Source organism: Cetorhinus maximus, chromosome 11 (assembly GCF_964194155.1).
Source record: "Cetorhinus maximus chromosome 11, sCetMax3.hap1.1, whole genome shotgun sequence".
Taxonomy (NCBI): Eukaryota; Metazoa; Chordata; class Chondrichthyes; order Lamniformes; family Cetorhinidae; genus Cetorhinus; species Cetorhinus maximus.
Window position 1 is genome coordinate 56,239,929 of NC_135889.1, and position 436,809 is coordinate 56,676,737.

The 436,809-nt window shown below is 42.4% G+C and overlaps 4 protein-coding genes and 1 long non-coding RNA gene across 16 annotated transcripts; 2 read left to right on the plus strand and 3 right to left on the minus strand.

Annotated features, from left to right (window-relative positions):
• Positions 1-3,651: 3,651 nt before the first annotated feature.
• Positions 3,652-44,640, plus strand: LOC144686594 (interferon-inducible double-stranded RNA-dependent protein kinase activator A homolog A-like). The gene is made up of 8 exons (XM_078552015.1): positions 3,652-3,810; positions 8,703-8,872; positions 30,029-30,131; positions 30,361-30,439; positions 34,717-34,834; positions 40,196-40,317; positions 41,617-41,809; positions 42,814-44,640. Exons 1-8 carry the CDS (start codon positions 3,758-3,760, stop codon positions 42,969-42,971), a joined length of 996 nt encoding a protein of 331 aa, XP_078408141.1. The 5' UTR covers positions 3,652-3,757; the 3' UTR covers positions 42,972-44,640.
• Positions 44,641-45,495: 855 nt separating this feature from the next.
• Positions 45,496-245,929, minus strand: osbpl6 (oxysterol binding protein-like 6). Of its 7 annotated transcripts, none has more exons than XM_078552020.1 (23): positions 245,772-245,929; positions 178,891-179,172; positions 157,062-157,184; positions 148,475-148,528; positions 145,246-145,359; positions 140,086-140,256; positions 129,227-129,359; positions 129,028-129,131; positions 127,816-127,908; positions 116,478-116,646; positions 108,674-108,804; positions 99,289-99,384; positions 98,049-98,136; positions 87,141-87,394; positions 86,534-86,671; positions 82,535-82,598; positions 72,681-72,759; positions 69,804-69,878; positions 59,184-59,328; positions 58,259-58,403; positions 55,496-55,622; positions 49,342-49,464; positions 45,496-49,150 (listed from the first exon to the last, which is right to left on the minus strand). In XM_078552020.1, the coding sequence occupies exons 2-23, from the start codon at positions 178,990-178,992 to the stop codon at positions 49,042-49,044; spliced, it is 2,637 nt and encodes an 878-aa protein (XP_078408146.1). In that variant the 5' UTR covers positions 178,993-179,172; positions 245,772-245,929; the 3' UTR covers positions 45,496-49,041. The 7 variants fall into 7 exon arrangements, with proteins under 7 accessions (XP_078408146.1, XP_078408143.1, XP_078408144.1 ...); XM_078552017.1 differs by having other exon boundaries at positions 99,289-99,426; XM_078552018.1 differs by lacking the exon at positions 245,772-245,929 and adding an exon at positions 245,450-245,705 and having other exon boundaries at positions 99,289-99,426.
• Positions 245,930-297,771: 51,842 nt separating this feature from the next.
• LOC144686599 (uncharacterized) lies at positions 297,772-324,530 on the minus strand. Of its 5 annotated transcripts, XR_013577950.1 has the most exons (7): positions 324,214-324,530; positions 323,651-323,682; positions 318,840-318,893; positions 310,348-310,503; positions 306,748-306,893; positions 302,517-302,649; positions 297,772-298,283 (listed from the first exon to the last, which is right to left on the minus strand). It is a non-coding gene; the product is annotated as an uncharacterized LOC144686599 (long non-coding RNA). The 5 variants fall into 5 exon arrangements; XR_013577952.1 differs by lacking the exon at positions 310,348-310,503; XR_013577951.1 differs by lacking the exons at positions 302,517-302,649; positions 310,348-310,503.
• A 33,498-nt stretch (positions 324,531-358,028) lies between these two features.
• rbm45 (RNA binding motif protein 45) lies at positions 358,029-385,234 on the minus strand. Its single transcript, XM_078552028.1, has 10 exons — positions 384,903-385,234; positions 374,889-375,011; positions 372,233-372,359; positions 369,970-370,107; positions 369,162-369,377; positions 367,193-367,328; positions 366,975-367,071; positions 361,863-362,026; positions 360,734-360,952; positions 358,029-358,336 (listed from the first exon to the last, which is right to left on the minus strand). Exons 1-9 carry the CDS (start codon positions 385,176-385,178, stop codon positions 360,760-360,762), a joined length of 1,470 nt encoding a protein of 489 aa, XP_078408154.1. The 5' UTR covers positions 385,179-385,234; the 3' UTR covers positions 358,029-358,336; positions 360,734-360,759.
• Positions 385,235-395,398: 10,164 nt separating this feature from the next.
• LOC144686275 (cytochrome c) lies at positions 395,399-403,798 on the plus strand. 2 transcript variants are annotated; one of them, XM_078551360.1, is made up of 4 exons: positions 395,469-395,513; positions 398,910-399,109; positions 403,217-403,392; positions 403,471-403,798. In XM_078551360.1, the coding sequence occupies exons 3-4, from the start codon at positions 403,224-403,226 to the stop codon at positions 403,614-403,616; spliced, it is 315 nt and encodes a 104-aa protein (XP_078407486.1). In that variant the 5' UTR covers positions 395,469-395,513; positions 398,910-399,109; positions 403,217-403,223; the 3' UTR covers positions 403,617-403,798. The 2 variants fall into 2 exon arrangements, with proteins under 2 accessions (XP_078407485.1, XP_078407486.1); XM_078551359.1 differs by lacking the exon at positions 398,910-399,109 and having other exon boundaries at positions 395,399-395,513.
• The last annotated feature ends 33,011 nt before the right edge of the window (positions 403,799-436,809 follow it).

The window sequence follows — 436,809 nt, forward strand, 5'->3', positions numbered from 1 at the left end:
TCTTATCTCATTCATGAGCCTTGGAGTTTACAGTCCAATAATATGTTTTCATAATGTCTCTAAAACAGAAATCAAACATTTCTGGGTCCTGTGTGTGAATAGGGCTCGCAGTGTGGCTTACTTACACATGCTAGAAGCTACATATATTCAGACACCGTGTCCTGAACTTTGCAGGCAGAAGAAGAATGTCCATGTATTGTGTCTTTTTCAACTAAACAAAAGCTTGGGCGGATGGTGGGTGGGTCAGCCATTCCCTGGTTCATTCTCCATGACAAGGCCTTGACTAGAGTCGACCTGCCTTGTTTGAATTTGAATAAAACCGTCAGTTAACTGTTTCCTGGTGCATTCTCCATGGCAACCCCTCTACCAGAGTTCACTTGCCAACCAATCAGCACTCTCTTCTCATACAGTATAAATTTTTATTTCCTTTACTATTGATATTCTTGCAAACTGTTCTGATGAGGGCAAGACAAAAAGTTGCAACAGCACATCTCTTCAGCAATATTCAAGTTCTGTAATACCAAATACTTATTAAAAGAAACCTCACCAGTCAGCATCCTCCCTTGTGCTCACCATAATTGATTTTTAAAAAATTTACCGTACTACCCGATGCTCATGCTCATTCTGCTCCTCTTTTTCAGAACTCCTTCAGCGATGCACTCTGTAACCTGGGGCTCTCCAAACAACCAGGCACCTACCTGCTGTCCTGTGATGCAAGTCCTTGATTTTTATTGTCGATTTGCTCTCCTGGTGCTCCCCGACTCCCCACCGCTGCTTTTATCCGTGGGTCTCGTACACAGTTTACCTTCAGGCCCGCTCTGTTTCCTGCTGAATCCTCACCACCACTTTTACTTGTGGGTTTCTGGTCTGGTTTTCCCTCAAGCTCCATTTCGGTAGACCTGGTTGATCCCTTTCACTGAAGGGTTTTATTGAACCGATAGCAGTATTGTGAGAAGTGATTTTCTGAGCTCACAAAAGCATATCATACAGTTTTAGGAAGATTTTGGGTGCAGAACTGTTGATCAATAGAAAATCCGAGAAACCTGCCTCATTCACCAACTCCACAAACCTTTGCTAGGCTAGTAAACATGACACCCTGTCTGTTGAAGCAGAATGGAAAACCAATAATAGGTAGGATTATTAAAGTTTTTTGTAAAGCATTTTCAGATGCAGTATTATAGTTTTTGTAAAAACCTGTTCAAGATTAAATAAGCCACTAATGATGTTCATAAACCAACTGTGAATCTATTGGTTTATGTTTGGAGGGGTGGGGGAAAGCAGCTCATTCTTGTACCAAGAATCTCTTGACATAAGTTTGTTTTTTGATTCATAAGACTGAGAGTTTGCCATGTCTGTTGTTATTATTATATGCATGAGTTTGCAAAGGAATATGCAATAGAGGTGGGAAAGCCCACTTACTTGCCGATTTTAACTCCCCTTCTCCAAGAGAAGATGTGGGGGAAGGGGCAGTGACTTACCTCCTCTGACTCCACTGCCTTTCTTCTATGTCCTGCTTTAAGCAGGTTAACAAGACACACACAAAGGCAGCAGGATCTTCTTAAATCTACAGTTTGGGTCTCGGTGCTGTCATTGGGACCTGATCTGCAGTTTCAGTCGAAGGCCTGATGGGGAAGAAGTCACCTGCTATGAGGTGAATCATGGGCCAGAAGAGACCCAAGCAGCTAAGTTTAAAAATGTTATTTAAGGTTTCCTTGGAAACCTGGAAGACCAATTGTCCAGAATTAAAAAACATGCAACAATAAACTCACTATACAAAAAAGGCAATGATTTTCAAATTGAAAGTACTTTAGCATCACAAAGTTCAAGACAAAAAATTACGAGTAAAAATGTTAATTTCTATAGCACACATTCATTCAAGTTGAATGCATATTCATTTTGTAGGGCAATTGGAATTTGCTGGGCTGGTCAAAGATTACATTTGAAGCTGATCCCAGTTATTGTGGACAGGATTTTGTTCAGCTTTTAGCGCCCAATTTCAGGGGTATCGGGGCAGCCAGAAGAGGAAAAAAGAACCAAAAAAAAGGGCAAAACCCTGTCTAACGGAAATGTAGACATGGTGAGTTTGCATACTCTCACTGTCCCATATATCAGTAAGTGACATTAGAAGCCTAAACGTATGTTTGGGCATGCCAGGCCCCCACACCAGCTTCTGCAGTTCTTGTATGCGAAGGGCTGGTGTGCAGGGATGTTAGACGACAGCAAACGTTTAAGGTTGCGGAAAAGAACGCAAGGAATAGGGGCAAGATTAGGTTATTGGGCAATTGGAGATTGTTCTCAATAAGATCATGGCTGATCCTCCTTCAACACCACTTTCCTGCACTACCCCAATACAGGAACAAAAGTAAGCCATTTAGCCCCTCAAGCCTAAAAGATAAAAGCAAAGTACTGTGGATGCTGGAAATTGGAAAGAAAAACAAAAAATGCTGGAAGAGCTCAGCAGTTCTGACAGCTTCTGTGGAGAGAAAAACAGTTAATGTTTCGAGTCCGTATGACACTTCTTCAGAGCTCCCTCAAGCCTGTTCTACCATTCAATGTGATCATGGCTGATCTGTGACATAATTCTATATATAAAGGGTTCATAAATGTAAAGGTAAATGCATTTCAGTAATTCTAAAACTATTTTCTGGTGAATTTCTCATTTTATTCTATTGATGTGACCAGTAGAAGTTTCTGCAAGCAATGCGGTCAGAACTTCACAAGTATCCACTCAGTGCACCACTTACCAATTGCCCAGATCTCAGAAACTCTGGGAAGAATTTTCTGGTCGGCGAGCGGGGTTGGGGCCCACTCGCTGATGCATAAAATGATGCGCGGTGATGTTGGGCGGGCGTCCTGACATCACCACGCGTCATTTAGATTTTCAGTTTGGTGGGCGCGCAGCTGAGTCGGCTGTGCGCCTGCTGACCTGTCAAAGGCCTATTAAGGCCTGTTAAATCTAATTAAAACAGTTAAATGAGCTGCCCGTCCAACCTGAAGGTTGGCGGGCAGGCAAAGTGCCCAGGCAGGCAGGCAAAGTGCCCAGGCAGTCTTCACATTTTTCATGAAACCTCATCCACGGGCGGGATGAGGCTTCATGAAGTGTTTAAAAATTCAATAAAAATTATTTAAAAAATTAATTGACATGTCCCAGCTCATGTGACACTGTCACATGAGGGGATATGTTTTGTAAGTTTTAAGTTACTTTATTCAGATGTTTAAAAGTTAAACAAATCTCACTGAGGCACAGCCGCCTGCACAGGGAGCGCTCAGTGCTTCCGGGCAAGCGTCACGCTGGGCGGGTCTTAATTGGCCAGCCCACATAAAATGACGACACGGACACGATTGGGGGCGCCAATCAGGTCGGCGCTCGCTCCAGCCCACCCCTGCACATTCCACCCCCCCGGGCCAGGGGGGCGGAATTCAGCCCTCCGGCTCCTGAACCACGTGTTGACAGACCTGTCCATGGGCGCTGTGACGTCATGGTGACACACGGGGAGGATGCTGTGATGTCACCAGATGACGAGAATTCTCTTTCGCCTGACGCTCGGTTAGGGCCTCACTGAGAAACTCCCAGCATTCTCGAGAGGCAGTTCCTGGATCACATGACAAATGGAAAAGACTACAACACCCAGTATTCATCACGGTCCCCCTCCACCGGAAGTGAGTGAGCCGGAAGCAGCGCTGCGGGTTTGAGTCCAAACTCGGGACACAGAGCACCTTTTCCGCGCGGCTACAATCCTACTCCGCCGAAACCAGCATGTCTGAGGAAAGGTTTACAGCCGCGTCCAAAAGGAGCTCTGGATGCACCAGGTGAGCATCAACAGATGGGATCCACGGCCGCTCAGCGCGTTGGCTAACAAGGCGGAGGAAGCTCTAATAGAGCAGAGTATGGTGGCTCTACTCACCTGTTAATAACTGTGCACCTACTACCTGCTCGGGTACAACTTCCACATTTAAAACCCAGAATCAGTATCAAAGCCCTCCTCACTGCAGCTACTCTCTGCTGTTGGAGGAGGAAGCTTTTACATGGAAACAAAAATAGGAGTAGGTCATTCGGCCCTTCGAGTCTGCTCTGCCATTCAATATGATCATGGCTGCTCCTCTCTCTCTCTCCATACCCCTTGATGCCTTTAGAGTCCAGAAATCTATTTCCTCAAATATATTCAGTGACTTGGCTTCCACAGCCTTCTGTGGTAGAGAATTCCATAGGTTCACCACCCTCTGCGTGAAGAAGTTTCTCATCTCAGTCCTAAATGTATCCTGTATCCTGAGACTGTGATCCCTTGGTCTAGACCTCCCCATCCTCCCTCCCCAAGCGAGAGGAAATATCGTCCTTGCATCCAGTCTGTCCATCCCTGTCAGAATTTTATACATTTCAGTGAGATCTCCTCTCTTCTAAGCTCCAGTGAATACAGGCCTAGTTGGCCCAATCTCTCCTCATATGACAATCCTGCCATCCCAGGAATCGGCCTGGTGAACTTTTGCTGCACTCCCTCTATGGCAAGTATATCCTTCCTTAGGTAAGGAGACCAAAACTACACAGAATACTCCCAGGTGTGATCTTATCAAGGCCCTGAACAGCTGCAGTAAGACATCCTCGCTCCTGTACTCAAGTCCTCTCGCAATGAAGGCCAACATATTTGCTGCCTTAACTGCTTAACCTGCATACTTGCTTTTAGTGATTGGTGTACAAGGACACTCAGGTCCCTTTGTACAACAACATTTCCCAATCTAGCACCATTTAAATAACACTGCCATTCTGTTTTTCCTACCAAAGTGGATAACTTCTCACTTATCCACGTTATACTGTAGCTGCTGAGTATTTGCCCATTCAACTTGTCAGAATCGTCTTGGAGCCTCCTAACACCCTCATCGCTCACGCTCCCACTAAGTTTTGTGTCATCAGCAAACTTGGAAATATTACATTTGGTTCCCTCATCCAAATCATTGATATACATTGTGAATAGTTGGGGCTCCCAAGCACTGATGCCTGCAGTACCCCAATAGTCACCACCTCCCACTCTGAAAATGGCCCATTTATTCCTACTGTTTCCTGTCTGCTAACCAATTCTCAATCCATGCCAATATATTACCTCCAATCCCATGTGCTTTAATTTTACGCACTAACCTCTTATGTGGGACTTTAAAAGCTTTCTGAAAATCCAAATACACCACACCCACTGGTTCTCCCTTATCCATTCTGCTAGTTATGTCCTCAAAGAACTCCAGGAGGTTTGTCAAACATGATTTCCCTTTCTTAAATCCACGTTGACTTTGTCTAATCCCATTAATGAAGTTCTCCAATCTATTTTAGCCAACTCACGCCTCATACCTTGGTAGTTTCCTTTGTTAGGATCCTAGTTTTATATCTGACTACTTCACTTTCCATCCCAATGACCTAGTTTCATACCTGACTACTTCACTTTCCATCCTAATGGAGAATTCTATCATGTTATGGTCACTGTTCCCTAAAGGACCCCGCACAACAAGATTATTAAACCAACATAACAGCAAAATACTGATGCTGGAAATCTGAAACAAGAACAGAAAATGCTGGAAAAACCCAGCAGGTCTAACAGTATCTGTGAGAGAAAAAAAACAGTTAACATTTTGAGTTCTTATGACTTCAGAGCTAAAGAGAAGTAAAAATGTAATGAAATTTATATTGTTTAAGGGGGGGGTGGAGCAGGTGAAGCTGGATAGAAATTAAACCCTTCTCATTACACAATACCAAATCTAGGATAGCCTGTTCCCTAGTTGGTTTCTCGACATACTGGTCTAAAAGACCATCTTGTGTACACTCCAGGAATTCATCTGCCACAGTATTATTGCCAATTTGGTTTGCCCAGTCTATAGGCAGATTAAGTCACCCATGATTACTGCAGCACCCTTGTTACATGCATCTCCAATTTCCTGTTTAATGACATCCCCTACCTTATAACTACTGTTTGAAGTCCTATAGACAACTCCCACTAATGTTTTCTGCCCTTTGTTGCTTCTTAGCTCCACCCAGACATTCTACATCTAGATTTTTTGAGCCAATATCCCCTCTCACTATTGGACTGATTTCATCCTTAGCTAACAATGCCACCTCACCTCCTTTTCCTTTTTGCCTGTCCATCCTAAATAGAGTACTGTTGAATATTCTGTTCCCAGCCTGTGTCACCCTGCAGCCATGTCTCTGTAATCGCAATCATATCGTACCCGTTTACCTCTATTTGCACTGTTAATTCATCCACCTTATTGAGAATGCACTGTGCATTCAGATACAATGCCTTTAGACTTGTCTTTATAACATTTTGTTTTACACTTTTTTGTACTATGGCCCTATTTGCTGCTGGCCCTGGTTCCCTCTGCCTTCCACTTTTCTGTGTCTCATTCCTATCTTTGTTTCCTTCTGTCTCCCTGCTTAGGTTCCCATCCCTCTGTCACTCTAGTTTAAACCCTGCCCCATAGTGTTAGTGAATGCCCTGTGAGGATATTGGTCCCAGTCTTGCTGGGGTGCAACCTGTCCAGCTTGTACAGGTCCCATCTTCCCCAGAATTGGTCTCAATGCCTCAGGAATCCAAATCCCTCCCTCCTACATTATCTCTGCAGCCATGCATTCATCTGGTCTATTCTCCTATTCCTGATCACGCTAGGACATGGCACTGGGAGTAATCCTGAGATTAGTACCTTTGAGGTCCTGCTTTTTAAATTTATTTCCCACCTCTCTATATTCTATTTTCAGGTTAAAAAGAGGGATGACGTCCCATGTTGTTGGTACTGATATGGACCACAACCTCTGGCTGTTCTCACACTCCCTTCAGAATGTCCTGCAGCTGCTCAGTGACATCCTTGACCCAGACACCAGGGAGGCAACATACCATCCTGGTGTCACATCTGCGGTCGCAGAAACATTTCTGTTCCCCTTACAATAGAAACCCATATCACTATTGCTTTCCCACTCTTTTCCCCCTGCTCTGTGCAGCTGTGCCACTCGTGGTGCCACGGACTCGGCTCTTGCTGCATTCCCCTGAAAAACCACCTCCCCCAGCAGTATCCCAAACAGAATCTGTTAGAGAGGGAGATGGACCGAGGGGACTCGTGCAATACCTGCCTAGTGCCTTTACTCTGCCTGGTGGTCACCCGTTTCCTTTCTGCCTTTGCACTCTTTACTTGTGGTGTGACCACCTCACTGTGCGTGCTATCCACGAAGATCTCATACTTGTGGATGCTCCAGGTGCAGCTCCAGCTCCAAAACACAGATTTAGAGTAGCTGCTGCTGGAGACACTTTTGCTTTAGCTACTTCCTAAACTCTCATTTCCCCAAACCCTCCCTTTCCCATCTCCAATATTTTAATAGCATAATGGAAACTGTCAACAAAACTTGTTAAAAACACTTAACATTCCCTATGATGTTGGTCCTGCGTTGTGCCAATCATCGTCCCGGAGATTAGTTTTCATTTCCTGGGACTCCACAATCCAGGAGGGCTGTGAACCCTAACTTCTACCCTCTTCTCCCTAATTCAAGGGTGCCAGGATCTCCTTTGGCATGGAATCAAAAATACTTGTGGTGCAAATGGAGACCATTCAGCACATTATCTGTGCTGACCAAAAAATAGAACTTTCTAGCCTAGCAATATTCTCAAATTTCCTCTAACCTGTCTGTTGCAAGCACCACCTTCCTGTAGTGTGGTGACTAGTGCTGTGTGCAATACTCTAGCTGTGACCCAACTAGCGTTATATACAATTCAATCACTCCCTGGTCTTGTTTGCCCTTCCCAAATGCATTCCCTCACTACTTTGGATTGAATTTCATTTGTCACTTTTCCACCCATCGACCAATCCATTGAAAATTTCCTGTGGTCCAAAGCTGTCTTCCTCACTATCAAGCACCTGGCCATTTTTTGCATTATCTGCAGACTGCACCATGGCCCCCAGATGTCTAAACTCTTGATATATACCACAAAGCAAGGCACTAGTGAAATTTGAAGCTTCAGTATCCATTGGGATTTAAATGTGCGAAGAATGTCCAGACTCTCCGTTGGGCATCCCAATTACGTAGTATGGAGCCCCAAAAGGCCACACAAACATGGCATTGCTAATGTAGTGGTATTGCAGCTACTGCTGTTAAATTATACCTTTTACAAAATTTTTAATGTAATCTGAATTGGCTTGAATTTACTATTCTATTTCCAATTTTATTAATTATACTGCTAGCTGCATCTATTGGAATTTAGTAATATTTGGTAATTTGGAAAGGTCGGTCTTCATCTCTTTTCTCTCTTTCATGGTAGTTTTAGGATTTTTGTGTTTCAACATGATGAGTTACTGGAAATTGAATGGGCTACATAGAATAGTCATCTCTGGTTTAGTACAAAACCCAGTATAGCGAGAGGTGAATTTAAACGTTTACCAGGTTTGAGATAGTATGCTTAGCTGATTTTAAGTTCACAATGTAGAACCATAGAACAGTTACAGCACAAGGAGGCCATTCAGCCCGCTGTGTCTCTGCCAGCTGAAAACGAAAAAAAACTATTTGCTCATTTTAATCCCACCTTCCAGCACCTGGTCCATAGCCTTACAGTTACAGCAATTTAGGTGCATGTCCAATTGTCTTTTAAATGAGTTGAGGATTTCTGCCATTATGACCGGGATAACCTGCGTTCTTGGAATATTTTTATTTCTTCCATCTTTAAATGTTGTGTATTTCATCCTAGTTTGGATCAAGCGATTGTTGCAAGACCTGGGAAGACCCCCATCAGCCAGCTGCAGGAGTATTGCACAAAGAATGGCAAAATCCTCCAGTATGAGCTTCTGAAATCTGAGGGTCAAGCCCACCTGCCTAGCTTCACCTTCAGAGCAACAGTGGGAGAAGTGAGCTGCACAGGTCTGTCAAATGTTAGTGTATTTCCCACCTGTAACTCTCTTCATCTGTATTTTAAAGCTGTAATGTTCCACAGCTGGGTGTCCTGGTACATGACTCTCAAAAAGTTAGCATGCAGATGCAGCAAATGATTAGGAAGGCAAATGGAATATTGGTGTTTATTGCAAGGGGAATGGAATATAAAAGTAGTGAAGGAATATAAAAGCAGCTGTACGGGGCCTTGGTGAGACCACATCTGGAATAGTGTACACAGTTTTGGTCTCCTTATTTGAAAGGAGATATAATTGCATTAGAAGCAATTCGGAGAAGGTTCACAACATATTCCTGGGGTGAAGGGCTTATCTTAAGAAAGGTTTAATAGGTTTGGCCTTTATCCCTTGAAGTTTAGAAGAATGAGAGGTGATATTATTCAAACATAAGATGCTGGGGGACTTGATAGGGTGGGTACCAGGGGGATGTTTTTTCTGGTGGGGAGATGAGAACTAGGGCATACATTTTAAGAATAAAATATCTCTCTTTTGAGACAGATAGGGAGAATTTTTTTCCTCAGAGGGTCGTTAGTCTGTGGAATTCCTTTCCTCAAAGTAGTGGAGGCTGTCATTGAATTTATTCAAGGCTGAGTTAGATAGATTTTTGATAGACGAGGGAGTCAAGGGTTATGGGATAGACAGGAAAGTGGAGCTGAGACTGCAGTCAGTTCAGCCATGATCATCGAATGGCTGAGTAGGCTCGAAGGGCTGAATGGCCTACCCCTGCTCCTAAGTCATATGTTCTTATGAACCATTGATTTTTGCCATTGATTGTGTCTGACTGGAACTTCAAGGCTGAAGAGCAGAAGTCAGTATGCTCAACTTTGTCTGTGCTGCAAAAACTTAAGATAGCAACTCCTATCCTGTCACTGGTAGACTATGCTGTGCTGTAATGCTTAGCCGGTAGATGAGTCTCAAGTGTAGGCACAATTGATATACAAAGCTGGCTATGCCTCCAGAAAGGCTGGTAGAAATAATGCATTTTCATTGTGCATGGATTTGGTCTAAAGACATTTTATGTACACTAACATTTATTTTATTTAATATTTTATTTTATTTATTTAATAGGTAGCCTTGCATGGTTACACTTCCTGTTGTTGTTTGCTGTCATTTTTTTCCATCATGCCTATGTTTTAATTTAATTTCTTATTTACTTTTTGGTTCATTGTTCCCATATGATTCTCTCCTATCCCTGGTCCTATTGACTTCCATCTCCTTGGTAATGATAGTACTGTGTCAGTGTTTGATCATCCACAAGTACCATAAACTAAGCTGAACCATTTTATACTTATCAGAAATAAAGATCTTTACCACTGTTAAAGTGCTCAATGCACTTCTTTACATTTGTTCAGACCGGAATAGTGTTCTTCCACCATCAGCCCCACCCACACCAAAACCCTTTACGCCTGGATCACATTCTCCCTCTTCCCCCATCTTCAAAGCCTGAATTGTGCTCTTCATGAATGGCAGAGAGTTGATTCCTTGGAAAACCCAGCGGGTGAATGACAAGTAACATCATTGGGCTAGACAAGATCTGAAAGGCATGACACTCACACCTTTAAGATTACAAAGTGAATAATATCCTCCTCCATCCCCACTTCTTAACCCAATAAATCTGTTTTAACAATGGGGCATTTTGGTCACTGCAGCTTTCACGTAGTGTTTACTTGATGGAATGATTAGTGACGATGTGTCCTTCCAGTTTGTGATTGATCTAAGTTGTCATTCTGCACATGAACTGGGTTCCCCTGATGTCATTGAATGCCTGCTAAAATCTAAATCACCAATGATGTCACTTGCAATGACTTCACCTTCACCTGTTCTCATTGAACGAAGTGTGCCTCACTTAACTAACCATGCAGCTCAAATTATATAAACATCATTGCTGTTGATTTGACAAATTCAGTCTCAAATGACTACACATTGGTGAACAGCTCAGTAGTGTGCAGGTGTTGCCTGATGGCGCTGTTGCTGATTCCTGCTAACACTCAATTCAAAAAACAAAATAATGCAGAAATCTGATAAAATGCTGCAAACACTCAAATCAGGCAGCAGTTACAGAAAGAGAAAGTTAAAATTTCATGTTCTGATGAAAGATCAGCGATCTGAAATGTTAACTCAGCTTCTCTCTCCAGAGATGTCTGACCTGCTGAGCATTCCATTATATCACTGACTGATGGTTGGGAGGAGGTCGGCAGGGCAGGCCATACTGTATATGGCCGTATTGGAGTTGTCTTGCTTTTCTAGATGACTGTCCACTCTCACATATATATATGCCACTGTCTTGGCTGTACAGGAGCAACAAACTGATTTATGGGCCTTCTGCACTTTACCTGGGATATTTGCTTTGTCTCATACACTGGGCCACTTTCCTGATGCATGGGGAGTGGACCATTGGAAATCTTTCACTATTTTTAAAAGTAGCCTAATGTCAGTGGTGGAGAAAACTGAGCCAGTAATCCAAGACAGCATTAATTGGCATTTGGAAAAGTATGAACTATTAATTGAAAGTCAGCGTGGATGTGTGGAAGGTAGAGTTCTTTTGAGGAAATAGGTACATCAGGGTAGTGCAATTGATGTGCGTATGGACTTCCAAAAAGATGTTTGATTAAAATGCCATTATGTAGGCTCCTTAGCAAAATTAGAGAACCTGGATTTAAAAAGGGCTGCATAAATACAAAATTGGTTAAAAGACAAAGCAAGAGATTAGAGATGAGTAGCTCTTTAGACTGAAGAGGAATGTGCAGTGGTGCTGGAATCACTCTTTTTTTTCAATCATATTAATGATATGGATTTGGGTGTAAAGGCATAATTTTAAAGTTTACTACATGAATTTTGCATCATCAATCAGAAAGGAGAATAGTAACAGACTTCAGGAGGACACACACTCAGCGGATAAAATCTTAGTATAAAATGAACAGTTTTGGTAGGAAGAAAGAGGAGAGGCAATATAAATAAAATAATACAATCTTAGAGGGTGCAGGAACACAGGTGGGATGAATGTACACAAGTCTCTGAAGGTGGTAGGACAAGAAGGCTGTATACTCCAGAAGTCAGGTGGCAAAGGATAGAACCAGAGCCAATCTTTATACAGTTTTGTAAGCATTTATTTAATTGGCACAAATTACCTTCTCAACCAACAATCACGGTTTCTATTTCTTAATAGGTGTACAAGTGAATCCCTAATACATGCCCACTATTAGCATACAATTAAAAGATTCCCTTCTCTTTCGATTAAAAAAAGTTCTATTTCCAAACCAAAATTTCAAAACAAGTATATCAAGACCACCCTATTCTGTACAAAACATTACATTGCTTTGAGATGAGGCAAGTGTGACCAACTGCCCTTGACATCAAGGCAGTGTTTGACCATGTGTAACGTCAAAGAGCCCTAGCAAAGTGGGAATCAGGGGGAAAACTCTCCACTGGTTGGAGTCATACTTAGCACAAAAGGAAGATGGTTGTGATTGTTGGAGGCCGATCATCTCAGCCACAGTATATCGCTGCTGGAGTTACTCATGGAACTCATATGATCCTTATAGCCCATCCATCTTCAATTTCTCCATCAATGACCTTCCCTCCGCCACAAGGTCAGAAGTGGAGAGGTTCACTATTGATTGCATGTTAGTACCATTTGCAGTTCCTCAGATACTGAAAGTCAGTGCCCACATGCAGCAAGACCTGGATAACGCCAGGCTTGGGTTGATAAGTGGCAAGTAACATTTAATGCCATACAACTACTAGACAATGACCACCTCCAACAAGAGAGAATCCAACCATCTCCCCATGACGTTCAGTGGCATTTCCATCACTGAATCCTTCACTCACTATCAACATCCTGAGGGTTACCATTGACCAGAACCTGAACTGGGCCAGCCATATAAATACTTCGGCTACAAGAGCAAGTCAGAGATTGCGAATTTGGTGGCAAGTGACTCACCTCCTGACTCCTCAAAGCTTTTCCACCACCTACAAGGCACAAGTCAGGCATGTGATGGAATACTTATTTGCCTGGATGAGTGCAGCTCTGACAACACAAAGAAGCTCAACACCATCCAGGACAAAGCAGCCTGCTTGATTGGCACTCATTTACTCCTTCCACCACGGACACATTGGCTGCAGTCTGTACCATCCATAACATGCACTGTAGCAACTCACCAAGGCTCCTTCGACAGCACCTTCAAACCTGGGACCTTTACCATCTAGAAGATCATGGGAACACCACCAACTGCAAGTTCCCTCCAAGTCACACATCATCTTGATTTGGAACCATATTGCTGTTCTTTCATTGTTGAATAATCAAAATCCTGGAACTCCCTCCCTAACAATATTGATGAACCTACACCATAGTGGCTCAAGAAAGCCAATATCACCTTCGACAGCATTTGGGGATAGCTAACAAATGTTGGCTTTGCCAGTGACTCTCGTCCCATGAATTAACAGTTCAGACACTGCTCCTCAGACCCCAACAATTTATTGATCATGCATTTTTGCAAACTTATATGCCAGTTGATGTCTTGCATCCACCCATTGACTTATTTATTTTTTAAGAGACCTCCTTTCTATCCAGTATTTGTTTCAAGCCAGCAAAGCCAATCTGTAACCTTCTCACTTTTTGTAGAGTATACATTATTGCACAAGAAATGATTATCTACATAAGAATGCTATCTTCAGTATGCCCATTGTACAGGATCTCATTTGTTAAATTGAATCCCATATCACTGCCTTCACAAGAGCCAGTGTTTCAGTAGCCAAAAAAAACTTTTAACAATTCTTATTTTCTTAGCTTCCTAAGCTGAAGAACAATATTTTCCATTCTCTGCCATCAGTGATATTATGAAACCAGCTGCACTGACATACCCATCAGGAAGATTAGCGTGTGAAGCATCACAAAATGACTAGATTCATGTTCTTTGGGTCACTTAAGAATGGGATCTTAAGTATGCATTTATCCAGATTTGGCTTTAACATTTTATCTGTTCTTAAAACATTTTCTACTTTAGGGTGTGTTCTCATTGTAGCGCTCAACTCAAACACATCAAAATTAGCATTTGGCCAAGTTTGAGACCACAACCTGTTCAACCTAACCAACCAATTTTTGCAATGGCTCTGTCTCTTTAGATACAAGATCTTTGTGAGTACCTAGTATAATTAACTGGGATGGGAGTAACACTCCATAAATTATTATTGATTTAAAGTTATTCTAGACTTACTACGCTTAATATAGGGGAGGCGATGGCGTAGTGGTATTGTCGCTGGACTAGTAATCTAGAGACCCAGGGTAATGCTGTGGGGATGGCAGATAGTGGAATTTGAATTCAGTAAAAATCTGGAATTAAATTCCAATGATGACCATGAAACCATTGTTGATTGTTGTAAAAACCCATGTGGTTCATTAATGTCCTTTAGGGAAGGAAATCTGTCGCCCTTACCTGCTCTGGCCTATATGTGACTCCAGACCCACAGCAATATGGTTGACTCTTAAATGCCCTCTGAAATGGCCTAGCAAGCCACTTGGTTGTAACAAACTGCTACAAAGACACAAAAAATGATGGACCACCCGGCATCGACCTAGGCACCAGAAACGACAACGGCAATCGCAGCCCTGTCGACCCTGGAAAGTCCTCCTTATTAACATCTGGTGGCTAGTGCCAAAATTGGGAGAGCTGTCTTACAGACTAGTCAAGCAAAAGCCTGACATAGTCATCCTCACAGAATCGTACCTTACAGATAATGTCCCAGACTCTACCATCACCATCCCTGGGTATGTCCTGTCCCATGGGCAGGACAGACCCAGCAGAGGTGGCAGCGCCGTGGTATACAGTCAGGAGGGAGTTGCCCTGGGAGTCCTTAACATCGATGCTAGACCTCATGAAGTCTCATGGCATCAGGTTAAACATGGGCAAGGAAACCTGCTGATTACCATGTACCACCCTCCCTCAGCTGATGAATCAGTGCTCCATGGAGGAAGCACTGAGGTGGCAAGGGTGCAGAATGTACACTGGGTGGGGGACTTCAATGTCCATCACCAAGTGTGGCTCGGTAGCACCACTACTGACCGAGCTAGACGAGTCCTAAATGACATAGCTGCTAGACTGGGTCTGCGGCAGGTGGCGAGGGAACCAACAAGAGGGAAAAACATACTTGACCTCATCTTCACCAACCTGCCTGCCGCAGATGCATCTGTCCGTGACAGTATCAGTAGGAGTGACTACCGCACAGACATTGTGGAGACGAAGTCCCGCCTTGACATTGAGGATACCCTCCATCGTGTTGTGTGGCACTACCGCCATGCTAAATGGGATAGATTTCGAACAGATCTAGCAACTCGAGACTGGGCATCCATGAGGTGCTGTGGGCCATCAGCAGCAGCAGAATTGTACTTGAACACAATCTGTAACCTCATGGCCCAGCATATCCCCCACTCTACCATTACCATCAAGCCAGGTTTAATGAAGAGTTCAGGAAGGCATGCTAGGAGCAGGAGCAGGACCAGGCATACTTAAAAGTGAGGTGTCAACCCAGTGAAGCTATAAAATAGGACTACTTGCGTGCCAATCAGCATAAGCAGCAAATGATAGACAGAGCTAAGCAATCCCACAACCAACTGATTAGATCTAAGCTCTGCAGTCCTGCCACATCCAGTCATGAATGGTGGTGGACAATTAAACAACTCACTGGAGGAGGTGGCTCTCCAGATATCCCCATCCTCAATGATGGAGGAGCCCAACACAGCAGTGCAAAAGATAAGGCTGAAGCATTCGCGACAATCTTCAGCCATAAGTGCTGAGTAGATGATCCATCTTGGCCTCCTCCAGAGGTCCCCAGCATCACAGATGCCAGTCTTCAGCCAATTCAATTCAATTCACTCCACATGATATCGAGAAACGGCTGAAGGTACTGGATACTGCAAAGGCTATGGGCCCTGACAATATTCCGGCAATAGTACTGAAGACTTGTGCTCCAGAACTTGCCATGCCCCTAGCCAAGCTGTTCCAGTACTACAACACTGGCATCTATCCGGCTATGTGGAAAATTGCCCAGGTATGTTCTGTACACAAAAAGCAGGACAAATCCAACTTAGCCAACTACCGCCTCATCAGTCTAGTGTCGATCATCAGTAAAGTAATGGAAGGCGTCATCAACAGTCCCAACAAGTGGCACTTGCTTAGCAATAACCTGCTCACTGATGCCCAGTTTGGGTTCTACCAGGGCCACTTAACTCCTGACCTCATTATAGCCTTGGTTCAAACATGGACAAAAGAGTTGAACTCCCGAGGTGAGAGTGACTGCCCTTGACATCGAGGCAGCATTTGACCGAGTGTGGCATTAAGGAGCCCTAGCAAAACTGGAGTCAATGGGAATCAGGGGGAAAGTTCTCCGCTGGTTGGAGTCATACCTAGCACAAAGGAAGACGGTTGTGGTTGTGGGAGGTCAGTCATCTCAGCTCCAGGATATCACTGCAGGAGTTCCTCAGGGTAGTATCCTAGGCTCAATCATCTTCAGCTGCTTCATCAATGACCTTCCTTCCATCATAAGGTCAGAAGTTGGGATGTTCGCTGATGATTGCACAATGTTCAGCACCATTCGCAACTCCTCAGATACTGAAGCAGTCCATGTCCAAATGCAGCAAGACCTGGACAATATCCAGGCTTGGGCTGACAAGTGGCAAGTAACATTCACCCACACAAGTGCCAGGCAATGACCATCTCCAGCAAGAGAAAATCCAACCATCGCCCCTTGATGTTCAATGGCATTACCATCACTGAATCCCCCACTGTCAACATCCTGGGGGGTTACCATTGACCAGAAACTGAACTGGACTAGCCATGTGAATACTGTGGCTATAAGAGCCGGTCAGAGGCTAGGAATTCTGCGATGAGTAACTCACCTCCTGACTCCCCAAAGCCTGTCCACCATCTACAACACACAAGTCAGGAATATGATGGAATACTCTCCACTTGCCTGGATGAGTGCAGCTCCTACAATACTGAAGAAGCTGGTCACCATTCAGCACAAAGCAGCCCACTTGATTGGCACCACATCCACAAACATTCACTCCCTCCACCACCAACGCACAGTAGCAGCAGTGTGTACCATCTACAAGATGCACTGCAGGAATTCACCAAGGCTCCTTAGACAGCACCTTCCATACCCACAACCACAACACCTAGAAGGACAAGGGCAGCAGATAGATGGGAACACCACCACCTTGAAGTTCCCCTCCAAGTCACTCACTGTCCTGACTTGGAAATATATCGCTGGTTCCTTCACTGTCGCTGGGTCAAAATCCTGGAACTCCCTAACAGCACTGTGGGTGCACCTACACCATAGGGACTTCAGCGGTTCAAGAAGGCAGCTCACCACCACCACCTCAAGGGCAACTAGAGATGGGCAATAAATGCTGGCCCAGCCAGCGAAGCCCACATCGCATGAATGAATTTTTAAAAAAAAATCTAAACCAAAAATGGTCATATGTTCGTACGTAAAACCTTAAAGCCCCACAAGCCTGACTCCCAATTTTAAATTCTACTCTAATCTTAACATATTTCTCAAATTCTGCAGTTACATTCCATAAAAAAAATCAACACAATATGCATCATGAAAATACCTGAAAGTTTCCCTTTGTGCCAGTAGACTTTAGTTGAACATACAACCTATTTTCAGCAAAACAGATCTCACTGAAAAATACCATGCCCTGGAGGCATAATTCAAGCCATAGATGCATTTATTTAGTTTCCATAGTTTTCCTTCTGCATCTGCTACCCCTGGGCAGTTTCAGGAACACTTCTGTCAGATAAGTATTCCACTGCAGAAATGTGACTTGTGTTGATTGACCTACACGTATGAATGTGGTCTAAAGAGCTAAAAGGATTGAAGACTACTTTTCCAGTTGTGGGAGAATGCACTGAGTTACCTAGTCATTCTTCAAAACCCGAGCAACAAACCTTGGTTTAGCCATCAATCTCAACTGCAGGAAATTTTTTTCAGTACAAATCACCTTTGTGACAAAGCTGGCTGACGCTTTTCAACTCTTAATTCCCTTTGTTTTGCCTCACTTATTTTATCCCCAAGTTTATTGGCAGCCACGAAAATATCATAGTCAGGAGGACTTCTGTTCCTAGTTCTGTGGCCCCTATTTCATCATCTAATCCATAAAAGCTATAGCCTCTGCTTTCACTTGCATGTCTGCTGGGACTACTTTGGTGAGATCTACTTCTTGCACTATTGGAGGCTCTCATGTTTTCTAATGCAGGAGTCAAGCTGGACTCACTGCAAGTACTTGTCCTGTGCTTTCTTACCCATCCACTTGTTCACCCTGTTGACCTCACTTCTTTGCCATCATCCTGAACATTCAGCCAATATTTAAACTTACCTGACTTTAATCCTTCCATTTTATTGATGCTTGCATCCAATACTTGAGCTATTTTGAAATCTGGCAATCACAAAGTCCTATATTTTTTGTGACACTGCAGAATGTCTCTTTTTTTTAGATGGTTGAAGGAAATGACAGTTTCTCCAGAAAGTTATTTTTTCCTAAGGCAAGTAGACACCTGATGCAACAGGCTTTCCTCCCTGAAGGGAAAGCCAGTTAGAACCAGTTGCCTGTCCATATAAGACACCTTGGCACAATCCAGTAATTTAAAGGCTAGTATTGATCCAGGGATCCTCAAATTGAATTGTCAATCTTTTGTACAATAAAATTCATGATGTATTTCTTATGGTATGACCATCTGTTTTCTGAAATTCTGACCATACCTCAAACATTTAACAGATCTTATAGACTTCATCCAAGAATAGAAAGTCTAAACCTTCATCACCATTCAACTGATGGGCATCCATTTTACTTCATGACCTGGCATATCCATTGTTCTACCATCACCATCAAGCAAGGGGACGAACCCTGATTTAATGAGTACAGAAAAGCATGCCAGGAGCAGCACCAGTTGTGGCTGAAAATGGAAGTGCCAACCTGGTGAAGCTACAACACAGAACTACATGCATGCAAAAATGTAGAATCTTACAGCTCAGAGGCCATTTGGCCCTACAACCTCTGCCAGCTCTTTGAAAGCTGTCCAACTTAGTCTCAAAACCCAGCTTTTTCCCTCATAACCCTGCAAATTAGTTCTGCAAATGTTTGTCTAATCACCTTTTGAAAGTTTGATTCTACCACCCTTTCAGGTAGTTTGTTCAAATCTTCTTAACCCTCTGAAGAAGTTTCCCCTCATTTCCACTTCAGTTCTTTTACCAGTTATTTTTAATTTTTAACTTTTGCTTGCTGACCCACTTACCAGAAAAAATAGTTTCTCTTCGCTGCAAAGCCTGTGACTAGCTTCAATTAGGTTTTGACCAGCTTCAATTAGGTGCCCCCCTTAACCTCTCTGCTGTAAGGAGAATTATCCCTGCTTCTCTAATCTCTTCACTTCATGGAGTTTGCTCATCCTTGGTATTATCCTGTTCAGGGCATTGACACCCTTAAAAAGTGTGGTGCCCAGAATTGTACACAGTGCTCCAGTAGAGGCCTAACCAGAAATCTGTAAATGTTTAGCCTCCTTGCTTTTGTATTCAGTGCCCTTGTTTAGAAAGGCAAGCATCCCTCAAAGCAATGACAATAGTGTATCAACTTGTCCCTCAAAATGAATATGCAGCACCCCCAGATCCCTCTGCTCTTGCACCCCCTCAAAGTAATATCATTTAGATTATACTGCCTCTGCCTGTTTCTCTAAAAAGTGCATATTGTATCTGTTTATTTCACCAATTTGTTTATGTGCTCCTGACATTTGCTACTATGCTGCTTACTATTTACTACATTGTGGACGATACAAGGCTTGGCAAACTTAAATTGTACTCCTTAGACCCAAGTCCAGGTTATTTATGTATGACAAGAAAAGCAATGGACCTAATACTGACCCTAGGAGGCATCCTTCTCAATTAGAACAACTGCTCACCACTACTCTCGATCTCCTCTTCCTTAAAGAATTTCATTTCCAAGTTGTCACCATCCTTTAATGCCATATGCTTCTATTATTTGCTTTTTGGAAATATCTACTGCACTACCTTTTTCAACTCTCTATTACTTCAAATAACTCGATTAGTCAGACACTATTTACCTTTAACAATCCATTTTGGTTGCCTCTTATTAACCCATGCTTCAGTGAGAATTAATTTTGTCCTCAATATTCTCTAGTTTCTTACTGATCACTGATATTGTTCTGATTGGTCTGTTGTTACTAGCTTTCTTTTTTCTTTGAATAGCTACGTTTACAATCCTCCAGCCCTCCAATGCCGCCCCAGTATTCAAGGAGAATTAAAGATTATGGTCAGAGCTTAAGCTCTCTTTATCCTAGTTTTCCTCAGCAATTTAGGATGAATCTCATTCAGGCCAGGTGACTTGTAACTAAACAGTGGAAGCAGCATGCTATAGATAGAGCTAAGCAATCCCACAATCAATGTATCAGATCAAAGATCTGCAGTAATCCCATGTCTAGCCAGTAAATCAAAACAGCTAATGGGAGGAGTTGTCTCTATCCTCATCCTCAATGGTGAAGCCCAGCACATGAATGTGAAAGACAAGTCCGAAGCATTCACAACCATCTTCAGCCAAAAGTGCTGAGTGGAAGATCCACCTGAGGTCCCCAGCATTGCAGATGAAAGTCTTCAGTCATTCAATTCACTCCATGTGCCATCAAGAAATAGTTGAACGCACTGGATACGACAAAGGTTGAACCCTGCCAACATCCAGGCTATAGTGTTGAAGCTCTGTGATCTAGAACTAGCAGCAGCTCTAGCTAAGGTTTATCAGTAGAGGCACTTTCACCTATCCGAAAAGGTGAAAAATTACCTGGGTATATCCTGCCCGTTGGCAAAGTAGTAGCAGCACTGTTGGTTACATCTTCTAAATGTCACTAGCTCATTGATGCTCAGTTTGCGTTCTACTGGGACTGCTTTGCTCCAGATCCTATTACAGCCTTGATCCAAACATGGACAAAAGAGCAGAATCCCAGAGGTGAGGTGAGTGACTGCCCTTGACATTAAGGTAGCATTTTGACCAAGTAGGCATTGCAGGAGTTCCTCAGGGTAGTGTCCTAGGGCCAACCATCTTCAGCTACTTCACCAGTGACCTTCCTTCCATCACAAGGTCAGAAGTGGGGTTGTTCGCTGATGATTGCACAATGTTCAGCATCATTCGCGACTCGTCTGCTTCTGAAGCAGTCCACATCCAAACTGGAGCAAGACCTGGACATTATCCAGGCTTGGGCTTACAAGTAGCAAGAACATTTGTGTTACACAAGTGCCAGACACTGACCATCTCCAACAAGAGAATCTGACCATCGTCCCTTGACATTCAATGGCATTACCATTGCTGAATCCCCCACTAACAACCATTGACCAGAAACTGAACTGGACGATCCATACTATGGCTACAAGAGCAGGTCAGAGGCTAGGAATCCTGTAACGAGTAACTCACCTCCTGACACCCAAAGACTGTACACCATCTACAAGGCACAAGTCAGGAGTGTGATGGCATATTCTCCACTTGCCTGGATAAGTGCAGCTCCAACAACACTCAAGAAGCTTGACACCATCTAGGACAAAGCAGTCCACTTGATCGGTACAAACATTCACTCCCTCCACCACTGACGCGCAGTGGCAGCAGTGTGTACCATCTACAAGAGGCACTGCAGGAACTCACCAAGCTTCCTGAGACAGCAGCCCCAAACCCACTAACATCTAGAAGGACAAGAGCAATAGATTCTTAGGGAACAACACCACCTGAAAGTTCCCCTCCTAGCCACACACCATCCTGACTTGGAAAGGTATTGCCATTCCTTCACTGTCACTGGGTCCTGAACACCCTCCCTGATAGCACTGTGGGAGTACCTACATCACATGGACTGCAGCAGTTCAAGAAGGCAGCTCAGCACCACCTTCAAGGGCAACTAGGGAAGGGCAATAAATGCTGGCTTCGCCAGCGAAGCCCACATCGCATGAACAAATAAAAAAAATTCAGTGGCACTATCATCAAATCCCCCACCATCAACATCCTGAGGGTCACTATTGACCAGAAACTTATCTGGACCAGCCACATATGTACTGTGGCTGCAAGAGCAGGTCAGAGACTGGGTAATTCTGTGATGAATGACTCAATTCCTGACTCTTTTCACTAGCTAAAGTCAGAAGTGTGATGGAGTACTCTCTGCTTGCCTGGATGAGTGCAGTGCCACCAACACTTGTAGCTTAATGCCATCTAGGACAAAGCACCCTGCTTGATTAGCAGCACAGCCTATTTTTGTTTAAAATGGAGAGAGACTGGGAAATGTTGTTATTCAGACAGACCTGGGTGTTCTTGTACACAAATAGTCAACAGGCAGGTACAGCAAGCAATTAGGAAAGCACGTGGTATGTTAGCTCTTATGACAACAGGATGAAGTATAATAATAATATATACTCCAAAATAAGTCTTTATTGCAATTATACGAGGCATTGGTAAAGCCACACCTGGGTATTGTGAGTGGTTTTAGTCTCCTTACCTAAGGAAGGGTATACTTGCCTTGGAGAGAATGCAACAAAGATTCTGTTGACTAACTTTGGGTTGCGGGGATTGACCTGAGGAAAGGTTGAGTAGACTAGACCTATATTCCCTAGAATTTAGAAGGAGAGCTGATATAATTGGACTTGACAGAATTGATGTTGGGCGGATGTTTCCCCTGGTTGGGTTTACTAGAACATGGGATCACGTTCTTAGAATAAGGAGTTGGCCATTTAATACCAAGATGAGAAACTTCTTCACTCAGATGTGAATCTTTAGAATTCTTTACCCCAGAGAGCTGTGGTGCTCGTTGTTGAGTATATTCAAGACAGAGATCGATAGATTTTTGGATACCAATGGGGCTCAAGGGATGTGGGAACATAACAGGAACTTGGAATTGAGGTAGAAGATCAACCATGATCCTACTGAATGGAAGTTCAGACTCTTAAGGTCTGCATGATCTACTCCTATTTCTTACATTTGTAAACCCAAACTCTGCTCATCTTTTCTCTAACCTCTTTCTTCAGGCCACCCAGATCTATAGATCTCTTCCTGACTCAGATTTGGGATCACCTTTCTTCACGTTTCTGGGTAAGCCCACTTCACTGCTTGTGAAGCTGGTGCGTGCTCAGCATGCTGATCCTCAAGGGTCAGGGGTGGGCCTTCCGGCTCCTTGCAACGAAGGGCTGCTGGTGAGTCTAAAAGGGAGAAGAAGGACATGTCATTAGTTTAAGTGCATGCCTGGCACCCTGATGAGACAGAGATTTGCATTATCAATGGACATTCCAGGTTTGAGGCTCACATTAGTGTACAAACTACACTGCAATGGTTGCAAAAAGCCACATTCTCACCTCAGTGCATTGCACTCTTACCTCCCTCTGGCACCCCAACCTCACTGAACGCATGACCGAGGTGCGTGGTGCCTCTCCAGCTCCAGGATGGATGAGGTGGTGTTTGGGGGGGGGTCCCCTGCCAGTCCGTGACCTTTCCTGCATTGTTATAGGATGTTTTCTTCTGGAAAGATAGACGAGCATTGATGTACCCTCTACCTGCAGCATCATTGCAGCCTGACCAATCCCACCTGAGGAACACCTCGCAGGGCTCAGAACATTCGTGACCCTGGAGCTACAAGGCACTCAGTCCAAGCAGCCAGGGCTCACCCCCTTGGCCAGATCCTGCCTCGTTGACATTTACCACTCACACTGTAACACCTCTTGAGGTCCACGGGGGATGGGCAGCTCTTACCTGTTCTGCAAAGTGACCCATGCCAACACTGTACTCACCCTTCCCAATCACAGGAGGTCATTAAAGCGCTTCCAACACTGCACCCATGTGCGCTCACCATGTCGTGGCTGCTGACCCTAGGTGCCACCTCCTCCCAGGCCTTTTTGGTGAGGTGGGGGCAGGGGGTGCCCTCCTCCTCCCATCCCTGGGGACAAGTGTTTCTTCCCTGATTGCCGTCCCCTCCAGGAGGGCAGCGAGGCACTTGTCCAAAAAACGCAAGGCCGACTACCTCACCTACCTGCCCTCCTGCAAGGCCGACTACCTCACATACCTGCCCTCCTGCAAGGCCGACTACCTCACATACCTGCCCTCCTGCAAGGCCGACTACCTCACCTACCTGCCCTCCTGCAAGGCCGACTACCTCACCTACCTGCCCTCCTGCAAGGCCGACTACCTCACCTACCTGCCCTCCTGCAAAGCCGACCAACTCACCTACCTGTCCACCCACTGCGGCATTCAAGCACACGACTTCCACGACCTTCAGTGGCAGCCTTCCAAGGGCTGTCGAGGCCGTATTTGAATCGGCTGCCGGGTTGCCATTGGATGCAGCGGACATTAAGCCCTTGCCCCCACCCACCCCTTTGCGCTTGTTAATTGGCCTGCCCGTGTAAAATAAAGTTTCTGGACCGCCCCCACCGAGCACCCCTGCCAAGGGCGTCAATGCCCATCATTTTGAACACCTCTATCACATCTCATTTCAACCTCTTATCCAAGCAGAACAATCCCTACTTCTCCTATCTATCTACATAACTGAAGTTCCTCATCCATGGAACCATTTTCGTGAATCTTTTCTGCACCCTCGCAAATGTCTTCACATCCTTCCTAAGGTGTGGTGTGTCAAATAGGGTGCAAAGCTCCAGTTTAGGCCAACCCAGTGTTTTATTCAGGTTTAACATAAATTCCTTGCTTTTATACTCTGTGCCCCTATTGATAAAGCCCAGAATGCCGTATGCTTTATTAACTGCTCTCTCAACCTGTCCTGCCACCTTCAATGATTTATGTACACACACAGGTCCCTCTGCTTCTGCACTCCACAGAATATTTAAAAAAAAGCAAAGAATGACCAAAAGATTGATAAGGAAGGAAAAATAAGAGTACAAGAGAAAGCTAGCTAGAAATATAAAGACAGATAGTATGAGTTTCTATAGATATTTAAATAAGAAAAGAGTTAACAAAGGGAGCGTTGGTCCTGTGGAAAGTGAGCCTGCAGAATTAATAATGGAAAATAAGGAGATGGCAGTTGAACTGGTATTTTTGCATCGGTCTTCACTGTCGAGGACATCACTAACATCCCAGAAATAGCTCTAAGTCAGGAAATGGAAGGGAGGGAGGAACTCAAGAAAATTACAATCACCAGGGAAGTGGTACTGAGCAAATTGTTGGAACCACAGGCTGACAAGTCCCCGGGTCCTAATGGACTTCATCCTAGGGTCTTAAAAGAAGTGGCTAGTGAGATAGCTGGTTTTAATTTTCCCAAAAATCCCTAGATTCAGGAAAGGTTCCATTAGATTGGAAAATAGCAATGTAACTCCTTTATTCAAAAAGGGAGGGAGACAGAAAGCAGGAAACTACAGGCCAGTTAGCTTAACATCAGTCATAGGGAAAATGTTAGAAACTGTTATCAGAGATGTTATACCAGGGCATTTAGATAAATTCAAGTTAACCAGGCAGAGTCAATATGGCTTTTTGAAAGGGAAGTCATGTTTAACAAATTTATTGGAGTTCTTTGAAAAAGTAACAAATGCTGTGGATAAAGGGGAACCAGTGGATGTACTGTATTTAGATTTCCTGAAGACGTTTGATAAGGTGCCACATCAAGAGTTATTGTGAAAAATAAAAGCTCGTGGTGTAGTGGATAACATATTGGCATAGATAGAAGATTGGCTGGCTAAAAGGAAACAGAGGGTAGGCATAAATAGGTCTTTTTCTGGTGGGCAGAATGTAACGAGTGGTGTGCTACAGGGATCAGTGCTGGGGCCTTAACCCTTTACAATTTATATAAATGACTTGAATGAAGGAACTGAAGGCATGGTTGCTAAATTTGCTGATGACACAGATAGGTAGGATAGCAAGATGTGAAGAGGTCACATGGCTACAAAGGGATGTAGATATGTGAAGTGAGTGGGCAAAGTCCTGGCAAATGGAGCGTAATGTGGGAAAGTGTGAAATTGTCCATTTTGGCAGGAAAAATAAAAAAACATTATCTAAATTGTGAGATATTGCAGAGCTCTGAGATGCAGAAGGATCTAGAGGTCGTAGTGCATAAATTGCATAAGGCTAGCATGCAGGTATAGCAAGTAATTAAAGAAAGCTAATAGAATTTTATCATTTATTACAAGGTGATTTGAATACAAAAGTAGGGAGGTTATGCTTCAGTTATACAGGGCATTGGTGAAACCACATTTGGAGTACTGTGTACAGTTTTGGTCTCCTTATTTAAGGAAGGATGTAAATGCATTGGAGGTAGTTTAGAAAGGGTTTACTAAGCTAATAACTGTATTGGCGGGTTGTCTTATGAGGAAAGGTTGGATAGGCTAGGCTTGCATCTGCTGGAGTTTAGAAAAATAAGAGGCAGCTTGATTGAAACATATAAGATCCTGAGAGGTCTTGACAGGGTCGATGTGGAGAGGATGTTTCCTCTGGTGGGAGAATCTGGTAGTAGGGGCCACTTTTCAAAAATAAGGGGTCACCCATTTAAGACAGATGAGGAGAAATTTTTTCTCTAAGGGTCGTGAGTCGGCGGAAGCAGAGTCTTTGAATATTTTTAAGGGAGAGGTAAATAGACTCTTGATTAGCAAGGGGGTGAAAAGTTAGTGGGGCAGGTCGGATGTGTTGTTGAGGTTGCAATCAACTTAGCCATGATCTCATTGAATGGCGGAGCAGGCTCGAAGGGCTGAGTGGCCTACTTCTGCTCCTAATTCGTATGCTCGTATTTAAAATTGTATCTTTTGTTTTAGATTGTATCTCTGCAATCTTCCTACTAAAATGAATCACTTCACACTTCTCTTAAATTTCATTATTAAAATTAAATTTAATCTGTCTCTTGTCCGTCCATTCCACCAACCTGTCTATATCCTTTTGAAGTTCTGTGCTATCCTCACAGTTCACAGTGCTTTCAAGTTTTGTATTATTCGCAAATTTTGAAATTGTGCCATGTACACCAAGGTCTAGATCATTAATATATATCAGGAAGAGCAGGGGTGCTAACAGCCACCCTGGAGAACTCTACTATAAATTTAACTCCAGTCCGAAAACCAACCATTAACCGCTACTCTGTTTCCAGTCACTCAACCAATTTCGTATCTGTGTTTTTACTGTCCCATTTATTCCATGAGCTCTAACTTTGCTCATGAGTCTTGTGGTCTTTAACATATGCTTTTTCAAAGTCCATGTACACTCAGAGAGCAGTGGAGGCATGGTCATTGAATATATTCAAGGCTCTTTTAGGCAGGGTATTAAAAGCCTACAGTTCAACTCAATGGATCCCCTTCGCACACAAGGTTATCACACGCCCACCTGTTACTTGCTCCATAACTACTTCCACTAAGAGAAGAGCCAGCCTCCCTTACATCGGTTCCACCTCTCACAGACTATAATGTCTACTCAAGTCAGTGGACATGGAAGTCTGAAACAAAGTCATCAAAGAAGCTGCACTCCACCCTTCAAACCCACAAAGACCAAAAAAAAATCATTCCCTAATAAATCAGGAATTTACAGCATACCATGAGATTGTGATTATACATAGCTACCTTTTTCACATGTGCCAATCATTCCTCCAGACAATGGGCAGAATATGCTGCCCCAAAACATCGACACCCACAAGTTCTTCTAAGGAACTTGTGTAAGATAACAACTGCTTTTTGCAGGGCAAATTTTGCATGCTATAACTGCAAAATTGTCTTATTCAGTGCACCACTCTCACCATGAAAACCTTCAAACAACTTTTTGCCTGACTTTATAATTGGATTATGAGACCTTGAGCTAAACTGTTGGTCTGTCTTAACATGCTTGTTTTTCTCAATATGGTGAATAAACAGAATTTAGGCTTTTAAAAATTATTCAACCTGAATTTTAATTGTAACTGGATATGTTTAAAGTGTCACTGTGTGTAAGGTTATCAACAAGTGCAATATACCTGGTGTTCATTCAATTATGTATGTTAGACCCACACATTAAACAAACTAGGAGATGGATCATTAGCAAAGACTAATGTGAAGAGGCACAATTTGCAAATACCAGCATTTTTATGCAATTAAAACACAGGATCAGGACTTGCAGGATGGACAGAGTTCTTGCAAAATCGGCTGATTGAGCAACTGAGCACAGTGGAGTTGGATAATTCCCATGCATTTCATACCTTTTGTAGTTAACTTTATGGATCTGAAATAAGTGACACAATTCCACTCTCTTGATTTGCAGCTTTGACATGCTGCTGCAGTATGCAAGAACTGAACTTCATGGGGATTGTCTCACCCTTTAATTAGCAGACTTGCAGAAATTCTTGAGTTCACTTTTGTAAGTGAAACATGCAGAAATGAACAAACTAGTATAAATGGGCTTAGAAGATTGATGCCACCTGACACCATTTGGGTCTGGGAAAAACACATACTGGGACACCAAATCTTGGTTCCAAAAGAATGATGTGGAAAATGGGAATTTGAATGAAATGGGAGACATTCCACTAGTTTTCCATGGCATTATAGTGCACTTGCATCCTGACTTGCTTTTGTTATTCACTGATCATTACATTCAATTTTTTTCCTGAATTTGTTTTTGCTAAGCACATTTTCCTATAAAATATGTGTAGTTTTTGGTTATTATTTGTTCTTGGGATGTTGGCAGTGCTTGCATAATAGTATTTATAGTCCATCCCTCACTGCCCTTAGGGTATTAAGAGTCAACTGCGATTTAGCAGGTTATGGTAGAAGTTTGGAACGCTCTTCTGTAAATAGTAGCTGATGCTAGATCAATTGTTAATTTTAAATCTTGATAGATTTTTGTTAGCCAAAGGAGTGAAGGGATATGGGGCAAAGGCAGGTATGTGGAGCTAGATCAGATCAGACACGACCGCATTGAATGATGGAACATGTTTGGAGGGCTGAATGGTCTATTTTTGGTGGTATTTTCCTATGTTTAAGGTTAAAAAACCAAAGTTTTTTTATTCATTCATGGGATATGAGCATCGTGCTAGGCCAGCATTTATTACCCATACCTAAGTGCCCTTGTTCAGAGGACATTTAAGAGTTAACCACATTGCTGTGGGTCTGGAGTCACATGTAGGCCAGACCAGGCAAGGATGGCAAATTTCCTTCCCTGAAAGTGGTACACCCACTTCTGATACTTTTCTTTTGGGGGTAGGGGCAGAGGGAGGAGTAATTGGAAGCAAAACGGTGCTTAAGCCTCTTGAGTTTGCCAGTGAAAAATCTGGATTGTATACTTCTGGTTTTAAGTTTGCATTTAAGTTGTGTACAGCACACAATTTTAACAGTGCAACTTTGCTTTCTTTTTACCATGTCTGGGTCAGCATAACTTCATTAATTTCCCTTTGCATCATGAAGGGGATCAAGCTTACTTTCCTCCTTGGGCCAATTGTTTTATAATTTTGTTTTTCTCAGGTTTTTGGTAACTTGATACCAGTTCTTTTGTTCCATTGTTTTGATCAAAAATAAGGCAGTTATTAATTTATATTAATAAATATTAATGTATTAATAATTTATATATACACAGTATTCTAGTACTAATTAGCCTTTAGAACTGTATGATGTAAAAATTAAGCTACAGTTATGTGACCAAACATTGATTTCACCGCCCCATCACTTGCAAATGATGTAGAAGCAATGTAGATGACTGGTCTGACTAAATGTACTACTACTATCATTGGACAAACTAAACAGTGACTTTTGATATTAAAAACCCACATTACTTCTCGGCCCAAATGGAACATAAATCCTGGGTAGCATTTAGAATCCATTGGAAGTGAAAAAATAGGGTGAACATGTAAATCATCTCACAGTCAACTATAGTAGAATTGATTAAATACATGTGTGTAATATTTATATTATAGTATATATGTTATATATATATATATATATGTATAAATACTGATTGGTTCATGCTGAGTACACCTTGTAATCAAATTTTGGACTTTGCCTACATTCTTTGCATCCAGAATAGATGAATGTAACCTTGTTTTATTGAGTATTTCAATGGTATATGTTTTTAGTGCAATGTCAACATCCTAATAATTAGATTTTTTTAAAGCTATAGTCAAATGTTTCCATCCCAAGTAGATAATTGGTATTTCCATGGTTGTAGGCCAGGGTCAAAGCAAGAAGGCTGCAAAACACAAAGCAGCAGCAGCTGTTCTTAATGTTCTGAATGGAGGAACTCTGCAAGACTCTGTATGTGATGGCATAAGGTGAGAAGGCAGCTAGATTTCATAAACTGTCTGATACTTAATTTGCACACGCTTTTTATATAGTTAGCACCTGACCAAATGCAGTGCACATTTCTATTCATTGAAGTGTTTTTGCTTTTAACAGTTCAAGAGATCAAAATGTTTAAAGAAAAAGAAATGAAGTACAGTAATGCTTTATTCCTGGACTGGATGTTTTATGAAATACATATATCAGTTACTCTCTTTTCAGCTATGCTTTGCCAAATTCTGAACCCATTACCTCCTCAAAGCAGCCACACAATCCTCCCAACCCTATTGGTACACTTCAGGTGAGATGAGGATAGTCCTCTTTCTTTCATATAATTTGCGGTTTTAATTGTAATCTGTTTGCTCTATGACTGTGTTGGTATTTTTGGTGTAATTCATTTGGAATTATTACAGCAGTTGTAGTTTCAGGCAAAGTATAAATCTGGAAATTAAAGATGCATAAAACAAGAGTAATACAGTGGTCAGAGGTGACTTTATTTGCAGTAATAGTATGGAGAACAACTTTATGGATATATACAAAATAGTTTTCTAGATAAGTATGTAAAGGAGCCAGCAAGGGAATAGTCTATTTTAAATTTGGTATTATGCAATGAGAAAGGGTTAATTAACCGTGTAGTAAAAGAATCTGTAGGGAATAGTGATCATAATATGATAGAATTTTATATTGAATAGGAGAGTGATCTTGTCAAGTCTAAAACTAGACCAAACTGGGTCTTAAATCTGAGTAAATAAAATTACATAGGTATGAGGAGTGAGTTGGCTAAGATAGATTGGGAATCTAGATTAAAATATGGCAGATAAACAATGGCATGTAATAAGTAATTAAGTAATTTATAATTTGCCACCAATATACATTTCCTTAACGAATAAAATCCCCTTTGGAAAAGTAGTTCAACCATGGTTAAGAAGAAAAGGAGGAGGCTTATAATGTTGCCAAAAAGAATTGTAAACCTGAGTATTGGGAGGATTTTAGAATTCAACAAAGAATGACTAAGAAATTGATCGAGAAGGAGCGATTAGGATGAGAGTAGCCTATCAAGAGACTTGGGGCTGAATTTTCATTGCTGGCTCTTGATTCCGCTGTCAACAAATAATGCGGTTCTGGAACCCATGAATGCTGGCAGAGGGACCCAAAGTCTGATTTTTGAGGAGGTGGCCAATCAAATGGGTTCTGAGGCTGGAGGGCGAATAGGAGGACCTCCAACCCTGAAAGTTCGGCAGCCCCACTGTCAGATGTCAGAACTGCTGATATAAGTAAGGGACCGAGAAGGTGCTTCAAGATTGAAGTGCCCTCTGAAGTATTTTTCAAAGGTTAAAAATAAAAAGTGGCCACAGCTGCCAGACCGTCATTGTTGAGGGAGGCTGCAGTGGCGGCAGCTGTGGTCCTCTAGCTATCATGGCTGGGGAAATGTTGGTTAAATTCAGTGAGGCATTCACACCCATCCCCCACCAGTCTGCCACCAGGTACTGCCTCAATTCATTGGCCAGCTTTGGCTTTATCTGGAGGCCTGCCTGTCATTTGGAAAATTTCATATTGCTTCTGAAAAATGCTCTCAGTGGGCAATTTAATTGGCCCAGTTGGTTACCTGCCAGCATTGGGCAGGTAGCTGGCACCACATACCCCAACCCCACACCTCCATTGATTAGACAGAGTCAACATAGATATGAAAGGGAAATTGTTTTACCGCTCTGTTGGAGTTTTTGAAGGTTGGAACAAGTAGGGTAGATAAGGGAGAACCAGTGGATGTGGTGTATTTGGATTTTTAAGAAGTATTCAACAAGATACCACACGAGTTTATTGGATAAAGTTAGGGCTCATGGGATGGAGAGTAGTATGTTAGCATCAAGTGAGGATTGGTTAGTTGACAGAAAACAGAGTAGCAGCCAATAAACAAGTCATTTTCAGGTTGGCATGCTTTAATTAGCTGGGGGGAGGGGTACCGCAAAGATCAATGCTTGGGCCTCAGCTATTTACAAACTATAACAGTGACTTAGATGAGGGGACTGAGGGTAACGTATCCAAGTTTGCTGACAGAACAAAGTTACATGGGAAAGTAAGCTGTGAGGAGGATGTAAAGAGGCTGCAAAAGGATCTAAACAGGTTGAGTAAGTGAGCAAGAACATGGCAGATGGGATATAATGTGGGGAAGGGAGAAGTTATTTATTTTGGAAGGAAAATAAACAAGAGAATTTTTTTTCAATGATGCAAGATTGGAAAATGTTGGTGCACAGAGGGACTTGCATGTGCTTGTACATGGATCACTGAAAGTTAACATGCAGGTAATAACAATAATTTAGGAAAGCAAATGGCACCTAAGGCCAGGATATTCATTCCTCCGTCTATGTCGGAACGGAGGCGGAGGGTTTATAAATGGCAAGCGGGACTGATTCTGGGATTCCTGCTCCCATTCCTGTTGTGTAGGATTTTTATGGCCCCAGGATAAGGGTGTGGTACTGACTCCGTACTCGGCATTCCCACCCTTGCCTAATCCATTGCGGGAGTGGATATCTTAGAACCCCACAATTTTCATGGAGCCAGGGCCTTTTAGTTAGGAGCCGTGTTCAAGGCACCACAGAGGAGCCTCAGTCCCAAGTGGGGAAACCAAAAAAGTAAAGTCACCTGCTCCTGGAATTCCTTCATTAACAGGCTTTGAAATACAAGAATATCTGTTCTTTCGGTTTCAAGAGTTAGATGCTGTATTATGCCAGTTGTGTTTTTACTGCAGTGATTGATCATAGGGCTCTATACTACAAAGGTAAGTTGATCATTATGTTGATGAGCATTGTGTAAGTGTTGACATGCATGAGAATGCTTTTCCCATTGGGAAAAGTGCTCTTAGGCATTCAAAACGGAAGGAAACACTGCTTGGAATCTCTCTAGTGATTTAAATGCCCAGAGCCCTTTAAAAGTGGGGGAAAAAACCTTCAGCAGTTGCCAGTTAGAAAAGAAATACTACACCAGCTGCTGGAGTGCATTGATTGACTGGCCATTTGGTGTAGCTTAAAAAAGCTGTTTTTACAATTTCAATAGGTACCATTGTGGGTTGAAATGTGCATTCTGAACGCTTGGCTGAGTTTTAAAATGTCCAGAAACATTTATCTCAGCAGGGAGCTGTATTGACATTTTGACTGACAGTTTTAAGAGGTTATTAAAGGATGATATGGCTGGTGAAATCAATGTTTATTTGCTTTTCTAATAGATTGACCACTTGAGGGGATTTAATTTTTTTGGAATGGCTTTTTCAAGGGGACTTATTTTTAGCATGGTGTGTGAATGAGAAATTTTTTTTTAGATGTCCATTTCAAAGATATCCTGAGGTCTGCCCATATTGGATACTAGTGAATGGTTTTGGAGGATCCATGGAGCGGGTAGGAGAGGGCGATGGGGAATTGAGGGGGCAAGAAGGCAGAATGGGGGTTCTTGTATCATGGGGAATATGGAGGGGACATAGGGAGTGAGGGATGAGGCCTTTTTTTTTTTATTCGTTCATGGGATGTGGGTGTTGCTGGCTGGGCCAGCATTTATTGCCCATCCCTAATTGCCCTTGAGAACTGACGGCATTTAAGAGTCAACCACATTGCTGTGGGTCTGGAATCACACGTAGGCCAGACCGAGTAAGGATGGCAGATTTCCTTCCGTAAAGGACATTAGTGAACCAGATGGGCTTTTACGACAATGGTTTCATGGTCATCATTAGACTTTAATTACAGATTTTTTAATTGAATTCAAATTTCACCATCTGCTGTGATGGGATTCAAACCCAGGTCCCCAGAGCATTAGTCTGGGTATCTGGAGCACTAGTCCAGTAACAATATCACTATGCCACCTCCTCCCCTTAAAGGCCTTACGGTATTTAATACAACTGTACCGAAATCCCAGAGAACAGAGTTCTAACCAGCCTGCTTTGGCACACTCACATCTCTGTGGCTGCCTCCAGAGGTAGTAGACCCAACTCTATCCTGTCTCCGCCTCCACAGAATAAAAATATGGTGGGCAGGGGCCCTTTTAAAGAGTCTGCCAGGTTGGGAAGTTTCCCAATTTGACCTTCCCACTGCTTCTACGAAAACCCGGCTCTAAATCCTTATTACAAAAGGATTAGAATATAAGAGTGAAGACGTCTTTCTGTGATTAAATAAGGCCTTTGTGAGAAAACATCTGGAACACTGTGTATAGTTTTGGACTACTTATCTAAGGGAGGATATACTTGCATAGAACTGGGGGTCACAATCTTGGAATAAGGGATCGACCATTTAGGACTGAGATGAGAAAAGGTTTGAGGAACTTTCTGCCTAGGGGCTGTGGATCTTCAGTCATTGATCATAATGAAGACAGAGATCGACAAATTTTTGGATTCTAGGGGATTGAGAGATATGGGGATATTGTGTGAAAGTTGAATTGAGGTAGAGGATCAGCCATGGCGGAACAGGCTTGAAGGGCTGAATGACTTACTCCTGTTCCCATTTCTTATGTTCTTATCTTCAGTAATTCACTATGATAGCAGCTGGTTCAGGATTTCTGAGAATTGTACAGTAAGGCTACTAACATATGGTTTACTAGGAATTGGTTGTGCGGAAAGGATGGAGACTCCCAGATTACAGCGTTGCCGAAGAATCTGGTCCTGCTCACAAGAAAGAATTTACAATAATTTGCACAGTAGAAAAATTTGTTGAAACAGGTATGAATCATGAATATTACATGTAAAGTCCACATTGAGACTTTGTCACACTTCTAGTTGGGGGGTGTTTGTGGTTTAGTATATATTCTTAAAACAATGATTATAAAATAATTGTGCATGAATTAATTTACATTAACTGTCTCTCCTACATTAATTAAATGTTCTTGTGAATTCCATCTTGCATGTTTTATATTATTATTGAATGGAATGTGGGTGTCAGTGGCAAGGCCAGTATTTATTGAGAAGGTGCTCGTGAGCTGCCTTCTTGAACCTCTGCAATTGATGTGTAGGTATGCTCACAGTGCAGGATGACAGCCATGATTTGAGTGTGCAGAAATCAATTATTTGCTGACACTTAAGCCTGTTTCATATAAAATTCACAGAATTGTTATAGTGTAGAATGCTTCAATTGAACCTCCACCACACACTCAGGCAGAGCATTCCAGACCATAACCACTCGCTGCGTGAAAAAGTTTTCCCTCAGACCACTATTGCTTTTTTTTTACTAATTACTTTAAATCTGTGCCCTCTCGTTCTTGATCCTTTCACCCTGGGAACAGTTTCTTGCTATTCACTCTGTCCAGACCCCTCATGATTTTGAATATCTCTATCAAATCTCCTCTCGGCTTTTTCCCTCAGGAGAACAGCCCTAACTTCTCCAATCTATCTTCATAACTGAAGTTCCTCACCTCTGGATCTATTCTCGTGAAGAGTAATAGGAAGAGTAGAATTCAGAGGACAGTGATTTTGTATATTCATGACATTAGTTATTTCTATTAAGTAACTTCGCTTGTGACTTTTCTCTGTAAACCCATCTTTTGGATTATAAGTGTCAAATGCAGTGGCCCTTCTCAAGGGCAATTAGGGATGGGCAATAAATGCTGGCCCTGCCAGTGGCAGCCACATCCCATGAATTAATTTTTTTTTTTTAAAGTTATTTTTAAGAGTCAATGCAAAACTCCTTAGCCTTTCTATTCCTATCAAGTGATGTGTAATTTCTGTCTGTGCCCTTGCTGGTGAAATGACTTCCAATTTGCAGTGAGGCTTTCTGCATAGTGTGTGGTCTGATGGGGAACTTCCACTCTTGATGACATGTACTATGTGGATAAATCCAGCTCCTGCACAGCTCAGTTGAATATCTTGTTGCAGGTGGCCACAGAGTCAGGGAGGGGGGAAAGCAAGAGTAGTTTAAAGCTATTTGGAGGAAGGGGATATTTCAATGAGAGTAAAATCCCATACCCAGACCAACCTATAGGAGTGATCACAGAGCCAAAATGAGGAAATGGTGGACACAACCAATATCCCTCGAGATCCCTCCTCATCCCTCTCCTAAGTTTAAAATCTATCCCTGACCAATTTTTTGGTTACATCTGCTGCTACTCTCCTTTGTTTTGGTGTCCATCTTTCGATTGCATAAACTTGATGGATGGGAACAGAGGCAGGTACTAAATAAAGTGCCACCGACAAGCATGCTGGTTTCACGTCGCTATTTCTGCTGCCAGTGATTTTCCTCAGGACAGGGGGAAGACAGGCCCGAAAACCAGCCTGTTTCGGGAGTGAGACCAATTAATTCTGTTATCAAACTCGTTAGTTCATTAGTTCATTTTGGAATTTTGGTGGAGACGCACAGGTTGCAGGCTGGATCAGGGACAGACCAGATGCATGGAGGAGGCAATACAGTGGGGAATCAGTCACGGCCTTGCCATGATATTAGGTGGATCTATAAGAAGAAACACTGCTGAGGGGACATCCGGCCATTGGCACACAGGTGCCATCAGTTGTGTGGAGGTTGTGAAGAGAATGGTCTTTATGCACTTAGGCGGTGCAGGGTGTTGTGACCCTTCTGGCATTGCGAGTGCATAAGAGGAGGGGGTTAGAGTTCCAGATATTATTGTGAATGCAGCTGAGCACAAATAGGGTAACAGCTGGAAATGAGGATCATAATCCTCAGCAACAGAGGCCGTGCCCCGGGCAAGAGAAATGGATGAGGGGCAGGAAGACAACGGAATCCATGACCTCAGCATAGGATAGACTGCCGAAGACAGAACTACCTTAAAATGTTGGAGAATCAGTACCGTGGCAGACTTCGTCTATCCAGGCAGATGGTCATTGAGACTTGTGCCCTTATAGGGTAAATTCTCATATCTTGCAAGACTGCTCACTATGCCCTGCCAGTAGCTGTCAAAGTCACTGTGACCTGGAACTTCTTCGTCTCTGGCTTTTTCTAAGCATCAGCTGTGAACCTTGGTGACATCTCTCAAGCGGCAGCACACCATTGCATCTCACTGATCACTGATGACCTATTTGCAAAGGTTGGGCAGTACACACAACTTCAAACAGATGGGGTCTCACGGGTACATAGGGCAGTGGGATTTGCCTCCATTGCTGGATTCCTCCAGGAGCAAAGCATCATTGTTCGCAGCCATGTGGCCATCAAGACACCAACAGACTAGCCAGTGAGATTCAGGGGATAGTAGCATAGTGGTTATGTTACTGGACTAATAACCCAGAGGCCTAATGATCAGAAGACCTGAGTTCAAATCACCACAACAGATGGGGAATTGAAATGCAGTCAATTAAATAAATCTGGACTAAAAAACCAGTGTGACCATGATAACCATGGGTGGGATTTTCCGCCCCTGCCTGCCGCCAGGATTATCCTGTCCCACCAAAAGCCAATGCACTTTTGGCTGGGCAGCCAAATCTCCTGCAACGGATCCCGCCATGACAAGGCCTCAAAATCCCGGCCCATGAAATTACCAGATTGTCATAAAAACCCCTAGTAACGTTCCTTTACTGAAGGAAATTGATCTTCCTTACCCTGTCTAGCCAATATGTGACTCTTGACCCACAAAAATATGGTTGATTCAGAACTGCCCTCTGAAATGGCCTAGCAAGCCATTCAGTTGCTAAGGTGACTCACGACCCCCTTAACAAGGGTAATTAGGGATGGGCAACATTAAAGGCCTTGCCAACGACACTCACATCCCATGAAAGAATATTAAAGAAAATCAGCAACAGGAAGGACTTCCATTCTCTTAATGTTCAGCTGGTCTGCAACCACAAAAGAACATCATGCATGTGTGCGCTCACTTTCCTGGCATCTGCTGTGCCTACTTCATCATCTGGCAGTCCAGAGTGCCGCAGCTCTTCATTCCACCCCAATTTTGCCATTAAAGAATGTAAGGTCTCATATTTGGCATCATGTGTCAATGTCTACAGTGGCTTCCAAATGTTACAAAATGCACATTTACAAGTGAAGCAAACCTCAGTGAGCCATTTAGTTTTTTGCATGACACTGGTTTTCGATGTGGCAGCCACCCTTGTCATGAAGGTGCCAGTGGGGGTACCTCCAGATGCTGCTGCACCTTTGTCAATACAGGGATGGCTTCTGTCATAGAGCCATTCTGCATAGATGTCCCCTCATTTGAGGCGACGAGGAAGCTGGTGAAGATGGCCCCCTGAGGGGTGGCGCCCTTGGATAGCTAGAGGGGGACCACCAGTTGGGGTGCAACTGGCATCCACTTCAAAGATCTTTGTGACATCAATGCCCTGACTAGTCAGTGTTGCAGAATATGGTATGCATTCTGTTCATGTCAATATGCTGCTCCTGCATCCACTCTTGAGTTCTGTCCCATATGGCTCTGCATATGGCCACTTTCTCAATGGAGGAGCTTATGTGTTCAAAGCCCTGAGCCATGGTGGCACACATGGGCTGAATAGACTCAATTCCAATCCCCGACCCGCACTGCTTCGGGGAACTCTGACGTGTTGGTACACATCTGTTGTTGCTGGTCTAAGTAGAGCCTCCTTTCTCATTACTCTTGAGGCCCTGCATCTGTTCCCAGCTGAGCATGGCTGTGTCTTTTGTTTTTATTTGTTCGTCCATGAGATGTGGACGTTGCTGGCAAGGCTGGCATTTAATGCCTGTCCTTAAATTGCCCTTGAGAAGGTCTGTCCTTCATCCTCCAAGTGGGACTACCCAGCACTCCCTTGTTTTGCTCAATAGTGCTGTCCTCTTCACCCAGTGTCACCCTTTCTAACTGCGTGCAAGGACCCACCAATGTGAGTTTATCTACGCTGGTGGAGGGTATGCATGTATGACGTGACGGTGCTGGTTCTGCTGTTTTAGTGGCTTGCGATAGCCCTTCATAGGACTCGCGTGTTCCACCTCCATGCCAGAACCTGTTGGAGACATAAGAACTAGCCTGTAATAGCAGATCTCTTATGCGGTTGAATCTTTGGAATGCTGTCAGATGGGGAGGAGTGAACTCCATCCCCTTAATCTACAGATTGCAATGTCTTTCACCCTCTCATTCACGTATGCCCATCTTTTTTCCTGAATTGCTCCTCCAACCCTGGTGGTTTCATGGTGCCATCCTCCAATGATAATGTGGAACTGGGATACCCCTCCTCCAGTCAGAATCCAATCCCTGGCATCATGAGCCCTTTTCTCCTGCAAGGACAAAAGAGAGATATGGTACTGCTGGCCTTTCTGACCAATGCCAGTGGCTCATTGACATAAGCTGCATGTATCAATGCTGGCAAGTCTTCAATAGCGCTTGGGCTCGTGAGTCTTGCTGAGAGATCAGTAAGTACCCTAGACTCTTTTTCCTCATGTTCAGGAGCAGCATTTGCCTTCAGGCTCCTCATCTGGTTTGTCTGCTGGAGATTGAATACCAGAGCTGGTCATCAGGGTCTGGCATTTCATTCACTTTGCCAGGGCAAAGAAAATCATTAACCTTTTATGGCACTGGACCCAATTCCTATGGATCACGCATCTGCTGACTTTCTCTCATCCCAGCTTTGTTTGGCTTGGCGGCCGCCTTCTATCCTCCAGAAAGAGGACCTCCCTCATAGCCACCAGAGAAACCTCAAGGTCACCTTCGGAGAATTAAGGGACTGCCCAGCTCCGGTTACCAGGCCTGTCCTCCTGACTCCCTGCTGCATGCATTTTTCTTTCAAACAGCAGCCACAGTACAATGGCTTTAAATAGGGCCTGTGCTTGCAGAGCCCCACCTCCATCTCATACCATCAGCGCTAATTGGCTGCTCAGCCCACCTCCACAAAAATCACAAGCTGTGATCACTCACTCCCGCCCCAGGCTGGGATCAGGACCCAGAAACAGTCCAGACATTGAGATCCCGACCTGGAGGGAAAATCCTGCCTGATGCTTTTCTATATTAAAGGTGGTAAATAAATACAAGTTGTTGTTGAGCAAAGTAATTGTGTATGATGCAGGTTAAAAAGTTAACTGTAATACTATACAGAAATTAGAAGATATAAACTGAAATTTTAAGCAATAATGTACTTAAGCACAAAAGTGTCACTGAATTATGAATTTTTAATTCTTATGTGCAGGTTGTGGTACTTCAAAAAAATTGGCAAAACGCAATGCTGCAGAAAAGATGGTTGCCAAACTACAGAATATTCCTGCAGGCTGGAAGCAGGGAGATAAGTTCAATAGTGATGAAATTTCATTGGTAAGGGCACGATAAAAAGTTTGAGGTTTGCAGCAGTTTGCAATTATCTTCATGGGATGTCGTTACAATTCTAACAAAGCTGAAATCTGAGACTTTTTGACCATCACTTGCCTCAAGCAAGGAACTTGAATGGATGGTGAGATCAAAATGCTGAAAAGCATAAATCAGTTAGGTAGTTTAAAAAGTTAAAATTTTCAACTTTAAATGCTAGTGGTGTGAATGAAACCATCAAATTGTATTTCCATCTCAGATGTGAGTTTGAATTAGCATGCACTTTATTTTTGTCACCATGACAACTGAAAATGGAAAGATTATAATTTAAGATTACTTGCCTTTGGTTTAGTTGATCTTCACTGTTTTTGTTCACCTCTAGTCCTATTTCCAGATTAAGGGCTTCTTCTGGTGTTCCTGCAAATTGTTCATAAGACCCGAAACAATTTTGTTTCATTTCTAATTGATAAAACCAGAAAGCTGCAATTTTTGGACAATTTGGGTGTGCAACTGCAATACTGTTAACTCAGAAGGCTTTGCTTTTCCCAGAATATTAGGGAAATTTAAACTGAAATTTGAATGTAACTGGAAAATTAACTGGCATATTGCCTTCAGTTGTGACATTATTAGGGAAGCTCTGACAACCTGGTCAGTGAACCCCTCTAATTACAGGACAACACTGGAAGTGACTGATTCTTGTGGATATGTCAGCAGGAAGAATATGCTGAATCCACAATTGGAGAGATTTAATGGATATTTTTAGCGACTAAACATTACTTAATTTATAAAAAAAAATGAAGACCAGGACTGTCCAAATCTTTTGTCTTTGTGGGCCACTTAAGTATATAGCTTAGATTCTCATGGGACAGCTATAGTTGATAATAGATACTTGATTAATTTCATTTATCGTAAACTACCGACAGAGAAATTTGTATGATTTAGAATTCATCCAGCAATATGGAAGCAGCACTAGGGACAGATTTCCGAACCTCAAGGCCCTCAAAATTCAAACAATAGTAATCAGCGGAGTAAGAAGTATAAATGGAAATGCAAGTTGCACATGGCTCATGCGTTTTTTGGACATCCATAAGTCCTTGAGTAAATATTTTTTTTTAAATGAGTTGGGTACATGAAACTCCTAAAAATATTAGAAGACCCAGCCTGAAACATTTTAGACCACAAAGTTCTTAATTTGATCAAATGGAGCAGTTTGGGTTTCAATGTTTTACCTTAATTTTTGAAGAAGCTAGATTAGCTGATTCTATGTAAATGTCAAAAAGTTGAGCTTCAAGCTTGTCTGTGCTTCAGATATCTGAAGATAAATGGGATGGTTCAAGGGGAAAGATGTTGGTAAGCAGCTGGGACCTGCTAAGAAATTCATCTGGAGAAAAAATTAACCAACTTAAGAGGAGTCCACTCAGCATTCCCAACACTGACTACACTCAGATGTTGGCAGAAGTGATGGAAGAGCAAGGATTTGATGTCTCCTATCTGGATATAGGTAGGTACATTATAACAGCCTGTCATCTTAAAGTGTTCAGTTCCGTTTTAAGTGAAAATCATTGGTCAGAATATTTGGTAAACCACAAATGTTCAATTAGGAGTCACCAGGCAATTTGTAATTCTCATACTAGATGAAAATTGCAATGCAGGACTAAGGCTAATCTTGCTATCATACCCAAACCTTCCATTTCTCCTCAATAATTAATCTGGAGGTCTTACGGTGCAGCCGGTAGCATCCCTATCTGAGCCAGAAGCTTTGGTTCAAATCCCACTCCAGGAGTTAATGGCCAAACAGGTTGAGTATCAACCTGTAAATCTTTCCGACATATGCAAGAGTAGGCGAGATTCCTGTTTAGCTATGTGGTGGAAAGAAATTGGAGCCTCTATCATCACTACTTATAGCTCCCGGACTACACAACCTGCATGTAAAGTGCTTGTTGCCACAGCAACTAGGACTTCTTTGGAGATCAGTTGGCTGGACGACCGATTTGATCCCTGTTCTGGTTTGGATGGAGTTGGATCTACATCTTTCCCTACCAGTGCTGGAGGTCGTGACACTGTGGGTTGGACCTGCCTTTGGACAGAGAACCGAAGAAGAATTAATCTACATCAATCTTATTTACCATAATTGTATGTTTACCTTGTATATGCTTACAGGTATCTTATGTTTAATTCATATAATAACAAACTCTACTTTTGCCCAATTGATTTTTTGAAATGGGTCCAAAGTGTTTAAAGGTGCTTTTTAGAGGTATCTTAATCTGACTTTTTTGTATTGATACAATGATTGAAATTGTTTTTTTTAACTGTACTGATTGTAACCAGTATTCATTTCAAATGGGCCTTGGCTATTCATAGCGATGACTAGATGGGAGGTTACCTTCGGTTTATGTAAGATACAGCTCATGAATATTTAAAGTGAGAACATCTTTTGATAAAGGCTACTTGGTTATTTGACCTGTGTTTAACTTAGGAAAAATGATTACATTTTCTTTGTTACAGATGAACTGACAGTGAATGGGCAATATCAGTGTTTAGCTGAACTCTCAACTCGGCCAGTTACTGTATGCCACGGTACTGGAATTTCTCGTGGTAATGCTCACAATGATGCTGCCCACAATGCACTGCAGTATTTGAAGATTGTGGCTGGAAGGAATTAAGCAAAGATTCAAGGTTCATCCACATGACATTATAAGAGAACTAAGCAATTCTGAGACAAGCAATTTTCTAAATTACATGATTGAAACACAGCCTGAGATTTTAAGCTGCATTTTAAAGACTGGGATATACATATGTATGTACATGCACACAACCATCTGCCTGAGTGTTTCCTTAGTACTGAAAGTCTAAAAAGACCTGGACTGTTTTAAAGAATTACACAGTACCTTAAAGAAGCAATACATCGAGAAACTGATTTTTAAACCTTTCTTCTCCAGCCCCAAATGTGACAAATGGAGGCCTTAATAGAATTTTCTTTATGGAAAATAAAATAATCAAACAGACAAGTCTTCCTATATGTAATTTGGTCTAATAGAAATACATGTTCAAAGACAAATAACACTTGGAAACATTGTGGGATTTTATTGACTCAAAAGCTATAACAGACATTAGTTTTTTTTTAAAGTTTAATTTTTTTTCAATTTAGATATACATAATGTTAGTTAATGCCTCTGCAGCTCCCTGTCCTGTGCGGTGTAGTTCAGGTTGGGAGCAGACAGAGGGATAAAATTAGACCTCTTTCCACCCCCATGTCCTAACTTGTCACTTTATTGCAATATTTTTAAAAATTACATCTTACGAGGAAGCTTGACATTCAAAAATACTTATTCAGTTTGGTTTATCAAAATAATTACAATATCAAATGATGCGTAGGAAAATAATGAATTTGGCATATAATAAAACTGTTACAGGTGAATATTGAGGCCCAGTATAAGTTTTCATGATGACTGATCTTCAGGTTATTCCTGAGTTTTCAGGCATTTATGCTTCTGTATCAGGCAATGTTTTTTTTAAGTAGAATCATCAACTTTTTTTTTTAGAAGTTATGGATATAGAAATACATTTTTCATAGCTTTATAAGCTGATACATTAAGAATATACCAAGATTTATTTATTTATATTTTCTTTGAGGCCTGAATAGTTTTCCATCATTTTTTAAAAAAAACTTTTCTCAGTTAACATTTTAATATGTTGACAATCGGAAAATACATTTGTATAACTCAACTAGATAGCCTGGGATGCTGTATCACAATTACTGCATATAATTGGATTTTCTCCTGGCTATTGATTAAAAGGTTGTTCACATAATAACTGAAAACTAAACTATTTTAAAGTTTAAACCAGTGTCGTCTCTGCACTCCAAATAGCGTTTGGTTGCACTAACTCCTGTTTTTATGATAATAGTTCTTGTACAAGCAAAACAATCTGTCCTAACATCCCTGGATAGCCATCTCATAATTGACTTTAGAGGACTGTATGCTTGTAAGCATGCTTTGTTTTCAGTCTTTGTATATTAAGGAACAGCTGTTTACAGAATTTTATTGATAAGTCTACAGATGGATTTATATAATTAATTATGTAAATGATTAGTACTTTCAGTAATAATTTTATATCTGATCGGTTCAAGAGCGCCAGTTGGAAGCCTCAGGAAATTTATCTTCATGGCATAGACCTCATGTTTCAGGCCTTCCATTGTCTGATATCAGTGTGGCATTTATTTTTTCTGTGATTTATATTTCAGTAGCTATATGAGAACTTTGGCTGTGTTATCAAGTGATGTAATTTTATAGGAAAACTGAAGAGCTGAATAAAGGTATTGTGTAAAAACAAGTGTATTTAATTTTGCTTGTAAACAATGGCTTGAAAATTTGGCCACAGTGCCTATTGGTCTGGGTGCTCAATGACCCTACAATATGCTTACGTCGACTCTTTTCTTCTCCACCGATGCTGCCAGACCTGCTGAGTTTTTCCAGGTAATTCTGTTTTTGATATGCTTACCTTGTTGGATAAACTGGGGGATTTCATTAACATATTTCAACTAATTCAGTTCCTGCTCTTTGCAGGACATAGTTTTGATATTTGAACACTCTAGCAGTTTACTTGTCACATGCTAAACTTGCACAGCACAACTAGTAGAAAGCCTCCTGTACTTACCCGACTATATGGCAGGGATGTTTTGGGAATTCAGTATCAATTTGACAAGTCCCATGTCAAATAAAGCTTTTCATACTTTACCCCAGCAATACCACAATTTTATTGCACCATGGTACTGTATTATCACAAGTAGCAGATAATAGATACTGATACAAGATCTAAAATAATATAAAGAATTTGAAGCTTGTCATAATTTACTAACTAGGTACAGAATAATTTCCACAATATTTCTCTGCACCACTTGAGCCTTGCTATAATGTCTTAGATTATATGAACTAGAATAATTTATAGCCTCAACAAATCCATGCCATAAATTCTCTAAGGTATAATTTTGAACAAAATTGAAAACTGAAATTTGAATTTTAGCTATGATACTTGTCTAGTTTTGGAGAGCTCATGCAGTTTGTTTATTTACAAGATTGACAAGAAGAATGGAATTGGTATATACTGATGTGCTATTTCTCAAAGAAACCTTTTTCTGTCACTAACCAAAGAGCTTAAGACTGAAGGAAAAACAATCCATAGTTCCAATGGTGCCATACAGTTTTATTAGAACAAGCACAGATAGCAGCAGTGTACAGAATATAAGTACATATATGCATTAATTAACAATTGCACTTCTTCAGGGGCCCTTTTAAATATGCACTTCAGTAACCTATTTAAGCATCACTGTCAGGTTTAGCACCAGTCAGTTCATTTCAGTTTTCCAAGACAATAAATCATCACTACAGACCTTTTGGTAAGGCATTTGTAACATTTATTGGCAGGCTAATTTATACTTGCACATGCAACTTGTTTACATTGCAACAGACACTGCAGTGTGGAGTTCTCTCTAAACAAACATATTAAAATTTATCATCTATTTAAGTCAGGCACAGCCTGAAAATACAGAAAAGTAGACACCTGTTGAAATATATAATACAGGTACAAAGCAATTCACTTTGTTCTGCAAAGCCCAATGCTTCGGTACGAAAGATACTTCCCTTTTTAATGTTTCTTAATTCCCAAAGATGAATTCCAGCCATAGATAGGGTGGCGAAGAGACAGAATGAAAATTGATTGAATAATGTGGGGGATGGAATAAATCTTCCAGTTATTGGAAAATGTAACTACACTACACTAATATACAGATGCAATGTACGGAAGTATGAACATGCAATGGACATCTTAGTCATCCATCTCCTTATACAGATAACCAAACGTAGTGGATTGCAGTTTACTTTTCAAGGATAACTAATAGTACTTTAGATATTGTTACCCAGCTGCTGTTTGGCAAAGGTTTAACAAGAAATATTTTTAAAATGACAGGGAAAGGAGGAGATTTTTCCTTTTGAAATTAGATCTTTAGAAAATCTATTTAATGAAAAATAGTTTCTAAATTAGAAACCAATGACACTTAACAAAATCCAACACACTAAATCGATATCCCTAATTTTGGCCTAAGGACTATACTTCAATAGATTTAATTTTTCAGCAATTGGACCTTAAGGCACTCGAGTAGAATTACTGATCAAAAAAGTTAATAGCCGAGAAAGAAACAGGAGAAATGGATGTGCTAGAATAATTAATGTATTAGCTGCTTATTTAACTCATACAATTTAGCTTAGGACAAGTGACAGTTTGAAGATTAAGTAAAATTAAATAATTTCAATGGTAGAGTACTAAGAAAAAGAGCTTTATAGATATGTTACGATTGAAGACTCATTATTCAGAGAATAATGGATAATTTCAGCACAACAGCAACATAATCACATTACTGTTATTGTTTAATCTTATTAACTTATTCACAATGCAAGTCTAATAGCTTTCAGAATATTAAAAAGGCTTTTACTATGGAAGCATACCGGTAAAACCTCACAGTATTTACATTCTTAATCACACATTTACTTAGTACAAGATGCATTTATTTGAAAATACATCTGTAACGATCTACTAAAATCTGCAGATATGATTAGAAGTAAACAATATAGTGCAATGTCTAATTTCTTGTTTTATGACAATTAATTTTAGAAAAGTTAACCAATATTTAGTTCATAAGCACTTTATGGATTTTTATGATTCCTTTCTTAGTTATCAATCTCTGAACACAGTTGTTCACTTTAGTAAAGTGTGAGCTACATTATGTTCACTGACAAAATAATTTTCTTCTTACTTTCCTGATAAACTTTGGAAGTAAGATAAAGACTTATAGTCAAACAACTGTAGCATTGATATATTGAGAAAATGAAAGCACAAACTACATAAAGAATTAGCAAGACCTTTTCATTAATTCAATATTCCTTAGGTTGTGAAAGAACTGAAGAACCAAAAGCTGTGAGCACACCATTTAGTTTAAATATTTGATTTTAACATTCCTTTGAAAACAATGAATAGTTCCACTTGTCAATTATTGCTAAGTGGAAAAATGATAAAGGTACAAAATAGTAAATAGGATAGAATGAAACGACCATGAAGTTTTTGAGATACCTCAGGCTGGCGGTAAAATAAAGCCAGTAGCAATGTGTTTCTTGACTGTCAGTTAACTGCACATACCTAGTTGCTTAATTAACTTAATGAACGAGATAGAAAATCCACGTCCAGTCCAATGCATTAATAACTGAAACTGGCATTATGTTTACATTTTGTCTGGTGGTCCTTTTCGCAGCATTTCTTCTAGAATCTAAATAAATGTTGATAGCATGATTTTGTACTATCCTGTCATATATAGATTAAATGTGTTATTTAATTACTCTGCTAGTTGGCTATGATGTCTCATAAATAAAAAAAATCTATATTTTTTGTGCAATTTTGTTGCATTTTAAAATTGACAGGCCGGTGTTCATGAATTTTACATAATACATTAGAAAACTTGCACTGAGTTTAGGGCAGCTATGTTATGCCTGTACATGTGCATTTTACATATCTTGATACATGGTACAGCCTGCTATGTTTCACTGAAGGCATTTGGAATCCAGTACAATGAGGGTAGAGAGTTAATTACTTCTAGTTAAATTGTAATGGCTACACCACTTAAGAGCTATCAAATAGAAATCTGAAAAATATTTAAGCAAAATGAAAATATATGTGGTTGTAAGAACACATTCAGCTTGAATATTGCAATAAATTATAAATACCTCTTAATAAGACCATCTGTGTAATCAGCAACACATTCTGTTTATCAAATGGTTTTCTAATAAGTGAACTGACTGGGGTTTGGCTTGATTTCTTTGTGTTTTTTTCCCCTTAAATTAGCATTGCCATTAAATGGAGTCCAGTAACAGGTTTCTATTGCTGTACCATTGTTTAAGTCAACCAGGCTGAATGGGCATGCATAAGTCTGTAAACTACTTACTGAAATTGAATTCAAAATAGTCTATGTACTGAAATGTGTTGCTTGTTAACACAGTTTCTTGTTTGCACCTGCAAGACCGATAATAAAGGATGTAGAACTTTTTACACATCAGTGTATAAATATTACTGATAAATATATATTTTATATAAATTTTAAAATTGTGACAGAACTGAAGTGGCAAGCCAAATGAAAACAAAGCCCAAGGTAGTTATGAATGCTGAATGAGACTACAGTAATAAACATGAGTGAATTTCAACCTAATTATTGTCTTGTACTCTAGGCACATTAATCTTTGATATGATACAGTGTATTATTTGAAAAGTGAGTTGACCTTACGTAGGTTTCCAGAATAAAACCATGTTTGCTAAAGGTATTTACTATTTTAAGGCATGGAAATGAATGATGAAAAGTTTTAGCAAAAAGCCATGATAGTTATTAATGCTTCATTAGGATTATATTTTTTTCATAAATATGTGGCTGTCAAACAGCCATCCCTATTCTTGTGCATTCACTTTAAATTACACTTTTGGTTTACCAAAAATTCACAGCTTTAGTGGAAAACAATTTTCTAAACCAGTGTTTGGGTCATGGCCTATATTTATAATTATGTCTGTAATTAAACAGACATACCTAGCATATGACCAGCAAAACCACAAGAACACAGTAAGATTTACAATAGCAATAATAACTTATGCATAGTTAATTTCTTCTCTGTGAAGAATGTATTTTTATCTCTTCAAACTCAGTTACCAGAGTGTTAAGCTTTCTAATTTACTAAACCCTGGATCCTTCCGCAGTTCCCAGTAGTTCCCGTTGCTCATCCAGGATTCTCTTTGATTGCCTTCATAAACTTTCCTGCGGAAAAAATAGTTTTATGGCGTTTTTGTTAAAATAACCTACAAATGCAAAATCTCCATGTCTAAAATAACCAATCATAATGACAAATCATGAGCTAATCACTACAAATTAGTAACTACAAATTCTTCCTGAAGTGCAACAGATAATGCACCTGACAAGAGACCAACACAATGACAGTCAGCACTCACTTAAAAAATCGTGGTTGATAAACTGTATTGTTTTCTTCCATAAATCTTCTCCGCTCCCTTTGCAATTCTTCTATTCTACGCTTCTCAGCGGCAGCAGCTTCAATATTTCCTTCTTCCAAGTATCTGATGAGAAACGATACAAACTCTGAATTGAAGTTTTAATTATCTGATAGCTGGGATTTATTTTTAGGATAAAAATCAATTTCTCTAACTTTTTGTTGGGAATATGCTTGTAGAAGTAGTACTAAAGCACAATGGTGAACCAATTTGTGCGCCACGTTATCTCTGGACAATAACATTTGGTGAACAAATCTGCACTGATTATTCACATTCTAATTAACTTCAAGAATGATATCGCGCTGAAAATCGGCCTGGTCTCAGCAGTGGCACCCATGCCGCTGAGCCAAGTCGGTTCAAGCCGACTCCAGGGATTTAAGCACATAATCTAATATGATATACAATCACTGTGGTACTAAAATAGGGTTACTCTTGGATGAAGCAATAAACTGAGGTCCTACCTGCTTATGTGAACATGAAAGATTTTGGCCCAAAACTTCCAATCAGAGTCGAAACCTGTGTCTGACACTGATCAGACAGGAAGCTACCCACTTAACCTGCATACGTTGAAAAGGCTCCGACTTCCGATCCACAATGCAGAAGAACTTTCTCATTACAGGAATCCTCGCAGAAAGCAGTGAAGAGAATCAGCGCAGAAGACACATCCGCTTTTAACGGCACTAGCTGCCATAAGGTAATTGTAAATGTCCAGTGTGAATGTTAATGAATGGGGTGAGTGGATGAATAAGTAGGGTGGGTAAGTGGGTGGCAGGTGGGCGAGTGGGTCAAGGGGTAGTCAGGTCAGGAGGGGTTGTCAGTCCAGGGTCTAGTCAGGTCAGGGGTTGAGGGGGGAGTCAGGTTTGGGGTAGTAGAGTAGTGGAGACAGTTGGGTTGAGGGGAGTCGGCAGGTGACTGGGGGAGTCTGTTGGAGGCTAGTCAGGCTGGGTTGCGGGGGGAGGGGAGTCAGGAGGACAAGTAAGGGGGTGGTTGGGTGGTGGGAGCTAGTATGGTCATGTCGGGAAGAAAACATAGGGTTAAGGGGAGTGAGTCGGGAGGTCGGGGGGTGTCAGGTGTGTAGTTGCCCAGGAGTTAGACTAGGATTTTTTTTTGTCTACAACATTTCCTGGGCAAACTACCCAGCTAAGTCAGTCAGAATTGACTGAAGTCTCAGACTTGAGCTCAGAGTTGGAAACTTTTTCTGAGGGTCCCAGGGAGCAGGGGAATTGCCCATCTGAAGTTAAAAGTTCCTGGGCAATTCCCATTGAGTCAGAGCGTCAGGACTTCCGAGGGGTCCTGAAGTGCTTCTTGCACTTGTACGCCTGGTCTCTGATGATCCGGAGACCAGAAGGTCTAGGCCTTTATGTCACTATTCAAATAGGAAGAAAATTCTCAGTGTCCTGGTGCATATTTATCGTTAAGTACCACCACCAAAAACAATAACTGGTCATTACTCTCACTGCAATTTGTGGGACGTTGTTGTCAAAGTTTGTTGCTGTGTTTGCTTACAAAAACATTGGCTGTAAAATACACAAATTTCCTGAGGAGATGTTTCATTCAGCAAGAGCTTGCATTGATATAGCACCTTTAGCACAGAAAACTAATAACGTGCTTTGCATAGAAGGAAAGGAATGAATGCAGCTTTAATGGGGGGGGGGGGTGGTTAAGAGAAGTGACAAAAGACTTAGTTATAGAGATGGAAATTAAGGAAGCTTTAAAAGCAGATGGAAAAAATAAGCTTTTAAGAGCAGATGGAAAAAATAAGTTAGGGAGAAAGATCTAGAGTGGGTCTGAGAGCTGAAAGGTCTTCAATGGATGGGAAATGCACAGAAGGGCTGAGTCAGAGGCCAATGGAGGGTATGTCAGCCCAGGAGACTGCAGGTAGGACAAAGTCATGGAGGGATTTATAGATGAAGACAAAAGATTTCAAAATTGATGTATTGAGAGAGAGCACATTGTATAGTGGGACTTAGTAAGTGGTAGTATATTTGTAATTTATGGATGGTAAGGGTAAGGTAGCATAGTGGTAATGTATTGGACTAGTAACCCAGAAGCCCAGACTAATGCTCCAGAGATGAGTTCAAATCCCATCATGAAAGCTGATGGAATCTAAATTCAAGTAATTAATAAATCTGGAATAAAATGCTAGTTTCAATAACGATTATGAAACTACTGGATTTCTATAAAAATCCTTACCCAGTTTGGCCTATATGTTACTCCAAGTCTATAGCAATGTGGTTGACTCTTAAATGCCCTTTGAAATGCCTTAGCAAGCCACCAGTTGTACCAAACCGCTACAGCAAAGTCAAATAAGAATAAAACCAGATGGACCACCTGGCATCAACATTTTGTCCAGTCAACCCTGCAAAGTCCTCACCAACATCTGGGGACTTATGCCAAAATTGGAACAGCTGCCACACAGACTAGTTTTATTGGCAGCAGTGCATACCATTTCCAGTACACCAAGGCTCCTTCAACAGCACCTTCCGAACATGCGAATTTTACCATCCAGAACGACAAGGGCAGCAGATACATGAGAATACCACCACCCGCAAGTTCTCCTCCAAGTCATCACCATCCTGGCTTGGGACTATGTCCTTCAATGTTGCTGGGTCAAAATCCTGGAACTCCCTCCCTTTCTAACATACTATAGGTGTACCTATGCCACATGGACTGCAGCATTCATGGTGACGGCTCACCACCATCTTCTCAAGGGCAATTAGGGATGGGCAACAAATGCTGGCCAAGCTAGCGAGCCTCAACTCAAGAACAAATTTTTAAAAATGTAAAACATGTTTATAGAGAGTGGCTGTTGTAAGGAAGGTGTTGGAAAAATACCGTTAATTATCAGTGGCATAGGGGTGAGATGGGGCATGGGTTAAAGTAAGCAGACAATTAGTGGTTAAAAACAAGGTTAAATTAATGTTCAGCTCTGACTCAAACCAAACAATTCAAGAATATGGACCTTGGTTCAGCTTGATTGAGCACCCAGGAAGGGGAACAGAGTTTTTCTCAGTTTATGCTTCAAGTTTTGTATTATACATATACCATTTTTTTTCCAAATGTCAGACACCTTTTGGTATTTTCTAATTTGCTTAGTATTAATTCTGTCACTTGATACATTTCCAGGCTGCTACCATACACACAGCAGAATGGTCCTGGCCATGGGCCAGAAATGACCTGCCTCTCAGATGGAAATAACCTAAAAGAGTAAAATGGAAGAAAATGAAATATCTTCCTGAAACCAAAGTTTAAGAGCATGATGCAACTCATCAAGGTCATGTTTCAAGGTCCCTTCCTCGAATGTTAGATCCTGTCTTAAATTTGCCAGACACCCCTCTAGATCAGTCTTTCACCAAGGCAGAACCATTTCTTTTCTGTGAATTATTGCGAGATTTTGATAATACTACTAATTTTTAGGGTTCTATATTGATTTGAATCTCAATCACCTTTTAAACAGTTCAATTTGATTTTCTGCTAGTGGGACATGGCAGGCTGGGAACAGGACTGCTGTTGTTTGTGAGTGACTTAATTACTTTAAATGTATTGAAAAGTCTGGGTTCAAGGAATTGTATTTGTTTTAATTACGCTGCAACTGAGGGCTTCTTTGTCAACTTTGAAGAAATAAACTAAAGGTTTGAACTCAGCAGCTTGAACTTAGTATGACACCTTGTCTTTAAACAAGAGCCATGTGTTGTAATAGGATTTGGTTTACCAAATGCCTTAATTGATTAACCATATGCGTAGGACAGAATGTCTGTATTTTAAAAGAAAGGCATTCTTTTCCTGACATTACGGTAGGAATTATTATTAACATTTGTTCTTAATGGCTTTAGTATCCTTGAGAATGGGTTAAATATGGTGGTGTGAATATTTATAATGAGTTGTATTATTGATAAGAGCATGTAACATTGTTTGTACACCTGCAATCTGTATCTACAAGGATGTGTCATTTGTTTACAATAGAATGTACTCTCTGGGGGCCCAGGGAATAAGAGATGGGCATTTGCCTTCAGTCTACATGACTCTAGTTACAGAGGTGGGGTGCCAGATGTCCCTCACCCTATGACAATGAAAGAGGATAATCTGGACTATTTACAAATAAGGAAGAAGGACAGAAAGAATTAGGGATAAAGTTGGAAAATCAGTCTTTGTTGGCACAGTTTTACCATGGCTTCTGTGGTATATAATTCTTCTGAGACACTTCTTCAATGTAACGTCACTTCAGAGACAAGAAGAAAGGCATTGTCTGTGCTGACAACACTCAAGGAATCCTAGGGCCTTGAGGGATAAGAACCTTCCATGTTGTCTTGACTGCTTCTGTTAAGTACATGCAACATCTTGCTTAATAAATTTTACTTGATTTACAAGTACTAGCTAATCATACCTTGTTAGGTCAGGCACAACTGAGGACCCTGCTGTTAGAAATTAAGAATTCAGAACTAAGATATTTTAAGTAAGAAGGGTTTTATACTTCAAGATCCCTAAAGCTTACATTATTTCCTCTCCCATTGGAATCATCAATAATAATCAGCAAGGGGAGTTGTCTGGGCAGTTCCACCACTGACATTTATATTGGAAAGTACTAAGCCTGGCAATCAGCAGAATGCTCTCATACAAAAAAAAGAAAGGTTATGGGTTCCAGTTGAAACAACTCTTAACAGTAGCAGTCAACTTTCTTATTTTTCTGATTGGATCAAATAAGGTTACCACAGTACTGTATATGAAGTACAACTTTCAAAAAATGAGAACTACTTTACCCTTCCAAACAAGTAGTCATAATAGCATAGGAAATAAGAGCCATATAACGCCTCAAGCTTGCTCTGCCATTTAATAGGATCATGGCTGATCCTTGACCTCAACTTTGCTTCCCTGTTCCTCGATCCGCAAATCCCTCGATTCCCGTAAATATAAAAGTCTATCAACCTCATCCTTGAATATACCCAACGACTGAGCAGCCTTTACCCCTCTGGGGCAGCAAAGTCCAAAGATTCATAGCCCTCTGAATGAAGAAATTCCTCTTCATCTCAGTTGGAAATGGCTGTCCCTTATCCTAAAATTATGCCCACTAGTTCTAGACTATCTAGCCAGGAAACAGGGAAACAGCCTCATTTAGCATATACCCTGTTAGAATCTTATATGTTTCAATGAGATCACCACTTATTCTTCAAAACTCCAAAGATTATAGGCTCATTCTACTCACTCTCTCTGAATAGGACAGCCCTCAAATTCCAGGAATTAATCTAGTGAACCTTCATTTCACCCCACTCCGAGGCGTGTATATCCTTAGGTACAGATTCACTGGGAAGCCCAGATGTGGGATGTTAATGCTGTGGCTGAGGGAAAGTGACACATCAAAGCCCATTTCAATTGCAGATGGATTACTGATCTGCTACCAGCCTCCCCACTCCAAGTGTGTTCATTCAGTTGAGATTACACCCTTTGTGTCCTCCTCACAGCGTAGTTTCCCATCTAGCTTTATGTTGTCAGCAAATTTGTATACATTACACTTGGTTCGTTCATTTAAGTCATTAATATAGTGTAAATTGCTGAGGCCCCAGCACTAATCCTTGCTGCACCCCACCAGGAACAGCTTGCCAACCTGAAAATGACCCGATTATTGCTATTTTGTTTGATGTCTTTTACCCAATCCTCTAATATACTACCACAACCCCTAATCTTGTGCAGCAACCTTTTATGTGGCACCTTGTCAAATGCATTTTGTAAATCCAAATATACAACATCCATTGGTTTCACTTTACCTGCCCTGCTAGTTTCACCTTCAAAGAACTCTAATAAATTTGTCAAACATGGTTTCCCTTTCATAAAAGCATGTTGACTCTGCCTAATCATATTATGATTCACTAATTGCCCTGCTACCTCTTTCTTTTTAACGGTTTTGCAGCAATTTCCCGACAATTGATGTCAGACTAACTGGCTAGAGTTCTGTGCTTCTCTTCTCCCTCCTTTCTTGAATAGCGATGTTACATTTGTTACCTTCCAATACACTGGGAGCATTCCAGAATCTCAGGGTCATCAGCTGGCACATCTGGATTCTAGTATTTTTTACTCTGAAAGTGGTATATTTAATCCTTTTTACCTCTGATCTGGTCTAAATCTGGCATCTGTTGATGGGAGCAACTCTTTCAACACTGGATCCAATTCATTCAGCTCAATAGCAAATCTTGTAAAACCATAATACATGTCACTATCTGTTGGCATAGAGCCTGTGGAGTTAAAAAAAAATATTTATATAGCTAAAATAAATGTACCTTAATATCACTGGCATGCAAATACACGGACATAACATTTTCATCATTGCAACTAAATTACTGAAGACCTAAATATTTATCTTGATCCATTGTCTGTTATGCAGCACTAAATAGATCACGAAAACATCAGGAATAAAGGTTTTGTAGCTGTAATAAGGTTGGTATCCAATTACTTAGGACCATTCACTTGCCAACAGTTCAGCAATTTTTTTTGTTAAATGAAGCAAAATGTTTTGTGTAACTTTAAATGCTTTAAATAAAACTTAAATATTTTATTACTGTAAATGTTGATTTATAGGTTACTGACATAACCAAAGTCATGCAAGAGGTAGCTACAGTTTAGGCTGACAAAACTTAAAACATATTCTCTGAAAAAAACGAACACTCATATTGCAGAATAAACATCTAGGGCAGAATTTTGCCCTGGTTGGGCAGGCTTAGCGGGGGCGAGCGGGAGTATGTTATCATACCTTAATAGGCCTTTTAATTGTCGGCAGGCATGCTGCTGACTCCTGCATGTGCCCGCCGACCGAAATATCGTGCGTCAATTTACGCTCGTTCAGGTTGGGCGCACACCCGCCCAACGAGCAAAAATTTCTGGCCCTAAGGTTAATGAGGGAACACAGCACTAATGTATTATATCACACATCTTGTGTGTGTCATGTATGCTGTGCCTATTATTCATGCTGATCTGTTGGTAGGTTTTCCTCTGTCTTATTAAAGATGCATTTATACTACATGGTAACCATCATCGTGAAGCAATTTCTGTTTCGGACAGATGTTAAACTTAGTATAAATCCAGAATCAGGGAATGATCAAACTCAGCAGCCCAATTGCCCGGAGGGGAAAGGCTGTATTGTGTGTAAATCTGTTGCATTGCCTCGTCTTTATAAACTAGGCAAACCATGGTCTGGATTTATGAAGAGGTCAAGAGGATTCTGGGTGAAACCCTGGTCTTTTTAAAATATACTTCAAATGTTTTGAGTGTGTGGGTGGGGTGGGGGGATGTGTGATCAGTGGGAAGGCGGAGGGTGGAGATCTCACCTCCCTCCAATTAAGTCTCAGAGGAAGGCGCAAGGATGGCCTTCCCATCCAGAGGCAATTGAGGCCCTTAAGTGGCCACATAAGGGCCTCATCCCACTGCGGCTGGTATTTACCCAGTGACAGTGGGGACCACGCCATATGGGCCTACTGCCAGGAATACCCTGGCGGGTAGGCCTGGGGCTTGGTGGGGGAGATCCCTCCTTGCTGGACACACTGTGCTTAGTGGAGGCACCTGCCGGTGGGAATGGAGGGACCTTCAAATCAATTCCCCCTCTCGTTCCTCCACAGGAACTTCCCTCTACAGCCTTGGCGAACCCGTCCCACTAAGCTTATTCCTGGGGCTCCATCACCGATCCTCTGCCCAGGCCATACTGCAGTACCTGCTGTGGCCACTGCTCCTGGTGGTGCTGCTGCTACTGGAAAGCTGCTGGCATCTGACTGGCCAACAGCTCTTAGAGTTGAGATATCTGTCCCATACTAGGATTTCTGGGGAAAATTCCCCTCACAGGAGTCGGGAAGACCAATGGCAGAAAGGTGTGCCCGGTTGGGACCTCATCATACCTCCTGAAAATTACCGTGGCGGAATTGCCACTGGTTTTCCAGCCAGTAAATGGGCCCCTGCCACAAGCATTAAACTTTGCCCCCAAAAAACATTTACATTTCCAACCATTAGACTGAGTAGGCACAAGTGGTGTTTATCTTAGTCATAAGAAACAGAAGCAGGAGTAGACCATAAGGCCCCTCGAGCCTGCTTCACCGCCTAATATGATCTTCTGCCTCAACTCCACTTTCCTGCCCACTCCTCATTTCGCTTGAGTTCCTGAGATATCAATAATCTATCAATCTCTCACCTGAATAAACTCAACAATGCAGCTTCCTAAATGATCGTTGCTCCTATCCTGAGGCTATGCCTCTGTGCTCTATATTCCCTGGCCAGAGCAAACAATCTCTGTGTCTACCCTGTCAGGCCCCTTCAGAATCTTGTACGTTTCAGTGAGATCATCTCTCATTCTTCTAAACTCCAGATAACACAGACTCAATTTACTCAGCCTCTCATTGTAGAAAAATCCTCTCATCTCAAGGCACCAATTTTGTGAGCCTTTGCTGTACTGCTTCCAAGACAAATATATCCTTCTTTAAATATGGAGTACTGTGCATAAGTGTTTATTACAAGTGCACGAAACTCTTTTCTGGCCAGTTGAAGTTGCAGCCAGCTAGTTGCCTATCAACGTAAACTCAAACTGTGGTTACACATCTCAGACTTATAGCTACAGTATAGATATTCTTCCCTTCTCATTCTATTTTCTAACTGCTTATTCACCTGTCATACCATGCAAAACCTTTTCCCCAATTTCAATTTTCACCTCAGCTTCTACCAAAACAAGTTCGGATACAGCCAACATGAAACTGGGGAAAAGGTTTTGCATGGTATGACAGTTGAATAAGCAGTTAGAAAATAGAATGAGAAGGGAAGAATAATCAGTTCACACTCTGTATCTTGTACTCGAAAACTTGCACAATGATATATCATTCATTCGTGAATTCACCTGGTCTCCAGGTGCATTTGGCAGAGGGTGCAACTCCACAATACAGCCCTTCGTGCCACTTGCCAAACAGTCGACGTACTACCTTCCCTTCCTGATCCATCACAAGTCCTTGGACTTCATTTACGTTTGAGCTCCAGTAATTTCCCTTTGCAAATAGAAGGAAGAAATATGATTTCTTTGATAGCTACATGCTGATCCATTTAATATTCATGATGTTCCATTTTTAAAATAAGGCAACAATTTTTCTTCTGCATATTTCAAATAGGTTTCTTTTATTTTGCCACTGCAAAGCAAAGGGAAATGTATTAATATGTAATATGCTTCAAACATATGTTAGAGTTAATGGTGCACAATAAGTGTCAATAATTCCAATGCTGAAGCACTACTCTTGAAAACACTAAGTAGGTTTGATAAAATTTCAGAACCAGAATATTTTATTTTATATAAACGATAAAGAGAGAAAAGGAAATAAGATAATGAAGGAAGCCAGTATGGACTAGAAGACAATATACACACAAAAGAAACAAAAACACTGCAGGAAAATGTATTAAGGTGCCATTATTATACAGTAATTGTGCTTCTGTGGTTAACTCTATTTAGTCCTCTCCTATCTAATCATTTTCCATTATTGCTTCCTTAGTGTGCAGAACGTGCCATATTACACCAGTAGTGAGCAGATATCAGCATAATGCAGCCTCATACTTTGCTTAGATCAAGCAAAGCACTTTTAATATCAAAACCAAATTGCAATTTATAATTCTATAAATTTAATGTTATTATGCAATAGATTTAAATTGAATAGTTAAGATTAAAAGGCACTCTCGAGAAACATCTTCACAGGCAAGTTCCACAGGATAACACAATTGTTTTTTGCATACAGTCAAGAATAGTCTTTTTATAATAAGGCAAATTGATTTGTACTTACCTTAATGAAGGTCAGTTTACAAATGCATGCATTGTTCTTTGTGTTTCTAATGGTGATTTCTCCATAGTGTTCTATCCAACGACGCCCGCTAAGGATGTTGTGTATACAGGTGGTAACTTTGTTCCATTCAAAATGATCTCCATATCTAAAATATCAAGTAATTATTCTGCAATTATACAACTATATTTAGCTGGTAGCAAAGATAATAGGAGATATAATACAGATGTGTTTCTCTAGTTGAAGTGATTAGGGTGACAAAACAAATGGTAAAAGCTATAAAAAGGGAGTCTGAAAAGAAAGTTGCAAGAGATAACAAAATCAATGCAGAAGCGTTTACAATTACATTAGGAAAAAAGAGGGTGATCAGAAGAAATGTGGCCTGTGAAAACGGTGATATTGTCAATGAAAATAAGGAAAAGGTGGACATACCAAATAATTATTTTGCTTCAGTACTTACAGTAGAGGAACAGGTCAGCAGGGCCAGGCCCTCCTCTTGCTTCTTTTACTATTTATGTGCCTATAGAAGATCTTTGGATTCCCTTTTAAGTTAATTGCCAACCTTTTCTCACACTCTCTCTCTTTGCCTCTCATTTCCTTTACTACTGTCTCTCTGTATTTCTCATAGTCAGCCTGGTTCTCATTGTATTATCAGCATAACATCTGACAGATTCACCCTTTTTTGTTTTCATCTTATTCGCTGTCTGTTTTGTCATCCAGGGAGCTCTGGCTTTGGTTGCCCTACCTTTCCCCCTTGTGGGAATGTACCTCAACTGTACCTGAACCATCTGTTCTTTAAGGGCAGCCCATTGTTCCGTTACAGCTTTGTCTGACAATCTTTCATTTCAGTTTACCCAGAACAGGTCTTCTCTCAACCCAATGAAATTTCTCCTCCTCCAAATAAGTATTTTTGTTAAATTGCTCCTTGTCTTTTTCCATGGCGAACCTAAACCTTATGATACTATGATCACTGTTCCCCAAATATTACTCCACTGACATTTGATTCACCTGACCCACCTCGTTCCCCAGAACCAGATCCAGCAATGCCTCCTTCCTTTTTGGACTGGAAACATACTGATCAAGAAAATTCTCCTCAACACTCTTCAGAAACTCTTCTCACTCTCTGGCCTTTACACTATTGCCACCCCAGTTTATCTAATAATAGGCTTTCCAACCACAGGAAACAGCTTCACATAATCTATCCTGTCAAGCACCTCAGAATCTTATACCTCTCACTGAGATCACCTCTCCTTCTTAAGTCCAGAGATCATGGGTACACTCTACTCAATCTCTCATCGTAAGACAACACTCTCATCCTATGTATCAATACAGTGCACATCTTTTGTCAGATAAGGATACCAAAACTGCACAGTACTCCAGGTGTGGTCTCACAAAAGCTCGGTACAATTGTAGCAAGTCTTCTTTTTCCTTGCAATAAAGATCAACATATCATTTGCCTTCCCAATTGTTTGCTATACCTGCATGTTAGCTTTGTGTTTCTTGTGAGAGAATATGCAAATCCCTCTGAACGCTGACATTTAAAAGTTTCTCGTCATTTGAAAGATATAATTTTCTATTCTTCCTACCAAAGTGAATAACCTCACGTTTGACTCCAATCAACACCTTACTGCACACTCACTTAACCTATCCCTTTGCAGCCTCTTTGCATCCTCCTTACAGATAACATTCCCATCTAGCTCTGTGTTGTCAGCAAACCTGGATACATTACTCTCAGTTCCTTCATCTAAGCCATTAATATAGATTGCAAATAACTAAGGCCCCAGCACTGATCCTTGTAGCACCCCACCAGTTATTGTCTGAAAATGCCCCCTTTTCTCCATCTCTCTGCTTTCTGTTTGTTAATCAATCATCTACACGTGCTAATATATTATAGCCAACCCCATGAGCCCTTATCTTGCATAATGACCCTTTATGTGGCATTTTGTCAAATGCCGTTTGAAAATCCAAATATACTACATCCACTGGTTCCCTTTATTTACCTTGCTAGTTACATCCATAATAAACTCTAATAAATTTATTAGACATGATTTCCCCATTTATAAAGTCATGTTGTCTCCACCTAATCATATTATGATTTTCTAAGTGCCTCGTAAACAACCCTTTAAATAACGGATTACAGCATTTTCTCGATGACTGGTGTCAGGCTAACTGTAGTTCCCCATTTACTTTCTCCCTCCTTTCGTGATTGCCGGTGTTACATTTGCTAATTTCAATCCACTGGCAGCATTCCAGATCTAGGTAATCTTGGAAGATTGTAACTAGTGCATCCACCATATCTGCAGCTGTGTCTTTTAGAACCTTGGGATATAGACCATTAGATCCAGGGGATTTGTCAGCTTTTAGTCCCATTAGTTGCTCTAGTACTTTTCCTCTATTGATATTAATTATAAGTTTCTCACTCTCATTAGCCCCTTGGTTGCCATTATTTTTGGTATGCATTTTGTGCCTTCTACTGTGAAGGCAGATACAAAATATATTTTTATTAGCTCTGCCATTTCCTTCCTCCCCATTACCATTTTTCCTGTCTCAGCCTCTAAGAGACTTCACTACTCTCTTCCTTTTTGCTTACTTTGCCTTTACAATTTCAATTGATCGAGGCCTAGAATACAAGTGCAGGAAGGTCATACTAGAACTCTATAAAGCATTAGTTAGATCTCAGCTAAGAGTACTGCATACAGTTCTGGTCATCAATCCCAGGAAGGAAATACTTTCTGACTTTTTTATTCTCTGCTTCCTGTAATACTTCAATAAAGCTGAATGCAAGATTGAGAAGCAGCACTGCATCTTTTGACTGGGCATTTAATTACCTTTTGGACTCAACACTGAGTTCAACAGTTTTAGATCATAACTTCTTCCCCTATTTTGTTTCTTTCTCTTTCTTTTTCTCTTCTGTTTCTTTTTTTTCCACTTTCGGACTGCAGCCATACATATGTACAAACATACAAATTAGGGGCAGGAGTAGGCCCCGCAGCCCGTCGAGCCTGCTCTGCCATTCAATAAACCTTGGATGATCTGATTGCAACCTCAACTCCACATTCCTGCCTACCCCCCAATAACCTTTCACCCCCTTGCTTATCAAGAATCTATCTACCTCTGCCTTAAAAATATTCAAAGACTCTGCTTCCACTGCCTTTTGAGGAAGAGAGTTCCAAAGACTCATGACCCTCACAGAAAAGAGATTATCCTCATCTCTGTCTTAAATGGGTGATCCCTTATTTTTAAACAGTGGTCCTCAGTACTAAATTCTCCCATAAAAGGAAACATCCTCTCCATATCGACCCTATCAAGACCCCTCAGGATCTTATATGTTTCAATCGAGGACCAAGGGATTGATTAATAAGGGGAAAATAGAGTACAAGAGTAAGCTTGCAGGGAACATAAAAACTGACTGTAAAAGTTTCTATAGGTACGTGAAGAGAAAAAGATTGGTGAAGACAAATGTAGGTCCCTTACAGTCAGAAACAGGGGAATTTATAATGGGGAGCAAAGAAATGGCTGGCCAACTAAATACATACTTTGGTTCTGTCTTCACAAAGGAGGACACTAATAACATACCAGAAAAATTGGGGAACACAGGGTTTAGTGAGAGGGAGGAACTGAAAGAAATCAGTATTAGTAGGGAAATGGTGTTGGAGAAATTGATGGAATTGAAGGCCGATAAATCCCCAGGGCCTGATAATCTACATCCCAGAGTACTTAAGAAAGTGGCCCTAGAAATAGTGGATGCATTGGTGGTCATCTTCTGAGATTCTATAGACTCTGGAACAGTTCCTACAGATTGGAGGGTAGCTAATGTAACCCCACTATTTAAAAAGGTAGGCAGAGAGAAAACAGGGAACTATAGACCATTCAGCCTGACATCGGTAGTGGGGAAAGTTCTAGAGTCCATTATAAAAGATTTAATAGCTGAGCACGTGGAAAACAGTGGCAGAATCAGACAGAGTCAGCATGGATTTATGAAAGGGAAATCAAGCTCGACAAATCTACTGGAATTTTTCGAGGATGTAACTGGTAGAGTTGATGAGGGGGAGCCAGTGGATGTGGTTTATTTGGACTTTCAGAAGGTTTTCGACAAAGTTCCACATAAGAGATTGGCGTGTAACATTAAAGCACATGGGATTGGGGGTAGTGTACTGAGATGGATATAAAACTGGTTGGCAGACATGAAACAAAGAGTAGGAATAAACAGGTCTTTTTCCGAATGGCAGGCTAGTGACTAGTGGGGTATCGCAGGGATCGGTGCTGGGACCCCAGCTGTTCACAATATGTATTAAGATTTAGATGAGGGAATTAAATGTAATATCTCCAAATTTGCAGATGACACAAAGCTGGGTGGGAGGTTGAGCTGTGAGGAGGATGCAGAGATGCTTCACTGTGATTTGGACAAGCTGAGTGAGTGGGCAAATGCATGGCAGATGCAGTAATGTGGATAAATGTGAGGTTATCCACTTTGGTAGCAAAAACAGGAAGGCAAATTATTATCTGAACGGCTATAAATTGAGAGAGGGGAATGTGCAACGAGACCGGAGTGTCCTTGTACACCAGTCGCTGAAGGTAAGCATGCAGATGCAGCAGGCGGTAAAGAAAGCAAATGGTATGTTGGCCTTCATAGCCAGAGGGTTTGAGTACAGGAACAGGGATGTCTTGCTGCAATTGTACAGGGCCTTGGTGAGACCACACCTGGAATATTGTGTGCAGTTTTGGTCTCCTTATCTGAGGAAGGATGTACTTGCTATAGAGGGAGTGCAGCGAAGGTTTGCCCGACTGATTCCTGGGATGGCGGGACTGACATATGAGGAGAGATTGAGTCGATTAGGATTATATTCGCTGGAGTTCAGAAGAATGAGGAGGGATCTCATAGAAACCTATAAAATTCTAAAAGGACTAGACAGGGTAGATGCAGGAAGGATGTTCCCGATGGTGGGGGAGTACAGAACCAGGAGTCACAGTCTGAGGATACAGGGTAGACCATTTAGGACTGAGATGAGGAGAAATTTCTTCACCCAGAGAGTGGTGAGCCTGTGGAGTTCATTACCATAGAAAGTAGTTGAGACCAAAACATTGTATACTTTGAACAAGGATTTAGATATAGCTCTTGGGGCGAAAGGGATCAAAGGGTATGGGGAGAAAGCGGGAGCAGGCTATTGAGTTGGATGATCAGCCATGATCATAATGAATGGCGGAGCAGGCTCGAAGGGCCGAATGGCCTACTCCTGCTCCTGCTTCTAGTTTCTATCTAAGTTGCCTCTTCTTCTTCTAAACTCCAGCACCCTAGCCTGTCCAACCTTTCCTCATAAGACAACCTGCCCATTCCAGGTATTAGTCTAGTAAAACTTCTCAGAACTGCTTCCAATGTATTTACATCCTTCTTTAAATGAGGAGACCAAAATGCAGTACTCTAGGTGTGGTCTCACCAATGTCCTGCATAACTGAAGCATAACCTCCCTACTTTTGTATTCAATTCTGCTCATAATAAACGCTAACATTCTATTAGCTTTCCTAATTACTTGCTGGAGCTGCATACTAACCTTTTGTGATTCATACACTAGGACACTCTACATCTCAGAGCTCTGCAATCTCTCACCGTTTAGATAATTTGCTTTTTTATATTACTCTTCCTGCCAAAATGAACAATTTCACATTTCCCACATTATATTCCATTTGCCAGATCTTTGCCCACTCACTTTATCTATATCCCTTTGTAGCCTCCTTATGTCTTCTTCACAACTTACTTTTCTATCTATCTTTATGTTATCAGCAAATTTAGCTACCACACCTTTGGTCCCTTCATCAAAGTCATTTATATAAATCGTAAAATGTTGAGCCCCAGCAACAGTCCCTGTGGCACACCGCTCACTACATCCTGCCAACCAGAAAAAAGTCCCATTTATGGCTACCTTCTGTTTGCTTTTAGCTAATCTCCTGTCCATGCCAATATGTTACCTCCTACACCGTGAGCTTTTATTTTTCACAATAACCTTTGATGTGGCACCTTATCAAAAGCTTTCTGGAAATCTAAGTACAGTACATCTACCAATTCCCCTTTATCCACAGCACATGTTATTTCTTCAAAGAACTCCAATAAATGAGTTAAACATGAATTACCTTTCACAAAACCATGTTAACTCTGCCTGATTAACCTGAATTATTCTAAGTGACTGCTATAACACTGCTATAGAAGCTAATAGCTTCTAACATTTTCCCTATGACAGATGTTAAGCTAACTGGCCTGTAGTTTCCTGTTTTCTGTCTCCTTCCTTTTTGGAATAAAGGAGTTACATTTGCTATTTTCCAATCTAATGGAACATTCCCCAAATCTAGGGAATTTTGGAAAATTAAAACCAATGCATTAACTATCTGGCTACTTTTTTTTTTAAACACCTTGAGGTGAAGTCCATCAGGACCAGAGACTTGTCAGCCCACAGCTCCAACAATTTGCTCAGTACTACTTCCCTGGTGATTGCAATTTTCTGAGTTCCTCCCTCCTTTCCATTTCCTGATATACAGCTATTTCTGGGACTTTAGTTGTATATTCTATAGTGGAGATCGATACAAAATACATGTTCAATTCATCTGCCATCTCCTTACTTTCCATTATTAATTTCCTAGGCTCATTTTCTACAGGACAACGGTCACTTTCTTATCTCTTCTTTTTAAAATATGTACAGAAACTTTTACTATCTATCTTTATATTTCTAGATGGCTTTCTCTTGTACTCTAATTTTTCCTTCCTTATTAATCTTATAGTCATTCTTTGCTGTTTTTTATATTCTGTCAAATTTTCTGACCTGTCACCAGCCTTGGCACAATTATATGCTTTTTCTTTAAGTTTGGTACTATCTTTAATGTTTTTAGTTAACCATGGATGGTGGGTCCTCTCCTTGGAATTTTTCTTTCTCATCAGAATGTATTAATTGTGTATTCTGAAATATCCCCTTAAATGTCTGCCACACACCTCTACTGACCTATCCCTTAACCTAATTTGCCAGTTCACTTTAGCTAGCTCTGCTTTCATCCCATATAACTGCCCTTATTTAAGTTCAAAATACTGGTTTTAGACTCACTTTTCTCTCTCTCAAACTGAATATAAAATTCAATCATATTATGATTGTTGCAACCTAGGAGCGCCTTCACTACGAGGTATTTAATTAATCCTACCTCACTGCACAATGCCAGGTCTAGTATAGGCAGTTCTCTGGTTGGTGTTCTAAGGAGTTATCCTGAAAACATTCGATGAATTCTTCATCTTGGCTACCTTTGCCCATGTGATTTTTCCAGTCTATATGTAGATTAAAATCCCCATGATTATCACCGTACCTTCTGACAAGCTCCATTATTTCTTCCTTTCTACCCCCTCCTACCATATGTTTACTGTTAGGGTGCCTGTAAACCACTCCCACAAGTGACTTCTTGCCTTTATCATTACTCATCTCTACCCAAACCACTTCAACATCCTGGTTTCCTGAAGTAGGTCACCCCCCCCTCTATTATGCTAATGCCATCATTAATTAACAGAGCCAGCCCTCCACCTTTTTCCCAGATTCCTGTCCTTCTTAAGTCCCAATCCATGTCATCCTGTAGCCATGTCTCTGTGATAGCTATCAGATTGTACTTAATTATTTTTATTTGCACTTTCAGTTCATCTGTTTTGTTTTGAATACTTTAGTTTTGTCCTTTTATTATTTTTGTAACCTCTAGCCTTACCTGTTGATTTACCCTTAGATTTGTACACTCTGTCCCTTCCTGTCACCACCTGTTTATCAATTCCCATATTAATACCTCAGATTCACACCTTCTCTAGACACATTTCATTTCTTTACTTGCCCCATTATTACTCGCTTTGGTCTGCATCATGAACCTTATGTCACTTCACCCCATCATACTTTTCCTTTTGTTCTTTTTTCCCACCTTCCTCCTTTCACTTCCTCAAAACCTCTAACTTTTCCCTACTCTGAGGAAAGGTCACAGACCTGAAAGCTTAATTTTGTTTCTCTCCCCACAGATCTGTCAGGCTGAGTATTTCTAACATTTTCTGGACACTAGGGGCTGAATTTTGATTCCCGTCGGGGGGGTTGTGTGGGGGCAGGCGGGAGTGAGCACGAACTCGATCGGCGCTCCCGATCAGGTGCGCGCCGCCATTTTATGTGGGCAGGCCAATTAAGGCCCGCCCAGCGTGACACTCGCCCGGAAGTGCTGAGCGCTCCTTGTGCAGGTGGGTGGGGGGAGGATTCCCTGAGTCGGGACCTGCGCTCTTTTGTGCAGAGCACAGAAATCTCCCTGAGGCACAGAGGTGCCTCAGGGAGATTTATTTATGTTTAAAATTTCTAAATAAAGTATTTGAAAACTTTTAAAACATGTCCCCTCATCATGACCTGGGAAGTATCAATGATTTAAAAAAAAATTTTTTTATTGAATTTTTAAACACTTCATGAAACCTCATCCTGCCCGTGGACGAGATTCCATGAAAAACGCAAAGGCTGCCTGGGCTCTTCACTTGTCCGCCAACCTTAAGGTTGGACGGGCAGCTCATTTAATTGTTTAAATTAGTTTTTAACAGGCCTTAATAGGCCTTTGACAGTTCGGTGAGCGCAGAGCTGCTGAACTGAAAACCTAAATGACGCGCGGTGACCTCGGGATGCCCACCCGACGTCACCGCACGTCATTTTATGCATCGGCAAAAGGGCCCTGCCCCCACTCGCCGACCGGAGATTTCAGCCCTGGGTCAGGCAAGGACACCCACAGGACAGACACTAAGGGGATGCAGAAGGGTGATTAGTTTCTTTGTCTTCTTGATATATGGCAAAACACCCACAGGTATGGGTGGGTAATATCTGAAATGTAGGGGTTATGATAAAGAAGTTTGCAGTTGATACAAACATTTTCCATTTGGCGCTCAGGAGCAAAGCTTTAGACTGCAGAAAGGTACAGATCATCAGATCATTTGGGCAGCAAAGTGTAAAGTAGAATTCAATCCAGAGAAGGCTGAATTAATACATTTTATGTGGTACAAAAAGGCAAGGAAACACACAATAAATGGGAGGATACTGAGTAGCATGAAGGAACATGGAGTGTATGTCCAAAGATCTTTAAAGATAGCAGGACAGATCAATAGGGTGGCTAGGAAGGCATATGGCATGCTTTCCTTTATCAGTCAAGGCATTGAATATAAGAGCAGGGAGGTTATTCTAGAACTCTACAACACTAACTGCGCCACAACTTGATTACTGTTGTACAGTACTGGTCACCATATTACAGGAAAGCGGTTGCATTGAGAAGGTATTTACAAAGATGTTGCCTTGATTGGAAATTTTTAACTATGAGGAAAGATTATTGAATAGGCTGGAGTTTATTGTGTTTATGGGGAGGTGGTGGCATAGTGGTACTGTCACTGGACTGGTATTCCAGAGACCCAGGGTAATGTTCTGGGGACCCAGGTTCAAATCCCACCAATCGAATTCAATTTATCGTCTGATGACGATCATGAAACCATTGCCAATTGTTATAAAAACCCATCTGGTTCACTAATGTCCTTGCTTTAGGGAAGGGAATCTGCTGTCCTTATCTGGCCTACATGTGACTCCAGACCTACGGCAATATGGTTGACTCTTAAATTCCCTCTGGGCAATAAATGCTGGCCTAGCCAGTGACGCCCACAACCCAGGAATGAATTTTTAAAAAGTTGTTTTCCTTGGAAATGAGGAGGTCGCGTGGTGGCTTAACTGAGGTGTTTAAAATTAAAACAGTTCCTTTTGAAAGTCAACCTCATCTCTTAAAGTGGTGACAATTTACAACCAAAACACAATATACAAACACCCCACTTCCTTTAGGTGACCACATGGTTTTGTGGAATTAATGTTACAAGTGTAGCAGTAAAATTATTTTATTTGCAAGTGGAAAAGAACGAGGAGGGAGGGAAAAAATGAGACTTTGTGATGGCGGGTCTGATATGGGAATGGCGGATCCACATGAGGTAGGCATGCTCTTTCTAACTGAAGCAAAGCCTCACAATATGCTCGCTCTTGCTCCATGCACTACAGAGTGTGGATTATGGTCACCTCCCTCCCTCCTCCTGAGGTGGCCTGTGGATCCTAGAAAGAAGTGGCTGGGCTAGGTAGTGTTGGACGCATCACGCCACCAATGTACATGGAGAACCTCTCAGAAGTGTACTGCAGGGATTCCCTGAGCCATCTAAGCAGTGAAACTATTGCTTGAGGAAGCAGGTGGCTTGCTCCATTGCTCTCTTTGGAGGCTTCTGACTTGAGTGATGGAATGGCAGATGGGTCATCCAAGTCTCAAGGGGGTAGCCCCTGTTGCCAAGTAACCATCGATTGGTGTATCTTAGCAGCCCAAAGACAGTAGGTAGTGTGGACTGGTACAGGATAAATGCATTGTGGGTATTGCCCAGATAGCAGGCATTCGCTGAGATAAATTTCTTGATGTGGTCGCACACCAACTGCACATCAGAGAGTGGTAGCCCTTGTCATTGTGGTATCACTCCCTGTTGATATGGGAGAGTTGATGGGCCACGTGTAAGCAATCAATAATGCCCTGCACCACTGGAAAGCAACTATCTTAGCAAATACACGTGACCTTTCATCTTACTGTTCCTTCCTCAGGATGAAGAGGATGAAATCCCCTTTCCCCGCCGATAGTGCCTCTGTCACCTCCCAGATACATCTATGAACAGTGAACTGCGAGATGTTACTGATGTCACCTGATCCCGCCTGGAAGGTTCCATAGGCATAGAATGCAAGTGTAACGATGACCTCACAGCCATTAAGAGAAATGTCCTTGTTCTGATTTGAGGTTCCAGGTCAGTGTGAAGTAGGTGGTGCAACTGCATGGCAACCTCCTTGGAAAGTTGCAGCCTTCTCAGGCACTGCTCCTGGCTCATGGCTAATAGTAATGGTGCTCTGGAACACCTTCTGTGGGTAGGGTCTTCTATGGAGAGCCCTCCTTCTGCCTCCTCCTCTCCACATTCTGGTCATGTTTCAGACCAAGGGACACTGTAACAACTGCCCCACGCCTACAAGTTACTAATCTTTGCTGCCTTACTGTGTCTGAAAATAGCTCCAGTAACTCACCACAGAGCTTCCACAAACCTTGCCTTAGCAAAGCTAAGTCAAGAACGCCTCACCTGCAATTTATTGAGTGGTTCTTTAAGTAGCCCCCAAACAAGGCCCATCTTGCTTCACAGCACTTGTTGTTTCATTAGTAATTAACAAAGACACTGCCTGCACATGTACTGACCAAGTTTGAGATTCTGACATTCTATCATCCAGTTTGGCTGACTGACATCCAAGGTTTGTGGGTGCATACAGGGAACCCGCCTGTGCGCCATTCTAATGTAGCAATGCCACACAGGAAGTGACCAGCGATGCACTGTGCCCCAGGAAGCTGACGTAGCCTCTGTTGTGCTGCTTGAGGCAGTGCTACAGAAAAAATTTTCTAGCCCTCTGTCCCTTCCTGTCACATTCTGCTTATCTTTAGTCAAATCACTACATTGTTCTGATGTTTCTCTTCAGATTTCTAAATTTCTCCTCACCTGGCCCCTCCCTCCTTTTTAATTTAAATGTTTAAGTACATCTCTAGTTTGCTACGACACTGAACCAATGGATTAGCTCTTTTTTTCCCCCGCTACTGATGCCAGTGCCCCATGCATCAAAACCCCCTCCTCCCACACCACCATTTGAGCCATTCATTTAACTCTGATCCGTTTGATCCTTTGCCAATTTGTACGTGGTTTAGCTAATAATCCCAAGATTATAAATTTTAAGATTCTGCTTATTAATTTAGATCCCAGTTCCTCAAACTTCCTTTGCTGCAGAACCTTATTCTTGGTTACACCTATGCTGTTAATTCCTACTATGAACATACGAAATAGGAGCAGAGGTAGGCCATTCGGCCCCTCCAGCCTGCTCCACCATTCAATAAGACCATGGCTGATCTGTTTGAGTTTTGAGTTCCACATTCCCATCTACCCCTAATATCCTTGGATTCCCTTGCTTAACAAGAACCTATGTACCTCTGCCTTAAAAATATTCAATGACCCTTCTTCCAATACCTTCTGAGGCAGAGTTCCAAAGTCACACAGCCCTCAGAGAAAACATTTCTCCTCATATCTGTCCTATAAGAGAGACCCCTAATTTTAAAACAGTGCCCCCCTAGTTCTGGACTCACCCACAAAGGAAACATCCTTTCCACGTCCACCTTGTCAAGACCATTCAGGATCCTATACAGTTCAATCAAGTCACTCTTCACTCTTCTAAACTCCAGTGGAAACAAGTGCAGTCTGTCTAACCTATCCTCATAAGACAACCCGCTCATTCCAGGTATCAATCTAGTAAACCTCCTCTGAACCACCTCCATCACATTTACATCCTTCCTTAAACAAGGAGACTAAAACTGCAAACAGTATTTGAGATATAGTCTCACCAATGCCCTGTATAATTGAAGCATAACATCCTTATATTTATGTTCAATTCCTCTTGTAATAAAGGATAGCATTCCATTAGCCTTCTTGATATCATGCTGTGCCTGCATATTAACTTTTTGTGACTCATTCACTAGAACACCTAGATCTCTCTGCACCTCAGAGTTCTGTAGTCGTTCTCCGTTTAAGTAATATTCTGCTTTTTTATTCTTTCTGCAAAATGAACAACTTCACATTTTTCCACATTATACTCCATCTGCCAGATTTTTGCCCACTCAATCAACCTATCTTATCCATCTGCAACCTCAAGTCTTCCTCACAACATACTTTCCTACCCATCTTTGTGTCTTCTGCAAATTTAGCTAACATGCCTTCGCTCCCGTAATCTAAGTTATTGATGTAAACTGTAAAAAGTTGAGGCCCCAGCACAGACCCTGTGGGACTCCACTCGTTACATCCTACCAATCAGACAAAGATCCATTTATGCGTAGTTTGTTTTCTGCCAGCCAGCCAAACTTCTATCCATGCTAATATGTTACATGGACCATAATAACTGGATCCTCCCCCTCCAGGGTCTTCTCTAGTGACAACACATCCTTAACTCTGGCACCAGGCAGGCAACATAATATTTGGAACTCTCTGTTGCAATTGCAGAGAATAGTGTCTGTTCACCTGAATATACTATGCCCTACTAACTCATTTATTTTTCTTTGCCTACTAGGATAGTCCTCTTTACCACTGTGCCATGGTTAGTTGTCCATCCTCATTGCATTCCTCCAGTTATATTAAAATACAGAGTAAAATTAGAAGTTTTAAGAATAGTGACTGTTAAATAACAAAACTCAATTTTTCAAACAGATTAAGATGATAAAGTACGCTTAGTATACACAGACTGAAATTCCATAAAAAGTACACATTAAGCTAACAGACTTCACAATTTTGTTTAGCACTATCTTTGAGCAGGGGACCATTAAACACTGAAAAGCAGTTTGCTGTATGTGCCACATGGCTAAACATTTAAATAAACTAAGAAATATGAAACTCACTTAGGTAGTATGACATTCACTCTTCCTATTGGAAGTATTTCCATAGATTTTCCCCAAAATTTATTCTTCCATCTGATGTCTGAAAACAATGGTAAGTGTGATGATAATTAAAATTCACAGCATTTGTTTTCTTATAGATACATATCACTGCATATTAATTTTATACTAAACAAGATATTTGTTGGTGACCATATTTATATATAAGGAACTTGAAAAGAAATAATCGCCCACTGTCACCACTGATTGGAAGACTGAGCCAGAGTTTGCTGTCAAAGTAACAATGAGGTTAATGGTTCATGTTATTATTTCAGCATAAATGGTACAGTAACTTCAAGTGAGGAGCGGACGTACAGTTAAATGTCAATAATCAAAAGTTGTCTGACTGCATAGTTCCACCATTAGTTTTGCAAAAATGGCATTTTGCTGTCTACCTCAATGTGCATTGAACATTGTGAAATTGCAATATTGGCACAGTAGACAGGAAGTAAATTTATAATCACAAGGCTTAATTTTGAGACAAGTGTAAGTACCCTTTTAGCTATGTGATAATTGTTAATTACTGCTAATCAATCTGTCTGGCACTGAAAATTCATTATTATAAGTGTGAAGTCTCACTCCTTCAACTACTAAATGTTGAAGATTCTGAAAACGTAAAACATTTTTAAAAAACCTTTCCTTTGTCTCTTTTTTAATCCAATCCTTCTTTCCCTCTTTTTCTGTACCTGTTTTGGCCTTTAATTCACCCACGCTAAATTATACTTCCTTTTTAGTTATTGAACTGTTTATTTCCCAATCCTTTAATCTGATTGATTGAGGAGGTATTCTTTTGGTTGCTCTGTTCACTCAGGTCCCAGATGCCCTATTTCCCTCACTGCAACATTATCAGCTCAAACTTACAGCAGCTTGGTAGACAAAAATGTTTTGAGCTGAAAGCAGCAGGACAGAAGTCCAATTAATGGCAGATGCCTGGTACAACAAAATCTGATCCATTATTATACAGTGATATTATTGGCCACTTATATAGTTGACATCCTTAAAAAAAAAAGTTGAGTTTTTTTTAAGTATATAAAGTTTTGCGCAGTGTTCAGTAACATTTGCAATTCTTCAGAAACTGAAACAACCTGCTATTTAACTTTGAAGGCAGATTCTGATTAAAAGTCCTGAATTCAAATATTTCTACTCTTGCAGAAACTTTTAGTAACACAATGGCTTAGATTTTCGCCTATGTGTCGGGTGCACAGATTCAGGACAATTCATGTTTCTGCAAGCCTGACTTCTAAAAATGAATGAACGTCAGGTTTTTGTTCCGTGGTGGCGTATTCCCCGGGAGACGGGCGAGCTGACCCTGGAACAAATGCGAAAGTTGCTGGGTGCAGAGGCAGGCTGGGCAGAAGGTCAACCTCAGTGCTCTTGGCACTGTGTCGAAGTTTAATAAAAACTGAAAAACATAAAACAGTCCTCCAGCCCTTACCTCGCACACCCCCCTCACCCTCCAAACTCCCCATGCTCCATCCATGCCAACCCATGCCATCTCATGCCCTCTGTCCACCCCCATGGCCCCTCATAACCTCCATGCTAACCTATGTTCCTCTGCCTAGCCCTATGACCCTTTATAGCTCATATACCAACCTATGCACCCCACCCACCGCTCATGGCATTTTATAGCCCCTAAGTCAACTTAGTGCCACCTCGTGCCAACACATGCCACCCCATCCACTACCATTCGCCCTTACAACTACCATGCCAACTCACCCAATATCGACCATGGGCAGACCTCAGGACTGATGCTGAGATTAAATAAAGTTCCAAGTGTCTATTCCAGGCTTTATTTTAAAAAAACACTCATTCATAAAACCCATTTACTACATTTGCATTCCTTCAACTACATCCATCCCTTACAACAACAAACATTTCATTCAATTGCATAATCCCTTGTAAAAACAAGCATTGGTATTCATAACAAAAACAGAATTACCTGGAAAAACTCAGCAGGTCTGGCAGCATCGGTGGAGAAGAAAAGAGCTGACGTTTTGAGTCCACATGACCCTTCAACAGAACTGAGTGTAGTTAGGAGAGGGGTGAAATATAAGCTGGTTTAAGGTGGGGGGTGGGGGGAGAGAAGTTGAGGGTGGGGTGGTTGTAGGGACAAGCAAGCAGTGTTAGGAGCAGATAATCAAAAAGATGTCACAGACAAAAGGATCAAAGAGGTGTTGAAGGTGGTGATATTATTTAAGAAAAGTTCTAATTAAGAATGGATGGCAGGACACTCAAGGTACAGCTCTAGTGGGGGTGGGGTGGAAAGACTGACAAGGTATTAGTTGTAGATTTAAAAATAATGGAAATAGGTGGGAAAAGAAAAATCTATATAAATTATTTAAAAAAACAAAAGGGAGGGGGAAGAAACGGGGTGGGGATGGGGGGATGGAGTTTAAGATCTAAAGTTGTTGAATTCAATATTCAGCCCGAAAGGCTGTAAAGTGCCTAGTCAGAAGATGAGGTGCTGTTCCTCCAGTTTGCGTTGGGCTTCACTGGAACAATGCAGCAAGCCAAGGACAGACATGTGGGCAAGAGAGCAGGGTGGAGTGTTAAAATGGCAAGCGACAGGGAGGTTTGGGTCTTTCTTGCGGACAGACCGCAGGTGTTCTGCAAAGCTGTCGCCCAGTTTGCGTTTGGTCTCTCCAATGTAGAGGAGACCGCATTGGGAGCAACGAATGCAGTAGACTAAGTTAGGGGAAATGCAAGTGAAATGCTGCTTCACTTGAAAGGAGTGTTTGGGCCCTTGGACGGTGAGGAGAGAGGAAGTGAAGGGCAGGTGTTGCATCTTCTGCGTGGGCATGGGGAGGTGCCATAGGTGGGGGCTGAGGAGTAGGGGGTGATGGAGGAGTGGACCAGGGTGTCCCGGAGGGAACGATCCCTACGGAATGCCGCCAGGGGGAGTGAAGGGGAGATGTGTTTGGTGGTGGCATCATGCTGGAGTTGGCGGAAATGGCGGAGGATGATCCTTTGAATGCAGAGGCTGGTGGGGTGATAAGTGAGGACAAGGGGGACCTTATTATGTTTCTGGGAGGGAGGAGAAGGCGTGAGGGCGGATGCGCGGGAGATGGGCCGGACACGGTTGAGGGCCCTGTCAACCACCGTGGGTGGAAAACCTCGGTTAAAGAAGAAGGAGGACATGTCAGAGGAACTGTTTTTGAAGGTAGCATCATCAGAACAGATGCGACGGAGGCGAAGGAACTGAGAGAATGGGATGGAGTCCTTACAGGAAGCGGGGTGTGAGGAGCTGTAGTCAAGGTAGCTGTGGGAGTCGGTAGGCTTGTAATGGATATTGGTGGACAGTCTATCATCAGAAATTGAGACAGAGAGGTCAAGGAAGGGAAGAGAAGTGTCAGAGATGGACCATGTGAAAATGATGGAGGGGTGGAGATTGGAAGCAAAATTAATAAATTTTTCCAGGTCCCGACGAGAGCATGAAGCAGCACCAAAGTAATCATCGATGTACCGGAGAAAGAGTTGTGGGAGGGGGCCGGAGTAGGACTGGAACAAGGAATGTTCCACATACCCCATAAAGAGACAGGCACAGCTGGGGCCCATGCGGGTACCCATAGCCACACCTTTTATTTGGAGGAAGTGAGAGGAGTTAAAGGAGAAATTGTTCAGTGTGAGAACAAGTTCAGCCAGACGGAGGAGAGTAGTGGTGGATGGGGATTGTTTGGGCCTCTGTTCAAGGAAGAAGCTAAGGGCCCTCAGACCATCCTGGTGGGGGATGGAGGTGTAGAGGGATTGGACATCCATGGTGAAGAGAAAGCGGTTGGGGCCAGGGAACTGGAAATTGTTGATGTGACGTAAGGTGTCAGAGGAATCACGGATGTAGGTGGGAAGGGACTGGACAAGGGGAGAGAGAAGGGAGTCAAGATAACGAGAAATGAGTTCCGTGGGGCAGGAACAGGCTGACACGATCGGTCTGCCAGGACAGTTCTGTTTGTGGATTTTGGGTAGGAGGTAGAAGCGGGTCGTCCGAGGTTGGGCGACTATCAGGTTGGAAGCTGTGGGTATTCATAGTCCATTACCACTCAGTTGTCAATCAAACTGAAATGGCAGCCACCAGACTGTGATAATAGCCCATTTTGAAATCTGCCATGCAGCACTAATCCAGTAATAGAAGCCCTAAGGCTTATGTCAACAGAGAGGGTGAAATAGCAAGCAATCATTTTTTTAACATCCCAGTTTTTTCAAATATTTAAAGGAAAGGTGTTTTAAATGCCTTGACAACTTGTCAGCTCCCTCTGACAGTTCAACTTGACACATTTGACAGCTCCTGTTGACGGTTCATCATGACATTTTTGACAGTTCCAATGAGCTTCACAATTCCAATGAGGTTATGCACTTTTTACGCACATTCATGCCTAATTTTAGCAAACCCAAAGGGCACTTTACCTGTTCCACAGGCATCCTGGAACCATACCCAAAGGGGTATCTTGCCTCCCCAAAAGGGTGCCCTGGCTATCCAAATGAATCCACAAATTTCAGACCTGCTCTTACCAGGTCTAATCTGCGCACATGGGGTTTCAGGCGCCTCTCACACCAAAATCACACAAGGGGAAGCAGCTGCTGATTTCTATGGGCAGCTGCCTCTGCGATACGAGCACAAGCCCCAACCTGGGCCCATTCCCGCCCCCACGAAAATGGTAGGTGTTGTGTTCGGGGACGGACATTCTGGATTTGAGCCTCTTCTACCATTTTTGCCATGACAGAGATGCTCTCCACCATGATGAAAATCTAGGCCAATGTATTATCCGAAAAATATTTAGTAAATTAGAAAAGATGGCAATTGGGTTTTTCTTTAAAGTTTTACATGTCTCATGGTATGCAGGTATTTATTTATGTACTTGCAGCACATGATGGATTAACTGTCTTAAAAATTCCTTTGTGAAGATTCAAGCTGATTAAGTGAAACCCTCCCTCCATCCATCCCCTCCACCCACCACTGGTTTCATGCTCAAGAAGCTTCCCATTGTAACAGCTTAATCATTAACTAAGGAATGTCACAGGAACTCTAATAATAAAGAAACATTGGGAGTAGAATGCGCCGGTGTCAATCCTAACTCAGGTGTCATGGCTGGATAGTTCAAATCGGCATTGCACATGTACCTAGAATCATAGAATGGTACAACATTTTTCCCCCTTTAAGCATTTGTTCATTTCCTTTTGCTTAAGGTTATTTAATCTGCTTTTCAGAAGCGTAGTCCAGATTATAACAACTCACTACATAACTGTTTTATCTTCCTGCTGCCTCCAGTACTTTTGCCAATCACTTCAAATCTTTATCTTCTGGCTTTATCTTCTGCACTTGGAACAGTTTTTCCTTATGTACTCATCAAAACCCTTCTTAATTTTGAACATCTCCATCAAACCTCCTCGTAACCCTATCTACTCTAAGAAAAATCCCAATCTCTATTGTCTTGTCAATTAACTGAAGTCTTTCATCGCTAGTACTGAGGAAATCTCCTCCACATCCTCTCTAATATCTTGACATCTTTCCTAAATTGTGGTGCCCAAAATTAGACATAATACTCCACCTGAGGCCTAACCAGTTTTAACATAATGTCCCTAATTTTGTACTCTATGGGCTGGATTTTCATCCTAGAGTCAGGAAACTTCCCGGCTTGGCATGCCTGTCTTGGGAGAAAGCACCTGAAAACTCGGGATTTTCATTCCAGGGTCGGTGGGTGGTGGGGGGTGGTTAGTGCTCTAGAGTAGATCCCTCTGCTCCCGGAAATAGTTCAGAGGCAGCCACAGGGGCTGCTGGGTACAGAGGCAGGCTGTTTAAAAGGCCTGCCTCAGTGCTCTGGGACTTGGTTCCAGTTACAATACAAACAATAGAAAACAGCCCTCGAGCCATCACACCCCCACACACGCTCCTCCTGCCCTCTCCATGCCAATTCATGCCACTTTATTCCTCCCACCCACCCTAAATATCCCCTCATGCTCCCCATGCAAGGCTATGCACCTCCACCCATCCCCAATGCAGGCAAACCTGGTACATAAGTAACTAAAAAGCTTCCAAGGACGTATAAAAACAAAAAGCAGTTAGTAAAAGATATCGAGCCAAAAATATCATGCAATATTAATCCTTTCAGGGACCTGCTTGGGCTTTCAATCGGTGAAATAGCATAATAAAGTGATTAAAAAATACATTTACAAGGAAATCATTGTACATTTATGGTTGTTTTATGTCAACATTTTTCAAAAAGGCCTGTGCTCTCTGCCATGCACAGGGATTAATTTTATTGCATTTCCTACAGCCGTTACTGTCAAGCAAAATTACTAAAGGTCACAAACTATAAATCTTAGCATCCATCCATTCCCACAATGTCCAGATATTATTTTATGGTTGACAGTAAAACTATCTATTTACATACAATAAGCCCTATCTCCCCCACTCTTTCATTCACTATTGATAGGAATTTAGAAAAGAAAACCTCCAGGATCACCATTTAGGGACGGTGAAAATTACTGGAGTTTCCTTGTATAAAGCATCAAAATTAACTAAATATAGAGTTCAAGCTCAGGCTCTAAAGTAATTTTCATAAAAATTAAATGCACTACTTAAGGGGTTGTATATTCAGCAAATAAAACATATAATCGTAGAATGATTACAGCACAGGAGGTCGTCATTTGGCCCAAAATGTTTGTGCCTTCTCTCTGCAAGAGTAACTCTGCTGGTTCCACACCCCCACCTATTCCTCATAGCACTCAAATCTTTTCTCTTTGATGGTGATCCAAATTCCTTCTGAAATCCATAATTAAATCTGCCTACATCACACTCTTAGAAAGTGCATTCCAGATCCTGAACACTTGCTGTGTAAAAAAAAACCTTTTCCTCATGTTACTATTGCTTCTTTTGCCAATCACCTTAAATTGGTGTCCTCTGGTTCTCAACCTTTCCACCAATGCGAACAGTCTTCCCAATCTACTCTGTCTATCTCGTGATTTTGAACACCTCTATTAAATCTCCTTTCATCCTTTCCTGCTCTAAGGAGAACAACCCTAGCTTCTCCAATTTATCTGCGTAACTGAAGTTCCTTATCCCTGGAATCATTCTTTGTAAATCTTTTTCTGCACTCTAATGCCCTCACATCCTTCCTACAATGCAGTGTCCAGACTTGGACACAATGCTTCTTTTGAGGCCAAACCAGTATTTTATAAAGGTTCATTATAACATCATAGCTTTTGTACTCTAATGTCTCTATTTATAAAGCCTAAGGTCCTATATATCTTTTTCACCACTTTATCGACTTGCACTGTCACCTTCACTGATTTGTGTACATGCAGCCCAGGTCTCCCTATTCCTGCACCCCCTTTAGAATTGTATCCTTTATTTTATATTGCCTCTCTTCATTCTTCCTACCAAAATGCATTAATTTACACTTCTCTGCATTAAATTTTATCTGCTATGTATCTGCTCACTCCACCATGCCCAGTCAATGTTACGTGTGACGGATAAAACATTCCACTGAAATCTTGGCTTTGCTTAAATTTTGTTTTCTATTTGAATTTAAGTAGTTATACCAGCTGCATTTCTTCATGTTTATCTCAAAACTCAAACAACCAGCAAAATAAAATAAATGTAAACAGCAAACAATACTGAGCAGTTTATACCATTCTGTAAGTTTGGAAGAGTTTCTGAATAAAAGTCCTAAATTTAACCATGTTTGTTTAAGCAGAACCTATTTAGTTTGTTGCAATGATGTTTAGCAAAGAAGGAAACTTGAACATCGATTTGAATTTTTCTTAAGTTTTATATATTTCTCAGCTCTTGCTCTAGAACAACGAACCTTAAACAGATTAGTAGTACAAGAAAGGGGTCAGTTAGCTTAGTTGAATAAGAATGTGGCGCAGAATAACTGCATCTGTACAGATTCAAACTCTGTACTGGCTGAGGTAATTTTTGGGGCCTACCTCTTTGTTTTGTCCCATTAGCAATATCATGGCTTAAGCCATGAATTAGCAACCCTTGGTGGACTGCAAAGGGTGAAAACAGTGAAACACCCTTTACTGGTCATCCACTGCAGCTGCCAAGCTACCCAGATGTCTAGGATCCTCCTCCCCTCTGCAATCGTGCAAAAGCAGCTGAGAGATTGGGGGCAGCAGCACACACCCTCTCTCCATTATAACCAAATTCCTTAAGAGTAGGTTTAGCTGTACAAAGTGTGACCTTTGAAATCACTTGCAGCTTGGACATACTCAAACAATGAGGAATCCACCACTGCCGACTGCGCTGCTAGCTGTTCTTTGCCCCGGATTTTGTAAATTTAGTTTATTAGTTTGTGACCCGAAAGAATTACACGTAAAGAGCTACACTCCCCCAATAGACATGTAGATATTTATTTAAGTAACTGTGGTATTCAAGTGAAAAATGTATTTATTTAATTTCAGTGATTAAAGAAACAGGAGCAAACCAGAAACAAATACTCCACTGTCGAAATTGTTCTTATAAGAAATTTTTTTCCAAAATTCTTTCAGTGACAATAAGAACCTTTTGTCAGTCATGCCCCAGCATCTGGCTCCCCACGAGGCATGCAATCAGACATCTGATGATTAATACATTCAAAAAAAAGGTCTTGCAGCCAATGCTTTCAAGCAACTTCAAAAATGACACTTCAGGAGAACAATCCAAGTAAATGACCTGGAGATAACTTGGCCTTTCAGTAAGGAAAGGGACCAATCAGCTACACATCTGGAGAAACATTCAACACCAAGATCAGCTTAATTGATCGTAGGATGTGCCTATTTAGACTACTTCCATGCACAAAATACCTGATCAGCAGTTTTAAAGCACAAGGTCAGTTTAGCGGTTAACATTGCAACTGCGCTGCAGATTCTATGAACACCACCAGAACAGATGCCACCAATAGTCATATGCTTCATCACTGTGTTACTTTATAAATCCAGAGGCCTGAATTTTTCAGTCGTTGGGCACACGCCCAGAAGCGGACGGGAAATACGCCACCGGGTGCAATCGGCCCCCAACTTTGAGATTTCATGCTGGCTAACCACTCAACGCGGCCAGCCAGCGTGAACCGCACACTGAAATGCTCAGCGCTGCCGGGGTTGGGGCGGGAAGAGGGCGGGCACTGACGTAACCGAGGGTGCGGGTGAGCGCTTTGAGAGAGCTCCCTGAAGGTAGACAGTTGCCCCAGGAAGCTGCAGACCTCCACAGACGAAAGGACACGACAAAAATGCTGCAAAATATGTCCATGCTGCACAATCAAGCACCTGAAAGCAGACCTGATAAACAAACAGCACCCACACATCTCTCTTTATTTTATTTATCCCGCCCTGGTATCAAAGTTTGAGCAAAAGTGTGAATGCTGCCTGGGAGAATAGCCCGTCCACAAACCATAAATGTGGACGGGCTACATAAAATCTCTGTTGATTGCATCATTAATGGGATTAATTGCCCACTTAACTGTTGGCGGGTGCGCTTCCGACTGCAGCATACGCCTGCTGAGCGAAACATCGCGCGAGTGCACATTGACGTCGGGACACTCGCCTGATGTCATCTCACGCTATTTCACATCCGTTCAGGTCAGGCGTGGGCCCGCCCACGGGATGTGAAATTCTGGCCGTAGGGGGAAAAAAAATCAAATCAGCAAAATAAAAGGGAAGGCTGTTGTAAAATTGAACATTCAGTTGAGAACTCAAAAATATTTCCAGTGATCCAATGCCATAGCTCTTACACTTATTCTGCCTACACAGAAATATATCTAATCGACTGACTTCACACCTCAATTATCTAGGTGGAAAATTAAATCTCAATTTCTGTTTTAAAAAGTATTAGACTAAGTGTATACCTTGCCAAAAGACAAATTTCTTTGATTCACAATGGCAGGCAGAGATGGGTGGATGGTGGCTGACCTGTAAAATGAAAATATTGAAAAATTAAAAGATAAAGGAGCATCTGGTTACTTCTTATTGTACAACATACATATTCTTTACAAAAACAAAAACACCTGGAAAAACTCAGCAGGTCTGGCAGCATCTGTGGAGAGGAACACAGTTAACGTTTCGAGTCCGAATGACTCTTCATCAGGACTAAGGAAAAATAGGAAAGAGGTGAAATATAAGCTGGTTTAAAGGGGGGTGGGACAGGTAGAGCTGGATAGAGGGCCAGTGATAGGTGGAGATAACCAAAAGATGTCACAAACAAAAGGACAAAGAGGTGTTGAAGGTGGTGATATTATCTAAAGGAATGTGCTAATTAAGGGTAGAAAACAGGACGAGCAAGGTACAGATAGCCCTAGTGGGGGTGGGGTGGGGTGAAGGAATCGAAAAAGGCTAAACGATAGAGATAAAACAATGGATGGAAATACACTTAAAAATAATGGAAATAGGTGGGAAAAGAAAAATCTATATAAATTATTGGAAAAAACAAAAAGGAGGGGGAAGAAACGGGGTGGGGATGGGGGGATGGAGTTTAAGATCTAAAGTTGTTGAATTCAATATTCAGCCCGAAAGGCTGTAAAGTGCCTAGTCAGAAGATGAGGTGCTGTTCCTCCAGTTTGCGTTGGGCTTCACTGGAACAATGCAGCAAGCCAAGGACAGACATGTGGGCAAGAGAGCAGGGTGGAGTGTTAAAATGGCAAGCGACAGGGAGGTTTGGGTCTTTCTTGCGGACAGACCGCAGGTGTTCTGCAAAGCTGTCGCCCAGTTTGCGTTTGGTCTCTCCAATGTAGAGGAGACCGCATTGGGAGCAACGAATGCAGTAGACTAAGTTAGGGGAAATGCAAGTGAAATGCTGCTTCACTTGAAAGGAGTGTTTGGGCCCTTGGACGGTGAGGAGAGAGGAAGTGAAGGGCAGGTGTTGCATCTTCTGCGTGGGCATGGGGAGGTGCCATAGGTGGGGGCTGAGGAGTAGGGGGTGATGGAGGAGTGGACCAGGGTGTCCCGGAGGGAACGATCCCTACGGAATGCCGCCAGGGGGAGTGAAGGGGAGATGTGTTTGGTGGTGGCATCATGCTGGAGTTGGCGGAAATGGCGGAGGATGATCCTTTGAATGCAGAGGCTGGTGGGGTGATAAGTGAGGACAAGGGGGACCTTATTATGTTTCTGGGAGGGAGGAGAAGGCGTGAGGGCGGATGCGCGGGAGATGGGCCGGACACGGTTGAGGGCCCTGTCAACCACCGTGGGTGGAAAACCTCGGTTAAAGAAGAAGGAGGACATGTCAGAGGAACTGTTTTTGAAGGTAGCATCATCAGAACAGATGCGACGGAGGCGAAGGAACTGAGAGAATGGGATGGAGTCCTTACAGGAAGCGGGGTGTGAGGAGCTGTAGTCAAGGTAGCTGTGGGAGTCGGTAGGCTTGTAATGGATATTGGTGGACAGTCTATCATCAGAAATTGAGACAGAGAGGTCAAGGAAGGGAAGAGAAGTGTCAGAGATGGACCATGTGAAAATGATGGAGGGGTGGAGATTGGAAGCAAAATTAATAAATTTTTCCAGGTCCCGACGAGAGCATGAAGCAGCACCGAAGTAATCATCGATGTACCGGAGAAAGAGTTGTGGGAGGGGGCCGGAGTAGGACTGGAACAAGGAATGTTCCACATACCCCATAAAGAGACAGGCATAGCTGGGGCCCTTTATGTATATTCTTTCTTTAAAGGAAATTAGTAATAGTAAAGATTATCAAATCTTTCATAACTGCAGAAACATGAAAGGTATTGGAAGCCAACAATATCGCAAATATTGAAAACTGCCATTGTAAACTTGTAGTTGTGGTGCAATACTCCGACTGGCTGAAGGATGCATCTACAGCAATGCTAAGTTTACATAGGTAGTTTCCATTCTAAATGTAGACATAATAACTTATAAAAGATATGCTGACAGAAAGTTTGCACAGACATAGGATATTTATCATGGAATAGATATCATCGTTTGCAATAAAAACATATTTTGCTAGAAACGCTCAGCAAATCAGGAACAGCATCTGTGGAGAGAAGTGACAAGTCAATGTTTCGGGTATCTCCCGTTGTCAGGACCTGGTGTCAGATTTCTGGCATTAGCAGTTTTTTTTTTGTTTTTTGATGATGAATTGAAATTCTATTAAGCCAAATTGTGAAATTGAATTCAATAAGCTGCTAAGCTATGGGCTAGCATAAATGATTACCAACAAGGACAAAGAAACTGCCTGTGGATTTCCACCTACAACCTTAAACTAACAAATCATTATTACTCCATGTTGAACACTATTTGGAGCAAACAGTGAAAGAAGCAAAAGCACAAAAGAATAATCTGGATGGGTAGATTCAATACTGACCACCAAGAGTGGCTCACCAGTACCACTTCTGAGCTGGCCAACCCTTAGAGGACATAGTAGCCAGAGTGGGCCTGCGTCACATGCTGTGCAAACCAACATGAGGGAACAACCATTTTGACCTCATTCTCACCTGTATATCTGTGGCAAATAACATTGGTAAGAGTGGCCAAGGTACAGGAAAACACTGTCTCATCTTCTCAGTGAAGACACCAACCATTATGTAGTGTTGTACTACCACTACCCACACAGCAAAAGCATAAGGAATGAGGTGCTGTGATCTGTCAGCTCTAGTAGAATTTTATATCCCCACAATCTGTAACTTTGTGGACCATCATATTCCTCACTTCTCCATTGTATTAAGTTGGGAGACCAACCCTGATTCAATAGAGGCTGCTGCCGAGTGTGCAAGCAGTAGCACCACGCATACTTTAGAATGAGATATCAACCTGGTGATACTACAACACAAGGCTACACACGTAACATATCAACAGCAGCAAATAATAGACAAAAGTAGGCAGCCCACAAACAATGAATTGGACAAAGATCTGTAGTTCTACCACATACAGTCAAGAATAGTGATAGACATAGCTCCTGAATTTTTCCAACCTCCATCATCGTGGAGCTCAGAATGAGTGCAAGAGACAAGTTTGAACTGTTGAAGTATCTTCAATTGTGCCCAGTGAAAAATCCTATTTTGCCTCATCCTAAAGTTTCCATCATCATGGATGTCAATCTAATCGAGTCCACATGGCATTAAGTAGACTGAGTGGCTACGGGCCCTATGGGACCTGGCTGCTGTGCTGAAGATCCGCACTCTTTAACTAGCTGGCTCTCTAGCCAAGCCATTCAGTACAGCTATGACAGTCGCATCTATCCAACATCATGGATAATTGTCCATGTATGTCCTATCAACAAAGGTAATATGAACTTCATCCAACCAATTACCACCTTATCAGCCTCCCATCAGACATCAGCAAAATAATGGAATAGTAATCAACAGTGCCAATACTTTTTTCACAATCCTTCAGTCCAGATTCTGCCAGAACCACTCAGCTTTTGACCTCATCACAACCTTGATCCAAACAAGAGGTAAATACTAGAGAGGTGACATCAAGACAACATTTGACCAAATCTGGCCAGCCACAAGCCTCCTGTATGGGTTGCTTGTGCAGTGCTAGTTTTGTGCCCTAGGACAGGACCAGACAAATTTCAACCCTTATATGTTTGATTCTTTGAGGTTAACAATAAAACCTTATCTGCTTAGAGTTAATGTATTGAAGATGATAGCTTTCAATGAACGAAATGGTTATATTTTATTATTTTATTCATGGTCCCTTTACACCTCTTAGAATATTGAGATATGCAATGTTAGATCAGTGGAGAAAGTTCTAGGTTATATTTCTTCACTCTTACTGTGTAATTGAAAAGCTCATTATGATGATTTAAAAGCAAAGTGCAACAACTGAGAATTCAAAATTTTTTTCTCTTTCAGATCAATCAACGTTTATATAGCAATGGATTAGGATATGAATCATACCTGCTCTGCAAAAAACCTGAATCCTTTGTCTTCTCGAATACATTCATATGTTTCTCCAAGCACTGGATTAAAAGGTTTAAATGTAGCTCTGTAATATGTTGTAGCATATCCTGAAACTGCAAACGTAGCAACCATAACCTAGAAATTTAGGACAGAATGTAGATGGAAATAGATAAAGTCTTAAAAATGTAGAATACAATAGACAAATATTCACAAATTATCATAACTTCAATTATATTATTTCAGTCTAGATTTTTTAAACAAAGTTACTCAGGTCAAATAAACAATTGTGGTACAGGAATGAAGATTTCAGTTTTAGACACTAGTAGGAAAAAGATATTGAATTTAATTTTGCAAGTTGTATTCTATTAAATTGTATTTTAATTTACAATATCAGCATTGCCTTGTGATATGCAAGTTCAATGTAGCAATACCAACATTACAATTTCTGCTTTAATACTGGTAGTAACATTACTTAACATCAGAATACTGAACTTTACGAGGATCAACTTTTAACAGTAGGAATGGATCAGAACAAACAGTAAAATGTTTAAATAAACAATGGCATTTGGTTACAAAGCAAAAGGGCTAATCTGCTGTAGATTACCATTCGGTCATATGGATCATCTGTTTCAGCAGCCTTGTCTAACAATTCAGAATATTCTAATTCTTCACATAGATGCTGCAAAGTATTGAGGGGTTCATTCAGCTCAACTGGCATGGAGACCTTGGACAAGTCTTTTCCAATGTTATTTCTCAAAATATTCCACAGATTGATGCTACTGGTATCAGGTGATGGTGCTGGGAGACATGTACGTCTGCCATTTCGAAATGCACCACTAATGAGCTCGCCGTTAGACACTGTAACAAGAAAAGTTAATCAGACACATAGTTAGTGTCATTCTTATAAATTAGATCAAAGCATTAACTTGCATTTCCTTAATGTTACAGATATCGAACAACTAGTGCATGGGTTTGCTACAAATGAGATAGCAAAATAAGGCACACATCAGCAAATGTTCACTGTAAGGTGTGTGTGTGCAAAGCCATGCAGCAATCTGGAATGTACCAAGCATTAAAATGCACAGGCTGCTTGCAACAGCTCAAGAGATGGGAGGGCTAAGCATCAAACTCCAACTGCAAAAGCTCAAGCCACTCTGGAGAAAACGGGATAGAGTGCAGTTGTGATTGGAAGAACGGAAGCATGGAGAGAGGGAATGTGTGATTGGAGGAATGGCGAGCTTGAGCCATGTGGGGAGTGGGGGAAGGGATGGGAAGGAAGGAGAGGTATGACTAGAAGTGAGCAGTGCAAAGTGAAAAGGGCAGGAGCTGAGGAGTTAGACAAGGCCTTAAGAGCATCAGAAACTGTGCTTCAGAAGGTGAGGGTGCTCCGGAGTCATCAGTCAAGGCTTGTGGAAGGGCGTGAGACTTGGGCTAATTCCTTGGGTCAAGCCTGCAATGAAAGGGGAGCAGCTGAGTTGGAGGAAAGTGATCACAGAATTCCCAGAATTCTTACAGCACAGAAGGAGGCCATTTGGCTATCGTGTCTGCACTGCTCTCCGAAAGAGCAACGCACCTAGTACCATTCCCCTGTCTTCTCCCCGTAACCCTGCACCTTCTTCTTTTTCAGATAACAGTTTAATTCCCTTCTGAATGCTTTAATTGAACCTGCCTCCACCACACTATCAGGCAGTGCATTCCAAACCCTAATCACTTAGTATAAAAAAATTTCTCCTCATATTTTGCTTTTTTTCACCAATGACTTTAAAACTGTGTCCTCTTGTTCTCGATCCTTTCATGAGTGGGGGTAGTTTCTTTCTATCTACTCTGTCCAGACTCCTCATGATTTTGAATACCTCTATCAAATCTCCTCTCAGCCTTCTTTTCTCTAAGGAAAATAGTCCTAACTTCTCCAATCTATCTTCATAACTGAAGCTCCTCATTCTTGGAACTATTCTTGTGAATCTTTTCTGCACCCTTTCTAATGCCTTCACTTCCTGCCTAATTGTGGCTTGCAGGACTGGATGCAATACTCTACTGGAGGGGCCCAGGTAGAATCTGGTTGCCAGTCTTGGGTTAGAGTGAGACTCAGGCGTGTTCCTCATTCACCAATGACCCAATACTCAACCTGGAGCTAAGTGGCCCAGAAAAACCCACAGCAACTAAAGGTCACCATCCAGTGGGTATGGCCCATGATGGTCAGATAAATGCACAGAGATAATCACTCTGGGGTGAAGTTGTTCAATAGATTTACTCAATGAGCATATAATATCTACTGATGGGTAGGATTATGATGCAAATTGGGTTGTTCATCGCATATATAGAGAATTGCCAATGAACACCTGCCTTTAGTATTGACTGAGCCACATAATTGGACTGTCTAGGTTCACGGATAACAGGAGGGAGGCCAGATTTTGAGCTTCAATTCATTGTTTGGTGAGATGGATGGATTTTTAAGGATGTTTATGATCTAAACTTTCAAGCTCTGTGCATCCTCTCTACAGGATATGTATTTCATCTATGTTTGTGTCAAGCAAAGAGAGGTTATTAGTTCACATGTGTACCATATGAGGGGAGGGGGAGCGGGGCGCGCGAGGGGAGGGGGAGCGGGAGCAGTGGGAGGGAGAGCGGGGCGCGCGAGGGGAGAGCGGGGCGCGCGAGGGGAGGGGGAGCGGGGCGCGCGAGGGGAGGGGGAGCGGGGCGCGCGAGGGGAGGGGGAGCGGGGCGCGCGAGGGGAGGGGGAGCGGGGCGCGCGAGGGGAGGGGGAGCGGGGCGCGCGAGGGGAGGGGGAGCGGGGCGCGCGAGGGGAGGGGGAGCGGGGCGCGCGAGGGGAGGGGGAGCGGGGCGCGCGAGGGGAGGGGGAGCGGGGCGCGCGAGGGGAGGGGGAGCGGGGCGCGCGAGGGGAGGGGGAGCGGGGCGCGCGAGGGGAGGGGGAGCGGGGCGCGCGAGGGGAGGGGGAGCGGGGCGCGCGAGGGGAGGGGGAGCGGGGCGCGCGAGGGGAGGGGGAGCGGGGCGCGCGAGGGGAGGGGGAGCGGGGCGCGCGAGGGGAGGGGGAGCGGGGCGCGCGAGGGGAGGGGGAGCGGGGCGCGCGAGGGGAGGGGGAGCGGGGCGCGCGAGGGGAGGGGGAGCGGGGCGCGCGAGGGGAGGGGGAGCGGGAGCAGTGGGAGGGAGAGCGGGGCGCGCGAGGGGAGGGAGAGCGGGGCGCGCGAGGGGAGGGGGAGCAGGGTGTGCGAGGGGAGGGGGAGCGGGGCGCGCGAGGGGAGGGGGAGCGGGGCGCGCGAGGGGAGGGGGAGCGGGGCGCGCGAGGGGAGGGGGAGCGGGAGCAGTGGGAGGGAGAGCGGGGCGCGCGAGGGGAGGGGGAGCGGGGCGCGCGAGGGGAGGGAGAGCGGGGCGCGCGAGGGGAGGGAGAGCGGGAGCAGTGGGAGGAAGAGCGATGTTTCCTGTAAACACATGTGCTGATGCTCAGCAATCTGCAGATTACTGCACATTGAAATTTCAAGTTGTGAGTCCTGCCTATTTCAGTGGCTTTTAGGATGCAAACTGCCCAAGGGTATGAAAGTATTGCTCAGAGATTTGTATCCTCCCAGTACAAAGAAAATTTAGAGGGAACATTAGGCATTAGTAAGCTTTAGCAACTGCTCAGAAAGACAGTTATTGCAATTAATTTCTACAAGTTTAGTTAGCAGCAGCCCACATGCTGTTGGATTTCCCCTTGCTTATAAATATAATTTTAAAATGATTGTAACCATAGAAACCAATTTATTGCATTATTAATAGTTAGTTTGTCTGGACCTGACAGGGAATCAAAGATACTATGGCAATTAAATATTAACTGAAATATAGTTTCATTGCTCACTTATTCATAATCACCTTTATTTTATATATTGAAAAGTATTCCTCAAGGAGGTGGGAAGCAGAAGTAATTATATTTTAAAATTTAGTTGCCTTTCTTTGAGATGTCACTATTGTATTAGAAATTAAAATTCATGTCGAGTAGGAATGATGTTCATTAAATTTGAATGCCCTTCTCATTGGCTCAATAGTCAGTTAGTCATTTATTTTGAAAAAAAAACTACACAAAGCCATATAAACGAGGAATTTCTGAGTAGATGGTATAGGACCTTTTCCATCTTTACACCGTACTACCTTAGCCTTCCCCAACTCAGTAGCTCTTTGCCCCTTCTTTGCAGTTTCTTTTCCATTCCTCCTCCAAACTGATTTTCCCCATGAAATCCACATCTGTTTCTTCAACTGACTGCCTGACTTCCACAAAGCTCTTGACGACAAAGTATTTTCCTGTTCTCAATTCCAAATATCTTTTATTGCCAAGCATGCGCTTTATTTCCAATGTCCTTGAAGGTATCAGCATTAACATCTCCATGGTTACCTCTTCTACCAATTGCTTTCAAGTCTCTCCTATCTTGATTCTGATCCACCTACGGCACTGAGACTGCACTGGTTAAGTTAACAAAGGAGACAAAGTTCGATGATTTTACTCCCTAGGTCAAAGAGGGCCACCAAGGTTCACCATGGGGTCTCCCCACGCGGTGGCGGGGTGGGGGGGGGGCGGGGGGGGGGGGAGAAGAGGTGAAGAAAGACATGGCAGTGGGGGCCATTGCTCCTGGTAAAATTGGCCACTTAAGTAGTTCAATTGGGCTCCTGGCAGAAGTGCTGTCTGCAACCCTTCCTGCCACTGACCAAAAGGCATGGCAGTGGGAAAACGATAGGCACCTCCTCTTACACATTCTAGCATTAGCTTGCCAGCCTTCCTGCTTCCCAGCCTGTTATCAAAAGGCTGGTAAAATCCAGCCCAAAGAGTCTGCAAAGGGACACAGATAGGTGAAATGAGTGGGCAACAATTTGGTAGATAGATATAATTTGGGAAAAAGAGGTTTTCCACATTGGTAGGAAGAATAGAAAAGGAAAACAATGGGTAGGACTTTTCGGATGGCATGGTTTCCTACCCCACCACATGAAGAGTCAGCAAGGAAAGCATCCCCACAGATCACAGCAGTCCCACAGCCATTCAACGCTCCAAGGAGAGCAGAGACTTCACGTTAAAAAGAGCACGGAGGGCGGGGAGACTTTGTTAAAAAAGAGTGGGGGAGACTTAATTTGGATCTGGTAATGCGTAAAGGGGCAGGTTTAATAAATAATCCCAGAGTAAAAGATCCCCCAGGAAACAGTGACCATAACATGGTAGAATTTAGCATTCAGTTTGAAAGTGAGAAACTTGGGTCGAAAACAACTGTGCTAAACTGAAATAAAGGAATGAGGGCAGAGTTGACTGCAGTGGACTGGAAAAGGAGTTCATCAGAAAAGACAGTTGATAAACAATGGCAGGCTTTTAAGAAAATAGTTCATAACTCACAACAAAGATTTATCCCAGTGAGGAAGAAGGGTTCAAGGAGGGGGATAAACCAACGATGGTTAACCAAGGAAGTTAAGGACAGTATCAAATTGAAAGAAAAAACATACAATGTAGCAAAGATTAGTGGTAAACCAGAGGATTGGGAAAGTTTTAAAAACCAACAAAAGATGACCAAAAAAATAAAGAGGGAGAAAGTAAACTTTGAGGGTAAACTAGCAAGTAATATAAAAATGGACAGATGGGGCTTCTTCAAACATATAAAAAGGAAGAGAAGCGCCAAAATGAACATAGGCCCCTTACTGAATGAGGCTGGGGAAATAATAATGGGGAACCAGAAAATGGGAGAAGAGTTGAATAAAAACTTTGCATCAGTCTTCACGGTAGAAGACACTAATAGCATTCCAAAATACTGAATAATCAAGGGGCAAAATGGTGGGGGTGGGGCAGGGGGAGGAAATAAATACAATAACTATCACTATAGAAAAAGTACTAGGGAAACGAATGGGGCTAAAAGCCGATAAGTCCCCTGGACCTGATGGAATGCATCCTTAAAGGAAGTAGCTACAGAGATAGTGGATACACTGGTAGTAATCTTCTGAGAATCCTCAGATTCTGGAAAAGTCCCAGAGGACTGGAAAACTGCCAATGTAACACCCTTATTCAAAAAGGGAGGGAGACAAAAAGCAGGTAATGATAGGCCATTTAGCTTAACATCTATCATTGGGAAAATGTTGGAGTCTACTATAAAGGATGTAATAGCAGAGCATTTAGAAATGCATAATATAATCAAGCAGAGTCAGCTTCTTGAAGGGGAAATCATGCCTGACAAATTTATTAGAATTCTTTGAGGAGGTATCAAGCAGGTAGATAAAGGGGAACCTGTTTGTTGATGTAATATGTTTGGATTTCCAAAAGGCGTTCGATAAGGTACCGCATATAAGGCCACTTTATATGATAACAGACCATGGTGTTGGGCGGTAGTATATTAGCATGGATAGAGGATTGGCTAACTAATAGAAGATAGAGAGTTGGGATAAGGGAGGCATTTTCAGAAAGGCAACCTGTAACTAGTGGAGTGCCACAGAGATCAATGCTAGGGCCACAATTATTTACAATATATATTAGTGATTTGGGTGAGGGAAGTGAATGTACTATTGCCAAGTTTGCGGATAACACAAAAATTGGTGGGAAGGTGAGTGGCAAGGATGGCACAAAGAGTCTATAGAGAGGTATAGACAGGTTAAGTGAGTTTGCAAAAACTTGGCAAATAGATTATAATGAGGGAAAATGTGAGGTTAGGCACTTTGGCAGGAAGAATAGAGGAGCTGATTATTATTTAAATGGAGAAAGACTGCAGAAAAGAGGGATTTGGGGGTCCTCGTGCATGAATCACGAAAAGCTAGCATACAAGCTCAGCAGGTATTAGGGAAGGCAAATGGAATGTTGGATTTTATTTCAGAGGGAATGGAGTATAAAATAGGAAAGTCTTGCTAAAACTATACAAGGCACTAGTTAGACCACACCTAGAATACTGTGCACAGTTTTGGTCCCCTTATCTAAGGAAAGATATACTGGCATTGGAGGCAGTCCAGAGAAGGTTCACTAGGTTGATCCCAGGTATGGAGGGATTTTCTTATGAGGAGAGGTTGAGTAGGTTGGGCCTGTACCCATTGGAGTTTAGAAGAATGAGAGGTGACCTTATTGAAACATATAAGATTCTTAGGGGGTTTGACAGGATAGATGCTGAGAGGTTGTTTCCCCTTGTGGGAGAGTCTAGAACAAGAGGGCATAATCTCAGAGTAAGGGGATGCCCATTTAAGACAGAAATGATGAGGAATTTCTTCTCTCAGAGGGTTGTGAATCTGTGGAATTCTTTACCACAGAGGGCTGCAGAGGCTGGGTTGTTAAGTATATTCAAGGCAGAGATAAGACAGATTTTTAATCAGTAAGGGAATCAAGGGTTATGGGGAAAAGGCAGGAAAGTGGAGTTGAGGATTATCAGATCAGCCATGATCTCATTGAATAGCAGAGCAGACTCGATGAGCCAAATGGCCTATTTCGGCTCCTATGTCTTATGGGACGTCCACCCTTCACTCATGTGGAGTCTGACCTCAGAGAGCTGCTGACCAGCCTGATTGGCTGGCAGCTCTGTGCTCCCAGCAACATCAGTGGCAGCAATGGCCAAGTCTACGACTACAAGTAGTTCCTAGATTCTAAGTCCCAGAGTCCAGGACCAGGTAAGTGCGGGGGACCTTGCAACAGGGAGGGGGAGTGAGCCCAGAGAGGGTTGGGAGAGGTGGGTGGGGGTCTTGATGGAGAGGTCAGAGTGGGCAAGAGCACCCATGTGCCAGACCTTTTGGTGGGAGGCGAGGGCGCCTGATGGAAAAGGGGCGCTTAATGTAGGCGCTCACCTCCTTTCCTGCCTGAAGCCCGAGCAGGGTGACCTTTTGGGCTTTACTCCTGAACTCCTCCCACCAAAATTGAAGTCAGGTGGGAAGTGGCTCTTAAGCGGTCAATAATTGGCCATTTAAGGGCCTCAATTGGAACAAATGTGGGAAGGCCACCTTAGGTCTCGCCCACGTCCCCGTAAAATTGAGTACAGGTCAGGGGTAGACAGCAGGTAGGCCACCCAGGGAATTTTATGGGCATCATCCCTGCCTGCTGGCAGGGGTCCATTAATTTCTGCCTGTTATTTAAATGGAGAGAGACTACAGAATGCTGCAAAACAGAGGGATCTGGGTGTCCTCATACATAAAACTCAAAACGTCAGCAAGCAGTTACAGCAGTTAATCAGGAAGGCAAATTGAAATTTAGCCTTTATTGCAAGGGGCTTGGAATACAAAAGTAGGGAAGTTTCGCTACAAATGCACAGGGCATTGGTGAGGCCAACACCTAGAGTACTACATACAGTTTTGGTTCTCCTTATTTAAAGAGGGATATACTTGCACCGGGGGCAACTGAGAGAAAGTTCTTTAGATTCATTGCTGGGATGAAGGAGTTGTCTAATGTCTTATGAGGGAAGGTGTGCATGTCTCAGTCTCCAGCTGCCTGTTCAGATTAAACCAGGTGGTGCATTTTGCTTGATTAGCTGACTTCCTAAGTCACACCTAGTCAGTTACCAAGACTACATTTTTTTACTTCTAGAAAACTGCCTGCTTATCTCCCTAGCTCTCTCCATATCCATGCCTTCTTCATCTCTGATTGATATGCAATTACCTAACCACTTCATAAATCTGTTGATCAAGTACTCTGCAACCCAAGTTCCCTCTCTAGACCCATCATCCCATCCTTAGTCACTGGCTCCTGTCCCAGTGTATGAATTTCAAATCGCTTCACTATATGACGGCATTTTGTCCAAACAACTTGTTGCAATCATACATCCCACTCGACAAGGTTCCACATAAGTGTGTGTCAGCTAAAACTATAGCTAATGGAACGTAGGCAAATTATTGAGCTGGTTAACTGGTAGAAGACAGAGGAAGGATAATGGGTATATACTCAAATTGGAAGGAAGTGACTATTGGTATCTCATAAGGGATCAGTGCTTGGAACTCAACTATTCACCATATTTATCAAAAATGTATTGGGCTGATTCTTAAAATGGTAAAAAGCTAGGAACAGTGGAGTTCCAAAGAGACTTAGGGGTCCATGTGCAATGATCACTAAAATATAGTAGTTAGATGCAAACATTAGGAAAATACCTAAGGAATGTTAACTTATATAAACTAGAAAGCTACAATATAAAAGGGAAAAAGTTTTCTTACAGTTATGCACAGACTTGTTTAGACCACATTTGGGGTACTGTGTATAGTTCTGGGCACCACACCTTGGAAAGAATATATTGGCTTTGGAAGGGGTGTAGTATAGATTCGCCAGAAGGTTACTAGAGCTACAAGAGTTAAATTAAAAGGAGACACAACATAAACTAGGCTAGTACTCCCTGGAATAGGAGAGATTAAGGGGTGATTTAATTGAGGTTATAGGATTTTGAAAGGAATTGATGGGGTAGAGAAAACTTTCCGCTGAATGGGGGAGTCTAGTGGAAGGGAAAATAACTAAAATCAGAGCCAGTTCATTCAGGAGAGAAGTTAGAAAAGATTTCTTCACACAAAGGAAGATAGAAGTGTGAGGTTTCTCCCACAAAAATAGTAGATTCCAGCTCATTTAATAATTTTAAAGTTTTGTGCTAGCCAATGGTATTAAGGGACATGAAGCCATGGCGGGAAGATGGAGTTAGGGATACAGATCAGCCTTGATTTCATTGAATGGTACATGCTTTAAGGGCTGAACGTTCTATTCCTATATTTTAAACTAGACACTGCTTATCCCATTCCCTTACTGTATTGTAGGAGACCATTCTTATAGCCACAGCACCTATATTCTTTCACCCCAAAACTACTTGCTCATGTTCTCTCCCTTCTTTAAAGGTCATCTTAAAAAAATCTCTCCAATCATGCTTTTTGCATTTGCTCCCCTCCTTTCATCATTCCAATCTTTTGCTGTTTGCACCCCTCACTGTAAAGTACTTTTTTCTTCTACATAAGGAGCACTATACAAATGCAAGTTGTTGTTGTACTGTTTGTCATAAATGTGGTCATTTAAACCATACTGCTAACACTGAGACTCCCTCACACTCAGATGCCCTTCACCCCAGAATTAAGATGACCAATGCACCTCTAGTGTTAAGGGCTTGTGACTATTATGAATATTCAATTGTGTTTTATGAGAGCAATAAAAGAGATGATTAAATCTTAAGACCAGCTGAGTACAGTCATCTGTCTGAGGTCTCTTATTTCAGGAGATAAGGATATACTGACAACTACTATAATGTAATAGTTGAATGATACCCGCTGACTCAACAGGATAATAATTTGATGTAATTAAGTTTAATGAGGCACTCTGTAATATCTTTCCACAGTAGTACACAATTATCTTTCAATGCTTGGAAATGAATTCAGCTGACGATATTATCATGTAGTGAAATCGGGATTGACATAGTTAATCAGGTGTTAATTCACTACTCTTCTCTCCAAGACTTTGCTAATCTCTGTCCCCTCTTTCTTTCCATTGCTCACCTCTCGAGAGTACAGAATGCTAGTTTGGATTGATTAAGCAGCTGCTCCTCTTTCAATTTAAAATATAATATATACAGGGTATGTTATTTCCCTTAATATTCAATTCAATAAATTCCAATACCTTTTCAGTTTAAATCAGTTCAATTGGCGAGCAATTATAGGAACCTGCTAACACACCTGCCATGACTGCATTAAAAAGTAAACTAAACACCATGGAAAATTAAAAAAGATTAACGACTTCAAACAGAAAGCTGATCTTAAACAATAGCATGGGTTAGAGAACATTTTAAGATTATAACTGGTGTCAGGGGTGAGTGAACACTAATAAATGCAGCTCATGATATCCTTAAACTTATATATCATGTATTTTTCTACACACATGGTGATTAGCTAAAAGTGATAGAGTACTTACCACACAGAAACGGACCAATTGACCCGACAGATCCATGCTGATGTTTAGGTTTCACATGATCTTTCCCCATCCCTTATCTAACCCCATCAATATATCCTTCTATTCCTTTCTTTTTCATGTGCTCATCTAACCTCCTTTGAATACATCTATCCCAATTGTCTCAACTACTCATTCTGCTAACAAGTTCCACATTCTAACCATTCTCTGGGTAAAGAAGTTTCTCCTGAATTCCTTATTGGATTTATTAGTGACTATCTTATGTATACCTAGTGTACCCTAGATCCCTTTGTTCCTCTACTTAATTTAGGCACTTACTTTCCAAGGAGAATGTAGCCTTCTTTATTCTTCCTGCCAAAATGCACAATCCCACTTATCTAGATTGAATTTCCTTTGCCAATTAACAGCCATTCTGCAATTGTATTAACATCTTCCTATATTTTGTCGCAGTCTTTATATCAAATACACCTCCCAATTTGGTGTTGTTAGCAAATTAAACATCCAATTCCAAATCATTTATGGAAATAGTGAAGAACAATAGTCTCAATTGCATGCATGTGTATATATAATATATATATCACACACACACATCCATACGCATGCATACTCATTTTTTAAATTCCATCATCACTAAATTATATTGTATGGTTTTGTTCATACATTGTCGAGAAACAGTCTCTCCAACACTGGCATTGTCTTCTGAAATATTGTCACTGACGTCACTAACATATGATTCATCATCTGATCCCTGAGGATTAAAAAGAGAAGCATTAAATTTGTTGTGAAAGAAAATAAGCTTATTGTTGCATCTTGATTCCAGAATCTTAAAATACAAGTGGGTTATACGTAGGAATATACTGTAGTTCAATTTTCACTGTAGTTTGCTAACACACTGGAGAAAGTAATAGAGGTCGACATTCCTGGCCTCGGGCAGTGCACTTCAGGTTTGTAGTGCCTGTAAGGCAATAAGCATTTGAAGTTTACAGTCACTATCCAAATCGGGATCAAGAACATGATGCCTGGATAATTTCCAGGTCCTGACAGCACGCCTCAACTGCATCGCTCATGCGACACTATTTTGAAATGTTAATACCTTGATTGGGTAGGTGGTGAACTCACTGCCCATAATGGGGGCTGATGACAGCCATGATGGCGCCTATCGCTGTCTTGTCAAAGAGAAAAGGCAGCATCTTGGGAGGGGCAGCAGCATAAAAGCTTTAAAAAAGTGTCCATATAGCCAAATGAGAGGTAATGTGTACAATCCGGCACAAGATCCCACAGGTCCCAATGCTTCCCAAAAAAAAATAATAATTTCTCCACACTTTGAACCCAACAGCTGTGCACTAACATGCATCAGACTGTTTGGGTTTGCAAAAAAATCACACTTGAAAATTGCAGTCTTGCTCTCCCTGGCCCGATATCAAGCTCCTCAAGGAGCTTAAAGGGCCCTTAATTGAAAGCCAGTGGGTTCTCCATTCCCTCACTCCTGCCCTCCCTTTGAAAATCAGACCACAGCCTGGAGGCGTTGGGATCCAGAAACACCCTCAGGGAATTTGATTTTTAAATCGAGCCTGCACTCAATCCCTACCCCACCAGCAACTGAAAATCCAGCACTTACTTTCTAACTGACTTCGGGCCCTCTTATGAGAGTTAGATTTTTTTGGAATAGGCAAGCTTAAAAAACACAGCTGAACTAAACAGGAAAATCGTACATTGTGCATGGTTAATTCATTATTAAAGAATTTGAAAGTATTTCATCCAGTTTATTACGAACACATGTTACAATTGAATTGAACAGTTGGAATTCTTGATAAAGCCAGTTCTAATGGCTATGCATTAAACTTTGACTTCTCCTCCCCCAAAAAAGAGCTTCAAAGCGTTGTAATATTTTCTCTCTTACCTCATTCTCGGAAGAGCTTGCTGATAGAAGCACTTCTTGAGCATCAAAGAATTCTGACACTGATTCAGACATGGAGAGCCTGCTCTCATTACAGACCTGCTGTGACAGTGGGATATTGGCATGAATCTTGCCGCTTGGCTGAAAGTTTAAAAATTAGTTTAAAGTAAAAAATGCTGAAGATCATTAGCTTTAGGTATACTAGGCTTGGAAAGCTGTTTACTTTTTGCATCTAATTTTGAATGCAATTTTGCATTAGCACAAACTTGATTAAAAGCACACATTTTTGATATTCCATCCTCTTTGTGGGCACATTTTGTGCCAAAGTATTGCATTTACCAAACCTATGTCAGATGAAATTATGCAGCAAATTATTTGACCAATGCATTCAAATTAGTCACAGAACAATAACTAGGCAACCTTGACAACAGGACCTACAAAGTAACACAGCAAATCCAAAATAACCTGAGAACAACATCAGTTGCAGTAACGATGGTTTGACTGGAAGAGGATCACTTTTAGGATGCTTTTCAGGGCTGTGAAACATTTTCCAACTAGTGTGTATATCTTTGAGAATATGAACATGCTGCCATATGTTCATGTGCCAGGCATATGGAACATGAAAGGTAAGTATTTGCGAGTTCACTGTTATCATAGCAGACAGATGAGAAATAGAAAAGTGAAACTCTCAAGAAGTAAAAAGGATATTGGCACAAATTGGGCTGTGGTCAAAATCTCCCCATTTAACTTACTTCTAAGGAGCAGAAAGAGGTAACCTTCCTACTGGTGCCTCGACTAGAGGTTCCAGTAATACCAAGTCAGCCATTCACTTCAGGGCACAATGAAGGAGAACTAGTAATATCAGGAGGGAAATCCACTGCAGTCAACGCAATCTCTACTATGACCATGATCAAGGGTGCGAGCATCAAGCATCACCTCCAGCATCATCAGCAGCTTAACAGACTACAGCATCCATTTCAGTTGCACAAGTATAAGGTTATCATATTTCAGTTTTAATAAAATCAAGATGGTTCCAAGAAAGCTGTAAAGTTCCATTAAGCTGAAAATATCTCTTCATGTCTAAATTCCAAAGCACGGAGCAGCAGCTTCAGTTAGTCATTACACTGAAACCCAGAGATGCCACATTATTCTTTTGCATCTATCTGAGGTCCACTCATCAGATGTGAAACTTGCCTCACCAACACCAAAGCCCACCAGAGCAGATGAGAGAGTATCTAGAATTCTAAAAGAAATGGGTTAAGTAACATTCTGCTTGTTGTACCCAAAGCAGGATTATTTATTATAATGATATGTATTTATTAAGGGAGAAAATTGCACTGCAGAGGAAAACTGTAAAGAAGATGGCTAGTCAGGAGACAATGGGACAGTTAGATATCAGATAAGGATGCTAACATATGCAGCTTGGCAACAGGCTACACTATTCACGTGTTATTATAGCTTATCTTACAGCTCTGAATACTCTCAAAAAGGTATCATATACAAGAGTGAAGTGGCCAGTCAATAAATCTACTTAGGTCTTAAAGTCTCTCATTCACTAAATAAAAGACATAAAAATTAATATATTTAATGAAATAACACACACAAATGCTGCTGTAAATCATGACATAATGAAAGTATAAGATTTATAGTGAAGAGTTTTATATTTGAATACAAGTAATATTTCACTTCCCTCTTTCAATAAAATTTCCATAATGCCAAATTTTATATAAATAGTTTTGTTCCTTCCACATTAACAATTTTTTGTTTTAAAGTGGTCTTAAATTGCAAAGCTGATCCATTCTGCTATGAAATTAATTTATTCTGAGAAAGTGGACAAACCTAAGGCCTCTATAGCCATCTCTTATATCCACAAAAATGCAGAATAGCTATGCCAAAATTCTGTACGAACTGAGGAACGAACTTTTATTTTCTGCATGAAGGATCCCAAATCTGCATAGGGCATAGATTAATTCCATCCCTTGCATCAAAGCCCTTGCTAGTATGGATGTCCATGCTCTGAAAACATGGCTTGTTGAACAGATGCAATTAAAAAGATATGATGTTGTTCAGTCAAAACTTGCATCACCTCAAGTTAAGAAAAGTCAAAAGCCAAACTGATGCAGAGATTGATCACTTCTGCTTGACATGAATTGCAGTAGCAAATTGATTGAATCATGCTGTGAAAACTGCATTCATAGGGCAGAATTTTGCCCTTGGTGGGCCGCTGAAACGGGGCCCGCCACCATTTTGAGTGGGCGGGCCTTTAGCGCGCTTCCCGACAGGAAGCGCTTCCTGTGTGGGGGTGGGGGGGTGGAGGAGAGGGGGAATCCCCAGCTGTCAAAGTGCGCTCTTTTGCGCATGTGTGTGAAAGAGCGCACTGCTCCCTGAGACTAAGTGCTGTCTCAGGGAGATTAATGACAGTGCACAAAAGTTAAAGACTAGAAAAATTAAAATATTATTAACATTGTCTACCTCATGTGACAATGTTGATGGGACATGTTAATAAAAATGACATAAACTTTATTAAACTTTTTAAAAACGGACATGAAACCTCATCCCACCAGTGGATGAGGTTTCATGTATTATCAGGAGCCCGCTGGGGCTCCTGGCCTGCCCGCCAGCCTTAAGGTTGGACAGGCAGGTCTTTAATGATCCTAATTAGCCTGTCAATGGCTCAATTGGCCATTGACAGGTCGGTGGGCGGACAGCTGATTTCGCTGTCTGCCCGCCTTCCTAAAAATTTAAAGGGACTGGGATGACGTCGGAGGTTCCTCCTGATGTCATTCCGCGTCATTTTCCTGTCGGCGAGCGGGCTCCGCCCCCAAATCGCCAACAGGAAAATTCTGGCCATAGATTTTATGTAGTCAACCAAATTGTTATTTTACAGTTGGCCTCATCTCACTAGAGTCTTCTTCAGTTCAGCTTTTAAAAAGTGGGAGAAATATATGTGGGAGATAAAAATAATGAAGGGGCTTGTTGTCACGGTTCCTTGGTTATGCTAATGCTTAACTAGGTAGCAGAAAGATGATCTCCAGATTATGGGGAAGCAAGATGCATCTGCAGGAGTGACAAGTGATGCTGAAATGCTGAACCAAAGATCTGTAGAACTAACAGAAACCTGTATAAGTGTCATGAGATACATTGTGATATTAATCATTTTTTCATCTGGAGGAATTTTTCCATCAATGTGTTGTCATGTATCTCAGTGCTATTTGTGGGACCTTGCCGTGTGCAAATTGATTGCTAAGTTTGTCTACAAAACAACAGATTATACTTTTAAAATGTCTGAAGTATTTTGGGACATAGAGGCCATGCAAGTTCCATCTTCTTTCCCTTCAATCCTTCTAATGATTTATCATTTAATTAGATATAAAAATGTTGCATCAGCTGCAATTCTTTTAGGTACACGATTATGTGAAGCCTACAGCCCACAGACTGGTCAATGTGCAATCTTGCAACCAAATTCTTGAGAAACTTCTATCTGTTGCACTGAACCTCAAGAGTTTGACTCTCAAGAGTCGGAGAAAATATTTTAAAAAGGAGCAACCTTTTATTAGTTATGTAGCCAAAGACCTTTAGGCAGATATTCAGTGTTTTAGACATAAAGGAAATAGCTTTTTTTAAAGGTGGTACCTGCGTACTTTTACTGTGGAAACATTAATACTGAATATTGCAGTAGCCCTGATTTTAACTTTAAGTTATCATTCAGTCATCAGACAACAGCTATTTTGTTTAAAGTTAAATGTTTAAACGAACCATAAATTAAACACATGTCCCCCTTCCATTTACCATCACTCAACAATACTGCCACAATTAATTAGAAAATGAAAAAATCCAAGATATCAAGATTTGCTGAAGAAAAGGTGGAGATGCAACAAAATTTGAATGCTGGAATTTTAATTAAAAGCAGAAAATGTTGTAAATAAACAGATTTGTCAACACTTGAAAGAAAACAGACAGGTTAATACTCTAGCTAGAGGCTCAATGCTAGACCAGAGGTGGATCTGGTTTTAGAACAGCCTGTTAGCCTGTAATTAGAACAAGATTCAATCTCCCAATCCACATTCCACAGTGAAGGTTTGTATGGAAGTTGCTTGGCAATTTAACACAACCTCAAGAATAAAAGAATCTATTACATAGTCAAAATAGGTTAAATGATATCAATACCAACTGAAAGGAAAGACTGTGTTTCAATCGTGAACCCAGGATCACAACCAGGGAATGAATGACCTCTGGAAGAAAATAAAACCAGCTAAGTGAAGAATTACCCAGTTGCTCAGTTTTAAAACTTTGAGGGAGATGGCAGAAGATGACATGCAAACCTCTACAATTACATCTTACCAATACATATGTGTTGGTAAAACGTATAGTGTAATCAGAACTAAATGATTGTGAGCTGAAACATTACAATAGATAATAGTTACAATGGCCCTGGTTTTGTAGCAAGAATAATGGTGAAGTCATCTGTATACAACATTATTAAAAAGTAAATCGGACAGCAACTTCAGGCATCTAGACATGCAAAGCTAGATGTGAAAATCAGAAAATTGCACATCAAGCTACCATGTTCCTCAGGAAACTTTGCTCTAGCAGTATCTCAGCCAGAGACTTGACATTCAAATACAAGGGCATGATATTGTTGTACATGCCTACTAGATTCCCAGTAAATATGCCAGAAAGTTAGGGCTCGTCAATTAGTAAGTGAATTTTAATGTTGTGATATGTCTTAATTACTGCCAAACAATGCCTCTAGCATGGAAAATTTACTTTTACATGTGTGGAGTCTCATTCTTTCAGATGCTAATTATTAATGGAAATTTAATTAATGGCAGGCAGTAGGCTCACCACCGCTCAACTAAGGATGGTAGACAGGCCCTTGAGGCTGGAGGACAAGTGGGAGGCCCTTCAGCACTGACATCAGCAACCTCACTGGCCGAGGTGGGAGCTGCTGATTCTAATGTGGGTGCATGGCTGCAGGAGCAGCTGCAAGCCGGCCTATAGAGAGGATTCCCCACTCCACAGTATGGCTGCATGATGCATCTTATAATTTAAGTTAAAAAACTTTGGAGAAAGCATCCTCTCCTTTACATTCTCTTTTGCAGTCTTCTGCTGCTTTCGAGCTGGCAGGTCTCTGATTGGCCCTGGTGCTTTGAGAGCCCACCTGCCATTTTTAACTGGATGACGAGCCTGTCTCCAGGCCAATTATGGGGGCACACTCCTACCAGGAAAATCCCAGTCGGCCTCATCTTTAACAAGGCTCTTAAAATGCCTAATTGGCTGCCCACCACGTTGAGGTGAGCAGCCCTGCCGACCCCAAACATTCTCGTGCAAAATGGCTGATGGCAAGAACAGGGTCAAGAAACCGTTAGGTCAACCACTTCCAACATTTTCGGGGCCCGTAAATCGCTGTTCCAAATTTCGGTTTGGGGAAGGGGTCAGGGGGGTGTCAGTGGCAAAAATCCTGCCCCAAACCTCATAAGGAGATATTAAGGCAGGGGGTCAAATGCTTGGTCAAAGGGGTTCGTTTTAAAGAGCATCTTAAAGTAGGAAAGTGAGGTGGATAGGCACAGAGGTTTAGGGAGGAATTTCCAAAGCTTAGGGCCTAGGCAGCTGAAGGCATGACCACCAATGGTGGAGCAATTAAAATTGGAGATGCGCAAGAGGCTGGAATTAGAAGATACAGATACCTCAAAAAGTGTATGAGATAGGGAGGGCTGTAGGGGCTGGAAGAGGTTACAGAGATAGGGAGGGTTGTAGGGGCTGGAGGAGGTTACAGAGATAGGGAGGGTTGTAGGGGCTGGAGGAGGTTACAGAGATAGGGAGGGGTGTAGGGGCTGGAGGAGGTTACAGAGATAGGGAGGGTTGTAGGGGCTGGAGGAGATTACACAGATAGGGAGGGTTGTAGGGGCTGGAGGAGGTTACAGAGATAGGGAGGGTTGTAGGGGCTGGAGGAGATTACAGAGATAGGGAGGGTTGTAGGGGCTGGAGGAGATGACAGAGATAGGGAGGGTTGTCGGGGCTGGAGGAGATGACAGAGATAGGGAGGGGTGTAGAGGCTGGAGGAGATGACAGAGATAGGGAGGGTTGTTGGGGCTGGAGGAGATGACAGAGATAGGGAGGGTTTTAGGGGCTGGAGGAGATGACAGAGATAGGGAGGGTTGTAGGGGCTGGAGGAGATTACAGAGATAGGGAGGGGTGAGGCCAAGGAGGTATTTGAAAAACAGGATAGGAATTTTAAAATCAAGGCTTTGCTCAACTGGGAGTCATTGTAGGTCTGCAAGCCACAATGGAGATGAGTAAACGTGACTTGGTGCTAGTCAGGACACAGGCAGCAGTGTTTCAGATGACCTCATATTTATGGGGGGGCGTCAGAACATGGGATACTGACTAGGAGTGCATTAGAATACCCAGAGCTAACAAAGGGATGGATGAGGATTTCAGGAGGATAAGAGCTGAGGCAGCAGTGGAGTCAGGAGACGTTACAAAGATGGAAATTGGCGATCTCAATGACAGCAAGGACATGTGGTTGGAAGCTCATCTCGGGTTCAAGTATAACACCAAGGTTGCAAACACCCTGGTTTAGCTTCAGACAGTTGCCAGCGATGGAGTTAGTGGCTAAGGAGCAAAGTTTATAGCAGGAATTGAAGACAATGCATTCAGTCTTCCCAATACTTAACTAGAGGAAATTCTGCTCATCCAATACTGAGCGTCAAATACGTAGTCTAATAATTTGGAGACGGTGGAAGAGTCGAGAGAGGTGGTGGTGAGGATATCGTCAGCCTACATGTGGATACTTAAGTTGTGTCTTTGAATGATGTCACTGAAGAGCACCATGTACTTGAGAAGAGGGGCTAGTACCTTGAGGGACACCAGCGATAACTGTGCAGGAATGGGAAGAAGACTATTCTCTAACTATGATTAAATAGATAAGAATGGAACTAGGCTAGTGTAAACCCACACAGCTGGACGATGGCGGAGACACATTGGAGGAGGATGGTGTGATCAACTGTGTGGAAGGTTGCAGACAGGTTGAAAAGGATGAGGATGGATAGTTTACCTTTATCACAGTCTCACAGGACGTAATTTGTGACTTTAATAAAAGCCATTTTGTCAGGAGCGGAAACATTATTCGAGGGAGCCAAGCTTAACCTTCCAGAAGGATGGGCAGAAATTGGGGAGGTGACAACACGATCAAGGCTTTTGGAAAGAAAAGGGAAGTTGGAGATGGGTGATAGTTTACAAAGACGAAAGGGTCAAGGGTTGATTTTTTTGAGGAGAGGGGTGATGACAGCAGATTTGAAGGAGGGACAGAACCTGAGAACTGTTTAAAATGTCAGATAACACAGTAGAGGGGTGTGGTGAGCAGTTCAGTGGGAATAGGGTCGAGAGAGCTGGAGGTGGCTCTCATGGACAAGATGAGCTCAGAAGGAGCATGAGGGGTGATGGGAGAGAAACAAAAAAAAAGATGCAAACTAAGGGCTAACAGGGCAGAGCCTAAGGAGAAGTTTGGTTCTGATGGGCTAGCAGAAGGGAGGAAAGTGGCACAGGAAGCTGATCTCATGCTTGGTGACAAGAAATCCATGAGCTCTGAGCACTTGCTGTTGGAGGTAAGAGTGGAGAAGAAAAGGGAACTTAACAACATAACATTTTTTTCAAACATCAATCTGCATACTCTTGATGAATTACAATTTTCTTCAATACAAAGTCAGGATGTAGAATCAGTTTGGGTAGAGATAAGAAATAGTGAAGGTAAGAAGTCACTTGTAGGAGTAGTTTATAGGTCCCCTAACAGTAACTACATTGTAGGACGGAATACAGGAAGAAATAATGGGTACTTGTGAGAAGGGTAAGGCGATAACCATGGGTGATTTTAATCTGCATATCGATTAGATGAATCAGATTGGAAAAGGTAGCCCAGAAGATGAGTTCATAGATATTTTCAGAACAATTTCCTAGCCAGGCTATTCTGGACCTGGTAATGTGTAATGAGACAAGATTAATTTATGACCTCATAGTAAAGGCATCCCAAGGTCGCAGCGATCATAACATGATTGAATTCCGCATTCAGTTTGAGGGAGAGAGGAGTGGATCCAAGACTAGTGTTTTAAACTTAAACAAAGGCAATTATAAGGGTATTAAGACAGAGCTGGCTAAAGTGAACTGGGAAATTAGGTTAAGGGATAGGTCAGTAGAGATGCAGTGGAACATATTTGAGAAGGTATTTCATAACACTCAACAAAGATACATTCCAGTGAGAAAGAAAGATTCTAGGAGAAGGGTGCATCATTTGTGGCTAACTAAGGAAGTTAAAGATAGTATTAAATTGAAAGAAAAAGCTTACAATTCTGTGAGGATTAATGGCAGGACAGAAGATTGCACAGAATGTAAAAAACAGCAAGAATGACGATAAAAAATAAGGAAGGTGAAATTAGAGTTTGAGAGAAAGCTAACTAGAAATATAAAGATTAGATAGTAAGTGTATCTACAGGTATTTAAAAAGGAAACAAGTAACTAAAGTGAGCATTGGTCCTCTAAAGAGAGAGTCTGGGGAATTAATAATGGGAAATAAGGAACTGGCAGAAGCATTGAATAGATATTTTGTGTCTATCTTCACTGTAGAAGACACAAATAGCATCCCAGAAATAATTGTAAATCAAGAGGTGAAAGAGGGAGGAACTTAAAACATTTACAATCACCAGGGAAAGGGCACTGGAAAAATTATTAGAACTAGGATCTTAAAAGAAATGGCTGCTGAAATAATAGATGCATTGGTTTCAATTTTCAAAAATTCCCTAAACTCTGGAAAGATTGCAAATTAGTGAAATGGAGCTGCTTTATTCAAGACGGCAGGAAATTACAGGCCAGTCAGCCTAACATTTGTCATAGGAAAGATGCTGGAATCGATTATTAAGGAGGCTATAACAGGGCACTTAGAAAATCTTAATGCATTTAGGCAGAGTCAACATGGTCTTGTGAAAGGGAAATTGTGTTTCACTCATTTATTACAGTTCTTTTAGGAACCAACAAGCAACGTGGATAAAGGGGAACCTGTAGACATGGTGTAAAGATCGACCGTGATCTTATCAAATTGCAGGGCAGGCTGGAGGGGCCTAATGGCTCCTGATTCATATGTTCATTTGTAATTTATATTTCTTATCATTTCTACATGGTGTATCCTTTGTGGCTTTTAGCAGAGCTACAGACAGGTTGTCTGTACACAGACACATGTTGGGATCAGGATTACAGAGGCTCAAATAAGGCAGCAAGTTAAACAAAAAGAATAATATTGAGTAAAGCTGTCTGTAAATAATCTCAACATACGTCTCAGTTCGAAGACCGCTGGAACATGTCACAGCTGGCAAACTATAATCTTCTGTGTATAAAGTACCTGGGAGAGTGTTCTCCTAAGGTTGAAGATTTGGGCATTGTGGCCAGAATGTTCTTGCTCCAACAGCATTTGCTTCAGCTGCTCCCTTTCTATTGCTACTGTGTTGAAGGCAGACTTTAAAAGACAATGAACTGTGAAAAGAAAACAGCAAAAACACAAAATAAAAATACAGTTTTATTGTGTTGATTGCTTATCAATTGTTATTGCCCTACAATTTTCATGGAATTTCAGTCCTCAAATAAATTTTGATGGAAGTGTCATTGCCACGGAACCTGTCTAATCTAGCATGATTCCTTTTCATGAAGGACATAACTGGCAGGGCCATTGGTTGAAGAAAACTTAACTGAATAGTACCAGCAGCAGAGTTTCTGAGTTAAAGTCAGCCAAAAGTAAAGATTTGCCTCACTGCAAGGAATTTTCTCAGACAAAATCTGAACTAAATGGCACTTTTTACTACTTCTTTATATCTTTTTCAATCCAAGGACAGGTACAATCAAGGTTTATTTTGGCTCAAAATGACTTGTCAGCAAACCTTGGATAACAAAGATCAGCCCTAGGATTTAACCATTTTGAAAGAGAACATCTTACGGCATTTCTGCTTCACAAAATCCTTCCAAGTAAATGTAAGCATTGTAACCTTGTCATATTTTACCATATTATAGCAATGTTTCTGGTCAAAAGATTCATCTAGTTTCCAGTTTTTCAAGGGTCTAGGTCTCAATTTTCCATTATCTAACAAAGCAATCACTGGGATTTAATGAACATATATAGCTAGTTCATTGAAAAATATTACGGTTGGCTCAGAGTATCTATAACTCTAATCTAGTTTCCAAATCTTTGCACTACAAACTAAATTAATTTTTGCAATTCTAAACAATAGTACTAAACATGAATATTTATGTAAACACATTACTGTCACCAAGTGACATCACTAATGATATGACTATAGTAATAAGTATAATGCTTAAGAACTACGAATGAAAGAAGATGTACACGTAGGATGCCACTAGGCAAAGAAGAGAGATGAGTGCACTTGCTATCATTGTCAGAGCTTACCTCCATTCATTTTCTTCTGGATTGCTGTACTTAATGATGAGTTAACAAGAAAAGTTAGGCCAATTATTGAAACATAATGGCCCGGATCTTCCCAGGAGAGCAATCATCGTCTGATTGCTGCTCCACTTGAACGTTCCCCCGACTCGACATTGCTCTGCATTTCTTGCCAGGTCTTCTGAGCCCGGCTTTACCAGAAGTACAAGCATAACATCCCTCAGAAAGCTCCGTCGTAGCGGGGTAGAGTCAGGGAAAGACAAGCCATGCCCTCTTTTTAAAGAGACAGCTGCCGAGTAGTAAGTTTAAAGGTCCAGTTTGAATGTTAGTGGATGAATGAATGGGTAGGATGGTAAGGTGGGTAAGGTAAGATAATGGGGAGGGTGAGGGGGCAGGTGGGTAGGGTGGGTATGTCAGGTAGGTGAGGTAGTAGGTGGGTAGTATGACAGGTGGGTGAAGTGGTAGGTGGGTAGGGTGGCAGGAGGGTAGGTGGTTGGTAGGTGCGGTAGTAGGTGGTCGAGGTGGTAGCCAGATCTTGTGGGGGGGGGTGTAGTCAGGTGGTTGGGGTAGTCAAAAGGGGATCTGTAATTGGGGGTCAGTGAGAGTGACCGGGGGTGTCAGTTCTGGAGTTACACAGGAGGTAGACTAAGTTTTTTCTGCCTAACATTTCCTGGATAACTATTCAGGTAAGTACATTGGAACTGTCCAAAGCCTCTGGCTCTAAGTCAGAATCAGAGACATTTGCGGAGAGTCCTGGGGAGCAGGGAAATTACCCATTGGCAGTTGAAACTTCCCAGGCAATTTCCACATAGGTTAGCACATTATGACTTCCACAGGGACCCGTTGTGCATTTCTGGTCATACGTCCGGTTGCTGACGATCCGGAGACTGGAAGATTTGGGCCATCGTTTCACAGTGCTGACTGCAGTTGCTCTAGCAATGGATTCTGATAAGTTGTGCAAATGAGGTGACAGCCTGTAGCGCCTGACGAATGGTAGAATACCTTAAATGGAAAATCCTACACTTTTTAAAATATTCATTCACAAGATGTGGGCTTCGCTGGCTGGGCCAGCATTTATTGCCCATCCTTAGTTGCCCTTGAGAAGGTGAGTTGCCTTCTTGAACTGCTGCATTCCATGTGGTGTAGGTACACCCACAGTTGCTAGGAAGGGAGTTCCAGAAATTTGACCCAGTGATAACGAAGGAACGGCGATATATTTCCAAGTCAGGATGGTGAGTGACTTGGAGAGGAATTTCCAGGTGGTGGTGTTCCCATCTATCTGCTGCCCTTGTCCTTCTAGATGGTAGTGATCGTGGGTTTGGAAGGTGCTGTCGAAGGAGCCTTGGTGAATTCCTGCAGTGCATCTTGTAGATGGTACACACTGCTGCTACTGTGCGTCGGTGGTGGAGGGAGTGAATGTTTGTGGATGTGGTGCCAATCAAGCGGGCTGCTTTGTCCTGGATGGTGTCCAGCTTCTTCAGTATTGTTGAAGCTGCACTCATTCAGGCAAGTGGGGAATATGCCATCACACTCCTGACTTGTGCCTTGTAGATGGAGGACAGGCTTTGGGGGAGTCAGGAGGCAAGTTACTCACCACATCTGAGCCTCTGACCTGCTCTTGTAGCCACAGTATTTATATGGCTAGTCCAGTTCAGTTTCTGGTCAATGGTAACCTCCAGGATGTTGATAGTGGGGGATTCAGTGATGGTAATGCCATTGAACACCAAGGGGCGATGGTTGGATTCTCACTTGTTGGAGGTGGTCATTGCCTGACACTTGTGTGGTGCGAATGTTACTTGCCACTTATCAGTTCAAGCCTGGATTTTGTCCAGGTCTTGCTGCATTTGGACATGGACTGCTTCAGTACCTGAGGAGTCAAGAATGGTGCTGAACACTAATCATCAGCGAACATCCCCACTTCTGACCTTATGATGGAAGGAAGATCAATGATGAAGCAGCTGAAGATGGTTGGGCCTAGGACACTACCCTGAGGAACTCCTACAGTGATGTCCTGGAGCTGAGATAACTGACCTCCAACAACCACAACCATCTTCCTTTGTGCTAGGTATGATTCCAACCAGCAGAGAGTTTCCCCCGATTCCCATTGACTCCAGTTTTGCTAGGGCTCCTTGATGCCACACTCGGTCAAATGCTGCCTTGATGTCAAGGGCAGTCACTCTCACCTCACCTCAGGAGTTTAGCTCTTTTGTCCATGTTTGAACCAAGGCTGTAACGAGGTCAGGAGCTGAGTGGCCCTGGCGGAACCCAAACTGGGCATTAGTGAGCAGATTATTGCTAAGCAAATGCCGCTTGATAGCACTGTTGATGACCCCTTCCATTACTTTATAGATGATGGAGAGTAGACTGATAGGGCGGTAATTGGTCGGGTTGGATTTGTCCTGCTTTTTGTGTACATGACATACCTGGGCAAGTTCTGGAGCACAAGTCTTCAGTACTATTGCCAGAAGGTTGTCAGGGCCCATAGCCTTTGCAGTATCCAGTGCCTTCAGTCGTTTCTTGATATCACGTGGAGTGAATCGAATTGGCTGAAGACTGGCATCTGTGCTGCTGGGGAACTCCGGAGGAGACCGAAATGGATCATCCACTCAGCACTTCTGGCTGAAGATTGTTGCAAATGCTTCAGCCTTATCTTTTGCACTGATGTGCTGGGTTCCTCCATCATTGAGGATGGGGGTATTTGTGGCGCCACCTCCTCCAGTGAGTTGTTTAATTGTCCACCACCATTCACGAGTGGATGTGGCAGGACTGCAGAGCTTAGATCTGATCCATTGGTTGTGGGATCGCTTAGCTTCATCTATCACAGAGCCTATGCTGTTTGGCACACAAGTAGTTTGGTTTTATAGCTTCACCAGGTTGACACCTCATTTTTAGGTGTGCCTGGTGCTGCTCCTGGCATGCCCTCCTGCACTCTTCATTGAACCATTCGGCTGCTGCAGATGGCCCACAGCGCCTCATGGATGCCCAGTCTTGAGTTGCTATATCTGTTCAAAATCTATCCCATTTAGCACGGCGGTAGTGCCACACAATACGGTGGAGAGTATCCTCAATGTGAAGGCGGGACTTCGTCTCCTGCCAATACTGTCATGCACTGATGCATCTGCGGCAGGCAGGTTGGTGAGGATGAGGTCAAGTATGTTCTTCCCCTCACCACCTGCCGCAGACCCAGTCTAGCAGCTATGTCATTTATGACTCAGCCAGCTCGATCAGTAGTGGTGCTACCGAGCCACACGTGGTGATGGACATTGAAGTGCCCCACACAGAGTACATTCTGCACCCTTGCCACCTTCAGTGCTTCCTCCAAGTGATGTTCAACACGGAGGAGCACTGATTCATCAGCTAAGGGAGGGCGGGACGTGGTAATCAGCAGGAGGTTTCCTTGCCCATGTTTGACCTGATGCCATGAGGCTTCATGGGGTCCGGAGTCGATGTTGAGGACTCCCAGGGCAACTCCCTCCTGACTGTATACCACTGTACCGCCACCTCGCTGAGTCTGTCCTGCCTGTGGCACAGGACATACCCACGGATGGTGATGGTGGAGTCTGGGACATTATCTGTAAGGTATGATCCCGTGAGGCTGTTGCTTGACTAGTCTGTGAGGCAGCTCTCCCAATTTTGGCACTAGCCCCCAGATGTTAGTAAGGAGAACTTTGCAGGGTCGACAGGGCTGCGATTGCCGTTGTCGTTTCCGGTGCCTAGGTCAATGCTGGGTAGTCTGTCCGGTTTCATTCCTTTTTTGTGTCGTTGTAGCGGTTTGTTACATTTAAGCTTTAATATTTAAGTTTGATTTGTAACATGGTTTGTTACTAGGCCATTTCAGAGGGCATTTAAGAGTCAACCACATTGCTGTGGGTCTGGAGTCACATGTAGGCCAGACCAGGTAAGGACAAGAGATTTCCTTCCTTAAGGATATTAGTGAACCAGATGGGTTTTTACAACAATCGACAGTGGTTTCATGGTCATCATTGGACTTTTAATTCCAGATTTTTATTGAAAAATGTTGTCCACCATCTGCCATGGTGGGATTTGAACCTGGGTCCCCAGAGCATTACCCTGGGTCTCCGGATTACTAGACCAGTGACAATACCACGACACCATTGCCTCCCCATGAACTTACATGTTCAAGTATTAGTGACAATCTGCGTGTTTCTCTTTTCTTGATGATTGCTAGCATTATTTGTGTATTCATCCTTTTCACCGGCAGCCTGTGCAACAACACTGATAAAATGTTTAAACTAGGCTGGTGATGCATTTTTAAAATACACTCTTTTAAGGAGGTTGGCAACAATTTCAATGGATGTAGAAGAAATACCTTCTTAAATAAAGATGCAAGAGATGTTAAAGAAACCTTAAATCCCTGTAAAACCCACATAATCAAATTAGAGTAGCAAGAATTTAAAGATTCAAATATTTTATACAACTCAAAAGATTTACATTTTTCTAATGTTAAGAATTAATCTCACCATTCCTTTTAGCCTATAATCACTAGGGTAGTGGTGTGGTATTTTCCATATTTTTGCTTTTGATCTTTGTTGGTACATGGCATGGAAGATTATTTGATGATTTTGTAACATTTTTTTCATTTCACATTATTTATGAATATACAGACAAGTTTCTTTTGTTAGGAAATAGAGATAGTTTAAATAAGTTATATTGGTATTTGTGGGTGTTAGGGATGAGTTTTAGCTTTAATATTTAAGTTTGATTGGTATTTCTGTATCTGTGGGTTAGGAAAATGTCAAATTGAGTTTTAGTTTCACTTTAAAAGGTGTCTGCATTTCTAATAAGAGTTTACGACAGTAAGAGAAGTTAAGCAAACACAAGAGTAAAAAAACTGGGGTGTTGCCTAGCAACAGGGTCCAGAGAGGCAGGCCCCTCACACAGACACACACAGAAGAAACTAGAAACAGCAGTTTTTGAGTTTTGCTTTGAAGACAGCTGCCAGGCAGAAGCAGCCTAAAAGGGGCAGCTAGCCAGTCCCAAGCTATATTGATTGAAAGTAACTGCCAGAGAGAAACTGGAGCAAAACAGATAGCAAGTCCCAAGCCAAAGAAGAAAGTCCCCAAGAATCCAAGGGAGTGGGGCAAGAGAAAGTCCCAAGCAGATCTTCTAGGCAAAGGAAGGACAGGAACCTGGAAAAGGTCCTGTTAGGTGAAGTTAAGAGTGTGGGGCAGAGAAAGGCTCCAAGCTTAAAGCTCCAAGCTGCAGGAAGCAGAGTCAAAGCGATATAAAGATTTGTGAGAAGTCAGAAGGTCCAAAGAGGCAACTGAAGGTCTGTAACTCTTTGCTATGGGCATGTGAAGCAGTGGTGTACTATTGACAGCTGAGTGGGTGAGAGAGTGCGTGGAGAAAGCTTAAATGCATGTGGGGAGAGGAACTTCAGGAGAGTTCAGAACCCTGGAGGTGGACCTTTGCAGAAGGCGTCAGAGGGAAAGCGTTAGTTTGGGAGAAGATTCCAAAGCGAGTCCTTAGAGAGTGAAGATTGGAAACCCTTGTGTGAAAGACGGAGTTTGGTGAGACCGGTAGGCTCACGGTGTGAAAAGCATCTGGGGGTAGTTGAGGAGAGATCCATAGCATCTGGTTGAGGTGTTACTTGGTTTCAGAGTGCTGTCTGTCTCACCACAGGTTGTTAATTGGTTTACATGGACTGTACTTACTGTGAACATCAGAGTATAAGATAGCTTTTGTAACTTGTGTTATCCTTACAAATCCATACATATCTGTAAAGGTATAGTTGTGGGTGAAGGAGTATTGTAATATAGTTTATCTTTTCTTGTTGGATAAATGTTTTATTTTTTTGTCAAAAGTTCATCAGCTGGCTCCTGTGATTCTGTTCAGTAGCTAATCTCCACGTATCTAAACAAACAAATAAAATTTAGGATCTATCAATCTGGGCTCCACCTTGGGATCAGGCTTGTCCAGCTGTAACATCAGCTGGGATCATAACACTTTAGTGATTGTGAAAATGTACACCTTTGAACTGTAAGTAATATTCAGATGTGCATACAAATCCATAGGATCCTTTGAAATACTTAATTTATGCTTTGTAGAGCAAAACCCTAAATTTCATTACATATCATCCACCTTCAAAAATATTCTGTAAAAGCTGGAAAAAACATTCATTGCCAACATAGAATTTTACTACAATGCTCAATTGATTTAATACATGGTCTTTGCAGAGCAGAAAATCCTACACTGTATCACCAAGAAATATGTAGTGTTTGAGTTCATTACTGTCACAGGCTAGATCAACATCATGGCCAGGATTTTACGGCCCCTCCCGCCCAGTGGGATATTACGGTCCTGCTGAACTGAATGGAGATTTAAATGGCTCGCTGTATCCACTGGGGGGGAGACACGCCGCGGCAGGGCTGTAAAATTCTGGCCCATGTTCTTTCATTGGCTAAACTGGATTGAAATTGGTCTTCTAACACCTCAAGTCACAAAGGTGCTTCACAAATGTACAAGAAACTGATTAGATAACATTAGTAAAAGCAATACATCAAAATCATGTTTATTTTGGTAACTTGAGAAAGATTCATCACTTTTTCACTTCGGTTCAAGATGCTGCAACGTAGATAAAATGGAATAATCTGTCAAGGTTCAATTATTTTAATTCGTTTATTTTGCCGTAGACAGAATGAATTGTCTGATCTCGGTCAGATGTGTTGATGACTAACTGACACCAAACAGAATTACAAATCTGGTAACAAACCATCTCTAAGAATTCAAATACCTTTCTGTGCAATTTGACAAAACTCTTCTTGAAGTTTAGTATAATCTGCAGTAGAATCAGGGGAGTCCGCAAGTGGACTTGGCTGTATTGGATATTCTCCAATGTCAGCAGATAGATTAGGATTTGAAGAGTGCAAACGATGTGGAGACATAGTGGCATTGGAGGGAACCTGCAAGTGTAAACAAATCAACTTAGTAATGCCTACAGCATCACTATCCCTAGAAGACAAAAGTAATTATAATTTTTCTTAGCGTATCCTCACACACATTTTTCCCTTTGGGGAATAGTGGGGAGGTGGTGGAAGGATTCCCGGCTGATTACAATCCACGAAACCAAGTTATAAACGCTCTTTCTGTGGCCAGCAAGTCCTGGGTGGGACTTGAACCCGTAGCTTCTGGCCCAGAGATAGGTACGCTACCACCTTGCCACTAGACCTCCTATATATTACAAATATGAAATTATATCCACAATCTAGTAATATGTGTTTAATTGATTTTGTAACATTAATGGTCATTTGGAAATGTATTTAGATATTGCTTTAAAGCCTAGAACAGAAGTGTTCAAACTTTTACAGCAGTGGGCCAGATCCATCACAATCACGAGTTGGACACTTGCTTCTGAGTCTCAGAGAATCATGATTACATGGCACTTCCAATATATTTTGTGCTTCTTGGGAATTGTCAGACTGTGCAACTTCCAACTTCCTCCTTTCTTAATCGTACACTTCAGTCTCTCTATCTCCACATTTCCTCACCACACTCTCCATAACTCTCTCTCACTCGACTTTCGAGTATTAATTCATCAGTCTGGTTCTCCCTGTGCAGAGCTACAACTGAATGGGTCACAGGGCAAAGGTTTGGCAAAACAGCAATATAGTTCTATTTCCAGACATGTTTCCCACACATGAATCCCACGGGGAGTATGCAACATGAATACATTCTATTGCCTCTCCCCTACGTTCATTTTCTACCTTTTGTCTCTCTTTCCCATTTCCATCTTTTTCTCCCTTCCATCTCCCTCAAACCTTTTCCATCACACACACTCTCTTCTTCTACATTTCTCTAACACTACAAAAACAGAATTACCTGGAAAAACTCAGCAGGTCTGGCAGCATCGGTGGAGAAGAAAAGAGTTGACGTTTCGAGTCCACATGACCCTTCAACAGAACTGAAGTATAGTTAGGAGAGGGGTGAAATATAAGCTGGTTTAAGGTGGGGGGCGGGGGGAGAGAAGTTGAGGGTGGGGTGGTTGTAGGGACAAGCAAGCAGTGATAGGAGAAGATAATCAAAAGATGTCACAGACAAAAGGATCAAAGAGGTGTTGAAGGTGGTGATATTATCTAAGAAAAGTGCTAATTAAGAATGGATGGCAGGACACTCAAGGTACAGCTCTAGTGGGGGTGGGGTGGAAAGATTGACAAGGTATTAGTTGTAGATTTAAAAATAATGGAAATAGGTGGGAAAAGAAAAATCTATATAAATTATTGAAAAAAAAACAAAAGAGAGGGGGGGAGGAAACGGGGTGGGGATGGGGGGAGGGGGAGTTTAAGATCTAAAGTTGTTGAATTCAATATTCAGCCCGGAAGGCTGTAAAGTGCCTAGTCGGAAGATGAGGTGCTGTTCCTCCAGTTTGCGTTGGGCTTCACTGGAACAATGCAGCAAGCCAAGGACAGACATGTGGGCAAGAGAGCAGGGTGGAGTGTTAAAATGGCAAGCGACAGGGAGGTTTTGGTCTTTCTTACGGACAGACCGCAAGTGTTCTGCAAAGCGGTCGCCCAGTTTGCATTTGGTCTCTCCAGTGTAGAGGAGACCGCATTGGGAGCAACGAATGCAGTAGACTAAGTTAGGGGAAATGCAAGTGAAATGCTGCTTCACTTGAAAGGTGTGTTTGGGCCCTTGGACGGTGAGGAGAGAGGAAGTGAAGGGGCAGGTGTTGCATCTTCTGCGTGGGCATGGGGAGGTGCCATAGGTGGGGGTTGAGGAGTAGGGGGTGATGGAGGAGTGGACCAGGGTGTCCCAGAGGGAATGGTCCCTACCGAATGCCGCCAGGGGGGGTGAAGGGAAGATGTGTTTGGTGGTGGCATCATGCTGGAGTTGGCGGAAATGGCGGAGGATGATCCTTTGAATGCGGAGGCTGGTGGGGTGATAAGTGAGGACAAGGGGGACCCTATCATGTTTCTGGGAGGGAGGAGAAGACGTGAGGGCGGATGTGCGGGAGATGGGCCGGACACGGTTGAGGGCCCTGTCAACCACCGTGGGTGGAAAACCTCAGTTAAGGAAGAAGGAGGACACGTCAGAGGAACTGTTTTTGAAGGTAGCGTCATCAGAACAGATGCGACGGAGGCGAAGGAACTGAGAGAATGGGATGGAGTCCTTACAGGAAGCGGGGTGTGAGGAGCTGTAGTCGAGGTAGCTGTGGGAGTCGGTAGGCTTGTAATGCATATTGGTGGACAGTCTATCACTCGAAATTGAGACAGAGAGGTCAAGGAAGGGAAGGGAAGTGTCAGAGATGGACCATGTGAAAATGATGGAGGGATGGAGATTGGAAGCAAAATTAATAAATTTTTCCAGGTCCCGACAAGAGCATGCAGCAGCACCGAAGTAATCATCGATGTACCGGAGAAAGAGTTGTGGGAGGGGGCCGGAGTAGGACTGGAACAAGGAATGTTCCACATACCCCATAAAGAGACAGGCACAGCTGGGGCCCATGCGGGTACCCATAGCCACATCTTTTATTTGGAGGAAGTGAGAGGAGTTAAAGGAGAAATTGTTCAGTGTGAGAACAAGTTCAGCCAGACGGAGGAGAGTAGTGGTGGATGGGGATTGTTCGGTCCTCTGTTCAAGAAAGAAGCTAAGGGCCCTCAGACCATCCTGGTGGGGGATGGAGGTGTAGAGGGATTGGACGTCCATGGTGAAGAGGAAGCGGTTGGGGCCAGGGAACTGGAAATTGTTGATGTGACGTAAGGTGTCAGAGGAATCACGGATGTAGGTGGGAAGGGACTGGACAAGGGAAGAGAGAAGGGAGTCAAGATAACGAGAAATGAGTTCCGTGGGGCAGGAACAGGCTGACACGATCGGTCTGCCAGGACAGTTCTGTTTGTGGATTTTGGTTAGGAGGTAGAAGCGGGCCGTCCGAGGTTGGGCGACTATCAGGTTGGAAGCTGTGGGAGGAAGATCTCCAGAGGAGATGAGGTCAGTGATAGTCCTGGAAACAATGGCTTGATGTTCCGTGGTGGGGTCATGGTCCAGGGAGAGGTAGGAGGAAGTGTCTGCGAGTTGACGCTCAGCCTCCGCGAGGTAGAGGTCAGTGCGCCAGACAACAACAGCACCACCCTTGTCAGCGGGTTTGATGACAATGTTGGGGTTGGACCTGAGAGAATGGAGTGCAGTAAGTTCAGAGAGAGACAGATTAGAATGGGTGAGAGGAGCAGAGAAATTGAGACGGCTAATGTCACGCCGACAGTTCTCAATGAAAAGATCAAGAGAAGGTAAGAATCCAGAGGGAGGGGTCCAGGTGGAGGGAGAATATTGGAGGTGGGTAAAAGGATCCGTTGAACGGGGAGAGGACTCCTGCCCAAAGAAGTGAGCACGGAGACGAAGACGGCGGAAGAAGAGTTCAGCATCGTGCTGAGCCCGAAATTCATTGAGATGAGAGCGTAAGGGTATGAAACTAAGTCCTTTGCTGAGCACTGAACGTTCAGCATCGGAGAGGGGAAGGTCAGGGGGTATAGTGAATATGCGGCTGGGGCTGGGATTAGAAGATGGGTTGGGGACGGAGGGACAAGCAGGGGTGGAGGGTCCCAGATGGGTGTTGGTGTCGATGAGTTGTTGGAGCTTGCGTTCCTTAGCACTTGAGAGAAAGAGAAAAAGTTTCTTGTTGAGGCGTCGGATGAGGCGAAGAATAAAATGAAACTGGGGGCACGCGCAGCTTTGAAAAAGGGTGCGGCGGTGCTGCTGGAGGGAGGGGTTTTTGCTCTAACACTATACTTATATCTTTCAAACTATAACACTACTTATTTCTTGTTCTCTTTTAGAGGTTATATTAAATATTAATATTGATTTTAACAATTCCTAAAGTTCTGGCTATTGGGTTTTGGAAATAAAACCACTAGATTCTACAGTCCATAAGGAAAGCAAAATATTGTGAATGCTGGAAGTCTGAAAGAAAAACAGAAAACTGGAAAATACTCAGGCAACATCTGTGGAAAGAGAAACAGAGTTAACATTTTAGATACCACTGCCCAGCCTTCTTGTGGAAGCACAGCAGTCTAACAGTACACCTCCGACTCCCGTAGCACCGATCCCTGACTTGTCACGATTTAACTCAGGAGTCCATGATACTCAAAAGTTCTGTACAGATAGCTGCCGAGTGAGACCATAAGACATAGGAGCAGAAATTAGGCCATTTGGCCCATCGAGTCTGCTCTGCCATTCAATCATGGCTGATAAGTTTCTCAACCCCATTTTCCCGCCTTCTCCCCATAACCTTTGATCCCCTTACCAATCCAAATAATGAGCTGCAATCCTTACGGTAAAGGTACACCCACAGTGCTGTTAGGGAGGAGGATCTTGACCCTGTGACAGTAAAGGAACAGCGATATAGCAGTTGTGAGTAATGCATATCATCAGCTCCTTGTTCTTCCACTGAAAACATTGCAGTCTAATTATTTTGTTCTGATGATTCTATCAGTTCTGCTGTTCTTGCTGGACAGTTTCTCAAATCGAGAGCCGCTTTGTAGGCTGTTCAAAAGGGTAGCAGGCTGGATTCAGCCTATGAGTTGGAACTTCTGGGCTTGGAGTTTGTAAAGGATCCCCAGTGTCCATTAAGTTAGCTTTCTATCCAACTAGGACTAAACATGTTGCATGAACGAGCATATTATTAAAAGGACTGGGATAATTTATTTGGTCGATCTGTCTTTGCCAATGTAGTTTGCCTGAAATCAAGAATCTTTTGCGCTAGTTTTAAAAACATGACTCTAGAAGCTGACCCTGCCCACAAAACTGGCCAGACACCCAGGGTGAATTACTCACAATTGGGAGGTTGAGCTAATTGCGCCTGTTTAAAGGCTCTCAAAGAGGCTCAATGGGCATGGTTTAAAATATTTTTGATTTTTGTTTTGAATTTACTAAGAAACTGACTACTAAAACTCAATATAACTAGTAAATGTTTCTATATTTTTTTTAGAAGTCACTTTCAATAATTTAATATCCCATCCACTACATCAAACATTCACTCCTCTACCACCGATGCACAGTGGCAGCAATGTGTACCATCTAAAAGATGCACTGCAGCAACTTGCCAAGGCTCCTTTCACAGCACCTTCCAAACCCATGACCTCTACCACCTAGAAGGACAAAGGCAACAGGTGTATGAGAACACCAACACCTGCAAGCTCCCCTCCAAAACTAGACACCATTCCAACTTGGAGTTATATCACTGTTCCTTTAATGTCACAGGGTCAAGATCCTCCTCCCTAACAGCACTGTGGGTGTACCTTTACCATAAGGATTGCAGCTGTTCAAGAAGGTGGCTCACTTCCCTCTTCTCAATGGGCAATAAAGGCTAGCCTCGTCAGTAATGCCCACAGTACATAAATGAAAAAAAGTAAGGTTACTCACAGATGGTAGATTGTCACTGTGTTTAAAAATGCTTATTTCATGATAAACCCATCTGTAGCTTTATTAATCAAACTTTAACAAGTTACAACTCAAACAGGGAACATTTTTCAAGAATTTTTAAAAATTATGCTTTAAAACACTGCCCAATTGCACTGGCTCATGGCAATTTTTGCATTCTGTGATATGCAGATGAATTTGAGTACAAACTTGTGAAAATGAAAACATTCTCAAAACAGCCACAATTTTGGGCGCAACTTGCACACAGATTAGCAATCGTGTCCAAAACCGAAGTTCTACCCATGTATTTTTCCGTAGTTATTAATGGATTTTTGGATGAGCTCAAGGCGGAGGGTACAGAACGGGAAGCCAGTCAGGAGAAAATGGAACACTCTATTCGGGAAGTTACTAAGGCATGGGTGAGGGTCTTCATAGCAGATGGGCTGAGGTAGAAGCAGAAGCGTGCTAGAAGTAGGGGGTGACTGTGATAAAGACAATATCTGTCATTACCAGATCAAATAGAACCTTGAGTGCGCAAAGTCTGGTTCAATCTGAGATAGTGTTTGCAGAAGGGCATTTAAGCAGCAGTAAGGGTATAGAGCTTTTGGTGAAAACGGTTTAAACGTATGTTCTAAATATTGTGAATAACCTGTTTTTTGGAAAAATTTGAAGAACGTTGAATTTTGGGCATTCTTCCTTCCGAGTTATTTTTACAAGTTTGCAATATTAATTGGGGCTGTGACTATGCCATTCTCCAAGAAACCACGGGTCGAGATAGATGTCCAGCAGGGAGCACCTGGAGAGGGAAAAGATACTTTGTATATCTAAGTTAACAAAGAACTACTGTTGCCAGGCTAAAGACTCTTGCTGATTGGTTAAAAACACCTGGCCTAAGAGAAGTATTCTTTGAACATCTTAGTCTTTAAAACTTTCAGTCAGTGTGTGTGCGCGTGTGTGCTTAGAAGCAGGCTGCAAGAAAAGACACTCGCTTTCCTGCTCTCTGCTCCAACTTTGTGTTAAACAGTCTAGGATAACTCATCTGTTTTTTTTGAACGTCTGTAAAGTTGTAATAAACAGGAGTCATCAAGGACAGTTTCACTAAAAAATCTATCTGAAGCAACTCCCAGACCTATTGTGACAGAATTCTGTTAGACCAACAGTGTTGAAGTCTCTTCGAATTTTATCCTTTTAGAAGAAACTTTCCCATACTCCAGCCTTTGCAGGGGACTGTGTTTGTTTTGTCCTGTTTCGTGTTTGTGTGTGTGTGTGTATGAGGGTTCGAATATCTGTTTTTTGAAAAAGGGGAAAATTGTTACACTTCTAAATTACAACTTGTATGTTAACCAGCTTATTAATTTGCTTTTAGAAAGTAGTTTGTGTTATAATAAATCAATTTTTTTTTGTTTACTGAAAGAAGCCTGGTTAGAGATTTTTTTATGCTGAGAATAATAGTATCAAAGGTAAACAACTGGCCAGTTTTATGGGTAAATTAAACATTTAAACTATTGTTGCAACCCATGGAGAAGTGGGGCTAGAATTAACTGTGCACTCCTCCCATCTCAGTCTGTAACAATACTCTAAAGTATGATATAGCTCACACATTGCATAGTTAACACAATAAACCTTTCCTATGTTGTACTGTAAGCCCTATTAGTTTATGCTTTATTGGAACGAATCAACTATTGATGGTGAGACATTGCTGCAACATTTGTTGGTATTCAACAACCATGCTGTTAATCAAAAGGACTCTTGTTCCATATATAGTATCTGACATCTAGCTGTGACACCAGATGCTGCCTGCAGGGTAAGTTGATATCGTTTATAAACAGTCTGTTGAAAAGCTGTGACGAGTATGGTATTATCACCTGCTCGAAGTATACTTTCTGAAGCACCCTGGGAATCAGGGAACTGGAACAAGAGTGTTTAAGCTTCTGTGTATGGAAAAAGATGCACCACTGGCCCCAAAGAAACATAGGAGCTGATGGATGGTTAGAGATGCAAACAGATCCATCACTAGTCAATCTATATACTGCACATTCACTAAACTTCTATACGATAATTTAAGTTGCCTGAAGAATTGTAAAATAATTGATGGTATCTCGTTTTATATTATCTATCTCAGTTAGATGCTAAGTCAAGAAAAGCAAGCTGACATGTACATCTAGACTATATCCTGTCCACAGCACTCAAGAATAAGTTCCTCCTTATTCATTGATATAATGGACAACTGTCATTACTGCTGCCCAAATGTGCCCCATCCTGCCTAGGACTGATGACTAATAACGCAAAGCAATTAATGCGTTCTGTGGGCAGTTTTGGCCACCTGCTCTGTATTCATCTGTCTCATAGTTATGCCCCAATCCAACAAGGTGATACCCATTGCTGCTACAGCTGAAGAGGTGGTAGTTGTAGGAATACCCCATGCAACAGACTGAATGCTTAAGTGCATCAGAGGGGATCCTGAAGGAGAGTACTAATTGCACTAGATGGGATTTGGGAAGTCTGCAGGGCAACAACTGTCTGAGTCAATTAAATTCCTCATGAACAACTCTGCTTTCGGGATGGAAAACGTCCACTGCTATCAGACCAGGTAACTACAACTGGATCTGTTTGCAGTGACGGGGAATGAGATTAAGTACAGATCTCATCTGTGTAGGCTTCTGATGGACAAATCCTGCCCAATGTAGTTGGTAACATATACATTTCTGAACTGCAAAGCCCCTTTCACACATTACCTGCAAACTAGGATGCATGAATGTTTAGATTCCCGAGTATACTCCTGTATTGGGAGGGGACCTGGCAGACAATTGTAGGATCTGCTCAGAACATGATCAGTCCCTTGGTGAACTCTATAAGCCTTTCTTAGAAGCAACTCCTGAAAATTTTCCTAGACAAACCAATACTTTTTGTAGCCATGATATGTAGGGATCTACAAGGAAGCCCAAAGTTATGGGCTCAGGCTGATGAAAAATTTGAAAGAATGGCCTTTGCTATGGGACAACAATGAGGCCAACTGCGACATAAGCATTAAACTGATTTGAAAATTATTTTCCTTATCATTATCCTCCTTCTCTACCAAACCCTCTTGTCATCATGGTCCAACTTTCACAGGATGCTTCATAGTGTGTAACCGTAGAATTCCCTTGGAAGATTATCCAACTAACTCTTAATGTGGTGGATATGTCAGAAAATAAATCAATTAAACTAGCAATTCTCTGATTAAAGAAATCAATTCTTTCATCTGTAGGCTGATGTTCTGGCAGGGGCTCCTCTTGACCTCTTCCCAACCAAGTCACTAAAAGGATGGTCCACACATGTTTGGGTTCAACTCAGTGGCTGCTGTAAGTGCAAGTAGAATGTGCATTTATAGGGGTGAATTTTGTTGGGGCGGAGGGGCCCTAACAACAGGCTGGAAAGCTGGGGTCAATCCCACCTCAACCATTTGGGCAGCCCCAGACCACAATTTAGACTCATCCTGCAGCTAAGTAGCCACATTCCATCCATGTATGGGATGAAAACTTGCCTCCAAGAGCCCTCCAATTGGAGGGCCAGCAGCGCCACTGGAAGCACTGGCCACAGCTTGGACTGCACCCAAGCCAGAGGTTGCAGCATTAGATGCCAGCCGTAGCAAGGTGAATGGGGCCAGGGGTTTCTGGGACAGTCAAGCAGGTACCAGTGAGGTGAGGGGGTGGTGGTTGGTGAGGGTTGGGGGGGGTGCATTATCTATCAGGGTGTTATTTTGAGGGCCACAGGGTGCCTGGTTAGGCGGACCCCACCTCCAAGTCTGTAGGGAGGCTGACACAGTTCACCAGGTGGTCTTCCTGCAAAGTGGAGCTCCAAACTAGTGGGAAAACCACAGTAATGACAGGTGAGAGGCCCTTATTTGGTCACTTAAGTGGCACAAATTGACCTCTGGGCGGGAGAGCCTTCTTTCACCTTCCCCACCACCGGCATAATGCTATGGTGGCAGACACTTCACCAGCCACTCCTTGCCTTCCTTCGCCCTAATTACAGCCCCCCATCACCACCAGCCACCATCCTCCCAGCCCATCCCTAGAGGGCTGGTAAAATCCAGCCATGTAGTATATTTAAAATCCACAGTATGTCCTTAAGCACTTGATGGCTAATAAACTATGCAGAGATGCAGACACTGCTGTTACATAAGCAAGTGACTGCACAGTTCATAAACAGCAATAAGATAAATAACCAGTTAACTTTATTTTCATTGTGCTGGTTGGTGGAGAAATGTTAGTCAGGCCACTTGGAGAACTCTATACACTTAGAAAAATTACCATAGGACCTTTTATACCCAACTGAGGCGGCAAATGGGACTTTCAATAACATTTCATCTGAAAGATGGCATCTTCAACAATATAACATTTCTCCAATGCTATACGAAGAACAGTATCATACTCCTCAGGGAAAAACATTAATTTGTGGAATTCTTCATCTACTATTCTCCTCCGGAAGAAAATTAGTAAAACTGAAAGATGATGCTCCTGAGCCATATGAAGCTAATCCAGGGAAATTATTTTCAGTCGTGAGAAGTTTATATCATTCAAGCTCATGTGATTAAAAATATATTCGTCTGTTATGATAGTTATCGTTAATTAATATACTTTTCTCAATGTACAGGGCTCCATTTGGAAGTTGCACACAATTTTGTCAGTGGTAATAAAACTGCTCAACTATTCCATTAGAAACAAATGATTGGTTCAGTTGGTTACCAGTCATTAAAAACAGTCTTTTAAGCCATAAAAATAAGAAATTATGCCAAAAATAATCAACATTTTTGAATAATTTAATTGGAAGTTTCTCTTGTCATTTTTGATCCATTCATTAATTTATTTTGTGATTTAAGAAGGAAATAAGTCTGCCGGATATTTTGTGAAAATTGTGCCAGCTGACATTATAAATATTAGATTTGAATTATAAAGTAATGTTAAGTGTCAAATACACATTTGTAGAGCTTCAGAGACTATAAACTGAGATATTCAGAAAGTTAAATCTCTGATCCCTATCTACTATCTCATCAGTACTTAGCAGGCACCCTTCCCACCAAACTGTTAGAAATTGCATACGGACATAATGGGAAAAAACTTTTTGCTGTTTTGGTTTTAACCACAGAGAATAGCTTTTCACATACTGAACTATTAATGGACATGTCTGAAGGCTGTATTTTGTCCTTTGGTGTTTAAAATAGGGAATAACTCAGACATTTATGAATGTACTCAAAGGCTCCACCAGGTTACTTCACATCATGAATTTGTTTGATTCATTGCTTGTAATAGGGGAGGGAGTTAATTTTGACCATCAATAAAAATAAAAAACAAGGGAGATATATAACAGGCCTTTGATGTAGTTTTACATTATAGGTTAAACTCAAAATTACCCCATGCAGTCTCATAATGCAATGCAAACATATGACATGCCATTACAGCAGATCGCTACAAATCATTTAATCCTAATTCTGTATTGCAACTGGATGACAATTGAGTTATGTAATATGCTAAGTTTATAAACTATCCAAGCTTTTCATTCTGGGATGTTCATGAGATAAACACAATTTCACAAAATGTGAAATTGCTATTTGGGTTAGAATATACAAATTTATTTTACTATTACTGGAAATAGTGATAGCCTATGAAGATTGCAGAATAAAAGGCATTATTGTAACTGGTCTAGTCTAACAAGTGACAGCATTATAAAGGTGAACTGAGTACCTGAAGCTGCATTTTTCCATCTTTGCTGACACTTTTTGTTCTCCATCTTCTGGTGACACGCTTGTCTTTCTTTGTAATATCTATGCAATTAGCCTACATTATACAAATGGTTAAAGCCAAAGACAAACAGGCCGTTAAATTTACTAACAAGCACACACACACAGACCAGGACAATTTAGGAACTACATTTTTCTAGAGAAAATATGTAGAATCAGTTTGGCATGATGTTCCAAAACCACATGAAAGCAAATGAATAATCAAGTATCTACTGGTTTCAATTTTTTTTCCGTGACCAGCTGTATTTATTTCTTAATAAACCCATAATAATGATGTCACAAGCTGTTAATTACCATCACACAAGTGCAGGGATGTAGCGAGATGTCGATATCTGGACCGACAGCTGCTGCTTGCTCAAAACTTGAACCACCCCTTCCCTAACCAAATAAATTATAGCAGGAAATGACTTGAAAGCTGCAATCTAATTTCAGCATCCTGATGAGTGTTGGTTTGCTCAAGCTTTGATTTATACTTCATGACGTCACCTCAATTCCCTCTTTAATTGCTGACATGATATCTTACTCCATATTTAGTATTCCAAGTTTAGCTTCTTCCTTGCGAAGCTGGCCAATTTGGTTCACACTAACTAGCCTTTTGAAAGCAACCTTGTACTGCTTGACTAAAATAATCAAGTATAAGCAACAAAATGTTGGCTAAGTTCTTAACCTCTTAAAATAGTGTAAATTGCTAAAGTGCATATGACGTGAGGAAGATAAATTTAGATTTATTTCCTTTCAATTCACCCAAGTGATGTCCATTAAAGCTATATAGAGCACAGAAACTGTAGGGGGCAACACTGCTTTAAGGTTATTTTTCCTGTATATGTAACAGTCACTAATCAGATAGCATTTCTAAAAAGCAATTAGAAATCTATTGCTGAACTATTCTTGAGTACCAGGAAGAATTTACATTTTTAATGGGAATGTCTAAGGATGCATTTCAAATACACTAAAAATATATCATCTATGAGTTAATGGATTAATACAAGTGCATGTAAACATTAAGTTTTTAAAGTAGTATTAAAAGAAGCACTTTACCCCGAAGCTTCTATGAATTTCAAGGTTTCCTAAATTTTCAATTGTCAGGTTATATATATCCATATTGCCTTTGTGTCACAAAATCAATATTAAAAGAAATATAGATATTACGCTATACCTGCATATCAGTGAAATTTGGAGCAGACTGTGTTCTTTGTAGGATCTCCAGATTTTGTAGAAGTTTGCTGAGTTCAACAAGGCTTGATTGGCAATGTGCAAGATCTACAGTGATCAGAAAGACAAGTGATATATCCTTATTGTCATCTTTAGGTCCAAGAACATAGGTTATTATTATTTAAATAGGTTTAACAAAGTACCTTTAGCACACTTGTTCATTTCCTCAGATTCCAACAACCATGCTGCAACTTTGGTTTGGCTGTTGCTGTAGGAAGCAGGTAGACTTGTACTGCATGGAATGGAGGTCTGCCATGTGAAATTGTTCTGCTGAGGCTAAGTGTATATATAAAGAAAACAGAGATACTACATGAAACACAAAATAAATTTAAATTTTAGTCTACAGGTCAGTAAAATGAGGAGAACCACAAAACACTGGAGCCAAATGCAGTTGATCCTTTAGTGGATCTGATGTTTGCTGAAAGATGCAAATTCCTTCAAACCCAGTTCAAGATCATTGTTGCTCTCAAATTTGAGGTAGCTGAATATTTTTCAAACATTAACTAGTCTGATCCATTTTCAAGTGGAGGAATGAAGTGCTTTGGGCAACCAATCTTATTGGGCAGGTGGATGTGATATTTTCCATGGTGTGGGACTCATGACCACAAACGGAATTCAGGTGATCCCTCATCTTCCACTTGTGAAGCAGGTGGCCACATTGCCCAAGGCCCATGCAAATTTGCTGTCTACAGTCTTCAAGGGAGGTCGAATCCAAGGACCTCTGCTGTTGGGTCAGTGATGAGGTGCTGTTTCCTTATACTGCATGTGTTTCATGATCCCATCCAGAAGGTGGGTCAATACCAGCTGCATGAATGTCAGTTGTTGCTTCAAAGAATGGCCAATGCAATGTAAATTGGTTTTGCGGTCCATTTTTCTCATATTTGTGAATGGAAAGGTCAGAGTTAGAGTCATAGGTAAGTTGCCTTCCCCAAAAGGCAACATTGAGGTTTTCCTGCTCACCCAAGAGGCACTGTTGTTTGTTATAAAGTGTTGGCTACGGTTCGGTAGGTCTGAAGAAGTCTTCGTAGTCATATGTAGGTTAACTGTAAGTTTTTGTTGACTCTTAGAACTATATACAAATATACAGTAAAGGGTACAAACTAGGAGCTGTCTCAATGCTTGCTGGTACACACAGCTCTGTCAAACACTTGATTGATGTTGGATGAGGGCCATGTACTCTCTTGTATCTGTGTGGGCAGTACTGTATACTCAGTCCCACATTAACCCTATATGTGCCAGACCCTTATACTACATTACAAAAACAGAATTACCTGGAAAAACTCAGCAGGTCTGGCAGCATCGGTGGAGAAGAAAAGAGCTGACGTTTCGGGTCCACACGACCCTTCAACAGAACTGAAGCATAGTTAGAAGAGGGGTGAAATATAAGCTGGTTTAAGGTGGGAGGTGGGGGGAGAGAAGTTGAGGGTGGGGTGGTTGTAGGGACAAGCAAGCAGTGATAGGAGAAGATAATCAAAAGATGTCACAGACAAAAGGATCAAAGAGGTGTTGAAGGTGGTGATATTATCTAAGAAAAGTGCTAATTAAGAATGGATGGCAGGACACTCAAGGTACAACTCTAGTGGGGGTGGGGTGGAAAGACTGGCAAGGTATTACAGTTGTAGATTTAAAAATAATGGAAATAGGTGGGAAAAGAAAAATCTATATAAATTATTGAAAAAAAAACAAAAGAGAGGGGGGGAGGAAACGGGGTGGGGATGGGAGGAGGGGGAGTTTAAGATCTAAAGTTGTTGAATTCAATATTCAGCCCGGAAGGCTGTAAAGTGCCTAGTCGGAAGATGAGGTGCTGTTCCTCCAGTTTGCGTTGGGCTTCACTGGAACAATGCAGCAAGCCAAGGACAGACATGTGGGCAAGAGAGCAGGGTGGAGTGTTAAAATGGCAAGCGACAGGGAAGTTTGGGTCTTTCTTACGGACAGACCGCGGGTGTTCTGCAAAGCGGTCACCCAGTTTGCGTTTGGTCTCTCCAATGTAGAGGAGACCGCATTGGGAGCAACGAATGCAGTAGACTAAGTTAGGGGAAATGCAAGTGAAATGCTGCTTCACTTGAAAGGAGTGTTTGGGTCCTTGGACGGTGAGGAGAGAGGAAGTGAAGGGGCAGGTGTTGCATCTTCTGCGTGGGCATGGGGAGGTGCCATAGGTGGGGGTTGAGGAGTAGGGGGTGATGGAGGAGTGGACCAGGGTGGCCCGGAGGGAACGATCCCTACGGAATGCCGCATTGTTCAGTTGGAACACCGACAGAGCTATCTTGCCCAGTTTGGGAAGCAGCATTCCAATAGGTCCAGGTCATTTGTGAACATCCTATTTGCTTCTTCTGGTATTGATGCCTGCAACTTCTATTCATCTTTTGTTAGCTGCATTATCCCCTTAATTATACCATCTCGCTGCCCTAGCTTCACACGATATTTTCTACTAATTCTTTTTAGTATTGTTCCTTTGCTCCCTGATTACTCATCTGTTTTATTTTTATTCCATGTTCACTGCTAGTAAGTTTATATTATTTTCATCCATTTAAAAATATCTGTCTACAGGACATATGGGGAAGTAACACAAAATCCCCATTTTTGTTAAACACCTCAGTGTGTCTCACTTAAGTAGCTTCCTAGTGGTATTGTATGTAGTTGATGTCAGAGGAATGATAGCATACAATTAAAACAACCTAGTATCACCAAAAAGTAAAAAGGTTATAAAGATCAAAGGTTACAAGATCATTATGGAAATATGGGACCTGAGCATTGAAAATTTCTTCAACCTACACTGCTGACTTTATTGGAACACAATCATGTGATGAGCACCAATATTTTCAACCATAAGGCACTATATAACGAAAAAAGTAACATGAGATTTCAAGGTCTCATTTCCATCTGTGGTAACATGTCACTTTAGTAAGAGCAGGATTAATGTGACATCTGTGAAACATGCAGTTGCTCATACAATATTAGAATTTTTTCCTATAAATAACTAATATTGTCACTGAATGGCAATGAGAAACAGTGTGTCTACTGAATTCATAACGCAAGGGCTGGTACCTACTCTGTGCACACGCAAATTCAGTCTGGTGGATGTCAGACATTGGAGCACATAAGTGGAGATGCACACATGCAAATGCAAGACTTCCACTTTGTTGTCAGCAGTCACTCAGAAAGGGGAAATGTTGAGAATAACCTTTATTTCAATTAATGTACTTTAAAGCAATTAGAGCCTTCATTTGTTCTCCAGATTCTAGGGCCTGGATTTTCTTCCATGAGTCGGGTGCGCAGTGTCTCGAGAATTCCTGGCTTCGCGAACTCGACTTTTAAAAACGGCTGCCTGGACATCAGATTTTTGGTCCGGAAAGGCAGGCTATATTGGAAGCTGAGGCAGGTGACTCCAGTAGTAATGAGCAGGATGCCGGATAAGGAGATGGGTGGGCGGAAAGCCTGTCTCGGGGCTCCGACACTATGTCCAAAAATTTCAAAAAAAGTAAACATGAAATCTCCCACCAGCCCACACCCCTCAACTCCTTCACACTTCCCATGCCCCATCCATGCCAGCCAATGCTACCTCATGCCCTGTACCCCACCCCCATGGCCCATCACACCCTCCATGTCAAGCTATGCCACTGTATCCAGGCCCCCGATGGCCCTTCACACCCTCCATGCCACCTATGACCCTGTACGTAGCCCCCATGGCCCCTCATGGCCAACCCATTCCACCCACCTACCACCCTGTTCCCTTACACCTACCATGCCAACTCACCCAATATCCACCATGCGCAGGCCTCAGGACCCTTGCAAAGACGAGATAAAATAAAGTTCTATGTCTATTACAGACTTCGCTATAGTGAAAAAAAGCTCCCATTCATAAAAACCCATTTACTAAATTTACATTCCTTCAACTATATAAAGCCTGATAACAACAAGAATGTAATTCATAGTCCTACTTCCAAGAGTCTATAACATTTGTAGCTGTCAATCAAACTGCGAAACTGCAGGCACCTTACTATGATAATGGATGCTTGTGAAATCAGTCATGCAGCAGTAGTCCAGTAATGGGAGCCCTCAGGTATATATCAACAAACAGAGTGAAATAGCAAGCAATCTTTTTTTTAAAAAACACTCCCAACAATTTTTCATAGATTTAAAGGGCAGGACTTTTAAATGCCTTGACAGCTCCCTTTGACAGTGTTTTTGAAAGGTCCTCTTGATACTTTTGACATGACCCCTCGACTGGTCTGCATGACACATTTGACAGGTCCTCTTGACAGTTTTAACAGTTGATTTTGACAGGTGTGTTGACAGTTCCAATGAGCTTGACAGTTAATACGTTTATGTATTTTTTTTGACACACATCTTTGTATACTTTAACAATTCTAAAGGACACCTGACCTTCCTCAAAGGGCACCTGACCTCCCCCAAAAAAGGGCATCCTACCTCCCCGAAAGGTGCCCATATCCAAAGGGTTACCTTATCTCTCCAAAGGGGTATCCAAATCAATCCACAAAGTTCAGACTTGTTCTTAACCAGGTCTAATCTGCACACTTGAGGTTTCACACTCCTGGGCTACCAAAATTGAACGAGTGGAGGCAGCTGACAATTTAATTGGCCAGCTGCCTCCTTGAAACACGCATGCACGAAATGTGAACCGCCCTTATTCCCGCCTCTGCGAAACTGGGAACTGCTGTGTTGCGGGGTGGGATGTTCAGGCACTTGCACCATTTTCATGAGAGGCTCTCTGTCATGGCAAAAACTCAGGCCTCGGTATGATCAGTTAGGATTCAAAGACAAATGGTGACTCAGCTCTACCCAAATAAGATTAATTATGTTTAGTAATGATGTGAGAACTCCTCCAAATAGTTCGCTTGCAAATATTTAGCAAATTGAACCACTTAGTAAGAACAACCCTTGTTGAATGTCTAAAATTCTCCTAAACAAATTTGCCGAACTGACAATGATGTAGCATATACTAGCCAATAAGCAACTCTTTGCTGGTGTACCTGCAGTGCTCCCATATAATGAGTCAGTAACGGTGGAACATACATCTGACATTTGATTTTAATCTTCATCATGATTAAAATCTGTGAATAGGATTTTCCAAAATGCTTTACGTTATAATAGTGCTCACCTTGCTCATATGTGGGTTTGTGCTGGCAGTAAGGGGATTTCATTTAAAGGTTTATCATATTGTTGGGATGAGGGTATTCCTGAATGGTAATCTATCAACCTGCTTCATGTGTATGAATGTAAACTCCCTGGGTTTTTATACTGTAGCCTGGCTTTCAGTCCTTCAAACCCCTCTGCCACGGCCATTTCACTATCAGTCATTAGGCTGCTCTATTTCAGCAGAATGAATCAAGCAATGAGTTTTCCCTCCCCATGGAACTTGAAATTCTAACCAGGGCAGTAATCCCAAGAACTATCCCACTGGGACCACTTCCACATCCGACATGGGCTCTCACTATCTCCTCAAAATGAAAAAAATTTTTTAGATCTTCTATTTCCAAAAATGGGACATGGAAAGTGGGACAAATGTCGTCCACTCCTTCAATTTTTTTTCCCCAAAGGAGCATAGGGGTTAAATGAAACTCACTTACTCAAAGCACACAACACTGACAGGTCCAAGAGATATTCCACTCTAAATTTAGAAGCTAGAGGAAAATCAAAACGCTAATCCTCCTAAAAAAGAGTCACAAATTGGGCTGAATTTTACTATCCCTTTTGGGGCCAGGCTAGGAGGTTGAAAGGCTGACAAAGTAGCATAGAAAGCTATCAGCATTGGTGCCCGATGTTTTCTCACTGCCATTTTGTCAATGTTGAGAAAGGTGACAGAAAAACTGCCTGCTGGGAACCCAATTGAGGCATTGCCACTTAAGTGGCCAATTAAGGATCCCCTCCTGCCTCCACTGTTATTTTGCCAGCTCCGGGGCAGGGGGGACGGGTGGGTGTTTGCTTGCTACTATGTGGGGAGACTGCCAGGTAAACCCTGGTGTCCTCCAGGGGGCACTCCTCTTTGGGCACTCTTTGACCCATGCAGGGGACCACCTGGCAATAGCCAGCCCACAGCAATGCACCATCTGCCCTCAGCAACCTCCCCTGCCCCATTGTGGAGGATTGCCTGACTGGCACTGGCACCCCACAGCCCACTTAACTTGACTTTGAGGTTGCATGCCCATTGATGCATCCTCATCCTCCAGGTGCAATCCCAGCAATGGTAAGCACTAACAGTGGAACTGAACTGCCGGCCCTCTGATTGAGCCAGCAGCTTTAGGGAGCCATTTAATTGACTGCCGTCGGCAAAATGCGGACCCAGGTCCTAGGGTCACTCCCTGCTTTTGATTCTGGTGGCAGGACAGCCGCTGCCTCCACAGAATGCATAATTCAGAATTACACATTAATTCAGAATAGCTCCAACAGAACGTCTGGAAATATAATTAGACTCAAGTTCAATTTTTGTATTTTAGTGATCACATGTGATTGACGAATGTGAATTTTATAATTGCATATTATGCTCAATATTTTACTTAGCTTTCATTCGGCAAACACAGTCATGCTGGTGTAAATTGATGTGAAGTGGATATGCATTACTTCACATGCAAATGCATTTTATCGGTTTTGTGTAAAATAATGTGCCAAGAGCAAATGGAATGAACATCTGACATTTAAAATGAATGTTTATAATAACCTATCATCACCAAATCAGTTACAATTGAGTCCTCTATTATTCAACAAGCTCGCTCAGTAAGTAGCATATCAGGCATTCACAGGTTTTAGCCATAGCCTGTTCTGTGCTCGCAGATTGCAGCTGAGATGGCACTGGATCAAAAATAGAGCCCAGACTTCTGGGCCACAATTTCCCTGTCGGCGAGCAGGGGGCAGGGCCTATTCGCCGACGTGTAAAATGACGCGGGATGATGTCGGGCAGAACTCCCGACGTCACCCTGCCTCATTTCAATTTTCAGGTCAGCGGGCTCAGCAGAATCAACTGTGCGCCTGCCAATCTGTCATTGGCCAATTGAGGCCATTGACAAAGTAGTTAAAGTAATTAATGGACCTGCCCGTCCAACCTTAAGGTTGGCGGGCAGGCTGGGAGCCCTGGCGGGCTTAAGAAAAAGCATGAAACCTCATCCACGGGCGGGATGGGGTTTCATGTAGGTTTTAACATTTTTAATAAAATTGTCAATGAAAATGATGGACATGTCCCAACTTATGTGACAGTGTCACATGAGGGGACAGGTCAGAGAAATTTATTTATTCCGTTTTAAAAATTTTTTCAGACAGGAGCCAATCTCCTTGAGGCAGCACTTAACCTCAGGGAGATGAGTATGCTCTTTCACGCGCATGCACAAAAGAGCGCTCTCTCGGCTCAGGGGATCATCCCTTGCCCGCACAGGGAGCACATAGCGCTTCCTTGTGGACGTCACGCTGCGCGGGCTTTAATTGGCCCACCCACGTAAAATGGCGGCGTGCCCCCAATCAGGGGCACTGATCGGAGACGTGCCTCCACGCACCCGCCCTAAACGTCCCCCCCAGTGACTCCTGATTTTGGTCAATATTATGCTGGATGTGTAAGAGTGGATGGCAAGTGAGTACAAGATCAGGCTCAGCATACAAATAACCTGTTATATTCAATGACATGATTCAAGCATTAATATTTGGGTCAATACCAAAGGGCAAGTGACACTTATGGAACAGTGCAACAGCAGAATAAGAATAGAGGTGGGGGTAATCCCAAATAAGTCACAGGTCTGATGATTATAAAGACCCAAATAATGAAATTCCAGTTAATATATACTTGCTCTGTCATCATGTTTTAGCAGATTATTTTCCATCTGAAATGGCTTAGAAAAGTTCCAGTAATAAATACACTTAATTTAAACTGTTGTGGCTCTATTGATAGATACAGAAAAAGGTCATTATTCCTCTGTATTAATCTGAATTTAAGGAAAGCTACATGACCATTCTGGTTGTGCAGCTGCAACCAAATGATTATTGTCTCCAGAGTTCTCCTGTCCGATATTTCACACAAAATTTACATTCCTTCAAAAAAAATAACTACATAAAACCAAAACTGCAAACGTTGCTCATAGTAAATTTAATTAAACTTGATAATAATGATTTATTCTATTTTCACGTAGAATAAAAACCTGAAATTTCAAACCTAAAGAATATTTTGATATCTAAATTTTGCCCATCAGTGGTGTGAAAATATATTCTTAAAAAGCTCTATATGACTGTTGGTCTGGCATATTTTACACAAGTGTCACAGGCAGGTAAATTAGGAGTTCCCATTTACTGATTCCAGTAGACCAAGTATGCAGATTGCCATGTGGAAATACGATGTTGTGGCTATATCAGAGACCTGTCTCAAAAAAGGACAGGACGGGGGATTAAATATTCCTCGATTCTAAGTGTTCAGGGAAGATAGGAAAGGAAGGGAAGGGGTGAGGGTGGCAGTATGGATTAAGTAGAACTTTGCAGTGCTGGAGAGAAAGGATGTCCCAGAGGGATCAAGGACAGAATCTATTTGGTTAGAGCTAAGGAACAAAAAAGGTGCAATTACATTGTTCGGTGAATTCTATAGGCCATCGACTAGTGGGAAAGTTGTAGAGGAACAAATGTGCAAGGAACTTAGAGGTTCAAGAATTATAGAGTAATTATAATGGGAGACTTTAATTACCCAAATATAGGCTGGGATAGTAGTATTGTAAAGGACAGAGAGGGGCAAGAGTTTCTAGAAAGTGATCAGAAGAATTTTATACAGCAATATGTTGCCAGTCCAATGTGAAAGAAAGCACTTCTAGACTTGGTTCTTGGGAATGAGGTGGGCCATGTGGATCCATTGTCGTTCGGGGAGCATTCAGGGGACAATGATCATTACCATAGCCAACCTAAATCTATTGATGCAAAGGACAAGGAACCATGCAGAGTAAGAGTAATTAGGTGGGGTAAAGCCAACTACCATGGGGTAAGAATGGATCTGACCAAAATTGGAATCAAAGGTTGCAGGCAAAGCTGTAACTGAACAATGGGCCGACTTTAAAGAAAAGATAGTTCAGCTACAGTCAAGGTATATTATCACCATGGGGAAAGGTAGGCCAAACAAATACAGAGCTTCCTGGATGACAGAAGATGTAGGGATCAAGATGAAGAACCACCAGGCTGAATATAGAAGGTATCAAGGGAACTGGAAAAGCAAATAAGAAAGGCAAAGACAGAATATGAAAAGAGACTGACAGTTAACAAAGAAGGAAATCTAAAAGTCTTCTACAGGCATATAAATAGTAAAAGGGTGGTAAAAGGGGGAATGGGGCTGATTAGGGACCAAAAAAGGGATTTATACAAGGAGGTAGGGGGCATGACTAAGGTATTAAATTAATATTTTGCATCTGTCTTTATCAAGGAAGAAGATGCTGCACAGGCATGGTGAAAGAGGAGGTAATTTGGGCACTTGAAGCATTTAAAATTGATAAGGAGGTCGTATTGGACAGGCAGTCTGTACTTAAAGCTGATATGACATCAGGGTCAGATGAGATGCATCCAAGGACACTGAGGGATCTGAGTGTGGAAATTGTGGAAGCACTAGCCATAATTTTTCAGTCTTCCTTAGACTCAGGGATGGTGCTAGAGGACTGCAGAATTGCAAATGTTACAGCCTTGTCAAAAAAGGATGTAAAGGTCAGGTCAGCAACAACAGGCCAGTCAGTTTAACCTCAGTGGTAGAGAAACTTCTAGAAATGATAATTTATTTTGATAGGAAGAATACAGGGAGACAATATAAAGTAAAGGGTACAATTCCAAAGAGGGTGAGAGAGCAGAGGGATCTGGGTGTTTCTGTGCATAAATAATTGAAGGTGGTAGGACAGGTTGAAAGAGCAGTTAATAAAGCTTACCGCATCCTGGGTTTATCAATAGGGGAATGGAGTACAAAAGCAAGGAAATTATGTTAAACTGTTGTAGAATACTAGTTCAACCTCAACAGGAGTATTGCATCCAGTTCTGAGTAAGATGTGACGGCATTAGAGAGAATGCAGAAAAGATTCACGGATGGTGCCATGGATGAGGAACTTTAGTTATGTAGATAGATTGGAGAAGTTAGGACTGCTCTCCTTGGAGAAGAGAAGGTTGAGAGGAGATTTGATACAGGTATTGAAAATCATGAGGGATCTAGACTGAGTAGATGGGGAGAAACTGTTCCCACTAGTGGAGGGATCAAGAATAAGAGCACACAGATTTAAGGTAATTGGCAAAAGAAGCAATTTTTGCACAGCAAGTGGTCACGATCTGGAATGCCCTATCGGAGAGAATAGTGGAGGCTGGTGGAGGCAGGTTCAACTGAGGCATTCAAGAGAGAATTCAATTATTATCTGAAAAGGAGAATGTGCAGGGCTAAGGGGAGATGGCAAGGGAGTGGTTCTAGGTGAATTGTTCTTTCAGAGGGCCAGCATAAAAACGATGGGCCGATTGGCCACCTTCTGCGCTCTAACCATTCTCTATTCACAGAGCAGTGAGACAATTGAGGCCAAACTAGTGTTCTATACAAGTTTAACATAACTTCCTTGCTTTGGTACCCTATTCCCCATTTAACAGAGACTGAAGAAAAATGTTACATGTGAGTACTAACATGCTATCAGCTGCAAAGTGCCATTGGTAGGAGCCAGAGAACAGACAGTCAACCTATAGGTGGGAGTTAATGCTGTGGGGAACTTAAAAATAAGTTTTTTGTAAAATAGATTATGAAAATATAACAAAGTTTAAGTGTGCACTCAAGTAGAAATAGAAATTGTAAACTGGAATTTTATGACCATGATTAAGATTCATATGTTGGTGTTCATTCTGTCTTAAATGAACAAAAGGAAAGCATCTTGTGAACTTCAATATCAAAAGAAAATGCACAATAACAGATATATCTATTAACTAAATTTGAATTGAGCTAATTGTTTTGTTTCACATCACTGGAAAATTTAAGCTTAAATATTACATGCCGTAAACATCAGTAACAATCACTCACCTTTACATCTAATACAGTGGCAGTTGGAGCTGGTGAAGAATCAGTTTTTGGTGATGTAGGGAAGACATGAAAGCTGGCATCCCTGGGTGACCTCACAATTTCATTTTGACGGTACAATCGATGATGCCGCAATTTTGTTACCCAAGCATCAAATACTTCCTGAGATTTTACCTGTATACACAAAAATGTGCTGATAATTTTTGTTTTAAAAACGTGCACATCAACAGGCTTTATTTTCTATAAGTAACACTAAGGTGCAGCTTTGTTTGAGTGTAGCGAGGCTGAGTGCTTAATTCTGGAAATTTGGCAGTGAAGGAATTTGGTGCAGTGAGGGAGGAGGTACTATCTGGTCATTTTACAAAAAAAGGAGTGGTCCGAGAGAGGGAGCTGATGAGCTGCCGTCCAAGCTTCAGATACGACGATGCATTAGGGAGGGAGAAAGTTAACTGGACATTTTGTTCCAGGAGGCAGTCACACCCCTTAGGCTAGGTTCTTCAGATTTGGTCAGTGGTAAGGGACAGGAGGGTGTGACTGCAAGTGAGGCAGGTATGGCAACCCAGAAAGTAGCAATGAAGAAGCCTCTGCCCTTACCATTGTCTATAGGATCGGAATCCCCTCCAACTGAGGAATTTATGGAATATAAAATCCAAACCCAAGGACATGTTTTGACCTTATGTTTTGAACCATAGGGCAGAACTTCTCATCCTGCAGCAGGCCACATGCCCAACCCGAATGGGAGGGCAATAGCATGCGATGACTTTGGGCGAGTGTACCGATGTCATTGCGCAGTCTCGCAATCTTTCAGTCAGCGGGCATGCACGAGAGGTGGCAGCGCACCTGCTGACAATTATGAAGCCTATTAAGGTCCTTAAGCAATTAATAAAGTTGGACATTTTGCTACCCGCTCAGCCGTTCGGCCAGCAGGTGGGCAAATAGGCCAGGCGGCCTTTGCATTTTTAACAAAAACTCATCCATGGCAGGATGAGGTTTCCAACGCTTTCTAAAAAAAAAAATTTTCAACATCCTTTTTTAAATGTCCCGTTTCATGTGACTGAGTCACATATGGGGACATGTTTATCTCATATGTAAAATCTTTATTTTTCAGGTTAAAAATCTTCAGCTTCCTGAGGCAGCTCTGTGCCTTCAGGGAGTTTTCACTGAGCGTTCCCCCGCACATGCACACACTTCAGCACTCACGCTCCTCCCACCCCCACCCCGGCAGTGCTGAGGTTATCAGCGCACGTTTCACACTGGCTGGCCGTTAATTGGGCAGCCAGCGTGAGATTGTGGTCGGGGCCCGATCGCAGACGGCAGACCGTTGCATGGCTGCTTCCGGGCCCGCCAACCTCGCCCAACCGATGAGGGGGAAATCCTCCCCATAAAATATAAAAGCCAAGCTGCAGCCAACAGCACAGGGCTGGGCAGCAGGGGGCTAAATCAGACATTTAGTAAAAGACAGTGGCTCATCAAAAGGATTTGGACATTGACTGATTGCTATCATGGGACAATAGTACCAGGAAAATGCCACTACCTGCCACTGGCTAATGCAATTAAGAGATTGATTAACCTATGCAATGGAACAAGAAATGTGCCATTGATATAATACAATTAAGGAATTGCAATAGAACTAAGGCCAGCATGATACACATGGTACTGGATCCTTGCCATTGTAACTATGATTGTTTCCTCTCGAGAAGATGAATGTGTCATTCAAACCTTCATCAACCTCGTAGGCAGGTGCTGCCACTGTATTGCTTCCAAACAGCAAGAGAATTGTTTAAATGGTGCGAGAGCTGACCATATTTGTCTGGGCTATTTTTCCGTGGAATGAATGTATTGCTTTAACCAGCATGAGCTGATCTTTTCTGTCTGGACTACGTGTGAAATAAACTAAGAGGTGTTAACTACTGGACATTGGAACGGCATGATCAACTGGAAATACATTTGATATGTCTGAATTGAATCATTATAAAAAGAGTATATCAGAATGTGGTTGCTGGAGACAGAAGAAGAGTCAGGACTGGTCATCTTGACTCGGGATCTACATTCAGCACCAGACAGACCAGCCATGTTGGTGACTGTAAGTGTTTCAGCCAGATCGTGGTGATATTAGTCTGAGGGCTTTGTAAAGTTTTAGGACAAAGGTGTAGTGTTTTTGTCTGTATTTTGTCAGATTTAAAGAAGTCATAGTGACTTCATTTTGGCTAAAAGGGGACATCAGTCAACTCACAGAAGGGTTCAGCTGGGAGTTGAGTGCTAATTTCATCTAGCCGCGGGAGGATTCGAACTGGGGTATTTGCGTCACTTTTGTAGAAGGTTTGTTTATTTTCTTTGAGCTTGTGGGCTGTCAGTCAAATCTCAAATGTATTGTATATAAAATAGTAATTCTGTACTATTTTGAGAGGGTTTTCTGTGTTATTTCAACTAATTGTAGTGGTATCTGTACTAGAGATATTAGTGGGTACAATAAAACAACACATTTAAAGTTGAGCCAAACCGTCCGGGTGTATTTTTGTTCTTTATAAATCCTGAAGTCCAAGAACTGTTTGTAAGATGGGGGAACGGGCTGATGTGGGCAAGAGCAGGGACTGCAAGGAAGATGAGGAAACTGGCCATAGTACCGTGGTGCAGGGAGACATTCAAAAAGGGGCGGTGGGGGGCGGTAAAAGGGGATGTAGTTGTAGTAAGGGACAATATAGTTAGGGGGATAGATACTGTTCTCTGAAGCTGACACCATGAGTCCCGAAGGCTGCATTGCCTCGCTGGTGCCAGGGTTAAGGGCATCTCCTCAGAGCTGGAGAGAAACTCGGAATGGGAGAGGAAGGATCCAGTTAGAACCATAGAAAAGTTAAGGCACAGGAAGAGGCCATTCAGCCCATTATGTCTGTGCCGGCCAGGATGTGACAGGAAGGGGCAATGCGTACAAACATAAGAACAAGGTCAGAGTACGGAAAGATGGTAAAAAGATAGAATTAAAGGCTCCTTATTTGAATGTACACAGCATTTGTAACAAGACAGGTGAATTGAATTTACAAATAGAAATAAGTGAGTATGATATGATAGCCACTACACAGACATGGGGCAGAATTTTTAGGTTGGCAGGTGGGCGCGTTCGGTGGGTTCGGGATCAGCTGGGGAATGGACTGCCGACCGCAATCAGCCCCCTGATTACGATTTCACGCTGGCTGGCTAATTAATGGCCAGCCAGCATGAAGCGTGTGCTGAAATACTCAGCGCTGCCAGGGTAGGGGCGGGAGGAAGGCAGGCATTGACATAAATGCGGGTGAGCGCTGGCCGAAAGCTCCTTGAAGGCAGAGAGCTGCCTCAGGGAGCTGAAGACCTGAAAACAATTAAATAAAGTTTTTAAAATCAGGAAAAAAATGACCAAGCATCACAATCAGTCACCTGAACATATACATGATAAAAATGCTGTCCATAGATTTTTATTTTTTTAAATTTAGTAAGGGAAATCTCATCCCGCCCTTGGAAAACGTGAAGTCTGCCTTGCCAATTCATCTGCCCGCCAACTGTAAGGTTGGACGGATCACGAAAAATCAGACACAATTGCAAATTTAATTACACTAATTGGCCTCTTAATTGTTGGCGGACGTGCTTCCGACTTCTGCATGCGCCTGCTGACCAAAATATCATGCAAGCATGGGATGACGTTGGGACGCTTGCCTGATGTCATCTCATGTGATTTTGCAACCAAGCGGGTGGGGCGCGCATCCGTCCGCCAACCTAAAAATTCTGCCCATGCTTGCAAAGTGACCATGGCTGGGACCTGAGTATTTGACATTCTGGAAGGGAAGAATGAAAAGAGACGGAAGTGGGGCAACTCTGTTAATAAAGATTGAGATCAGTACAGTCGTGAGAAATGATCTTGGTTCAGAGGATCAAAATGTACAGTTCTGGTGGAGATAGAAAATAGCCAAAGTATTGGTGGGAGTAATTTAGAGGCCACTAACAGTGGCTACACAGTAGGACAGTATAATTCAAGAAATAATGGGGGCTAATAAGAAAGGTACTGCAATAATCATGGGGGGTTTTAATCTTCATATAGATTGGACACATCAAATTGGCAAAGGTAACTTGGAGGATGAATTCATAAGAATGGATTCAGGACAGTTTCTTAGGACAATACATTCTAGAACCAACCAGGGAACAGGCTATTTTGGACCTGGTAATGTGTAATGAGCCAGGATTAATTAATGACCTGAAAGTAAAGGATCCTCTTTAAAGAGCAGTCATAACATGATAAAATTTCACATCAATGTAAGGACGAGAATTGCGGGTCTGAAACTGGAGTCTTAAACTTAAATAAAGGCAATTACAAGGGCACGAACACAGTTTGCTAAAGTGGACAGGGTAAATAGGTTAAAAGGTGAGATGGTAGAGAAGCAATTGCAGACATTTAAGGAGATATTTCATAACTCTCAACAAAGATACATTCCATTGAGAAAGAAAGACTCTACGAGAAGGATGCTAACTAAGGAAGTTGTGGATTGCATCAAATTGAAACAAAAGGTGTACAATGCTGCAAAGATGAGTGACAGACTAGAAGATTGGGAAAATCTTAGAAACCAGCAAAAGATGATTAAGCAGTTCAGAAAAGGTTCACTAGGTTGACTCCTGGGATAAAGGAGTTTTGTTTTTTGAGAAAAGATTGAACAGGTTTGACTTATACTCATTGGAGTTTTGAAGAATGAGAGGTGATCTTATTGAAACATATAAGATTCTGAGGGGACTTGACAGAGCAGATGCTGAAAGGATGTTTCTCCTCAATGGGGGAGCCTAGAACTAGGGGGCACAGTTTAAAAACAAGGGGCTTCCCATTTAAGATGGAGGTGAGGAGGAATTTCTTCCCTCAGACGATTGTTAGTCTTTGGAATTCTGTTCCACAGAGAGCAGTGGAGGCTAGGTCATTGAATATGTTCAAGGCTGAGCTAGATAGATTTTTGATCTACAAGGGAGTCAAGGGTTATGGGGGCCAGGCCAGAAAGTAGAATTAAGGCCACAGTCAGATCAGCTGTGACATTATTGAATGGTGGAGCAGGCTCAATGGGCCATATCGCCTATTCCTGCTCCTAATTCTTATGATTTCATAATTACATACCTTTAAATGATAAATAGGTTTCTTCACTTTCTATGTTTATATACCTTTAGATGATAGATATGTTCTTCTGTGTCAAGATCTATTCTACGTGCCTTCTTTTTGATTGACATCACTGACAACCCAACATCAATGCTTCCATGAAGTTTGCCTTTTTGAATCTAAGAACAGATAATTAGGAACTGCAAGGTCAGTGTACAGTATTAGTCTAGTACAAAACGTACAGATCCAAAATGAACATAAATGCAGAGTAACAAGATCCAATATGTTCTGTCCTAAAGAAAACTAGCCTCTTTTCATCACAGGAGTCTATGATGACATGTAGTTCTGTCTTATGTCTAAAAAAAATTACTCTTTCTCATTCCATGATACAAATGGCTCAAATACAATAGTGTGATAGCCTAAAAAAATTCATGATACAATAGAATGATAAAACATACATATGATATAACCTATGACAGTATTATCTCTTGACAGTTAATAAAAAAATTATGAAAGTTTTCCACTTAAGATGTGATCACTATCCATGTTATTGATAACATTTGTACTTATGTTTCACTAATTTCAAATGCGACAAAACTAAAATTTATCAAAGAAAACATACTTTTCTGAAAATATGACATGTTTTCCAGCAGTGCTAACAACTGCTAATAACTCTCAGAAATCTAAGGGTTCTGAAAAAGTTTTTAAAAACTACTCATATGTGTAATTAAGTTTGGGAATTAAAATTAATATTTTCCCACAGTTATTGTTCTACCATCATTTGCTGAGTTAATAACCCACATAAATTGCAAGCAAAACCTATATACATAGCAAGATAATTATGCAGAAAAAGACCACTGGTGTATGTAGCTATTCCTCCAAAATCTCCTCTAGAGTGAGTGTGCTCCTAACTGCGCTTTCTCTCTTTTGTGTCAAGTCTTCATACAAACCTGCCATTATTCAGTTTGTTATTTTGTTGTCTATCCCATGTGAATCATTGTTATATGAGACAGCTTCGAATGTTTTCCTGAAATCCTTGCGGGTAACCACTACTACCTCCCTCTAGATCTGCGCCCACCTCAAAAAAAAATCCAGTAAATTGGTCATGTAGAACCTTTGCCCTTCCAAAACTAGGCCCATAATCTGGCCTTGATGGTCCTCGTGCAATTCATCATCAAATTCTCAAACACTTTCTCCAAAATCAAGACAAGGTACACAGGTCAATAAATTAGAGTTGCTCCTTAATCCTTCAGATAATTATTGAGTAATATTGCTCAACAAGAGACCTAATTAGTTAAATGAAACAAAATAAAAACAGCAGGGCAGGTCATGTGTTGCAGCTTTAGAATACAGGGGCTGTGATTCATGGAAACCACATCTGCAATGTGAGGGACTTTGACTCAGAGTTGATGAGCTGAAGTCTGAGCTTCGAATGCAGCAATGCATTGGTGGGGTGGAGTTACCTGGGCAATTTGTTCCAAGAGGCAGTCACCCCTTAGACTAGATTCTTCCGATTTGGTCCACGGTCAGGGATGGGAAGGTGTGTCTGAGAGAGAGGCAGATATGGGGATCCAGAAAATAGAGGAGCCTCAGCCCATGCAATTGTCCAACAGGTAATCATCTCCGGATTACTACCTGAGCCATAAGCAAATTGGAATAGGATAAATAATCAGAGAGTCGAATATGTGGCTCAAAGATTGGTGTAGGAGAAATGGGTTTTGATTCATGCGGCACTGGCACCAGTATTGGAGAAAAGGCGAGCTGTACCTTTAGGACAGTCTTCACCTGAACCATGCTGGGACTACTCCTGCTCCTATTTCTTATGATTTTGTTTAAAAACGGGGTCATATTTGTTATTTTCCAACCTTTTAGGATGTTATTCAATTCCAATGAGTTTGGAAGATATCAGTGACATTTGCAATATCCTCAGCCAACTTCAACAGAGCTTTGAACAGAAATCATCAGGGTCTATGGCCTTGTTTACCTTCAGCTTCCTAAACCGTTCTAACATACCTTTCCATGTGATGCTAAGAGGTTTCAGCGTGTTCTCTGTGCTCTTGTTCTGCCCTCAAATCCAGCATCTTTACTACTCTCCTTTCATCAGTAAAAACCATCACGACATAGTGATATAGTAATCCTACCACTTCCATTGTTCAGATTCCATGACACCACTGTACCCTTCACTTGCTCTTGATATGTTTAAAATACGATATTATTGTACTTTATATTGTTCACCACGTCCCTCCTTGCATCTCAGCAGTTTCTTGGGAGTGTCTTTACTTGGTTTTATGGCTCTCCTCATCCTATTTCTTTCCTCTACATCTCAGAATTCAATATGCCCTCTTCTTTTCCCCTACTGCCTTCCATTACTTACTTTTTAATTTATGTTGCTGGTACTCGCCTGCTTGTTTCTGGGATAAACAGTCTTTACACTGTAAAAAAAATATCTCCTTAAGGCACTAACACTTTTTCTCCATTTTCTCCCATTTAAATAGTTCTCATCTAATTCCTTTCACGCAGCATTTTACTTCCTTGCTATTCTGAAATCCAAATTAATAAATATTATCTATTCTGTCCCTGTGTTAATATTAAAATTAGCAATTTTGATGGCTCTCTCTTAAATATTTCCTTACTTTAACACTGCTTTATTATTCCTTCTTGATTGTCTTCTCTGCTGTGAATTCTCTCCAGTACTGCTTAAGAAAAGATTCTTGAACTACTTTAATAAACTTCTTCCTGCATAAATTGTCCCAGCTCTAAGTCACAGTCTATGTAAGAAATATAATAATTCTCCATGACTACAAGGCGGCATTGGCACTTTTTTGAATGTCCCCAACTCCCTCCTATTTTGTGATGGTCTGTAACATAATCCTGCTCCTGCCTTTTCACCTTTCTATTTTCCAGGTGCATCCAAAGACACTAACAATATCCAGTTCCTCTTTCTCAGGAAGTTTAATTTTGTTCCTACTGCTCAATAACATAGCGCATGAGGAATACTCACATACAATGCCACTGGCTCATCAAAACGGGATTGAAGCATCATTATACAAATCCTAGGTCTTAAAAAGTCTAATCATTCAAATTTTGTAAATTTGATTCTGTTCTCAATTCCATTATAAATTTCAGTAAATCTGTTAATATATTGGTCATCATTAAATACTGTTCAACAATGAAACTCCATTATTAACTAAATATGTTCCACCTTTTTAAGTACAATAAAATAAAATTGAAAGAGCAACAAGAGGCTACTAAGTAAATCTGAAAGGTCAACAGGCACTAAGAAGGGTTACTCACATCAATTGGTGCCTTGGAATACTTTAGCATCCCATTATCAAGGACAAAGAAGCGCTGCAACAGAATAAACTTTGATTAATAGGTTAAGACACAATTTGTAAAGTTAACTGTAATTAAATTTGTAAGGACTAAAAGTCCAAAACAATCGAATTGATGGTAGTAAAGCATTTATACAATGTCCTGCATATCCAAGTGTTTGAAGAAAAAAAATGCCCTTTTTTGAAGTTCATTTATATATATTTTATCATTACACTACAACTGAATGCAGATGAGAAAAAGGGACAACTAACTAATTTCAAAATCTAGAGGTCAACTGAATCAACTCTAAATTATCTCTAGAAATCAATTTTTAAGATTAGTACTTGAAGACAATTCTTTTGAACATATATTTTCCCATGTAGGTTGGTATGGTTTCCAATTGGCTGCATTTGCTGCCAACGTCTTGCAAGCGCAGTTGTGTGCTGATGACAAGCTCGGATTAACGGCTGTCATATTTTATAGTGGGGAATGCGCAGCAGGGCACATGCATGGTCATCACTGGCAGCAGGAAGAGCAGTTGTGAATTTCTATCCTGGACTGACAGTGATGGAGTTTGAAAATTCCTTTTACAGGGGGTTACAAGGAAAGGATTTGTAGACAAACTAAAATCTTGTCCTTGTGGGATATTTTACTGAAGTCATGCTGGTCAGTGTTAGATGGGGCAATATAGTCTAACACTGTAGGCTGCTGAGAGTGTTAGATGGGGCAATATAGGGCGGAATTTTCCCAGAATTGCACTAAATGCAGTAGTGGACGGGTAAAATGGAGGCCTACCCACCAACAAAAATGGCAGATTTCACGCCATATCGTCCCAAACCTGCCTTATTATTTATTCACTCCCGCGAAACACAGTGTTTCCGGGGCGAGCGAGCTCTCAGTCGCCCGCCTATCATCACCCCGCTATTGCATCACGCCACCCACCATCTTTAAAAGGCAGCCGCCAGCTCACGAACCCATTGCACATCCACAGGGCCCTCATTCATTGCCAATGCAAGGGACATCACCATTCACTCTCTCACACACACCGTCATTGTCCTCATCCCATCCATGGATCCACTCACCACCCACACAGGCCAGGCATACTTATCATCTGGCCTGGCAGGTGTCCTGATACAATCTCCCAAACTCTATCCATGCAGGACAAACTGCCTCACAACAGGAGGGAAAGGTCACAGACAGGTGGAGGGATGCCGGAAATCAAAGTTCTGACAGAATTCGAAAACATAGCCATCCAGCTGGCCGGCGATGACCGGGACCGGTCCTGTGCTGATGGTAAGGTCGGCGCAAGTGTGGATGAGGATCCAGCAGTACAACATCCATCAGACAACCATGCCATGAATGATATGTCCTCTTTCACAGGCCACTGCCATGCACTAATTATCTCTCCTTGCTTTCACAGGCGCATCTGGGAAACAGCCGATGGAGTCCATGACCCAAGGCCTCCAATCAAGCCCTGAAGAAACCTCTGAAGAGGAATCCGAAGGCTCCCTCCCTGAAGTTCCGTCACAGTACTCACCCACACCCTCCACCACCGCAGAGACACACACCTCAATGGGACCTGGCTTTAGAGTAGCCTTGGGACTACAATCTGGTGAGCACATCGCACTTTCTGATCTACAGCAGGCAGAGGCAGGGACTTCCCAGGTTCCCGGCACACAGGACTGCTGGAGACCAGAATGATGGAGGAGTCCATCTGTCTTCAGGCTGAGGTGATAGCACCGGCGTTGTACGCACCGAGGTCAACACTGGCAGGATGGTGGCTGCCATGGAGATGTAAGGTCCAGGATGTCACTCCTGCACTGATGCGTGGGTTCAACCCTACCACTGATACCATAGTTGACCTCCAACAGTGTGTACATGAGAGGGGTGCTGGGCAGCTCGATCTCACTCCAGCCACCCCTTCTGCTCACACAGTCAGCCAGGGGCTCTCAAGTGCTCATAGGGAGGAGGGTCAGCAGGTGCACACTCCAGGGCCATCCACCAAGGTGACTCTCAGAGTGACCAGCCCATCTGAATCCCCTCTTCCTCTGACCTGTGCAGCTCCAGCTTCACAGGCCGAGGAGGGTTCCATTGCCCGCAGGAGGACCCCGAAAGCAGGCCGTGGCCCAACAAGTTTCAGCCCTCCTGGGGGTGCCTGCCGAAGTCATCAGTTAGCAGGCTGCTTTCACCTCTGCTGAGGATATCCAGGGAGCACCAAGACATAGCGGCAGTGTTAGGAAAGTTAGGTAAAAGCAGTCGCACAGCATTGATCACTTGTATATACTGTTCACTATTGTCAATAAACTCCTAAGAATGCCTCCCTGCCTATGGCTCCTTGTTCTGATGAGCAGTGTTCGTGTCACTCAGATGTGAAACGTTTCTGCACAAGATAAAAGGCAGGTGTCTCAGTCCAGGGTCTCTTCCTGTGCTCTGTGCGGCCTTCAGACTACAGTGATGGTCCAGCCTCAAATTCCCTGGAAACGCTACTGATGCCTGCACCTTGGCGGTGCTGATCATTGCTGTCAGAATGTATTGGGCAGGCGCCACAGAGTTCTCTCATTCTCTCTGTGTGCCCTCAGCACCTTTAAGGTGGGGCTGGCCCCCATACACCAGCAGCTGTGACTAATGATGCTGTGCACCAACTCCTGAAGGGCTGAGGTGCTGAAGGCTGACACAGAATCAGATGTGTCTAAAGTTTCATGGCTGCGTCTTGGAGATGGCCCTGATCATGGAGTGCAAGCGAGCTGCCCTAGGCCAGACAGGAGTCAGACATTCTCTGAGGCTACGTGAAGATCTGTGGAGTGTCCTCACCGCATGTTATCATCATCCTCCTGTGATTGAGCGACTATTAGGGCTTTTACTGCATCTCCATGACAGGAGCATTCTCACAGAGGGTATTGGCGCTGCCATAAGCCAGACTGGAGTCAAACTTTCACAACTGCGATGTGAGGATCTATGGGGACACCTCACTGCATATCGTCATGATCCTCTACAAATCTGGCAGCTATGAGGGCCTCCCGAGCACGCCTGTCTCGTCTAGCCAGTGTGAGAGCCTCATCCCCGACATCGTCACCCTCATCCTGGTTGGCGTCCTCCTCATTGGAGCAGACGTGCAATATCTCCATCTCTTCCTCAGCCAGCTCCTCTCCCAGTTGCAGCACCAGGTTGTAAAGGGCGCAGAAGATGACAATGATGCGTGACACCCTCTGCGGACTGTATTACAGGGCTTCGCCAGACTGGTCCAGGCACTGGAACCACATCTTCAGCATTCCGATGGTCTGTTCCAACAAGTTGCGAGCTGCAGCATGAGCCTCATTATAGCATCGCTCTGCTGCGGTCAAGGGCTACCCGCACAGGTGTCATCAGCCACGGCCTCTGCGGGTAACCTTTGTCCCCAAGGAGCCACCCTGCAGCCTCTGTGGACCCTGCAGGGATCTGCGAGCGACTCAGGATGTAGGCACGTGCACACTCCCTGGAAATTGTGCGCACACCTGCAGGATGCGTTTCTGGTGGTTGCACACCAGCTGCACAGTGAGTGGAAGCCCTTGTGGCTGAAGTTGTCGACCAAGTGTAGTGACAGAGACATGAGCACCACATGAGTGCAGTCAATTGCACCCTGTACCTGTGGGAATCCCGAGATCAGGACGAATCCAATACCCCTTGCATCCTGGCTGTCCTGGTCCCGGGTGAAATGCACAAAGCTGTGTGCCATGAAGAAGATGGTATCCGTGACCTCATGGATGCATTTGTGGGTGGCGGATTGTGAAATCCCACAGAGGTCACCTGTGGAGCCCTGAAAGGAGCCACTGGCATAGAAATTGAGTGCCGTGGTCACTTTCACAGCCACTGGCAGTGGATGCCCACCATGTCCCCATGGCGCCAAATCCTGCAGTAAGTGGCAGTTGAGAGGCACCAGATCCCTAGACATGCGCAGTCATCGGTGACACTGGTTCTCAGTTATTTCCAGGAATGGCAGGCGGCATCTATAGACCATGTGTGTCGCTAGGCGCTGACCAGCCATGGCTCGCTGTAGCTCCTGGGCAGTGTGTGCAGGAACCCATCCTACCCACTTCCTCATTAGGTTGCTGCTCTTGCCTTTGCACAGCCAGCAGCCTCAGTCACTCCCTCCTCCGTCTTCTACGGTCTCTGTAGGCCATCAGGCATATAGCTAGGTCACCAGGATCCATGATTCTGATGTGGTCCTCCTGCAGCATGAAAGAGAGAGAGACGCGGTTACCATGACTGTACTTAACACGTTTCCTGGCCCTGTGTGATTGCCCCTTAACACTTCCTGGAGAGGGCTGGTCACCCCTTGGATGACCAAAGATGAGTGCGCTGCATGGCAAACTGGACCGAACCTGGATGCTGAGATTGTGAGCACCTCCAGCAGTGACTGCTACATGGCCAGCATTGGCGAGGAGACTGAACAACATGTGCAGTCCAACTGCTCCGCGGTCCAATAAAGTGGTGGTGGTCTCGAAGTCTGTACTGGGGGGTGGGGGGGGGTGGGGTAAGCTATGGAGCGCTTGATGGCTCTTTGGTGTCTCTGCGATGCTTGCATGGGTGGGCAGGCTAGGGGCCTGACCCCAATCACGTCACTGTGGTTACGCCTGATCTGTCTCAGTTGCAGAGGCACGGTCAGTCTATACCGGTATCCCCCCGCTTCCCACAATCCCCGGGCAATGGTCACCTCCGAGGCTGGCCAACACTAGCCCCACCCCGGACACCAACCGCACCCCCCCCACACCTCCACCCCTCAGCAGTTGCCTCCGGCATCAATTGCCCCCGCCCCGCAGCGCCCCTGAGGCCTGTAAACAACCGGCGAGCTGCGGAGAACGCTGCTGCTCCCTCACCTCAGTTCCCCCAAAGTGAAGGCTGCCAAGTGCACGTCGCCTGTTGTGCTGTTGTGAAACATTTCGGCGTGCTTTCCCGCTGACATGGATGGACGATACGGCGAGGTTCCACGAGCTTAGCAGGATGGCCTTTTAATTATATGCTGATATATTACAATTAGCTCCCCGCTGACCGATGGCGGGAAACGTGACCCACTGTTGGCGGGCTGTGCAGACGATCGCGACCTGCCTTCACGCCGTTGTGAAGCAGGTTGCGCCATATTTTCTGCACATGCCGCACATCATGCCTGCTGCCAGCGGGCTCAGAAAATTCCACCCATAGTCTAACGTTGTAGGTTGCTGTGTGTGTTAGATGGGGCAATATTGTCTAACAGTCACATCAACCTACTTCATTTACATTATTGTGATAGTGAGACAGAGTTTAAAAACACTGACCAACATGACTGCAGTAAAATATCCCACAAGGACAGCATTTTAGTTCCCAGCCTGCAAATCCTTTCCTCCTCCTTCTGCCACTCTTGAGTTGCAGGCTGCAGGCTCCGGTAGTGATGTCATTGGGTTTTGGTGCACGCGTGGACCAGTGCGCATGCGCAAATGGGTATCGGCAGCCATGTTATGTTGGCAGGAGACACAGTGTTTCCAATTTACATCAATCACAAGGCATAAACTCAACACAACAGATTAGATTTTCATTAAGTCAAGCTGAGTCCAAAGGCCTTTAAAAATGGCAAGTGGGACCTGATTCTGGGATTCCTGCCCCCATTCCCGATGCACAGAATAAGGGTGCAGGTAGTGAGCCTGCACCCTGTATTCCCAGGCTGGTTGGTTCCATTGGGTAGGCATCTCATACCACTCCCCCACAATTTGCATGGAGTTGGGCCAGCTTCTCAAGGGCTCATAGGTCACGACTCCTCAGAGGAATTGTGAACCATAAGCTGGATTTGGGAACCATCTGAAAGGCATGCTTAAAAGCTCTTACCCAAGCCCTCACCATGACACTTCCATGGCCCCTTAGCCAGTCTGCACTATGTACAGAGCCAAGGAATCATATAATAACAATGGCATCTTGAAATGTTCGTGGAAAGCCCCATTCGGAAATCTGCTTTGAAAAAAACAGCTGTTCTTTGAAACCTTTATAAGGTTGTATCAGGTATTGCCATTCATAGTTTCCATAACAATCTTTACTTCACGCCTTTTAATCTTGTCTGAATAAACATACAGACATTGCAAAAGCAGATCAAAGAAAAAATGACTTATGATGTCTGGCCACATGTTTCTGTTGATACAGTTCCCAGATGGCCTCAGTATAAATGCTTGGCTGAGCTCCAAGACTGGCTCTGAAGAAGGGTCATATGGACTTGAAACATTAACTTTGTTTCTTTCTCTCCACAGATGCTGTCAGATCTGCTGAGCTTTTCCAGAATTTTCTGCTTTTGTTTCAGATTTCCAGCATCCGCAGTATTTTGCTTTTATCCAAGACTCACTAATGGATTAGTTCAGCAAAGGGTCTGTTTACACAGGCTGAAATGGAATGTTAGCTTTAATTGATTAATATCTTTATGAGGTCATAAGGGGTCAAGCTGACAAGTTGGGTGAGGGGGATGGGGGGGCTGGGTTTCAGAGGCTGGGAGTAAAGGGAGAAGTGCGACCTTGCTGGGGCTTCCTTCAATGGGTACAAGGGACATGCAAGGAAGGTCGCCCCCCCACTACCCCTTGCCCGACATCAGCCTGTATAGCTAAAGCTGCCAGGCTTCTCACATGGCATGAGCCTCCCCCTGCTGCAAGTAAAATAGCAGCAGGGGCAGGATAAGGCTCTTAAGTGGCCACCACCACCCCGTTGTAAATTTTCATGCAGGTCAGGGGGCGGGTAGGCAGCAGGAAAGCCACATATTGGATTTTACCAGCATCCCTCCACCTTCAAACCTGCCGGTGGGGGAAGCGTAAAATCTAGCCCAATGTGTTCAGTTCTGATCACAGGGACAAAGAGACTTTCAAAGCAGGAAGATAGATCAGAGAAGAGTCACAAAACTAATTCTTAGGGCAGATTTTTTACCAGCATGTGGAGGTGGGTTTAGATGCATGAGGGGAGTTAGTTCCCTTAAAACTGACATTGGGTAGGCATCCCAATATTATCTTTCCCTCTTCCAGGTTTTAGTAGGTTTGAAAGTGAACGGTAAAACCCCTGTGCATCTGTTGGCTATGGCATTTAAATATTGTAATAGGCAACTGAGTTCTGCTTTAACGCCAGCAGACTTATTTCCCAAGTTGTCAACAAATCACCAGGGTCACCAAGGCAAGTGCACAGTGGGGAGCGCTTCTTCATTGAAGCTGACAGGCTAGGAAGCCTTTGATCAGTGAAACTGAAGAGCTGCTAGGTGAGAGGCTGCTGTTCAGAATTCCTTCTCAAAGAGTGCTTAAATGGTGATTTCCAACTTCTTGGAAGTCATCTCACCTGCCTTGCACTTCACTCACCTTCAATTGCATGTTTCTGCTGCCAGCCTTAACAAAGGCATGGGGGGGGTTTCTTCAGCGCTACCTCCTACTCTGATAAAGAGCAAGAGGAGCAGCAACGCCACCACCAGCAGCAGCATCAACTGCCTTGTCCTCAGCCGCATTACGTTCCAAAGGGCAGAGGGGATGAACAGAGATCCAATTTGAAGGAGGCAAGATTCCAAACACAGGGTGTACAGGTAGAGGATCAGCTCTCTCGACATGGTGAGCACCAGTGCCCCAGGAGGCTCTGGATTTTATAGCAGGTCATTGCTGACATCTAAATGAATACAAGGCAAACTTAGGCATATTAAAAGGATCAACAGATGGAACGGACTTCCAGGTGGAGCAGTGGAGATGAAAATCTTGGAGTAATATAAAAAGGAGCTGGAGGTCATGGTGGGAGGGCTTTAGGGCCCTTCTAAATGCAGAATCTGAAATGGGCAAAATGCTTTTTTCATCTGTATTTATCTTGTGATGTTATAACAGAGAGAGGAGGGGAGGAAGATAAGTGAGAAAAACACACCAAAGAAATTCAAAAATACGAAATTGTTCTATCAAAGCACTTTCCTTATTCTTGTCTTTTTATTGTTCATAACCACTTCCTTTACTGCACTTCAGCTAATTTTGTTGCTTCTCCTTTTCATTTTTACATTTTTCTCTTTTGGTCAATTTTCAAACAGGGAAGTATGGAGAGACAACATTGGGTTGGGTGTACAGATTAAATTAAATACCAGGGGACAATGGAGCTGGGAAACAGATTCAATTAAAATAGTTTAACGCCAGAAGGACACATACACCAAATCAGTGTATAATGCAACATCCTCATTATATAAACCCATTTTCCTGAATCTATGATATTATTTGCAAAATCATCTCTCAGCTGTACAACAGGCAATAATCCATGTGAGAACATTTGCTAAAATGACAATTACAAGTAATGTAAATCGCTATAGACCACAATTAGAAGTAGAGGCGTTAATCATACAGCAAGATCCTTGATTGGTAAGGGGATCAAAGGTTACGGGGAAAAGGTGGGAGAATGGGGTTGAGAAACTTATCAGCCATGATTGAATGGTGGAGCAGACACGATGGACCGAATGACCTAATTTCTGTTCCTATGTCTTATTATTATCTTAAGATTCTATTCAAAATTAATTTGTAATATCAGGCATCAACGATCGATAAATTTTCCTGTCTTGAGAATGAACTTATCTGACACTTACCTTATGCCAACCTTTTAAGGGCCATTTTCGTTTCTTCAACATGAATCCTTCATGTTTATCTGGTTTCTGCACATTGGTCTGCCCGATTTTTAATCCTTCAATGATTTCCCAGTTGTCACCATCCTGCAAATTTTGACAAAGACAATTATTCTGTAATAAAGCAATTTTTAAGATAAACCCTTGCAAATGAGAAAGCACACAATATTCACGAGTTTCCAAATAACACTGTCAATTGCTTTCACTGACTTATTATTTATAGAGATTGAAATGGAGCAAGAGGAAGTAGCGTACATGGCAGGGAAGGATCTGTATTCTCTATTCACTTCATGGAGCTGTATAAACATACTTAAAATTAATTGCCATTTGTTTATCATTTAACACCATCATGTTCTCATCTTTCATATTAAGCTCTTTAGGGGTACATTTTAACTCCTGGATGGAAACACATCCTAGTACTACCAGGCCATCTGAGAGACAGTGAGGAGTCCCAGTCAATTTCAACACCAACAATTTTCATTTTTATATCACCTTTAATGTTGTAAAACATCTCTGGGGACCTGGGTTCAAATCCCACCATGGCAGATGGTGAAATTTGAATACAATAAAAATTAAAAGCCTGATGATCCACAAAATCCAGCTGGTTCACTAGTGCCCTTTAGGGAAGGAAATCTGCCATCCTTATCTGGCCTACATGTGATTGGCTTTTAAATGTCCTCAATAAATGCTGGCCTAGCTAGCAGTGCCCACATCCCATGAAAGAATTTTTTAAAAAGATATTTAGGTCGGGTGAGCTTTTGTCAAAAAAGTAGGTTTTAAGGAACATCTAACTCGAGTAGAAGATGGAAGAGGGGCGACCTAGTTTAAGGAGGGAATTCCAATGCTAATAGCCTAGGCAAATGAATATATGGCCTCTTATGATGGAGCGACAAAAATCTAGGATATGCAAGAGGCCAGAATTAGAGGAGTCAGAGGTCTCAGAAGGTTGTAGAGTTGTAGGAAATTAGAGAGATTGGAAACATGGAGGGGTTTGGAAACAAGGGTAAGAATTCTAAAATGGAGGTCTAGGAGCCACTGCAGGCCAGCAAGCACAAGGGTGATGCACGGAACTTAATTTTTGTGGGTTGTGAATGGACCTGTCGGAATGAAAGATTGGAAGGGTAGAAATTGCGGAGGTGCTGACTGTAATCTTCCAGTCCTCTTTAGATACTGGGTGCTGCCAGAGAACTAAAGAATTGCAGACATTACATTCCTGTTTAAAAAAAAAAATGGTGTAAGGATAAATGAGGCAATACAGGCCAGTTAGTTTAAACTTAGCGGTGAAAAAGCTTTTAAAAACTATAATCCGGGACAAATAAACAGTCACCTGACAAATGTAGATGAATTAAGGAAAGCCTGCAAGGATTTTTACTAACTTAACTGAGTTTTTTGATGAGGTCAACAGAGAAGGTTGATGAGGGTAGCACAGCTGATATGACTTGTCAGCAAAGCTGAAGCCCGTGGAATAAAAGGGACAGGGGCAGCACAGATGCAAAGTCAACTGAGTGACAGGAAACAGAGTGATGAACGGTTGTTTTTCAAACTGGAGGAAAGTATACAGAGAGGTTCATCATGGTTGGTTATATGTAAATGACTTCATCCTGGGTGCAAAGGGCAGAACTTCAAAATTTGCAGATGACACAAAACTTCGAATTATTGCGAACTGCGACAAGGATACAGATAGGTTTCAAGAGGACATAGGCAGGCGCCTGCCTATATGACAGATGAAATTTAATACAGGGAAGTGTGAGGTGATACATTTTGGTAGGAGGAATGAGGAGAGGCAATATAAACTGTAGGGCACAATTTTAAAAGGAATGCAAGAACATAGAAGCCTGGGGAGAAATGTACACAAATCATTGAAGATTGCAGAGCAGGTTGAGAAGGTGGTTAAAAAGGCAGAGGGGAGCTTGGGCTTTAGAAACGGAGGCATGAAGTACAAAAGCAAGGAAGTTATGATGAATCTTTATAAAGCACTGGCTCAGCCTCAACTGGAGCCGTGCGTTCAATTCTGGATATCCACTTTAGGAAGGATGTAAAGGCTTTAGAGAGAGTGCAGAAAAGATTTGCGAGAATGGTTACAGGGATGAGGGACTTCAGTTACATGGATACATTGGAGATGCTGGGGTTGTTCTCCTTAGAAAAGAGAAGATGGAAAGGAGATTTGATAGAGGTTTTCAAAATCATGGGGGGGGGGTGGTCTGGACAGAAAATGTTCCCACTGGCAGAAGAGTCAGGGGGCACAGATATAAAGTGATTAGTAAAAGAACCAAACAAAAAATGGGGAAAGCCTTTTCACACAGCACGTGGTTAGGATCTGGAGTGCTCTGCCTGAAAGGATGGTAGAGGCAGGTTTAATCATGGCTTTCAAAAATGAACAGGATAAGCACCTAAAGGGGAAAAAAAATATCAGGGCTACAGAAAAAGGGTGCAGGGAGTGAAACTAGTCAAGTTGTTTTTGCAGAGAGCTGGCATGGGCTTGAAAGGCCAAATGGCCTCTCTGTGTGTTGTTATGATTTTATGATTCTAACATCTGTTCTTTTACCTCTTCTCTTCCCTCCATCTAGGGTCCCAGTCACTCCTTCCAGGTGAAACAAGGGTTTACTTTCAATTTATTCTACTGCATTCACTGCTCATGATGCAATCTCCTCTGCATTGAGGAAACCAAACACAGATTGGGTGATCACATTGCCCAACATTCTGTTCAGTGCATGAGTATGAACCTGAGCTCTGGTCATTTGCAATTTTAATTCTCCACACTGCTCCCACTCTGACCTCTCTCTCCTGGACCTCAAACATGGTTCTAGTAATGTTTAACAGAAGCTCAAGAAACAGCAATGCATGTGTTGATTAGGCACTTTATAGCCTATCGCATCCAACAATGAACTCTTACATTTCAGGCCATAAACACTGTTTCCATTTTGTCAGATAGCGGATGCTGTTGCCACTTACATCTCTCCCAGGCCCATAGCAGTTTAAATCTGGCACCAACTCAGGGGAATCTCCAGGCATGGCATTCAACAACAGTGGTGTCATTAAGTAGGTATGTAGCCAATCACATTGAAAAATCTCACAGGCAGCATGCCAGGAAGTGAAAAGCACTGATTATCCTTCACTTTTTAATATCAGAGAGCAAAATAAAGGGTGGAACGTACACATGGAATTAAAGTATAAGGCGAAATATTAAACGAAATTGTAAAAAAAAATAAAATCTGGAATTTAAAATAATGGAGAAATTTAGCATTCCACAAATAGGCAACTAGCTTTTGAGTGCTAGGGAGATTGTTCATTCATAATTATTAACTTAGTAAACAGCTAAAAGCCAAGTTATTCACCTCATTCAATAAGGTGCATTTTGTCAAGGGTTTTACAGAAAGACTAACAGCATCAAAGTGAGAGTTCTAATTGATTGCGGTCTGGGGAAATTCATAGGCGCACCCTAAGGAGAAGCATAGAATAATTGACAGCAACTTCTGGATTTCCGTGTTTAACTGCACATGCTCAAATTCCAGGGCCAGAATATTGCCGTCAGCATGCGGGGGTGGGCCCGACATGTCGTGCATCCCGACGTCATTGCGCGTCATTTTGATATTGCGTTTGGTGGGCGTGCACCGGAAGCAGCTGCATGCCTGCCGAACTATCAACGGCCTATTAAGGCCATTAAAAAGAAATTAAAGTTGTTGACAACGCTGCCCGTCCAACCTTAAGGTTGGTGGGCAGGCAAAGAGCCCAAGCAGCCTTCATGTTTTTCAAAAAACCTCATCCGTGGGCGGGATGAGGTTTCCTGAAGGTTTAATAAAATAAATAAGTAAATTTTGCTAAATTGACAAACATGTCCCAGCTCATGTGACACTGTCACATGGGGTACATGTTTAAATCAATTTTTACATCATTTATTAAACTGTTTTATTCTCTATTCAATCTCCTCGAGGCAGCTGCAGGCCCCGACTCTCCATCCTCCCCCGTGCCCGCACAGGTAGCACTGAGCGCTACCAGCCGCACGTTACGCTGGGTGGGCCTTAATTGGCCCGCCCGTGTAAAATGGCAGCGCACTGTCGATCACGGGCGGCAATCAGCTCTGCGCCTGCCCCCACCCGCCCAACATAGGTAAGATTCAGCCCCAGAAGTCAGTCTCAGAAGAGAACCAACAGTGAATACTAACAGTTTTGCCATCATTACCACCCACAAAATCCAGGCTTTAATCATTCTTGCCCACAACCCTATCACAGACCTTCCCTTATGTTCTTTCTCCCCATCTCTCACTTTCCCTGACTGCATTTGCTTAAAACTTGTTACAGCTCCAACATTTTTTTCCAGGTTTGATGAAAGGTCATCAACCTAAAATGTTACCTCTGTTTCTCTCTCCACAGATATTGGCTAAGTGCAGCATTTTCTGTTTTTATTTGAGGTTTCTTGTATCTGCAGTGATTTTGCTCTGATCATAAATGAAGTTCATCCTGTAAGAATCCTGCAATACTTGTTATATTATATTTTGGTTATACGGTGTATTGTATTTTATTTACCTATTTATTTTAAAGCCATAACATCAACCAAATAGATTATTTGCTATTGATTTCCATCACTTATAAAATACAACACTGGTACCAGCACAAGCATGGTAAGGGAACACGAATTATAGATCTTATAAATTTGACAGGTTACATGTGCAATTTAGAAAAAAGGCAATCAGTAAAACATGTTCGCAGTGATCAACTGTATATCAAAAGTAGCCACCATACCTGCAGTTAAGGTAATGCCCTTCATAACAGTGGTTTCTACTGCAGTCCCTGGATAGAGACAAGGTTAGTTGCAAAATAGCTGACTGGCTGCTTGTAAAGCAGTCATAATTTATTTCACTGACCTTGGTATGTAATGCACTTTCAAATTTTGACATCTAACTGCTGCTAAAGAAAAACATTCTCGCAACAGTGGAGAGGCATGCATGCTGTCCCAATAGATGGAGGGTCACACGACATGGTGGATTACTGATCTTGGGCACACCACCGTGGGAGGTGCTGGATGCATGTGGTTCTCCCAAACACAGAGAGCTAGCAAGCTGCAGCACATAAGCTGTGTTTCAGTATAATGAAGTAGCCTATCTCAGAAAGATTCTGAACACAGACTGCTTCAGTTTCGGAAAAATTACAAATGGTGCTGAACGTTGTGCAATCATCAGCGAACATCTCCACTTCTGACCTTATGATGGAGGGAAGATCAATGATGAAGCGGCTGAAAATGGTTGAGGGTAGGATACTATCTTTGTGAAAGGAAAATCGTGTTTGACAAATTTATTAGAGTTATTTGAGGCTGTAACAAGCAGGATGGATAAAGTAGATGTAGGCCCAGATTTTCACGAAAATCCTGGAAATGGCCGAAAACTCTAAGCCCACCCAAGCACAGCATTTCCCAATTTTTGCGGGGGCAGGACTGGAGTCAGGCCAGGGTTCACACATATGTGATTCACGGAGGCAGCTAGCTCTTTAAGTCACCAGCTGCCTCCATTGATGTGGGATGTTGGTAGGCCAAGAGTGTGAAACCAGGCGTGTGCAGATTAGGCCAGGTAAGAGCTGGTCTGAACTTAGTGGATTTGTTTCAATAGCCAGGGTACCCCTTTATTTAAAGAGGTAAGGTACCCTTTTAAATCTGATCCCAGGACACCCTTGGGGGAGGTAAGGCACCCTTTGGGGTTGTTAAAGGTAAACATGATTGTGCGTAAAATGTGTATAAACTCATTGGGACTGTCAAGCTGTCAAAGAACTGTCAATAAGCTGTCCAGTTGTCAAAGAATTACCAACCCTGTTGGCATGGAGGGGGTAAGGGCAAAGGGTGGTGGGTGGGGGCATGAGTTGACACTGTTGGCATAGAGCTATAAAGGGCCATGGCGATGTGGAGAGCATAGGGGGTATGAGGGGCCATGGAGGGGGGGGTAGAGGGCCATGGGTTGGCATAGGTGATATGAGGGGCCATGAGGGGTAGGTAAAGGGGCACAGCTCGGCGAAGGGGGTAAGAGGGGCCATGGAGGGTCGGTGGGGTTTTTAAAATTTAATTCAGTAGTGGTGGAACTCAGAGGTAGGCCTTCTGCCCAGCCTGCCTCTGCACCCTGCAGCCTCCGCACTCATTCCTGGGGCGGCAGGCCTGACTTCCAATCCAGCCCGCACCGCCACCCCACACCACCCAGAATGAAAACACAACCTGTGGATGGCTATTTTTGAAGGCCGTGTGCACAGAGCCGGGAACTCTCTCGTCTCTGTGCTCCTGACTCAGGAACAAAAGTCAGGGCCGTAATGTATTTTGATTTCCAAAAGGCATTCAATAAGGTGTCACCTTTACACAAGATAAGAGCTCGTGGTGTCGGGGGGGAATATATTAGCACGGATAGAAGGTGGAGTCAAAGAGTCAGAATAAATGGGTCATTTCCAAGTTAGCAAACTGTAACAAGTGGAGCACCACAGGGATCAGTGCTGGGGCCTTGTTAGGAACTAGAGATAGTTTAAGTAAGTTATATGTGTATTTGGGTGTGTTAGGAAAAAGGTATATCTTCAAGTTTAAGTTCAATTTATATTTTTTTCTATTTGTCGGTTGAAAGGGATCTAGTTTCATTTTTCAGTGGAGGCAGCAGATCTAAAGCTTTGTTTGTACACCTGCATTTCTAATGAGTTTTATGACCCTTGAAACACACACGTGCACACACACACACACACAGAAAACTAAAAGAAGCAGTTTGAGTTCAGTTGGAAGCAGTTGCCAGCAGAAGCAGCCTAGAAAGGGCATATAGCCAGTCCCAAACTAAAGTTCAGTTGAAGCCAAGATTCCGGAGAGGCTGGACAGCAGAGGGACAGATAGCAAGTTCCAAACTGAAGTTGAAGCCAGCTGCCGAGAGAGGTTAGACAGAGAGAAAATTGCAGAAGCAGGTTCCAGAAACTAAAGAAAACATCCCCAAATCCAGGAGAGTGGAACAGGGAAGATCCAAGAGGGCAGTCTAGACAAAGGACAGGAATCTGGCAAAGGTCCTGTTCTGTGAAAGTGAAAGTAAGGAGAAGAGTGGAAGACTCCAAGCTTCAAGTTTAAAAGATAGAAAGCTGCAGGAAGCAGATTTAAAGCGATATAGGTGTGCAGGAAGCCAGAAGTTCCAAGGGGGCAGCTGAAGATCTGTAACTCTTTACTATGGGCATGTGAAGCAGTAGTGTTCTGTTGGCACAGCTGAGCATTTGAGAGAGTATATGTGGAAGGAAGTTTGAATGCACGTGGCGATTCAGGGGAGAGGAACATCAGAAGGAGAGTTCGAAACCCTGGAGGTGCACCCTTGTGGAAGGTGTCTGAGAGGAAGCGCTGTTTGGGAGAAGATTCCAGAGCGAGTTCGAGTGTGGAGGTTGGAAGCCCTTGTGTGAAAAATGGAGTTCAGTGACACCGGTTGGCTCACTGTGTGACATGCACCTGTGAGGAGAAGGGGGGGGCGGAGTTGATGAGAGATCCATGCCATCTTTTTGGGGTGCATCTGTCACTTGGTTTCAGAAGGTGGTGTGTCTGACCACAGGTCACCTATTGGGATATGGACTGTGTACTTACTGTGAACATTGGAGTATATGATAGCTTTTGAAATTTGTGTTATCCTTATTAATCTGTATATATCTGTAAAGGTGTAGTTGTGGGTGAAGGAGCATTGTAACATAGTTTATCTTTTTTTGTTTAATAAATGTTATATTCTTTTGTTAGAAGTTCTTCAGCTGACTCCTGTGACTGTTCAGTGGCCACTCTCCACATATCTAGATAAAAAATAAAATTTAGGATCAAGCCGAGTTCCATCCTGGGATCTGACTTGTCCAGTAGTATCAGCTGGATCATAACAGCCTCAATTATTTACAATCTACATTAATGACTTGGATAAAGGGGCCAACTGTATTGTAACCAAATTTGCTGTCAATCGAAAAATAGGTAGGGAAGAAAATTGTGAGGAGGACACAAAGAGTCTGCAAAGGGATATAGATAGGTTAAGTGAGTGGAAAAAAAATTGGTGAATGGAGTATCATGTGGGGAAATGTGAGGTTGTCCACTTTGGTGTGAAGAATAGAAAAGCAGCATATTATTTAAGTGAAGAGAGACTGCAGAATGCTGCAGTATAGAGGAATTTGGATGTCCCTGAATTACCAAAAGTTAGCATACAGGTACAGCAAGTAATTAAGAAGGCAAATGGAATGTTGGCCTTTGTTGCAAAGGGGAACGGAATATAAGAGTAGGGAAGTCTTGGTAAAACTGTACAGGGCATTGGTAAGACTGCACTAAAAGTAATGTGTACAGTTTTGGTCTCAGTTAAGGAGCGATATATTTGTATTAGGGGCAGTTCAGAGAAGGTTCACTAGGTTGATTTGAAGGGGTTGTCTTATAAGGATATATACTCATTGGAATTCTGAAGAATGAGAGGTGATCTTATTGAAACATATAAGATTCTGAGGGGGCTTGAGGGTGGATGCTGAGAGGATTTTTTCCCTCATGGGGGAATCTAGAACTAGGGGACACAGTTTGAAAATGAGGAGTCTTCCATTTAAGATGGAGTTGAGGAGGAATTTCTTCTCTCAGAGGATCCTTAACCTTTGGAATTCTCTATCCCAGAGAGAAGTGGAGGATGGGTCATTAAGTGCATTCATGGCTGATTAAACAGATTTTTGATCAACAAGGGAGTCATGGATTATGGCGGGGGGTGGGGGCAGACAGGAAAGTGGGGTTAAGGCCACAATTAGATCAGCCATGATCGTATCGAATGGCGGAGCAGGCTCAAGGGGCCGAATGGCCTACTCCTGGCTCCTATTTCTTATGTACCATGACATAGTATGTAGAAGTCAGGCAGACTCAAACATTCAAGTTTGAGAAACTATTCTGAATTTCAGATTAGTTAGAACATTCTTTAGTAGAAAATCATATAATCTGTATTTTCATAACTGAGGAAATGGGGACTCTAGTCTGCATGTGAAACTGGTCCTGTTATCTCAATTAATCAGTTGGTTCAACGTGCAAAAGCTAAACTGAAAACAATGAAATACTCACTTCTCTTGTGCACTGCTTACTACCCTCATCACACAAGGCTGTATTTTCTGCATGTTGCCATAAAAGTATGTTAACAGTTTCAACCCACTAGAAAGTACCACTGGATTACATAAATGAAAACATTGGTTGCTTGAAGTTAGCATTTAAAAAAAAACTATGGGTTCATGGGTTTAGGCCAATGCTTGGGCCAGTGCTAGGACAGGATGGAGGGGAAATGCTTACATTATGTTCCAGGAACTGCCTACAAAATTATAGTGATGTGCTTCATGCACAACTGTGCCATGGACAGAGATTTTATCATAGACTTGGATGAGCAACCACAAACCATGGAAGACCAGGAGAACCACAGTGCAGAGCAGACCAGCTGCTATAGACAGAAGTCAGGTGCTTGACTGCCCAATTTTTTTTTTAGCAGGTCCTGGAATTGGACCCTATTACTTTCTACTGGGCATACTTATAACAAGATGCGTATGGTTAATGTATTTACACTGTTCATTCAGCCCTTACAAGTCACAAGCTCCTGCTTGTGCCTTATTTCAAAAGCTCAAGTAGATGAAGGGGAAGCAATGACGAGTGGTTGCTCAGCCAATTGGCAAGCCACATGGGATTCAGAATAGCTATAAGGCTACTCCAGGTGGATCTGCATAGCACTGCTGTCGAGACTTTAATCAATGCTTTTATCACCTTGAAGCTCGATTTCTCTAATGTCCCTCCAGCTAGTTATACCTCCTTAAATTGTAATTAATTCAGAATCCCTCCATTCTTACCTGCTCAAAGCCACATGTTTCCATCATACAGTTTCTCAAAAGGTGCCACTGTGCTTTCTATATGAATGTCGAAATCCTTGACTGTTTCAAAGCCATATATTCCTGCTCGCACCCTTAAGATTGGTTTTTTCCTTATTCCCATCCACTAATTGCCACCATTGACGGCCATTCTTTCTTCCACAATGCCCCATCCTCTGGAATATCCTTTCTAAGCCTCAATTCCCTTTCCCTACTTTCAAATTCCTTTGTAAAACATAAAATCAAACAAGGCCATTCAGCCAACCTTGTCAGTATAATTAGACTCGCTTCCCTGCTCTGTCTCCAAAGCCCAACAAATGTTTTCCTTTTAAGTATTTATCCAAGTTCCTTTTCAAAGCTATTACTGAATTTGCTTTTACTTTCCTTTCAAGCTGTGCATGCCAGATCTTATCAATTCGTAACATCTTTTTCCTCATGTTGCCTCTGATTCTTTTGCCAATTGCTTTAAATCTGTCTCTCCTGATTACTGACCCTTCAGCCACAGGAAAGAGTTTCTCACATTTACTCTACCAAAACCATTCATGATTTTCAACACATCTACCAATTATTCCCTTTAACCGTCTCTGCTCTAAAGAGAACAACCACAGTTTCTCTAGTTTCTCCACATGACTGAATTTTTTTATCCCTGGTACTTCTCTGCACCATTTCTAAGCCCTTGATAACTTTCTTAAAGGTCACAATACTCCAGCTGAAGCCTAACCAATATTTTATAAAGGTTTAGCATAGCTTCTTTTCGTTTTTCCTCTTTGCTTCCAATTATAGAACCAGGGATCCTGTAAACCTTTTTAAACAACCTTCGCTTTGTTCCAAAATTTTCAGACTTATGCAACCTTTTTAAGATTGAATCATTTAATTTACATTGCCTCTTCTCGCTCCTCTTACAAAAACTAATTACTTCACACTTCTCTTTACATTTCAGCAGTATATATCTTCCTGAAGTCTACTATCCTCATCACTGCTTGTTACATTTCTGAGTTTCCGCATCATCAGTGAACTTTAAAATTGTACTTATTATGACCAACTCCAGGTCATTAATAAACAATTTAAAAGAACATTGATTCCAACATTAGCCCCTAGGGAACAGCAATGCAAGCAAGCAACTTCTTCTGTAATCTGAAAAAACAACTAATCATTTATAATCTCTGCTTTCTGTATTTTAAGCAGCTTTGTATCCCTAACGGCTTAAATTTAGCTAAGAAATTTACTTCCTGGTATGTTCATCAAACACTGATTGAAAGTATATACACTCAACATCAACTACACTACCCTGATCCACTCTCTCCATTATTTCACCAAAACAAAATCAAATTAGTCAAACACTACCCGTCTACCACACATCTGTGATTTCAATTGCCAGCTCATACTTTCCCAAGTGGCAATTAATTTTGTCCTGGGTTATTGTTTCTAAAGGTTTTCCCACCACAAAAATTAAACTGACCAGCCTGTAGCTGCGGGTTTGTCATTGTGTTTTTTTAAATAGTGAAAGATTATTTCCACTGGTTCACTCCCCATCTGGAAAATGGCCCAGTGCACCAGAAACTTCAAAGATCCCAGGTAAGGTGGAGAAGGCCCATAAGTCAGAGTTCGCTGCTTCCTAAAAAAAGCTGCTCCAATGCAGCCATGATAGTGGCATCTACCTGTTAAAGTGGAGAGTCACCTTGAAAAGCAAGACAACTCCAACACAGCCATGTGTGGCATGCCCTGTTGACTTCCTCCCAAACCAATCATCAGTTGAGCGATAACATAAAACACAAGATATGCTCAACAAGTCAGGTAATACGTGTGGAGAGAGAAGCTAATTTTACATTTCAGCTTGATGACCTTTCACCAGAAAATAAAATATTAACTGTTTCTCTTTCCATAACTGCTGTCTAATTTGCTGAGTGCTTCTAGCATTTTATATCAGATTTCAGCAACTGCATTACTTTGCTTTTGAATTAGCAGAGTGATAGCAGGAATCAGCAGTAGTGCCTTCAGGCAACACATGCACACTGCTGAGTTCTTCACCAATGTACGTGTTTTTCTGATGTTCTTCATTTACTCTTTGGCCTATACTCTAATGCCATTTACCTGTTCTTCCCTCTCACTGTTCTTATTTTTCTTCTTCTGCACACTGTAAAACATTTGGGAACTCTATGCAATTGAAAATTGTTGCTTCATTGATTATCTTTTGCTGCAGTCACACCATGGCCACTCCTTTCTGAAATGGCACCTGACCTGCATTCCTTTGTGCAGAGCTGCATGATGGAACAGATCTGCTACTGAGTTCAGACTAAGTCAACAAATTCTATGATACTCCAAACATACAACTACTGAAGGCTATCTGCTTACCATGCCCACACTGCAGAGAACTTAGGGCTTTTATGAGCTGTCTGAAATTTTACCTCATGATTGTCTGTAACCACTTTCCAAGTAGGTTGAAACAAGCTGTGGTCACATCTCAAGAGTTTAAACACTAAACCTTCTACAGTAACAGTGAATACAGTTATGAGAGATTCTCCTCTTGTGTATGGTCTGTTAAATGACAGTGTCCACAAAGACACTAGTTAGTAAACTTCTCATTGAACCATTAACTACACAAAATTACTGCACAATTCACAGCTACATTAACAAGTTTTGTCCATTTATCCTAAGTAGCTTTTAAATTACTTGAACAGCTTAAAGGATTACACATGCTAAATCTATGCTCCTTAACAACAACTTATATTTATATAACACCGTTAATGTAGAAAAACATCCTCCACAAACACTTCACAGGAAGGTTATCAAACAAAATTTGACACTGAGCCACATAGAGATATTAGGGTAAATGACAATAAGCTAGGACAAAGACCACACAGCTCATTGTAAAATTGCACACACTCACCATTTTGTTGGCATGAACCCAATTTTCTTGGTCAGCTTTTTTTCTATTTTAAAACTACAGTTTTTCTAATTTTTTACTGCACTCGTTTCTCTTTCATGCACTTTGTCTTCTACAGCATACGATTCCTTCCTCTTCTTTTGTCTCCTTCAGGATATAAAATCGCATTTACCTTATAGCATGAGTCTACTTTTGTTTGCACTGATCCTTGAAACCGTTTTTCTCCTAATTGTGATCATTATGATCCTCATTAACGCAAATAAAACATGGCCATCAATATACTAAATTTTCCCTTCGAAAGACTTCTTCACTGGGCAATAAACTTCTCCAACAAGTTAGTGACAAATTTTTGATTATTATCCAAAACATATTTCATTAGGCCCCATAAGAACATGTGAGACAACAATGCACCCAGTGCCATTCTGGTGAATTTGCAGTGAATCCCCTTCAATGCCAATTTATCCTTCCTAGGTGTGGTGCCAAAAACTGAATGCAGAACTCCAGATGGCCAACCAAGGTTCTATACACTGAAGCATCACTTCTTCTGTTTTTTATTCCCGTCCCCATGAGACAAAGGCCAACATTTTATTTGCCTGTTAGATTACTATTTGTACCAGTCCACCAGCTTAAGTGTTAGTGCAGTTGAATGCCCAAACCTCTTTGGTCTTTTACAGTTCTTAGCTTCTCACCATTTAGGAAATACCCTGATTTGTGTTTCTTGGGTCCAAAGTAGATGACCTCACACTTGTCCACATTGAATTTGATTAATAATTTAGCCTACTCATTTAATTTGCCCATGTTCCCTTTCAAGCTCCTGCTCCTATCTGCACTATTTACTGTCCCTCCAAACACAAATGTCATCTATAAACTTGAACATAAGATACTCTATTCCTTCATCAAGTTATTAATAAATATTGTGAAAAGTTGAGTTGCCAGAACAGATCCCTGGAGAATACCACTACTCACATCCAATCAGAGTATTTGCCGTTTACTGTCTGTTTTCTATCTCCTATCAATTTCCAACCCAATTCAAATGGCTACCCTCAAGGCTGTGCTCTCTCAATTTTTGCTAATATTATTCCAGCTAGCAATTCATCCAATTGGTTTAGATTCAAATCCAAGTCTAAGAGATTTTGAAACTACCTAGCTGCACTCCCTAGTCTCTTTAGAAACCAATCTATAATACACCATCCAAAACAAATGCAATTAATTTGGACATTGCTGACTGTTGTTTTAAATTAGAGGCTGAGAAAGTAATCAATATATTCAAAATGGAGAACATAACCCTTACAGGAAAATTTTAGTTTTGACAAAAATCGGGTTGTATATTCAAGGAAAAACACAAAACAAGGAATACAAATCAGAATCCATAGAAAAAGGCAAGATAAATATCAAATTCACAACAGAAGGGGCTCCTTTTTTCATAAAATACTAAAATACTTAAGAGACTAAAATACTTCATAAGAGACCAAAAGATTAGAATATGTATTTCACATCTCCCAGCTGTTATTTCATACAAGTAAACACCTATTTGCAATGTTGTCACATTTGACATGCCCCCTTATAGCATAACAAATGCTAACTTTCCAATCTAATCTGGTTTGCAGCAGCTTCTCATTTTATACTATGTGGCATCATGAACAAGTTTGAGACACGATATGGAATTAAACATAAATTGAAGTTTAATAACATTTAAAATACCAGAACTATTCTGTGAAATCAGTCACTGTTGTTGATTAAATAGGCATGTTGTTAATATCAACAACATAAATTAGCACTTATATAGCACCTTTAACATAGTATAACATACCAGGGCACTTCACAGAAAAGTCAACAGACAATAGTTAACACTGAGCCAAAGCAGCCTTTAGATCAAGTGACTGCATGCTTGTCAAAAAGCTAGGTTTAAAAAAATATTTCAGTAATCTTAAAAACTACAATCATATATCTAGGAATCAGGTGTCAGTAGTTCCCAGAAATAAACTAATTAGTATTCACCATTCTGGCATTTTGTTAACTGTGATCATTTCTGTAAACAATTTCCCAGAAAGCATCATTGGAATTTGATTCATTCCAAATACTGGAATGTTCCAGTTTGACATTCAGCAGTTTCTACAAGTGTTATTGTTTGAAAAATTATGGGAAGAAAAGCTAAATGCCAATTTCCAAAATCTTTATTTAGGTAACATTTATACCAAAAATTGTTATTGTTGGAAAAGTTATATTGATATATTTGCAATTTGTTGTTGTTTGAGTGTCGAGTGCATTTTAAAGCAGTGTATGTAAGCACTTGCAAATTGAATGTGAAGAAAAATATCAGTTGCATTCCCATCCTTTCTCTTGTAACAATCTGACAGTTAAAACACTTTTTTTTTTAAATTCCCACTTTAAGAAAATATTTTGCACTCACTTCCTGTCCTACTCTGGAATCCATTCCCCTTCCCACCTGCCTCACTGTGGAACCTAGCATCCACTGCTCCTTAAGCTTCCTGTTTGCCCATTTCCTACTTCAGTCCTATTTGCATCATTTAAGCCTTCTCATGCCCATGTCCTCCTGCCTTCTCTGTGCTCAATACCTGCCTGTAGTTCCAAGCTAATATCAGCACGATGCTACAGGAAGATGGCAGTGTAAACAAAATCATAAAAAAGGTGTTTCCCTGTTCCTTCCATCGATTTATTGATTTAATGGTGTGCCATTTATCTACTGGTTTATTAATTTGGTGGTCTTCACTCACCTATGAATTTATTAGTTCACTGGTGTTCCCTGCTCTATGAAATTCACTCAGTTGTAGCTCTTACATTAATTTAATTTTTTATGCTTCTATTGATTTATTGCTCTGCCTTCTGTTCTATTAAATCTTCATTTACTGGTGCCCACAACACCATTACTTTGTAGATTTTGTTGTTGTACTTGTTGCTCTATGAACTTATTAATCCACTGCTGCCCACCTCTCCATTAATGTATTAATTTGCTGCTGTCCACAGTTCCATTCATTGAACTCACTGTTGCATACTGCCCATTAATTTATTGGTGTGTCCGCTACTGTATTGATTTGCCGATAATTTATTTACTCTATATCCCCTTCTTCATTAATTTGCTGGGGTATGCTGCTCTATGAATGTATTTATTTATTTAGTAGTGACCAGTGCTCTATTAATTTATTTATTCACCACTGCCTACTCAGCCAACTGTGGTGAATGTTGTGATTTGAATGGTCCTACATGTGGGTTGAGTTTTCCATTTGCAATTATACAGTGTCAAACAGAATGAGTAACAAATTTTATTATGTCTTAAGTTCACCAGTCTAGTCACTTAACTTTTAATTTTCGTAAGATGATATTGGTAGTTTCTGTTGGCCATTATATAGGGAACATGAAGAGAAAGCTTTTCAATATTGTGCGGTTGTTGATTCTCCATGTGAAATGCCAGGATGAACAGCCTACCTTTTAAGAATACCTAGCTGATGGAAACCAATACAAATTCTTGGGGAAAGCAGAATATTGTGAATGCTGGAAATCAGAAATAAATACAAAAAGTGCTAGAAATACTCAGCAGGTTATGGCAGCATCTGTGGAGAGAAAGGTCACAGGGCTGAAACATTAACTCTGTTTCTCTCCACAGATACTGCCATAACCTGCTGAGTATTTCCAGCATTTTCTGTTTTCATTTCACAAGTTCTTGGGGATTTAGCAGTGTGAAGCAGAGCTCATTTTATTGTCTGATATTCTACACAATGGCTAGCCCTCTGCAGATTCTGTTCTAGTGAAGTTATACTGACATATGTGCCTTGTTGCAAAGCCATTTCAAGTGTATAACAATGTGAAAGCACGTTAAATGGTTTATTTCTTGCTTTAAGCTTATTTTGTTATAAGGTAAATAATTCAGGGGTCAGGTCAGGTGTATGACCCCCAAGCATGAGTTGTGAAACCGTCAGTTGTGCATTCCCAGATAAAGAAGATTCTTCAGTCTATTTAAATTCATTCTTCCCACCTTACCATCTTACCATGAGAGAATCTCATGGATTCTTAATTAAATTCAGAGTTCTGACCTTAATCACTCTTATTAGCAACCCATTCCATTTGTTCATCACTTTTGCATAAAGAAATATTCTTCATAATAGATATTAAAATATCTAAATAGAGATTTAAATAACAGAAATAAGAAAGTTTATCAGGAACACAGAGTACAGTGGAAAACCATGCAGAGTACCAAAAATGGAGGGGGAAACTGAAAAAGGGCAAAAGAGGGAATCTGAAAACCCCAATTTCCTTTCCTTACTGTCCATAAATCAGTGTTTTGAGAAGGGAGATGTGTGTGTTTCTGAATTCTTGAGTGTTTGGATCAATTTGAATAATCAGCAGTAAGCTTTTGTGGGTTTGGGTAAGGAGGATTATTTATTTACACATTCACTCGGGAAGTCTAATGTTACCTCACTCACTCGGCACGCGCGCGCGCGCACACACACACACACACACACACACACATATATTTAGTTAAAGAGAATAGTGTACATTTAGCAGTCATACACAGAGGGGTAGCTTGTAATTCACGTGTTTGACTTGTCTTAGGGAAAAAGTATGTGTTGCAGGCCTGACAAAGGAGGTGTTTTACTCCTGAAGCGTAGTTTAGTGAATTCAATAGCCCAAGTTGTATATCAGGGTTATGTCAGGATTCCCTCGAAGAGATGGATTTTCAGCAGGTCACAAAGCTAGTTACGTATAATCTTCTTACTAGGGAGGTTGGTTTTTTTTGTACTGGTGGGCTTGAAAAGGAACTGGCTTGGAGCTTTTAAGATATTACAGTCTCTAGTTTTTAAAGGCACAGATGTTGTGCCCTTTCTGCTGCTTTCTCTACAATTGTTGTTTGCAGACTGACTTTTCTCTGGTTCTTGAATAAAAGATTTGTTATCTGAAGACAGCTTCGATCACAAGACCGATACTTTTATCGTCCACCCAGAATGATTTAGAAGTCATCGCTACACAATGGGGAATAGAGGGGGGTTATTTCACACTTACTTATGACGAATTGGTTCCTCTATAGCTCTCTTTGTTAAATTTTAACTTCCGAGCCAGGGAATCTGGAAGTCCCTAGATCTTGAGTTTTGAATTAATCCACAAGCAATAGGTGTGAATTCCACAGATGGTTTTCGGCTTGGCATGTCCATTCAAAGGGGAACTCTACCCATGGTCATTCAAAACTTTCCGGAGACTTGAGGTAGTCTGTGTTGAAATTGTAAAAGTCACCTGACCCTCGGTGGTAATCTTAGCAGCCTTTTTATGTCCATTTTTAAAAAAGGCATTTCTAGAAAATTATGAATACAGTCCATATTTAAAGTTATGAATATTACGTGTCTTTACTGCGCATGGCACTATGGAGGATACATGGGAGGGCATGGGTGATCTGAGGTGGCATGGAGGATACGAGGGGCATAAGAGGTGGTATGGGCAATCTGAGGGTGCATGGTCTGCCATTGGGGTGGGTGGAAAGGTAAGGGAGGTGAGAGGTGAGGTTTAGGGTGCCTTTAAATAATGTTGGGAGCTGCAATACTGTGTTGGCAAACCGAGGTGGCCTTCTAACCAGCTTGTCTCCACGCCAACTTGGTGTGCAATTGGCTGAGGGATAGGAGGCAGTGAGTAGTGGAGACAGATTTTTTTTGACTGGAAGATGTAGGTAGGGATCAGTGTTAAAGTCATTGCTTTACTTGTTATATGGTAAATGACATTTTCAGAGTTCACAGATGATACAAAACTTGGTAAAATAAAAAATATAGCAAGAAGGATAGTAGGAGACTTTAAGGGCATAGACAGACTAATGAAATGGGCAAACATATGGCAGATGCAATTTAATGTGGATAAGTGTGAAGTGACGCACTTTGGGAGGAAAAACATGGGGAGGCAGTATAATCTGAATGGTACTATTTTGCTGGTGGTGCTGAGGGACCTGGGCTACATATTCACAAAACTTTGAAGGTGGAAGGGCAAGCTGATTAAGTGGTCAAAAAAAAAGCATATTATTGTGAATATCTGATTCATGTTTTAGACTATAGCTTATAGTTTAGAGGTTAAAGTGTTAAATGTAAGATAAATGGAAAATCCTGATCGAGAAACTGGCAATAATCCTGAAGTAAATCCAATTCAAACTAGCTTGGAGTTATTACACTTAAAAGTTGGGGCCATGTTGACTTAAGAGGTTAACAGCCAGAAAGGCAAGATCATAAAAAAGCAGCTGGGTTTACTTAGCTAAAGAACTAGAGACACAATGTTTGCAGTTATTCCAGTAAATGATAAATTATTCATGTGGTCTCCCAGGATAAGGAAAGCTTTGGAATTAAAAGATAGTTAATTTGCATTTGTGAGTGCCGTACTCCCATGGAAAGGAGTGGAGTTTAGTGAGATGCTTTGTTTTGAGCTTATTGCTGTGAAACCCAGTCAGGGCACAGCCAGCAGGCAAGACTGGTTATGTTTTTTGAAAAGCAGCAAACAGACTGTCAGCGTTGGGTCTTATGTAGCTTGTAGCTCCTTCTAAGTTGAGAGATAAAGCCAGACCTGCACCTGAAGTAGAGTAAATGCTACATCTATCATCCATGTGGCAACCTGCAAGTGAGAGCTGGTGTTCAATATAAGGCAAAGTTGCAAAGGGGAAAAACAATGGGAAGATCTGCTTAGCTGAAAGCCAAGGAAGAAATCTAGAGTTGGAGTTCTGGAAGTAATCGCTTGGTTGAAGTTTAAAGCCATAGCAGGGGGCTTTTGGAAACCAAGGGTGTTTTCTGATGTTTTAAGTTACTGTGCAGGAGTCAGAGGGAGGCCAGTGCTGGAGATGTGGAATCCTGAGTCGTGAGGTCAGTAAAGAAACTGGAGTTGCACGTAGCCAAGGAAGGACCCCCATGAAATCTTGTACCTTGGCGAATAGCTGGAACACTGAAGAGAAATCAAAGTAAATTCTGGAGCGCTATAATATATCTTTTGAATGGGTCCTAGGAAAAGTGAATAAACCTTAAAAGATTTTACAAGATAAGGGAACCCCATGGGTTTAAGTTAATAGTGTTTACTTAGTCTAATTCTTTTTTTAATATACAATTAAGTTTTTTTGTTTAAAACTGTGTAATCTTGCAGCATAGATCTGTCAGTTAATCGCTAGGTGTTCGGATTTCTTCTTTAAATCACAATGGTCCCTAACCGGATCGTAGCAATATGAAATACTTGGATGTTTCTGATCTATTTTTAAGGTTTATTATCATGCCACATTGGAACATCAAATACAAAAACAAGGAAGTTCTGCTAAACCTTTACAGGTCACTGTTAGGCCTCAGCCAGAGCATTGTATACAATTCTGGACACCAGATGTTAGGAAGGGTGTCAAGGCCATGAAGAGTGTATAGGAGAAGTTCATCAGGATGATACCAAGGGTGAGTGAATTCAGTTGTGTGTAGAGATTGAAGAAGCTGGGATTGTTTTCTTTAGATGTTGGAAGGTTTGGGGGAGGCCCAATAGAGGTTTTCAAAAGTATGAGGAGTTTGGATAAAGCAAGTGGGGAGAAATTGCTTCATCTGGCAAGAGGGTGAGTAACCAGAGATCATAGATTTAAAACAATTAGCAAATGAACTAAAAAGGAAAAAGGAGGAGAATTTTTCACACAGAGGGTTTTTAAGATCTGGAACACGCTACTGAAAGAGTGGCAGAATCCACTTCCATTGGAACTTTCAAAAGGCAGCTGGACATATATTTGGAGGAACTCATTCACAGGGTTATGGAGAAAAAACTGGGATTTTGATCAAATTGGACAGCTCTTTCAAAGAAGCAGCACAGTCACAACAGGCCAAATGGCTGCTTTCTGTGCTAAAATATTGTCTGATCCTATGGCTATCTGATCATTTCCCTTCACATCCTTGAATTCATGCCCTTGTACCCTTGGCATCTCAGAATTATTATTTCAGGTTCATTTTTCCTTTGCCTATAAGTACATTATATATCTCTATATGATCCCGCAAGGCATCCCATTGAAGTTGAAGAGTCATACCTAATCAAGTCATCCTTCTGTCACATTGTCACCCTCAATTTTCTTCAGTGTACTGCCTCTAGGGTACAGGCTGACCTCTTGCAGCTACCAGAAATTAACACAGTATCAAAGCTGTAGACTGACAAGGGCACTGTCGAGCTCCAATATGACCTCTAGGAATTTAAACTCAAATTAATTTAGCAATATCTTAAATAAAATAGAGATAGTAAGCAATGAATGAAATCTCATCCCTCTACCAAATTGTCCATTCCATTTCTCTATCACTCCACTCCAACGCCCCCCCTCCCAGAAAGCTCAGTGCCAGCCATAGAGTACACTTTACTTCCATTTTATGCCTCCAATATGCCTATGCCAGTATGTGCCCATTCTTAACTGTATTTGCCACTGATCAGCTCTAGTGCCAAACTGTGCTTGAGAAGTGTGTGAGCAGTCCATTAGGCCATCTGGGAATGACACTCTCTAAACATAATCCTCAATATTTTTAACACGAGAGTTGAATACCTGAATGTGGGGTGGAGAGAGGTGGGAGACATGCAGTAAGCCGCAGCTTGAGGGACAGCCAGCAGTATAACTTGGTCTGGTGACTGAGCATCATAGTCTACAGACATCATCCCAAGATTGGTAGTTTTAATGAAGCTACAACTTTAGTTGTTAAAAACAATTAATTGTATAAAAGAACAAAACTGCTTTCAGAATACTGCACTTCAAAATTTCAAATACAAATATTAAAATATTCTAACGCCGGATCAAATAGTAAATTCAGGGTTCTGAAAAACGTATTTTGTACAACCACTTAAATCTTAGTACAAATTAGCACGTACAATATGTTCTAATCATTCCTAGCTACACGACTTCCTCTTCCATTCTATTCTCAAGTGAAAACATTTTGTTGACTTGAATTTATTTAATCAAAATTAATGCCCACCACACATCGTACCTAATGCACAACCTTAAAACAAGAACCAATTTCATGAGCAGCTGAAAATTCAGGCATATTCAGCAAAGTATTTTAAAACCTGAAAGATCAACAGGAGTATAGTCAGCAGCAGTTTTATTTTGTTACCTTACCGGTTTACTCTCTCTTTGAGAGGATGAAGATAATGATGCACTCCGATGAGTGGGGGTTGATATTTTGTGAGCAGGCGACATGTTTTTCTCCTCTGAGCTCATGGTTACTGACGGTGGCTTGGCGTATGTGGTAACAGTTGCACTATGGCCTTCGCTTAAACTTTGAAATCACCACTTGGCTTCTTTACGCGAACTGACATTATTCCAATCAGCACAGCAGCAACAACAACAACAACATTGGGAATTCTGCAGCTAGTGCTACCTTTTGTTTACCAGCTCAGCCTAAAAGAGAAAAAAAGAAACAATAAAATGTATCAAATTAAATTGACCTGGGGGCATTGACAGAATTGTTTTTAACCATAAAATAATTTACAGGTTGCATTCAACAGAAGAACAAGCCAATAGAGTTAATCTAAAATCTTTCTAATTCTACATGCATTAAATCATTTGCAACAAGTCATCGTTTCACTCTCAAAATATATTACCAATCACAGTAACTTGACGTATAATGTATGTAAACTCTTTCTCATTTTATTGTGCACGAGGTCAAATCACAACCTGCAGATTATTCTACCTCTAAAATGTAGGCATCCACTCCAAATTTGCAATCATGAAACTATTTGCCCATTGCTCTCAATTGACATAGCCGCCTCAACATTGGTGTATTCTTTGACAATTATTTTGGATTCCACAATTTTTTTTTAAGTTTAGATTTTGAATGTAAGACATCAGGCGGAACTCTCCCAAATTTGCACTAAGTGTGGTAGCGGGCGGGTAAAATGACGTTTTACCTGCTGGCCACAATGGCAGCTTTTCGCACCGTATCATCCCAAACCCACTGCATGAATTATGCATTCCCACAAAACACTCCATTTCCATGGCAGGTGGGCTCTCATTCGCCCGCTACGCCATCATCTCACCGCTTCATCATGCAGGTGCCATATTTAAAGTGCAGTCCCGTGCACTCCTCTGTGCTTTCAGTACATGACTGCTGCAAAGAAGACATGGCGCTGAAAGGCAAAAAGATTGCAGGCCTCAGGTTCAATGATGCGGCCCTCGAGGGCCTTTTGGATGCAGTGGAGGCTAGCCGTGATGTCCTCTACCCCTGCTCTGGCCACAGATTGGGAAGCAACATCACCAATCAGGCTTGGAAGGCGGTGGCAGCGGTCGTTAGTGCCTACACCCTACAAAAGAGGACACCCACCCAGTGCCGCAAGAGGATGAATGATCTCCTCTGTTCTGCTAGGGTAAGTCACTCTTCTCATCACTCTCAACTCACACTCACAAACCCATCACACATCCACAGGGCCCTCAATTAATGTCAGTTCAAGGGACATCACCATTAATTCTCGTTCACACACACATCTTAATTGTCCTCATACCATCCATGGGACCACTCACCACACACACATGCCAGGCATACATATCATCTGGCCTGGCAGGCATCTTGCTTATACTCTCTCCATCTCTATTCATGCAGGACAAGCTGGCACACAACAAGAAGGAGAGGTCGCTTATCAGTGGAGGAATGCCTGAATTCAAGGTCCTCATGGACTTTGAAAACAGAGCCATCCAGCTGGCTGGCGAGGATCTGGACCGGTCCTGTGTTGACAGTGAGGTCGGCAGTGCTCTACCAAGTGAGGATTCAGCAGTGCAACATCCATCAGACAACCATGCTGTGTGTGATGTGTCCTGTTTCACAAGCCACTGCCATGCACTAATTATCTCCCCTTACTTTCGCAGGCACACCTGCCAAACAGCTGACAGAGTCCATGACCCACGGCCTCCAATTTTAAGCCCAAAAGAAACCTCTGAAGAGAAATTTGAAGGCACCCTCCTGAAGTCCCATCACAGCGCTCATCCACAACCTCCACTGGTGCAGACACACACACCTCGGTGGGACCTAGCTTTAGAATAGCCCCGGGATCAGAATCTGGTGAGCACATCGTATGTTCTGATCCACAGCAGGCAGCGGCAGGGACTTCGTAGGTGTCCGGCACTCGGAGGACTGGTGGAGACCAGAAATTTGCTGAATCCAAGTAAATTGACGAGCCTCTGGACTCGGTCATGTCACAGTTGCTGGAGCTGCAAAGGCAAGCTCGGGAACATCAGGAAGGGATGTCCACTGCACTCCTCAGATTGTAAGACAAGATGGAGGAGCCCATCGCATTCAGGCTGAGGTGATAGCGCCAGCATGCCAATGCACTGATGTCAACGCTGATAGGATGGTGGCTGCCATAGAGACCCTTGGCCCAGGACGTCACTCCTGCACAGCAATGCGGGCTTAACGCCATCGCTGACGCCATAGTCAGCCTCCAACAGTGTGTATGTGAGAGGGGTGCCGGGCAGCTCGATCGCACTCCAGCTTCCCCTTCTCCTCAAGGAGTCAGCCAGGGGAGGAGGATCAGCAGGTGCACACCCCGGGGCCATCCACCCAGGTGACTCTGGGAGTGTCCAGCCCATCCGAATCCCCTCTTCCTGAGCCCAGCAGCTCCAGCTCCACAGGCCGAGGAGGTGCCACTGCCGCACAGCAGGTCCCTGAAAGCAGACTGGGGGCCTCCGGGTCTCGGCCCTCCAGATGGCACCTGCCAAGGTCATCACAGACAGGGCTTAGCAGTCAGCAGGCTGCCGCCACCTCCGTTGTGGATGTCCGGGGAGCACCAAGACTTAGCGGCAGGGTTAGGAAGGTTAAGAAGATGTAACTCTTTCGAGTTATCAACAGATCGCATGTAACTCTTTCGAGTACATTCACAGTTCTTGGTTTCCGGGAGTGGGACATGAACCCACAACCTTCTGACTCAAAGGTGAGGGTGCTATGAACTGAGCCACAGCTGACACCTCGAAAATGTAATTGCACAGCCTGGGCATGGGTGTTAATCACTTGTACATAATGTTTACTATCGTCAATAAACTCCCAAAAATGTCTCCCTGTCTATGGCTCCTTGTTCTGATGAGCAGCGATCATGTCACTCTGAGGCGAAACCTTTCTGCATCAGGCAAAGGCAGATGTCTTGGTCAAGGACCTCTTCCCTGTGCTCTGTGCAGCCTTCAGACCAAAGTGATGGTCCGGCCTCACACTCCCTAGACACATTCCTGATGCCTGCACCTTGACGGTGCTCGTCATTGCTGCCAGAATGTCATGGCCAGGCGTCACAGAGTTCCATCAATCTCTCTGTGTGCTCTCAGCACCTTCAAGGTGGGACTGGCTCCTAACTCTTCAGCACCTGTGGCCAGTGACGCTGTGCTCCTGAAGGGCTCAGCTGCTGAAAGCGGACAAAGAATCGGCTACTTTTAAAGTTTCATGGCTGTGTCTCTATGATATGACCCTGATTATGGAGCTCAAGCGAGCTTCCCTCAGCCAGACAGGAGTCAGACATTCTCAGAGGCTATGTCAAGATCTATGGAGTGTTCTCGCTAGATATCGTCATCATCCTCCTGCAATTGAGCGACTATTAGGGCCTCCACTGCATCACTATGACAGAAGCATTATCACAGAGGGTATGTGTGCTGCCATAAGCCAGACTGGAGTCAAACATTCACAGATGCGATGTGAGGATCTTATGGTATCTTCCTCACTGCATGTCATCGTCATCATCCTCCACAAATCCAGCAGCTACGAGGGCCTCCCGAGCGCACCTGCCTCGTCTGGCCAATGCGAGGACGTCATCGTTGCCTTCGAGGACCTCCTCACCTTCATCACCGTCGACGTCCGCCTCATTGGAGGAGACCTCCAGCATCTCCTCCTCAGCCAGCTCCTCTCCCTGTTGCAGTGTCAGTTTGTAAAGGGTGCAGCAGGCGACGACGATGCTGGACACCCTCTGTGGACTATATTGCAGGGCTCCACCTGACCAGCCCAGGCACCGGAACCTCATTTTCAGCACCCCGATGGTCTGCTCCATCAAGTTGTGAGTTGCAGCATGAGCCTCATTATACTGTCACTCTGCTGCAGTCTGAGGCTGCCACACGGGTGTCATCAGCCCCATCCTCTGTGGGTAGCACTTGTCCCCGAGGAGTCGTCCCTGTAGCTTCTGTGGACCCTGGAAGACTTCAGGGATCTGTAACCGACTGAAAGTGTAGATGTCGTGCACACTCCCTGGAAACCGTGCGCGCACCTGCAGGACGCGTTTCTGGTGGTCGCACACTAGCTGCACATTCAGCGAATGGAAGCCCTTGCGGTTGATGTAGTCACCATGTGTTGCGACGGAGATCTAACCGGCACCTGAGTGCAGTCAATGGCACCCTGCACCTGTGGGAAACCTGAGATCAGGGCAAATCCAACTGCTCTTGCATCCTGGCTTTCCTGGTCCTGGGCATAACGTACAAAGTTGTGCGCCCTCGTGAAGATGGCGTCCGTGACCTCATGGATGCATTTGTGGGTGGAAGCTTGTGATATCCCACAGAGGTCACCTGTGAAGCCCTGGAAGGAACCAGTGGCATAGAAATTGAGCACCATGGTCACTTTCACAGCCATTGGCGGTGGATGCCCTCCATGTCCCTGTGGTGCCAAATCTTGCAGCAGGTGGCAGATGTGACCGACTAGTACCCTAGACATGCGCAGTCTTCGGCGACACTGGTTCTCCGTCATCTGCAGGAATGGAAGGCAGTGTCTATAGACCCTGGGTCCAGCTAGGCGCCAACTAGTGACGGTGCGCTGTGGCTCTTCAGTGGCGTGTGCAGGAGCCCCATCCGCCCCTCTTTCCAGAGGGTGCTGCTCCCCACTCTGCGCAGCCAGCGCCTCAGTCACTCTCTTCTCCATCATCTTCGCTCTCTGTAGGCCACGAGGCATACAGCTAGTTCACCAGGTTTCATGATCCTGATGTACTCCTTCTGCAGGATTAAAGAGAGGTGCGTGGGTTAGCACGGGTGTATTAAGAACCTCTTTTGGTTAAGTCTGAAAGCCCCTTAACGCATCCTGGAGAGTGTTAGCCACCACTTGGATGGCCAGAGAAAAGTGTGCTGCATGGCTGCCCGAAACCCCACCTTCCTCCACCCCACTCCACCTGACCGATTGGTGGCAGCTTTGCCCATTAGACTGCATGCTGTGCTCTCAGCTCAGACGCAGGCATTCTCCTAACCCGCACTGCAAGGCTGCACTGTTAGCTTGAACCAAGGGGGAGACTGGTCCACACCGGGATGATGACATTGCAAGGGGCTGTGAGCGCCTCCGCCAGTGACTGCTCCATGGCCAGCTTTAGCCAGGAGATTGTACAATGTGCCCAGTTGTCCAACTGCTCTGCAGCCCACTAAAACGCTCCTTAGTTTGCAGTCTGTACCCAAGGCGTCAAAAACTCTGGACCACTTTCTGGCACTTTGATGCCTCTGCGTTGCATGAGTGGGCAGATAAGCTAGAGGCCCGACTCCAATCATATCAATGTGACTGCGCCTGAACTGTCTCAGCTGCAGAGGAATGATCACTTTACACAAGGTTTCCCTAATGCATGGCCGCTTCCCTCGCCAACCCTGCCCCCCCACCCAGCATGAGCTTGTGCGCTACCTTCAACTGCAGGGCAGCCCTTGCCATCCCCCGAAAATTGCCTCAACCGCAGGGCAGCCTTTGCACCACCACCACCAACCCCACCAATACGACTCAGCCTTGAAGTCCAACAGGTGTCCCTCGCGAGCGCTCCGCAATGTTACTGTGCACTCACTTCCAAGTTCCCCTCAAAGTGCAGCGTGCCAAGTGTACGCCTTTTATATGCTGTTATGAAACACATCAGGCGGACGATCTAGCGGGGGTGAAATGAGTCCGTCGAGTTAGCCTTATAATGATATGCTGATGTATTACAATGAGGTTCCCGACATCCAATGGTAGGAAATGCAGCCCGCCATCAACAGGCTAAGCAGACGATCACAATCTGCTTTCATGACGTTGTGAAACTGAATTTTGGCCTTCTCACCATTTTGTCCGCTTACGCTGCAGAACACGCCTGACGATTCTGCTCATCAATTGAGATATTAAAAACTCACTTTACACAGCCACTGTTTTCTGTTGTCAGTCTAGGTGGCTCACATGGAAATTATTATTCTCACCCAGCCATTACCCCGATGCCACCCTCATCTCCGCTCCCTTAAGTCCAAGGTACACGAAATTGAGCAGAGATAGCAGACAACTAGTTTAAGCCAATCAGCACTAGGTCTGGCTGGGCCATATAAGCACCATCAGGTCCTGTTCTCATCTGTGAAAGCTGGTCATCCTGGAATGCAAAGGTATGCCCTGATTTCTCTTCTCTACTGCGAGCTGCCTTCTTAAACCCGACTCCCCATCTCCTTCACCCTCAGCTCCAATAAGTGTACAGAACTCATGGACTACTTTGCACTAAGACCATCCATTCAGCTATCTCTGCCCCTTGCCTCCCTTCCCCTAGACGACTGTGCCAAACTGTCTCTAAGGTTCCTGTGTGACCTAGCTCTTCAACTGTATCTTTCTCCAGTTTCTCCCACATCTCCCCTCATGCCTTCTCCAAGTTCATCTTGTCCATCAGACCCATATTCTCTTGACCCTATTTTCATGAAAATACAGGTCACCAAAATTCCCTTCCCAGCTTCCAAGTCAGCTGATATTGTAATGGTTCCCTCTCTTCAGGAGTTGTCCCTCTCTCCTTCAAATCTGCCATCTTCACCCCTCTCCACAAAAAACCCTTGCAAACTACTACCCCATCTTCAACCTCCCTTTCCTCTTGAAAGTCCTTGAGCATGCTCTCACCTCCCAAATCTGGCCCAACTTTCCCAGAACTCAATGTCTGAATCTCTCCAATCAGGTTTCTCGCCCTGTCACAATACCAAATCGGTTTTTAGCCAAGTCACAAATGACATCCTATGTAACTTCGACAAAGGTAAACTATCCTTCCACATCCTTCTTGTTCTCTACAAAGCCTTTGAAATGGTTGTTCACACCATTCTTCTCCAATGCCTCTCCATCATCATCCACTTCAATGGAATTGTACTTGCCTGGTTCCAATTTACCTCTATCTAATATAGACAGAGAATCATCAGCACTGGCTTCTGTTTCCACTCCCATAAAGTTACCTCTAACCTTGCCCACTTCTTGATGACATGCTTCTCCCTGATGACATCATCTGAAAACTTACCAATAGTTTTCACATTTTTATTTTTCTTTTTCTCATGGGATGTGGGCATCACTGACTAGGCCGGCATTTATTGCCGATATCTAATTACCCTTAAGGAGGTGGTGATGAGCCACCATCTTGAGCTGCTGGAGTCCACGTGGTGTAGGTACACCCACAATGCTGTTAGGGAGTTCCAGGATTTTGACCCAGTGACAGTAAAGGAACAGTGATACATTTCCAAGTCAGGATGGTGTGAGACTTTGAGGGGAAATTGCAGGTGGTTGTGCTCGCATGAGTCTGCTGCCATGCATCTGCTGCCCGTGCCCCTCCAGATGGTAGAGGTTTTGGGTTTGGAAGGTGCTGTTCAAGGAGACTTGGTGAGTTGCTACAGTACATCTTGTAGATGGTTAACACAGTTACCATCATGCGCCAGTGGTGGAGGAAGAGAATGCTAGTGGTGGATGGGGTGCCGCATAAGCAGGCTGCTTTGTCTTGGATGGTGTTGAGTTTCTCGAGTGTTGTTGGAACTGCATTCACCCAGATAAGTGCAGAAAATTCCATCACACACTGCCTTTCAGATAATGGACAGGTTTTGAGGAGTCAGGAGGTCAATTTTTCACCACAGAAATCACAACCTCTGACCTGCACTTATAGCCACAGTATTTAGATGGCTGGCCCAGTTAAGTTTCTGGTCAATGGTGATCCCCAGGATGTTGATGGTACGGAATTCAGCAAGATGGTAATGCACTGAATGTCAAGGGGAGAAGGTTAGATTCTCTAATTTTGTTGATAGTCATTGCCTGGCACTTGTGTGGGGCGAATATTACTTGCCACTTATCAGCCCAAGCCTGAATGTTGTCCAGGTCTTGCTTCTTGTGGACACAAACTGTTTCGGTATCTAAGGAGCTCTGTATGGCACTGAAAACTGTGTAATTGTCAACAAACATCCCCACTCTTGACCTTGGAGGGGAGGTCATTGATGAAGCAGCTGAAGATGATTGGGCCTAGGACATGACCCTGAGGAACTGCTGCAGCAATATCCTGGGGCTGAAATCACTGACCTCCAACAACCACATCCATCTTCCTTTATGGGCGTTTTCACTTCAACCAGTGAAGAGTTTTCCCCCTGATTCCCATTGACTTTTGCTAGGGCTGCTTGATGACACGTATGGTCAAATGCTGCCTTGACTTCAAGGAGAGTCACTCCCCCTTCAGCTCTGGAATTCAGCCCTCTCGTCCATGTTTTGGGCCGAGGCTGTAATGAGATTTGGAACTAAGTGGCCCTGATGGAACCCAACTGATCATCGACAAGCAGTTTATTGTCGAGTACGTGCAATTTGATAGCACTGTCAATGACACCTTCCATCACTGCTGATTCCGTTCCTCTCCACAGATGCTATCTGACCTGCTGAGGTTTTCCAATTTTATTTGTTCTTATTATATGGCTCATTGGTTCTATTATGAATACTGGGTGATGGGGGGGGGATGCAGGGATCCACGGAAGGAACATGGAGGGGACATGGGGGTGAGGGCGTATGAGGGGCGAGGTCTAGAGGGTCAAACAGCCTTTAAAATACCTGGGACAGAGGACCAAGATGGGCTTTCTAACCAACCTGCCTCAGCACTTGCCCACCTCCATGGTCCCCTCTGAACGGCAGCCAGAAGTGGAGGGCCCGATTCCATCCCACCCCTTCCTCCCAGCCTGAAAATACAGCGGGCAGGGGTCCCTTTAAAGGAGACGAATCTGTCGAGTTGGCAAATTTCCCGGCTCAAGCTTCCCGCCTTGATGGTGAAAATCCGGCCCTTAGCCTCCACAAGGACCAAGTGGTCACTCCTACCAATACCGTCACAGACAGATACATCTGCGATAAGTAGATTAATGAGAATGAGGTCAATTAGTTTTCTCCACTCTTGTTGGTTCTCTTATCCTCTGCCACAGGCCCAGTCTGGCAGATATGCCCTTCAGGACTCTGTCAGCTCAGTCAGTAGTGATACCACTGAGCTACACTTGGCGATGGACTTGAAATACCCCACTCAGAATACATTTTATTCCCTCGCTCTAAGTGTTGTTCAACATGGAGGAGCACTGATTCAGCAGCTGAGGGAGGGCAGTAGCTTGTAATCTAAAGTCTTTTCTTTGCCCATGTTTGACCTGATGCATGGGGTCTGGAGTCAATGCTAAGGATTCCCATAGCCATTCCCTTAGGACTGTATCCCACTGTGCTGCCACCTCTGATGGGTCAGTCCTGCCAGCAGGGAAGGACATACAGACTCCTGCATCACCATCCCTGGGTAAGGTATGGTTCTCTGAGTATAACTATGTCAGGCTGTTGCTTGACTAGTCTGTGGGACAGCTCTTCCAATTTTGGCACATGTTCCCAGATGTTAGTGAGATCATCTTTGCAGGGTCAGAAGGCAGGTTGTGCCTATAACACTTCCAGTGCCTAGGTCGATGCCAGGTGGTCTGTCCGGTTTCTTTTTATTCAAATTTTCTGTACATCTGAGCAGTTTGCTAGTCCATTTCAGAAGGCAGTAGGAATCAGCCATATTGCTGTGGGTCTGGAGTCACATGTTGGACAAATAGGATAGCTTTTCTTTCATGAAGGATATCACAATGAGATGAGTTTTTATGACAATTCATAAATTAGTAGCTTCATGATCATCGTGAATGAGACTCGCTTTTAGTTCCAGATTTATTAATTGAATTTAAATTCCTGCAGCTGCCATAGTGGGATTTGAATCCATAGGTGGAATCGTCCCAGATTTGCACTAAGTGTGGTAGCGGGCGGGTAAATTGACATTTTACCAGCCAGCTGCAATGGCGAGATTTCAAGCCATATCATCCTAAACCCGCCACATTAATTATGCATTCCCAGGAAACACACCGTTTCCATGGTGAGCGGGCTCTCATTCACTCACCATGCCATCCTCTCGCCGCTTTAACACGCCAGGCACCACATTTAAAGTACAGCCACGCTCAGTGCCTCCAGCCCAGGACTGCAGCAAAGACGACATGGCCCCGAAAGGCAAAACGACTGCAACCCTTGAGCGCCTTTTGGATGCTGCGGAGGCCCATTGTGATGTCCTCTACCCCCACTCTGGCCGTAGGAGGGCCAGCTGCATTACCACTCCAGCTTGGTAGGCGATGGCAGCGATGCTCAGTGCCATTGCCGCATAGAAGAGGTTGGCCATCCAATGCAGATAGAGCATGTATGATCTCATCCAGGCAACCAGGGTGTGGCAACCATCTCATCACTCTAAACTCACACATTCAAGCTCATCACACATTCACTGGCATCTCACTCACTGCCAGCTCAAGGGACATCACCACCCATACTCACACACATACCCTCACATGTCCACCTGGCCTCATCTCCTCTTGAGACTGCCTCCTCAGCCCTCACATCTTGAGGCTACTTGCACAGGTCAACATGTGCCCCCACACACACCCTGGGGTACCCTCCTTCCCCAATACAGCTCTTGTCCTGCAGCCTCTTCCCTTGCCTGAGGCCACATCTCCCCATTCCCCAAGCAAGACCTATGCCCCACAGCCATTGAAAAGCCACCCACACATGGCTGATCTGGTAGGTAGAGACCTACCCGTGAGCCTCCCTAAAAGTGATGTGGTGCTGTCTGGCGCTGATGACTGCAAGTGCTGCTGAAGCAACGTAGGCAAACAATTCTTGAAGGCCTGAGCGACGTGCAGCCCACCAGGTGCACGTTGCTTATATGCTGTTGTGAAACAGGTTGGAGTGTTTTCTCTATGTGGGCGGACGATCCAGCAGGGGGAATGAGTCCGGTGGGCGGGCCTTCTGATGATATGCTGATGAATTGCAATGAGGTTCCTGACATCCGATGGCAGAAACACGGCCCGCCACTGGCGGGCTGAGAGGACAATCACAAACTGGTTTTGCGCCATCATGAAACCGATCGCACCACCGAACACGCCCGACGCTGGCGGGCACGGAAAATCCCAGCCCATGTCTCTGGAACATTAATGGAAAAGCAAAATACAGTGGAAGCTGGAAATCTGAAATAAAAAGACAGAATACTGGAAACACTCAACAAGTCTGGCAGCACCTGTTGAGAGAGAAACAGAATTAACGTTTTAGGTCATTGATCTTTCATCAGTCATGGGCTTGAAACACTAAGTCTGTTTCTTTCCCCACCTAACTCTGTTGTGTATTTTTAGCATTTTCTCTTTTTATCTCTGGAACATTGGCCCGGACCTCTGCATTACTTGCAACAATCCCACAATGCTACTGTTCAACTAAAACGACCCCCTTTCCCAAACCTTTTGTCATCTGCCCCAATATCTCCTTCTGTGACTTGTGTCGTATTTTGTTTTATAGTGCCTCTGTGAAGTGCCTTGCTGCCTTTTATTACATTTAAGGGCATTATATAAATACAAGTTGCTCCGTTCCCCACACAAGTTGCTGATTCAAGTAACAATGGTAATTTTTCACGGAAGTGGCAAAAGAAAATTGTATATATTATTAAAAGAAATAAACAAGATTTTCCAAAATGAATGTTGTGGGTGTGTGCACATCCTGTATACTCTCCCAAACCCATCAGGGAGAGAAGTAATTTAACTTGGCCTTCCATTCTAAAATTTGCTTTATTAAAATTAAAAGATTAATAAGAATCGGTCCGCTAAAATTATAATTTTTCAATACCTATCTCCACAAAGTAACAGCAGATCCATTATTCTGTGCTCTGAATTTGTGCATAACCTTTGTAATACACACACAAATAATGAAAATGTATTGATGGGTTGTGCTGAGAGATCATGCCAGATTTGTTTGAAGAGGCTACAATTATATCATTTAGCATCACAGATGTACGTTACACTACAAGCTCTATTCACTTGTAAAACCTGTTAATTTGAAACTTGATATAGTTAAATACTATAATATATGGATGAGATTAATTTCAAAATCTAGGCTACGCTCCATCTTTTACTTGAAAGAACTAGGGAAAGAAGCTACAAAAGAAAATAATTAGCATTTTAAAAATTTTTAAATCATCTTCATTGTCTCTATGGAGACCCTATATAAATTCTCTCAACCCAGTAGATAATTTCAATGAGATTAACTAGAAGGAACATCCTCAAACATCCTGGAGCAGCTCCATTGCAAACATCTGGCAAGAGATACTACTTGAGCTTGGTTCAGCCTGGTTCAGGAGCTGCGTGACCTCTGGAAACCTTGCTGTCAGCTGAGAAACCTTACATTGTCAACACTCTGTGGCTGGGTCCCTTTGCTAATTGCAATATTTCAGTTCTAGGATCTATCCCATAACGGGTGACATCAAAGTAATTTAGGTAAAGGAGATAGTTGCCATGGTGGTGGTAAAACTAACAGACAAAAATGTTCTGAAAAAATAGTTATTTTCTTCTATATAAATTGCAAGTACTTTAAGCCAAAACTCCTCCTGAGCTTATCCTCCTTCTTTAAACAAGTGTTCTTAGCAGGTGTTCAAGTACGTAAATTGCAATATTTTTAAACCAATGTTTTGATTGTTCTGATGCTATTTAAACTTCTAGAGACTGTATTTTTTATTTCTTTGTTGATGGCTGTCTACATAACTGCCGTGTAACCAGATTCAAACAATATGAAGGCCATTAACAGCATAGCTGTTATAAACCTGAAATGAGGGGAGACATGGGCCAGAATTTTCCCCTCTCTTTGGGGATGGGCTGAGAGGTGGAAAAGCTGGTAAAATGGTGCAGCAAAGGCGTTGGGGGTGGGGGGGGGGCCAATGTCTTCTTGTTGCCATAACATTTTGTTGGCAGCAGCAAGGTTAGCAGATTGACTGCCCGTTGGGAGCCCAACTGAGCCACTTAACTGGCCAATTAAGGGTCACTTCTGCCTCCACATGCATTTAGCCAGCACTGGGAGTGCCGGCCGCCATATTGTGAGGAGATCACTCAATGAAATCCTACGGCCTCCCAGTGGCTAATGGAGGGGCTCCCAGTGGCAAAGGCCAGCCTGAAGGCAACAGCATTTCCACTGAGGTGCCCTCTCCTCACAGCTGCAGCCTCAGCAATGGCCATTGTTGTATGTTGGTTGTGACTGGCTAAGGAATGATTGCTGAGACATAGGTATATCTGAACAATAACTGATTTATTGAATGAGCATAACTATATACAGATATACAAGACTATCGGTGTCACACAGTCTAAGTCATGAGTATTCTTCTTCTAAACTCTTGGTGATGTATCTTACATCATGTGAGCAGTACTCTTTTTTAAATCCCACACTTTAACCATTTCAACCCTGAACACAATGATACTACATCTCCCCCCAAGTATTCATCCAAATTTTTTTTACATTTATAATTACATACTACCCCATCACCCACCCCACCCCCCACCCCCACCCCCTCCCCCCACCACCAGCACCCCCCAAATCATAGATTCAATTGGTCTGGAGGTTTCACAACTCTCCCTGATCGTGTTCTTGTCAGACTTGGAAGATCTGTAGTCTCCCTTTGGACTTCTTTGCTTTGACTTGGTTTGTCTTCAGTAAGAGATTCCATATCTGGTGCATTATCAGTTTGACTCTCAACATCTGGTTCTCCCAAATGAATAATGGACGATCCTCTTATTTGGATCTAGACTTGATCCTTTTCTTCCTCTCCTTGCTGTTATACTTCTTTCGATCCACTGTTTCTCTCTCATGATTGGACTTTGTGGGTTTATCCCTCTCTTTGCAATTCATATATTCCCAATCCTTGTCTATTAAGTTGGTTCCTTTGGCGGCTCTGTCTGTCTTTCTTTACTTCCAGAGTGATGACTCCTTGTAGCCTTGTGTTCATGAACTCTTGGGTAATCCTGGACAGCTGCCTCTAGAAATAATTGGAAGTGGTGAGCAAGGCTTTCGATTAACATCTTTTTTTTCCTCCAATTCTAATAAGCCTGGTGTAGCAATAAAGGTCAGTGTCTTCAACATGGAAAGAGGTGGACGTTATCAGGTTGGGTTCTGTCTCTAGTTCTGGACTTGTTTGACTGCTTATATCCTTGACTACAAATTGTGGTGAATGGATAGGTATGGATAAAAACAAAAAACTACTGCAGATGCTGGAAATCCAAAACAAAAACAGAATTACCTGGAAAAACTCAGCAGGTCTGGCTGCATCGGCGGAGAAAAGAGTTGACGTTTCGAGTCCTCATGACCCTTCAGCAGAACTGAGTATAGTTAGGAGAGGGGTTAAATATAAGCTGGTTTAAGGTGGGGGTTGGGGGGGGGGAGAAAAGTTGGCAGTGGAGGGTGGTTGTAGGGACAAGCAAGCAGTGATAGGAGCAGATAATCAAAAGATGTCACAGACAAAGGAACAAAGACGTGTAAAAGGTGGTGATATTATCTAACAGAATGTGCTAATTAAGAATGGATGGCAGGACACTCAAGGTACAGCTCTAGTGGGGGTGGGGTGGAAAGACTGACAAGGTATTACAGTTGTAGATTTAAAAATAATGGAAATAGGTGGGAAAAGAAAAATCTATATAAATTATTGAAAAAAACAAGAGGGAGGGGGAAGAAACGGGGTGGGGATGGGGGGAGGGAGTTTAAGATCTAAAGTTGTTGAATTCATTATTCAGCCCGGAAGGCTGTAAAGTGCCTAGTCGGAAGATGAGGTGCTGTTCCTCCAATTTGCATTGGGCTTCACTGGAACAATGCAGCAAGCCAAGGACAGACATGTGGGCAAGAGAGCAGGGTGGAGTGTTAAAATGGCAAGCGACAGGGAGGTTTGGGTCTTTCTTGCGGACAGACCGCAGGTGTTCTGCAAAGCGGTCGCCCAGTTTGCATTTGGTCTCTCCAATGTAGAGGAGACCACATTGGGAGCAACGAATGCAGTAGACTAAGTTAGAGGAAATGCAAGTGAAATGCTGCTTCACTTGAAAGGAGTGTTTGGGCCCTTGGACGGTGAGGAGAGAGGAAGTGAAAGGGCAGGTGTTGCATCTTCTGCGTGGGCATGGGGAGGTGCCATAGGTGGGGGTTGTGGAGTAGGGGATGATGGAGGAGTGGACCAGGGTGTCCCGGGTATGGATGCAATTACAGAAGGGTCACCACTGTCTGATGAATGTGGCATTGTACCAGTGTATTCTATCAACTGAGTTTTGTCTTCCACCTTCTCAGCTAACTCCCAAAGCAATGAAGGATCATGGTCACACTCACTGGTCCAAGTGGTTCATTACCTCTTCGGTAAGAACAAGTTTACTCTCTGTCTCCTAGTCATCTTCCTGGAAAAGGGCTGGGTTATTGGCCTCTGTGAGGAGAAAAAATATCAGCGCTGAAGTCCCAAGCCAGATCTTCAGTGCAGTTGGACAGCTTGAGGGGCTCAGATTTAGTATCATCAATGACTGTTTGCTGATTAACATCCTCTGCTCTCTTGATGAGGTTGAAGTTGACAAAGGTACTTCAGTTCGGAATAGAAAATTCCCGATTGTGAATAACATATAACGTTTCCAGTAACAGTTTATTCTCATATTGGAGTGTCATCTGTAACACACCCATGACTTGTAGTTTGATCCCATATAACTGGGTCGCAGTTGTCCTCAACCACAGTTCTTTGTCGGACAAAACTGTTACATTTGCTCCTGTATGCAATTCGAAATTAGTGATATGTCCATTGACACAAATATCAGCATTCTAGAATGTGTATCTGGGTCTTCGATTTCGCCTAGGAAACATTGTTGTTCCTCTTCTTGCTGAGACTCCTCTATTTCATTAATGGCCTTGTGTGCAAAGGTTCTCTTGTTATCCTCTGTGTATCTAGAGGTTTTAGTTCTGCGCATCTTTCCAAAGTGTCCAAATCTTTTACAATGATAACATCCAGCAGTGTTTGCAGGACACTTCACACCAGTGGGGCTTTTTGGTGCCACAGCACAGGCATGGCTTAATGAGGTTTTGAACTTTTGTTCCATAAGGTGTCTTCTTCCCTGAAGTGTCTTTGACATTCCTTTGTTTAATAAGTTGGACTTGTCATTAGGGTTTTCTGAGTGCCGGTTTATCTTCTCCTCTGTTTATGACTATTTTATTTGTGAGCCTCTGTTTGTCTCACCATCTATTGCCTTCTCCAAAGTTGTCTTTTTTGTATTGCAGTAGGTCAGCTACGGTGTCATGAGTTACACCGACTATGACGTGGTCTTGTATCAGTTCAGTTTTAAGATCAGCATATTCGCAACTCTCAGCCAGTCAATACAGGTCATTGATAAAAGCATCTACTGATTCGCCAGGTTTCTGGATCCTTTTGTTAAACTTGGCTCTAAGATCTTATCACACTGTAAATTAATTATCAAAGGCATTTAAGACTTCTTTGAATTTCTGTTGTTTCATTAATGCCTTGTCTTGCTATAACAGAAGACTATTGCTGTTACGCAGTCTAAGCCATGAGCATTCTCCTTCTTGACTCTTACTCCTATGTCTCTTAGATCATATGGGTGGTATTGTTTCTCCAGTCCCACACATTAACCCTTTCAACCCTGAACACCCTAGTACTACAGCCATCATTAGCAATGCCGCCGCGGAGCTGCTGGCCCTCTGATTAGGTCGACAGCTCTTGGGGGCATGCTGCCAGCCTTAATTGATGGTGGCTTTTAATTGGCCACTACTGGGGATATGCCTCCGTCCCACTGTCGGCCAAAGTGGTTTCACAACCCGCTTTCAGGCCAATGGCAGGACTTCTGCTGCCTTAGTAAAAGTCAGCCCACTGGTTGCTTTCTGCACTATGATGGTCAATTCAATAACTGCTGTTGAGAGAGAAGAAATTGGCAATTATATAGTCTATACATGTCTGCTCAACGAATATTACATATATCCTTCTGTTACACAAGTTCAGCACCTTTGCTTGATAATAAAATGTGATCTGCACTGTGGTAAAATAGTGGTGAAGGTGGATGGAAAACAAGGAAAAAACAGGAATCTTCAATATAGTTCAGAACCACTCATCATTCTTAACAGCTTGAATGTTCTATGAAGCCTGTCCAATGCTAAGACCAGAATTTTGGGACATGCATTTGATTTATCCATTGGTACCCAAGAGCAATTTCTCCAAATATTTCTGTACTGCCAGTAACAATGAACTTCAAAGTTATGTAGCATCTGTTCACTCTATAGATGGGTTCAGCAACATCAAACAGTTGGTCACCTAATTTATACACCGAATACAATATACTATTATATTTATGTGGTATTTTGTTAAGACTATAATCAATACAGTTGATTGAAGGTTCTGAAATTTGTCCTCTAGATAGCTTGTTTTGAAATAATTTTGAAAAGCTTTTCAATATAAACTGTTAAAAGCTGAAGAAAATGATTCCATCAGTACAGTAACAAATGGTGTGGATCAATCCTGGGTAATTAGGTACCATGCACAAAGTCTGACTGTGCAATCCAAATTCAGTTCACAACATCACAGTTCTGGGCAAAAATAAGGTTTTGCAGAGGTTGAAGGTTTCAAAAAAAAAATTAACAGACATCCAAGGATAAGTTTCAATATATCATTGTGATTTTTTTGAATATTGTTTAGTTTGAAGCCTATTAAATATTTCAGTTAGAGAGAAAAAAATATACCTAGCTTTTTTCAGAAAGGATTTTAAGAGACCTATGAGAGCCCAGTAGGTTGCACAGTGATGAGTTTACATAACAAAACTCAACTATAAATGTGGAGAATTGAAATTAATAGAAGAAAAAGTTGATACAAAAATGTGACAACAGCTGCAAGATTGTGCGTACAAGAAGTGCACACTGACTGAAGATTTTTAATAAGAAATAAATAGATGTGCTTCTTAGACAATTATTTTAAGGAGCAATGTTTTATATAACTTTGTGACTTATTATTACCAGATATGATGCAGTAATGCTACTTACTTGCAACACTGCATCATCTGCATGTGACACCATAACCATGAAAATAATGTGCATCTCTTCTGCCTTCTCAAACACTGTCCATAGGTACCTTCAACAAAGGTAATCGTAATGCATAAAACAGTTGTCTAGGCTTTCTTTTTGGCTGGGGTGGTGGGGGTGGAAAACAGGGGAAATGAGGAGTGAAGAGAGAAAATGGAGAAGGGATAATGCGTTGCAATAACTGAGGTCCCATTATAAATATAAAACATCTCCAAAGTATGCTATTTTCCAAAAATAATATTCCTAGAACATCTTAAAAGATTGGCATTACAATGACACGATTGTTTCTTATAAACATTAATGCTCCACGCTTTCAGAGCAGTCTGCAAATGAGCAAATTCCACATTCTATTCCTAGTCTGTGAAGCAAGTGCTCGCTGCAGTTCAGATTTCCAGAGGCGATGCCAATTCTGCTAGTGCTTCCCAAATTCCATCAGTCAATTGATAACTTCAGATAATTATTAAAATGTCAGCAATGCATGAAACGTTTATTGTATGTACTGCATTAACTCTCTCGAAATAAACCCAGCAGTGCTTTTTACTAAAATAATGTTAATGAGACGATGGGCAGAATCTTAACCGTGGCGTGCCGTTCCTGATGGTGGAACAAGAAGTGGGTGCCAATTCCACTCTCTTGCTTTTTCCCATGCAATTCCAATTAAAATTTAAAGTGCTAGCGGCTTTCACAGGAGACATATGCAATCAGGTGGTGGGGGGAGCTTTTCAGTGATGAAATCTGCCGTCAGCTGACAATGCAGCAGGAATAGGCCGGCTACAAAAGAGCCTCCTGGATAAACAGGGTGTTTCTGTATCACAACAACCACCTTCTTGCCCAACTCCATTGTCATTAACATCAGGCTTATTGAGAGCACGTGTGGCATGGGTGTTTTACAAATTTAAATTTCACCTGTAAATATTTCACATTACATTGGTTTATTTGTGTGTGCATCATCATTATTGGTTGAGACTAGCTTAGTCAGAGAGCTAAATGTACTGGCACACCTCATGGTTGGCAGGCATTGATGGTTATAGGAGATTTACGGAGATATCTTTCTTCTGAAAGAAACTATGTTGTGCTTTTACATTCAATCTTTATTGAATGTTCCTGTTAGTGTCCAGTGTTGTACTCGCTGCTCTGTGGGACATGGCTGAACTTGTAGGCTCAGCTGACCCTCACTTCTGTGCATTGTAAAGTTCATTATCCGAGATCACACTCAGCGGGGATAATTGAAATGTTGTAGGTGAAGTCAAAGTCCCGTAAGGACTCTGTCAGAGATGGACCCACATGTGGGCAGTACTGACATCGTCCTTTAGGCCCCTCATTTTCTTACCTTGACTGATTGTTCCCACTACTCCCCACTACACCCAGGGATGTCGGACCCTTCCCACTTCACTCCTCCATGCTCCCGACCCCGCTCCACATCCCCCCTCATGACTGACTCAGCCTTGCCAATACTGACCCTCCTTCCAAGCTGCCATTCTCCTGCTCCCTTCCCTTGTGCCGCAGGGTTCAACAAGGAAAACAACTGACTTCAGACACAACTACACAAATCCAACTGTTGCACGTGACCTTTAGACGAACATGAACTGGGTGCCACAAGATTCTTGTGCATCGCTGACTTTATCACAAAGGTAGGACATAATTACGAAATGTTTTACGATAATGAGTATTCATAGCATGCAAAAGTATTACAAGTGATAAACAGCCACGTGATGCCCTGAGGCCCAACACACCGCTGAGTTAATCTCTAAATTTGAACCCACTGTCAGGAAAGTGAATTTTCAGCTCCCACCTAATTAATTTCCCCCCCCCCCCACCAAACATTTCCCACTGTTACAGGCCCCATAAAATCTCCCCCATGTAACTATTTTCAAACTACAAATAAAAACTCTTATTCAGCATATAAATGGAACAAAGTAACTACATTCCGCCTTTCAAGGAAATGGAAAGCATGCAGTCTACAGCCGTGGGCTCTCTGCTTAACATTTGTTTCTGCCAGATAGAACTACAACCTGAGAGTGTTTAAGATACAGCACTACCTCGGCAATGAATACATTACCTACTGATCTCCCTTTTCCATGAGGTCACTGAATGCGGTATTTAATACTGTGTCATCAAAGACAATTCTGTTACTGCACACTTATCTTGCTCTGCTCAGCAACCTTGGACAAGCTGAGTCATCTGCAATCCATCAGTAAGAATGCTCAACCAAATGCTGATATAGCACAGCTCCTTAGCAATCCATAAAAAAGTGTATTCTTGTTACATAATGATAAAATGAAGTGGTATTCAATTATTCACAAAGGCATTTAAAATGTTCTTAATAAATACCTATAAGGCCTTTATTTATAGTTGCTGATTACCTGTTTATGCTTTTACTCAATCATATCACTATAGAACCATAGAACCATAGAAAAGTTACAGCACAGAAGGAGGCCATTTGGCCCATCTTGTCCATGCTAGTTTATAGTTTAAAAGATAGATTCTGCATCCACAAGCCACAGACCTTACCGACACCACTCACCTCCCCACCCCATCCCCAACACAAACATTCCAAAGCTAAATGCACTATGGTTGGTAAAACTTCTTTACACAAGAGGTAAATGAGCCATTTCAAAATGGAATAAATGTATTTCAAGCAGACATGCATAATAAGCATTTAATCCTGATGTTAACTAAGGTCATGATGTTAACTAAGGACATGACAAAGATTTTAAGTTCTGAAGGAAGAGACTCTTCTTTTAAACACAAGTTGTTTCTTCCTTGATGTGCACTGTTACAGTCTCAACTGAAAAAGCCTGGTATGTTTTTTGTTTGGTTCTACCATTTAGGAATACTTTCAAGCAGGACATTTACCCAGTAAATCACTAGAGCAACTCAATATGGTGTGAGCAGTTTACTTAGAATTATAAAGTATCCCAGCATTCAAGCAACAATAATCATCCTTTATACTGGCGATGAAGTCATGCCAAACTGAAAAAAAATTTTGCATGTAACAAAATAGAATTTCTCTAATACACCAGAATACTAAAATGCTGAAGTCATCAACATTGTACCTAGGAATTGAAAATAAGACACTGCAGCTTCCCTCTGCAATCAAAGTTGCAATAGCACTTCAATTATTACTATTTAATCACTTGCTTCTCTATTACATAATTATTCAATAATGATTTATATACACATGAACTTGCCTTTCAGTTCAACAGGCAATCAAGTTTTTTGTGAATGCTATCAAACAAATATTAGTTTTACTCCAGAGTGCAGAGTTATATAGGGCCAATAGCAAAGTCATTGAGATCTTTCTTGACTGTTCAATAGCAGAAGGATCATAAAGAATACATCGAAGTTTGTAATTCAGCCTACAACTGAGGAGGAGGCATATGGGAGCGTGTGGCGACAAAAGAAATGACAGCAACCTCAGGCTCAAAAGCTCTTACTTAGTTTTCATGATGTAGCAGGAGTCAATCAGAATGTGAGAAATGTAATAAAAGAGTAGTCAAAGGAAGGATGGGGCCAAAAAACGGAATCTTCTTGTGGAGGCAGAGGGCGTGACTGAGATACTAAATGATTATTTTGCATTTGTCCTCACCAGAGAAGAGGATGCTACCAAAGCCGAAGTAAAAGAGGTAGTAGCATTATTAGACAAGATAAAAATGGATTAAAAAAAGGTACTTAAAAGGTTAACAGTTCTCAAAGTAGAAAATCATCCAGTTAGATGGAATTTGCAAGGACATAACAGGCAGAATAGGCCATAAAGCCCCTCGAGCCTGCTCAGCCGTTCAATAATATCAAGGTTAAATTTCTACCTCAATTCCATTTTCCAAGAATCTATCGATCTCAATCTTGAACACAATCAGTGACTGAGAAGCCAGAAGCCTCTGAACTAGAGAATTCCAAAGGTTTACAGGCCTCAGTGAAGAAATTGCTCCTCACCTCGGTGATAAATAGCTGAACCTTCATCCTGAGACACTGATATCTAGCTCTAGACTCCCCAGCCAGGAGAAAGTTTTGTCATTCAGTCAACCCTTCTAGAAATTAATGAAATCACTTCTCATTCTTCTAAACACCAGAGAACATAGCTCGGCTACTGAGGGAAGTAAGGGAGAAAATTATGGAGGCTCCGGCCACAATCTTTCAATCCTCTTTGGATATATGGTGGCAAAGCACTGGAGAATTGCAAAAATTATAACACACTTTAAAGAAAGGGGAGAGGGATACACCTGGCAACTACAAGCCAGTCAGCCTAACAGTGATGGGAAACTTTGAGACAAATTTATGGGTATAGGAATACCCCTTCACAAGTAGTAGATACATTTCTGGAAATCACTACTTAAATCAAAAATATTTATATGGAAACGAATTTACCCATTTAAACTTATGTAACAGCAGGAGGTGGGTTCCCAACCCATGATTTTCAACTCCAATACATAACATAAACATGGAAGAATCAAAACACAATGTAAATAAATCTTGTTGAAAGTACTGCAGTTGATGGGTATATGGACATTCAAAGGCATTTGACAAAGTACCACATAATTGACTTCTCAAAATTGTACCCCATAAGATTGAAGGGACAGTGGCAGTGTGAATATAAAATTGGCTAAGGAACGGAAAGCCAATAGCAGTCTTGAATATGCTCAATGACTGAACATCCAAAGCCCTAGAGCATTTCAAAGATTCACGCCCTTCTGAGGGAAGAAACTGATCCTGATCTCAGGAGTAAATGGCCAATCCCTCATCCTGAAACAATGACACCTGCTTTTAGGAAAACGTTTTTCAAGCTGGATGGAAACATACAGTGGTGATGCCCTCCACCCTCCCTGGACTGGTGTCAATATCACGACTACTGCTCCTATAGACATATATTAATGACCTAGACTTGGGGACACAGGGCATAATTTCAAGTTTGCACATGGCACAAAACTCAGAAGCATATTTAACAATGGAGGATAGTAACAGACTTCAAGAGAAAATAGACAGACTGGTAGAAAATTGGCAGATGAAATTTAACACATTAATACATTTTAGTAGGGTGAGGGGAGGCAATATAAACTGAATGATACCACTTTAAAAGGGGTGCAGGAAAAGAGACACTAGGGGGTCAGTTCCCTGGTCTGATGCTCATAGTGGAGTAATGAATATGCTGGGCCATGTGCTGGAATACAATTCAGCTGCTAATGATGGCCCACAGCACCTCATGAATGCCCCATTTTGAGCTGCTAGATCTATTATAAATCTATCCCAATTAGCATGACAGTGTTGGTTCTCTCATCACCTGCTGCAGGCCCAGTCTGACAGCTATGTCCTTCAGGGAAGCAATATTTTTACACACTGAGCTGTTGTGATCTGGAATACACTGCCTGAAAGGATGGTAGAAGCAGATTCAATAGTAATTAAAAAAAAGGAAATTGGACAAATACTTCAAGGGTAAAAACAGCAGGGCTATGAGAAAAAAGACCAGAGGAACAGGACTAGCTCAGATTTGGACAAACTATGGTCTACAGGAGCTACTAATCCAGCCTGCAGCTGCATCAGGCAAAGCACACAACCAGGTCGGTTAAGTGAGTGATTGACAACAAATGCCAGTAGATAGCTATGTGAGCCATGTGCGCATGTGTAACTGTTCCTGGTGCCTGGCCGATCGGCGTCAGCAGTTACAGTTAAAATAAAGTGCAGATCCTATGGAGACTTCCAAGGAAATTACTTCAAGGTCAAAGGAAGTAATTCCAGTAAGTTGGGGTTGGCCAAAGATCGGAGGCTGGAGGCAAGCTTTTCTTGGGAAATCCATGTTAGAGGAGGAAAGTGCACATGGAGGAACAGTGCAAGCTAAATGTGCATTCAAGATTACTTGTTAGATTACTGCATTTCTGGTTTTATTTTGGTTTTATAAGTATATACAGTTATAATTTCAAAACTTTACCTTATTTTTCAGGAAGGCTTTAATGCTCTATGAAAAATCAAGACAACTCTTACATAGCTTTGTTTCTCCATTTCCTCACTGAAGGTGCTTATACTTGCTGAGGTCTGGTGCCACGGGTGCTGGCTGGAGACAAGCCCATGTGACCTGGTTGTCATGGGGACAGAAGCCCGTGTTGAAACGTATTGAAAGCAAGGGGTAAGTTTTAACACCCAGACACAAAAAAGGTAGATGATCCTGCTACACATAAGCTGTCAGAGTCGGTCAGTCAGAGATTTGGGGAAAAAAGACCAAAAACAGGTGCTACTATGTCAAGCAGAGGACAAGGGCTGTTTTTGGGTTAACCAAGCTGAGTGCTGGTGAGGACATATTCCCTATTTGAAGAGATAATGCTTGTGAAGATTTAAAGACCAAGGAGTCACCAGAGAGTGCCTTGCTACTGGAAGCCCATTCAATTACATTCAGAATATTGAGTGAAATGGGGTTGATTTTAATTTTTTTGTACAGTAAAGGTCCTAAAACATGAAATCTTGTGTGATCTTTTGCATCTGGGAAATTCAAATCTCTTTTCCAAAGTTATTGCTCTCTATGGGGATCATAATAATATGCTGAAGGGTGTCTTTGGTTACTAGAATGGTTATATATCTACAATCTATCAAAAAATCCTGCATCGGAGTGTCAACCTGTCAACCTTTTACATTGTACATGTTTATAATGGAAGCAGGGATGAGGAACTTCAGGTAAGTGTGGAGTTGAGAAAAAAATGGGGTGTTCTCCTCAGAGCAGAGGTACATTTCATAGAAGTGTTCAAAAATATTAAGAGTATTGATTAGGTACATAAGGAGAAACTGTTTTTGGTGACAGAAGGTGTCAGTAGCCAGAGGACACAGACTTAAGGTAATTGGCAAAAGAACCAGAAGGTAGCAGATTTGTAGACCCAACAAAAACTTGATTTACAATTCTGCTGGTGAGCAAGGGATCAAAATATCCAAGCATAAATTGCTGCTACCTGCAGCGAGTCCCAAGATGCGCATGGCTGAAGGTCTCCACAATCTCGCTTTAACATTTTAATTAGTCGTTTATGCACTTCCAAAAAGTAGAATTTAAAAAGCATCTTCTGTTCAAGCCAGGGGGGCAGCCAAGATTTAGATTTTTAGCAGAAGGATGATCAACAAAGTTATCAATGTGTGATTTTAGGTTAGGGTTTTGCATTTTAAGAAAATTGAAAATTAGGAACATCTTCCCTAACTGGTGTAGAACAGATTACAGCTGCACTTGGTAGCACCTCTTTTAAAAATGTGCTATGAGGTTATTAAATCCCAGCTCTAGGAATGAGAGGTAAAGACAGGATAAGATTTATTCTACGCCCTACAAGATATGGTGACTGCCTTTGAGATCTCTTTTTGTCTCTCCAATCTTTCTTTCTCTTTTCCTGTTTTTCCCTCGGGAACTCCTGCAACACCATGAGCTGAAATTTATGGGCCACCAGAGGGGGGAAAACAGATGGGTGGGCCCATAAATTAGGGTGCCATGCCAACAGCAGCATGCCCGTCACCAGCCACCCTCACCCCGCCATGATTTTATGGGTAGTGGGGGAGGCATCAAGTGGGCCACCTAATTGAGGCCCTTATATGGGCTATTAATTCCCAATTAAGGGCCTCATCCCATCACTGCATTAATATAACAGGTGGCACGAGAGGCCTGTGCCCAACAGGTCGCCCAGCAGGCTTAACTCTGCGGGTTGCTGGTTAGTGAAAGGGGAGCTGCCTCCTTCCCAGGCCCTCTTTACCATTCGGATGACCCCACCACAGTTTTGCCTCCCCGTGTCCACCCTATTCCCAACCCCTGACCTGTCTAACATGTCCCTACCCCCTTCTCTGGGCTCTGCCAACCTGATGAGATAGTCTTACCCCTGAATTTTATGCTGGGCTGCAGGATGACCACCTTCAGCACATAATCCAGTCCCATGTTGCAGATCACAGTAAAGAAGCAATTATATTGGCAAGACTAAAGCAAATGCAATGGATACTGAAAATCTGAAATAAAAACAGAAAATGTTGGAAGTACTCAGCAGGTCAAGCAGCATTTTTTTTTTTCTTTCATGGCATGTAGGCATTGCTGGCAAGGTCAGCATTTTTTGCCAACCCCCAATAATCCTCAAATGGGCAGTTAAGATTCAATGGGCCTGGAGTCACACGTAGGCCAGACCAGGTATGGACGGCAGATTTCCTTCCCTAAAGGACATCAGTAAATCAGATGGGTTTTTACAAAAATCGATGATAGTTTCAAAGTTACCATTTCTGAGACTAGCTTTATATTCCATATTTTATTAAGTGAACTTAAATTCCATCAGCTGCCATGGTAGGATTTGAACCCATGTCCCAGTGCATTACAGCCTTGGTTTAAACATGGACAAAAGAGCTGAACTCCCAAGGTGAGGTGGGGGTGACTGCCCTTGACATCAAGGCAGCATTTGACCGAATGTGGCATCAAGGAGCTCTAGCAAAACTGGAGTCAATGGGAATCAGGGGGGAAACTCTCCACTGGTTTGAATCATATCTAGCACAAAGGAAGATGGCTGTGGTTGTTGGAGGTCAATCATCTCAGCTCCAGGACATCACTGTAGAAGTTCCTCAGGATAGTGTCCTAGGCCTAACCATCTTCAGCTGCTTCATCAATGACCTTCCTTCCATCATAAGGTCAGAAGTGGGGATATTCACTGATGATTGCAAGATGTTCAGAACCATTCCCTATTCCTCATAAACTGAAACAGTCCATTTCCAAATACAGCAAGACCTGGACAATATCCAGGCTTGGGCTGATAAGTGGCAACCAACATTCGTGTCACACAAGTGTCAGGCAATGACCATCTCCAACAAGAGAGAATCTAACCATCGCCCCTTGACATTCAATGGCGTGAACATCACTGAATCCCCCACTATCAACATCCTAGGGGTCACCACTGACCATAAACTGAACTGGACTAGCCATATAAATACTGTGGCTACAAGAGCAAGTCAGAGGCCAGGAATCCTGTGGCAAGTAATTCGGCTCCTGACTCCCCGAAGCCTGTCCACCATCAGCAGCGTGATAGAATACTCTCCACTTGCCTGGAGGAGTGCAGCTCGAAACAACACTCAAGAAGCTTGACACCACTCTGGACAAAGCAGCCACTTGATTGGCACCTTTTCCACATTCACTCCCTCCACCACCAGCGAACATCGGCAGCAGAGTGTACCATCTACAAGATGCACTGCAGGAACTCACCAAGGCTCATTAGGCAGCATCTTCCAAATCCACAGCCATTGCCATCTAGAAGGACAAGGGCAGCAGATAAATGGGAACACCACCACCTGGAAGTTCCAGTCCAAGCCACTCACCATCCTGACTTGGAAATATATTGCCATTCCTTCACTTTCCCTTCAAAATCCTGGAACTCCCTCCCTAACAGCATTGTGGGTGCACCTACACCACTGGGACTGCAGCAGTTCAAGATGACAGCTCACCACCAACTTCTCAAAGGCAATTAGGGATGAGCAATAAATGCTGGCCTAGCCAGCGATGTCCACGTCCCGTAAATGAATAAATAAATAAAAAATTAACTTGGGTCTCTGGATTACCAGTCCAATGACATTACCACTATCTCCCCCATCTCCACCTGTGGAGAGAGAAAAAGAGTAACCTTGGACTCTGATGCCATTATTAAGAGAAATGATCAACTGCATTGTTCACACTAAGCCAAATGGACGTGAAAAAGGTTTCTTTGTACCAAAATTTATCTTCATTACAACTGTTTATTTCTTGAGTGTTTATATGATTTCCATACCCAGATGTGCCCCTCCAGCCAAAAAGTTTGCCCACCCCGGACTAGCTCTACAGAAGAGTCAACACAGGTACATTGGAGTAAATTGCTTCCTTCTGTGCTGTATGAATCTATGAATACAATCATATTACAAATAGTAAGCAATAATAGGTAATACATTAAATGCACAAAACAGACAGCAGAATACTGCAAGACACTGTGCTTAGTTATTAATGAATATTAAATATAGACACTACCATAAGGCCGAAACTTCACAACTAATAAAAAAGAATGTTGCATTACCCATGCTCCATATCTGATGTGTGATATTGCTATCAATCCTAAAAATTATACAAGTACTGAAGTAATTAAAAATAAATTGTAGCCAAAAATTACCATTATAGTTTGAACATGGAATGTTAGAAATGTGACGAGAAAAAGTATTGGCAATGGTCACCATCTGTTTCAACTGCTTCATTTTATAATTAGCTTGCTGCTCATCCATTACATGGTCTGACAGAATTTGCCATCAACAAAGGGGATGCTTAAAACCGTTGAGTCAAATAACCAATTATGCACCAGTAATGCAATGTGCTTGACTCAGACATCTGACAGTGGTTTGTCCTTTATTATGCAAGCTGCTAGTGTTTTCTGTTTTTTGCCAATTTCATAGGCAGTGAATTAATTAGAATTTACCCTTTAGTTTAAGACGGACAACAATATCCCTTTTAAAAGATGCAGCACTCTGAATATTTTTAGCATTCTCTATTTGTCAAGATTAATCAAAAGTTCCTTTAAATCACTAGTTAATTTGAAGGTTATGCCCCGAAGTGTTTCACGGTACAGGATTTGGATCGAAAATAATAAACTCCGCAAAGTAATAAAATAAAACATCTGCCTTCAACACCGCAACCACTTCTCTCAGCAGTCGACACAAATTGCAGTCAAAAAACACCTTTGGGAATGGTTGCATGTGATATTCATACATGGCTGATCTGATAATGCTGAAGGGGAAAGGACTTATTGCACACTGTGCTCACACATGCTGCAGCTTAGTCACATATAGTGGGCATATTAGAATAATACTTTAGCTGGAATCATACAACTCCATGCTGATTCTAAATTCTAGCTGAATAAACTAACAAATTAACAATGAATCTTGGGAAGTTCCGTGGGTAAAAAACATGTGCACCAGCCCTCCAGAGAGCCATTAACGTCAACAGGGGCAGCACTGCTATCATTAGCCAAGCAGAAAATATAAAAATCCAGCTATTACCTCAAATAGCAGAACATTTTATACGATAATAAAATTATTAAATTTTATCAGCAATACTAAGCAGCTGGTTGGCCTTAGTGCACTGAGCATTAAACAATAAATATGTGACAGTGTTCTGTTTGGATTAAGCAAATCCTTCAATTTTACTATAAGTAGTACTTCTGGCTTTGAGTTCTTAACGAAAATATGAGTCAAATGTTTTTATTATTTCCCTCACACCCCTATCCTTTAACCGTATTATGAAGGAAGAGAACAAAATCTGGTCACTAAACAGGAAAGTAAAAACAGATTGTTTCCAGTTATTGAAGGATCTAGAACCAGGATACATAGATATAAAATTAAATGAGATTTACAAATCAAGAGCAGTGGGCAACAAGGCTGTGGAATGCACCATGTTGTGCTGATTGAAGCAGAGATCGTCAACATGGTTGTTCAAGTGGTTGGAGCAAAGGGGAATTAATTAAAGGGGAATGTAGTACTATGGGGACAGACTAGGTACACGGGATTAGGACTACTGTTCTCATGTAGAAGATGCACACAACTAACGACTAGTTGGAACAAATAGCCTGTTTCACAATGTAATTTCTATATAATTAAATGCTATGGATATGTCACATTTGCTCTTGAACCTTGGCCACGAATTATTTTTGAAATTTGGGCTGTGAATCTTTGGAATTCTCTACCACAGAGGACTGTGGATGCTAAGTAATTGAGTATATTCAAGAGTGATATCCAAAGAGTTTTGGATACAAAGGGAGTCAAAAGGATATGGAAATGGGGCGGGGAAGTGAAGTTGAAGTAGAAGACCAGCCGTAATCATAAGAATGGCAGAGAGACTTGAGGGGCCAAATGACCTACTCCTATTCCTTGTTCTTATGTTGTCTCTTGGTAGTACAGAACTTGAATATTGCTGAAAAGTGAAACATGTACTCAGCACATCCAAGATTGTTCAGCAAGTGCTGCCCAATCACAGACTCATATCTAACAGTAGAGGTTTTGAAAGACCAGGCTGGTCGCGTACAGTCTCTATTGTGCAATATTATGAACCGAAGGAACATGCTATTCCATCAGACAATCATTGGGTTGTACAGCTGATGTGCCTGGCATTGCACTTTCACTGAAATTTATACACAGCATTGCTCAATTGAGAGGTAGGCTGAACTTCTTTTTGGATTGACCACAGCAGCCTGTTAGTGGAAAATACCACTGGCATAGCCACTGCCTGGTAGCAGCATGAAATGGTTTGCCTTTCCAGGGTAATTTGGGTTGTTCGCTATGTATCGTGCAAACTTGTAAACGGGCCAAAGACCATCACTTTCGAACCTGAAAAGTGTCCGGTCTATCTCAAATTACCCTGCAAAGGTAAAATATCTCAAAAAAATTGAACAAAATGTTAAGCAAGCTGTTTCATGCTGATACTATGCCGAGGTTACATGAGTGGTATTTTCCATTAACAGGATTCTGCAGTCAGTCCAAAAAGACATCTTGCCTAACAAAAATTGAGCAGCTGTGTTCTGTTGAAGGGTCATGAGGACTCGAAACGTCAACTGTGCTCTTCTCCGCCGATGCTGCCAGACCTGCTGAGTTTTTCCAGGTATTTCTGTTTCTGTTTTTGTTAAAAATTGAGCAGCATTGTACAGGTAAATATCTATGACTTCGGATCACCTTTCATTTGCTCTAATGCCAACTTGCCTATAAGCCTCATCTCTCATTCAGTTACAATTTCATTCAGCTTTTGTGCAAGCTCAGAGTCGTGGCAATTTCTGAAAATTTGTATTTGCTCCCAAGTATTTTGCAGGTTTTCAATGCAAAGCTAACAATTTTAATCGATTATAGTGAAAACTTTGAAGCTTCACGATTTTTCCCAAGTAATCTACATTATATAAAGGATTTACTGTAGCGTATCTTATAATTTGAACTTCTCAGATAGGCCATGCCTGTGTACAGCAACAACTGCAATTATAATTTATTTGATGAATGAAATTTGTGGCTGATTGGAAACTGTAGAAACAATGAACGTTTGAACATTTTATGAAGTAATTTAGTGTATTTTTGGAAATTTATAGTCATTAAATACAGCATAAGTTAGCTAACTCACTCAAATTTTCTATTTTAGCACCCCTGGCACAACGTGGGTGTACACATCAGAAAATTATGCACTCCCAGCCTGTAATTTTCCATCCATTAAATTTAAGTAAGAAATCTATGATTAAGTGCTTTATATCAGGAACATAAAAAGGCAGACATGCTGCTGATAAGGAAATTAACAGGGCAAGGTTATTGAGGTTTTAATATAAGCTGTTAATGGGTCAGGAGAGGAGCCCAAATGGAGGAGTTGGGTCTAATGGTACAGAAGGGATCTGAAGCTGCGATCCCATTTCCTCAGCCATCCTCTCCCACAAGGTTCTTTGGAGCTGTTCCCGCTAGTATCACTAGATTACAGAAAGCTCCAAAACTGCCAGAATCTGCCCACCTCCAATGGTCTCAAGCCAGTTATACTGGACTCCAGGAACACTTTCCTCAGACCTACTACAAAGGATGATGGTTGTGGTTGATGCAGACCAATCATCTCAACTCCAGGACATCACGGCATGGGTTCCTCAGGGTAGGGCCCTAAGCCCAAACATTTTCAGCTGCTTCAATGACCTCCCCATCTAACATACGGTCAGAAGCGGCGATGTTTGCTAATGATTACAGAGTGTTCAGTTGCAACTCTTCAGACACTGAAGCAGTCCATGTCCACGTGCAACAAGGCCTGGACAGCACTGAGCTGATAAGTGGCGAGTAACATTCAAGCCACACAAGTACCAGACAATGGCCACTCTAGTGTATTGAAAATTGCATTGTGCATTTTGTCCACTTGAGGCTACCATGGACCACAGAAGGTGTCTGGTAGGAAAAGAAAAAGAAGAAGAAAGGATCCATGTTTAACAGCTTGTGAAGTTCTAGTTCTAAATATCTGATTGAATGTATAAATGTTTACATCCCAAGAACTTCACAAACATCTCCAACAAGGCAGAATCTAACCATCTCTCCTTGAAGTTCAGCAGCATTAGCATCACTGAATTCCCCAATCTTAACATCCTGGGGGTTACCATCGGTCAATATCTTAATTGGACCAGCCATATAAATACCATGGCTACAAAATCAGATCAGACGCTGGAGATTCTGCAGTGAATAACTCACCTCCTGAATCCCCAAAATCTGTCCACTATCTACAAGGCACAAGTCAGAATGGAATACTCCCCATTTGCCTGGATGAGTGCAGCTTTAATGACACTGAAGAAGCTTGACAACATCCAAGACAAAGCAACCAACTTAACTGGCACTCAATCCAACATCTTAAACATTCAATCCCTCCACCCCCAGCACACATTGACAGCATCTACAAGATGCAATGCAGCAACTCACCAAGGTTCCTTCGACAGCCCCTTCCAAGCCCACAACTTCCACCAACTAGAAGGACAAGGGCAGCGGATGCATAGGAGCACCTGCACTTGCAAGTTCCCCTCCAAGTCACACACCATTCTGAATTAGAATTATATATCACTGCTCCTTCACTGTCTCCAGGTCAAAATCACGGAACTCCCTGCCTAACAGCACTGTGGGTGTACCTACAGCACATGGACTACAGCAGTTCAAGAAGGTGGCTCATCACCACCTTCTCAAGGGCAATTAGGAATGAGCAATAAATGCTGGCCTAGCCAGTGACATCCTTCCCTTCCATTGTTCAGAAATTCAGATAACTTGATCTTGCTCTCTGATCCCACAGCCCTCCCATTGCTCCAAGACCCTAAACCCCACCTCAAAGCCCCAATGATCTGCTCTTCCAGTAATCCTAGTATTTTCCCCTGGCATTCATGATTAGGTATCTCTCTGTGTCCCTCTCTCTCTTTTCCAACTAGTCTCAAATAAGCCAGCAAGAAAAGATAGATAAATTTGAAAAAGATAAATTTGAAAAGGAAATGAAGTTTATACAGTGTGATAGGACTTCTTTCTTACGCAGTTTCATCATCTGAAAGCACAGTATTAGTTTTCACATGTATACTGACAACACCAAACTCTACCTCACCACCACCTCTCTCGACTTCTCCACTGTTGCTAAATTATCAGACTGCTTATCTGAAGTTGAGGTCGGATTCTTTGTAAAGATGGAAGGGCTCCATGTTCCAGCCAAAATGATGCTGGAGCCTGGAATCTGTAAGTCTCACCCTTGAGCCGGTACCCACTTATTTTCACTGGGGCAAGGGTTAGGGGTGGCGGGAAGAACAGAGCAGAAGGTATTTTGCTTATCCACAATTCATATAGAAGCAATTTTGGACAAAGGTTCAGAAACACGACTCATGGGCTTTAAACATTTGGGGAAAAGGTCTGAACCTACTGGAGTTCTTGGGAGAGGTAAGATACCCTTTGGGAGAGGTAAAGTATCCCTTGGAAGAGATCAGGTGCCCTTTTGGAGTGGATGGTGCCCTTTGGGAGAGGTCAGGTCTACTCTTAACAATCCCAAAGGGCCACATGAATGTGACCATAAGACCATAAGACGTAGGAGCAGAAGTTGGCCATTCGGCCCATCGAGTCTGCTCCACCATTCAATGAGATCATGGCTGGTCTGATAATGCTCAACTCTACTTTCCTGCCTTTTCACCATAACCCTTGATTCTCTTACTGATTAAAAATCTGTCTATCTCAGCCTTGAATATACTTAATGGCCCAGCCTCTATAGCCCTCTGTGGTAAATGATTCCACAGGTTCACTACCCTCAGAGAAGAAATTCCTCCTTATCTCTGTCTTAAATGGGTGATCCCTTACTCTGAGATTATGCCCTCTTGTCTAGCCTCTCCCACAAGGGAAAACAACCTCTGAGCATCTACCCTATCAAGTCCCCTAAGAATCTTGTATGTTTCAATAAGGTCGCCTCTCATTCTTCTATACTCCAATGAGTACAGGCCCAACCTACTCAACCTCTCCTCATAAGAAAATTCCTCCATACCCCAGGTCAACCCAGTGTACCTTCTCAGCACTGCCTCCAATGCCAGTATATCTTTCCTTAGATAAGGGGACCAAAACTGTTCACAGTATTCTAGGTGTGGTCTAACTAGTGCCTTGTATAATTTTAGCAACACTTCCTTATTTTTATACTCCATTCCCTTTGAAATAAAGGCCAACATTCCCTATTACCTGTTGAACTTGTATGCTAACTTTTTCAGATTTGTGCACGAGGACTTCTAAATCCCTCTGTGCTGCAGCCTTCTGCAGTCTCTCTTCGTTTAAATATTCAGCTCTTCTATTCTTCCTGTCAAAGTACATAACTTCACATTTTCCCACATTATATTCCATCTGTCAAGTTTTTGCCCACTCACTTAACCTGTCTATATCCTTCTGTAGGTGCTTTGTGTCATCCTCAACACTTGCCTTCCCACCTATTTTGTCATCCGCAAACTTGGCGATAGTACATTCATTTCCCTCATCCAAGTCATTAATATATATTGTAAATAATTGTGGCCCCAGCACTGATCCCTTTGGCACTCCACTAGTTACAGGTTGCCATCCTGAAAATGCCCCCTTTATCCCAACTATTAGTTATCCAATCTTCTATCCATGCTAATATACTACCCCCAGCACCATGGGCTCCTTTCTTATTAAGTAGCCTTATGTGCGATACCTTATCGAACACCTTTTGAAATCCAAATATATTACATCTACTGATTCCCTTTTATCTATCCTGCTTGTTATCGCTTCAAAGAATTCTAATAAATTTGTCAGGCATGATTTCCCCTTCATGAAGCCATGCTGACTCTGCTTGATTATATTATGCATTTCTAAATGCTCTGCTATTACAGCCATTATAATAAACTCTAACATTTTCTCAAGGACGGATGTTAAGCTAACTGGCCTACAGTTACCTGTTTTTTGGTCTCCCTCCCTTTTTGAGTAAAGGTGTTACATTGGCGGTTTTCCAATCCTCTGGGACTTTTCCAGAATCTAAGGATTCTTGGAAGGTTACTACCAGTGCGTCCACTATCTCCGTAGCTACTTCCTTTAATATCCTACTGTGCAACCCATCAGGTCCAGGGGGCTTATTGGCCTTTAGCCCCATTAGTTTCCCTTGTACTTTTTCTCTAATGATAGTTATTGTATTTATTTCCTCCCCCCACATTTTGCCCGTTGATTATTTAGTGCTTTTGGAATGCTATTACTGTCTTCTACCATGAAGACTGATGCAAAGTATTTACTACAATTTCTTGATTCCCCATTATTATTTCCTCAACCCCATTCTGTCAGGGGCCTATGTTCACTTTGGCCTCTCTCTTCTTTTTTTATATATTTAAAGAAGCTCTTACAGTCCGTTTTTATATTACTTGCTAGTTTACTCTCCAAGTTTATTTTCTCCCTCTTGATTACTTATTTGGTCATCTTCTGTTGGTTTTTAAAACTTTCCCAATCCTCTGGCTTACCACTAATATTTGCCACATTGTATGTTTTTTCTTTCAATTTGATACACTCCTTAACTTCCTTGGTTAACCAATATTGGTTTATCCCCTTCCTAGAATCCTTCTTCATCATTGGGATAAATCTTTGTTGTGAGTCATTGTTATGACACAGCAGTTGGTAAAGGCTGAGTTGTTTAAATCCCAGAGGGAAACTTGAACAACTGTCATAACCTATATTTCCAATTGGTATGTTTGAGATGCAGCTCTGAATTCAGGAACAAAACCGCCAAGCCTCAAGAGGTTTCTTTATATAAAACTAAATTGAACATTTATTAATTCAACAACAAATTAAATACATACACGTCTACAAATTACTACCATAATAACTTTTAAACAAATCCCAAAATTAATCACTCCCAGGTAAATCTTCACCAAGGCAACAATAACCCATAGACTTTAAACAGACACCAGGCAAAGCACATTTGACCTCATGAATTCAAAATGAGGTTCCTTTCCAGACACAGTTGTAGGTTTATAAAGCTGGTTACATCTTAAATGCCTCTGCCCTGCACACACAAAACTCCTTTCTGTTTTTATCTAGCTTTCCCCTTGAAAGTAAATTTTCCATTGTATTACTAGGTTTTTTAATTTTACCTCTCCTAACAATAACCCTTTTATTACACCAATTTTTTTTAGCATTATCAACACATTGCTTGGAGTCTCCTAGCTAGGTGCAAGGTTTTGAATTCTTTTGAATAGTTTGTTCAAAAAATGCAAATGTACTCTTTACCTTTTAACCCTTACGTTTATCTAATTAGCAGCTCAAACTACTATACATCAAAGCACCCAGACTAGCTGGCTTTAATCCAATTAAGCCGCACACAGACACACACATAGCCACACAGATAGACACAGACTCTACTATAATTCCAATTTAAAAATAATTTCCAATAACATTATACACATTAATATCTCTTCATGACAGTCATGATCTATTTTCTTAAATGTCTGCCATTGTTCATTGACCGTCTTTTCTGCTAAACTCCTTTCCTAGCCTGCTCCAGCCAACTCTGCCTTCATTCCTTTGTAATTGCCCTTATTTAAGTTTGGCACAGTTGTTTCCGACCCAAGTTTCTCACTCTCAAACTGAATGCTAAATTCTACCATGTTATGGTCACTGTTTCCTAGGGGATCTTTTACTCTGATCATTTATTAAACCTGCCTCATTACACATCACCAGATCCAAAATAACCTGATCCCTGGTTGGATCAACAACATATTGTTCTAGAAAACTGTCCCGAATACACTCGGGATTCTAGCTCGTGGCTACCTCTGCCAATTTGATTTTCCCAATCTACATGAAGATTAAAGTCACCCATGATTAATGTACTGCTTTTTTTACATGCTCTCGTTTACTCCTGATTTATTCTCTGCCCTACAGTACAGCTACATGAACTGAAACCCATTCCTCCCACACCAATCTTTGAGCCACACATTTAACTCTTTGACTTTCCTTACCGTTTGCCAGTTTGCCCATTGTTCAGGTAGTAATCCTGGGATTATTACCTTGGAGGTTCTGCTTTTTAATTTAGCTCCTAACTGCTCAAATTCTTTCAGCAGAATCTCCTTTCTAGCCCTATCAATGTCATTGGTGCCAATGTGGACGACCACTGGATCCCTCCCCTCCCACTCCAAGTTCCTCTCCAGCCCTGAGGTGATGTCCTTAACCCTGGCACCGGGCAGACAACACAGCCTTCAGGACGCATGCTCACGGCTGCAGAGAACACTATCTATCCCCTTAATTATACTGTCCCTACCATTACCAAATTCCTATTTTCTCTTGAATGGCTCCCTGTACCATGGGACAGTGGTCAGTTCGCTCATCATCCCTGCAATCCCTGTTCTCGTCCACACAGCTTGGAAGAACCTTGTAACTGTTGGACAATTTCAGGGGCTGAGGCTCCTCGAATGCCACCCCTTGGGGTCCCCATACCTGCCTCACCTGCAGTCACACCCTCCTTCCCTGATCACAGACCAAATTTGAACTACCGAATCTGAGGGGTGTGACTGCTTCCTGGAGCAAAGTGTCCAGGTAACCTTCCCCCTCCATGTTGTGGCGCAATGTCCACAGCTCAGACTCCAGCTCCTTAACTCAGATCCAAAGCTCTGCAAGCTACTAACACTTACTACAGATGTGTTCGCTCCAGCAGATGCCACATGCTGCGGCCACAACACATCACCCGCCCTGCCATCAGTAACTTATTTTGTTTAATTTATTCATTAATTACTCTAGCATCCCTCATCTTTACACTTTATTGTAATTATTGTTTTTACACCAGTATCGATCTTATACTTAACTTATTTTTAAGAAAGAGAAAATAAAAACTAGAGACCTAAACACAAACTATAGACCTTAATTTTACTTTAAAGGCTAGAAATACTCACCAATCCAACTCACCAAGCAGCTGCTCTCCCCGCACTTTTTTTAAAATGAAGTCTCTACACTCTCCCCGCGTGGTTTTTAAATGAATTCTCCACACTCACCACGCTTGGTTTTTAAATGAAGTCTCCACACTCACCATGCTTGGTTTTTAAACGAAGTCTTCACACTCTCCCCGCGCGGTTTTTAAATGAATTCTCCACACTCACCACGCTTGGTTTTTAAATGAAGTCTCCATACGCTCGGTTTTTAAAACGAATTCTCCACACTCACCATGCTCGGTTTTTAATAGGAGGACATGTTAATAGGATTAAATGAGTTCAATTGTGAGGAGGCCTGTGTCAAACAAAAACACCTGCATGGACCAGATGGGCCAATGAGCTGTTTCTGCATGGTACATTCTTTATAATTTTATAAAATACACAAAATGAGACAGACAGCATAGGAATGGAGTTTGCATGTGTCCAAATTACAAGTAAATTCTGAATTTAACATTAATTCAAAATTTGTTGAGCTAAGTGACAACCTTAAATCTTTCATTTGTTGACAATTCTGCAATGATCTGATTATTTGTTGAACTGGCTGCATAGAATTCCTGTTTATTCAGCAGTATAATAGAGACTGGAGGATCGTGACTCAAAGTGTAAATTAACAATATCACTTTACAGGCTGTTGGAGTATTGGGTAACTCCTCTACAGCCCTCTCCTGAAGTGTGGAGCAGGTGACTGCTGTGTATTCAAACTGAATTTCTCAGGCCCTTAAATCCCAGTGCACAGATAGACCAATGATGCATGATGCAATATTTCCAGAATGGAATATTCTGTTGCCTGGAAACAAGTGACACATAGAATCACTCTTAGGCCCTTGGTATCAGTGCATCAACACTGGAATCATCCCAGTAAGAAATCCACTTACTGAGTTGATATGTGAGAATAGGAGCACAATTACTAATGCTGCAATCACCTCTAGCACTCATCTACAAACATGGTGGCTTCTAAACACACCAGATGCCCATGTAAAAATAATATTTAAATATCTAAACAATTAGTATCAACAACAACAATTTGTGTCACGTATTAGATAAATCAGAACTCATAATAAAATGTAATTCATCATATTCCATAGAAAACATATAAATAGTCATTTAGTAGTACAGAACTTGAGTATTGCTGAAAAAAAGGACTTTTTTTGTCGAAGCTTTTCATCTTGCACACATTAGGACAATTTTCAAGGAAACACCAACATCAGGGGAAACAACATATTTATGCTGTATGAGAAGAGAGTGCTGATTGGTTGGCAAGTGGACTCTGATTGGTTGTGGCGCTGCCATGGAAAATGCAGTTGATTGTGACCAACAGTTAACTGCCAAGCAGCGTTTGAAATTTCAACCAGGTAGCTTGACTCTGATTGGTCAAGATATTGCCCTGAGGAATGAACAAGCGAATGGCTGTCACTTTTGTTTAGCTGAAACAGGCACAATGTGCATACATGTTCTTTCTGTCTGCAAAGAACAGGGCCCTGTGTGTTAATATATTTAGCTTCCGGCACACACCAATGTGCCACACTGTGAGCCAGACTGACAATCTTAAATTGGTTGTCAGCGTAATTCTTAGCACATTCAGCTAAACAAAATTGTAACAATAGTACATACACATTCAACAGCAACAACCAAGTGAAGTACCTGAGCTTTACCTTGCTGTTTTCCATTTTTATTATTTAAGACAAACACATACTACAGTCACATACTAGAGTACATTTTCAGTCCTGATAAGAAAGCATGCTTTTCTGGTATACAGTAATAATCAGTAGTCACACTATTAACATCTGTCCAAGCAAAAAGTAATCCATGATAGCTGAGATGCAAATAATTGTAAGACATTGATATGGGCAGTAGGTTCTATAATTATAGCATATCAAAGGTCAAAGAGTTCTAATTGAATAACAGAACTGCATATCCATATGCAGAGAAGAGATACAAACAACAGTATGTTCACCTGAAAGGCAAGAATTTAGAATTCAAATTTATATTTAATCCCCACGCATCATTTACGCTAAAATGGCACAAATACACAACACTTATGCAAACCATTAAGAACATCAGTTATTATTAAAAGTTTTAAATGAAGACAAAATTTAGAAAAGCATAGTCATTCCTTGAAAACATAGGGCTGGATTTTCATGGAGTTGGGGAGACTCCGTGAAAGGGTGAAAATGGAGGCTGGGACCCGAATCTGGGATTCCCAACCCCGTTCTGTGGTTTCAGATTTTTAGGAGTGCCTTTTAAGGGTGCAGACTGCTGCGAGCCCGCACGCTACACTCCCAAACTGGCCAGCTCCATTGTGGGGATAGGTATATCCTAGCCCTCTAATTTTCATGGAGTCAGGCCAACTTTTCGAAGAACCGTGGTTCATGGCACCTCAGAGGCACCTTTAAAACAGCCTGCCTCAGCACCTAGCAGCCCCGTGCCCACCTCCAAACTCTTTCCCAGGTCGGCTAGCCTAACTGCAGCCTGCACTCGCTCCCCCACGATTAAAATCCCACCTTTCCTGGCACTTTCTGCTGAGGCAGGTGGTTCAAACCAGGAATTTTCCCAACACCTGCTACCCACCTCGAGGATAAAGTTCCAGCCCATAGCATAAAAATAAGAAGTAACTTGCTCAAAATAGCTTTCAATGTAGGACCTCAACCTAAAATTACATGAAATCCACAAACAGAATTTGATAACTGTTATGTAGAAATCCATGGGAAAGCCTGTGCCCCCTGTCATGAAAATATAATAATTTTCATAATACTATTGTGATTTATTGTAAAGGTAGGTTAAGAGTGGGGTTTGGATTAGTTTCCGTGTGTAGGTGTGTGTGTGGGTGGAATTTAATTGAGTTAGAGACAGTTAGTCTGGAGCCTTTGAGTGTTCAAAAGGGAAGCTAGGTTTGGAATGCTAAATACGTAAACATGGCTGAAGTTTTAGAATGTGAGGTGTGAGGAACATTTGCATTTTTAAATAAACCAGAGTGGTGAATTTCAAAGGGATGGTAAGGTGTTACACCTAGCCATAAGAAGCTAAGCCAAACAGTGTGTTTATTTTCCCCAAGGATTACTGATAATATGAAGACTATGAAAGATTTATATTATGGAAAAAGTAAAGTTGCAAAGACATATTGGAACAATGGGATTTACATTAAAAAAGGGAGAAACATGTATAAAGGAGCTGAGGTTGTGTAAGGAGAAGGCATTCTAAGATTTAACAAGTGTGAAAAGCCTCCAGCCTCTAGGTATGAAGTTGCTGTCTACAGGAGCCGAAGCTAAGAAAACTCATTGTGAATATCACTGTCCGGGGTAATGTGTGCTTTGCCTGGGTCTGTTGAAATTTATTTGTTTTTACTGTTGCCTTAACGGAGACGTAACTGGGAGTCAGATTAATTAGGGGAGCTTGGAGTTATCATAGTAGCAATTTGTAGACCTATGTATGTGCTTAAAATCATTTCTTTTATTGCTAAATGTTTAATTTAGTTTTGCAAAAAACCTCTAAAGACCCGTGGACTTATTACTACCTAATTCAAGGCATGCATCTTGAAATAAAAATACAAATTGCGAAAACAGTTGTGGTAGCTGTTTCAAGTTTCCCTCTGGGATTTGAGCAGCTCAGCATTTACCATCCGCTGTGCCATAAGATACATCTCTGAAATAGCTATCCATATCACTCCATCCCCCTGCCTTTCAACATCACCTTATGAATTTTTTAATCAAATATTTTTCAACTTCTACTTTAATATTAGATTTTACTTCCATCGCAGTTTCTGAGTTTCTCCATGTCAAAAAATCTCCTAACCTTTCCCTTCATTCTTCTTTGTACAGTCTGAAACATATGCACCTAGTTATCAACTCACGGACTAATGCACACAGTTTTCTACTGAATATGAAAACCCTTCATTAGTCTGGACATCTGTAGTCGATCTCCATTTAGCCTTCCCTGCTCCAAAGGAAAAGAAAAGAGCCCCAATTTCTCCAGTCTATTAACATTACCAAAGCCTTTCATCCCTGGTATGATCCTAGTGAAATTCTCTCCACAGTTCATGTTTCCTACCTGTTTCAACATGCAAAGCATCCCACGACATTTCTTACATTCAAGGCATTATGTAAATGTAAGCTGCTACATATTGTAGCACCTTATCACATCTCTCAAAAATGCTTCAAAACACTGATTATTAATGAATTACTTCGAAACACAACAATATTAAACAAAGGTTACAACCGTTTTGTACACAGCAAGATTCCACAAATAGCAATGAGTTGAACAACTAATCACTTCATTTCTAATGGCTTTGGTTGACGGAGTTGTCCAGATCAGAAAGGTTGCCGACTGGGTGGGGAGGAAGGGGGCAAACAGAAATAGGACATTCAACAAAATTCTGCCAATCTTTAAACTTTCAATTGAAACCTTTTGGGAGTGTAGTCTCAGATTCCCACTACCCTTTGTGTGAAAAAGTGCTTCTTGATTCCAATCCTAAAAGGTCAGCTCTTATTTTAAGCTCATGCCTTGTTATGGATTCCACTGTCAGAGGAAACAGTTTCTCTATATCTGCCCTATTGAATCCCTTTATCATTTTAAACTTGACCTTCTGAACTCAAAAGAATACAAACCAAATTTATAGCTTATCTGCATAAATTACCCCTTTAAGGTTGAGTATCATTCAGTGAGCCTGTGCCATACCCACTCCAAGGCTAATGAGTCTTTCTTGTGATTGGGTGTCCAAACTGAACATAATCCTCTAAATGGGGTTTGACCAATCTCTGTGCAACTGAAGCATTACTTACACACTTTTGTATTCCAGCACCCTTGAGATAAAGGCCAATTTTCCATTAGCCTTTTTGAATGCTTTTTGTATCAATGCACTAGATTTTTAATGATTTGAGTACACGAACAGCTAAATCTCTTCGGTCCTCCACAGTTCCACCTCTGTTCCAACTTCCTTGTTTCCTTCAATTAATGCCATAAGATTATCTATTTTCAATGTGTTAGAACATAAGAAATAGGAGCAGGAGTAGGCCATTCAGCCCCTCAAGCCTGCCCCGCCATTCAATAAGATCATGGCTGATCTGCCCCAGGCCTCAACTCCTCTTTCACGTCAGCTCCTCATAGCCCTCAACTCCCCGATATTTCAAAAATCTATCTGCCTCCTCTTTAAATACTTTCAGTGATCTAGTCTCCGCAACTCTCTGGGGTAGAGAATTCCAGACATTCACTACCCTCAGAGAAGAAATTCCTTTTCATCTAAGTTTTAAATGAGTGTCCCCTTATTCTGTAACTATGTCCCCTAGTTCAAGATTTCCCCACTAATGGAAACATCTTCTCAACATCTACTCTGTCAAGTCCCCTCAGAAACTTGTACATTTCAATAAGATCACCTGTCATTCTTCTAAACTCTAATGAATAAAGGCCTAACCCGTTTAGCTGTTCTTGATAAGTCAACCCCTTCATCCCAGGAATCAGCCTAGTGAATCTCTTTTGAACTGCCTCCAATGCCAGTATATTCTTTCTTAAATACAGGGGCGAAAACTGTACACAGTTGCGGCCTCACCAACACAGTTGTAACAAGACTTTCTTATTTTTAAACTCCAACCCCCTAGCAATAAAGGCCAAAATTCCATTTGCCTTCTTAATTACTTGCTGCCCCTGCATGCTAACTTTTTGTGCTTCATGCACAAAAACACCCAGATCCCTCTGTGCTGCACTTTTTTGGCATCTCTCTCCATTTAAATAATAGTCTGCCTTTTGATTCTTCCTACCAAAGTGTATGATCTCACACTTTCCTACATTAAACTCCATCTGCCAAGTTTTTGTCCACTCACTCAACCTGTCTATATCCCCTTGCAGATTCCTTACGTCCTCATCACAACATGCCTTCCCACCTATTTTTGTATCGTCAGCAAAGTTGGATACATTACTCTCTGCCCCTTACCCCAAGTCATTAATATAGATAGTAAATAATTGTGGCCCTAGAACTGATCCTTGTGGCATTCCACTAGCTACGCCTTTCCAACCTGAAAAAGACCCATTAATCCTGACTCTGTCTTCTGTGTGTTAACCAATCCTCAATCCATGCTAATACATTACCCCCAATACCATGAGCATCTTGTGCAATAACCTTTTATGTGGCACCTTATCGAATGCCTTCTGGAAATCCAAATACCCTGCATCTACCAGTTCCCCTTTATCAACTCTGCTTGTTATATCCTCAAAGAACTCTAGAAAATTTGGTCAAACATGATTTCCCTTTCCAAAAACCACGTTGACTCTGTTTGATTGCGTTAAGCTTTTCTAAGTGTCCTGCTATTTCTTTCTTAACAATGGACTCTAGCATTTTCCCAACGACAGACGTTAGGCTGACTGGCCTATAGTTTCCTGCTTTTTGTCTCCCTCCCTTCTTGAACAGGAGCGTCACATTAGCAGTTTTCCAATCCGCTGGGACCCTCCCGGAATCCAGCAAGTTCTGGAATATTTCGACCAATGCCTCAACTATATCTGCGGCCACTTACATTAAAACCCTTGGATGCAGGCCATCAGATCCTGGCGACTTATCTGCCTTTAGTCCCATTAGTTTGTCAAATACTTTGTCCCTCATGATAGAAACTGTTACAAGGGGTAGAATTTTCTGCTCGTTGGGCAGGCATGCGCCCGACCCGACCGAACATAAAATGATGCACGATGGTGTCGGGCGAGCATCCTGATGTCATCGTGCACCCACGCAATATTCCGGTCAACGGGCGCGCGCCACAGCCGTCAATTAAAAGGCCTATTAAGGCCATTAAAAGAATAATCGAATGAAATTTTTTGCTGCCTGCCCAACCTTGCGGTTGAGGTTTCCAACAGCAAGTAAAAATAATATATAAATTTTAAAATTTAATTAATAACATGTCCCTTCTCATGTGACAAAATCACATGAGGGGACATGTTTTATAACATTTTAGAAATCTTTATTTTTAATGTTTTAAACTGTTCATCTCCCTGAGGCAGCTCTGTGCCTCAGAGATTTTCAAGCGCGCACGCACACAGTTCATGCTCACCCCACCCCAGACAAGCAGCGCTGAGCGCTGCTGCTCACGTTTCATGCTGGGCGACCCAATTAAGACCCTTAATTGGCCCATCAGCATGAAATTGCGGTCGGCTTCCCGACTGCCCCCACCCGCCCCTGCTGAGCCCACCCGACAAGGGAAAAATCCTCCCCAAGATCTTTCCTCCCATTAGCTCCTTGCTTATCTGATATCTTTGGGATGTTTATAGTGTCCTCCACCGTGAAGATCGATGCAAAATATTGGTTTAAATTATCTGCCATTTCTCTGTTCCCCGTTATCAATTCTCCAGTCGCATCCTCCAAAGGTCCCACGCTCACTTTAGCCACTCCTTTTTTTAATATGTGCCCGTAGAATCTCTTGCTGTTTACTTTTACATTTCTTGCCAGTTTACTTTCATAACCAATTTTCTCGCTCTTTATTGGCTTTTTAGTCATCCACTGCTGGTTCCTAAAAAATTCCCAATCCTCTGGCCTACCATTAGTTTTCACTGCTTTGTATGCCTTAGTTTTCGATTGGAAACTCTCCTTGGCCACCTTTGTTAACCACGGGTGGTTCATCTTTCTCATCAAATCCTTCTTTTTGACCGGGATAAATTTTTGTTGAGCATTATGAAATATCTGCTTAAATATCTGCCACTGCTCATCCACTGACCTTTCCCTTAGTCTATTTTCCCAGCCCGCTTTAGACAACTCTTTTCTTCATACCTCTGCAATTGTCCTGAATTAAGTTGAGGACACTGGTTTGAGACCATAGTTGCTCGCCCTCAAACTGAATTTGAAATTCTACCATGTTATGATTGCAACCTCCTAGAGGATCCTTAACTACAATATCTCTTATTAATCCCACGTCATTACACATTGCTAGATCTAAAACAGCCTGTTCCCGGATACTTGGGTGAGGAAACAGTAAGTAATTGGGTATTTTTAAACAAAATTTTACTTTAGGCTATATATAAACAAGTAAATAAAAAAGACCAGGGGAAAATTTTCTCCCCGTCGGGCGGGCCGGTCGGGAGCGGGCATGGAGCCAATCTCCATGCGCCTCCATTTTACATTGGCGGGCCAATTAAGGCCCGCCCAGCTTGATACGCGCCCGGTAGCGCTCAACGCTACCTGTGCCGGAGAGAGAGTTGGGGACTGCGCGCATGCGCAAAAGAGTGCAGAAATCTCCCTGAGGCACGGAGTTGCCTCAGGGAGATTAAGTTCAGTTTTAAAGTTGGAAAAAATAAAAAAATAAAATTATTCAGACATGTCCCCTCATGTGACAGTGTCACGTGAGCTGGGACATGTTCATGAATTTTCATTAAAATTTTTATTTAATTTATAAAACCTTCATGAAATCTCGTCCCACCCACGGATGAGGTTTCAAGAAAATTGCGAAGGTCGCCTGGGCTCTTCGCCTGCCCGCCAACCTTAAGTTTGCACGGGCAGCTTTCTCAATTGGGTTAACTGGTTTTTAACAGGCCTTTGACAGTTCGGTGGGCATGCAGCCGACTCCGGTGTGCACCCGCCGAACGAAACCCTCCCAATTTGGTGTTGCTTGTAAATTTTAGGGTTTTTTTAATTCCAAAGTCAAAGTCATTAATCTAAATTGTGAACAACACTGCTCCCTGCACTTATCCTTGTTAGACCCCACTTCCTACCTCATCTCTCATCTCCGAGAGAGTTCAGAGGGCATCCTGGCAATATCCATTGCTGTCTCTTAAATCGAGTGAATCGCCCTTAGCTGCGCTGACCCAACCCTGGTCTGGGCCATCCCTCTTGCATTGAGAGTCCACTTTTCCTGCAAGTACAAAATGCAGAGAGATGAAAGCCCACTTGGCTCTTCATCCAGAGACAAATCTGATCAATGTGGCAGTGTATCACAGTGGACATTCACATGTCACCCCATAACTGCTCACGATCAACTTGGCCATACCTCCCCGATTACATGGATGAATGTATGTGCCAAGTGTGCCCCAGCTGCTGTGCCATTCAACAGTCAACCATCACAGGGACATCTGTGTGGTCCTGTCAAACAGCTCACCTTGCCAGAGTGCAACAGGTTGTGGAACCACTTGCGGCACTCGATCCATGATGAATGGTATTCCCCTGCTGTGCTCACGTGGCTGCTATCTCCTGCCATGTTTGCTTGGTAAAGCTCGGAGGGTATCTCCTTCTGCTTGGATAAAATAATTTCCTCCTGTTACGATCCCAGCTGATGTTACTGCTGGACAAGTCAGATTCCAGAGGGGAACCTGGCTTGATAGATCCTAACTTTTTTTTGAAACCGTGGAGGAAAGTTACTAAACACATTCACAGGAGGCTGCTGATGAACTTTTAACACAAAGAATAAAACATTTATCAAACAAGAAAAAAGTGAACTATGTTATACCAGACAAAAAGGTTGGAAAGATCTCAATACAACACAAGAAAATTATTCAAATATTCACTATTCTTTCACCCCAGCTATACCATTACATGAACATACAAATTCAGAAAGATAAAACAATTTACCATATCTATCTTATACTCTAATATTCAGGGTAAGTATGCGGTACATGTGAATTAACAGGTGAACTGTGGCCAGGCACACCCCACTCCAAAGTAAATGACAGATGAGACCAAAGCAGATTCTATGGATCTTTCAACAACCCACCCAGATGCTTGTTACACTGTAAGCCAACCTGCCTCACTGAAACGCTCTCTTTCTCACGAGTGTTTCTAATCTCCACGTTTGAATAATTTTCCTTAGAATTCTCTTCAAACATCGCTTCCACTGGATGGCTTCAACAAAAATTCACTTCCAGGGTTTCAATCTCACCTTCCAAGATTCCTTTCCCTTAGATCTTCGGGTACACTCACACTTCACCTTCCAAATCTTTGGCCATGCCAAGCAGAACATCACTGCTCCAAAAGAGTACCTTTGTCCCTACGGCCTGCAATGTGGAGTCACCAAGCTTTGGCTATCCTCTTGGGTCTTCTGGGCTTCTCTCTAGCCCACTTTGCTTCAAGTCTGCTCCTCGAAGCTCTTTCTTTAACTTGGAGCCTTTCCCTCTGCTCCGGTCATTTATCTTCACTCAATAGGATCTCTCTCTGATCCCTGCCTGGGACTTTCTTCTGGGGCTCTTTCTGTCCCACTCCCTGGTTTGGGACCACCTTCTTGTTTTGGACCTTGTAGAAACACATTCTGGGAGGCTCCTTAGTCAAACAAAACAAACGGTATTTGCTCGAGAGTTTCCATGGCTGCTTGTATGCAGCCAGCCCCTCATACAGCCACCTTTTCCTCGGAAACCCCTCCCTAGAATTTATTCCTCCACACTAGCCACACATTGGTTGAATAAATCACATGACCCCATCTCAGTTGAAATGATCTTAAAGTCTTAAAGTGACAGTCATCACAGAGCTTCTCCCTGTCCCCCTCCCAATGTCCTGCCCCCTGGATCACCTCTCAAATAGCATTCCAGTTCAGATCACCTGACCTGCAGTTCCACGTCATTTCACTTCCTTTCCTTCTGCGCATGTGCGCAGGGCCGGTTACTGGCCTGAAGATGTGAAAGACACCAACTGCACATGTACAGCCATTCTCCAGCCAGCGCATGCGCAGAAGACCCAAAAATGTAAAAAAAAACATGAACTGCGCATGTGCGGCCATTTCCCAGCTAGCGCATGCACAGAAGTTCCAAGGCCCGCTGGGAACTATGGTTTCTGAACTGCGACTCACAAACTCAACTTAAGGTAAGTATTGGAGCTCATTACACTCCGGCATTGCATTCCCTGGACCATGAGCTCGAGATCCTGGGTGCAGAACTGGGGTGCTATCCCTCCTGACCTTCTGCAGCGGTCCTCCTCTGTGGTATTCTTACATGACAAAGAAGAAAGCACGTGGATAAGTATTTTTCTCACTTTGTGTGGCGCAACACATAACCCATGTCCTTTCGCATACAGGGACCTGATTATCTAGTTGAGCACAGACTGATGTTGCTGGTGGTGAGGGGGGGATGGGTGGGGGGGTTAGCGACAGCTTGAATGCTCGGTGGCCTGGCATTTGTTGTGTGCATGCCAAACTCAGCTGGGATGACAGTGTGTTGTGAGGTTAACGGACGAGGCACATTTGGGTATCCACATCCAGACAGATCGGGTTTGAAAGGCTAAGCAGAAGGGCTAAGGTTCTGCATGCAGCGTTTATAAATCAGCCCAAAACAACGTGATGAATCCAGTTACCACAGTGTGCCTAGACCTGATGAAGCTGCCCAGATGGTTGGATCTTGTGAAGTTTTGCTAGCATTGAGAGGGTTTTTGAGAGAGAGTCTTTGCTAATAAGCTCTATGGTCCTACATTGGAAAATGTCAAAAGGCATCATTAAAATCGATAGTTTCCTATGGAAGGCCAGTGAAGAGCCATCCCTTCCAGTGTAACTAACCAGTTGGCCAACAATTAACAGTTCTTACTCATTTGACTGCTGACAGACTTCTCCTCCCATGAACCTGCAAGACTCCTTCCTCCCCCACAGGAAGAGCAGCATCCAGGGCAGCCTATTACATTAGGTCCGAGACATGATCTACCCTCTTCCTCATCAGGGCCTGCCTCTGAACTGCATCTGGGCTCAGCAGGCCCGACTCAATCCTGCCCCTCCTTCACCCAGAGTGAAAATCTTGTGTGCGGGTGGTGGGGGGTGGGTGGCAAAAGTAGAGCCCCTAGAATTATTTAAGAAGTGGTCGGATGTCAAGATGGGGAACTGCAGGGTCTTTCCAGATGGATAGCTTAGGATGTGATATGGCTTTCTCTCATCTTTATCTATCACAGAAAGTACAAAGTTAGAAATTGATAAGCTTTACCATAAATCATCCAGCTTGCATTTTATAGTGCATTAGCTTTTGAAATTAATTGGAAAATACAGGGATAGTCACTTAGAACTATTACAGTGGACGATAAATATGGTGACCAGGTATCCCAGTTTTGCCGGGACAGTCCTGGTTTTGCATGTAAAGTCACAGTGGCCTGACAGTTTTCTCCAAATTGCTCAACTATCCGAGTTTCACTTTTTCTGGCTTGCACACAGCATCAGCGTCTCTCTACGCTTTCTCTTCCCAGAGCCCCTTACCCTTTACACAGCCCTCATGTTCCATTTACCGTCAGCAAAAAAAAAACCCTCTCAAGCTGCGCTGCACTTGGTCAATTGGAATGCTGCCCACTTGCCAACCATTAAGCAGCTGTGCCGAGATGCTCCCGCATGCGCAGAAATCCTTCGCGGTATCCAGGCAAGTTAATTTGAGCCATGGCATGCAACCAAACTTCTCATTTGGAACATCACGTGCTTTCCTGCTCGCAGCTCTGGGTGTACACTTCTCCCGCACTTGAGGTACATTCATTAGTTTCCAACTTCTGGCTAAATTGAAGGAATTCCTCCCATGCAGCTCTGGGTCACACAAGGTGAATGCGCGCCTTACAGCTCAGGAAGAGTGCAAGCTTGCCCTTGGGCTGTACGTGAACCGAATAGTGACTGCCGGTGGAACGGGGTTTGGTGATATGACTAAAGTAACTCCCTGTCACTCCTATTGTTCCACCTTTCACCCCACCCCGCTTCCAAGCTTCTGATCGTATAATGGGAAAATGTTTCATTTCAAGTTACAGTGGGCCATTTTTTGTGTTAGAAGATCCAGTGAGAGGTCAGAGGTTGGCACTTTGGGAATGTTCCGCTTGATTTGACACGTCTGTTTGTTGACTCAACAGTATTCATTTCTGGCGTGGACTGAAGTCTTTGGTCAGAGGGGTTTTGGCGTTTTGTGATGCTGTGATGGAGAGAAGTCTCAGTTGCCCATGTTGTAGATGTCAACTGAGAAACCCACAACAGGATGGCCTTAAAGTTATCCCACCTCAATCTCTAGCATTAGTTAATGCTTGTACTATGTAACTTTACCTAGTTGATTACTGTGATTATATTCGCCCATGTTAAGAAGTTGTGGTCCGAACCCAGATTTGAGCACTCAATCCAGACTGACTGACACTTCAATGTAGGATAGGTTTTGGTCCAAATACGATTTTGGCCATATATTTTGCTTTACAAGTGAGTAGCATTTTTTTTTAAAAACAACCTTTTTTCTGGTCATAGGACAGTTGCACAAGTATATATGTTCACATTATTTTCCTGCAACTGATCCATAAACAGAGTACATTTTCTTTAATGACTGTAAGCACTTCATGTGCCATTTTGCTGATGGCAAGTTCAATCAAGGTCCTACCAACTTGTCTGGTTAGATTAAAAGATCACATAGTATTGTTCAGAGGTGTGTAATGGGAGGGGATGATCATTCTGAGACAACAAGACTAGCTGGATGTAATAGGAATATGCAAGACTTGGAAAGACTATGTCCAAGCTAACATTCCTTCCTAAACCAACATCGTCAAATAACAGATTAACTGGCATGGATGAATTTAGATGGGCAAAATGACCTTTCTCATCTGTAACAACAATTCTCATCCCCATGCTGCCTGTTGGAAGCATCCACTGAAGACATGGTGAGTTTACACATGTATGCTCCCAACACCTAACTCGACCTCTTCAATGCCTCTGTGATGTCAGACCATCATCACACCCCTCCTCAAAAAACCCACAAAACAATTTTCTAATTTTGTTAGAACCCACCCTGTGTGAAAATAAACAGGGTTTTTAAATGGAGATTGGTCTTACCATTGAGCATTTGCACAGTAAAGTTACAGTGGAAATGAGGATTCCGGCTGGGATCTTATGGCAAATGAAGCCTTGGTTTAGTTTGTTTTTAAGAAAATGAGGCAGAAATATCATTGAAACAAGAGTCTGTGGTTCGTAACTGCTATCTTCAAGAATTGAGTGTCTTAATAGTATTGCCAACTCTGGCTGGACATATTCAGGGAGATGTCATCACATGGCCTTCCCCAGGATCCTGCCACTGGTTGCCCAATATGTCAATCATCAGACCCTCACCTTCCCAAGGCTTTTCAACTTGTCTCAGTTTTGATTTTTGAAAATCTGGTCACCCTATCCTCAATGCCTTATAGCCAAAGAGGTGAGCACCCTGGTCCCACCACCACCCCCATCCCAAGGCAACATGTGGAGCACACAAGTTCCCACTGTTTTGCCCCCACCAGTAAAGGGTTCACAGTGGTGTCAATTACTCTCACAATGTTAATAGTTACTTACATGCACCTTGTAAATACACTTTATACCTTCTGCAACGGATGTGGGGTCTGTCTTTGTAGAGTAATAGCTGCAATCAGCAGGTAAATATAAAGCAGAAGGTTCCTACCAATGAAGACTGCAGCCAGTAGTCCATCTCGTGAGTCTAAAGGGTGTGCCCACACACGTCCAGCAGTGGAAAGCAGAGTCTTCACTCATGACATTCAGAGAAGGTTGTATTCTACTAAGGGGTGCAGACACCACGGGCCATTCCAACATTGTTGTCCATCCATAGGTGTATATGAGGAAGTTACAATCAGGCTTCTTGAGAGGATGCAGTCCATCTGGTGCACCATAGTAGCGTGACAAAGGCAGGGACACTCACTTGACTCTACCACAGTGACAGCACAGCTGTCCTCCGCAGGTCAGGATGTTTTGTGTCTTCATGTGAAACATGCATGTATGGGAACTCCAATGAGATTGAAACCTTTGGTCCTTCTAAGTGGTAGATACTGTGGGTTGACAAGGAGTTGCAGTGAGTTGCAGAACTGCATGTTGTAGATGTCACAAACTGATATCAGTGTGCCAGTGGTGAGTAGTGAATGTGGAAGGAGATGAATGGTGTGGTGAGCACATGTGTGGCTTTGACCTGCAGTGCGAGTTGCTGCATTTCTGTTGGCCCAGCACTCATATCTGCAAGTCCAGAGTCTTACCTCACTCTGTACATGTGTATTCTTGACATGGATGACAGGTTTTGGCTAGACACAAGGTGAAGTTGTCTCTGATTAACTGCCAGCCTTTAACATACAAATGCAGGCCCAGCTTTTAAAGGCCATCTCAAGGTTAATCTGGGAACAATGATGAGCATAAGGCCATTCTGAGAACATAGAACGTCAAGAGTTGTTGTAATCACTCTCTTGTGTTGGGATGGGTATGTCCTGGAAGATGTGTGCTGCCAATGTTAACACACGCTTACGTGACAACAGCTCATGTTGGTGGATGTGCAGTGAGATCCTCAGGGTTGTTTAGGTGAACTGCCTCTGTATTAAGAGGTCCCTACGACAATGGATGTACGGATCCAGCCTTGGAAACCCAGGCCTGCCCCTCAGAATGTCTTACAATGTCACCCTCCTCTTTGGTGGCATCTCCATCACAGGTGATGTGGCCCTCCTCAGCCTCCTCATCCTCCTCCTCCTCTGCTGATGTAGCTCTTTCACCGGCATCTAACGCCCTTCGGTGTAAACATCCCTCCACTTTACCCTATTATGGAGCGTGCAGCCAACAACTATTATCCTCAACACCCTTGCAGGTGAGTACTGGAACACTCTTCCCAAGCAGTCAATGGATCTGAACCGCATTGTTAACAGGCCAATAGCCTGCCCAATGACAGTCCTCCTCATCTGCAAGTGGCTGGTCTTATAGCAGCTTTGGGGCCCCCTCTCAGTCGCAAGGGAGTAAGCAGCCACCTCATTAATGGGTACCCTTTGTCCCCCAGAAGCCAAGCAGAGATCTGGGTCTAAGCTGGAAAAGCGGTGGCAGGAGTGACTGCCTCAGAATGAATGAGTAACGACAGCCCCTGGGGAAACAAGCACATGCGTGCAGGGAGGCCCTATTGTGGTCACACACATCCTGCACGTTGATGGACTAGAATAATTTTCCATTCATGAATGTCTCCGGCTGCCGCATTGGTGCCCTTATAGAGACATGGATACGGTCTACCATTCTTTGAACTTGTAAGAAGCTGCCTATGGAGGTGAAGGCTACTGCCCTCTGTGTCTGCAGTGCCACATCTGTGGGGAAGTAGATACATTCCCGACCTGAGCAACGAGCGCACTGGTGATGGTGGTGTGTACAACTGGGTAGTTGATTGAGAGATGCCGCAGAGGTCAGCAGCAGACCGCTGGAAGGAGCTGGGCGCAGAAACTGAGGGCCACAGTAACCTTGAGTGCAACAGGCAGGTCATGGGGATGAGTTGATGATGGCACGCAGTCTTCCTTCACCATGGCACAGATATCTCTAACCATTTCTCCTGAAGTTTGGAGCCTTTGCCTGCATTGCCTCAGTTATATCGAGAAAACTTTATTGGGTACAGTACACCCTTCACTCAGGGTAATATCTCCTCCTCTTCCCCATTCTTGCTGTTCTCTTGTGGTGGGTCTGCCTACTCCTGCCCTGGTATCCTAGCTCTGGCCACACATTGCTGTCACTTCCTCTATCACTCGCATTTGGGAAGGTGCTGCGCCCATTTTTTTCAACTTCCTTCTTTCACTACACACTCTTCACACAACAAGTCTGGCAGTCTGTCCCGTCTTCCACTTGGCTGCCCAAAGCAAGAAATAATCCTGAGGGGCCACACAGATCTGCCCTTCCTATTTCACAATTACCTACCCCCTCCCTCTTTGTGCCAATAACCTCTATCAATGAAGTAAGGCTTCAGTGTTTAAAATATTACTTTGTAGAGCTCTGTATAAGGGATGCACACCTTATATGAGACCTTCAGATACATTTACACCTCCACCATAAGTTTGAGACTCCCAAACTGGGTTAAGGCACTTGCAACTGTAAAAATTGGATCTGTCTGAACTGAGCATTAATTTCAAATGGCCCAGCAAATTAGTGTTTGCGCCTGTGCGATTCATGCCCTGTCCCCTTTCCCCTGCCAGCAAAAGTGGTATCTGCTGGAAATGGGGTGGAACTTCCTCATGAGTCCCGCCCACCATTTTTAAAGGTCTCCAGAGTCAGCCTGACTCTGCAAAAATCCAGCCCCAGGATTTTCACCTGCACTACTCTATTCAAAAATCCAATCCTTATGTGAATCACTCTGTATAAAGAATGTTCAGACATCCAACCTAAATATATGTGTTTTACTAAATTTGAAGCTGTGTCCCCTTGACAGTTTGAGGTCGTGTTTAGGATCTATTCTTTCTATGTAATTTACCAACTTATCCACCTCGAAAAGGTCACCTTTCAAGTCACCTCCTTTCAACATTTCTCCAGTCCTTCCTCGAAAACCATCTCAAGGGCTTAAAAGTTTCCCTTCTTTCTCAGTGACCAGAAATCAAGGTATGGATGACCAAATTACTAAACAGTTTGGCCATGACCACTTACAACTTTACTATTTTGGCTGTATATTTACATATTTTGTTGTTCCTGAGCTACCTCCTCAGATACAAGCAATTTAGCATTGTTTACAAATTTATCTTATGCAATTAAATTCTGAATCTGAGAGTAATGCAAATAAGAAATAGTAGGAGTCCCAAGATTGACCCCTTGTCTATCCCATTCAGCAGTTCCCCAACTGCACTGCATCATCCGTCTCACCTTCACCCTCCAACATACTTTCTGTAATAAGTTTGTGCTTATTCCTACTTTGTGCTTAAATATTAGCTTTTCATGGGAATTTTGTCAAATATTTTGGAAGAACTGGTTCACTATCAGGGATTTACACAATCCATTTGGAATGCAACTTCCTCAAAGTTTCAAGGAGGTCAGTCAGGTAGGATCTTCCCCATTCAAATACAATTGACTACTGTTTACCTAGTTGCCATAAAGGTACTCCTTAATTTTACTGTTAAGAGTTTGATCCCCTTGCTTTACGCTGTTTTGGCATAGACTAATAGACCTGAGTTGACTGGGCTGTTTTGTTCCCCTATTTGAAAATGGGCTTTACTTTCTCCCAGTACCTGTCCTGATTTCACATTTCCTTCACAGCGTTCACAAGTCTCATCTGTTGTGTCTCTCTTTCCAACAGTAATAAATACCATCCAGACCTGGTATTTATTTGTTCTGAAAGCTTTTAGACTATGTTTTCTTTCTCATTTATAATAGTCATTTATAATATATATTGGATTACTGCCATTTAGGAGGGACTTGTTACTAATGTCTTCCCTAATGCACACTTAGCGAAAGTGATCATTTAGAATATTATATTATGTTTTTTAACTTTAGTCATAACTAATATCTGATGATTTTGCCTGTTCTGGAGCTGTCCTTTTCCTGTTACATTACTCGTGCACTAACTTTTAATTCTGGCGTTTTGTGGCTATTGCCATTTCAGTCCAGATCTTTCCTTATCCCTCTAACCATCGTAACTGCATGTTGTTATATTCATCTCAGTGAACTCCTGCACCTTTCTCCCTACACGATTCCTACAGGACATTTTCCTGCTTATTTTGTTTCTGATTAATTTGTTAGTCCATTTGAGGTCATGCTCATCTAATCTTGATAACCATTAACATGCATTTATCTTCAACGCTCAGCACTTTGTCTTTAAGCATGTTTACCTACTCTCTGAATTGTTGTTAAACTGATTTCCCACTCAGATTTCTTTATCTGTTCCCTCATTTCCTTAAAGTTAACAGCTTAAAATTATATTCCTGGCCATCAACATTTTCCTGGCCATCAATATTTCTGGAACATATTGAATTTTTCTTCATCCTGCAATGATAACTGCTGAAGGTGTTATGGCACATATACCCTGTATATTATTGGGGTCACTTAATTTAGCAGGTCACTGTCATAGTGCCTCCTGTGGCTTCCCAGACGCAATGAAGCAACTTGCACTATATTTACTAGACTCTGAATCATTCTTCTATCCCAAATTTATATTTGGCTGATTTGGAATTCACATCATTGTGTTCATCTACCCTTATCTCTTCATAAAGCAGTCAGTCTTCCTTCTTATCTGGCAGTCTGTAGCATAGCAAGGCTTTTGACAAGATCCCACATGCCAGATTAGTCAGAAAATCAAAAGCTCATGGAATTCCAGAAAAAGTGGCAAGTTGGATCCAAAATTTATTCAGTGGCAGAAAACAAACTGTAATGTTTTTGTGACTGGAAGGTCGTTTCCAGAGGGGTCCCACAGCACTCAATATTGGGTTAATTGCTGTTTTTGGGAGATATAAAAGATTCAGACTTAACCTTGGGAGGCATGACGAAGAAGTTTGAGAATGGTACAAAAACTGGTTATGTGGTTGACTTATTCATCCATAATTACTATAGTCCACAAGGGACCATAGGTATTTCTCTCTGTTCACATTTCTGCGCCGCTGTCATTTGTCCCACCTTGTGTTGCTTATGTTGTCCATCCATCCAGTCCTTCTCTGACTTGGCCTGTTCTTTCTTGATGTTTCAGCTTTTATTGCCGCCAACACCAGACTCTCACCCCGCCTTTTCCAGTGGTCATACTTTCTCATTTTCCACTTCTTCAAGCTAAAAACCCATGAGATGTTGGGACTCCCATTTTCCTGCAGAAAAATTCTTCACTCTGTCCAGCTTATTCTAGGACCCTTCACCAGAGCACATTTCATCCTCTTCTCATCAGCCTTGTTGAGAGTCCAGCTCTTGCATCCATTCATCACAATGCTTCTCACCATGCAAGCTGCTTTTTCAAGTGCAGGCCGATGTTGGATGCCCTCCACACATCATTCAGCTGACAAGTTGTAGAGTGGGCATCTGTTAGGCTTGTCATATTTCAGTGACGATAACCCCATTTGTGATCACTTTCAATCCCAGAAATTGAAATCAATCGACTGTGTGGTTGATAGTGAAAAAAGTTGCAGACTTCGGGTAGATATCAATGGACTGGAGAGATGATCAGAAAACTGACAAATGGAATTCCGTCCAGAGAAGTGTAAGGTGATGCATTTGGGAGGACAAGCAAGACAAGGAAATACACAATAAATGGTAGGACACTGAGAAGTATAGAGGAACAGGGGAGCATATCCTCAGGTCCCTTCATTGGCTGAGCTGTAGAGTATGATAGAGAAGATTATGCTAGAATTGTATAAAACACTAGTTAGACTGCAGCTAGAGCACTACATACATTTCTGGCCACTGCATTACAGGAAGAATGTGATTGCACTTGAGAGGCTACAGAGGAGATTTATGAGGATATTACCAGGAATGGAAAAGTTTAGTCTCAGAAAAAATCAGATAGGCTGAGATTGTTTTCACTGGAACAGAGGCGGCTTACAGCAGATTTAATTGAGGTATATAAAATTATGACGGGCCTAGATAGTGTGACTAGGAGCACTTTTTTTTTAAGCAGAGAGGTCAATGACCAGAAGGCATAGGATTAAAGTGACTGGTAGGAAGATTAGAGGAAAGTTCAGGAATAATTTTTTTCACCCAGAATGGTGGGGTCTGGAACTCACTGTCTGAAAGAGTGGTAGAGGCAGAAACCCTCATCACCTTTTAAAAATACTCAAGATATATAAATGTGATAACCTAGAAGGCTGCAGGCCAAGAACTGAAAAGTGGGATTAGACAGGATAGCTCAGGCACAAATGTTGGTGGACTGAATGGCCTCCAAACATTATTTATGTTTCATTCTTTGTTCTATACTTCTAATGTCAGTTTTACCCTTTTCATATTAAAGGAGAGATGTTCAACCAGGGTAACTCAGTACTGAACTTTCCAACTCCCACATGATCAACGTTAACCTCCTGGATATTCCCGTTACATGGGGCAACTACATCTTTCCTGATTACTCTACATCCATGTATTTAATATTTATACTGTCAGTTATATTTCTGACCTTCCTGCACATTCCTGTTCTCTGCTATCAGGCACCTTATTCATAATGCTACTGGCTTTCATGCTCATGCTCCTTCTCACAGATTTGCCTCCTGTTTTAAATGTAAAAACAGAGCATTTTGTGCTACACCTAAATGACATGCAATTCAGCATAAGACTAGTAATCCCATAAATTAATGTGCTTCCACAGTTTTCACGAACCATAACGCATAAAGCTTAAGTAATTTCAGTCATGTCATCCAAGCCATTATTTCAAACCAAGCATAGTGCAAGACTATCTTTTCTACTGTCTTTGTTTTTGTTTTCTTTTTAAAAATGCACAGAGAAAACAGTTGATATGTTTCTAAATTGAGATATTTCATAACAGTAACTTAATAAAACTGAAAGGACTGACTTCAAGTCCTATGTATAAAGGTGGATACCCTCACTTGCACCTGCAGTTCATAAGTTTTAGTATCTCATGCTTGGTTATAATCTCACAGTGTGACAACAATTTCACTTGAATTGCCTCAAGAGTGTACAAGTTATCCTATGAAGCAGATTATAACTTGCTCACTCTTATTATTTTAAATTCAATGAAGGATTTTACTTGGATGAGTTTTGTCAGCCTTTGGCTGGATAATGCAGCACAACACAGGGAAAATTGTTCCATGCATGAGTGAAATCAGCATTGCTCAGGTCACACCAAAATATGATGCTTCATTTCATGCAATTAGGATTCCAAACTAAATTATAACAATATTATGTCAAGGAGGGAATAATATGATTCACTGTACTTACAACTAAAGGGTTAGGAGAGGGTAGGAAGGAGATGGGGAGAAGAGAAAGGGAAAGAGGAGAAAGGGCAGTAAGGGTGGGCTGGCAAACAATGTGTCTTTCCTCATTCATAATTTGAGATTTTTCTTTTAAACACACAAGCTGAATTTTGAAAGCAAAAAACTCAAAAGGAAATGGATAGGCAAAGAGGATAGGAGGGATAAAGGTTGAAGGGGATAGGTTTGAAGAGAACAAATGAAAAGAAGAGGAGTGTGGTGGTTGGAGTGTTCAGTTAAGTAACACTGAAGTGAGAAGAAGTGGATGATTAATGTGTGAGTAATTCAAAAGCTAAAGAGGCAGGGTAGCAAAGAGAGTGAGTGAATATTAAGAGGGAGGGGCAATAAGAATGCAAAAAGGTATGGATAATAGGAGTCAAGGAGAAGCATGAGTAATGAGGAAAGGAGATGCACAACCCACTATACTACAGACCATAATTTGTTACCTGGCCAGCCACTTTCCCAGCCACTCACCCCCTCTCATGCAAAAGTAAAGGAGCAAGAGAGAGGAGCAGACGGCAGCTGAGAAAGAAGGGAAACATTCGGGACAGAAAAGCAGAAAAGGAAAAGCAGAAGCAAGAAAATAAGAGGCTACAAAAAGGTATAGTTAGGTTAAGTGAGTGGGCAAAGATCTGGCAAATGGAGTATAATGTGGGAAAATGTGAAATTGTTCATTTTGGCAGGAAGAATAAAAAAGAGGCATATTATCTAAACGGTGAGAGATTGCAGAGCTCTGAGACGCAAAGGGGTCTGGGTGCAATAGTGCATGAATCGCAAAAGGCTAGTAAGCAGGTACAGCAAGTAATTAGGAAAGCTAATAGAATGTTATAATTTATTGCGGGAGGAATTGAATACAAAAGTAGGGAGGTTATGCTTCAGTTATGCAGAGCACGAGTGAGACCACATCTGGAGTACTGTGTACAGTATTGGTCACCTTATTTAAGGAAGGATGTAAATGCATTGGAGGGAAGGTTTATCAGACTAATGCCTGGAATGGATGGGTTGTCCTATGAGGAAAGGTTGGACAGGCTAGGCTTGTATCTGCTGGCGTTTAGAAGAGTAAGAGGTGACTTGATTGAAACATACAAGATCCTGAAGGGACTTGACAGGGTGGATGTGGAAAGGATGTTTCCTCTTGTGGGGGAATCTAGAACTAGGGGTCACTCTTTAAAAATAAAGGGTCACCCATTTAAAATGGGGATGCGGTGAAATTTTTTCTCTGAGGGTCATGAGTCTTTGGAACTCTCTTCCTGAAAAGACAGTGGAAGCAGACTCTTTGAATATTTTTAAAGGCAGAGGTAGGTAGATTCTTGGTAAGCAAGGGGGTGATAAGTTATTAGGGGTAGGCGGGATGCAGATTTGAGGTTACTATCAGATCAGCCATGATCTTATTAAATGGCGGAGAAGGCTCGAGGGACCGAATGTTCATATGTAGAAATAGTACCATGAAGACAACAGAGATATGTAAGAGAGGGACCATATTCTCTGATTTACCATACATTGTCATGGGAGTTAATATCCACAAACAGTTGTATTTGTATTAATTAATAAATTTAGCACTGCAGCCTCTCTTCTAGTTGGAGATTTTTAGCCTAATGTCTGCATAAAATCAGTACTGATTTAAATGAACAATGGGCTACAAATAAAGTTTTTCTAAATACATTTTAGGAAGCCAATGCCTCTTTTCTTGATTTTGACAATTTCTTAACCAAAAAACTTAGTTTATTACCTCCAGATCACTTAAACCAACTTTCACCCACTTGCCTTTTTGCCTTATACGATGAAGCATGCCAATGTCAGCTGCCAGTTAAGTACTTGCTTTGACAGTGCTTCTCTATCAATGCCAAGTGTAAAAAGCACTGCAAAAAACAGTCATGTGGAATGACTGTGGTAGTGAACAACTGTGCATTTTGTTCAATCTCACCAGTGGTGTACTTATTCCAATAGCTTGCTGGGCTATTTTCAATGGCAGCATGAGTAGGAGATTGCCATATGAAAAGCCCAAAACAAGTGCACCTTGCAAAAGTTTTCAAAAATATTTTCAAAAATCCTTACACTTAGAATTTTGATTAATCTCAAGTATTATTATATCGCCAGGTTCGAACACTATGTTTTGACATTTAATCATACACTTAGCTATGTGCTGTTAACTAGCTGTAGTTTGTGTTGATCCTGGGCAGGTTGACAAAGTTGTCAATTAGTCAAGGTCAAAGAAATTTACAACATTCACCCATAGTATGCCAAGCACTGAAATGTTAAAGGTATTTTAAAACACTCAGCCATTTTGAAGTAATGTAAAGTAGTGGTAGTATAGAAGCTTTTAAACACTGTAGAAATTTTGTAATACATGGTAGCTGTATCAAGTACCATCAAAGAAAGGTTTCATGTCTTAAAGAAAAAGTTGAGGAATTAATGTTTAACTAAGAACATGCCCATGGAAAATTGGAGGGGGTGGGGGGGGGGGGGAGGTGGTGGTGGTAAGAAAAATGGTCCTAAGTCACTCCTGACTGAAATTGTTAACATTAGGCAAGAAGCAACATTATGTAATGAGTAACACTACCCAATCTTTCACATAATCGATCTTTACACACCAACCTAGAAAATTGATAAAAGCTTAAAAGAAAGCTGACAATTGAAAAACAGCCCTTTGGTATGTGGTTAGACTGAAATTGCACTGGAGATCAGGCATGCCCAGTATTCCTTCACTTGCTTAGAAGTCAGAAAATATCAAATTTTCCTTCAATTCTTGCAGAGATGGAGCTCTGTTATTTGATTATATCTATGGCTGCCAAGTGACAAGGAGACACTTTTTCTCCTCAATTCATGATTCTCCTCCCCCTGCAAGTTCATGCTAGAGTTTCATATTGTTTCCATGACTCCAATTGCCCCACTTACCCTGTAAAAGTTTAAATTGGTACCCTTCTCCTCCTCCTCTCATTTCACAGTGGCACTCTGCTAATTCAATGCATCTTTTCTTTCTCTTGAGCCAGTCAAGACAGTATTCATGCTCTCTTGCCCGAGTTCACACTGGTGCTCTTCTTTTTCTGATATCCAGTTCAAACCGAGATCTCTTTTTGCCTCAGATCACATAAGCACTCTCTTTCCTGTCTCCAACCATTCAGGCTGACACCCTTCCCCTATATTCTATGGATGGGGATTCCTGATTAACCAACAATTTTGCTCACTGTGGCATTCAATCGACTGCAATAGGTCACAGAAGATGAAGGTATCACTAATTTTCATTTGCAAACATAACAATGCCTCAAAATCACTGATGCCCATCCAAAATGCAGTGCACTAGCAAATATGTCTGTCCATGCATGTACATCAAGAAGTCAAAGAACGGAACAAATAGGTGTCTATAAAACTCCTGAAAGACACTCGTGAACTCTACAAAGAAGTCAAAACTCATATGACAAAATATATAACAGATTGTGTGGAAAAAATCAGAACTACAACATTTTTTGTTGCAATTGCAAATTAGTCTTTCAATGAGGTTTGATGATGAGAACATAACTTGCAGTTATGGTGCCTTTAATATATTAAAACATCCCAAAGCACTTAAAAATCCTTCCATAATCTATGCCTGAATTAATTGCCTCAATCATAACCTTTTCTTCTTTCCTTCAGATACTCTTAATCTTCCTAACATACGTGAATCAAATAGGTTTGTTAACATCCCTACAACTGTCAATCAGCTAATGACCTAGTTCCTTTGTAAGGATGGCATCCAAATATCCCCACAGAAAAGAATGGGAAGAACTCTGTCTTCTCTTAATCTTGTCCCAAAATCTTTAGAATGTTCCATTAATAAGATAGAAGTTCTTTCAAGGCTCGTAACATCTCCTTCACTAGAGGCACTGGAATGTATTGATCACACTTTTACAAATGGTAACAATCACTGCACTTTGAGAATAAAATTCGTAACAGCGATGTGGATAACTTTGATTTGTATTACAATGTTAGATTTTTGGAATTTTAGCCTCAATAAAAATTTGCAAGGATGTGAAGTATTTTTAGACGTAAGGTTTGCAAAATATATCATTTATCGACACCACAGTGCCTAGCAAGAGTCCATAAATGTTACTACCTAAATGTTCATTCCTAGAAAGGTAAAATAAAACTTCCATTAAACTGCTAATCTGACCAAATTAGTAAACATTGAATTATAAATAAATCGTATAATTTCATCAGCCAGAGTTGATTTTACAAGTGCCACAATTCACTTCTCATGCAGATGAGGCTACATGATAGAGCTTTAAGGTTAGGTGCAAACCATTCTAAAAGCAGCTAGATGACCAGCACCAGACACATTTGAAAATTTTACAAGGAATGAGCGTTCAATATTTGCTAAAATGGCAATCAATTATTAAAAGTCTCACTTACCACATTTAGAAAAATGTTTTGATTGTTGACTGAAGTAACTTATCACCTATACATTTTTGTTGCTCTAATCTGAATTATACATATCTAAGTGAATACCAAACTTTGCAATCCTTGCTCAGGATCTCTACTGCATGACAATTAAATTGGAAAACTTTCAGCAAAATTCTGATTTCAGAATAATATGTGTAAAGAAGCTGTTCAGACATTGTTAGTAATTATTGTAAAACATAAAAGAAATACATACCAAACCAAAGAAATACTAAGTGATGAGCCTGCATGGCATTATATTGATAAAAATAGCTCAATCTACATTTGAAATCTTGTTGCTTATGCTTATGAAACAGCAACATCTGTTGATCTAATTTAAAGTCTTGCATCTGGTATGCATCCATTGCAATACAGGTAACCATTCACCCCCAAAGTGCAACTTCAGCTCATCCCCACCCACTCCCATTATTTTATTCAGTTTAAATAGACATATTGAGTTAATGAAGTTTATGTTTTTCTGTATCGCAGAAGGGCATTTGATGTTTTGCCTTTCCTGCCTAGGCATGTTCATGAAAGGCTTTGACACTGACCTGGAATACTGCTGCCAAAGAGTTAGGCCTGCACCATGGTCGCTTGATCATTGGTGGATCTATAAATAATGCTACACTAACCATTTCAGCAAGAACTATATATCTACATAGGAAGTATAAAAAGAGCAAAAACAAGGTAACCTTTATGATCATGTAAATAACTGAGAAGGGAATTGGGGATCAAGGGAAGAGGGAAAATAAACAAAGTACCAGCACCTTAAGCAAATACTGCAAATCCACTGTGAGAGGTAAAGCAAAAAAAACTGTAATGTAAATAGCATGGAATTAAGATTTTGGGATGGACGGACAAAGTTAGTGGCATTTATTGTTAGTTTTATAAAATAGGTAACTAATATTCTAAATATATCTGACGCCAGTATATGTGCTGGGAAAAGTAAATTGTGCAATATTTTTACCTAACTCAATCACAGAATGACACAGCACAGGAGACCATTTGTTTCATTATGCCTGTGTCCATTGCTTGGAATAGACATCCAATTAATCCCAATTCCCTGCTCTTGCGCCATAGCCCTAAAAATACTTCCCATTGATCTATCCAATTCCCTTTCAAAGCTTGCTATTGACACCACACCCTTCCAGAAAGTGCATCTATGTTCATATCAAATCACTGATTTTTTTCCCTCTGACACCTCTGGGTTTTTTTTGCCAATTACTTTAAACTTAATTACAAAATCTTCTGCCACTGCAAACAGTTCCTCTTTACTTACTTTATCAAAACCCTTTTTGAACACCTCTATCAAATGTCCTCTTAACCTTTACTGCTCCAAGGAGAAGCCCATCTCCTCTAGTCCTTCCACATAACTAAAATCCCTCAACCCTTATGCCAGTCTGGTAATTCTCTTCTGCATTCTCGCTATGGCCTTAACATTCTTCCTAAACTATGGTGCCCAGAATTGGCCATAATGCTCCATTTGGGGCCTAATCAGTGTTATAAGGTTTAGTACAACGTCCTTTCCTTTGAACTCTATTCCTCTATTTATAAAGCCAAGGATCCCATAAGTCTCTTTAACAGCTTTCTCAATTTCTCCTATCAACTTCAATGATTTGTGTACACATATTCCAAGGCTGTTTATCCCAAGGTGTGTTTGTTCCTGCACCCACTTTAAAATTGTACCATTTAGTTTATCTTGCCTCCCCTTATTCATCCTCCTAAAATATATCACTTCAAGCTTAGCTGCATTAAATTTTATCTGCCTTGTGTCTGCACTTCTCACCAATCCTGAAGTCTATTTCTATCCTCTTCACTGATAACTAAATTTTTTAGTTACACACATACACAATGTATTGCTCCAGTAAATTTGCTGCAATACAGCAATGAGTGAATTGTTGTCATAATTTGATAACATGGGAATGTGATAGACATTAAAAATTGCACTGCAAGTCCTGGATTACTTGTGGGCAATTCCACAGGAGATCAACTCAAAGTATGTGATAAAAGTATCATTTTGAGTATAATTCACAGATTTATTGATGCTAAATCAATGGTTGTCTTTAAAATAGTATTCAATACTTATCATTGTAAATATATGTTCTGTGAAAAACATGTTAAATTGCATTTCTTTTCATAAATAATTATTTCTAAACAATTTTCCAATGGATCTTTTTAGCTCATCTTCAGCATTCAAAATTCTTTTTTTACACAATGACATCACATTGCACGCCACGTCGAAGTCACTAGCTAATACTTCAAATAAATGAATTCTGAAAAAACTGGATTAAGCAAGAGAATAACCAGATTTGTGGCTCTGTTCCGCAAAATGTTTACTCATAATTAAGTTTGAACTTAATGTCCTCACTTTGCATTGTACACCTTCCTGATGTTTGAGATTCGACTTTTCTACCATTTTGCTCAGGGGAACAATATAAAGAATGAAGAAGTCTAGCTATACAATACCAAAAGGTGCCTTACAAATGTAAATTGTTTATTTATTTCCCCCAAATTTGTAGAACTGTTGAAATATGTAAACACTATTTCCAGCTTTAATAGGCTTAACATCTAGATGTTGTCACTGAGACTAAATGACATATTTAAGAACATTTTCAATGGCCTGACATTTCAGTGTTTCACAAAAAATAGTTCACACAAGAAAAAAAATACCTCAGTGGTTAGATGGTGCATCGTGACTATATACATAGAAGACTACTTGCATTCATCACAATGCTAGTCTCTTACCCTCAAAGTATTTCGCACGTAACCTGTCTTTTACAGTATCTGCAATGCTGTCACTGGTCCTTTCTGGGTTTTGGTGTATCGAGCATCCTGGTTGCAGTCTACCGTAACCTTTAAATTCACCTTGCTCTGCGGCTTTACACCACCAAGACGGAAACTTTCCGGCATACAATCGGTCTTTGCACCAGCCGAACAATAGACATTAAGTTTACAATAACAACTGGCAATCAAATGCCATTTAACGAAGCAATTCAGGCCACACACACACACACACAACACAACACGGAAACCTCAGCCGGCTCCAGTAGAATAGAAACGCACCTACCACACAAGTCACTGACTTGGATAGATATTATTCTTCCCTCAAATGCACCACACGGTTCAATCGAAGCTACCTTAGCCGGGCTACTATTTTTTTTTTCTGACCGAAAACGCCTATCAACCGGCGCGTAGCTCCGTACTATCCGTGAGCTGGGATGTGCTGCAATCCACCCACCCGCTCCTCCCTGCAGTCACAGCAAAGGGACTGAAGCCGGCAAACACCACAGGACTGGATCTCAGCACATCGGATCGAACTGCACTCGGCTCCATGACAGCGGGAGTGGATCACACCGGACTGGATTGTCATTGGCACCCACATGCCAAACCTGAGATTTTGATGATTTTCGCTAGATTTGAGATTGTTTTTGGAAAATCTGACAAAGGCAAAGACAGAGGGTGGTATCATGCAGTACCTTACCCATGTTTCTCTCTCACCCAGTTTAAATACATTAAATCTCTCACTTTTCCCTTTATCCTTAGTGCCCCAAGCACCATTTCTGAGTATTACTTTACACTCTTCCCTTTCGTCTGTTTTAGAGCTATTGTTTATGCTACCTATTCCACCTGATCCCTCCCTGCTCCAATTGCAGCGGTATTTTTCAGTAGGTATGCTTGGCTCTGCACTTGAAGTGCCGCGATCTACAACTGAGCTGGAAAGTAAATTTAAGCTAGATAGCTCTTTTTGGTCGACGTAGACACGATGGATCAAATGGCCTCCTTTCAGTGTTGTAAATTTTCTGTGTCATAGGTCTTGTAAAAAAGCTAATCCTCCTTTTTAAATGGACACAAGCAGTCTTAAAAATGGCTGCCAAAAGTCACCGGACCTATTTCAACTGCAACATGGTCAAGCTCTAGAAGGCTCCAAGTGGATTGCAGGTAGACATATCCAGACACGTGAAAACATTTGAAATTCAATTCACATTTCATAACACACAAGAACACAATAAATAGGAACAGTAGTCGACATTATGGCCCATCGAGCCATTCAGTATGATCCTGGCTGATCTTGGGCTTCAACTCCATTTCCTGCCCGCTCCCATATCCCTTAATTCCTAGAGGCACCAAAAATCTGTTTATCCCATCCCTAAATGTATTCAACAATGGAACATCCACAACCCTCTGGGTAGAGAATTCCAAAGATTCACAACCCTTTAAGTGAAGTAATTTCTCTTCATCTCAGTGCTAAATTTTTCGCCCCTTATCCTGAGACTGTGCCCCCATGTTTTAGAAGCCCCAACCAGCAGAAACAATTTCTTAGCTTCCACCCTATCGAGCCCCTTTAGAATTTTGTAGGTTTCAATGAGATTGCCTCTCATTCTTCCAAACTCCAGAGAATATAAATCCAATTTACTTAGCCTTTCACCATAGAACAACCCCCTAATCCCAGGGACCAATTTAGTGAACATTCACTGTACTGCCTCTAGTCCAAGTATATAATTTCCTAAATGTGGAGATCAAAACACACACAGTACTCCAGACGCGGTCTCACCAAAACCCTGTACAATCACAGCAAAACTTCTTTCTTCTTGTACATCAATCCCCTTGCAATAAAGACCAACATGTCTTTTGACTTCTCAATTGATTGCTACACCTGTATGCTAACTTTCTGCATTCCTTGTACAAGCACACCCAAGTCTCTTTGGACATAAATATTTGCAAGTTTCACACCTTTTAAAAAATGTTCTGCTTTTCTATTCTTACGACCAAAATGAATAATTTCACGCTTCCTTACATTATACACCATCTGGCATCCTGTTGCCCATCACTTAACCTGTCTCTATCTCTTTACAGCCACTTTGTGTTCTCCACAGAGCTTGCATTCCCACCTAGCTTGGTATCATTAGCAAACTTTGATACTTTACTCCGTCTCTTCATCTAAGTCATTAATAAATTGTAAATAGCTGAGGCCCCAGCACTAATCCGTGTGGCACTCCACTATATACTGCCTGCCAGCTTGAAAAGGCCCTATTTATGGCAATGTACTGTTTTCTATCCCTTAACCAGACCTCTATCCATGCTAAAGTATTATCCCCAACTCTATGAGCCCTTATCTTACCTAATAACCTTTCTTGTAGTAACTTATTGAATGCCTTTGGAAATCCAGGTATGCTACATTTACTGGTTCCCCATTATCTACCCTACTATTTACATCCCCAAAAAACTCTAATAAATTTGTCAAATAGGGTTTCCCTTTAGTAAAGCCATGTTGACTTGCTCTAATCATACTATGCTTTTCTAAGTACATTGTTAAAACTTCCTTAATAATAGATTCCAGCATTTTCCCAACAACTCACATGTGTGACGAACTGGCCAATAGTTCATTATTTTCTCTCTCCCTCCTTTCCTGAAAAATAGTGTAACATTTGCCAACTTCCAGTCTAATGGGACTGTTCCTGAATCCAAGGAATTTTGGAAAATCATAGCCAGCACATCCACTATCTCTGCAGCACTCTCTGTTGGAACCCTAGGATGTAGGTCATCAAGTCCCAGGGATTTGTTGGATTTTAGCCCCTTAAGTTTCACCAATACTTTTCCCTGCTGATATTAATTTCCTCACTCTTTTGAGCCCCTAGGTTACTCTCTCTTTCTGGTATGAAACTTGTGTGAAGTGAAAACGGACACAAAATATTTGTTCGATACCTGCCATTTCCTCATTCCCCATAATAATTTCTCCTATCTCTGTTTCTAAGGGGCCAATGTTTGCTTCAGCTACTCTCTTCCTCTTTATGTACTTATAAAGTCTCTTACAATCTGTTTTTATATTTCTGGCCAGTTTACTCTCATATTCTATTTTTCCCTTTTTATCGGCCTTCTGTTGGTTTCTAAGACACTCCCAATCCTCAGGATTGCAACATTGTAAGCCCCTTCTGTTAATCTAATAATATTCCTAACTTCCTGAGTGAGCCATGGATGGGTCTTTCCCACTGAGTTTTTGATTTTCAATTAAATGTATTTTTGTTGAAGAGTTTGAATGTTTTTTTTTAAATGTTTCACACTGTTCATTTACCTCCATACCTTTTAGTCTATTTACCCAATTAACCCTAGCCAATTCTCCCCTCAAACCTTTGTATTTGGCTTTGTTTACGTTTAAAACTCATGATTGTAATTGGAGTGCGTCACCTTCAAATTTGCCTTGGAATTCAATGGTATTATGATCACCATTACCCAGTGGATCTTTCACTATGACTTTACTTATTAACCTTGCTTCATTACACAATACTAGATCTAAGATAGCTTTATTACTAGTTGGTTCCATGACGTAATGTCCTAAGAAACGGTCACGAAAGTCTGGGAAGAGTGTCCTCTGCAGTCACCGTCGCCGTGAAGCAGTCTGGGAAGAGTGTCCTCTGTAGTCACCATCGTCGTGAAGCAGGCTGGGAAGAGTGTCCTCTGCAGTCACCGTCGCCGTGAAGCAGTCTGAGAAGAGTGTCCTCTGCAGTCACTGTCGCCGTGAAGCAGTCTGGGAAGAGTGTCCTCTGTAGTCACTGTCACCGAGTGAAAAAAAGAGTGACATCACAGGAAAACCGTAAGTTCATTGGTTGGTAAGTAACTGCTAGTTTGAACTACCTATTCTAAGTTGATTTCAGATTAAAGGTGACTACTGGGGCCCAGGATTGGAGGCCTAATACTTCAGCTTCAACTCAGCAGAGACAGCGAGTTCCAGTTGATTTTAAAAAGTGTATTTTGAATCTCTATTCGAAATTGCTTTCAGGTTCAAGGTAAATAGGAGAAATATTTTACAGATTGATAAACTAAAGACCAGTAGGAAATTAAAAAACAAATTGAAAAACTAATTAAATAAAATAGAGATGCAGGGCCAGGTGATGTGTTGTAGCTGCATGATGTGGGAGCTGGTGGACCCCATTGTGGTTCCTAGTGACCACATCTGTAGCAAATGTTGGTTGCTCAAGGAACTTCGACTCAGAGTTGATGAGCTGGAGTCTGAGCTGTGGACACTGCAACATATCAGGGAGGGGGAGAGTTACCTGGACGCTGTGTTTCAGGGGACAGACACACCCTTTTGATTAAATACCTTAAATTCGGCCAGTGGTCAGGGACAGGAGGTTGTGACTATGAGTGAGGTAGGTAGAGGGATCCAGGAAGTAGCAGTGCAGGAGTCTCAGCCCTTGCCCTTATCCAACAGGTTCGAGATTCATGCTCCCTGTGTGGATGAGAGCGGGGGCTGAAGGGAGGATGAGCAAACTGACCATAGTACCGTGGTACAGGGAGCCATTCAAGTGGGGGGAGAAAAGAGAAATGTAGTTGTATTCGGGGATAGTATAGTTAGGGGAATAGATACTGTTCTCTGTAGTCAGGATCGAGAGTCCCGAAGGCTGTGTTGCCTACCTGGTGCCAGGGTTAAGGATATCTCATCTGGGCTGCAGAGGAACTTGGAGTGGGAGGGGAAAGATCCAGTTGTCGTGGTCCATGTAGATACCAACGATATAGGTAGAATGAGGAAAGAGGTTCTGCTGAGGGAATACGAGCAGCTAGGGGCTAAATTAAAAAGCAGAACCAAAAAGGTAATAATCTCCAGACTACTACCTGAGCCACAAGCTAATTGGCACAGGGTCAATAAGATTAAAGAGGTAATGGCTCAAAGATTGGTGTGGGAGAAATGGGTTCGAATTCATGGGACATTGGCACCAGTACTGGAGAAAGAGGGAGCTATTCCGTTCGGACAGGCTCCACTTGAATCATGCTGGGACCAGCGTCCTGGCGAATTGTATAACTAGGGTCGTAGATAGGGCTTCAAACTAAATAGTGGGGGGGGGGAGGGTTCAGTTGCATAGAAATATAAAAAATCAAAGTTTAAAGAGAGGGTAAGAGTGCAGGTTAGTGACGAGGCTGATTGTTCCCAAAAAGTGAAAGGAAGGGACAGTGTGTGTGAATGCCATATTGCACCAAAGAATCATATAAGAGTAGGGAAAATTGACAATATGGCAAACTTAAAGGCTTTGTATCTAAATGCGTGTAGCATTCAGAATAAAACTAATGCGTTAACAGTTCAAATAGAGATAAATAGGTATGATTTGGTGGCGATTACTGAGACATGGTTACAGGGAGAACAGGTTTGGGAGTTGAATATCCAAAGGTACTCAGTGTTTCGGAAGGATAGGCAGGAAGGAAAAGGAGGTGGTGTAGCTTTGTTAGTAAGGGAAGAGATCCGTGCTATAATGAGGAATGATATAGGCACTGGAGAGCAAGACGTAAAGTCAGTCTGGGTAGAAATAAGAAGGGAAAGAAGTCCCTGCTTGGAATAATCTATAGGTCCCCAAACAGTAGTTCAGCAGTAGGGCACAATATAAACCAGGAAATACTGGGAGCACGTAAGAGAGGCACAGCAATAATCGTGGGTGATTTTAAAATGCGTATAGACTGGACTAATCAAATTGGCAAGGATAGCCTCGAGGGAGAGTTCATAGAGTGTATTAGAGATTGTTTCTTGGAGCAATATGTTGTGGAACCAACCAGAGAGCAGGTTATTCTGTATTTGGTTTTGTGTAATGAGATGGGATTAATTAATGATCTCATAGTAAAGGATCCTCTGGGGAAGAGTGATCATAGCATGCTAGAATTTCAAGTTCAGTTTGAGAGCGAGAAACTTGAGTCCCATACTAGTGTTCTGGAGTTAAACAAAGGTAATTAAAAAGGTATGAGGGCAGATTTGGCCCTAGTGAACAGGGCAGGAAGACTACAATGTAGGGCAGTTGAACAGTAGCAGATATTTAAGGAGATATGCAATTCCTCCCAAGTAAAATATATTCCAAAGAGGAAGAAAGATGGTAAGAGGGAGAAAAAGCATCCATGGCTAAGCAAGGAAGTTAAGGATAACATAAAGGCAAAAACTAAGGCATACCAAATTGCAAAGGTCAGTGGCAGGCTGGAAGATTGGGAAACTTTTAAAGATCAACAAAGGGTTACTAAAAAAAAAATAAAAGAACAAAGGTAAATTATGAAAGAAAACTAGCGCAAAATGTGAAAATTGATAGCAAAAGCTTCTACAAATATATAAAAGGAAAGAGAGTTGCTAAAGTGAATGTTGGTCCCTTGAAGGATGAGACTGGGGAGTTAATAGTGGGGAACGCAGAAATGGCAGAGATGCTTAATCAATATTTTGCCTCAGTTTTCACAGTGGAGGACACTAGAGAAAAAGTACTGAGCAAACTATTGGGATTAAAGGGTGACAAGTCCCCAGGACCTGATGGCCTAATCCCAGGGTCTTAAAGGAAGTAGCAACGGAGATAGTGGATGCATTGGCTATAATATTCCAAAATTCCGTGGATTCTGGAAAGCTTCCAGTGGATTGGAAAAATGCTAATATAACGCCCTTATTCAAAAAGGGGAGGGAGGCAGAAAGAAGGAAACTATAGACCAGTTAGTTTAATGTCTGTCGTTGGGAAATTGTTGGAATCCATTATTAAGGAAGTAGTAATGGGGCATTTGGAAAGTCAAAATGCAATCCATCAGAGTCAGCATGGTTTTATGAAGAGTAAATCGTGTTTGACTAATTTGCTAGAGTTCTTTGAAGATGTGACAAGCAAATTAGATAATGGGGATCCTGTAGATGGAGTATATCGGGACTTCCAGAAGGCCTTTGATAAGGTGCCGCACAAAAGATTAATACACAAGATAAGATCACACGTAGTTAGGGGTAATATATTAGCTTGGATAGAGGATTGGCTAACCAACAGAAAGCAGAAAGTTGGGATAAATGGGTCTTTTTCTGGATGGCAAGCTGTAACTGGTGGGGTGCCACAGGGATCGGTCCTTGGGCCCCAACTATTTACAATCTATATTAATGACTTGGATTCAGGGATAGAAGGTACTATAGCTAAATTTGCAGAGGAAGTAGGTAGGAAAGTAAGTTGCAATGAAGAAATAAGAATTTTACAAATGGATATGGACAGGTTAGGTGAATGGGCCAAAATTTGGCAGATAGAGTTTAATGTGAATGAGTGTGAGGTTATCCATTTTGGTCGGAAGAATAAAAAGGCAACTTATTATTTAAATGGAGAGAAACTTCAGAATGCGTCAGGGCAGGGGCATCTGGGTGTCCTTGTGCATGAATCACTGAAAGCTAGTATGCAGGTACAGCAGGTAATAAGGAAGGCAAATGGAATTTTGGCATTTAATGCTAAAGGAATAGAGTATAAAAATAGGGAAGTGTTGCTGCAACTGTACAAGGCATTGGTGAGACTGCACCTGGAGTACTGTGCACAGTTTTGGTCCCCTTACTTGAAGAAGGATGTAGTTGCATTGGAGGCGATTCAGAGGAGGTTCACTAGATTGATTCCAGAGATGCGGGGCTTGTCTTATGAGGAGAGATTGAGCAGTTTAGGCCTATACTCGCTAGAGTTAAGAAGGATGAGAGGTCATCTAATTGAGGTGTATAAGATGCTAAAGGGGGTAGACAAAGTAGACGTGGAGCGGATGTTTCCCCTTGTGGGGCATTTCAGAACGAGACACCATAGTTTTAGGCTAAGGGGTGGTAGATTTAAATCAGAGATGAGGAGGAATTACTTTTCTCAAATGGTCATGAATCTGTGGAATTCACTACCTCAGAGTGTAGTGGATGCCGGGATGATGAATAAATTTAAGGAGATAGACAGATTTTTAATTAGTAATGGGTTGAAAAGTTATAGGGATAGGGCAGGAAATTGGAGTTGAGGCCGAAAGGAGATCAGCCATGATCGTATTGAATGGCAGGGCAAGCTCGAGGGGCTGGATTGCCTGCTCCTGCTCCTAGTTCTTATGTTCTTATGTATGAAAATATTCCACAAACTCATCTTCTAGACTATTCTAGCCAATTTATATGAAGATTTCTTCCCAATCTATATGAAGATTAAAGTCCCCCATAATTATTAAATTTCCTTTGGGACAAGCTCCTATAATTTCTTGTTTAATGCTCTGTTTAACTACTGTTAGGGGGCCTGTAAACTACTCCCACCAGTGTTTTACGACTCTTGCTATTCCTAATTTCATAGAATTATAGAAAGTTTACGGCAAAGAAAGAGGCCACTTTCCCATTGTGTTTGTGCCATCCAAAAACGAGCCAACCAGCCTAATCCCACTTTCCAGCTTTGGTCCATCGCCCTGCAGGCTACAGCACTTGAGGTGCATATCCAGTCACCTTAAATGAGCTGAGGGTATCTGTCTCTACTACCCTTTTAAGCACAGAGATCCAAACCTCCAACACCCTCTTGGTTAAAAATGTTTCCTCATCTCCCCTCTAATAATTCTACCAATCACTTTAAATCAATGCCCCTAGTCACTGCTCTCTCTGCTAAATTAAAGAGGCCCTTCCCATTCACTCTATCCAGGCCCCTCACAACTTTGTACATTTCAATCAAATCTCCCCTCAGCCTCCTTTGTTCCAAGGAAAACAACACCAGCCTATCCAATCTTTCCTCATAGCTGCAATTTTCCAGTCTTGGCAACATCCTCATAAATCTCCTCTGTACGGTCTTTAGTGCAATTACATCCTTTCTGTAATGAGGTGACCACAATTGCACACAGTACTCAAGTGGTGGCCTAACTAATGTTTTATATAGATCCAGCATAACCTCCCTGCTCTTACATTCTATGCCTTGGCTAATAAATGAAAGGATTCCATATGCCTTCTTAAACACCTTATCAACCTGTCCTGTTACCTTCAGGGATCTGTGGCCTTTCAATCCAATGTCCCTCACTTCCTCTACACCTCTCATTATCTTCCCATTTATTGTGTAATCCTTTGCCTTGTTTGACCTCCCCAAATGCACCACCTCACACTTCTCTGGGTTGAATTCCATTTGCCATTTCCTGCCCACCTGACCAGTTCATTGCTATCTTCCTGCAGTCTACAGCAATCTACCTCACTATCAAACGCACGTCCAATTTTTGTGTCGTCTGCAAACTTCTTGATCATTCCCCTTACATTTGCATCCAAATCAATAATATATACCACAAAAAGCAGGAGACCTCATACTGAGCCCTGTGAAACAGCACTGGAAACAGCCTTCCAATCAAAAAGACATCCATCAACAATTACCCTTCGTTTCCTGCCACTGAGCCAATTTCCACCAATACTGGTTCTACTTCATGATCTTCTGAGGCCAGATCCTTTATGTCCTTTTGTCATTTTTTACTATCAGAGCTAGCCCTCCTCCTTTACCATTATTTCTGTTTTCCCAAAGTACTGTGCACCTTGGAATATTTATTTCCCATCCTTGATCATCTTGTCACCATGTTTCTGGAATGGTGATTAAATCTAAATCATTTACTTGTTCCATTAGTTCATCTATCTAATTGCAGATACTTCCTGAATCCTATAAAGAACCTTTAATTTCAATTTGTCGATGTACAATTTTTGTTAAACTTTCTGTCCCTTCCTGTCCCACACTGCTTGTCTTTACCCACATTGCTATACTGTTGTGATGCCTCATCCTTGTCTTTTGGATTCCTAAATCTCCCTTCACCGAGCCCTCCACACACCCACTCTGTTAGTTTAAAGCCCTGTCCACTGCCCTAGTTATACAATTGGCCAGGATACTGGTCCCAGCTCGGTTCAAGTCGAGCCCATCCCAATGGGATAGCTCACTCTTCCCTGAGTACTGATGCCAGTGCCCCATAAATTTAAACCCCTTCTTCCCATACCACTCTTTGACCCTATGCCAATTGGTGCATTTTAATTTGGTCCCTAATTCCTCCAATTCTCTTAGCAGAACATAAATCCTGGTTCTGCCTATGTCGTTGGTTCCCATGTGGACCACAACAACTGGATCCTCCCCTTCAACCTCCAAGTTCCTCTCCAGCCACGAGGAGGTATCTTTAACCCTGACACCGGGCAGACAACACAACCTTCAGAACTCCCAGTCACAAATACAGAGAATAGTATCTGTTCCCTGACTGTATTGTCTCTTATCACTGCCACATTCCTCTTCACTCCATCCACTTGGATGGTATCCTTCACCATGGTGCCATGGTCATTCTGCTCATCCACCTTGCAGACCTTTTCCTCATCCACAAAGGTAGCAAGCACATACCATTTGGGCAATGTCAAGGGCTGGGGCTCCTCCATCACTACATTTTGGTTCCCCATACCTGCCTGACTCACAGTCACATCCTCCTGTCCCTGACTATTGATCAGCTTTAAGGTTCTGCCTAACCTAAGGTGTACGATGATCTCCTGGAATAAAGTGTCCAAGTCACTCTCCCCCTCCTTGATCCCCCACAATGTCTGCAGCTCAGGCTCCAACGCAGCAAGTCTGAGCTGAAGTTGCCCAAGGTGCAGATGTTTTTTGCCGGTATGGTTGTCCAGGATTGCAGTGCATTCCACAGATTCTGACATACTGCAGTCATGGCACACCACCATCCCTGCTATTTCTATCCAAACTTATTTATTTAATTTGTCAATAATTTACACAGATAAAGTAATAGAAAGTTGCATTCACCTAGCTTGGAGACAAAGGGAGGGAGGGGGAGGGGGAGGGGGGGTGCACACAAAATAGGGTGTGTGCCCAGCCTACCGCATTCCTGCCCACCTTTGAGCTCACCCCTATAACACAGTAGCTGAGCAGGTGCCAAAATCAGCAGCTCGCCTACCGTATTTAAATAAATAATCAAGGGTCAAATGAAATTGTTAACAAGCCAATTGACCCCGATAATACCCTGCCCATGCCATAATACAGTTGGCATGGGCTGTTGGGCAGGAATGGGCAAGCCAATTTTGTTAAAGGTTTTTAAAAGGGCAGGAAGATACGATTTGAGGGGTGCCTTTTGTGCATCAGGGGAAGCCTCCCCAATATAGTAACCCCCCCTGTCTGCCTACCCGCCTGCTCTCCAAAACCCACCACCCCACCTCCCCTGCCCCCATCCCTAAACTGGCCAAACCCTCCCTGAACAACACCATGGACTTCCCTTACTCCAGGATCCATTCAGCTGCCTACTTGGGACTGGTTGCCATCCCAGCAGCGCCCACTAAAGAGATCTTGGCGCTACTGGGCCTATTGGAGCTTCCAGCCAATCCGATTGGCCGGCAGCTCCCAAGGGTGGGATTTCCTGCTCAGTGAAAGTCCTGCTGTCAGCCAATTTAGCCCACCCGCAGCTTGTTACAGCTGCAGAGAGGGCTGGCATGGAGTGTTCCAGGGGCCGAGTCATCTGCCTACCACAACCTCCCCCCCTCACCTGTAACATGCAGCCCTTTGTATCTTTATTTCTATTACTAATTTTACCTAAGTAACTTTCAATAGTAGTTTTTGTAATAAGCTAACCTTTATCTTGTTTAAGACTAAAGCTTGTCTGCTGTGTTATTATTAAATTGAGCCATTCATAAATTAAAAGGGGGCTATCTACACACACACACATTCTTAGCTCGCTAATCACTTTAAGGAAATGCCTTTTACGTGGTCATGACATATGTTTCGACGTTGCATGACAGGCATCCCCAGGAAATTAATATTAAATCAGGGATAGGGATTCACCAAAATTAATGCAAGAAAAATAACATGTATGAAGAAAATCATAGTACTAAAGAGTGACAAACTTCCCAGGACCAAATGGTTTCCATCATGGGCTTTTAAAGGAAGTAAGTGAGAACATTGCAGATGACCTAACTATAATCTTCCAAAGCTCACTAAATTCAGGAACCACTCCTTTGGATTGGAAAATTACCCATTTCACTCAGGGTCGGTGCAACCACTAGGCAGTCACCTAGAGCGGCAAAATTTGGGAGGGTGCGGCAAAAGACTGAATGAACTATTCAAGGAATTACATGAGTAAACAAACAGGTTTCAGCAATGGGAGTGAAAGGTCTCGATCTACTGATATACATGCATATATCCTGACATACATATATCTTTCCATGTATTTACATTTGTCTTTCCTAAAATTTCATATTATAATCCTCATTCTGTTTATATGACAGTTTCACAAATTTGTACACCTACGTGACTATTCCAAAACTCAAATCAAGTAAATAATATCGAAGAACATAATTTAATCCAGCCTACTGCATCTTAATGATTATTAATTGTGTAAATTGTGCATAAAATCATCTAGTTATTGCAGAAACACTTAGGGCCATAACTTCCTCAGAGTGGCAATCAACATCGGATTGCCACTCCATGCCCAATTACTTACTCTGAATTCCTCCCGTGCCTGTCTAGCCAGACCTTCCGCCACAGGCCAGGTGAGATCCAGACAGTGCAGCTGTCCTCGAGGCCCAGCGGCGCAATCCAGCAAAGATGGATTGAAGAAGGACACACCCCTTTTTTACAGCACTAGCTGCCATAAACCAGGTAAGTTTAAAGGTCCCATTGAAATTGACAGGCCAGGGAGAAGGTAAGTGCCTGAGGTAAGTGGATAGGATTTGGGGAATGGGGGGTGGTCGGACATCAGCGGGGGTGGCGGGTTTGGGTCGGACATGGGGGTGGTGGGGGGGGGGGATGCTGGCAATGGAGGAGGATGGGGAGTAGGAGGGGAGCAGACATTAGTGGGGGGGTGGGGGCGGGTGGTGGTGCTGTTGGATTTTGGGAGGGTGGTCCAGTCAGGTTGGGATAATGGTGGGGCCTGCGGAGGAGTGGAGTGGGGTTGCAGGGTTGGAGGGGGTGGTGAGGTGGGTGTCCAGTCATAAGAGGTGGGGGGCTGTTGGGACAGTGAAGTGGAGGGGGGAGGGTGGTTGGACCTATGAGGTAAAGGTTGGTACTCCGGGGTGGTGGGCCTGCAGGGGTGGTGGGATTGAGTCGGGCTGGATAGGGGGAATCCCATGGGGAGTCAGTGGAGTGGGGAATACGTTATGGGGGAGTTAATCAGTGGGTGGGGAAAGACCCTTAGGGATTTGGGGGTGTGGCGGGGGGGGGGGGGGGTGGGGGGGGTGCGGTGTCTTGTGGAGGGGAAGGCTGTCTGTGTCTTTAAAATAGTTACCCAGAAGTTAGAAGAGTTTTTAATTCTTCTAACTTTTTCTGAGTAACTATTTGTATAACGTTGAGGTACCCCCAAATCTGATGCTGGAGAGCTCGGAAGTTACAGCCCTTAGTATTACATCATGTGAGCCATATTACACATTATAATGTGCATTTCTTCCGGAACATATCCTGTGAAAAGTGTAGAACGATGAGACTATACAATCAGTAGCATAATATTTTATTTTTTCATGTAAAGTAAATCTACAATTATAAATGCAGAATTTTTATTCATACTAATGCACAATATTCATTTTCATAACTTAATTGTGGGAAGGGGGGTCGCGATGCTGAAGGTTCGCCCAGGGGACCTAAAACTCTTGCATTGGCCCTGATTTCATTCTGCTATTTAAGGAAGTTATGGGTGGGGCCTGGGGGGTGGGTAGTGGAAGGGGACGGGATGGGATCAGGGAATTTTAAAAAGTTTGCGTGGAAAATTACTAGAGTCTATAATTAAGGATCGTTGCTATATCTACTTCACAGTTGATGCCTTTTACAATATACCTTTTATTTTAGAATATAACTTGTAGATTCAAGAAATAAAGTTTTAACTATAGAAAATGGGATAAATGCAACATAAACAAGCTGGGAGGTTATTACATTTAGAAGGTCAGAACCGAAGAGATAGAGCTACAAAACAGTAGGTGAAGAAACTTAAACAATGCATGACTGATCGGAAAACAGAATTTTTTTTTATATTCGTTCATGGGATGTGGGCATCACTGGCTAGGTCAGCATTTATTGCCCATCCCAAATTGTCCTTGTTCAGAGGGCATTTAAGAGACAACCACATTGTTGTGGGTCTGGAGTCACATGTAGGCCAGACCAGGTAAGGACGGCAGATTTCCTTCCCTAAAGGGCATTAGTGAACCAGATGGGTTTTTATAACAATCGTCAATGTGATGTAAATATGTTAGAAGCAGTTCAGAGAAGGTTTATTAAACTAATACCAGGAATGGGCTGGTTGTATTATGAGGAAAGGCTGGACAGTTTAGGCTTGTATCCATTGGAATTTAGAAGATTAAGAGGCGACTTAATTGAAACCTTTAAGATCCTGAGGGGTCTTGCCAGGATGGATGTGGAGAGGATGTTTCCTCTCGTGGGAGAATCTAGAACTAGGGGTCACCGTTTAAAAATAAGGGGCTGCTTATTTAAGACAGAGATGAGGAGAATTTTTTTCTCTCAGGGGGTAGTGAGTCTTTGGAATTGTCTTCCTCAAAAGGCAGTGGAAGGGCCTTTGAGGTCCTGCTTTTTAATTTAATTTCTAGCTCCCTATATTCTGCTTTCAAGGCCTCATCTTTCTTTTTACCTATGTGATGGTACCAATATGGACCATGGCCTCTGGCTATTCACCCTCCCCCTTCAGAATGTCCTGCAGCCACTCAGTGACATCCTTGACCCTGGCACCGAGGAAGCAACATACCATCCTAGTGTCATGTCTGCAGCCGCAGAAACGTCTGTCTGTTTGCCCTATGATAGAATCCCCTATCACTATTGAAGGAGAAGACACTCCATGTTTGTCCAAGGGAAAATCTAAAAGGATTGTTATTCGCTAGGATACTGGTTCAGCTCAAAGCTTATTGTTAGCAAAAGATTTAGGGCGGAATTTTCCATTCTGGAGACGAGGTCCGGTGGCGGGAGGAAAAGTCGATGTGATTCCCACTGGGCAGCGGGGCTTGTGGACATTTGCAGCCTTCTGCTTTTCAGCTGTATTAATTATGCATCATCGAGGAGCTTGGGGAATCACATGGCGCGGCTGGCAAGGAGTCGCCCACCCCGCCATTACCTCATGTACCGCTATATTTAAAGGGCAACTGGACACACATTCATTCATTGCAGGCAAGGAGCTCTGCACTACTCCTCCAGAGTCCTTGCGGCCACAGCTTGTACTGGAGAAGCTGGCAGATGTGAACAACCACAACCCGGGACATACAAGGGCGCCTCCGGCATTGCCTTTCACCCATCTCTAGATAACAGCTCTGCCGGTGATACGCCCACGGTCGGGCCAATACTCGCCGTTGCAGTGGTCCATGTTCACCAGCCTCTTGTTCTTAAAGAGGCCTCGCTGCCTCTTGTTGCTCAGGCCCTTGCATCTCCTGGCTCTGTGCCAAATGGTGACAGGCCCTCCTTCTCCTCGACTGGATGAGAGGCACTACCACATCAGGGCTGCCTGCAGCCTGCATCATAGAAGCTTCAGTGGATATGTGAATGAATTGAAGTGATACTTTAAGTGAACATGTCTTTTACAGGCTTCCCTCCATCTGAAAGCCAACGGGCCAGTGCTAAGCCTTCATCTGGCCTCCATATAGACATCATATCCCCATCCCACCCTTTCCAGGTAAAGGACACCCTGGTGAACTTAAAATAGGTGTTACTCCCATTCATACTTGAATGCATATGAGAACATTGCTCTTTGACCAGAGTGATTAGAGCCAATTGCTTGAAGCCTCACGCAGACTTTTCCACCTGTCTCCATGACCTTCTATTAAGAGACTGTTGCCTTGGCAGCATAGAAAGACTAAATGCATGATCCCTTGTCAGCCATGACCATTCACCCGTGAGGATGGAGGTTTGGAGTCGCAAGTTGGCTGCCCTCCACCAGCCGTGCTCCTTGGAGGCATCCACCTCTCTCCCTCCCTTCAACCCTGCCTCTGACTGCAGCCGATGGCAAATGGCACAGAATGAACAGCAGCTCCACACCTTGCTGGGATCTCAATATTATGAGACCCATGAAACTAGAATAAATCTGCTGCAATGCAGGATTCACAACGGAAAGGAAATCACAACTGAGTATCTTTGACATCCATTGCCTCAATTATTAGGGTGTCCCTTTAGTCATTCATGTTGGCCTTCAACTCCTTCCACTTCGAGGGATATCGCTGACTGACTAACTGTGTGGTCAAGGTCAGTTTGGAAAAGTGGTGTGCGTCACCTTTCAAGCTCACTCCACCACCTGCTACCCTCCCCCTGTTACGCACCAATTTCCCTCTATCACCATAGACCCACCCAATATGACCATTCCTCTTGACTACTTTCACCCTTAAACCTCCCCCCACTACCCTGGACTCTATCATGATCAACCTCCACATGCCTTTCCCTGGCTCAGAGCTGATACCCGATACCATCCCCATATATGCCCTGACCCTCCCGTTATCCAAGCCACCTGTCTTGTCCCCATCCGTAACCCACCTGCCAGACTCTCACCATGCATCGCACCCTAACCCTAATGCTACCCTACCACATCCCACTACCCCCTCTGACTCTAACTGTTCCCTCCTATCACCAGTTCCCTGAGATGTCCCTCCACAACCCCACAATTGAGACCAGCGCCCCGCCCCCAGGACATTCCCTCCCTCCCCCTTCCCGGGGCACTGTCTCCCCACCACCACCCCTGCAACGTCACCCTTCCCTGGGTACTCTCTTCGACCCACCCACCGCCGCCTCGCCCTTCCCCAGGTACTCTCTCCCACCGCCGCTGCCTTGCCCTTCCCGGGTACTCTCTCCCACCGCCGCCGTGGCGCCCTTCCCCAGGTACTCCCTTCCACCCACTGTCGCTGCCTCGCCCTTCCCCGGGTATTCTCTCTCCACCCACTGCCGCTGCCTCGCCCTTCCCCGGGTACTCTCTCCCACCACCACCGCCACTGCTTCACCCTTCCCCGGGTACTCTCTCCCACCACCACCACCACTGCCTCGCCCTTCCCCGGGTACTCTCTCCCACTGCCGCTGCCTCGCCCTTCCCCAGGTATTCTCTCCCACCCACCCACTGCCTCGCCCTTCCCCGGGTACTCTCTCCCACCCACCCACCACCGCCGCCTCGCCCTTCCCCGGGTATTCTCTCTCCCACCCACCCACCGCCGCCACCGCCCCCTCACTCGTCCCCGGGCACTTTCTGCCCCTCAGCCCCCTCGCACATCTCTGGGCACTCTCTCCCCTCTCGCTTCTCGCACCTCCCCGGGCACTCTCTTCCCCAACACCTCCCCGCCCGCCACTCGCCCATCCTTGGGCATTCTCTTCTCCCCCCACTTCTGCCCACCTGCCCCAAGGCACTCTCTTCCCACCCCTGCACCCTTGCCCATCCCCTCTCTATACCCCCCTGCCCACTCTCTTCACCAGTCTGCCGCCTCGCCCGTCCCTGGTCACTCTCCGCTCCCCCGCCCCCTCATCCCTCCCAGGGCCCTCTCTTCCCCCCTCCCAGGGCTCTCTTCCCCCCTGTCCCCTATCCTCTCCCCTCACCCATGTCCCCTATCCCCTCAACCCTCCTTCTCCCTGGGCAACCCTTCCCCGGGCACACCCTGCCTCTTTCCCCCTCCCTCTCTCCCCCTCTCCAGGGCCCCCTCCCACCTGCCCTGGCAATCCTCCCCCATCCCCACTCCCCAGGCATGCCCTCCCCCCTCCCAAGCACCCCCCTTTCCCCGGGCACCCCATCCCTGGGCAAGCCCTCCACCCTTCCCTCTCCCCCATCTCCTCTCCCCTCCCACCTCCCCTTTCCCCGTGGACCCTCTACCGGCCACTCCCACCCCTCCCCCTTCCCTTTCCCTCCCCCCGTCTTCCCCAGGCAACCCCTCCCACCCACCTTCCCTTCCCCTGGGCACCACATTCCCCCTCCTCCCCCTTCCTTGGGCACTCTCTCCCCCCTCCTACCTAGTCATTGATGAACTTAAGCTTGCCAGGTGCATGGCACTTATGTACAGATGGGAAACAGACCATTCTAAATTCTCACTGGCAGGGCACTTAATTTGGAGGGGGAACACAATTAGCCTTTTAATAAGCATTCATAAAATGCAAATTAATGTAAACGTGGTTCCTAACAATCAGTGGGAAACTCGATCCACCTTTAACTCGCCATCAAAGTCTGGAGAACAAAATTTCAAACTTATTTCCCACTGGTGGGAAACTTAAACTTTTTCCATCATGCCAAATTTAGTGCCCCTGTCCGCCATGATTTCCGCTGCTGGCAGGAGCAGAAAATTCCACCCTTAGACTTCTGAAAAACTTCATTCCCTAAAGATGTAGTAGTAAGGGGTATTGGTGGGAAGTGTGCATCTATCCCAATTTGTAGAATTAATTTATATTGTGCATTAGTAAAGAGGTCTATTGTCAGTGACATTGTTTCTAAATTATCCATTAAAATATAGATCTTATGTTGGGAAATGATATAGTGGGCAATGTTATTTTTCCACAACTTGGGACAATCTGCCACAGTTCAGGAATTGTTCCTATGAGTTAAAAAGTGAGGATCTACCAGGGCAATATCCATCAGGCAACCATGCTGTGAGTGAGTTCCCTGTGCTGCAGTCCCCTGCCATCCTGCCATGCACTAATTATCTCTCCTTGCTTTCACAGACACATCTGGGAATCAGCTGAGGGGGCCCACGAGCCAGGATCCATCACCAAGGGTGGGTTGGTAGCACCACCACTGACCAAGCTGGCCTAGTCCTAAATGACAGCTGCTAGACTGGGTCTGTGGCAAGTAGTGAGGGAACCAAGAGGGAAAAACATACTTGACCTCATCCTCACCAACCTGCCGCAGATGCATCTGTCCATGACAGTATCGGTTGGAGTGACCGCCGCACAGTCATTGTGGAGACGAAGTCCCTCTTCACGTCGAGGATACCCTCCATTGCACTGTGTGGCATTACCACTGTGCTAAATGGGATAGATTTCGAACAGATCTAGCAACTCAAGACTGGGCATCCACGAGGCGCTGCGGGCCATTAGCAGCAGCAGCAGCAGCTCTAACACAAACAGTAATCTCATGGCCCGGCATGTCCCCCACTCTACCATTACCATCAAGTCAGAACATCCACCCTGGCTCAATGAAGAGTGCAGGAGGGCATGCCAGGAGCAGCACCAGGCATACCTTAAAATGAGGTGTCAACCTGATGAAGCTATAGCACAGGACTACTTCCGTGCCAAATAGCATAAGCAGCAAGTGATAGACAGGGCTAAGCGATCCCACAACCAACAGATCAGATCTAAGCTCTGCAGTTCTGACATATCCAGTCGCGAATGGTGGTGGATAATTAAACAACTCACTGGAGGAGGAGGCTCCACAAATATCCCCATCCTCAATAATGGAGGAGCCCAACACATCAGTGCAAAAGATAAGGCTGAAGCATTTACTACAATCTTCAGCCAGCAGTGCCGAGTGGATGATCTATATCAGCCTCCTCCAGAGGTCCCCAGCTCATAGATGCCAGTCTTCAGCCAATTCGATTCACCCCACGTGAAATCAAGAAATGGCTGAAAGCACTGGATACTGCAAAGGCTATGGGCCCTGACAATATTCCAGCAAAAGTACTGAAGACTTGTGCTCCAGAACTGGCCATACCCCTAGCCAAGCTGTTCCAGTACAGCTGCAACACTGGCATCCTCCCGGCAATGTGGAAAATTGCCCAGGTATGTCCTGTACACAAAAAGCAGGACAAATCCAACCCGGCTAATTACCGCCCCATCAGTCTACTCTCCGTCATCAGTAAAGTAATGGAAGGGGTCATCAACAGTGTTATCAAACGGCACTTACTTAGCAATAACCTGCTCACTGACGCTCAGTTTGGGTTCTGCCAGGGCCACTCAGCTCCTGGCCTCATTACAGCCTTGGTTCAAATATGGACAAAAGAGCTGAACTCCAGAGGTGAGATGTGACCGACTGCCTTTGACATCAAGGTCACATTTGACAGAGTGTGGCATCAAGGAGCCCTAGCAAAACTGGAGTCAATGGGAATTAGGGGGAAAACTCTCCACTGGTTGGAGTCATACCTAGCACAACGGAAGATGATTGTGGTTGTTGGAGGTCAGCCATTTCAACTCCAGGACTTCACTGCAAGAGTTCTTCTGGGTAGTGTCCTCAGCCCAACCATCTTCAGCTGCTTCATCAATGACCTTCCTTCCATCATAAGGTCAGATGTGGGGATGTTTGCTGATGATTACAGTGTTCAGCACCATTCGCAACTCCTCAGATACTGAAGCAGTCCATGTCTAAATGCAGCAAGACCTAGACAATATCCATGCTTGGGCTGACAAGTGGTAAGTAACATTCGCGCCACACAAGTGTCAGGCAATGACCACCTCCAACAAGAGAGAATCCAACCATCTTCCCTTGATGTTCAAAAGCATTACCATCACTGAATCCCCCACTATCAACATTCTAGGGGTTACCATTGACCAGAAACTGAACTGGACTAGCCGTATAAATACTGTGGCTACAAGAGCAGGTCAGAGGCTAGGAATCCTGCGACAAGTAACCCACCTCCTGACTCCCCAAAGCCTGTCTACCATCTACAAGGCACAAGTCAGGAGTGTGATAGAATACTCCCCGCTTGCCTGGATGAGTGCAGCTCCCACAACACTCAAGAAGCTTGACACCGTCCAGGACAAAGCAGCCCACTTGATTGGCATCACATTCACAAATATTCACTCACTCCACCACCAATGCACAGTAGCAGCAGTGTGTACCATCTACAAGATGCACCGCAGGAATTCACCAAGGCTCCTTCGACAGCGCCTTCCAAACCCACGATCACTGCCATCTAGAAGGACAAGGGCAACAGATAGATGGGAACACCACCATCTAGAAGTTCCCCTCCAAGTCACTCACCACCCTGACTTGGAAATATATCGCTGTTCCTCCACTGTCGCTGGGTCAAAACCCTGGAACTCCCTTCCTAACAGCACTGTGAGTGTACCTACACCACATGGACGGCAACGGTACAAGAAGGGAGCTCACCACCACCTTCTCAAGGGCAACTAGGGATGGGCAATAAATGCTGGCCCAACCAGCGAAGCCCACATCCCATGAATGAATTAGAAAAAAGATCCTCGACTCAAGGCCCCGAAGGCACCTTGGAAGAAGAATCTGATGACACCCTCATTGAAGGCCCGTCACAGCGCTCACCCACACCCTCAGTGGGACCTAGTTCTAGAGTAGCCTTGGGGTAACAACCTGGTAAGTACATTGCACTGTCTGATCCACAGCAGGCAGGGACTTCCCAGGTTTATGGCAATCGGACAACTGCTGGGGGCCAGAAATCTGCTGAGTCCGAGTCAGATGATGAGCGTCTGAACTCGGTCATGTCACAGTTGCTGGAGCTGCAAAGGCAAGCTCGGGAACACCAGGAAGGGAAGTCCGCTGCACTCCTCAGGTTGCAAGGTACAATGGAACAGTCTGTCCTCCTTCAGTCTGAGGTGATAGTGCCGGCATGCTAATGCGCCGAGGTCAACGCTGGTAGGATGGCTGCCGCCACGGAAACCTTGGTCCAGGACATCAGTTCTGCACTACTGCACAGGCTGAACTACGTCACCAACGCATAGTTGGCTTGCAACAGTGTCAACGTTAGGGGGGAGCAGGGTAGCTCAATCTCACTCCAGCTTCTCCTTCTCCTCAAGGAATCAGCCAGGGGCCGATGGGAACCCATAGGGAGGAGGATCAGCAGGTGCACACTCCGGGGCCATCCACCCAGGTGACTCTGGGAGTGTCCAGCCCATCCGAATTTCTTCTTCCTGTGACCGCAGCAGCTCCAGTTCCACAGGCCAAGGAGGGTGCCACTGCCACACAGCAGGACCCTGAAAGCAGGCTGAGGTCTTTGTCCTCTAGAGAACGCCCCCCAAGGTCATCACAGACAGGGCGTAGCAGTCAATAGGTTGCCTCCACCTCCACTGTGGATGTCAAGGGAACACCAAGACATAGTGCAGGGTTAGGAAGGTTCAGAAGATGTAGTTGCACAATCTGGGCACGGGTGTTAATCACTTGTACATAATGTTCACTATTGTAAATAATCTCCCAAGAATATCTCCTTGCCTATGGCTCCTTGTTCTGATGAGCAGTGTGTGTCTCACTCAGGTTTGAAACCTTGGCTCCTGCACAAGATAAAGGCAGGTGTCTCAGTCCACTGCCTATTCCCTGTGCAGTGTGTAACCTTCAGACTAAAGTGATTGTGCAGCTTCACACTCACTGGACACATTAGTGATGCCTGCACCTTGATGGTGCTGGTCATTGCTGCCAGAACATTGTGGGCAGGCGTCACAGAGTTCCGTCATTCTCTTTGTGTGCTCTCAGCACCTTTGAGGTGGGGGTGGCCCCCCAACTCTTCAGCATCTGTGACCGGTGAGGCTGTGCTGAAGGGGACAGGTGTTGAAGGCTGACAAAGGGTCAGGTGCATTCAAAGTTTCACGGATGCATCTCCAAGATATGACCCTGATCACAGAGCACAACCAAGCTGCCCTCAGTCAGACAGGAATCAGACATTCACAGAGATTAAGTGAAGATCTATGGAGTGTCCTCACTGCATGTCATCATCATCCATTATTAGGGCCTCTGCTACGTCTCCATGACATGAGCACTGAGGGTATGCGCGCTGCCATCAGCCACATAGGAGTCAAACACTCACAGATGCAAGGTGAGGATGTCAAGACTATCTTCAAGCTATTTGTCATCATCTTCCATGAATTTTGCGGCTATGAGGGCCTCTCGAGCGCGCCTGCCTCGTCTGGCCAGTGCGATGGCCCCATCGCCAGCATCCTCGCCTTCGAGGACAATATCATCCTCATCCCCTTTGACGTCTTCCTCATCAGAGGAGACATGCAGCTCTTCCATCTCCTCCTCAGTCAGGCCCACCCCCGTTGCAGCGCCAGGTTGTGTAGCACGCTGCAAGTGATGGTGATGCACGACACCCTCGGTGGGCTGTAGTGCAGTTCTCCACTGGGCCTGTCGAGGCACCGGAACCTCATTTTCAAAATGCCTTTCGTTTGCTCCACCAAAGTCCAGGTCACGGCATGAGCCTCGTTGTACCGTTGCTCCACTGCAGCCCGAGGCCATCGCATGGGTGTCATCAGCCACGTCCTCTGTAGGTAGCTCTTGCCCAAGGAGCCAAACCTACAGCCTCTGTGCACCCTGGAAGATGTCAGGGATCTGAGACTTGCTAAGGATATAGGAGTCATGGACGCTCCCTGGGAATCGCACGCAGACCTGTAGGATGTGTTTGTGGTGGTCACAGACCAGCTGAACATTCAGCGAGTGGAAGTCCTTGCAGTTGACGTAGCTGACTGCTTGTAGCCATGGAGATCTAAGCAGGTCGATGGCACCCTGCATCTATGGAAAACCAGCGCTCTTGCTTCCTGGCTTTTCCAATCCCGGGCAAAATGCACAAAGTTCTATGCCATGGTGAAGATGGCATCCGTGATCTCCAGGATGCACTTGTGCGTGGAGGCTTGCGAGATCCTGCACAGGTCACTTTTGGAGCCTTGGAAGGAGCCACTGGTGTAAAAATTGAGCACCGTGGTCACTTTCATGGCCACTGGCAGTGGATGCCCTCCATGTCCCTGTGGAGCCAAATCCTGCAGCAGGTGGCATATGTGACCAACCAATTTTCTAGTCATGTGGTGTTTGGCAACACTGGTTCATAGTCATCTGCAGGAATGACAAGTGCTGTCTATAGACCCTGGGTCTAGTGAGGTGCCTACGAGTGATGGCTCTCTGTGGAACTTCAGTTGCGTGCACAGCAGTCCCTGCCAGCCCTTCATCTTAAGGGAGGTGCTCCTCCCTTTGCTGAGCCAGGTGCTTCCACCGCACTCTTTTTCTTCTCTGCTCCCTGTAAGCCATGAGGCATACCACTAAATCACCAGGCTCCATGATACTGATGTTCTCCTGCAGGATCAAAAGAGAGAGGTGTGGGTTAGCATATGTGCCTAAGAACCTCTCTTGGTTAAGCCTGAGGCCGCTTCACGCATGCAAGAGAGTGCTAGCCACCACTTTGACGGCCAGTGTGTAGTGCACTCATGCCGACATGCCCGGATGATCCAGCGTGGGGGAATGATTCCAATGAGCAGGGCTTATAATGAGGTGCTAAATTATTTAAATTAGGTTTCCGATGTGCAGTGGCAGGAAACCCTAACCCTAATGGTCTGCCATTAACGCGTGGAGCGGATGATCGTAAACTGGTTTCATGACGGTGTGAAACCAATTTTTGGCCTTCTTGCCATATTGGGTCCCCCCCCACCCCCCCACACTTGCCATGATGCCTGCTGCCAACGGGACCGGGTGATTCCGCCCATAGTGTTAACTTAATCTTACTTGCATTGTTTAAGTTTTAATGTGTATTTTATTTATGCAAATAAAATTGCATATTTATTCTATATACAATAAAGTTTGTGTTTTGTTTAAAAAGAAAATGAAATCTTGTGCTGTAGTTCTATTGGTTAAAATGGAGTGTTCGGATTTCTCTTTAAATGTTAACGGTCCCTAACCAGATCGTAACTGGATAGAGTGACTAAACACCTTGAATGTTTCAGCTAATCAAAAAGAACTAGTATGGATTTGTAAAGGGTAAGTCATGTCTGATGAATCTGATTGAATTCTTTGAAGAGGTGACTAAAGTAGTCAACAGAGGAAAGTCTACAGATGTTACCTCTATGGACTTCCAGACATCACTTTATCTAATCCCTCATAATAGATCATTAGCTAAAGTTGGAGCCTATGGAATTGATGAAAAATTACTGATTTGGCTAGGAAATTGCTGAGTGGTAGGAGACAGAGAGTAGGGATACTGGACAGAGAATCTAATTGGCAGGATGTGACTAGTGGTGTTTCACAAGGATCTGGGAGTACAGGTATATAGATCACTAAACTATTACCAAGTACAGAAAATAGTCAAAAAGGATAATGGAATGCTGGCCTTTAGATCTAGAATACAAGGAGGTAGAAGTTATACTGCATCTGTACAAAGACCTGGTTGGACCACAACTGAAGTACTCTGAGCAATTCTGGGCACTGCACCTTAGGAAGGATATACTGGCCTTGGCGGGAGTAAACATAGGTTTACCAGAATGATATCTGGACTCAAAAGATTAAATTATGTAGAGAGATTACACAAACTAGGGTTATGTTCATCGGAATTTAGAAGGTTAAGGGTGATTTGATTAAAGTTTACGAGATATAAAGGGGAACAAATGTGGTAGATAGAGAGAAACCATTTCTACTGGTAGAGGAGACTGGGATTCAACGGTATGGTCTAAAAATTGGAGTCAGACCTTACAGGCCTGAAATTGGGAAACACATTTACACACAAAAGCTGGTGAAGTTTGGAACTCCCTTCCACAAATGCATTTGATTCCAGATCAATAGTTAATTTTAGATCTGAGATCGATATATTTTCATTAACAAAAAGTATTAAAAGAAACGGAGCAAAGGCATGTATGTAGAGTTAGGTCACAGATCAGCCATAACCTCATTGTATGGCTGAGCTTGTTCAAAGATCTAAATGGCCTACTTCTGTTCTTATGTTCCAATCCATTTATATTATAACCGAACTCTGACACTTTTATCGAATTCCAGAATTTCCAAAGGACATAAGCCATGCTTCTTTCACCATCACTAAGTCAAAATCCTAGAATTACCTACCCAACAGCTTCATGGAAGCACAAGACCAAAAGGGCTGAGCAGTTTAAGGGACCCACCAACTTCTTAGGGTAACTAAGGATAAAACAAAACTTGCATTTATATAAAACCTTTCAGGACCTCATCATGCCTCAAAGCATTTAACAGGCAATGAAGTTCTTATGAAATGTAGTCACTGCTACAATGTAGGCAGCACAGCAGCCAATTCTTACATAACAAGGGCCCCCAAACAACAATGAGATAATCAGGAGATAATCCATTTTAATGATGCTGATTGAGGGATATAAACATTGGCTAGGACACCTGGGATAACTTCCCTGTGCGTCTTCAAAATAGTGCATGAGGTGTCAGCTGTGGCTCAGTTCATAGCACCCTCACTTTTGAATCAGAGGGTTGTGAGTTCATGTCCCACTCCCGGAAACCAAGAACTGTGATTGTACTCGAAAGAGTTGCAATCTGTGACTGTTGATAACTCGAAAGAGTTTCAAAATAGTGCATGGGATCTTGTCCATCCACCTGAGAGGGTAAATGGAGTCTTGGTTTAAACACCTCTCAAAAGATGGCCCTTGCAACAATACAATACTCCTTTAGTGTGACCCTTGTGCAAACTAGTATCTCAAAAATAGAATATAAGGAAGAAAAGTAACTGGAAGAGACAATGATGCCACTATTTCCAATTAAACATTTTCAATTTAAACTGTCAAGAGTTGTTCCCATGTTATTTTCCATGAAGAAATGTATTGGATCCAGTGCCCTGGTTTGTTTGGGCTAACCGATCCAGGTTGCACGCTTGTTTCGGGGGTGATCGAGTTGGTACCAAGACAGAGGAGATCAGTAGACCATTCTTAGAAGAAACACATTCTGTTTATTTACAAAAGGAACTCAGCAGCTACACTTGTGTGCTTACAACTCAAAACTCCATCTTTACTCTTCAGACTCTAACTCAAGACTACTGACTACAGAGGTAACCTGCGCTACTCTGCTATTGGGTATCAAGATCATGTGATCTTACATCACAGCATTTGTCTTAAAGGTATATTACACATCAGGTTACTACGAAATGTAAGTTGTTATTAATTATTTTCTGATTAATAACACTAATTTACATTTATATATATCACAAGATTTTAAAAAAAATTTCTGCATCAGTTTGTAAGAGGCCAGAAGAAAGTAGCGAATGGTGGGCGGGGTTTGAGGTGTTGGTGAGAAGACTGGAGATAAATAAGACCAAGAGGAGAAAATGTCACAGTTTCTCCCGGAGAAGATGTTCAGGCTTTGTTAGTGAGTGAGCATTTACATCAGTGTTTGTTCTATTAAAGTTGCTCTTTAATCTGTTTCTTTGCCTCAAGAAATGATATAATTAAATTCAGGATTGAGGTACAGCCACCCAGAGTCCCCACGAAGTTAATTTTGGTACATCTAAATGAGGGCCAACGATGCTGCAAGTTACACCTGCGATTCGTGGGGAGGTCCTGTGGTGCAGTTGGTAGTGTCCCTGCCCCTGAATCGGAAGCTCAAGGCTTGAGGAAGGTACATTCATAACAAAGTCAAACAGGTTGATTGTCAACCTGCAAATCCTTCTAACATGCAGGTTGTCAATGGTGGGGGCGGGGGGGGGGGGGGGGGGGGGCGTAATCTAGATGTCAGAGGGATGTCATGGAGTAAGGGGTGTGATTGGGGGGGGGCGCGATTCAGTTCTGTAATTAGCCAAATGTTAGACTAGGTTTTAATGTGCTTAACATTTCAACAATTCAGCTAACGTGGAACTAGATGAAGTCTGACACTCTAATTCAGTGTCCCAGGAGCAGAGGGATTCCCATCGGAAGTTGAAATTTCCCAGGCAGTTCCCACGGAGGTGAGCACATCGGGACTTACATGGGGTCCCGATGTGCATCTTCGGTCATACGTCCGATCTCAGACAATCCAGAGATCAGAAGGTTTGGTCCAATGTCTTTAACAACAATGCAAAGCTGCAGTCAAATAAGTTGCTTTATCTTATACAATATGGTGATTCAGGCCTCACCTTGGCCTAAAAGTTCTTCAGAATTCACAGCACAATAGACGCATTGAGCTGAATTTTCCCTGCCCCATGCAGACAGGACTGGAGGTGGAGCTGGAGTCTGAGAAAGCAGTGGGAGACTGTGTTGGGATGCTCCCCGATGTTATTCCACCACCAGGCAGATTTCCCAGGGGCAGCAGGGAGCTGGAATGAGATCCCATTGACCAGTGGTGGACAACCAATTGAAGCTGTTAAGGGGGTCATTAATGGCAAATATGTGCAGTGATTTGAATTTTGTTGAATGCGCACAGGTCCTACAAAGCTTCAGCAGCTCCCCAGCTCAAATTAGGTGAGAGCACAGCGGGAGGTGATTGCAGCCTGTAACTTGAGAGGCATTCAGTTGTGCTGAGTTTACTTAGAGCTACCATTGGAAGGACTGCTGCGGAGGCCTGTAACTGGAATATTCTCTCCCTGGACCCCTGCAGTGAGTCCAGGCAAGGCGGGGGTGGGTGGGGGGGGGGAGGCGGTGGCAGGGAATGGGACACTGATTGAGGGGATGAAGGCTGCAAAGCGAACCCTGCACTCAGAGCACATCTCCTTCCATGAGGAAAAGAGTGAGAGAGTGAAACTTCAGCAGCCACATTGGAAAGGGCAGTGATGGGCAGAGGACCAACGACATGATGCTATATTGGCATGCAAATGTGGAGGGTGTGTAGGGGTTGTAAGGGTTCAAATGCTCAACAAGGGTGCTATCCAGCGCACAGAGTCTAAAGACAATGACTCAGCTTCATGGGCCGACTGGAGCACCAGTGTCTCTGAAGATTGAGTTTATCAAGACAGGTAGTTGCTGGCCTATGCAGCTTGCTGGAGGAGGAGTTGAGGCTACTGGGCACCCATTGCCTGTGATGGTGAAGGTGACCTTGGTGCTCACCCTTTTTGCTATTGGGTCGTTCTGTGGAATCTTGCAATCTGCGACCCATCATTGCATAAGGCAGGTGATGGATGAGGGAGAGTAGGGAAGTACGTACAGTTCTGGACTGATAACGTAAGTCAGGCCAAGAGAGGATCATTGGCTTCAGAGCCATGGCAGGATGCCCTCAGGGCCAGAGAGTGATAGGCTGCATGCACATGCCTATGAAGGCTCCCTCAGAGCAGTCAGGTGCTTTCGTCAACAGTAAGGGGTTCCACTCCCTCAGTGTACAAATCGTGTGCAACCAGAGCAAGAGAAAACTGTAAGTGTGCACTAGGTTCCTGGGAAGCTGCCGTGGTTCTTTCATTTTTATGCAGTCCCAGGTGCTTCAATTATTCACTTCACTGAAAAGTTTTTGTGAATGGATCCTGGGTGACAAGGGTTATCCACTGAGGCTGCTCACACCAGTGCAGAACCCCAACACTGAGGAGTAAGAAATATACAACTGCACCATTAACTACAGGGATGACCATGGAGCAAGCAATTAGCCTTGTGAAAATGTGCTTCAGATGTTTAGATCACTTGGAAGAAGCCCTCCAATACAGACCCTAAGGGTCTCCCGTATTGTGTTGGTGTGCTGCGCTCTGCACAACTTGGCACAGTCGAGAGGAGCTGTACTGACACCAGATGATTCTCTTGAGCATGCACCTCCACTGATGAGGAGGGTGAGGGAGAAGCAGAGAATCCAGGTGGCCAGTGGCCAAGCACTGGAGGAGCTAATGGCTGTGGCCATTGACATACATCCGTCATCCACACTAGATTCAGCTAAGTCTCCCCATGCCACCACTGGACCAGAGCCAGTTGCCTACCTGTGGATATCCTGGTAGCCTGCAATGCCACTCCATGCCAATGTCATGGGCACCATGAGGAGCCCATCCCAAGTCTATCATTCATTCTTGCCCTACAATCACCAGTGACGCTTTCATGGGTTCCAGTCCATGTCACTAAATCTGGACATAGCCTTCTGGGACAGTACGAATCACCCGAGACACTGAAGGCATAAAACCTATGGTGAATAAATCAAGCAAACAGTGAGTTACATGAAGTATAGACAATCCTTTGAGACCTCTTGTGCAACTATGTGCATTTAATCATTCACTTCCAAGTGCTTCTATGGTGTTCTCCCCTGCAGCTGGAGCTAATATGGGGGCAGACTGCTTGTCATGCTATATTGGTACATTAGATGCCTGTGACAGAGGAACTCTGATTTGCAGAGCCCTTGAAAGGCCCAACGCAGGCTGTGCCACCCACATCTGCCACGGGGGCAGCTCTGTCATTGGTGCTAAAAGTAGAGTCTGTGTCACAGTCCGAGTAGCCCCCGATTACCAGGAGCAGACTACCATCTGGCAATGGGTCCATGTATCTCTGGGCCATCACACCAACCCAGCACTCAACACTGCTGAGGGTTGATGCCATGCTGTGGAGTTCAGTGCGCACCTCCTGGATGCACTCGGTGGCCTGCCGCATGTGGCTCTCCATGAGGGTCACTACTCTGTCAATGAAGAGGCCCTGCACTCATTCATCAGAGACATGGCAGTATTCATGGAATGGATGGATTCCTCTATCATGTGCACATGGGAGCAAACTGCCTCTGGGCACTATAACAGATACCCACACATCACCCACTTCGCTAATGATCCCCGAAGCTCAGCATCTGCATAGAGTTGAGCAATGCTGGTGTAAAGAACATATCTTTTTATTTCTGTTGGCCTGTGGACTAAAACTACAATGGTTGCAGTTTGAAAGACATATCTACTGGAACAGCGTAAAGGATATATACAATATTGCTGTCCTGGAACAGAGTGTACCATGAAAGATACAATGGTGTCGAGGGAGAGTCTGGTCTAATGGGGAACTGCCTGGCAACAGTGTTTTAATTGGCTCCTGACCACGTGACCAAGGTTTGGGTGAGAGCAGTGCAGCAGAATAGCTCCTAGCCTGAAAAGGAAAAGACCTAAAACCTCTTTCTCCTGTGTGTGTAAGATTCCAGTAAATCTACAATAATAGCTAGCTAGCTTTTTCTCCTCATATCTCTACAACTTGCTCTCTCTCTGAAAACCCCTTTCAAGAGGCAAAGGGGAAATCACTGTTGGAGACATTGTAAAGCAAGTGCTCAACCAGTGAACTAAAAACTGGAAGTCCACCTCGTGTCAAAGAACTGAAATGAATTTGGAAGACATCGATCAAAATCAACCCATCGAATCCTGTGCTCTGGAATTGGTGCTATTGAACTGTTTTATCCTATCCATCAAATCCATGGTTGTGTCATGTACGTATGTTTATAGGGATTTAAGAAGAGGTAGAGTTTAGATTAGAGAGTTAGAAATTAGAAGTTCATATTTCTTTCTTTTGCCACTGGTTAAAGACAATTTGTTCAATAAACAGTTATTTACTTATTAAGTTTACAAACCTGGTGCTCGTATTCTGTTAACCTAAATTAAACAATTAGGTGGGTTGATCAAACTTTTTCACATTTGTCACGGCTCGGGGAGCAGTGGGGCTTGATATTACAGCGCACGATCTCCAATGAGACTGGGCCTGTCCTTTCTCCTCCAATGGGGAGCGAACACAGCTGTCACTACCCCTGGCACCTGCTCCAGCGTGCATGTGGTATGCATAACAGGTCTTGGCACCCACTTTAACCATGTGCTATGCTACACCAACCTGAGGGTATCGGAGTTGGGGAAGGTGTGCTGGACTGACATGACAGTACATCCTCAGATGGCACCTGCTCCTCTGAGGTCTCTGTTGGCTCTTACATCCTCTGCTGCATCACCTCCACCATTGGCTCTGCAGGAAGGACAAGAGAGTTATTAACAATGTCCCTATGCTCCTCGTCCTCCTGCCTGTTTTTGCCCCTGAGCTTCACATCGTGGACCACAAAGGTGACATTGAAAAGACAACTGAGGAGGATTTGCTTCAGCAGCCATCACATCTCTCAGTCTCTCAGGGCTCCACAACCACCTCTGTGACAGCCTGGCTTGCTGCTACCCTACCATTTTCCTTCGTCTCCTCCTTCATCTGCATTATCATCACGAGGATGGGCACACCCACTACCTGTTCGTCTCTGCTCACTTGCCTTGAGCTCACTTCTCCTACAATGACACAAGGAAAAGAATGTTACATAGCTCCCCTGTCCCTGCATTGCCCATAGGGCTGCCCAATGGCCAAGATTGTGGGACTGGGAGGTCTGCTGCATGCGCTCATCCACACTTGGCACTGCAATGAGTCTAATGAATGGCCATGGTGTTCTGATATGACACCACCCGCTTGATGCACATGTAGATCCATGTTGAATCCCTGTGTGTGGGCTGTCCACGTTGCTGCACATGTCGTTATATATTCAGGCCTGTTACCTTGCCAGCATTTATTCTAATCATCTTGCCAGCCCTCACTAGGTCATTGAATCACTTCTGGTGCTGAACCCATGTTCGTGCCACGACCCCAAAGCTGCTCACTTTTTCAGCCACATCCAGCCAAGCCTTCTTTTTGAGGCTACCTGGATATCTCCCCCCATCCTCTAATAGTACCATCTGCAGGAACATCTCCAGGGAAGTGTCACCGAAGAGTAACCCTCCCTCACACTCCAGCTGTCCCCCCATATGCATGTCTCTGCATGCAACCAGTATGAAGGCTACAGGCTGGCACCCTCAAGCTCGCAGTTTCCATGATGGAATGGATTTTAACTGGCACTGATTCCCCAGCAGACATTTGTCAAGATAGATGGCATGCCTGACTGACTTCATCAGAGTGAGGCCTAGGCAATTTTAACAACTAGGCCTTATTAGAATTTGATTCACAGGCTGGCCACACAATCACATCAACCATTGGATTTCCTGTGGGCTGCTACTCACTACTTAAAGAAAGAATACATCATTTAAAGGGAGGTTGTATTCATTCAGACTCAGCTGTGAAGATGCTGCTTGAGGGCAAAGATGAAGGTACACTTCTCAGCTGATGGCAAGAGAGCGCTAAATAAAATGTGCAGTACGCTTGGAGAGAGGTGGCTGAGTTTGTAATCTCCCAGAATATTACCCTTTAGGACCTGAATTCAGAGCTGGAAACAGTTTAATGACCTAACGAGAGCAGCAACAGTGAAATCATTCCCTGAATTAAATTCGGCCTCTGCATTTCCCCATTTTCCCTAGCACCCTGAACACTTCCCACTGTGCATGACAAGTTTCTCTTCCAAATGTCAAGGAAACACTGTACCAGCACTCCAACGCTTTCCAATTATACACATACCTGTTGCTTGCTGCTTTTACAATAGGAGCTAACATTGCTATGTATAATTGATGTTAACTGGCAGTGGTTCTGCAATGGGCAATGAGTATGATAGACACAGTGTCTCCCTGATGTCAAGCTCAGGCAATTGGTTGTAAAATTGGCTTTAGGACATCCTACAGTCATGAAAGGTGCTATATAAATCTAAGTTCTTTCTTTTTCTTGAACAGCATTCTGTCTTCACCAATTAGAGACTGCTAAATATTGAATTCCTCTGAGCTTCTCAGTTCACAGCCCAACTACTTTCTATCTATTGACCATCTCCCTATTCTGCTCTCAAACTGTTGCTTCTTACTCTCAAGGTACAAACGATGTGAAGAGGTCCCATATACATGCATGTCCCATTTCAACAGCCATTGAATTTCTCCCTTTTTTTCTACAAACAAAATGGCTCACAATGCAAGAGAGAGATGCAAAACCATGATCAGTCCTGCATGTGCCCAGGTCTTTAGCCAGCTGAAGCTGATAGCCATGGATATCATTGGGCCATCTGCAGCGACGAATATCAGCAATGGCAGGACTGGACACTGCATTCAGCAAGTTATTATTTGCAATTTGTCCTTTAATTCAAGCAAATCAATCTTTCAAGCAGCTTGGCAACTCTATTTTTAGAGATGCCTATCCTCTGCTACCATGTGGTACAGTGGTTTTCAACAGTTCTTTGGTTAAGGAACCCTACAGTATATTGTGAAATTCTGTGGAACCACAACTCTCTTTCCCCCCTCCCTTTCCACCATATATACTTTATAAAACAAAAATGAAAACGAAGTAAAACACTATTGAACGAATGAGAATGCAAAAAAAATTGTTTATTTTTCAGTAAATGTAAGGACAAAATATTTTGAAAAACTGAAAAATTTGGTACATTTTTCAAATTACCTGAAAATTGTGCAAAACCCTTTAGGAATGCTCGTGGAACCCTGGTTGAAAAACACTGATGCAGTATTTCCGTTTCATTTCTTGTCCCTTTCTAGGTCCTTCATACTATCTGGTGGATGAGAGCTCAGAGATGAACAATCGTCCAGGAGAAGCATCATCACTCTCTCCAGTCCTCCCAAACACCAGCACAGAGATTAGTACCTTGAGTGCCAATCACAGTTATATATGGTCATTATCTCATAGCTGTTTGTAAGCACTTGCTGTGTGCAATTTGGCTAACACATTTCCCTATGTTATAGAGGATGTAATGTGGACATGAGTGAGCAGGAGAAGAAGAAAATGCAGCCTAGGAAACAACTCATTGAAGGGCAAGCTGGGCTCCAGGAAGAGGTCAGAGATGTTTGTCTTAGAGGCCTAGCCTTTAAAAGAATTCTGTTTTCTGCACACATGCAATTATCTAATGTATCAATGTTGCAAATACATTAGCCACTAGCCATATGTGGCCAATTGGCAATCCAGATGTGGCAAATTCCATTTTGGATTAGTAAATACAAAATGAGTAATAGACATAGTGCAAATCTGGGATGATTTCATCCTAAGTGCAGTGGTAGGCGTGAAAAAAGATATTTTACCCACCGGCCGCAATGGCAGATTTTTGCGCCCTATTGTCCCCTTCCTGGTGCGTCCCACCTCATCAATAAAGCATTCATGTGAAACATGCTGGATTGCTGGTGGGTGGGCTGGGATTTGCCTGCCACACTTCCTTGCTCTGGGCGCCATATTTAAAGCGCACCAGAGCGCAGCCCCTACTTCATATCCACAGACCAGGGCTGCTCCAGGTGACAGCTGGCCCAGAAAGCAAAGGTGGCAGCAGCCCCCAAATTTAGTGACGCCTCTCTGGGGCGCCAGCTGGACACAGTGGAAGGCCACTGCAATGTCCTCTACCCCCACTCTGGCTGCAGGAGGTCCTCCAGAGTCACCAATCAGGCCTGGGAGGCAGTGGCACCGGTAGTCAGCGCCAATGGAGTACACAGGTCAGCCATCCAGTGCAGGAAGGGGATGAATGATCTCATCCGTTCCTCCAGGTTAAGACAACCACCTCATTGCTCTCAACTCACACAATCCCAAACCCATCACATCCAAAGGGATCTCATACCTCAAGGGACACCATCACTAACTCTCACACACACCTTCACATCTCCATCAGGCTCATATCCTCTGGAGCTCGCGTCCTCATCCCGTCCGTGGCTCCGCTAACCACACAAACATTCCACGTGGTGCCATGCGTCCTGCTCACACTCTCTCCATCTGTTTTCATGCAGGAGAAGCTGGCTCACAGCAGGAGGGAGAGCTCCCAGACCGGGGGTGGAGTGGCAGGCATTAGGCCCCTCACTCCCTTTGAGGAGTGTGCCATCGCACTGACTGGTGATGACGTGGACTGTGCCTGTGGTGAGGGGGAGGTCGGTGGCAAACACCCACGTGAGGATCCTGCACCACATCATCCTTCTCTCAATGCAACTGTGAGTACTCTCTCTCCTGTTTTTGACTCTGCTGCCATGCACTAATTATCTCTAATATAAAATAACAAAAAATGCTAGAAAAACTCAATAGGCCTGGTAGCATCAGTGGAGGGAGTAACAGAGTTAACGTTTGTATGACTCTGTTTCAGAGCTCAGAGACTAATTATCTTTGCTTTGGTTCACGGGGAGCTCTGCCAGGTGACCAACACCCTCAGCCAGCCAGTCCCTCAGCTCCATCCACATCTTCACCTCCAGATAAGAGGACACCTCCTCCATTGAAGAGCTGGAAATAAGCAGCCTGGAAGACCCATCACAGCGCTTACTCACACCCTCCATCAATGTAGAGGCACACACCTTGGTGGGACCTAGATCTAAAGCAGGCTTGGATTCACAATCTGGTGGTCACTGCACGGACACATGTCCACAGCAGGAGAAGGCAGATTCAACCGAGCTTCCCAGCACTTGGAGGACTATTGAGGAAGAGGCATCTGTGAGGTCCGAGTCAGATGATGGGCCTCTGGATTCAGCCTCCAAGTCATTGTTGGGAGTCAGCAGAAGGCAGGGGAACATCATGCAGAGCTGTTGGAAGCCCTCAACAGAGTGGCATATGAGTCAGAGGATTGTGTCCACCTGCCCTCTGATGAAGTGGTGCCCAAATGTACATGCATGGAGGTCTCCATGAGAAGGATAGTGGACGCCACAGTGAACCTTTGTCTATCAGAACACAGAGATAAGCTGAGACCTGCGCTCCATCATGGTAACCATGGGTGAGTTCCTGCAGTGGCAACACAAGGGGGAAACAGGGCACCTCAATGTCCATCCAGGTGCTCCTTCCTCTCAAGGAGTCAGGCCGGGGCCCTCAAGTACCCGAAGGGAGGAGGAGTGGCAGCTAGACACCCCTGGGTCATCCACTCAGAAATCAGAGTCTGTTCATTCCCTCCAAGTCCCCTTTGCCTGTGACCCCCTCAATCTTGTCCTCTGTCACCACAAAGGGAGCAGCTGGCCCACAGGAGGACTGCCAAAGCAAGCTGGGGCCCTCAGGGCCTCGGCTCCCTAGAGGACGCACGCCAAAGTCATCAGAGGCAACATTGCTGTCTCCACCCTTCCTGCGGATGTCAGGGCAGCACCTAGGAGTGATAGGCCTAGAAAAGTTAAGAAGTTCTTTCAGCTTCATTGACAGGCTTCGCTAGTCCTCCCCCTGCATTCCGTGCACGTTCCCTATCTTCCTGAAAATCCCACCCCCATTCACATTGACCGCCTCCTTCCCACCTCCAGGGTCCGTGTTTGCCTTTGTGTCCCCATCAACCACCCTCACTGCCCTTTCTACTGGTACCAATGCTCCCTCACTCTCCCAATCTGCCAGCTCCCTCTAACACACTCAACATTCCCTCCTATCATGCTCACCCTGAGTTCAATCCCCAGGAGGCAGTCATTGATTCCACAGACCACTCCCTTGGACGTTCACCTGGACATTCCATACTCCCTTACTCCTTCCTCCTCCTCCCTGCCCCAAGACACCTTTCCCCCTCTCAACTCCCTCCTTTACACCTTCCTCCCCTCTTATGCCTACCTCCTCACTTGCTGCATTCTCCCCCTTTGCACCATTCTCCCCCTGTACACCCTCCTCCCCTCTCCAAACCACACTCCCTCCCCAACATGTTCATTGCCCCCCCCTCGACCTCACCCCCCCCAAAACATTTATTTCCCCCCCTTCTAACCCCACCACCCCCGGTACACTTTCCTCTCCCACCTAGACCTTCCTCTCACGTGCCCCCCTTGCCAATCATCCCATACCAGCTCATGGCGAAATCCGTGACGTTCTGAAGCAGGCCCAAAGCATGAATGGAGACCCTGGAAGATGGTGCAAGCCCATGACGAAATCCATGAAGGTCAGAATCCTCAGCAAAGTCGAAGCTGCTGCGTGGAGACCTCCCACCTTCCGAGAGCTGCTTCGCGGTGCAGCCGTGTGCATGAGGATCCACCCAGTATGTGATGCACGTGTTTCTCCAGGGTTCGGGAGCTGTAAGGCTCCAGCATCATCTTCTCCTTGGATATCCATGATCTGAGCAAGGCCCTAAAGGTAAGTCCCAACTTCTGCACGTCATGCTTGTCCAGATATGTTCTGGGCCGGTGTGTTTTCCTACCAGTGTAATGGTAAATCAGGCATTGGGTGGGGGTGGGCCGGCGATTCCGCCTTCATTAGTGGGATGCAAATTGGGTTCACGCTGGCCCCCAGCGGGATTCGCGACCCGCCATGGTGGGCACCATCAAATGATTCCACTGTGATTTTAAGCCGGCCTGAAACCAATTTTTGGCCTTTTCGCCATATTGTCTGCTCACACCCGCCATGACACCCACTGCCAACAGGAGCGTTTGAGCATGTGATCTTAATACTCACATTTGAGCATGCATTGTTGGTAAAATCTTGAAAAACAGAGGGTGAATTTAGTGGCCATGGCGGAAACCCTGTCCACTGGTCAGGAAGTTGGTGATAACCACCCCACTGCCATTTTTGGAACACTGATGAGATTAAATGTCAATCAGAGGGTTGACAGGTTGACTTCAAGAGTAGACCCCATTGCAGCAACTATCGTGGAGGCCCATGGAACACAGGAGAGTGGGTCAGGCTCACTGGGGCCAGTCAGGCAGGCTGGTAAAATATCAGCAGCAGTGGGATGAGGCCCTTAAGTGGCCATTAATTGGCCATCCTTGACCTTCCCCACCCCCAACTTAACCTGGAAGTCACAAAGTCAAAGGAAACTCTGCCTCCTGCCTTCCCTCCTGATTTTACGGCCCCCTTGGCTTCAGTCTCACTCCCAAGTTCGGTTGCGGGAGTGGGGGGGGGGGGGGGTAGTTCAATTCCACTCAGAATGTACAAATGTTTTTTGATTGTTGTGAGAACTTCACTTCCTTGGTTATTGGAAAACGCTAGATGTTTATGTAAATATACGCAAGGAAAGTATAGTTCCCTGTGTTGTGCATAGATAAAAGCTTTATTTACTGAAATTAGTGTAAATGATTCAAACAGTTTCCCCATAGTCACACCTGTGGCTAGTTATGTTTTCTATTGGGTAACACTGGTCTTCAGCCTTAGCTCAGTTGTGGCACTTTCACCTCTGAATCAGAAGCTCGTAGGATCAAGCCCCACTCAAGACTCTACAGTCTTGAACACACAAACTAGCTGACACTTCAGTGCAGTACTGAAGGAGTTCAATATTGTAGCTGAAACATTAACCAAGGCCAGTACTTTTCTTATGGCGGGTGGGCTGGGCGGGAGCAGGCGTGGAGCTGATGACCGCCTGCAATCGGATCCGTGCCGCCATTTTATGCGGGCGGGCCAATTAAGGCCCGCCCAGAGTAATACGTGGCTGGTAGCACTCAGTGCTACCTGTGCGGTTGGGAGCGAGAAGGGAGGAGGGAGAGTTGGAGCCAGCACTCTTTTGCGCATGCGTGCAAAAGAGCACAGCAACCTCTCTGAGGCACGGATCAGCCTCAGGGAGATTGATTGGATATTAAAATAATTTAAAAATTGATTTTAAAATTTATTTAAACACGTCCCCTCATGTGACTGTGTCACATGAGTGGGGACATGTTTTTATATTTATGAAAATTATTTTATATATTTAATAAAAGCTTCAGGAGACCTCATCCCGCTCGTGGATGAAGTTTCCTGAAAAACGCGAAGGCCGCTTGCGCTCTTTGCCTGCCTGCCAACCTTAAGGTTGGACGGGGAGTGTCCTCAAGTGGCTCAATTGATTACTAATTGGCCTTAATAGGCAGTCTACATTTTGGCGGGCATGCAGCCGACTCCGGTGCGTCCCCGCCGAACAAAATATCACAATGGCGCGTGATGACATCGGGATGCACACCCGATGTCATTTTACACGTTGGCGTGTTGGGCCTGCCCCCGCACGCCAACCGGAAGATTCTGCCCTAAGGCTCCACCTGCCCGCTCAGTTAGGCACAAAAGATTACATGACAATATTTGAAGAGGAGGGGAGTTGTCGTGGCCAATATTTATCCCTCAACACATTTACTTCATTGCTGATTGTGGGACCTTGCTGTGTACACATTGGCTGCCACGAGTTATACATTATAACAATTATTGTGAAAGGAAGTATATAAATGCAAGTTCTTCCCATCATCATGTTCTCCTGAAAACAGGGTAGATTCAAATAAAATTCACGAATGCACCTAATGAAATTTCATGTTATTGCAATATTGACAAACCATTCCTGTACAACCTGCTTTTAAAAAAAAAAGTCTACATCTTTTAGGAAAACTATTTGAGAAAGATATAGCTTAGTTCTTTCCCCTCTACCCAGAGATGCTTTGATTGCCATAGAAAATAGCTCAATTGTGGGAATAGTGGGGTGTAAGTACCTAAAAATTAGATATTGATTTACACTGCACCAAGTAATGCAGTATTGCTTTATTTTCATGAATGTGTGAACAAGTAGCCTTATTTTCAACTTTTGCTTGCACTGTTTTAAAATTAGGGAAGGCAGAGCTCTATTAATGCACATGCAGACACATTCAGAACGCTGCATACTGGTCTGACTGCCAGAGCGATTTTTTTTAATGATTTGAAAAGAGCTGACAAGCAGCTCTTTTCAGTCATTAAATGTGAATGGAGATACAGTGGGCTTTATTTTTCTTAAATTTAAAAGCTTTTTATTCACTGGGACTTTGCATCTGCTGTTTTCACAATATGGCTGTTATTCACTATTATTGACAAAAAAAATCTTTGTATCAGCACACAAACGTAGATTTAGATTTTTAGCACCATTTGGTGCCCAAGAAGGTGCAGCTTAACTGACTGTTGAGATCTCATCCCCAAGGACAGTGTCTTTTACTCACTTTTAATTACCAATTCAAAAATACAGTTGGTCATACCTGGATTCCCATTTAAACATGTGGCTAATGGTTAATATATTAGACATTATTGTAGGCAGCAATACATAAAACTTGAACATCAACTGGAATGATCTCACAATTACTGTGACCAATAAAAAAAAATGCTGCTGACAGCATGGATTTCATCAGCTTAGTTCCAGTTATACAAACAATGACAGAGAGGAAAAGACCCTCTGGTCCTGTTGAGGCTGAAATAGACAAATTTACAAAGGTTCATCACAACTTCTTTGTTTTGGTGCTCTATGCTTCTATTTGTAAAGCCTAAGATCCCATATGGTTTTTTTAACCACTTTCAGAACTAGCCATGCCACCTTCAACAATTTTTGCACATATATCCCAGAGTCTTTCCTGCACCCCTTTTAGAAATGTGTCCTATATTTTATATTGTTTCACCCATTCCTCCTACTGAAATGTACCACTTCACATGTCTCTGCGTTAAAATTTCATCTGCCACATTTGCAATTGTACAATCCTCTGATACCACCGTGTTATCTAAGGAGGATTGGAAGATTATGGCTATCACTTCTGTAATTTCCACCTTTACATCCCTCAGCATACATAGATGGATGCCATGCAGTCCTGGTAATGTATCAACCTTAACTGCAGCCAGCCTTTCTAATACTTACCCTTCATCAATGCTTACCTCATTCAGTACCTCAACTAGCTCCTCTTTCACCACGGCTTCGGCAGCATCTTCTTCTTGGTGTAGACAGATGCAAAGTATTCATTTAGCACCTCAGTCACGTTCTCTGCCTCCATGCATATATTCCTTTTTCATTCCCTAATTGGCCCACCCCTCCTCTTTTACTATTTATTGCTTAAAGAAGGATTTTGGACTCCCTTTTATTTTAGCTGCCAGTGTCTTCTCACACTCCCTCTTTGCCTCATTGACTTCCTTTATCACTTACCCTCTGAACTTTCTATATTCAACCTGATTCTCACTTATATTAATAACCTGACATCTATCATATTTTGTTTCATCTTACTGCCTGTCTATCTTGTCCTCCAGGGAGCTTTGGCTTCAATTACCGTACTTTTCCCTTTCCTGGGAATATACTTCGACTATACCTGAGCTATCTCCTCTTTAGACATAGCCCATTGCTCCATTACAGTTTTGATCTTTGATTCTAATTCATCTGTTCTCGCCCCAGTGAAATTGTCCTTCCTCCAATTAAAACCATAGAACCATAGAAAGGTTACAGCACAGAGAGAGGCCATTCAGCCTATTGTGTCTGCGCCAGCCAAAAAAGAGGAAAAAAGGAAGCTAGCCACTTATTTTAATCTATCTTTCCAGCACCTGGTCCATAGCCTTGCAGGTTACAGCACTTCAGGTGCAGATCCAGGTGTCTTTTAAATGAGTTGAGTGTTTCAGTCTCAACCACCAATTTAGGCAGTGAGTTCCAGATGTCCACCATCCTCAGGGTGAAAAAGTTTTTCTTCATGTCCCCTCTATTCCTTCTACCAATCACCTTAAATCTACACCCCCTGGTAACTGACCCCCCCCCCCCGCCAGCTGGGGGAAAAAGTTCTTTCCTGTCTACCCTATCTAGGCATCTCAATTTTGTACACCTTGATTAGGTCACCTCTCACCTCAGCCTCTTCTGTTCTAAGGAAGACAACCCTAGCCTATCCAATCTTTCCTCATAGCTGCAATTTTAAAGCCCTGGGAACATTCTTGCAAATCTCCTCTGTACTCCAGAAGATTATGTCCTTCCTGCATTGTGGTGTACACAAAATTCCAGCTGTGGCCTAACCAGCATTTTATACACTTCCAGCATTACATCCCTGCTTTTGTACTCAACACCTCATCCAATGAAGGAAAGCATTCCATATGTTTTCTTTACCACCTTATCGGCCTGTCCTGCCACCTTCAGGGACCTGTGGACATACACTCCAAGGTCTTGTGCTTCTTCAACCCCTCTCAATATCTTCCTGTTTATTGAGTATTACTTTGCTTTGTTTGCCCTCCCTAAATGCATTACCTCACACATTTCCGGACTGAATTCCATTTTCCACTTTTCCGCCCACTTAACCAAACCATTGATATAATTCGGGAGACAACAGCTATCCTCCTTACTATCAACTACACGGCCCATTTTTGTGTCATTGGCAAATTACCTGATCATGCCTCCCATATTTAAGTCCAAATCATTTATACAACAAAAAAGCAAGGGCCCCAAACTGAGCCCTGTGGAACGCCACTGGAAACTACTTTCCATTCACAAAAACATCCATCAACCATTACCCTTTGTTTCCCATCGCTGAGCCAATTGTGAATCCAACTCGCCACATTCCCCTGTATCCCATGGGTTTTTACTTTTCTGACCAGTCTGCCATGTCAAATGCTTTACTAAAATCCACACAGACAACATCCACTGCACTACCCTCATCAATCATCCTTGTTATTTCCTCAAAAAATTGAAGTTACTAAGACACGGGCCAGGATTTTCCCCTCGGCCATTTGGGGGCGGGGCCCAGTCGCCGACGGGAAAATGACGCGGGATGACATCCGGAGGAATCCCCGACGTCATCCCGGTCCATTTAAATTTTTAGGAAGGCAGGCGGACAGCGAAATTAGCTGTCCGCCCGCCAGTCTGTCAATGGTCAATTGAGGCCATTGATAGGCTATTTAAAGTAATTAAAGACCTGCCCATCCAACTTTAAGGCTGTCGGGCAGGCCAGGAGCCTCAGCAGGCTCCAGATTATTCATGAAACTTCATCCACTGGCAGGATGAAGTTTCATGCCCGTATTTAAAAAAATTAATAAAGTTTATGTGGTCTTTATTAACATGTCCCATCTCGTGTGACATTGTCACATGAGGGGGACATGTTAATAATTTTTTAATTTTTGTATTTTTAAAGTTTTTCGGACTGTCACTGGTCTCCCTGAGACAGGACTTTGTCTCAGGGAGAAGTGTGCTCTTTCGCGTGCATGCGTGAAAGAGCGCACTTTGACAGCTGGGGATTCCTTCCCTCCCCGCTGGGCGGGCCTTAATTGGCCTGCCTACTCAAAATGGCGGCGGACCCCGTTTCAGTGGCTGGGGTCGGCTGCCCGCCCGCCGCCAAGCCGGTGGGGCCTGCCCACCATCCAAGGGTAAAATTCTGCCCACGATCTTCCCCTAACAAAACCATTCTAATGATCTCTAATCAGTCCATGCCTTTCTAAGTGACGGTTTATCCTGTCTCTCAGAATTGATTCCAATCATTTCCCACTACCGAAGTCAGACTGACCGGCCTATAATTTTCTGGCCTATCCCTCGCACCCTTTTTAAATAATGATACAGTGTTCGCAGACCCCTATTCATCTGGTACCTCGCCTGGTATCTCGTGACGATGGGAAAGTGATCCTCAGAGCATATGCTATTTCCTCCCTGGCTTCCTGGGATACAAACAGCCTGGGATACAAAGCATCCAGCTCTGGTTATTTATCCACCTTCAAGGATGTCATTCCCTACAGTACTTCCTCTCTCATTACGCTTACACTACCTAATATTTCACAATCCTCCTCTTTAACTAGAATGTCTGCATCATTCCTCTCCTTAGTGAAGACAGAGACAAAGTACTTATTGAGAACCTTGCCCACATCTTCAGCATCAATGCATGTTACTACATGCACCTCTGATATGCGCTACCCTTTCCTTAGTTATTCTCTGTTCTTAATGTACTAGTAAAACATCTTTGGGTTTTCTTTTATTTTACCTGCCAATATTTTTTTTTATTCTCTCTTTGCTTCCTTAATTTCCTTTTTTACTTCACCCCTGTACTTTCTATAGTCCTCAAGGGTTTCTACAGTATTAAACTTTTTGTGACTGTCATAAGCTCTCTTTCTCTGTTTATCTTACCCTGTATGCTTCTGGATAACCAGGGGGCTGTACATTTGGCAGTACCGTCCTTTTTCTTTGTAGGGACATATCCATACTGTGCCCCCTGAGAATTTCATTTTTGAATCACACCCACTGATTTTTAAAAATTCATTTACGGGATGTGGGCGTCGCTGTCTAGGCCAGCATTTATTGCCCATCCCTAATTGCCCTCGAGCAGGTGGTGGTGAGCTGCTTTTTTGAACTGCTGCAGTGGTGTAGGTACACCCACAGTGATGTTAGGGAGGGAGTTCCAGGATTTTGACCCAGCGACAATGAAGGAACTGTAATATATTTCCAAGTCAGGATGGTGAGTGGCTTGGAGGGGAACTTCCAGGTGGTGGTTTTCCCATGTATCTGATGCTCTTGTCCCTCTAGATGTTAGCGGTCGTGGGTTTGGAAGGTGATGCCTAAGGACCCTTGATGAGTTTCTGTAGTGCATCTTTTAGATGGTACAAACTGCTGCCACTGTTCATCGATGGTGAAGGAAGTGAATGTTTGTGGAAGGGGTGCCAATCAAGTGGGCTGTTTTGTCCAGGATGGTGTCAAGCTCCTTGAGTGTTGTTGGAGCTGCACTCATCCAGGCAAGTGGAGAGTATCGTGTCACACTCCTGACTTGTGCCTTGTAGATGGTGGGCAGCTTTGGGGAGTCAGGAGGTGAGTTACTTGCCGCAGGATTCCTAGCTTCTGACCTGCTCTTGTATATTTATATGGCTAGTCCAGTTCAGTTTCTGGTCAATGGTAACCCCAGGATTTTGATAGTGAAGGATTCAGCGATGATAATGCTATTGAATGTCAAGGGGTGATGATTCGATTCTCTCTTTGCCTGCCATTTGTGTGGCACGAATGTTACTTGCCACTTATCAGCCCAAGCCTGGATATTGTCCAGGTCTTGCTGCATTGGGATATGGACTGCTTCAGTGCCTGAGGAGTCATGAATGGTGAACATTGTGCAATCATCACGAACATCCCCACTTCAGACCTTATGATGGAAGGAAGGTCATTGATGAAGCAGCTGAAGGTGGTTGAGCCTAGGACACTACCCTGAGGAACTCTTGCAGTGATGTCCTGAAACTGAGATGACTGACCTCCAACAACCATAACCATCTTTCTTTGTGCTAAGTATGACTCCAACCAGCAGAGAGTTTCCCCCCTCATTCCCATTGACTCCAGTTTTGCTAGTGCTCCTTGGTGCCACACTTGGTCAAGTGCTGCCTTGGTGTCAAGGGCAGTCACTCTCACCTCACTGACATTATTTTGCCTTCTAGTAGCTATACCCAGTCCACTGTCGCCAGTTCACCTCTCAGCTTTGTAAAATTTGGAACTTTTACTCCTGTTCTATCTTTGTCCTTTTCCATAATGATGTTAAATCTAACCATATTATGGTCACTATCTCCAAAATGGACCCCACTGCTTCTCTATCCACTTGCCCAACTTCATTTCCTAAGACTAAATTTAGAATTACATCCCCTCTCATTGGGCTTGTTCCGTGCTGGCTAAAAAAGTTCTCTTGAATGCTGTTCAAGAATTGTGTGCCCTCTGTGCCCTTCACACTGTTCATATCCCAATTGATATTAGGGTAGTTGAAGTCTCCAACTATTACTGCCCTATTGTTTTTGCACTCCTGGCTGTGTGGCTGCCCCTTTTGTTTTATTTCTGAGCTTAACCCATAGGGCCTCATTTGTTGTTTCGTTTATGTATCATTCCTTCTCACAGCTGTAATTGATTCTTTAACCAATAATGCCACACCCCCACCTTTTTTATCCCCTCTCTATCCTGCCATTAAACTCTATATCTAGGGATGTTGAGCTGCCAGTTTTGCCCCTCTTTAAGCCAAGTTTCTGTTATAGCGAAGATATCATGCTGCCATGTGTCTAAATGTGTCCTCAGCTCATTGGCTTTATTTGCTATACTCCTTGCATTTACATATGTAACTTTTAACACCGCCAAATTCCTGTGCTGTACTTTTTAAACTGTGCTTCTTCTGTCTTTCAGAGTCACTCACTAATCTTCTATCTCCTGTTCCCTGCTCCGAATTTGCCCTCATTCCCCTGCCAATCTAGTATAAACCTGCCTCCCAACAGCACTAGCAAAACTCTCTGTGAGGATATTCGTCCCACTCCTGTTCAGGTGTAGACAATCCGGCTTGTACAGATCCTAGCTTCCCAGAACCAGTCCTAATGCCTCAGCCCTCTCCTCCTACGCCAGCTTTCCAGCCAGTTTAATCGCTCGGTTCTCCTATTTCTATACTCACTTGCTCGTGGGACTGGGAGTAATCCTGAGATTACTACTTTAGAGGTCCTGCTTTTCGATCTCCTTCCTAGCTCACTAAAATCTGCTTTTAGGACCTCATCTCCTTTCCTATCTAAGTCTTTGGTACCAATGTGGACCACGACCTGTGGCTGATCACCCTCTCCCAGAAGTTTTTTCAATTTTGACATTACTGACACTTTTGTGCACTGGAATATGTGTGCTTCTTTTCTAAGAATTTGGCTCTCCCTTATTGAAGCAGCATAAACATAGATGCTGATAAAAGGAAAAAAGGAACTAATAACTTGCTAAATGAGCATGGTAGGATGATGCAATGTCCTCTTAAAGGATTTGATATCTTGAAAATTGCCACTGTGCAATTTCGTCTTCAATCACTCCCCATGATATGTGAAGGAGAACAAATTAAGAATCACATCTTTGCAAACACATTCCTAGTTGTCATTTGCCACCTGCATATTGATTTAAAATGGTTAGGAACTCCAACCAACTGTAAAATGAGAATTAAAAAATTACTTTTACACCATTACTAAATTTTTTTGAACATGGGAATTTAAATGGTGGATACTGTAATTTGGCACACTGTATACAGTGATTTAAAACATGGTTTGATCAAAAATGCTGAACAAAAAGTTAAGACTAGAAAGTAATTGTGAATCAAAATAGTGGTCAATATTTACAATTGCTTGACTCATTTTAATCCCCTACTTTTTATCCCATGTCACATTATTCACAGGCCTTTGATAACCTACGAGGTGGTACATCAGCTCAGGACAATATGGCTGATTCATCAATTTTTCCCATGAAGGATCTGTCTATGCTTTGTGATTTCCTGACATAATACAGAATTTGGCCTGCAGGTTTCATGCAAACAAATCTGCATCCTGGACTCAGCAGCACAGTATATTTAATTGGCAATTATTGCAACAAAGGGCTGCATTTTATGGGCTGCCGTATTCCCTGCCCTCACAACTAAAAAGTAACTCAGGAACATGCCCACCAAAAAGCCAGCTGCTCTGCAGCCATTTTACACTCAGAGGGGCGTTAACTACTTAAGGCTGAAACCTCTGCTCCCACCTGGGGAAGAAGACCCGTCTTAGAGAGCTGCTAGCCAATCCGATTGCCATTAATTGGCCACTTAGGCACCTCAACAGACCGAAGGGTGGGCTGGCTGTCCAACACCTCCACCGCCCACCGTAAAATGGGAGACAGGTCAAGGGCAAACGGGAAGGCAGGAAGCAGGCCATGCACTGCAATTTACGAGCCCCACCGCCTTCAAACATGCTGGTGGGGGAGCTGTAAAATCCAGCCCCAGGTGTACAGAGAGATGATCTACTTTACCAGATTCTTGATCATTTTCCAAAGACAGCCTCCAAATCTTTGTGAAATAGACAAGTACCAGGTCAGGTTTACCTGTAATAAAAATCACATAAGCAGCCAGCTTCTTTGGAGGCATTTCTGACATCGCGGACTGAAATTTACTGCAGGTTTCAGGGACCAGAGGTCAGGCTGATAAGTGGGTCCCAAGCTTGCACTTGCCAGCAGCAGGATCTGCTTGCCAATTTGATCATTTTATCGCAGGTGGCCTGCTAATTGGTCAGCTGCAGCCTGATTAAGGATGGTGGCGAGTTCCTGATGTTGTTGCTCCAATTAGAGGGCCGGCAGCTCTGAAGCCTCAGCAGTCCCATCAGGACCTTTCCATTCTAAATGAATGATTCTACAGGTAGGCTTTTCAGCAAGGGTCAATATTGTTCAACTGGCCCTTTGCTCATCAGAGGAATTTTAACTTACACTTTAAAAAATAACTTAAGTAGCAAAATTGATATTTATGTCACAATATGTGGCTTGTAAATAAAAAGCACGTGATTAATTCCTACTGCTGACCTAAGTTGTTAGGCACTGTAAATGATCTCCCTTTCAAAACTGCTATCACCATCCCTTCATCAAAACTCACTTTTGACTGCTATGTTCTTGCTAGCTATCGCCCATATCCAACCTTCCCTTTTTAGTGCTGAAATGTGCTGTCGCCTCACAGATTTATACCCCTCTACTTCAAATCCATTTCAGGCTACCCAAAATAATAAATGATATTCTCTGTGACTTGACTATGGTGTAATATCCCTTCTTGACCACTTTGTAGCCTTTGACATAGTCAACCACAACACCCCCTCCTCCATTGTTCATCTGAGTGAGGCTCCCTCCAGTTGTTCCATTCTTACATATCCAGAGCATCTCCAGCATTGGCTTCTCTTCCTATCCTTGCATCGTCACCTGGGAAGTCTCAAGGATCTGCCCTGCGCCCGTCATCTTTCTTATTTAATGTTGCCCTTTGGCAATATCATACAGTCAGGGGGTGTTAGACTTCACTGCAGTGCCACATTTGTGTTAGTAATAAGGCTTAAGTTATCAATTGTACTGTACATAAGCTTAGTGGTGAAATGCCTTATTTTGTACATATTATTGGAATGTTGTTAAGAAGCCCTTAAGTTGGCATCTCTTTTGAATACCAAAATAGTGCAATGCCACTTTAAGAAAGAACATGTGAAGTTATAGCTGGGGCACATTTTCACATTTGGGCTCCAGTGAGTCTAGCATTAGCAGTGAACAGAAGCCAAAACTGGAAAGCTAATTGGCTAGAAGGATGGCCTGTTGGCTAGAATTGTAAGTAAAGGGTATAAGTTAAGGTTAGCTTGTTGTAGGGAAGCCAGAAGCACTCTTCCCCATTGGTCAAGAATTGTAAATAAAGGGTAGAAGTTACTAGTTTGTGTTGACACAGGAGCAAAACTTGGACTGAATGTTACAAAAACTGCCTGCAAAAAGGATATAAAATTAAGACACTTGCCAGGGGTCTTTGCACTTGCCAGGGGCTAGCATTTGTCTCAGAACACCTCTAAGGGCACTCTTGCTGGGAGAGAAAGTTAGGAGTAAGTAGTAGAGCACTTGCTATGAAGTTAGCATTTGCAGAGAGCATTGCCAGTTGGCAGGTAATTGTCATTGTCTGCGGATTGCTGTAAGAATCCAGAAGTGACTAATGTGATTGTCATTGGGTTGCAGACTGCTGTAAGAACCCAGATCAGTATTAGAATCCAGTATTAAGTCTAAAAGTAATTGCCTTAAGAAAAAGTGAACAGTCTTTGTCAGGAAGCTGTTTTCAGATTAAGAGGGAGAAAAAGAAAGAGAATTATCAGTACCAGCTATGAAGTATAAGAGAAAGAGAGAAAAGCACTCAGCAAGTAGCTGTGAAACATGTAGCCACAGCAGTTAAAGTAGACTGGGAAATTAGAGTTGAAGTCTTAAAGCTGCAAAGGGATTTTGCATGTTTGTTAGAGTTAAGTTGACTAAGTTAAAATCTTGAGGAATATCATGAATCGAGAGACCAGGTTCAAGAAACCAAGAAAGGAAGACCCCAGAAGTCCCAAGATCCACAGGAAAGAGTGTGTCATGCCATACCTCGACTAGTGCAATGTTAAGTATTAATCTTTATTGAACAATAAACCTTGTAAGTTTGCATTTTAAATTAGTGATTGTCCTTTTTGCCAATAAGGTTATTCCCTGACAAGAATTTTCTTAAACTGGAGTTTTGTATAGACTCCAAATCCAATAGGGACTTAGCTTCTCAATGTGCCCTACCACCATCTCTACCACGCCACCACCTGTCTGAACCACTCCATTACCTTTGGCATTAGTGTGATTATTGTGGTTGTAGCAGAGCAATCAATCTGATTGAGTCACTCTTTACAGGTGGGAGAATTTTGCAAAATCCAAAGCTTCATTTTTTTTTCAGAAAATGGATTTAAAAATTAGCTGTTCCAAATCTGGGCTTTTTCTATGTAAACCTAATACCAATTGAAAAGATTTCTAAGTTGCACAATAGGAAGGACCGGCAGACAGACCTTACATTGTACAAAAATGGCAGCATAGGTCTCACCAGCCCAATAAGTCTGTATTCCAAACCAGATAAGTCATAATTGTGGCAGGAATCAATAATACTTGCTGCCAAAAACAATATATGAAATAGGAACCAGGGGTTTGGTGGCAGGGTGGGTGGTGGTGTTAAGATTTCCTTCTCCATTCTCACTTGTAGAAAAGGCAGGGGAGAAGGACTAGTTAAATTGCACTTGCAGAGCACCAGCAGGGGCTTGACAGGCCGAATGGGCTCATTCTGTACTGTAATCATTCTATGATTCGATACTGATATGTTAAATGCAGAGGATTAGCAAATATAGGCAGTTGCGGAGGATAGGCAGCCCCATGTGAACACTGCAACAATTAAGTCTAATTTGCAGGCTTCTACCAATCCATGTGAAATGAAGCATCTTCCAAATTTAATTTCAGAAAGGTGGGTCAGAAAAAGCAGACAATGGACCTTTGAAAGAGAGCAAACAGAGGAGAATATTCATTTTTGAAACACTGGTTCAGCCCAAAGGGAACGTATAGATTAGCCAATCTATTGAGGTTCTCATGAATTGTGCCAAGACTGGAGAGTTAATTATTGAGACAAAAGTTGTATCGTTTAAGAGTGGCCTGAACTTCTAAAGACCAATATCCTTAACTAGCCCAACAAAAGAAGATTCCAACACCAGTTGAAAACCTCGTCCAGGCTAATGGCCTTCAATCTATCATTATTGATTGCATAGTTTAACAGCAATGCAACGCAGGTATTAGGGCTAGAAATAGAATATTATGAACATATCAGGATAATTTATATTCTTTGAGAAACACTGAAATCCCTGCAGTGTGACACAGAATCTGGCAGCCAAAGGAAAAAAACTGCATTTCTCATGAGAAGGCCCATTACATGCCATCAAAGACCTTCTCAGCATCTGGAGAGAGAATTTTAAAAATTCTTTCATGGAATGTGGGTGTCGCTGGCTAGGCCAGCATTTTTGTCGCCCATCCCTAACTACACTTGAGAAAGTGGTGGTGAATCGCCACGCTGAACCGCTGCAGTCCATCTGGTATAGGTACACCCACAGTGCTGATTGAGATTTGACCCAGTGGCAGTGAAGGGATATAGTTCCAAGTCAGGATGGTGTGTGCCTTGGATGGGAACTGGCAGGTGGGGCTGTTCCTATGCATCTGCTGCCCTTGTCCTTCCAGGTGGTGGAGGTTGCGGGTTTGAAAGGTACTATCGAAGAAGCCTTGGTGAGTTGCTGCACTACATTTTGTAGATGGTACACTCTGCTGCTACTGTGCGTCAGTGGTGGAAGGAATGAATGTTTGTGGAAGGGGTGCCAATCAAGCAGACTGCTTTGTCCTGGATGGTGTCCAGCTTCTTGAGTGTTGTTGGAACTGCACTCATCCAGGCAAGTGGGGACTATTTCACCACACTCCTGACTTGTGCCTTGTAGGTGGTGGACAGACTTTGGGGAGTCAGGAGGTGAGCTACTCACCACAGAATTCCCAGCCTCTGATCTGCTCTTGTAGCTACAGTATTTATATGGCTGGTCCAGCTCAGTTTCTGGTCAATGGTAACTCAGGATGTTGATGGTTGGGGGTTCAGCAATGGTAATGCCATTGCATGTCAAGGGGAGATGGTTAGATTCTCTCTTGTTGGAGATGGTCATTGCCTTGCACTTGTGTGACGCAAATCTTACTTGCCACTTATCAGCCCAAGCCTGAACGTTGTCCAGGTCTTGCTGCACATGGGCATGGACTGCTATGTAATGGCTGTATTCACTGGATGGTGACAGGTTACAAGGCACTATACTGCCTTTAAAAAATAAACCCTATTTAGTCAGGAAGGCTCAATTTAGAAAGTAGATTGCACAGATATATAGCAAAGGTTTACACAGAAATTTTTGAGTTGCACTTCAAAAGAGAAATTGGCCATCCAGGAGACTGCTAATGGGCTTTAAAGCCATATTATGATGATTTCACAGGAAATGCATCTTTAGCACAAACTTTGTATTTTCAACACAAAATTCTAGTTCCTTCATATGCACAAAATCCAGTTGGTCTCTGTTTAAGTGCTCTGGGTATATAAGTATATAACAAAAGATATAAACAGTTTATGCATTCTTCCAAGGGATTATTCATAAATGTAGGGTTTATTGACAGCTTTTGAAATAATCCCCTATGATTTAACAATTTAGTTAGTATGATACATATTAATACATCATTGCTGCAAAATGAATGTTGAAGTTAGCTATGAATATTTTCAGAAAATCAAGTTGACTGTAAAGCACTGACAATCTAGTCATTTATCGTTTACACTGTATAATATTTTCATATGTTGCAATAGCTGGTCTTGACATTTGCACTTGGTTAACTCAGTTGCCAAGATTGCAACTTTATCAGTGAACCTAGGCTGGCTATTCCTCCAGCAAATAATTACATCTATGATTGTTCTTCACATTCTCTGGGCATTTGGGTTTTATTGCCTGCATTCTGCTCTGCTTAATATTCAGTATCTTCAAAAGTTCTTCATAGTCATTTTTCAGCTCATTAGCCAGCCATCTCAGTGTCTTCAGTCGCAAAAGCCCTAAAAGCAGACATTATGTCACAGTCAGGTGCAGTAACAGATGACATCACACTTTTCAAGCATTTCAATGCAATTAGCTCAAACTATGAAAAGTTGTTAACTTTTTTTTAAAAAAACTGCAAGAATTAAAAAGACCCATTTTATACGTTCTTAGAATAGAATCAGAATAATACAAACACAGGAGGCAGCCATTCGGCCCATTGTATCTGTGCCCTTTCTTTGAAAGAGGTATCCAACTAGTCCCGGTCCCCTGCACTTTCCCCTAGCCCTGCATCTTCTTTCTCTGTCAAGCATTTATCGAACTCACTTTTGAAAGTTGTTACTGAATCATCTTCTGCCACCTCTGCAGAAGTGCATTCCAAATTGTAACCCATCATGTAAAAAAAATGCATATCGCCTCTCTGCCCTTTTGCCAATTACCTTAAATTTATGTCCTCTGGATAGTATCCATCCTGCCAGTGGACATGGTTTCTCCCGATTAGCTCTATTAACATCCCTCATAATTTTGAACACCTCCATGAATCTTCTCAGCTTCAAGGAGAACAATCCCAGCTACTCTAATTTTCCCACTCTGGTACCATTCAAGTAAATTTCCTCCCCAAAGCATTGATATCCTTCCTGTAGAGCTCAGAATTGGACACAATAGCTAGGGCCTAATGAATAATTTACACCTCCCTTACTTTTGTAATCTATGCCTCTATAAAATAAAAAACAGCCTCAAAGTGTCCTGCCAACTTTAAAGATTTGTATGTAAATAGTTTCTCCATATCTACACTCCTTTTAAAATTGTAGCATTTAATTCATGTTGCTTCTCCTCATTCTTCCTTCTAAAATGTATCACTCCACACTACTCTGTGGGGAGATGGTGGCGTAGTGGTAATATCACTGGATTAGTAATCCCAAGGCCCTGTCTAATTTGCTGGGTCCATGGGTTCAAATCCCACCAAAACAGCTGGTGGAATTTAAATTCTATTAATAAATATGGAATATAAAGCTAGTCTCAATAATGGCAACATTAAAACTATCATCGATTTTTGTAAAAATCCATCTGGTTCACTAATGTCCTGCAGGGAAGAAAATCTGCCATCTTTACCTAGTCTGGCCTACATGTGACTCCGCACCCACAGCAATGTGGTTGACTCTTAATGCTGTCTGAAATGGCCCAGCAAGTCACTCAGTTCAAGGGTAATCAAGGATGAGCAACAAATGCTAGCCTTGCCAGTGATGCCCACAGCCCGTGTAAGAATAAATAAAAAAATTAAGCTTGATTTGCCATGTGACTGCCCATTTCTGCAGTCTGTACTGTACCCTTCACAATTTCCACCATCAAACTTTGAAATTATGTCTTCTACACTCAAGTGTAAGTCAGTAATATATATCAAAAAGTGGTGGTCCCAATTCTGATCCCTGGGGAACATAATTGTTTTTCTGACTGAGTGAAATGTACAATCAATGCTCTCTGCTTTGTGCCCCTTAACCAATTTAATATCTATGCTACCAATGACCCTTTAATCCCATGGGGTTCCATTCAACCATTATGGTACTTTATCAAATGCCTTCTGAAAGTCCACATGCACAACATCAGCCACGCTACCCTCATCAACCCTGCCCTATGAAATGGTCTATTAAGTCACTCAGTTGTGTCAAAGGGCTACAGAAAAGTTGAATAAAACTGGATGGAGCACCTGGCATCGACCTAGGCACCGGAAACAACAAAAACACACCCTGCCATGTCAGCCCTGCAAAGTTCTCCTCACTAACATCTGGGGACTTTTAAAGTAAGTGGCTGCAGATATAGTGGAGGCATTGGCCGAAATATTCCAGAACTCACTGGATTCCGCGAGCATCCCAGCGGATTGGAAAACCGCTAATGTGATGCCCCTGTTCAAGAAGGGAGGGAGACAAAAAGCAGGAAACTATAGGCCAGTCAGCCTAACATCTGTCATTGGGAAAATGCTAGAGTCCATTATTAAGGAAGAAATAGCAGGGCATTTAGAAAAGCTCAACGCAATCAAACAGAGTCAACATGGTTTTGTGAAAGGGAAATCATGTTTGACAGATTTGCTAGAGTTCTTTGGGGATATAACAAGCAGAATTGATGAAGGGGAACCAGTAGATGTAGTGTATTTGGATTTCCAGAAGGCATTCGATAAGATGCCATATTAAAGATTATTGCACAAGATGCTCATGGTATTGGGGGTAATGTATTAGCCTGGATTGAGGATTGGTTAACACACAGAAGACAGAGTCGCCGTTAACGGGCCTTTTTCAGGCTGGAAAGACGTAACTAGCAGAGTGCCACAAGGATCAGTCTAGGGCCTCAATTATTTACTATCTATATTAATGACTTGGAGGAAGTGGCAGAGTGTAATGTATTCAAATTTGCTGACTTTACTAAAATAGGTGGGAGGGCATGTTGTGATGAGGACATAAGGAATCTGCAAGGGGATATAGACAGGTTGAGTGAGTCGGCAAAAACTTGGCAGATGGAGTTTAATGCAGGAAAGTGTGAGGTCATGCACTTTGGTAGGAAAAATCAAAAGGCAGACAATTATTTAAATGGAGAGAGACTCCAAAAAACTGCAGCAGAGGGATCTGGGTGTTCTTGTGCATGAAATACAAAAGGTTAGCATGCAGGTGCAGCAAGTAATTAAGAAGGCAAATGGAATTTTGGCCTGTGTTGCTAGGGGGTTGGAGTTTAAAAGTAGGGTAGTCTTGTTACAACTGTACAGGGTGTTGGTGAGACTGCACCTGGAGTATTGTGTACAGTTTTGGTCCCCGTATTTAAGAAAGGATATTCTGGCATTGAAGGCAGTTCAAAAGAGATTCACTAGGCTGATTCCTGGGATGAAGGGGTTGACTTATCAACAACAGCTAAACAGGTTCGGCCTTTATTCATTAGAGTTTAGAAGAATGAGGGGTGATCTTATTGAAATGTACAAGATTCTGAGGGAGCTTGACAGGGTAGATGTTGAAAAGATGTTTCCATTAGAAGGGGAATCTCAAACTATGGGACATAGTTACAGAATAAGGGGGCACTCATTTAAAATTGAGATACTTCTTCTCTCAGAGGGTAGTGAATATCTGGAATTCTCTACCTCAGGGTTGAGGAGGCTAGATCACTAAGTATTTAAAGAGGAGGTAGATAGATTTTTAAAATATCGGGGAGTTGAGGGCTACGAGGAGTCGGTACGAAAGAGGAGTTGAGACATGGGGCAGATCAGCCATGATCTAATTGATTGGCAGGGCAGGCTTGAGGGGCCGAATGGCCTACTCCTGCTCCTTATGTTCTTATGACCTCGATCACCTAGAAGGACAAGGGCAGCAGACCACCTATAAGTTTCCCTTCAACTCACATGCCATCCTGGCTTGGACCTATAATTACCATTCCTTCACTGTCACTGGGTCAAAATTCTGCAACTTCCTCTCTAACAGCACTGCAATGACACATGGTTCAAGAAAGTGCCTTATTAACACTTTCTCAAAGGCAATTAGGGATGGGCAAAATGCTGGCTTTGCCAGCGATGATCAAATGCCAAGAACAAATATGAAAAAAATTGTGCTGAGGTTTGGCCAAAATCCCAGTTATATGAGTAAAAGAGATTTACACTGATGTTACAGTGGGACAAGTCCAGAAAAAATTCCTGCCAAAAGTGTTTAAAACCCACTCTGCTGAGTGAACACACATAGCATAAGTCCTGACCCCAGAGACAACTTTTTAGTTCTTCCCCAACAAAAAAGTAAAATAGAGGGATGTTCTCCTAACAACCCTGTGAAGTATCTTGTGACTTATTTTCTATGTTAAAGGCAATTGGTCCAAATTTTCTGGTCTCTGGATTGTCAGAGATGAGACATAAATTGGAGGTGCACGTCAGGACCTTACGGAAGTCCAGATGCACAGATATGCGTTGTAATTGCACGAGGCATTTAAAATTCCAATGAACTGACTTCCGCTGCCTGGGACCCTCCACAACTGTCTCTGGTCCTAAGCTCAGGGTGGATTTAGGCCAGATATGCAGGACTTACCTGCATACTTACAACCTGGAAATGTTAGTTCAAAAGGCTAGTTTAACACCTAGCCTAACTCGCCAGAGTAACTCAAATGAGCAACATAACCAACCCCCCCCCCAATCATTCCCCAAGCCAGCACGACTACCCACGTATCCACCTAACCCATCTACCCATTCACTCCTTCACTAATTCACAGAAAGACTTGGACCTTTAAAAAATTACCTGAATGCAACAGCTAGTGTTGTGAAAAAGCGGGTGGGTCCTTCCTTCTTTTGTCTCTTCTTGCACTCAACGATCTTCCCCTGGAGAGGTTGCGCTGAGCCTACGATGATTCATTCAGGGGTGGAAGATAGGGCTGAAAAGTTGTAAAGGTCAGGTCACAGATACCTTCATGCACAATGTCAATGTCAGAATTGACCCTGCTCGGAAGATTTAGGCTAATATATTTTATATATATTACCAAATTGATTTTTAAGTTCTGAGTGGATAATAATTTGATTAAACTGTCCAAATTGTAGCTTTAGAGACTCCATTGTAAGAGGGATTGATGGAATTTTTTGCAGACATGACTGAGTTTCACTAAATGGTGTGTTGTTTCCCAGCTGCCAGGATTTGGTACTTGACTGAAAGATAAGATTCCAGAATAAGAACATAAGTAGGAGCAGGAGTAAACCACTTGGCCTGCTCCGCCATTCAATATAATCTTGGCTGATCATAGGCCTCAACTCCATTTTCCCACCCACTCTCAGAATCTAGGGATATGGGGAGTCACAGCATTAGATTAGAATGAAATGGTTAAAATGAAAATGAAATATTCAGATTCAACAAGTGCTTACTCTCTTAAGTTGGTCTAGGTTCCAATGAAGTCCTATAAATAGCCAAGGAAAGGAAATCAGCACTTATTTATGTACTTTGTTAGATGTCTCTGAGTCCCTGTTGCTGAACATTGCTACAGTAAAATTGCTTAGTAATGCAAGATCATGCATACATTTACTTTCATGCTTATTCAACTATCAGCCATTTCATCAAAGTCACAACTGACACCCTATGTGATTGTGACAAAGGTAAACTTTCCCTTCTCATCCTTCTTTACCTGTCTGCAACCTTTGACATGGTTGACCACACCATTCTCCTCCAATGTCTCTCCAGTGTCATCCAGCTAGGTGCAACTGTCCTCATGTGGTCCCATTCTTATCTATCCAATTGTAGCCAGAGAATCACTTGCAATGGCTTCTCTTCCTGCTCTTGACCCATAACCTATGGTATGCCCCATGAATCAATCCTTGGCCCCCTCCTATATTTTATTTATGTATGTTCCCTTTGACATCGTCTGAAGGTATGCGTAAGTTTTCACATGTATGTTGACAAAACCCAGCTCTACTTCACAACCATCTCTCTCAACTCCTCCACGGTTTCTAATTATCAGACTGCTTATCCGACAACCAGTACTGGATGAGCAGAAATTTCCTCCACTGAAATATTGGGAAGAATGAAGCCATTGTTTTTGGGTCCCGCTCCAAACTTCATTCCCTAGTTGTTAACTCCATGCCTCTTCCTGGCAACAGTCAGAGATTAAGGCAATCTATTTGCAACCTTTATGTCACATTTGATCTCGAGATGAGCTTCTGATCTCATATTAGTGACATTATTAAAATTGCCTATATCCACCTCCATAACATTGTTTGACTTCTGTCTGGTCTCCCACATTTTACCCTCCGTAAACTTGAGATCAACTAAAAATCTGCTGCCCATCTCGAAACTCAAAGCAAGTCCCGTTCCCCTATCAACCGTGCTTGCTGATCCACATTAGCTCCTAGTCAAGTAAGAGCTTGGTTTTAAAATTCTCATCCTCATTTTCAAATCTCTCCATGGCCTTGCCCCTCCTTATTGTTGTAATCTCCTCCAGCCTCACAACCATCTGAGATATCTGTGCTCCTGTAATTCTGACCTCTTGTGCATCCCCAATTTTAATTGCTCCACTGTGCTTTCAGTTGCCTCAGCACCAAGCTCTGGAATTCCCTCCCTACACATTTCTGCCTCTCTACCTCACTTTCCTCCTCTAAGATACATCTTAAACCTTTGTTCTTTGATCAAGCTTTTGGTAGTCTGATCTAATATCTCCTTATGTGGCTTGGTGTCATACTTTGCTCATAATTTTCCTGTAAAGCACCTTGGAACATTTCATTACATTAAAAGGTGCTTTATAAATGCAACCTGTTGTTTTTGTCAACATTTCGTACTCCTGGTTTATTATTCGCAGCAACATATCTCCTCGATTGCTCATTGAAAGTCATCAAGTAAACTATATTTAGCATGTACGATTATATTTAATCTCGGATAAGGTCGCATACACATTACTCTGAGGTTCCAAAAGTGACCAAGTGCGTACACCCAGAACAAAAATTGTTTTATACCTTTATCAAAAACAGTACAGAAGTATACTTTGTACATTGCAATTGTTAAATTATAAAGCACAAGCGGAAATACAATTGCTCTTTGGTTGATTTCCTAATTTGTTAAACATATCAAGAGACCAGTGGAGAAGCCTTTTGATTTAACTGGTGAAGTATAACTTATGAAACAATGTATGTTATGGTCATGTTTAAGTTGTGAATCTATTTATAACAAATAAAACATAACACATCATTTGCCACTGTGCACATTTTTAATTTAAAAACAAATTAAACAAGAAACAATTATTGAAACACACAAGGCAATCAAGTTGCTGTAGATTGGCACGTGGAATATGTGGGGCCAGAATTCTGTGACGGGCTCAGGAAAACCCAACCTGCGCACTTTTGTGCCTTCTGAAAGCACACCCGACCCATGTGTGACTTTGCCCGGTAATTTAGTCTTTTCACAGGGGTTGGGTTTGCAGTGCATTTTGAAAGTCGCGACAGAGTGCGAAAGAAGTGTGGGTGCAGAGGCGGGCCAGTTAGAAGTCCTGCCTTAGTTCTCCAACAAGCAGCACAGCACCCGACATTATTTAAAGGTCTCCTAAATCTCGCCCCTCATCCACCCCCATGCTCCCTCTGATCCCCATGCCACCTCCATGCCCCCCAAGCATTCTCCATTGCCACTCACAAAGTATGCACTATGTACAGTCCTCAGGAGTCATACATAGCAGTGGGAATTATCTTAAAGTCATTGGAAAAAAATTAAACCTCTAACAATCTAATAAAATCCTGAATTCAAACACACTATCATTGAGACTGAAGAAAAAAGCTAGTGCAAAAAATTGTAATCATTTAAGTGCCTATTAGCTTTGTAAACAAACGAGAAACCACATCAAAGGCATATTCTGTTATTACAGCCTCTTGAAAGTTTCAGTTCTTCTTGTATCAAAACATCACCTGCTCAGCTGAAGACATTATCGTTTTTGAAAACCAGCTAAGCATAATGGCTACAACTGTCATAAGAAAAACTTCCAGCTACATTGCCTGAAGCTGACAGAACAGAATGGTGTCCCATTTCAAAGCAGAGTGCCTGTCAATCAATGGGGGAGCGGGGGGGAACAGATTCAGAGATGTCGCTCAACTTTCAAAAGCAGAGATTTTATAACAGTCAGAGGTGTCATTTGATTTAATTCACAGCACAAAACATGACAGCAGAGGCTGACATGACATTTGCTTTTACAATTTTAACACATTATGCCCCTTTCCCCAATGGAAAAAGTACTGTAATGCATGACATTTATATAATGGCGGTGAATATAAGGGTCACCTTACTTTTGCAGAAGAGATCTCTATGATGAGTCACTGCATTACAATCACATTTAAATTACAATACAGCAGTGATGTTTGAAGGTGTCAAAACATTTTACATTTACCTTTCTGAATATTCCTAATTCCTTGACAGGCTTCCTTCACCCTGTGTCACAAACTCTCCAAAGAGTTGGGTTTTTTAGGGCTTACAAAACCTACACCAGCACATGAAAACAGTGCGTGGGAGGAAATACAATTTTCTTGTGGTATTCACAATCTGGACCCCGGCCTCGGCAGAGATGTCTGCGCATTTTGCACTCAAGGCCTTCCTGGCCCACCAAAAGGCCACATAAAATAGTGCTTGGTTGGGAAGCCAGTGGAAAATTGTTTTTCCAGCAGAGTTCAGAATTTCGCAACCAGATTTGCACCTCCATTGGGAGGCAAAAATCTGGCCTGGGATCTCAAAACAGTGCGGGCAAGACAGCAACATCTTCAATATGATAAACCATTTGTAATATAATTGCTCTGTGTTTCACTTCAGAGGATGCACACAAATTAGAAAATATTTTTAGTGATTTAATAACGGAATTATAAATTATTAGAAAGGAAAATGTTATGGGGCGGGTAACCATTTAAAGTTTCTGCATTCCAAAACAATTCAGAGAACATCATATCCAACTTCAAGACTAATCAAAGGGCATTAATGAAATAATTCATACATTTTACTGAGTACATAACAAAGACGTTACCTTCCTTGTGGCTTCTGCAATCCAAAGATCATAGATCCTTCCTTTTCTTCCAAGTTAATGTTTGTAATGCTCTGAAGGGAGCATTCTGACAGAGTAGGTGGAGATGTTCATTATCGCATATTTGTGCCTTTCTGGTGTTTATCATTCTAAAGAAAACAAAGTAGGAACAAATTAAATATGATACAGAAAAAACAGGAATAAATAAAAACATGGTTTTGAGACTAGGCTATGGTACATAGGTTTAGCAAGAAAAAGACTATTGTGACATAACAGGCACACCATATTTCAACAAACTTAAATAATTTCATATATGATACCTTATGGTACCTAATATCCTAGAATATAGTTGATCATAACAAATCTTTTTATTCAAATGGTATTCAAATAACAAATTATGTGACAATGATGCACAGACACCACTTGATTAAATGAATAGTACATCTCTATAGCCAAAGAGCAATTAGACAGAAACAACATTTAGGGCAGAATTTTCAGGTAGGCGTGCAGGGGTGGGCCCGACATGCTGGTGCACAAACTGATGTGTGATGATGTTGGACGTGCATCTCGACGTCGCCGCACACCATTGCTATATTTCAGTAGGCGGACGCGCTATGAGTTGCGAGGTGCGTCCACCATTAATTAACGGGCCAGTTAAGGCCCTTGAGGCAGCAATTGAAGATGACTTTTCGCAGCCGGTGCGATTTTCAGTGTGTCGCACGGGCGCAATGGGCAGGTGGGTAGGCCACATTTTTAAAAACCTCATCCACGGGCGGGATAAGAGGGGTGAGTTGGCACCCTAATGCAAGTAGTTAGAACTTTAGTTTTTTTACATATTGCTACTTGCTTGTGTGAACAGGACAACTTCAATTCTCTTCAGAGCTGCTTTGACAGAAAGAACAGGCTTCAGTTCAGGACTCTGGAGGAATCATAAAACTTGGGGCCTTGCAGGTATCAGACACCCTTCTCTTACCTTGGGAATGGGGATTGTGCTTTCTGCTGGAGGCACCTCCTCTGAGGAGGGAGAGATGGCCAAAAGGGGGACGAGGCCAGAAGTCCATATTCAGCCTCAAGGGCAGCCATCTGTGGGAGGACAGGCACAGGCACAAGGGGTGCAGAGCCAACAGGAAGTCCAAGGCAGAAGGGGCTGCAGAAGACACCACTTTCCTGTTGCCAGGGTTTACAGGCAGCGATGCAGCTACCTCAATATGTCTGAGGCGCAGAGCCGAAGGAGGCTCGGTCTCTCACGGGAGACAGAGACCTCCATCTGTCAGATGATCGGCCCTTAGATCAGCTCCAAATGTGTGGGTGGACACCCCATGCCAGTGGCACTGAAGGTCACGGTTGCCCTCAACATCTATGCCTCCGGTTCTTTCCAGGGCTCGGTGGGTGATCTTTGTGTAGCCTCCCACTCAGTTGTCCACACTTGTGTCAAGCTGGTGACAGACACTTTGTTCAGATGTGCATTGACTTTCATTCACTACCGCTCGGACGAGGCCAGCCAGACAGAGCAAGCCAGAGGCTTTGCTGCGATTGCTGGCTTCCCCCGTGTCCAGGGTGCTATAGACTGCACACATGTGGCCATCAAGGCTCCAGCAGGTGAACCCGGTGCCTTCGTCAACAGGAAGGGATTCCACTCCATGAACGTGCAGATAGTGTGTGATCACAGGATGCAGATTCTGCAAGTCTGTGCAAGGTACCCAGGCAGCTCCCATGATGCATACACCCTGAGACACTCCCAGGTGCCGTGGCTCTTAAGTGCTCCGGCCCGACTTCATGGATGGCTGCTGGGTTACAAGGGCTATCCCCTCAGAAGGTGGCTCATGATGCCCCTCCGCCATCCAAGAACAGAGGCTGAACAGCGGTACAATAGAAGCCATGCCTCCACAAGGGCTGTGGTGGAGAGAACCATCGGTCTTCTCAAGATGCGCTTCCGATGCCTGGGCCGTTCAGGGGATGCACTCCAATACCCCCCAGATCGTGTGTCACTGATAGCGGTTGCATGCTGCGCTCTCCACAATCTGGCGCTGGAAAGGGAGGAACAAGATGTAGACACAGATGCTGTGGCAGCAGCCAATAAGTCCAATAGTGAGTCTGAGGGTGAGCATGCTTAGGAGAACACTGAGGGGATAGAAGCTGAACTAGGCAACCTCCAGGGAGGCAGGGACACCCGCGAGGCTTTCATCCAACGCTCCTTCAGCTAGCTACCAAAGATGAACCACCAACACATGCCAGGGCTGCAGGCTCCATACTCAATACCTGGGGGCAACATTTGCCTGGTCAGGAACATTAACTATGTGGCTTTTCAATAAAGCTCAGTAACAAACAAATCTTTCATAACATCATGGGTTCCCCTTCACCTGCAGAGCTTATGAAGCACCCAGAGGCTTGTTGAGAACCAAAACATTTAATGATTGCCAACTTGCATACAAAAATCAAAGTACATTAAAAGATGTTGAAGAGCACATCAACTTAGAAACAACTTAAACGTGGGGCAAAAGAAAACCACCAGTGATAATCCCGTGTTGTGCCTAAGGTGATTTACATTTACACTTGCGGGTGCTACGTCTAGGTGCTCCCCCCTCACTGGCACCGACATTGGAGACAGCCTGCTCACCCTGCTGTCCTGTTGGCCTTGATGACCTTGTCAGGCGTCCTCTGGCTTGTGGAGCCTGTGCTGGCCCCGCCTGGGTGGGAGCAGCCAGTTCCACAGCTGGCATCTCCCCAGTCATCGCAGCCTCATCAGGTGCCAGTGAGGTTGCTTTGGACATCCCTGCTCACCATTGATGGATGGGCACCCTGCTGGGATACTGGGTGCCCAATCCATCTCCCACACTGACTCTGACCAGCTGAGATCATTGCCGGTGTGAGGGCTTGCAGGTCCAAGTGCATCCCCAGGAAGCCCTGATTGATCTCCTGGAGGAACCTCTCCATGAGAGTCGCCACTCTCTCCATGGAGGAGGCATTTTGATCGGCCATGAGGGTCATTGCATTGCTCATGCTCTGCATGGACTCCTCCATCACGGAACCAATGGCACGCATTCCCTCATGTGTCTCAGCCAGATCCTCCCAGACACCCTGCTGGACTTCCACCATCTGCTGCCTCAGGGACGACTCTAGAGGCCCATCATCAGCCACTGACTGAGCATGTTCCTGGTCCTCAGCATTCCTCTGACTGCCGGCGCCCTAGGCACTCTCTGCCTCCGCCTGCACCTCAAGCGAGTGTGAAGTGCCCTCACTGCTGTGCACCGAGATACTAGCCGACAACATTATCCCCACCGAGATGGTATCTGTGCTGGCGCCTGCCTGGCTGAGAAGGTGTGACGCTGGTGCGTTTATATCTTCTGTGCCCTCAGGGGTCAGCGGTGGTCCCTCAGCCTCCTGAGTCCGGGCGTGCTCTGGTGAGGCTGAAAGGAAGAACAAGGACATTTCATTAGTTGAAGTCGTTACACCGTTAATGTGCATGCCTGGCACCCGGATCAGGATGCGCTCCTCTTTCCATTATCAATGGGCAATCCACTTTGGGGGCTGAAATCAATATATAGTCAACAGTGGAATGTTTGCACTGACAGACATTGTGACCTCAGTGCACGGCACTCTTACCTCCCAATGGCACCCCAGCCTCATCGCAGCCGGTTGATCTGGGCACATGGTGCCTTTCCAGCTCCAGTGCCTCCTGCTCATATCTGGTGATGATGAGAAGGTGGGGCTGCCCTCCGCCAGTCTGCAGTGCTCTGCATTATTGTGGGCTGTCTTCTCCTGAAAGGAGAGAGGAGCATTGATTAGTTCACCCTGTACCTGCTTTGCCATTGCAGCCTTGCCACCCCCACCTGAGGAAAACCTTGCAGAGCTCATCCAATTCGTGATCCTGGAGCTGCAATACACTCATTCCAAGCAGCCACGGCTGACCCCCTTGCCCAGATGCTGCCTCCATCACATTTCCCACTCACACTCTAAGACCTTCCAAACGCACGAACACTACCACCTAGAAGGACAAGGGCAGCAGGTAGATGGGTACACTGCCAACTGGAAGTTCCCCTCCAAGTCACTCAGTATCCTGACTTTGAAACGTTTCTCCACTCCATCGCTGTCGCTAGGTCAAAATCCTGGAACTCGTCCCCAAACAGCACTGTGAGTGTTACAGTGGGTACAGAAGGCAGCTCAGCACCATCCTCTCAGGAGCAACTTGGGATGGGTAATAAATGCTGGCCCACCCAGCAAAGGCCACATCCCGTGAATGAACGGATACAAAAACAAAATTCTGAGTTGGGGGGGGGGGGGATGCCTAACTGCTGCGCTAACTCCCATGCCAACACGGTACTCACCCTTCCAGATCACAAGAGGTCATTAAACCACTTGTGGCACTGTACCCAGGTGCGTCTCACCACATCGTGGGAGCTGACCCATTCTGCCGCCTCCTCCCAGGCACATTTTGTTATTTGGCGGGGGGCTCCTCCTGTCCCTTGGCACCAGGATCTCATGGCGTGCTGCCATCTCCTCAAGGAGGGCAGCAAGGCACTCACCTGAGAACCTCGGGGCCGACTGCCCCACCAACCTGCCCTCTCGCCTGGCCTGCTCTCCTGTCCGACATCAGTGGCAGCCTTAGGATGGCTGTCTGCGCCATATTTGAATAGGCTACCGGGTCGCCATTGGACCCGGCGGTCATTGGCCTCCCGCTGCCACCCACCCCTTCCCGCTGATCTCAGGAGCGACGATATATGCTGGGCGGGCCTTAATTGACCCGCCCTCGTAAAATGGCGGCGCAGAGCCAATCGCAGGCGGCGATTGGCTCTGCGCCCGCTCTCACCCAGCTCGCCTCACTTAGGAAATATCCTGGCCTTAGTTTATTTTCAGCTTTCATGTTATGTTTCACACAGTAATGATCTCTAAAAAGAGATTTAATCATTCAAGAGAACATATGCTGCGTGTAATTGGAGCTATGGTATGCAACATCTCTCTCTTACGTCACATCAGCACATCAATGAAATGTAAGGCTCCCAGCTCTGTTCAATATTATTCTTGCAAAAAGTGCTTTTGAATTAGTAATTGCTGGTTTTCAAATCCATAGCTATAAAACAAATTATAGCCAAGAGAGTCTTGTCAAATATTATTAACATAATGACGGTTATGAAGGTAGCAAATGGGCAGATTTTCCTCTATCTTTAGCCAGGGAATTAGCGTTCAAACTCACATTGTAATGAAAGGGGCAGAGGTCCACTACATTAATGCATCACCCCTGACTGTTGCCCTGGGATTTTCTGGGGCTTCCACAAGGCAATACTGGGCCTCTACCTGTAGTGGTCACAGGCCCAACACTACGATATAATATGGAAGGGGGCAGGGGGAAGGGTTTCTGACATTCTGCTTCATTTTATAGTGAATTCACTTGGTCAGCACCCTGACACTAGCATTACGGCCTGCCCTGAAAACTCAATGACCATAACATCAGCAGGAGCTCCTGGGGCAGTCTGAAGACAAAAAAGGCAAGTCAAAATTAATGTTTTTTTTTTAAAAAAGGAATACTCCAGGGCGTTTTGAGGAACCTAGGATTTTTGGCTGCTCCATGACAAGGGACAACCAGAAGGCAGGTTTGCACTGAATGTTCCTCAGGCCATGAAAGGCCACAATTCTGCGCCGAGTTTCACTGGGTTTCAGGACGAAATGCCTGGTTAGATTGGGCATACTGTTACTGACACAATGCCAGATCACACTGAGGGTATGATTTGCTCAAGAATCTGTCTTGAATCCCTTACAATAATGGCTATGTTTGAGTTGAGGAAGGCTTTCACCCTCAACGTATACTATATTTCACCATAAGGCTAAATACATAGGATCCCATCCTAGTCTCTGGCTGTTCTGGTGGACTCCTACTGAGGAATACCCTGGAATTGCTGTAGCTCAGAGGTACTTTTATTTTTAAATTATTAATATTGGCCAATTGTGTGCCATTCACATTTCAGAACCGTATAGGAACATTGGAACAGGAGAACAAAAACAGAATTACCTGGAAAAACTCAGCAGGTTTGGCAGCATCAGCGGAGAAGAAAAGAGTTGACGTTTCGAGTCCTCATGACCCTTCAAAAGAACTGAGTAATATTAGGAGAGGGGTGAAATATAAGCTGGTTTAAGGTAGGGGGGGGTGGGGGGAGAGAAGTTGGGGGGGGGCGAGGGGGGTGGTTGTAGGGACAAGCAAGCAGTGATAGGAGCAGATAATCAAAATATGTCACAGACAAAGGAACTAAGAGGTGTTGAAGATGGTGATATTATCTAAACGAATGTGCTAATTAAGAATGGATGGCAGGACACTCAAGGTACAGCTCTAGTGGGGGTGGGGTGGAAAGACTAACCGGGCATTAAAAGTACAGATTTAAAAATAATGGAAATAGGTGGGAAAAGAAAAATCTATATAAATTATTGGAAAAAACAAAAGGGAGGGGGAAGAAACGGAAAGGGGGTGGGGATGGAGGAGGGAGTTCAAGATCTAAAGTTGTTGAATTCAATATTCAGTCCGGAAGGCTGAACAGTGCCTAGTCGGAAGATGAGGTGCTGTTCCTCCAGTTTGCGTTGGGCTTCACTGGAACAATGCAGCAAGCCAAGGACAGACATGTGGGCAAGTGAGCAGGGTGGAGTGTTAAAATGGCAAGTGACAGGGAGGTTTGGGTCTTTCTTGCGGACAGACCGCAGGTATTCTGCAAAGCGGTCACCCAGTTTACGTTTGGTCTCTCCAATGTAGAGGAGACCGCATTAGGAGCAACGAATGCAGTAGACTAAGTTAGGGGAAATGCAAGTGAAATGCTGCTTCACTTGAAAGGAGTGTTTGGGCCCTTGGACGATGAGGAGAGAGGAAGTGAAGGGGCAGGTGTTGCATCTTTTGTGTGGGCATGAGGAGGTGCCATAGGTGGGCGTTGAGGAGTAGGGGTGATGGAGGAGTGGACCAGGGTGTCCCGGAGGGAACGATCCCTACGGAATGCCGCCGGGGGGGGTGAAGGGAAGATGTGTTTGGTGGTGGCATCATGCTGGAGTTGCGGAAATGGCGGAGGATGATCCTTTGAATGCAGAGGCTGGTGGGGTGATAAGTGAGGACAAGGGGGACCCTATCATGTTTCTGGGAGGGAGGAGAAGGCGTGAGGGCGGATGCGCGGGAGATAGGCCGGACATGGTTGAGGGCCCTGTCAACGACCGTGGGTGGAAAACCTCGGTTTAGGAAGAAGGAGGACATGTCAGAGGAACTGTTTTTGAAGGTAGCATCATCAGAACAGATGCGACGGAGGCGAAGGAACTGAGAGAATGGGATGAAGTCCTTACAGGAAGCGGGGTGTGAGGAGCTGTAGTCGAGGTAGCTGTGGGAGTCGGTAGGCTTGTAATGGATATTGGTGGACAGTCTATCACCAGAAATTGAGACAGAGAGGTCATGGAAGGGAAGGGAAGTGTCAGAGATGGACCATGTGAAAATGATGGAGGGGTGGAGATTGGAAGCAAAATTAATAAATTTTTCCAGGTCCCGACGAGAGCATGAAGCAGCACCGAAGTAATCATCGATGTACCGGAGAAAGAGTTGTGGGAGGGGGCCGGAGTAGGACTGGAACAAGGAATGTTCCACATACCCAATAAAGAGACAGGCATAGCTGGGGCCCATGCGGGTACCCATAGCCACACCTTTTATTTGGAGGAAGTGAGAGGAGTTAAAGGAGAAATTGTTCAGTGTGAGAACAAGTTCAGCCAGACGGAGGAGAGTAGTGGTGGATGGGGATTGTTCGGTCCTCTGTTCAAGGAAGAAGCTAAGGGCCCTCAGACCATCCTGGTGGGGGATGGAGGTGTAGAGGGATTGGACATCCATGGTGAAGAGGAAGCGGTTGGGGCCAGGTTGAACAGGAGAAGGCTGTTCAGCCCATCAAGCCTGCTCTGCCATTCAATGGTTGAACTTCAATGTCTTTTACTCACACTATCCCCATAACCCTTCACGTTATTGTTGGTCAGGAATCTATCAATCTCTACCTTAAACATACTGAGCTTCTACAGCCCTCTGGAGTACAGAATTCCAAAGATTCACAACCCTCTGAGTAAAGAAATTTCTCCTCATCTCGGTCCTAAGTGGCTTCCCTCTTATTTTGAAATTGTGTCCCCTGGTTCTAGACTCCCCAACCAGGGGAAACATCTTCCCTGCATCTACCCTGTCTATTCCTTTAAGTATTTTTTTAGGTTTCAATCAGATCACCTCTCATTCTTTGAAACTCTAGAGAATACAGGCCCAGTTTCCCTAATCTCTCTTCATAAGGCAGTCCCGCCATCACCGGAACAAGTCTGTTTAACCTCCGTCGCACTCCCTCTATGGCAATAATATCCTTTCTGAGGTAAGGGGACCAAAACTGCACACAGTACTCCAGGTGCGGTCTAACCAAGCTTCTATACAATTGGAGCAAGACTTCACTACTAACATTCCATTAGTCTTCCTAATTGCTGCACCTACATGTTAGCTTTCAGTGACTTATGGACAGGGACACCCAGGTCCCTTTGTACATCTACACTTTCTAATCTCTTACCATTTAGGAAATACTCTGCACATCTTTTCTTTCTACCAAAGTGGATAACCTCATATTTTTCCACATTATATTCCATCTGCCATGTTCTTGCCCACTCACTAAGTCTATCCAAATCCTCCTGTAGCTGCTTTACATCTTCCATACAACACACATTCCTGCCTAGTTTTGTATCATCTGTGAACTTGAAAATATTACATTTGATCCCCACACCTATATCAATGATATATATTGTGAACAGCTGGGGTCCAAGTGCTGATCCTTGTGGTACCCCACTAGTCATAGTCTGCCAACATGAGAATGACCCATTTATTCCTACTCTGTTTTCTGCCTGTTAGCCAATCCTTAATCCATGCCAGTATATTGCCTCCTATCCCATGTGCTTTTATTTGTTAATCAACCTCCTGTAGGGGACTTTATAAAAAGCCTTTTGAAAATCCAAGTAAACCACGTCCATTGACTCTCCTTTATCAATTTTGTTAGTAACATCCTCAAAAACTCCAAGTCCGTCAAACATGATTTCCCATTTGCAAATCCATGCCCAATCAGATCATAATTATCCAAGTATCCATTTATCACATCCTTTATAATAGATCCTAGCATTTTCCCTACTACTGATGTAAGGCCAACAGATCTGTATAGTTCCCTGTTTTCTCTCTCCCTCCCTTCTTAAATAGTGGGGTGGCATTTACTACCTTCCAATCTTCAGGAACCATTCCAGAATCTATAGAATTTTGGAAAATGATCACCAATTCATATACTATCTCTAAAGCAACCTCTTTCAACACACAGGGATGCAGAATATCAGGTCCTGGGGACTTATCAACTTTCAGTCCCATTAATTTCTCCAATACTGTCTTCTTACTTATACTAATTTCCTTCAACTCCTCATTTTCCCTAATCTGTTGAATCTCTAAATCTGGGAGATTTCCTGTATCTTCCTCAGTGAAAACAGACACAAAGTAATCATTTAGCTTCTCTGCCATTTCTCTATTCCCCATTATGAATTCTCCTGACTGCCTGTTATGGACCCACATTTGTCTTAGCCAAACGCTTCCTTTTTACATACCTATAGAAGCTTTTACAGTCCGTTCTTATGTTTTTTGCTAAATTGCATTCATATTCTATTCTCCCTTTCTTTACCAGTTTCTTGGTCTTCCTTTGCTATATTCTAAAAACTTCACAATCCCCAGGTTTACTACTACTTCTGGCAATTTTATAAGCCTTTTCTTATAATCTTATACAATCCTCAACTTCCTTTGCCAGCCAGGGTTGACTGACTTTTTTGGGGTTTTTGCACCTTGAAGGAATGTATAGGTGCTGTAAGCTATGTAATAGTTCTTTGAAGACAATCCATTGCCTGTGTACAGTCATACCTTTTAATGTATTTTCCCAATCCACCTCAGCCTATTTGTCCCTCATGCCTTCATAATTTCCTTTATTTAACTTTATCACCCTTGCTTTGGAGTGAACTACCTCACTTTCAAATATAATGTAAAATTCTATAGGGTTCTTGCTCAAGATTTTATGCACTCTCCCTTCATTCAATGGAGTAAGTTTTGGCTTACTAGCTTCTGAACTTCTTTCCTGATTAAATAAATTCTATAACTTGTTCCAGGAACTCTGTTTTCTAGGCTATAGGTATGAGTCTGTACTTTGATTATATTTTCACACTCCAGCAGAGCCACTGCCCTAGAAGGCAAGCAGAAATCACAGTGGCCACTTTGTACACTTCCCTGGCTCCGCAGTTTCCCAGCTTTTCAGCATATTGTTCTATGAATAGAACTGTTTTTTTTGTAATATTCAAAGCAATGATCAGCTCTGGAACATGTAGGATATATTTGCAAATTAGAAGAAACAAGAAAGGGCTGTTCAGAGCAACAATGATCCATCATTAAAAACAGTGTAGAGAATGAAGTCCCAGCTTTCCTATTTTATATGTTTTATTTGCTATATGCTCGTTCTATGTTACTGTCATCCATCACAGTACATTTTAGCAGGCTCCAGCCACTGGAGAATGGCACTGCCTCAATGGAAAATTTCTGAAAATATACATATATAAGTATACATTTATCAACTAATCACTGGCAGTGACAAAGGCACATGTGCACATTTCATGTCCATAAACATTAATTTGTTTTGATTTTTGTTAATTCCAATACAATTATCAATGTTTTATAATGGATTTTCCTCATTTCAGTAGGTGACAGTTTATTGATTAATCAATTGAAGCACTGAAAATGTTGTTGAAAAAAAGTCAATGTAAGTTAAATTGCTTGTGCTTAAAATAAGGTTTCAAAACAATATCGCATTTATCTATTGACTTGTTTTGTGTTTCTTAATATAGTCATAGGCTTGAATTTGACATTTTTGCTACATCCTGCAGTGTGGGCATGTGCAGTGTGAAAGATTTCCTGGGAAGAGCAGTAGCATTTAACCTATAAAATTATGGAAAGCCATTTCTCTGCCAGTCTCTAAAAAATATTTTTGTTTTCTTTTTACAAGTTAGAGGACAAATTTCAGAAGCTTTAAAGTAGGTTATCTGATGTGTGCATATATGACAGAGACACAAAAATGGCAGGCTGTTGATAATATATCTGCTGTGGCTTTAGATGAAACTCGAAATAAATATACTCACTGTCTAGGGCATGAATAGCGCTGATTATAAATGTGAAGATCATTGCGGCCCTCAGCTTTTATGCCACAGGCTCCTTTCAGGTTGCAGCAGGCGATGTCAGCGATATCTCCCATTTTACAGTCCTTAGTTGCATCAGAGATATCACTGAGGCACTCTAATCCGAAAGAATATCTAATCTTTTTCCATGGATAGAGTGGAACAGGATGAGAGAAAGCACCAGGCTTTGCACCCATTGGAGGATTTTCCAGGGTCCAAGGTGCTATAGGATGTGCACACATTTCCTTGCATGCTCCCGATGACCAGCCTGGCATCTTGTCTGTAGAAAGGGATTTCCACTTCAACAACCTCCAGTTGGTTTGTGGCCATAAGCATCACGCCATGCAGGTCTGTGCCCAGCTTCCTGGCAGCAGTCATGACTCATTCTTCAGGAATCAATTCTCTGTGTTGCCTTTATTCCAACCAGGTCACAGGCTGGGTACTGGGTGACAGGGTGATCCCCTCCAGATATGGCTCATGACTCCTGGCGGGAACTTGGGCAGAGAACAGGCCTAGAATGGATAGCCATGCTGTCACAAGCAATGTCGTTGAGCTGTTAGCTTGCTCAAAGCACTTTGCTACCTGGATATTCAGATAAATTTTTTGTGGTAGATTCCCAAGCAGGTCTGCAGTTTTACATAGGATATTCCATGCTCCATAATTTCACCATGAAGAAGGACCTGTCCTTACCACCACTTGGGACACAAAGGAGTAATGCAGAAGGAGAAGGTGGAGGACATATAGGAGGGGGGGGCAGTATGAGCTGACCATGTGTCCCTAGCTGACAGAACCCAGGCAGCAGCTCATCCAAAAGCATTTCACCCAAACACCTCTCATCGCCAATGCACTGAAAGTCCCACAATTATCACCATCATCCATCTTACCACCATCCTACTGCCTTCCTTTGGTTCAGCCTTATGGGTGTTGCCCTCACTTCCCTGCAAATAGAAACACCAACACTGAATCCATACAATTTACCCATAAACTCAATTTCATTTGCAATCAAATATTTAACAGCAATGATTAAGAATCACCTTTAATACCTTGTGTGCTCATTTATATATCCTAGAGCTCTATGAAGTGTATCCCCCAATTGCTACAGCATGGGAGACAAAGAGGCTTCTAAACTTCCATTGAGGACAACATAAGAAGACTGTGGTGGGTGATTTTCTTGAGTGCCTGGAGGTAAACTGCAGTATCTCAGCATGGATCAGAGAACCCAACAGTTGTACAGGGTCTTAGTTAGACTGCATCTGAGCTACTGTGTATATTTTTGGTCTCCTTACTTAAGAAAGGATATAATTATATTAGACACAGTTCAGAGAAAATTTACTCGATTGATTCCTGAGGGATTATCTTATGAGGATAGGTTGAGCAGGTTGGGCCTATGTTCATTGGAGTTTAGAAGAATGAGAGATAATCTTATTGAACAATGCAAGATCCTGAGGGGCTTTGGCAGGGTGGATACTGAGAAAATGTTTCCCCTTGTGTGGGGGTTTAGAACCAGGGGACAGTTTAAAAATTAGGGGTTTCACGTTTAAGAGATAAGATTTTTTTCTCTAAGAGGGTTATTAGTCGGTGGAATTCTCTTCCCCAAAGAGCATTGGAGGCTAGGTCATTGAATATACTCAAGGATGAGTTAGACAGATTTTTGATTGACAAGGGAATCAAGGGTTATGGAAGGTAGACAGGAAAGTGGAGTTGAGGCCGCAATCAGATCAGCCATGATCTTATCAAATGACGGAGCAGGCTTGAGGGGCCAAAAGGTCTACTCCTGCTCCGAATTGTTGTGCTGTGTGTTTTCTTGCACAGTTGATTGTGTGGATACAATCAGTGAAGTGGGTGGAAGGAGTAAGCATCATGCAATCCTGAGGGAAAACAGCAGCTTCCTCTCACGTGGAGCTATGGTGACTGTCTCGGGGCTGCACCTCATCAGGGTGCCGGAATGAGGTGACACTTCTGAATCTGAAATTTCCTGTTGACACTGGCTCCCACCAGAGCCAAGGCAGCAGTGCCTGAGCTTCCAATGCAGCAGCATGAGCTGGGATGGAAGCTGTCAGATCCATCACTAGAGGCTCAATCCTGGTGGACTCCACTACTCTTGAAACGGACCACTCTCTCCACTTTGGACAACACAATATCCATAGGTGATTGCTTTGCAGAATACCATCATTCAGTCTGCAAGTATGACCTGAGCTTCCGGTTGCTAGCCAATTTAATTATCCATCTCACTCCAAGCTCTCTGTCCTCAGTCTCTTACACTGTTCTAATGAAGCTCAAAGAACAGCATCTCATTTTTTGATTAGACATATTAAAGCCTTCTGGCCTCAACAATACATTCTACAACTTCAAATCATAACCAATGCTTTTATTTTCTCAAACAGCATGTGCTGGTAATGATTATACTGTTGCTACACTTCCTTTGGACCCATCTTTTGTTTCTATATTTTGCCATTACTGTCCACTTTTCCTTGCACAATCATCCCTTTTGTTATTTAATCACTCCTGCTCTCCACCATATCATAGAGCTTCCCTTTTATTCTTTCATCCCCTTCCCCCTTTCCCTGTCTTTGTACTCAGTTAAAACTGGTCTAACTTTTTCTTATTCTGATGAAAGGTCATCGACCTGGAATGTGAACCCTGTTTCTCCCTCCACAGATATTGCCTGACCTGCTGAGCATTTCTAGGATTTTATGCTTTCATTATAGCATGGCATCCATGCTCCGTATTAAACCCTGACACAAGTTACAGCTGGACTCACTTCATGCTGAACGATTGTGCAAAAAGCTCAGTGGCAGATTACCCAATGCTTCCAGAATTTGCTGGTGTATGCCTACCAGTCTTTCATGGTAGTCACCACCCGCAAGGTCAGCAAACCCTCTGCAGCAGAGCTGGTATACAATCTTGTCCTTCAGAGAGCTAGCACCCTGTGCTGTCCAATTCCACCCCTGCCTTAGTTCCTGTACACATGTGCACGGTGATCTATCACATGAAGACCCCATTCCTATCCTATCCTCCATATTACATGTGGTGCTCATCCGAGTTGGTGCAACAGATAGAGAAAACCCTTCCTCTTTCCCAGTGCTACTAAACACTAGATATCTTATTACAAAGGTGCATTTTGTGTGTCATCTGTGTATTCTCAGTTTTAAAACTGGAAAATACTTAGTGTTTGCACAGGTTAAACATATAAAAATAAAAGTCGCCTGTACAGAGTAAAGGATGGACTTTTGTAGAAGTCTATCCCTAGAGCACCAGTAAACAATCAGAATGACATCTTATATAAACTAAATTGGAAGTTCATTCATCATAAATCACTTTAGAAAAGTACTGAGGGAATGCTACTCTATCAGAGGTGTAGTTTTACAGATGAGACATTAAACTGAGATCCTGCTTGCTCCCTCAGGTGAATGTAAAAGGCCCCATAGCACTATTCAAAAAAGAGTTCTTCTGATCTGGTCTTTTTTTATTCCTCAATGCACATCGCTAGAACAGATTAACGGATAATTTATTGTATACCTAATTTTGCTTCACCTTCATTTAAACGGTGGCTACAATTCTTAATTGGCTGTAAATGTGCTGGGAAGTCTCATGGTCAAGAAAGATGCTATATAAATACGAGTGCTTTCTTTTTCTTCTCCTTACAGATGCTAACTAACATTTTCAGGGTTTTTTTTTCAAAATATGCTTTTTTTACAATACCATATTTGAGTTACAGTGGTTGAATTGCTTGGTACTAGGTGTACTCCAGTGACTCCAGTGTAGGGAACATCAAATTTGTTAATCAGCTAAAACATGTCCTGCACACTTTGTAATGCGAGTGTAAATGCTGTTTCCTAAAATTTTATACACTTCTTGGACTTAATCGGACTCCATAAAAAAATGCTTTAACAAGTTTTATGTTATACTCTGACATTATCAGAATGCCCTCACTTGAAGGGAAGACTATGTATTTTTTTTTTCTTATATGCTACAAAAGACAATTACTATTTTACACATTAGACTGATACCCTGCAACATTTTCCATTAAAATGTCACAATAGAGTACCCTGATCTAGTCAATGAATAATTGACATGGTTTTAATGAGTAGGTTGGTAGGTTAGAAAATTATTGAACAAAGCTTGCCAAGTTAAGTAGTGATTTTTTTTTAAATAAGCAAAATTAGATGAGAATGTTTTGGCTCTGAAATTCCTTGGGATGACTTGATTGGGGACAGATATGGGGCACAGCAGAATTTGTGCCAGCCCATTACAAATGTATAAAGTCCTGGGGTCAGAATCATTTAAATGTTGGGTGCAGGCTGTTACAAGTGAAACAAAACATGAGGAAATTGGGGCAATGGAGTGTTGCTGTGGCACTTTGCCACAGAATTGGAGAGCCCATAGGGGTCTGGGAAGAAAGGCCTAAATCCAAAAGATTGTAAAGGCTTTGGTTACACAATGCATCTTGTGTAAAACCAATTTTCTCACACTTCTGGAATTATAATTAATTATCCTCATTTTCATTTCTATATGTGATGAAAAACTACATCTCCATTCAAAATGACAGGGATGTGAGTGGGTGAAGACAAAAAGGTCTGATTTTATTTGTGACAGAGTGGCAAAGTCACTGTAGCAAGAGGGGCCAGAAAATTATAGCATGTTTTATGATCTGTAGTGAAATACAAATGCTTTTACACCACTTCAAGCGGTGGGAATTATGAGACTTCAAGTTGGTAGAAACATAGATATCTCTGAAGAAGAGTCATACGGACTTGAAACGTTAACTCTGTTTCTCTCTGCACAAATGCTGCCAGACCGACTGAGTTTTTCCAGCATTTTCTGTTTTTATTTTAGATTTCCCTTTGTTTGCTTTCTATTACCATCAAGACTGAGGGCCAATGCATTTGTATAGAATCACCAAAATGACCTTAGCATTTCAACACCTTAGTGCTTAAATGCAGTTAGTGCGTGCAATACAGGATGAAGCCCATTCTAATAACAGAACATGGCCTTACTGGATTATGTACATGCAAAGCGAAGCAAAGGACTGCACAGGAGGAGGAGGGGGTCAGAGAAACAGTTCAAAGGGCAGAATTCTAATTGAACTTTTGATTTCAAATCAGAAAGTTGAAATTTCTCATCCCTGAAATGGGGGCCAAAAAGATCAAAATACCAACAGTATGACTATTTACAAATTGTATAAAAACAGCCCAGATCATTCGGTTGATCTTCATAGCTGTATACCAGTAGATGATGATTGCACCAGAACTTTATTGCCTTAGTACAAGTTTCAGATCAGTGAAGGGCTGTCAGGTAAAGCATTCAATAAGGAGGTGTCATCAATTTAAAAATTAATTTAAGAATGAGGTGACAGGTTAGGATTATTTGCACAGGCCTGTGAGAGCATATACAATTTTTCCAAAGGGCAGAGGTCATGGCATCCTTCAAGGGAAGAACAGATAAATGTATGAAACAGAGAAACATACAGGTCTAAAGCAAGTAACATGGTGGGATTAGTTTTAGATTATTCTAGGAAAGAATGGAATTAGACACTATGGGAAGAATAAGTTCCTATGATGTATAAGCCTGTAAAATTATATAGTAAATGAGCTGAAAATACTGACAAAACAAATCCAATGAAGATGTTTTACATCCAACAAAATCACCACGTGATGGGGTTACTAATGGAAGATTTTAAAATTCCAAATCTTACCTCGAAAGTGTAGCTTTCGATGTCTTGTATTTCTTTTGTAAAATTCAAACATAGTCTTGGATCAGTGGATGATTAACATTTTACTGCATACGTAAACTATCTCCTTTTTAAATCTTAGTACAATAGCATTAAATTGCAACTTTTAAATCCTGACTTTGGCAAACAATCTCAGTGGTAGTGTGGTTTAACAAAAACAAAAAAAATCCAGCCATTTTTAAGCATTCCTATTGATACTATTATTAAATTTTAAAAATAGCTGAGAGAAGTTATCTACTGTACAAATAGAATTTTCCAGTCAATATACTATAAATTATAGCTGGTATCCAGATTCAATATATGTTGGATTTCTCTGAAAGCCACATCACAGCACCAACTACTGAAATTGCTAAAAATAGTAAGCATAGAATTTAACTTTTACTATTTTAAAACTATCAACAATGGTATAGATTCTATAACGCAACAAAAAGGCAATTTTTAAAGTTAAAAATCCAGTTTGTGTCCAGATTACATTTAGAAACCATTCAACTTTCAATGTTAATGTTTAAAACATAGTAGAACCGTACCTTTTGGTCTTTAAAATAAGTCAGCTGTGAAAAGAAGGATTGTGTCCCATTTTTTGCCATCCTGGCTTGCTTTTGCTATTATTTCTTTGCAGTGTTCTTTGCCGACAAACAGGATATAGGGAATGCTTACATCTACAGCTTCTTTCAGCTCATGATTATGTGGATGAAGGTCAACAACATTGCTCAAGAGTTCTTGATAGTCTTTTGTTAAGTTCTGACATTTTCGACTGTACAGCTGATTTCAGTCTGAAGGAACTACTTATTTGGGGCTCTCACCACACATCCCAGTTCTTGTATATTTTCGGCATAAAAATAATCACATCTGGAGGAGGATAAGAAAGATCAGTAAATTATGTTTCTTAACAAATATATTGTGCTACAGGTATAATTTTCAGCCCTATTTTCAAGTCGGTAGGTATCAAGATACTTCATAGTCTGAATTTTTTTATGCAAGCGTGATGTTACCACTAAGCTAGCTGACTTCACAAACAGTAGATAATGCCACCCATCAGTTGAAACCAGTAACCCTACAAAACATGTAATGAGCATAAAACGAGGTTTGATTCACCTATATGAACATAGTGATAATTCTGTCACCAGGATTGACTGGAAAATGACACATGCAGGAATTGGATATGGTACTGGGAGGATCAAAGAATGGAGTGTTACCATTGCTGGCATATGGGTGAATATATGCAACTAGAAGGAAGAACATCCGAGAGGAGAGATGACAGACAATAAAACCATGGCTCCAAAATTCCACAGGAAGCCTACCAATCTCATACCACAACTCCGGCAGGACCCCAAAACAACGTATTCAGTCATTTATATTGTTTCCTTGGTGATTCTGCTGATCTCCCACCAGAGTAACAGCAGGAGACTGGTAGAATCCTGTAGAATTTCCATGTCCCTATTTCTGCAATTGCCCCAGATTAAATTGAGTCTTCCTCTGAGGCAGCTCAAGCCAGTTCTTGACCAAATGGACAGACTAAGAGTTCAGTTGACCCCTTCATTGTATCTATATCTATCACAATGTATATATTTACATGGGCATGATTCTGCCAGGGACGATGCAATACAGAAGAATTGCAACTCTTGGTCAGAAATTTGAAAACAGCATTAAGGCCAAATGAGTAAAACATAAGTATATGAAGTAGGAAGATAGAAGATAAAATGTTGGACAACAAATGATTTGACGCTACAATCATCCTGTTGAGTCACTGCTAGACTCTCTCCAAGGCCTGCATATCCTTCCTAAGGTAAGGCACTCAAAACCAAATATAAACAAAAAGTTCCAATTAGCTGGTCAGATTCCAGCCAGTGGATACACTGTCAAGTCTCAATCCAAACTTCTTATTGGTTCTCAGGTTCTCTGTCCCCATCTGTTAAATTCTCAGGTGTCACCCATTGGCATCTCCTACTCCCAACCCGATCAATTCTGATATCAAATACGTTTGGGCTTCCCAACATTTACAAGAACCAAAGTCTATTGAAAGTAGAAGCATTTTGCTCATACTACCTAAATCGTGTTCCATACAATGAGACTTCCCAACTTGTCCATCAGTTTAGAGCCAGCACATACACAGATATAACAGCCTATCAATTCTTAGCTAGAATGTTAATCCCAGTTAGCTAACATCCAGTCCATGCTGAGTGCCTGATGAAGTGGAAAATTAATCCAGTGACTAAAATGAATATACAAATATCTCTTGTAGGTATAATGACTTCAAAATTTGATGGATACTTATCGGATAATTTTCTAAGCTTCAATTTAATACATACAATTTACAACACAGAAACTGGCCTTTTGGCCTAACTGGTCAATGCTGTTATTTATGCTCCATTTGAGCCTCCATCCACCTTTTTCATCTAACCTTATCAGTATATTCTGGTGCAGAGTATCAGCAGATGGAAGTTTGCATATTCCGTGCATATCTGACCATTTTAAAATCTCTCAATTGTACCTTTATTTCTTCTTCCAAAAATACAGAAACATAGAAAATTGGCAATGGGAAACACATTGTGACATCTATACAATGGTCAGTGTGGGGGTGGGGGGAGAGAGCATCACAAAATGGTAGATATAAAGCAGTTCTAAACAGCAACAGGCAAAAAAATAAGCCAGCAAGATGGCACAGTGAATAACTCATCGGTGCTTTTAACTAAAAGAACGATCATCCACTTTGACTGCTGAAGGTCTATCGGTTGCAAATCGGAATTTGACTAACACTCAACACTATTCTAACTTAAGGGAGGATTACATCTCAACTTTGTTCATGTTCTTTTCCAAATGCTATAAAGCTATTGGCCTAAAAATTGCTGTTAAATTAGTGGCAAGGTTAATAGCACTCATTGTTGTTCAAGTGTAAATGCCACAGCAACTTCAGGCTGGGGTAGATGTGCAATTGACTGTGGAAATCCAATAGTTGCTGTCCAAGTTGTGCCATTAGCTTCACAAAAATCAATGATTTGTTAAATGGCTCCTCCTTAAAATGGATTGAATAGTATAAAATTCTTTACTTGTATAAATCTAAATACCCTTTTAATGGCATGATAATTGTTAATTACTTCCAGTCAACCCCTCTGGCACTGAAAATTAATTATTACAAGCAGCAGGCAGTGGTAATGTCACTGGACTAGCAATCCAGAGATCCAGGCTAGTGCTCTGGGGGACATGGGTTCACCATGGGGATTTCAATTAAATTCAATTAATGAATCTGGAATTAAAAACTGGTTTCAGTAATGGTGATTATGAAATTGTCATTAAAAACCCATCTGGTTCACAAACATCCTTTAGGGGAGGAAATCTGCTGTTCTTACCTGGTTTGGCCTACACGTGACTCCTGACACACAACAATATGGTTGATTCTTAACTGCCCTCTGCAATGGTCTAGCAAGCCACTCAGTTGTCTACATCTACTCTACAAAGTCTAAAAGGAACGAAACCAGGTGGATTACCCAGCATCGACCTAGGGACCGGAAACAACAATGGCAAACTCAGCCCCCTTATTAACATCTGGGGACTTGTGTCAAAATTGGGAGAGCTGTCTCACAGCCTGACATAGCCATACTTACCGAATCATACCTTACAATGTCCCAGATCCCACCATCACCATCCCTGTCAGTGGACATACCCACCAAAGGTGGCAACACAGTGGTATACAGTCAAAAGGGAGTTGCTCTTGGAGTCCTCAACATTAACTCCAGACTCCATGAAGTCTCATGTCATCAGGTCAAATATGGGCGAGGAAACATCCTGCTGCTTACCACCTACTGACCCCCCACTGCCCCTCAACTAATGAATCAGTACTCCTCCACATTGAGCACCACTTGGAAGCACTGAGGGTGGCAATGGCACAGAATGTACTCCATGTGGGGGACTTCAATGTCCATCACCAAGAGTGGCTTGTTAGTACCACCACTGACCAAGCTGACTGAGTCCTAAAGGACACTGCGATTAGACTGGGTCTGTAACAAGTGGTGAGGGAACCAACAAGGAAAAACCTGCTTGACCTCATCCTCACCAATCTACCTGTCATGGATACATCTGTCCATGACAGAATTGTAGGAGTTCTTGTGGAAATAAACCCCATCGTGTTGTGTGGCCATCATGTTGTGTGACATAGCCACCGTGCTTAATAGGATAGATTTCGAACAGATCTAACAACACAAAACTGGGCATCCATGAGTTACTGTGGGCATTCAGGAGCAGCAAAATTGTATTCAATCATAATCTGCAACCTCATGGCCCAGCATATACCTTTCTACTATTAGTATCAAGACAGGGAATCAACCCTGGCTCATTGAAGAGTGCAGGAGTGTCAGCAGCATCAAACAGAAGATGTCAATCTGGTGAAGCTTGAATATAGGACTACACGCATGGATGGCAAACAGCATAAGCAGCATGCAACAGAAAGAGTTAAGTGATCCTACAGCCAATGGATTAGATCTAAGCTCTGCATTCCTGCCACATTTAGTTGTGAATGGTGGTGGACAATTAAACACCTAACTGGAGGCAGTACCACATATCCCATCCTCAATGATAAGGGAGGCCAACACATCAAAGACAAGGCTGAAGCATTTTCAACCATAAGTACTGAGTGGATGATCCATCCTGGCGTCCTCCTGAGATCCCCAGCATTACAGATGCCAGTCTTCAGCCAATTCTATTCACTGTGATTTCAGGAAATGGCTGAAGGCGACGGATACTGTAAAATCTCTGGGCCCTGACAACATTCCGGCAATATTATTGAAGATTTGTGCTCCATAACTAGCCGCATCCCTAGCTAAGCTGTTCCATTACAACTACAACACTGGCATCTACTCAATAATATGGAAAATTGCCCAGGCATGTTCTGTCCACAAAAAGCAGGACAAATCCAACCCGGACAGTTACCAGCCCATCAATCTACTCTTAATAATCAGCAAAGTGATGGTAGGTGTCGTTGACAGTGTTATTAAGCAGCACTTACTCAGCAATAATCTGCTCACCGATGCTCAGTTTGGGCTCCGCCAGGGCCACTTAGCTCTTGACATCATTACAGCCTTGATCCAGACATGAACAAAAGAGGTGAACTCAAGAGATGGGATGAGTGACTACCCCATTTGGCCAATTGTGGCATCAAGGAGCCCTAGCAAACCTGGAGTCAATGGGAGTCAGGGTAAAAACTCTCCACTTGTTGGAGTCATACCTAGCACAAAGGAAGATGGCTGTGGCTGTTGGAGAGCAATCATCTCAGTCCCAGCACATCACTGCAGGAGTTCCTCAGGGTAGTGACCTAGGCCCAACCATTTTCAGTTGCTTCATCAATGGCCTCCCCTCCATCATAAAATCAGAAATGGAGATGTTCGCTGATGATTGTACCATGTTCAGCACCATTCTTGACTCCTCAGATACTAAAGCAGTCCATGTCTATGTGCAGCAAATCGGGACAACATTCAGGCTTGGGCTGATAAGTGGCAAGTTATATTTGCACCACACAAGTGCCAGGCAATGGCCATCTACAACCAGAGAGAATCCAACCATCTCCCTCGACATTTAATGGCATTACCATCACTGAATCCCCTCTATCAACAGCCTGTGGTTTACAATGACCAGAAACTGAACTGGACCAGCCATATAAATGCTGTGGCTACAATGGCAGGACAGAGGCAGGCAATTCCACGGTGAGTAACTCACCTCCCAACTCCCCAAAGGCTCTCCAACATCTACAAAGCACAAGTCAGGAGTGAGATGGAATACTCCCCGCTTGCCTGAATGAGTGAAACTCCAATAACACTTAAGAAGCATGACAAAACAGCCAGTGATAGGCACCACATCCACCACCTTAAACATTCAGTTCCTTCACCACCGACGCACAGCAACCGCAGTGTGTACCATTTACAAGATGCACTGCAGCATCTCACCAAGGCTCCTTCCACAGCACCTTCCAAACCTGCAACTTCTACCACCTAGAAGACAAGGGCTGTAGATGCATGGGAACACCATCACTGCAAGTTCCCCTCCAAGCCACATACCATCCTAGTTTGGAACTATATCACTGTTTCTTCACTGTCGCTGGGTCAAAATCCTGGAACTCCTGGATGTTCCCCCTTGTAGGAGAGACTAGAACTAAGGAACACAGTTTAAAAATAAGGGGTCTTCCATTTAGGATGGAGAGGAGGAGAAATTTTTTCCTCAGAGGGTCATGAGTCTGTGGAATTCTTCCCCAGAGAGTAGTGGAGGCAGGGTCATTGGATATTTTTAAGGCTGAATTGGATAGATTCTTGATTGACAAGGGAAGATAGTGGAGTTGAGGCCAGAATCAGATCAGCCATGATCTTATTGAATGGCAGAGCAGGCTCGAGGGACTGAATACCTAACCCTGCTCCTAAATTCGTATGTTTGTAACTCTCTTCCTAACAGCACTATGGGTGTACCTAGACCACATGGACTGCAGCGGTTCAAGGTGGCTCACCACCACCTTCTCAAGGGAAATCAGTGAGGTGCAATAAATGCTGGTCTCGTCTGCGACACCCACATCCCGTGAAATAAAAAAATTCCTTCAGGTTTTAATTGACATTAAAAAATCTCCTAAAATTACATTTTTTTAAAAAAAACTTTGCTCTCTCAATTCAATCTATCTTTCTTTCATCTCTCTCTCTTGGACTTGATTTGACATTGAACTCGCCCTCCTAACTTGAACTTCTTGTTCAGATCTTGTGCTGCTCATTTTGCAACCCTTCAGTCTGATTGTATCGCCTTAACAACAATGGCTTGCCCTGTCCACACAGATCCTAGATGCCGTATGTAGGGCACCACTTCATTTCTATCAACTGCTGGGCATAATATCACATTAAACAAGAAAGGGCAATATAACAGTGGGTGCCATTTGTTGGCCTGCCACAATTTTTGGGCCAATGTTCTAAACAGGCTTCAATGGCTAAACAATATTTTCACATTCTGGTCTTCTCTTGCATTGTTAGTATTGTTGGATGGGAAGGCAAATTAGAACATCATCCATTTATTTCTTGAAGCCATAGTGGAATCCAGTTGAGACTGATGGTACAAAGGCCTCTTGAAGTAAGAAATTTAACACGCACTTGTCTATGTTAATTCTAAATCCAGACTGGAGCTATCTACTCAAATCCCCCCTTTTCACCCTAAACCATCCACTATTTTGCCAGCATTCTTCTACTTCCCATTTATATGAGTGTGTCTTGGTTTGAGTGCCCTCTTCCTTTATATCCTTTGCTGCAGAAACCATCAATAATAATCTAACAATATTTACCCTCTCAAAATATTTTCTAATTTCCTATCCAATTGCTCCTCAATGTCTCTGCTCCAGTGAATACAGTCCTAGTTCTTCAAGTGCTGAATTCTAATTATATTCACTCATGCCTGGTATCATCCCAATAATATCCACATTACACCTTATCTATAATGGGCATCAAAACTGCACAAGGTACTCCCCGCTTTAGTTTAACAAAAATCTTGTACAGATTCATCATCACCTTTTTGCCCTTGTATTCAATGTTTCCATATAAAAAAAAAATCCCATTTGATCTTTGACGGTTTCTTCTATTCACAAACTTACATTTTAATATTGCAGGATTTTTGCCTTCATTATTCCAATTGGATTCGAGGTTCGAGTTTCACATACCTATTGAATGAGCTCAAGTCTTCATTTTGCTCCCATTTGTAGTAGTCAGTTTCTCTATTAATTTGTTTCTTCAGCACAGCTCAAAGACTGAAACCATTCTGTTCCACATTATTTTTTTAGCTTATCTCCCTCATTACTTAAGTGATTAAAAGTCTTGTAAAACTGACTAACATCCTTATGGTTTATATCATCTGTTAACACTTCTTTATAGCCTTCAAATGTGTAGCAAACAATGTTTCTTTATTGACATAATTTGGAGATAAAACTCTTGTATAGGTTCATTGTCACCTATTTGCCCTTGTATTCAATGTTCCTGTACTGAAAGAGAATTCTGAGACACCTGTATTATTTTCTTCTGGACTTTAAGTTTTCATCAGATGTTGTAACACTGTGGTCTTTATTTTGTTCTGAGAAAATAGCTAAAGAAACCCATTGTTTCATCGTCGACAGATTCAAGTGAACTTTTTTCAGCACTCCACTTTCCCATTGACAAACAAGTTTTACGTTTTATGGAAGTTTTGGTATCACTGGCAATATAAATATCATGCTTTTCAATATCTGGACAGCTCATCTGGCATCCTGCCTTCAGATTCTTCAGCACTGCTTCTGCAAGAAATTTTCGATTTGCTAGTTCCTTCCATTTCATTTACATGTAAATCAACCTCTTCTTTGCTTTGACCTGTATTACTGCTACCTTCAAAAACACACTGGAAATTCTGAAGCTAATCCTGAACAATCTGTATTGTCCACTTCATACAATTGATTATGGTTTTCAACCAGTGTCGCTTCTTTAATTGTTTCAGCAGGAGCAGTTTCCTTCTCTTTATCTTCTTCGGCGTCACTGAGTATCAACCATCTTATGTCTCGATTCTTGTAGATTTTAGTGTTCTATCATGTGATACTTCTTTTTCAGTAACATCTTTGCAAATCACCTACTGTTTTATGTTCACTTGGAACAGTACCAGGTCCTTCCATGTTAACACACCTGCTGCATTGGTATACAGAAGTGGTTAATATACCAGCATATTTGAAATGAAAAACAGGTAGTCAATGACCTCCATTCTAAAAAAATAAATCAAAAATCAATATTTAATGGTGCTAACTAGGTATTTTTTGATGAGGTCAGTCAGTTAAAGATAATAGTTCTCCCATGGTAATTATTATATAATCTTGACTTTCAAAAGGAAATTTATAAAGTGTACTGTGTGGCAGAAATGTTAGGATAATCAAATTAGAGGTGGTGGGAGAATCAAATTGATTATATAGGGAAAAAGTTATGAGTTACAAATGACCATAAGTGCGTTCAAATGAGTACTAAATCAACCCTTGCCTGATAGCACCAAACTATGTCAGAAAGGAAAGATGATAACATGGGAAACATGGAGCAAGAAAATGTCATCAGCCAAACCAGCTTGCTTCTTGCCCAGGCCATTTACAATTTATTTTAATCATGGATTCTACCCACTGAAGCTTTCTAATCTTTGGATGCCCGCTTTTCTCAAGGTCCATGTTTCAACTCTGTACAACAAGCACCTTCAAATCACACCCTTGATAATTCTTTTCTAAAGGTCTCTATTCATTCTTATGCAGAGCTAAGATTAGAAAGTTGTGAAATGTAGTTCTGGAGAAGGATGAAGCAGGTAGTTGGAGAGAACACAAGAGCAATGAAGGGGTTCTCAGGAGTGTGGAGGAGGAAAGATTGTTAATGAATATCATCAAGAAAAGACAAGTTGGATTGGCCATATTCTAAGGTATAAGATAAAAGCAAAATACTGCGGATGCTGGAAATCTGAAACAGAAACAAAAACAAAAATAGCTGGAAAAACTCAGCAGATTTGACAGATCTGCAGAGAGGAATACAGTTAACGTTTCAGGTCCGTATGATGAAGAGTCATACGGACTCGAAACGTTAACTGTATTCCTCTCCGCAGATGCTGTCAGACCTGCTGAATTTTTCCAGCTATTTTTGTTTTTATTTCTAAGGTATAAGAACTTGCCGAAAGAGGTGATTGAAGGAAAATTAGAGTGATGCAGACTAAGAGGGAGAAAGAGAATGATGAGAATTAAAAATGGGAGGCTCCTACAAGCAATCAAAGAGGAAAGCGCAAGACCACAAGGTGTGGAGAAATGAGCAGAGAATATGCCCTTAGTAATATCAGTATTTAGCCTCCAGAGGAGAAATTTTGAAAGACTCAATGTAACTAGTGCTGAAAATCCAGAAGTTAGGACAACCTCTAAAATGTGCCTAGTGTTTAAATTGCTTTATGCAAAAAGCCAAGCTAGGTATAGGGTATAGATATTGTGAAAACAAGAATTTTATTACATGTTATACCAAATTTGAGGAAATGCACATTTGCCTGAAACACCATTTCACCTTAACTACTCATACCTGAACCAATGGCTTAAACTCTAGAATTGAGTACATTGCAAAAAATAAAAGTTTCTTCATTTAAAATCCTTCTTTAACTTTCAAGGTAGAGAAGTCTCAAAATACATCAAGTTGCTCTTCATAGCTCAGGCTAGGATTTGGGATAAATGTTACAGTTTAAACACAAGGTCAAATAGTTACCAGAGGCGGGAGGTTCAAGTTGGGAAACTTTCCCACTCAGCAGACACGTCTCCATATAAATGGCAACCGCGTGTAATTTTTTTTGCTCTGAGGAGCCAGGGGTGGGGTAAAGCTAGGCCTGCCAACCCCAGAAGTAGTCTGAATGTGACATGGAGGCAGGTGAGTGCCGAGGCAGCCTACTATAAGGCTAGCCTCTGTTCTCTGGGGCTTCATGCCAGTTGTATTAAAGGCTATTAATCCCTCTACCCCTCATCCAGTTCCATGCTACCTCCATGCCCCACATACCCCCACTACATCTTTCATGCCACCTCCATGCCAACTCATCCAGTATGCACCATAGTACCAATTTATTAAGAGCAGCAATCAGACAGAGCCATCATAATACCAAACTTTACCTCAAAGAAACAGTTCAAAGAAAAAATAAATTATAACCTCAAGGATGTCAATCAATCAAAGCCAACACTTCACTTCAGCCTGTGTAAACAGACCCTCTTGCTGAGCAAATCTATTAGTGTGTTTTGGAGCTCAGCCAAGAATTCATAATGGGGCCACGTGGAGAAACAGATGTCTATTCTGTTACATTTCACATCAGATGGCATTTACACTATGCTGCCAACTGGCTCAATGCCTCACCCTTTCTTTGTATACACAAATTTTCATTATTTGCCACTGCTCCTATTTGGTACTGTCCATAAATTTAGAGAACTTCTGAACTGATTGTAGAAAAGCCTCCAAGCTATTTAGGAAAATTGCAAACAACAGTGGTCCCAAAACCAATCAGTGTGAAGGGAGGGAGTGTCATGAAAGTATAATAAATCTCAATATTATTGTGATTTATTGTAAAAGTAAGTTAATAGTGGGGTTTGCATAGTTTCTCTTTCTGGTGGACTTAATTGAATTGGGTACAACTGGTCTGGGGGCTTTTGATTCATCAAATGAAGCTAGGTTTGAAATGCTAAATACGTAAACATGGCTGAAGTTTTAGAAGATGAAGTGAGGAGAATTTGCATTTTTAGATAAATCAGGGTAGTTTGAATTTCAAAGAGATGGTAGGATGTTACACCTAGCCAGAGGAGCTAGGCCAAGCAATGTGTTTATTTTTCCCAAAGGTTACTGATAATTTGAACACTATGAGGAAGGTGAAGTTCTAAAGACATATTGGAACAATGGGATTTGCATTAAAAGGGGAGAAACATGTATAAAGGAGATGAGGCTATGCGTCTGAGGAGAAGGAATTCTAAGACCTATCAAGTGTGAAAAGCCTCCAGCCTCTGTGCATCAAGTTCCTGTCTATAGGAACCGAAGCGGAGAAAACTCACTTTAAATTCTCCTATCCAGGGTATTGTGTTGATTTGCCTGGGCCTCTTTAAATCTATTTGTTTTTACTGCTGCCTTAATGGGGGCGTAACTAGAAGCCAGATTGATTAGGGGTTTTAGGAGTAATCATAGTAATAATTTGTAGACCTATGTAAGTGCTTGAAATCTTCTCTTTTGTTAATAAATGTTTAATCTAGTTTTCTAAAAACCTCTGAAGTTGTGGTGGTCTTATTGCTTCTGAATTCAGGACATGCAGCGCGAAATAAGTTAATTGCAAAACAGTTGTGACCATGTGATCAAGTTTCCCTTGTGGATTTCATCTGCCATGTCATAACAAACTGGGGACATTTTGCAGGATATATTTGAAATTCCTTGATTGGTTTGGAGTTGGTGAACCTTAAGTTTATGCTACAAGAGGCACTTTGAATTCAAAAGTTGGTGTGAGGGGTCTTTAAAGTGGTGAGACTGCAAAAATGGCTGTATCCATGGTTAAGATCTTTTTGGAAGTAGAAGATATAACTCTGATTGGGTTACAAAATGTATTTAAGGGTAAGCTATCAGAGTTGGTGGATAAGTTGCAGTTGAAGTTACCTGTAGGGGCAAAGAAAGCAGACGTAGTTGAGATAATAGCACAGCATTAAAAAGAGATGCTAGAAAGACCACGTTCTCCAGGGGGTGAATCAATTCAGTTGGCTAAGATCCAGTTGCAAATGAAGCAACTTGAACATGAAAAAGAAATGAAAAAACTTGAACTAGAGGAAGAAGAAAAAAAGAGAAAGGGCATTGCAAAGGGAACTGGCAAAAAGACAGGAGAGAAAAAAGACAGGAATGGGAATTCAAAATTGCAACATTAGAAAAGGAAAAAAAAAGAGAAGGTAAGAAAAAGAGTACCAGCTTAAAAAGCTGGATTTTAAAAAGGAGCCATCAAATGCTGAGGAAAGTTCTGATGATGAGAAAACCTTTAACCTAAAACTTAGTGGGGAGATGTTTAAATTTGTGCGAGCTCTTCTGAAGTTTGAGGAAAGATGTGGAGGCATTCTTTATTTCATTTGAAAAGATAGCTAAACAGATGAAATGGCCACAGGAAAACTGGACATTGTTGTTACAATCTAGGTTGATGGGTGGAGCACATGAGGTTTATGTCTCACTGTCATAAGAAATGTCAGTGGAATATGATGTGGTAAAAAGGGCTATTTTGTGTGTATATGAGTTGGTTCTAGGCAAACAGGCAGAAATTTAGGAATATGAGAAAACAGCCTAGAAAAAGATAGACAACATATGCAGCTCTTTGAGAAGTCATTCTTTTGGAAGAATTTAAAGATTCAATTCCTTTGGTAGTGAGAACTCATGTGGAGGAACAGAAGGTTAAAATGGCAAGACAAGCAGCAGAGATAGCTGATGATGAGTTAGTTCATAGATCTAATCCTTTTTTGGTCACCCTTTTAAATCAGAGAACGATAGAAAGTGGGAAGATGAAAGGAAGGTGGGTAGTCAGGGAAGAGGAGGAGTAGGTGGAAAATTCCAGGAAATTTTTTCTCAGACTGAAAAGGGAGGTGCTGAGGGTAGAAGTGACACTTGAAAATTGAGGTGTTTCCATTGTAATAAAGTTGGGCACACGAAGTTAGTGGGTTGGAAATTACAGGGAAAATCTGTTGGAATTATTGGGATGCAGAAAAGTTCTGGGAGTAGAAGTACTGTGGGTTCTGAGGTTCAGGCACAGGAAAAACCAATGGTTTGTATACAGGTAAAACAGAAGGAATCAGTGGTAGATAAAGAAGTAGGTAGTAGAATCAGTGGTAGGTAAACAACTTACTCAAGGGAGGTCTAAGGAGCAGGTTATGGAAATGTTTAAATATTTTGTATGTGAAGGAGAATTCTTTCCATGTGTATAGGGTGGAGTAGGTAACACAGGGGCTAGTCAATCCTCAATGTTATGGGATAGTGATATTTGTTATTCAGTTTTAAAGGAACAGGTGATAATAAGTGAGATTCATGGAGATGCTAAACCTATTCCATTGTGGAAGGTACATTTAAAGAGCAAGTGGAAAACAGGCGAGGTGATTGTTGGAGTAGTGGAAAAATTGCCCATTGCAAGGGTTCAATTTATTTTAGGTAACGATATAGCTGGGTTACAGATGTGGGTGATGCCTATGGTAGTTGAGCAGCCTGTAGAGGTGTTTTCAACAGAAGTGCTGCAGGAAGAGCGTCCTGGATTGTTTCCAGATTGTGTGGTAACAAGATCACAAGTTGAAACAGGAAGGAGAGGAAATTAAGAGGCAGGGAGAAGGTGTAGAAATTCAATTAGCTGACACTGTCCTTGATAAGATTGTTCAGGAAGAAAGAATGGAGGATAATGCAGCTGAGGTATTTAGCTCAAGGCAGTTGGTAGAGTTACAGAAAAAGGATACACAAATAAGAGTTATATCAAACAGTTTACTCAGAAACAGAGGCAGAATGTATTCCACAATGTTATTACCTTAAGAGTAATGTATTAATGAGAAAGTGGCGGCCATATTATGTTTCAGTGGATGAAAGCTGGAGGGAAGTACATCAGATTGTAATATCATTTGGATATAGAAATTAGATCCTGAGAATAGCTCATGAAATTCCATGATGAGGGGGTCATTTAGGAATTAGAAAGACACAGGCAAAAATACAAAAAACATTTTTATTGGATTGCATGGAGGTCAAGTTCTGTAGAACATGCACACATCAGGCGATAAGGAAACCACAAGCAGTGATTAAGCCGGCACCTTTAATTCCAATCCCAACATTTGAAGAACCTTTTACTAGGGTCACGATTGATTGTGTCGGGCCACCCCTCCCCCTCCACCCCCCAACACTAAAAGTGGAAATCAGTACTTACTGCCAATGGTTGTGTCTATCCTGAAGCGATACCTTTGAGAAATATTACAACAAAGAAAATTGTGGAAGGATTGACTGTTTTTTTTTTAAACTAGATATGGTTTACCAAAAGAAATACAATCAGATCAGGGTTCAAATTTCATGCCACAGCTGTTTAAGGAAGTAATGAACAATTTGGGGATAAAACAGTTTAAGTCAACAGCTTACCATCCTGAGTCACAAGGGGCTTTGGAAAGATCACATCAAACTTTAAAAACCATGATGAGGGCATATAGTCAGGACAATCCACAGGATTGGTATAGGGGAATTCCATTTTTGTTATTTGCTATTAGGGATGCTCCTAATGCATCGACTGGATTTAGTCCTTTCAAATTAGTTTCTAGTCATGGAGTAAGAGGACAACTGAAATTGATTCGTGAGAAATTGGTGGGTCAAAATTCAGAAACTACTCTCCTGGATTATGCATCAAACTTCAGAGAGATTGGGCAAAGCATGCAAGCTGGCTAGGGAACATTTAAAGATATCACAGCAAGTGCTGAAAGTGAAGACAGACAGGAAAGCTACAGCTTGTAGTTTTGTTGTTGGGGGAAAGTGCTAGTTCTGTTACCAGTACTGGGTGACTCGTTAAGGCAATGTTTAGTGGGCCTTACAGGATTGAAAACAAACTGAGTGAAGTAAATTATTCAATAAAATACTCCAGATAGAAGAAAGAAGCAGAGGGTGCGGCATGTAAATATGCTTAAAAAGTACTTTGACAAGGAAGAGGACCAAAAAGAGGTATTAGAGGTGGTAGATAAGGAGAAAGAGGTAGAACTGAAGGATTCTGAAATTGATTTTCCTCTAATCAATTGGATGATATGGGGCTACTTGAACATTTAAATGTAGTATTGAGTTACATTCCAGACAAATGTCAAAGTGATTTGGAGAAGCTATTGCAGTCAAGCAAAGCTATTTGTGGGAATAAGCTGGGGAGGACAAATTTAGCTATACATGGTGTGTGTGTGTAGAAGTTTCATTTTTGATAAGGCAACATTCTTATAGATTAAATCTGGCAAAGTTATCACAAGAACAGAAATAAATTGAATTCATGCTTCAAAATGTCATCGAGTCTAGTTGCAGTAACTGGAGTTTGCCTGTTGTGCTGGTACTGAAACTGGATGGAACACAAAGACTGTGAGAGGACTATTAAAAGGTGAATGCAGTGACAAAAGAGGATTCATAATCTATACCACGGTTGGAAGATTGCATTGAGAAAGTGGGACAATCAAAGTTTATCACAAAGATTGACCTGCTGAGAGGATATTGGCAAAAACCGTTAATAAAAAGAGCAAAGGAGATATCAGCTTTTGTGATGCCAGATGGACTATATCAGTTTAAAATCATACCTTTGGTATGAAAAATGCACCTGCAACATTTCAAAGACTGACAAACAAAGTAATTGCAGGATTGAGCAATTGTGCTGTGTATATTGATGACTTGATAGTTTTCAGTTGAACATTAGAGAAGCATTTACAATGTCTGGAAGAATTATTTAGTTAACTACAAGGAGCTAATTTGGTAATGAACTTAGCTAAAAGTGAATTTGCAAAAAAGCACAAGTTACATATCTAGGCCATATCATTAGACATGGTAAGGTGGCTCTGAGAGATGTGAAAGTCAAGGCTATCTTGGATTTCCCCATGCTTACAACAAAATGAGAAGTTTTGAGATTTCTGGGCATGAGTGGGTTTTTGTGGTTGATCCATTGACTGAGCTATTAAAAAACAAGCAGTTTCAATGGACACAGCAGTGTCAGAAGGCATTTGACAGTTTGAAAACTGTATTGACTATGACACCTGTTTTGGCAGTACCCAATTATGCCAAGCAATTCAAGTTGGCCATTGACACAAGCGGTATAGGCATTAGGGCCATACTGTGACAAAATGAAGAAACTGGATTTGAAAAACGACAGGGTATTTTTCACGGAAGTTGAATGTACAGCAGAGAAGATATTCAACGATCAAAGGAGACTCTGGGTCTGGTGTTAGCTTTGCAGCATTTTGAGATTTACATTGCAAACAATTCATCAGAAACAATCATTTGTACAGAGCACAATCCTTTAAAGTTTCTGGACAAATTTTGAGACCAAAGTGCAAGGCTATTCAGATGGAGTTTATTACAACAACCAGTTAATCTACAGATTATATATGTGGCTGGACAAGAAAATCTAATTTCAGGTGCATTGTAGAGAGAGTTTAAAGCTCAAAAAGAAAATTGGTCATTTAAAAATTGGGACACTGGACTGAAATGACTTCTGTTGATACCAAGGATTTGTATATGTATATTGTTATGTTAATGCATACCTCTGGTATTGTAATATTGTGAGTATAATATAGGAGGTAGTGTAAGATAGGTTAAGAAAATGAAAGTCTCTTTAAATGATGACAGTTCATTTCCTTGAAAGGAGGGGGTGTCATGAAAGTATAATTCTCATCACATTATTGTGATTTATTGTAAAAGTAGGTTAATAGGGTTTGGATAGTTTGTGTGTGTGGGGGGGGTACTTAATTGAATTGGAGACGGTTGGTCTGGAGGCTTTTGATTCATCAAATGAAGCTAGGTTTGAAATGCTAAATATGTAAACGTGGCAGAAGTTTTAGACGGTGAAGTGGGGAGAATTTGCATTTTTAGATAAATCAGGGTAGTTTGAATTTCAAAGAGATGGTAGGATGTTATAACTAGCCAGAGAAGCTAGGCCAAGCAGTGTGTTTATTTTCCCTTAAAAGATTTATATTATGAGAAAGGTAAAGTTCCAAAGACATATTGGAACAATGGAATTTACATTAAAAAGGGAGAAACATGTATAAAGGAGATGAGGCTGTGTGTTAGAGAAGGGATTCTAAGATCTATCAAGTGTGAAAAGCCTCCAGCCTCTGTGCATCAAATCGCTGTCTATAGGAACCGAAGCGGAGAAAACTCACTTTAAATTCTCCTATCCAGGGTATTGTGTTGATTTGCCTGGGTCTCTTTAAATCTATTTGTTTTTACTATTGCCTTAAGACAGGTGTAACTGAAAGTCAGATTAAGTAGGGGTTTTAGGAGTAATTATAGTAATAATTTGTAGACCTATGTGCCACAAATCTTCTCTTTTGTTAATAAAGGTTTAATCTAGTTTTCTAAAAAGCTCTGAAGTTGTGGTAGTTGTATTACTTCTGAATTCAGGGTACGCATCTCGAAATAAAATACAAATTGCAAAACAGTTGTGGCCATGTGATCAAGTTTCCCTTGTGGATTTTATCCACCTGGCACACATCATCTGCCACTTCATAACAGGGAGTGAGTGAAGCCTTTTATTCACCTAGCACCTTTCACGCTCTCAGAACATCCCTAGGTGATGCATAGCCTATTAATGATAATCCACATGTGCCAATATAAACATTTAACAAATTGTTTTTCCTCCATTGAAATGATTGTTTCTCAGCTCTTTCATTGTGAGCTATTAACTAACTTTCATAGAAATATAAATGCACATACTAAAATATTACAAAAATTATCATAGCTAGTGACATGAATTTTAAAATTTCCACTTGTGATTTAGTGCAGCATCCTCTATTTAACATGCATTTTCTCTGTTATATGTTTCTAACCAAACAATGGTGACGGCTTCGTTATAATAGATAATATTCCATTTGAAGTGTAATTCTTACTACTTATTTGCAAAGGTTTCTCACCTGAACCTCGCCAACATAAGGCCACTTTAAAATTATTTCTTTTTCTTTGTGACTAGATTTGAGTAAACCAAACTTGAGCTTCGTAAGATTCTCCGGAAGCATCTGAATAATGTTCAATGACCCACTGCATTTACATTAATGCACCACTGTTATTAGCATTGCATAGCAGACGAGACACCTTTCATGATGTAAGCAAGCCAGAGCAAAGAATTAAAGCTGTAGTCTACAACTTTGAACTGATTATCATACAAGTTTATGAGCCAACCAGCAATTTCCTATAAAAAATTAGCTCAAGTAAATTCACTTGCTTGCCATTATTTTGAAGTTAGACTGCTTACCCAAAACATTATAATCTTACATTTTGTCAGAAATAAAAATATCACTGGTTTCTTTGTTGGCAACATAAGGTAATCAATACTCTGCATGATGTTTGTTTAACGCTGTGGGCGAGTGAACAGTACAATCTTCAAAATGCATTCTAGATGGTGAAAAACACACTAAAGCTTTACATTAAGGCTTTAAAATATTAACCAAACTTTGGAGTAGTTCATAAGTTTTCTTAATAACTAGTGCCAGTTTTGTTTTATTAGAAACACAAGGCCGATCAGCTCCCTGAACAGTTAGCTTCAGAGGAGATCTGTTGTGAGCTGAATGCCCCATCAGACTCTTCTGCTTATTAAAGTTGAGGTAAAAATTCACTTGCATTGACATCAAGTTACAGGCTTCACTGTTCCAGTGTTTATCAGATAGAAAATCTGAGACAATATAGAAACCTTCAGTAAATGTTCATGGATTAGCATCTTGTTTAAAAATAAAACTAAATAGGGGACATTGAATCTATTCCAGAAAGATGGCCTAATTTATCAATGACAAAACCATGGCTGACTTAAGATTTTGCATGTGGCATTTATCCTACATTCTAAAATTTTCAAGTCTACTGTGTTCCACTGGGTCTATTAAAAGGATTAAACTGTAATAAACCTTCAAAAGAGCTATGAACTGCCTCTCTGATGGTGAGCAAATGCCACTATACAATTCAGGGTACAGGTGAATAAGCTATTCTTCTGCACAAACTCGCAGCAGGCTCAAGCGAGGCAAAGGTTTAAAAGGGCATCTATCTCTTCGACAAGTAATCTTGTAACATGAAAAAATCTTTTGAATTGGAAGAAAATAAGCCACAAAACTAGGGAGGGAAAAATGCAAGAATTGTGAAAAGAATGCAGACCTATCCAATACTATCCACCCCTTCAATATCCTTTAATACCTTATTTTCACGCTGTTATTTTCTTTAAAAACATAGAAAGCTCTACATTTAGGATAATGCTATTTTCCCTCATTGCATCTCTGCTGGCTCGCTGAATGATTTATTTCTTTAGCTCATTTTTCATGTTTACATTTTTTTACTATTCACTTCATGATAAAAATCTACAATAGTTAATAGTTGTGCAACTGTTTCTAATAGGGTTTGCAACTGCTGCCCACCCATTGCTTACTTGAAAATGGACCATCATCATTTGGAAATTGGGGGAAAGGAGTCACCCCACCTCTGTCCCGTTATCACCTCAAAGCCCATCTGATGAAATGATCAGGCAGGCATGTGAATGGGAGAGCAGCATGGCAGCCGGATTCGTTTGGGAGGCTTCTTACATTTTTTAACTAAAGTTCTGGGTCAGCTATAGAATCACATTGCAATTTTCAGGTGCAATGCGCATTTGTATCAGGTGGTCATTCATGATAGCGAATGGCAACAGTCCTCATCCCGGTTCAATGAAAAAAGAATAAACCTCCCTTGCTGCTACATCATGTTCAGCTACTTGCAACGTGGCCTTTCTCCCAAACATCAGCTCCAACTTGCCATTCAACTGAGTGTAGGAACCAGACAATTGCTCACCCTCCAACCATCAGTGAGCAGCTCATCTGATTCCAGTAACCGGGTAGCTACATTCAAACCTGGCCAGAAGTATTTTCAATTTCAGGCTTAGAGATGCCAGCTTCAGTTGGGTGATGAGGCCATTAATTTTTAGCTGGTTGTTCTTTTTTTTTGGGCAAAATATATCTTGCACAAATTCCCTTTAAATGATGTCCCCTGTTGTTCTGCTTCTTTGTCTGTCATGTGGGCGTGGTCATCTGTTCTCTCATGCAGGGCAATCACCAAACCAGAGAGGCATCATGTCCGGGTATCATCTGTCCACCTCTGATGAGAAACAGGGTACCTCAGATGGCGCAGTGAGACATCCTCCACCAGCTCACTGTCACCTGGGTGAGTACGTGCTCGGGTTACAACCTGGAGAGCACTACACACGTGCCTGATCATCTGTCGGAGTCTGTGACACCCAAGGCCTCACAGAGTCAGAGGACTGTGGGAGGTGAGGCTCATGCTGAACTCCAGGCTGATAAACATGGCTCTGGAGTCATCCATGAGGCAGCAGATGCTGGAAGTTTAGCATGAGGCAAGTGAAGATCTAGCAGGGATTCCGGAGGGTATCAACACCCTGGCTTGGCCAGTGGAGTTTGTCTGTGTGTTTGGCATCCTCAAACAAGAGATAGGCAACTTCAGAGAGCAGATCCAGCAGACGAGTAAGTGGCTGCTGAAATGCTTACAGACCTGCAGACAATTGTCATCCCTGAACTCAAGACAGCATCAATCACAACCTTGATGCAGTGATATGCGGTTGATTGGGAAGTGTTGCACACATCTCCAGTGGGTCCCTGGATGATGCCTAAGACATAGGATAATTCAGGGCCACAGTGACCTTGAGAGCCACTGGCATTGGATGCCCACCAATCCAATTTGAGCTTACCTCCTGTGCCATCATGGCACATAGACTGGTCATGGCCTCTTGGGGCAGACCCAATTTTCCACAACAGATGTTGGAATCCATTACCTGTAAACCCTCATCTCTCCATCGGTCTCTGTGCCCAGTTATTTCCCCATCACAAGGCTGCCCCTGCAAGTGGCCAGGCGGTCACTGTCTGTTTCCGTTTTCTTGCTACTCCCTCCCTCTCAAGTTCTCCCCTCAGTGGAAGAGCCTCCTCCAGAATGCATGATCCCCATGTCACCTGAGCAATGCCTCTTTAAGGGGGGGTGGGTGTCACCCTTCCCATTGTTGCAGAAACATCACCCAGTCCTACCCATCTCTTAGGCCCCTCTCCATTGAGCCTTCTGCCAGGCAGGCTTACTTCAATGTGGCCTCAAGCCAAGATAAATGATCCCCCTTCCCCTTCCATGTCTCTAAATCAAAAGGGCTCAGTGAATGTCTGCCAAGTGCAGCAGAACCCAGCTCCTGCCCTTTAACTGCTGCTGAAGCTCCAAACCACGAGACCCCCGCCCGCCATCCCTTGTCACCCGTGCAAGTAAAATTCTGAGGTAAAAATTGATATCAATTGCCGCAATAATGTTGATTGGCCTTTAATTGCTTATTTCCAGGTGGCAAGCGGAGTCCCCACTGGACTTGCCACCCGCCCCTGGTGAAATTGTATTCTGGCGTGATGGCATCAGAGGCCTGACCCGACACCATCTCCCGTGATTTTATGCCTGCCCCCCAACAACCACCACTACTGCCCATTTTGAAGAGGTAATATCCTGGCCAATAAACGCAAGCCAGTATTGTTGTTGCTAGCTTGCAGAATAACACAGATAAATCAATATCAAATTTGTACCTTTCTTCTTTGGATTTTGTAGTCATCGATAACCTTGATAGCAAATCATTTTGTACTTTGAGCATCAAAATAAACTATTCTGATAAAAGCTTAGTTTCTAGTAAACCAAATGAACATAAATGTACAGCTACATAGCAAAGTGAATGAATTAGAAGAAAGTCGAAGGAGAAAACAATTGTATTTAAAAAAAACTTGGCTTATAGAATCAAAATGAAAAATTACAGCATTGCTGGAAGCCATTCTTTCCACTGTTCTTGTGCATTTACTGGTTCTTCAAATAGATCTACTGGAGCCAGTTTACCCTTAAACTGGACCCAAACTGCATTGTACCATTCCAAGAAAAAGGGCACTTGGTATTTCCTAACCCTGACTATTAACATGGTGCAGAGGCACCCTTAGCAAAAGCCCACCATCAGTAATTAGTTGAGAGAACATAAAAATCAAGGTGGAGGCTGGAGAGGCACCCTCTCTCCTTTTGCACTTATACCCCATCCTTGAAAGGTCTATAAATTCTAAGCAATATAAAGGGTTCTGAAAGCAGGCAAAATAGGTCCCTTCCTGCCTACTGAAACCAGGAAATTAACATACACCTGCTGTAAAGACAGGAAATTGAGGGGGTGAAATAATGGCCCCATTCATTTTATTTCCATTTCCCTATCCTTTCTCCCTTCTTTCATATTATCTATTTTCAAATACTTTCCCAATGTGCTTGCTAGTGACACCAAAACATTCCACATTCTAAAAACCCTCTGAAAAATGTCCAACTTGCTCCTCCTATGTAATCCAGGGTTAATGCCCACCTCTAAAGAAGGACAATCTGAAACGAATGCTGAAACACACTGGGGAGAATTTTGCCCATGTTGGACGGGCCAAGCAGGAGCGGGCGCAGGCCCGATCGCCGCCCGCACTGCCATTTTATGTGTATTTCTCGACTCCCAAGGATAGTGGGAGTAGGCGGGAGGCGGCGGGCGTGCACAGACCACCATGTCCAATGGTAACCTGGTGGCCTGTTTAAATGAAGGCTTGGCAGGCTTTGCAATGCTGCTCACAATGGCTGGGAGAAAAGCACAGCAGAGGGCTACTGTGCATCACGTCAAGTCTGGAGGGTAGGCCAGCGGGGCAGTGTGCTCCTCGTTTCTCGGATGAGTGCCTAGCTGTCCTCCTGGAGGAGGAGGCAGCGCGGCGGGAGGTCCTGGTTCCGAGGGATGGGATGCAGAGGCCTCCTTGCCTGACCAAACGTGCGTGGGAGGAAGTGGCCGAGAGTGTGAGCTCCCATGATGTGGTGGTGCACATGGGTCCAGTGCTGTAAAAGATTCAACGGCCTCCTGCGCTCGGGAAGGGCGAGTACCATGTTGGCTGAGGTCACTTAATGCAGCTGTCACCCTTTCCTCCCCCTGCAACTCTGAGTACAGTAACGGCAAGTATCCCTCGCTGGGTGTGCCAGCAGATATTGCCTATGCTTAGTTCACCCTGAGAGGGTTGAGCTAGGATGGGTTCTGCACCCACAGCATGTGTGACACTGACACCCAGAGTATAGAATGTGGGTGAAACTCAAGGATCGGCACCTAGGCAGAATGCTGGAACTGGGAAGCATGTCAAAGTCAGGGTGCTAACATACTGGGAGGGGAGCTTCCAGGTGGCAGGACACCAGTCCATCTGTTGGTCTTTGTGCTCTACATGCATGTGCCTCCTTGCTTAGCAAAGTTTTACCTTGTGGTGCCACATGTGAAGGTGGCAGCATTTGGGCAAGGAGGGGCGGGCCAGCCCTGGCTTCTTTGTGTGAGTGTGCAGCAGCTGCAGGGTAACGAAGAATGGAGGAAGAGGCAGACCTGAGAGCCCAGAGGAAATCCACTCACCAGTGTCACACCATCTCTGCCAGGCAGGCACCAGCGCAGATACTAGCACCTCAGTGGGAATTAGATCTTCGGCTAGTGTCCCGGGGCATGGCGGTGAGGAAACTTCACACTTGCTTGAGGTGCGGGCAGAGACAGAGTGCCCAGGGCGCTGGCAGTCGGAGGACTGCTGGGGACCAGGCACATGCTCGGTCGGTGGCTGATGATGTGCCTCTGGAGTTGTCCATGAGGCAGCAAACGCTGGAAGTGCAGCAGGGTATGTGGGAGAATCTGGTGGAGATACATGAGGCTATGCGTGGCATTGTGCCCGTGCTTGAGGAGTCCACGCGGAGCATCATCGATGCAATGAACCTGAGGGATGAGCGTTATGCTTCCTCCATGGAGAGAGTGGCGACTCTCGTGGGGGGCTCCTCCAGGAGAACAATCAGGGCCTTCTGGCACTCGAACCTGACAAGCCCTCACAGCGGCATTAACCACAGCTAGTCATTGCCCGTATGGGAGGTGGTTTGTGCACCAAGTATCCCAGCTTGGTGCCCATCCATCTAGGGTGAGCAGGGAGGTCCGAAGCGACCTCATGTCGGCACAACAGCTGCCCGTCATCTCTGCGGGCTCCTCTCAGGGCGCTCCGGGTGAGGGCAGCAGCTCCTCCACCCCTCTGCCAGTGACCGTGGCATCTGATGAGGCTGTGGCGACTGGGGAGAAGCCAGCTGTGTAACTGGCCGCTCCCTCCCAGGAGGGGCCAGCAAAGGCTCCATGGGCCAGAAGACGTCTGCCAAGGTCATCAAGGCCAACAGGACAGCACAGTGAGCAGGCTGTCTCAGATGCTAGCGCCAGCGAGGGGAAAGCACCTAGACGTAACACCTGTAGGTGTAAATTTAAGGCACCTTAAGCACACCACAGGTTTCTCACTGGTGCTCTTATGTTGGTCCATAGTAGTTTATTGAAGACTTGGTGTGACGTGCAACACTTTTTTTGGTTTATGAAGTTACATTTGTTCTCTCAATAAATTTTGATATGTTGCCATGCCTCAGAGTGATTTCTTACTTTTGCAAGTGGAGGGAAACCCATAATGTTATGAGTGAGTTGTTTGACATTGAGCTTTACTGACAAGGGCCTTAGTTAACATAACTATCCAGGCAGATTTAGCACTCAGGTATCAAGTATGGAGCCTGCAGCCCTGGCGTGTGTTGAAGGTCCATCCGTGGTGGGCTAGCTGAAGGTTCTTTGGATTAAAGCCTCCTGGGTGTTGCTGCCTCCCTGGAGCATGCCCGGGGCAGCATCTATCCCCTCAGCATTCTCCTGTGCGTGCTCATCCTCGGACTCACTGCTGGACTCATCGTGTGCATCCGGAGCAACTGCATCTACAACTTCATCGCCCCTTTCCAGCACCAGATTGTGGAGAGCGCAGCATGCAGCCACTATCAGCGACACACGATCTGGGGGGTATTGGAGTGCGCCCCCTGAGCTGTCCCCGATGCCCGATGGTTCTCTCCACCACAGCCCTTGTGGAGGTGTGGCTCCTATTGTATCGCTGCTCAGCTGCTGTTCTTGGATGGCAGAGAAGCGTCATGAGCCACCTTTTATGGGGATCGCCCTGGTCACCCAGCAGCCATCCATCCAGCTGGAGCACTGAAGAGCCCCGGTACCTGGGAGTGTCTGAGTATGTAAGCATCGTGGGAGCTGCCTAGGTACCTTGCACAGACTTGTAGAATCAGCATCCTGTGATCACACACTATCTGCACATTCATGGAGTGGAAGCCCTTCCTGTTGATGAAGGCATCGGGCTCGCCTGCTGGCGCCTTGATGGCCACATGTGTGCAGTCGCTTGCACCCTGGACGCGGGGGAAGTCAGCAATCGCTGCGAAGCCTCTGGCTTGCTGTGTCTAGCTGGCCTCGTCCCAGCGGTAGTGGATGAAAGTAAATGCCCACCTGAACAGAGCGTCTGTCACCTGCTTGACACAAGTGTGGACAGCTGATTGGTAGACTCCGCAAAGATCAGCCACCGACCCCTGGAAAGAGCCGGAGGCCTAGAAGTTGAGGGCAGCCGTAACCTTCAGTGCCACTGGCATGGGGTGCCCACCCACACAGTTTGTAGAGATCTCAGGGCCTATCATCTGACAAATGGAGGTGACTGTCTCCCTTGAGAGATGGAGCCTCCTTCGGCACTGCACCTCAGACATATTGAGGTAGCTGCTTCACCGCCTGTAAACCCTGGCAGCAGGATAGTGGCATCTTCTGCAGCCCCTTCTGTCTTGGACTTCCTGTTGGCCCTGCACCCCTTGAGCCTGCACCTCTCTTCCCAAAGGTGGCTCCCCTGGAGGCTGAATGTGGACTCCTGGCCTCCTCCCCCTTCTGGCCCTCCCTTCCTCCTCAGCAGAGGTGCCTCCAGTGGAGAGCACAACTCCCATTCCCAGGCTAAGGGAAGGCTTCCTGAAAGCTGCAGGACCCAAAAATGATCTTTACTGTAGAGTCCTGACATCAAGGCTTTTACTCCTGTCCAAGCAGCTGGTATGAGTTTTGAAGTATTCCTACTCACACAGGCAAGTATCAGTAACTTTCACAATTAAATATCTGACGCGTAACATTCACGGCCCCACTCATCCCTCTTATCCCGCCCGTGGGTGAAGTTTATACAAATGTCTCCTACCCGCCTGCCCAGTGCACCTGTGCGACGTCCTGAAGATCGCACGGGCACTGAAAAATTGCAGTCAATTGCTGCCTCAAGGGCCTTAAGTACATGAATAATTAATGGCGGGCGCGCATCCGAGAACATCGCACGCCCGCTGACCTAAATATTGCGATGGTGCGCGGTGATGTCGGGACGCTCGCTCGATGTCACCGCGCGTCATTTTATGCGTCGGTGTGCGGGGCCCGCCTCCACATGCCAACATATAAATTCTGGCCACTAATTTCAGGCAGCATCTATAGTGAACAGAGAATGAAGGGTTCATACTTCAAACACAGCTTACAGTGCCCAATGTATAAAGCCTGTTTGCCTTCAAAATCTTTCACAATCTTGCAACCCTTCTGGATGCCATGACCCATGCTGTCCAAAACATCTCTGATCCAGTGAGGGAAAAAAAACATTTTCAAACCTTTCACAACTAACCTTCTTATTCTTGATATCATATTACTGAATCTTAAAAAGTTAAAAAAGTACAATGAGATAAATATCTGAAAGGAGAATCAGCTTCCATTTGGAATTCAACTGCTCAGAGCACTTAAACTACCTTTAATCTCATACAATATCTTCCTTGACTGTAAGCTTTTTGCAGGTGCAACTTATCAATTTTGGTAGAACTGAGCAGTGTCTTTCTTCAATTCCATTGCTTGTACACCAAAATAATATGAGTCAATATCTTAAAGGCATTTTGTTGATATTGATCAGATTTCAGAAAGGCAGTATTCAAGGGACCACCATGGGCTGCTTTCCTAAAATTCCAGCTGATAAAGGCCACCTGAAGCTTACTTGCAAAAATTGAGTTTTTCTATGCATGTATGAGCATTATCATGCTTCCATCTCACACCCAAAAATTTCCAGTCTATCATCCAGTTAATCACAAGCAGCACCACTGGAAATTGAATTGTAAACATATAAACACACACACAAAAATGCATCCATCTCCATTATCATGTTTTAAAAAATACATTAATCACTAAACTCAGCTCTGATTGTTGTGGTTGCTGCCAAGTGCATTCTTAATGACCAGAGATCAAGCATTTATTTGCTGCCATCTTCTCCGTATGATACTCCATTCTCCTCTAGCCAGTTTCTCAACAATATGTTGTTGCAATTGTTGAGATATATACAGACTGCTTTAAAACTGGTGTTGCTAGCTTTTTTGGAGCAGTAAGGGTCTAGAATTGAAACAAGCATCAAAAAACCCAGCATGAAATCTTCAAAACAAAATTATACCAGAAAAAAAACATACTATTGCATCAAGGATGTTAACTAGGAAATATGGTCAAAGATCATGATGGATTGATTTTTTGGTCTACATTGGACTAAAATGTTTTAACAATCAAATGCTGCCAAACGTAATTTCATAATTTAATTAATGCCCAAATGGAGAGCTATGGCTTTGTACCACATCACAAAAGCTGATTACTTGGTGATTATTACATCGCTATTTGTGGAAGTTTTCTCTTCACAATTAGCTGCCTTGTTTCCTACATTTGATAGAGGTATTCAAAATGATGGGTCCGGACAGAGTAGTTAGGGATTAGTTGTTCCCATTGGTGGAAGGATCGAGAACCAGAAGATACTGGTTAAGGGGACTGGCGAAAGAAGCAATTTTTTAAATGCAGCGAGTGATTAGGATCTGGAATGCACTGCCTGGGAATGTGGTGGAAGCAGGTTCAATTGTGGCTTTCATAAGAGAATATTATCTGAAAAGGAAAAAAATTGCAGAGCAATGGGGAAAAAAGCAGAGTGACACTAGGTGAATTGCTCTTGCAGAGAGCCAGCATAGACACAACAGACCAAATGGCCTTCTTCAGTGCTGTATACGGTTACTTCAATTGGTTGAAAAGCAATTTGGGATGTCATGAGGTCAAAAGGCATTACAGAAATGCAAGTTCTTTGTTAGCTCACAGGAAATGGAACACAAAAATGTATATAGAATGGGAAAAAAACACAAGCAAATCATGAAAAAGCAGAGAGGGGATAAAGTAAGAAAGAAGAAGGCAGATGATGAGTGACGATGTGCTACAAGTCTCAGGGGCAGGGAGGGAAAAAAAAGTTACTAAGTGAAGCACAAGACAACCTGCACCCACAGGAGCTGATGTTCCATTTAGCTTCCCGAAGCCACTTTATAAGAGATCACCAAAGAAAAATGGAAGGAGGCAAGTTGCAACACGTGGAACAGATCAATTTTTTGTAGTTATGTGCTCATTATCATGGCATCTTTAGCAAGAAAAATAAGAACCATTTAATCCAACAAATGTTAAAATAAAATCTATTTCTGCAATTATATCAGAGCACCAAGACTGCCTTTTTAATGAGGAATAAATGACATACATGTCAATGGTACTGCATAAAGTTGCATAAGATCATAATAGGAGCAGTAGACCATTCAGCCCCTCAAGCCTGCCCCGCCATTCAATAAGATCATGGCTGACCTGCCCCAGGCCTCAACTCCTCTTTAGTGCCAGCTCTTCATAGCCCTCAACTCCCTGATATTTCAAAAATCTATCTACCTCCTCTAAATACTTTGTGATCTAGCCCCCACAACTCTCTGGGGCAGAGAATGAGAGACATTCACTACCCTCAAAGAAGAAATCCTTCACATCTCAGTTTTAAATAAGTGTCCCTTTATTCTGTAACTATATCCCCTAATTTGAGATTCCCCCACTAGTGGAAACATCTTAACATCTACCCTGTCAAACCCCTTCAGGATCTTGTACGTTTCAATAAGATCACCCCTCATTCTTCTAAACAACTCATATACTTGGGCACATTGTTCAAATGTGCTCTAAATGTATTAATGTCCTAACTACTAAGCTGCCCAATGTACTTGTAGCTTAGAAACAGGCATTTTATTTGTTGGATATTTAAAAGGCTTCGCCATTTTATTTAAGAACATAAGAATTAGGAGCAGTAGGAGGCAATTCAGCCCCTCGAGCCCGCCCCGCCATTCATTACGATCATGGCTGATCTCATTTCGGCCTCAACTCCAATTTCCCGCCCTCTACCCATAACCTTTCAACCCATTACTAATTAAAAGTCTGTCTATCTCCTCCTTAAATTTATTCAGCGTCCTGGCACCACTGCATTGAGGTAGTGAATTCCAGATTCATGACCCTTTGAGAAAAGTAATTCCTCCTCATCTCGGATTTAAATCTACCACCCCTTAGCCTAAAACTATGGCCTCTCATTCTGGAATGCCCCAGGAGGGGAAACATCCGCTCCACGTATACTTTGTCCATCCCCCTTAGCATCTTATATACCTCAATTAGATCTCCTCTCATCCTTCTAAACTCTACCGAGTATAGGCCTAAACTGCTCAATCTCTCCTCATAAGACAAGCCCCATATCTCAGGAATCAATCTAGTGAACCTCCTCTGAACCGCCTCCAGTGCAACTACATCCTTCCTCAAGTAAGGGGACCAAAACTGTGCACAGTACTCCAGGTGCAGTCTCACCAATGCCTTGTACAGTTGCAACAACACTTCCCTATTTTTATACTCTATTCCTTTAGCAATAAATGCCAAAATTCCATTTGCCTTCCTTATTACCTGCTGTACCTGCATACTAGCTTTCAGCGATTCATCCACGAGGACACCCAGATTCCTCTGCACTGAAGCATTCTGAAGTTTCTCTCCATTTAAATAATGTCGCCTTTTTATTCTTCTGACCAAAACGGATAACCTCACACTTATCCACGTTAAACTCCATCTGCCAAATTTTGGCCCATTCACCTAACCTGTCCATATCCATTTGTAAATTTCTCATTTCTTCATTGCAACTTACTTTCCCACCTATTTTGGTGTCATCTGCATATTTAGCTAATGCAACTTTCTTGGCTGTATGTTTTGAAGCATGACAACCTTTGAGAACTAATTAACAATTAAAAAAATGTTAAGTACATTCAAATACTGCAGCTGCACTGTTAAATTCATTCAATAATAAATTATTTTCCAAGTAAAGCCATTCGGAATAACTTGGGCCCGATAAAGTTTCCAACTTTAAATATAAATTTTCTTGGTGCAAAACTTAATATACTATTAAAATAGTAATGAGACTTTGGCATTCTGTCCAATCACGACTGAACTTTGGGACAGAAACTGGCCTTCATTCTTCCCACTTTATGGGTGCAAAACTGGCGCAACAAGGGTCAATCCCAGGGACCACCATCCTGCCCAAGGACACCTGAAAAACATATAACCTGATATTGGATCAGGTAATTTTTTAGGTCTAAAAATATAATTGAGGAGTCCGTAGTCTGTTTTACATTACCTCGCAGAAATTGGATTATAATTGAGTGGAGCAACACAAGACCCGCTCTGTTCAGGATTCTTTCAAAATGCATTGCTGTCGAGTCAGGAGTGCTCCCTTGACTGCAGAATTTTCATCGTTTGTCCCTCCCCTATTAATGCTAGTCCAAATTTTTTATTATTCATTCCCGGGGTGTGGGCTTCGCTGGCTGGGCCAACATTTATTGCCAAACCCTAGTTGCCCTTGAGAAGGTAGTGGTGAGCTGCCTTCTTGAACCACTGCAGTCCATGTGGTGTAGGTACACCCACAGTGATGTTAGGGAGGGAGTTCCAGGATTTTGACCCAGCGACAGTGAAGGAATGGCAATATATTTCCAAGACAGGATGGTGAGTAACTTGGAGGGGAACTTCTAGGTGATGGTGTTCTCATCTATCTGCTGCCTTGTCCTTCTAGGTGGCACAGGTCGTGGGTTTGGAAGGTGCTAAGGAGCCTTGGTGAATTCCTGCAGTGCATCTTGTAGATGATACACACTGCTGCTACTGTGCATCGGTGGTGGAGGAAGTGAACGTTTGTGGATGTGGTGCCAATCAAGAGGACTGCTTGGTCCTGGAAGGTGTCAAGCTTCTTCAGTGTTGTGGGAGCTGCACTCATCCTGGCAAGTGGGGAGTATTCCATCACACTCCTGACTTGTGCCTTCTGGATGGTGGGTCGTTGCACAGTTCCTAGCCCCTGTCCTGCTCCTGTAGCTACAGTATTTATATGGCTAGTCCAGTTCAATTTCTGGTCAATGGTAACCCCCAGGATGTTGATAGTGGTGGATTCAGTGATGGCCATTGAATATCAAGGGGTGATGGTTGGATTCTCTCTTGTTGGAGATGGTCATTGCTTGACACTTGTGTGGCACGAATGTTACTTGCCACTTGTCAGCCCCAGCCTGGATATTGTCCAGGTCTTGCTGCATTTGGACATGGACTGCTTCAGTATCTGAGGAGTCACAAATGGTGAACATTTTGCAATCATCAGTGAACATCCCCACTTCTGACCTTATGATGGAAGGTTATTGATGAAGCAGCTGAAGATGGTTGGGCCTAGGACACTACCCTGAGGAACTCCTGCAGTGATATCCTGGGACTGAGATGATTGACCTCCAACAACCACAACCATCTTCCTTTGTACTAGGTATGACTCCAACCAGTGGAGAGTTTTCCCTTGATTCCCATTGACTCCAGTTTTGCTAGGGCTCCTTGATGCCACACTTGGTCAAATGCTGTCTTGATGACAAGGGCAGTCACTCTCACCTCTCCTCAGGACTTCAGCTCTTTTGTCCATGTTTGAACTAAGGCTGTAATGAGGTCAGGAGCTGAGTGGCCCATCGCCGAACCCAAACTGGGCATGAGTGAGCAAGTTATTGCTAAGCAAATGCCGCTTGATAGCACTGTTGATGACCCCTTCCATTACTTTACTGATGATGGAGAGTAGAGTCGGGTGGTAATTGGTTGGGTTGGATTTGTCCTGATTTTTGTGTACAGGACATACCTGGGCAATTTTCCACATAGCCGGGTGGATGCCAATGTTGTAGCTGCACTGGAACAGCTTGGCTAGGGGCACGGCAAGTTCTGGAGCACAAGTCTTCAGTGCTATTGCTGGAATACTGACAGGGCCTTTACAGTAGACCAGTGCCTTCAGCCGTTTCTTGATATCACATGAAGTGAATAGAGTTGGCTGAAGATTGGCATCTGTGATGCTGGGGACCTCCGGAGGAGGCAGAGATGGATCTTCCAGTCTGCCCTTCTGGCCGAAGATTGCTGCGAATGTTTCAGCCTTATCTTTTGCACGGCTGTGCTGGGCTCCTCCATCATTGAGACTGGGGATATTTGTGGAGCCTCCTCCTCCTCCAGTGAGTTGTTTAGTTGTCCACCACCACTCACGACTGGATGTGGCAGGACTGCAGAGCATAGATCTGATCCGTTGGTTGTGGGATCGCTTAGCTCTATCACTTGCTGCTTAAGCTTTTTGGCATAAGTTTGTTACAACTGAGTGGCTTGCTAGGCCATTCGAGAGGGAATTTCAGAGTCAACCACATGTAGGCCAGACCAGGTAAAGATGACAAGTTTCCTTCCCTAAAGGGGCATTAGTGAACCAGATGGGTTTTTAACAACAAACAACAATGGTTTTCACGGTCATCATTAGACTTATATTGAATTCAAATTCCACCATCCGCCATGGTGGGATTTGAACTTGGGTCCCCAGAGCATTAACCTGGGTCTCTGGATTACTAGTCCAGCAACAATACCACTACTCCATCGCCTCCCCTAAAATATCAGTGAGATCGAAGCCCAATTCTAGGCCAACCTTGATCCTCCTGGCTTTGGTGCGTGCTAACACACCACTGGTTATATCTGAAAATGGGCCATAATTAATTCTACCATGTCTAATAAAGAAAAACCAAATTTAAGCATTAGCCAAGATAAACAATTCTCAGTAACTTAAAAATAATGTACTAATCCTCAATTAACCACATGGAACTTTGGAAGCATTGAGACAGCTATCAATAACAGCAGGTAAAAGGAGCTTTAATTTTGATTCAAATTTAAGACTGCATGAGTGCTGCAAATTTAATTTATACTCAATTTATATTACACTCAAATTATTTAAAATCAATAATGCAATTAATTTAGCTTCTGAAACCAATGGTATTAAATCTGTGCACTAATTTTTAAAATCAAGATTTTAAGCGACATTATATACATATAAAAGATATATGGATGAGTACATTCAAAATTATCAATAGCTTTAACAGAAGACTGGAATTTGATAGCGTACCTCAAGTATTTTCATAACCCTACATTTTCCTCATTAACCTGACAGATGCACTTTATTGCCAAATCCATTTCAAGGTGGTGAATTTTGTGATACATTAATCCAGCTCATTCTGCACTGTCCAGCTTTACTTGAGCAAAATCAAAGACTAGCATGATAAATGTGATCCTGTATGAAACAACATCTAATTCATTTTTGATGTGAAGTTTGCATTAGAAAAACTTAAGAACTCAGCTGATTACTACAAATTTAGAATGGAAAATTTACTCTTTACCTGAATTACAATGCTAAATTTCTGTTTCCATTTTTATTTGAATGCTTGTGTTCTTAAAATGTAGTGTTTAAAATGTAGTATTCCTCAACCTAAAAATTCAATTGACCAATGTCGATTCAATGGTCTTTTTTTAGAACATGCTGACACAGATTATTTAATGGTCAGCAGTGCTGGATCAGGGAGGAGTGAAGAATTTAAAATATATAAATTACTAATACAACATACTAGCACTTCCTTTTTACCGATTAAGTACTGCCTCCGCTGGAATTTAATTCTCATTATTTTAATTTACAAGATTTGCAATAATTCTAAGAATGACCACTATTCATTAAAATCAAGTGTAAAAGAAATATATTTAACATGAAATGCCTCTGTATATACAATGAAGTACTTGAAAGTGCTCTTGCCAAAGGACAGAAGCCAAATAAAGATGACATTTACTAAACTTAATTTTATTGATTCTCTACAAATGAATTGTGTTCCCAGAGCATAAGGTATTATCTTATATATATATCTTAATGTGGATACTGACAAACCATTTGTTTCATCCAATGTGCTTACAGGTACTACTCAATCACAGTTTACATATTGCTGCAATGGGTTTTACTTACTGTGTACTTCAGTCACAATATTGTGAAATAAAGCCATACAGAAAGTATACGCACCAGAATGTTTCACAAATAAGCTTTATTATGTTTTGTACAGGTTATTTAAGACAACACAGCTAACACAATTCAAATTCTAACGGCTGGGAATGCAGAGGTTACATGGATTAGAGTAGGTTTCTTAAAGCTATTATTAAATTCCTATCTTAAACACTGTAATCAATATCTGTCAAAGTCTTCACTTGCTGCCCATTCCCAGAAAATAAAAAAAGTTAACTGTTCAGTTACTAGCAAAGGTCACGAGTGGAAGTCACTGTGTACTGTCAAGTAGCCAGTCAGTCAGCTGATGTGTCATGTCATTTGTCCCCACTCTGCAGAAACAAAAACATTTATAAAAAAGTGCTGTGAAAATGTAAAAAGCATCTGTTAACAAGGAATAAAAGTCTACAGGTACAGTACAAATTATGTTCTAGGAAATTCCTGATGAAAATTAGGTGATTAACTTTTTCTTTAAACCATATATTCAAAACATTTGAAATATGCCTAGTATTAATATCAGGGGTCCCTATAAGGCTTTGGGCTGTTTATTTTGCCAGTCCTTTGCCCTGGAGAAAAAAATATCGAAAGCAAACAAGACTTTTTTCCCCCTAATTTAGTTCTGGGAATATTCATTACTACATAGGCAGCTGGATCGCCAGTTTTGTACCTGTATACAAATTAAGAGTTAAATGACAAGGACTGTGTTCTTAAAAATGTGATAAATTTTATTATGCGTTCTTATATTATTATGCTTAGAAAAAAGAAATCACTAAAAAATTTGTAAAACACTGCAACATGTAAAAACAAGACCAAAATGTGGAATTAATCCAACAAACCAGCGCAATTTTTATATATAAAAAAAGCATTCTTTCAAGCTTTATACTTTAAATAGAAAATTGAAAAATAGTTCAGTTTTCAAACTGAACTATCAGGCAGCAAGGATGCTTACTGAGCTTATACAAATCTTGTGATCGTAGATGGAAAATATAACATAAATCCCCTTGCCTTAAAGTAATTGGGGAAATTAAAAATTGCATTTAATAAAATCAGTTGATGGTTTTTGGAAGAACTAGTTTAGAGAATGATGGTCAACAAATTGTGCCAATTGACTCACATTCATCCTTAAGTATTGAAGAATCCCATCACCATTAATTTTAAATATAGTAACTTCAGAATGTCTTTATTGGTAGCACACTAAGTATGCTATGTAGAAGTTATGGTAAACATTACAGCTTCCAGTTTAAAATGCTACCCAAAGACATCAAAATCTCAGTAGGCTGTTGGCAGGTTGTCAAAAAACCTAGAGTACAGTGAATGCATACCAAAAATTGTTATTCAATATAATATTCTATAATCTAAACATTCATATTTCAAATTATAAAAATTAACAGAAACGTGATGTGTATTTATATCCCGAACTGCAAGTGAAGAATTTTGCTGACAGGACATTAATTTTGCCAGTGAAGGGAGACACTCAAATCATTAAAAACAATAAAGCAAATTAATGGATAAGGTATATATTTATCAATTTCTTTAAAATTCAAATGGAGCTCAAAGACACAAGGGTAGATGCTGGCAAAACAAGCTTTTTGCTTTAGCATCCAATTGCAGCAATGAGGACTTCCAAGATCAGATGTGTAAAGCAGAAATCTTGGCACAATTTGGGTTAATGTAACAAGACCAATTTCAGAAGAATATCCTGACCATACGCCGGTATTAATTAATTCCTGCTGTCCTACTCAACCTTAATCATAAAACAAACCTGGTGCACTTTTGCATCAAACTGGAAGGTTGCTTTATGCTGTTCACAAAAGTCTGTCCAGGTATAAAATAAGAATGCTTAGGCCAGTTTCACTTAAGACTCAAGAACCTTGAGTGTTATTTTCTTTAACTTCATTTGTCTGGGCTGAATGTCAACCTAGATACAACAGGTAATCACAAAACAATTGCTCATAATTTGTTTAAATAATGGAGAAGCTAATAGCACCCACCATTATTTATGCACAAATGCTACAGCAACTTGCAACTAGGGCAGATGTGCGGTTAAATGCAGAAATCCAAAAATTGCTTTCCAAGGTGCGCCACTCTGCTGTTAGCTTTGTGGAAATGGCATCGCGTTGACTGGCTAACCATTGTGCAGTATGAAGTTGTGACCCTTGACTGTTGGGCTCAAACTAAACTCAGCACAAAAAAGTTAATTGTCCATTTCAGTCTAGGTACCCTTTTAATATCTCAATAATTGATAATTATTGCTTGTCACCCTCTCTAGCACTGAAAATTAACTATTACAAATGCAGAGTCTCAGTCCTTCAGGTTTTAATTGTTGAAGATATTAAAAATATAAAAACTCATCTTACTTTACCTATCTTGTTTTCTCTCTCTCAATCAGCCTTTCTTTCCCTTAGTTTACTTGATTTAGCAATGAAATCACCAATTCCAATTTACACTTACTTCTCAGTCCTTGTGCTGTTAAATTCATAGTCTTTCAATCTGATTAAATTAAGGAGACACAGTTGCTGATCCTGTCAATCTGCATCCCCGATGCCTGATTTTGCTCGCTGCCTCTGTTATCAGCTCATTCATTTAACAACTTGCCATACAAAAAGTAAAAACCTTAACATGCACTGGCAAATTAAACTAACAGCAGATGCTATTGGATAACCTGCCACAGCAAATTATGGTCCATTGTATCATTCAATCCTGTAAATCAGATTTAAAAGGAAGCTTACCGTTGCACAATCTTTTCTGGAACATCTTAGTGTGTTCGTTGTCGTTTGTGCGACTCTTCTCTTGGAGGATCAGCTAACATTACTTTGAGCTTGATACCATTAACAACCTTTCCATGCAAGGTTTCCATGGCATTGGTAGCACTGTGCCTTTCAGCATATTTAACATAGCCAATGTTACGTCCTGGCACCAAATATACTTCAATCAGGTTCCCAAAACGACTAGGAAAAAACATTAGCATATGAAAGAAAATGAACCTAAATTTAAGAAAAACAAATCCTGTGCCAAGTATAACATGTGAGGTCAGTTCATTGCCAGACTAATTCCATGAATTTATTACTTATTAAATGTTACAAAGTTCAAATGAAATGATTAGAGAAAGAGGTACTTCACCACAAGTGAGAACTAGAAAATCTCAAAATTAAAAACCAGAGTGAAGCTCTGAGAGATTAATTTAGACATCAGCAAAAATATGGTAGCAAGTAAAAATACACATATCATTGATTTGGTTAAATAGTTGATGAAGGTTTAAAAATAGTAGTGGAAAACATACAAACAGGAGATCATTTGGCTTATTAAGCCTCTCCACAAATTACTCCTGTGGCAGCTGCTTCTCATCAATTCCAATTCTTCCTCCCCTTAACCTCACTATTCTTTCTAACTCAGTCTTAAATACTTTGCATCTTTGGCCTTCTGGAGCAGTGTTCACACTCCCAGCTCTTTTTGTGAACAATTTTTTCCTGGATTCATTTTTAAACTGTTATGTCCTCTTGTTGTTGATTCCTCCAGTGGAATTAAATGACATATGTACCTGAAGCCCTAAACCATTTTGTTTATCTGTTCCACAAGCATTTCTCAATTAGATCACGTTTGATGATTTGGCCCTCTCACATTGTTACATTAAATTGCAGCTACCATCATTCTACCCACTCATGTAGTAAGTCCTTTTTCAATTTTCTGCTCTCCTTCGCAATTCACTACATTTTCCTAAATTAGTACCATTTGCAAAGGGAAAGGGAGTAAGAACTCTGAATATTGATCTTTTCAGGCTAACAGCGAACTGAATAGCAAACAAAAAAAAACATCTAAAGCAATGTGAAGGTACTTCAAAAGTCCAAAACAGTTCCTTACCAAAACAGGTCCTCCAATACATCAAGGGGCAGAACAGTTGGATTGAAGACCACAAAGAGTCTCTCTCTGACAGTACTATCAGAAGCAGCAAAGTTTTGAGGTGCAGGTATAGAAAAGTCAACCTGCAACCGAGACATCTGTGTATTACTGCTTCCTCCAAATCCCTGCAACAAATTTTGATCAAATGTTATATATTTGTTTTTTTAAAAAGCCTTCCTCCTACATAGAATCATACAATTCATGCATTAATCATGCAATTAATTGAATCTATACCTAATGTGCAGTATATACAATACCTGTAAAATTTAAACTTGTGTTCATAAATTCTACATATCAATTTTACAAGGTAAAAATAATCTTGGTAATTAATGAAACGTGAAGGAGGGCAGGAAATTGAAAAGGGACATGTTCAGTGTGTGGGGAGAGAATGTGGTAGATGCAGTTTAATGCAACAGCATGACAGTGCATAAGTATCAAATGTGATCTGAATTGTGAAATTTGTTTGTGGAGCAGATTTTAAAAAAGGATTTAGGTACACATACTAAAGGCTGGATCACAATTTGAGTACTACTTTAAAAATTCACATTTAAAAAGGTTAGTTGCTTACATCAGCCAAAAAGCGATACCCATTATCCACTTGCATTGTCAATTATAAAGTTGCCAATTATAGTATCTGAAGTGCTCATTTTACTTCAGGTAGAGACAGGTGTTTAGTCTCTTAATTCACATTTGCACAATTAACAAAATGCTAAAATCAGCCAAGAATGTGCTGTTTAATTAATTATGTCATCTACTACAAGCACTTAACAGTAATTCTTAAGTCAAAGTAGAAAGCGCTGGCAACATCAGGTTAGGAGACTTTAGACAACCAGCAGGCCAAAGTTTTATGTTTGTATTTTATCTACACAAGTCAGAAGTAGTTCATGCTCTTACACAACGGTGTTGCTATTTTTATCATTTTTCCTCATAATTGTCCTAAGATCTATATAAATTTGCATTCAAAAGTACACTTTTGTACATTCTTATTATAAACGCAAGTTGCGTTTGACTAACTTTACCAATTGATTGAGTTCTTTAAAGAAATAACAGAGTGGAAGTAGGATGGATAAAGGTAGTGCTGTTGATGTGCATGTGAACTTTCAAAAAGTGTTTGATGAAGTACCACATAATAGGCTTGTTAGCAAAACTGAAGCCCATGGAATCAAATAGACCGCGTTGAGTGGATACAAAATTGGCTAAGGATCTGAAAATAGTGGTGAATGGCTTTGCTTTCAGACTGGAGGAAAGTGTGAAGTGGTGGCCCCCAGGGGTCAGTACCAGATCACTGTATTTTTTGATGCATATTAATAGCCTGGACTTGGATACACAGGGCATAATTTTAAAGCTGCAGTGATGTGAAACTCAAAAGTTAGTGAAGAAGATAGCGACAGACTTCAGGAGGTTGTAGGCAAGCTGGGGAAAATAGGCAGACATATATATGGCAGGTGGAATTTGTAGAGAAGTGTGAAGTGATTCATTTTGGTGAAAAGAATGAGGGAAAGCGATATAAACCAAGTGGTACTATTTTAAAAGGAGGTGCAAGAACAGTGAGACCTCAAGGCGTACATACACAAATCTTTGAATGTGGCAGGACAAGTTGAGAAGATGATAAAAATGGCATTTGGAATCCTTAGTTTTGTAAATAAAGGCACAGAGTAGAAAAGGAAGTTATGTTAAAAGTTTTTAACAACTTACACTTATAGCACATTAATGTACTAAAATAGTCTAAGGCACTTAACAAGAGCGATAGCAGTAAAAACATCTTTGACATCGAGCCATGAGGAAAACTAGGAAAGATGGCCAAAAGCTTGAACAAAGAGGTGGGTTTTAAGGAGTGTCTTAAAAGAGCAGAGAGATAGAGAGGCAGAGAGCTTTAGGCAAAGAATCCTAGAGCTCAGGGCCAAGGCAGCTGAAAGCATAGCTCCAGTGGTGGAAAGACTAAAATTAGAGGCCAGAAATGGAGGTGTACAGAGATCTCAAAGGCCTGTAGGGCTGAAGGAGGACACAGATGGGGAGGAATTTGAAAACAACGGCAAAAGGTCATGGACCTGAAACACTGGGAAGAATTTTACCGGCCTACATGGGGCAGGATTACTGAGGGGCTGGGGTGTGGGTGGACGGTAAAATTGGGGCGGTAGCGGATTGGCTCCCTGACCATGTCTCACTGTCAGGGAATTTTATAGATAGCAGAACATGCTTTGGATAGACTTTCTGCCGCAAAGAGGCAGGGAGCAAATTTAAATATTTAAATACACCATTAAAGGGCCCTCACAAGGCTATCAGCATTTTGCAGTTGCCAGGGTGGCGGAAGCCACAGGTAAGGAAGGTAGCCACGTGACTTTCCATGGAGGGATTTTCCCCTCCATCAATATCATTTTTAATGTTTTCTTAAAATTCCTCAGCTGTGATCACTGTTCGTAGTGGCGCTGCCCTCTGATTGGGCCAGCAGCTCTAGGGATGGGTGGCTGTTCTGCACAGCAGCTTATTCATGAACTGTCGCCTGTAAGATCAAGAAGCAGTCCTACCAGTTAAAAGTGGGTGTCGATGACACACATTTCTGGCTGTAGTCGGGGCTCTGACTATGAGAAAATTCTGCTTGTTAACTCTTTCTCTCTCCATATATACCACCTGAAATGCTGGGTATTGCTAACATTTTCTGTTTCATCAACTTTACTGGCAAGTCTATTATGTGGCACTTTATCAAATGCCTTTTGGACATCCATGTACATCAACTGCATTACCCTAATCAAAAGCTATACAATTTACCTTTAACAAATCCGTGCTGGCTTTTCTTAATTAATTCATACTTGTCCATGTGATTAATTTTACCCTGAATTATCGATCCTAATAGCTTTTCCACTAGCGAGATTAAACTGATTGGACTGGGTTTATCCTTACTCTTTTGAACAAGGGTGTAATATTTGCTATTCTCCAATCTTCTGGCAATACCCCACATCGAAGGAGGATTGGAAGGTTATGGCCAGTACCTCTGCAATTTCCACCCCTACTTGCCTCAATTGTCAGATGCAACCAATCTGGTCATGGGTACTTACAAACTTTAAGTATAGCCAACTTTCAAATACCTCTATCAATTTTTAGCTCATCCTGTATCTCAACTACCTCCTCATTCACTATGATGCCAGCATCATCATCTTCCTTGGTGATGACAGATGCAAAATCAATGTCCCTGCCTCTATACGTGGATCCCCTTTTTGGTCCCCAATTGACTGACACCTCCTCTTACTCCCTATTTGCTATTTATATGCCTATAGAAGACTTCTGGATTTACTTTTATGTTGAATGCCTTCTCTCATTTCCGCTCTGAACTTTCTATATCCAACCTTGCTCTCACTTAAATTATCATCAACCCGACATCTGTAATACGCACCCCTTTTCTGTTTCACCTTAATGTCTCTCTCATCAACCAGCAAGCTTTGGCTCTGTTTGCCCTACCTTTCCTATTCATGGAATTGTACTTCAACTGTACCTAAACTATCTCTTCTTTAAAGGCAACCCATTGTTCCATTACAATTTTGCCTGCCAATCTTTGATTCCAATTTACCTGGGAGAAATCCATTCTCAAATCACTGGGGAGATGGTGGCATAATGGCAATGTCACTGGCCAGAGGCCAAGGCTAATGGTCTGGTGATACGGGTTCAAATCCCCACCACAGCAGCTGGCAGAATTTAAATAAAATTTTTTCAGATAAAAATTCTGAAATCTGCAATCTGAAATTTAGTCTCAGTAATGCTAACCATGACAACTATCACCAATTGTTGTAAAAACCCATCCGGTTCACTGATGCCCTTTAGGGAAGGAAATCTGCCATCCTTACCTGGTCTGGCCTATATATAACTCCTGATCCACAGCAATGTGGTTGACTCTTAATTACCCTCTGAAATGCCCTCAGTTCAAGGGCAATTAGGGATGGGCAACAAATGCTGGCCCTGCCAGCAATGCCCACATCCCACGCAAGAATAAAAAACGAGAAAATGGCTCTCCTCCAATTAAATATTTTTACTCCTAGATTGCTCCTTGCCCTTTATCATGGCTAACCTAAACCTTCTGATACTATGATCACTGTTGCCCAGCTAACACTTTATCCACTTGACCCACCCTTAATAGACTTTTCTCCATGTAAAGTGGTGCTGTCAAGTTTGTCAAATGTTATACTGACTATTACATATAATGAGCAAATAATGTTCATCTGAACATGCCTGCTTGTAAGCGGTAAGGATTGCAGTAAACTTCAGAATACAGGTCTATGATGTGTTCATTGCAGAATAAAGGGTTTTTATATAATTTATTCCAACTTAAATATATGGCACCAGTATAATCTTCATGCATAAAACATTTGTGGTAAAAAAAAATGAATAAGCTAAAGCAGTGACCTCCAATAGAAATTATTGGCTATTCACAGGTGGGGTCAGGATGATACGGTTTTAACTACGTGCATTAATTTTAGCAGGAAAAACCTTCCATAAACTCTCAATACAAGTAAATGTACTTCACGTGTATATTTACTTAACATCTACCAACACCATGCAACCAAAGAAGCAAAGCACTGAATGGTCACTTGTCATTTTGCCCTTGTGCCAACAAACATACAAGTACACAGATTATCTCCCTAATAATAGTTAATTACTCATTTTCTTTTTGCCAATAAAATGCTATTTGTCACTCTTAAATGAATTCCCACATGTGGTGATGGTGGCTAACATCAGAAGTTATGGAATTACATCAAACATCACAGTGATTACAAAATAAAACACAAACACTTCAAGAGTATAGATCATATATAAGCTGATATCCAGCACTGAGCTTCTCCCCTCTTCAATAAATTCTTCTGTGACAAGATTAATAAGGGTTACAATAGTCTTCAGTAAATTAATTTTTCTTGCCAATAAATGCATGAACAGTGGGAGTGTTACAGAGAATACCGAATACAGATTAATTGACCAGTAATGTTTATGGCTAAAGAGCTGTGCCAGTGAATAAAAAAAAAGGTTTGTTAAAATCCAAAAAGAACCATCTTTCAAAGCAGAAAGAAAAGTCTAACATTTATTACTCACAGGTGAAGCTGGAATTATCTGCTGGCCAACAGGACTGTTACAGGCCAGTGACATCATCTGAGCCGCCACAAGTTGTAAGGCCATCATTCCAACTGGGCTAAAATAGAATAAGAAAACAATGATTGAAATTATGTTTCCCGATGAGCACCAGTACAAGATCAGACAAAAACAAAAAAGCACTCCGGTCAATTTTCTACAAAGATCTGAAATATACTTGCTTTGATCGTCTGTCACCAGCATCATCTTCGATATAATTGACTCGCAGTCGATTACCAGGTGGATACTCAAATCCATGCAGCTTTTCTTTGGCATATACTGCTGATGCCACATTGTTGTACCGAACAAGAGCATATCCTAAAAGAAAATTGCTTGTAAGCATCATGCTTCCCTGGTTAGAGGTTATCCCATCTTTAAGAGTTATAGCAGTTCTTTTATGCACACAATATCCCAATTGATGTTATTTTCTTCTAAAAAAGAAACCTCATTACAGGTGGTGATCTGTTTAAACTACAGGTTTGTTTTTTTGTAAATCTCAAGGAATCAAGCCATTAAAGCAACACTTTACAGGTAGGACTTTAAATTTTACATATGAAATGTAGTTCAAAGAAATTCCTGTAAAATTGCAGTTCCAATAGTAAATCATTTTTGACATGAAAAAGAAAACCTTTGATATTTCAATATATATTCTGCTACATATTTTTCCTATTTTGACATGTATGATCAAAACACGTACAACTGTGCCGTCTACGGGTAAAACAAGCTTTCAATTTTATGTTTATGTAACGAAACAAGACGCTTGTTGTGTACCATTTGACACCAATTATAAACAGCAAATAATAACCGGGATGTTACATAATTGGTACCCAATTTCTAACACGGAGAATTACAATAGGGACATAATTAAATCTTTTCATACATGTAGTCTTAAAAGTCTGATCTCTTTGAATGTAGACAAAGATGTCAGATTTGAAATATTTTAATTGCATTAGTTTTTAACCAGCTTAGTTGCTTTAGGGCTGCTACAAATGATATTATAATTGAAGTATCTTTAAAAGTTAGAGCATTAAAGAGAGGTCTCCAAAATTCCAATACGAAATCATTCAATAGTTCACCAGTTCCTTCAATTTTAGAAAGTATGCCAATGACAATTAAAAAATTAGATCCAAACATTTCCCATAAACTTTTTCTTGAATCCAAATGAGGAACTGTAGATAATCTCCCCTGATTTCATAGCCATAACCTGATCAGACCTATTAATCCTTTTTCTGATTCAGACCGACCTGCAGTGCACTCTTATCTATTACTGGTCAGGGTTCCAGTATTGGAATGTTTCAATTTTACGGTCTGAGAAAACTATTCATTATAGCAACAAGTAAGAACACACATTCATAGCATCATATCATTTACCAAAATCTTCAAATACACATTTGTCAACTCAACAGGTGTGCTTGAAGTCAAAATGCCGATGGTCATTAGCACTGCACATACAAGTTCCAACTATTTGTTGGAACAAAAATATTATTTCTAAACCAAAATTTAATTGTAACATGCTAGGAGTTGTCCACATGCCTAATTCAGCAGCAGGTTTTAGGCACAAGATCATAAATATTATAAAATACTAGCAAAGTAGTTGTGCTTCCTCATATCAAAACATTTTTCCATGAAAATATTTTATACAACATACCTTCATCCTGTTAATATTTACAGGTACCTGAGTTTATAAAGATTTACTCAAGTGCTATAATGCAAATATAATAATTGTCTTATTATTCTGACATGTTGATGTGGACAAAATAACATCTTCACTGGTGCAAAAAAATTTGATCACAATCCAGGATAATCTTAAAACTAAATTGTTAATGATTATGCTGATGAATATGCAACAGTACATGTGGATTTTACCACATGAATCATCCATGTGCCTAATTCATGATCTTACCCAAGGCACCAGAAAGATATGCAATAAAGGCCAGCCTTTTCACCGCTGGATGAGAGAAACAGGAATGCGATACAGCAGTGGCAGAGGACATGGGGCAATTAGACAGCTCAAAATGCGTGGGAATAATCCCAAGAATGTGTGCATGTACTGGGGGATGAGTGAAAAGAGGAAAAATCAGTTTAAAAGGTAATTGTCAATTACCTGGTAATACACTGTTTACACTAATACAAGTAAAAAAAAGTACTTGCCTTTACCATAACCCATATAAGGGTCTCTCTGAATTTCACAATATTCCAGTCCTGGGATGATATCAAAGAGACTATAAACTTGTTCATGTGAAAGTACTCCTCTAGTAGACACTGAAAGACATGTGGATATACCTTCTCCACTTCTCATTTCATTTCTAATTTCAGCTCTCATTTCACCACCTCTGATTTCACTTGCTCCAACACTGGCAAATTCACCTGCATCAGCATATAATCAGAAATTGATAAAGACAAAACATTGGTTAATAAATATCTCACCCCCACTAATAACTGGAGTAAAGGCACAGTTAAACATAAGTGTGGTGCTGCATTTTACAATTATTTAAAAACTGCAAAGTTAGTGAATAAGTAGTGATATTAATTGCTGAAATACATTTTGAACATCGTTTTCATGGAAGAGATTTGAAATTTTAATTGGAAAGGGACAGATCAAATCCTAGAGTGATTAAAAAAAAGTAGCGTCAAGAAATGACACCATTTCAAGCATATATTCTGTACTTTTGTGGGTTAATTATTTTCTATAAATCCAGAGCAGCACAATTGTGTAGAGTGTCCATTTTTTAAATTCACTATACTTTATTTATAATGCAAAAGCTTCCCTGATGCAAAACCTTGCAATGCTGAATCTCAGCCCTCCTTAGATTGCATGGCAAGTTTTATAGCAGTCACATCAGTTTAAAAACAACTTCATTAATGTAATTTTATGCATGCAATATATTCACAAAAAGTAGGCTTCAACCATCTTACATTTAGTACTGAGCCAATTTTCCCCTTAATTCTGTACACTTACCAAAAGGAAACATATTTTGACCTCTTGGAGCATCAAACCCTGACCCATAAGCTGGTGGTTCTTGTCTGGCCCCACCAATATAGTCATTCTCAGAATAAGTAGGTTTGTTTCTTGGTTCAGCAAGTATTGCCTTAAAAGCTGTGCAAAAATGTAGAAATGCATTAAATGAAGCATGAAATAGGCATAAAACACTATTTGGTTCAGTTTGATTACTAATCTGCTAGTGAAGACGACTTCCCATTTGGCTCTGTCTTCCATCACAGCATTTTGTTTCTTTGTCTTGCATCTAGCTTTCCCAGGTTATCCAAAGTATTTTACAAGCAATGCAATGAAATTTTCAGCAATACAAGAGAGATGGTAGCTAAACTACAACACACAGTTTGAACAACTCACCACCCATGCCCATAGTTTTAGTGGCAAAAGTATTTTCGCTGCAAATTCCAGTCTCAAAGCCTGACTACATTTTAAAGAATTACTACTATTCTGTAATTTTCTATTAGGGTTCTAATATTTGCTGAGCTGACAAGCTCCTGTTAAGTAATAAGAACTCCCCAACCATCTTCGTTTACTGGTCTTATATGACTGGAACACAAAAAAGAATTGTAATTACTGTGTACATTTTGTCATACATTTATGCAATTAATTACCAACTAGACATTAAGAATCATTACAGCGTGGTGACAATTAGAATTTTAACTTTAAATGTTTACAGTTGTGCAAGTTATGCAGCTTTTTCAGGAACCACTAGGCAACCACTAGGCAAACTAGGTGGTTGCCTAGAGCTGCAAAATTTGGGGGGGCGCGGGGATGCGAAAAACTGAATGAACTATTCATGAACTACACAAGTAAACAAACATGCTTCATCAGTGGGAATGAAAGGTCTAGACCTACTGGTATACATCCACATAAACTGACATATATATAGATTTCCATGCATTTACATTGTAGTCTTTCCCAAAATTCCATTTTACATTCCTCATTCTGTTTATGCGACAGTTTTACAAATTTGTACATCTATACGACTATTCCAAAACTGCAAACCAGTAAATAATTTAGCACGCACTATCATAATGTTAAATGATTATATAAGCTGCACATAAAATCATCTAGGAACACATAGTATTACATCATGTGAGCCATATTACACATTATAATGTGCATGTCTTTTAATACATTATCCTGTGAAAAGTATAGAATAAGAATGATGTACAATCAGTAAAATATTCTCCTTTTTCACAAAAAAATCTAATTATAAATGCATAATTTTTATTCATATTCAAAACTTAGTTGTGGGGAGGGGGGGGGGGTGGCACAAGGCTGAAGGTTCGCTTAGGGCACTTAATACTTTTGTACCCGCCCTGAGCTTCTTTTGTACCACAAATTGCCAAGTGGTGACAGCAATTCCTACTCATATGATTTTCTTTAAATTTCATACGCTGTTCAAAAAGGCAACCTTGCCCCAAAATACAGGTGGAAAATCTTCCCCAACATGTGATGTATCAGAATCTCTTAGTTATGAACATCATGCTGTATAGCTCCATCCTAAAATGTGAATGACACACTTTCAAAAAAGAGAACTTTTATCTGGGGATTTACAGTACGTGCTTCCAATCTGAAGTGAACTAATGTTGATCACAGTATTCAATATAAACCTCCATCATCTGATTTTACAACATTCTTAACAGTTACAATCTTTTCATCTCCAATTTTTACAAGTTTCTTTATAATTTGACCACTTATTGAATTGGGACAAATCTCAAGAGTAATTTTAAAAAATACGTACTTTTGTTGTTGCCCCCCGCCCCCCCACACACAATATACGGATGCAGATTTCAGTAACCAAATTCTAGTGGGGCTTATATTTTATGCTATCTGGGCAAACTACCTTAAAAGCTGTGCCATGATAATGGATCAGGACTAATAGATAGCTTTCATAATACACCTTCATTAGGACATCGTAATTTTTGGCTCAAAAGCCACAGCCACCACTCTAAAGAAAAACCACCATTCTATTTTAGTCAATGGCCAGCCTTTAGAAATAACCTGGCATCTGCTTTTAACTCAAGCTCATTCAAAATGAGCAATGACAAAATATTCAGTAAAAACTTAGATAAATACACACACATATCTTGTTCAGTTTTACAGTTATTATACTGAGGAATAGTCCATTTATGTCAGAACCTTAAATGATTCTAGTACACCTCACTCCTGATACTGAGATTTATTTTCAAAAGTTTACTTCAGTTTTGCAAACAAGTCTTACATCGTTCGCAGTTTTCAATGGCTTGAGCAGCCTGAGATGGTTTCAGAAACCTCACATAGCCAAAGCCTTTGCTCTCTCCTGTGCTCTTGTTCTTGATTACACTGCAGTATTCAATATCTCCAAACTCCTAAAATAAATAGAAACTGAAGTTAGAGTTCAATATTTTACCTTAGAAATTAGGGTCATCCATAAACAGTCAATAGATGTACAGTAGAGATATTAGAGACAGAAAGCAAACAAGCTTGGAAGGTATTGGATAATATCCTGAAAAATGAAATGACTGAAAACCAATTTAAAAAACAATTATATTGCTTATGTTCTAAGTTTACAACTGGAGGTCTGTATCTATAGTCTCTCCCCGTTACTTGCTAAGTTTGTGACTGTTAAGTGGCAAGATAATGGCTGGGATTTTTCAGCATGGGGTGAGTCCTAACGCCTTCCCAGTGCAGGTCCCAGGCTCATGCAGTGGACAGCGGGATCGCCACAGCAATCCTTCTGGCAGTGACTAATTAAAGGGGCTGCTGCCAGGCCAGTGGTTCAAATAAGGAAGGTCAGCCAGCTCACCACACTGAGTTCAGAGGATCAGCAGCTCTGCAGCATCAACAGTGCCACCAATAGAGATGCCCAAGGCTGAGGGTGCAAGGGTGAGAGGGTGTTTCCAATTTGAGGCATTGAAGGGGACGTGAAAAATTTGTCAGGGCAAGACAGAAAGGCCCTGGCAGAGGGGTAACCTCTCCAATCTGTCTGTCAGTGCCATCGCTTCAGGAAGCCCCTATTTGGACCATGGAGCCTCTGGAAAGAAAGACATACACCACCCCCCCCCTACCCCGCCCAACCATTGGGAGGCCATCTCCATGTGTTTGCAGCCTCTCCGCCTTACTGGGGACTGCTGTACCACCGTTGAATTGTTATCAGCCATAGTAAATGGCTGTCAATTGGTCCTTTAGTTATTTCAATTGGCGACCAGCTTCTGGTTAGCGAGCAGCCGAGCTGCAGCCATTCCTGCTGCTGGGAAACTGGTCTAGCAGTAGGGTTATGTTGGGATTACACAGCATCCAGCATTTTACCAGAACCCACCCCCGACCTCGTAGCCAGCTACCTTGGGGGCCGGTAGCCAGTGTACTTGTATCAACATTACGGGCAGGCTTTTACGTTCCGCGGGCAGGCGCACACTCGACCTGATTGGGTGTAAAATTGCACACAATATTTCGGTCAACAGGCCAACCTATGGTTGGCGGGCAAGCAAAATCGGCCAGGCTGCCTTTGGATTTTTTAATGAAACCTCATCCATGGGTGGGACGTGGTTTCCAACAGTAATTTTAAAAAAAATTTTGACAATTTTTATTATGTTCCTGCTATTGTTACTGAGTTTTATGTCAGGACACGTTCTTAACATTTTAAAAATCTTTCTTTTTGATTGTTCAATTCTTCAGCTCCCGGCCTTCAGGGAGTTTGCAGTGCACGCTCCCCCACGCATGCACAGACTTTTGCGCTCGTACTCCTCCCGCCCCCACCCCGGCAGCGCTGAGCTCCTCAGCATGCCTTTCACACTGACTAGCCGTTAATTGGCCAGCCAGCATGAAATTGCAGTTGGGGTCCGATCACAGGCTGTGGACCGTTTTGCGGCTGCTCCTGGGACGACCCGCCGTGCCCACCAGAAAATCCTGCCTTATATATGTTACAGTAGAGTCAGCTAACCAAGACAGGGTGTTTTTCTGAGGTAGATTAGAACTACAAAAGGCATAAAAAAGAACATAAGATGCAGGAGCTAGAGCAGGACATTTGACCCTGTGAGCCTCCTCCGCCACAGGACCTTGGCTGATCATCTACCTCAACTCCACCTTTCTGCACTATCCCCATATCCCTTTTACCCAAAAGTCTATTGACCTCTGTCGTGAATATAGTCAGCGACGATAACATAATCCCTTTGTTTTAACAATGCTTGCAATTCATTATTCTCTTTGCGCTCAGTCGTGGAATCAAGCATTCACAAGGCAGGCATCGAAGACAAAGATACCTGCATTGGAACTGTGCAAAACGTGCTGATAAGAAAATTCATCCATCCAGCGCCACCAATAAAAGCAAACCAAAAGTACTAATTATTATCTTTGCCCCAAAATAATTCATAATACTTCCTAAAGAACTTAATTTCTCTCTCTGAAATTGAAATCCATTGTATCCAAAATATTTAACAAAATTCAAAAAGCTCCATACATTACATATAACATAGGATGATTACACACCCATCTGTTTGTGTCTTCATTAAATTTTAAGCTTAACAAATGACATGTAAGAGGCAAGAGCCTGAGGTGGGGACCTGCCCAAACCCTACCCTTTCTTGTCTTTTCCCTTGCTTCCACCACTTCAAAGACTCTGTTCTTTGGTTTCTCCGTTGCTCTGCTCTGTTCTTCCATCCCATTACCTCCTTTTTCCTACCCTCTAGTGCCATCCTACTTCCGCCTCAACACTTCCAAATACAACTGTGCAAATATTCCAAATATTTATACAATTGATACATTTCACAAAAAAATGTTGATGTGAAAACAGCATGACGCTTGTTGATGTCTGAAATAGACAAATTCAAATTATTTTGAACCTGAGAATTTATGACAAAAAGCTGGAGCCAAGAATTAAGAAAATGGATGGATAAATGTACCTTAAAGTTTTCCCTCAGATCATCTTCTGTATAGGATTTTGGAATCATGACAAAAATTCTAGTCAACTCTTCATCTTCAACATCACGGTGACTGCCAGATCCTCTAGACTGTGCAATGAAGACCTGTTTTTTTTTAAAAAAAGGAAAATTTAGACAACCCAAAAAGCTATAAGCCCGAAATTGCTGGAGCAGCACATCTCACAGCAAGCACCATTTTACCTTGCACTGGAAATGCAAAATGATGATGGTGCAGCAGCAGCATCAATGGATCATCAGGGACCTCGTAAACATCTGGTCCAGTGGTCTATCTCCTGAATCAATGAAATTTAAGGATACAGAAAGATGGATAAGGAAGTAGGGTCTATTGGAGACAAATTACATAAAGAAAGAGAAAACCTATGGCAGAGACAGGAAGCGAAAGAAAATAATTTGAAACGTAAAGAAAACTTACAGGAACAATTTTACTAGCTGGGGGAGTCAGATTCCATGTATCATGATTCCCTCTGGGTCTCTTGTATGGTATGTCAGGACCATAAACACATATCATTAATAGCATCTTCACAATATGAATTAGCAACCCTAAATAGCTGTGATGAGATTAATTCATACTAATTACATTAACCTAGCAAATTCATATCGTACCATGGGGAGGTTAATGGCTATTCCTTTCAGTTGTGGCAAGGCAAATGGTTCAGTAATGTGTGGCAAATCTGAACTCATGGCATATATCTTTGTCACAAATTGTTTTTTTTAAAAAGCATTATTTCACTTGCTATTATTTCACTAGCAATCTCTGTGCCTACATAGATTAATAAGAAATATGTATTAGAAATAAACATTCTGCTTTTATCTAAAAGGTTGATACACACCAGCACTGCATATCATAAGTAACCAATCTAGATATGCTCATTTAATAGACTGTATGCTTAATATTAAAGGGTTTGGCTTATCCATAACCCAAGTGCATCCCTAATTAGGATGTAAAACAATTTGTGCGGGTCCCAAGCAAACCATTTAAAATGTTGACACCACAAAGCCCCTAGTAACCTTCTCAGCAACAAAGCTTTGAAGGGTCATTTAATATGCAATTCTGGTTACAGATGTTAAGGAATTACATTTTGGGAATTCTCACGAGATCTCGTATTAAAAATTATTTTGATAAAATTGACTGTACACAGATTCAGTTGGATCAGAAATCCACCCTTGTTATTTTGCAGCTGTGGCTCACCTCTGAAAATAATAATTTTATCAAGATCCCCTGAGAGTACTTGGTACTGTTTTTAGTTCTAGCAGTGGCTGTGAAATTCTAATTAAACAATTAAATTGATTGGATCTGCATGTCTAAACAAACTAAGCTAAAAGCCATGGAGTACACCAGTAACATTTTGGGACTTTGACCTGTAAGACCTGAAAGACCTTCTCTGAACTGCTTCCAAAGCATTTAAATCTTTCCTTAAATAATGAGACCAACGCTGTACAAGTACTCCAGATTTGTCCTCACCAATGCCCTGTATAGCTGAAGCATAAACTCCCTACATTTGTATTCAATTCCCCTTGCAATAAACAATATTATATTAGCATTAATTACTTACTGCATCTGTATACCAACCTTATGCACTAGGACACCAAGGTCCCTCTGCATCTCAGCAATCTCACAATTCAGATGATGTGCTTCTTTTTTAATCATCCTGCCAAAATGGGCATTTTCACATTTTCCCATATTATACTCCATTTGCCAGATCTTTGCCCACAACTTACTTTCCTACCTATTTTTGTGTCATCAACACATTTAGCAATCATATCATTGGTCCCTTCATCCAAATAATTAATATAAATTGTAGAGTTGAGGCCCCTGCACTAATCCCCATGGCATACCACTCATTACATCTTGCCAAACAGAAATTTACTCACTTATGCTTTGTGTTTCCTGTTAGCTAGCCAATCTTCTATCCATGCCAATATGTTACCCCTACACTGTCTTTAATAATAGGTTCCAATATTTCCCTATGACAGAAGTTAAGCTAACTGACCTATAGTTTCCTGCTTTCTGTCTCCCTACCCTTTTTGAATCAAGGAGTTACATTCATTATTTTCCAATCTAATGGATCCTTCACCGAATCTAGTGAATTTGGAAGATTAAAACCAACACATCAACTATCTGTTGAAGAGTCATACGGACTCGAAACGTTAACTGTGTTCCTCTCCGCAGATGCTGCCAGACCTGCTGAGTTTTTCCAGGTATTTTTATTTTTCTTTTGGATTTCCAGCATCCACAGTTTTTTGCTTTTACATCAAGTATCTCACTAGCCACTTCTTTTAAGATCCTAGGATGAAATCCATCAGGACCTGAGGGCTTGCCAGTTCCAACAATTTGCTGAGTGCCACTTCCCTGGTGACTGTAATTTTAAGTTCCTCCATCCCAACTACTGATTTACAGCTATTTACTGGGATGTTACTTGTATCCTCTATATGCAAAATACCTGTTCAATTTCTGCCATCTCCTTATTTTCCATCATTAATTCCCCAGACTTCTATAGGAACAACACTTTGTTTACTCTGTTCTTTTTAAAATATCTATAGAAACTCTTACTATGTCTTTATATTTCTAACTAGCTCTCTCTCATACTCTAATTTTTCCCTCCTTATTAATCTTTTTGTCATTCTTTGTTGTTTTATTATATTCTGTCCAATCTTCTGACCTGCAACCAGTCTTTGCACAATAATATGCTTTTTCTTTAAGTGTGATACTGTCTTTTACTTTTTTTGTTAACCACGTATTGTGGGTTCTCCCCTTGGAATTTTTTTCTCATTGGAATGTATTTATCCCATCTATTCTGAAATATCTCCTTTAATGTCGGCCACTGCATCTCTATTTACCTATCCTTTAACCTAAATTGTCCACTCACTTTTGCTAGCTCTGCTTTCATGCCCTGATAATTACCCTTATTTAAGTTTAAAACACTAGTGTTAGATCCATTCTTCTCTCCCTCAAACTGAATGTAAAGTTCAATTATATTATGATCACTGCTACCTAGGGGCAACTTCACTATAAGGTCATTAATTAAATCCCACCTCGTTGCACAATACCAGATCCAGTATAGCCTGCTCCCTGGTTGGCTCGAGAACATGCTGTTCTAACAAACTATCCCGAAAACATTCTATGAATTCTTGATCTACGCTACCTTTGCCCATCTGATTTTTCCAGTCCATATGTAGATTAAAATCCCCCATGATAACCATTGTAACTTTCCGACAAGCTCCCATTATTTCTTCTTTGATACCCCTTCCTACTGTGTGACTACTGTTAGGGGGGACTGTACGCCACTCCTACAAGTGACTTCTTTCCTTTATCATTGCTCATTTCTACCCAAACAGCTTCTACATCCTGGTTTCCTGAACTTAGGTCATCCCTCTCTATTGTCCTAATGTAATCTTTAATTAGCAGAGCTCCACCTTTTCCTAACTTCATACCCTTCCTAAAGGTCACATGCCCTTCAACATTCAGGTCCCAATCTATGCCATCCTGTAGCCATGTCTCTGTAATGCCTATCAGATCAGACCGTACTTATTTGTTTCTATTTGAGCTATCAGTTCATCTGTTTTGTTTCAAATGCTATGTGCATTCAGATACACAGCCTTAAGTTTTGTTCTTTTATTATCTTTGTAACCTCTAGCCTTCTGTTGATTTACTCTTAGATTTGTACTCCCTGTCCCGGTCGGTTTATCATTTCCCGCATTAATTTCTCTCTTACCTTGTCTTTACTCTTTGATATACCACATCAACCCACCTTTGATCCTTTGCCCCCACTATTTAGTTTAAAACCCTTTCTACTTCCCTAGTTTTGCAGTTCACAAGAACATTGGTCCTAGCATAGTTCAGGTGTAGGCCAGCCCAATGGTACATCCCCCACTTTCTCCAGTACTGGTGTCAGCGCCCCACGAACCGGAACCCACTTCTCCCACACCAGTCTTTGAGCCACGCATTCATCTCTCTAATCTTATTTGTTTTATGCCAATTTGCAAGGCTCAGATAATAATCCAGAGATTACCACCTTTGGGGTTCTGCTTCTTAATTTGGTGCCAGCACCTCATACTGACTAGGCAGGACAAGGAGACACATTCTGCATTAGTCATTGGTACCTACGTAGACAATGACTACTGGATCCTCCCTCTCCAAGTTCCTCTCCAGCCCTGAGCAGGTATGCCGAACCCTGGCACTGGGCAGGCAACAGCCATCTGGACTTTTGCTCTTTGCTACAGAGAACAATGTCAACCCCCCTCACTATATTGTCTGCTACTACCACTACATTCCTTTTTGCTCCCCCCACTTGAATGGCTTCCTGTACCATGGTGCCATATCCAGTCTGCTCATTCACCCAGCAAACCTTGCTTTTGTCCATACAGGTAGCAAGCACCTTGTACCCGTTTGACAATTACAAAGTTTGAGGCTTCTCCACAACTGTCTGCTCAGTCCCTTTACTTGCCTCACTCGCGGTCACATCTGCCTGTCCCTCATCGCTGACCAAAACAGACGACCCTATTCTAAGAGGTGTGACCATCTTCTGGAACAAAGCGTCCAGGTATTTCTTCCCTTCCCTAATGTTGCGTAGTGTCTGCAATTAAAATATTTTTCTGAGCAGAAGCTGCAGTAAATTTTGAAAGCTGTTTCAAAAAAAGCTTGAGGACTCATTTTGAAATCTTTATTCATTGACTTTTATATCTTTATGTATAAATATTTATTTACTTTAAAAAAAACGTAGTGGTGGGACTACTGTTTTGCACACCAATTACTTCTCTCTCTCTCTCAAAATGCACGTAGCAGTGTTTTTTTTCCTTCTTGGATTTAAAACATTGAATTTTGAACCGTAAAAGTCTCTGATATCACCTGATTTTCAGCTGTTACACTGAGAAAACAAAACATTATAAATGTAAAAATTCCAACTGCTGAGACAGCATCTTAAGCTGCATTTCAAAAGCTGCAGCTAAGCAGCTGTATTTTGTTGTATTGTAATATTGACATTTTCATATACCACAGGCTGAGACACATCCAGTAGCTAATTGGTAAAACAACAAATTGTACTTAACGATGCATGGATAAGTCACAAAGCAGTGCCACCACATACGGAATTGCCTTCTCCCAACAGCCCCATTAAAAATAAATGGATTCGTGTATGGATGTCTGTGTCCTCTAACACACAGGTGTACAGACAATGTAAGCAAACGGGAGTAATCTAGCATTCTGTCTCAAATATTTAACTTTATTCAATCATAGTAGTCAGGCTGGAGACTGGCCGTGAGTGCTGGCTTCAAGCTCAGCTTGACATTGTAGAGGTAGTTGTCAAAGTATAATGCTAGTGTTGGCATAACCCTAAGTTCAGACAATGCAGAGTTCTAATATTGGAGGGGGTAATATGTGATGCTAATATTACAGTCTAGTCTGCTGGGAAACAATGCTGTGATTTCTTATTTACTCTCTAACGAGGAGGGAGTTCAATGAGATTAATGCTCAAATGTGTTAGCTTTGCTCCAACTATCACTGGTCTGCATTGGCACTCCAACACAGAATCTGTAAGACAGACCTGAAATTTATTACAAAATAGACAGAACATTGACCTCCCATCTTATACACTAGGCACAATTGTACAGTGGGACTTCGCATAGCAGACTGCCACAGACAAACAGATGTCAGCATTGTCCTTTACTCCACAGCTGCAGATGATATAAAATATATTTTTTGCAACACTGGTGATAGATAACACACTATATCTCTTCATCCCGAGAGCTGCTCTGCCACCTGTGTTATGTACTTTTATAAATGTTGCCCGTTATTTCACAGTCAGAATTCCAGTCCTTGCTTAAGCGCCATGCGCTGAGATACTAAAACCATGCGATGCATAAGAGTCGATTCCCTGAGCATGTGGAAGAACAGCTGCTTTCCTGGTTAATGACTATTAATGACTATAAATGACTAAATAGCCTAAAGTGCTCAATGAGGTTGCTACAATCAATAACCAGCCTCGCACCAAGCCTCACTCACTCACGAGTACATGGCGCCAATGTGTGAACCTGGAGTGATGCAGGGCCAGCTTAAAACCCATGAACCAGGTACACCCTAGGATAGCACTGGGAAAGCAGAGTTGTGAGAACTCTGAGACAAGAGTAGGTAATAATAAGCAATGGATACAGCAGGCCTGAGAACAGGAGTGGAAACTCAGCAAGACCAAACTGAATAATGGGGAAGTTTCCCCATTATGTGTTCCAGGAGGTAGCCACCCCACGAGCAAAGAGTCACTGTAGTAGGCTATCCTGAGAAGTAGGAACAGGCAGGAAGTACAGGAATCTTTGAGGTGTGTGCAGCCCTCGAATCGGTACTTAGCATTAGACACTGCTGGGACTGTCAACACCATGAAGGAATAAAGTCCAGACCATGGCACCAAATGGCAAGGCTGCATAGGGGTAACAGCAAATAGTAGAAATTCAATCATTCTAGGAGATTCCACAGCTTCCCTATGGGGAATGGACAGGCACTTCTGTAACCTTCATTCTGAGTCCAACATGGTATGGTGTCAGGGTAAAGGGCATCACAGAGGGTGAAAAATATTCTGAAGGGTAGAAGGGAGTGAGCCAGAGGTTGTGGTACGGTCAGAATTTAAGGAGTTAGGAAGTTAAAAATTAGCATCTTGAAAATAGTAATCACTGGATTATTCCCAGCACCATGCACCACTGAGACTAGAAACAGGAAGTTGGGGAGGATCAATGTGTAGTTTGGGGTATGGAGCAGAAGGGGGCTTCAGATTCTTGGGGTACTTTGAATAGTTTTGGGGCAGGAGCCACCTATTCAAAAAGGGACAGGTTGCATCTCAACAAGACTAAGACCAATGTAAGGCCAGACCAGGTAAGGATGGCAGGTTTCCTTCCCTCAAGGGTATTAGTGGACCAGATGAGTTTTTATGACAGTCAATGATAGTTGTCATGGTTACCATTACTAAGACCAGCTTTATACTCCAGATTTATTAATTGAATTTAAATTCCACCAGCTCCATGGTGGGATTTGAACTCGTGCCCCAGGCAGCAAAGAGTACAAACAATCAGGAAATTTTCAAATTGGCAGGATGTGACTAGTGGAGTGCCAGGGGGATCAATACTGGGGCCTCCTATTTACAATTATGAGAAGGACACAAAGAGGCTGCAAAGAGATACAATATGGACAGGTTAAGTGAATGGACAAGGTGGAAGATAGCGTATAACGTGGGGAAGTTTGAGGTTATTCAATTTAGCATAGGATTAGAGAGCTGAATTTTTTTTTTAAAAAGGCATGAAACTTGTAAATGTTTATGTTTAAGGGGCTTGGGTGGACAAGGAACACAAAGTTAGTATGCAGATACGGGGAAGTAATTGCATTTTGGGGTTTATTGCAAGGGGATTGAAGTACAAGAATAAGGAAGTCTTGCTACAATTGTACAGGGCTATGGTGAGCTGACATCTGGAGTACAGTGTGCAGATTTAGTCTCCATATTTAAGTAATGATCTACTTGCATTGGAGGTGGTACAGCTAAGGTTCAGTAGATTGGTTCCTGGGATGACAGGGTTGTCCTATGATGAGGGGCTGAGTAAATTAGGGCTATACTCTTTGGAGTTTAAAAGAAAGAGATGATATCATTGAAACATACAGGATTCTGAAGAGTCTTGTCAGGGTAGACACTGAGGTTGTCTCCCTTGACTGAGGAATCCAGAAAACAGGGGCACAATGTCAGGATAAGGGGCTGATCATTTAGGACGAAGATGAGGGGAATTTTTTCCACTTAAGTTCTTTACCCCAGAAGGATGTCAATGCTCCACAGTTGAACATATGTAAAGCTGAGGAGACAGATTTTTAGTCTCAGGGAATCAAGGGACATGAGAAGCAGACTAGAAAGTAGAGTTGAAGCACAGCCATGATTGTATTAACAGCAGAACAGGCTCAGTAGGCCATATAATTTACTCCTGCTCCTATTTCTTAGGTTCTCATAAGAGGTTCATTATTGTGGTTAGGGAAGGTTTAAACTACACTGGCACAGGGGGTGGGCACCAGCATATGGAAGTAGAAAAGAGGGCTAAGCTGCATAAAGCAGAGTGTGTTGGATAGTACTAGAGAAGGAAGCAGTATATTAGATAGGAGCAGACTAAGGAGGACTATGAGGAATACAAAGACATGTTTAGAATGCATGTATGCAAACTCACAAAATGCTGTGAATAAGGTTGGTGAGCTACAAGCGTAAATGAGAGAATGCGATGTACCAGCAATAACAGAAACTTGGCTTAAAAATGATAATGGCTGGGTGCTTAATATTTGTGGATACAAACAAGTGTTCAGAAAAGATAGGACAGGAAAAAAGGAAGGCAGGGTTCTCTCATTTCTAAGCAGCATCCCTACTTAGGCACAATACCGCAGATGCTGGAAATTGGAAATTAAAACAGAACATTCTGGAAATACTCAGCTGGTATCAAGATTTTCTGCATTATTACGAGTCTTACCAAAACTGTTTGTATAATTGTGAGCGCATAAAATTCTTTAGCACTTCCCTTTATGTCACCTAGAGGTCAACATTTTATATCCTCTCTTACCCTTTCTAATCTGCTTTGCTTTTTTTTTAAATATACATTCAGCTCAATTTTATTTCTTACATTCAGTTCCTCTTTAAATCCTAGCTTTCATTAGATGATTATAAAAGCAAAATAGTACAGATGCTGGAAATTTGAAATAAAAACAGTAAGTGCTGGAAATACTCAAGTCTGGCAGCATCTGTGCAGAGAGAAACAGTTAACATTTCAGGTTAAATATGACTTCTTTAGAACTGGAGGGTAGAAATGAGATGGGTTTTATACCATCCAAAGGGGTGTGGGGGGGGGGGGGGGGGGAGAGAGAGAGAGAGAGAGAGAGAGAGAGAGAGGGAGAGAGAGAGAGAGAGAGAGAGCAGGAAGAACAAAAGGGAAGAACTGGGATAAGGTAGCGTGAAGAGATTAAATTACAAAGATGTCCTGGAACAAAAGGCAAAGGGAGTGGTAATGGCTGTAGTAAAGAGACAAAAGGATGTGTCCAGAGTGAGTGCAAATGCCACAATAATGAACAGCTCTGTGCTAAAGTGAAAACATTAAAAACATGATTCAAACTGGCATATGGCAAAAAAAAACAAAACCAAAACGGACCACAGAGTTTATGGTCTGAAACTGTGGAACTCAACGTTGAGTTCAGAAGGCTGTAAAGTGCTAAGGTGAAGATGAGGTCCTGTTCCTTGCTGTGTCACTTTGAATCTTGTTTTTCATGTTCTTGCTTTCGATAGCATAAAACTCATCACATTTCTATCCTCCTTCAGTTCCGAAATCATATTCGAGTTGAAATGTCAACTGTTTTTCTCTCCACAGATGCTGCCAGACCTGTGTATTTCCAGCACTGTTTTTACTTCCTTACACCATTACTTTTTACAGGTCTACCCTGTAGCTTAAACATCGGCTGTTTGAATATTCTCCCTTGTTTATCCTGACTAATTCTCGTTTTCTCATTACAATTGGCGTTCACCCTCAGTCAAGTACCTTTAAATATTCCCCCTCCTGATCTCAGTACTTATTGGGAAAATAATTCCGTTTTTACCAAAACATCTGCGCCAATGCTGGTCTAACGGTTTCCTGACTGCACAAATAAAATAATTAAGCAATTTTAAACTATTATATAAGCCATTTAGCTATTTTAAAGCTCCAGCTGAGCCCAAAACACTGGCAGCCAATTCTCTTTCGCGACTCTGGCTGTAACGTGAAATACAGAGATCTTACAAACAAGGACCGGGAAGGCCGGTAACTGCACCAGTAATCGCGCCCAATAACAACAAGACTAACTTGCTGTCCGCCTGCACTGAGGGAGATACAAAGAACGACCTTCCCGCCTCGATCACTAGGACACAAGGCCAAGCGCATTCAGAGCCGAACGGCGAGCCCGCCCGGCTCCACTGTGAGGAGTAGGGGGTAACGGCTAGTCCATACCTTGATGGGCTTGGTGTCCTCGGTCAAGGCCTTGCCGTGCATGTCCTCCATCGCTCTACAGGCCTGCGACGATTTGGCGAACTTCACGTACGCGATGCCCTTGTGCTCTTTGGATTGCTTGTCCCGGACTACCCAAATATCCTGGATATCCCCGAAGAAGGAAAATTTCTCCCGGATCACCTCCTCCGATGTCGACTTGCTGATGACCAGAAAGAGCCGGCTGTTGGGCGGATGATCGAGGTTCGCCATAGGACGCGAGCTTCCACTATCCTCCATGATTGCAAATCCAGCACAAACCAGCAGCTCTGTAACTCCTCAACAGTGGCTCCGCCCCGTATGTTACTCCGCAATGATGGCCACGCCCCCTCTATGACACACGAGACGTGGCCCCGCCCCGGAATGTGACTCCGCAACTGCGGCCGTGCCCTTCTCTATCACGCACGAGACGTGGCCGCGCCCCATAATGTGACACCGGAACGGTGGCCCCGCCCCGCTTTGTGGCTCGGAGAGATGTCCCCGTCCCGCTCTGTGGCTCGGAGAGGTGGCCCCGCACCCACATTGCGGCTTGGAAAGGTGGCCCCGCCCCCACACTCAGTTCTGGCCTTGCCCCGCTATTCTTGTGCTGCCGGCTCCCTCTACACCGCCCCCTGGCTGAGAGTCAGCTGAATGGTGCGGCGGCGTTAAGAGGCCTTCCGACCGTTATCCGTTGAAATATAAATCGAGGAATGGTGATTGTAACGAAAAATGAAACCGAATCCTTGGCGTTTTGTTTTAGCCGGTCCTGGCTCCACTGTCAAAGAGTGGACGGATATTTTCCAAGTTTAAGCCAAGTCTATATATTGTACATACTCTTTATACACAGGCATAACAGTTTTCTTCGCACTTTCCCACCTCTGATTCGATACATATTTTTACTCTTAGTCCATAACAGTTGTCTTATTCTACCCCTGGTAAATTTGAGGTCACCAAAACTCTTGTTGTCCACCTTAATTCGCATCTGATGAAGAGTCATACGGACTCGAAACGTTAACCCTGTATTCCTCTCCACAGACACTGTCAGAACTGCTGGGTTTTTCCAGCTGTTTTTGTTTTTGTTCCAGATTTCCAGCATCCGTAGTATTTTGCTTTTAATTCGCATCAAGACCCGTTCCCCGATCAGCCCTTTGATTGCTGACCTACATTGACTGCCAGTCAAGCATATCTTGATTTTTACAATTTTCATTCATGCTTTTAAATCCCTCCATGGCCTCGCTCCTCCATATCCCTGTAATCCCTTTCCTGCCCCACAACCTCCTGAGGTATCTGTGCTCCTCTAATTCCGGCCTCTTGTGCAATCCGAATTTTAATTGCTCTAACATTAGTGGCCGCACCTTGTCTGTTGTCTTGGCCCTGAGCTCTGTTATTCCTTCCTCACACCTCTCTGCCTCTCTACCTTGCATTTCCTCTTTAGGACACTTGTTAAAACCTACCTTTTTGACCAACTTTTGATCATAGGATCATAAGAAATAGGAGTAGGCTATTCAGCCCCTCAGGCCTGCTCAGCCATTCAATAAGATTGTGGCTGATATTAATTGTGGCCTTATCTCTACTTATTTCCTGCCTGTCCCTATAACCCTTGACAGTGTTAATGATCAAGAATCAGTCTAATTCAGCCTTCAGTATCTTCAATGACTCAGCTTCCGCTATTTTCTATGAAAGAGAATTCAAAGTCTGGAAAAACCAGTGGGGTGGCAATAGGTGCATTGCTCCCTCCAGGGCTAGCAAAGACTCGATGGGCCAAATGACTTCCTTCAGTGCTGTTTTCTTGCTTACCTTAACTAGTGAGTTCAAGTCCTTTATTCATTACTAATTTCACTGAAACATAAGTATATTATCCTCTTCCTCTACTGAGAAGACTGGCACAAAGTAATTATTCAACAAGTTTGTCATCTCCTCATTTTTGTTTGCAATATTCCCTGCATCTGTTTTTAAAGAGCCCACGTTACTATTGACTTTACTTTTTCTTCTAATATAATTGTAATTTTTTGTGTTAATGTTGATATCCCTGGCAAATTTCTTTCATCTTCCCTTTTGAAGCTCTATCTTATTTTTTATTTTCCTTTGCAGTTCTTTATATCCACCCAGTCCCCTGTATCTACACTATGGCTTGCATTTTTGTATGCACTTTTCTTAGTTTTATGTTATCTTTCCTCTTTTGTCAATCATGGGTGTTTTATTTGGTAAGTAGAGCTCTTGTTCCTTAAAATATACATAGTGGTCCTGTATTAAGTTCATTCTTGTCCATCATTCATTTGGATCATGGCTGACCTGTACCTCACTTCCAGTTACCCACCTTTGCTCCATATCCCTTAGTAGAGTCATAGATGTCTACAGCACAGAAAAAGGCCCTTCGGCCCATCGAGTCTGTGCCAGTTAAACAAGTACCTAACTATTCTAATCCCATTTTCCAGTACTAGGCCCATAGCCTTGTATGCCATGGCATTGCAAATGCACATCCAAATACTTCTTAAATGTTATGAGGGTTTCTGCCTCTCCCACCCTTTCAGGCAGTGAGTTCCAGATTCCCACCAACCTCTGGGTGAAAAAATTCTTCCTCACATCCCCTCTAAACCTCCTGCCCCTTACCTTAAATCTATGCCCCCTGGTTATTGATCCCTCCACCAAGGGGAAAAGTTCCTTCCTGTCTACCCTATCTATGCCCCTCATAATTTTATACACCTCAATCATGTCTCCCCTCAATCTCCTCTGCTCCAGGGAAAACAGCCCCAGTCTATCCAATCTCTCCTCATAACTAAAACTCTCCAGCCCAGGCAACATCCTGGTAAATCTCCTCTGCACTCTAGTGCAATCACATCCTTACCCTAATACCCTTACCCAACAACAATCTATGCATTGAATGTGTCAACTGAGTTAACCTCAATTCCTCCAGAGTTTCTAGCTTCTAGCTATTTGGAAAATAATCAGATCTACCCTTCATAGGTGCAAAGCCGATGACATCAGACTTCCCCACTTTGAACTCCATCTTCCAGAGGAGAACTGAAAATTTGAAATTCTGAAAGATTGCAAGAGGTTAATGGTGAAAGCTTGAAAGTAATTCTAACCTAACCTGCAGCCTTTGACATTGTTGACCATATTTAAAAAGGAAAAGTGTAAGTAAAGTGAGTATTGGTCCCCTAGAGGGTGAGAATGGGGAGATAATAGTAGATAATAAGCAAATGGTAGATGAAATGAACAAATATTTTACTTCCATCTTCATTATAGAGGATACAAAAAACATTCCACTAAGAGCTCTAAATCAGAAAGTAGAAGGGAGAAAGGAACTTGGTGAAATTACAATCACTAGGGAAGTGGTACTGAGCAAACTGATGGAGCTGCGGGCTGACAAGTCTCCTGGCCCTGATGGATTTCATCCTAGGGTCTTAAAAGAGGTGGCTAATGAGGCGGTAGATGCATTGATGTTAATTTTCCAAAATTCGCTAGATTCTGGAAGGGTTCCATCAGATTGAAAAGTAGCAAATATAACCCCTCTATTCAAGAAGGGAGGGGTGCAGAAAACAGCAAACTACAGGACAGTTAGCTTGATGTCTGTCATGGGGAAGGTCTTAGAATTGATCATTAAGGAGATTATAGCTGGGCACTTAGAGAAACTCAAGGTTATCGGGAAGAGTTAGCATGGTTATGTGAAAGGGAAATCATGTTTAACCAATTTATTAGAGTTCATTGAAGGAGTAACATACGTTGTGGATAAATGGGAGCCTGTAGGCGCACTGTACTTGGATTTCCAGAAGGCATTTGATAAGGTGCCACATCAAAGGTTATTGTGGAAAATAGAAAGCTCATGGTGTATGGGTAATATGTTAGCATGGATGTTAGCATGTTAGCTGGCGGAAAACAGAGGCCAGGATTTTACCCCCGTCGGTAGGGGTGTGGGTGGGGTGTTGAAGAGCGGGTGCACAGAGGCGAGTAGGTGAGGAAGGACTTATCTCCAGAGTAGAACCCAGTGGGGAGATGTTTAAATTTGTACAAGCTCTTCCAAAGTTTGAGGAAAAAGATATTGAAGCATTCTTTATTTCATTTGAGAAGCTAGCTAAACAGATGAAATGGCCACAGGAAAACTGGACGCTATTATTACAGTCTAAGTTAGTGAGTAGGGCGTATGAGGTATATGCTTCGCTATCAGAAAAAATGTCGGTGAATTATGATGTGGTGAAAAAGGCTATTTTGAGTGCATATGAGTTGGTTCCTGAAGCATACGGGCAGAAATTTAGGAATATGAGAAAACAGCCTGGGGAAACTTATATTGAGTTTGAAAGAGTGAAATAAAGTAATTTTGACCGGTGGATAAGAGCGTTGAAAATGGAGACAACATGTGCAGCTCTTAGGGAAGTCATTCTTTTGGAAGAATTTAAAGATTCAATCCCTTCGGTAGTGAGAACTCGTGGAGGAACAGAGGGTCGATTCTGTAAGACAAGCAGCAGAGAAAACTGATGATTATGAGTTAGTTCATAGAACTAAACCTTTTTTTTGTGTCACCCCTTCAAATTGGAAAAGGATAAAAAGTGGGAAGGTGAAAGGAAGGTAGGTAGTTAGAGAAGAGAAAGAGTAGCTGGAAGTTCCCAGGAAGTTTTTTCCCAGAATAAAAAGGAATGTGCCGAAGGTAGAAGTAACATTTGAAAATCGAGGTGTTTTCATTGAAATAAAGTTGGGCACACGAAGTCAGTGTGTTGGAGGTTACAGGAAAAATCTGTTGGAATTATTGGGGTACAGAAAAGTTCTGGAAGTAAAAGTATTGTGGGTTCTGAGGTTCAGGCAAAGAGAAACCAGTGGTTTGTGTACTTGAGAAACAGGGAGAATCAGTGATAGATGAAGAAGTGGGAATGTGTTCACAGTTTACTCGAGAATTCTGAGGAGCATGTTGCAGAAATGTTTAAAGACTTTGTGTGTGAAGGGAATGTCTTTCCAGGTGTACAGGGTGGAGCAGGTAAAGATGTTAAAATCTTAAAAGACACAGGGGCTAGTCAATCCTTAATGTGGGATAGTGATATTTGTTGTTCAAAGAGAGTATTGCAGGAGCAGGTAATAAGAAGTGGGGTTCATGGAGATGCTAAATCTATTCCATTGTGGAAGGTAAATTTAAAGAGCAAATGGAAGGCAGGTGAAGTTATGGTTGGAGTGGTGGAAAAATTGCCCATTGCAGGGGTTCAATTTATTCTGGGTAATGATATAGCTGGATTGCAAATGTGGGTGATGCCGATGGTAGTTGAGTAGCCTGTAAAAGTGTTTTCAACAGTGGTGTTACAGAAGGAACATCCTGGATTATTTCCTAATTGTGTTGTAATGAGGTCAAAGGCTCATATGGAAGAACAAGATAAACAAGAAAGGCAAGCAATTCGAAGGCAAGAAGAAGGTGTTGAAATCCAATTAGTTAGCACTGTATTTGATAACATTGTTCAGGAGGAAAGAATACAGGACAATTCAGCTGAAGTGTTTAACTCATGGAGATTAGTGGAGTTACAGAAAAATGATTTGCAATTAAAGCAGTTATATCAGAAAGCTTATTCAGAAACAGAAGCAAAATGTATTCCAGTATGTTATCTTCAGGGAGATATTTTAATGAGAAAGTGGAGGTTGGAATCATATCTCAGTAAATGAAAGCTGGAGGGAGGTGCATCAGATTATTATCCCATTAGGGTATAGAAATGAGATTCTGAGGATTGCTCATGAAATTCCAATGGGGGGATATTTAGGAATTAGGGGAACACATGAAAAGATGCAGAGGTTTTTTTTGGCCAGGATTGCATTGGTGTAGTCAAATTCTGTAGAACTTGTCCTACATGTCAAGTAGCAGGAAAATCACAAGCAGTGATTAAGCCGGCATTTAATCCCAATACCAGCATTTGACAAACCTTTTACCAGGGTCATGATTGATTGTGTAGGACCCCTCCCTAAGACTAAAAGTGGAAATCAGTATTTACTGATAATAATGGATGTGTCTACCAGGTTTCCTGAAGCAATACCTTTAAGAAATATTACAACTAAGAGGATTGTGGAGGAATTAGTTAATTTTTTTAGAAGATATGGCTTACCTAAGGAAATACAATCAGATCAGGGTTCAAATTTCATGTCACAGTTGTTTAAGGAATTAATGAACAGTATGGGATAAAACAGTTTAAGTCAACAGCTTATCATCCGGAGTCACAAGGAGCTTTGGAAAGATGGCATCAAACATTAAAAACTATGATGAGACTATACTGTCAGGATTATCCACATGATTGGGATACAGGATTTCCATTTTTGTTATTTGCTGTTAGAGATGCTCCTAATGCATCGACTGGTTTTAGCCCTTTTAAACTAGTTTATGGTCATGAGGTAAGGGGACCACTGAAATTGATTCACGAGAAATCGGTGGGTCAAAATTCAGAACCTATTCTCCTGGATTACGTATCAAATTTCAGGGAAAGATTGAACAGAGTATATGAGTTGGCTAGGGAACATCACAGCAAGTGATGAAAGTGAAGGCAGATAAGAAAACTCAAACTCTTGGTTTTATTTCTGGAGCGAAAGTACTAGTTTTGTTACCAGTACTAGGTGATTCATTAAATGCAAGATTTAGTGGGCCTTACAAGATTGAAAAGAAATTGAGTGAAGTAAATTATTTAATAAATACTCCAGTTAGAAGAAATAAGCAGAGGGTGTGTCATGTACCTATGCTTAAGAAGTACTTTAACAAGGAAGAGGAACAAAAAGAGGTGTTAGTGACGGTGGATGATGAGAAAGAGGTAGAAGTGCAGGACTCTGAAATTGATTTCCCTCTAATCAAATTGGATAATGAGGGGGTGCTTGAAAATTTAAATGACATATTGAGTTACATTCCGAGCAAGTGTCAAAGAGATTTGGAAAAGCTATTGCAGTCACACAAACCTATTTGTGGAAATAAATTGGGAAAGACACATTTAGCTATATCTAATGTATGTATAGAAATTTCATCTTCAATAAGGCAACACCCTCATAGATTAAATCTGGCAAAGTTATCACAAGTACAAAAATAAATTGATTTCATGCTTCAAAATTGATATCATTGAGCCTAGTTGCAGTAACTGGAGTTCGCCTATTCCACTGGTACCAAAACCAGATGGAACACAAAGACTTTGTGTGGACTATCGAAAAGTAAATGTGGTGAGAAAAGCAGATTCGTATCCCATACCATGGTTGGAAGATTGCATTGAGATACTGGGGCAATTGAAATTTATCACAAAGATTGACTTGCTAAAAGGATATTGGCAGGTACCGTTGTCGGAGGGAGCAAAAAAGATAAGCTTTTGTAACACCAAGTGGACTAGTTTAAAGTCATGCCAATTGGTATGAAGAATGCACCTGTAACATTTCAATGACTGACAAACAAAGTAGTTGCAGGTCTAAGTAATTGTGCTGTTTATATTGCTGATCTAGTCATTTTCAGTCAGACGTGGGGGGAGTATAAACAGCATCTGGAAGAATGATTTACTCGACTAAAAGAAGCTGATGAACTGAGCTAAAAGTGAATTTTCAAAAGCACAAGTTACGTATCAAGTATCATTGGACATGGTTAGGTGGCTCCGAGAGATGCAAAAGTCAAGACTGTTGTGGATTTCCCAATGCCTACACAAAATGAGAAGTTTTGAGATTTCTGGGCATGACTGGGTTTTACCGGAAATTTATACCAAATTTTAGTCGAGTGGTTGCTGCACTGACTGAACTATTAAAATAGAACAATAAGTTTCAACAGACACTGGAGTGTCAGATGTCATTTTAATTTGAAAACTGTATTAATTACGACACCAGTTTTGGCAGTACCCAAATATGCCAAGCAATTTAAGTTGGCCGTTGATGTAAGTGAACATATGCATTGGGGCTGTACTGTTATAAAATGACACTGGAATTGAAAAATCGGTAGGGTATTTTTCACAGAAGCTGAACGTACAACAAAGAAGATATTCAACGATCGAAAAAGAGACTTTGAGTTTAGTGTTAGCATTGTAGAATTTTGAAATTTATGTTGCAAACAATTCATCAGAAACAATCGTTTGCATAGACCAAATTTTGAGACAAGAGTGTAAGACTTTTTAGGTGGAGTTTATTAATTTAATTCATTTAATCTACGGATTATACATATTGCTTGAAGAGAAAATCTGCTCGCAGATGCGTTATCAAGAGTTTGAAGCTTAAAGGAAAATTGGACATTTTTAAAACCTTGGACACTGAACTGGAGTGATTTCTGTTGATGCCAAGATACATTATGTTAATGTATGCATCTGATAATGTAATAGTATAATAAGTACAGGTGATAGTGTGAGATGGGTTATTAAAAAATGAAGCCGTCTTTTAGAATTATGACGGTTCATTTTTCAATTGGAAGGGGGATGTCATGAAGCTATTAATGTATATAATATTATTGGAAATTATTTTTTTAAACAGCGGTTTAGTCTGTGTGTATGTTAATTGGATTAAAGCCAGGTAGTCTGGGTGCTTTCATGTATAGTAGTTTTGAGATGTAAGCAGAGGTAGAGGTACATTTGCATTTTGTTGATTACAGCATTCAAGAGTGGGAGTGAAATCTTGCACCTAGCTAGGAGACAACAAGCAATATGTTTATATAACTAATAAAATTGGTACTATGAAAAGGGTTTTATTATTAGAAGAGGTAGGGTTCAAAGGGCCTGGTGATACATTGAAAGTTTACACTCAAAGAGAAGTGCTGGGTATAACCTGAGGGGTGATTGTGTGTGCAGAGCAGAGATATATAACATCAAAGCAGCTGTAAGCCTACAACTGTCTGCAAAGGAACCAAATTGAAAGGAACCTCATTTTGAATTCGTAAGGTGAAAATGCTTTGCCTGGTGTCTGCTTAAAGTCTATGGTTATTGTTGCCTTAGTGGAGATTAATTTGGGAATTTGTTAAAAATTATGATATTAGTAATTTGTAGCCACGTGTATATGTTTAATTTGTTGTAAGTTAATAAATGTCTCATTTAGTTTGGTATAAAAATTCGAGAACTGGCGGTCTTACTCCTGAATTTAGAGCTGCATCTCAAACATACCAATTGAAAATAAAGTTATGACAGTTGTTTAAAGTTTACCTCTGGGATTTTAAATAACAGCCTTTACCAACTGCTGTGTCATAACAGCCACGAATTCAAAATTCCCATCCTCATATATTAAACTCTCCATGGCCTGGCCTCTGCCTGTCTATGTAACCTCCTCCAGCGTTTTAACACTCTGACAACTCTTGAGTTCCCCCAGTCATCAGCAGGGGATTGGAAGAGAGAAATTGGTGCTGCACCTTGCCGTAATGTGTCCGACTGAAGAATGGAAATTATTTTTCAATGATAAAAATCGAATTTGCTGCTTCAGTCGATGCATTTAAGTAAATCTAGATAAGTACATGAGGGAAAAAGTAAATTGTTGAATGGGTGAGACTAAGTACGGTGCGAAGAGGAGGTTATGCGGAGCGAAAACTCCTACAAAGGCCAGTCGGGTTTATTGTTTCTGTACTGTAAAATTCTATGGCCCAGAATCTTTGACTGGAAACTGTTAGTGCTCGAAATTATTACACCTTTGAAATTGACCACAACTTCAGGATTTAACGCAAACACACATTAAGTGGGAAATGCTGAAGTTGCGATCTGTCTGTCATTCATTGCTGGCACAGGCTGTGCTGTGTCCACTTGCAACACCCCCACCCCTCCCTCCGTTAATATGGTGAGAACATCCCCATCTCCGCTTTTATAGCGCTGTTAGAAAGCATATAAAAAGTTCAGCATTTTTCACTGAGGGGTCTGACTTTTCTTTAAAGGTGTTCTGAGTAATAACTACTGCTGAACAACAGATCTGGCCGTAAAAGATGCATGGAATGTTGTTAACTATCTCCATTATGATTAATTGTTATTTCTGAAACTAGATTTTTAAATAATTAACTTTAAACAATTCATGATATTTCAGTTTCTACATTCATTCATGTCCCAATATTTATTTTTCTGCGTAAAATCTTAAAAAGTGATTCGATTATTACTGTTTTGATTTCCTGGTTGGCTGTCTGTGAGAATTGTGATTCGCTGCTTGAACAGCTTGATGACATCACAGCAGCTTGATGCTGGGAATCCCCCATACATAATACTACAATCAATTGCAGGTTGAGAAAGATAAAGTTCTCACCACAGAAATCGCTAGAAATCCTTACCCATGCAAATTCTAGGCAATTTGCATCTCCAAGTTTCTTTGTCCCGCCATTGGTGGCTATGTCTTCAATTGGCTACAGCCCATGCTCTGAAATTCCCTCTCTAAACCTAATCGCTACCTCTCCTCCATTCAGATACCCCCTAAAATGTACCTGTCCCTCTCAGATAACAGGTCTCTTATGCAAGTTGCTGGCTATTGGAGCCTGAGATGGATGAATGTGGCGTCAGGCTGCTGCTATTGTGACGTTGCTGCCCAGGTTCTCCTGGGGTGGGGCTGACTGGCACGTGCATGCGCAGAACGTGCTGCTTTTTGAGCGCGAGGGCTGTTAACGGCTGTAACTCGCCTGTATCAGGTGGAGAGCGAGAGGTGGGGGGGGAGGTGAAGGCATCTCGCAGGGTAAGTAGCCGTCAGATCCGCACTTCCCTCCCTTGCCAGTACATCGATGAGTATTTTTCACATCCCTAAGTGTGTACGGCTGACGGAATAGCGGTCGTGATCAGTAATCCGGGCTCTTTGAGATTTCGATCATCCGATGACTCAGGAGTGACCATTAATATTGATGCAATTGTGAATAAGACTTTCTGCGACAATGGGGATAAGTTGGGGACAGAGTGAGCAACGTTTTAGAAATGGAAGTCAATAGGCTTAGTAGGAAATTAGACGGGAGATTTAAAACTTGCCGCCCTGTCAAAGAGAACAGCTTGGTCCAGCCTGAGCTGCAACAAGGGCGCTGGATGCAAAAGGTGTAGAGTTTTTGATGGACTCAATGTATCCAACATTGAATTGTAAACAATTTTCCAAAACACTATAGATTGTTCTTACCCTCCAGGAAAGACCACTAAGTAATAGGATTTGACCATGGAGAAGGAAGTGTGGTAATGCTCAACGTGGTCTCTTTGACAGTAGTTGGGAAGACTTGTTTTGTGCTGGATGCACTTGAATCTCGACTTCAGACGTGAGTTTGCAAAAATGGAAGCTTGTACCTGAGAATGATCTGGGTGGGAGGTGGAGAATGACTTGATGTGGATAAGGGTATCAGAAGCACGAGTGGTATAACAAGACAGTAGTTATAGTGTAATGATGACTGGAGAACCAGAGGAAGAGGAATTGACCAAGTACAAAGAAAAGTACAGCACAGGAACAGGCCCTTCAGCCCTCCAACCCTACGCCAATCATTATTGCCTGTCAAACTAAAACATTTTGCACTTCCGGGGTCCGTATCCCTCTATTCCCATCCTATTCATGTATTTGTCAAGCTGCCTCTTAAACACCACTATCATACCTGCTTCCACCACCTCCTCTGGCAGCAAATTCCAGACACTACCCTCTGCATAAAAAACTTGCCACACACATCTCCTCTAAAGTTTTCTCCTCTCACCTTAAATTTATGTCCCCTAGTAATTGACTCTTCCACCCTGGGAAAAAGCTTCTGACTATCTACTCTGTCCATGCCACTCATAATTTTGTAAACTTCTATCAAGTTGCTCCTCAATCTCCATCGCTCTAGTGAGAACAATCTGAGTTTCTCCAACCTCTCCTCATAGCTAATAACCTCCAGACCAGGCAGCATCCTGGTAAACCTCCTCTGCACCCTCTCCAACGCCTCCATATCCTTCTGGTAATGTGGCGACCAGAATTGCACACAATATTCCAAGTGTGGCCTAACCAAGGTTCTATACAGCTGCAGCATGACTTGCCAGCTTTTATACTCAATACCTCTGCTGAAGGCAAGCATGCCATATGCCTTCCTGACTACCTTATCCACCTGCGTTGCCACTTTCAGTGACCTGTGGACTTGTATACCCAAATCCCTCTGCCCATCGATGCACTTAAGGGTTCTGCCATTTACTGTATAATTCCTACCTGTATTAGACCTTCCAATATGCATTACCTCGCATTTGTCCAGATTAAACTCCATCTGCCATTTCTCCGCCCAAGTCTCCAACCGATCTATATCCCGTTGTATCCTTTGATAATCCTCTTCACTGTCTGCAACTCCTCCAACCTTAGTGTCGTCTGCAAACTTACTAGTTATCCCAGTTACATTTTCCTCCAAATCAATTACGTTGACTACAAACAGCAAAGGTCCCAGCACTGATCCCTGCGGAACACCACTAGTCACAGCTCTCCATTCAGAAAAGCACCCTTCCACTGCTATCCTCTGCCTTCTATGACCAAGCCAATTCTGTATCCATCTTGCCAGCTCACCTCTGATCCTGTGCGACTTTACCTTCTGTACCAGTCTGCCATGAGGGACCTTGTCAAAGGCCTTACTGAAATCCATGTAGATAACATCCACTGCTCTTCCATCGTCGATCATTTTTGTTACTTCCTCGAAAAACTCGATCAAGTTAGTGAGACACGACCCCTCCATTAAAACAATGCTGCCTTTCACTAATATGCCCATTTGCTTCCAAATGGTAGTAAATCCTGTCACGAAGAATCTTCTCCAATAATTTCCCTATTACGTAAGGCTCACCGGCTTATAATTTCCTGGATTATCCCTGCTACCCTTCTTAAACAATGGAACAACATTGGCCATTCTCCAGTCCTCTGAGACCTCACCCATAGCCAGTGAGGATACAAAGATTTCCGTCAGGGCCCCAGCAATCTCCTTCCTTGCCTCCCTCAGTACTCTGGGGTAGCTTCTATCTGGCCCTGGGGACTTATCCACCTTAATATTCTTCAAGATGCCTAACACTTCTTTTTTGATCTCAACATGATCCAGGCTATCTACACACTCTTCCCTAGACAAATCGACTGCTAAGTCCTTCTCTTTGCTGAATACTGATGAGAAGTACTCATTTAGTATCTCTCCCATTTCTTCTGGCTCCACACACAGATTCCCACCTCTGTCCCTGAGTGGGCCTACCCTTTCCCTGGCTACCCTCTTGCTTTTTACATATGTATAAAAGGCCTTGGATTTTCCTTAATCCTGGTTGCCAATGACTTTTCATGACCCCTTTTAGCCCTCCTGACTCCTTGCTTCAGTTTCTTCCTACTTTCTTTATATTCTCCAAGTGTGGCCTAACCAAGGTGCTATACAGCTGCAGCATGACTTCCCAGCTTTTATATTCAATACCCCTGCCGATGAAGGCAAGCATGCCATATGCCTTCCTGACTACTTTATCCACCTGCGTTGCCACTTTCAGTGACCTATGGACATTTTACATTGAGTGGTACAGTGAATTGAAGAGGAAGCTGCGGAGGGAAGTTCCCTCCAGGGTGAAGGGTGATTGGAGGTTGGTGTGGACAGGAAGGGAGAATATAAAATTCAGTGAGGCTATATTACCAGTTAGAACCAGTCAATATTTTAGAGGCTATGTGAGTTTGAGGGTGGCCATAATTATGGGTGGGCCTGTTGATATGAAGGATGGAGTTAAGGGAAGACAAGAGGCCATTGAAATAGAGAGATCTGTTGAAGCTAAAGTAGAAGTTGTAGTCACTGAGGGTGAGTAACCACTTGCTCTACAGGTTGATGGAGAGAGAAGGGAGGTGATCTCCCTGACAGCATTATGAATGTACCTATGCCACATGGACTGCAGCGGTTCAAGGATGCAGCTCCCCACCACCTTCTCAAGGGCAGTTAGGGATGGGCCAATAAATGCTGACATAGCCTCTGATTCCCACACCCGTGAAAGATGAAATAAAAATTCGGATGCCAGTCTTTAGTGTAAACAAACTGCTACTGTAACCTTGTAAATGTGGTATCTAACGGCAGTCATTAGACAGGTAGTGCTTTGCTGCAAAGATCACAGCTGCCTTAACTTTTATGCTGTGGTGTCATTTCAGGCTAAAACTGGGGGATACACCAACATTATCCAAAGAGCTATGTGCAGTTGTAATATGCGTTCAATGATTTGGATTTAGACCTGCGACAATGGTATCGAGGTTTGTAGGTCATACCAAATGGGAGATATTCTTTTTTCTGCAAGAAAGCTGCAAAGGAATTTTAATAGGACCAGAAGGTCGGAGATGAAGTTTCATCGTCAGTAAGTGTGACATAATACGTTGTGACTTTTTTTTAAAGGCAGTGATTATTCTCTGACTGGAAATAAGCTCATTGCTGAAAAAGATGAGCGGGTTTGTGAGTAGTAGTTCACACAGAACCTGATGTGTCTGCTGTAGTTCAGTTGGTAATACTCTCACTTCTGGTTCAAAAGGTTGTGGTTCAAGTCCCACTCCAGAGACTAGATCACATAATGTAGGCACACCCGCCTGCAAATATGCCGGTGGTGGGGGGTGTAAGAGTTCCCCCTATGTCTTTGACTATGAAGCCATGGAGAGCCCCTATGCTTTTTAACAGCTTTCTTAATTCGTCATGTCGACTTCAAAGATTTGTGTATGTGAATGACCAGGTTTCTCTGTTCCTGCACCCCCTTTAAAATTTCACCATTTAGTAATGTTGCTTATTTTTCCTTTCAAAATGCATAATTTCATACTTTGCATTAAATTTCATCTGCAATGTTTCTGTCCATATTACCAATCTGTCTCTCTCCTCCTGAAGTTTGTTACTATCCTGTTTACTACATTTCAGAATTTTGTGTGATTTGCAAACTTTGAAATGCACTGCCTTATAAAAGAACCGTGCCCCTTTAAGCTGTTGAAAGCCTTTAAATCTTGCAGCAGAATGCAATTTCCTCTCTCGCAACGGGAAAGTTCTAAATCACAGCGTTCCTATCTTATGTTCATAGCTGGAAGCACCTGAAGACTATGCTAATGATGTGACTCCGGAAATATATGTGGTGTAACAATCAGGAAGGTCCTCTTCTTTCTTGCCTCACTTCTGGTTGGGTATTATACCCAATGAGGAAATTTAGGCCAATGTATTTGAATATTGTGATTTCAGACCTGGAAAGCAGGAATATTTGATACCCTTAGACCTGTCAATGCACCTAAAATGCTGCTTTAGCAATCATATGATGTACTTGATGGATCTGGTGGAATTGTGCACTTCATTGTGCCTGTGCTCTGCTGGTGTATAGGCATGCCACAGAAAAGTCAGAAACTAAGGCAGTAGAGCATATCTGTGGTCGCTTCGGATCTAACCCTTGACTTCCTGGATATCTGCAATTGTCGGTGCATAGTGGACTGCCATAAAATGAATGCATCATGAATGAATGCTGTTGGAGAATCTTCAGTTTACCTGCAGTATCCAGTGAAAATGGTCGCACACAAGCTGAACATTGTAGCAATAAAATTTCTTCCAGTTTGCCTATGATGCACTTCTGTGACATTAACTCTGTTTCCTGCCAATGCAAGATGGCGGTCTGTGCATGCGCTCTGTTCTGCGCGTGCGCAGAAATCTAGTGACGTTACTCCACTGCGCCTAGCATGCCAGTATCACGGCACACATGTGCAGACATCTGCGCATGCTCACTTAAGGCCCGCGTAGGGCTGCACAGGCATGGTAATGTCAGAAAGCACGCATGTGCAGATTTCAAAATTCGGCGGTTCCTGGGGAGTCTGTCAGCAGGCAAGGGGTAGTATTTATGGGGTTCGCCACCCGCTCCTCCTCACCCTGTTCCCCCTCCAAGAGACACAGTGTAAAGGGAAAGAATAAAAAGTTCTTCTGCAGACAAGGACTAAAAAGCTGAATCAACGGTCATGAGTTTGCCTTACTGTGACCATCTTATCCCGTTATTGGCATTTTTCTTCTGCTAGCTTCACGTGCAACTCATTGGAATAAAGCAATATTTCCACACTATTTTCCCCTGTGCTTTAGGCACTTATGCTCTTTATCGGATCAAAACTTTGAAAAACTTAGACTGGTATGGAAAAAAGAGCCATCCTTGCAGCTCGTTGGTGACCTGAATCTTTGAATTTGAAAATGTGAAGGTGTTAACGTTACAGCGTGAGCCTGGCAAGTCAACAAGGAAGAAATTTTAATTAACCGCTCACTGCGAAACTCAGCATCCCAGCTGTGATGATTTGAACAGCACCATCCTTAGTCCTGGCCAATGCGTACGCCATCCCTCTCCATGACGTAACTGAGTAAAACAGTCAAATTGTGTATGCACTGCACTGGCAGCAAACACAGCCAGAAATTAATTGTCATTTTATAAACCTTAGACTTCTGTCCTGTTGCTCACGTATCGGTTTGCTCTCACAAACAAATCAAACATCAATGTCTAGCATGATGCCACCACCAAACACATCTTCCCTTCACCCCCCCCACCAGTGGCATTCTGCAGGGATCGTTCCCTCCGGGACACCCTGGTCCACTCCTCCATCACCCCCTACACCTCAACCCCCTCCCACGGCACCTTCCTATGCAACCACAGAAGGTGCAACACCTGCCCCTTTACTTCCCCTATCCTCACCGTCCAAGGACCCAAACACTCCTTTCAAGTGAAACAGCATTTCACTTGCACTTCTCTCAATTTAGTCTACTGCATTCGCTGCTCCCAATGCAGTTTACTCTACATTGGAGAGACCAAACGCAGACTGGGTGACCGCTTTGCGGAACACCTTCGGTCTGTCCTCAAGCATGACCCAGACCTCCCTGTCGCTTGCCATTTCAACACTCCACCCTGCTCTCATGCCCACATGTCCATCCTTAGCCTGCTGCAATGTTCCAGTGAAGCTCAATGCAAACTGGAGGAACAGCACCTCATCTTCCAACTAGGCACTTTACAGCCTTCCGGACTGAATATTGAGTTCAACAATTTTAGATCATGAACTCTCTCCTCCATCCCCACCCCCTTTTTTCCAATAATTTATATAGATTTTTCTTTTCCCACTTATTTCCATTATTTTTAAATGTATTTCCATCCATTGTTTTATCTCTACCTTTTAGCCTATTTCGATCCCTTCCCCCCACCCCACCCCCACTAGGGCTAACTGTACCTTGCTCGTCCTGCTTTCTACCCTTAATGTCACCTATTAGCACATTCCTTAGATAATATCACCACCTTCAACACCTCTTTGTCCTTTTGTCTATGACATCTTTTGGCTATCTCCACCTATCACTGGCCCTCTATCCAGCTCTACTTGTCCCACCCCCCCTTAAACCAGCTTATATTTCACCTCTTTTCTATTTTTATTTAGTTCTGTTGAAGAGTCATACGGACTTGAAATGTTAACTGTGTTCCTCTCCGCAGATGCTGTCAGACCTGCTGAGTTTTTCCAAGTATTTTTATCAATGTCTATCTGCAGTAAAGAGAGTGGTATAACTAATAACTCCACTGGAACGAGCTGGAGACGAAATAATTTAAGGCGACTGTTACCTTCACTGTCACTTGCAGCACCATGTTTAGTCTTGCGATGGGTTGCAGATTATCCTCCCAGGTGTATTAGAACCTCTGAAGGCATTGCTATTCTGGCAGATCCAGATAATTCCTTTTGGATTGATAAACTTGGCTGGCAGATCAATGATGTTTAGGAGCCCTCTCCCCGCAGTGAATTTCCACTTCCCTCGCATTTAAAAGCTCCTTTTCCTACTAACACATGTCGACTCCAAATGACATATCCATTGTGCTAAGGGAGAATAATGGGACCCAAAAAGTCCATGTAACACTCAACTCTCCTTAAAAGTTCCTGGTCAAGATACTGGCCAAATGCAGCAACAAAGTGGCAATTTTGTCTCCTCGCTCCCCAAAAGTCAATTTTCCATTCCAAATGGAAGATGCTCCCTGTCCTTCTTAAGTTTTCAGGCACAGCCCAGCAACCGAGAACACAGTTATTATGTGCCATATTATCACGTGTGTTATAACCAATGTTAGGGAAAGAAGTTGATGTGGAGGCCGGGTTGAAGTCCAGTTGTTTCAAATAAAATCTGTTTCTTTCCCGTGCAATTTCCCTGGCTAAGTCTGACCTGGAACTGGGAATGCTTATCAGACATGAATTGGGTGGAGACCGGATGTAATGGACTTCTACTTCTTTTTCTTCCTGGGAAATTAGCGTGTTCATTCAGCAAGGAATAGTTAGCCCTACCAAGTTAAATTAATGTAGCAAATGAATAATAAAACCTCAGATTAATTTATATGATTTTATTCATGATTTACAGAAGTATATTTTGAATCGATTCATTTGAAATTTGACAGCAAGTCACTATAGTTCGTGTACAATCCCTAATGTTTTTCTTTTTATCATGTTAGAGTCTAAATGGGTGATCCAGAGAAAGGAAAAAAAATCTTTGTACAGAAGTGCTTTGTGTGCCACACAATTGAAAAAGGTGGAAAACATATGGTTGGCCCAAACCTCTGGGGTCTTTTTGGGCGTAAGACCGGATCAGCTGCAGGATATGCCTACACTGATGCAAATAAGAATAAAGGTAGTGCAATTTAGACTGCAACTTTGCTTGCATTTCAGTATTGTTTGTCCTTGAAGTAAAATTTGAATTTATATGCAGGCATCGTATGGGGAGAAAGCACTCTAATGGAATATTTGGAGAACCCCAAAAAATATATCCCTGGAACGAAAATGCTGTTTGCTGGTATCAAGAAGAAAAGTGAACGTGCTGACCTCATTGCTTATTTAAAGCAATCATCGTCATAGTAAAAGCTTTAATGAAATATTTAATTTAATTTTGAAATGTACTTTTTTGTTAGTCATCCAAAAATTTAGTCAGGAGTAAATCACTTAAGTAGTTCATGTGCTTCTCTATGTTCAGTGCTAACTTGTTAGTTGTTTCTTCCTACTGCAATGGAAATGATTTGAATGTGTAACAAACTTTCAACTTCTAAAATAAAGTTAGGTACTTTTTCAAAGTGCCTTAGTAATAACAAAATAATTTGTTGCATTACCATAAGTAAGTTTGGTTCCAAGCCACGTGTTATTTTGCCTTTGCAAGAGTAAGTTCTGAGATTTTTTTCCTTGGTGCAGTGAAAGCAACAAATATCTCCATGGACATGTCCAAGTAATTATTGAGTGGCCTTGATTGAGCAGGGGCAGACTGCATCTAATGAGATGAGATGCATTTCTGTGGAACTTCTCATCCTTATTGCAGGAGGGGTTCCCAGAGTGCTCTTCGAAGTGGCATTTATTGCTTAATTTAAAAGCATAATTCTCTTCAATGATTGGTTGGTTAAAAAAGTAAAACAGAGCAGTGCAAAAACAAAAGCAACCCAATGTGCCAAAAATAATAGTAATTCACATTCATGCTAACTCATTAAAACATACCTTTAAGGAATTCCGGTTCAAAGGGCAGGAATGGGTTTGAAAAAATGTTACTAATGTCATGTTTCTGGGGCAAACTATGTAGCTTAGCCTTACAGCACATCATTGATACCAAGCTGCTCTCCAGCAGAGTGGCAGGAGTAAAGCACAGCAGGGCCATGAGAGGTAACCCTCACCCACTCCCCAACCACCCCCCCCCCCCCCCCCCCCCCCACCCCCCCCAACCCCACCTGCTCCAGCACATCGCTTTGCTGCTGTGTGCTTCTGCTGAAAATGGCAGTTTCATTGCCACAGTGCTCCCAGGTTGTGTGACAGCAACTGTTGGGGCCTGAGGTTGTGGCTTATCGTTCTATTGCTGGTCATACTCATGTGTGTCTTCTGCTTGAAGTATGGTGGTACTTATCTGAAGGTTTGGCTGCTCTGACCAAAGGGGAGCTTCTGCTGCCTGCAAGGGAGTTGGACAAACCGGCTCTGCAAAGAATGAAGACAATTCAGAGCAGGAGTCCATTCGAGAGTCTCTTCACTGGTGGACCTTACAGTTCTGTGTAGTTGACAACAGAGGTTGTTTTGACATCTTCTCCAATTTTGAGGGGGTTAAGTGCAACACAGGCATCCCTGCTTGAGAGAGAAAAGGATTGGTTTTGGATGACATGCAAAATTTTGAATATTTGCCTGTCGCCATAACAGAGTGGTTCTAGGACCATGCCTTTGATTGGAAGTCAGATTCCTCCAGGGCCTTAGAGTGGTGTGTCTGTCGCTCGTAGCCAGAAGTCTTTCAGCCACAGTTCCTTATCCGAAAGAACCGTAACACTGGCTCCTGTGTCTAATTTGAAATTGGTGAGGTGACCATTTACAGAGATGTCAGCATTCTAAAAGGACCATCCAGGATTCTTCATCTCACCAAAGAAGCACATTTGGGTGTGGTACCTCAATCTCGTGGACTCTTCTGGGATCCTCCACAGGTCTTGATGTCTTAGACTTGCACAGCATTCCAAAATGTCCCAGCCAGTTGCAGTTGAAACACTGCACAGAGATTGCTGGGCATTGCTCTCGCCTGTGAGGTCTTTTAGCTCCACAGTGCTGACATGGTCTCCCACAATCGTATTGCCTGTTTGGGTATCATCTTCCTTGGCCTGGAGTCTCCCTCCCTTTTGTTGCTTTATGAGCTAGGCAGTTGGGGTTGCTCTATACCATGGCTTAACTATGCCTCATAAAATAGACCAGTGTTGGTGAATTTTAGACTGCTTGACTATTTGGATTTTCTTTCTAGAGTCAGATCTTCTTTTACCTGTAGTATGTCTGAAAGGACATCATCAGCCACTCTGACTACTAATTGGTCTCATATGAGCTCTGACTTAAGGCCGCCGTAGTACAGCCTTCAGCCAGTCTGTATAATTCGTCAACGGGTTCTCCAGGCTTGATGGACTGGGTTGTTGAACTTTATGCACTCTAAAATTTTATTACTTCATAAATTAAAGTAGGTATTGAAGGATTTCAGAACCCCTTCGACCTTAACTGAAGATTAATTTATTCCTTGCTTTGCAATTATGTAATTGGCTACAGGACCTATTGAGTACAGTAGTGTATTAACTTTATCAGCCTCTGCCATCTTATCTAATCCTGAAGCTATCGTATATATTAAATATTTTTCGCCAAAGCCCCCAATTCTATTACTGATCTTGCTCTTTTATTAGCCCAAATTGATCTGGTAGGGTTGATTTATTATCCATGGTTGCTTTTCAGTTCAGGGGAGTACAGCTTTAAATGCTGTTTCTAACTTTTAAAGATGGCGCTATAGTAACCATTTTTTCAATGCTTCTTCCCATGCTTGTCAGGTTTTGGTGGGCTCCTGCAGCAATTGCGGACCTGACCTCCAAAAGGATTGATTTCTTGCAGAGAATTTTCTAATCAAAGATTTAGGCCCTTTAGAAAATAGTATGTTAGGGTGATTAAAAGGCGATATCTGGCTTTGGCAGAGTTTTTTTTCAATGGAGCTCAGCAGCCACGTGGTATGGCACCGAATCTGAACCCAGGCTAGCCACAGTGATGAATGAAATGGTCTGCTCTGATTGGTTAATAACTTGAAGACTTTTAAAGGCTTGTTCAGACTTAGAACTGAACTTTTGCTCACCATTTCTAGGTCCTTTGACTCTGCACAATCAATGGCAAATCATGATGGACCTCCACATGCTCTAGTGGGGTTCTTCAGCTGCCCAGAGGATTTTCCTTCTGCCCTTTAGCCTCCATGCCTGCAATGGAGCTTCTTTTTAGGTTATCTCCAGCTGCGTTTTCGGTCCAGGTGCACTTCAGTCAGGTCAGGATGCTGTTCCTTTAGTTTTTCAGATTCCGAGTCCTTCACCAACTTCTCCAGTTCTGGGTTTGTTCATTAGCTGCCACATATTGTAAGGGTTTGTTCAATAAATCTCACGAAGAGGTTCAGAAACTTGTAAGGTTGAACAGGACGAAGGATAAGTATGGCAAGTTTCAGGAAACTTGGATAACGAAGGATATTGTGAGATGAGTCAAAAAGAAAAGGGAAGCATTCGTAAGGGCTAGAAGGCTGGGAACAGATGAAGCCCGTGGAGAATATAAAGAAAGTAGGAAGAAACTGAAGCAAGGAGTCAGGAGGACTAAAAGGGGTCATGAAAAGTCATTGGCAACTAGGATTAAGGAAAATCCCAAGGCCTTTTATACATATGTAAAAAGTAAGAGGGTAGCCAGGGAAAGGGTAGGCCCACTCAGGGACAGAGGTGGGAATCTGTGTGTGGAGCTAGAAGAAATGGGAGAGATACTAAATAAGTACTTCTCATCAGTATTCACCAAAGAGAAGGACTTAGCAGTCAATTTGCCTAGGGAAGAGTGTGTAGATAGCCTGGATCATGTTGAGATCAATAAAAAGGTGGATAAGTCCCCAGGGCCAGATGGGATCTACCCCAGAGTACTGAGGGAGGCAAGGGAGGAGATTGCTGGGACCTTGAAAGAAATCTTTGTATCCTCACTGGCTATAGGTGAGGCCCCAGAGGACTGGAGAATGGCCAATGTTGTTCCGTTGTTTAAGAAGGGTAGCAGGGATAATCCAGGAAATTACAGGCCGGTGAGCCTTACGTCAATGGTAGGGAAATTATTGGAGAAGATTCTTCGTGACAGGATTTACTACCATTTGGAAGCAAATGGGCATATTAGTGAGAGGCAGCATGGTTTTGTGAATGGGGAGGTCGTGTCTCACTAACTTGATCGAGTTTTTCGAGGAAGTGACAAAGATGATTGATGATGGAAGGGCAGTGGATGTTATCTACATAGATTTCAGTAAGGCCTTTGACAAGGTCCCTCATGGCAGACTGGTACAGAAGGTAAAGTCGCACGGGATCAAAGGTGAGCTGGCAAGATGGATACAGAATTGGCTTGGTCATAGAAGGCAGAGGATAGCAGTGGAAGGGTGCTTTTCTGAATGGAGAGCTGTGACTAGTGGTGTTCCGCAGGGATCAGTGCTGGGACCTTTGCTGTTTGTAGTCAACGTAATTGATTTGGAGGAAAATGTAACTGGGATAACTAGTAAGTTTGCAGACGACACTAAGGTTGGAGGAGTTGCAGACAGTGAAGAGGATTATCAAAGGATACAACGGGATATAGATCGGTTGGAGACTTGGGCGGAGAAATGGCAGATGGAGTTTAATCCGGACAAATGTGAGGTAATGCATATTGGAAGGTCTAATACAGGTAGGAATTATACAGTAAATGGCAGAACCCTTAAGTGCATCGATGGGCAGAGGGTGTACAGGTCCACAGGTCACTGAAAGTGGCAACGCAGGTGGATAAGGTAGTCAGGAAGGCATATGGGCATGCTTGCCTTCATCGGCAGGGGTATTGAGTATAAAAGCTGGGAAGTCATTCTGCAGCTGTATAGAACCTTGGTTAGGCCACACTTGGAATATTGTGTGCAATTCTGGTCGCCACATTACCAGAAGGATATGGAGGCGTTGGAGAGGGTGCAGAGGAGGTTTACCAGGATGCTGCCTGGTCTGGAGGTTATTAGCTATGAGGAGAGGTTGGAGAAACTCGGATTGTTCTCACTAGAGCAACGGAGATTGAGGGGCAACTTGATAGAAGTTTACAAAATTATGAGTGGCATGGACAGAGTAGATAGTCAGAAGCTTTTTCCCAGGGTGGAAGAGTCAATTACTAGGGGACATAGATTTAAGGTGAGAGGAGAAAACTTTAGAGGAGATGTGCGGGACAAGTTTTTTACGCAGAGGGCAGTGAGTGTCTGGAATTTGCTGCCAGAGGAGGTGGTGGAAGCAGGTACGATAATGGTGTTTAAGAGGCAGCTTGACAAATACATGAATAGGATGGGAATAGAGGGATACGGACCCCAGAAGTGCAAAATGTTTTAGTTTGACAGGCAATATGATCGGCGCAGGCTTGGAGGGCCGAAGGGCCTGTTCCTGTGCTGCACTTTTCTTTGTTCTTTGTTCTAACTTAATGCTGACTTTTACTCGAGCCTGTCCATACAACTCTGTCTCCTGTCATGTGTCTTTCTACATCATACTGTGGGTGGTGCAGTTCTCCAGTCCGACGTTAACCATTGCTTTGCCGAACACCCTTATACTACAAATTTCTGTTCGATGCCATCAACCAAACTTGAAGAGGGCATCCTTTGTCTCATGGTAACCTTCCCAAAGTCTGCCTACAAGTCCAAAGAGTTTGGGAAGCTACAGGATGAACGTATCAAGGCAGCTCATTGAGAATCTGGCACACACCTGCATGAACCTTTTCTTGGTGGTTGCACACCAGCTAAATATTGATAAAATGAAACCCCCACAGTTTACAAAAACTCCTCCTGTTGTTCTAGGTGTGTGCATTGCCTTGCGTGTGCAGTCAACCCTGCACCTGTGGGAAGCCAGCCAGAGATGCAGACCCAAGTGCCTGTTCATTCTGACTAACATTATTACAGGCAAAATTAACTTAATTTCTGGCCCCAGTAAACAATACATCAGTGACCTGCCTTATGAGTTTATGTGCAGCTGACTGGAATATCCTGGATAAGTCTTCAGCAGTGCCCTGGAATTATCCGGAGGCAAACAAGTAACATGTCCTATGGATAATGGTGAGCCTGTAGCTGTACTCTACTTGGATTTCCAGAAGGCATTTGATAAGGTGCTATATCAAAGGTTATTGCGGAAAAGAAAAGCTCATGGTGGAGGGGTAACATATTAGCGTGGATAGAAGATTGGCTGGCTGGCAGAAAACAGAGTCTGTATAAATGGATCTTTTTCTGATTGGCAGGATGTGATGAGTGGAGCCTCACACAGGTCAGATTTATATCAATGACTTAGATGGGGGGAGCAAAGGCATGGTAGCTAAATTTGCAGATGACACAAAGACAGGTAGGAAAGTATGTTGTGAAAAGAACATGAGGTTGCAGACAGGCTGAGTGAGTGGGCAAAAATCTGGCAGATGGAGTATAATGTGGGAAAATGTGAAGTTGTTCATTTTGGCAGAGAGAATAAAAAAGCAGAGCATTACTTAAATGAAGGACGACTGCAGAATTCTAAGGTGCAGAGAGATCTAGGTGTTCTAGTGCGTGAGTCACAAAAAGTTTGTATGCAGGTACAGCAAGTAATTAAGAAGGCTAATGGAATGCTATCCTTTAATATGAGAGGAATTGAATATAAAAGTAAGCTCTGAAGAAAAGTCATACAGACTTGAAACATTAACTCTGTTCCTCTCTCCACAGATGCTGCTAGACCTGCTGAGTTTTTCCAGCATTTTCTGTTTTTGTTTCAGATTTCCAGCATCCGCAGTATTTTGTTTTTATATAAGTAAGGATGTTATGCGTCAGTTAAATAGGACATGGTGAGACCACATCTCGAGTACTGTGCACAGTTTTGGTCTCCTTATTTAAGGAAGAATGTAAATGAGGCGGCTCACGGGAGGTTTGATACCTGGAATGAGTGGGTTGTCTTAGGAGGAAAGGTTGGACACTTGCTTGTTTCCACTGTAGTTTGAAAGAATGAGGGGTGACTTGATTGAAGTAAATAAGATCCTGAACGGCCTCGACAAGGTGGGAGTGGAAAGGATGTTTTCTCTTGTGGGCGAGTCCAGGACTGTTTTAAAATTAGGGATCACCCTTTTGGGACAGAGGTGAAGAGAAATTTTTTCTCCGAGGGTCGTGCAATTTTGGAACTCTGCCTTAGAAGGCAGTGGAGGCGGGGTCATTGAATATTTTTAAGGCGGAGGTAGAAAGATTCTTGTTAGGCAAGGGAATCAAAGGTTATCGGGGTAGATGGGAATGTGGAAATCTAAAAAAAAACTGATCAGCCATGATCTTATTGAATGGTGGAGCAGGCTGGAGGGGCAGAATGGCTTTCTTATGCTCTTATTTCATATGTTCATAAGTTGAGTATGGTGGTCACTTTCACAACCACTGGTAATGCATGGCACCAGGCCCAAAAGTATGTCTTCCTATAAAAGGCTGCAGAAGTCTGCCACCATTTGAAGCAACAGGTTTAACTTCTGAAGCACTGTTCTTCTGATAGGTCAAGAAAGCCTTTATTTACCTACATACCCTGTTATGCAGTTAGTGCCTTTTGTGAGATCGACCCCTTTGGTACTCCTTTTTCTGCTGACCACCTATATGTCTCTGCACAGCAAGCTGTTGTTGCTGATGATGTTTGTCGTCTTCCTCATCTGAAGTCAAATCCAAGCCAACAATGGTGCAACCCATCCTCATTGGCATGACACTAGGAAGTTCTGAGGAACAAAGGGACCTTGGCGTGTGTGTCCATAGATCTCTGAAGGCAGAGGGGCAGGTTAGTGGGGTGGTGAAAAAGGCAATTGGGACACTTGCCTTTATCAATCGAGGCATAGATTACAAAAGTAGGAAGGTCATGTTGGAGTTGTATAGAACCTTAGTGAGGCTACAGCTGGAGTACTGTGTGCAGTTCTGGTTGCCACATTATAGGAAGGATGTGATTGCACTGGAGGGGGTGCAGAGGCGATTAACCAGGATGTTGCCTGGGATGAAACATTTAAGTTATGAAGAGAGGTTGGATAGACTTGGTTTGTTTTCGTTGGAGCAGAGAAGACTGAGGGGCGACCTGATCGAGGTGTACAAGATTATGAGGAGCATGGCAGGGTGGATAAGGAGCAGCTGTTCCCCCTAGTTGAGGGGTCAATCACAAGGGGGCATAAGTTCAAGGTGAGGGGCAGGAGGTTTAGGGGGAATGTGAGGAAAAACTTTTTTACCCAGAGGGTGGTGACGGTCTGGAATGCACTGCCTGGGAGGGTGGTGGAGGCGGGTTGCCTCACATCCTTTAAAGCACTTGGCACGTCATAACATTCAAGGCTATGGGCCAGGTGCTGGTAAATGGAATTAGGTAGGTAGGTCAGGTGTTTCTCTCATGTCGGTGCAGACTCGATGGGCCGAAGGGCCTCTTCTGCACTGTGATTCTGTGATCTTGAGTCTCAATGCCTCTAAGGTGCAAAGATTAGCCTCTCAGTACTCTCTCCAAACCCTTCCCCAATGGGATACAATAAAGCAGTTGTGTAACAAGTGACTATTTGCTATTGTTGTATGCTTGACTTCTAAAGAGCCCTATTATTCATTTCTCCCCTTGGTTACAATGCCTAGTTTCAAAAAGCTCAGGAAACTTACATACATGTGCCGTTAATGATTTCCCTATCTCTAATGCAATCAATTTGATGGCAGAAAACAACATCATTTTGCTGACTAGGAAATTGAATTGCCTCAATTTAACATTGGAGAACTGCTGAAACCAGGACATTAGCTTTTAGTCCACTTAAATTATTGAATATCTCTTCAAAACTGGTTTCAAAATCAGAATATATGTTTCACTATAATAATCTGATAACAGCTAATTAATTTAAAATAATCATTATGTAATTCTACTATTTTCCCTTCATTGGTGCACCAGCTTTTTTCTTTCCTAACCATTCTCTTACAGTTGTGTTTAAAACCATTTTGTTATTGTGCTTGACCTTCTTCGCTGTGCTTGGCTGTAGTGATATTTTTCTGTCCCGTGGCTATTTTATCGCCCGTTTTAACAGTTTCCTACAGTTTTCCCCGTCTTTTGTTTGTAGATTGTGTTTTTTCCAGTGAGCTGCCCTCTTCATTCGCACCTCATTCCATTCAGTTTGCCTTGCTGAAACGACCCATCCCTCGCACTGGTTGCCAGATGATCTCATCTTTGGTCATTTTGTGGCAACTTATCTTTCAATGTTTCATTACTTTTATATTATCAATGCCATATGCTAACTTGCATGATTAAAATATAGATGCAAGCTCCTCCTAATGGGAAATATGAACAATGTGATGGGCCGTAACCTCCGAGCTCCCAGCGTTGGATTGGCTGGCAGGCGGGCGGGTGTGGGGGGGTTGGGGGGAGGTACTCAAAGATGCGCTGGGGAACCTTCACAGGTAGGGGTTTGTATGGCAATTGCCCAGAAATGCAGTCTTCCTCTGGGCAATTGCCCTCTGCTGGGAATCATCCAAAAATGCAATTTAAATTGCAAATTTCAGATTGTTCTGGCTGCCTTACATAAATAGTTGCCCAGAAGAAGTTCAAAGAATTGAAATCTCTTCTAACTATTGGGTAACTATTGTAAAGACTCAGACCGAACCAACCCCTCCCATGGGGGACCCCCAGGAGATCCCTCCCACACCCCGGACCAACTACCCCCATATGGTATTCCCCAGAATCTCTCCCCCCCCACCCCCAGAACCCCCATGGGATTCCACCCACTGGCACAGTACCCTCCCCACAGGCCCGACAGTCCCCCTACCCAATCTGACCCCGCACTGCACCCCCCCCAACCCCAAGCAGGCCCAGCCTGATCCAACCGCCGCCCCTCCACCCCCCCCTGCCCCGAACTGACCTGACACCACCCCATAACCTCCGATTCCCTCCCCCTGACCTCTGATTCCCTCGCTGGGCCGTCTGGATCTCGTCTGGCCTAAGTCTGAAGGTCGGACAAGACAGGCACGGAAGAAATTTAGTGTAAGTAATTGGGTATGGAGTCGCAATCCGGAGCTGATTGCCGATCTGAGGAAGTTACGGCCTGATATGTAGTTTTGGACAGCAGTTTCGATTCTGTCACATACTTTGAGTGGGATATGTCCCACGTATATTGACTTAATTAAAATTACCTGTGATATTGTGTTTGTATATACACATATATTTCCTCATAGAAGATGCTGTCTTTTAATTTATCTGCATAGGAGACTGTTGAAGACCTCAATACTACCTTTTCCCACTATCTAATAATTAACTCTAGGCTAGCCTGTTTTGTTTTGCTTTCCCATGAGATATTGGGTGATTTTCATCTTCAGAAGTAAATCAGCTGAAACAGTTAAGGATAGGTGCTAATCTCACGAGAATGGTAAAGAGCTAATGGCACTCAAATTTCTTGGTTCACTCTGTTTGTATTATTATTCACAGATTGGGGACAGATATAGGTAGGTGTAGGGAGCGCACAAGTGGTGAAAACAGAAAATTGGAAGTCTGTTCTGGTAGCCTTCCATCTTGTGAGACGATGGTTTGTACCTTGGTGGTCATCTTGTGTTAAATATCACCTGGTGTGGCTCAAATGAAGGCAGCGAGCTGAGAAGGTGCAGGATTTGCTGGCCTTTGTTTGTCTTGGCCCTTTTCTCAGCCAACTGAGCCATCTTTTTCTCCTTACTTCTTCTGATGCTGCTCTGAACACAGCCTCCAGAGGACCTGAGTGTTGGCAACAGTCCCCCAATTGTTTGTGTCCAGATCTGCTATCTTCATATATCACTTGCAGGTGTCCTTGTGGCAGAGGTTTGGATGTCCAACAGGTCATGACCCACTGGCCAGTTTACTGCACAGAAGGCCTTTGTGTATATGGCTGTTATCAGAATATGGCTGAGCCAGTGCAGGCATCGTTGATATAGTAATGAGTATATGCTGATGGAATTAGCATGATCCAAAATGTCTGAGTTGGTGACCTTGTTCTGCTAAGGGTATTTCTGAGACATGTGAAGATGAAAATTGTCCAGCCTTTTCTCCTGTCGAGCATATGTTGTCCAGGTTTCACTATTGTAGAGGAGTGCACTAAAGATGCAAGCTTGGTAGACTTGCACTTTGGTGTTCTCAGCCATGTTGCTGTTGTTGCATACTCTTGTTAGCTTGGACAAAACAGATGCAGCTTTTGCAGTGTATGTGTTGAGTTCAGTGTGAAGTGACATATTGCTGGTGATTGTAGAGCCTCCACAACCTCTAACATCACATTATCAATGCTCTTTGATGACAGTATGACAACATCCTGGACCATGATATTCGTCTTCCTGATGTTGATGGTCAAACTAAACTCTTTACAGGCTTGAGAGATTCTCTCCATTTGCCACTGAAGCTGTTCCTTGGTATGAAATGTGTGGCATCATCGATATAGAGCAACTCTGTTGAGGACTTGGTGCAGTTTTGTCTTGGATCTCAGGTGGGCAAGGCAGTGCAGCTATCCATTCATTGATTGTGGTGTGTAAGTAGATACCCTCTATAGATCAACTGAAGGCATATGATAGCAACAGAGAGAAAAATATACCAAAGTGTTGGCAACAGAACATAACCCTGTTTGACTCACTACAGATCTCAAAGGATTCTGATGCTATCCCATTATTGTTGACCTTGCCCATCATGTTGTAATGAAAGGAAGAGATCACACTGAGCAGTTTCGGTGGGCTGCCAATTTTCTTCAGCTTAAATAAACTGCCCCTGCTCAGATAATCAAATGCCTTGGAAAGGTCAATGAAGGCAGTATGGAGTGGTCTCCTCTTTGTTCACGGCATTTCCCTTGCAGCTGCTGGACTGTGAAGATCTTGTCAGTCCTACAGTTCTGAAACCACGCGGATTTGGGATAGATGCGTTCAGTCAAGATCTGCAATCTGACAAGAACCACATGGAGAAATACTTTTCCCACGATGCTTAGCAGGGAGATGTCTTAATAGCTACTCCAATCACTGTGGCCACCCTTGTTCTTGTATACGGTCACAATCTTTGCATCATGCATATCTTGAGGCACTGCCCCCTCTGTCCAGCAGAGACAGAGAGGTTTGTGTAGATCTGCAAGAGTGCTGGTCTCTCATCCTTGATGAATTCAGATGGTATAGCATCTTCACTGGGAGCTTTGCCAATGGTTAAGCAAGTCAATAGCTTTGTTAAGCTTCTTCACTGTTGGTTTGGTACCCAGTATGACAGGCAGGCTCTCTATGGTGTCTGGAGCTTCCTCAGTGACAGTGTTTTCCCTGGAGCACCACTCAAGATAGTGTTCCACCCATCTCTCCATCTGTTTATTGCAGTCGACTATGACCTCCTATGCCTTTGTTTTCAATAGATCTGTTTTCTTTTGAGGATGGACCTGTTGCTTTTTTAATCCCATCATATATGCTCCTGTATTGGAACATGTGGATATTCTGGTGAATTTGTAACCAGTCGTCAGTGGTGCACCACCTAGCAATCTGTTGGACCTCACTTTGACCAGCTATTAGTGCATTCAGAGTTTTCTACCTGGATCTCTCATGTAAATGATGAGAACTGATCGCTTCACAGGTTCCAGTACAGCAATATTAGCCTCAAACTAGTTAGAATTTTCATTCTTGTTTTATGTTGAGAGTGCAGTATTGTAAATGTTGTCTTAAAGTATGTTCCATTTTACTTCTGCGCCGTGTGGGATTGCCAGAGAGTGCCTCTTCAATGGAGTTGAGGAACTGTTGGTTTTTATCTATGTAGGCAATATGAGGATGTCCTTTTTGCTTTGAATGGAAAAGGTTCAAGGGTTGCATCCTGATCCTAGTACACGCCAGAGAGTGATCTGTATTGCAGCCAGTATTATGGTAGCTGCATGTGTTGAGGGTAATGTTGAGAGAGTCACGTCTGGTGATGGCACCTGCTGGACCTGATCAATGTCCTAACCTTGGATGTCTCCAGGACATGTGTGACATGGCTTGTTCTGGAAAAAAAAGTATTAGTTACACAAAACTCATGAGCAGTAAGGCACAAGTAGTCTCTGTCCATTTTCATTTATCTAACCACTGCCTTGATGTCTGAGGCAAGTGTGCTATGCCTCATGGTCTGTGCCCATTCTTGCATTGAAATCCTCCAGTAAGTAAAGAAGTTCTGACTGAGGAATTTTGCTGATACCAGTGTCAAGCTTCTCATGGAACTCCACTGTGTAGTGCACCACAGTGTTGGAGCATAGATACTCAAATGGTTAACTGACCTTGTTTTGAGTAGTTGTTGAGAGCACACAGATGGTGGAAATAGAAAATTGTAGATAAGTGAAACTTAACTGTACGAGTCTGCAGGCAAGCGAATGAGCAACTAACCACCTGACCCCTTGGTAATAGCATTGATAGAAAACTGTTATTAATATCTGTATTTACTAGATATATCCATTTATTAAATCAACTATGATGCACAGACTGAACCTCAAATAAAAAAAACATCCAAAATGCTTACATTGTGGTATAAATGTGTAGGCTTTATTCTCTGCCTTGTTAATGCACACTGAAATCACATTAGAAATGGTAAAAGTTCTGACAGTCATCTTGAATACCTTAAAAATTTACACTAAATGTTCATGCTTGATATACAAAACAACGTAGAAGAAAAGATGTGTGAGCTACTTAAATTCACCACTATTTTCCAAGACCACATTACTGTGCTGTATGATGTCGATAGTTATTTACATTCTATAGAAAACTGCTTTGGAATTGATCAAAATAACCTTTGATATTTTAAAAAGTTGGTGGGGAGTGGGGAAATTTGTTCGCTGCAGGCCATATCTGACAATACTGGACCACAGCACTGCCCTGGAGAATAGAAGTAGGTTGTCTAATACTGTGTGAAGCAATTACAAGCAAACAAAGGGTAAGATTTTCCTGCAGGCTTCAGAATCCTGGCTCAAATAGGGTCAGAAGTCCACACTGGGAAAGAGGCACTCTCTACGATTTTCTCTGAATTGACCAGTTAATAGCCAGAGGGTGGGCGCGATGTCCTATTAAGGATGGAGCAAGGATACTCTAAGCTGGAGGACCAATAGGTGGCTGTCTAACTTGAAAGCAGCAGCAGGATGCCTTGGCAGGTTAAATATGAGAGAGGGTGCCCCAAAACAGGGGTGCGTCTCTCCAACTTTTTCAAATTCAAAATCAAAGAAGGCCTTTGTGGCCAGGCCACCACATTTGGGGGGTATTGGGCAGGAAACCCCTCCAAAATGTTGGCCTGTGGTTGCTGCTGAACCCAGGCAGGCAGCGAGAGCCTCTAAGCTCACCTGGAGTGCCAACCCTTTGTTTAAAAAGCTGGGGCGGGGGCGATAGAAAGCAGGAAACTACAGGCAAGTTAGCTTAACATCTGTCATAAGGAAAATGTTAGAATCTATTATTAAAGACATTATAGCAGGGTATTTAAAAAATTCAAGGTAATCAGGCAGAGTTAACATGGCTTTTGTGAAGGGGAAATCATGTTTAACCAATTTATTGGAGTTCTTTGAAGGAGTCACATGTGCTGTGAATAAAGGGGAACTGGTGGATGTACTGTACTTAGATTTCCAGAAGGCATTTGATAAGGTGCCACATCAAAGGTTATTGCAGAAAATATAAGCTCATGATGTAGGGGTAACATTTTGGTATGGATAGAAGATTGGCTGCTAATAGGAAAAATAAGAGGGTTGCCATAAATGTGTTTTTCTGGTTGGCGGGATGTGATGAGTGGTGTGCCACAGGGATCAGTGCTGGGGCGTCAACTTTTTACAATTTATATAAATGACTTGGATGAAGGGACTGAAGGTATCGTTGCTAAGTTTGCAGGTGACACAACAATAGGTAGGAAAGTAAGTTGCAAAGAGGACGTAAGGAGGCTACAAAGTGACATAGGTTAAATGAGTGAGCAAAGCTCTGGCAAATGGAGTATATGTGAAATTGTCCATTTTGGCAGGAAGGATAAAAAAGAAGCATATTATCTAAATGGTAAGAGATTGCAGAGCTCTGACATTCAGAGGGATCTGGGTGTCCTAGTGCATGAATGACAGAGCAAGCTTGAGGGGCCAAGTGGCCTACTCTTGCTTCTAATTTGTATGTCCGTACGTTCATAGGAGGCCACATCCAGGAAACTAATCTGTCCCCTGCTGCCTGTGGGGAGACCTGGAGGTCGGCCTCGAACAATAGGCTGTTAATTATTTAAATTCGCTGCCCACCATTTATGGACAGGAGTAGCACTGCCCCCCCCCCCACCCCCACTTCCTGGAAAATGGCCCGGGGCAGGATGAAACTGGAAAATCGGCATTCTGGCCAGTGGTGCAATTTTGAGCAACCACCTGCCTCAATGCTAATCCCTCGTGAAAACCTGCCCAATTTCTCACCCCTAAGTTTCTTAAAATTAGGAACAAATGGTCATTGACATACCTTGATTCATATCAGCCTGTTGAAAAATTCCTTTCATATCTGTACCAGACACAAAACCTAAACAATTTGCATTGCATCTGTTTCAATAAAAAGATGTCAGTCATTACAATTAAAAGAAAATATTGGATTTATACAGAAACTAAGGAAATGGAAAGTGACTTGGTTGTTATAAACCAGCACAACATCTCGTGTGTTAGAAATACTCCAGAGCCAGTTACTTGTTATAATTTAAAGAAATATAGCAATGTCTTGCACTTTTCCATTTGTTGCTTCTCATTTTTTGTTTTTCCTGGCAGAGATATCAAGGATCATAGTGATGGACAAGGAACACCTGCTTGTGTACTACATAATTAGGCTGCTATCCCATGTGATTCGGCTTGACAGTTTAATTACTGTCTTGGTTGACACTGACAACACATAGTTTCTTTAAATTATTAACAATAATGGTTGTATTATTGATGGATTTTGCACATATTTTGCTGTCACCAGGTCCTTTTTATTAGGGATGGGGGTGAGATAGAAACATTCCTCCTGCTAGTAGCCAGCAGATCCATTATTTATTTTGTCAATTCTTTCTTCTTTCCTCAAAGCACTGACTATCATTGATGTACAGTTCCATAGAGACTGTTAACAGTATGATATCTTACCAAAAGTGGTAGTTCTTCAAACGTGATTGTATGCAGTGCATGTTGGCTGTAAGAATAGATGGACCAAACTGAATAGTACAAGTAAGGTTTTAAAATATGTATCAGTACATATTAGTACTCATCTGCAATAGCTATATGAGAATGAGTGCTACAGAGAATTAATGAACACTCATGGAATGTCCAAGTGAAATAAACATCCTAAGACATCAAAGTCATGCACAACAAGCAGTTACCTTTACCACTAAAAAACTTGCATGCCAACAACATATACACAAACCATAACAAAAACAGAATTACCTGGAAAAACTCTGCAGGTCTGGCAGCATCGGCGGAGAAGAAAAGAGTTGACGTTTCGAGTCCTCATGACCCTTCAGCAGAACTGAGTAAAGTTAGGAGAGGGGTGAAATATTTCACGCCTCTCCTAACTTTACTCAGTTCTGCTGAAGGGTCATGAGGACTCGAAACGTCAACTCTTTTCTTCTCCGCCGATGCTGCCAGACCTGCAGAGTTTTTCCAGGTAATTCTGTTTTTGTTTTGGATTTCCAGCATCCGCAGTAGTTTTTTGTTTTTATACACAAACCATGATGGGATGTGGTAGCCACATTTTTCCTATGCAATTAAGTGTATAAAAAATACACAAGCCTGTGTGAAGGGGTGGAGATTTAGCACAAGCAGTTAAGATGGCACCCTTATTAAGGACAATAATGGACTAACTCCTTGTTTGAGCTTCTGCTGGAGTTACAAATTTCAATGGGAGCAGACAATCACATAGCTCAATTGAGAAGTACGGTGCAATAAACGTATGTGTCCCGCACCCTAAATGGGGCAAGAGATAAGCGCCTGATGACCTCAAGAACCAGACAATGGAAGGAGATCAGCTCCAATTTGGTGCAAAAGATTGGCATTCTCAAGGTCAGTTATCAGCAGGAAATAGGCGACTTGTATCTTTCACAGAAAACCCTTTCTTTTTAAAAAAGGGAATATCAAGGATGAGATCATATATGTAAATCAGATCTAAAGGTTTGGAGTATTGCCAAATTTGGCAAACGAGTTGGCCAGGCCAGCAGCAACAATGGTATAATTGGGAACAGAATTACAAAGTATTAAGTTAGGAACAGAGTAAGGGGTTAGCCTCTAACGGGACAGAATCCTGGGTAATGTAACTGTATTTTGTAATTGCTGAGCGCAAAGCTTCTCTGAAGGCGGTGGGTAAATCAGAAATGCGATTGTGGATTAACAGAAGGATTGTTCCCTCCGGGACACCCTGGTCCACTCCTCCATCACCCCCTACACCTTCCCATGCAACCGCAGAAGGTGCAACACCTGCCCCTTTACTTCCCCCCTCCTCACTGTCCAAGGGCCCAAACACTCCTTTCAAGTGAAGCAGCATTTCACTTGCACTTCCCTCAATTTAGTCTATTGCATTCGCTGCTCCCAAAGCGGTTTCCTCTACATTGGAAAGACCAAACGCAGACTGGGTGACCACTTTGCGGAACACCTTCGGTCTGTCCGCAAGCATGACCCAGACCTCCCGGTTGCTTACCATTTCAACACTCCACCCTGCTCTCATGCCCACATGTCTGTCCTTGGCCTGCTGCATTGTTCCAGTGAAGCTCAACGCAAACTGGAGAAACAGCACCTCGTCTTCCGACTAGGCACTTTAACTGTGTTCCTCTCCGCAGATGCTGTCAAACCTGCTGAGTTTTTTCAGGTATTTTTGTTTTTGTATCAGAAGAAACTTGTCTCGCTAGTCATTCTGGTCCAGCCGTACATTTGTAATATAACAATAACACGCATTTATATAGCACTTTTAATGTAGCAAAACATCACAAGACACTTCACATCAAACAAAATTTGACACCAAGCCACATAAGCTTGATCAAAGGGGTATGTTATAAGGGGTGTTTTATATAAAGAAAGAGAAGTTTAAGGAGGGAGTTCCAGATCTTAAGGCTTCAGCGGCTGAAGGCATGCCCTTCGACGATGGGGTGACTAAAATCGGGCATGTGCAAGAGGCCAAAATCAGAAGGGTGCTAATAGCTCGGAGACCTGTGGAGCTGGAGGAAATTACAGAAAAGGGGAAGGACGAGGCCCTGGAGTGTTTTTAAAACAAACATGAGAATTTTAGAATCGAGATGTTGTTTAACCAGGAGCCAATAAAAGTCAGAAAGCACAGGTGATAGATGAACAGGACTTGGTGCAAGTTAGAATTTTGGCTGCCGTTTTAAATGAGCTTAAGCTAATGGAGGGTGACAAATGAGAAGCTTGCCAAGAGTGTGAGAATAGTCAAGTCGAGAGGTAAAAGAGGCTTAGATTAAGGTTTCAGTAGCAGATAAACTAACAATATTCACATAAGGGCAACCAGAATATATGACAATATCGGATATAGACCCAATGGACTGAATGTTATGGGACAGGGGGTATATTGCTCACCGTCTCCCCCATACCCTGACCTACTTTAAAAAAGCTGCCCCACATCGATAATATGCAATGGGTGGCCTGAGAGTTGGACTTCTGCCCCTCAGTGGAAGGAAGTCCTGTCCTTGAGCTGCCATCGGCAGCTCTTGCAGTCCCAGCAGTGTCAGAAGCAAGGAGTCCCACAAAGATTGAAGATGGACACCGCACTCAGGTTAAGTCCAGGATTTTTGGATGGGGAAGGATCGGGCACCCTAGGGAGGGGGATTGGGTGTGGGGTTTGGAGGCCAGCCGGGGAGGCACAAAGAGGAGGGTACAATCTTAGAGGGGAGTGCCCCTGATGTGCACAGGGCACCCCCCAAATGAAGGTACCCTGTGCCCCCCTCCCCCACCACTTCCCGCTCTTTCCCCAGCTTTGGTGAAAAAGTGGGCTGACCACTCTTGTCTGCCTTCCACCATAATATGCTGGTGGAGGCTGAGTGAGGCCCTTAGTTGCCACTTATTTGGGCAGTTAAGGGCCTCAATAGGCCAAAGGACAGGCGGGCTGGCTGGAGTCTTTCCTGCCCACCATATAATGGGAGGACAAGTCTGGGATGGGCAGGAATGCTGTGAGCTAGCCACCCACCCTATTTCATACAACCCCCACCGGGGAGGTGGTGGGGGGGCGGGGGGGAGACATATAAAATTCCCCCCAACATCAGGTCATTATAACTGGAGGACATGACAGCTGAGCCTTACACACCCCCATCTGATGCTTACACTTAAAACTTTCCAGCAGGAGTCAGTAGGCAGCTATCGGGAACAAGATTTTAGTTCATTTTTTTCTGCCTTGGATGAAATTAGCCAAATAAAAAAAGACAAAGAACCTAGCATGGATCCTAAAGGACTGTATGAATCTTCAGCTCATGACCTTACCACTTGGTAACTGGGGGAGTTTTCTTGTCATTTTCTCTGCCATGGAGGCAGCAGAAGGAAATATATCTGCTGCAATTGGATGCACTGATGCCAAGAAAAGATGAAAAGGGGGAAGCATGATACATCAAATTGTCCCACAATTGTTGTGTTATTTAGGAAGATTCAATTCTTACCATTGCCTTTCAGTCACTCTGTGTTGATTAAGATCAGATTGAAAAAAAGAGTATGTATATAGCATGTGATTCCATGCAAGCTACGCTTTAATAAATGATGAGTAGTAACAGTGGATCGTGAATGCTCAACTCACAACATCACTGGACCAAAACTGTGGTGCCATATGAAAGGGCATTCTATGTAAAACGTGAATGTCCTGATGACTCCAGACCCAATTTTTGCATTTTTCCCTCACTCTTTTTCTCCTTAACTAATCTTTCTTTCCTTCTCTATCTTGTTCTGTATCAATTTTCACCTTAATTCACCCTATTTCCTTCTCTGTCATTCTTTGTTCTTAAAACTCATTGGTTAAGGAGATGAATGCTTGGTCCTGTAATCCACCAAGACCCCAGATACCTCATTGGGGTCACCGTGCTGTTATCAGCTGGCACTTCCAGTAACTTGTGGCATATAACAAATTTTAAGCTGAAGAATGAGGTGAGAACTAACAAATGAGATACACAATGCCATGCACCAACACATTCTGGACCGTTATAAATGCAAGATCTTTCATTCCAAGAGTAAGGTAACACCATGGCTCAAGAACACCCTCTACTGCTCGTGAGGTTTGGAATTTTGACCAGTACACAAGCTAAAAATTTTTTAAAAGCTATAATTTAGCACTCTTCACTAACAATATAGAAAGAAAGATTTGTATTTGTATAGCACCTTTTGTGAACTTAGGACATCCCAAAGCATTTTCAGCCAACTAAGTACTTTTCAAAGTGTAGTCAATGTTATAATCTAATACAAGAAAGTTATAGAAGAAAAGGCTATTCATTCAATCAGATCTATTAATTTTCAAATAGACATCAGCTTAATCTATTCTGTTTTGATAGACCTGCTTTACATAATTGATATTGCTATCTTCAGAGGCCCATGGGATGAAAAGACAGTGCAAGATTGTCAACTCTTTAGATATATTAAGACATTTGACCACATGATGCCTAATTATGTCTGACCATATGACACTTACCTGCAATTTGCAAATGTTATATTTATCTTAAAGGCTGAGTCTCTTATAGCCGAGTGTATTTATTCATGATTTTGTGCCAAAATGTTCTGAAAATTGAAAGGCTGCTGTTTGAAGTTTCTCTTAAAGTTAAAACCCTTGTTTGTGATTCTCTCTGTTCCCTCTCAAATCTGAAATCAAATTTAATCATATTATGATATCACCCCTACTCAGGGGGTTATATTCTGGAACTATATCTCTGTTCTTCCCCACCCCCATATATTTCTGGATAGATGAACAGAACATTGCAGACTAAAAATACTTCTCCATGAATCTCAACATCTGCAGTATAGATGGATATCATTTGGCAGATTGTTCTCTCAGGGTGCTTGTAGCAGTGCCCAGAGATCAATCCCTAACTTTAGGAGACTCTAGGAAGATTGATGACCCCAAGTCTGAGAAGAGTAATTTTGGCTTGGCTGAGTTATTGTACCCAAGTTGCTGTAACTTCCAAGCTCAAGGACAGTGTATCTGGGGGGAGGGGGCGGTACCTCAAAGATGCATTGGGAACCCCACCCCCTTCAGAAGGTCCAAGGTAAAGATTGCGTAGCAATTGCCTGGTAAATTCAAACTTCCAATGGGCAATTGCCCTGCACTGGGAACCATCCAAAAATGTGATTTAAATTGCAAACTTTGGATGGTTCCGACTGTGTTACAGTAATTGTTACCCATAAGAAGTTATAAGAATTAAAACCATTTCTAGCTTCTGGGTAACGATTGTACTAACCCACCCTACCCCCACGGCCCCTCCCCCCCACCCCCACCCCCAAGGCCCAATTCTAGACTCTTCCAACCTCCCCACCCCGGCTCAAATCTGATCACATCTTCTCCTTGGCTTGTCAAAGACCTTGACCTTTAAACGTATCTGGTTTACAGCAGCTGGTGCTGTAAAAAAGGGGGCGTGGCTTAATTACCTGTGACTGAATTGCCCTCAGCTGCAGGCCCTGGAAGTGCACTACACAGATCCCACCCAGCCTGAGTTGGAAGATCAGGCGAGATAGAATTGCCTGAATTTCCAGGTAAATAAATTCGAGCAGAGAGGCAATCCGACTCAATTACGGCCCACTATGTGATTGGGAGGAAGCAAAGTTACAACCAGAAAAACGTATTCACACATGGGCTCTGGAAGCAGCTAAAGGCATTCCTCAGGTTAACCAATTAGAACTGCATGTTTGTTCTCAACTACACTGATCTAACCGTACTGTTAACTGATTTTGACTTAAATTGTGATGTCTGCTCTATTTATGTGAAAAATGCATTATATGTAGATCCCATGCTCGTCAGTCAAGCTTACAGTCCACATGGACCAGTTAGACAGGGACATTTTCACCAGGGTGAGCTGCATGAATGATTACAGGTCACCTATTGGACCTGCAAGCTACTGTAATGAGAAATAGCCACTCATCAATTGAAAAAGAATGCCAAAGCACTTCAAAAGTTACAAGTGCATATATGTTGCACTACGGTAATGTGTATTTTGATCACGGATCTTAAAGCTTGCTCAAATTTACTATGGAACAAAAATGAGTGTCTGTTATGATGAAGCACTGAATTACAAGGGTATAATATAGCCATCTAATATAGTTACTGCTTGCAGAAGAGGAGTGCTAATACACAAGCTGGGCGGAAATAAAATCCAGCTTCAATACTCAACTGACGTGTTAACAATGCTCGCTAGTATTGTCACCCAGGAAGGGTGCATTGTGAAAAAAATGAAGAAATTTTGGCTATAGGTCAAACTATATATATGCACTGGTTACGTAGTTTAAAACAGATTCTTTTAAGAGACATACCACTGTCAAAATGGGAAAGTGATTCTCATTGCTTCAGAAAACCAACAAGTTTCAAGTTTTGTGGCATCATCAGCTTATTTAGTTACATTACCCCATATGATTCACTTACAGCTATCTAGTATCTTCCATTAAGTTCACAGTATTGCTAGATATTAATGGAAGCACAAATATATTTGAAAATGCAGTATTTGAACGTTCTGTTGAAATTGATGGATTCTAAACAAACTCAAATGGCTGTGGCAATAGCGAACAACTGCGGATGCAGGAAACCTGAAATAAAAACAGAAAATGCTAGAAACACTCAGGAGGTCAGGCAACAATTGTGGAGACACAAGCAGAGAACTGCCATGATTGTAAGTGGGGGACAGGAACGGAGCGTGCAATGACAGAAGCGGGTTCGAGTCTGAAACTTTGGTAAACGTGGAGTCCCTGTCGATTTTTAAGAATATGTAAAAATGAAAGGCAAGGACCAAATGTGCAGGCATGAGCTCACGAGTAAGTGTGGGAGCAAATTCAACCACTTGTTTAAAAGCTGCTAAAATAGAGATAGTGTTCCACGAGCTATTTGTGAAGAGGGTTGATCTCTGTATCATGTCATAATAGAACAGACTGGAAGATGGTTGCAGGGTGTTGATTGCAGTTTGGTAGGTCCAAAGAAGTCTTCATAGTCATACGTAGGTTAACTGTAAGTATTGACTCTTAGAACTATTTTCAAATATACAGTAAAGGGTACAAGCTAGAAGCTATCTCCATGCTTGCTGGTACTCATGGCTCTGTCCAACAGTAGACTGACGCTGGGTGCGGGTCATGTGCTCTCTTACACCACTGTGGGCAGTACTGTATTTAGTTCCACATTAAACCTATATGTGCCAGACCCTTGTACTACAGAACTAAGTTTCAGCCCACAGCCACTGTTAGTGGATGTGCCAGTATAATCTACAATGGTAGCTGCAGATGAAATAACTCAACATCTACCTCTCTGCTGACATAAACCCTGAGAAAATATTTCACCCTGGTCATTGTAAGGTCATTGTGCTAGGGTCTTTAGAAATGTTTGGTGGCTTCTTCACATGTTCTGCCAATTAAGATATACCCTTGGCTATTGATCATCTTTCATGCATTGCTATTGAGAGTTTGACATAAAGGTTCTTCTAAGCAAGCATGTAACATTACAGCTAGTTAGGAATTCACATATCTGTTATTTTGGACTATTGTGCCAGCTTCCTTCAGAAAGAGAAGCTGGAACATGCACTGATTGCCTGCCAAAGCAAGTTACAGGCACTTATAACCATATATTCAGTTGTGTTAGTATTAGAGCATTTCCTATTAAATGGACATTATTAACATTTTCACATTCCGCATGCCAGAATACATTCCCAAGTTAATACTTAAATGAAGCACTCAACTGTCTGTAGCACTGCTTCCTCCAATGTTGACCCTATTCACAGGAAACAGGGCCAAGGAGCAAAGTGGATAAAATTCTGGAGACACAGGATTACTTCCCATTTTTCTTTCTTGGCCACAAAATCTAAACTAAAGTGTCTGTCCATCTTAGTGACACTGACATTGAAAACTTGACTATGGCACTAATGATATCAAAAAGTTGCCTGTTCAGATAGAGGAGTTTAAAATAACTGTCCTGTCTTGGTAACATTGATCTCTCTCAAAACTATTCGTATTTTTCCTCACATAAATGTTTTGGCCAAAGTCCCAGCAGCGTACACCAACATATTTGTAAATTATCTACCCGGTTCCTGAAATTGATGACAAGCTTCTCAAACAATATAACAATGTTACAGATACCTTGACAAACACATTGACAGCAGACACTACAAATTGGGTAACTTTACAGAGCTGAATTTACACCAGAAGGAATTTGACAAATTCATCTGGCTCTGATTTTACGTCTGATCCTTATTATGAAATGGTATAAAAATGGTAAGAGAAATAGAGAAATTGATTTATTTTTTGCAACAAAAAGGGCAGGTGAAAAACTTTCAAATGTAAGGTCCATATCAAAATCATCCAATTTACTACCTGTGGCAATGTATGGCAGCATCAGATGGATTGTATATAGAATAATAATAACTTGTCATTTCTTCCTTCTTTAAATAGAATTGAAATATGCACCAGAAAGGTGTGCGGTGATTCAGTGATGAACATAACCTGGAGGGACAAAACCAGTTGGTCATAAATAAATAAAGACTCCTTTTTCATTTTTTCATGAAATGTACAGATATGAATCTCCACATGAAAATACAACATTTATCACAGAAGATGTATAAAAAACAACCCACAATAGTTATAAGTCCTGAAAGTTTCCACTACAGTACATGTTTAGACCAATACTTTAATCATCTGTCAGATCTGACAGAGGAATAACACTACATTGAAGTACAATCTTTTTGATATAATGGGATGCCTTTGGAGGTATGCAATGTTAAGGCAGTGTAGAACGATTGAGTATCTCCACCAAATTACACTGTACCTGGACCAATGTGTGCCACTGCTGGAAAAAGTAAAAATAGATCCGTTCTCAGGTGGTTCATCAAAACTAAACCTAGAGTTTGCTACCATAATACATTAGAACGTATTGCTCTACTACTGTGCTCGAACATGTAGAATGGTATTAGATAAAAAGTTGCTACAAAATTGTTAACATTTCTGAATGTTGTGTCATGTGGTTAACTTGAACATTGACACCAGAGGGCAGCAGTTCGAAAAGGAAGCTTGCCTTAATTACAGCTGTTACATGTAGGGCAGGATTTTTAGATCGGCATGCAGGCGCGATCGACGGGCCCGAGAGCTGCCGGGGAATGGACCGCTGCCTGCGATCTGCGCCTGACTGTGATTTCATGCTGGCTGGCCAATTAATGGCCAGCCAGCGTGAAACGCGTGCTGAAATGCTCAGCGCTGCTAGGGTGGGGGCGGGAGAAAGCTGCCTCAGGGGGCTGAAGAATTTAAAAACAATAAATAAAGATTTTAAAATCCAGAAAAAAATGTCCACACATCAGAATCAGTCACCTGATCATATACATGATGAAAATTCTGTCCATACATTTTCTTTTTTATTTAAGAACGGAAACCTCATCCCATCCTTGGATGAGGTTTCATCAACAATTCAAAGTTTGCCTGGCAGATTCGCCCGTATGCCAACATAAGGTTGGATCAACCATGAAAAATCGGGGACAATTGGAACTTTAATGGGCTTAATTGCCCACCGGTGCGCTTCCAACTTTAGCACGCATCTGCCGACCGAAATATCACGCGAGCGCGGGATGACATTGGGACACTCGCCCAAAGGCATCACACGCTATTTTACGCTCGAGCAGGTCAGGTGCGCGTCCGCATGCCGATCTAAAAATTCTGCCCATAGCTTCTTGACTCTAAACTAATCTCAAAACTGACCATGCTGTGATCATTTGAATAGATGTTCTAACACTAGGAGAGCACTGGGATGTCCCCCACTCCAACAATTGCACCAGAATCCATTTGTGACACAATGAGTGGAATTTTATCAACATAGTCCCTGCCAAAATAGCAGCACCATTTGTGACTTAAGAGCCCAGAGAAATCCCCAGTGGGCTTTGTTGTGGCTCTTAAACTGATCCACAACGTCGAATCCTGCTTCCAGATTTTCTGACCTGTAGGGGTGGGCAGGATGCCCTACTGGATTAGTCTTAAAGGATTTCTATTTGAAGAGGCTCCCAGTAGCATGGATTTAGCATTACAAAGGAGGAAACATTTTCATGATGGAAGCCACTGGTTTTCAGAATTGTCCCTGGTGGTAATGGTAGAAGCAATCAGAGCCAGGATTCTCTTAGGATCTGAGAAGAATGCCAGTCAGCATGACCAAACTGGCATGGCTAGAGAATTGCTGAGACAGTCAGCAGTGCCATGGACCTGGATTCAATACAAGAAAAGGTTTAATAGCCTCATAGGACTGCAAGGTGAGTGTCACACTTTCAGATGGATCCATCAGTCTCACTTCTCAAGCATTTTCCTGCACAGAATTCTTCTGACCCATTCACCTCGTAGTTACGCATTCCTTTCTTCCAGCTTCCTCCTCAAATTTCCATCTCAGCACACACCACTCATACTCACCCTATTACCCTCTTGCACTTATTCCTCAGTCATCCTCACATGTTCTCATACCATTCTCAACAGCCATTCCATTTCTCACACTCACCTCTGTTTTCTCTCATTGCATGAGAAGAGAATGCACAACTCCAGGGATAGGCAAAGAACGGGAGACAAATCCTCAGAGAGTAGCCTATGTCTCCAAGGAGCTACCCATGCAGTCTGCTTGGAGATACAAACACCTGTGGTAGACTTGCAGGCACAGGATGTAGAAGTTCTGTCATCTTCAAAGGGGACACAAATGCATAATAAACAATCTGCACATTTGAGGGAGTCGAATCCCGTCCTGTTGATGAACACTCCCAAGATTGTCTGATGGTGCCTTGATTGCCATATGTCTGCATTCTATACTCCCCGAGCCTGTGCAAATCCAGCCCCTGTAACAAAGGCAAGAACTCTCTGTGCCTGACTGGCCTCATCAGTGTCAAAGTGTTCATATTGTGCAGCCTCGACAAATGATGGCATCTGTGCATTGAGAAATGGTCTTGTGGGTTGCAGTTTGTGAGATTCTGCAGATGTCACCAGCTGACGCCTGAAAGGAACCGTGTAAAGAAATTCAGGCCTGTGGTAAACTTGACGGTCATTGACAGTAGATGCCGACCTGACCCTCTTCGAAGAAGGTCTTGTTTCAAGAGGCTGCAGATGTCAGCAAAGAGGCGCTGTTGCTCAGTTATGTTGAGAAAACTGACACTGTCTGTTGGCCCTCTTTGGGGGCATTGCTCCCTTTAAACTGCACCTTTCTGTCCTTCCGCTGCGGAGAAGTTTGTGGGGTAGCGGGTACTGAAGCTGTTGTTGATGCTAGTTCTGTTTCTCTGCAGAGGTTCACTATAAGTCTGCACAAGCTTCCTTCATTCTACAATAAGTGCTGAGAGCGGATACATTTACTGCTAGGTAAGTAAGATCAAACTACTTCCAAAAAGTTGTTCCTGTCAATCAAGAAATTCACTTTTAAGACAAGTGCTGAGAGTACAAGCCTTTCCCATAGACGTGGCTGCAACTGTTCAGGTTCTCTATTTAAATGCTTTCTAGCATGCCACTTTCATTGTTCGACAACTTCCCGCTGCGCTCTTTCTTTTGCACCCTGGCAGAATACACACAACTCAAGAAATCTGCACTGGTAGTTACAGCCAGAATAGAAGGTTAAATAGTCACTTAATTGATATTTAAATATCGTACCCTATACCTTCAAGGGGATTTCTCGCTTGCTTCTGAACGTCTCCTTGTTAAAATTGGGAAAGAGTGGGTTGTGTCGGGTTTCCTACGCGCCATCGCTTTTCGGGGCTTTAACCACAAAGAACCTAGCCCACCTCCCCCCCCATAGACTGTGTAGTACTTGCTCTTTTAAACACTGTGTGGTCACCTGATGCTGGAAAATTGAGTCTGAGTTGCGTGTCCGCACCTCCAATCGGGAAGTATGCACGATGCCTTCTTGGCATCTCGTGCAGTGAAGACAGATCATGTCACAAATCCGTGTGCAACATTGATTTGATGCTAGCACTGCCATTTTCAGACTGCAAATAGTATAAATACATTTAAGGGGAAGCTAGCAAAACATGTTACTAAGAGGGGAATTGAAGCTAACACCGATAGATTCAGACGAGGAAAGATGGCAGGAGGCTTGACTGGATCATAAACTCCAGGATGGACTGTCTGGGCTGAATGGCCAGTTTCTGTGTTGTAGGAAATTGTATCAATTGATGAGGCGTACGGTGCAGTTAGTAGGATGTGCCATTTCAAGTTGAACTTACTCACGACAACTACTTGTTAGATTGTTAAACTTCTTTCAGTGTAGCATCCATGTTATTGGAGCTATACATCTGACATTGATCTCTGTTGCTATTTCTTCCCACTGCCCCACAAACATATAGCTAGAGGGACCCCTGTGGATGCAGAATATCTCTTCTCGCCATATCTTGCACCAAAACCCCCAGTGCATTGTGTGAAAATCTTGGTGCACACTCTCGCATGTTCAGCCATTCCTCAAAGTATCACAGGACAGGTTCAATGTTCAAAAAAACTTTCACCACTTACAGCCAAAATGCCCCTCCCCTTCAACAGCTGCAGGCTACCTTTAAGTAGTACTAACCACTCATGATATCAGGACTCCTGTTATTGTTTGCAGTCAACGAAGCATACGGGTAGCAGCATCTACCTGCAGCAATCACTTAATAAATTTAATTTGCTGCCTGCATTGCAATCAACAGGGATAGGTTAATTACGTATAACAATCCACACACCCATTTTCAGGGGTTAGTGAATTTCATCATCCTGACTTGGAACTATATCACCGTTCCATCACTGTCACTGGGTCAAAATCCTGGAACTCCCTCCCTAACAACACTGTGGGTGCCCCTACACCCAAGGAATGCAGTGGTTCAAGAAGGTAATTAACCATCACCTTGTCAAGGGCAATTAGGAATGAGCAATAAATGCTGACCTTGTCAATGATGCATGCTCCCATTCCATGAACAAATATATGTATAAAAGTAGATTGTTTAAATCTCTTATTCTTTTAAAGCTTTTGACTCACACTAACCTGTGCAAAGGAAACTGAAATACTGTCTTCCAGCACAAGTGAGGTGATTTTGTTAAGTGAGACTTACTCACATCAATGTCATTGTGAGATTTAGTAGATTTTGAATATATTATTAAATATTGCAGTCTATGAGAATTCTTAGCACAATGGAGGCATGAAGCAAAGCCCTGAGAAACATTAATGGTAGCTAGCTGTAAATGTAGAATGACATACTCCACATCAAATAGTTCAGCTGATGTCCTTAACAACGAGAGCACTCAAAAGTAGGCTATCAATATCACCTGGTTCTAAGATTTGTTGGTGAAGAGATTTATTTGCATAACAGAGTTTTCTTACACTGGCAGCGCTGCAGGCCAATACCTGCATGACCCCTGTGGTGTTCCTTTATGACATCAACAAGGAACATTGTGTGGGCTCTGCAGGTGGCAGTATGCAGCATTGTCTGCCCCTGCAGCATCAACATAAGTTTGTATAGTGCCACTTCAAGTGGTGCTCCGCAGATGAATTTCTCTCTCATGGTGTCATGGAAGGTTTAGGGGAGGGAGTGGGGAACAATAAGTAGTTTGTCTTAAACAAATAGACCTTGTGAGCCCTTTTTAACATTTATAATGCAAATCACTGGGAATAAAAGTGGTTTAGGGAGGAAAGAATAAAATTACTTGATTCGTCAATCATATAAAGTCATATAGGTAAACACTTACAAATATTAAATATGTCAGGACTGTATTGTTCAGAATCAGCAGTGTGTAATATTGTCATCAGTCATGTGAAATAATGGGCAAACGTTTTCAGCCAAAATATTGACAAGTTGAACGTGGATGCCATTATTCATGTGTAAATGACCCAGCAATTTGTGACACGGACGAGATACTGTATGAATTGTAAATCAAAATAAGTTGCAGGATGATTTGCACCATCCTATCAACAGCTTCTTGAAAATGGTAGCTTGTCATTGGTGCCTCTGACAGTTTATAGAAATTGCAGCATTTGCACATAAATGATCAATTACATTCTCTGTTAAGGCTGGCACTTAACAACATAAGGAACCTTTTTAATGACAAGATTTATGTTTCTGCAGTATCACTTGCCCTCTCCGATTCAGAAAGGGAACAACTGGAACTGCACAGTCTAATTCTTGCAATATTTTTAAAACATTGTTTGTTTTCTTACTTTCCTGTCTCCTTTTTATTTCTCACTCTTAATCCAATCTTTCTTTCTCTCTTTATTTCTTTCTGTCCCTGATTTAACGCTAATTGGCCTGATTTCCTTCTCCATTGTTACTATGTTTCTCAATCCTTAAAAGTCATCGATTAAAGAGATAGACTGTTGGTCCCATTGACCTCACTGGGCATTACCAGCTCAGACTTCCAGCAATTTGCGTCACAAAACCTTTAAGCTGAAAGGTGAGGGTGACCGTCTAAATAATGGGGCATGCTGTAGGATGCCCTGCTCCAATAAATTCTGGGAAATAGTTTCAGTAAATTTGTTATATAACTTTCCCTGATTGATTGACAAACTTAGGTTTCAGTGTGATCATACCATTAAAAGAACGCATTCCAGGTTCGAGATTATCTCTGCACTGTGGAATACCTATTAGTGGTTTTTCAAATTTTCAGTTTTTTATTATTTGAATAATAAACCTATTTTATTTGAGAAAATCTGAATATAAATGTCTTGCAGACCAAGATCAGTAATAAAATAAAAATGGGAAACACTATCTTTGAACTGTAAAGATATCTTAGTTTCATAGACCCCCATTATTTACAGGAAGGCAGGAGCAAGGTGGGGCGGGGGGGGGATGCATGGTCATAGGGAGACAGAAACCTGGAAAAACATGATTAAAATTCTTTCACTCTATTCTCTAGATTTAAAGGACGTCTGACTGATGGGAAGGAAGGCCTCTGACACCAGGTTGCAACTAAGAAGCAGGAAAAGGTCGAGCAAGGGTGGCTAGAGGGCAGGGACATCGTGGAGGGTCAGAGAAGATATTGGGGGGCTTGAGTAGAGCTTGGGATACATTCACATAGAAGGAAGCAAGTACGCTTGATGGGCCATGAGGAGCATTCATATTCTTCCTGGCCAACAAGCAGTGCTGTAAAGACGATTACTTGATGGATCAAGCTCTTCTCTCTTCACTTGCTGAGTTTTCTGAGCCTTGGGAAACATAGCCCACAGGAGGTAAAAGTAAACCTCTGGTTAAAATTGAGGCAAACAGCCTCACTCGAGTATTTTAATGATGGAAACCCACCCTTCCCCCACCAAAGAGCAAGTTAGTCACCCACTCTCGACCCAACTCTGTGAAAACGGGAAGTGGGCCCATTGGAAGTAGGTTGTGGTCAGGTTTCCAAATTTTAATAACTTTCCTAGCCATCCTGGGAGTGGTGGTGGAGGACTAAAATACCTGCATCTAATCATACAGTGCAAAAGGTGGCCATTCAGCCCATCATGCCTGTGCCAGTTCCTTGAAAATGATATCCAACTAGCCTCACTCCCCTGCTTTTCCCCCATAGCCCTGCAATTTTTTTTAGTTTAATTTCCTTTTAATTTTTTAAATATTTATTGTATTTAATTTACTTTGTTCTGTAATCTGCAGTCACTTTTCCCATGTTTGTTATGAAAGAGAATGCTAAACTTTGATACTATATCATTCCATTGATAGTGATATGTATCAGTATTTACAAGCAACTGCTTTGTCAGTTTGAAATTCCTAACTGAAAACCCATAATATAGTGACTGACAACACACTACTTTGGGCTGGATTTTTTTGAGAGAGGCAGGAATGTTGAGTTGGGGAGCTTCCTAACATGACAGACCTGCCTCCCTTAAAAGGGACCCTGCCCACCTTATTTTCGTTCTGCTGAGGCAGTGACAGAATGGAGTTGGGCCTGCCATCTCCAGAGGCAGTTTAAAGGCAGCCATGGAGTTGAGCGAGTGCTGAGGCAAGCTGGTTAGAAGGCCCATTTCAGTTCCCTGGGACTTTGGCCTAATTGTATTAAAGGCTGTTAAGCCCTTTAGCCCTCACCCTCACACTCCCACTCACCTCTCCATTCCCTTCCATGCCCCCTCATTCCCCATGCCACTTCCATGCTCCCCCATATTCCCTAAGATAAAAGCAAAATACTGCGGGTGCTAGAAATCTGAAATAAAACAGAAAAACTCAGCAGGCCTGACAACATCTGTGGAGAGAGAAACAGAGTTAATGTTTTGAGTCCGTATGACTTTTCTTCAGACCTCGGAAGAAGAGTCATACGGACTTGAAACACTAACTCTGTTTCTCGCTCCACAGATGCTGTTAGGCCTACTGAGTTTTCCCAGCTTTTTCTGTTTACCCCTCATATTCTCCATGCCTCCTCCATACCCCTTTACTCCCATGTCCCCTCCATGCTTACCATGTATTGTCCATAGCCACTCACCCAATATACACTATGGGAAGATCTCAGAAGCCAAGTGGAGATGAAAAAAATAAACTTCTAATGATTTAATAGAATTCCCACTCAAAGACACTTGATGCTAAAAAAAATTAACGAAACCCAATCAAAAATGTAAATTCATTCAACTGTCAATATGTTGTAAAAGCAAACAGACATCTATTTGTCTAACCATATCAAAGGCAGCTAATCATTTAATAACGTCTTAGAACTCTGTCAATCAAAATGTGTATACCACCTTCTGCTAAGATAACTTGTTCTGGACCTTTTGAAACTCAGCCAAGCATTCATAATGAATATAGCTATAATAAATCTTAACAATGGAATCTATTGGAATTTCAAAAACAGATGGCTGCTTTTTTTTTCTAAATGACACTATATGGCTTATCAACCAATGCACTACTGTAGTGGGTGTTTTTTTAAAACTCTAAATGAAAGCTGCAGACTGTTCTTTTTTGTTTCAATTTTAAGGGCCGGGGATTTAAATCACTTCAGATCATGGCACTTAAGCAGATCTTAAATCCACCCTTCACAAGCATTTATGCCTCCTCCATAAAATTGTGGTTACAACACTGTGGGCTATGGCTGTTGTAACAATGAAAATTGTATGTATTAGTACTCAACAGTCAAATCAAATGGCCCTGCTGAGTTTGGGTTTCCTGCCTGTGTGATGTATGCCCTGCCCCCTTTCTCCTTGCTGGCAAAAATTGGATCTGTCAGAAATGAAGGTGAGACTTCCACATCTGGAACCTGCTTGCCATTTTAAAAAGTCTCCCGAGTCACCTAGTGAAAAGCCAGGTCTTTCTTCATACATCCACCATATTCAGTTAATATCAGATTTATGTATTTTGTTGTTTTATAGTAGTGACATTGTAGGAGTGTGATGGATTAGATTTATTGCAAATCATCTTTGATTAGTGAAACAAGCATGGAGGTCATCACCCTAGAAAGTAATATGTAGTCATGTACCCAGAGGAGTCAGTACACCAGACCTCAGCACCTTCCCCAGTGTGCCAGATTGTGGGGCCTTCCACTAAAG

Coding starts and splice junctions, on each gene's coding strand:
- rbm45 (XM_078552028.1), bottom strand. CDS start 385,178: ATGGAGGATAGTGGAAGCTCGCGTCCTATGGCGAACCTCGATCATCCG. Junction 369,378..369,969: donor TCAAAATATGTTTCCTTTTG/GTAAGTGTACAG, acceptor ATGCTGATGCAG/GTGAATTTGCCAGTGTTGGA. Junction 362,027..366,974: donor AGATAATTCCAGCTTCACCT/GTGAGTAATAAA, acceptor AATTTGTTGCAG/GGATTTGGAGGAAGCAGTAA.
- LOC144686275 (XM_078551359.1), top strand. CDS start 403,224: ATGGGTGATCCAGAGAAAGGAAAAAAAATCTTTGTACAGAAGTGCTTT. Junction 403,393..403,470: donor TGATGCAAATAAGAATAAAG/GTAGTGCAATTT, acceptor ATTTATATGCAG/GCATCGTATGGGGAGAAAGC.
- LOC144686594 (XM_078552015.1), top strand. CDS start 3,758: ATGTCTGAGGAAAGGTTTACAGCCGCGTCCAAAAGGAGCTCTGGATGC. Junction 8,873..30,028: donor GGGAGAAGTGAGCTGCACAG/GTCTGTCAAATG, acceptor CCATGGTTGTAG/GCCAGGGTCAAAGCAAGAAG. Junction 40,318..41,616: donor ATAGTGATGAAATTTCATTG/GTAAGGGCACGA, acceptor TCTGTGCTTCAG/ATATCTGAAGATAAATGGGA.
- osbpl6 (XM_078552017.1), bottom strand. CDS start 178,992: ATGAGCTCAGAGGAGAAAAACATGTCGCCTGCTCACAAAATATCAACC. Junction 129,360..140,085: donor CCACTGTATTAGATGTAAAG/GTGAGTGATTGT, acceptor ATATACACTTAG/CCTCAGCAGAACAATTTCAC. Junction 127,909..129,027: donor CAAATTTCACTGATATGCAG/GTATAGCGTAAT, acceptor TGTATAATGTAG/GCTAATTGCATAGATATTAC.